The sequence below is a fragment of the Erpetoichthys calabaricus genome, chromosome 13, assembly GCF_900747795.2.
Source record: "Erpetoichthys calabaricus chromosome 13, fErpCal1.3, whole genome shotgun sequence".
Classification (NCBI taxonomy): Eukaryota; Metazoa; Chordata; class Cladistia; order Polypteriformes; family Polypteridae; genus Erpetoichthys; species Erpetoichthys calabaricus.
In genome coordinates, this window is record NC_041406.2 from 2,513,381 (window position 1) to 2,978,363 (window position 464,983).

Here is a 464,983-nt window from a genome sequence, read left to right on the forward strand (position 1 = left end):
CAAGAACTGAGATCTAAAGCACAAGGCTGTCACTTAAGTCACCACTTCTGACCCACTACGTGAATTTTGTATTTTTACTCGATTTCATTTTCCAAAACTAGGACGTTACCGTGGCATTCTACAGGTGAAACATCATATAGTAGTAACAAACCAGAACCTGCCCTTTACTTCAAATTGATTACAGTGAAATGCAGGGAAAGAACGACATTGAAAAAACAAAAAACGAAACCTAACAACATTCAAAAAAAGAAAGAGAAGAAGAAAACAGCAAAGCCATTAAAGAGATGACAAAGCAGTTAATACCATTAGAGAGCCGATTATAGGTCCAGTGTGCTTATTCTAGGCTGTCAGAGACGCATGTGAAGACTTTGGTCCAAAAAAAAAACGTCAATTTTTTGCATTCCCAAAATACATGGCTTAGTGAGGCAGGAGCCAGACTGCCCGAGTCTGTCCGTTGCAGCTCTGGACCATACACTGGGATGTATGCCATTGATATGGACCACCTGGAATTCTTGGGGGCTGCAACAGAAAAGGAAAAGGGAATTCGAAAGATAAAGCAACGTAGGGCAGATGGGAAAGAATATGCCGATAACTCCACAATGGAGTAAAGCGCAAGTTAGATAAAAAAAAGTGCAAGCAAAAGTCATATCGCAGGATGGAAGACAAATGAAATAAATTAATCGTTGATGTCTCAAAAAGATGAGAAAAGGAAAAATGTTCAGGAGAATCAGAGGACTCACTCATCATCCTATTGTAAGTTGTTTGAAGACGTGAAAAAGGCGAGCAGACTCTATAAAAAGGGGGCGAGAGTGCCTGCCCAGATTGCAGTTTATGTCTGGAACAAGAAGAGGAATTAAAGTCTCCTCATGAAGGGGTCAAGTGCCTTCTGAACAAAGATGAGGGATTCAAGTCCTCCTCTCAAATTAAGGAAAAGGGGTGCAAGTCCTCTAAGAGTAAAGATGATGGGGTAAATTCCTCTCTGACGGAGTTCACATCTCCAACATGGTTAAGCACCTTGGGCATGTGAAAATGGGCTATATAAATAAAATGTATTATTATTATTATTAAAGTCTGTGGCAACTTCTTCTGGGGGTCATCCTTATGACATCAGACTTCAAAGTGGTAAGGGGAAACAGGAGGCTGTGGAAGGAGAAGGTAAAAAGAATGATATTTTGAAGGCTATCGCCCCATCCAGGATATTCCAAACTGTTGCCAACTGGAGGATGACTCTCGTGAGCCTTCGTCCACTTCAATGTTTAACCTTGGTTGAAAATAAAGGACATCCTTGGATTTCATTTATGGCAAGGACTGTGAACGTTTTCTGTTTACCAGGTGTTTACTAATATAGCTAATTTCTAAATTCTTTGAGAATTTATTTTGCGATTTATCAGATTTCACAGCTGTAGTCTATTGTAATAGGTACAGGAAGACATCGGAGACACCCATTGAGTGCGAATCATGCCAAGTGGCTCCTTGATGCGTGGCATCTGAGTTACGGAATTCACCTTAAATGTGGTGGATTCTGGGTTGCTCTCCCTTGTCTGTTGCTGTACCTAAAGTTCATAACCACAGTCCTTCTAGGCCCGTGTGCCAGCGCTCTGTGAGGACACCGCTTTCAGGAATTCACTGAAAAGGCCGATGACAGGGACGCATTTTGGAAAAAATTACCATTACTGAATCCAGGGACTACAACTGTGACTTCTGAGTTATTAATACGCCAGTCTAAGTCACCGTTGTTGTATGAGCCAAGTTCTGTATTAACATTTTTATGTTCAGGTAATTTGAAATGATGCTAAATATATTTTTTAGTTTATATATATATATAGTATGGGGCTAGATAATTATTCAGTTTTAATTGGATATTGTTACTTTAAGAAGGGGTGCCGGGTAACGGGACTGATGGGAAGTTATTGTAAGTTTGGGTGTGGATTAATAGGGCTGTGGTAACACACAGTTTTCTTACTGTGTCTGTTTGGAGTTTCATTTATGACTGTAGAAATATATAACATGGAAAATAAACGCTGTTTGTTTTTATAAAACAACGGAGTGGATTAATGTGAAACACCACGTGTAAGTTCCTGCGGTAGCCACAAGTTGTTTCGCACCTTCACTTGCAACTGCAATTTTTGTAACCATTTTAGTTCTTAGGCTATAAGGTGAATGGTAAATGGGGATGGCACAGTAGTCAGTTCTGCAATTTTTCAACAAATAGACGGAGCTTCACACCCCAAGTGCTCCCTGCGTTAAGTTTGCGTGTTCTCCCGTACACTTGTGTGTGTGTCTGTGATTTCTCTGGTTTCTTTCCACGGTTCAGGGACATGCAGGCTGGGTGAATCTGTGCTGCTAACTTGACCCGAGTGTGTGTGTGTGTGTGTGTGTCCACCTGGAGATGGACTGGTGTCCCAAACGTGTATTGTTCCTGCTCTGCAAGTGCAATAAGATTCAGCTCCAAATGTGAGATATGTACATAAACTAATTAGAAACATTTTGTAAAATGAATAAATAAAGAAATACATTAATAAATGCAAAGGCATTGGTTTTTCTTTGTAAACTGAACGCAGAGAGCAGTGAATGAGGGTTAAAACAGCAGAAGATAGTAGATTGTGCTTTTTCCAAAGACTCAGCATTTTCATCATTCCTACCTTGAATATATCAGTGAAGATATTGGACTTCAGCAACACAGCTTGTGTCACTTAGCTTTGACTAGAATTTATGAGTAAAAGACATCAAAATTTTCCATGAGTAAATAAACTGATATAATTAACAAAACTATTTCTGATTTATTTGGGATAGGAGTACTGATACACTAATAAAAAGAACTTTGTTCTCAGTGTCTTGTTAGCCTACGCCTAGCAGACGATGCAAACTTCATACAGTCAAGCCAACATCCAGAAAGTGCCCTCCTCTTACTGAGCCGTCAATCTGTTTGATGCCATCTGAAATGGACACTCCTATTTATTAACAAAACTCTCTTACTTTGATGTTCCTGTAATTCATAAACAACAATTCTAAGTTTCAGCCATTCAGAGAAGACCAAAGAATGGAAGAAAATAGATGAACGAGCACACACAGATGGATAGTCTGAAATCTCTGCTGGTGACTATTAAGGAAAACAAACATCCAATTACAATTCAGTAAGTACTCATAGCATAAGAAAATACTTTCAGTCATTCTTAAAATGATTAATTTATTTCTATACATGACATGTGTGGACGATGGAGTGCAATGAAATCAACAAATGAATTTCAAATCAGTTGTATTCTTGCCTGAGGAAATCAGCAGGCATAAAGTGCCAATAAAAATGCACATCTGCTTTTCAAGGATATTTAAAAGAACCAAACTTACCATTGTGGTTGGTGTCTCATCCCCTGAACTGCTCTCTGCACCTGATGAGTAAATCAAAAAATCAGATATCAGACACTTCACCTCAGCATAACAGCATCTGCTCTACTATACAAGTGGGTAGATTTCTACAGTAAGTGTAGAGATGCCAGCCTGGGAGTTCCATAAAGCTTCATCCCTCGTGGGTACCCTGTGCTGTGATGGACAAAATGCACAGCTTTGTTGCGTGTTAATTTGATCGGACAGTTCATGTAAGCCCAGCACTTCCCTTCACCAGGATTTTTGTGGCTCTTTTCTGTGGTTTGTTGAAACTTTTCGGCTGCTGTGGGGCACAGTGCTGCCCAGACCAGGGAGCAGTGCAAGAGGCAGTAGAAGCTGACAGAACAGTCAGATAATAACCACTGCTGTAGCAGCTAACAATCCAAAGTAAGTGTACGTCTCTTGTGTGAAGGATTTAAAGTGTAAAAAGCGTATCTGGGTAAAGCAGTACACAGTTCTGAAAACAGAGTGCACTAGTGCTAGCAGGCGAGTGAGGGCAGAGCATACATTCATATGGAGAAGGACATTGATTTATTATTTGTTTTTATTAAAATCAAATAGCATTTCATACAAATAACTCACGTTTTCCAAAAAAAAGGTTTGAAACAAATCAATCCCACCCCTGAGAAAGAGAGCTAGGCCAGCAAAGCAAAACGTAAAGCTAGGAAAAATAAGTAAATAGATAAATTAATAAATGAATTAAGATAAATGGAGTAAAAGAGGGGAGACAACCTGCTTCCTCAATTTAAATGCTTATTCTACAATGTTATTGATGAGATCCTGCCAGGTTCTGAAAAAGTTTTCTACAGATCCTCTAAGTGCGAATTTGATTTTTTCCCGTTTCAAATAATATATAACATCAGTTACCCACTGACTTAGAATAGAAGAGTTAAGATTCTTCCAGTTGACCGAGATAAGTCTACAAGAAGGACATTGGTTTAAATACAGTGAAGGCAGTGGTACTAGACTTTAAAGAAAGGAAGCATTAAGGAAATGACGGTGACGTGGTGTTAAGAGACATGTAGAGGCTCTAAAGATTATTGTGAGAAGGACCAGAAGATGCTTGACTACACAAAGATGTAGTCTGTTAGAGAGGTATCAATAATAATGAGACACAGCTCACATTTAAAGGTGCACCTCACAGCATGCATGAGAGAGCATATTATGGGATGTTAAAAAGCAAAGGAGATGCATGTGTGCTTCAGTAGTCATTTCTGCATAGAGAAACATTTCTTTGTTATAAGTAAGAGTCAGTAATGTCCTGAACAAATAAGAAGTGTGCGTTAATGACCAGAGGTGAGTTAGTTTGCATTTTACTTGTACATTTTTATACGTTAAGATGCAAGTTGTTTAAGATGCAAGTTGTTTAAGTGTACTGTTTAGCGTTTATATGTTGGGAATGTGCCTTAGTGTTAGTTACATGCAGCAATATCTATATATATATTTCAGCATGTCTGTCTGTTGGTTGGTTGGTTTGTACGTTTACATCAGTGTTTTGATTGGCTGATATTCTACGAATTTTGAAAATTTGGACCAACCAACTAAAAATGCCCAAGTGGGAATTGAACCCACGACCCCCCAAGTGCCAAGGTGCCGGCTTAACCATTGCGTCAAAGCAGTCATATGTTTATGCAAAGAAAACAAGCAACTCTACTTACAAAATAGTGTATGAGAACTGCTGCATTTCTACCTAATGGATAAATTGGGGAGTAGCTACATATGCCACTACCCCGTCAAAGAAGCAGCTTATCCTTACAAAAGGTACGATGCGTACTTTTGACATTTGGAAATAGCCCATATTATGCTTTAAGATTTTTCTCTTTTAAGTGTATTAACTTTATGTTGGCATGCTTTGGCTGCCGTCGCGAAGTGTTATGAGCACTGGTGGCGGCAAACTAAAAGCTGGATGGCCTAAACAGCTGTCCAAGAGACCTGCGTGTCACACGCTATTGTTTGGGCTTACACTATTTCCAAAAATAATGTTTTTGGTGGACAAATGTCTCATTCACTTTATGATTAGGTAATCATTGACAAAACCTCTGAACAACATATATTGCCAAATATAATGTCTCAAAACCAAACCTCTGCGAATTTGATGCCATTGAATATCGATTTTGAAAACCAAACCTCTGTCGAATTGATGCAACCAAATATCAATTCTAGAGATCCAAGGGCTCCCAATTTTGATACAATGGAAAATATCAATTTTGGAGATCGACAAGAAACAAGCTTGCATTTTAATGACGAAGAAACCCAAGAAAAGACCATAAACAATTTGAATATTGCACATTTGCCTCAACAACAAAATAAAAAACGAAGCACTGGGAAGCGAGTGACAAATCGGATTAAAAGAAAAGCTGAAGGAAGTCACTCGACTGAAGAAGACGAAAATGCAAAAAGAAATAAGATTTTGGATATTTCAAGTGCTCAAACTACACCACAAGAATTGCCAAAAACGAAGAAACCAAAATGAATTTTTACTGAAGAACAAAAACTGTGGAATAAACCGCGACGTGCAGTACGACAAGCAGCAAAGAGTGTTCAAAACTCGCAGCAGAGGCAAAATGAATGCCAACGAGTTGCAGCTTACAGAAGCAACCGCACGGAAGAACAAACACAATTGGTTCACGAAATTGAGCGTCTGCGATTGCAACAAAAACGTTCTACTGCCACTGAAATTGAAGTTGCTGAAAGACGTGAACATGAACGGCAAGGACAACAAGAAAGTCGGTCAAACGCAACTCAAGTTGAAATTGCTGAGAGAAGAGAACAAGAACGTTTACGACAACGAGAGAATCGTTTAAATGCAACTGAAGGTGAAATTGTCGAAAGAAGAGAGCAAGAGCGACAAAGACTACGAGAAAATAGACTTCATGAAAACGAGGAAGATGCAAATTCAAGGCGTCAACAAGATCGCATTCGAACTCGAGAAAGTCGAGCAAATGCGTCTGAAATTCAAGCTCAACTTCGAAGAAACACTGACGCACATCGAAGAGCCTCTGCAAGAGCTGCTTCCAGCAATCAACTTTGTCGTGCTCTGGCTACAATTGAAGACTTTGATACCAACTTTTCAGTGCATTCAATTGGTCCTATGGTCAATGAATGTGTACATTGTGGTGCTCTTCAGTGGAATGGCGAAACATCTTCTATGTGCTGTGGTGATGGAAAAATTCGACTTGCTCCATTTACCCCTTTGCCCGATCAATTGGTTTTGTCGTGGTCAAATCCGGCTTTTATGAAGAAAATTCGTGCGTACAATACCATCTTTGCCTTCACATCCATGGGTGCAAGTGTCCACGAAAGCATTGCCATTGATGAACGTTATGCAAATGCAAGAGATGGTGTTTACACGTTTCGTGTACAAGGAAGCATTTGCCACAGAATTGGGGGATTGCTGCCAAATGAAGGAAACACTCCAAAGTTTGCACAGATTTATCTGCACGACAGTGACATGGATTAACAAGTTGCCACGCGCATGAGCATCATGGACGACTTGGATGAAAATATTGTCACTACAATTCAAGAGCAACTGGCACAAATTAATCCTTTTGTTACTCAATTCATGTCGGCTGGCAAATTTGCAAGAGAAGGCCGGGATTGTCGTTTGGTCATTCGAGAATCAAGAAACACCGATCTTCGAACTCACAATCGACCGACAGCAGATGAAGTTGCTGCCATTATTATTGATGGAAGTGAGCCCAATGGAAGGCCCATCAATTCTATGGATGTTGTACTGCATTGCAAGTCCGGTGGCTTTCGAAAAATATCCGATTTGCACCCAGCGTACGATCCTTTACATTTCCCACTTTTGTATGCATTTGGTGAAGATGGATGGTCGCCTAATGTGGAATATGTCGATGGGAAACGAAGCTACAATAACACTCGCGTGAACATTCGTGAGTTCTATGCCTACCGACTTTTTACTCGAATCAATGATGAGTCAATGCTCCATCGATCCTCAAGATTGTTTCAACAATGGTGCGTTGAACAATATGTAAAAGTCGAGCTCCAACGAGAAGACTCAAAGCAATCTGCGTGCTGAGTTATATCGTGGTGTGGCGGATGCAATTGCAAGAGACGCTGACCTTGGAACCATTCGGAAGTTCGTTGTTCTACCTGCGTCATTCACTGGAGGCGAACGGTACATGAGAAAGCAGTACTACGACTCGACGGCTATTGTGCGCGAATTTGGCAAGCCTGATTTATTTATTACTGTTACTTGCAACCCTGAGTGGCCTGAAATCAAGGAAGCACTGCTTGAAGGCCAAAAACCTGACGATCGACCTGACATTGTTGCAAGAGCCTTTTGCCTAAAGCTTAAAGCTATTCGAGAAGACATTTTCAAGAAAAACATCTTTGGCAAGACGATGGCAGACATTTATGTCATTGAGTTGCAAAAGCGTGGCCTTCCACATGCACACATGCTCATCAAGTTAGAGTCTGAGTTCAGTCCATCTACTCCTGATGCCTACGACAAGTTTGTGTGTGCTGAACTGCCCGACCGACACCTGCAGCCAAAGTTGTATGAAGTTGTGACGAAAGCCATGATGCACGGACCATGTGGAAGCCTAAATCCGAAAGCACCATGCATGAAGGATGGAAAATGCAGCAAGCAGTACCCCAAGGCATTTTCTAACACCACACATTGCGACCACAGTGGATACCCTGTGTATAGAAGACGTGACAATGGCACAACTGCAGAACGACGTGGCTTCGAATTGGATAACCGATGGGTTGTTCCTTACAATCCATACCTCTGCCAGAAGTACGAATGCCATATCAATGTGGAAATTTGCTCGACAATCAACTCGGTCAAGTACATGTACAAGTATGTTTACAAGGGCCATGACAAAGCCACTATTTCCATTGAAAGACAGCCTGTGGATGGAAACATTGAAACCGTTGGTGATCTTGCAACAATTGACATCAACGAGATTGTCCAGTATTTAAGTGCAAGGTACATTTCAGCGTCTGAAGCTTGCTGGAGAATCTTCTCCTTTGCTCTCCAAGAAAAGTCACACACTGTTGTTCAGTTGCCTGTACATTTGCCTCAAAAAAACATGGTTACTTATAACCCAGACACGACCAATGCAGAGTCAACTGACAGCATGAAAAACACCATGCTAACAAGATTCTTTGAGAAGTGCGCTGAAGACGAAGAAGCAAGGAACTTGGTCTACTATGATTTTCCAAAGCATTACACGTGGCAAAAAAATACCAAGAAGTGGAAGAAACGCCAGCGTGGTGGAGAAAAGACAATTGGCCGCATGGTTTCAGTCTCCATTAAAGACAGCAATCGATACTACCTGCGATTGCTTTTGTGCTACGTCAAAGGTCCAACATCATTTGAAGACCTTCGCACTGTCAATGGTGTTTGCTGCGACACTTTTCAAGAAGCTGCAGTGGCATTGGGCTTATTGGAAAACGACAACGAATGGCATCGGTGCATGGAAGAAGCCTGTGACTTTCAAATGCCTGCACAACTTAGACAATTGTTTGCAATCATATTGGCACTGTGCAATCCACATCAGCCTGGAAAATTGTGGGAAGCATTCAGCTCTGCGATGTCTGAAGATTTCCAACATCAACTCAAGACAACGTGTGAAGATCGAAGAGTTGTTTTCCGCACTCTGGAAGCACTGAACAAACACCTTTTACCTCATCAAATGACGCTGAAGGATTTTCCAGGACTCCCTCAGCTGGACCAATTCCAAGATTTATGGGCCGACGAATCAACAAGAAACAACCCAATGATCGAAGCCGAGAAATCCTATAACCACGCTGACCTGTCCAATATGGTCAATCAGTTGGGCAAGTTAAATGAAGACCAGAGTCAAGTCTTCAATACAATTTTGGGAGCAGTAAACAACCAAGACAGCGACCAAAAACTTTTCTTTGTGGATGGTCCTGGAGGAACAGGAAAGTCTTTTTTACTCGACACCATTTTGGCTTCTGTACAATCACAAGGGAAGATCGCATTAGCTGTGGCAATCAGTGGCATTGCAGCTTTGCAGCTTATGGGAGGTCGAACTGCGCACTCTACATTCAAGCTCAGTTTGGATCTCAATGCAACTTCCATATGCAACATTCCAGCTCAATCACAACGAGCTGAATTGTTACGCAATACAGACTTGATTGTGTGGGATGAAGCACCTATGATGATCAAGTACGGTTTTGAAGATCTTGACAAGTCGCTCAAAGATATCATGGGCAACGACAAAGTCTTTGGTGGCAAGACAGTTGTGTTGGCTGGCGATTTCCGACAAATTCTTCCAGTGGTTCCCAAGGCAACTGCATCCCAAATTGTCGATTCGTGCGGCAAACGTTCGTATCTTTGGAAACACTTTACTACATTGTGACTGAAAACTAATATGCGCGTACGAAATGCTGTGGACTCGGCAAGTGCCACTGAAATTGAAGACTGCTAATTTTCTGTTGCGTGTTGGTGAAGGAAAATCAAATGACTATGAAGATTGTGGTCAAGAATTTGCCAAAATCTCCAAAGATATGGTTGTTCCGTGGCAACCAAGAACAAATACACTTCAAACTTTGATCCATGAAGTGTACGATAATGCCGAAGAACATTATCTTAATGATGGCTACTTTTTGGACAAAGTCATCCTGACTCCACTTAACACTGATGTCCATGACATCAACAACAAGATTGTGGATATCCTGCCTGGCGAAGAGCAAGAATACTTATCGATTGATTCTGTTGAAGATTCTGAAGGCTTGGATGCATCTCTATATCCTGTTGAATTTCTCAACACACTTGCTATTTCTGGGATGCCACCTCATAAATTGCGTCTCAAAGTTGGCTCTCCAATTATTCTGCCGCGTAATATCAATGGACATGAAGGACTTTGCAATGGCACACGACTTCAGGTCCGACAACTCAAGTGAAATTGCTTGCTGGCTTCAATCCTCACTGGAGCCCACAAAGGCAAACTTATTGCCATTCCACGTATTCCTTTGGTTACGAAAGATTGTGGACTGCCATTTGAACTTCGATGACGCCAATTTCCAGTACAATTGGCCTTTGCAATGACCATTAACAAGGCTCAAGGTCAAACAGTTCAAGAGCTTGGTGTTTACTTACCCCAACCAGTATTTGCTCATGGTCAATTGTATGTTGCCTTATCTCGAGCAACTTCAAGAAAGAAGATCAAGCTCTTAGTTGGAAAAGATTGCCACGAGGATCAAGATGGTCTTTGCATCAATAATGTAGTGTACCCAGGGATATCCTCTTAAATACTTGAATAAACATAGTTTACGTATTCGTTAAGTATGCATTGATTGTGTTAATGATTCATAATTTTATTTTGATAAAGATAAGTCGTTCATTTTATGGCATGTAACACTTTCATACATGACTTAAACTAGAAACAACTTTCATTATGTTTATTATTGCCTTGGAACTAAGATCCATACAGCTCAGGTGGTAGAGTGCACACTACCCTTGGTCGGTGGTTCGATCCCGGATGCCGAAACAAAGTTAGGACCTAACACCACCTACTGTCTGCCTGGGTTCGAATTCCGATTCGTCGTGTGGCACAAAAAACATTTTATTACTAAATTTAATCATGGTACAAATAATTTTGCACTTAATGACTTTTACCCTGCAACACTGATAAAAGTCGCCTGCAGCCCGTCCTTGACGGGCATGACGACCTCGTCTATATATATAATTCACTAAGCCGGGAGACAAGTAGCCACCCATGGAAAGCACGCCGGAAGGGGCGTGGATTAACTAAGCCGCCAACAAGTAAGACGCCCAAGACCATTGGATACGACGACAACTTGCAGAGCCACGCCCACCAACTCGGACAGGACAAGTCTGAAAAAAACAACATCATTTATATTCGGCTGGGCTACAGTACACATGCACCTCTGAGCCACGTTGACTTTTTGGTTACGAGGCATGACCGCATGCACCATAGCAAACTGTTTGTTTTCGGTTACGAGGCACGACCGCGTGCACCATCGCAAACTGTTTTACACCCTACATACAGCAATTCGCATCCGCAACAAACATGCGTCTTCTTAGATGGTCCTGCAGGAACACGGAAGACGTTTCCCCGCCCACCAACACTCCTTATTCCCCGGCCCACGTCCACCCTCGCTCTCTAGGCATTGACACTGCCTGCTCATGTGCCCGGATGCAAAAACTCACCGACCACCCAGTTAGTCCCTTTCGTCTGTGCTAGGAGTCCACATGCACCTCTGAGCCATGTTCACTTTTCATTATTCTTTTTGGTTTCAACACCCAACCGCGTCCACCATCGAAAGCCATGGGAAAGGAACAACGAAGCCCTGCCCAGAAACTCTACCCCCCCCCCCCCCCCCCCCACGTGATCAGGAACGCACCTCAGAGCACTGGCTGCCAAGTCGAACAGCTCATCAAACAGATACTCACTCGCTTTGGTCTGTCCTGCTGTCCAAATCCAGCTGTGAGCCACGTTGACTGTTCTTTTGCACTCCATGGCCACCGCTTCAAATGTATTTCATGGAAACAACACTTCTTTCAATGTTATACAAATTCCTGCATCAGGTAACTTTGTTTCTATCAGTCGGGTTTTTTTGGAAAAATGTCATTGACGAGACTGTTGCTCTCAAACTTCGGAACATGGCTGTTGACTTTGTTTGCCAACATTGGGATAACTTCGGCGACATGGGGGGTATTTTCCGTACGTCGCTTAAATCATCCGAGATCAGGTGCCTCATCTTGGATAAGTTAATGTTGGTGAAACTCATCCAGATAAGTCGGTTTTTCAAACGCAGCCGTGTAGTAGATTAGTCGAGCTGGATCTAATCATACGAGATGAATGCGCGCGCCCGCGCTGATTGAAAAGCCCATATATATTAAGTCTAGAAAACATGGTCAGCAAGTCTCTGATAGGCTGTAACAAAATGACGAAAGAATGGGCGCATTTTTTTTTCACACACGCGGCGCAAGACCTTTTATTCGAAGGACATGAAGAATTTCAAGATTTAATATGCACAAGGGGTAACACTGCAAAAGGAGCCCAAATCAGAAAAGACAGCTGGCAAAAAGTGGCCGACGAATTAAACGCTAAGTACTTTGCATTGTACTTACTGAATGCAGCGTTTCATTTCCTATGTGTCAGATTAATTATTATTTAATATGTCATAATTCCAGATCAAACGTGAGCACAAGGAGAACATGTGAACAGGTTAAAGTGAACTACAAGAATATACTTAAAACTGGTAAATATTGGTATATAACTGTTTAAAGAATTGTTGACATAAAGAATCATATATAATATAAAAAACATTAATTTTAACGCTAATAAGAAGGCAGACAAGCAAAAAAACAGGTGGAGGTCCATGCGGTCCAGACCTAACCCCTGCAGAAGAGTTGGCTCTCCAGCAAAATGCCCATCGCCCTGTTTGTGAGGGCATTCCAGGGGGAAGCTCCTCCTCAGAATCAGTGGCAGGATGCAGTGGTCACTTCATTTCAGATAAAGGATGGTCATTGCATGTATTTGCCCTCCACGTGTGCCATAGGTATGTTCCATATAGCCCTCTTTTTTGTTGGGTCAGTTGCAGGGAATGTCATATCCCTTGAACCTGTGTCTGACCAACAAGATATTGACAAAGGTCAAATATTTGATGAAGACACTGTGTCTGATTATTCATCAGGAGGAGAGGTACATTTTCCAAATAATGTTTGATCAAACTCCACTCTGATCAGTCCCATGTGTCCCAATCACATTTGGAAATCCTGGTAATGAGAATGTTAGGCTGATTGAGATTCTTCATGGAACTGTGGGTGTTTTTGCCTGTGTATTACCTACCTGCAATGGCATGAAACGCCTCTTTTATTGTCTGGACACGCAGGTGTCCAGGAAACACTATGAAAACCCGAAGGAAATGTTTTAGAGCCAAACAGACTTTACGAATTGCCTGGCAAACTGCACTTTTAGTTAGATTTTCCGCATCGCCTACAGTATATAAAAAAGTGCCGCTTGTAAAAAAAACCTCAAAGCAATGCCTACTGTCTGTGTGGTTGTGAGAGCCGACTTCGCCGAGTTTGACTTCAAATATAAGGTGATAATAAATCTTTGAGGTACAATATTCCCCCTCGGCTAAAGCGGTATCTTTCGCAAAGAATTTCCTCCAGGAGTAATAAAGGATCTTGCCGATCGCGCAAAACCCTCTCTATATGAAATTCTCTTCGTATAATTTGCGCACCGATATCAATTGGTCGCTCATTCGTGAACGGCGAAGCCATGACTGGATGACTTCCACGCACCGTCACTGATCACGTGTGTAAACTAATCCTTGTTTACGTTGAACGCAGGTTTGAGGATTAGGATGTGCTGCTATGACAACACTTCCAGCAAGAGTTTCGAAAAAACCGACAGATCCAGGATCAGGCCAAATCGTCAACAATTACATCCGGCTAAACGACTAATCCACGTACGAAAAATACCCCCTTGGTGTCTGTTTGTTGTTAGTCACAGAGGCATTGTTATACAGTCTGCTCAACAATACGCTGACTACATGACTACGTCCGGAGTCTATGGTGGTGAGGCAGAAATTGTGACAATGTCCCAAATCCTTCCAGCTACTATCAGCATTTACTTCCAAGAACGTCCTCATGCCTCTCCTCGAGTTTACAATCCGGCCCAACGTCTCTCCATATCCCTGCTCTTTAGTGGTCCTTTGGATCATGGGCATTACGAGGTTCTCATGCCTCTCAAATACACACGTGATGAATTCTTTTCAGTGTCAACACTGCTCCAAAACCTTCACGTGCCAGAAATCTCTCAAAGCACATTTAAACACACACTCCACTGAACACACTCATTCCAAACAGATCTTTCAATGCACGATTTGTTCAAAAACGTTCCGAGTGCAGAGATATCTCAACATGCATTTAAAAACACACTCCACTGAATGAATTATGCAATGTGAAGATCGCCAGCAATGCTTCGACACAACTCATTCCAACTCCCTTCAGTGTCAACACAGCACTAAATCGTTCATGCACAAACATCGCATTCAGTTTTCTGCAGCTTTTCAAGAAGATACCACCATTCACGTCCAAGATCATAACATTGGCTTACCAACCGCGCTATGTGCTCCTTGCAATGCTCTTCATTGGCCAGCAGAGGTGAACAAATCCGGACATTACACTAAGTGTTGTCATGCCGACAAGGTGTCTTTGCCACCGCTATCCAAACCCCCTCTTTTTTTAGAAGACCTCTTGACTGGCAAGAACCCGCTGTCCCGAAATTACTGTGATCATATCAGGGAATACAACTCTGCTTTAGCTTTCGCGTCAATGGGCGCACATATCGCTTAACCATCTGGACAAGGACCGTATGCTTTCAGAATCCATGGTCAAATTTATCACCAGGGGCCTCATGTATAACGGCGTGCGTAGAACTCACACTATAACATGGCGTAAGCACAAATGCGGGAATGTGCGTACGCACAGAAAAATCCAGATGCAGGAATCTGTGCACACGCAAACTTTCACATTCTTCCACTACATAAATCCCGATCAGCGTGAAAAGTAACGCACATGCACGCGCCTTCTGTCCCGCCTCAACTCCTCCCAGAATTACGCCTCTTTGAATATGCAAATCAATATAAATAGCCTTCTGAGAAAAGACAATGGGAAAAGCATGGGGGAAAATATAAGAATTTCAGCGAATACCAAGTGGAGGCAAAGGAAAAACGTACTATTTGTTGGTTTAAAACAGTGATATAATCAACAAAAGGAAGTTGATCGAGTGACAGAGTGTCGGAAAAACTCGAAAGCTCAAATTCACAAAGTCGCACAGTGCCCGAAATAAAAAAGAAATCACATATCGAAGTCGCCGTGAAAAGGCAAGTCGTAGCCCACCGTCTGAGTGTCATATGAAAGCTTATTAGGGTACAGACAAAAAAAAGGCACACAGTGGGAAAAAAGCACGAAATGTCAACTTTAATCTCGAAATTTCCACTTTAATCACATAGTTTATTTTGCCATTAAAGTAGAACATCATAAATTCATCTTAAAATCGTTTAATTTACTAGTTTCTCAAATCCCATTGTAACTAAAGTAGGACGTTAAATGTTTTGTTCTGTATTTGATCTTCTTTGTGCTCTGTGTGTGAATCACTACCTGCTTCTTAAATGGGCTTTCTCTTCCTCCGACAGGACACATAATCCATTACATTCGTGATATTACAGATCTCTGAATAATTACAATACTGAGATGTATACGTGATATCTTTTTCATGATGATAGGAATGAAAGCATTTTATTAAACATGGGAACACGGTGGCACAGTACTTGTTCATATCTCACGCAAGAGGCTTGCTGCGCCATGTGCGACCTTTGATGAAATAATTTATCACAGCAGTACTGTCTCTTTCAAACGTACTAACCTCCAATTCCTATCCCTACTTTTCTTTCTCCAAACACCCAATCGCCACACAATCAGCTCTGTAATAGACGTGAAGCCATCTGTAAGCTTAGATCGCCGATTCTTCAAAACTTTTAAGGAACATTGAGATATCTTCGTAGTACATGTTTAATTATTCTATCCGCCTATCTTTCCAGTGTCGCATCAGCGCAAGAATACAACGCAATGCAGGAACAATCCCTGAACTAGCTAGCGCTGCGGCACCGTGTCCTCACATGTTTAATTATTAACAATACAGATTATTTAAATGAAGTTAAAGTTTTATCTGTATAATATAATCAACATATTTTGCTGCATTTCATCTTAAAAATGAATACCGTCATCATATGTACATACGCGCTTTATAAAGTGGCGCAGGTTGTGCAATATTATAACTGTAGATAGTGCAAGTTTACAGTGAGGTAATTGTACTTATAAGTACAAACAGTTATACAAAGAGCACTTGATGGACTGATTGAGTGCGTTTATAGTTCTTGGGATGAAACTTTTTCTAAACCTGCGAAGTCCGTACTGGGAAGTCTCTAAAGCGTTTTGCCGTGGCTAAGGCAGCGTCTGCTTCATGCTGTGTACCGATATTTCTCTTTCCCATCAACTGCTGCTGTGATTTCCCACTCAGATACAGTGATATAAATACTCTGAGTGGTGCAGTGAGAGTAATATGGAAAAAGATGATCCGCAGAGTCAACCCTTAATGGGAGCAGCTGAAAGAAGAAGAAGATGCAGTGAGAGTAACAACGCTAAAGCAGTTATGGTATTTGGAATACTATGGCTATTCCCTGGACCATTATATTGCGACAGGTTAATTACAATCAGATGCATTACACTAATAAACAATATGCAGTTAGTTTCAGTGTATTTATAAAGCAGCGTCAGGAATGTGAATCTAAGAAAGAAAGGGTGACCACACAGGAACAGTAGCACTGCTTTGACGCTGGGTGCCGCCAGTCTGCAAAACCGAGCGGAAAAATTGCGTACGCCAAGGTATGAGGTACCGTGGAAATGTGCGTGGCTTTACGCCAAGTTTAGGTTTATACATCGCGATTTGAGCGTGGAAACATTCATACGCAACATTTCTGTGCGTACACACCGTTTATATATGAGGCCCCTGGCAGGTCTCTCCTTTATATACTAACTAGGGGGCTCCGCCCCCTGCTCGCTTTGCTCGCCAACCCCTGGTGTTGGGAATGACAAAGAGCGTGATGTATGAATGAGATATAGAATAGTGTGACAGCGTAGATGATGCAAATAGAAAGCAAACAATAAAGTGTGTGGCACAGTGTAAAGGTTTATTTGAAAATTTCTTTGTACACGCCGTTTAAGTGTAAAAGGTAATTCCAGCTCAGAACTTGTAAGGTCATTTAAGATGGTTATTGTTGTGATCAGAGTCAAGTTTGTCAGAGCTTAGAAAGAGTTGTGTCTCTCCAGGAAGTAATGTAATGACTTGGGTATTAATGTTTTCCATATTAATATTTTTTGGACATAATATAGTGCGTTGTGTTAAAAGGGGCATTTGGTCTAATGAGATTGCTGTTCCAAATGTCTCTGTAACTAAGTCGTCGCAGATAAAGGCTTGAGGAATTGTAATAATATGTGGGTGAAGTCCATCTGTATTGGTGAGTGTACCATCTCTCAGTTGTAATAAGCAATTGTTATGATCTGGTTCTGGACATCGTATCTTTTTTACTAACTGTATCTTTTGAAAGCAATGCCAATTGTCTGCGTATTTTAAGGTGCACTGAACAATAGCTGAGTGCATGGCATCTGGAAGAATAGCTAATCACTGTCTAAAATCTCCTCCTCATAAAAGTACCTTTCCTCCAAATCGAATATTATTATTCATAAACGTTTGTAGAAGTTTATGAATGGTGTTGAGTAAGTGACTTCATGCCATTGTACATTCATCAATAATTAACATTTTTTCAAGACGGATGTCACGTGCAGTGCCACCGTTAATGTTCATAGTGGATACCGATTTGTAGGATCTAATGCAGTTGATAAAGATTTCACTTTCAGGTACATCGTCAGTTATAAGCCTCTGTAGATATTCAGTATATGAATGTAAAGAAGGCAGTCTAATTTGACCCTTTTGACAACAACGTGTAAATGTATAACTTGTATTTCCAGTTGTTTCTTCAGGGAAGTGAACTGAATGACAATGATTGCAAATGACATTCATTAATCCGAATGAATTTTACTGGTGTATGTTTTTCTTGTGCCGTTTGAGAGGCGCGTTGTTGCATGTGTAGTATTTGGGACGTGTTGTTTTGGAGCTGTAATCGATTTGCCTGTGCTGTGTGAGAAGCCCGTTGTAGCCTTCGCTGCCATTAACGTATGTCTGAGACGGGAGGTGTTTCGTTTTGAATCCGTGCCTGTTGCGATGCAGCACTTTGATTGATAGTTTGCGTCATGTGGATCTAGGATGTAGATTTGTGCATATTTGCGTTGTTGATTTGTTTCAGGGTGCACTGTTCCAATGTGATGCAGTATTTGTGCACATATGCGAAAGTAGTATGGGCCATTGCCTTTTGGTGGCCTGATATTTACTCCGGTATATGCAAAAGCAAATGAACCATTGTAGGATCTAATGCAGTTCATAAAGTTTTTACTTTTAGGTACATCGTTAGTTAGAAGCTTTAGTTGAGCTTTGCGTTTTTGGAGTCGAAACATTTTTTCTTTAGAAATATGGATAAGTAATAAGGAGAATTGCACTCACTGTTAATATGGAGCCTTTTCTGCGGTTGAACGGTTAATAGTGCCTTATTGTAATGAGATCCACCTATGCTGCATAGCCGTCTATTTTGTTGTTTCTTTCGTGTTCGTGTGTTTGTTCCTGTTATCCTTTCCTTTTCGTTTTGTACCCGTGACCGTGTATTCATGACTTGTTTCTTTCTCAGCATGCGAAATATGGATAAGTAATAAGAAGGATCGCAGTCACTGTTAATATGTTTCCTTTTCTGCAGTTGAACGGTTAATAGTGCTTTATTGTAAGGAGATACACCAATGCTGACACCTATGCTGTCTAGTGTGAAGGTGTTGATGTTCACTTTAGAATATGTGGCTTTGGGTGTCACTTCTTATGGATGTGTGTGTGTGTGCTGGGGGGGGGTTGAGGATTGTTGTCGCGCGAGCGTCTTCTTTCTTTTTGTGTTCCTGTGTCTTGTTGAATCCCCCTGTTTGTGTGTGTCCCGTCCCTTGCTTGTAGGGTCTGTGGGGTGGTTTTGTGTTCTTTTTTTTGTGTTCCATGGGCTTGTTGAATCCCCCTCTTGGTGTGTGTCCCGTCCGGTGCCTGTAGGGGGGGGGTGCCTTGCTGTTGTGCGCGAGCCTCTTTTTTTTTTTTTTTTTTTGGGTCTAGTTTCGTGTGCAATGTGTTTCGTGCTTTGCTTGCGTTTGAATACTTTTTTATGTGCCGTTTCCTTTTTTCGGTGCTCTTTGCGCCTCATTTCTCAATTTTTCCTGTGCTCACTCCTTTTTTCTGTGGTCTTGTCCGCCTCTCTCGCCCTCTTCTATCCGCCTTTCTCGGCTCCTCAGCCGACCCTCGCGGACTCTTTTTGCGCCTGCGCAGTACGTCTTTTTGCAGCTACGGCCCATTGCCGGATGTGCCTGCGTCCATCATCCGGTTTAGCATTCTCGGTTAGTAATATGGATCCTGACACGTCACCACAATACGGTCAGCTTTATATCTTCGATTCTGCTGAGGCTACCAGTCAACGTTTGCAAAAGGAATGTAATAGCGTTTGCAGTGACATTTTGTTGCTTCAACTAGACAACATGATACGACAGGTTAATCCCTTCGCAAAGTCTTACATGCAAATGCATGACATTATCACTCACGGTAGCCCTGTTACTGCTGTACGAATGGTGTTCATGGAAAATCCAGCGCTGGATATGAGAAGGTATAACGCCCCATCCTGTCAAACTGATGTTGCTGCTATCTTTGTAGGTGAAGACGGGGAACCTCCTGCACAACGTGACATTTGCATATACTGTATCCAAGGGGAGATGCTTGCAAGCGTATCTCTGTTCTCAATATGAACTGTGACCCCATGGTTTATCCACTGCTATTCCCTTACGGAGATCCAGGCTGGCATATACAATTGACCCATGTTGAGGAAAAGCGAACCGCGAAAAGCACACGAGTCACACAGCTCCAATTTTATGCTTTCAGGCTTGCCATGAGACCAATAAATAATTATGCGCCGTTTGTTATGCCGCGGGTTCACTATTGTGTTGTATTTTGCTCTCTCCAGAGTTCCATCTTTTCATTCACTTACTGTTGTATTCTCTGACCAACCCGTTTTAGACAACTGTGTCTTTCTGGAAGTGTTTAGCATTCAATAAATACTTACGCATGAGATTGAGCATTAACAGGTCTCTGATGCCCTTGGATGTCCCGTACTGCATGCGCACTACACTGAATGGATCAACCGGGGCTTGTATTTGTTCCCCACGAACGAGGAATTCCCAGGAAGTGTGGTTCATACGCTCGCACTGATTACGTCCCTACCCTTTGTACACACCCAACCATGTCAGGTGACCCAAAACACGGCATCAATCCAGCTGTAAGCCGCGTTGACTGTTCATTTGCCTTCCATGGCCACCGCTTCAAATGTATTTCATGGAAACAACACTTCTTTTAATGTTATACAGATTCCTGCATCAAGTAACTGCATGCGCGCTACACTGAATAGATCAACGTGTGTCTACCAGGCGCAGAAAGGCGTATGTAAGCCGTTGAACCCCATTCGTACTGCAAACCGGGGAATTACCAGTAACTGCGAGTCATACGCTCGCACTGATTACGTCTCTGCCCTTTGTACACACCCCCCTCTCACCCCCGCTACTACCGTGGTCGGGTAACTTGGTGGATTATATATAGAAAAGCAGCCAAAACCGCAAAGAACAATGAAAAGTCTACGTGACTCACAGGTGCATGTGGACTGTGCCCGAGCGACGTCCACCCCCACCCCTCGGTCTGAGAGGAGAAGGTGCGATGGTGGTCCGCCAGTTTTCAGTCACGGACAATTATGTGTTGGTTCATTCCGTGCATTGTTACAATGTTACTTTTCTTGGTGATTTATTACATTACCCATTTTTCAAATGTTAATTTTCTCCCTGTGCTTAAAAATCATTAAAAAAAGGCCTGATTATGCGGCGTATGGTACGCTGCGGGTTGGCTAGTTATTTAATAATAGTTATGGTATTACATCAATGTATTTTACTATAAGTTTGTTAATACTATGTACTGATTACGTTATTGATTTGATTCTTTACTGCCGGTAAGCTAGTGCCTAAGTTGAGTAATACTGCCATCTGATGGTATTCAATTGCTCCTTTAAATATCATGGACATAGCCTGAATGAATATCTGCTCCCTGGGCCAGCCCTCAGTCCGTCCTTATTAGGAGTGCTCTTACGTTTTAGGGAATATCCTATAGCAGTAGGTAGCGACATTAGATAGATAGATAGATAGATAGATAGATAGATAGATAGATAGATAGATACTTTATTAATCCCAAAGGGAAATTCTCATTCTCCAGCAGCAGCATACTGATACAAAAAACAATGATAAAAAAGAGAAAAATAAAAGTAGAAAATTAAAGTTGTGTATACAGAGCTGCTGAAAAGGCTGCCACTCCGCCTTTTACCTGAAGATAAACCTCTGCACCGTTTTGTATGGCGTAATTTGGAAAGTAGCATTTCCCCCGTTATCTATGAATGGCAATTACTTCCCTTTGGCACCACCTGTAGCCCTTGTTGTGCAATTTTTGCTCTTCAACGACATGTAATGGACAACACTGAATCAGGGGATGAGATTCGATCCTTTGTTGAAAGGGACTTCTATGTAGACAACTATTTGCAGCGTCTACCATCAACCCAGAGGGAAAAGCAACTGATAGACAAACTAAGAGATCTTTTGTCAATTGATGGATTTGACCTTCGTCAATGGGCTAGCAATTTTCCCAAGATACTAGAACATCTGCCTCAAGAAGCTCGTTCAATCAATACAGAACTCTGGTTGTCCCAGGATTGATCAGATACCACAAAATCCACTTTAGGCTTGAAGTGGCATTGTCTGTCAGACACGTTCAAGTACAAGTCTCATCCAGTGCAGAAGACAACTGTTACTATGCGCCACATATACAAAGTACTTGCCAGTCAGTATGATCCCTTGGGGTATATTCTTCCATTCACCACACGTGCCAAAGTCCTGGTCCAGAAATTGTGGGATAAACAAAGAGACTGGGATGGCCCTATGTTGCCTGAAGATCTATTAAGAGACTGGAATGATTGGGAAGGAGAACTTTACACTCTGGATAACATTAGTATCCCAAGATGTTATACACCTGTTAATATGGACTTATTTCCTATTACCAGACAGATTCACATATTCTGTGATGCCTCTGAACAAGCTTATGGGTCTGTTTCTTACCTAAGAACCGAAGATAAAGATGGTAATATTTATCTTACCTTCATTATGGCCAGATCTAGAGTTGCACCAAAGCGTCAAGAAACCATACCAAGACTAGAGCTATGTGCAGCATTAAATGGAGCACAGGTAGCTAAACTCTTGGAAAATGAGCTTACTTTAATAATAAACTAAGTGGTTCTGTGGTCTGAGTCCACAACTGTGTTATCCTAGCTACAGTCTGAATCCTGCCTTTAAAGTATTTGTGGGAACCAGAATAGCCGGAATTCTAGAAATAATAGATTACCATTCTTGGAGGTATGTGGACTCCAACAGGAATCCAGCAGATGATATCACACGGGGTCGAACACTAGCTGAATTGTCTGTACCACACAGATGGAATCAAGGCCTATTATTCCTTTATAAACCTGAGTCAGAATGGCCAGTAAAACCAAATATTATTGTTCCAGAAGTTGAAGCAGAGCAACAGAAGAGTGTCTTCTATGGTAGTACAGTGACGTCTCCTCTTATTCCTAACCCTAGGAATACCATACATGGAGGGAACTAGTAGAAGCTACAGTTTAAAGAAGAGGTGACCAAACCAGTCCTACTGCTGAAGACTATCGAATGTCAGAATTTCTTATCTTTCAAAATTCACAGCCAGTTTTCCTGAGGAATACATGTTGCTGAAGAATGGAAAGCCTGTTCCTGGGCTTAAGAAGTAAGCCCATTTCTTACTTTAGCACCAGAGTTTGACACATCATGTCAGCTTATCCGAGTTGGAGGGTGATTGCGCCGTATTGAAGGGATTGAGCTGTCATCAATTCATCCTATTGTTTTAGACCCTCACCATCCAGCAACTAAATTAATTATTCAAGAATATGATAACAAACTTCATCATCCAGGTCCAGAGAGAGTGTTTGCCGAATTAACGAGAAATGTCTGGATCCTAAGAGGCAGAGAAGCAGTTTACAAATTCCAACATACTTGCACCGATTGCCGTAAACTGAAGGCAAAGCCCCTTATCCCTAAAATGGCAGACCTACCCCTAACAAGATTGAGGCTTCACAAACCTGCCTTTTTCAGCACTGGCATGGACTCCTTTGGACCGTTCCAGGTTAAGATAGGTAGGCGCTGTGAGAAGAGATTGAGCATTATCTTTAAGTGTCTCACTACCCGATGTGTCCATTTGGATGTTCACACTAGTATTGACACAGATTCCTTCCTAATGGCACTCAGAAGAGCTCGAAGGGGTACACCCTACGAGCTACTGTCTGACCAAGGCACAAATTTCCATGGCGGAGAGAGGGAGTTGAGAGAAACATTTTCCACCCTTAGTTCAGAGGTTCAGAAAACCGCTTGCAAAGCAAAAAATCATTTTCCGCTTCAACCCACCAGGAGCACCACATTTTGGTGGTGCATGGGAGAGAGAAATTCGGTCCATGAAGCAGGCCCTTTACACCACAATAGGTTCACAGTCTGTGTCTGAAGAAGTACTTAAAACAGTTCTCATCGAAATAGAGGGAATCCTGAACAGTAAGCCTCTGGGGTATGTGTCATCAAACGTTGCTGACTTGGACCCAGCTACACCTAATTTCCTGCTGATGGGGCGGCCTGATAGTTCTCTACCGCAGGTTGTCTATCCCATAAACGAGCTGATGGGGCGGCAGAGATGGAGACAGAGTCAAGTGCTTACTGAAAAATTCTGGTCAAGTTTTGTCAAATTCTATTTACCCAGTTTACAGGCCAGACAGAAGTGGCATAAGGAGCCTGAAAACCTCGTAGAAGGAATGGTAGTCATGCTCATTGATCCTCAGCTTCCTCGAGCACTTTGGTTAATAGGCCGAATTGTTAGAACCTTCCCTAGCCCAGAGGTGAAGGTGAAGGATAGACTCTATACTAGGCCTGTTGCTCGTCTTATTCCCCTTCCGGACATTTAACTTCAGGACTCTGATACTAATAAAACATAAGTTTAATATTTTTCTGTTTGAAATAAATAGCCAATATTAGAGAGGTATCAATAACAATGAGACACGGCTCACATTTAAAGGTGCACCTCCCAGAATGCACGAGAGTGCATATTATGGGATGTTAAAAAAGCGAAGGAGATGCATGTGTGCTGCAGTGTAAGGGAAGGTTTACAGGACGGTAGTGAGACCAGCTATGTTATATGGACTGGAGATGGTGGCACAGGAGACAGAGCTGGAGGTGGCAGAGTTAAAGATGCTAAGACTTGCATTGGGTGTGATGAGGATAGACAGGATTAGAAATCAGGACATTAGAGGGTCAGCTTAGGTGGGATGGTTAGGAGACAAAGTCAGACAGGCGAGATTGGGTTGGTTTGGACATGTGCAGAGGAGAGATGCTGTGTATATTGGGAGAAGGATGTTAAGGATAGAGCTGCCAGGTAAGAGGAAAAGAGGAAGGCCTAAGAGAAGGTTTATGGATGTGGTGAGAGAGGACATGCAGATGATGGGTGTAACAGAACAAGATGACAAGGACAGGAAGATATGGAAGAAGATGATCCACTGTGGCAACCCCAACCCCTAACGGGAGCAGCTGAAAGAAGAAGAAGAAGAACAAGGCTGTCCTGAACCCAGAGCTTGCCATTCACTGATGACCAAAGAATGGAGGAAAATGGAGGAAAAAGAACACACAAACAGTTTGTTCAAGGAAAACAAACAGCATACTACAAGTACTCAAAGCATAAGAAAATACTTTCATTCATTTTTAAAATGATCCAATTTCTTTTACACACAACATTCGTGGATGGTGGAGTGCCATAAAATCAACAAATGGACTTCAAATCAGTTGTATTCCTGCCTGAGGATATCAGCAGCCATAAAGTCCCAATCAAAACATACGTCTAATTTTCAAGGATATTTAAAAGAACTAAACTTTCCTCTCGTGGTCATCTCTGATTCCCTGAATCGTTCTCTGCTCCTGATGAGTAAATCAAAGAATCAGATTTCAAACACCTCACCTCAGCATAACAGCCAGTGGGTAGATTTTCTACAGTAAGTGTAGATGTGCCAGTCTAGGAGTTTCATAAAGCTTCACCCCTCCAAAGTGCTGAAGCTGCTGCATGTTACTTTGATTGGAGAGTTCGTCTTAATGTAGCATATTTTTTTACCAGGATTTTTTGATGTTTTCTAACCACAGAATTAAGCAATAAAAACTGAGTGTTGTTGAAACTCTGAAGCTGGTGCGGGGCACAGTGCTGCCCAGGCCATGGAGCAGTGTGACTGGCAATAGAAGCTGGCAGTATAGTCAGTTAATAACCAGTGCCATAGCAGCTAGCAGTCCAGAGTAAGTGTGCATCTCCTGTGAGAGTGAGTTATAAACTGTAAAAGCATATATGGATAAAGCAGTACAGAGCGTTCAAACGGAGTGCACGAGTGCTAGCAGGCGAGTGAGGGCATAGCATACATTCATATGGAGAAGGACATTGATTTAAATACACTGTAGGCAGTGGCACTAGGCTTTAAAGAAAAGAAGCGATAGGACAATGATGGTGACGTGGTGTTAAGAGACATGTGGAGGGTCTACCGATTATTGTGAGAAAGACCAGAAGATGCTTGACTCCACAAAGTCGTAGTCAGGAATAACAAAATGACAAAACTGGAAGAGGCAACCAAAGGAAGAATGGAGTATCTAAACTGAAATGAAAAACGAGAACATTGAAAATACACAGGCATGTTTTTATGAAGTAATAATTTCACCTTCCACAATACCCAGCATCTTATTTAATGCCAAATTCAACATGCGAAAAAAAGTAAAAAAATAAAAAAAAAGAGCATACAGTAGATTATCTTTATAAATAATACGCTACCGTGGCTGTCAATTTGTCTGTCCAGAATTTTAAATCACCTGTAGCTCACAAACCGCTTGACCTATTGACCTGAAATTTGGTACACAAATACTATGTGACGTCTACTATCTGCTCTCAGGGTGACGACTGACCTTCAGGGTTACTCCTGTTTTTAGTCAGTCAGTCAGTCATCGTCCAACCTGCTATATCCTAATATCACGGGGGTCTGCTAGAGCCAATCCCAGCCAGCACAGGGCGCAAGGCAGGAACAAATCCAGGGCAGAGCGCCAGCCCACCACAGGACACACACACACACACACACCAAGCACACACTAGGGACAATTTAGGATCGGCAATGCACCTAAACTGCATGTCTTTGGACTGTGGGAGGAAACCCATGCAGACACGGGGAGAACATACAAATTCCACACAGGGAGAACCCAGGAAGTGAACCCAGACGGGTCTCCTAACGGTGAGGCAGCAGTGCTACCGCTGCGCCACCGTGCCGCCCCTTATTCCTGTTTTTATTTTTATTTAATTTTATAGTAGAATCAACTCTCGGCAGTGGCCAGCAGAGTGGACATGTGGCGCATGCATACGTGTATCGTTCTCATTCCCTACCACCTTTGCCATCACTTCCCCTACCTCTTCGTATCTTAAATCATTCTTGAGGCAGATTGAAGACTTAAGTGCCAGCTTAAGTGAGAAATTAAAGAAAATGTACTAAGAAAGTGCAACACAAACACTGATTTAATCAGTTTTAACGCGAATAGATACCAATGGAAGAAGAGAAGAAGTGAGTCGCTAGGGTGGAGAAAACAAGAGCTGCTCAGGAAACAGCAAGCACATCACCCCCTGAGCAAACGAATGGTAAACGTACAGAGAAAGAAAGAGTCTGAAAACTAGGAATGCTCAAGTCAAGTGTATTCACTGCACGTTATCGTTACAGCAGTGCGCCGTTACTGGTCCTTTATAAAACACCACCCCTGAATTTGAGAATTAGAACATGAATTAGCATTAGGATGTGGGGTCGGACCGATTGCAAAAGATCTGAAGCTTGGGCAGCAATTCACACTTCAGCAAGGCAATGTGCTCCAGCCAGTCTTCAAAAGGAAAATGTGAAAGTCACAGGCTGATCCCACAGAAGTTCAAACTAAAGAAGGCCGCACACTGTTGAAAGTGACCTGCAACAGACGCCGGTCAATATTAAAAAACATTCATGTCTAACCTTAATGGACTGGAAGTATTTGAGTAAGGAGTGAATGTTCATCATCTTGGCATGCAGCAATTTTGTAGCCTTAATTCCCAAAGAACAATCTTAAAACACTATGAGGGTGACAAAAAAACACTATTTTTATTTGTTTTGACTATAGAAGCCTATTTCTGTTAGGGTGCCAGTGTCCTCTTTGATTGAATTAGAATCTGACGATGCCCGAGACAAGAAACTGTCTTCTAGTTCACAGAACCAAAGCAGAAGAGGAAAAAACAAATTAGATCCAAGTGGTCAATTCTCAGTATTGGCCTGGACCCCTGGTTTGGCCCAGAGATATGCTTTGTCTGGATCTGCTGTTAAACAGACCCAACTGTATTCAACTCAGCAGTGGGTGAAGGGAGGACAGCCACCATTATGGAGTCTCATGAGCCAGTAGAGGCCAGGTTCACAGTGGGCCTGGTGTTGCTTTAGCTGTGACTGGAGTCTGAGTGCGTGGAAACTGATACAAGCCAGGCCTTGTAAACCTCCGTGAATCCCCCTCAAATTCTCCACATGCAAGTTCAATTGGTTGGCACATTTTAGGGGGACCTGACCGAACTCCACAGACATAGAGTGTTGTAGTCAGGGTAGAAGATCCATTATGTCACAGACTTTACCTGCCTTGCAGTATGTAGTTTGTGTTCAGATTTCAGGTGCTGTGTTAATAAAATGTCCTCCGACATATTACACATCCTCCTAGACAGGAACATCTCCAACGGTGTATGAAATGCCAGGACAGGAATCTTTGACCCTGCTAGAAGGCTCAAGTGGATGTCATTTATATCAACTCTATCACTTACAGTGTGTCGTTCAAAGATGGCATATAAGGAAATCAGACAGTCCGATGCTGCTGGATGGTAAAGGTTTGCTCACAGGCCAGTTTAGCATCATACGTAGGTGGCCAGCAGCTTGAGGTCACCCAGAAACTAAAATTCTTTAGTTTGAGTTTTTTGTTTTTTTTTGAGAAATGTTGTCAGAATTTTTAGATCCTTTTTGTGAGCCAACATTTGAGCATATGTGTGTATTGTGAGATTTTTGAGACCCCCAACAACCCCACAACTGTGCTGTGCGCTGAAACTCTGCTAACGCAGGCAGGGACTGGCAGTCTGCTGCTGGTTTAACTACAAGTTCACAGGCTCACCGTGTAACGTGTCTGTCGCCCATTGGTGGATGAGGGGGACATTTAAAAGTGTCCGCTGACCTGGCTGTGTGCTCACTTTCTGACTTCGCTTGTTATTTCAAAAACTGAGGAGGGAGTGAATGTAGGACAAAGTCATCGCCACTGCTTGTATGCTGCATGTGTATAAGTGACAGCTCCTGTTTGAATAAAGGCTTTGAGAATGTTAATGTCTTTACTACAATAAAGCTGACTTTTTTGTTTGGAAACCTGAACTCACCTTCTTCTCTCTTGTGCAAGTCTGTGACCCACACATCACCAGCATTAGTTCAAAAAACTCTCAGACAGGGCCCGTTTACATGAGTAATTAAATCTGTGAAGAATATCTGTCCAAATCTTAGACAAAAATTGTTAGCTAAAATGGCTTGGACTAAATGGCCAATCTCCAGATTTTGCTTCTTCCTGATGCTAATAACGAACTCTCCCCTTCACCTCTCAAGTGTGCGGTATTAACAGACCAAAGGTCCATGCAGTTGATTTCATCAGAAAGACAATGGCATTTCCAGAAGAAGTGTGAAACTTTTAAAGTGTACATTTGAAGGTGCCTCCAGACTTTTGTGTTCTCAGCGTCACTGACCCAATTAGAAGTTCCTCACACTAATGGATTTTTCTAAAGACTCCAAGCTAGAAGTTAGTGTGTCACTCCTGCATGGGCTCAGCCTTGCTCAGACTAGTAAGTCCTAGAAGATAAAGCACACTAACAATGCTGACGACTGCACTTCATGCAGCCATGTTTGTCAGTTAGGCCTACACTTAGTATGGTGTGTGTCTCTTTGGACTGAAGAACGTCCCTTTGAAATGGCCGCCTCTCCAGGCTCTTACCCTGCAGTGACATACCAGTGAATGCACTCGTTTGGAGACAAACAGCTTCAACTACGGGAGGAAGACAATAACAATTGCAAAGATGGATGGCTGTTGTTTTGTCTTGGTAGAGTAATATTTTGCTCTGCTTTCCCCTTTTATATTATTAATATGTAGCCTTTGTCAAAATGCCTCAAATCTCACAGACGTACCACTGTTTATAAGTTATTATTACAGTATATATCTTCTCCCCACCTTCCCTCCTACATCTGTAACCTCAGGCAATTAGGTGTAGTAAAAGACAAGCAGGAGTTAAGTTACACTTTAAACAATGTATTATTGATAATATTCATAAATAATAATAATATGCAAAGTACATTTAAATATTGGCAACCATACAACCTGATTAAATGGTGATGTGTAGTTTAGTTACTTAAGAATGTCATTAGTTAAGGTATCATTTGTGGTCAGCTTTCTTCAGAACAGGCCGCGTGCCTGTTCCAATATGGCTGCCGAGCTGTGCTCTCCATTGTGTTATCCTTTTCAGTTCATTGTGTGTGATGGTCATCAGTTTGGTAAGAGAGAGAGAGTGTAAGGGAGCGAGCAAATTTATAGATGTTCTGTCCAACCCCTAGAGCCAATAGGATGTCATGGTACTTAAAGGCTCCTGATACAAGCCAATTCCAAACAGCCATACTTCAGACCAATGGGGGATAGAACACCTTCACACCAACCCCCCTAATACCATGGAGCGGCTGCTGCTTTACCACCTGAGGCCAAAGGTCCGCCACGCCCGCCTCTGAAGTTCGCATACCAGGAGAAGGTGGGAGCGGAGGATGCCATCATCTAAATGCTACACCGATCCCTCTCCTACTTGGACAGAGGCAGTGGCGCTGTAAGAATTATGTTTCTGGACTTCTCTAGCACCTTCAACACCATCCAACCTCTGCTCCTTAGGGACAAGCTGACAGAGATGGGAGTACTGTACATTCATACCTGGTGGCATGGATCGTGGACTTACAGACAGACCTCAGTATGTGCGTCTCGGGAACTGCACGTCTGACATTGTGGTCAGCAGCACAGGAGCGCCACAAGGGACTGTACTTTCTCCGGTCCTGTTCAGTCTATATACATCAGACTTCCAATACAACTCGGAGTCCTGCCACGTGCAAAAGTTCACTGATGACACTGCTATCGTGGGCTGCATCAGGAGTGGGCAGGAGGAGGACTATAGGAACCTAATGAAGAACTCTGTTAAATGGTGTGACTCAAACCGCCTACAATTGAACACCAGCAAAACCAAGGAGCTGGTGGTGGATTTTAGGAGGCCCAGGCCCCTCCTGGACCCCGTGATCATCAGAGGTGACTGTGTGCAGAGGGTACAGATGTATAAATACCTGGGAGTGCAGCTGGATGATAAATTAGACTGGACTGCCAATACTGATGATCTGTGTAAGAGGACAGAGCCGACTATACTTCCTTAGAAGGCTGACGTCCTTCAACATCTGCAATAAGATGCTGCAGATGTTCTATCAGACGGTTATGGCGAGTGCCCTCTTCTATGTGGTGGTGTGCTGGGGAGGCAGCATTAAGAAGAGGGACACCTCACGGCTGGACAAACTGGTGAGGAAGGCAGGCTCTATAGTAGGCACGGAGCTGGACAGTTTGACATCTGCAGCAGAGCGACGGGCACTGAGCAGGCTCCTGTCAATTATGGAGAATCCACTGCATCCACTGAACAGGATCATCTCCAGACAGAGGAGCAGCTTCAGCGACAGACTGCTGTCACCATCCTGCTCCACTGACAGACTGAGGAGATCGTTCCTCACCCACACTATGCAACTCTTCAATTCCACCCGGGGGGGGTAAACGTGAACATTATATTAAGTTATTGTCTGTTATACCTGCATTGTTATCACTCTGTAATTTAATATTGTTTATTATCAGTATGCTGCTGCTGGAGTATGGGAATGTCCCCTTGGGATTAATTATCTATCTATCTATCTACAGTGCATCCGGAGAGTATTCACAGCGCATCACTTTGTCCACATTTTGTTATGTGTTAGCCTTATTCCAAAATGGATTAAATTCATTTTTTTCCTCAGAATTTTGCACACAACACCCCATAATGACAACGTGAAAAAAGTTTACTTGAGGTTTTTGCAAATTTATTAAAAATAAAAAAACTGAGAAATCCCATGTACATAAGTATTCACAGCCTTTGCTCAATACTTTGTCGATGCACCTTTGGCAGCAATTACAGCCTCAAGTCTTTTTGAATATGATGCCACAATATGATGGCACACCTATCCTTGGCCAGTTTGGCCCATTCCTCTTTGCAGCACCTCTCAAGCTCCATCAGGTTGGATGGGAAGCGTCGGTGCACAGCCATTTTAAGATCTCTTCAGAGATGTTCAATCGGATTCAAGTCTGGGCTCTGGCTGGGCCACTCAAGGACATTCACAGAGTTGTCCTGAAGCCACTCCTTTGATATCTTGGCTGTGTGCTTAGGGTCGTTGTCCTGCTGAAAGATGAACCGTCGCCCCAGTCTGAGGTCAAGAGCGCTCTGGAGCAGGTTTTTCATCCATGATGTCTCTGTACATGGCTGCAGTCATCTTTCCCTTTACCCTGACTGGTCTCCCAGTCCCCATCCCCACAATATGATGCTGCCACCACCATGCTTCACTGTAGGGATGGTATTGGCCTGGTGATGAGCAGTACCTGGTTTCCTCCAAACGTGACGCCTGGCATTCACACCAAAGAGTTCAATCTTTGTCTCATCAGACCAGAGAATTTTCTTTCTCATGGTCTGAGAGTCCTTCAGGTGCCTTTTGGCAAACTTCAGGCGGGCGGCCATGTGCCTTTTACTAAGGAGTGGCTTCCGTCTGGCCATTCTACTATACAGGCTTGATTGGTGGATTGCTGCAGAGATGGTTGTCCTCCTGGAAGGTTCTCCTCTCTCCACAGAGGACCTCTGGAGCTCTGACAGAGTGACCATCGGGTTCTTGGTCACCTCCCTGACTAAGGCCCTTCTTCCCCGATTGCTCAGTTTAGATGGCCAGCCAGCTCTAGGAAGAGTCCTGCTGGTTTCGAATTTCTTCCACTTACGGATGATGGAGGCCACTCTGCTCATTGGGACCTTCAAAGCAGCAGAAATTTTTCTGTAACCTTCCCCAAATTTGTGCCTCGAGACAATCCTGTCTTGGAGGTCTACAGACAATTCCTTTGACTTCATGCTTGGTTTGTGCTCTGACATGAACTGTCAACTGTGGGACCTTCTATAGACAGGTGTGTGCCTTTCCAAACCATGTCCAGTCAACTGAATTTACCACAGGTGGACTCCAATGAAGCTGCAGAAACATCTCAAGGATGATCAGGGGAAACAGGAGGCACCTGAGCTCAATTTTGAGCTTCATGGCAAAGGCTGTGAATACTTATGTACATGTGCTTTCTCAATTTTTTTATTTTTAATAAATTTGCAAAAATCTCAAGTAAACTTTTTTCACGTTGTCATTATGGGGTGTTGTGTGTAGAATTCTGAGGAAAAAAATGAATTTAATCCATTTTGGAATAAGGCTGTGACATAACAAAATGTGGAAAAAGTGATGAAGCGCTGGGAATACTTTCTGGATGCACTCTATCTATCTATCTATCTATCTATCTATCTATCTATCTATCTATCTATCTATCTATCTATCTATCTATCTATCTATCTGGTTTATGGCACATCTCCCAAATCCTGTCGTAAAATTCAAAGAGACTCACTCCTGGGGTTCGAGGAGTTCTTAAACCATCAAACTATTGTTGTTATTATCAATAATATAACACTAATATGACATTGCTTTGCCTAAGTTACAAATGAAGACATACAAAATATTTATCAACTTCTATGCAAAATCTCACATCACAACAGCTGTGGATTAACTTTGGAGACCTACCTTGACTGCCTTTAGCTCGATTCATTTTTATTTTTATTTCCCAGTACAGTATCTGCAGAAGCAAACACATTCACAAGTTGTTATGTACTGCATAAGCACCATAAAATCCAAACCAAATGACAAGAGGAAGTCAGAGTTACAGTAAAATAAAACCTGAACTTCAAAATAAAAGACCACAGATAATTCCAGTAAAAATGTAAAAATAAATTAGGATTGTATAGCGGGTTGGATTATGGATGGATGACTTCATGAGAGGTGGTAGGCCCCAATGTCACAATTTTGTTAAAAAAAACTTTCTTCCTACATTTAACCATGAAAGCTAAGAACTCCTTTAAATTGTTTAAATCTGGTAAATGTTCATGTCAAACAACTCTTTACATTTCTGCCTATTGACTACAAATGCAGGCACAAGAAGTTGTCATCTTATGACTTTGGAACTGAAGCCCTCAGGCCCAGTATGGAGGTGAGCTCAACTGCTGATAACCTGCTGGAGAAGCGAGTTAAATGGACAGCCAGGTAAAATGTATGCAATGGAGTGTCTACAGTTTCAACAACTGATAAATTGAGCGTCACAGACAGACCAGCGGAGAACACCTCGCAAATTCAGAGCCCCCAGACTTCCTGAATGTTCTCAGAGTACGACATGGCAGAATATGAAGATGGCAGGAGATGGGATCTCATATGTCACCCAAACCGTGAAGTCACCCAAACAGTGAGAAGGGTTAGGAAGCTGGAACAGCCGGAGCCATCACCTGCTAGAACACGATATGATGTGCCCTGGCTTGGGCTCCAAATAATGCAGCATTTACAAACATGTAATGAGCAGTATGATGGAAATGATTTCAACTTAAAGAACAGCAACAGTGATAGACTGGATGTGTGGCCATCACGTGTATTACAGAAGGTCTTCAGACAACTTCAAAGCACAGTCTTGAGATAGCAGGTTTTGATGTTAACTCCATTTAACTGATGCACTTGTCTACAATGGAATTTGCACATTTTTTACATGTGAAATAGCAATTTAGTGTCATTGGAAACAACAGAGTAGTATTTACATTGTATGTGGATAAAGTGGGTTTAGAAAATTGACACACATTTATATCAACTCTCTCTATATAAAGATATTAGCTAAAGCTGATTCAAAATGAAGGATAGCCATTTGGAAGTGTTGGGGGCCCACGCCACACACCCCTGAACCTGGAGGGGGCCATCACAGCAAACCCGACATTCCCAGCCAGGTCTTCTCCGTATTTGGAGGCCACACACCTACAAAGCAGAGCAGCCATCTTTTTGAGCCCCCTCAGGTTGGTTTAAAGGCACCGGATATTCGCATCTCAGATATTTCCCCTTATTTTTCATTTACTTGATCACTTTTCCTGTTTCCATCATGTCTTTTGGGCTCACTGGTCTCTCACTTAAAGGACTACTGATTATCCACACAATGCTGACCCTTAATAACAGGAGAAAGTGAAATAGGAGCAGATAAAGAGAAGGGAGCGAGAGAAACAGAGAAAAGGAAGGCCAAGAAAACACCAACAAGAGCAAAGAGAAAATGGAGAGACAGAGACAAGCAAATGAAGGTGGGCCCTGCACTTGTGTGACACACACACACACACACACACACACACACACACACACACTGTCATGTGAGCCCAGAAGCACAGCCTGTGATATGATATAGGCAGACAAACTCCTAAGGATTAGCAAATCATGAGGAACACCAAGTCACCTTTTAAAAACTCCGAGGTTCAGCAGACTGAAAACTGGAGCTTCACTACCTGAACCAGGAAAGAGAAGAATTGCGACTGTCAAAAAGACGAAACTTTGTAAGATCAGCTTCATTCACTCTCTATCAGAACAGTGCCATTCAAATGTCGTCTCACTAAAGATCATGCAGCAGCCGAAGCACATATTACATAATGTTAAGTGCCACCCCCTCCATACCCAGCATACCCACTGGCACATGTTATTGGCACACTGGGTTCAGTGGTGCTGGACACTTACAGTTGATTTCCTGGCCTTCACAATGGCAAGTCTTCAGTTCCTCTCAGGTGGCTGGGCTGAGCAGTCAGACTTGAAGAGTTCAGCTGGTGAGCACAAGCAGAATGAGCAGATCAGAAAGTGCCGAGTGCCTTTAAAGACTTTAGTCATGGTGTGCCTTGAGGTCCTGAACATTCTGCATCTCTGCCACTTTTTGTCCAAGCATAAATGTTATAAGAGTTCCACTGTTTGGAGGCTTTCATCCTTCACAGGGGCTGCTGCTGCTGCCACCATTCCAGACATCAGGCCGCGTCGTAGGCTACTGTTCAGTGAGAGCTTCCTCATCCTAATTTGTGTCAAATGATTTGGAGGCGGGGTGGCACGGCGGTGCAGTGGTAGCGCTGCTGCCTCGCAGTTAGGAGACCCGGGTTCGCTTTCCAGGTCCTCCCTGCGTGGAGTTTGCATGTTCTCCCCGTGTCTGCATGGGTTTCCTCCGGGCACTCCGGTTTCCTCCCACAGTCCAAAGACATGCAGGTTAGGTGGATTGGCGATTCTAAATTGGCTCAAATGTGTGCTTGGTGTGTGGGTGTGTTTGTGTGTGTCCTGCGGTGGGTTGGCACCCTGCCTGGGATTGGTTCCTGCCTTGTGCCCTGTGTTTGCTGGGATTGGCTCCAGAAGACCCCTGTGACCTTGTGTTCGGATTCAGCGGGTTGGAAAATGGATGGCTGGATGGATTTGGAAGCACAGGGGAGTCAACTAAAACAGGGGTGACGAGTTTCATTTGATTAGGGTGCATTGTGATCAGACAGGGCGAAGTCTCCAAAGGATGAACTAGGATGAGCTTTTAAGTGTGAAGACAGCTGAGGACCAGTGAAGCAGGTTTAAAAGTGTTTGAAATATCATGCAGGAATGTAGAAGAAGTAAGAATCAGTCAGGTAACTTTATGGTGGACAGAGAAGGAGCTGAAAACAGAGGGTCCAAAAACGCAGAAGACGAAGAATTCCAGCAAGTGACCCATAGAACTCGGAACAGGAGATCAACAGTTCAGAAGGACATTAGAAGAACAAAAAGCAGGCAATTAAAGAGAAATATTGAGGGAGAAGACGAAAGAAGAGCCAAAGAGCTTCTTTCAGTGATGAAGTCGCAGAAGAGCGGCAGGTGGAGCGTCTTACAAACAGTAATGGCAAACTAAAGTCTACAGAGAGTGAAAGAGCAAAGAGTGTGAAGAAGTGAGAAAAGTCCAACATACTGGGCAGCACATGTCAAGAACAGGTGTGTTAGTGAGCAGTCCACTCGGGTTCAGATGGGCAGCTTGAGATTCATTAATATGTTGACATTTTATTAGGAAGACACCAAAATAGACAATCAGAGAGGGTACACATGAGGTTATTGATCTGGGTGTTCAGAAGGCTTTTGAGAAGGTCCCACGTGAACAGTCTGTGATCAAACTGAAACACAGGGGACCTCAAGATGTGCAGATGTCTACAAAGTTGGGTCACACACAGGAAACTGATGGGTTTTGTGGAGACTAGCCTTGTCAGAATGAGGTGTAGTAGAAAGTTGTGTCCATGAGGGGTCAGTGTTGGGGTCGCTGCTCTTTTTAATGCCCATAAATGATCTGGACAGGAACAGAGAAGTCGAGAAGCTAGTTACGTTTGATGAGGATACCAAACTAGCTGGGAGGCTCTCTCTCTCGCTCTTGTTTTTTAATCAGTTTGGCATCGTCATTCAGCATGGAAAGTAGCAAGCGTTTACGCTCCTTCATGGCGGGAGAGAAACTAAAAGTGATTTTGGAAAACAGAGAAGATAGGAAATCGGACAGCAGGTCGCAAGTACGGTGTTCCAGAGTCATGTGTTCGAGATTGGCGATGGAAGAAAGAAAAACTTTCGTCATGCAACAAAAATAGAAGGGCATTTCACGGAAAACGTGCCCTAAATGCTTCCTATACAATCACAACGTGCGTCGTACATGGGGCAAAACGATTTTTGTGATTTTCTTTGTAGAAATTAGGGTGCACGTCTTACACGAGGGCACGTGGTACACGAGTAAAAACGGTATTTTAGAATACTGTGTTTTCACCATACCCCGGTCCACTAGGTAGCCTAAATATTTGGCTTCTACCAACCCAAAGTAACATTTTTTCGGGCTAATACAAAGCCCAGCTTTTGCCAGTGACCGCAATACAGCTCCAACCTGGTGCATGTGTTCCTCCCAGGCGTTGGAATAGATGACAATGTCATCCAAGTAGGCAGCACTATATGAATTATGAGGACAGAGCACTTTGTCCACCAGATGTTGGAAGGTCGCAGGTGCTCCATATAATCCAAATGGGAGAACACAATGCTGCCAGTGCCCGCTAGGGGTGCTAAACACTGTCTTTTCCTTAGCGGAGTCCATTAAGGGAACCTGCCAGTTCCCCTTAGTCATATCTAAAGTAGTCAAGAATTTGGCGTTTCCTAGCCACTCGAGGAGGTCGTCCACTCGCGGCATCAGATAGGCATCGAAATGGGAGACTTGGTTAAGCTGACGGAAGTCATTGCAGAACCTTCAACTTCCATCGGGCTTACTGACCATAACGACAGGACTGGACCAGGGACTATAACTTTCCTCAATCTCACCTAGTTCCAGCATTCGTCTGATCTCCAGCTCCACTTCAGCCTTTTTTGCCTCGGGAATTCTGTACGGGCATTCTCGGACTATAACCCCAGGTTTCGTCAGATTTTCACTGACTACCTCAGGAACAGACAGGATAACTGCTTCGAGCTCCTGTCATTGTTGGCGAGTCAAATTATCTCCGAAATTAAGTTATAATTGATGAGCAAAGAGAGAGCGGAACTGTCCGGAGGAGGGCTCAGAATCCCTGTCCTTCCACGGTTTCAGCAAATTGATATAAATCCGCTTGCTGGGTCGACGATTTGGTTGTTTCACCAAATAATCAACCAGCCCCTTCCTCTCCTTAATTTCATAGGGGCCCAGCCAATGAGCCAGTAATTTGGAATGTGAGGTAGGAACTAAAACCATGACTCGATCTCCCAGGAGGAACTCCCGAAGAGACGTACCATGGTTATAGCATCGGACTTGGGCTGCTTGCACCTTTTCCATGTGCGTTTTCAATATGGGTCTAATCTTCTGAAATCTATCGCGTAACTGCGTGATATATTCCAATATATTTGTTGAAGGGAGGGCCTCTTCCTCCCAGCCTTCTTTTTAAAACGTCTAATATGCCCCTTACGCAACATCTGCTTGAGAGTTGGATTGAACCTCTCTACAAGACTGTCAGTTTGAGGATGATATACCGAGGTCTTTAAATGCTTTATTTGAAGTAGCTTGGCAGTCTCCCTGAACGTCTGCGAGGTGAAAGGTGTCCCTTAATCCATCAGGATTTCTTTAGGGATGCCGTCTTGCGCAAAGACCCCTACTAATTCTCGTGTGATAGCTTTTGAAGTAGCTGAGCGCAGCAGAACAGCATCTGGAAACTGGGTAGCATAATCTACCAGGACCATTATATACTTATGACCTCTGGCTGAGGGTTCTAGGGGTTCCACCAGGCTGACCCCAATACACTCGATAGGGATATCTATTAAGGGTAAGGGCACTAGAGGAGTGTGGTCCCTCCTAGGAATCTGCCTCAATTGACACTCTGGACAGGATGTGCAAAAGTGGCGGACCTCCTTGTTAATCCCAGGCCAAAAGAATCTGAGCTTAATTTGCTCAAGTGTTTTTTCAGGGCCTAAATGGGCTCACAGGAGATGGGTATGTGCTAGTTCACAGACTTGTCGCCTGTAAGTCCGTGGTACTAACAACAGTGACCTCATCTTTCCCTCATGTTCTGCCACCCAGTACAACAGGTCATTATTTAACACAAATTGAGGACCCTGTGGCATTGGATGTGAGGTGCGTTGGCCGTCTATCAGAATGACTGCATTCTTTGCAAAATTAAGGGAGTTGTCGTTCCACTGCTCCTTTTTAAATGAAGCGAGGGTCTGCCTGAATTGAAACTGCAGGCATGTGAGAGGATCGGATTTGACCTCAAGGGGCAGGGTTTCGTCCCGAGTCGACTCAGCGCTTGCTGATGACGTGTCTGGCTGCGACGTCCCGGGTGTTTCCTCGTCATCACCAGAGGCCGAGCTCCGCTCCCCAGCTGGCTGTATACACGGCATGGAGGAAGCTGAGGGTGCTGATTCAGCGTCCGTGACTAGACCTAGCAATCGGGGGGAAGAAGCAACTGTGTTATTGTCAGACCAATCTCTGCCTAGTATCACAGGGAATGGAGGATTATGCATCACCATCACCGTCAACCTTTTCACTACGCCGTCCAGATATACGAACCCGTGAACACAGGTAATGCGGGTCTTATTCTTGAGCCACTCTCGCGGTAACACCAAATGGCGAGTGTGGAAGATGAATGTTCTCTTCGTTCCCTTGCACTAATTCATGTCTGAGAAGTAAGCTTTATGAAACCATACATTATGTAAAAGCATGCTTTGATGAGCAAACAGAAAAATATTTGTCTAAAGGACTCAAGGTCTAAGCATTCCACACATGAGTCTGCTTTATCACGTTTTCCTTTATTTTACATCTGAACGCCATAACAAAGGGGCCAAGAAATCACGTCGCACAAGGGGGTTGAACTTGTGGTGAAGATAGAAGAAGGAACTCTGGGGTCTGAGATAATACTTGGCTCAAGGATTGTGTAAAATAAAAGTGTCGACTGTTGCATTTCATAATGATATTAAATCACGCATTCTAGGGGTATAAAAACTTTGCCCCACCCAACAGACGGGATTCAGAAGAGCCCTGACGCTGTCATGTAATATTGATTGCCTGCTTTCTGAATCTCTTCTCACTGTGATGCTGAAAAATAAAGCTGCTATATAACCACACCTGCTGTCTTGTCTGCGCCATCGTCCACACGAGCAACAATAGAAATGTTACTGCCAAATCAAACAAAGATATAACTAGCACTTCTCTTGCTCAAGCTACAGAAGCTGCAGTCTGCCTCAGGGTGAGCCGACTACACAGAAGAGCAAGGAGTAGACCACCAGGCCTCTGAGGTCAGTACGGGAGAGTGGAACTCTGGAATGACGTCTGTGGCAAAATTGTCATCTATAATCCATAGTCACATCTTTGTGGGTGTCCTCCAGATCTGATCGCAGATCTCTCACAACATGTGTCATATAGAGCTTGTGGGTATGGAGGAATCAGAACTTGAAACCTCCAGGGACTTAAAGGAGCGAATGTCTACATTAACACTTTCACTTTCTCTGTTGTGGTTTGAGAAGTGGCTGAAAACGTCCTTCCACAGACAACACAAGTCCCGCTTTTCACCAGAGATTCACCACATGTTACGTTTAAGAAAGATCTCATTAATTAACAGCATTTGTCTCTCACTCCAACTGAACTTTTGAGTTAATAAAGACTGAGAACAGAGTTCATGTTGAAGTCAGAGCTGCAGGTTCCTTTTTAAACATATAAAACTGGGAATGATTGTGACTCATTTAGAGGAAAGATAATGAAGGCAAGTCGATATTAGTCCACACTTGTGAGACACTGTATGTGGGGAAAATGGATGTAAAGAAGAGTCAGAACACGCCAGACAAATGTGTGTAAAGTGCTGTGTATCATGGCATAGGCCATTAATTCAAAGTTACAATATGATTGTGGGATAAAACAGCAATGTGCAGTCATCATGAGATCCTTTCTACAACTTTAACCTCTTCTCATTCTCATCGCCAAGTCTTCTCTCAGTTGCAATTGTGACCAGAATTGAAAAAGAACCATTTAATAATTGGGATTTATAATGTCCACGTACATTCAGCTGAAGCAAGGACAGTTCTTTCAGGCAGGAGCACCACTCACAGATAGTCTAAGGAATGAACACAGTCCATATTTAGCATATTCAAATAGCTCAGATGGTAGCTACCCATACCTGACAACTGCCACAAATAGCTTCTTGAACATGCAGCATGCGTCAGTATTTATAATGGCCAGAGACCATCTAGAAGACAAACGCTGTCTGCAAGAAGGTACCTCCTGCACTCTGCTGAACCGGACAGACTTACAGTCATCAGCATTCCACACAGTAGAACTTCTCTTCTCTTTGGCCTGGATCTGCATGTATAAATGATTAGACCACCATGACTGAAGTGGCATCCATTTTGATCATTTCAAGACCAACACTGTACAAGAGGATGAGGGAGTACAACATAAACTACACAGTTTACACTCCTTAGTTATGAAGAACTGGATTGTACAGCAACAACACAGAACATCCACAAGTAGGACAAGTGATGCTCAATGGACAGCTGTGTGCAAGAAATGTTGTGGTTCAGGGAAATCGGCTAAGGTGGTCAATAAAAAGGGCTGAACATCTGTACACATTTGCTCCATTCCATGGCCCAGTTTCATATGGCATATAGATGGTAACCATAAACATATTAGATGTAAACCAGTAGTTCATGGATCAGTAGATGGATAGAGCAGAATGTTGATGCTTCTAAAATGTTGTTAAAGATTTGTTTAGTAATACAAACTGACCATGGAGGTGAGGATGTCCAAATCTGCAGGTTAAATAGAGGAGACAGGTCAGTGCTGAATGGAAGCTCAGTACATAATCAATGAATTGAAAGGTTTAATCGAGACTTAAACGAAAGATGTACTTGCGTTTTTGCAGCTGCATTTTATGACTTGGGAGTCAATGCAAGTGTTCGATTTAGAAAACAAGACTGTTATATTTTCCCTGTATTGTGAGGTCTCTTGTATTCTTGTTGGACCCCAAGGAGGGACCTGTACCCCACCACAAACGGGACAACACACCAAAGCTTGATTGCCATATCTGTGGAAGGCAGCTTCACTGTCATCGAGGCAACCGCAGGTTTGCAGTGCAGCAGCATAGCACGGCAGAAGCAACTACAAGCCAATTGCCGTCACGGTATGAACGCCTGTCGCTGATGGGTGATACAGGGAACATTATGAATGCAGAGAACAGTATAACTTGGCCACTGACCTGGCCCTGACGCTGCCCGTTTGCTGTGTCTCTGTATAGTAGAGGAGTAGATCCCACTACAATAAATAAATGTGCTGTTCCTGTTTCTAGTTGAATAAAGCTGGTTTTGCTAAAGTACTGAGACTCGGCCTCGTGTTTTGGGGGGTGTAAGACAACAACCTATGCACTCCATATATGTTTACATTTGAAGAATTAATCAGACATTAGATTGCATTTAGAATCATATTTTAACAATCACTAATTTCCTTCAGAAGCAGCAGAACAACCCTGCAGCTTTTTACGCTTGATCAACATCTGTCCAGAAGCAGCCTTTGAAGAAGAAAGAACAGAGCAGTTCGTGCCAAGCCTTAAACAGGACAATCGTTTATTTTGCTCAATGAACAGGTGGGATTTATATGAACTATCTCAGCTCCTCTTGGAAACGGTCATAATGATGAAAAACATGGCCACAAGAGTTCAGGAGTTTGTGTGTAACAAAATTACTAACAATTAATTAGGACTTACAAGGGAAAACTTTGACCAAAGTTACACTTTTTATATGGTTGTATTACATGCATTAGCAAAAAAAAATACAATTGCACTTGAACTTTTACAAGAATAACATGAAATCAAATACACAAAAACAGTCAAGTGTTACGAAGTCAAATGCACAACTTTAATTTTGTTTGATGGTTAAATCAACCCATGTGTTTCTTTATTCCATCCTCATAAGCAGTGTCATACTTATCTGCACACAGGACTATTCATCAAAGCTTCAAAAAAGAAATAATCAAACTCGTCAGAATCTGGATCCAGGAGATCCTCATCGACAGGAATCTGAAGCTCATTTCTGCTGGTGTTTGCTTTTGGATGACCTGTTGGTTCACAATCAAGAAATATCATTTGAGGATGTGGATTGAACCCAGCAGCGGGAACTGTGCTGGCCCCTGTGGTAAATTGAACAACGTGGACAAGGCTCAATGTTTCCAGAAATGTCTTCTCTGCTTCGGTCAGTCTCCTTCTACTAAATTTTTCTTCAAGTTGTTTACCTTAAAAACAAACCAAAAAAACTTGTTAAAGCATGTGAAGATACCCTAAAATTTAGTCTATTTAAATTCATTTAATGATTATCCTAAACAAACCAAATAATAATTTTGCTCTTAATTAGAGCTAAATTACCACACCTGCATTACCAACTTGCCATTAAAAATAAATATTCCATTTATTTAAAGAATTTATTTATTTTACTTAAGATAATAATCATGTTAGTCACTTTGATACATTGATGAATGTTCAGTGTTTTAATGTATATCTATAATAATAAAAGGCAAAGCCCTCACTGACTGACTCACTCACTGACTGACTCACTCATCACTAATTCTCCAACTTCCCGTGTAGGTGGAAGGCTGAAATTTGGCAGGCTCATTCCTTACAGCTTACTTACAAAAGTTAGGCAGGTTTCATTTCGAAATTCAAAGCGTAATGGTCATAACTGGAACATATTTTTTGTCCATACACTGTAATGGAGGAGGCGGAGTCACGTATCGCGTCATCACGCCTCCTACGTAATCACGTGAACTAAAAACAAGGAAGAGATTTACAGCACGAGTCACACGCGGGAACGAAGGTAAATGACGTTAATTTTTGACTGTCTTTTAATACTGTGTAAGCATACATATTAACACATGTGCAATTAAACGTGTGCATTTACGGGGTGATTTCTCAGGCTTAAAAGCTCACCTTTTATCAAACGCGGGAACAAAGGTAACTGACGTTGTTCACTGTCTTTTAATACTGTGTAACCATACATATTCACACATGTGCAATTAAACGTGTGCATTTACGGGGTGATTTCTCAGGCTTAAAAGCTCGCCTTTTACTAAAAAGGTAAATGCAAAACTATTTTCAATCAGTTTATTGAAACGCTCCCGTTAAGGATTGCAATAACATATTCGCGAGATAAAAGAACGAAGTAGGGGGAAATGGAGAAACAGCCGCAAACATCGAAGAGCAAAAAATTAATTAAACAATTGAGAACGGAGCGAGTTAAGCATACAAGCATGTTCATAAGGGAAACAAAGCACGGTGTAAAACGTAACTTTTAATTAAGTTTATAGAAACGCTCCCGCTGCGGATTGCAATAACATATTCGCGAGATAAAAGTTTAATGAGAAGACACGAGGTATAAACGAACCACACGCCGTGGCGCAACGTTAGGGGCAACAGTTTCAACCATTCTATGATCTGCTTCTCGCAACTGAAAGACGGCACATGGCGGATGTTAGCCGACTTGCTGACCGCAACGTTAGGGGCTTCAACTATGGCGCTGACGCCATATCTCAGTGCCAACACTTTGCAGACTGTACTTAAAAGACACGCCCTCCTCACTGGACAGTTAAAAACACCAATCAAACTAACGATGACATCAAGTATTACCCAATCAAAAGTAGGAAAGGAGGCATCTTCATAAAATGCGTGTGGGATGATTTGCATGAGACGCTGCTTTAAAAAAAAAATGATAAAAAGAATACGGGATAAATCCCGTCCAGTATTGATTCAAAACGGGACGCGCAATTTCATTCTCAAACACGGCACGATTCCGTATTTTAAAGGACGGGTGGCAACCCTACAGTGCCAGGTAACCACCCATACAATCACATTGTGATTCAGACTAGGAATGCAATGAATGTAATTACCCCGATCTACATACAAGGCGAAAGTCTTGCAACATTCAAAGATGATGGTTTGGGATAAGTACACCATACAACATAAAAGAGCTTATGAAGCCTTGAACCGAAAAAAGCAAGATCTCAGAGATCGTAAAAAAAAAAATAGGAGGTAATGTCGTTTTACTCGCTGTACATTTTAGTCAAACATTACCAGTTATTCCACGAGGGAGACCAGCAGATGAACTCAACGCGTGTTTAAAATCCATGCTTCTCCCACGCTCGGTTATATGTCGCGTGTTCTCGGGTAGGTGCACCAAAAAATGTATACATTTAAGCATGTAATGGGCAAACAAAAAATGAGGTATACCCGAAGGCACTGCAGTAGTACTTAATGTAACTTTACTTCTTAAATGTTAATGTTTTACTGTTTAATAATTTATACGCTTCTTATATGTTGTTCAAATTCTTTTATCAAAATACCAGTGACAGCGCAATGCACGATAACATGGAGTGAATACACCATACGCATCCGCCCACGGTTGCCCTGCTGTGCGCAGATAGGAGTTGATTCTACAATAAAATAAAATAAACATAAAAAGAGTAAAACAATCATCACCCATAAAGCGTGTGTGTGTGTATATATGTGTATATATATATGTTGATATGTGGATGTGTATATGTATATATCACCCATAAAGCGGATAGTAGATGTGACGTACTATATGTGTACCACATTTCAAGTGTATAGGTGAAACGGTTTGCGAGCTACAGGTCATTTAAAATCCTGGACAGACACACAAATTGCCACGGTAGCAAATTACAGAAGAAGATTTTACTGTTTAATAATTTATATTTATATGAAATGTGCTTCTTATATATTACTTCATATTCTCATATGATAATGATGTTAATGTTTATATTGATTTCTGTGTTATTAAAACTGCATGTATGTGTGTATATGTATATATATATATATATATATATATATACTAGCAAAATACCCGCGCTTCGCAGCGGAGAAGTACTGTGTTAAAGAGGTTATGAAAAAAAAAGGAAACATTTTAAAAATAACGTAACATGATTGACAATGAAAGCCCGTTTCAGTCAGTAAGTCTTATGTGTGTGTTTATGTATGTGTGTATATATATGTAGATGTGTATATGTAGGTATGTATATATATGTATATGTATATAAATGTTTATGTGTGTGTATATTATATATATATATATATATATATATATATATATATATATATATATAAAAGACAGCAACAGTTATAACAATGACAACACTATTACATTATTAAGCGCGGGTATTTTGCTAGTCTATATATATAATCCACTAAGCTGCCGACAAGTAAGCCGCCCATGGCGCACGCAGGAAGGAGTCACGCCCACCAACTCTAAGACCATTGGATACGACGACAACTCGCAGAGCCACACCCACCAACTCGGACGCGACAACTGGGAAAAAACGCCGTCATTTATGTTCGTCTGGGCTAGAGGCCACATGCATCTCTGAGCCACGTTGACTGTTTCTCACGGATGTGAATGGCTGTAGGCAGCGTGTAAAACATTTTGCAAGGGGTATCCAATGGGATCCTTAAAACAATCCTTTAAAACTGAGGTTAAAACACAATGAAGGAAGCAGTCTTTAAAAACCAATGAGCCCCGTGCTTCTTTTTCATTAGCGTCTCACCTGCTTCACCAATGCAGGCCCTGCAACAGTATATTGAGTCTAGAAAACACGATCAGCAAGTCTTTGATAGGCTGCAACAAAATGATGAAAGAACGAGCGCATTTTTTTCACACAAGCTGGGTGGGTGGGTGTTAGTTAGTTAATTAGTGACAAACGCGTGTGCATTTACTTACTGAAAGCAGCATTACGGATTTTGCAAATGTTAATTTTTTTTCCCTCTGCTTAAATAACATTACAAAAATGGCGTGATTATGCGGCGGTATGCAGCGTGTAAAACAGTTTGTTTGTCACAGATAATTTGCCTTTTACTTTTACATGAAGACAATTTCCTGTTAGATTTGCCTTTGCGATGACAATTAATAAGGCACATGGCCAAACTTTCAAAAAGATGTGACACACGCACCACCATCGCAAACTGTTTTACACGCCATGGTCTTAGAGTTGGTGGGCAGGTCTCCGTGAGTTGCTCTTGCAAGCGGGCACATGACCAGGCGGTGTGTATGCTTTGAGAACGAGGGTGGACGCGGCAGGACCATGTAAGAAGAGGCATGTCTGTTGCGGAACTGAATCGCTGAATGAGTGTGCGACGGCGGTCCTCCAATTGTAAGTCACGGACAATTATATGTTTCCCTCTTAAAACTCGATGAAGGAAGCAGTCTTTAAAAACCAATAAGCCCTGTGCATCTGTTTCATTAGCGTCTCACCTGCTTCACCGATGCAGGCCCTGCAACAGTTGAGACGCTCTCTCAGCAGCTGACCTTCTACACAAGCTGTGTGTGTGTGTGTGTGGGTGGGTGTTAGTTAGTTAATTAGTTACTCGAAGGATTTCAAGATATAATATGCACAAGCGGTAATACTGTAAAAGCAGCCCAAACCAGAAAAGACAGCTGGCAAAAAGTGGCCGACAAATTAAACGCGTGTGCAGTGTACTTACTGAAAGCAGCGTTACGGATTTTGCAAATGTTCATTTTTTTCCCTCCTTTTAGACAACTGTGTCTTTCCGGAAGTGTTCAGCCATTAATATATTATTTTTGCGGCGTTTGCCTGCAGGACCAAGTGCAGCGAGCAAGCGAGAGAGTGTGACACACACACACACACACACACACACACATACAGGTGCGTGCGCTGGACACATAGGAATAATAATACTTCGTTACATTGATATAGCGGTGTTCTCAGTATTCAAAGTGCTATCCACACAGGGATGAACCAGGAAGCGAACCCACAATCTTCCAGAGTCTCCTTACCGCAAAGCAGCAACACTACTACAGCGCAACAAGGCAGTTAAAGAACACACTGGGCTCGAATTTGTTTTCACTTCTGTAGATAGCATTGTTGCAATGTTACTTTTCTTGGTGGCTTATTACATTACGGATGTTTCACATGTTCATTTTTTACCCTGTGCTTAAAAGACATTAAAAAAGTGTTTCTCAACTGTGACTACAAGTACTGACAACTGTGTCGTTCAGGAAGTGGTCACCCATCAATACATAATTATGCGGCGTACGGTACGCCGCGGGTTGGCTAGTACTTTATATTGTGCTAAGGAGCAGGAAAGGTTGCTTTTGTGATGCAGACAAGAACAACCCACTGTAACTCATCTTCTAGAACCAAGAAAATGGTCTAAAAATACATTTACTAACTAACTGTCTTTAAGGTGGTAAGGTGTGCAGTTCAAAACCAAACATTTGCAGTGCTGTGGTGAACACGACTCCTGCATTTGCGAAAGTCTAAACTTTATCCAAATTCTCGGACGAGACAAATGAATAGAAGGTGGCTGTCTGTATAAAGAACACGGCTTCTCCTCAAGTTCTTGTTTTGAGTGAATTGTTTTTTGGATGTCAGTCACAGAGTTTGAGTCCAGCATCACTGGGACTTTATGTTAGCACATCAATCAATTCCACAGAAAATAGTCCTGCACATTGAAAAAATGTATTCATACTGACAGCTAAAGCACAGCACACAACGATACAAGCACTTACGTCTATCCCTTTAAGAACATTGGTAACAGCAGGTGTTTTTTCTTTCTTCTGATTTTTTACACTGAAGCCAACGGATTACCTGAATACTTTAACACTCACCTTGTACAGACTGAAGAAAGTCGTAAAACATTGACCACATAAACGTCTGAAGCATTTTTGTGTAACTACAAACATCAGAAAACTTTGGAGTAAAAGCAGTGAATAGATAATTTGCAGTAATTTCTTGCTTAATTTTTGGAAAGACAAGAAAAACACACATGAGAGGATTTTCTCTGAAAAGTGGAAGTACCTGAAGACAAAATGAAAATATTTGTCTTAAATGATATTCACAAATCTTAAAATAGTTGCAACAATCCAAAGTGACTGAGGTTGTTCTTTTCAAAGCTTCAGGAATATGTCCTTTACTTGTGTTTATTACTAGATTGTACTTTTTCATTCCATTGATTTCTAAACTATCCAAATAAATGGGACCAGACAACATGTGCATCAATAAAGTACAAGACAACATACGCATACAAGTGCAAAACATGACAAAGAAATGACAAATCAAACTTGAAAATCTGCTTCAGTGTGTTTTTTGTAGCCGATGTCTTAACGTTAACAAGTCTCAAGAATTTAAACAAAAGGGACATGAAATGTCCATCAACTTACACAGAAACATCCCACCACAAACATGCCACCATTAGAATCGAGTTACCTCGTAGTACGACAGTCCATCGATTAACTGATCAAGACAAGCTTGGCTTTTTAAGATTACATGAAAGAGGGCTGCCTTCTTCACAAACGTATCTTTAGTATTCATATTAACTGGGTTTGGAAGACCTTCCACCTCAAACCGCCAAGAGTCGCATTGCTTTACTGCGTCTTCCAGCTCTCTTTCTGTGCTCGATGTTTCCACCTAAAGAGGATAAAATGTTTTTTTGTAAACAAAGTCTCCTGGAGCTTTACATGACTGAGACACTTCAAACATTTTAAAATATTTAAATTTATACCAACAAAAATAAGGAACAGGATTTAAATCATCTCCAATCAGCCCCAATGTAATAAATCCGAGTCTCTGCATCCCAACAATACCTTTTTCAGCATTTCTCTAAGCTCAGAGGCTGAGACATCATCAGGTGTAGCATTCACTTGGAGGACATCTCCAGTCAAAATGTAGTCCACCACACAAGGTGCTAGATGTGCTGGGGGCTCACCCCCCTGGATCATTATGGTGGACATCATCTTCCCAATGGTCCGGTAAACTCCATTTTCCAAATGACTGGTGTTCAGTTTTGGTATAAAACCATTGGGTGTCTCTGGAAAGAAGTACAACACAACATCTGCATGATCTTCACCACAAAGTGAACTGTGCTGATGTAAAGGCTCCTGAAATGCCACATCATGATAAGCCATAAAAGCACATCACAAAGTGTTTGTCCACTGCAGAAAGCATCTGTCACTGAGGTGTAAACCAAAGTTCTTTGAGTTTATTATGGTCATGTGAAAATTCTTATTTTATACATAAGGGTAAAGTTATCATTTATGGAGTTCTCGTAAAGGACAACCAAAATAACAAATGAAACAGCCTGAAAACAGAAGTTGGATATGTTTGGTTAGATTTTGGTTTTCAAAACTCTACTAAGAATACCCCACTTTCTCAAACACCTTTTCAAAGTGCCAGAGCAGATTTTACAGCAGGCTGAGAACAAAATGGAAACTACATGCTTAGGAAAAATACCTTCAAAGGCTCCGCTGTCTTCAAAGATTGCTTTAATAAGCCGACGAAAAAATTCTCGCCTTGGTCCTCCATAGTCTGGTGGTTCAATTTTAAAAGTGTGCAGATCACAAGCAAATGAGACCACAAGCAAACCGTGGTGCCTTGCAAAGCTGTCCTGGTGAAAGTATCGGAAGGCTGTGGTCCAAACATCTAATTTACTGATGAAAATTCGTCTGTAGCTCGGAGTGATCACCTTTTTACTATGAGCTTGTAATAGTTCCTCCATTTTTCTTATGTCGCTTGATCTGTAAAACATCAAACATACTATATTACAATCTACTCCATTTATTAAGAATAGACTGTTACTTTTTATACATTTTCTCCTATAGGAACAATTAGTAGTAGCAGCATTTTCAATTAAAGACTATCAAGCGGCTTTAAAGGTTATGTTTCCTAGCAGTTTCAGACTTTAGTGCTGCTATTATTATAATGTTAATACCCAGATCCTAGAAGACCTTCAGTAATTGCCGCAATTTGCAATGTAATGCATTATGAAATACAATTCTTAATTAAGTTTCATTTGATATACAGTAATTAAAAGTTTCTCTCTCAATTGTAAAGAAAAAAAAGTACCTGAAATGCAGCACACTTTCTCCATTGGCCTCTTCGACATCTTCATCTTCCTCTAGACCAGTGGGCCTTCAAGAAATGCACAATAGTGATTTGCTATGGTGGAACACGAGCTGTCATGAACTTCACCAGATCAAACAGTTCAAAGCAGCAGCACTCTATTCCATTGCATTTGTCTGTCAAATTTCCTACAACTGACTGTTAAATAAGAAGTTTTTATTACTTCTGTACAAGTCCAACTTCCATTTCTAGCACCTGCTTACTCTGATGTCAGCGTTAGAGGATTTAAATTCCATCTTGTGAGCCGTGAAGCAGCAGCACCAAACTAAGCAAAGCACCGTCCGCCATTTCAAACCCAACTGGATTGAATTCCACAACTCATAACATACTGCAACTTACGTCAAGTCAGACACTGGAGAAGAGTTCTCGGCACCTTCACGCCTGTCATCTGCTCTTTCTTTTTCCAGGTGTAACTGGCCACTGGATTCAGCCTCCTGATGTCCTTCTTGGTCTTTCCTCGTATGTCTTCTCTCTCTCTGTCTCTGGCTCACTGCATAAAAATTTATATCAGATCAGTCAATGGACAGCACAGCTCCAATGAAGTGAATGGCAGCAATGTCATGAGCTCTCCATCCTCTCTGTTCACTCGTTCATTCTTTTATTTGCCTCTTACCTCTCCTTTTCTGAGATGGTGGACTTTCAGTGTCAGACAGTATTGCATGTTCTTCCTACACAACAAAACAAACTTCCATGAAATGACTAGGAATAAGAATGTGAAAAGAAACAAACAAGTAACTGGATCTTTGATTTGTATTAGCTAAGAAAAATGGAAGTAAATGAGATTTGCTAATCTCGCAACGTTTCTTGGAAGAAGAGACCGACGTGGATCCTAAACAAAAGAATCAATTCTTCAGATACGGTTATAAGATTGGACAACTTTGGCTAACACATCTCAAAATACTACACTTGCTGAACAAACTGCCCTATAGCCTAATGTTGCCCACTTATGTTCACCTCTTTTGTAAGTCGCTTTGGAAAGAAGCATCTGCGAAGGAAATAAAGGTAAATGCAAATATTTTCTGCTGTTTGCATGTTGAGAACGTGAAAATGAAAATGCAAAGTAGATGATGAATAATGCGTGTGTCAAACTGGTGTGCATGTGGCACCAAATCGTAATCCCCGGTAAGGAGGATGAAGCAGACCAAAACTGAATGATGTTTCAATGGAATGGATTTGTAAAGCTAAATGTTTATTTGCAGATAAATGTGTGTGGTTTCTGAAACAGAACAAACACAATAATAACTTTCACAACTGGGCTGAATGGCCCATTTTCATGCTGGAATTCTATGAGGAGGTAACGAAAAGATATGACCAGAGTGGAGCAGATGAGATTATTTATCTTGACTTTCAGAAAGGTGCCACATGAGGGGTTGGGCATCAAATTAAAAGAAGTGGCAGTTCAGGGTGTGGTGTGTGGATGGGGGTAGAATTGGCTCAGACACAGAAGGTTGTGAGGAACTTCATCAGAATTGGCCGATGTTAAGAGTGGTGACCAGCAGGGGTCAGTGATAGGGCCGATGCTATTTTTAATATTTATAAATGATTTAGATAGGACTGCGGTGGGTTGGCACCCTGCCTGAGATTGGTTCCTGCCTTGTGCCCTGTGTTGGCTGGGATTGGCTCCATCTGACCCCTGTGACCCTGTGTTCGGATTCAGCGGGTTGGAAAATGGATGGATTTAGATAGGAATACCGTATTTACGCGTGTACCACGCGCACATTTTTTCCTGAAAGTTAGCATTAGAAAATCAGGTGCGCATTATACACAAGGAAATTTTTTTCTGTAATGTTTACTTCTTCTGCTTGGGCTGTCTCGCTCACTCTCTCTCTCTCTCTCTCTCTCTCTCGTTCGCTAGCTCTCTCTTTCGCTCACTCACTCGCAGAGTGCAACAAAAACAGAAGGGCATTTCATGGAAAACGTGCCCTAAACGCTTTCTATACAATCACAACGCGCGTTGTACACGGGGCAAATTTTTTGTAAAAATTAGGGTGCACATCTTACACGAGGGCGTGTGGTACACGAGTAAAGGTAAAAACGGTATAAGTAACAAACTGGTTAAGTTTGGCAATGATATCAAGGTAGTTATATTGGCAGATAATTTGGAATCCGTTATATCATCACAGAAGGATTTGGATAGCATACAGGCTTGGGCAGATTTGTGGTAGATTAAATTTAATGTCAGTAAATGTAAAGAATTTCAAGCAGGAAGTAAAAATGTTAGGTTTCAATCCACAATGGGAGGTCTGAAAATCGAGAGTCCACGTTATTAAAAGTGTTTAGGAGTCATAGCGGACTCTAAGCTATCGACTTCCAGACAGTGTTCAGAAGCCATTAAGGAGGGTAACAGAGTGTCAGGTTATATAGCGCCTTGATGTGTGGAGTACAAGTCACAGGAGGTTCTGCTCAAGCTTTATAACACACTGGTGAGGCCTCATCTGGGTGCAGTTTTGGTCTTCAGGCTACAAAAAGGACATAGCAGCACAAGAAAAGGTCCAGAGAAGACCAAATACGCTGATTCCAGGGCTACAGGGGTTGAATTATCAGGAAAAATTAAAAGAGCTGAGCCTTCACAGTTTAAGCAAAAGGAGATTAAGAGGTGACGTGACTGAAGTGTTTAAAATTATGAAGGGAATTAGTCCAGTGGATCGAGATGGTGACTTTAAAGTAAGGTCATCAAGATCACGGGGACACAGTTGGAAACTTGTGAATTGGAAATTTTCCACAAACATTAGGAAGTTTTTCTTTACACAAAGAGCGATAGAAACTTGGTAGACAGTAAGACTTTAGGGACTTTCAAAACTCGAATTGATGTTTTTTGGAAGGAATACTAAAACAGGTCATACCCAAAGAGTTCAGTAGATGACTGCAGAAATTAACAGAGTGCTATGACGTACCGTTGATGGCAAAGGCACAAAGATACGAACAAGTCACTACTTAAACAGTGATTACCAAGTCTGTTTCTAGAAGTACTTACAGTATATATGAATAAAGAAACATTTCTTCTAGTACTTTACACAGTATTAAACATTAAACTGAACACACTCTGACATATTGGGTTGCCTGAACATGTTAGTAAAACATCATTGAGTTTTACCATTCACTTGCAGAAAAATTGTTACATTTCTAATGTTATTAACAACAAAATGTGTAATTTACATCAGAACAGACACAGACAAAGTTAACAAATAATTAAATTAATGCAGCAAGGTGCAGACTCCAGGAGTACAGCGTTTCAGTGTATCAGGCAGAAAACTTACTTCACTTAGCAATTTTACTTCTTCTGGAAAACTTTCCTGTTGGGCTGTACGCGAAACAGCAACTTCAGTCTTAATTCATTCACTTGCGGATAGGGACACTGCAGCCGCCCATTTACAAATAAATGAGTGGCCTGAAACAGATCTTCCCATTTAGTGTAAATAGAGAAAGATCAGGGAATGTTTTACCAGCTACTGAGGTCAAACCACAGATCAAGGATTTCTTTATTTCCTCCGACCAGGTATTAATAGGCTTAGGGGTTTCCGGCCAATGATCTGATGACAGGAGAAGAAAGGAAGGACCCTGATTCCACCTGTTTGGAATAATGACAGCAAGGTCTTACTTCTAGTAATGCCATCAGCAGGATTCTCTGCAGATTCAACACATCGCCATTCTGCAGATACTGTGAGTTCCTGAATCTCTGGAATACGGATTCCCGCAAACACTGTGTAGTGGCAGGACATGGAGCTAAGCCAGTTCAGTACTGTGGTAGAGTCAGTCCAAGGACTATATTTATAATAGAAACTGAGAATTCTGTATGAGGGCGGCATGGTGGCGCAGTGGTAGCGCTACTGCCTTGCAGTAAGGAGACCCGGGTTCACTTCCTGGGTTCTCCCTGTGTGGAGCTTGCATGTTCTCCCCATGTCTGCATGGGTTTCCTCCAGGTGCTCTGGTTTCCTCCCACAGTCCAAAGACAAGCAAGTTAGGTGCATTGGTGTGTGTGGGTGCGTGTGCCCTGCAGTGGGCTGGCGCCCTGCCCGGGATTTGTTCCTGCTTTGCAACCTGTGCTGGCTCCAGCAGACCCCTGTGACCCTGTGTTAGGATATAGCGGGTTGGAGAATGACTGACTGACTGTCTGACTGACTGACTGACTGACTGACTGAATTCTGTATGAAGCAGTTTTGCAAGCTGTGCACCAGTTAATACAGCACAGAGCTTCAAACGGGCACTGACAGTTGTTTCTTAAGTGCTACCCATGATCTTGCCATTAAAAAGGACACATGTACAGTATGTTCCCTTGAGCACCTTCTACCAAGAGGTATGCAAAAAAAAATACTGTATGCTTGCTGGGAAGCATCACAGAACACATGCAAGTCCATGACAGCCTTGGCGAAGTTCATGCCTGATGTATAACAGCGTGGGAGGACAATACTGGGTATGTGCAGCATTTCATTCTCCCATTCATTCCATGCTTGGAGAAGGTCATTGATGATTGGGAATCGTTTTTTTTTCCAAAGTGCCTGAACTAGAATTTTAGCTCGAGTGGTGAAGGGGATGAGATATCTTATTGGGTTACATGGACTGGCAAGAATGTCGTAGATATTCTTCATAGTGCCTGATCATAAGGAACATGGCTTAGCTCAGATGGCACGGCTGTTCTAATCGAATCTGCGCCTCCGGATTACAGTTTTACTCGTGTGGATCGCCAGGGAAAGAAGGACGTTGGTTTAGCAAACATTTACTTGAGCCAGTTACAGTGTAAAGATGTCAGCTTTGGTAAATTCAAGTCCTTTGAGTATCTCGCCGTTGTTATTCATGGAGATTCTCACGTTCTAGTATTATCCGTGTACAGACCTCCTAAATTCAACGCGTCTTTCTTTGACTTAATGTCAATTTTAATTATGAACTATGACACACTCTTAATAGTTGGCGACTTTAATTTTCATATCGATAATCAGTGTGACCCAAAAGTAAAAGAGTTTATGAACCTCCTGGACTCTTTTGATTTGAGACAACTCGTTAATCAGCCTACACATAAAGCAGGTCATATGTTAGACTTAGTGATTACTAAAGGACTAAAGGTGGATGTAAAGCAGGTCATTGATACGGGTCTATCAGACCATTTTCTTTTACTATTTAATATAGAAATGATAGAAAACACTCATGAGAAGCATATTGTTAAAAAACACTTCTTTGATTCATCAGCAGCTTTAAAACTTAAACATTCTAAGCAATCAGTCCGTTTATAGTGCCAACTATAATAGCGAGGAGAATGTAAATAGTAAGGTGGAAAGATTTAATACTAAGGTGAGAGCTGCTGTTGACTTAGTTGCACCTGAAAAGACAGTTAAAAAATCTTCTAGCATTGTTATACCATGGAAGACCCAAAGAGTGTCTGATTTAAAGAGAACATGCCGTAGAGCTGAGCGTAAATGGAGGAAGACTAAACTAACTATCCACTATGAAATATTAAAAGTTAAAATAACAGAATACAATAACACAGTCCGTCTTGAGAGGCGCTGCTATTTCTCTAAGATTATAAATAACAATGCTAGTAATCCCAGAGTCTTATTCTCTACGATTGATCGTCTGTTAAACCCAGGTAACTCAAAGCAATGCCTCCTAAGTACTTCCAGTAAAACCTGTGAGGCTATTGCTGTATTTTTCAATCAAAAAATTAATGATATTAGAAATAACATAGTATATCTCCCCAACACTAAGGATCCTCCTAAACCCCAGTACCCCATAATAAACAAATTAAATTCTTTCACTAGGATAGATTTACCTGATTTACATAAAATAATTTCTCAACTGAGACACTCCACCTGTGCCCTTGACCCAATACCAACAAGTTTTTTCAAAGAAGTATCAGGCGTGCTTATTGATAATGTTCTTGACATAGTAAACTCGTCATTAGATACGGGGGTCTTCCCAGACTGTCTTAAGACTGCTGTAGTTAAACCCCTACTTAAGAAAAATAATCTCGACCCCTCTGCTTTTGAAAATTTTAGACCCATCTCTAACCTGCCTTTCTTAAGTAAAATTCTAGAGAAGGAAGTCATTATACAGTTAAATGAGCACCTCAATAAACATGCTATTCTTGATAAATTTCAGTCAGGTTTTAGAACAAATCACAGCACAGAAACTGCACTCGTTAAAGTAGTAAATGACTTGCGGGTAAATGCAGACAGAGGCCATTTATCTGTTCTCATCCTCTTAGATCTGAGTGCCGCATTTGACACCATTGATCACAATATTCTTAGAAATCGCCTTAGGCAATGGGTGGCCTCTTTGGCAGTGTCTTAAATTGGTTTGAATCCTACCTGGCAGGGAGAAAATTCTTTGTTAGTTGTGATAATTACAACTCAAAGACACATCCATATTACTAAACGAGAATGGTAAACCGGATATGGACGCAGGGTCGTGCCTGTGGACGCAAAAGACATAGTGCGCAGGCGCCACACAAAGCCCCCCCCCCCCCCACCACTGCAACAGAGCAAAACGGGAGAAACTACGAACCGTCAGAGTAGGAAACAAAGTAAAACCTCATAAAGAAGATAAAGAACAGGGACAAACACATGAAGAGCAGGTTACAGAACAAAGCCCCCCTCCCCAGAGTACAACGACAGAGACTACGTACCGTCTGACATCCCGCAAGCAGCAAAAAGCGAGGTCAGAAATAAAACACAGAGTAGGAAACAAAGTAAAACTTCATAAAGGGATTAAAGAACGGGGATGAACACATGGAGAGCGGGTTACACATGATGAAACCTGGAATGCAACAGCTATAAAAAAACCTAGGCACTAAACACATGCACACCGAGATACAGAATATAAAGGCAGAACCAATGACAGTTAAATGTCCACACCACACAGTGGATACGGACCCTGAAGGTTCAGGCGCCTACATCAGGCGTCACAAAGCCCAGTAAAGTACAAAAGGCAAATGCGCCTACACAGCATGGTAAGAACCGACATAATACGAAATGCGCAGGCGTGGCCACCATATTGTGAGTGGCACTAATGCGTAGATCTAATGAACGTGGACTCCTACAACGCGCATCTCAAACTGCATAAGCAAAGCAGGCACAGGTTCAACACGACACAGCTCGAGTGACCGAGATACAAACAAATATAATCAGGTACGTACGGGGCTCCGTGTTAACAGTGGACAGCCCCAGAGTGACACGGGCGAGCTCTCCGTATTAAACGTGTGTCATCCTCACACGTGGCTACCCAGCGGGCACGGGTTCAAAACGCCGGGGGTAGGCAAGCGAAGCGAGCAGGGGGCGGAGCCCCCTTGTGATATCCTATATGGTGTTCCACAAGGCTCTATCCTGGGTCCGCTGCTCTTCTCAATCTCCATGCTTCCGTTAGGTCAGATTATCTCAGGGCACAACGTGAGCTACCACAGCTATGCTGTTGGCACACAGCTGTACTTATCAATAGCACCTGATGACCCCAACTCTGTTGTTTCACTAACACAATGTCTAACTTGTATCTCAGAATGGATGAATAGTAACTTTCTCAAGCTAAATAAAGAAAAAACTGAAATTTTAGTGATTGGCAATAATGGATACAATGAGGCTATTAGAAATAAACTTGATGCATTAGGATTAAAAGTCAAGACAGAGGTAAAGAATTTAGGGGTAACTGTTGACTGTACTCTGAATTTTAAATCGCATATTAATCAGATCACTAGGACAGCATTTTTTCACTTAAGAAATATAACAAAAGTTAGACCTCTTATATCATTGAAAGATGCTGAGAAATTAGTTCACACATTTGTTTTCAGTCGACTAGATTACTGTAACGCACTCCTCTCAGGACCACCCATAAAAGACATCAATCATTTATAACGAGTGCAGAATGCAGCTGCTTGAATCCTAACTAGGAAAAGAAAATCCAAGCACATTTCTCCAGTTTTGATGTCACTACACTGGTCACCTGTGTCATTCAGAATTGACTTTAAAATACTGCTTATGGTTAACAAAGCCTTAAATAATCACACCCCATCTTATACAGGTGCTGGTCATAAAATTAGAATATCATGACAAAGTTGATTTATTTCAGTAATTCCATTCAAAAAGTGAAACTTGTATATTCGATTCATTCATTACACACAGACTGATGTATTTCAAATGTTTATTTCTTTTAATGTTGATGATTATAACTGACAACTAATGAAAGTCCCAAATTCAGTATCTCGGACAATTAGAATATCGATTAAGACCAATGCAAAAAAAGGATTTTTAGAAATGTTGGCCAACTGAAAGGTATGAACATGAAAAGTATGAGCATGTACAGCACTCAATATTTAGTTGGGGCTCCTTTGGCCTGGATTACTGCAGCAATGTGGCGTGGCATGGAGTCGATCAGTCTGTGGCACTGCTCAGGTGTTATGAGAGCCCATGTTGCTCTGATAGTGGCCTTCAGCTCTTCTGAATTGTTGGGTCTGGCGTATTGCATCTTCCTCTTCACAATACCCCATAGATTTTCTATGGGGTTAAGGTCAGGCGAATTTGCTGGCCAATCAAGAACAGGGATACCATGGTCCTTAAACCAGGTACTGGTAGCTTTGGCACTGTGTGCAGGTGCCAGGTCCTGTTGGAAAATGAAATCTGCATCTCCATAAAGTTCGTCAGCAGCAGGAAGCATGAAGTGCTCTAAAACTTCCTGGTAGACGGCTGCGTTGACCTTGGACCTCAGAAAACACAATGGACCAACACCAGCAGATGACATGGCACCCCAAACCATCACTGACTGTGGAAACTTTACACTGGACCTCAAGCAACGTGGATTCTGTGCCTCTCCTCTCTTCCTCCAGACTCTGGGACGTTGATAAATTTCAGTCAGGTTTTAGAACAAATCACAGCACAGAAACTGCACTCGTTAAAGTAGTAAATGACTTGCGGGTAAATGCAGACAGAGGCCATTTATCTGTTCTCATCCTCTTAGATTTGAGTGCCGCATTTGACACTATTGATCATAATATTCTTAAGAATCGCCTTAGTCAATGGGTGGGCCTCTCTGGCAGTGTCTTAAACTGGTTTGAATCCTACCTGGCAGGGAGAAAATTCTTTGTTAGTTGTGGTAATTATAACTCAAAGACACATGATATTCTATATGGTGTTCCACAAGGCTCTATCCTGGGTCCGCTGCTCTTCTCAATCTACATGCTTCCATTAGGTCAGATTATCTCGGGACATAACGTGAGCTACCACAGCTATGCTGATGACACACAGCTGTATTTATCAATAGCACCTGATGACCCCAAATCTCTTGATTCGCTAACACAATGTCTAACCTGTATCTCAGAATGGATGAATAGTAACTTTCTCAAATTAAATAAAGAAAAAACCGAAATCTTAGTGATTGGCAATAATGGATACAATGAGGCTATTAGAAATAAACTGGATGCATTAGGATTAAAAGTCAAATCGGAGGTAAAAAGCTTAGGGGTAACCGTTGATTGTAATCTGAATTTTAAATCGCATATTAATAAAATCACTAGGACAGCATTTTTTCACCTAAGGAACATAGCAAAAGTTAGACCTCTTATATCATCGAAAGATGCAGAGAAATTAGTTCATGCGTTTGTCTTTAGTCGGCTAGATTACTGTAATGCACTCCTCTCAGGACTACCCAAAAAAGACATCAATCGTTTGCAGTTAGTGCAGAATGCAGCTGCTAGAATCCTTACCAGGAAAAGAAAATCCGAACACATTTCTCCAGTTTTGATGTCACTACACTGGTTACCTGTGTCATTCAGAATTGACTTTAAAATTCTGCTTATGGTTTATAAAGCTTTAAATAATCTCGCCCCGTCTTATATATCGGAATGTCTGACACCTTATATTCCAAATCGCAACCTCAGATCCTCAACTGAGTGTCTCCTTAGAATTCCAAGAGCAAAACTTAAAAGAAGTGGTGAGGCAGGAGGCCTTCTGCTGTTATGCACCTAAAATCTGGAATAGCCTGCCAGTAGGAATTCGCCAGGCTAATACAGTGGAGCACTTTAAAAAACTACTGAAAACACATTACTTTAACATGGCCTTCTCATAACTTCACTGTAATTTAATCCTGACACTCTGTATATCCAATTCATTATAATTACTATTCATTCAAAATTTGTACTAACCCCTACTCTCTCTTCTGTTTCCTTTTCCGGTGTCCTATTGGTGGTGGCTTGTGCCACCACCATCTACCCAAAGCACCATGATGTTCCAACAATGATGGATGGATTAAAAGCCAGAAGTCTGTATAACCATCAGCATCAAGTGACTCCGTGAGAACCCTAACTACAAAGAGGACTATTTCATTTATGTTAGGTAGAATGCCCAAAGGGGACTGGGCGGTCTCGTGGCCTGGAACCCCTACAGATTTTATTTTTTTCTCCAGCCTTCTGGAGATTTTTTTTGTTTTTTCTGTCCACCCTGGCCATCGGACCTTACTCCTTTTTATGTTAACTAAGGTTGTCTTATTTTAATTTCTTATTTGTCTTTTATTCTTCTTTTCTTCATTATGTAAAGCACTTTGAGCTACTTTTTGTATGAAAATGTGCTATATAAATAAATGTTGTTGTTGTTGTTGATTTCCAAAGGAAATGCAAAATTTACTTTCATCAGAGAACATAACTTTGGACCACTCAGCGTCTGACGCTGTCTCTTGTTCAAGAGTGGCTTGACACAAGGAATGCGACAGCTGAAACCCATGTCTTGCATACGTCTGTGTGTGGTGGTTCTTGAAGCACTGACTCCAGCTGCAGTCCACTCTTTGTGAATCTCCCCCACATTTTTGAATGGTTTTGTTTCCCAATCCTCTCCAGGGTGCGGTTATCCCTATTGCTTGTTCACTTTTTTCTACCACATCTTGTCCTTCCCTTCGCCTCTCTATTAATGTGCTTGGACACAGAGCTCTGTGAACAGCCAGCCTCTTTAGCAATGACCTTTTGTGTCTTGCCCTCCTTGTGCGTGGTGTCAATGGTTGTCTTTTGGACAACTGTCAAGTCAGCAGTCTTCCCCATGATTGTGTAGCCTACAGAACTCGACTGAGAGACCATTTAAAGGCTTTTGAGTTCATTAGCTGATTAGAGTGTGGCACCAGGTGTCTTCAATATTGAACCTTTTCACAATATTCTAATTTTCCGAGATACTGAATTTGGGACTTTCATTAGTTGTCAGTCATAATCATCAACATTAAAAGAAATAAACATTTGATTAAACATCAGTCTGTGTGTAATGAATGAATCTAATATACAAGTTTCACTTTTTGAATGGAATTACTGAAATAAATCAACTTTGTCATGATATTCTAATTTTATGACCAGCACCTGTATATCGGAATGTCTGACATCTTATATTCCAAATCGTAACCTTAGATCCTCAAATGAGTGTCTGCTTAGAATTCCAAGAGCAAAACTTAAAAGAAGTGGTGAGGCGGGTGGCCTTCTGCTGTTATGCACTTCAAATCTGGAATAGCCTGCCAAATTCGCCAGGCTAATACAGTGGAGCACTTTAAAAAACTGCTGAAAACACATTACTTTAACATGGCCTTCTCATAAGTTCACTTTAGTTTAATCCTGATGCTCTGTATATTCAATTCATTATAATAACTGTTCATGGTGGCTCTAAAATCTGTACTAACCCTAACTCTCTCTTCTGTTTCTTTCGCCTGTTTTTTGTAGTGGTGAACTGCACCATCACCATCTACTCAAAGCACCATGATGTTCCTACATTGATGGATTAAACGCCAGAAGTCTGCATGACCATCATCATCAAGTCCTTCCAGTGGGAACCCTAAATACAAAGAGGACTGTTTCATTTATGTGAGGTAGGATGCCCAGAGGGGGCTGGGTGGTCTCGTGGCCTGGAACCCCTGCAGATTTTATTTTTTTCTCTCCAGTTTTTTTTTTCTGTCCCCCCTGGCCATTGGACCTTACTCTTACTCTTACTCTATATTAATTAATGTTGTCTTATTTTAATTCTTACTTTGTCTTTTATTTTTCTTTTCTTCATTATGTAAAGCACTTTGAGCTACTTTTTGTATGAAAATGTGCTATATAAACAAATGTTGTTGCTGATATTTGAATTTGTATCCCAGTGTGTTTGGGGAACAATCCCAACGTAATCCTAAAATGTTGAAGGCAGGCCAGAGCTCACATGATTGTGCCATGAAATCAACAAATGGACTTCAGATCAGTTGTAGGCCTGCCTAAGGAAATCAGCAGCCATTAAGTCACAATCAACTTTTATATCTACCTGTCAAGGATATTTAAAAGATCCAAACTTACCACTCGTGGCCGTCTCTGACCCCCTGAACCATTCTCTGCACCTGTTGAGCAAATCAAACAATCAGATACCAAACACTTCACCTCAGCATAACAGCATCTGCTCTGCTATACCAGTGAGTAGATTTTCTACAGTAAGTGTAGACCTGCCAGTCTAAGAGTTTCATAAAGCTTCATCCCTCCTGGGTAGTGACGTACCACCGCATGTTTGTGAATGGTTGAAAATCTGCAGCTGGTTCCGGGCACAGTGCTGCCCAGGCCATGGAGCAGTGCAAGTGGCAGTAGAAGGCTGCAGGACAGTCAGTTAATACCCAGTGCCATTGCAGCTAATAATCTAAAGTAAGTGTGCGTCTCTATTGAGAAGGATTTAAAGTGTATCAAGTATATCTGGATAAAGCAGTACATACAGTGCATCCGGAAAGTATTCACAGCGCTTCATCACTTTTTCCACATTTTGTTATGTCACAGCCTTATTCCAAAATAGATTAAATTCATTTTTTTCCTCAGAATTCTACACACAACACCCCATAATGACAACGTGAAAAAAGTTTACTTGAGGTTTTTGTAAATTTATTAAAAATAAAAAAATTGAGAAAGCACATGTACATAAGTATTCACAGCCTTTGCCATGAAGCTCCAAATTGAGCTCAGGTCCATCCTGTTTCCCTGATCATCCTTGAGATGTTTCAGCAGCTTCATTGGAGTCCACCTGTGGTAAATTCAGTTGACTGGACATGATTTGGAAAGGCACACACCTGTCTATAGAAGGTCCCACAGCTGACAGTTCATGTCAGAGCACAAACCAAGCATGAAGTCAAAGGAATTGTCTGTAGACCTCTGAGACAGGATTGTCTCGAGGCACAAATCTGGGGAAGGTTACAGAAAAATTTCTGCTGCTTTGAAGGTCCCAATGAGCACAGTGGCCTCCATCATCCGTAAGTGGAAGAAGTTCGAAACCACCAGGACTCTTCCTAGAGCTGGCCGGCCATCTAAACTGAGCGATCGGGGGAGAAGGGCCTTAGTCAGGGAGGTGACCAAGAACTCGATGGTCACTCTGTCAGAGCTCCAGAGGTCCTCTGTGGAGAGAGGAGAACCTTCCTGAAGGACAACCATCTCTGCAGCAATCCACCAATCAGGCCTGTATGGTAGAGTGGCCAGATGGAAGCCACTCCTTAGTAAAAGGCACATGGCAGCCCGCCTGGAGTTTGCCAAAAGGCACCTGAAGGACTCTCAGACCATGAGAAAGAAAATTCTCTGGTCTGATGAGACAAAGATTGAACTCTTTGGTGTGAATGCCAGGTGTCACGTTTGGAGGAAACCAGGCATAGGTCATCACCAGGCCAATACCATCCCTACAGTGAAGCATGGTGGTGGCAGCATCATGCTGTGGGGAACTGGGAGACTAGTCAGGATAAAGGGAAAGATGACTGCAGCAATGTCCAGAGACATCCTGGATGAAAACCTGCTCCAGAGCGCTCTTGACCTCAGACTGGGGCGACGGTTCATCTTTCAGCAGGACAACGACCCTAAGCACACAGCCAAGATATCAAAGGAGTGGCTTCAGGACAACTCTGTGAATGTCCTTGAGTGGCCCAGCCAGAGCCCAGACTTGAATCTGATTGAACATCTCTGGAGAGATCTTAAAATGGCTGTGAACCGACGCTTCCCATCCAACCTGATGGAGCTTGAGAGGTGCTGCAAAGAGGAATGGGCCAAACTGGCCAAGGATAGGTGTGCCAAGCTTGTGGCATCATATTCAACAAGACTTGAGGCTGGAATTACTGCCAAAGGTGCATCGACAAAGTATTGAGCAAAGGCTGTGAATACTTATGTACATGGGATTTCTCAGTTTTATTATTTTTAATAAATTTGCAAAAACCTCAAGTAAACTTTTTTCACGTTGTCATTATGGGGTGCTGTGTGTAGAATTCTGAGGAAAAAAATGAATTTAATCCATTTTTGGAATAAGGCTGTGACATAACAAAATGTGGAAAAAGTGATGTGCTGTGAATACTTTCCGGATGCACTGTAGCATTCAAAATGGAGTGCACGAGTGCAAGCAGGTGAGTGAGGGCTTAGCACACATTCATATGGAGAAGGACATTGATTTAAATACAGTGTAAGCAGTGGCACTAGGCTTTAAAGAAAATAAGAGTTAGGAAAAGGATGGTAACATGGTGTCAAGAGACATGTGGAGTGTGTAAAGATTATTTTGAGAAAGACCAGGAGATGATTAACTGCACAAAGTCATAGTCAGGAACAACAAAAAGGCAAAATCAGAAGAGGCAACCAAGGGAGAAGTGAGACTCTAAACCAAAATGAGAAGTGAGAAGGTTGAAAATACACAAGGAAAGAGTTCCTGCCACTGACTGCGTATCCCGTATCCAAGTAGGCCTTTGTAATTTTTTTAATCCAAAGTGTGGACAAGCAATGGAGTGGGCATTGCCCCTTCTGCTAGGCTTTGGTGGTGTACCAGACCTGTTAAGAAAGCAGAGTTAACAGGGATGCAGATATCCAGCTGTGCCAAATCCCCACTTACATTTCAAGCTAAGAACTGAATTCTTCATACTAAGATCAGCCTGGACTACATCTGATAGCATCCATCCATTATCCAACCCGCTATATCCTAACTACAGGGTCACGGGGGTCTGCTGGAGCCAATCCCAGCCAACACAGGGCACAAGGCAGGAAACAAACCCCAGGCAGGGCGCCAGCCCACCGCAGGGCACGCACACACACACCAAGCACACACTAGGGACAATTTAGAATCACCAATGCACCTAACCTGCATGTCTTTGGACTGTGGGAGGAAACTCACACAGACACGGGGAGAACATGCAGACTCCACGCAGGGAGGACCTGGGAAGCGAACCCGGGTCTCCTAACTGTGAGGCAGCAGCGCTACCCACTGCGCCACCGTGCCGCCTACATCTGATAGCAAAGGTGTAAATCAGAGTTGAATTGACATCTGCAGACCCCTTTCTGGCCAGAAGATGCCAAAATAGGTCCCCAAGAACGAAGAGATATACAGTACTTCAACACATGACAGCAGTGATGGACAAAATAACACACCTATGAGAAGGCACTTATTGTGTAACTGGAAAAGGTTACAGTTCTATTCATAAAAAAGCTACAACCATAATTCTCAGGGCAATCAGTCCGAGGGAACTCCCACAGGAGCTCTGCACTCACTCTCCAAAATGACTGATACCTGAGATGACCAGAAAGCTTACGAGTCCTCAGAAAACATAACATAATCTGTTAAGCTGATCGCTGAGCCAGACTGAGATGCAGCCATTATTTCAAGCAGGGAACTTCTGCACGTAAACTCTTGAGCCAGAAAGAGTAATGAAGCTGAAATGAGAAAAGCCGAGAACATCACAGACAAAGGACAAGGTCGCAAAGAGAAAGAGTATACGGAGTATATGGGCGGAGTGGTGGCTCTGAGGCTAAGGATCTGCGCTGGTATCCCGAAGGTTGCCGGTTCGAATCCCCGTCACTGCCAAAAGACATCCTACTCTGCTGGGCCCTTGAGCAAGGCCCTTAACCTGTAATTGCTCCAGGGGCGCTGTACGATGGCTGACCCTGCGCTCTGACCCCAATGGGTATGCGAAAAACTAACAAACACTGTTGTAAGTCGCTCTGGATAAGAGCGTCTGCTAAATGATGTAAATGTAAATGTATACACTCCAGCGCAAGAAGAATCCACCACTTGAACCCGGAGCAGCAACAAATTCAACAACTCCACACAACATCAGACATCATCTTTTCAGACTTGGTGTCGTAAAACTGTTTATCTGTGCCAAGACAAATGTGAACTCTAAAAACCTGTAAAACAAACGGCCTGTTCTATGTTATGTGTTTGTCTGTCTGCCAACCGTCTTTAACAATGCGGACAACTGCACTTCATGAAAGGGATTTCTGGCGGTTAGGCCTGCACTCTGCATGGTGTGTGTCTTGTCCCTTCATCCCTGTGGAGTGGCAGCCTCTCCAGGCTCTTACTCGGCAGGTAAAACACCAGTAAATGCACTCGTTTGGAGACAAATAACTTCTGCTGTAGAAAAAAGACAAAAACAATTTCAAAGATGGATGGCTGTAGATCAGCTTTGGAGACCTACCTTGTCTGCCTTGAGCTTGGTTCATTTTTATTTTTATATTCCAGCACAGTATCTGCAAGAACAAGCACACATTCACAAGCTGTTATGTACTGCAGAAATGCCACATTAATCCAAACCAAATGAAAAGAGTTAAAAGTAAAACTAAACTTGAACCTCAAAGTAAAACACCACAGATAATTCTAATCCATATTACTAACTGAAGGATATGGACGCTGGGCGCAGGGCGCATCGAAGCACACACGCACTGTCGCACTGCAACGAGCCCGCCACAGAGAAGAGAAAAACGAGAGGATTCAGCGCATATGTGAATCACATTACAGTATTACAGCACGGAATCCCCAGACGTCCAAACTACAAATCATATTTGAATCACACATCGAAGCGCACGCGCACTGCCGCACTGCAGCGAGCCCGCACGGATAACGTGCTTCTGAAACACCAGAGGCAAAGGAGTCATGGCTCAGGAACAAAACAGCTGAACTAACGGAAATACAAATCCGAGCCCATTGCTAACGACACAGCCACAGATAAAGCAAAAACGAGAGGATTCAGCGCATATTTTAATCACATTACAGTATTTCAGTACGGAAACCCCAGAGGTCCAGACTACACAGCATATCTGAATCACATTACAGTGTTACAGTAATACATTATTAACAGTCCAGCCACAGAAACCACAGAAACAACACCAGATGGAAGAAAACAAACGAACGCTCCGTATTAAACGTAAGTGTGATTATAATTCCTATCAGTAAACAACTTATAGCTAACAGAGTCACAGCTCCAAAAACAAACAGCTCAACTAACGGAAATACAAAAACGAGCTCGTATGGATAAAATGAATGAACGAAGGTGCCCACACAAAGACACCACTTTAGTACAAATATGTGTATTTAATTAAATGAAAACTTTACCATGGCTTCGACCTGTAAACTAAACCTGAGGTAAAGCGTGCACGCCAGGTTGTACATTCGCCCGAACGCGATCGCCCACACCACCGCATATACCACGTTCGTTTAGTAATGTGGCCCTCCATGCCCGGATCCGCCGACATGGCCACTTCAGCACGCGAATCCGTCGGCAAACGACTTCTCGCTGACGACACAACCATAGAAACACAGCAACGAAACTGCATGGCTAAAAACAATAAACGAAGGCGCCTACAACTGAGTCACAGCTCCAAAAAATATGTTTATTTAATTAAATGAACTTTCCCGGGACGCGCCATGATATTTCATCCCTCCAAATATCGGAGGGAACAGAAAGTGATTGCCATTCTTGGATTTGCGATTCATTCGAGAATCGTGGGCTTGCTGGTAAAGAAGATTTAAAATATAATAGGATTGGTTTCACGAGAGGTGGTGGGCCCCAGTGTCACAATTCTGTTTTTTTGTAAGAAACTTTCTTTCTGTTGTGGCAGATGACCAGGGACCTTGCCCCATCAGGATGCCTGGAGCAGGGAATGACCGGGACAAGGGCAATATCTCCCAAGGGCGCAAGAGGGCATCCCCCCTGGATCCCATCAGGGGCCATGGATACGGAGCTGGAAACCCTGTGGGGGTCCATGACCACCACCAGGGGGGGGCCTGGAGCACCAGGAAGTGCCACCAAACCAGGAATTGTGTACGCCCGGAGTGCTTCCGGGTGCAAGGGCAGCACTTCCGCCACACCAGGAAGTGCTTTCGGAAGCCCATCACAGAACACCCGGAGCACATCTGGGGCGGGATAAAAGGGGCTGCCTCACTCCATTCGGGGAGCCGGAGTCGGGAGGAGGAAGGCGAAGCTTGGGAGGAGTGGTGTCAAGGCGGCAGGAATACGGAGAGTGAAGGAAAGAAGGGACTGAGTGTGGGCTGAGTAAAGCACTGTGTCAGGTGGTGTTGAAGGACATTTTGTAAATAAATGTGTGTGTTTGGACAATTGGAGTCGTGTCTGCTGTGCACGGGGGAGCTGCTTATCACGCTATATTTAACCATTGTCAAAAGAAAGGACAAGCGCCACCAAAAGGTTTGGGGTATCCACCCTGTATAATGTAAGTTGGGTTCCAGAAAAGTAGAGAAATCGTTTTCAACACCGCATTCAAGACAGAACTGATTTACATGAGACAAAATGGCGGTTTTAAAGTCAGGCAACGGAAGTGAGGTTAGCAGGGCCGGAACCGGAAGTGACGTCAACGGGGCCAGGTGTAATTTCCTGCAATTGGTCTGCAGAAGAGAAAAAGGATTAGTGCACTCCACCACCCCGTGGTCCAGCGTGGAATTACCCTCATTTGAGCCATTTAGCTGCCTCCCATGTGCACGTGTGTGACACCATGTAAGCTAAGGAACTTGTTTAAGTCATTTAAATCAGGTGTAAATGAAGCACAAAAAACAATGGTCAAAAGGACGGTGTTCAGGTCCTGCTATTCTGTCATTCTGAAAGGAAATCCTGCTGACTACGCCACTCTAAATGAAGCACTAAAAACAAGATAAAGTTTTGGGGATCCACCCCAGATTTTGAAATAGAGTAATCTTAAGGGACTGATCTTTGGTCAGTTCTGTACAGGTCATGGCAGTAAACTGAATGGTTTAATCGCAGGGGACAGGAAGGAAATATCAAAGGACAGGAAGTCATGTGAGGTCATCTGAAGGGGCTGGAAGTGAGGTCAAGCTGAAATGAGGGGTTTAGTTGTTTTTTCCTTCTGTAGGTCCGTGGGATGAGAAGGAGCCTCCTAAGTGCATGTGTGTGACGCCTGTAAATGATCACGTCATACAACTCTTCACATTTCTGCCTATTGACTTAAAACAGAGGCACAAGAAGTTGTCATCTTATGACTTTGGAACTGAAGCTCTCAGGCCCAGTTTGGAGGTGAGCTCAGCTGCTGATAACCTAATGGAGAAGCGAGTTTCATGGACAGACAGTCAGGGAAAATGTATGCAAGAAAAGTTGGCCCTGTTGTCTGCGATGGGTTTTGAGCATTTTCAATTCAGTGAGGTGTAGTATATTTACATTGTATGTGGCTAAAGGGGGGTTAGAAAAGTGATATGTATATCTCTGTGAGATGTTGGACTGTTTCCCTAGAAATATGTCATAAAACGTTATGAAAATCTGGTAAGGAAACTTGTAAAGTGTGAGTTTGTAAAATCCGTGCTCAGTGTTTGCATGGAAACCATAAGAGATGTTTAACTATGAATTCCATTTTTTTTTTGTTTTTTCTCTTAACACAAACCGATTTTATGTTGTGCGTCCCTTTCAAATGCTGCTAATGTCCTGTCCTGATCCTACTTATTACACTGCATATCCCATCTCATTTTAAACAACTTAAATATTTCTTTCCTACGCATTAGTAACTTGTTAATTCTTTGCATTTCTCTTTCTAGGTTGACTGCTTCAAATGAATTCCATTCCTCTACACTGTAGTAACAGCAGCAGTGAAGTGTTTTGTCTTCTTCTAATAAATCTGTTCCTCATTTAAATTCTACGTTATTCCCTTTATGATTACATAGCTCTTCATATTTTTATACAGTATCCATATTACTAACCGAAGGTTACCGGATGCACGGACGCAGGCACAGGAAGGCACGGATGCAGGAACACGGCCATGGACACAGGACGCAGGATACATAGTGCACAGGCGCCTACAACGCGCCTCTGATACACCGCAAGCAAGGGGAGCACGGCTCAAAAACAAAAGAGCTCAACTAACGGAAATAACAAATAAAACAACGAGCCCATAGCTAACGACATGGCCACAGAAAAGACAAACACAAGAGGATTCGGCGCCCTGCCCCAGAGTCAAAACGGAGAGAGTACGGAATCCGCAAAAGTCCACACTACACAGCATAGTCAAACCCGAGATAGTACAGAAGGCGCAGGCGCCTACAACAACGAAAACCGAAACAGCTCAACTAACGGAAATACACAACCGAGCCCATAGCTAATGACACGGCCACAAAAAACACAAAGACGAGAGGATTCAGAGACAGGCTATAAGTAATAAACTGTAACAGGTCCTTTACTATGAGACACCTCATGACTAGCAGAATCAATCGTACGTCAACGTCACCGCCATATTGTGAGTGGCATTGCTGCGGAGTGAAGTAATGAATAGTGTGCTGCTTGGGATTGTACAAACCGCTGTACGCTTTACACCAAATCCCGGCGGATTACATTTCATAGGTAGGGCTGAACAATTGTTTTGGTTATATATGGCCGCTAGGAAATCCCGTTGTGTAATAAACATCTGGACTACACAGCATATGTGAACCACATTACAGTAATACAATATTAACAGTACAACCACAGAAAACACAGACACGAGACCAGATGGATAATAACAATAAACGAACACTCCGTATTAACAGTAAGTGCAATTATCCATATTACTAACAGTAAACGACGTATAGCTAACAGAGTCACGAGCTAACGGAGTCACGGCTCCAAAAAGAAACAACTCAACTAACAGAAACACAAAAACGAGCCTGCATGGATAAAATCAATGAACGTAGGCGCCTACAACGCGCATCTCAAACACCACAAGCAAAGCAGTCACGGCTCCAAAATGAAACAGCTCGACTAACGGAGCTACAGAAACGAGCCCGCATGGATAAAATTAATGAACGCAGGCGCCTACAACGAGCGTCTGACAGAGTGGAAAAACTTTATGTGGCCTTCGCAAGAGTTCGGCGTTCATGTCACGTTAAAGTTAAGGTTGTAAATACTCCATACCAAGGAAAACTCATTCAAGGATAAGGCGCCATCTGTACTACAAATGTTGTGTATAAAGAGATATTCAATTAAATATTTGTAATCTACCAAGTTATGACTTCTGTAGTTCCTATGTACGTCATCTAGATAGATAGATAGATAGATAGATAGATAGATAGATAGATAGATAGATAGATAGATAGATAGATAGATAGATAGATAGATAGATAGATAGATAGATACTTTATTAATCCCAATTAATTACACTCATATATATCTCATACATATACCTGCAGCAACTCAAAGACATTATGTACTTACATAACATAACAATTAAACTTCTATTTTACTTTACATATATTACTAAATAGAAATACAGATAAATGTATTTAATTACATCCATGTGATTTCCATTCATTCCTTTGCGATTCGTTAGAGAATCGGGGTTTACTGGTATACTAGATAAAAGAATATTTGGATGCTGCACTGTGATATGTTTTACACTCACACAGGCCAATACGTTTACATCTATGTGCACAGCCACAGCACCAATGTATCTTTTTAAAGCCGTTTGCACCCGTGGCCAGACACTCGTTCTGTAGACTTTATTTTTCAATAGACCTAACTCTTCATTGGGGTTTCTCTTTTAAAATAAATGCAGTTTTCTCACGTCGCCCGCTGACATGACATCCGTGCATGTCATCTTGGCATCCCTGCAAAACTGGCTGAGCAGTCGCTGGCCAGTTTAGGTGCCACTAGAAGTACACGATACTGTAAAAAGGCTCATCAAAGATGTGTGTACTCGACTTGCACCTACATGTTGAAAAACGAATAAAAAATCTTGAAGCAGCTCTGCCCGACAGAATAAGTGGGCACCTGCTTCACTCCTCTGTACAGCAGCTCTTCCCCAACATTTCACTTCACATTTCAGAGGTCTCTGGATCAGGTGCCCAAACCTGGGAAACGGGCCAATTCACTGACCTCAGACCAACAGCCTTTACTTCTCATTTCATGAAATCCTGTGAGAAGCTAAAAAGTAAGGGGGCTGTTACAAGACCCCCAGGCCTAGCTGGACCTGCACCAATGTGTATAGAAAACACAGAGGCGAGTTTTTGTGCCATCACTGTCACTTGGAAGAAACAAAATCCCACACAGGAAAGCGGTTTGCTGATTTCTGGGTGCTTTAATTGATAAATTCTGTTTTAATATTCACTTGGTGGGTTGAATTCTGGAAGTTTTGTCTACAGATTACAGCTTGAGTGGCACCTTCCTTTCTTTTAATATCCATAAAAATACTCTAAACACATTTTTGTCAGCTTCATGATTGCAACATTGCACCCAAAATTAAATTAAGTGTTAATTTTGTGAGACTGCACGTGATGGGACGCTCGCCTCTTTCATTCATCACCACTAATTAGAGTTGGTGACATCATATTTTACATAATCTGAGATTCTGATTCAGGCCACTGGTCAAGGACTTTGATATGTATCAATCAAGCATGCAATTAGGAATTTTATTGTAGGCCAACATAATGAATTGGGTGGAAGGAAGGCCTGAACCAGCATCCTGGCAGCAATGGATTGAGGTCCCATACCAAGCTCTGATGCCAATATACAAGAAGGACAAAGTAGATAGAACATTCCAACCAGGATGAGGAATGGCCCCTTTCCCGGTTGGGAGACCACATATATGGGACAGTGGGAGACTGCCTTCCATACGCAGGTCAGTCCTCTATACACTGGGTAGCATCATCCGTTATGGACACTACACTGCCTTGTTGGGTTCCATGGGTGAAGCTAGGGGGAGATGTCAGGAAGTGAAGGCTCGCGTTCTGCCTTTCCTGGAAGTGCTTTCTGGAGACAAGGGTTTAACATTGGAAATAATTCTGGGTTGGTTTAGAAGGAAGCCCTCCACTGAACCTGGGGAGTTGGGAGAGAAAATGGACAACACTCTCCAGGGAGGAGTGGAGGAAAGAGAAAGGAAGGAAGTTCCCGAGGAAAGGAAGTCTGTTAAAAGGTATTATTATGTTACTAAAACACTTATTTGAACTGGGGACTGTGTCTAGAGTAGTCCTCTTCAGGGTTTGGGGGGGCTGTTACGCCTCATACAGGCCACACGGTATACACACTGGATATGAATTGATTACCTTCTTGATAAAAAGTAAAGCCTTCCGTTTTTAAAAACGCCAGCACTATTGTCCAATGGGACATTGACATCATTACGTGGATCTCTTTTATAAGTTGCTTTAGATAGCAGTGAGGGGTTGGGAACATGCGCTGATAGCGTATTGAGCTGTTTTGACTTCAGTCTAACATTAAACAGTAGCGCGGTTTAATTGTTAATCAGAAACAAGGGAAACCCAGTTTTTCAGGAAATGTATTACTAAAGGTTGAATATTGAAAAACAAGTCATTGAAAGCGGGTTTTAGCCATCCATCCATCCATTTTCCAACCAGCTGAATCCGAACACAGGGTCACGGGGGTCTGCTGGAGCCAATCCCAGCCAACACAGGGCACAAGGCAGGAAACAATCCTGGGCAGGGTGCCATTTCTGATATTTGAGTTGTTCTTTTAAGAAGCAAACTTAAATTCATTATTTCATCCATTCTGGGTTGTGCTGATCCCATCAAGCACATCACAGCTGAAACAAAGTGCACATCGACACTAGCAGACTCAATTTAGCATCACTGAACCTACACGTCTTTGGAAGGAAACCGACCAGGAAAACATGCAAACTCCAGGCAGTGAACAGCCGGTGTTCTGACATTTCAACATACCCATCAGAATGGGCTAATGCGCATGCGCAGAACGTTAACACAGTATCTGCGCAAAACGTACTTGTACTATTTGAAAGTGAAGTTTTATTATAGTTTTCTGAAGTTGTTTCTTGCGAGTTCAGCAAGATACTTCATGCACGTTGCGGGTCTGCTCCAAACAGAAACATCTAATGTTTTCTTATGTTTATTAAATCCAACACGTCATGGAAGTTGTTGAACATTATCAGTGCTATTGTTGCCATTCATCTTTTATTTAAATACAGTTTGACCTACCGGTATGCTATTCTGACAAAGTACGCTGAAGTGACAGAACACCAGGACGTCACCCTGTTAATGCAAGACAGCAGCACTACCGCTGAGCCACCGTGCCCTGCGTGTGTTTAATTGTTAGCTTTATTACTATTAACATTGTATTAGTAAAAGGTCATATACATGCCGTTATGCATATCACCATGAAAGTGGTAGCCACTATACATCTCCGTATTCTAAATGTTCAGAGAGCCATCGTATCGGCTCATATGAGCTCCGTGTGGCGGTGGCTGTCTGTGGCTCCTCTCTGGGTCAGAGGAAGGCCGTTTAAGAAGCCCGTAGTGGTGAACGACTGGGCCGCTTCAGTTATGATGGGGTTTGACAAACTCTGCCAACTTAAACATTTATTTTAAGACTAGTCATTTAGCCCGTTACAATAACGAGCACTAGAACAGTAGTGCATAAACATTAGTGGGAACAGTCTATATTAAATGGCAAGGGACTTTGACCTCATTCTTTTTGTTGGTTGTATTTTTCTTTCTTTCAGCCTTTCTTTTGTTGATGTTTACTTGCTGAGCTGACCGTTCTTCGTGGGCTGCCGCCGTGTATTGTGTGTCTTTAATTTTCTGTGCCAGCAATACTGTCTTGTACGGCTCTATTCAATAAGGGCGCGCACAAAAAGGCGAGCTTCAAAAGATAGATAATTTAGTTCAAATGGCTCTGGAATATGGGAAGAGCAACAAAGGTGCAGATCTTTATTTACGCGCGGCTTTATTCGCTGCGCCCAATTGAGGTCGCCCTTTTGAGGCTCGCCTTTTTGTGTGCGCCCTTATTGAAGGATACCGTCTTGTACATCCGCTGGCTTGTACGTCCATAATATACCTTTAATTTTCTCTGGCGGTAATACAGGCGTGCGCGTCGGTAATATGCCTTTAATCTCCTCTGACAGTAATTCTGGCTTGTATGTGGCTGTAATATGAGTCACTGTATTGTGTACCTTTAATTTCCTCTTGCAGTAATACTGGTTTGTATTTCCGTAAAACGCCTCTAACTTTCTCTGACAGTAATTTCGCACATCGCACCGTGCCCCGCGCATGCGCACTTCACCAGAAGACACCCACACACACGGACACCTGGACGCACAAAGGGATTTTATATATATAGATGGGGGTTACGACGTTCTATTTTAATCATGAAACAAACTACGGGATTAAAGTGGAAATGTCGACTTCAATCACGTAATGAATCTTTGATTCTTTCATTTTGGCTATAATTGTTTTTGTTCTGTGGCCCCAATACTCTTCCATAATGCACACACAATTATAAAGCAACTGCACACATGGGGACTTCCTAACAGAAGACATTTTGAACTCCATCTGTCAGTGTGTGAACCTGAAATGAACGAGCAACAGACACAACACGAGGAGCAAACAAGTGAGACGTGGGCCGAATGAAGTCCACACAGCGAGAGCTGCAGAGAGACGTCAATCTGTTAAATGACATTGGGTTGGGTGGCTGGGCTCAGTGGGGCACGACAACAATTCATTCATTTATTTTCGAACCCCAGTTTCGATCTGTCGCTACATGAGGAAATCGAACACAGAAAATCTAAAGTATAAAATCCTCCTGAGATGAAGAGCAGCCCGGAGGTAGACGGCATTCATAAAGCCTGGAGAGCTCACTAAAGAATAAGTGGCCTCATCTGATTCAAAGTGATGGAGAGCCATTTGGAAGTGCTTGGAGGCCACACGCCTACAAAGCAGAGCAGCCACCTTTTTAGGCCCACTCAGGTTGGTTTAAAGGCACAGGATATTCACATCTCAGATATTTCCCCTTATTTTTCATTTACTTGATCACTTTTTCTGTTTCCATCATGTCTTTTGGGCTCACTGGACCCTCATTTTAAGCACCTACTGACTATCCACACAATGCTGTCCCTTAATAACAGGAGAAAGTGAATTAGGAGCAGATAAAGAGAAGGGAGAGAGTGAAACAGAGAAAAGGAAGGCCAGGAAACACCAACAAGAGCAAAGAGAAAATGGAGAGACAGAGACAAGCAAATGAGAGACCAGCACACACTCACTGTCATGTGAGCCCAGAAGTACAGTCTGTAATATGAGGTAGACAGACAAACTCCTAAGGATTAGCAAATCATGAGGAACAGCAACTCACCTTTTAAAAACTCTGAGGTTCAGCAGATTGAAAACTGAAGCTTCACTACCTGAACTGAAAAAGAGAAGAATGGTGACTGTCAAAAAGACGAAACTTCATAAGATCAGCTTCATTCACTCATCCAGAACAGTACCTTTCAAATGTCATCACACCACAGATGATGTGGCCAAAGAACACAATGTAATGCCAAACGCCACCCCCTCCATACCCAGCATACCCACTGGCACATGTTGTTGGCCCACTGGGTTCAGTGGTGCTGCACACTTACAGTTGATTTCCTGGCCTTCACAACGGTGAGTCTTCAGTTCCTCTCAGGTGGCCGGGATGAGCAGTCAGACTTGAAGAGTTCAGCTGGTGAGCACAAGCAGAATGAGCAGATCAGAAAGTGCCGAGTGCCTTTAAAGACTTTAGTCATGGTGTGCCTTGAGGTCCTGAACGTTCTGTATCTCTGCCACTTTTTGTCCAAGCACAAATGTTACAAGTGTTGCACTGTTGGGAGGCTTTTGTTCTTTACATGGGCTGCTGCTGCTGCCGCCTTGTCAGACGTCCTTCACTTTTTGGTGCGGGCCGTGTGTGGGGCTGCTGTTCAGCCAGAGCTTCTTCATCCTAATTTGTGTCAAGTGAGTTGGAGACACAGGGGAGTCAACTAACAACGAGGTTCATTTGATTAGGGTGCATTGTGATCAAACAGGGCGAAGTCTCCAAAGGATGAACTGGGATGAGCTTTTAAAGTCTACAGCGAGTGAAAGAGCAAAGAGTGTGAAGAAGTGAGAAAAGTCCCACATACAGAGCAGCACATGTCAAGAAGAGGTGTGTTAGTGAGCAGTCCACACGGGTTCAGACAGGAAGTTTGAGATTCACTAATATGCTGGAATTTTATGAGGAAGACACCAAAGTAGACAATCAGAGAGGGTGCACATGAGATTATTGATCTGGGTGTTCAGAAGGCTTTTGAGAAAGTCCCACATGAATGGTGTGATCAAACTGAGATACGGGGGACCTCAAGATGTGCAGGTGTCTATAAAGTAGGGTCAACATCAGGAAACAAATGGGTTTTGTGGAGACCAGCCTTATCAGAATGAGGTGTAGTAGAAAGTTGTCTTCATCAGGGGTCAGTGTTGGGGTCGCTGCCCTTTTTAATGCACATAAATTAATTAATTAATAAAGTATCTATCTATCTATCTATCTATCTATCTATCTATCTATCTATCTATCTATCTATCTATCTATCTATCTATCTATCTATCTATCTATCTAAATGATCTGGACAGGAACAGAGAAGTCGAGAAGCTGGTTACGTTTGATGAGGATATCAAACTAGCTGGAGGGACTGATAATGGAGAATCGGCTGAAGTGTTCCAGAGAAAATTGGAGAGCAGGCAGGCTTAGGCACACTGGTGGTAGAGGAAGTTTAACAGAAGGAAATATAAAGTGGGACATATAGAAAGTAGACATTTTATACAGTGGGGAAAAAAAGTATTTAGTCAGCCACCAATTGTGCAAGTTCCCCCACTTAAAAAGATGAGAAGCCTGTAATTTCCATCATAGGTACACCTCAACTATGAGAGACAAAATGAGAAAAAAAATCCAGAAAATCACATTGTCTGATTTTTGAAGAATTTATTTGCAAATTATGGTGGAAAAAAAGTATTTGGTCAATAACAAAAGTTCATCTCAATACTTTGTTATATACCCTTTGTTGGCAATGACAGAGGTCAAACGTTTTCTGTAAGTCTTCACAAGGTTTTCACACACTGTTGCTGGTATTTTGGCCCATTCCTCCATGCAGATCTCCTCTAGAGCAGTGATGTTTACGGGGCTGTCGTTGGGCAACATGGACTTTCAACTCCCTCCAAAGATTTTCTATGGGGTTGAGATCTGGAGACTGGCTAGGCCACTCCAGGACCTTGAAATGCTTCTTACGAAGCCACTCCTTTGTTACCCGGGCGGTGTGTTTGGGATCATTGTCATGCTGAAAGACCCAACCACGTTTCATCTTCAATGCCTTTGCTGATGGAAGGAGGTTTTCACTGAAAATGTGACAATACATGGCCCCATTCATTCTTTCCTTTACACGAATCAGTCATCCTGGTCCCTTTGCAGAAAAACAGCCCCAAAGCATGATGTGTCCACCCCCATGCTTTACAGTAGGTGTGGTGTTCTTTGGATGCAACTCAGCATTTTTTCTCCTCCAAACACGACGAGTAGAGTTTTTACCAAAAAGTTCTATTTTGGTTTCTTCTGACCATATGACATTCTCCCAATCCTCTTCTGGATCATCCAAATGCTCTCTAGCAAACTTACTGGCTTAAGCAGGGGGACACATCTGGCACTGCAGGATTTGAGTCCCTGGCGGCGTAGTGTGTTACTGATGGTAGCCTTTGTTACTTTGGTCCCAGCTCTCTGCAGGTCATTCACTAGGTCCCCCCGTGTGGTTCTGGGATTTTTGCTCACCGTTCTTGTGATCATTTCGACCCCACGGGGTGAGATCTTGCGTGGAGCCCCAGATCGAGGGAGATTATCAGTGGTCTTGTATGTCTTCCATTTTCTAATAATTGCTCCCACAGTTGATTTCTTCACACCAAGCTGCTTACCTATTGCAGATTCAGTCTTCCCAGCCTAGTGCAGGTCTACAATTTTGTTTCTGGTGTCCTTTGACAGCTCTTTGGTCTTGGCCATAGTGGAGTTTGGAGTGTGACTGTTTGAGGTTGTGGACAGGTGTCTTTAATATTGATGACGAGTTCAAACAGGTGCCATTAATACAGGAGACGAGTGGAGGACAGAGGAGCCTCTTACAGAAGAAGTTACAGGTCTGTGAGAGACAGAAATCTTGCTTGTTTGTAGGTGACCAAATACTTATTTTCCACCATAATTTCCACCTTTAAAAATCAGACAATGTGATTTTCTGAATTTTTTTTCTCATTTTGTCTCTCATAGTTGAGGTGTACCTATGATGGAAATTACAGGCCTCTCTCATCTTTTTAAGTGGGAGAACTCGCACAATTGGTGGCTGACTAAATACTTTTTTTCCCCACTGTATATGAATAGACAATGGGGGGTGTTGACAAGTTAGCTTTAAAATGCAGGGGAGGGCAGACTTGTAGTTTGCTGTAGTCTCTGTGGTGTGTCGGTCAGAACACAGGAACTAATCCAACTGTTGCAGAAACATTGCTTTAATGCTGAAATGGCAGAAGTGCACATGAGGTAGAACAGCAGTACAGGTAAGTTTAGGTAGGCATATGTGTGGTCCTAACACGGCAAACAACAAATACAGAACATTTAGTACATGCTGTACTGTATATGAATGTTATTTCACTATGCAATACAGTAAACTTCCAATAGGTGGCACTGTAGCTAGACACTAACTATCAACGTAAGGCATTTGCAGTTACAGACTCAATGCAGCAACGTACCAGGTGTACACCTGTATCAGTACATAACATCTCTTAAAGATTCAATGTAATAACCCACTAATTATTATAGGCAGGCTTTACATTAAACAGAGTATAAACACTGTCTAGTTTACTGAATGGTATTAAATGTATTTATGGTAATATGAATAATAAACACTGAGTGATGTAGAATATTAACATTACTATTAGCACAGAACAGTCTCGGTCAACAAACTTTAAACTTTCTCTGTTGTCTCCAGCAGTTCCAGCTCACATGTGGTATCAAAACTCACAAGGCCACTGCACACCCCGCTGGCTTTCACGTGACAGGCCCTCAGCGCCTTAAAGATACACGAGCCTTTTTACAGGGGGTCTGGAATTTGACAGTACACCTTATGAGAAGGACCTGAGAGTCACTGCAGACACACGCACACACACACACACACACACACACACACACACACATTGTTCAGACGCGATGAAGAAGACTAATAGGATGTTAAGTTATATTGCGCCCCAATGTGTGGAGTTCAAGTCCAAGGAGGTCCTGCTTAAGTGAGATCCACACTGGTGTGGCCTCATCTGGAGTTCTGGTTTTAATTTCCATGTTTCAAAAAAGACAAAGCAGGAGCTCAAGGAAGAACAGAGAAGAGCAACGGACTGAGAGGTCTGAGCTCTGAGGAGACGTTAAAGGACTTGGACCTGTTCAGTTTAAGCAAATGGTGATTTAGAGGGGACATCAATGAAAGAATATGGAATGAATGAGTCCATTGGATTGATTTTAAAATAAAGTCTTCAAGAAGAACATAGGAACACATTAGGGAACTTATCAAGGGCACATTCCACTCAAATTTTATAAAGTTTGTCTTTACATAGACACATGGAATAAGAGACCAGCAAGTGTGGTGGAGAGCAGGACTTTATGGGCCTTCAGATTTCGACTTGATGTTCATTTGGTGGACAGGATTGGCGAGCTCTGATTGGCCAGTTCTTGTCACAACTCTTCTAATGTTCTGATGTTTGAACGTAGCAAAGCAAAGATCAGAATTCTGACTATTGATGCCGCTGGTCCAGTTGGTACTGGTTTATTTGAATGGACCACTTTACCACTCACCGTGACCAAGCTGAATCCACTTAATGAAGAAGAACAAACCCAAGTGGATTAATGAGTTCAGTGTGCACACATAAGCCATATTTTGATTTGTCCACATTCTTTAAACGACATTGTCCCAGTTTGCTTCATGGTGGCCATTGTTAGAGCTCTATTTAAAAACCCAGCTTTAGAGGTGGACCTTCTTAATAATAACTTGATGCTTATTTATGCTTTGTACCCACTTCTGTCCTGCTTCTGTGTCAACCCCATAAACCATTTCTGGAGTCACGAAAGTCCCTACAAAGTCACGTTGCCTTGTGAAATCATGAGCTCCAAAATGCAGCTAATGGGTAACAGGCCAGACGTCCCTGAAGCCCCTGAGCTGTACTTGTACCCTGTGGCCAGTCTGTGCTGCCATTTGAGGGGCTACCCGCAGGTCTCCTCTGATCTCCCCCCAATCTCCCTCTGGACAGAGGAGTCAGCATTGCTGGCAATGACAGATGTACTTGCCCTCTAGTGCCATGGAGGAAAACTGTGTGCTTACGTCCAGGTCATAGTTCTTGGATTGCTGTTGACTTGATGCCCACTACACTTTCATGGCACCCATCCAGCCACCAACTGGCACTTGTGCCACCTTTATAGTCATCCGAGTGAGTTGTTCTTCTGGTCCCCAGAGCACTTTGTGAGGCATCCAGAGAATTCGGCCTCCTGTTTCAGCAGGCACCCCTGTGCTCCCAACTCACTTGACACAAATTAGGATGAGGAAGCTCTGGCTGTAGTGCAGCCCACCACACAGCTCTCACCAAAAGGCGAAGGGCATCTGAGAAGGCGGCAGCATCTCCTGTGAAGAACGAAAGCCTCCAGACAGTCCAACTCTTTTAACATTTGTGCTTGGACAAAAAGTGGCAGAGATGCAGAACGTTCAGGACCTCAAGGCACACCATGACTAGAGTCTTTAAAGGCACTCAGCACTTTCTGATCTGCTCATTCTGCTCGGGCTGACCAGCCGAAATCTTCAAGTCTGACTGCTCAGCCTGGCCACCTGAGAGGAACTGAAGACTCACCGTTGTGAAGGCCAGGAAATCAACTGTAAGTGTGCAGCACCACTGAGCCCAGTGTGCCAACAACATGTGCCAACGGGTGTGCTGGGTATGGAGCAGGGGGCACTTGGCATTATGTTATGTGCTCTGTGGTGTGAGGACATTCAAATGGCACTGTGCTGGCAGAGAGCATGAAGTGAATGAAGCTGATCTTAGTAAGCTTTGTCTTTGTGACAGTCGCCATTCTTCTCTTTTTCACTTCAGGCAGTGAAGCTCCAGTTTTTAGGCAGCTGAACCTGAAAAGAGTTTTTAAAAGGTGAGTTGGTGTCCCTCATGATTTGCTAATCCTTAGGAGTTTGTCTGCCTCGTCATGTCCCAGCTTGTGCTTCTGTGCTGACATGACAGTGTGTGTGTGTGTGTGTGAAACAAGTGCAGGGCCCTCCTTCATTTGTCTGTCTCTGTCTCTCCATTTTCTCTTTTCTCATTATTCTCTGTGCTCTTGTCGCTGTTTTCCTGTCTTCCCCTTTTCTGTTTCACTCACTCCCTTCTCTTTAGCTGCTCCTAATACACTTCGTCTTGTTATTAACGGACATCATTATGTGGATAGTCAGTAGTTATTAAAATTAGAGACCAGTGAGCCCAAAGGGAAGTATTCAGGATTAAGCTCGCGGCACCTTCCTTAAGACAGAGCTTTATTGAATTGAATACTGAATACTTTTAAACTGCATGTGCTAAATTAATTAATCAAATCAGCCACGGATAGAAAATGAATGAAGTGTCGGCACCTCCCCTGTAGCCCCCCGTGTCATTTCACAGATCCTCATCTCTCTGCTGCAGTCGCTGTGTGCTCTTCGTTTGGCCCGCGTATCGCTTGTTCGCTCCTCGTGTCGAGTGTGTTGCTCGTTCATTTCGTGTTCACACACCGACTGATGGAGTTTGAATGTCGTCTGTTAGGAAGCCTCGCGCTCGCTCACCGGCTCTTTGTTGGGCTGGGAGCGGCAGCAGCGCCGGACATGAAACGGTGAGCGACACGCCGCTGATCCGGGCGGCTTCTGTTCGCTTTTTGGTGAGCTGAACTCTGTCATTAATTTTCTCTTAAAGTTTTTTTTTTTTAAGTGTGTGCTGTTGCCTTATATTTGTGTTCGCATTACGGAAGAGTATTGGGGACATGGAGAAAAGACAGACAGTGAAGGGGAAAAAGTCAATTTCGTGATTAATGTCAAAATGTCCACTCAAATCTTGCAGTTTATGGCGTAATTAAAGTAGAACGTCATAAACTCCATCATATAATCGATTTTAACGCTTCGTATTCGAAGTGCTTGCCGCTACGAACTTCTTAAACTGTCTTCCAATGGCGCTGAATCGCCACACGGAGCTCATTAAATTGCCGATATGACGTCTCTCTGAACATTTAGAATACGGAGATGTGTAGTGGATAGAATTATCATGATGACATGCATTACAGCATGTATATGACCTTTTACAGATAAATAAATTAACAGTAATGAAGTTTAATAATTAAACACTTAGAGGGCACGGTGGCTCACTGGTTGATCTGCTGCCCCACATAAGGGGGTCACGTCCCGGCTGTTCCCTGTTTTCTTGGTGGGTTTCCTTGCAAAGACATGAAGGTGCGGGGATTCGCTGATACTAAACTGAGTCCACTAGAGTCGGTGTGCGCTTGGATTGACCTGCGATGAGCTGGCGCACCGAGGATTGTTCTGCCTCAAGTCTGGTGCTTGCTGGGATGATCAAGAAACAGAATGGAAGAAGTAAATGATGATTTAGTTTTTTAAGTTTGCTTCTTAAAAGAACAACTCAAGAATGTGAAATGGCTAAAACGCACCCTTGCGTGTACTTTTTTTTCAAATATTCAACTTTAATAATAAGTTTATCCTGAAAAAGTTGGTTTCCCTTTTTTAATTTAACAGTTAAATAAACTTTGTTTTATGTTATGTTAGACTGAAGTCGGAACTAGTTAATCCATTAGGTGACCTATAAGCGGCCGTTTGTTAAAGTTGACAAACTTACACAGAGCACAGTCCCCTTTACAGGACATGCAATGCAAGGAGAAAAGCCGATGGTTCGCTCCTAGGTCTTGGGTTCAATGTAGCCTTTCTATTCCAACATATATGGAAAGAAAATTAATAAAATTGTCACCCGTCTGGAACACACAGGTTTTTGTACGTTCTTCCGCTCCATAAATCCCAGTCAGTGTGAGAATTAACGCACGTGCACGCGCCTTCTGTCCCGCCCCAACTCCTCCCAGAATTACACCTCTTTGAATATGCAAATCAATATAAATAGCCCTTAAGATCAGCCTTCTGTGAAAAGGCGATGGCAAAAGCAAGAGGGAAAATAGAAGAATTTCAGCCAATACCAAGTGGAGGTCAAGAAAAACTTACTCTGTGTGGGTTTAAACAGTGGAATAACCAACAAAAGGAAGTTGATTATAGCGTGTCGGTGAAACTCAAAAGCTCACGTTCACAAAGTCGCACAGTCAGTGGCGTAGCGTAGTGGGGTCTGCAAAATTTCATAATAAGTAATAATAATATCTTGTAAAAATTTGAACCGTACCTAAATAAGGGGGTGGCGGAATTTTCCTCCGCCCTCGGCGGCTGACACCCACGCTAACGCTACTGCGCATAGTGCCCGAAATAAAAAAGAATTTGGCAGATATCAAAGTCGCCGTAAAAAGGGGAATCGTAGCCCACCGACTGAGTGTCATATGAAAGCTTATTAGAGTACAGAGAAAAAAAAGGCACACAGTCGAAAAAAGCAGGAAATGTCAACTTTAATCTCTAAATTTCCACTTTAATCACGTAGTTTATTTTGTCATTAAAGTAGAACATCATAAACTTCATTTTAAAATCGTTTTATTTACTAGTTTCTCAAATCCCAGCTTAACTAAAGTAGCACGTTAAATGCTTTGTTTTGTGTTTGATCTTCTATGTGCTCTATGTGTGTGAATCATTACCTGCTTCAGGGCTTTCTCTTCCTCTGACAGGACACAGAATCCATTACATTCGTGATATTACAGCTCTCTGAATAATTAAAATACTGAGATGTATACGTGATATCATTTTCATGATGACAGGAGTTAAAGCATGTTATTAAACATGGGGACATGGTGGCGCAGTGATTGTTCATGTCTCACGCAAGATGCTTGCTGCGCCATGTGTGACCTTCGATGGAATACTTTACTGCAGCAGTACTGTCTCTTAAACGTACTAACCTCCAATTCCGGTCCTTCCTTTTCTTTCTCCAAATACCCAATCGCCACACAATCAGCTCTGTAATAGACGTTAAGCCATCTGTAAGCTTAGAATGCCAAGTCTTCAGAACTTTTAAGGAACATTGAAATATCTTCGTAGTACGTGTTTAATTATTCTATCCATCTATCCATCCAGAGTCACGCCAGCACCAGCAAGAATACAGCATGAGGCAGGAACAATCTGAACGAGCTAGCGCTGCAGCACAGTGTAAAGTTTTATCTGTATAATATAATAAACATATTTTGTTGCATTTCATCTTAAAAACGATATCGTGATCATATATAAACACGCGCTTTGTAAAGTGGCTCAGGTTGTATAATATTGTAACTGTATCACAAGTTTACAGTGAGGTGATTGTACTTAGAAGTACAAACAGTTCTACAAGGAGCTCTTGATGGACTGATTGAGTGTGTTTAGAGTCCTTGGGATGAAACTGTTTGTGAACCGCGAGGTCCATACAGGAAAGGCTCTGAAGTGTTTGTCGTATGAGAGCAGTTCAAGTAGACAGCATGGCTGAGGCAGCGTGTGCTTGATGCTGTATAATGATAATTCTCTTTCCGATCAGCTACTGCTGTGATTCCCCACTTAGATACAGTGATATAAATACGCCAAGTGGTGCAGTGAGAGTAATATGGAAAAAGATGATCCGCTGTGGCAACGCCTAACGGGAGCAGTGGAATGAAGAAGAAAAAGAAGAAGAAGGTGCAGTGACAGTAACAACACTAAAGCAGCTATGGTATTTGGAATAGTTTGACGATTCTGTGCACCATTATATTGTTACAGGTTAATTACAATCAGATGCATTACACTAATAAACAATATGCGATTAATTTCAGTGTATTTATAAAGCCGCGTCAGGGATGTGGACCTAAAAAAGAAAGTGTAACCACACAGGAACAAAAGCACTGATTTGACGCTGGGTGCCGCCAGTCTGCAAAATCGAGCAGAGAACTTATGTACGCCAGGGTATGAGCTACCATGGACATGTGCGTGGCTTTACACCAAGTTTAGGTTTTATACATCGCAATTTCAACGTGGGAGTTTGCATGTTCTCCCCGTGTCTGCGTGGGTTTCCTCCCACAGTCCAAAGACATGCAGGTTAGGTGGATTGGCGATTCTAAATTGGCCCTAGTGTGTGCTTGGTGTGTGGGTGTGTTTGTGTGTGTCCTGCAGTGGGTTGGCACCCTGCCCGGGATTGGTTCCCTGCCTTGTGCCCTGTGTTGGCTGGGATTGGCTCCAGCAGACCCCCATGGCCCTGTGTTCGGATTCAGCGGATTGGAAAATGGATGGATGGATGAATTTCAACGTGAGGCCCCAGGACCGTCCAGGGCATGAGCCTCACAGCCCAGTTGAAGTGTGTTAAAAAAACATTCACTTGTCCTAGTCTGATGGGCCGTGTAGTGGCTATTCCCAATTCGTATGTTGCTTTTGGCCCTTTTTTGTTAAACTGTGCCAGTGTGTGTGATACTTTGTCATTTTATGAAGTTAAACCCTTGTCTCCAGGAAGCACTTCTGGGTCAGACACTTCCTGTCAACTCCTCCTGGCAGCCCCCATGGAATCCAACAGGGCAGTCCTATGAGACCACAACTCACTGCAGTTGTCCGTATGCGGGGTGTATCCATAAGGGATGTCACATCCAGTTTATGGAGGAACGACGTCGTAGTGTGAGAGGAAAGTGCACATTTTTACTGACAGACACAACAGCATTTTATCTGGAGCATGCATTCAATTGACAGAGAAACGGCGAGCAAAGATGTGCGAACACGAGGACATGTGTGACAATCACAACTTTGTGAACCTGCAGCAGATCAGATGGGTCACTGAATTCCCTGGGGCACAGATATCTTCATAACAAGTTTCATCATTATGTTACCAGAACTTCAAAGATGGAACAGGAGGCTGTGGAATAAGAAGGTAAAAAGGATGATATTTCGAAGGCTGTGGCCGCCGTCAAGGATATTCCAGACTGGCATAAACTGGAGGATGACTCTTGTGAGCCCTCGTCAACTTTACTGTTTAAGCTTGGTGAAAATAAAGGACGTCCTTAGATTTCATTTATAGCGTTGACTCTGAATTTTTTCATTAACTAACTGTTGTTATTTGAGAATATATTTTGTGCTTTATCAGATGTCACATCAGTAGTCTATTGTAATAGGTACTGGGACACACCGGAGACTACCAGAGAGTATGAATCATGCCAAGAGACTCCTTGACGTCTGGCATCTGGGTCATGGAATTTACCTTGAGTGTGGTGGATTTTGGGTTGCTGTCTGGGGTGTTGCTGTACTGAAAGTTCATGACCACAGTCCTTCTAGGCCTGTGTGCCAGCGCTCTGCGAGGACACCAACTTCAGGAATTCACTGAGGAGGCCAGTGGCAGACATGCTTTTTGGAGAGAGTTGCCATTACTACATCCAGGGACTATGGTTGTACCTTCTGACTTATTACTACACCAGTCTAAGTCATCATTGTAGTGAATTCTGTGAAATTTTAAAAATTATGTCTATCAATCTGTCTCTCTTTGGGATCTGCCATCCCAAAGTGGACAGGTGGGTTTAGGAAATGGACAGGTGCCACTGTCCGATCATCAGTGTTACAGCCTCAACAGACCGATGACAGCAACTGCCTGCACCATTGGGTCTCCAGAGTGGGGCACGATGGCCCCCGGCCATAGGTCAGATGGACTTGAATAGAAGTTTACTCCTCCGACGCTACTGAACTCTTCGTCTACATAAGATGCATACGTTTCTGGCTGTGGTCATTTGGTTTTATTTGAATCATTCCATGGCACTGTATGGCTGTCATCAGTGAAAGTGGGCTGCAAACTGGAGAAGTAAAGACGCAGCCCTGGCATTTCAAACCCAGCTGACTGTTCTGTTCACCAACATGTTGCCAAAACTGCCACGTGAAGAAAAAAACCCTCACTAGAACTTGAACATTGTTTTTTTAATTCAACTGAACAAGAGAATAACACGAAAATATAGAACCACAGTTTGAATAATCAAAAACGTGAAATTTGAAAAGAACAACATGAGCACCGTCAAAGAAATGTCATGGTAGCTTCAACCTGTAAAGAAAGAACAAAAGTAAATTAATCATCAGATGTCACACTTTCAGCACTTTCTTCTCTACTCTGTCACACACACACAGCCACCTCCCTTAGATCCAATTATATAACAACAACAACATTTATTTCTATAGCACATTTTCATACAAAAAGTAGCTCAAAGTGCTTTACATAATGAAGAGAAGAAAAATAAAAGACAAAATAAGAAATTAAAATAAGACAACCTTAGTTAACATAAAAAGGAGTAAGGTCCGATGGCCAGGGTGGACAGAAAAAACAAAAAAAAACTCCAGAAGGCTGGAGAAAAAAATAAAATCTGTAGGGGTTCCAGGCCACGAGACCGCCCAGTCCCCTCTGTGTGTCACTGCAGCTATAAGATTCTCACAATGCATGCTTTACCACTGGACTGGGTGATTTGATCCTCACTGAGACTAATCCAATCACGAGTGAAACAAACTGGACAAACAGCCTGGCCAGTCACTCTCTGGACTTCACAAGTTAGGCCTACATGCACATGTCCAAATTGGACAAACGGATGGTTTGATGTTGACACAAATGTCAAAGAAAGAGGATGGCTGTGAAGTGTGCGAGTTATCTGATGCCAACAATACACAGCCTTTTGGTCACTTGTGCTTTACAACGGCTCATCTCTGATCTTTTGTACAAACAATTTTACACTTACAATTAATTTTCCAGTTTAAATGTCTGGGTTCCAGTCCGCCAAGGCCTCTGTCTCCTTTGGACTGCCAACCATGTCACATTGCACCAGACCACTGTTCCACCTGCAAGTGGTGGGATTACAGGAGGTCAGTCCCACGTTGCATTTTTGAGCTGTGTCTGACTGGGCCCTGTGGTAGGCACTTCTGCCAGGCCTGGCTACAGGAGGAGGCCATGGTAACTCATACTGGGTGGGGTATTTTCATTTTTATGGAGCTATTGAACATACAGTAAATACCTTTTGTCCTTCACTTGCGTCGCCTTCTCCTTTTGCGCTCCCTCCTCCTCTGGATTATTTCACGTTTTTTTTTAAGTCTCTTGTTTAATACTTTAATCCTTTTTGCATTCTTTTCAGCTGTTTTCTCCAGTTGTTTCAGATAATTCACTAAATACTTTATATTATTTACTTTATTTTCGTGAGACACTTCTAAACCTCTGTAATAAGCACGGACCTCAGCTATTTCTACAGCTTTTTGTTGAACAGCGTTTCTTAGGATTCTTATGGCTTTCTCATCCTAGTGAAAAAATGAAAAAGGAGTGTGTTAGAATGCAGAAGTACAATTACAAATAACATCCAACAAACAATTGGGCATATCACCTAATGTCCTGCCTTCAGCATCTAATATGCTGTTGATCTTATTTTACTGGATTAAAGTAGTTAAGCAGAGAGAGCAAAATAAGCACGACATTCTTAAACAAGACTGATCGAGTTTAATGTGTCGGGGCCAAAGCCTACCATGCAGAATTCCATCTCAGGTCTCCCGTAACACTTCTATTGCTCTCTCTGTCTTGAACCAAAATATTTTTGTCAGTTTAAGCACTGCAGATATCTGCAGGTTCAGTTGTGGGTGCCTCCTCAGTCTCAGCTTGCTTCCCTCTTATGAGGAAAGACAGCGCATTTACCTGGGACCCTGGACACAGGTGTATTGAGAGCTGCAGCCAGCACACCTTCATTACTTTCTATGTTGGTCTTTTGTTTGATCCTCTCTAGCAGATATTGCTTTTGAAGATCCAGCAGACTCCATATGATCCTCCAAGTCACTGACACAATCATTCAGCTCATCTTCTTCCTCCTCCTCCACCCTGTTCAGTCCTTCCACATGAATTTAATTTGTGTGTGAAAAGCTATATGGCCATCTGCCACCAAGTCCACCAGTGGATGCCACTAGACAGCAAGACAGCATGCATAGACAGATGGACAAATAGATCTTTGATCTATTGTAGATTTCCCATAATATTGTAGTAGGTGTAGTAGGCAGCATTGTCAGGTGACAGGACAAGTGACTGAAGGCAGAGTATTCCGAGGTATGCTGAGCTGAACTTTCTCGTTTCATCTTACAAGTCCGAAAAGGCTCGAGAAGACAGGTGGTGCCTCCCAGGGCATTATAAATGCAGCCTTTTCGAGGATAATGGGGAGACGGGGAAAGGCACACCACACGAGACACTGGATGATGATTGGTAACTCTGCGAGAGTGGAATAGCCTGTCTAGTGAAGTGACTGTTACTTTTATGGGGCATCTTACATGACTTTTACAGCACAGATTGATTCTAACACCTACCCCTAACCCTGGTCTGATGAATCACATTTTCTTTTAGATCATGTGGACAGCCGAGTGTTTGTGTTTCGTTTACCTGAGGGAGAGATGGCAGCAGGACGCATGATGGGAAGAAGACAAGCCACCGGAGGCAGTGTGATGCCCTAGGCAATGTTCTGCTGGAAAACTTTGGGTTCTGGCATTCATGTGGATTTTACTTTGACAAGTAACACCTACCTAAGAAGTGTTGCAGACCACACAAACAGGAAGGGGCTGAGGAACATGACACAGTGATCAGGATGTTGACTTGGCCTCCAAACTTCCCAAATCTCAATCTGATCGAGCAACTCGTGGATAAGTTAGAAAAACAAATCTGATCCATGAAGGGCCTACCTCGCAACTTACATGACTTAAAGGATCCGCGTTTTTATTAAGTCAGTGCCTCGACGGGTCCTAGCTGTTTTGGCATCACGAGGGGGACCTTCAAAATATTAGGCAGGTGGGTTTAATGTTGTGGTTGATCGGTGTATACTGCAATGCCCCCATTCAACATCCTCCCTTTCTCAGTACATGTGACCATAAAGATCTGTAATCTAATATCCAGTTGTGTGAAAACATACACAGTCCTCCACATGAGTCGAGTGAATTTCGACACATCAGCAAGCGTATGCAATAAGGAATGATGCCATGCTGAAAAAGTATTGAGTTTCCTTACTTCTAATTGCATACATAAACGTATCAACCATGCATGTATGCATTTCAAGAGAATTTGTTCAAAGATTCAGCGCCAAAGCTATTGAAAGTTTTCCAATAAAGTTAATATTTGTGCCTGGATGTCTGTAATTACGCTTCCAGGCTAAAATCTTCACATTACGACAATCTACATGAGAAAAGGCCATTCAGTTCAGTAGAGCTTGCCAGTCCTATTGACTTAATTCTTCCAAAAAAACATTAAGTCCAGTTTTAAAGGTCCCAAAAGACCTACAATACTTGGTCGCTTATCCCATGTGTCTCTGGTTGTCTGTGTGAAGAAAGCGTTCCCAATGTTTGTGAGAAATTTACCCTTAACAAGTGTTGTGTACATTACAACTTCTAGAACCTTCTCATTTAGTGTACTTTCAATTTTCAAATTTCATATTGTGTATATTCAAATCCAACATTTTTACGTCCTATGTCTAGCACTCAACATTTACTTATATTCATTTTCATCTGCCACAAATCTGCTCCAGCCTGTATGCCAGGGCTGTTCAATTAAAAATTCAGTTGGGCCAGATTTTCAAGCCAAGAAATTCAGCTGGGCCAGACATTTTCTGCAGCCAGTAAGCAGCAAGTAATGACAAATTATAAACCAACACAAATGAATGTATTAAAAAACAAGTAATGTTTAGTCATTGCTTCCCTTTTAAATTTGGTCATATCTGACACAGACACATCAAACAATGTAGACTCAAAAATAAAAGCTATAACTGAACAGAATCTGAGGTAGTAGAATACACTTTTATTTTTTGAAATAAAAAAAATAAACATTTTGGTAATATCTGACCTAGGCACATCTCAAAGAGTATAAAAACAAAATAGTGCACAGTGTTAGCAACAACATTTGTTTCCCTTTTGAAATAAAATATTTTAATCATACAATAATAACATTCTTTATATTTACATAGCATTTTTCTCACTACTTAAAACACTTTGTGTCTAATATGAGAACATAGGTTCATTTTAAATCACCACTTGTGTGTTGATATTGTGATGTGTCTCCCTACTGTGTGGGGGAATGCTCTTATTGCTGGCTCCGAGCACCACCCTAGACAGAGCCGAGTGACAGGGGAGATAATGGTAAACGAGCAGGAAGAGATTCCCCCAGAGAAGCAGGTTCTTCGATAAGTTGTCACTTTTAGACATCACAACACCATGCTGCATTGTGGGTTGAATGTTGCTAGGCTACACGGAGTGTTGCATTCACGCTCTGTACTACTGTAGGAATTAAAAGCTCGTGAAATGTGTTTTTCGCAGTTTTTCTCTGCGTTTCTGGAGGGACCAGGGGATGGGGAACTCAGAGGTTGCTTTTGGGCTACATGTGGTCCGCGGGCCGCGATTTTGGAATAGGCTGGCTGTACGCGGTCCAAGTCCCTCTGTAATGACTCAACAGATTCAAGATGATCTGCCAATCCACCTAGCATAGAATCATCTGCAAACTTAACCAGCTTCTTATTTACATTCCTATCCAAATCATTTATATATACAGTAAAACCATGAATATCCAACAGGAATGCTGGACCACATCTTTACCCTTATGAGGTTTCTGGAGGGAACATGGGAGTATGCACAACTGGTCCACATGTGTTTTGTGGGGGAAGCAGGAAGAGTAAGGAGGCTCTAGGGCCTCTAATGAGGTCTGTTTGGTCCCTGTATAATCAGAGTGAGAACTGTGTCAGCATACTTGGAAAAACATCAGCATCATTTCTAGTGGGTGTAGGATTCTGCCAAGGGTGTGCTTTGTCTTTTGTCCTGTGTGGGATTTTCACAGATGGAATATCATGGTGCAGCCAGGGAGGGGAGGGGATCCAGTTTGTTGGCCTTAGAATCACATCACTGCCTTTTGCAGGTGACATGGTCCTGTTGGCTTCATCTGTCTGGGAACTCCACCACACATTGGGATGGTTTGTGACCGAGTGTGAAGCGGCAGGGATGAGGATCACCTCCAAATCACAGACCATGGTTCTCAGTAGTAAAAAAGGTGGACTGAACTTGATAAGTACCTCGGGGTCTTGTTCACGAGTGAGTGAAAAGGGATGGTGAGATCGACAGACACATTGGGGCGGCAAGCACAGTTATGCTGTTATGATCTGTTGTGGTGAAGAAGGAGCAGAGTCAGAAGGTGTAGCTCTCGATTTAGCTGCGGTTCTACCGCCTACCTTCTCCTGTGGTAATGAGCTTTGGGTAATAACTGAAAGAATGAGATCACACATGCAAGCGGTCTGAAATGAGCTTTTTCCGCAAGGTGGCTGGGCTCTCCCTTACAGATAGGCTGAGAAGCACAGACTTTCGGACAGGCTCGGAATACAGCCGCTGACCCTCCACATCCAGAGGAGCCAACTGAGGCGAGTGTCTCCTGAAGGCTTCCCTGTGGAGGTTTTACAGCATGACCAGGTGAGCAGAGACCCTGGGGAAGAGCCAAGGCTCGCTGGGAGGATTGTATCTCCCAGATGGTCTGGCAATGCCTTGGGATCCCATAGTATGAGCTGGCAAGTGTGTCTGGGGAAAAAGGCGTACGGGCCTCACTCCTAAGACTGTTGCCCTCATGACCCGGCTTCGGATAAGCGGTGGAAAATGAACGAATGAATATTCCCGATGCACTTCACCTCCTGCTTGACTGTTTTACTACTAAAACACTGAAAGAATCTATTTGGGTTGTCTTTTGCCTTATCTGCTATGCTCCTCTCTAAATGCCTTTTACTCTCTTTAATAGCTTTCTTTACATCTGCCCTTGTGCTCTAATGTGCCCTATGATTCACATTGGACTCGGCAGTATTATACAACTTATTGGTCTCTTTTTTCCTTTGCAGATTGTTTTTTAACTCTTTATTAACTTACTGAAGAGATTTTTTCCTACTAATATCAAATAATTGGATGTACCTGTCCTGCATTATATGTAAAATGTTTTTAAACCTGCTCCACTGCTCCTTGACTATTTCTATACTTAAAAGCTTTCCCCAATTTATCCCTTTAAGACACTGTCGCCTTTGTTTAAAATTTCCATTACTAAAGTTAAGCTTAACAGTTTTTGTCCTTACTGTACATTTATGCTCTGCCACAACACTGACAACTGTGTTATATTAAGGTCACTTGACGCTAGGGGTTCAATCACCACGACACCTTCAGTTCTATACTGATTATTACAAAATACTAAATCTAGACAGGTGTACCCCCACATTAATGCTTTAACATACTGTGTTAAAAACAGTCACTGATTATGTCTCAAAACTCCTGCTGTTGTGTTGTACTGCACTATTTGTATGGTTAGTCCATTTAATAGTCTGGTAGTTAAAGCCCCCCCATGACTAGAACATCCTCCTGTAAACTTGCTTTTCTTAATGTTAATAAAATGATGCACATTGAAATGGCTGTCTGGATGGGGGTGGGTCTATAGCACACTCCTAAAATAAGGCCTCTTTCCCTAATGCTTCCAAGACGATTCCAGACATCCTCACTAAGATGGGGGCTCATTGTCCAACTGAAGAAGACTTGCATTTAAATTCTGTTATACATAAATGGCAGCCCCCACCTCCTTTTCTGTTCTGCCAATCCTTCCTAACAAATGTCTACCCATCCATGTTATACTCATACCTATCCTTGTTATTTAATTAGGTTTCTGTTATTACTATAATATCATAATTATACTCCGCTACATACCGCTCTAACTTACTTATTTGAATTTTTGATACTTTTAGTATTAAGGTGAGCTGTTTTTAATGTGTTACTCATTTTACTTTTGTACTTAAACTTTGGGTTAGATTTTAGGTTACTGTGCATGTTTGTTTTCACACTATTGTTCGTCACTTCATGTACAATTATAAATTCTACCCATCCTACACTCAAGCCCCCCTAGTTTAAACAGTCCTAAACCAAACTACTCATACATCTCCCCAATACATTGGTGCCCCTCTGGTTGAAAGGTAACCCGCCACAGTGGAACAAGTGCCATCTGTTCCAAAAGGAGTCCCAATGCATCATAACTGTTCACTCTAAAAAGCGCTGGAATATAGCAGCATCTGTTCTTAATGGATCAAATGTTATACTAGTGGGAAGCTGCACATGCTCATGGAGAATTTTAAACTATAAAGTAATAAACTACACTTGAAATAACCTCTCATTGTGCAGTCAAAAGGGGAGCATGATAAAGTAGTGAAAAAGTTGTTTAGAAGCATTTTAAAAAAAGTTATTTTAGTTCACTGACACAAGTAATTAAAGACAATACAGAAGACACATCATTTAGCCTGAAGATACAGCTGAGGCTCACCAAGAGAAAGCGGAGATGTTTTCTGACGGAATTTAATGGGACAGCATGCAAAGTAAAAACACTGAGCCCTGAGGGACACCGTATCTAATGACAGAGTTCTATCAATGCATTTCCGAACATATACAGTATAGTCGATTAGCAATTTACTAAGTACGAACTATAGCACACAAGGCCAATGCCAAAGAGCCCAAAAGAATGTTAATGTTTGTCATCACGTAATTCAGGAGGCTAGTTCTGCCAGCTATAAAGTGACCGCATAAAAGTCAGTTCATAATTAATTTGGATTCTTAAGTCCAACCTGAAACATATAGAAAAAGAATGGCCAGAGTCAAATGAAGCCTTGTAGAGCAGTGGTTTTTAAACTTTTTTTTTTTCACGACACCAAATTTGGCCTTTTTCTGTTAATGTGACCCTTGCCTTAATAATCATAATGACGATGGTCAGAATGGCTAGGGTTCAAGTAGAATTGTGATGATTACAAACAACAATTGTCGCTTAATCTACCCATGGGGACGCACTGCAACGCAACAGGCAGAACATTTGTGACCCATTTCCAATAAAACAGAGAGAGTGAGTCACTGGGTGGAAGAAGGAGATCATTAAAAAGACTGTGAGGGCAAGGACACAGACAAAGGTGTGAATATATTGACAGCTGTAAGAAATATTTCAGCCACCAAAACAGCTGTGCATGGAAAACAAAAGGCCAATAGAGGGCCTAACTGTGACGGCCCTGTTTTAAAGAAGTATAGAGTTCTACGACAGTTAAAAGCTCTGGAAACTGACCTCACATACAGTAGCTCAGTTAAGACCTTGAAACACAGTGGTAAAGTCCACTAACACCTGGGCCTAGGACCCCATGTTCAAATCAAACTAACGTTTTTTGATTAAAAGCCAATTAAATGATTAGCAAAGACAACCACCAACATGTGGTGCTCACCTTTGTTTGTCTACCTGGACTGCAACTACACCTTCAAAAACACCAAGGCCATACTGTTAAGCAGGTCGAAAGGAAGCTGCCGTGGAGTAATCCAGAGGTACTGTAGAGGCTGTATGTAAAGTGGATAGACTGCCTGTCAGTTGATTTAGAATTCAATTGATGTCCCATTACTGGAATTTCTGTTAACAGCATTTAGTGAAGAGTAAAAGCTGGGAGCAAAGGCAGCCTGTGATTTACACCCACAAACAGTCAACCAGGCAAGCCACATTTTGGGATTAAAAATATAAAAGGCCTTTCATAAAATTCATCCAGATTGTTTACAAAGTATATGGCTTCCATTGCACCCATGCATTGAGGAATTCAACTCAAGGTAAGAAAATTTAACTGCTCTGAATAGATCAAATGTATGAGTACACATGTACTGTATGCCTTGCAATGAGCAGGAGGCCCATTCATGGTTCCTTCTCTTTCTTCTTCTTGTCTTGAGCTCAGTGCCGTCCAGGTTTGGTTCTGGCACCCTACAACCGTGACTGAAGATACTAAAATCTACACAAGTAGTCATCATCATACAGAAACTGAATTAACTTGCTGGGGCCATAAATGTACTTGTCAGGATTACACTGACAACAACACAGAAGTTCTGAACCACAAAGTGGAAAAAACTCAAACCACAGGGCTGCCTACCTTGTGTTCACGACATAATAGCATTCAGATCAGTATAAGTGTTCATCATTGTTACACACCCAGTCTGTTCATTCCAAGTCACCTTGTCTGTCACTGGTTCAGTGAAGCAACTTGGAATGTCATTACATATTTTATTACTCCACATAAGGCAACTTAGTGCAGGTCAGGTATCAGCCCTGAATGGGAAGCCAGACTAGCGTAGAATGCACACACACATTTACAAGGGTTCAGTTTGAAGTCGACAGAAATGAATCACTTCAAACTTGCAGAATGGCATTTACACCATCTTTAATTAGCCCTGCAGTATGCGTTTTCATTTTAACTTAATTTACATGGCATGACAATCTCACACTTATGAGATAACAAGGAATTATTGATAATAGCAAGAAATTGTCTTGTACATACGAGATATTATGTCACACATATGAAAAGATTTACTTAAGCAATTTCTTTCATTGGACAGAATACTTTGCAATGCTGTATCACCAATAAAAGCCACCCACCTGGCTTCTGCTCCTTTGTAATGGAAAGAAGTTGTATGTAAGAATTTCAATTTCAAGCTGCTTTCACCCCAGGAGCTTGCTATTCACACAAGAAAGTAAGCTAGAGACCACAGAATGGAGAAAAATGCTGAAAAGAATACCATATTGACATTCCTGGGTATTAAATTGTAAAATTCACTTTTTTTCTTCAGTCTTTCTCCTTGCTAACGATTCATTCCTTTCCTTTAATTATCACAGGAAAGTGTTCTTATTAGGTCCCATAGCGGCCAAAATTATTATTGCATCCAGATGGAACGCCCCAGAATTGATCAGCGCTCAATATTGGGTTACTTCATTTTTTTTTTTTTTTTTTTTTTTTTTTAGAAATATCCACTGCTAAAATGAATAATGCTTCATGTAAATCTATCAATCTGTACGGGTCGGCGGGTGATGCACTAAAAACCCATATATAGCTTCTTTTTTCTTTTTGCACCTTTGCTGTCTAGAATCTCTCATGCTCTTATATATCTATAGCTGAAACTCCAGACTTTCTGGGAGGGTTGGGGGTTACGACTTCGTGAAATCTTTTTTTTTTTTTTTTTTTTAAATGGTGTAATTTCCATATTGGGATGGGGACTGGGGTTATTAAAAGTATGTACTGGTTGGGATGCTCCCCTCCATTTGCTACTACATTGCCATCACATATGACATTTTAACACACAAAAAAAAAACAGAAAACAAGACATTACAATTCAGCAAGTACTCAAAACTTTAACAAAATTGGTTAAAATCATTGCTTAAAATAATTCAGTTTTTTATAATTCGAGTTTGATTTCATTTGTACATATAATAGTTGGGGATGGTGGATAGCCGTGAAATCAGCAAGTGAATTTCAAACCAGCTTTTTCCCTGCCTGAAGAAATCAGCTACCGGAGTCGTCCATAATTTCTCAATCTAACTGTACACCTACAATTCAAGGATATTTTAAAGCAGACTTACATCACTGGGCAGGTCGCTATCTCCTCCAGCAGAAGGACCTGATGAGTAAATAAAACAAACAGTTGTCAGTAGAAAGTTAGTATGTAGTTGACATTAGGTAGATTTAGACTTCGATCACCTGGAAGACAGAAAAAAAAAAAGAGGGAGAGGACACTGATGTTCCAGGTCGGCTCTACTCTACCTGTTCCGTCTGGGCAGCCTCTTGAACTTGTATCAACGATAGTCATGACCGAGATGAGCCGGTCACATGTGGACACATACATGCAGACAAGGGGTAGGTGCAAAGTTAACAAGTGCTTTTACGAGGGACGTTCAAAAAGGTGAAGGCGGGAGGAGTAGTAATTGGGCATTACAAAGTTGGCATGATGCTGGGAATATTGCATCGCAAAGGAAGGTGACTATAAAGAAAAGTGATGTAATTTATTTTTGAAATTCTTAATAGAGTTAAAAGAAGTACGAAAACTTCTTGAACATTCCTCGTATTGAAATCCAATCAGAATCAGTGTTTAAAAAGTGCAGTGCAAAGGTTCAATAAATAATCAAAAAGGTGATGGTTAAAAAATCCAATAAAAGACCACTCATCGCAGGCACGTTTGAGATTACAGAGAGAGATGATTGGACTTACCACATGTCAGAGGAAGAAGAGACTGGAAACATGATCTGAAAATATTATGTGACCTTAAGTAAGAGCAGAGTCAGGAGGAGTAAAATTTGAATTCTTTAACAGAGAGCTTTAGCTATGGAAAAGAGTCAATGGTGGGTGGCCACAAGTTGAGGCAACCCCTGTCTAATGCTTATTTCCACATTAGGGTGCACAGGGCTCAACACCAGTTTTCAAAAGTAGATGCCAGGCTTGGCAATCAGGCATCAGCTTGGTGGCCAAAACTAAAAATTTGTTTGCCCTTTCAATTAGGCTTTTTTTGGAGTAAGTAAAATGCTATGTAACTATACATCAGCTTATTAATGAAACCATGACATAAAAGAATATCTCGAAACATTAATTTCCAAACTAAATTCTGTGTACTTTGTTTGTTTTTCCTACTACTTTATAGCATTTCAATCACTTAACATGCCTCGATATCTGGTAAAATGCATAAAGACCTCCCACCCTTTATACAAAGTACCACCGGTACAGAAGTTATTTTCTTGTTGTTCCCCGATCGTTCACAAAAGAAACCAGCAAATCACTGTTTGCTTACTCATCTGTCCATCTAACTTAGAGCAAGTTGCTATGGAGCTCATCCTTCATTTCTTGAATGTGCACTAAATAGGATTCAAGCATGCAGTCTGTTTTCTAAGCGTGCTTTAATGCAATATTGTACACCAGTACATTAAAAATAAACTGCTTAAACAAGTCTAAATGACCTGAATTGGCTTCAGAAAGCCAACACAAACAAAAAAAAATCTTACGTCTGACAGCGTTCTGCCATCTTAAAAACATAAAACCCCACATCACAACTTAATGTGCCAACAGTATAGTGATTTACATGTTTGTAACAATTTAAGTATTTTGAACACAAGACAAAAGTTATATATTTTAATAGATTCATTCCACTATACAGTATATAAATATATTGTGGTATATGGCCGGCCAGTCATCCCGGCCAATACCCTCAGGCCGACAGATGGAGCTCTCCCGGCAGCATGGAAGTTCCCCGAATTCCAGCAGGGCCTCATGGACCTTATAGTTTTTATAACCAACCCTGCTGGATACCATGGGGACCACCAAGGGACGCTGTAGGGAGGCTCAGGGAATACTACGTGCCCTATAACCCGGAAGTGTGTCCAGGTCACATGGACAAAAGGAACGACGTACTTCCGGGATGAAGAAAATGACTTTTTATCTGACCCGGAAGTGATACGAGGTCACATGAACTGAAGTATTGAGAACACTTCCAGGTCAGGGATTATAAAAGGACAATGGGAGATCCCAGACGTCGAGCTGAGTTGGGAGGCTGGGTGGCTAAGCGTCTGGGAGTGGAGGATTGTTTATTTGAATATTGTTTATTGGAGATTTGTGGAGTGGAGGGTGCTTTGTGGTGTCTGATGTCTGGTCTGAGGGTTCAAGGGGTCAACAGTGCCTCTATCTTTCACTATATATATATATATATATATATATATATATATATATATATATATATATATATATATATATATACACACACACACACATACAGTGCATCCGGAAAGTATTCACTGCACATCACTTTTTCCACATTTTGTTATGTTACAGCCTTATTCCAAAATAGATTAAATTCATTTTTTTCCTCAGAATTCTACACACAACACCCCAAAATGACAACTTGAAAAAAGTTTACTTGAGATTTTTGCAAATTTATTAAAAATAAAAAAATTGAGAAAGCACATGTACATAAGTATTCATAGCCTTTGCCATGAAGCTCCAAATTGAGCTCAGGTGCCTCCTGTTTCCCCTGATCATCCTTGAGATGTTTGTGCAGCTTCATTGGAGTCCACCTGTGGTAAATTCAGTTGACTGGACCTGATTTGGAAAGGCACACACCTGTCTATATAAGGTCCCACAGTTGACAGTTCATGTCAGAGCACAAACCAAGCATGAAGTCACAGGAATTGTCTGTAGACGTCCGAGACAGGATTGTCTCAAGGCACAAATCTGGGGAAGGTTACAGAAATATTTCTGCTGCTTTGAAGGTCCCAATGAGCACAGTGGCCTCCATCATCCGTAAGTGGAAGAAGTTCGAAACCACCAGGATTCTTCCTAGAGCTGGCCGGCCATCTAAACTGAGCGATCGGGGGAGAAGGGCCTTAGTCAGGGAGATGACCAAGAACCCGATGGTCACTCTGTCAGAGCTCCAGAGGTCCTCTGCGGAGAGAGGAGAACCTTCCAGAAGGACACCATCTCTGCAGCAATCAACCAATCAGGCCTGTATGGTAGAGTGGCCAGACGGAAGCCACTCCTTAGTAAACGGCACATGGCAGCCCGCCTGGAGTTTGCCAAAAGGCACCTGAAGGACTCTCAGACCATGAAAAAGAAAATTCTCTGGTCTGATGAGACAAAGATTGAACTCTTTGGTGTGAATGTCAGGCGTCATGTTTGGAGGAAACCAGGCACCACTCATCACCAGGCCAATACCATCCCTACAGTGAAGCATGGTGGTGGCAGCATCATGCTGTGGGGAACTGGGAGACTAGTCAGGATAAAGGGAAAGATGACTGCAGCAATGTACAGAGACATCCTGGATGAAAACCTGCTCCAGAGCGCTCTTGACCTCAGACTGGGGCGACGGTTCATCTTTCAGCAGGACAACGACCCTAAGCACACAGCCATATTATCAAAGGATTGGCTTCAGGACAACTCTGTGAATGTGCTTCAGTGGCCCAGCCAGAGCCCAGACTTGAATCCGATTGAACATGTCTGGAGAGATCTTAAAATGGCTGTACACCGACGCTTCCCATCCAACCTGATGGAGCTTGAGAGGTGCTGCAAAGAGGAATGGGCCAAACTGGCCAAGGATAGGTGTGCCAAGCTTGTGGCATCATATTCAACAAGACTTGAGGCTGGAATTGCTGCCAAAGATGCATCGACAAAGTATTGAGCAAAGGCTGTGAATACTTATGTACATGTGATTTCTCAGTTTTTTCTTTTTTAATAAATTTGCAAAAGCCTCAAGTAAACTTTTTTTCACGTTGTCATTATGGGGTGTTGTGTGTAGAATTCTGAGGAAAAAAATGAATTTAATCCATTTTGGAATAAGGCTGTCACATAACAAAATGTGGAAAAAGTGATGCGCTGTGAATACTTTCCGGAAGCTCTGTACATATACACATACTGTATATATATATATATATATATATATATATATATACACACACACATACACACGTTCTGTACGGAGAACATCATGTAAGTTAAAACATGTGACAATTCTCTGCAAATCTGAATGTAAAATAAACCTAACAATGGAACAAAACTGAATGATGTCAAGTGAACTGGCATAACTGGCAGGTTTCTTTAAGACAAAAAGTAGCATTTCAGCTGTATTGTCTGCTAGTCTCTTTCATTTCTCATCAAGTACATAAAAAGCAGCACTAAACAGTCTTTTAGCTATTTCCACTCTTGCATGGGGCAGAAAAATGTCAAATGCTTTTGCTGCTTCCATAAGAGCAAGAAAATGTCTCTAATTGGTCGATAGGTCGGTCTGCAGATGTACTGCTACTCCAAAGTTTATAAATTACTTTTTAAATTAAGCAATTCTGAAAACAAACATATCAAATGTAATTTTTAAAATGCAAATTATTTGATGAAGACATTTTTTTTTTATAACGTAATTACAGAAGCTACTTGGTCATCCTGTGGATTCAGCACTAGAGCATTTCCACCAGTGACTTTAACATAAGTGGAAATCCTAATGGTGTTTTCTTCATTTACAACAAACAAGTCACAAGAAAAGACAAAAATACATGTGGGGTGGTGGCATCAGTCAGGTAAGCCAAAGAAGGGGGCTGCAGTGCCGTTAGCGGCCTGTGTGAAGTCGACTACTGCCGCGTCTTTGCCATCATGCTAAAACACTAAAGTCTATATGGCAGTGAGGTATGTCACCTTACTTTCCACTTCAAGGGAGCCTTTGAGGAAAGCAATAGACATTGTAGGCCGTATGTAACATGTTTTAAATATTGATGACGTGGTCCTAAGTTTGACACTCCTGCTGTTGATTTTTAGTGATTTAATTACATTGCTGCTATTTTATCATTTATTTCCTAGTCCTCTTACAGCTCCCCAGAACGTTTACTCTAGTTGAAAATCATTGCTTTGAAGGACTTCCACACAGCAGACATATTGCTGCCTTCTCCCAGCTGCATTTGTTGTCTGCTGCCTACGATTGCAAAACAGACATGTCACAACAGAGCACCACTGGCATGCACACTCTTGCATGGTGGATGGTCATTACACTATTTCTTAACTTGTATTACCGACTAAAGGAAAGCCTAGAAGTGCAGTATGCGCCTGCGTCATTGTATATGCCGATCTGCGTATTACACATAAAGACCAGAAAGCTGGCCAGTTGTGATGCACTATTGAAAAACTGCCACATTACTAAAGTGGTGATTATTTATGGCAACCAAATGCCATGAAACAGTTGTTAATTTTGAGTCTGGGCACATCAACTGTCCTGTGTCACAGGTAATCATGGATCAGAGTGAGGCCTCAGACATTCCAAGAAACAACAATGATATTAGCTATGAATTTGAAAATGAATGGAGAAGCAGGGAGTGGAAGACACACAACAAAATTGTGCTCCTCTAAAGCAGCCATCAGGGTTATCCACAAAACGAGCAAACACTTGCCTCAACAAGACCACTTCACCTAATAGAAGAAGAAAAAAAAAAGGAGCTTACTTTAAAGATGTACACATTAGGGAATATGAACAACCCACTTCCAGAAGAGCACTGAAAACATTCATTATTAAGTTTTCTTGTTGGAATAGAATAACAATGCAGAGCAGCATTAAAGGAAAGGACTGGCAATAAGAAGAACACACCAGATGCTGGGCCTCAGTTTCCACACACTTGCCCAGAGGAACCTGGGTGGGCACAGATGATCAAGGGAAGAAGAAAGCAAATGTGGAGGGAACAGTGTCCATATACTTGCATTACATTACCTAGAAGCACAACGTGTCCAACAGATTTCCACTGTCGTTTGTGTGCTATTTAAACCCACAACACTGGCATGGGTGAAGACAAATGCATGTGAAAACCAGAATTTCATTGTAAACTACACCACTGGTATGGATTATTTTTTCTTGTGAAAGGTTAACAGTTTCCTCCAATTTCCATATAATGTCTAAAGATTGAAAAAGGACGTGATTGCTTCAGGACATCTGCAGAGTGTCTGTGTGGATGCCACATGGGGCATATCTGCATGGACTTTCCATATCTGTTATCACCCCAAACACTTAGGGGACATCTTCAGAAGTCTGCAGAGGTGAGCACTTTCACAAGAGTGCCTTGTCTTTCCCTCCACCGGACTGCAGGACCACGCGCCAGCCCCTGTCGCAAGTCCTACCTCTTGCAGGCCAGGAGCTATGTAATCAGTGCTCCAGCTGGAAGAGGGAGTCATTTCGACCCTCTACTGAGAGAAAGATGCACAGAGAATCCTCTGAAACGACTCGGTTAAAAGAACAGCCAACCAAATGGCAGTAGCCGGTACTTTTGTTGGTTTGTATTATTTTTAAAGCTGTCACAGTAAATGGTGTCTACTCGGTGGGGGCCTCAAAATTTCAAACCTGCGCTGGTAGTTTGTGTGTAACATTTTACATGGTAAAATTTTTTAAAAGGCTGGCAGAAAAGATCCTGGATCAGAATGTCTTGAATGAAATGGTTGAGCTCAAACATTTTAGTGAAGCAAGGAAGAACAGCCTTTTGAAAAGACAGAAGGCTACCCCAGTTTGAAGGATCTCCGATTCCTGCAGACATTTGGTTTGTGTTGATGTTAACCTACCCCAGACAATGCTCAAATTACACAAATATAATCTATGTCAGTCAGTCATTGTCCAACCCACTATATACTAACTACAGGGTCACGGGGGTCTGCTGGAGCCAATCCCAGCCAGCACAGGGCGCAAGGCAGGAACAAGTCCTGGGCAGGGCACCAGCTCACCGCAGTATAATCTGCTGTGCTGTGCTGCCCTATAGTCCAGTCTAGTATGCATGGAGCAGGGGAAGGCAGTGGGGCTGGTTAATCGCAAATTTCATTTCAGTAATAAATTTATGAGACCTGTGTGTTCATTCTTACATTAATGGACTCTGGCTTCTTCATGTTAATGGTTGAGTTAGAAACTGATCATGAATGGCTGGTCACGCAGCTTAAGTGTTACATGAACAACTAAAGTGCCACCTCCCCATCAGTATTCATTTTACAGGGCTAGAAGGGTCTTTCCACTTTACTGCTGGAAGCTAAATACATCATAAATCTGGGAAGGGCCACAGAATGTTACACAGACATATTTTCTGACATTGCTTACTAAACCCAAAGTACATTTTTTTCTTACATTCATTATGACATCCCAAAGATTGGAAGGTGGTGGTTCCTCACTCTGTAGTCTGGGAAGTTATGTTTCTGTTAAAACCAGCAGAGTGGTCTATACTGACAGATGTGAAAGTCCTACGTATCCACTGATAAGAACATACATGATTTGGAAGCCTTTATGATTTAACACGCCTTTGTCAGCAGGGAAGCCAGCTGTGTCAGGATTTCCCAAGTTTGACTACAAAGTCACCAAATAAGGAGTAGAGGCCCATCTGCTTGTATGTTGACTCTCATTGTTATATTGTTAGCTGTTTTTAGACAATACACCACTACTCTGTATTTCTGATTAATCACTAATTAATGAAGTCTGGTTTACAACCTTTGAACATCATTAGAAAACTTACTTTCAAGAAGGATGGTGTGCTGGAAGGAAACGCTTGTGCCTCGAGGGTGACCAAGAAACTGATGCTTTGTATTGGCACCACAGCCTGGTATTGCATAGGGCACACCAAAACATCCTTAGAGATAAAATCTGTTTCATCTTGCATGTTCTTTTCCCTGACGTGAGCTAATGGACCGAATAATAAATGCCAGCTTTTTAATCCTTGGTAGGTCATCCTTTAAAAAAATGCTCAGAACCACACATTCTATTTTAACATGACTTAGGCCCTAGCAGGTATTGATGGCCTCACAGAAGTAGAGTCGAGGACAGAATTCCTCCATGGATCATCTTACCACAAAAAGTACATTATATATTTGAAATGTTAAGCATAGCCAAACAGAATCCCATAGGGTACAGTGTATTATTATGGTGTGTAATATGGAGGAGGTTAACTAGAACATCCTTTCAAAGTAGCTCAAGGAATTCAGTTATTTTAACAATCTTAACTTACCTTAATCTCTAAGATTCTGGAAGTGCTAGATGAACTCCAGAGAAGAGTGACTAGGCCGATTCCAGGACTGCGGGGTATGAGTTATGATGTAAGATTAAAAGAGAGGGACCTTTTCAGTTTAAGCAAAATGAGATTAAGAGGAGACATGATTGAACTATTTAAAGATATGAAGGGAATTAGTGCAGTGGATTGAGACGGTGACTTTAAAATGTGTTCATCAAGAACACGGGCACACCTCTGGAAACTTGTTAAGGGTAAATTTCACACAAACATTGGGACATTTTTTTTCCACACCGAGAACCAGAGACACGTGGAATAAGTGACCAAGTAGTGTGGTAGACATTAATAATTTACAGACCTTCAAAACTTGACTTGACATTCTTTTGTTAAGAATTATGTGGATAGGACTAGTGAGGTTTGGTAGGCTGAATGGTCTGTTCTTGTCTACATTTTTCTAATATTCCAAATAGATTTGTTATGCAATAACAAATTAATATACTGTCAGGTCTCTTTCTCCAGTGTCACCTATGATGGTCTTCTGAAATGTGTGCTTTTTTTACTGATATTAACAAAAATTAATGCTGCGTAAGAATATATAGTATTTCAAGTTTGAAAGTTGTTCTAAGAGATGTGGATGGCTCTATTTTTAGCGCTGCACATGTTTTTCTTTCCAAACCCTGTGGAGATGCTCTGTGCCACCTTCTAACAGCTCAAGTACCTTGATACCACATTTGACACTGGAAGAGATCCAAAAAATCTTCCTGTGAGAAAACCAGCAGAACTAAATTGTCTGGAGTGTTTTATCACATGTAGATGTGAATGACTGTGGAGTTTCTCTGCTATTCATGCCAGTTGTAATTTTTAATTTCCTCTCCTCACTGGCAATTTGACCATAACAGCCTGTATACCTGTCATTCTAAGCCTTATCTATATATATATAATTCACTAAGCTGCCAGCGAGCAAGACACCCATGGAGCACGCAGAACGGAGCCACGCCCACCAACTCTAAGACCATTGGATACGACGACAACTCGCAGAGCCACGCCCACCAACTCGGACACAGCAATTCACAAAACACGCCATCATTCGCGTTCGTCTCTGCTACAGTCCACATGCACCTCTGAGCCACGTTGACTTTTCATTATTCTTTTCGGTCATGACGCACAACCTGGTCCACCATTGCAAACTGTTTTACACGCCATGGTCTTAGAGTTGGTGGGCGGGTGTCTGTGAGTTGCTCTTGCGAGCGGGCACATGACCAGGCAGTGTGTATGCTTCGAGAACGAGGGTGGACGCGGCAGGACCATCTAAGAAGAATCATGTTTGTCGTGGTTGTGAATCACTGTATGCAGCGTGTAAAACAGTTTGTTTGTTGCAGATGTGAATCGCTGAATGAGTGTGCGATGGCGGTCCTCCAAGTGTCAGTCATGGACAATTATATGTTGCCCTCTCCAGAGTTCCATCTTTTCATTCACCTACAGTCGTATCCTCAAACCCACCCCATTTGGACAACTGTGTCTTTCAGGAAGTGTTCACCCATCAATACATAATTATGGGGCGTATGCTACACCGCGGGTTGGCTAGTTTATTTTATTTTATTTGCAATTTTGTGTTTATTTATTATCTGTGCAGCACTTTGAGCTGCACCCTTTGTATGAAAATTTGCAGTAGAAATAAATGTTATTGCTGTCAGCCTCACAGTGGATGTGGATGTCACAGTGGGCATCTGAATTCTATTTCATTATTCTTAGCTTTTTCCCCTCAATATTATTCCTATTTATGGTCTAGTTCTTTTTTATATTATTATTCTATTTGGGTCTTTTGTTTTATATCACACTTAATTTTCTGTGTATTTAGTTTTAGTCTGTTCTTGTAATTGTAGTTTCATTTTCATTATCCTAATATCCAGTAGCAGACTTCTGCAGTGACATGGATTTGGCAGGCAGATGTTACGGATACATTTTTGATATTTTTTAATCATTATTGTATGCTTTTCATCTCACTTATTTTACATTATTTTAAGTTATTTTTGCCTAGTTCTTTTTCAATAGTCATTGTTTATTTCACTAGTGTGTGGTCAATAAAAAAAATTTAAAAAGCATTACTTGTATATTTTTAGAGTTTACATTTTATTTTCATTAGGACTATTTTCATTTTTATTATCCAAACAATATCGTCTTGTCTTTATTGATTTTTTTCTTTTAAAATTGTAATAACTCCTATCTGGTGATTATCTATTTGTGAGTGATGGCGAACAGAGCTTCATATGACATTGTGTGTGTGTCAATATTTTTTTTGCTGTACTTGAGCACTCAGGAGTTCTTGTTACCATACACAAGGGCTTTGCAGTTTTGCCAGTACTCAGGTCCATTGGCCGAAAGAATACACAACTTGTCATTTATAACATACATTTCATTGTACAGTACAAATGTCAAGCAGGGTGACTTTACATAATAACATATGTACCTGGAGACCCCTGAAGCCAGGAGATGTCTCATCAATCCATGACTATTTGGTGGTTCCATAGTCACCTCCATTAAGAAGACCCTTTTATAGGAAACACTAACAAAATGTACATTTAATTAAATGCAAATTGACCCCTTGCCATTCCTCTACAGTGAGGTTACCTTTTTAACTGCATATTTGTTTCACGACTTGACATATAAGCTACAGTGGGCACTTACACGTGAGGAAAACCAATACAAGCAAAGAAACCATGAAGTAACCAACCTCAGATTGAGCTACAAAGCTCAGGTCAAATGAGCTGACCAGGCCCAAGTGTACAAGTGTTGATGGGAGAAAAACTAGAAATCCTACAGAATGAAAAGTTTAATTTTAAGTGATACAAAAGCAATTACAGTGTGTCTCACACAGTTTGTATAAAGATAAATTATAACCACAGCAGTTCTACAGTAAATCTGTTAAATGTGTTAGAATCAATAAACGATAGAGAAATACTGGCAGAGAAAGAGATAATACAATGAAGCAACACAGAGTAATTTAAACATTTCTGCTCTTTTATATTTTTTATAGGCCACCGAGGGATATAAAAGAGTAAAAAATTGACTAAATACCTCATAACTGCCTAATTACATACTGTAGAAACAAATACCCCACACTCTCCATTAAGGAAGCAGTAAATATGTTATTGCTGCAATTCCACTCTTCTACCTTTTTTACAAGCACTGATGGATATAAACGAGTGAACAACACCACCATTAAACACACTTCATAAGCAAATAAAATAGCCTAATGACACCAACAGAAATACCCCATATTCTTTAATAAACCATTAAATATTTTAATGCAACAACATTAGTTCAAAAATGAAAGGTAAGTAAAAGGCTGACAAATATCATCTGTTTGAAATGGTCAGGAAGAAGTTTCATCACCACAGTAATTCTCTAGCATGACCGTGGATACAACTAGACTTCCACAAACAACGAAACATTTCCGTTATCACAGTGCACTTCTGGCCAAACAGTGGATGTCTGTAGCAGACTCTTCTTGATGGGGTTTTGTAACTGTTTGGTTACTTGTAGACTTCTACACAAAGCCGATTTGGAATTTCCAATTCACCCAATATGCTCTTCTGTGGGAAAAGGATCAAAGTGGAGTACACCGCAGAAAAAGGGAATGTGCAAATTCCATGCAGTGACACAGTCGTGATGACTATGAGGGGGCTATCCCATACTAATACCTTGTTTGATAAAAATTAAATTGAACTTTGTGCAAGTCAAACTCACTAGGAGAACTTTAAGCCATCAAATTACACAGTAAGGGTGTGTTGAAAGTGCGACTGGGGCTCCTTCATACCCAAGACAATATGCATTTAGAAGTCCTCACCGGAATGGCTTTCACTTCATCGTGTCAAGCAAGATTTATTATTTCTCTACAGAAGAATTTTGTCTTGGTTTGGGTACGGGGATGGATGGCACGAAGGATGTTTGTTTGATTACCTGCCTCCAGTTGTAAAGTCTTTGAGCTTCTGTAAGGCCAGGATTTCCCACTGGGGACTAGTAAATAACAAGAACCGTCATATATTTGTTACCTGGAAGCACAGTAATAATATTTGATTTCCTTTTACATTGCTGTCTTTTTTATTCTGCATTTTAAACTGAGTATATACCTATGGATATTAAGAAATCAGAACCACCGCTACCTCAGTCTATCTCGCAATAGTATTCACTAAGTCACATTTGACTTGCCCCTTCACAAATATTTATCTAGGAATAAAATTCTGTACATTCTACACAGTTGGCACTTTCTCCGTGTTCTATCATGATAGCTATACAATCTGTATCTGACACCGAGTGCTTTAAAAAGGCAAATATTATTATTAAAGGGCTCAGCCATGCTGCACAGTCACTGCTGTCACTCCATCCTCTTACAAATGTCACTCACTACATTGGATTCAGAGACAGTTTCTCCCTACAAGATGTAAGGTTGCTGAACATCCAATCATAAGAAGAAATACTGCAGCATAAAAACACTGATATGCACAAAAACAATAGCCAAAAAGGGAATATATTTTGTATTGTATAGAATTACAGGTGATATGTGGTGTGTTGATACTGCATTATTGTCACCGTTCTTTAGAGACATACAAGTAACACTTTTATAACACTGATTATATTAGAAAAAACATGAAGTATTCCTACAATGAAAAAACAACAAATGAGCTTGGAAAATACACATCTTAATTATTACTAGGATATACAGACAGAGAGACAGACAGACTTTATTAATCTCAAGGGGAAATACAGACAGCATGGGAAGATGTATGGAGCCCAACAGATAGTGAATGAAAATATAGGAAATATTTGTATAAATTATCAGTTCATGAAAACCATCAGCATCATGTGGAGATGTTTTAGAACAAGTGAGTATTTATCCCTGTAACTAGTGCATTGTGTTTTAGAGCATGATTTTTTCATTCATGAATGTCAATAGACCTCAACAATGAGCGGCACTGTTCAAGAAGGGTTTCATTTTCTGCATTGACTTGTACGTCACAGTGCTCGCTATTTGCTCACTGATCACAGTTTATTTCTAGATAGCAGACCTTTCTTTGCTGTTCCATGCTGCACAGTCAAGGAAAGCTAAGAACTAACTGCAAGCAAAATATGTCGTGAGGAAAAATCTGTCACTTTTTACTAACATCGGGTGGTGGGCGAGCCGGAAGGGAGAGCACAGTTTCTTTAAAGGTTTTTATTCAAGTGATGTTTTTTACCTATTTACTGCAGTCATTTTATATGTGGCTGGTTTGCATTTCTTTACAAGTGAGATGGCCACATGTTTGTTATATTTGCAATAAAACTTTGTAGGCATGTTAAAAAAAAACTATTAATGTTCCAGTGGGGCGGCATGGTGGCACAGTGGGTAGCGCTGCTGCCTCGCAGTTAGGAGACCTGGGTTCACACACACACACACACACACACCAAGCACACACTAGGGATAATTTAGGATTGCCAATGCACCTAACCTGGATGTTTTTGGACTGTGGGAGGAAACCCATGTAGACACGGGGAGAACATGCAAACTCGACGCAGGGAGGACCCAGGATGCTACCGCAGCGCCACCGTGCCACCCCTTATTCTTCTTTTTATTTTTATTTTATTTTATAGTAGAATCAACTCTCACAAGCGGACATGCGGAGTATGCAGAGCATGCACACGGGCGCCGTTGCCATCCCTACCTTCTTTGCCGTCACTTCCACTGCCTATTCATATCTTAAATCATTCTTGAGGCAGATTGAAGAGTTAAGTGCCAGCTTAAGTGAGAAATTAAAGAAAACGTACTAAGAAATTGCAACACAAACACTGACTTAATCAGTTTTAATGCAAAAAGATTCCAACGAAAGAAGAAAAGAAGCAGGCCGCTAGGGTGGAGAAAAGAAGAGCTGCTCAGGAAACAACAAACATATCAACCTCTGAGCAAATGAATGGTAAACGTACAGAGAAAGAAAGAGTCTGGAAACTAGGAATTCTCAAGTCAAGTGTATTCACTGCACGTTATCATTACAGCAGTGCGCCGTTACTGGTCCTTTATAAAACACCACCTTGAATTTGAGAATTAGAACATGAATTAGCATTAGGATGTGGGGTCGGACCGATTGCAAAAGATCTGAAGCTTGGGCAGCAATTCACACTTCAGCAAGGCAATGTGCTCCAGCCAGTCTTCAAAAGGAGAAGGTGAAAGTCACAGGCTGATCCTACAGAAGTTCAAACTAAAAAAGGTTGCACACCGTTGATCCAGAAAGTGACCTGCAACAGACGCCGGTCAGTATTAAAAAACATTCATGTCTAACCTTAATGGACTGGAAGTCATGTAAACAACAACAGCAACATTTATTTATATAGCACATTTTCATACAAATGATGTAGCTCAAAGTGCTTTACATGATGAAGAAAGAGAAAAAAGACAAAGTAAGAATTAGAATTAGAGAACACTAATTAACATTGAATAAAGTAAGGTCCGCAAAAGTATTTGAGTAAGGAGTGAATGTTCGTCATCTTGGCATGCAGCACTTTTTGTAGCCTTAATTCCCAAAGAGCAACCTTAAAACACTATGAGGGTGACAAAAAACACTATTTTTATTTGTTTTGACTATAGAAGCCTATTTCCACTAGGGTGCCAGTGTCCTCTTTGATTGCATTAGAATCTGACGATGCCCAAGACAAGAAATTGTCTTCTAGTTCACAGAACCAAAGCAGAAGAGGAAAAAACAAATTAGACATAAATGGTCAATTCTCAGTATTGGCCTGGACCCCTGGTTTGGCCGAGAGATTGCTTTGTCTGGATCTGCTGTTAAACAGACCTAACTGTATTCAACTCAGCAGTGCGTGAAGGGAGGACAGCCACCACGGTATGAACAACAAAAGGAAGTTGATCGAGTGACGTAACGTGTCGGAGAAACTCGAAAGTTCAAGTTCACAAAGTCGCACAGTGCCCGAAATAAAAAAGAAGTTGTCAAATATCAAAGTCGCCATGAAAAGGCGAGTCGTAGCCCACCATCTGAGTGTCATATGAAAGCTTATTAGGGTACAGAGAAAAAAAATAGGCACACAGTGGGGAAAAAGCATGAAATGTCAACTTTAATCTTGAAATTTCCACTTTAATCACGTAGTTTATTTTGTCATTAAAGCAGAACATCATAAACTTCATCTTAAAATCGTTTAATTTACTAGTTTCTCAAATCCTATCATAACTAAAGTATTACATTAAATGCTTTGTTTTGTATTAATCTTCTAGGTGCTCTGTTTGTGAATCACTATGTGCTTCTTAAACGGGCTTTCTCTTCCTCCGACAGGACACAGAATCCATTACATTCGTGATATTACAGTATTAAAATGCTGAGATGTATACGTGATATAATTTTTATGATAGGAGTTAAAGTATGTTATTAAACATGGGAACATGGTGACGCAGTGATTGTTCATGTCTCACGCAAGATGCTTGCTGCGCCGTGCCTGACCTTTGATGAAATAATTTATTGCAGCAGTACTGTCTTTCAAATAATAATAATAATAATAATTCATTACATTTATATAGCGCTTTTCTCAGTACTCAAAGCGCTATCCACACAGGGAGGAACCGGGAAGCAAACCCACAATCTTCTTACTGCAAAGCAGCAGCACTACCACTGCGCCACATACTAACTCCCTAACATACATACTAACTCCCAGTTCCTGTCCTTACTTTTTGTTTCTCCAAATACCCAATCACTACACAATCAGCTCTGTAATGGACGTTAAGCCAACTGTAAGCTTAGAACTTCATAACTTTTAAGGAACATTGAAATATGTTCGTAGTACGTGTTTAATTATTCTATCCGTCTATCCTTCCAGTGTCATGCCAGCCCCAGCACAAATACAGCGCGAGGCAGGAACAATCCATGAACGGGAGCGCCAGCTCCTTGCTAGTGCTGCGACACCGTGTTCTCACATCTTTATTAACAATATAGATTATTTAAATTAAGCTAAGCTTTATCTGTATAATATAATAAACATATTTCTGCTGCATTTCACCTTAAAAATGGCTCAGGTTGTGCAATATTATAACTGTAGTGTAAGTTTACAGTGAGGTAATTGTACTTAGAAGTACAAACAGTTCTACAAGGAGCACTTGATGGACTGATGGAGTGCGTTTAGAGTTCTTGTAATGAAACTGTTTCTGAATCACGAGGTCCGTACAGGAAAGGCTCTGAAATGTTTCTCGTATGAGAGCAGTTCAAACAGCGAATGGCTGAGGCAGCATACTGTATTCTTGATGCTGTATAATGATAATTCTCTTTCCGATCAGCTGCTGTAGATCTGTGATTCCCCACTCTGATACAGTGATATAAATACTCTGAGTGGTGCAGTGAGAGTAATATGGAAAAAGATGATCCGCTGTGGCAACGCCTAACGGGAGCAGCTGAAAGAAGAAGAAGAAGAAGGTGGTGCAGTGAGAGTAACAACACTAAAGCAGCTATGGTATTTAGAATAGTTTGACCAAACTGTGGACCATTATATTATTACAGGTTAATTACAATCAGATGCATTAAACTAATAAACAATATGTGGTTAATTTCAGTGTATTTATAAAGCTGCGTCAAGAATGTGGATCTAAAAAAGAAAGGGAAACCATACTGGAACAGTAGCAGTGCGTTGATGCTGGGCGCCGCCAGTCTGCAAAACCAAGCGGAGAACTTGCGTACGCCAGGGTATGAGCTACCGTAGAAATATGCGTGGCTTTACGCCAAGTTTAGGTTTTACACACCGAGATTTGAACGTAGAAATGTTCATTCACAACATTTTTGTGCGTATGCAACGTTTATACATGATGCCCCAGGACAGGATTCTGTTAGAAGGTTCAAGTGGATGTCATTTATATCAACTCACTGACCCAATTAGAAGTTCCTCACGCTATTGGATTTTTCTAAAGACTCCAAGCTAGAAGTTAGTGTGTCACTCCTGCATGGGCTCAGCCTTGCTCAGACTGGTAAGTTCTAGAAGCTAAAGCACATTAACTATGCTGACGACTGCACTTCATGCACCCTTGTTTGTCAGTTAGGCCTGCACTCAGTATGGTGTGTTCCTCTTTGGACTGAAGAATGTCCCTGTGAAATGGCAGCCTCTCCAGGCTCTTACACTGCACTGACATACCAGTGAATGCATTCATTTGGAGACAAACAGCTTCAGCTACAGGAGGAAGACAATAACAATTGCAAAGATGGATGGCTGTGGATTAACTTTGGAGACCTACCTTGACTGCCTTTAGCTCGATTCATTTTTATTTTTATTTCCCAGCACAGTATCTGCAGAAGCAAACACATCCACAAGTTGTTATGTACTGCATAAGCACCATAAAATCCAAACCAAATGACAAGAGGAAGTCAGAGTTACAGTAAAATAAAACCTGAACTTCAAAATAAAAGACCACAGATAATTCCAGTAAAGAAGATTTAAAAATAAATTAGGATTGTATAGCGGGTTGGATTATGGATGGATGACTTCATTAGAGGTGGTAGGCCCCGATGTCACAATTTTGTAAAAAAAAAACTTTCTTCCTACATTTAACCATGAAAGCTTAAGAACTCCTTTAAATTGTTTAAATCCAGTAAATGTTAGTGTCAAACAACTCTTTACATTTCTGCCTATTGACTACAAACGCAGGCACAAGAAGTTGTCATCTTATGACTTTGGAACTGAAGCCCTCAGGCCCAGTATGGAGGTGAGCTCAGCTGCTGATAACCCGCTGGAGAAGCGAGTTAAATGGATAGCCAAGTAAAATGTATGCAATGGAGTGAGTGGTCTACAGTTTCAACAACTGATGGATTGAGCGTCACAGACAGACCAGCGGAGAACACCTTGCAAAGTCAAAGCCCCAAAACTTCCTGAATGTTCTCAGAGTACAACTTGGCCGAATATGAAGATGACAGGAGACGGGATCTCAGCTGTCACCCAAACAGTGAGAAGGGTTAGGAAGCTGGAACAGCCGGAGCCATCACCTGCTAGAACACGATATGATGTGCCCTGGCTTGGGCTCCAAATAATGCGGCATTTACAAACATGTAATGAGCAGTATGATGGAAATGATTTCAACTTAAAGAACAGCAACAGTGATAGACTGGATGTGTGGCCATCACATGTATTAGATAGATAGATAGATAGATAGATAGATAGATAGATAGATAGATAGATAGATAGATAGATAGATAGATAGATAGATAGATAGATAGATAGATAGATAGATAGATAGATAGATAGATAGATAGATAGATAGATAGATAGATAGATAGATAGATAGATAGATAGATAGATAGATAGATAGATAGATAGATAGATAGATAGATAGATAGATAGATAGATAGATAGATACTTTATTAATCCCAATGGGACAACTTCAAAGCACAGTCTTGAGATAGCAGGTTTTGATGTTAACTCCATTTAACTGATGCACTTCTCTACGATGGAATTTGCACATTTTTTACATGTGAAATAGCAATTTAGTGTCATTGGAAACAACAGAGTAGTATTTACATTGTATGTGGATAAAGTGGGTTTAGAAAATTGACACACACATTTATATCAACTCTCTCTATATAAAGATATTAGCTAAAGCTGGTTCAAAATGAAGGATAGCCATTTGGAAGTTTTGGGGGCCCACGCCACACCCCCCTGAACCTGGAGGGGGCCATCACAACAAACCCGACATTCCCAGCCAGGTCTTCTCCGTATTTGGAGGCCACACACCTACAAAGCAGAGCAGCCATCTTTTTGAGCCCCCTCAGGTTGGTTTAAAGGCACCGGATATTCGCATCTCAGATATTTCCCCTTATTTTTCATTTACTTGATCACTTTTCCTGTTTCCATCATGTCTTTTGGGCTCACTGGTCTCTCATTTAAAGGACTACTGATTATCCACACAATGCTGACCCTTAATAACAGGAGAAAGTGAAATAGGAGCAGATAAAGAGAAGGGAGCGAGAGAAACAGAGAAAAGGAAGGCCAAGAAAACACCAACAAGAGCAAAGAGAAAATGGAGAGACAGAGACAAGCAAATGAAGGTGGGCCCTGCACTTGTGTGACACACACACACACACACACACACTGTCATGTCAGTCCAGAAGCACAGTCTGTGATATGATGCAGGCAGACAAACTCCTAAGGATTACCAAATCATGAGAAACACCAACTTACCTTTTAAAAACTCTGAGGTTCAGCAGACTGAAAACTGGAGCTTCACTACCTGAACCAGGAAAGAGAAGAATTGCGACTGTCAAAAAGACGAAACTTTGTAAGATCAGCTTCATTCACTCTCTATTAGAACAGTGCCATTCAAATGTCGTCTCACTAAAGATCATGCACACAACATAGTGTCAAGTACCACCCCCTCCATACCCAGCATACCCACTGGCACATGTTGTTGGCACACTGGGTTCAGTGGTGCTGGACACTTACAGTTGATTTCCTGGCCTTCACAACGGCGAGTCTTCAGTTCCTCTCAGGTGGCTGGGCTGAGCAGTCAGACTTGAAGAGTTCAGCTGGTGAGCACAAGCAGAATGAGATCAGAAAGTGCTCAGTGCCTTTAAAGACTTTAGTCATGGTGTGCCTTGAGGTCCTGAACGTTCTGCATCTCTGCCACTTTTTGTCCAAGCACAAATGTTAAAAGTGTTGCACTGTTGGGAGGCTTCTGTTCTTTACATGGGCTGCCGCCTTGTCAGACGTCCTTCACTTTTTGGTGCGGGCCGTGTGGGGGGCTGCTGTTCAGCCAGAGCTTCTTCATCCTAATTTGTGTCAAGTGAGTTGGAGACACAGGGGAGTCAACTAACAACGAGGTTCATTTGATTAGGGTGCATTGTGATCAGACAGGGCGAAGTCTCCAAAGGATGAACTGGGACGAGCTTTTAAAGTCTACAGCGAGTGAAAGAGCAAAGAGTGTGAAGAAGTGAGAAAAGTCCCACATACTGAGCAGCACATGTCAAGAAGAGGTGTGTTAGTAAGCAGTCCACAAAGGTTCAGACGGGCATTTTGAGATTCACTAATATGCTGGAATTTTATGAGGAAGACACCAAAGTAGACAATCAGAGAGGGTGCACATGAGATTATTGATCTGGGTGTTCAGAAGGTCCCACATGAACGGTGTGATCAAACTGAGATACGGGGGACCTCAAGATGTGCAGGTGTCTATAAAGTAGGGTCAACATCAGGAAACAAATGGGTTTTGTGGAGACCAGCCTTGTCAGAATGAGGTGTAGTAGAAAGTTGTCTTCATCAGGGGTCAGTGTTGGGGTCGCTGCCCTTTTTAATGCACATAAATTAATGAATTAATAAAGTATCTATCTATCTATCTATCTATCTATCTATCTATCTATCTATCTATCTATCTATCTATCTATCTATCTATCTATCTATCTATCTATCTATCTATCTATCTAAAGGATCTGGACAGGAATAGAGAAGTTGAGTTACGTTTGATGAGGATATCAAAGTAGCTATATTGACTGATAATGGAGAATCGGCTGAAGTGTTCCAGAGACAATTGGAGAGCAGGCAGGCTTAGGCACACTGGTGGCAGAGGAAGTTTAACAGAAGGAAATATAAAGTGGGACATATAGAAAGTAGACATGTTATATATGAATAGACAATGGGGGGTGTTGACAAGTTAGCTTTAAAATGCAGGGGAGGGCAGACTTGTAGTTTGCTGTAGTCTCTGTGGTGTGTCGGTCAGAACACAGGAACTAATCCAACTGTTGCAGAAACATTGCTTTAATGCTGAAATGGCAGAAGTACACATGAGGTAGAACAGCAGTACAGGTAAGTTTAGGTAGGCATATGTGTGGTCCTAACACGGCAAACAACAAACACAGAACATTTAGTACATGCTGTACTGTATATGAATGTTATTTCACTATGCAATACAGTAAACTTCCAATAGGTGGCACTGTAGCTAGACACTAACTATCAACGTAAGGCATTTGCAGTTACAGACTCAATGCAGCAACGTACCAGGTGTACACCTGTATCAGTACATAACATCTCTTAAAGATTCAATGTAATAACCCACTAATTATTATAGGCAGGCTTTACATTAAACAGAGTATAAACACTGTCTAGTTTACTGAATGGTATTAAATGTATTTATGGTAATATGAATAATAAACACTGAGTGATGTAGAATATTAACATTACTATTAGCACAGAACAGTCTCGGTCAACAAACTTTAAACTTTCTCTGTTGTCTCCAGCAGTTCCAGCTCACATGTGGTATCAAAACTCACAAGGCCACTGCACACCCCGCTGGCTTTCACGTGACAGGCCCTCATCGCCTTAAAGATACACAAGCCTTTTTACAGGGGGTCTGGAATTTGACAGTACACCTTATGAGAAGGACCTGAGAGTCACTGCAGACACACACACACACACACACACACACACGCACACACACATTGTTCAGACGCGATGAAGAAGACTAATAGGATGTTAAGTTATATTGTGCCCCAATGTGTGGAGTTCAAGTCCAAGGAGGTCCTGCTTAAGTGAGATCCACACTGGTGTGGCCTCATCTGGAGTTCTGGTTTTAATTTCCATGTTTCAAAAAAGACAAAGCAGGAGCTCAAGGAAGAACAGAGAAAAGCAACGGACTGAGAGGTCTGAGCTCTGAGGAGACGTTAAAGGACTTGGACCTGTTCAGTTTAAGCAAATGGGGATTTAGAGGGGACATCAATGAAAGAATATGGAATGAATGAGTCCATTGGATTGATTTTAAAATAAAGTCTTCAAGAAGAACATAGGAACACATTAGGGAACTTATCAAGGGCACATTCCACTCAAATTTTATAAAGTTTGTCTTTACACAGACACATGGAATAAGAGACCAGCAAGTGTGGTGGAGAGCAGGACTTTATGGGCCTTCAGATTTCGACTTGATGTTCATTTGGTGGACAGGATTGGCGAGCTCTGATTGGCCAGTTCTTGTCACAACTCTTCTAATGTTCTGATGTTTGAACGTAGCAAAGCAAAGATCAGAATTCTGACTATTGATGCCGCTGGTCCAGTTGGTACTGGTTTATTTGAATGGACCACTTTACCACTCACCGTGACCAAGCTGAATCCACTTAATGAAGAAGAACAAACCCAAGTGGATTAATGAGTTCAGTGTGCACACATAAGCCATATTTTGATTTGTCCACATTCTTTAAACGACATTGTCCCAGTTTGCTTCATGGTGGCCATTGTTAGAGCTCTATTTAAGAACCCAGCTTTAGAGGTGGACCTTCTTAATAATAACTTGATGCTTATTTATGCTTTGTACCCACTTCTGTCCTGCTTCTGTGTCAACCCCATAAACCATTTCTGGAGTCACGAAAGTCCCTACAAAGTCACGTTGCCTTGTGAAATCATGAGCTCCAAAATGCAGCTAATGGGTGACAGGCCAGACGTCCCTGAAGCCCCTGAGCTGTACTTGTACCCTGTGGCCAGTCTGTGCTGCCATTTGAGGGGCTACCCGCAGGTCTCCTCTGATCTCCCCCCAATCTCCCTCTGGACAGAGGAGTCAGCATTGCTGGCAATGACAGATGTACTTGCCCTCTAGTGCCATGGAGGAAAACTGTGTGCTTATGTCCAGGTCATAGTTCTTGGATTGCTGTTGACTTGATGCCCACTACACTTTCATGGCACCCATCCAGCCACCAACTGGCACTTGTGCCACCTTTATAGTCATCCGAGTGAGTTGTTCTTCTGGTCCCCAGAGCACTTTGTGAGGCATCCAGAGAATTCGGCCTCCTGTTTCAGCAGGCACCCCTGTGCTCCCAACTCACTTGACACAAATTAGGATGAGGAAGCTCTGGCTGTAGTGCAGCCCACCACACAGCTCTCACCAAAAGGCGAAGGGCATCTGAGATGGTGGCAGCATCTCCTGTGAAGAACGAAAGCCTCCAGACAGTCCAACTCTTTTAACATTTGTGCTTGGACAAAAAGTGGCAGAGATGCAGAACGTTCAGGACCTCAAGGCACACCATGACTAGAGTCTTTAAAGGCACTCAGCACTTTCTGATCTGCTCATTCTGCTCGGGCTGACCAGCCGAAATCTTCAAGTCTGACTGCTCAGCCTGGCCACCTGAGGGGAACTGAAGACTCACCGTTGTGAAGGCCAGGAAATCAACTGTAAGTGTGCAGCACCACTGAGCCCAGTGTGCCAACAACATGTGCCAACGGGTGTGCTGGGTATGGAGCAGGGGGCACTTGGCATTATGTTATGTGCTCTGTGGTGTGAGGACATTCGAATGGCACTGTGCTGGCAGAGAGCATGAAGTGAATGAAGCTGATCTTAGTAAGCTTTGTCTTTGTGACAGTCGCCATTCTTCTCTTTTTCACTTCAGGCAGTGAAGCTCCAGTTTTTAGGCAGCTGAACCTGAAAAGAGTTTTTAAAAGGTGAGTTGGTGTCCCTCATGATTTGCTAATCCTTAGGAGTTTGTCTGCCTCGTCATGTCCCAGCTTGTGCTTCTGTGCTGACATGACAGTGTGAGTGTGTGTGTGTGTGTGAAACAAGTGCAGGGCCCTCCTTCATTTGTCTGTCTCTGTCTCTCCATTTTCTCTTTTCTCATTATTCTCTGTGCTCTTGTCGCTGTTTTCTGGTCTTCCCCTTTTCTGTTTCACTCACTCCCTTCTCTTTAGCTGCTCCTAATACACTTCGTCTTGTTATTAACGGACATCATTATGTGGATAGTCAGTAGTTATTAAAATTAGAGACCAGTGAGCCCAAAGGGAAGTATTCAGGATTAAGCTCGCGGCACCTTCCTTAAGACAGAGCTTTATTGAATTGAATACTGAATACTTTTAAACTGCATGTGCTAAATTAATTAATCAAATCAGCCACGGATAGAAAATGAATGAAGTGTCGGCACCTCCCCTGTAGCCCCCCGTGTCATTTCACAGATCCTCATCTCTCTGCTGCAGTCGCTGTGTGCTCTTCGTTTGGCCCGCGTATCGCTTGTTCGCTCCTCGTGTCGAGTGTGTTGCTCGTTCATTTCGTGTTCACACACCGACTGATGGAGTTTGAATGTCGTCTGTTAGGAAGCCTCGCGCTCGCTCACCGGCTCTTTGTTGGGCTGGGAGCGGCAGCAGCGCCGGACATGAAACGGTGAGCGACACGCCGCTGATCCGGGCGGCTTCTGTTCGCTTTTTGGTGAGCTGAACTCTGTCATTAATTTTCTCTTAAAGTTTTTTTTATTAAGTGTGTGCTGTTGCCTTATATTTGTGTTCGCATTACGGAAGAGTATTGGGGACATGGAGAAAAGACAGACAGTGAAGGGAAAAAAAGTCAATTTCGTGATTAATGTCAAAATGTCCACTCTAATCTTGTAGTTTATTGCGTAATTAAAGTAGAACGTCATAAACTCCATCATATAATCGATTTTAACGCTTCGTATTCGAAGTGCTTGCCGCTACGAACTTCTTAAACTGTCTTCCAGTGCCGCTGAATCGCCACACGGAGCTCATTAAATTGCCGATATGACGTCTCTCTGAACATTTAGAATACGGAGATGTGTAGTGGATAGAATTATCATGATGACATGCATTACAGCATGTATATGACCTTTTACAGATAAATAAATTAACAGTAATGAAGTTTAATAATTAAACACTTAGAGGGCACGGTGGCTCACTGGTTGATCTGCTGCCCCACATAAGGGGGTCACGTCCCGGCTGTTCCCTGTTTTCTTGGTGGGTTTCCTTGCAAAGACACGCAGGTGCGGCGATTCGCTGATACTAAACTGAGTCCACTAGAGTCGGTGTGCGCTTGGATTGACCTGCGATGAGCTGGCGCACCGAGGATTGTTCTGCCTCACGTCTGGTGCTTGCTGGGATGATCAAGAAACAGAATGGAAGAAGTAAATGATGATTTACTTTTTTAAGTTTGCTTCTTAAAAGAACAAGTCAAGAATGTGAAATGGCTAAAACGCACCCTTGCGTGTACTTTTTTTTCCAAATATTCAACTTTAATAATAAGTTTATCCTGAAAAAGTTGTTTTCCCTTTTTTAATTTAACAGTTAAATAAACTTTCTGTTTTATGTTATGTTAGACTGAAGTCGGAACTAGTTAATCCATTAGGTGACCTATAAGCGGCCGTTTGTTAAAGTTGACAAACTTACACAGAGCACAGTCCCCTTTACAGGACATGCAATGCAAGGAGAAAAGCCGATGGTTCGCTCCTAGGTCTTGGGTTCAATGTAGCCTTTCTATTCCAACATATATGGAAAGAAAATTCAGTTAATTGCCACCCGTCTGGAACACACAGGACGGTCAGATCTGAGCGCCGCTGGGTCTCCTCGCAGCCTATTCATGGTGGTCACACTCATCCACCTGGGATCTGATCTTGTTAAGTCAGACGTGTGCCCAGTAGCTGTGCCCACTCGACTTGCTTCTCTGTCTCCGCGACGGCTTTCTGTAGGACTGCTTGTTTTTTTTTTTCTGATTTTCCCGCACAATGAGCTGTTGTCAAGGCAACCCCAGTAACACTGACTGTAGTTTGCGTCCAAGGGGGCCTTAATGTTTAGCTGCCGCCTCCATTGCCTGTATTTCTTTACCCACAGACACCAGACGTCACATAGACAAACGGGAGACGATAAACCTAAAGACACAAAGGTCTCCAGACAAAGACACTACGTGATGGTGTCAAAGGAAAAATGAAATCTTTAAGATGGACATCAGTTAAAACCAAGGCAACTCAGTATCTTCCATTAGCATTAGGAATTGGTTAGCAACAGAGAAATGAGGAGGAATGAAAGTCTGCATCCATCAAGGCCCTCCAGGGGCCCCCAATGAAGAGTTTGTCTATTTAAGGTTAACATCTGCTCAGTGAGTGTCTGGCCAATGGTGCAAACGGCCTAAAAAAGACACATTGCAACTGTGGCTGTGTGCAGAAATGTAAACCTATTGGTATGCGTGAGTGTAAAACGTATCACAGAGCAGCATCCATGTATTCCTTTATCTAGGATACTGTATACAAATATGGAGAGCTTCTTAAGCCTAAAGGGAAGAGTGCAGAATAAAAATGAGGAACCCATTTAGTTAATCAGAAGAAGACAAACGCTTCACTCCCACTGTTACAGCGTAGAGTAAGGGAATTCATTTGAAACAGTCGACACGCTAATGCATGGGAAAGAAATATTTGATTTGTTTTAAAATGAGATGGGCTATCCAGTGGGGTGTCTAGAATCAGGACAGGACATTAGCAGCATTTGACAGCAATGCACAACATTAAAATGGTATGTGTTAAGAGGAAAAAAACAAGAAAACGGAATTCATACTTAAAAACATCTCAATGGCTTACATGCAAACAAGTGAACGTGGATTTTACAAACTCACACTTGAGAACTTCGCTCACAACTTTTTATGATATTATTTTTCCAGGTAAAAAAATTGCAACATTTTCAAGAAATATCCATCCATCCATTATCCAACCCGCTATATCCTAACACAGGGTCATAGGGGTCTGCTGGAGCCAATCCCAGCCAAACAGGGCACAAGGCAGGAACAAATCCCACGCAGGGCACCAGCCCACCACAGGGCATACACACCAGGGACAATTTTAGAATCGCCAATCCACCTAACCTGCATGTCTTTGGACTGTGGGAGGAAACCCACGCAGACACGGGGAGAACACGCAAACTCCACGCAGGGAGGACCCGGGAAGCGAACCCGGGTCTCCTAACTGCGAGGCAGCAGCACTACCACTGTGCAACCGTTTCAAAAAATATACAATATATAAATGTGTGCGTATATCAGTTTTTGAACCCCACTTTATCCACATACAATGTACAGTGGTGTGAAAAACTATTTGCCCCCTTCCTGATTTCTTATTCTTTTGCATGTTTGTCACACAAAATGTTTCTGATCATCAAACACATTTAACCATTAGTCAAATATAACACAAGTAAACACAAAATGCAGTTTTTAAATGATGGTTTTTATTATTTAGGGAGAAAAAAAAATCCAAACCTACATGGCCCTGTGTGAAAAAGTAATTGCCCCCTTGTTAAAAAATAACCTAACTGTGGTGTATCACACCTGAGTTCAATTTCCGTAGCCACCCCCAGGCCTGATTACTGCCACACCTGTTTCAATCAAGAAATCACTTAAATAGGAGCTGCCTGACACAGAGAAGTAGACCAAAAGCACCTCAAAAGCTAGACATCATGCCAAGATCCAAAGAAATTCAGGAACAAATGAGAACAGAAGTAATTGAGATCTATCAGTCTGGTAAAGGTTATAAAGCCATTTCTAAAGCTTTGGGACTCCAGCGAACCACAGTGAGAGCCATTATCCACAAATGGCAAAAACATGGAACAGTGGTGAGCCTTCCCAGGAGTGGCCGGCCGACCAAAATTACCCCAAGAGCGCAGAGACGACTCATCCGAGAGGTCACAAAAGACCCCAGGACAACGTCTAAAGAACTGCAGGCCTCACTTGCCTCAATTAAGGTCAGTGTTCACGACTCCACCATAAGAAAGAGACTGGGCAAAAACGGCCTGCATGGCAGATTTCCAAGACGCAAACCACTGTTAAGCAAAAAGAACATTAGGGCTCGTCTCAATTTTGCTAAGAAACATCTCAATGATTGCCAAGACTTTTGGGAAAATACCTTGTGGACTGATGAGTCAAAAGTTGAACTTTTTGGAAGGCAAATGTCCCGTTACATCTGGCGTAAAAGGAACACAGCATTTCAGAAAAAGAACATCATACCAACAGTAAAATATGGTGGTGGTAGTGTGATGGTCTGGGGTTGTTTTGCTGCTTCAGGACCTGGAAGGCTTGCTGTGATAGATGGAACCATGAATTCTACTGTCTACCAAAAAATCCTGAAGGAGAATGTCCGGCCATCTGTTCGTCAACTCAAGCTGAAGCGATCCTGGGTGCTGCAACAGGACAATGACCCAAAACACACCAGCAAATCCACCTCTGAATGGCTGAAGAAAAACAAAATGAAGACTTTGGAGTGGCCTAGTCATAGTCCTGACCTGAATCCAATTGAGATGCTATGGCATGACCTTAAAAAGGCGGTTCATGCTAGAAAACCCTCAAATAAAGCTGAATTACAACAATTTTGCAAAGATGAGTGGGCCAAAATTCCTCCAGAGCGCTGTAACAGACTCATTGCAAGTTATCAGAAACGCTTGATTGCAGTTATTGCTGCTAAGGGTGGCCCAACCAGTTATTAGGTTCAGGGGGCAATTACTTTTTCACACAGGGCCATGTAGGTTTGGATTTTTTTTTCTCCCTAAATAATAAAAACCACCATTTACAAACTGCATTTTGTGTTTACTTGTGTTATATTTGACTAATGGTTAAATGTGTTTGATGATCAGAAACATTTTGTGTGACAAACATGCAAAAGAATAAGAAATCAGGAAGGGGGCAAATAGTTTTTCACACCACTGTAAGTACTATTGTTGTTTCCACTGGCACCTCACTGAAATGAAACTAAAAAGACTAATGGCATTGGTTAAATGGAGATGACATCAAAACCTACTATCTCATGACTGTGCTTTGAAAGTTGGCTGAAGACCTTCTTTAATATATGTGACGGCCACACATCCAGTTGGTCACTGTTGCTGTACTTTAAGTTGAAATCGTTTCCATCATAGTGCCTGTTACATGCTAGTAAATGACACATTATTTTGAACCCAAGCCAGGGCACACCACATTCTGGTCTGCCAGGTGACCACTTTGGCTGTTCCAGACTTCCTAACTCTTCACACTGCTTGGGTGACAGCTGAGATCCCGTCTCCTGCCTTCTTCATATTCGGTCATGTCATTGGATCTCTGAGTACACTCATTATGTTTAGGAGCTCTGACTTTGTGAGGTGTTCTCCACTGGTCTGTCTGTGTGATGCTCATTTGGTGTTTCTTTAACAATCCATCAGTTGTTGAAACTGTAGAAATTCCATTTAAGGGCCCACGTTTGTTGCATACATTTTACCTGGCTGTCCATTTAACTCGCTTCTCCAGTGGGTTAACAGCAGCTGAGCTCCCCTCCAAACTGGGCCTGAGGGCTTCAATTCCAAAGTTGTAAGATGAGAACTTCTTGTACCTGTGTTTGTAGTCAATAGGCAGAAATGTAAAGAGTTGTTTGACACAATCATTTACTAGATTTAAATAATTTAAAAGAGTTTGTTAGCTTTCATGGTTAAACGCAGGAAGAAAGTTTATTACCAAAAAACAGTATTGTGACATCGGGGCCTACCACCTCTAATGAAACCAATCTGATATTTTTCAGTCTGCTTTCCTAGAAATAATTGTGGTCTTTTATTTTGAGGTTCCCGTTTATTTTTTCTTCAATCTTTCACTTTTCTTTTCATTTTTAGTCATTTTTAGATTGTATGGCGCTTATGCAGCACATAATAGGTTGTAAGTGTGTGTTTGTTTCCCTAATGAAACCAATCCTATCTTTACTAGAATTATCTGTGGTCTTTTATTTTGAAGTTCAGGTTTTATTTTACTGTAACTCTTTGACTTCCTCTTGTCATTTGGCTTGGATTTTATGGTACTTATGCAGTACATAACAACTTGTGAATGTGTTTTGTTTCTGCAGATAACTGTGCTGGAAAAAAAAAGAAATGAAAGGAGCTCAAGGCAGTCAAGGTAGGTCTAATCTTCAGCCATTCATCTTTGGAATTGTTATTGTCTTCTTCATGTAGCTGAGGCTGTTTGTCTCCAAATGAGGCATTCACTGGTATGTCAGTGCAATATAAGAGCCTGGAGAGGCTGCCATTTCACAGGGATGTGAGCATTTTGACTTTAATCTTGACATAGATCTTTATCTTCCTTCTCTGTGGCCCTAATACTCTTCCATATGACACTCAGGTGGTAAGCTGTGACTCGCCTTTGCAGGTCGACGTTGATATTTGATCACTTTTTTGTATTTTGGGGACTATGTGACTTTCTGATCTTGATTTTTGAGTGCTACCACCACAATGTCCTACTCCATCAGTTTCCTTTTGTTGCTTATACCACTGCTTAAGCCACCAAATAGTCTGTTTTTACTTGCCTCCAATTCACTGAGCAGCACCTCCATTTCACATTTGTAGAAATTCATATTTTTTACACATGCTTTTGCTATTGTCTTTTAACAAAACACAGAATGGAAGGGGCGATTCTGGAGCAGGTTTTCATCCAGGATGTCTCTGTACATTGCTGCAGTCATCTTTCCCTTTATCCTGACTAGTCTCCCAGTTCCCCACAGCATGATGCTGCCACCACCATGCTTCACTGTAGGGATGGTATTGGCCTGGTGATGAGCGGTGCCTGGTTTCCTCCAAACGTGACGCCTGGCATTCACACCAAAGAGTTCAATCTTTGTCTCATCAGACCAGAGAATTTTCTTTCTCATGGTCTGAGAGTCCTTCAGGTGCCTTTTGGCAAACTCCAGGTGGGCTGCCATGTGCCTTTTACTAAGGAGTGGCTTCCATCTGGCCACTCTACTATACAGGCCTGATTGGTGGATTGCTGCAGAGATGGTTGTCATTCTGGAAGGTTCTCCTCTCTCCACAGAGGACCTCTGGAGCTCTGACAGAGTGACCATCAGGTTCTTGGTCACCTCCCTGACTAAGGCCCTTCTCCCCCGGTCGCTCAGTTTAGATGGCTGGCCAGCTCTAGGAAGAGTCCTGGTGGTTTCAAACTTCTTCCACTTACGGATGATGGAGGCCACTGTGTTCATTGGGACCTTCAAAGCAGCAGAAATTTTTCTGTAACCTTCCCCAGATTTGTGCCTTGAGACAATCCTGTCTCAGAGGTCTACAGACAATTCCTTTGACTTCATGCTTGGTTTGTGCTCTGACATGAACTGTCAACTGTGGGACCTTCTATAGACCGGTGTGTGCCTTTCCAAATCAGGTCCAGTCAACTGAATTTACCACAGGTGGACTCCAATGAAGCTGCAGAAACATTTCAAGGATGATCAGGGGAAACAGGATGCACCTGAGCTCAATTTGGAGCTTCATGGCAAAGGCTGTGAATACTTATGGACATGCGATTTCTCAATTTTTTTATTTTTATTTGTAATAAATTAGCAAAAATCTCAAGTAAACTTTTTATACAACTAGCCAATGACTGACTTGGTAGATGACACCAAGCACCTCCCATTGATCGGTTCACTCTGTCTGAGTGGTGATGATGACCATCTCAGTAGACTGACATACTGAACAAGTATGCTCCCTACTGATCTGGTGAACCATTGGATGTTTGTTCATGAACTGCAATCAAGAGACTCCCAACTGAATTGTTGTGATATCTGTATGGCAGGAAGGATGGGGTATAAGGATAGATAGATAGATAGATAGATAGATAGATAGATAGATGTGAAAGGCACTATACAATAGATAGATAGATAGATAGAAGGTACTATATGATAGATGGATACTTTATTAATCCCAAGGGGAAATTCACACTGCAAGAGGTTAATCCAAAGCTGAAAATAATTTTATTAAGTCACATTTCAATGTTCTCACAGTTTTATCGTGACGTGTGCACTTTTCTAAGTTTCCACTTGTGTGATTTTTTTTTTTCCTATTTACTATTGAAATTTTACTTATGGTAAAAATTTAAGAGTGATTATTATTATTATTATTATTATTACTAGGGGGCTTTGCCCCCTGCTCGTTTCGCTCGCCAACCCCTGTGTTTGGTTAGTCAGATATACAATTTTAATTTTATTTTTCTTTGGAATTGTTTCAATTTCATTATTTGTACTTTTAGTTTAAAGCTTCATTAAAAACAATATTTTTTGGAGACACATTGTGACAACGCAAAGTATAACTGCCAGTGAGTGAATATTGTTTCTGTTTGTCTAATAAATAATCTGACTTTTTCTAATGTTTGTCCCTGTGATTTATTGATTGTCATAGCAAAAGCTATTCTCACAGTAAACTGTAAATATTTTAATACGAATGACGTATCACGATCTCCTTTGATGTGTAATGATATTCTTGGAATATATACATTAACTTTCTTTTTGCCTGTTAAAATTTGCATCGCTACTCCGTGATCATAAATATACACCTGACCGAATTGTGTATTCTTTGAAATTCAACTTGTCGTTGCTTTAACTGTTCCAGGACCAGAGATTCTCATAGCGTATGGTCCATTATTGTGTAAATCCACGTTTTGTGCATTGAATGATGCGAATACGAAATTACTTTGTTGTCTACTTTTTGCCTTTTATTTCTGACCTCTATTTGTCCTGCTCTTTTTTCAATTACATCTGGTTCTGATGATTAATCACCTTTTGTTTTTCAGTAATGCGATCTTTTCTATCTTTTCTTTGATACTGTACCAACTGACAAAAGATTTACTTGAACAATCACTGACTTTGTAACCCCAAGCACAACTTTCTAGCACCCTCTCCAATCCCTCATCCCTGCATCTTGCCCTCCCCCCTTACCACATCAATCAACACCCCGCTATCAGTCCTCCATGCTGTACTCCACCCTCCCTCAATCGGACCGAACAGCCACTTAAAACCAAAAAGGCCTCAACCTGGCTGGGATACTACAATACGTTCGAATTTTACTGCTTTCATATTCTATACCTTTCTCTGCATGTGTATCACGCCATTGTTTGTTTGAGCCTTTCAAATTCCACTACTTTCATAATCTCTTATCTGCCTTTGTTTCTCTCCAACGCCTTTGGGTCTCTATTCTCCAGATTGTCTTTATACGCTTTATATGTGCTGAGAGCACAGGATCTGTCTCTCTGAGTGTTTTTTGATGGGTGCGCTCTTATATATCTTTTGTAAGTAGGGCGTGTCTTTCAAGAATCTCATGTTCCACGTTCCCACGAGACGGCCCTAGGAGAATCTTTTGGCACCAAGTCTCATGGGTCTTTTAAATGTCTACTGAGAACTTCTGAGAAGATCACGTATCGTCGCCTTGCTTTTGCTTTCCAGGATTTCTTTTTATAATAGAGAGATTATTATTATTATTATTATTATGTGTGAGTTACTTATTTTGTTGCTTGCTTGATATATTTGTATTGTTTGGTGGTTAAAATTGTTACACTGTTATGATACTCTTCTATATTTCAAACTAGAATATAGCTTGTTGTTGTTTTTGAAGTGAATGAATCAGTGGTTCAAACATTCAAATCATTTTGTGAACTGACCCTGATGAATTATTGTATTGTCATTGGAGATAAGCATGTATTCAACTTTTAAATGAAATTGGTTCGGTGGAAGTGAGAATAAAATTGATTGTAAAATTTAACTCAAATAAACAGACAGATAGCAAGTTGAATAAAGTCATGTAACAATAATAAAAGGTGCTGCATGCCAAGATAATAATAATAATAATAAAATAATTCATTACATTTATATAGTGCTTTTCTCAGTACTCAAAGCGCTATCCACACAGGGAGGAACCGGGAAGCAAACCCACAATCTTCCACAGTCTCCTTACTGCAAAGCAGCAGCAGCACTACCACTGCGCCACCTGTGATAATGATAATGAAGATTCACTCTTTACTCAGATACGTTTGCTTTTTAAATGACATCCAATCCATTAAGGTTAGGCATAAATGTTTTTGTTTTCTTTCTTTCTTATAAAATTGACAGGCGTCTGTTGCTGGTTTCTTGGTGGATCAATGGTGTACAGCAGCCTTTAGTTTGAACTTCTGTGGGATCAGCCTGTGACTTTCACCTTCTCGTTTTGAAGAGTTACTTGAACACACACACACAACCTAATGCTAATTCACATTTGAATTCTCTTATTCAGGGTGATCTTTTATAAGGGATTAGCTACTGTATCCTCTTTTTTTCCTCACATGTTGAACTTGGCATTAAAGAAGATGCTGGGTATTGTAGAAGGTGAAGTTCTCACAAAACATTTTGTTTATTTTGTCATGTTAATCATTTTAAGCAGTAGCATATTTTTTTGATTTCTCTCATGTGTGCCTCCATTTTCTTACCTAATTGTCACAGCCCTGGCCATACTGCTGTTAGAAGCGTCACTATTTAAGATGGCGGCCCGCCACAGTATGCATGAGGAGAGATTTAACTTGGGAAATTATCAGTTTTTCCTTTGACAATGTCGATAATTAATTAAATGACGATAATTACATGTACATATTGAGATAGAAGATGGGATGCAGACAGACTAGACAGAAAAACATAGAACATAGAATAGGATGACTTTTTACAGGTTTTTTAGAGTTCTCATTTATCTTGGCACAGATGAATAGTTTTGTTAGAATGATGTCTGATGTTGTGTGGAGTTGTTGCTCTTGGTTCAAGTGGAGGATTTTTCTTGTGCTGGAATGTACTCTTTCTCTTTGCCACCTTGTCCTTTGTCTGTGGTGTTCTGAATGCAGAATAACCAATGCCCCCTTAGTCCTATACCGCATAGCCTATCCACACTATGGATTAAAAAACTACAAACCTTCAGAATCCTCCAAAGGCCTGATGGGATAAGGGATACCCGGTCAGTGGTAGAAAATCTCCCAGTGCATTTTCAACGGTCTTTCTTTTTGTTTTGGTTTAGATGCTCAGTTCTCCCTTGTGTTATTCCCGACTATGACTTTGTGTAGTCAAGCATCTTCTGGTCTTTCTCATGATAATCTTTAGAAACTCCACATGTCTCTTAACACCAAGTCACCATTGTTTTCCTAACGCTTCCTTTCTTTAAAGCCTATAACGCCACTGCCTACACTGTATTTAAGTAAATGTCCTTCTCCATACGAATGTATGCTATGCACTTATAGGAGGTATTTTCTGCAAAAATAAAAATGAAAATCCTAAAATGAAAATGTAGTCTCTCTTTTGTGATTTCATTTTGAAAGTCTGAATGCAAAAATGCTGCAAAAATGAAAATGCAATAACCCCATTTGCAATTTCATTTTCAAAGTCTGCACGCAAGAATGCTGCAAAATGTAAAATGCAATTATTATCAGCCTGAACCGCAATGAACCTGCAGAAATGAAAAGTAAAAAGCATTTCCACCTCACATTTTCATTTTCAAGTTCTCAACATTTAAAGTAAATAGCATAGGTTAATAGGCGGGGCTTTGTTCCTCAATTTCCCACAATTCTTTGTCTTCCGTAGCTTTAGAAGCCCCTTTGATCGATGGAATACTTCTCACATCATCTGTTTAATTACATGATTTTGATCTTTTCACCCCCGTATTGCGAGCTTCACAGCAAAACCGTCTCACAAAATCCGAAGACCATGCATAATTCTAACTCTGAAGTAGTTAATGTGCAATTACAAAATTTAACATGACAGAAATTAGCCTTTATTATGTCATAATTTGAATTTATTTTTTATTCAAGTAGAAACGGGACACTTTGTATTTTTGTCATACAGTATTATAGTGTAGCATCAGCACAGAGTACCGTAATGGCCGGATTCCCTGCTATTAAGGCTTGCTGTCCTTAATAGGACTGATTGCTTTTTGCTGCACTAGTTTTAAAACTCTGTGTGACTGTGCAGTTGCCATTTTTATTGGCGCCCTTGCTATTGCTAATACAATGCCAGCTCAGTCTTTTGGTGACTCATCCCTAGTTGATATAACATGTTCTGTGCCATCGCATAGCCCTCCCTTCAAAGTCACTGTCCCCAGCGGCCACTTCCAACTCCTTGCAGCAGCAACTCGTCGAAACGCCTGGGCGGTCTTCTCTCACGCTTTGGTCATGCTGCCGGTGTTGAGGGCACATCAGCAGGGTTTGGGAGTGCTGTGTTGTCAAATGGTGCAGCAGAGATGTTCTGTGCTGCACTGGTATGTGGCATGACCAGGATTTGAAGTGCTGTGCAGCTGATCAACTGTAGGCAAACAGGCAAACCTCCTGGTGTGGAGATGCAGATGTTCCCGTTTCTTTGCTGCTTTTGTTTACTGAACTAGCGCTGCAAACCACTTTCCAGGTCTGGATCTCAGCTTTGAGACTCTCCCTCTACCATCGCTTCACAATGCCTCTGATCTGCCTTGTCGTTTTGCTTGCACATTTTTACCACCAGGCCTGCTTCTCACAGTTTGCTTGGGGTCAGTGGCAACTAGATCTGCCACACTTTTCTCCTCTTCATGAGCCTGAAACTCCACCGGTGTCCATGCACCTACAAAATGGACCTTAGCAGATGGAGAATGTGGTGGTGGAGCGGCCCAGGTGTCTGTCTCTCCGCTGTCTCCATCCCTGTACTGCTTCTGCAAATGGCACTCCAGGTTAAAGATCTGAGCCTCAAAGCTCTCCAGCACCTGCGCCGAAAAGCACCAACAGTACAATATAATCTCTCTATAATAAAAAATAATCTTGGAAGGAGATGAGACGTGATTTTCTCAGAGAGACACTTGGTCGTCCCGCGAGAAAGAGATTTAACCATGCCCAGGGCCAAACATAAAGGACAAAGAGTAGATGACAAAGTAGAACATTGTAAAGAATTCAAAAACATTGGCACGATACACATGCAGAGTAGGTTAGAGGTAATGAAAGTATGAAAATTCGAAATTCTCAAAAAAATGATAGTAAAGATAGCATTAGCGCAAACAAATGGAAATTATTACTCGGTGAAATAACGGAACAGCGAAAAGAGATTGAATATATTGTTCGGATTTAAACTTTAAGTCGGAGACTTGTAGATTGTCTAGTTCGTGTTGCCAGCAAGAATTAAAAGATTCCAAAAATGTTGGTGTGGTATGAAGTCCCGTGAGATGGAGGCTTTAACATGAGATTCTTTCAAGTCACGCCCTACTTACAACTATTTTCAAACAAGACCACCATCATCTAACCTCTCAGTCGTGTGAATGCTTTTGTCAGACACACTTCCTGCGCTCTCAACTCTTATACTGGATGACACGTCAACGACAAAGCGAAGAAGAAAGAACATGGACAAACATTTGAAAAAGTTGTTTTATTTATTAGAGAGAAAGAAATGATATTCACTCACAGGCAGTTATACGTTGAGTTGTTACGATATAAGTCCAAACACGGAATCAAAATTCAATGCGATCTTGAAGAAAAGTTAATTCCAAATATTGTTTTTACTAAAGTTTTAAAGTAAAAGTGAAAATAATGCATATGTAACAATTCCCATGAAAATAACAATCTCTTTAAATTGTATATCCGGTTAACCAAACCCAGGGGTGGGTGAGCGAAGCCAGCAGAGGGCAGAGCCCCCTAGTACTACAAAAATACAAAGGGTCCCATTTCCACTTCAGTGTAAATGAATGTAAACTATGATGTAATAAAGGCTAATTTCTGTCATGTTAAATATTGCTAATTAAATTGAACATTAATTACTTCAGAACTACACTTATAAAAATGGCATGTCAGATTAAAATAAAAAAAAATATGTACATCGGTTGCACATAATAAAATTGTTTTTATCAAAAATAATTTAATTATGCTTAATGCACGAAATTAATATATCCTGAAAGAACATGATATTTCCATATAAAATGAATGAAACTTTTTCATTCTGTTAAATTATGTTATGTTAAATGAACATGACTCATGTCAACAAAGCATAATATTTCAATACAGCGTTTCTCAACCTTTAAGTATTTGTGACCCAAGTTTTCATAACAGTTTTAATCACGCCCCCCTAACGTTTTTTTGAACGGAGCCCACTAATACCAATTTGTTCTTTTTTAATTAATGATATATCATAGATGCATATTTTATTATACCTACTTAACTTTTATCGACATTTATCTAACTCTATATTTATTTTTCTAGCATCAGAATGTAGTTTAAGTCAATTTGTTTTGGTTTCAATAGATGTATTTTTCATATTTTTGATTCTTTTGTTTTCTTTTCTTCCCATCTTCACGCCCCCCTTTTTGTTACTTTGCGTCTCCCTAGGGGGGCCCGCCCCACAGTTTGAGAACCATTGTTTTAACAATTGTTTTATAAACTTTTTAAAAAATGCACCTCACCGAGTTACTTAGCTATATAACCTTTTCAGGTTGTCAATTATAATTGTTCCAGTATCATTTTGTAGTTCATGTTCAAAGTTATTAATAAGAAATAAACAGGTTTGCTTATACCAAAACTAGTTTTATTTGGTAAAAACAATAGAAATTAACAAAAATACAAAAGATTAGTATTCAAAAGCTGAAACGTACAACAGCTGTGCAAGATCGCTGCTTCTGTGGCTGTGCAGATTTGCAGATGACATGACTAATGTATAACTAAATATGAACACAAAATGCACCTTAGAGTGTTATATTATAAAATAACATTTATTTATATTTATGTAACTGTATATATTATAGAATAAATGTTAAATATTAGTAAAATATAAAGTGCAAAAATTGCTGTTTGGCACCTTCTTTCACAAAATATATTTTATAAATATTTTTAAATTTTCAAAAGAACAAATTGAGCAACTGCATTGTATTGTATTCGGGTGTATTATTTATTTGTCTGTATTAATAGTATTTATTTGGTTGAGAAATGTGATGATAATGCTAGTGAACAGCAATGTTGAAAGTTGTTGACCTGCAACATAAACGTACCTGTACTAAGCGAGTAAATCTAGACTACTTAATAGTATATTTACTGACTTGTGACGATAGTTAGTGAGTATAGTTTGATAAAACATTAAAAGAGAATACAAGGAAAAACGCAAAATGCAGTAATGTTAGTCGGTGTGATGAAGTTTTTTTAAATGAATATCTGCATATATCTTGTGTGTGTGTGTTTTTTGTTAACTTTTATTTCACTAAACTTTTGCTTTTAACAGGCGACGATAACTCATACCCACAACCTATTGCTTTTTTGAAAGTCACATGACTTTACTGCCAAGTTATCCAGCCTCCGTTGTCGATAAATCCACTTGGTGCCCATTAATTTCCGGTGAGGAATAAATAGAACTATTTTGAGTTCTACCTAAATGACTGAAATTAGCATATTGCACATCCCACAAGATTCAATGAATTAACATGATCAAGTTATGTTCAAAAGTGGAACATAAACAATACATGTAATATAAAGTAAAAACATTTTTGTAAATGTAACAACCTGCCATTTTCCTTTTTTTCCGTGTATTATTATGCATGGTCTTCGGATTTATGGGACGGTTTCACTTTGAAGCTCACAATACGGGGGTGAAAAGATCAGAATCATGTGAATTAAACACAGTTGAAGTGACTTATTGACCCCCATTTTGCATTTTCATTTTACAATTTTCATTTTCATTTGTTCAGAAAATACCTCCCATAATGCCCTCTCTAGTACTGCCGCACTCCGTTTTGAACGCTATATCCTGCTTTATCTAGATATACTGTTTACACTTTAAATCCTTCTCACAAGATGCACACACTTACTTTACACTACTAGCTGCTATGGTGCTGGTTATTAATTGACTGTCCTGCCAGCTGGCACTGCACCCTGGTCTGTGCAGCACTGTGCCCCGCACCACCTGAGGAGTTTCAGCCACCAACAAACAGTTTCTAGTACTGTCATTCTGTGGCTAGAAAAGAGCCATAAAAATCCTGATAAAGGGACATACAACATTTAGATGAACTCTCTAATCAGAGTAACATGCAGCAACACTCAGCATTTTGCCCATCACAGCACAGGGCGGTGGTACGTCAGTACGCAGGAGGGATGAAGCTTTTATGAAACTCCTAGACTGGCAGGTCTACACTTGCTACCCACTGGTATAGCAGAGCAGAGGCTGTTATGCTGAGGTGAAGTGTTTGACATCTGATTCTTTGATTTACTCATCAGGTACAGAGAACGATTCAGGGGATCGGAGACGGCCACGAGAGGTAAGTTTGGTTCTTTTAAATATCCTTGAAAAGCAGATGAACATTTTGATTGGGGCTTCAAGGCTGCTGATTTCCTCAGGAAAGAATACAACTGATTTGAAATCCATTTGTTGATTTCATGGCACTCCACCATCCACAAGTGTCATTTGTAGAAGAAACCGAATCATTTTAAGAATGACTGCAAGTATTTTCTAAAACTCTGAGCACTTACTGAATTAGGGTTAGGGTTAGGGTATGCTGTTTGTTTTCCTTGATGGTCACCAGCGGTGATTCCAGCCTATCCATTTGTGTCTTCTCTTTCCTCCATTTTCCTCCATCCATTAGTCTTCTCTGAACTTAGAATTCTGTTATTTATGACATACAGCTGTGTATTTCAGAGACCAAATAACCAGGGAGGGTTAAAATCTAAAATAATGGGTATCTATTGGTGACCCACCACTGCACTGGATTGTAGCAACATTCAAACGAGATCTTTTTTACTAAAGCGGAGTGTCCATTTCTGATACCATCAAACAGATTGACAGCTCAGTAAGCAGAGGGCACTTTTTGGATGGTGGCTTGACTGTGTGAAGGGCGAGGAGGCAGGGATCTGTGCAAGTCTTTGAAATGGCTTTAACAGCTGCTCTGAGGGCAACTGGAACATTGCATGGTGAGTGTTGCACTGGTGTGACAGTCCAATCAACTGTGGAACTGTTGAAAACGTCCTGGTATCTGGTGGTAAGCTGATGTTCTGTCAGTGTCTCGGTGGTATGGCCTTCTAGATCATGAAGTTCTTCTAGTACCGTAATCTGCATCAGTCCCAAACGCTCATACGTTGAACCTGATAGGAGCAAATTTTGGTTTGATCCAACTATTTCAACTTCTAGTATGTGGCTATGCCTCTTTATCAGGTATTCAGGGCAGAAAAGGCCCAATGACTTCTCCACCTCCCCTGAATACAACTTCAGCTTCATCTGACTAGGAATCAACCTTACATTGGGTGCCAGCTTATGTTTATCCTGTAGACTTGTGGCATTGCAAGTTGCTCCCTAGTCAAGATGGCAACATTGTTGGGTACTGTGGAGCTGTAGGTTGACAAGTCACTTTTTTATCTTGTGAGATAAGTGACCCCATCATACTAGTGGTGTATTTGTGTCCATCAGCGTTGTCATCCTCCTCCCGTTCAAGCTCGGCTTGGGGTGTCTACCATATGCAGCTGACACTGGTCTCGTTTCGTTTTAAGGCACACCATCACAAAGCAGATCTTGCCAAACGCTGGGCACATGGCTCTTCCTGGTTGTGTTTGCTGCCACAGTACTTGGCGCTTTTCCTTTCTCCCAGAGCTGCTTAAAAGTCGTGGCTTGGCGGGCTTGAGAGTGCCTTGTTGTGGTGGCTTTTGGACATCCGCAACGTTAATCATGTTGTCCGCTTTAGCCTGTTGTTAGCACTTTCATTCGCAAGTCTGTTTGGTCTGCAGCTCGGCGGATGTCCATATTGAATACAAAGTAGGTTCCCAATGTCTAAACAAGCGGCTTTGCATGCTTCATCAGCAATACCTAGCAGTTGCCTCTCTCTAATCAGTTCATTTTCCAACTGTCCATAATCATACGTTGCAGCTTTCTCCCTCTGTTTAGTTACAGATACTATATCTGTTGTCTCACCTTCCTCTTGCTTGAGGGATCCAAAGACAAATCGCTCAAATGTGACATTCTTTGTTTGATTGAAATGTCTCTCAAGGGCAGCCAAGATGGCGACCGTGTCCTTTTGCTGTTCCACTGTCAAGTGCAGATTATATTGGTAGACATGTCGGCACTCACTACCCATTTCTTGTTTCAGGGTGGCTGCATGTACTGTTGCAGGGGACCGATCAGCTGATGCCGGTACCTCACTTTTGTTTTCGACCTCCATCTCCAGATCACTTGTATCAAAATCGGAGTCCAACAAATCAGAGTCCAATTCAGCGATAATACAAAAAAAAGTTTTGCTTTGAGCGTTCACTTTGGTGTCTCTCCACATGCCATTTTAGAAGCTGTTTGCTCTTCGCTACTCCATGCGCGCGTAGGGAATCGAGGTCAAATCAACAAAACTAACTTTCCTTCTAGCAAAAGCATATTGAAAAGCCCTGTAACAAGAAGATCACTGATCTCTATTGATTGCTAGTGAGACTGAGGCTTTCAAAATAATAATAATAATAACAAAAACTGCGTTAACGTGCTATAAAATAATCGTCGGCATTAATTAATGTGTTAACGCGATAATAACACATTAATTTGCCCAGCCCCTAATTAAAACATATTCATTTGAATTGATTACAGGTACTCTTCTTTGTTGTGTTTATTGGTAAAAATTAACTTTCCACATTATATTTATCCTAATAAAGCCACTGAACTAATGACAGTGGCTTGCGCCACCACCATCTACTCAAAGCACCGTGATGTTCCAACAGTGATGGATTAAAAGCCAGAAGTCTGCATGACCATCATCATCATCAAGTCCTTCTGTGAGAACCCTAAAAACAGAGGACTATTTCATAAACAAGTAACCCTGTGAGTCGCTAGCGAATCGGAAATCCTAGAATGGCAATCAGTTTCTGTTCCGTCCGATATGTGGATGGATGACATATCATGGAGGGCGGGTGCGTCTGGGGAAATGTCATTTAATCCAATAAGCATATCTGTACTAAAGCGGTTTCGTTTTGTGGAGACGTGAGTCTGTCGCCTTTGCTGACACCAACTGCTTGAACAGGTTGTGTTGTTTGGGGGGCCACCTACTGACTCTGGGAAGCCGCTGCGTCTGACTGTGGGGTGAGCGCCACAGCGCAATATACGCCTCGGTGGGAAGCCGCTGTGTGAAGACATATCATGGAGGGTATATGCGGTGGTGTGGGCGGTCGTGTCCGGGCGGCTGTACAACCTGGCGTGTACACTTTACCTCAGGTGTAGTTCACAGGTCGTGGTCTCGGTTCTGTGTTTTCTTCGGTTTGAGCCGTGACTCCTTTCGCAAGCGCGTTATAGGCGTGCGCGGCAGGCGCCATAGCATTTTGGGACGCCATTGTGTTTGACTGTGGACTCTGGGGCGGGCGCCAAACTGAATGACCGTTATGTGATCTACATTACTGGCACAGTGGATTAGAGCAGGTGTAGTTTACAGGTGGCGGGCTCGTTGCAGTGCGGCAGTGCGCGTGACATCCGGTTTACAACCTTGTCGTTTCTGTGTTTTCTGTGCAGTGCAGCAGTGCGCATACGCCTCGATGTGCCCAGCGCCCATATCCGGTTTACAACCTTCAGTTAGTAAGATGGATGTTAGGTAGAGTGCCCAGAGGGGACTGGGTGGTCTCGTGGCCTGGAACCCCTGCAGATTTTATTTTTTTCTCCAGCCGTCTGGAGTTTTTTTTTGTTTTTTCTGTCCCCCCTGGAAAATCGGACCTTACTATTTTCTATGTTAATTAATGTTGTCTAATTTTAATTTCTTATTTTGTCTTTTATTTTTCTTCATTATCTAAAGCACTTTGAGCTACTTTTTGTATGAAAATGTGCTATATAAATAAATGTTGTTGTTATATTACTACTGTGGAAATGAGTTTTTCGATTAGTAGAGAATATCTGGAGATGTTTTAGCCGAAGTTGTCCAATTTTATAGCCATATCTGAAGAGTTGCTTCTTTTGCTTACGCTCCATGCTGGTCTTTTCCTCCAAGAAATGTTGCAAGATTGGCAAATTGTTTTCTAAGGTAATACAAATCAATGATGTGTTTGTTTCTTTTCAAGTTCTTATTGCTAGTCATCTCATGGACATCTGTTTTGTTGTGTAGGAAGAACATGCAATACTGTCTGACAGTGACTTTGAATGTCCAGCACCTCAGAGAAGGAGAGGTAAGAGGCAAGCGAACAAAAGAAAGAATGAAGAGGCATTGAGGATGGAGTGCTTGTGACATTGCTGTCATTCAGTTCAGTGGAGCTGTGCTGTCCATTGACTGATCTGATATTCATTTTTAATGCAGTGAGCCAGAGACAGAGAGAGAGAGGGAGAAGGCCCAATAAGGAAAACCAAGAAGGACATCAGGATGCCAAATCCAGTGGCTGGTTACACCTGGAAAAAGGGAGAGTGGATGACAGGCATGAAGGCGCTGAGAACTCTTCTCCCGTGTCTGACTTGACGTAAGCTGCAGCATGTTATGAGTTGTGGAATTCAATCCAGTTGGGTTTCATGTGTCAGGCGGTGCTTTGCTTAGTTTGGTGCTGCTGCTTCACGGCTCACGAGACGGAATTTAAATCCACTAACCGTGAGAGCAGAGTAAGCAGGTACAGGAAGTGGAAGTAGGACTTGTATAGAAGTAGTAAAAACTTCTTATTTAACAGTCAGTCGTAGGAAATTTGACAGACAGATGCAGTGGAATAGAGTGCTGCTGCTTTGAACTGTTTGATCTGGTGAATGAAATTCATGAGAGCTCGTGTTCCACCATAGCAAATCACTATTGTGCATTTTTTTGAAGGCCTACTGGTCTAGAGGAAGATGAAAATGTTGAAGAGGCCAATGGAGAAAGTCTGCTGCAGGATTCTGTGAATCCATCACAAGATTTAAGGTAATTGTTTTTCTTTACAATTGTGAGAGAAACATTTGATTACTGTATATCAAATGAAACGTAATAAAGAATTGTATAATATAATACACTACAAACTGCAGCAATTACTGAAGATCTTTGAGGAATTGGGTATTAACATTGTAGTAACTGTGGCACTAAGTAATAGAATTGCTGGTACTACTAATCATTCCTATGAAATATGCAAAAAGTCATATTCTATTCCTTGTAAATGGCGTATATTGTAATATAGCATGTCTTATGTGTTAAAGATCAAGCAAAGTAGTGAACAAGGAGGAAATAACAGAAGTGTTACAAGCTCATAGTAAAAAGGTGATCACTCCGAGCTACAGACGAATTTTCATCAGTAGATTAGATGTTTGGACCACAGCCTTCCGATACTTTCACCAGGACCGCTTTGCAAGGCACCACGGTTTGCTCGTGGTCTCATTTGCTTGTGATCTGCACACTTTTAAAATGGAACCACCAGACTGTGGAGGACCAAGGCGAGAATTTTTTCGTCGGCTTATTAAAGCAATCTTTGAAGACAGCGGAGCCTTTGAAGGTATTTTTCCTAAGCATGTAGTTTCCATTTTGTCCTCAGGCTGCTGTAAAGTCTACTCTGGCACTTTGAAAAGGTGTTTGAGAAAGTGGGGTATTCTTAGTAGAGTTTTGAAAAACAAAATCCATCCAAAAATATCCAACTTCTGTTTTTAGGCTGTTTCATTTGATACTTTGGTTGTCCTTTACGAGAACTCCATAAATGATAACTTTACCCTTATGTATAAAATACGAATTTTCACATGACCATAATAAACTCAAAGAACTTTGGTTTACACCTCAGTGACAGATGCCTTCTGCAGTGGACAAACACTTAGTGATGTGCTTTAACTGCTTATCATGATGTGACATTTTAGGAGCCTTTACATCAGCACAGTTCACTTTGTGGTGAAGATCATGCAGATGTTGTGTTGTACTTCTTTCCAGAGTCACCCAATGGTTTTATACCAAAACTGAACACCAGTCATTTGGAAAATGGAGTGTACCGGACCATTGGAAAGATGATGTCCACCATAATAATCCAGGGGGGTGAGCCCCCAGCACGTCTAGCACCTTGTGTGGTGGACTACATTTTGGCTGGAGATGTCCTCCAAGTGAATGCTACACCTGATGATGTCTCAGCCTCTGAGCTTAGAGAAATGCTGAAAAAGGTATTGTTGGGATGCAGAGACTCGGATTTATTACATTGGGGCTGATTGGAGATGATTTAAATCCTGTTCCTTATTTTTGTTGGTATAAATTCAAATATTTTAAAATGTTTAAAGGGTCTCAGTGATGTAACGCTCCAGAAGACTGTTCATCATTTGTATAAAAAAACATTTTATCCTCTTTAGGTGGAAACATTGAGCACAGAAAGAGAGCTGGAAGACACAGTGAAGCAATGCGATTCTTGGCGCTTTGAGGTGGAAGGTCTTCCAAACCCAGTTAATATGAATACTAAAGATACGTTTGTGAAGAAGGCAGCCCTCTTTCATGTAATCTTAAAAAGACAAGCTTGTCTTGATCAGTTAATCGATGGACTGTCGTACTACGAGGTAACTCGATTCTAATGGTGGCATGTTTGCGGTGGGATGTTTGTGTAAGTCGATGGACATTTTATGTCTCTTTTGTTTAAAAATTCACTTGTTTACGTTAAGACAGCTACAAAAAACACACTAAGGCAAGAAATGGATTTTCTAGTTTGTGTCATTTCTTTTCTTGTCATGTTTGGCACTTGTATGTGTACAGTATGTTGTCTGGTCCCATTTATTTGGACAGTTTAGAAATCGACAGAATGAAGAAGTGCAGTATAATAATAAACATAAGTAAAGGACATGCTCCTGAAACTTTGATAAACACTACCTCAATAACTTCAGGTTGTTGCAACTATTTTAAGAATTGTGAATATCATTTAAGTCAGATATTTTCTTTTTGTCTTCAGGTACTTCCACTTTTCAGAGAAAATCCTAGCATGCGTATTTTTCTTGACATGCCTAAAATAAAGAAGGAATTTACTGCCGATGATATTGCAGGAATGTTTATGCCACGGTATTCTAAGTTTCGTAGCAGAGTAGAAGAGGAGACGATGGTGTTAAAATTTCGTGAATTTCTCGAGTATATACAAGGTGAGTGGGAAAAATATTTAGGTATCCATTAGCTTGAGTGCAAGGAACAAACACAGCTGCCATTACCAATGTCCCAGAAGAGAGAGAGAAATGCATGTATCAATGTGCACTGTGCTCTAGCTGTTATTATTTATGAATTCAATGTGCAGAAATCATAAAGTCCCAATGATGGTGGACACAAACTCAGACTTGACATCTGTATTATCGTGGTATTTCCCTCTACTTACCCTTTACCTGTTTTCTCAAGGGTAAAAGTTCTCGTCAGGTTCATTATCAGGTTGGTCTACTGTTGCACTTTAAAATGAACACACACACACAGACCCTAAATACAACAGTGCCCCATGAATGACACACACACGCTGATTAACCCTTAGCACTTTAAACCACACATCAGCCTGTCAGTCAGCACTTCAAGAGACTTACTTATTATCGGCACGAACAACATACGATGTTTTAGTGATATCTCAGACCTAAATATTACTTTTGGTCTACAAGAATACATTTAAACAAAGACTCAGCACTCTTGACTACAGGCCATTTAAGAGCCAAGAATATCTTCTTTCATACTGTCCCTACTATCGAGTGGCACTCCTCACTCTCAGCCAAAATAAACCCACGCAGCACAGAAATAATGGCATAAGTCCGGCTGCACAAGGTGCTCAAAGAAATCTAACTTATTAATTCAATCACTCTAGACACTCTAGACAAAGGATAGAAAGTTAAACGCAGCATGGTATTTATAAACAAGAACGATAATAATACCACTGGAACAAAGAATAATAGAAAATCGGTACTGATAGGAAAGCCTGAATATATATAGTCTTTAGAAAAAGCTTACAAAAAATTACAGTTGACAAGGATGAATGTCCCAGGGTGGTGTTTGATTCAGCAATCGATGTTCATGACGCTTTTCTGACGACCAGTGCTGTCTTCGTCCGTTCCTCTTCTCCTCTCCTTTCTTACGTCCTTACTTTCTTCTTCTCTCTTCTTCTTCTCTTCCTCTTCTCTGACGTTGCTTTCAAAACGAGGCATATTTATTATGAAATGTTGTGCCGTGGTTTCACAACAAATGCACCTGATTGGTTGGCTGTCAATATAATTGAAGAATTTTGCTCAAACTCTTTCCCAGATAATAAAGTTTTTTGATGTTGCCTCATGTCCATCTTTCTCAGGCTGTAAACCAAATTATTGTCCCAGATGTTCATCCATAAAGTAATAATCAATAGCCTGAGGTGTCCGCTCAGTCTTCCTTTCCCAGGCTGTAAAGTAATATTGTTTTTTGTATCCGTATGCTGCTGCTGGAGAATGTGAATTTCCCCTTGGGATGGATCGATCTATCTATCTATCTATCTATCTATCTATCTATCTATCTATCTATCTATCTATCTATCTATCTATCGTAATTGAGCCAACTGCATATCTTCCTTTTGAAACAGCTGTTTTAAAAGTGAGGTGTAAGAAAACCTGCTTTGATTTGTCTTAAATGTAGTTCATCTGTTGTTTTATCTTGACCAAAATACGAGGGCAATCCCAAAAGTAAGGTCTCCAAAGCGGTGGGGACGTAGAGAAACTGTTCGTACAGCTGTTGGCCACACTGTTGTGATTGGTGCTTCCATCCATTCCCAAACAAGCGTGTGCGGCTTCGCTGGGATGCTCAATCTTGGCTTGGCAGCCCTTGAAAATGGAGCTCCCGTTGAACGCTACTGCCAAGTGCGAAGTTCGCACAGGAGACCGTCAATTTCCGACGAGACAGTCGCGAAGGTTGAGAAAAACATGCGTAAAGATTGGCGGTTGGAACTTCATCACCCACCCACCCTATAGTCCGGACTTGGCACCCAGTGACTACCACCTGTTCCCTAAGTTGAAAGAACATTTGTCCGGAAGGTGATTCTGCTCCGACGAAGAGGTGAAAGATGAGTTTCAACGCTTCCTGAAGGACATGGCGACGAACTGGTATGACATGGGCATTCTAAAACTACCACAGTGTCTACAAAAATGCATCGACCGAAATGGCAATTATGTAGAAAAATAAATAAGTCTTTAACCTTTAAAATGATGTAAACATTATAGAAAATAAACGGTTGTTTGTATTTCTAAAAAAATAGGAGACCTTACTTTTGGGATTGCCCTCGTATAATGGAAAATTAAACCAAAATATACAGATTTTATACACCATAACAATATCCAAAAAACAATTCACTCAAAACAGGAGCTCAAGGAGAAGCTGTGTTCTTTACACACAGATGCCTTCTATTCATTTTTTCATCTGAGAATTCGGATAAAGTTTACATTTTTGCATACAGGAACTTCACGTTCATCGCAACACATAAATCTTTTGTTTTGAGCCCTGCACCTTACAACCTTAGACGGTTAGCTAGTAAATGTATTTTTAAGGATTTTTTGTGGGTCTAGAAGATGAGTAATGTTGGATTGTTTTTGAAAAACATGGTCTGCATCACAAAAGCAACCTTTACTTCATCACAGCACAACATGAATCTATTTATATTAAAACACTGAGTATTTATCAATATATAAAAATGAGCAATGCGATTATTATCTTAGGTAAAATGATTAAGTAAATGGAATATTGATTTTTAATGGCAAGTTGGTAATGCAGGTGTGGTAATTTACCTCCAACTTGAGAGTAAGACTATTTAGTTAGATTTTTAAGATAATTATTAAATGAGATAATTAAATGAATTTTATGTTCTGAATGACATTGTCAAATGAACGGCTAATAATAAAGTGTAAATAGTTCCTTATTTTACTGAGTGTAGAGGAATGAAGGTCAGTAGGACCACCACGACAGAATACATGTGTGTGAATGAGAGGGAGGTCAGTGGAATGGTGAGGATGCAGGGAGTAGAGTTGGCGAAGGTGGATGAGATTAAATACTTGGGATTAACCGTACAGCGTAATGGGGATTGTGGAAGAGGAGTGATAAAGAGAGTGCAAGCAGGGTGGAGAAAGTGTCAGGAGTGATGTGTATCAGCAAGAGTGAAAGGGAAGGTCTACAGGACGGTGGTGAGACAAGCTATGTTATATGGGCTGGAGACGGTGGCACAGGAGACAGGGCTGGAGGTGGCAGAGTTAAAGATGTTAAAATTTGCATTGGGGGTGACGAGGATGGACAGGATTAGAAATGAAGACCTTAGAGGGTCAGCTGAAGTGGGATGGTTGGGAGACAAAGTCAGAGAGGCGAGATTGCAGATGGTTTGGACATGTGCAGAGGAGAGATGCTCGGTATATTGGGAAAGGATGTTAAGGATAGAGCTGCCAGGTAAGAGGAAAAGAGGAAGGCCTAAGAGAAGGTTTATGGATGTCGTGAGAGAGGACATGCAGGTGATGTGTGTAACAGAACAAGATGATGAGGACAGAAAGATATGGAAGAAGATGATCCGCTGTGGCAACCCCTAACGGGAGCAGCCAAAAGAAGAAGAAGAAGAAGTGGTCTCTGCGTCTCGACATTTTTGGAGAGTTACAGTAAATGACTGGGAGTTCATTTCACCAATATATTACAACCAGTTTTTGACAGTGGTGTTTAAAATATTTCTATTCGCTTGACATGTTTATTAAGTTTTTTTTTTTTTGGTTTTAAGGTAAAGAACTTAAAGAGAAATTGTATTTCAGGATACTGACCAAAGCAGAGAAGACATTTTTGAAAACACTGCGCCCTGTCGACATTCTTCAATTTGCAACAGGGAGCAGTACAATTCCCACTCTTGGATTCAATCCACGTCCCCACATTGTAATTCTTTATGGTGATCAAACAGGCCTTCCAAAAGCAAACACCAGTAGAAATGAGCTTCAGATTTGTTTCAATTTGTCAAACATGTCAATTTCTGATGAATTTAATTATTCATTCATTCAGGCTTTGATGAATAGTCCTGTGTGCCGATAAGGTCCCTGCACCTGTAGCTGGAATAAAGAAATTCAACATGTTGATTCAACCATCTGTGTTTTCTTTTCATTAAAAGATAGCAAATAAAATTAAAGTTGTGCAAAATGTGAACAATTCAGAAATGTATATTTTGTAAAACTTGACTGTCTTCCTGTATTTGATTTGAGGTTATTCTTGCCAAAGTTCAACTGCAATTGTATTTCTTTTTGCATGTAACAAGAAACAAAAGGTATCCATTGTGATGTGTGAGTCACTGCCCTGCACCTGAGAGAAGACGCCGAGTTCAAAGGCTTCAAGAAAACCAACTTTTATTTTTTTAATTAAAACAAGAACAGTCATAGTATTTATTCCAATGGAACTACACACTGACACAGCAAACGAGCAGGGACAGGTCCAGGTCAGTGGCTGGATTATAATGTTCCCCGCATCACTCGTGGGGCGTAAGACATGTTCCACTGAATGGCTGCGAAGTTGCAGTTGCCTCGGCAATGGACAAGCAGCCCTTGACAGATGCGTCAAGTCACGTTTTGGCGTGCATCACCATTGAGGAGGGTTTCTAAAGAGCTCAAAAATCTTAACTAACCCCCCCCCCCCACACTGCCTAAAGTGGGTTCTGCAAGATGCGAGAGCACGTTTGTGTTGACATGCACAGCCCCGGGGCGGTGTCAAGCATCAAACGCAACAGACTGCAAGCTAATAAACCTCAGAGTGACCCAGGTATTTGTATCCTTCTGTCTGTAGAGCCACGGGAGTGGAGTGTGGTCATTTACCTGGGTAACTGCTGACCCCATTAGTAGTACCAGAAGGTCCCTAATAGCCAAACATTCCTTCACAATGGTGGAGTAATTAAGCTCCCTGGGAAGCAACTTCCTGCTCAAAAATGTGATCAGCTGTTCCTCCCCGTCGAAATACTGATAAAGCACAGCCCCTAAAACTGAAAGCACTCTCATTCGTCACCATCAGTCCAGACAATGATCATGTTTGTTTTCTGCCCTTCATTGGGTCTGTGAGAGGAACTGCCCTATGTACAAAATTCAGAATGAATCATCTAATAACCAGTGAGTCCAAAGAAAGCTCAAATCTGCTTCTGTGTCTTCAGATATGCAAGCACCTCATCCGCCTTGTTAAACTGAGTTTTAATCAATCCATTCCCCATAGAGTACCCCAGATAATGCATTTCCGTCATCCCCAATTTACATGTGTTTAGGGATCACTGTCAACCCAGCTAGCCTCAATAACTCAAGCACTGCTTTCAGGAAGTCAAGATGCAACCTCCAGTCATTACTAAATATGACCACATCATCAAGAGAACACTCAAGCATATGTGGAATGGGGTCGCAGAATCTGATCCTTCATCTGCTGAAAAGTCAGTGGCGCACCATGGAGACTAAAAGGAAGCCTGTTGAATTCAAACAATCCATCTGTAGTGGTGAATGCAGTCTGGGCTTCGTTAGGGACACCTGCCAATACCCCTTTGTGAGATCCATGATGGAAATATATGAGGCTTGCCCAAGTTTCTCCAACAAGTCATCAATACGTATCATCGAACTTGGGAGATCTCGCTCAGGCATATGAAATCTACACAGGACTGAACCAAGCTGTCTGGTTTAGGGATCAGAACAGAACAATTGGGTTTCTCCACTTGCATTTACTTTCATGAATTACATCCAGCACAAGCATCTGCTTCACCTCCTCGCATATCTACTTCCCTTTTCCTTCAAAAAGACAACACCGGTGTAACTGTATTTTAACACCAGTTTCCAGTACAATCTTGTGTTCTGCACTGCAATTTCTTTCAAAAAATTCACATGTAAGATTTGCATGGGCTTATGTTGGCTGGGAATCCTGACTACATAATTTACAGGAGACATACTTTCTTCCACAACTGCCGGACCTAACCACTTTGCCTGAAATTTATGTGTGTCAGATGGGATCAAAACCAGTACCCAATCGCCCTTTTTGAATTCACAAAGTTTGTAGCCAGAAAAACAGAAAAGAAAGTAGCTTGAGGTTATCTGGAGTTGCCGGAAGTGAAGTCAGGAACAGCTGTGTTTTTCTTTGGAAGTTCTGTAGGAAGAGAAGAAGAGGCATTAACACTCAATGCCAACCCTTGGTCCGGCTTGTCAATACCCCAACTTGAACCCCTTCAGTGCCTCCCAAGAGCATGTGTGTAACACTACATAGCTCAAATTCTAGCCTTGGACCTGTGTGGGTTGTCCTGAGTACTATGGTTTTCCTCTCATGTACAGTTAGGTCCATAAATATTTGGACAGAGACAACTTTTTTCTCATTTTGGTTCTGTACATCACCACAATGAATTTGAAATGAAACAACTCCGATGCAGTTGAAGTGCAGACTTTCAGCTTTAATTCAGTGGGGTGAACAAAACGATTGCATAAAAATGTGAGGCAACTAAATTATTTTTTTGAACACAATCCCTTCATTTCAGGGGCTCAAAAGTAATTGGACAAATGAAATAACTGGAAATCAAATGTTCATTTCTAATACTTGGTTGAAAACCCTTTGCTGGCGATGACAGCCTGAAGTCTTGAACTCCAGGGGCCTCATGTATAAACAGTGCATACGCACAGAAATGTTGCCACGCTCAAATCGCGATGTATAAAACCTAAACTTGACGTAAAGCCACGCACATTTCCACGGTAACTCATACCTTGGCGTACGCAATTTCTCCGCTCGGTTTTGCAGACTGGCGGCACCCAGCGTCAAAGCAGTGCTACTGTTCCTGTGTGGTTACTCTTTCTTAGATCCACATCCACGGCGGCGGCTTTGTCAAATACACTGAAATTAACCGCATATCGTTCATAAATTTAATGCATCTGATTGTAATTAACCTGTAACAATATAATGGTCCACAGAATGGTCAAACTACTGTTCCTGTGTGCTCATCCTTTCTTTCTTAGCTCCACATTCCTGACGCGGCTTTATAAATACACTGAAATTAACTGCATATTGTTTATTAGTGTAATGCATCTGATTGTAATTAACCTGTAGCAAAATAATGGTCCAGGGAATAGCCATAGTATTCCAAATACCATAACTGCTTTAGCGTTGTTACGCTCACTGCATCTTGTTCTTCTTTCAGCTGCTCCCGTTAAGGGTTGCCACTGCGGATCATCTTTTTCCATATTACTCTCACTGCACCACTCGGAGTATTTATATCACTGTATCTGAGTGTGAATCACAGCAGCAGATGATCGGAAAGAGAATTATCGGTATACCCACGGCAAAAAGCGTCAAAGCCTTTCCTGTACGGACCTCGCGTTTCAGAAACAGTTTCATCCCAAGAACTATAAACGCACTCAATCACCTCACTGTAAACTTACACTACAGTTATAATATTGCACAACCTACGCTACTTTATAAAGCGCGTATGATGACAATATCATTTTTAAGATGAAATGCAGCAAAATATGTTGCTTATAGTATACAGATAAAACTTTAACTTCATTTAAATAATCTGTATTGTTAATAAATAAACATGTGAGGACACGGTGCCGCAGCGTATAGCTGGTTCAAGGATAGCTCCTGCCTTGCGCTGTATTCTTGCTGGTGCTGACGCGACACTGGAAGGATAGACGAATAGAATAATTAAACATGTACTACGAAGATATTTCAATGTTCCTTAAAAGTTTTGAAGAATCAGCGTTCTAAGCTTACAGATGGCTTCACGTCTATTACAGAGCTGATTGTGTGGCGATTGGAGAAAGAAAAGTATGGACAGGAATTGGAGGTTTGAAAGAGACAGATATCTGTAATAAATTATTTCATCGAAGGTCACACATGGTGCAGCAAGCCTCTTGCGTGAGATATGAACAATCACTGCGTCACCGTGTTCCCATGTTTAATAACATGCTTTCATTCCTATCATCATGAAAATGATATCACGTATACATCTCAGTATTTTAATTATTCAGAGAGCTGTAATATGTCGAATGTAATGCATTCTGTGCCCTGTTGGAGAAAGAGAAAGAACGGAAGCAGGTAGTGATTCACACACACAGAGCACATAGAAGATCAAACACAGAACAAAGCATTTAACGTGCTACTTGAGAAACTAGTAAAATAAACGATTTTAAGATGAAGTTTATGATGTTCTACTTTAATGGCAAAATAAACAACGTGATTAAAGTGGAAATTTCGAGATTAAAGTTGACATTTCGTGCTTTTTCCCCACTGTGTGCCTATGTTTTTTGTTTGTACCCTAATAAGCTTTCATATGACACTCAGACGGTGGGCTACAACTTGCCTTTTCATAGCGACTTTGATATGTGATTTCTTTTTTATTTCGGGCACTGTGCGACTTTGTGAAGTTGAGCCTTCGAGTTTCTCCGACACTTTGTCACTCGATCAGCTTCCTTTTGCTGATTATCCCACTGTTTAAACCAACAAATTGTACGTTTTTCCTTTGCCTCCACTTGGTATTCGCTGAAATTCTTATATTTTCCCCCGTGCTTTTCCCATTGTCTTTTCACAGAAGGCTATTTATATTGATTTGCATATTCAAAGAGGCGTAATTCTGGGAGGAGTTGGGGCGGGACAGAAGGCGCGTGCACGTGCGTTACTTTTCACGCAAATCGGGATTTATGTAGTGGAAGAACGTGAAAGTATGCGTGCGTACAGATTCCTGCATCTGGATTTTTCTGTGCGTACGCACAATCCCGCTTTTGTGCTTACGCCATGTTATAGTGTGAGTTCTACGCACGGCGTTATACATGAGGCCCCTTCCACTACATAAATCCCGATTTGCGTGAAAAGTAATGCACGTGCACGCGCCTTCTGTCCCGCCCCAACTCCTCCCAGAATTACGCCTCTTTGAATATGCAAATCAATATAAATAGCCTTCTGTGAAAAGACAATGGAAAAAGCACGGGGGAAAATATAAGAATTTCAGCGAATACCAAGTGGAGGCAAAGGAAAAATGTACTATTTGTTGGTTTAAACAGTGGTATAATCAACAAAAGGAAGCTGATCGAGTGACAGAGTGTCGGAGAAACTCGAAGGCTCAACTTCACAAAGTCACACAGTGCCCGAAATAAAAAAGAAATCACATATCAAAGTCGCCGTGAAAAAGCGAGTCGTAGCCCACCGTCTGAGTGTCATATGAATGCTTATTAGGGTACAGACAAAAAAAGGCACACAGTGGGGAAAAAAGCAGGAAATGTCAACTTTAATCTCTAAATTTCCACTTTAATCACATAGTTTATTTTGCCATTAAAGTAGAACATCATAAACTTCATCTTAAAATCGTTTAATTTACTAGTTTCTCAAATCCCATTGTAACTGAAGTGGCATGTTAAATGCTTTGTTCTGTATTTGATCTTCTATGTGCTCTGTGTGTGTGAATCACTACCTGCTTTTTAAACGGGCTTTCTCTTTCTCTGACAGGACACATAATCCATTACATTCGTGATATTACAGCTCTCTAAATAATTAAAATACTGAGATGTATACGTGATATAATTTTCATGATGATAGGAGTTAAAGCATGTTATTAAACATGGGAACACGGTGGCGCAGTGATTGTTCATGTCTCACGCAAGAGGCTTGCTGCGCCATGCGCGACCTTCAATGAAATAATTTATCACAGCAGTACTGTCTCTTTCAAACGTACTAACCTCCAATTCCTGTCCTTACTTTTCTTTCTCCAAAAACTCAATCGCCACACAATCAGCTCTGTAATAGACGTTAAGCCATCTGTAGGCTTAGAACTTCGATTCTTCAAAACTTTTAAGGAACATTGAAATATCTTGCAGTGCATGTTTAATTATTATATCCGTCTATCTTTCCAGTGTCGCGTCAGCACCAGCAGGAATACAGCGCAAGGCAGGAACAATCTGTGAACTAGCTAGTGCTGCGGCACCGTGTACTCACATGTTTAATTATTAACAATACAGATTATTTAAATGAAGTTAAAGTTTTATCTGTATAATATAATCAACATGTTTTGCTGCATTTCGTCTTAGAAATGAATACCGTCATCATATGTACATACGTGCTTTATAAAGTGGCACAGGTTGTGCAATATTATAACTGTAGTGCAAGTTTACAGTGAGGTAATTGTACTTATAAGTACAAACAGTTCTACAAGGAGCACTTGATGGACTGATTTAGTGTGTTTAGAGTTCTTGGGATGAAACTGCTTCTAAACCACGAAGTCCGTACTGGGAAGTCTCTAAAGCGTTTGCTGTGGCTCAGGCAGCATCTGCTTCATGCTGTATACCGATATTTCTCTTTCCGATCAGCTGCTGCTGTGATTCCCCACTCAGATACAGTGATATAAATACTCCGAGTGGTGCAATGAGAGTAATATGGAAAAAGATGATCTGCTGTGGCAACCCTTAACGGGATCAGCTGAAAGAAGATGCAGTGAGCGTAACAACACTAAAGCAGTTCTGGTATTTGGAATACTATGGCTATTCCCTGGACCATTATATTGCTGCAGGTTAATTACAATCAGATGCATTACACTAATAAACAATATGCAGTTAATTTCAGTGTATTTATAAAGCCGCGCCAGGAATGTGGATTTAAGAATGAAAGGGTGATCACACAGGAACAGTAGCACTGCTTTGACGCTGGGTGCCGCCAGTCTGCAAAACCGGGCGGAGAAATTGCGTACGCCAGGGTATGAGGTACCTTGGAAATGTGCGTGGCTTTACGCCAAGTTTAGGTTTTATACATCGCGATTTGAGCGTGGAAACATTCATACGCAACATTTCTGTGCGTACACACCGTTTATACATGAGGCCCCAGGTGACTGACTTGGCCATTCCAGAATTTTCCACTTCTTTGCTTTAATAAACTCCTGGGTTGCTTTGGCTGTATGTTTTGGGTCATTGTCCATCTGTATCATGAATCAATTGGACTGCTGTATTTAGCTGGATTTGATAGTGATGGGAACTCCGGCTCTTTTCAAAGCTTCGGCTCTTTTGGATCAGCTCCCTTTAAAGAGCCGGCTCTTACGGCTCCTGAATGGCTCTTCGTTTAGTATCACTTGGATGCTTATATTTTAGCCTAATTAAGCAATTATGAATGGTTTGTGTATAAGCAATTTCTTATTCATTGTTTTCAGACATTACGTATTTTTATGCATTTTTTCATTACAAAAAATACACAGTTACTATTGTTTAACATTTTAATAAAAGCATTAAATGAACAACTTAACACAAAACCACAGCAAACAAATTAAATAAAGGCCAAACTCAACAACAACAACACAACACTATGACTCTTTGAATAAAAGTTTTTAGGCCAGGTTGGCGTTCAGAAATGCCAGATGCCTCAGCTTAGATGGGCTGATGCGATTTCTCCTCTCCGTGATTATTTGTCCTGTTTTTGAGAAGATTCTTTCTGAGGGGACCAATGTAGCAACAATGCAAAGTCTTCCTACCATTACCTTAACCAGGCGTGGGTAGACTGCAGCCTTGGCCTCCCACCAGCTCAGTGGGTCCTCAGCTCAGACCGCCAAGGTCCCCGCCTTCGGCCACCACCCAACTCACACTGCACCCGACCTCCTTGGCCCCTCCCATAGGTGGTGAGCCCATGGGAAGGGGGACCCACGTTGCCTCTTCGGGCTGTGCCCGGCTGAGCCCCATGGGAGCAAGCCCGGCCACCAGGCGCTCGCCTTCGAGCCCCACCTCCAGGCCTGGCTCCAGAGGGGGGCCAACCCGCGTCCGGGCAAGGGAAAACGCCGTCCAAAGTTTTTATTCATCATAAGAGGTTGTGTTGAACCGCACTTTGTCTCATCCCTCACCTAGGACCAGTTTGCCTTGGGTGGCCCTACCAGGGGCATAAAGTCCCGGACAACAGAGCTCCTAGGATCATTGGGACACGCAAACCCCTCCACCACGATAAGGTGGCGGTTCGAGGAGGAGGAGTTGGAGTTCAAGTTAATTGCAATGAAAACAAAGAAAAGGGAGAAATACAAAAGGAAAAGAACAACACTGAAAAAAATAAGAAAAAAGATTCAAAAAAGAAAGAGAAAAAGAAAAGAGACCCGAAAAAGGGAAGAAAACAAGAAAACCATCAAGGAGAAGATAAAACAGTTAATAACATTAAAGAGCCAATCACAGGCCCATTGTGTGTCTGCTATGGCACTTAGAGACGTATGTTAAGATTTTGGTCCAAAATTATGTTAAGTTAGTCCATTCCAAAAACTTGTGGCCTAGTGATGCAGGGGCCAGGTGGCAGCGCCCACTGGTTGGGTCTTGCCCCGTGTACATTTTGGATCATTTTAAACAAGATAAATGTCCTCAATTGAATACTTTGAATTGTATCATGGAATGTTTCGCACAGATAGAACTGGAGTCTATTCTGTGGATGGCCACATTTTGCTCCTTTTCTGAGATGACAATCAAAGGTCCCTTTCCCCCCATTCCCTAGGAACTTTGAAGGGTAGATTTTTTAAATTGTTTGTATACATTTTTCGAGATACTCTATGACTCTTCATCAACACTGTCCTATTAATCTCTTGGAGTTTCCATGAGTTAAATATGGAGTACGTCTGAGAAGGTTGACACAGATGAGAGCATCTCTACCTTGAAGTGTGTCCTGCATTAGTTCATCATTTTAAGTAATTGCAGGACAACTGAATTACTGAGGAAGTGATGATATTCAGTATTGAGTGGAGCACAAAGCAGAGCAAACAAGTGACATTTGGAACACAATTTGTTATCCATTTGTGAGTGTTCATCTTTATGGAGAGCGGCACGGTGGCGCAGTGGTAGCGTTGCTGCCTCGCAGTAAGGAGACTCGGGTTCACTTGCCAGATCCTCCCTGCGTGGAGTTTGCATGTTCTCTGCTTGGGTTTTCTCCGGGCTCTCCGGTTTCCTCCCACAGTCCAAAGACATGCAGGTTAGGTGGATTGGCAATCCTAAATTGTGCTTGGTGTGTGCGTATGAGGGTCCTGCGGTGGTTTGGTGCGCCTGCCCAGGATTGGTTAGTGCCCTGTGTTATCTGGGATTGGCTCCAGCAGACCCCTGTGACCCTGTAGTTAGGATTCAGCGGGTTGGAAAATGGATGGATTTTTCATGATAAATATGATTTTCACAAATTGATTATAATGAATGACTTTGTCCTTGTTAACTGTTAGCTTTTGCCTCTAGCACTCTAAGAAAGTATTTTGATTAAAGCCTCTAGATCTGTGACCCAGTTCCACTACTACTTTAGCACAAGAACAAGTCTGGATAAGAGCCCCAGTATAATCGAGTGGGGCAGAATCCTTACTCCGAGGGTCCAGTTTATCAGTAACTAGCAAGGACATTGAAATGAAACTAATCACGCACTTCTGTAACTGACCAGCGTATTTACAGTAAGAAGTGTTACCACCATCTCTAAGTCAGTCATATCCTTCCATGTACAGAGTGACTCCACAAACGGGTCAATTAAGATATTCTTCTCATCTCGGACTGGCTTTAACTTTGACAGCTGGTGCTGTGAGCTCATCCTCCCTGTCGTACTCACCCATGGCGCTGAAGAAGGGAAGGCAGTACTGTATTTTCTGTTAGTTTTATGCGGTGACTGGGTGATGCCAGGATCAGAACGATGAATAACTTGACGAGCCCTTCCACGGTGGGTAAGTGCCTGCCTCTGTCACCTGTAGTGTCGGACTCCTCACTGGGATGTAAGCTGGAGCCTTTGATCTCAAACACCTGGAATCCCTAGGGGCTGCGAGAGAAAAGAAAAAAGGAATGTGAAAGATAAAGCAATGGAGGGCAGATGGGAAAGAGTATGTCGATAAATCAGAAATGGAGTAACGTGCCAGTTATAAAAAAGTGCGTACATAAATCATATTGCAGGATGGAAGACCAATTAAATAAATTAATAGCCGTCATCTCGAGGAGATGAGAAAGTGTAAAATGTTCCAGGAGAATTAGTCTTGTATCGATACAAATCCCATGGATTCAGAGGATGAGATCCTGCCACAACCTCCAACCTCTGGTAAATTGTTGGAAGAAGTGGAAATGGCGAGCCAGCTGTATGAAAAAGGGGGTGAGAGTGCCTGCCCAGATTAAAGTTCAAGTCTGGAACAAGAAGAGGAATTAAAGAAGAGTTCAGAAGGGTTCAAGTCCCTTCTGAACAAAGATGAGGAGTTCAAGTCCTCTAAGAGTAACGATGAGGGGTTCAAGTCTCCAACACAGTTAAAGTCCGCGGATACTTTGTTTTCTGGGGGTGACCTTATGACACCAGACCTCAAAGTTGTAAGAGGGAACAGGAGGCTGTGTGTTAAGTTTATAATTATGGTAAACATACTAAGACTGAATTAGTGTTGTTGTCCTCTTTAAGACAATGGATCTTCCTGGTGGGCATGCGCAGATGTTGTTAGTTTTTTTTTGGTGTTTGTATTGCAGTTCTTTTTCAGTTCGTGTTTTGTTTTTTTATTTGCATTTTTGAAAGTAAACTATTTCACATTCAAACTGCTGTGCTTATTGAAGACTAACATTGGTAGCAGAGGATGGCTGGGAATTACAAAATGCCTCCTGTTCTCGACGAAAAAAGATCAAATGAAAGCTGGAGATCTGGAGACGAGTCACTGACTTGGAAAAGAAAAAGCAAGCCCTTGGCGGTAGCACTCACACTTACAGGCAGAGCACAAGATACGGTGCTAGAAACACCGGCAGAAGACTTCAATAAAGACACTGGTATGGATAACTTCATTCAAATACTCGATAGGGTATTTCTGAAAGAGGAAAAAGACCGGGATTATGAGCCATACTCGTCTTTTGATAATATAACACGGGAAGGTTCAGTTTCTATGGTGGATAACATGGTGGGGTTTGAGCAACGCTATAATCGTATGTGGAAATACGACATGACTCTTCCAAATGCCGTATTAGCTTTCAAATTGCTTGATAGTGTGTTGGATAGCATGATGTTTGTAATGGTAACTGCATGCGCGCATGTGTATTTGCACGTGTGTGAGAATAGCGCGCACTTTCGGTTGTTGTAATTTCAAGACTTAAAAAAATAAAGAGCGTTCTAGCAAGTGAGAAACGGTGTACTTTGTAGACACAACACGGGGCTTGTCTAGAAATTAAAGACAGAAAGTTGGCCCTAACTGCGCGCTCAACATTAACTTTTGCCTCGATGAAATCAGCGTTAAAGCGCATCTTCGGTGACAAAACTGGGATTCCACTGGGATACAAATGAAACTCGATGTAGCTTACTTTACGTATCAAATACAAAATATGATATCAGAAGAACCGTTCAAATTTGTCATTACCTGGTACAAATCCACTTGACAGGTTCGGTATTTCAGAGTACGTTTCATTGGGCTAAAGACTGTCCGCATAAAAGTGAACGAGTGAAACTCATAGAGGGTAGTGCAAACAGGGGCGGACTGGGCATTTGGGCAATGCCTGGTTGGCCGCGGACTCTGGTCTGGTCCTGAGCCGGCCGTTTCATAAAATAAATTTTATGTACTGGTTACTTTTTGGCATTAAAATTAATTTTCTAAACTACTAAACATTATCTGTCTGGTACAGCGATTATTATAGTCCTGTATAATATACCGTATTACATTATCAAGTTGTTTTAGTTGTCAGAAAAATTAGGTCAAAACTGCCTTTTGCCAATTTCTGTTTCGATACCGCTATATTTTGATTAGCATATACATTATTGCAATTTTTTTAATCTCATATCTAGTATTTCAGTTCTTCAGTACTAATAATTAGTTCAGATTATGTATTCTGCATGTTATTGTTCTCTGGTCGTCGGCGTGAGAGATAATTAGTGGTTTTCAGTTGCGATTATTAGTATGATGAAATAAAGGTATAAAGCACACGATAGGAATTTTTCATATTAGGACGGAACATCATAGTTAAGTTAATGGAACATTTCAATCATGTGAGGTTTTCATTATAACCTCAATATCGTTTATTCCATTGTAAATGAGCAGTTTGATTATCGAGTTGAAAATACTGTAATTGTTTCATACCTGTAATCACTTACTTTGCTTTAGTGCCGTCTAACCACCTATATGGGTAATTATTTGGCATTGAATTAAGTAAAGTTCTATCAACATCCACTCATGGCCTCGTCCCCGTTTGACCTTGTATCATTGTCGTTCATTTCAGCCATTCAGCGTCTGTTGCCAAATATGGATGATGCAAAACAGACGAGGAGAAAAGGTGGGGCTCAGAAGGCCGTGTCGCAAGTACAGTGTGAAAGATCATATACAGTACTGTAATGCGTTGAAAGAATCAAAAGCCGCCTGAGAAAGTTAAGTTGAACTTTGGTAGGCCTAACTTTGAGCAGATGGGACAAAGTCTAAGGAGGATACACTGGGATAGGCTTTTAAGTGTGGAGACAGTCAAGGAGCAGTGGAACAGGTTTAAAAATGTTTGACATGTAATGAAGGACAGATACAGAACTAAATTTGGAACTAACAGGAAACTAAAGAAAACTCCACGGTGGATTAATAAAGATTTAAAAAAGAAGTTGCAAAGGAAAAAACTACTTTATAAGGCATATAAGACCAATGACTGCAAAGTGAATTGTAGAGGGTATGAGAACATGAGGACAACCATTAAGAAGGATATCAGGAAGGCTAAAAGACAGTTGGAGAGGAATAGAGCAGATTAGGAGAAAGACGACCCGAAGAGATTCTTTCAGTATTTCAGTAGTAAAAGAACAGACAAGGAGGAGGTGAATTGCATCAGGACTAGTAAAGGGGAATTAAAAGATACAGACAGTGAAATAGCGGATGCCCTAAACTTACATTTTTCTGAGGTCTTCACAAGTGAGCAAGTGGATAACCTCAGAGCAGTAACAGGGACTACTAAGGAGGTACTGAGGGATTTGGAAATCATAGAGGGATACGTGCTGCTCAGATTGAATAAGCTGAAATCAAACAAATCACCAGGACCAGATAAAATTTATCCTCGAGTTCTTAAGGAGGCTAGCGAGTTCAGATATAAACCCTTGACACATATTTTTAGGAAGTCACTGCACACTGGAGAGATTCTGAAGGACTGGAAAATGGCAAATATCATCCCATTATATAAAAAGGGTGACAGGGCAGATCCAAGCAACTAGAGGCCAGTAAGCTTAACGGGCATCACAGGAAAATTAATGGAAGGAATTATTAAGGATAAGATCGAGCAACACATGGCAAGGACAGGACAGACAGCATGGGGTCAGAAGAGGGAGGTCGTGTTTTAATAACATACTGAATTCTATGAGGAGGCAACAAAAGGATACGACCAGAGTGGAGCAGATGAGATTATCGATCTGGACTTTCAGAAAGCATTTGATAAGGTGCCACATGAGACGGTGGGCATCAAACTAAAAGAAGTGGCAGTTCAGGGTGATGTTTTTAGATGGGTGCAGAATTGGCTCAGACACAGGAAGCAGAGGGTGATGGTGAGAGGAACCTCATCAGAATTGGCCGATGTTAAGAGTGGTGACCCGCAGGGGGCAGTGCAGGGGCCGCTGCAATTTTTAATATATATAAATAATTTAGATAGGAGTACAAGTAACAAACTGGTTAAGTTTGCAGATGATACCAAGATAGGTGGATTAGCAGATAATTTGGAATCCATTATATCATCATAGAAGGACTAGGACAGCAGATAGGCTTGGGCAGATTTGTGGACGATGAAATTTAATGTCAGTAAATATAAAGAATTACACATATGAAGTAAAAATGTGAGGTTTGAATACAAAATGGGAGGTCAGAAAATCGAGAGTTCACCTGATGAGAAGGATTTAGGAGTCGCAGTGGGCTCTGAACTATCGACTTCCCAACAGTGTTCACAAGCTGTTAAGGCTAACAGACTGTCAGGTTATATAGCGCCTTGATGTGTGCAGTACAAGTCACAGAAGGGTCTGCTCAAGCTTTATAACACACTGGTGAGGCCTCAAGTGGAGTCCTGGGTGCAGTTTTAGTCTCTAAAAGGACATAACAGCACAAGAGAAGGTCCAGAGAAGAGCAACCAAGCTGAGTCCAGGACTACAGGGGATGAATTATGAGGAAAGATTAAAAGAGCTGAGCCTTTACAGTTTAAGCAAAAGAAGATTAAGAGGTGACGTGATTGAAGTGTTTAAAATTATGAAGGGAATTAGTGCAGTGGATCGAGATGGTGACTTTAAAATGAGGTCATCAGTAACACTGGGACACAGCTGGAAACTTGTGAAGGGTAAATTTCACAAACATTAGGAAGTTTTTCTTTACACAAAGAATGATAGACACTTGGAATAAGTGACCAAGTAGTGTGGTGGACAGTAAGACTTGAGGGACTTTCAAAACTTGACTTGATGCTTTTTTGGAAGAAATAAGTGGATAGGACTGGCGAGCTTTGTTGGGCTGAATGGCCTGTTCTCGTCTATCCATCCATCCATTATCCAACCCGCTATATCCTAACACAGGGTCACGGGGGTCTGCTGGAGCCAATCCCAGCCAGCACAGGGCGCAAGGCAGGAAACAAACCCTGGGCAGGGTACCAGCCCACCGCAGGGCACACATGCACCAAGCACACACTAGGGACAATTTAGAAATGCCAATACACCTAACCTGCATGTCTTTGGACTGAGGGAGGAAACCCACAGAGACATGGGGAGGACATGCAAACTCCACGCAGGGAGGACCCGGGAAGTGAACCCTGGTCTCCTAACTGCGAGGCAGCAGCGCTACCCACTGTGCCCCTGTCCTCATCTAGAGTGTTCTAATGTTCTCATTTATAGTATAAGACATTTAGATATAGCTTTTGCTCTAGATTTAAATGCTTAACTCTCTTTTGTTGATTTCATTATACTTGGCCCTTTCTCTGTGCAGTTTTTCCCTTCATTGTATCTTATTAATGACAATTAAAAACGAGCCAAGCAGACACTCTGGCAAACAATTTACATTGAATAATCAAAGGCTGCAAGTACTTTAGCATCAGACCCACTAATTAGTAAATAATGGATTAAATGATGGACAAAGATTAGTAAGATCAGCTTCATTCGCTCTACACTGTCATCCAGAACAGTGCCATTCAAATGGTGTCATACCACAGATCATGCAGCCAAAGCACACAACATAATGCCAAGTGCCCCCTGCTCCATACCCAGCATACCCATTGGCACCACTGCGTTCAGTGGTGCTGGACACTCACAGTTGATTTCCTGGCCTTCACAGTGGTGAGTCTTCAGTTCCTCTCAGGTGGCCGGGCTGAGCAGTCAGACTTGAAGAGTTCAGCTGGTGAGAGTCCCGAGTGCCTTTAAAGACTTTAGTCCTGGTGTGCCTTGAGGTCCTGAACGTTCTGCATACTCCGTCACTTTTTGTCCAAGCACAAATTTTAAAAGTGTTGCACTGTTTGGAGGCTTTTGTTCTTTACGTGGGCTGCTGCTGGTGCCGCCTTGTCAGACGTAATTCACTTTTTGGTGCGGGCCGTGTGGTGGGCTGCTGTTCAGCCAGAGCGTCCTCATCCTAATTTGTGTCAAGTGATTTGGAGGCACAGGGGAGTCAACTAAAACAGGGGTGACGAGTTTCATTTGATTAGGGTGCATTGTGATCAGACAGGGCGAAGTCTCCAAAGGATGAACTGGGATGAGCTTTTAAGTGTGGGGACAGCTGAGGACCAGTGGAGCAGGTTTAAAAGTGTTTGAAATATCAGGCAGGAACGTAGAAGAAGTAAGAAACAGTCAGGCAACTTCATGGTGGACAGAGAAGGAGCTGAAAACAGAGGGTCCAAAAGCACAGAAGACAAAAAATTCCAGCAAGTGACCCATAGGACTCGGAGCAGGAGATCAACGGTTCAGAAGGACATTAGGAGAACGAAAAGCAGGCAGTTAGAGAGGAATATTGAAGGAGAAGATGAAAGAAGAGCCAAAGAGCTTCTTTCAGTGATGAAGTCACAGGCATTGTCCCTGATTGCTTCATGTTAGCCATTGTTAGAGCTCTGTTTAAGGATCCATTTTTAGACGTGGACCTTCTTAAGAATAACTTGGTGTTCATTTATGCTTTGTCCCCACTTCTGTCCTCCCACGAGACCATGTAAATTCCTGTTGTCTACTGCCATCATGAGCTCCAAAATGGACGGTCCAGACACACTTGAATCCCCCGAGCTGTAGCTGTCCCACGCAGCCAATCTGTGCAGAACTTGAGGGGCTACACCCAGGTCCCCTCTGATTACTTCCTTCTACTACCCTGGAGGAACACTACATGTTTCTGTCCAGGCCACGGCTCTCAGATTGCTGCTGACTTGGCGCCCACTGCACTTTAACAGCACCCATCCAACCACCAGTTGGCTCCCACTGGCACTGGCTACCGAGTGAGTTGTTGTTCTGGTCCCCAGTGCTCTTTGTGAGACATTCAGAGTTCAGCCCCTCATTTTAAGAGGCACCCATGTGCTCCTAAATCACTTAACTCAAATCGAGAAGAGGAACCTTCAGCGGTGAAGTTAAATTGTGCAGAGTAGTCCACCACCCAGCTGTCACCAAAAAGGCGAATGGCGTCTGACAAGGCAGCAGTAGCCCCTATGAAGGACCAAAGGCTCCAGACAATCCCAACTCTTGGACTGAAAGTTGCAGAGATGCCCTTAAGGCACACTATGACTTTACACCTTTACGAACCCTCGGCTCATTCTCGGTGGGCTCACAGCTTACATTTTCTCTTGTTATTAAGAGACAACATTGTGCTCTGGTGCTATACTGAGTAGCCATTAAAATAAGAAGACCTGTGAGGCCTAAAGACATGATGGGGAGAAAAAGCGATCAAGTAAATGGAAACGCAAGGGAAACATCTGAGATGTGAATATTCTGTGCCTTGAAACCAACCCAAGTGGGCTCAACAAGATGGCTGCTCTGCTTTGCCAGGTCAGGAGGTCACACACCTTCAAAGGAATGTCAGGTTTGCTGTGATGGTCCACATGAAGAGCCCCACCGGTTTAAGGCGAGTGCAGCGTGGGTCCTCAACACTTCCAAATGGCTCTCCTGCACTTTGAATCAGACGAGGCCGCGTATTCTTTAGTTTAACCTGTCGTTTTTGAAATTCAACTCGGCCCCTCGACACCCTGACTTGCTCTTTACATTACATTTATTTGGCTTACGTCTTTATCCAAGGTGACTTGCAACCAATTGCGTCATAAATGTTGTATTTCTTTTGGTTTTCCAATTGGAGCACAGGCAGGTCAGGTGACTTGTTCAGGGTCACACAGTGTCAGCAGTGGGATTTGAGCCCACGACCTCCGGGTTTGAAGCCCAAAGCTTTAACCACAACACCACACTGCCAGTTCACATATCTAATGAAGGAGAATCATGTGACTCCATTTCAGGTAATACTGTATCATGGATGCATATTTTATTAGACCTACTTAACTTTTATCGACATTTATCTAACTCTATATTTATTTTTCTAGTATCAGAATGTAGTTTAAGTTAATTTGTTTTGGTTTCAATAGAGGTATTTTTCATATTTTCGATTCTTGTTTTCTTTTTTCACATCTTCCCACCCCTACCTTTTTGTAACTTCGCCCCCCTGCCCCACAGATTGACAACCACTGCCTTAGTGTTTTCTAATAATGCAGTGAGCTTACAAGGATGAATTGTACCATTTTTCAAACTCACTTATTCCACTGTGCCATTCACAGTGCCCTCCATGATGTTTGGGACAAAGGCACAGTTATTTTTTTTTTCTTGATTTCCCACTATGCCCCGCCATTTAAAATTACGTAATTAAAAGACTTTCACTGAAGGGGACATTTTGGTCACACCAGCACTTTTCCTTCATGGTCCCCCATTTCAGCACACCGTAATGTTTGGGACACAGCAATGGCAGGTCTATTAACACCATCAGTCATATTTAGGCCCTAATAATCATGATAATACAGGTGCTGGTCATAAAATTAGAATATCATGACAAAGTTGATTTATTTCAGTAATTTCATTCAAAAAGTGAAACTTGTATATTAGATTCATTCATTACACACAGACTGATGTATTTCAAATGTTTATTTCTTTTAATGTTGATGATTATAACTGACAACTAATGAAAGTCCCAAATTCAGTATCTCGGAAAATTAGAATATCAATTAAGACCAATGCAAAAAAAGGATTTTTAGAAATGTTGGCCAACTGAAAGGTATGAACATGAAAAGTATGAGCATGTACAGCACTCAATATTTAGTTGGGGCTCCTTTGGCCTCGATTACTGCAGCAATGCGGCGTGGCAAGGAGTCGATCAGTCTGTGGCACTGCTCAGGTGTTATGAGAGCCCATGTTGCTCTGATAGTGGCCTTCAGCTCTTCTGAATTGTTGGCTCTGGCGTATTGCATCTTCCTCTTCACAATACCCCATAGATTTTCTATGGGGTTAAGGTCAGGCGAGTTTGCTGGCCAATCAAGAACAGGGATACCATGGTCCTTAAACCAGGTACTGGTAGCTTTGGCACTGTGTGCAGGTGCCAGGTCCTGTTGGAAAATGAAATCTGCATCTCCATAAAGTTCGTCAGCAGCAGGAAGCATGAAGTGCTCTAAAACTTCCTGGTAGACGGCTGCGTTGACCTTGGGCATCAGAAAACACAATGGACCAACACCAGCAGATGACATGGCACCCCAAACCATCAGTGACTGTGGAAACTTTACATTGGACCTCACGCAACGTGGATTCTGTGCCTCTCCTGTCTTCCTCCAGACTCTGGGACCTTGATTTCCAAAGGAAATGCAAAATTTACTTTCATCAGAGAACATAACTTTGGACCACTCAGCAGCAGTCCAAAGGCAAGACACTTCTGACGCTGTCTCTTGTTCAAGAGTGGCTTGACACAAGGACTGCGACAGCTGAAACCCATGTCTTGCATACGTCTGTGTGTGGTGGTTCTTGAAGCACTGACTCCAGCTGCAGTCCACTCTTTGTGAATCTCCCCCACATTTTTGAATGGTTTTGTTTCCCAATCCTCTCCAGGGTGCGGTTATCCCTATTGCTTGTCCACTTTTTTCTACCACATCTTGTCCTTCCCTTCGCCTCTCTATTAATGTGCTTGGACACAGAGCTCTGTGAACAGCCAGCCTCTTTAGCAATGACCTTTTGTGTCTCGCCCTCCTTGTGCAAGGTGTCAATGGTCGTCTTTTGGACAACTGTCAAGTCAGCAGTCTTCCCCATGATTGTGTAGCCTACAGAACTCGACTGAGAGACCATTTAAAGGCTTTTGAGTTCATTAGCTGATTAGAGTGTGGCACCAGGTGTCTTCAATATTGAACCTTTTCACAATATTCTAATTGTCCGAGATACTGAATTTGGGACTTTCATTAGTTGTCAGTTATAATCATCAACATTAAAAGAAATAAACATTTGAAATACATCAGTCTGTGTGTAATGAATGAATCTAATATACAAGTTTCACTTTTTGAATGGAATTACTGAAATAAATCAACTTTGTCATGATATTCTCATTTTATGACCAGCACCTGTATAGCGCCTTTCTCATGCTCAAGGTGCTTCAGAGTCTAAGAAAAAAACCGCCGGTGTAAGTAACATGGGAAGTAAATGTTTCCTGAACAGAACACCAAAAACAGAAAGATAAAGCATTATATAGAATAACAGACAATAAAGCAGAGTAAAACACTGAGCCTGACAAATAGCATCACCTGTGATAAACACACACACATACACACTGCGTGCCTGCACAGAGCGGTCAACTGAATGAAGGGGCAGAACGTCCGCTCAAGTGAGACACCTTCCTGAGGAGTTTTCCATTGTTTTTAATGACTGGACTTTTGTCACATGTCCCTAACATGCAGGGACTGTTTGAAGTCTGCCATTCATCGACATCAGCAGGCATAGAGGGTCTTCTCTGGTGATGCTCTGCCAAGCCTTCAGCCATCTTCAGCTCCTGCTTGTTTTGGGGGGTCTTGCCCCCTTCAGTTTTCCCTTCACCATATGGAAGGCCTGCTCAATTGGATTGAAATCAAGTGACTGGCTTCTCCATTCAGGAAATTTCCATTTTGTAGATTTGATAACTTCCTGTGTGGCCTCAGTGGTCTGTTTGGCGCGTTTATTGTTGTGACAGACGACCAGCTATGGACTCCGGTCGTCACCCCCAGGCCACTAGGAGGAGCCCTCCGGACAACATATTTGTGCCCCAAGTTCCAGCAGGGCCTCATGGACTTTGTAGTGTTTTGACACAGCCCTGCTGGATACCTTGGGGGCCGCCAGGAGTCACTGTAGGAGGGCTAGTGGGCTCTGGCATGCCCTATAACCCGGGAGTGCATCTCAGTCACGTGACTGGAAGAAGCGATGTGCTCCCGGGATGAAGAAAAGGACTGTTTGCCCTGACCCAGAAGGAAAAACAGACTTGTGGGTTTGGCTTGGAGCCACTTCCGGGTCAGGGGCTATAAAAGGACTCTGGGAAGCCCAGAACACCGAGCTGAGCTGGGAGGTAGGGTGGCGACGTGTCTGGGCGAGGAGGAGAGTTAGAGAGAGAATTGTTTATTGTTTATATGAGTGTGGAGTGGAGGGTGCTTTGTGCACATTATAATAACAAAATTATTAGTTGTTATATTTTCACCTGGTCTGAAGAGTGGTACCTGAGGGTTCGAGAGGTGGACACAAGCCTCATCTGTTACATTGTGTTTTAGGATGAAGTGCCGTCCAGTGAGTTTGGAGACATTGACAGGAACTTGAGCAGATCAGATGTTTCCACACACCTCAGAATTCACTGTGCCACTGCATTCCCATCATCAATGAAGTGATGTGTGCCAGGACTGTGCCAGCCATACATGCCCAAAACATGAACACCCCCAGCACTGCCATGTTTAAGAGATGAGGTGGTCTGCTTTGTAGTTCCTTGTCATCTCCACACTTTCTTGCCGTCACTCTGATGAGGTTCATCTTTGTCTTGTCTGACCTTTTCCCAGAATGCTGCAGGCTCTTTGAAGTCCTTTGTCACAAACTGTAATCTGGCCATCCTGTTTTTGTGGTTTGATCTTAGTGTGTCCTCTGTGTTTCTGTCCATGAAGTCTTCTGCTGATAGTCATCTCTGGGATGTCCACATCAGCCCCCTGATCTGTTAGACAGGCACTTGGAGGCTTTTTCTTGCGCATAGTGAGGATTCTTCTGTCGTCAGCAGTGGTGGTCTTCCTTGGCCTTCCAACAGGCCGATGACTGTAAACATGAATGGCTACAGCGGGCTAACATGAAGCGTCTGGAATGGCCTTCACGAAGGTCTGACCTCCACGCTATTGAAGATAGGAGGACTGTGTGTAAACATCCACTCCATGCCAGGAGACCAACAACTTTGGTTGAACCAAGCAATGTGGCCAAACGTTCACCCAGAATTCTGCCCAAAGCTCGTTGATGGCATCTGACGGTGGCGGATGGCGGTGAAGCGTGTTCAGGGATGTTGAACTCAAGATGAAGTGTGGTGCATGGATATTTTTGACCCTGTATGTCTAATTGTGGCCAGGTGATGCTTTCATAAAGCCCTCAATAAATTAAAGTTTGTGCGCTAAAGACGTGCAGAACATCGTGCAATCATTCTGACACACAAGAAGTTGAGTCGTCAGCATTGTTGAAAGCCCAGCGCTGCCCTGACACACACAGCCTTACTGGGTGTGGATGGACGACTTTTACCACAGCTGTACGATTGTGTGAAAAAGTAAGTGCACCCAATGGAAATTCTTAAACGTATTGGAGCAGGCAAACAGTGGAGCTTCAGATAAAGGCGACAGACTTGAAGAAAAACACGAGGAAACTTTTCAATCATTTATTCGATAAAAATATCACACGGTGTAAAAGCCTACTGGGGAAAAAAGTAAGCCCCCCCCCCCCTTGGCCTCAGGAGTTGGTGTTGTCGCCTTTCGCAGAAGTGACTTCACGGTGGCATTTGACGCAACTGCCCGCCACTCTCCGACATCAACTCCACTCCTCCGTGTAAAACTCCTTCAGTTGTGTGACATGTTTTGGGGGGTTTCCTGGCATGTCCTGCCCTTTTCAGGTCTTTGACTATGTCGGCCCCTGACCCTCCATTTCTTCTTTTTCAGCCATTCCTCGATTCAAGAGTTTTACTCGTCTCACACACACACACACGCAAGCTACTCTATTCCAAGAAAGCAACCACACAACAGAATCAATAATAAAATTTAAGAAAAAGATACGAGAGACATTCAAAACATTTCCGCACTTTTGCATTTTCGTTGGAACTGGTGAAGGGGGGGGAGGGGGTGGGGGGTGTCATGATTAGCCGTTAAGTTGGTGCGACGCAGAGAAAATCGCATCGCAAATAAAGGAGACTCTTAGAAAAGTGACGTCATTTTGTTTTTGAAATCCTTAATAGAGTTAAAAAAAACTTTTTGAACATCCCTCGTAATTAACTACATTAAATAAAACTAATTTAAGTTAAACGACATGGCGGCCCATATTTATGTATCTGATTGAAAAGGCGTTATTGTCAGGAAACTATCAATGTTATTATCGAGTAACATAACGGAACATTAAGGACCTTCAATGTTTTTTTAAATCCCCTGTCCTCCATGGTGTGGCCATCGAGATCGATACACGCCTGACGACGAAGACCAACGTTGTCACGGGTGGCTTGGCACATCTCTGCTGGTGTCCTCTGAATGTCTTCTGTGGTAGCTGCACATAGCTCAGCCACATTGTGAATGTGATGTTGATACACCTCGTCTTTTAGGTAACCCCACAGGAAAGTCTGGTGGGGTCAAGTTGGGAGACTGAGCCGGCCATTCCACAGGCGCACGTTGGCCAATCCAGCGTTGCGGGAAGGTGTCGTTCAGCCACTGTCGCACTGGTACGCCGTAGTGTGGTGGTGCCCCATCTTGCTGCCACTACAGATCCGGTCATCATTCTTCCCATTCTCAGGCCACACAGTGATGCCATTTTCAATACTTTTCGCACAGTAGTTTAAATGCGTATACATAAATATATTCAAATGAAGTCACAATCCAAGATGTGAAACGGTGCAAACAGTTGTAGCAAGGCTACATAATGGACAGTCGGGTTAGCCTTCTGAATTGTCCGTCACTTCTTAATGTTGACTGGGAGGGTGTTTTAAATAGCCCTTCAGGCACCATTGGTGACGTCCCGTTCTGGGAGGATCCCGCCCGAGTACACTTTCCAGCTGCCTGATGTCGGCGTATGGTTGCCATAACAACCGAGAGAGGCAAGGATTTTCGGCGGGAAACTTTCTCTTTTTAAGGGGAATGGCGGAACGAGAAAGTAAGGAGGAAGAACAAAGACACAATTTTCAAGGCATCGCAGCGACTATCTACGCTCTAGAACTATTCAGGATTTTACTTCACCCAGGGACGTCTGCTTTTCATGGGTGGCCACCCCGAAGAAATATTTTAAGGACGAATCCCCGAGAAGAGGCCAGGGTCTGGTGTTCTCCGGGTGCTCCCGTCTGGTGAGTCGGATTCCTGAATTTCGTTTTCGTGATAGTCCGCGGAGAAGCCGTCCCGCTAAAGGACGGTGGTGTTTCCTACTTCCAGGAGGAACTAACTGCAGGATTTCGTGTTTTCCATATCTTTGGACTCAGTGAAACTAATCGTATCAAAGAACGTTTTTTTCTCACTATTTATTTTTCTTTTTCTTTTGTCTGTGTCAAACCGGGGGTTAGTATACGGGGCGCCAGGGAGGGCGTCTTGGGAAGGGGTTCACTTAGGAGCACTCAAGCACCGGTTAAGTTTATGTAGCAGCACCTGTTAATATATTTTTTCTGTTCCATTTCCTGTTGTGTTTTATTGCTGCAAATTGTTAAGAAGGGGATCGTGGCAAGAGGGGACGAGGACCGAATATGGTTGTGCTCTTATGCTTTCAAACATCGTCCACCCCCTGTACGGGTGGTGAAGTGTAGGAATCGCGTATCCGTATTGTGCGGTTGCTACACAGTAACGAGTAGAAAGTGGCTGTGCGTAAGTTAAAGCGAGTTTTAGGAGCAAATGCTTGTCGGTGTGTTGGAGTTCAGGATTCTGAGGGTCCCCTCGAATACACCCCCCCCCCCCTTCTTTGCCATGTGGCCACTTGGCTGAGTTGAGCAGACTGGACAGTCTGTGACTGGGGTGGGCAGAGCGCATTTGGTAGGCTGGCTGGTGTGCCTTCAGTCATCATCGTGTTGAAAAGTCGTCGTCCAGATTTTGAACTAATGGCCTCACACTCTTCCTCGAGCCCACTTTGATGTGATAGCACAATTCATAGTTGACTCGATAACTGCAAGTCGTCCAGGCCTCGGGGCAGCAAATCAACCCCACACTCTCACATCTCCATCGCCAGGCGTGACGTTTGGGATGAGGTGGTGGTTCTTCTTCTGAAAGGCTGTCTTTGGTTTGCAGTAAACGTGTCTGCTGTGGCCAAGCGGCTCGATGGTGGACTTGACTGCCCAGAGCACTTCGCTCTTTGCCGAGATGTTCAGAGCCAATCTGTGGTCTGCTCTGATGCCCTTTTCAGAAAGCAAAGGCTTTTGACGTGCAGGTCACATTTGTGACGTCTCTTTTTGATGGTAAATGCCTGCACTTTGATGCCAACTGTTGCACGAGTTACCTAAAGATCCCAGTGTGAAATTCTGGGACCCTTGGTGTCTCCTTGTAGTCTGAAACAGTCAGCTCTTGGGCTAGTTTGCTGGTGTCGGCCAGTCCTAGCTAATTTACGGTGGAATGGTTGATTCTAAATCATTTGTTGATCTCTTGCCAGATTCCTAGGCGCCCACAGCCTTCTTTCCAAGGGCATTAGAGAGCTCTTTGATCTTAGCATGATGACAGCACACACCTCAAAGAGAACACCAGACCCCCCAATATCTGCGGTTTAAATAGATCAACCAGACCCACCTGACAACTCCTGATTATTGACCCCTCACCTTGAAAGCCTCCTTCTGACTTGATGGAGCTGAAGTGCTGATGGACGTAGGAATCGACTTCCTTTTGCTACGTGTTAGAGTACGAGAATGAATACCCCGTGTCATCTGCTCATGTCGATCACCTCTATCTGTAGGCGCCGTCTACACGAAGATCTACTGCTTGTCTGTTTAAATTTGTTGAAAAGCTCATCAGGGTCCATAGGGTGAACTTAAACTTTATCACATGACCAGATGTGTGCAGACAGGGTGACCCCAAACCCCTTCCGCAGTAAAATCGAGTGTACACTCAATTCAGATGTCAATAATGGTCTCCTACCCGTGTCCTGAGGTACATTCTGTGTTCATGTTCTGTTGGTCCCCACTCATTTACTGTGGACTTGCTGCCGAGTTCTTTGACACACGCGACATTACAATGTTCAAGTTGGCTCCAAGGCTGCACACTGCCTGGCTTCGGCACCATTTTAGTTGACCTGCTCGTTACTCTCTACAGTATGGGATTTCAACTTAAGTGTCCTGCTTTTTGGAAAACATGAAAACAAAAATGCTGTTATATTTTCATGACAATCCGTTGTCCTCCATTTGACTGCTGCTCTTGGTTGCAGGTTGTGTGGCCAGCCAATTATGAGCACAAGGACAACAAAAGCCACCTGCATAACGTCGCTAGCAAGGCGTTTTTATTGTTCAGTCTGCGTCCTCACCAACTATATGATAACATCAGTGCATCTTATCAGCACCTAACAGACATATCAGGATTAAATATTCAAAGGAAATCAAAAAGTAAAGGCAATTTGTGTGTAAAATGAAGCCCCTACCGTCCCAGGACAGCACCTGCTGAAAAGATAACTCACGCCTACCACACTATCAGACGGCACTCTCGTTTCTAAACACGGTGGACGTACTGCCCAGTCAGGTGAAGCTGGTGGCACATTATGTGACTTCTAGCCAGAGGGGACTTCAAATGCAACAGAGTGTAACTGCAGAGCACAGTACCTATGACGTCAGTCATGTGATGCCTCAACATCACCAAACGCCCTCAACGTCAGTCACGTAACACCCGCCGCATTAGAATATGATTAGCATTAGGGCCTCGTTACACTCGGGTTGTAGGAGGGCTATCTGAGTCAAAGTGTTTTGTGACTAACGTTGTGGGCCTCACCTGATCTATTGTCATAGGTGTTGCAAGCTGCAGCGAGACCCTTCTCGTCAAACTTGAAAACTGTGGTGGCAGATCTCATCGCCTGAGGAGGTCAGATTATGAGACCCTTTCCAGCACCGTCACACATTTTCACAGTGTCACATGATCGCCCCTTTTTCCTGATAGCCAATAACATGCTGTACAAATGCTTATGAGGTACGGTGAATTTTGTCACAATCTCGATCCTTTGCTTCTTTTTTCAGTTTCATCAGGGTACAGAAAATGTGACGCATCAGAGAGACGAGCTTCACTTCGATTTGCAGGGTCCAAAATGCCCACATTGCCCCTTCCTAAGTCACTACGCTGCATACATTGGACTTCCACCTGAACACTCCTTGGTTCTCAACTGTCACGCACACACAGAGCCCACTCTGACGTCAGAAAGTGAAATCGACCGACCCCAACTAGCTAGTCTGCCACTGACACTCACTAGAAAAGTTGTGTCATGTAACAGGTCCTTTATGAATGCTACCAGGGTTGTACTGAGAGTGATGCCCGTTAGCTATTTTGTTTTTAACTAATAACCCACACTGACAGGCCAATACAGGAGAGGATGGACGTCTCTCCACTACAACAGACCTTTGTTGGCCTCCATTGCTTTGTTTTCTGACAGACCGCTAATAAACAAGGCAATCATTCCGATATCCCAAACCTTAGTGATTACTCTTTTTAAAAAATTAGTAAAACTTGAAGATAAAACTTGACAGAATCCTAAACTTTCAAGTCGGCATGGCTGATGGTGTCAGCCAATTATATATTTAGAGATCAAGAAGTTTCTGGAATGACATGAGATGCACTGGGACTAAAGTACAGTAAGCCCTCTCTATACCGCGCTTCGACTTTTGCGGCTTCACTCTATAGCGGATTTTATATGTACGCATATCTATCTTACTAAACCACAGTTAATTTATGCACGGCAGACGCACTGAGGTGCATGCATACTGCCAACGAGGCGCGTGCGTACTGCGCCGTGGCGCCCGCCCCAGAGTCAAACGCAGCGGCTTCCCAAAACGCGGCAGCTTCCCATAGTCAGTAGATGGCGCCCAAACAACACAACCTGAAGGGTCAAACGCAGCGGATTCCCAGAGTCAGTGGGTGGCACCCAAACAACACCACCTGTAAACTAGACTTAATGAACGAAGCCGCCCACACAAAGAAACTGCTTTAGTTCAAATAGGGTTATTGAATTAAATGGAAACTTTACCATGCCTACGACCTGTGAAGTAAACCTGAGGTAAAGCATGCATGCCAGGTTGTACAGCCGCCCAGACGCGACTGCCCACACCACCGCATATACCCTCCATGATATTTCATCACGCAGCGGCTTCCCACCGAGGCGCACGCCCCCGAGTCAAACGCAGAGGCTGCCCAGAGTCAGTAGGTGGCGCCCCAACAACACAACCTGTTCGCTACACTTGCTCTAATCCACTATGCCAGTAATATAGATCACATAACGGTCACAGACTCAAACCCAGCAGCTTCCCCGACTCAGTGGCTGGCACACAAACACCACAACCTGTAAACTATACTTGCTGTGCTCCACTCTGCCAGCAGTCAGTGTCAGCAAAGGCAACAGAATCACATCTCCACAAAACGAAACCGCTTTAGTACAAATATGCTTATTTAATTAAATGACATTTCCCCAGATGCACCCACCCTCCATGATATGTCATCCATCCAAATATTGGACGGAACAGAAACTGATTGCCATTCTTGGATTTCCGATTCGCTAGCGAATCGCAGGCTTACTTGTTTAAATATATATCGTGGATTTTTCGCTGGTTCATGGGTTTCAGTGGACAATGGGTCTTTTAATTTCTTGTACATGCTTCCTCAGTTGGTTTGCCCAGTTGATTTCATACAAGGGACGCTATTGGCAGATGGCTGAGAAGCTACCCAATCAGAGCACGTATTACATATTAAATAAAACTCCTCAAATATATTGTGAGCAGGGGGGCTGTTTGCACCCTTAGAGGATATGGATGCTCCTCAAAAAACGCTGAAAGACTACCTTCACATCGCTCCCTTCCTTGCTGGGCTTACTTGTGGCTGCTTTGTTGCGCGATATGCTTCCCGCACGGTGCTTCGCATACTTAAAAGCCCAAACAGGACCTATTGATTTTTGATTGTTTGCTTTTCTCTCTCTTGCTCTGACATTCTCTGCTCCTGACGGAGGGGGTGTGAGCAGGGGGGCTGTTTGCACCCCTAGAGGATACGGACACTCGTCTAAAAAAATGCTTAAAGACTACCTTCACATTGCCTCCTTCCTTGCAGCTGCTTTGTCAAGTGATATGCTTCCCGCACGGTGCTTCGCATACTTAAAAGCTCAGACAGCACCTATCGATTTTTGATTGTTTGCTTTTCTCTCTCTCTCGCTGACATTCTCTGCTCCTGATGCGCACTCCTTTGAAGAGGAAGATATACAGTGTTTGCATTCTTTTAATTGTGAGACGGAACTATCATCTCTGTCTTGTCATGGATCACGTTTAAACTTTTGAAAAAGAGACAAATGTTTGTTTGCAGTGTTTGAATAAAGTTCCTGTCTCTCTACAACCTCCTGTGTTTTTGTGCAAATCTGTGACCCAAGCGTGACAATATAAAAATAACCATATAAACATCTGGTTTTTACTTTGCAGATTTTCACCTATCACGGGGGGCTCTGGAACGTAACCCCCGCGATAGGTGAGGGATGACTGTATTGGTTAGTTTTTTGCTCTTGACTTAATAAAATTCTAAATTGCCTTTACTTTCTGAATATTCTCCTAATACAAAAAATACTAAAGCACAGCAAATGTAAAAGAAACTTGAACACATCATGACACGTCATCATTCCCATGATAGCGAATGCCTGTAGAAATAAATCGGTGACAATCTTCCCATCATCCATCTTGTTACCTTCATAGCCCTCCACTGGGGAGTCAGTCGTCACTGTCGCTACCGGATTCACTCAACTGTAAATCTTTACCTGAATAAAGACACAAATGAGAAGAAGGAGGAATTCAGAATTGCCATTTCGGAGGGGGGGGGGGGGGGGGGGGGGGGGGCATCCTGGTCCTGGAGGGCTGCAGTGGTTACAACTTCTGTTGTGGCCAATTTTGCTGTTGTGGTGCAGATAATAAGGAGAGTGGGGTATAACTGAGAATTTAGCATTTCACTTTTGACTACGATTTAGGAGTACATATTGCACTTGTTACTGTGCTTGTTTTTGGCCTCACCCTGTTCTTGACTTGTTCATCGACGTTTTGTTTTTATCAAAAACCAGCCAGCCAACACACCCAGAGCCAGCTATCCAGAATATTCTCAGCAGTGGATAATTATAACTGTCCTGAAATGAAGAACTGCACTATGAAATCAAGCAAGGGGCTACCAAACAACCAACATTATTTGTGTTTTTAGTGGCAGTTACAAACACACACAAAAAAAAACAAAAGTCGGACTTGTGCCAGGAATGCAAAGACCTCAAGTGGCTAAAAGCCAAAAACATGTGGCTTTGGAGAGCCTTCTGCTGTGGACAGACTGCTGCCTGTAGGCCAAGGAGGTTAACAAAATTGCGTTGTGTCTGCAGCAGGACTTTCCCACTGTAAAGCTGAGGCTCCATATTACTGACCCTGTCACATTTCATACCCTGTGTGTTTATTTAGGGTAAATGGACAGTACTCACCTCTGAAGAGTAACATCTAATGGGTCAGTTTTTCCCAAAAGCCAACCGATTTTAACGTTTCACGGTGCTAATAGATGGGCCAGCCAGCCACGTTTCATTCAGAATGAGTGATTGTGTCCTTAAGGTCACAACCATGGTCATGCGTTCAAATCGTAAAAGGCAGGGTGATAATATGGTGGTTAGCCAGCCGACCACTGTACTAATAAAACAGTAAAACCTGATTACACACTTCCAATGGTTTCACAAGGACAACCACAGACAACATCTGCTCCAAGGTATCGCTGGTAAAAGAGGCGCCACGTACAGTGGATTGAGAAAGCATTCGGACTCCTTCATTTCATTTAATTTTTAAAAGATATTTCCCATTTTTGCCCATCTGTCTACACTCGATAATCAGTAATGACAAAGTGAAACCATGGTTTCAGCAAGGTTTATGAACTTGTTAGAAATCAAAACTCGAAATCTCTTTGGTTTTTATGAGTAAATTAAGAAATTGGATGGAACAAAGGCCTGCTGCCGCCCCGGACCCCCAGTGATGGGCCCACTTTAATGCTGTCTTGTTGACCGAATGCCTCAATTTTCCCTCACAAGCAAGTTGGGGCTGTCCAAGTCAAGAGCACCACCACAATCATGGCACCACAAACCAGTTGTGGCAGGTCACTAACAGGGTGACCCCCCCCCCCCACCATATGCTGCTGTGTTTTACTTCTAAATGGACTAAGCAATCAAACACAGTACAGCACAATGCTGTGAAAGAATATTTGCCTCCTTCCCAATTTTGTCTGTTTTTGTATATTTTACACAATGAACGGCCTCAGGCCTTGTGTTTTAGAGAATGGGCACCTGAGGGTACACACGGTATACACTTCTTAAAATTAGGACTTTATTTAAGAACCAAAGTTATCTGGCAAAAGTGTCACTCATGTGAACAGGTAATCGCCCCCCAGAGTTTCAATACTTGGCTAGCAATAATCACAACTGAATGCTTCTTCTAATTTGACACCTGCCTGTCACATCACGGTGGAGACATTTTTTCTTTGCTTTCATTCAGACACACTGGTGGGTTTGCAAGTGTCACCTGCTCATTTCGGGTCCTGCTACAGCATCTCTGTTGGGTTCAAGTCTGGACCTTTGAAGTGGCCGTTCTAAAACCTGAGCCATCGAACTGTAGATTTGCTTTTGTGTTTGGGCTCCTTGTCCTGCTGCGTAACCCATTTGTGTGTCACAGACAGATGAGCAGACGTCTTCCTTAAGAATATTCAGTAAAAATGCACAATTCCTGCTTCCTTCACACCACAGCTCATCACAATCACTCCTGCTTGGATCATTCAATGCTGCTGTTGCTGCTGCTGCCCAGTTGATATTTTTCAGTATTTGCAAAATAGTGCATGAGATCTGGAAAATGTATGCTTGTGCCGCTGGCTGTAATAACTTATCCAGTCTTTTTGTAATAAGCGACCCATCAGTGAGTCACTCCATTTGGAAAGACTGCTGTGCTCTCTGATCAGCTCTGCAGAACACTTTGTCATAAAGTGGGTGGCAGTGCCATCGACGGCTCACGTATCCCTATCACTGCCCTAAAAGAACCTGACGTGGATTGTTACAACGGGGGCTAACTTTCTGTACAGGTGTGCCATTTGGCAGGAGTTGAAGGCTGACATATTTGGTATATGTTTGGTAAAGCTGATCTAATATATTTACAAAAATAATGTGAAACAGCTATGTCACCACTGTGTTCACATCACACTGCCCTACTTGTATTTTGTGCTCTTCCTAAATTCAGAAGCACCAAGAAGTAATGGCTGGTGAGAAGCAATACAGAATGCTGTAGGTGCAAATGATGAATTGAGTTTGGTGTGAATCTTCATCAATTGAAACCTTCCTACTCACCTCAACAAATAACTTTGGTTAATTTGTTGGACTCACAGTGTTGCTAGCCAGGCGAGGCCCATTCCTCCTTAACCCACCATTTGCACATTCGCTGCGTTCCCTGTATTAAATGAAGAGAGTTTCACCCCTTGTCATAATGCAGGGGTCCCCAATCATGGTCCTGGAGGGCCGCAGTGGCTGCAGCTTTTCCTTCCAGCCAGTTTCCTAATTAGAAGACGGTGAAACTTGGTATTTAACTACTTGGCTTGTTAGTGCGTTCATTCATCCAAGGGAAATTTGAATTGCAATGTGGAGTTTCTTTCTCTTAGAACGTTATCCATGCGTTTTGTGGACCAGAATAGATTTAAAGTTAATGGTCCTTCCAATTCCCCTCTTATTTATTTATTTAACACAGATACCTGATGGTGCATATGGACAGGTTTAAAAGGGAGCCCTTTATCTGGAGAGCTGCTGGTTTATTGATTATCTGCATTTCATTATTAAGTAATGTCTGGTTAATTAAACAGGCAACAATTAAAACCAAAAATGCAGCTGCTAAAAACTAAAACAGGCAGTTAATAGTTTTGAATTGTAATAGGGTGGCACGGTGGCGCAGTGGGTAGCGCTGCTGCTTTGCAGTTAGGAGACCCGTCTGGGTTCACTTCCCAGGTCCTCCCTGCGTGGAGTTTGTATGTTCTCCCCGTGTCTGCGTGGGTTTCCTCCCACAGTCCAAAGACATGCAGGTTAGGTACATTGGTGATTCTAAATTGTCCCTAGTGTGTGCTTGGTGTGTGTGTGCGCTCCCTGCCCAGGGTTTGTTTCCTGTCTTGTGCCCTGTGTTGGCTGGGATTGGCTCCAGCAGACCCCCCGTGACCCTGTAGTTAGGATATAGTGGGTTGGATAATGGATGGATGGAATTGTAACAGGTCACATAACTAAAATCCCAACAACTGTATTACTTTAGTAATAAATAAATGGGGTCTAATTGAGAAATTGGTTGAAATGAAAACCTGCAGCCACTGCAGCCCTCCAGAACTGTAATTGAGGACCTCTGATCAACAGTGTAACTAACATTTGTCTTTGATGAATGAAAACGCTAACAAGGCCTAGAGTTAAATAGCAAGTTTCATTATCAGCCAGGACTGAGTTCTAATTGGGGAAACTGGCTGGAACGAAAACCTGTAGCCACTGTGGCCCTTCAGGGCTGTAACTGTGGACCCGTCATAATGCATGGCAAGTAGCAATGAGGACACCCAGTGGACAATTTGAAAACTACAGGAATTGCAGAGAAGCAGAGCACGATTAGAGTTCCATCCATCCATTTTCCAACCCGCTGAATCCGAACACAGGGTCACGGGGGTCTGCTGGAGCCAATCCCAGCCAACACAGGGCACAAGGCAGGAACCAATCCCGGGCAGGGTGCCAATCCACCGCAGACGATTAGAGTTTGCATTTTGAAATGTTTTTCATGTTTTTTCGCCCTGAGCCAACATTTTCAGAAGTATACGGTTCTGGAGAGCATTTTCAAAGGTCTCCATTTTCAGGGGTTAAAAATGCTGGCAGTGTGTGGATAAACGGTGAAAATTGAGACTAATGTCTGTGCTTGTCTGAAGCCATTCATTGTGACAATATACAAAGACAGAGGATATGAGGAAAGGGGCAAATAGCTTTGCACTACACAGGGCTGTAAAAGTGCACGTCATTGGACTTTGATTGATGGCTTTTCAACTCACTGAATAGTCCTACACTTTGAGATATTTAAGTTTGACAGTCCTATACTTCCAGAGATACTTACGGAGCGTGCTCATGAGCTGGTTGTTGCCTTGAGCTCGGTCATTGCCATTGGAAATCACATTTCTGCCACTGTACTGTTGCTGGGTGGGAGACGGGTGGGTTTCTTCTTCTGCTTCACTGCTGGAGCTGTCATCTTCACTGCCCGAGGAGCTGCCAGAGTCGGAGGAACTGCTGCTCCCACTGCTGCTCATTTGCTCGATAATTTCCACTTCTGCTCGAAGCTCTGTAGGGACAAAAGGACACAAAGACAGTCAACCAAAGACTTGGCGCATTTGCTTTTCTTTAATCTTTTTTCCCCAAGATAAGCAAACGGTGGCTTTTTTTCGGGGGCCCGTCAAGGCTCTTTCAAAGAAGAAGCAGCAGACAGGAGGATGACAGCTGTAGAGGCTGTTAGCTATCATGTCACGGACAACATGGCAAACGCGCTGCATGATACCCAAATCAACTCAAGGAGAGCCTTCAGCATAGAGGGCCACGTTCTGTGAGCTCTGAAGCCCACCAATGTGAAACTTTACCCAACCAGTTAACTATCTAAATGATAGTTAAATTAATACTGAAAATGTAACTACAAAGCAAGCATAGAAAAAAGTTAAACAAATTTTTATTTAACTTCACAGCACCTACGACAGCTGGACTGGCCACCAGCTCCCTGCAGCCCTGAAATTGGTAAGAAATTGAAAAAAGTCAAGTCAACATAAAGATACCTCGTTTTATGTCATCAAGCTGGGGCTCAGGGGAAGGGTTGTCTTTGGATGGAGACGTTTTAGTCCCAGCTCCCGGCTTGGTGGGGGCCCTGAACTGTGGTGGAGGTTGTGTTGCCCGGACCGGCTGCTGCTCCATGCGGGCTTGGATTCTACTGCTGCCTTCAGCTCTGAAATGGGAGAAACAGACAGCTGTCATTAGACCGGAAACCCTGAATAATCAGATTAACCTTCTACTTTTTATACTGGCAGTAGCATAACACATCACGTCTGATGTTTACGAGAGTGACCCATAGTGGCAATACTCGAAATCCAGAATAAATTAGCAAAGAGATACACAATAAAAAGGTTTAATATAATCAAATGAAAAGGAGATTCAGAATGTATAGAATTCAAGAAATTCCCCAAATTACCCAATCAAATATTCAGGCCTGTTTACTGGATTTGTCTTAACAATTTGTGTATTTAGTACTATGGTGTTGTGCCCTGTTAGCCATTATGAATGTAGTGAGAAGTCAAACAAAATGACCCCTTTTATTGGCTAACTAAAAAGATTACAATATGCAAAGCAAACGTTCGAGGCAACTCATACCCCTTCTTCAGGCAAGATGGAGGCAGAACTTCTTTGTATTTCCCAGTTGATTCTGAGGTATGTTTACATGCCTCCATCTTGCCTGAAGGAGGTGTCTGAGTTGCCTCAAACGTTTGCTTTGCATATTGTAATCTTTTTAGTTAGTTTAGTGTTTGAAACTCTTTTTGCTCTTTTGAACATTTGCCTTGTTTTCCTCTTTTTGGTAAATAAATTCTTCATTTATAAAAATTCCACTCTGCCCTTTTGTTCATAAGCCGGGGTTTTGTGATTTCTCTCTCCTTGTGAGACATTTTTTTTCTAAAGGTATGTGGACTTCCTTTATATTTTGAATGTCTAAGCCAGCTCCCGACTTTCAGTCGTGTGTGGCCGTAGTCTGCAGATATAATCTGGAAGATTTGGGGTGAACCTCTTCTGGAGTGTGCCAGGAATCTTCATTAACCTGCCTAGTAGAGGCTCAGGGCCTAAATACTGTCTTCAGGCTTCAGCTGGACCAGGCCCCAAAAATGAGAAGCAGGTAAAACAACTCAAAATGTCCACAGATCTATAAAAAGCACCACAAGAGGGAAGATAACAGTCAACCCCTGGCTTGGGAACAGAAACAGCCACAAAGGATCTTTATAAAACAAAGATTAACAGAATAGAAAATTAGGCAAAAACTCAAAATAGAACAAAAGCAGCAGAAGGATGTGCCTAAAATAATCAGGTAAGTTTTCAAGGACTCTCTACATCACTCCTATCTATCTATTATATAGTGCCTTTCTATCTATCTATCTATCTATCTATCTATCTATCTATCTATCTATCTATCTATCTATCTATCTATCTATCTATCTGTCTATCTATCTGTCTATCTATCTATCTTTGGATGCTTCGTCAGGAACATTTGAACCGATCTCTCTTTTGGGCTCCTAAAAAAACAAAAATGATGTTTTATGATGGATTTTGTGCCATTTGTATTAATTCATCTCTGCTTTTCAATCTTCCCATATTTTTTTGTTGAACAGTTTGTTTGTTTTTTTTTAAACTGCATGTTTTTGTCGCTCCTGGTACAAAGTAGCCCTACCCGTTGATTCTGTCAGAAAAAAAAGATAAAAGTAAAAAAGTTTCAGTTATCTCGCGGAAGACACACGTTTTATTAATGACACATCATTATCTAAGTCTGTAACAACCTCCCAAATTGCCGATCATGATCGTCCAAAAAATGCCCTGAACAGCATTAGCCATTAGGTCGACCTGTCATCCAGCTTGAAGTGGAAAAGGTGTTTGAATTTAGATTTGATTTTACTCTTGATCCACATCACCGATCGCGCTGATTTTTTCAAAAAATGTGTTAAATGCTTGTATCAAAACATGTGCAAAGTATTGTGTAATTTGGTTTTATATTTTTAAAGTTATTAATATTTTTTAATTTTAACTGCTCCAGTTACTAATGGTCCACATTTAAATCTATAATAAATCGCGATTGAATTAATGGTGACGCTTAATAACCTTTAGTATTTGAAAAAGGGTGTTTTGATGTACCATCTTTCCTTTTTAAATCGTAATTATCTTCTTTTATCTGCTCAGAAAGCAAAAAAATACTTTCGGGAGCATTTGTGTCTTCTATTCTTAATTAAGCATATTTTGGAATAACTGATCAGTTTTTAACAGCTGGGTGTCGTTTATGTATAAGTACATAAATGTCTCTGAACGTCCTGATCGTTTTGATGGTCCGTGGTGAGCAGAAAACACTTCATTCAAGTAGCGGCACTTCAGCAAAAACTCGCAAGTGATAATGCATGTTGAGACGGCTTTATGAGCGCTCATTTCCCGGTGGAGCGCCCCCTAGATGGTTCTATTTTTTTTTCTAGCGGCACTTCATCAAAAACTCGCAAGAGACAATACATGTTGGGACGTGTTTATAAAGCGCTCAGCGCCCGGTGTAGCACCCGCTAGATGGTTCAATTTTTTCCGTTACCGTTGTACTATACTGTACATGATTTAAATATTTAATCCGTTTTAGAATATTACGTGATATGTGTAATGAGTGGATATTTTTGCCTGTTGATTTTAAATGTCTCTTATTTTTACTGCTTTGTTTTACAGAAGCAATTTGTTTTTACATAATGGTCGTGCACGAATATTTTTTTTATTTTATTTTAATAATAAATATAAGTCACTATATGAAATATAAACTGATAGTTTTGATATGCAGAGAAATGGATTTCAGGTATGAAGAGCCTTGCTTGGACATCGAGAAATGGAGCTTTTTCACCTATAAATCATATTCATTATATATATATATAACAAACGTGATTTTTTCTGTTAGCATCTTATTAAATAGAGATGGGCGTGTTAATCTTGCTATCCGGAAGTGAATGAAATGACCGCTGCTGCGAGTTTTCAAGCACACTGGATGAAGACCTGCGAAAACTTGGAAGCTTCACTGATCTTTGACATCATATATAAGGTAAGATTATTCACGTTTTGTGCTTTCTGTACATTGCTTAAGTGTTTTTTTTTTGGTACATATTTAACTTGTGCAAGTAATGTATTATATAATTAAGAAACATTGGTGATGTGAACTAATTAATCAATTAATTGTCCTTTCATTCTTTTACTTAACCTGCTTCCTATGGTCTCATTAATAACAGTGCACTGTTTAAAAATGCAGAAATATATGCATTTGAAGCATACAGTAAAGCTATAACAAAATCCAATACTAATCAATTTTTCCATCCAGCCACCTTCCTAACCGACTTATATAGGACAGGGGACACCTGAAGCCTATGCCAGTCCTTCACAGGGTGAACACACACACACACACACACTCTTCCTCACACACACACACACACACACACACACATCAGGGCCAGTTTAGTGTTACCCACCCACCTAACCTGCATGTGTTTAGACTGTGGGAGTAAATCCACATGAACATGAAGAGAACATGCAAACTCTGTGCAGGGCACTTGGGACATAAACCTTGGTGTCCTTGTTATGAGGCAGGAGCAGCACCACTGAGTCACTCTGCCATCTGATGATATTCATTATAGAAAAATGAATTCTCTAATTACATAGCTTAGTGGTTCTGTGGAATTGCAGGTAATAAAGCCTTACAGAAAAGGCATATGAAAATATTTAAATAATTCAGTTAAATATGAAAAAGCTTCTGATATAAATCTTGAGCATAGAAACAAAAGTTTTTTTTTCTTTTTCTTTCTATCGTTAAACAAAATATGCATTTAATTTGAAGATTCTACTTAATTGTAATTCATGCTTTTCCACGCTAACATATTTTGTGCATTTTCTTTAACCCTTCTGGATGGCATGATTGTTCAGCTCGGTGCCACAGTGGCAGAGCAGAGACCAGAATTCTCATCACAGGTCCTCCCTGCGTGGAGGCTGCATGTTCTCCTTGTGTTTCCCCAGGTGCTTCTCCTCCACAATCCAAAGACATGCAGGTTAGGTGTATTTGCCAATACTAGACTGGCCCTGGTGTGTGTGTGTGTGTATGTGAACTGAATAGATGCTGTTCCTGCCTCTAGTCCTTGCTTGCTGGGATAGGCTCCTGCTACCTGCAACCTTGTCCTGATTTAGAAAGTGGATGGTTAAATGGATGGATGACATGATTGCTTTGTGAGAGTTACTGTATACAGCAATGGGGTCTGTCAAATTCAGATAAACAATCAATGAAGTAACCCACAAGAGTACAAAATCTTAGTTAGACCTGAAGCCTTTCAATACAAAACAACTACTGAAAATGTAGTGAGTACAAACAACATAACAAGTATGTTAATGAGTTAACGTATTAGAATACAAACTTTAAAGATGACAGGTTCATTCCGAACTAACAACATACGACTGTAAAATCATGAAATTCAGAGGTCAGACAATGTAAAGATGATCCTCTGATTAGAGAGCATGCTGGCCTTGTAGAAGAGCAGGGCCAAGACGGGCTCATTCTGTACACTTTTTAATGAAAGAGAGAAATCGATCTTTAAACCAAATCACATTTTTTACAATGCATTAAGAAAAATGTTTAGATGTTACATTGTACAAGTCAAAATGACTGTGATTGTAAACTTGGATAAGCAGGTTCTGTAAATGAGTGGATGAACAAATAAAATAATTTAAATTTCACATATTCTTTAATTTGTCAGGATATGGAAAGAACAGAAAATTAACAATATATCTAATTGATGTTTTCAGATACTGTATTCTTGTGGGAGACACAGCTTCAGAGTTTTGGGAACCACAATTTGCACAGGTTAGTAGAATCAACTCAGTATGGGTGTGGTGTCAATAGCAAAGAATAAAACACAAATTAGGGAATCGCCTTTGATTGCACACAAATAAAGATATAATATTTAAGGAATGTAACAATTGCCTCTAATATATTATAAAACCATATATAAATTAATTTTGTGGCATTAGGCCTGTGTTATTGTATTAACAGCAATCAATATTTTAAACAATAATTTGAAATTGTTTTTTCTTTTGGCTTCTAGAAAGTAAACTATGGAGGAGAACTTCTTGGGTCAAAACCAAACAGTAACACAGACTGGAGAGAAAAATCTGTGATCAGCTGAGGAAAGAGATCTCCTGTGAGCAAACATCTAGCTCTCCATGTCAAGAGAATCATCTTCTGTACGAGAGCAAATCCCTCAAAGAAAGAGTGTGGAGGACAGTTAGAGACCCCCCATCTACATCAGAAAAGCAGCACCCCCAGAAACAACACCATAAAGGGCAGTGTGATAATGGAGAAGTGCCACCACATCATGGCATCAGGCCCAATAGTACAAGAGATGGTGAAGAAAGCTTTAGGCAGCTGCCCTGAAGGAGGGGAGATGGCTGAGAAGTTTCAGATCACTCAGTCTGACAAGAATAAAATATGAAGGCAGAAAAACAAACGTGGAGTACTTCAGAATCACAAGCTGTCAACTGAATGTATGGATTTAACATTTGGTCAGAGTTTGTTACTGTTATTTTGAAAATGTTTATTTCACTGATTCATTATTGCATTTTGAATGAAATACTGTTTTGTTTAATAAAAAAACTACACTGACATTTATAGTTGTAATATCCATCCATCCATCCATTTCCCAACCCGCTGAATCCTAACTATAGGGTCACGGGGGTCTGCTGGAGCCAATCCCAGCCAACACAGGGCACAAGGCAGGAACCAATCCTGGGCAGGGTGCCAACCCACCGCAGGACACACACAAACACACCCACACACCAAGCACACACTAGGGCCAATTTAGAATCACCAATCCACCTAACCTGCATGTCTTTGGACTGTGGGAGGAAACCGGAGCGCCCGGAGGAAACCCACGCAGACACGGGGAGAACATGCAAACTCCACGCAGGGAGGACCCGGGAAGCGAACCCGGGTCCCCAGGTCTCCCAACTGCGAGGCAGCAGCGCTACCCACTGCGCCACCGTGCCGCCCTAGTTGTAATATTCTGTTCAATAAAAATATTTTTTCCTGAATTGTGTTTTTGTATTATTTTTTCTCTCTTATTCACTTTTTTGCATTTAAAACTATTTAGTCTTAGTCCCAGTGGCGTGCTACATACATAAAGCAGTCACACTGGTCGTGTGGTGGGGCCTTAGAGAGGAGCAGAAACAACTCGAGACACAAATCAGAATTGTGTTAGGCCACTGACACTTTACTGTTCGTTAATAAGAAAACCTTCATACCTTGTTAGCAATCAATCGTTATTGCTAGGATTCCTTGTATTAATTTTTACTTTTTATAAAACTCACATTAAGTTACTAGGCCTTTGATTTCCTACTTTTCACATAAAACTACAATATTGTTAATCATTATTAATGTTTTTGTAGTGACCTAATCCTCCTGACAAATTTCTCTTTCCTGAAATTGCATCTTCCCGCAAGCCTCAGAGGGGAAGCAAAATTTACCTTTAGAACAAATTGAAATTACTTAAGCAACAACATTTTTAAAAAGCAGAAATACTCCAATTCTGTCAAATCAGCCCTGTCTTTGTGAGACTTCAGGATGTTTGCAGGTGTGCCCTTCGATCACAAAAATACACAAATACAACATAGAATTTACCAGCAAAACACACTGACTTTTAAAATTTGAAAGCCTCAGATCTCAGCTCATGTATCAGACATCAAGACCTGAACAACAATCCATCAGGATTAGAGCTCGGCCTAACAGTCCACCTCATCTTATCTTGGCAGTGAAGAGAAAAGGAAAGAAGGAGAGGATGCAGGAGTGACATTAATGATTCTGTATAAAATTTAAATATGTCTGTATAGTTTAAAAAATTCACATCTATCTGTTTATTAAAACGGTAGTGTATCCAGCATGAAGTATTATGGTGCTATAGCCTTTCAACAAACAATGTGCTAAAACCAGGAACCTACTAAGGTTAAGATTAATGGTCAAAACAAATATAAACAGAAAAATATTTTAAAAACAATCACCTTTTTGTGTGACAAAAGTGCCAGTTGTGTTACAAAATTACCCTTTTTTTGGCATGTTACTTAAAAGCCTGACTTGTGTTACAAAAAGGCCCTACAAGTTACAAATGTTCCCTGTGCTGTGGTACAAATGTGCCTTAAAGTTACAAAATGTCCCTACTAGAGTTACAAATGTTCCCTGTAGGTTACAAATGGGCCATTTAGTAGTTACAAAAAGGCCCTAACATCTATCTATCTATCTATCTATCTATCGAGCTTCTGTAAAAAGCCACACTTGCCCCTGGGGATAAAAACATTTCTATCTATTATATTTTCTTCTACTGGTATTATTCTATTTTTTTTTTTAAATACCACATTACTTTTAAATTTCTGTGTTTCATCTACAAGACAATGTGGTGCAGTAGCAAAGGCTTTGGATTTCAAACCATGAGGTTGTGGGTTCAAATCCCACCACTGACACTGTGTGACCCTGAGTAAGTCACTTCACCGGCCTACACTCCAATTAGAAAAATAAACAATATATAACCAATTGTATCTCCAATGTTGTGAGTCGCTTTGGATAAAAGCATCCACCAAATAAATAAATGTAAATGTGTTTCTTTCTAGAGTGACTGAAGCGATAATGTACATATAGAACCCATGGTGTATGGGACTTTGCTGTTATTCTTTTCTTACAGGGTTATCAGACTGAGGTAAGACGTACCCAATAGAAGAGCACAGAATTAAAACACCGTTGGTTGGTAAGAAGCACATAGCCAAACTGTGCATCAGCCTTCATACATCTAGGATATTCTTTGGGACCAAATAACAATTTAGGTGTGGGTTATATCCAGGGACACCCACCGGCTGTTCACATCCAAGCTAGAGAGTCCTTAAGTGGAGTAGTAAGGAGTGACAGGCTGATGAAGCATCACTCACAGACTGTGCTCAAATGGATAGTGTGTGTGTGTTAAAATGAAGGGAGTGAAAGCAGACCAATCCAAATAACAAACTTGGGGAGTTCCACTCATCCTCCGATAATACATAAGGTTTTAAATTCATAAATATTATTAAACATCCTCACCTTGTTTTCTTAACCTGTATGCTGCTGCTCAGCTTCTCTAGTACGTACTCTCCAGTGTCATGATTAATGATCAGGACGCAGTCTTTCTGATACGGCCTTTTATTTCCTTTAAACACAGTCATTGGTGGAGTAGAACCCTGAAACGCAAAAAAAGACAATGGTGAAGATCCAGAGAAATATTTGTAATAAAATGTTTACAATCATCCTTATCAGTAGAAATGCTGCAGAGTCCTAACAGGTACACTGAAGAAGCATTTATCTGTCTCACTGATAAATACAGCTTGTCCTCAGCATTTGAAGGAAGATGGAAATGTCACGTCTCCTAGGGGTAGGCAGCGGTGTAAACTATGTTCCGAGATTTTTCAGGTAAGGAAGGGGACAGAATTGGTGTTATGACTCAGTGGCTTAAGGTATAAAGGCCAGTGTCACAACTTCCTGGCCGCCCAAGATTGCGGATAAAAACAAAGCTTTTGCATTGCACTTTCCTTGCTGACTGAATCTTTGGTTTTCTAGTTAGGATTCTGAATATTCTTGACAATAATTTAGGGGTTTGACATCTTATTACTTTACTTTCTGGTTATGAACTTTGCTTGTTCTCCCAGCTACTAATAACATATTTATCTGTTATATAGTGTCTGTGCAAAAGTTTCACTATTTAGCTGCAGTCGTTTCCCAATTTCAGCCCTGAATGTCCTCTACAGGTTGCTATTCACTGTGCAGCCAATAATCTTTTAGTATAACATGTCAGTTTGTAAAGACCCAAGGAGACTGGCCCAAGCACTTCTGCCCTGCCCTGGAGTAGATATTCACCCCGGAGTCCAGGAGTGTCTACGAAACGCAATTATTGTGCGTCCATAAGAAGTTACAGTGCATCCAGAAAGTATTCCCAGCGCATCACTTTTTCCACATTTTGTTATGTTACAACCTTATTCCAAAATGGATTAAATTCATTTTTTTCCTCAGAATTCTACACACAACACCCCATAATGACAATGTGAAAAAGGTTTACTTGAGGCTTTTGCAAATTTATTAAAAATAAAAAAATTGAGAAATCCCATGTACATAAGTATTCACAGCCTTTGCCATGAAGCTCGAAATTGAGCTCAGGTGCATCCTGTTTCTCCTGATCATCCTTGAGATGTTTCTGCAGCTTCATTGGAGTCCACCTGTGGTAAATTCAGTTGATTGGACATGATCTGGAAAGACACACACCTGTCTATATAAGGTCCCACAGTTGACAGTTCATTTCAGAGCACAAACCAAGCATGAAGTCAAAGGAATTGTCTGTAGACCTCTGAGACAGGATTATCACTAGGCACAAATCTGGGGAAGGTTACAGAAATATTTGAAGGTCCCAATAAGCACAGTGGCCTCCATCATCCGTATGTGGAAGAAGTTCGAAACCACCAGGACTCTTCCTAGAGCTGGCTGGCCATCTAAACTGAGCGATCGGGGGAGAAGGGCCTTAGTCAGGGAGGTGACCAAGAACTTGATGGTCACTCTATCAGAGCTCCAGAGGTCCTCTGTGGAGAGAGGAGAACCTTCCTGAAGGACAACCATCTCTGCAGCAATCCACCAATCAGGCCTGTATGGTAGAGTGGCCAGACGGAAGCCACTCCTTAGTAAAAGGCACATGGCAGCCTGCCTGGAGTTTGCCAAAAGGCACCTGAAGGACTCTCAGACCATGAGAAAGAAAATTCTCTGGTCTGATGAGACAAAGATTGAACTCTTTGGTGTGAATGCCAGGCGTCACGGTTGGAGGAAACCAGGCACTGCTCATCACCAGGCCAATACCATCCCTACAGTGAAGCATGGTGGTGTGGGGAACTGGGAGACTAGTCAGGATAAAGGGAAAGATGACTGCAGGAATGTACAGAGACATCCTGGATGAAAACCTGCTCCAGAGCACTCTTGACCTCAGACTGGGGCTACGGTTCATCTTTCAGCAGGGCAACGACCCTAAGCACACAGCCAAGATATCAAAGGAGTGGCTTCAGGACAACTCTGTGAATGTCCTTGAGTGGCTCAGCCAGAGTCCAGACTTGAATCTGATTGAACATCTCTGGAGAGATCTTAAAATGGCTGTGCACCGACGCTTCCCATCCAACCTGATGGAGCTTGAGAGGTGCTGCAAAGAGGAATGGGTGAAACTGGCCAAGGATAGGTGTGCCAAGCTTGTGGCATCATATTCAAAAAGACTTGAGGCTGGAATTGCTGCCAAAGGGGCATCGACAAAGTATTGAGCAAAGGCTGTGAATACTTATGGACATGGGATTTCTCAGTTTTTTCATTTTTAATAAATTTGTAAAAACCTCAAGTAAACTTTTTTCATGTTGTCATTATGGGGTGTTGTGTGTAGAATTCTGAGGAAAAAAATGAATTTAATCCATTTTGGAATAAGGCTGTAACATAACAAAATGTGGAAAAAGTGATGTGCTGTGAATACTTTCTGGATGCACTGTATATATATTCTAATTGTCCCTCTTGGGACAAAAAGTACTGTTCATCTGGATATCTATTATATAGTGCCTTCCACATCCATCTATTATTTAGTGTATTTCACATCTATCTGTCTATCTACATGTCTCTTTATAATAGGCTATGAGAATTTTCAGGTGAGGAAGACGTATGTTTTACGGTAAGGTTGTTTAACTCTTTTAGGGCAGATGTTGACTTTTGTGAACACAAGAATGGATATCAAGGTCCGATGATAAAAGAAAGCTGCAAATGTTGATAAAACTCACTGTTACGTTACAGGAAGACCCTCTTTGCTCAGAGGACTGTTAGGATTGTTGACTTGACGTTGGAATCCTGCATGTGCATGAGTAGCGTAGAGTAAGCAATATCTAGAATGGCATCGACATCGGGCAAGAGAGTGAACCAAATGCATAAAGCGAAATATTCTCGGACTCTGACTTTTCGAAACTCCCATTATGATACAAGTGATCTGGAAATCGAAAATGAAAGTCAGGTGCCTGCGTCAGCTGACCGGTCCCCATCTGATCGTAGTGATGGACAGGCTCGTGCAGCTGATACGCCTACGAAAACGTTCCTCATTAGAGGGCTACACAGACATCGTTCTGTGGGAGACAAGCTGGCAAATGGACTTCACCTAACGATGGATTAGCAGCCACTCGACTCCTTTAAGACATTTCTTTTCACCAGAAAGTGCCTTTTCACTTGTGAGTGATGGGACAAACACGTATGTAATAAGAATGTGAATATGCCTACTGTAGGGGCTCCTGAAAAATAAAACAGAGTGACATTTGTTATAAATACAGTAAGAATTTTATGTTCATTTATGCGTGAAAACCATTGTCTTGTGTGCTTTTAAGAAAACTAGGACAAAAGGAAGTAAAAATAATTAGCCCTTAAAGAGTTAACTCACTAATGATATTGCTGTAAAGTGGCGAGGTGTTACAGTGCTTAAACAAATTCTCCCCCTCTGTTAACAATCCCCCAACACCCCTTGGGCGTTTCCACATTTTATTGTTTTACAGCACTGAACCACAGAGGATTTGCTTTGGCTGTTTTGACACTGATCAACAGAAAAAAGGACTCATTTAAAGTCAAAGTGAAGACAGGTCCCTGCAGAGTGCTGTCAATTCTCTCCTGTGTGTATGTATATGATGCCCCGAGGCCCTGGGCAATGCCATTTCATAGCACTGTATGCTGCAATATGGTGTATGGATGCCACTTGAACTTGACTTGAATATTAAATCCTACCGGAATGTGTGGTAACGTGATCGTCACTTCATCGCCTTTGCCTACTTGCAGCTCTCCTTCACAGGATGTGTCAATTGATGCTGGTTTAAAATCATCTGTGGGGAGGAATGAAAAAAAAAATTAAATGAAGGCAAATATCAAAAGTCTGAATTAGCGTAAGCTGCCCTAATTCTTTGTGTTCATGAGACACGCAGTGATTTACTTCATGAAGCTGCAGTACATCATAAACAGCAAGAGTTGCATCAAATATTTGAAATACTACTACTTCAGTTTGTTTAAAAGTGTAAATATTCTCAATTGTAATAAATGTTTGTTATTTTTCATCCTTTCATAGAGGGTTAGAACCCCACTAAAACAATACACCACAGTTAGTTATTCTGAACCTTCTTGGGATGGCTCTTGAAAGGCAAGAACCACTGGCAGAGAATCACATATCAAAAATATGATTACATTCATGGTCAGCAACGTCGAAATCCCATTAAAGGACACCCCACGTGCTTATATTACCAATCCCCATTTTCTTCAAAGTGTTTCTGAAAAGGAGTAACTTTGACCTCTCATATTCCATTAGAGGTTGAGCCCCTGGGGTCGGTTGTTGTGGCCGGCAAATCTTCCAAGTCCTTCAGTTCATTTTTTCTGAAGACACCTGCTGGTTTGGTCTTTATCTTAAGGGTGTAAGATCCTGCACACGATATGGTGGTCTAAAAACGAGGGTTTTTTTTTTTCGGGTCAAGAGGGCAAAAAAATAAAAAACAGCAGGAAACCCGAAAAAGCTTAACGTCTTGCATGACTAGACATCAAAACAAGTCCAACGGTGCGTCATATCTGGTTTTTTTTCCTCATACTGGGGAGTCAGGAGATGCTGGACTGGAGAAAAAAAAAACCAAAAAAAAAACAAACAAGTGATTTCAAAGTATTAAGGGGAAACTAGGAAGGGGGCAAATACTTATTCACGGCACTGTGTCCTTGAACTGATGCAGGGTCTCGATAGGGGAAGCTCTAGCCTGACCCAGCAAATATCGGGCACAAAGCAGGAACAATGCCTTTGGGGTGCTAACACGCTAACACACACACATTTCCCATTGGGATTAATAAAGTATCTATCTATCTATCTATCTATCTATCTATCTACACACACACACACACACACACACGCGCGCGCGCGCCAGTTTAGCGTTGCCAGTCCACTTTGCCTGCCTTTGGACTACGGGAGGAGTGTGGAGCCAACAAAATGAACTTCCACTGACATGGGGCGAACATGCCAACTCCACACTTGGACGGCCCGATCTCGTGACAGTCACTTCGTGTCATTTGTTCCCGTTATTTTGACCAACGGGGAGACAGTGCCTGGGCCCGTTAGACAGAAGCGACAGCGCCACCTGGCGACAATAACATCAACTCGTTACGCTCACTTGTGTTCTCCGGCCTTGGGGAGCAGACGGCCCGAGCATTGGGGTTCGAGCAGTTGGTGCCAACCGGACTCGTTTACGACCGTTTTATCCGACGTACATTTGAAATTTTCTGGCTTTTTTTAAAGATCCAGCCGATGCCGCAAGGTGTGCACGCGCTCCCCAAAAATACCAAAACGGAACTGTTACTTACACCTGATGGTATGAAAAGAAGACTTGGGCCTCTTTTCAAAGCTCTCGCCCAACTTTAACACATGCTCTTCTTTATCCAGCAGCGGGTTCGAACTCCCGTTCATCACGACAAGATCTGTAACAATTTACATGGACTATAAAACAAATAAATTACACACAGATTAAAAGGGTTTCAGAAAAAAAAAAACTCGTGACATTAATCAATGTAGTTATCTGCGCTGCAAAAGTGACATTTAGAAATACGAAGGTGGACTCCGCAGCTTGACGGAAAAGTTGCCTTCCTGTTAGTGTCCAGTCAAGAAAACGGTCCGGGCTCGCGGCGAGGAAACAACACTGTCATCTAAAGGTTCCGACCTCTGCAGTGGAAGAAGTCGATTCTCCTGCGGATATTCACTCACAAAATATACATCTACACATTTAACGTGCGGTGAGTATTAAAACCTATATGTAAATGTCCTCTTTGGGCTGGGGTGAAAGTGTACCTACATTCTGTTTATGTTTTTTTGGCATTGATATGCTGAGTAATTGCTCAGTGTCCTCCAGAGGAAAAAGAACATCTCTGCGCTCCACATGATTGGTATATCAGTTTGCTGTTCCCTTCCCAGAACATCTTTTTTCATAAAGTTTGATTCCAAGTATTCAGATTCTTTATTCAGTACTTTGTAGAAGCCCCTATAGCAGCAATCTCTTCTTATGTCTCTACAAGCTTTGCACACCTGGATTTTGGTGGTTTATCCCATTCTTCCTGAAAGATTCTCTCAAGATCTGCTAGATTGGATGGGAAGCGTCAACAAATGGCTATCTTCAGGTGTCCCCATACGTGTTCTGTGGGGGCGGCTCTGGGCATTGGCTGGGCCATTTAAGGACACTCAGAAACTTGTACCAAAGCCACTCAGGCATTGTCTTGTTTGTATACTTAATCCTTTGAACCGCAGCCCAGTCGGAGGTGATGTGCACGCTGGAACAGCAGGCCTTCTTCAAGGATCTCTCTAGGTTTGTCTCCATTCTTCTTCTCTCAGTTCTGGCCAGCCTGCCTGCACCTCCATAGCACACTGCTGCCACCACCACCACACTTAACCATAGGGACGTATTAGGCAAGTGATGAGAAGTTGCTGGTCTCCAGCAGACATCAGGAGTTCTGCACAGAGTTCAGTTTTGTCTCATTAGACCACAGGCTGTTTCTCCTCAGGCTCTCAGATGTCTTGTCTTTTATTCAAGAGTGGCTACCATCCCTCCAACTCAACCATAAACGCTTGATGGATGGGGTGCTGCTGAGATGGTCGTCCTTCTGGCAGGTTCTCACATTGCACCAGTGGACACCTGAAGCTAAATTTCTGTAATTAAATAATTCAATATCAAGAAAAATGCTAAGCAGCTAAATAGATAAATATAGATTGATAGGGAAGGCACTATATTATAGATAGGTAGAGAGATATCTACAGTATCTAAGGCACTATATAAATGATAGAGAGGAAAGGCACAAAGAGATATGTATATAACTGATATATAGATGTGTAAGGGGCTATATAGCAGATAGATAGGTAGATAGATAAGAAAGGCACTATATCATAGACAGAAAGATATTTATATAACTGATAGATGTATAAGGCACTATATAGCAGATTGACTGATTGATAGGAAAGACATTATTTAAAAGATAGATAAGAAAGGCAATATATAGGTAGAGTGAAAGGCGCAAGATACTGTAGATATATTGATTGATAGAAAAGGCACTGTGTAGCAGATAGATAGATAAGGCGCTATACAGTGTACTGTATATGAAGGGCCCTGTAAAACAGATAGCGAGTGTAGCGTTGAGGTTAAGGCTTTGGATTTCAATGTCTGAGGTTGTGGCTTTAAGTCCTACTAATGGCACTGCGTGTCCCCCAGCAAGTCATCAACCGGAAACCAAAAGAACTGCCACCGATTATATTTGGAATGTTGTAAAACTTCTTGGATTAAAGCGCTAACCACCTCCGTACGGGTGTGTGTCGGGGCCGCGCAGGCAGCGCACCAGTCCGACGCGCGCACTTCTGCCGACGTCATTTGTGTTTTTCCGGTGTGACGGGACGCGCGCAGCTGCAAATGGTCGGAGTGTTCGTAACTTGGGCAGACGAAGCAAACTGAAAAGAACAGAAGGAACTGGGTGAGAATATGCGATCATTTTGTATGTGTATTGGAATAACGGGGTGGTGCGGACCTTGAACTTTTGAAATTCGAATCAATGTCGGGTTGAAACTATTAACTAAATTAAATACAAAAGCTTACTTGGACTTGTTTTTTGGCTATTGCAGTCATTGTGAATGTCACGGTGCTGATAAATGAATGAATGAATGAATACATTCAGTAAAAAGTAATTAAGGCGGTAAATTTGTGTAAAAGCAGTGCTGATAAACCTTTTCTGTAGTTTTTTTTTAACCCATTAGAAAATTATACAGATTTGCTGTGCGGATTATTGAGAATACTGTACTTGTACACCTGCATATCTATGCACGTATCCGATCAGCCAATCACGTGGCAGCAGCAGAATTTATAAAATCCCGGATGTACAGTTCAGGAGCTTCAGTTAATGATCACATAAAACACCAGATTTGGTTTGGGGGGGGGGGGGGTGGGGTTTTTTTGGATCTCAGTGATTTGGACCATTGGTGCCAGGCATTATTTCTGTAGCTGGTGATCTTGAGGGATTTAAATAATAATAATAATACATTTTATTTATATAGTGCCTTTCCCATGCTCAAGGCACTTACAGAATATAATAAAGAATGGCAGGGTATACAGTATATAGCATTGTACAAACCAGATAAACAAATAAAGAAGATTACGACCGTGAATTCAGAGAAAAAAAGCCTAACAGACAACATAATTGATGGTCTCGCACACACACACACATACAGGTTACATGAGCACCTTGACAGAGAGGTAAACTGAGAGAAGAGTAATAAAGTCAAGTAGAGCTAAAAGCCTTCCTGAACAGATGAATTTTGAGTTGTTTTTTAAAAGAATTCATCAAGTTGGCTGATCAAATTAATTTCGGTAGGTCATTTTCACACCCAACAATCTAGAATTTACTGAGAATGGTGTGAGAGAAGCAGTCCTGTGGACGGGAGCGCCTTGTTGATGACAGAGGTCAGAAGGGAAGGTTAGAGCTGACAGAAGGACTACGGCACCTCAGATGACCACTCTGTACAACTGTGGTGAGCAGAAAAGAACAAATGCACAAACTTTGAACCTTAAGGTAGATGGGCTACAACAGCAGACCACCACGTCAGGTTCCACTCCTGTCAGCCAAGAAGAGAAAGTTGAGGCTGCAGTGGGCGCAGGCTCACCTTTTACTGGAGAGCTGAAGGTTCGAAAAACACTTTAAGGGGCACATGAGCCTCTTGGTGTATGGAGTGTGCACACTTTTACATTCGTCAACGGCGCACCATCAGAGTTCCATGACTTGAGGGGCATTTACCACCCTGGTGTCTGTGAGCATGTGCCCCTTAACTTTCATTAATGGTGACCTCAGTGGTCGCCTAATGGACTCACTGGCTCTGCTCTAGCGCCCAAATCTTTTTCGAATATTACCCCGATAACACGGCATAATTTGGATTTCTGCTCCATCCTTGATTTTTGCGACACTCAGATCTGTTAATCTGTTAATCCCATTGCAGTCCTTGATGTTCACCCTTCTGGCCCTCATCTTCTGCCTGTTTCCTTTGAAAGCTTTACAGATCTTTCTTTCAAACACCACCAATGGGCAGCATCCACCTGGATGAGGTGACAGCATCCGTTCTTTTGCCAGTCCGCTTGCCACACATTAACTGTTAGGTGGTGAAGCAGCGAGAGGAAGACTGGGGATGATTAAGGGGCCGGAATGTCCAGGCTGTTTATGCTAATCTGCTGTTTCTAACATGGTTGACATCTATGAGAAAAACATGATTGCACTGCAGGAGAAGATTTATTTTTAATAATAGTAAAAAACAAAGAAAAATATTTACTGTATATCAACACTAGATTGGCGGGCCTGCAAAATTTCAAAAAAATCATACACAAATAATATTTAGAGGCCCAAGACCAAAAAATCATAAGCATGAGCATGACAAGTGGAAAAGTGGCTTAAGCACCAATGGATTCTTTTCAGAATTGGCTGATGTTAAATGTGGTGTCCACCAGGGGTCAGTGCTGAGGTCGCGGCTCTTGTTAAGATATCGGAGTGTGAATTATAAAGAAAAGGCAGTTTGAAAATTACACAGTAACTACAATGGAAGGGGCTAACGCAATACCAAAGCTGTTTCTTCTGAAGATCCAATGTTCCAAATCCAAATCCAGAATCCAAATGTTTTGCATCGGATTGTCTCCGGAGATGAGACACGGGTCCGTCGCTCTGAGACAGAAAGCAAGAGACAAAGCATGCAGTGGAAACAATCGTCTTCTCTCGTAAAGAAGAAATTCAAATGAAGAAACTCACAATGACGTTCTTGTGGGACATGAAGGTTGCTATTGTGGTTCATTTTCAGGAATACAGACGGTCCGTGAGCAGAGCGACGTACTGTGCTATGCATACAGAGAAACTGAAACCTGCAATTCACAGCACAAGGAGAAAACAGTCATGCCGCTCCATCACTCTCACATCATCGGGCTTCTTAAAGAGGCTCCACGCCAGGGGTCCCCAGCTCCGGTCCTGGAGGGCCGCAGTGGTTGCAGGTATTCATTCTAACCCTTAATCAGTGACCTGTTTTTGCTGCTAATTAACTTGTTTTGAATTCATTTTAATTGACTTGTTTTTTAAGATTTGTTCCCCTCAATGTCTTCATCGTTTCTCTGAATTGCTTCATTTCTTTCCTTAACTCTTTCAGGGCTGATGCCAACTTTTAACGAAATTCAGGGGTAGAGGACGGTAATTGGCTGTAAACTGACAGAACTCGTCCTTATGTTTTAGTTCAACTCTCTTTACTAGAAGGAAAGTTAAGTAGCCTTTGCTGATTTAATCTCGATTCCCTGTGTGTGCATGAGTAGCGAAAAAGCAAACAACCTCTAAAATGACATCTGGCGGGAGATTAACGTGAATGTGAAAATTAAAATACTCCATGGGTGTTTTACGTATTATTGCTGAACCGGACTCTGACTTGTCAGACTTGGAATTTGATGCAAGTGATCTGGAGATGGCAGTCAAAAGCGAAAGTGAAGGACCAGCAACTGCTGATTGGTCCCCAGCTGATCCTGGTGCTGAACACGTTCCTGTAGCTGATACGCCTACAGCAGAGTTCGCTTGGGAGGACCACCACTCATGATGACGAGAGGTATGAACCATATTGCATCACACTGTGACTGCCACCGCCGCCCACCTGCTGCATGAAGACAGCCAGGCAGCCGGCCCACCGTGCATTCCTGCTGGCCATCGAGGTGCCTCCAAAGATGCCGAACATGTGCCAACAGCAGCCACTGTACATAGCATCAGACATTTATGTTGATTTATGTGTGAAACCATTGCTTTGTGTGCTTTTCAGAAAACTGATAAAATATTCAGCCCTCAAAGTGTTAAATGGCACCCAAACAGGAATGAAATATGAAGTGAGTGAGCCAAGAGAAGACCAACTAAGTCAGGGCCTCAAAATCCAACCAATTTCACTCCAACCAGTTGCTTAATCAGGCACCGCGTCTGGTCGTTCATTAAACCCATTCTTTAATTCCATGGTGTGACGATGCGGGTTCGACTCCATGCTCCCCTCTTCTGTACGGGAGCCCTTGAACCCAACACCGTCGGTAATGTCACCGATGAGCACGGCAGTGAGGCAGCAACAACAATGGAGCAAGGGGATGGTGTACAAAAGTGCCAAGTTAAAACAATCAAAAAGAAACAGTGTTCAAATAAATAAAGTGCATTGTCTTCTAGAAAGAGTCATTAAAAAAATAATCCACTAAAAGCAAGTGAAAAACAAACATGGAGGTTAAACCAAGAGTGAGGGTCCTACCTACAACCACACGCTCATTCAGAAAGTGGTCCCCTGAGGCAGAGCAGGCTCTGAGAGACTGGAACTACGGACTGGGATATCCTGCAGGGGTCACATAGTGAGAACATTGAGGAGGTTGTTGACTGTACTACTGACTACATCAACTTATGTATGGACATTGTAGCTCCAGTAAGAACTGTACGCTGTTATGCTAACAACAAGCCATGGATTACAAGTGACATCAAGGGCCTTTTGAACCAGAAGAAAAGGGCTTTTAAAGGCGGTGATCAGCATGAGCTCAAGATGCTGCAGATGTTCTATCAGACGGTTGTGGCAAGCGCCCTCTTCTACGCGGTGGTGTGCTGGGGAGGCAGCATAAAGAAGAAGGACGCCTCACTCCTGGACAAACTGGTGAGGAAGGCGGGCTCTATTGTAGGCACGGAGCTGGACAGTTTGACATCCGTGGCAGAGCGACGGGCACTGAGCAGAATGGGGGGGGGGGGGGGGGGGGGGGGGGGGGGGGATGGATAACGCGCAAAACCTGCAGCCACAGTGGGCCCCCAGGACCGACACTGTGAACCTCTGGTCTGGGCTTCTCAACAGGGGAGTCGCCCTACCTGCAGCTGGCCTTCTCTCCACTGTCCTACTGGTCAGTTCGCCTTACCGATCCCTGGCTCCACCAAACAGTGACTTGGGATTCCCCCAACAACCAGGGCTCGCACGCTGGGGACTCCACGTCCCAAGTCCCGACTCCTGCTGCCTTACGCAGAGAGTCATCCACCTTCTGGTCACTCCCACTCTTCACTATAAACTCAGCGGGAGCGACCACTACAACTACTCCCCAGGTGTCGGCCAAACACCCAGGCTTCCTGCTGAGCTGCACGCGAGCCTGCACTCACTCGCTCGCTGTCCCGCACCGACTTTCTCCTCCTGCTGCTTCCTGCCTTCTTCCTGCAATCTCCATTCCTTCTCTTTCTTTTACTTCTCTCCCTTTTAGCCGATCCGCGCTTCTATTTATGAAGGGAACGTATGGCAGTTGTGGCAAATCAGCAGCCCTGAGAACAATTACGGATGCGGACAGTTTCTCATCTGTGCACTTAGGTGACAAACGCCCACACCACAAACTCCTCAGGAACCGCTTTGGCCACACACCACCACGCCCCCTCACTAAGCCGCGAATACGGTGATCATTTATTAAAACTGGCCTTTTTAACGGGAGCTGTGGACCCGCTATAAAACACATGGCTTGTTGCTGCTCTCATTGTGCAATAGCAGACATGTCTTATATTGTGGATTTTCTCTTTTCTAAGAGCACTGGGGACCTGAGCAGATCACATTTCCTGAGATCTTCACCTTTCTTTATTTTCAGATCTTGTGTGATGGGCACACAGTTTGCTGTTTCTGCTCATTTTGTATCTCATGGTTGTTTGGCTGCTAATTAAGGAAAAAGAAAGAAGTGGTCTGAGTCTTCAAGAGCAAGTCAATAAAAATGAATTCAAAAGAAGTGAATTAGCAGCAAAAGCAGGTCACTGATTAAGAAAAGGGTGAGAATGAAAACCTGCAGCTCTCCGGGACTGGAGTTTGAGACCCCTGCTATACAGTGCCTTTCCTAGTGAACCCCCATCCCAAGGTGCTTTGCAGTTGCAGTCACTTCCATTTTATAAAGTGTAAGCATTGTCAAGTGAAAGGGGACACACAAGGGGTCAGTGCTGAGGTTGGAACAGACAAGTACGATATAGCGCCTTTCAATGCAAATGCTATCCTAAGGTACAATGGTTTAACCTCCAGTCATTGTGTTTATATGAAATGTCAGGGCGGGCAAAGAATCTGAATAAGCAATCCTGTAGTATTTTTATAGTGCCTTTCGTCGCAGCCATTATCCGCAAGTGGTCCCCTACTCTGTTTATAGGAATGTGAAGTGACTCACTCAGGGTCACATAAGGATTTGGGGTTTGAACAGGCAATCCTCTGGTATTATATAGCACCTTTCACAGTAAACACAAGGTCATTCACACTTGGGTCACTCCTGTGTATATGAAGTGGCTCACTCCGAGTCCCACAAAGGGTTAGAATGAAAGCCTGCAGCCACTGTGGCTCTCCAGGACTGCAGTTGGGGACCCCTGGTCTACACGGTCACAGGTTGTCCTCTGATGATGAAGTGCTGGTGCAGACCTGGATTGGGGAGCAGCCGAAATCTCCCACAGAATGAGGAAGTTAGTGGAACATCACAAGAAGTGCATCGACCGGCCTGGAGACCATGTAGAGAAATGTGGTAGAGCTGTCGTGCTCATCTCTGCACACTTACTGCTATTCAAGGGTACGTTGTCTTTACTTTTTGATTCTCCCTCTTATAAACAATCTTAAGTAGGAACAGAAATAACAAACCAGTTAGGTTTGCAGATTGGTACCATGGGAAACGTTTGAAAAGCACTGGACTAAGGTGCACAGGGTCAGCCTGCTCTTGAGTGCTTGTGTGACCTGCCGGTGCTCTCATTGCTCATTAAACACATGAAGTAAAAACCCCTCCGAGTTTAAATTAATCATCAAGTTTCTTTGTCTTTCAATGTCTCCTTTGCAGGCTCTTTGAATCTCCTTTTCATTTGGCCCAATGACTGACACGAAGGAGGCATCCAAAGAAGCTCCGCCATATGAGGACAATCCGCAATCTCATGAATCCCACAACTCCTCCAAAGTAACCAGCACAGTGACCCCAGCGACTTCCAAATCGGCGGCCTTGTGTCCAAGAGTCCTGATGCCCGAGCAGCTGGAGAAGCTTCACAATGATGCAGTTTTGGTCTCCGACTTCAAGCAGTTAAAGCTTGAGAAAGAAGCGCAGAAGAACTGGGATTTGTTCTATAAAAGAAACAGCACCAATTTTTTTAAAGACAGGCACTGGACGACGAGGGAGTTTGAGGAGCTCAAGGCGTGCAGACAGGTAAAGTGCACACCTGGCACGCCGTCATATTGCTGCCCCGATTTGAGGGCAGTGTTGCCCGTGGTAAACTTTTTACTGTTGGGTGGCAATGGATGCTGACTGGGAGGTGTCATGTAGGGGTCTGTGTTTGTGTATTTTATGTTTTATGGTCAGTTTTGCAGTGTTACTTTTTATATATCTTCCATTATGTTTGTGTTTATGTCCCGTCTCTTTAAATGTTCAGATGTTCCATGTGCTTTGTGGGTGGAGCCCCAGGAGGCGGGCCATCCTGATGTCATGACTTCTGGCTCCTCCCTTTCACTTAGCACAGGAGAGACCCAGTAGCAGATTACTGCGCTGTAATTGCAGTGTTAAGGCTCGCTTGTGATTCTTGTGGATTTGCTGCTTTTTCTGACTTTCTGCTCTTATTCCTGGATTTTGCATTCAGCTCTTATTTTATGAGGACTTGTTTACTCAGGATCGCCTTTCAGTCTCCTCCTGTTTGCTCTTTTGAGCAATTTGCTGTAGTTTTCTATTTTTTTTTTTAAGTATACAGGTGCTGGTCATAAAATTAGAATATCATGACAAAGTTGATTTATTTCAGTAATTTCATTCAAAAAGTGAAACTTGTACATTAGATTCATTCATTACACATCAGACTGATGTATTTCAAATGTTTATTTCTTTTAATGTTGATGATTATAACTGACAACTAATGAAAGTCCCAAATTCAGTATCTCGGAAAATTAGAATATCAATTAAGACCAATGCAAAAAAAGGATTTTTAGAAATGTTGGCCAACTGAAAGGTATGAATATGAAAAGTATGAGCATGTACAGCACTCAATATTTAGTTGGGGCTCCATTGGCCTGGATTACTGCAGCAATGCGGCGTGGCATGGAGTCGATCAGTCTGTGGCACTGCTCAGGTGTTATGAGAGCCCATGTTGCTCTGATAGTGGCCTTCAGCTCTTCTGAATTGTTGGGTCTGGCGTATTGCATCTTCCTCTTCACAATACCCCATAGATTTTCTATGGGGTTAAGGTAAGGCGAGTTTGCTGGCCAATCAAGAACAGAGATACCATGGTCCTTAAACCAGGTACTGGTAGCTTTGGCACTGTGTGCAGGTGCCAGGTCCTGTTGGAAAATGAAATCTGCATCTCCATAAAGTTCGTCAGCAGCAGGCAGCATGAAGTGCTCTAAAACTTCCTGGTAGATGGCAGCATTGACATTGGACCTCAGAAAACACAATGGACCAACACCAGCAGATGACATGGCACCCCAAACCATCACTGACTGTGGAAACTTTACACTGGACCTCACGCAACGTGGATTCTGTGCCTCTCCTCTCTTCCTCCAGACTCTGGGACCTTGATTTCCAAAGGAAATGCAAAATTTACTTTCATCAAAAAGCAGCAGTCCAGTCCTTTTTGTCTTTAGCCCAGGCGAGACGCTTCTGACGCTGTCTCTTGTTCAAGAGTGGCTTGACACAAGGACTGCGACAGCTGAAACCCATGTCTTACATACGTCTGTGTGTGGTGGTTCTTGAAGCACTGACTCCAGCAGCAGTCCACTCTTTGTGAATCTCCCCCACATTTTTGAATGGGTTTTGTTTCACAATCATCTCCAGGGTGCGGTTATCCCTATTGCTTGTCCACTTTTTTCTACCACATCTTGTCCTTCCCTTCGCCTCTCTATTAATGTGCTTGGACACAGAGCTCTGTGAACAGCCAGCCTCTTTAGCAATGACCTTTTGTGTCTCGCCCTCCTTGTGCAAGGTGTCAATGGTCGTCTTTTGGACAACTGTCAAGTCAGCAGTCTTCCCCGTGATTGTGTAGCCTACAGAACTTGACTGAGAGATCATTTAAAGGCTTTTGAGTTCATTAGCTGATTAGAGTGTGGCACCAGGTGTCTTCAATATTGAACCTTTTCACAATATTCTAATTTTCCGAGAGACTGACTTTGGGACTTTCATTAGTTGTCAGTTATAATCATCAACATTAAAAGAAATAAACATTTGATTAAACATCAGTCTGTGTGTAATGAATGAATCTAATATACAAGTTTCACTTTTTGAATGGAATTAGTGAAATAAATCAACTTTGTCGTGATATTCTAATTTTATGACCAGCACCTGTATCTGAATTTTTGAAGATTCTTTGTTTGCCCTTTTTTCGGTATAAGCCAGGGATTTATGGTTATCCTCTTCCTTATGGGGCCTTTGCTTTATTTTGGGAGTTTTCTAGTTATTTTGCCGGCACTCCTTGTTTGGGGCCTTCTAGTGCCGGAAGCCAGCAATTAGATAGATACTTTATTAATCTCCAAGGAGAAATTCACATACTCCAGCAGCAGCATACTGATAAAAACAATATTAAATTTAAGAGTGATAACAATGCAGTGCAAGTTAAAAAATGCAAGGTGGAGAGTGCCAGGCAGGTATAACAGACAATAACTTTGTATAATGTTAACGTTTACCCCCCCTGGTGGAATTGAAGAGTCGCATAGTGTGGGTGAGGAACGATCTCCTCAGTCTATCAGTGGAGCAGGACGGTGACAGCAGTCTGTCGCTGAAGCTGCTCCTCTGTCTGGAGATGATCCTGTTTAGTGGATGCAGTGGACTCTCCATGATTGACAGGAGTCTGCTCAGCGTCCATCGCTCTGCCACAGATGTCAAACTGTCCAGCTCCGTGCCTACAATAGAGCCTGCCTTCCTCACCAGTTTGTCCAGGCGTGAGGCGTCTTTCTTCTTTATGCTGCCTCCCCAGCACACCACCGTGTAGAAGAGGGCGCTCGCCACAACCGTCTGATAGAACATCTGCAGCATCTTATTGCAGATGTTGAAAGACGCCAGCCTTCTAAGGAAGTATAGTCTGCTTTGTCCTCTCTTGCACAGAGAATCAGTATTGTCAGTCCAGTCCAGTTTATCATCCAGCTGCACTCCCAGGTATTTATAGGTCTGCACCCTCTGCACACAGTCACCTCTGAGGATCACAGGGTCCATGAGGGGCCTGGTCCTCCTAAAATCCACCACCAGCTCCTTGGTTTTGCTGCTTTTCAGGTGTAGGTGGGTTGAGTCGCACCATTTAACAAAGTCCTTGATTAGGTCCCTATACTCCTCCTCCTGCCCACTCCTGATGCAGCCCACGATAGCAGTGTCGTCAGCGAACTTTTGCACGTGGCAGGACTCCGAGTTGTATTGGAAGTCCGATGTATATAGGCTGAACAGGACCGGAGAAAGTACAGTCCCCTGTGGCGCTCCTGTGCTGCTGACCACAATGTCAGACGTGCAGTTCCCGAGACGCACATACTGAGGTCTGTCTGTAAGATAGTCCACGATCCATGCCACCAGGTGGGAATCTACTCCCATCTCTGTCAGCTTTTCCATAAGGAGCAGAGGTTGGATGGTGTTGAAGCTGCTAGAGAAGTCCAGAAACATAATTAGTAGTGAGGAGTAGCAGGATTTGGGGTGAGGTACCTGACCTGCTTTCATGTTCCTTTTAGGAGCCCTCGCATCCATTTTGTCATATTTAAGACTCCATCCCATAACACTGGCAAGCTTCTGTGAACCCTGTGTCCATTTTTGGACTCCGTTTGAAGACTCTTTATGACGTACAGGCACTTGACACGACAGCTTTAAAAATCTTGGCTGGGTCTGAGTGGTTCTGTGACTAACCTGTAAAGGTTTGGAAGCTTCTGTTTGGGTATTGGCCTTACCCCATGGCACATACCAACATGTGTCTTTATCTTTATACAGTGGATTGGATTGTGTGCTGATTGATGTGTATTGGTCTTCTAACAGGTAAGCTGTGATCTTTTTATAATTGACACTGTTAGGTAATTTCTGATGATTGTTATGTGCTCCCTGGTCTCTGTTTCTGTTCCTTATTTATGTCTTCTTGGTTTCTTCTCAAGTGCCTTTCACGTGTTTATTAACTATTGTATGTCAGTAGTGTTCTTTTTATTTATGATTTGATTTCTGTGTGTAATGTGTCATTTTCTTATGTTCCTTGTATTCCATAGGCGGTGCCCTAAAAGGTGGGACCACCCTGACATCATCACTCTGAAACGTCTCTTTGGCTGTTTGAGCCTAGGAAGAAGGGGGCACAGGGCAAGGCATTGAAGTTGGAAGTGTTGTTTTATTTAAATTTCCTGACTCTTTTTTTGCCTTGTTTATTGGATTCCACCTTCGGATTGTGTTTTTAGTTGATAGTTAATGCATTATGATGAAAGAATGAGTCCCCAACATGACAAAAACAATGTGAGGCCTCCGAAAACACCACAAAGCACAGGCCAGGACCTTCTCTGACTTGCCCAGATGTACTTGCTGCCTTTAGAGTTCAAAGATCTCAAAAAATCCCTCACTGGCACGAGAACTGTGAATAACTCTGGTGTATATGGAGACTAGTGACACCCAAATCTCTCTATTAGAAAAGAAAATCTTGAGACGAGACTATTGCCAAGAGATTTTTTTCAAGTTCCGCCCCCCTCTCAACCATTTTTAACCACGCTCACGGTCCTCTCACCTCTCATTGGTGTGAATGCTTTTGTCAGGCACAGTTCCTGCGCAGTCAGCTCTTATAATTTTTTACGTTTACCTCACTTTAAGTTCCCAATAAAAGAAGGCTTATTATGTCCAAATCTTATTGAAGAACTTCATCCCAAAGGGTGAGTAAACGGGCAATCCTAGTAGCGAGAAAGAATGAAGTCAAACGAATTAACGCAAAAATTGTTGATCGGTTACACGGCAATGACATGTAAAATTTTAACAGGCGACAAGGAAGGTAATGTAGTACGTCTTCAGGGGATAACATTAGACACCAAAGGAGATCTTGATATGCCATTCGTATTTAAACATTAACACTTTCCCGTTAGAATAGCTTTTGCTGTGACAATTAACAAATCACAGGGACAAGCATTCGAAAAAGTCGATTTATTTATTAAAGAGAGAGAAACAAAATTCACTCACAGGCAGTTATACGTTTACATTGTCACGATGAAAGTCCATACACGGAAATAAAATTCAATGCAATATTGACGAAAAGTTAATTCAAGAAATTGTTTTTACTGAAGTTTTACAGTAAAAGTGTAAGTTTAAAAAGTATCTGCATATTAATTTCAAAGCCAAACAGAATGAAAAACGTATAACGCAACGAATACCTCTAACGCAGCATGAAACATAATTTTCTTTCAATTTATTACGTTTTATAATTTTTTTGCTGTGGTTAATTACTCGCTGTAATGTAAAATAGTTACTTCTATTATGCATATGTAACAATTCCCATGAAAATAATAATCTGTTTAAATTGGACATCCACTTCCCCATACGCGAGCGGCAGATCTGTGATGTGGCTAGCGTGTAGCTCCTGCCCGGGGGTTAGCGAGTGATGCGTGCAGAGGGCAGAGCCCCCTACTCTTTATAAATAAAGGATTTATTAATCTCCTTAGCTTTAACCCAAAGCCTCTCTTGGGGTTGGAATTCTGTATAAAAATAGTGAACCCCAAATGTATGATCTGATGTACCGTGTTAAGTCCAAATAACTGTATTTTGCTGCCATCTAGTGGATGAAATAACAGCATGCTTCAAAAAAGTAATAAATATTTCTATGTATTCTGACTCTATAGTAACTCATCAATATTCATGAGTGGGGCGGAGTCTTAAATCAAACCACTCAATGCAGTGTACACTAAAAGCTGTAAAGCCACTTTTAGATTAAACTGAACCATTAGTTGAATCAAACGCTATAAAGTGGTTATCAGACATTGACACTGACAGTGAAACCGGTGCATACGGCATTGTGTGACCGAAGTGCCATGATATGCCTGGTGAATTCGGTTACTACTGAAGCTTCACTGTGGTGCAAGTAGGTTTATGGCAGAAAGGCAAAATGATCGTGATCAAGTGAAAGGACAAGAAAGACGTTAGGCACCTAAACACAGTTCACAATGCAGCAGTTGTCGTTTGTGTCTGGAAATGTGGAAGTCACTAAGCCTTACACAGCGGTAGCCCACAGTAAGACATGGCACGTGTTAATTATGTGGATAAAGCGCTGACATTCTACCTTCTCATGGGCCAGCAGTAGAAAAGATATAAGAAAGTGCAAAAAAAAAAAAAACACGTTGACTGTCCCGATTGTGACGTCGGGCTGTCCGTTTTAAAACTTGCACTAAATCTGCATCGGTACAGTCAGTGGACACTCGACAGACCTTTTCTAGTGTATTTGTGTTGATGTTTTGCTGTTGCTGTTACATGTAATAACATTTTCTTATTGGAAAAAAAAGTTTTTTGGCTCATTTTTCCGGGGGTAAACATAATGCTGAGGAGGTTAAAAAACTAGAAATGCTTAAAAGGAGTCCAAAGACACAATCCAAAGGCAGAATCCAATAAACAGAGCACAAGATAGTCTGAAAAGCTTCCAAATCCAAACAAAAAACAACCCCTGGGAAGACCCCTTCCAAATACAGTGCACCACCCCTGAGCGCCCTTCTTTCTGCCCTGAAATAACCAGAGAGACCTCTGAGTAGTGGCAACGTCAAGGTGGGCCTGCCTTGTGCAGTACCATCTACAGAATACAAGAATCATAAGAGGACACCACATGACACATAGAAATCAAGTAATAAATACATTTAACACTTTTAACATCAAATACGGTATATGATCACAATTAAACATATGACAGACACTTAAAGGTAAACTAAGAAGACATAAAAAAACAATCCATCTATGTAAATTACACTTTTGTGATACCAAAGGACCTCACTCAGCGGAGGATTTTTACAATACTGAACAGTAATAGAAAAAGAAGTACATGAACTTATATAATAATAGCTACAAGCTCAAATAAATGCAGTGGGCAGTATGGCGGCACATTGGTAGCATTGAGACAAGGGTTTGTTTTCTCTGGTCCTTCCTACATGGAGTTTGCATGTTCTCCCCGTGTCTGTGTGGGTTTCCTCCGAGGTGCCCCAGACCAAAGACATGCAGGTTAGCTAAACTGGCACTAGTGTGTGGTTGGTGGTGCCCAGCCTGAGGTTTGTTCCTGCCTTGTGCGCTCTGCTTACTGGTATTGGGCTCCCCTGTGTCTCTGCTCTGAATTAAACAGGTTAGAAAATGACATGAGATGACTAGTAAATGTGGACTAAATAAACAGCAAATGGAATCAAATGAACATCTTCAGTCATATTTACGATGAAATTAATCACATCAGCTCAAATGAAGTAAAAGAAGCTGCATAGATGGAGAGCTTGGTAGAGGGCTGGCGTAATGTCTCTGTCCACGTCCCCCTTTACAGATCTGTGGTGTGTGTGTGTGTGTGTGTGTGTGTGTGTGCGCGCCTGCCTTTGTGTGTTGATGTTATTTTGGAGGTATTAGGTGGACAGGACTGACAAGCTTTGTTGGGCTGAATGGCTTGTTCTCGTCAAAGTGTTTTTCTAATGTTGTAATTTCTTTCTTTTCATCATCCAGCATCTTTTCTGTTAGGACAAACAAGATCTCAGTTATCTTCACTTATATATTTCTTTGAGTGTAAGTGTGTGTTCATGTGTGTGTACGCCCACGTGTGTGTGTACAAGTCTATTTAAATAGAGTAGAACCCTGATTAGATAGTGAGATAGTGTGCACTCATACTGCCTCGAGTAGCTGAAAACTTGGATAACACAGATGGCCACAGCCATCTTGGATTAAACATTCCCGATATGAAAGATTTTTCCAATTTATGTGGTACATACAGTATCACTTTTAAGCCTGTTTTCATACCTTACTGAGTTTAATGCTCTTTGCTTCTTCACTTCAGCGACCTCAGCATCAAAATGTCGACAGCTCTACTGTTTAACATACAAAAGTGCTGTTTTGATGGCATTTAGACCGCCTGTATGAGGAATCTGGTGTGGATTTTCTGTGCAGTCCTCATCATTGTGTGAAAACAAAACTCCCAAGTGGGCGAGACAGCGTCGCGTGTGTACACTGGCAACACACTGATGGTGGCCGAGGGGTGAGTGAATCACGCCAACATTCCCACAGTCCCCAGCTCTTTGACCGCTTGCTCAGTTCAGTCAAGGTGAAAAGGATAGTATTTACACGCCCAGTACAGTATTCATAGCAAAGCTTTTATGAAATATAATAAAAGCAGTGTATTACACTTCAGGTTCGCCTCTGATAATGTGGAAACTTGGTTAAATGGGGCGCAGTGAATGGAGGTGGTACTGCGAATTAATCAGTCAGTCATTATCCAACCCGCTATATCCTAACACAGGGTCACGGGGGACTGCTGGAGCCAATCCCAGCCAGCACAGGGCGAAAGACAGGAACAAATCCCGGGCAGGGCACACACACACACACACACACACACACCAAGCACACACTAGGGACAATTTAGGATTGCCAATGCACCTAACCTGCATGTTCTTGGACTGTGGGAGGAAATTGGAGCACCCGGAGGAAACCCACACAGACACGGGGAGAACATGCAAACTCCACGCAGGGAGATCCTGGGAAGTGAGCCCAGGTCTCCTTACTGCGAGGTAGCAGCGCTACCCACTGCGCCACCGTGTCGTACCCCTACTGCGAATTATCTACCTCAAAAACTACTTGTACAAAAATTTTGCAAATCAATACACCTGGTCCCAAGACTAAGCAGAGCAGACTGCAAACATTACTGTATGTTCAGAATTCAAGCTGCTCGTTTACTAAAAAATCTGCTCACGTCACTCCTGTCCTTTATGATTTGCATTGGTTACCAGTTTCTTCAAGAATCAAATATCAAATTATTCTCATCACCTTTAAAGCCCTTCATGGTTTAGCCCCTCATTATCTGTCTGAGCTGCTGCTTCCTTAATTCTTTTAATTAATTCTTTGCATTTATATAGCGCTTTTTTCACTACTCAAAGTGCTTAGCAATTGCAGGTTAAGGGCCCAACAGAGCAGAGTCCCTATTGGCATTTACGGGATTCGAACCAGCAACCTTCCGATTGCCAGTGCAGATCCCTAGCCTCAGAGCCACCACTCCTTACACTCCTGTCTACGCATTAAGATCATCAGACGCTCATTTACTCACCGTACCGAAATACGGCTTAGTAACTAACGGGTGGCAGAGCTTTCAGTGTGATGGCCCCTAAAATTTGGAATGTTCTTCCTCTCAGCCTTTGCAAGGAAAAATCGATTATTCATTTCAAAATCCTGTTAGAAACACATCTCTTCAGTGAGTATTATTCATTTTCTTGTATGTAATTTATATTAACTTGTTAATGTGTTGATTGAATTGTAAAGTGTCCTTGAGTGTATGAAAGGCGCTACATAAATCAAACTTCTTCTTATTATTATTATCCCGGCTGAATGAAACAATTCCTGCAGCAGTTATTATTGGATGCAGGTCAGACTGTTTTTGAAGGATATGGAGATAAGAATTGGATCAAAAACAGTAGGCCTGGAATGTGGGACAAGGCAAACACGATGCCACTTGTTTGAAGAGTTTGTTCAGAAGTTCTCTTTTGGATTCAGGGGGGATATCTCAGAAACTGCTCGGTTGCAGTCACCCAGGAGCTTAACAAAAGGCAAGAAATCATTTTTGGGCAAGAATTTTAAGAATTGAAAATCACACACTCACATACACACTGTGCTAAAATCAACTATTCTCATTTTAAACATCATAGAAATCAGAATCTGAACTTAACTCGATAGCAGATTTCCAACCACATCACCAAACCTCCAGTTACAGAGGCCAGGGCGTCCACCCTGACTGGCACCTATCACTAGTGAGTGACGTTGTGGCTGCCTGGGAGTTTCCATGGGTGTCACATATGCTGTTCATTTCCAGGTTCACTGGGATTCCTCTTCTCTTTGGTTTCTTTTTGCAGTTTGAAGCTCAGAAGTTGGTTCTTCTTGAAGCCGGTTGTGGAGTAGGTAACTGCTTGTTCCCTCTTTTAGAAGAAGACCTGAATCTGTTTGTGTATGCCTGTGATTTTTCACCACGAGCAGTCGACTTTGTAAAAGTAAGTGCGTCTTGTAAAAGTGACCTCCTGAGGTATTGCTACAGGTGCATCGTAATAAATTAGAATATCATCGAAAAGTTAATTTATTTCAGAAATTCAATACAAAAAGTGAAACTCCTATATTATATACATTCATTACACACAGAGTGATATATTTCTAGCGTTTATTTCTTTTCATTTTGCTGATTATGGCCTTCAGGTAATGAAAACTCAAAATTCAGTATCTCAGAAAATTAGAATATTGTGAAAAAGTTCCATATTGTAGACTCCTGTTGTCCCACTCCACTCAGCTAATTAACCCAAAACAACAGAAAAGGGGTCCTGAGCCTTGACGTGGTCTCTCAGTCTGGTCCAGTAGGCCACACAATCATTGACAGTCGTCCAGAAGACAGTCATTGAGACCCTCTACCACAGAAGGTCATTGCTAAAGAAGCTGGCTGTTCACAGAGTGCCTTATCCAACACCAGCAAACCCGCGATTCTCGAAAGAATCGCAAATCTAAGAATGGCAATCACTTTCTGTTCCCTCTGATATTTGGAGGGATGAAAAATCATGGAGGGTGGGTGCGTCCTGGGAAATTTTTCATTTAATTAAATAAACATATTTGTACTAAAGCGATTTCTTTTTGGAGCTGTGACTCATCTGGTTCTGGTGTTTCAGAAGCACGTTGTAGGCACCTTCGTTTATTGTTTTTATCCATGCAGTGTCGTTTTTGTTTTTCTATGGCTGTGTCGTTAGCTAGAAGTCGTTTGCTGACGGCGGTGGATTCACGTGCTGAAGTGACAATGGCGGCGAACCCAGACTTGGAGGGGCACATTACTAAACGAAGGTAGTATATGTGGTGGTGTGGGCGGTCGCGTTTGGGCAGCGGTGGTAGTGTGTACGGCTTGCCTGTTGCCTCTGGCATCAAGGCAACATAAAGTTGTCCATGTCCAAATACAGGCTCAGATAGGTAAATGCCTACTTTGTCCATGGTTTGTTCTTGGGATTTGTTGATTGTCATGGCAAATGTATGTGATACCTGAGCTGTTTGTTTTTGGATCCGTGCCTCTAATGCATCTGGTGTTTCAGAAGCGCGTTGTAGGCGCCTTCGTTCATTGTTTTTATCCATACAGGCTCGTTTTTGTATTTGTATTCGTTGAGCTCTTTCTTTTTGGAGCCGTGACTTCTTTGCTTCTGGTGTTTCTGAAGTGCGTTGTAGGAGCCATCGTTTATTGTTTTTATCCATGCGGTCTCGTTTTTGTGTTTCTGTGGCTGTGTCGTTAGGTAGAAGTCGTTTACTGTTAGGAATCATAATTCAACTTACTTTTAATACTGAATTACCGTGGTGTGTGCGTTTGGGCGGCGGTTGTATTGTGACCTGAAGTCTAGTTTACAGGTTGTGTTGTTTGGGCACCACCTACTGACTTTGGGAAGCTGCTGGGTTTGACTCTGGGGCGCTGAGGTGCTGTGCGCATGTGCTTCGGTGTGTCCGGCGTCCGTGCATATAATTATATAACTGTCGTTTAGTAATATAGATATTAATGGAGAGTTGAGTGGAAGGAAAAAATGTGACAGCAGAAAAAGGTGGACAAGTAACAGGGATAAGCGCAGCCTTGAGATGATTGTAAAGAATTTAGGGGATATTCCCAAGGAGTGGACTTCACTGGAGTCAGTGCTTTAAGACGTATCGGGGACGTGGGCGGCAACTGTCACAGCATTCCTTGCGTTGAGCCACTCCTGAACCAGAGACAACGTCAGCAGCGTCTTACCTGTGCTAAGGAGAAAACAGACTGGACTGTTAACAGCTCAGTGATGCAAAGTCCTCTTTTCAGATCCATTTGGAAATCGAGGTCCCAGAGTCAGAAGGAAGAGTGGAGAGGCACAGAATCCAAGCTGCTTAAGGTGAAGTGTGAAGTTTCCACAGTCAGTGATGATTTGGGGAGCCATGTCATCTGCTGGTGTTGGTCCACTGTGTTTTATCAAGTCCAAAGTCAGTGCAGCCAGACGGCTACCCAGATATTTGACAGCACTTCATAACTTCCCTCTGCTGACAAGCTTTATGGAGATGCTGATTTCATTTTTGAGCAGGACTTGGCACCTGCCCACACAGCCAAAAGTACCAACACCTGCTTTAATGACCATGGTATCAGTGTGCTTGATTGGCCAACAAACTCACCTGACCTAAACCTCATAGGGGATTGTCAAGAGGAAGATGAGAGACAGCAGAGCCAACAATGCAGACGAGCTGAAGGCCGTGATCAAAGCATCCTGGGCTTCCGTAACACCTCAGCAGTGCCACAGCCTGATCACCTCCATGCCACGCTGCATTGATGCAGTCATTCATGCAAAAGGAGCCCCGACCAAGTATTGTGAGCGGCCATGGACAGACTGTTCAGTAGGCAAACATTTCTGTATTAAAAATCATTTTTTTATTGGTCTTTTGTAATATTTTAATTTTCTGAGATACTGAATTTTGAGTTTCCATTATCTGTAAGCCATAATCAGCAAAATGAAAAGAAATAAATGCTTGAAATATATCACTCTGTGTGTAATGAATCTTTCTCAACTGGAATACAAATACAAAAAAATTATTCTGTAAATGCAACCAGCACTTATTTCTCCTCCATAAACTCAAACTATTTAAAGTAGACGAGGACCTCATGTTGTCGTTTTATCGCAGTCTGATCCAGTCTGTGATCACTTTCAGTTTCATTGCCTGGTTTTATAGTCTGACAAACCAAAACTCAAAAAATCTCCAGCAGATTACGAAGTATGCAGCTAAAGTTATTGGGGCAGATGTAGATGACATGACTGGTGTGTGTGTGTCAGAGGGCAGGCAATGCTAAAGAAACTGAAATCATCTCAACTGATGACAGACATCCATTACATGGAGAACTAAACTTCAGTAAATCAGGAAGGAGAGTCGCTTTGAAAACCCACACAAATCACTCCACAAACTCCTTTCTTCTTAGTGCCAGACGACTTTTCAATAAGAAATATCGGAAATAATGATTACGGTTTTGATATATATCCTGTAACCTTTTTTTATTATCTTTTCGTTGTAAATATGTATTATCTAACTGCCTTACCTTAACCTTTCTTGTTTCTATTTCTCTGTTTTATTTCATTCTGTCTGTTCTTAGATGCAACTGAGAAGGCAAATTTCATGTTTTCTTGTGTAAACATGACTAAATAAAGAAACCTTAAACCTTATAATATATGAGTTTCACATTTTGAATTCAATTATTGAAATAAATGAACTTTTCGATGATATTCTAATTTATTGAAATGCACCTGTATTGTGAACAAATGGCCATCCTGAATTGTCTTCTTGTGGCTTATAGCAGTTAGCCCGTCTAGAGAAATCACATGGGGTGCACTGTTAAGTGACTTAACATTTCTTTTCTTTTTATTGTTATTTAGCAAAATCCTTTGTATAATGCTAAGCAGTGCAAGGCTTTTCAGTGCGACCTCACTAAAGACGATTTGTTGGAAAATATTCCTTCTGAGTCCGTAGATGTGGTGACACTCATATTTGTGCTATCGGCTGTCCACCCGGACAAAATGCACCTTTTGCTGGAAAATATTTATAAGGTAAGTTGCCCCGTTATATCCATCCATCCATTTTCCAACCCGCTGAATCCGAACACAGGGTCACGGGGGGTCTGCTGGAGCCAATCCCAGCCAACACAGGGCACAAGGCAGGGTGCCAACCCACCGCAGGACACACACAAACACACCCACACACCAATCACACACGAGGGACAATTTAGAATCCACCTAACCTGCATGTCTTTGGACTGTGGGAGGAAACTGGAGTGCCCGGAGGAAACCCACGCAGACACGGGGAGAACATGCAAACTCCATGCAGGGAGGACCCGGGAAGTGAACCCAGGTCTCCTTACTACGAGGCAGCAGCGCTACCCACTGCACCACCGTGCCGCCCTGCCCTGTTATATTCATTTTAAAAAATATTTTAGTGCAATATGTGTGGCCAGGGGTGTGAATACTGTAAATTCTTATGCCTGGCCTATTTTCCCTGCATTTCAGAAGCTTTGCTAGCAGCCTAAAGTAAAACTTCAGCTGCACCCAAGCAAGTCCCTGCTTGTTTGTGGTGAGAAGGTGTGGGCCCTGCCATCGGCTGAATGTGAGCTTCATGCTGTAATGACAAGCTGATTGATTTTCAGTCCATGAACAAAGACAGTCCCTAATTGTGCAATCTTTATTTCTCCCAATGAGTCTTTTTTTCTGCAGTTCCTGGCATTCAAGTCAAGTGCCAAGTCAGCTGGCTTTATTGTCATACCATCCATACACCACATTGCAGCATACAGTAGCATGAGATAACATAACACCAGGACTGCGATGCAACACACACTTAAGACAAGTGCAGGACAGGTAAAGAACAATACTGTACTATCCATACAGTGCCTTGCAAAAGTATTCACATCCTCCCGAAACACCAACCCGGTGTTTGTCCTGTTTTGTCACATCACATCCTGGAATTACAATGGATTTTCATTTCGATTTTATGTCATGAACTTAACAATTAAGATAGATAGATAGAAATTAAGTCTAAATTGTCGAAGTGGAATGAAAATAAACTCGCTTGTGTGAATGTATTGTGGCCTGCAGGGGGCGCACCAGCCACCCAAACCTGACACACACACAAGGACACCACACACAAGTTCAGCACACAACACACATTTATTTTAGTGACGAAGCTCTTTGTTTAGTTAAACACACCAGCGCAGTACAAAACGACATTGCTTTACATCCCACAGTATTTTCTTCTTCCTTTGTCCTTCTCGTTTCCTCCACTCCTCCTCTGGCAAGTGTCATTTTCTCTCTCCTGACTGTGGTCCCGGAGTAGGGGCCACTGGCTCCTTTTAAGCCTCACCTGGGAGTACCCCAGGTGGCTCGTTAGGGTGGTCTGGAATCACTCCCAGGTATGGCGGAAGCACAAAGTAGGGCTCTGCAGCTCCCCCTGGAGGCTGCCATGTAACCACACAGGGCTGCAGCGAACTCCCAACTCCAAGCATGCCCTATGAGAATATGTGGTGCCACAGCAACCCAAGGGGTCTGCCATATAGTGTCCTGGAGGGAGATAATACCCTGAGTCCGCTCTCTCCCCTGGTCCTTCCATCCAGCTGGTGTCCTGGCCGAGCAGGGCCCGGGGCTGTCTGCAACAGTGTATATATACTGTGTGTGTATGTATAATATATATATAATTTACACACTACTGGTCCAAAGTTTTAGAACACTTCAGTGTTTATGAAAGTACATGCAGTTTATTTTCTGAATAAGGCATAGAGCAAATAAATAATGGCAAATAAAAAAAACACAAGTCAAAGAATCACTAAGTGTCCATTTTGATTCATCAACTTTTTGCTGATCTAACATCCAAACCGTGGTAACACTTTTGATTCAGAATGCCAGTCACTCTCTGCAAGTCACCATCTCTGCCTCCAGCAAGGCTTACACTTCTGAGGATAATAATGCTGTCTCATTTCATTTGTACATTGCTGTGCTCTTGCCATTCTACAGTGTAATATTGTCCAAGCAGAACCTCAGAGGGTGTAGTAACACAGTCAGCTCCAGCTCTTCTTTAAGACATACGCTGGGTTTTTAAGTAATCAACAGAAGTTGGGACACCTGTGCAAATTGTTTGGTTCACCTTGCAAGGCTTCAATTATTTTAATTGCTGCAGAACATCTGTAGGTTGTAACATATTAGCTGTTTGCTGTAGAAGGCCTATTTTGTAATATTCTGAAATTTCCTTTTTTCAGTTTTTGATAACCTTAAATCTCTGCCAGTTTACTGCTTACCTTTTTACCATTTTAGGCCATTCATTCAGTTTCAGCTGATTAGTTTTGAAGAAAACCTGAAAGAAACTGAGGTATTCTAAAACTTGTGACCAGACGTGTATATATTTATATATATAAATATATATAAAACAAGTAAAAACTGAAAAGTCGTGAATGTATACGTATTCATCCCCTTTGCTATGAAACCCCTAAATAGGATCTGATCCAACCAGTTCTCTTTAAATGTCAACTAATTAGGTGATCAGGGTCCACCTGTGCGCAATGCAGGTGTCACATGATCTGTCACATGATGTCTGTTCTGAAAGGCCCCTGACTCTGCAACACCACTAAGCAAGCAGCGTGAAGTCCAAGGAGTTCACCAAACACAAAGTTGTGGAGAAGTAGAGATCAGAGTTGGGTTATAAAACAAATATCCCAAACTTTGACTATCCCACACAGCACCATCAAATCCATTATAACAGAATATTAAGAATAAGTCAGCACTACAAACCTGACAAGAGGAGCATACCAACCAAAACTCACAGACCAGGCAAGGAGGGCATTCATCAGAGATCTAACAAAGACACCAGGGAGAACACTGAAGGAGCTACAAAGATCCACAGCGGAGATGTGGATTAGGGCCACTTTAAGGCGTACACTCCACAGAGCGGGACTTTATGGAAGAGTGACCAGAAAAAAAGCCATTGCTTAAAGAATAAATAAGAAAACATGACTGGAGTTTGCCCAGAAGGAAGAAGGTGGAAGAAGGTTCTCTTGACAGATGAGACTAAAATTGAACTTTTTGGCCGTCATGAGAAACACCAACACTTCCCATCACCCCAGGATCACCATTGCCACAGTGAAGCATGGTGGTGGCACCATCATATTGTGGGGACAGGGAAACTGGTCAGGATTGAAGGAAAAATGGATGGCACTAAATATGGGACAATTCTTGAGTAAAGACATGTTTTAGTTTTCTAGAGGTTTGAGACCGAGATGAAGGTTCACCTTTTAGCAGGACAATGAATGACACTAAACATACTGCTAAAGTGATACTGGAGTGGTTGAAAGGGAAACCGTGAAATGTCTTGGAATGGCTGAGTCAAAGCCCAGACCTCAATCTAATGGAGAATCTGTGGCATCATAACAACAACTAATAAAGCAAAACAAGCACAGTTGTAACACATGTACTACCTATAAATAAGCCATTAGGAGCAGATCTGAAGGCAGGAGGGCCGCACAGAGTTCAGGGTCCGGACAGCCAGGGACTCCTACTTCACTGACACTGCAAATCTTACACCCGTACACAGTGTCTCTACTTAGACCAGCACTCACACTTAGTGTCCCAGTCTCCGTGTCTGATCTCTCTGGTAAAACTCACTGCTTCCTTCGCTTGTTCCTGTTTATTTCAGCTCTGCAGTCTCTTGATTAACTTCGCCCCAGGGATAAATGCTTCTAGCCGCGGTGGTAAGATGGACATGGTGGATGTTTTAATTGGTAATTTGTTTAATGGTTTAATTGATTTTAAAGAAATCCATTGTTTTTAGCTTGTGTCAGTGCCAGGAATGCATGTGAAAGTATGCATTAGCCTAATCGACAATTCATTATTGTGAAGCTACCTGCACTGTAAAAGATAACGGATTGGTGCAGATGAAATAGCTTTTTGGAATTGACAAAGAAACTAATTGGGAGAGTATTTGCTGGTGGCAGAAGCTGACCATCTATTAACACTAGAATCCCTGACGCCTACGAAAAAACTCAATCTCAGGCCACCTTAAATTCCTTCACACCTCTCCGTCAGCGTCTTTTGTTTTGTAAATGTGTCGATCTGCACAAGCAGCAGGCAGCCTGCTATCCAATCCCCGAAGCTACTGAAGTTCTCCCAGCTCAAGTCTGATTATCTCGGTGTGAGGTGCCTGGAGTTGTAGATGGTAAATAATATATCGTTATTTGGAACACATGCATTCCATGTGTGTTCCGTGTTTACAAGGATCTATATAAATTTAGGATGACAGGAAATGCAAGAAATGTTGAACACATAACTAATACAGAAACTTTTTTCATGTTACAGTACTAATGACAAAATGTAGACATGAAGTGTATAATGTGTGAAGACTGAAATCTAAATACCAAATAAACACTTTCACAAAAGGTTCAAGCATAAGAAAACAAGTCCGCTTTTATTAAGAAATATAACTGTAGAAAAAGAAATGGGGTTAGGGTACGACGCTGACATGACTGCTTGGGTGGGGCAGTGGAAAGAACTGCTGACTTAGCCGCTAACCAGAATTACCATTTTGAGTAGTGAGCTCCTGTTATTGTTACTATTATAGAATAAAAACATAGATTTGGTTTGAGTCTGTAACAACCTTGATTTATTTACTTATCTTCCTACAGTGTAAAGTCACAAGTAGACTGCAGAACTTCCTGTGTTTGATCGACACGGGCCTGCCGACAAAGTAAATGTGGCGTCATACCCTAACTCGATTTCTTTTTCTTTGGTTATATTCTTGAATGAAAGTGCACTTGTTTTAAGTGTACATTTTATGAAAGTATTGTAGAAGAAGAATGTTCTCCTCAGCACCATGTATTTTGTGTGTTTAGTAAATTAGAATCTTTATAATAACTATTTTGTAACTTGCCAGTGAGAGACGCTTTGGCTTATGAACTAACAAAAATATATTATTCCAGGGTTCAGGAGAAATAGTGTCCACATGAATAAAATGTAAGCTGTTTCTTGTTTTTCCCTTTCTCAGAGTGAATGTTTCAGGGACAAGGTCACAAGGCTGCAGAACTGCACATGTAGTTTATGCAAAGGCGTCTCTCCTGTGCTAAGCTTCCAAAACACAGATAATGCTTAGCTCAACAGACATATTGTTTAACTTTACTGGTTTGATAAGGATGTTCTTTCTGTCTTATTAATCATGAGATGCTGAAGTATAAAAAACCCCTCCTGGCTTTTGATCAGGGTTCAATTGAGCTTTGCGGCTATAGGTTATACTCTTTTGAATCTCTACTTACTGCGACTCCAAATAAATAAATAAACAAGAATTGAGAAAATATTATCTGTCTGCTTTTCAGTGTGCATTTTTTCGTCCACAGTATTTATTTGATATTTGGACTTCAGGCTTCACACATTATACATTTCATGTCTACATTTTGTCGTATTTTAACATTAAAAAAGTTTGTTTTAGGTATGTGCTCAACATTTCTCACATGTCCTGTCATCCTACACTTACCCACATCTTTGTAGATCTTTGAAATGCATGTGTGTACCAAATAACGATATATCATTTACCCTCTACAACTCCAGACTCCTCACATGCAGATAAGGAGACTTGAGCTGGGAGAACTTTTTGCCCGAGTTGAGCTCCTTTGAGAAGGGGATGGGATAGCAGCCTGCTTGTGCTGATTGACACATTTACAAAACAAAAGACGCCGACGGAGAGGTGCACAGGAATTTAAGGTGGCCCGGGATTATGAGTTTTTTCGTAGGCGTCAGGGATTCTAGTGTTAAAGAGCTGGGACAAATGCTGCAAAGGGTCAGTGCTGTGGCCGCGCTCTTGTTAGCTTAGCTGAGCTGACAAGAAGGCGTGAGAGAGCCAGGAGCTGGTCAGAGGGAAGGAGGGAGGACCAAGTTGTGGTGCCATCTAGAGAAGGGCAAGACACCCTGGGAGCTGTTGCAGCCGTTAGCAATAGTGGTTCGAATCAATGTGGTGGATTGGGGATGCAGCGGGCCGCTTCAGAGAAGGGCAAGGCATAGTGACAACCTTCTAGTTTAGCATTGAGGAGCAACAGCTGCTTACCTACAAAGTGTTAGATCATGCAATCTGAGAGAGCAGGGCTTTCAAGTGCTGAAGTGCGTAAAAATCATTTGTGGCTTTACTCATAACAGAGGTCCAGACTGCCTCTGGAAGCAACAACAGCACAAGAACTGTGTGTCAGGACCTTCATGAAATGGCTTTCCATGACTGAGCATAAGATCACTATGCGCAATGCCAAACGTCAGCAGGAGTGGTGTAAAGCATGCAGCTTGCCATTGGACGCTTTAGCAATGGAAAAACGTGGAATGTTGAATCACACTTCACCATCTGTTGGACAAATATGGGTTTGGCAGATGCCAGGAGAACAGCGCTGCCTTCCGGACTGCCCAAAAGTTGGTGGAGGAGCAATCATGGCAGGGTTTGGTCTATGAGTACTATACATTTCAGGCAGTTGTGTGGCCAGTTTGTGGAAAATTCTTATCTGTTCCAGCTTGACTGTGCCTCTGTCCATAAAGACACAGAGGAACTTGAGTGGCCTGCACAGTACAATGAGCTGGAAGGCTGACTGAAAGGCAGGTCTCCTCGGCTCACATCAGTACCTCACCTCACAAATGCTCTACTGCCTGAATGAACACAAATTCCCACAGACACGGAAAAGAAGAGTGGATGCTGTTGTGGTGGGGGCAACTTCATATTATTCCCATAGGTTTGGAATGGGATGTCCAGCAAGCTTAGATAGGTTTATGGTCAGGTTTTGCTGACAAACCTTTGGCTGCGTGGTGTACAGATCTTTGGTAAAAGTGCCATTCATGCGCTTTGTCAACTGAAAAAATCGGGAGTGGTCTCCCCGTGACTTAGATAGATAGATAGATAATTTATTAATCCCAAGGGGAAATTCACATACTCCAGCAGCAGCATACTGATACAAAAAAAAACCAAAACAATATTAAATTAAAGAGTAATAAAAATGTAGGTAAAAACAGACAATAACTTTGAATAACGTTAACGTTTACCCCCCCCAGGTGGAATTGAAGAGTCACATAGTTTGGGGGAGGAATGATCTCCTCAGTCTGTCAGTGGAGCAGGATGGTGACAGCAGTCTGTCGCTGAAGCTGCTCCTCTGTCTGGAGATGATCCTGTTCAGTAGATGCAGTGGATTCTCCATGATTGACAGGAGTCTGCTCAGCGCCCGTCGCTCTGCCACCGATGTCAAACTGTCCAGCTCCGTGCCAACAATAGAGCCTGCCTTCCTCACCAGTTTATCCAGGCATGAGGCATCCCACTTCTTTATGCTGCCTCCCCAGCACACCACTGCGTAGAAGAGGGCACTCGCCACAGCCATCTGATAGAACATCTGCAGCATCTTATTGCAGATGTTGAAGGACGCCAGCCTTCTAAGGAAGTATAACCGGCTCTGTCCTCTCTTGCACAGAGCATCAGTATTGTCTGTCCAGTCCAATTTATCATTTATTTATAGGTCTGCACCCTCTGCACACTGTCACTTCTGATGATCACGGGGTCCATGAGGGGTCTAGGCCTCCTAAAATCCACCACCAGCTCCTTGGTTTTGCTGGTGTTCAGGTGTAGGTGGTTTGAGTTGCACCATTTAACAAAGTCCTTGATGAGGTTCCTTTACTCCTCCTCCTGCCCACTCCTGATGCAGCCCACGATAGCAGTGTCGTCAGCGAACTTTTGCACGTGGCAGGACTCCGAGTTGTATTGGAAGTCTGATGTATATAGGCTGAACAGGACCGGAGAAAGTACAGTCCCCTGCGGCGCTCCTGTGTTGCTGACCACAATGTCAGACGTGCAGTTCCCAAGACGCACATACTGAGGTCTGTCTTTAAGATAGTCCACGATCCATGCCACTAGGTATGAATCTACTCCCATCTCTGCCAGCTTGTCCCTAAGGAGCAGAGGTTGGATTGTGTTGAAGGCGCTAGAGAAGTCCAGAAACATAATTCTTACAGCACCACTGCCTCTGTCCAAGTGGGAGAGGGATTGGTGCAGCATGAAGATGATGGCATTGTCCGCTCCCACCTTCTCCTGTAATGCGAACTGCAGAGGGTTGTATCCATCTCAGATATAGGGATGGATATTTGAGTAAACCGCAAGACAAGGATTATATTTTTACTAGACATTAAGCCCGTTACAATAACGGGCACTAGAACAGTACTGCATAAACATTAGTAGAAACAGTCTATATTAAATGGCAAGGGATCTTGACCTCATTCTGTTTCTTGTCTTAATTTTTTTTGTCAAAAATATTTTTGCAAGAAGCCTAAAGTAAAATAATAATAAAAATAAAATAGAAACGTATATGACAATACAGTAAGTATAATTAATATTACATTTATCCTCTCCTCTGTGGCAGTTGATTGATGTGTTGTGTCTGTTTGAAGATGTCCTATCCTGCCTCTCTTTATTTTAGCTTGCTGTGGCGTCTCTCTGGCAAATACTGTGCAGTTCCCCAGCAAGTATTTTAATCTGTGCTGGTTTACAGCTGATTATTGTATGTGTGGCGTCTCCCCAGCAACGGATTTTATGTGCACGAAAATAAATGTACTTTTAAAAGTCATCCTATTGTAATATCATGAAAATTCATATATTTAGGAAAACCCCTTCAACGACTGACACTTTACACTTTACCGGGCCAAGCTTCTTAATTGCAAATCTGACATCCTCAGAGTGAACACTTGCACAACCACAAATACTAATCCCACCTCTTTGGGGAAGCTGGTCTCCGCGTCTCAGTACCTGATTGGAATTTTCGGGCCTTATGTTTTAGGTGTTGCCTCATTTACCGAAATCCGATTGGATCGGCCACGCGATATTTTATAGGTCCCGCCCTCTCTGTCTTGTGTGACGCGTCAGGCGGCCTTTGAAGCATCTACTAGAGGCCGGTGACTCTGCCACTCATTCCGCCCTTCCCTGTACTTCCGGTTTGTCCGTAATACACGTTTAATTTTCTGTCACAGCAGCGGGCAATCAGCAGAGTCTCCCCAGGAACTGATGTAATGTGTGGCGTACAGCTGATAATTGTGGCTGTGGCATCTCTCCAGCAAGTACTGTACAGTTCCCCAGCAAGTATTTTAATCTGTGCTGGCGTGCAGCTGATTATTGTATGTGTGGCGTCTCCCCAGCAATGGATTTTATGTGCACGGCTGCGAGTAGCCAATCAGCCATATCCCCAGCAATGATGTTTTTTTATTAAAGAGTGCCCAGCGCATGCGCACTTCACCAGAAGACAAAGACTCGATCCGTGATCAGTAAGTTACTGATTGTTTCAGCCCCTGCTTTTCTTAGCTGTACGGTAACTTAGTTGCAGTGCTCCTTTATGTGAGGTATTACTGTAGCTGAGCCAGCGCCAACAAGAAATCTTTTTTAATGAATTCAGACCTTTTTGTTTTGCCCTTTAAATTTAAATGGACACTGTCTGAGTTTGGACAGCAAGCTTGTTTTAAGTGCAGCAGCTTACAGTTTTAATTGGAAAAGGAAAACAACAGCATTTATTTCTATAGCACATTTTCAGACAAATGGTGTGGTGCAAAGTTCTTAATAAGAAGAAGAAAGAAAAGTTTATAAAAAAACAAAAAATAGATTAGGCAATACTAAGAAACAAAGAATAAAGTAAGGTCAGATGGCTGGCAGGAAACTCCAAATGGGCCTGAGAAAAAGATAAAAACAAATTTGAAATTAGTGCTTAGTAAACAATAGGCATGTAAACTAAGAGCAAAGTGCATCTTTTACTTATGGGAATCAGCCAATCAAATAACAAGAAATCTGTGATCGGCCATAAAAAGACCTGATTGGAGCATCCATAACAGCCAGACAGGTCAAGTGTCATGCTTGGGGTCACAGAGTGAGGCAGAGGCACCAACAACATCATTTATTTCTGTCGCACGTTTTCATATAAATAATGGAACTCAAAGTGCTTTACGAGATGAAGTAAGAAAACAAAAATTAAAATAAGATTAGGCAATACTAATTAACAAAGAATGAAGTAAGGTCCGATGGCCAGGGAGGACAGAAAAAAACAACCAAAAAAAACTCCAGAGGGCTTGCGAAAAAAAAAAAAAAATCAGCAGAGGTTCCAAGGCCATGAGACCACCCAGCCCCCCTAACATCAATGATCTCAATCAGTCCTCATGGTTTTCAGGGTTCACGTGAAAGAGTTGGACGATGCTGGTCATGTGGACCTCTGGCCTTCAATCTGTCAATGTAGGGACTGCATGGTGCCCTGATTGGGGGGGGGGGGGGGGGAGGTTTCGTCATCTTCTGAAACCTCTTTTCCTAGTGAGGGTTCATGGTGGCAGCAGACTAGGCAGGTCAGTCCAGACATTCCTGTCCCCAACTACAGATTCCAGCATTTCCTGGGGAATTCCGCAGTGTTGTCACGCCAGTGAATCCCTCCTGCATGTCCTGGCTCTCCCACAGGGTCTTCACCCAGTTGGATGTGCCCAGAGCAGCTGAAAGGGTAACTGCCAGGGGGGCATGCTTGTGACATTCTTATGTGGCTAAAGATTGATACACGAAAAAAGCGCACTCGTTAACACTGAGGTTATTAAATCCAATCTCCGACGACCAGAAAGTACACCTCACTGACCTTAATACTGTCATGTGGATGACATCACGCAGCGCGGCACGCAGTCCCGCCGACTCACAGCTAACAAAACCATAGCAACAGTAAACAAAAGGGTCCACAAAGGGGTGGTGCCCAATAAAAAGAGCGATCCTGCTACAGTCTGCTGTTAAAATGTTTTTAATGTTCTTAAATACTTAAAAAGTTATTGGAAGTGTAACAAAATTGAATTCTACATGAAAGCCCCAAAGACCCTGGAGAAAGTCGCAAAAAAATATAAAATACATTCCGATCAGATTTTCTCCGTTTTCTTCCTTTATCCTGAAAATCTATACACGTGACTGAGGCAACACACCAAACTTGTAAAAAGATAAATTTCCCTCTGGGGATAAATAAAGTTCTAATTGTCACCTTTGTTTGATTGCAGGTCCTGAAGCCGGGTGGGTGCGTTTTATTCCGGGACTATGGTCTTTATGATCATGCAATGATGAGGTTTAAAACTGGAAACAAGCTGGGAGACAATTTTTACGTCCGACAAGATGGGACAAGGTCGTTCTTCTTTTCTGATGGTGAGTCAAATCGGGGGGAGTCACGATACTGAAATTCAAGGTTTGTGTGTTCTGTTCTGGTCCCTCTGTAATGGTTTAAGTGATGCTACATTATCTGCCATTCCACTTTGTTTGGTATCATCATCAGACTTAACCAGATTATTTATGTTAAAATGTCTGTCTGTCTGTCTGTCTGTCTGTCTGTCTGTCTGTCTGTCTGTCTGTCTGTCTGTCTGTCTGTCTGTCTGTCTGTCTGTCCGTCCGTCCGTCCATTATCCAACCCGCTGAATCCGAACACAGGGTCACGGGGGTCTGCTGGAGCCAATCCCAGTCAACACAGGGCACAAGGCAGGAACCAATCCCGGGCAGGGTGCCAACCCACCTCAGGACACACACAAACACACTCACACACCAAGCACACACTAGAGCCAATTTAGAATCGCCAATCCACCTAACCAGCATGTCTTTGGACTGTGGGAGGAAACCGTATCTATCTATCTATCTATCTATCTATCTATCTATCTATCTATCTATCTATCTATCTATCTATCTATCTATCTATCTATCTATCTATCTATCTATCTATCTATCTATCTATCTATCTATCTATTTTATCATTACCCTCATCATTCACTCTAATAACAGCATACGCATCTATGTGTCTGTCCTGTTGCTATGTCTCTGTCATTCCAAAAGATGTGCACCACAAACATTTTTATAAAATGCATTGCATTCCAACAGATGGTACAAGGCAAACTTTTGTATTAATAAAACGTATTGCATTTGTCATTCCAACTCTGCTTTTACGAATCCCATACCAAATGGCGTATAAAACACATTACAATGTGTATAACATGGTGATGTGGATGTTGTTACTTGTATGGCTGCCACAGGGACTGGCACACTTGTTTGATGATGTAAGTGCTGACGGCAGTGGTACAATGAATTCTGAGGTGTGTAGAAACATCTCATCTGCTCAGGTTTCCATAGATGCCCCCAAACTTCATCTTACAACAAGATAATAATCCCCAACACACTGCTAAGGCAACACAGGAGTTTGTCAAAGCTAAAAAAAAATGGAAATTTCTTGAACGGCCAAAACGGTCACCCGATTTCAATCCCATTGAGCAGGCCTACCATATGCTGAAGAGAAAATTTAAGGGGACAGGGACAAGCCCCCTGAAATAAGTAGGAGCTGAAGATGGCTGCATGAGGGGCTTGGCAGAGTACTAAATATGATGGCTGTAACAGGCCCGCCATTGCTGTGTCCTAAACATTATGATGCCCTGAAATCGGGTAACCGTGTAGAAAACGTTAGGTGACTGAAATGTCTTCAAATCCCCCTTAAATGAAAGTCTGCATTGTGCACCTTGGTCACGGGTCTGAATTGTTAGATTTGTAACTTAAACTGTGGAGCAGTAGGGGTAATTAAGGAAAAATGAGTCTTTGTCTCAAACGTTATGCAGGGCCCTGTATATTGCACTTGACTGTCCTTTATATGAATCAGTGACGCTTTCCAGGTTGGCTAAGTACGCCAGGGCGTTGCAGCTTTTCTTTCGTCTCTGTGCTGACCCTGCTGCCTTTCATCTTACTTGCCCAGCAGCTGGAGCCTGCTAATTACAGCCCCGCTTGTCGATGGACTTCAGTGGCCGCACGCCCTCACGTTAGCATCAGCAGCACAAGCTTCATGGACGGGTTGAGCTGAAATCCACTCAAATTATTACAAAAGTTAAACAGTTAGGACCCCCACCCAAGCCCCATGACCCCCCAAGCCTATGTCTCACAACACACTCCTTTTTGATTTGATTAGCCTTTTCCAAGCTGTCCCAACTTTTTTAGAATTGGGGTTGGACACAAAATATGAGGGTACATCCAAAAGTAAAGGCAAATTGAATATGATGCGGCAACTGCAACGGGTAGAAGCTGACGTGAAACAACATGTTTGTGGTGGCTTATGGGTAGCTCAAACATGCACAGAGCAACGCCCTGCTGTTAGTGTAGTTGAAGCCAAGGTCAAATGAACACGGATGCTCCGTTATGGGATCGTACCATCGTCGGACAACACGCCGTAGTGAGCTTTCATTGGGAGACTTGCTGAAATGTGTGGATTTAGAAGAAAAGAAGGAAATGGTGGCGAGGAGTGAAAAATCAGCTCAGTGGTGCTTAGCCACAATAAATATTTTGCCAGGAGAAGAGCAATCCCAGGTGATGTTAGCATCCCAGCGTGATCATCACAGGTCAGCGTCACATTACACGACTTGGAGTCGGAGGGGATGTCAAATGTGCCGACCGCAGTTGCAGATCTCGTCACCTGAGGCTGTCAAATTACAAAACTAGAACTTGCTGGGTAGGACAAATTACATGACTCTGTTACAACTTTCCATTCACATTTCTAAATTATTGCAAGCTTGTCCATTTTTCTGAAACCCTGGTGCTGTACACGTGCTTTTCAGGTAGAGTACGTTTGGCAGCAATCTCAGCCCTTTTTTAAAACCTTTTTTCCATTCTGTCTTCTGAGAGACATCGAGCAGACGGGCCCCTCCTCTGTTTGTGAGGTCCATACACACGTTTCCCTGTTTCTTTGGGAAGGGTCCAGCTGCATACATCTGGAGCTCAGTGTTTCAGGAGCTCCATTCAACAGGCAATCAAATCGCAGGTTTCTGTAGCTAGTTGCTATTGGCTGCCTTGTGTGCGTTGTACTTCTGGCTGAATACTGATTGGTTGTTGGCTCTTACACACCCAGAGCCCGCCCCTACGGCTATTTGATTGTGTGAGGCGTATCACACACTGGTGGGACTGAGTCACTGGGGATGTCATACTCCACAACTGCTGTCATAGGCATGTGCTGCTCCCACCTCTGAATCGCTAAGATTGTGTCAATGAAGTCTGTGGATGAATATCGCTGGAAACATTGTGTAATGTGACAGAGCCTTTAGTTTTGTCTGTTTCTGCTCCACTTTGTCTGGCCTTTCCTGTGGAATCGTCCTTCCTTAATAAATCTTCCAATATAAGTCACTCACATTGTCTTGTTTTGGATCAGAGGTTTCACGTTTTTCCTCTCAGGCTCAGAATCCTATGCAATTACGGTTAAACCCGAGTCATCCTCCGGATAATGAGTAATGATATGTTTTATAGTGTGTAATGTCACAAAACTCACAATGAGACATAGCAACGTTTGGGGCAGCCACCCGTATAATATGGTATCCTGGCTGCAAATCGTTTTAGAACTGCTGTGCACAAAACTGAGTCCAATACAGAACTAAGGGAATAGGGAAAACGTGGAGGCTTTTAAAGGGGAAGACAGGAAGTGAAGTCAAAGGGGTCGGGCTCATGTAGGTCTTCTGTCATTGGTGTGAGCCCGGACGTGACATCACAGGGGCCGGAGCCGGCAAGGTCTCCTTCCATTGGCTCGGTCCCGGAAGTGTGGTCAAGAGGACCAGGTGGAATCTCCCGTGAATGGTCTGCAGGCAAGGGAGAAAAAGGTTCGGTGCCCTCTGCCACATCCTGGTATGTCTCGGAACTGTCCTTACTCAAGCCCTTTAGCTGCCTCCCATGCGCATGTGTGTGACAGTAATAAAAGACAAAAAGAAAGATGGAGGTTTGGGGGCACCTGGTGGTGATCCCCATCTATTGTAGGAGGTTGGAAATTGAAAAAATGAATAAACAGCAGAAAAACAGAGATGATCATTCGCTGACGCTGGTAGAGCGCCGTCTTTTCAGATACAAATAGGATTGCTGTTTTTCAGGGGGTGATGGGTTTTAAGGGTTCTGGACAGGAAGCAGTGTAGTCAGGGGCGGAGCTTAGGTGGAAGTGACATCAGAGCTGTTCTGGCTGTCACTCTTCTGTCCTGAGGATGGGAAAAAGGAAGAACATGATGATGGTAGTGCCACCTGTTGGTCTGAAGTGGAATTACAGTATCTGGGTGCTGAAACCGTCCCCCAGCACACGTGAGTGACAAGTGATTAGTCTGAATAACTCTCGGGACAGTATTCTGCTGCCATCTAGTGGATGAAATCACAGCATGCTGGGAAAAAAAGAAACAAATATTGCTTCCTGTTACTTTCAGGTAACTCATCAATATTCATGAGTGAGGAGGAGCCTCCAACAAAAACACAATGGCAAACGAGGCGCAGTAAAGGTAGTTGTAGAACCAACTGAAAGTGAACCGTTGCTCAAATCGAGTGATGATGATGATGACGACGACGACGATGTGAATTGACCATCAGATGTTGAAGCGGAAAGAGAAACCGATAACAAGGCACCGTGCGACCGAACTGCTGGTGAATTTGGTCACATGAAGCTTCATGGTGGTGTGACAAAAAAGCAAAATAATTGTGTTTTTGTCTGATTAATAGTGCATTATGTGCATGACGAAAACATGTGAGGCCTCCAAAAGTACCACAAAAAGCAGGCTGGGACCCCGATCCCCCAATCCAGCTTGCCCCAGCAACTACTTACAGGCTTTAACAGTTTAAAGATCTCAAAAAATCCCTCACAAGCAGGAAAGCTGTGAAAAGCTCTGGTGTGTATGGAAATCTGTATAAATAAAGGATTTGTAATCCTCTTAATAAACCTCCAGTCTCGAGGCAGGAGTTCTGTGTAAAAACGGTTAACCCCGAATGCATGATCTGATATGCTGTGTTAAACCTGAATAACACTCAGCAACATATTCTGTTGCCATCTCGTGGATAAAATAACATCCTGCTGCAAAAAAGTCAGGAATATTTCTGTGCATTCTGTGGCAGTGGTGGGCAGTGTCGGTCCTGGAGGGCTGCAGGGTGCTGATTCTTAATGAGCAGTCAATTATTGCTGATGATGAAGCACTTATTGCTTAAGTGATAGTTTGATGCTTGATTTTAGTGGTCTTACTTGTTAAGGTCCCCCTCCCTTAGTTGCTTATTTAAATCTTAAACATCTGCATTTGCCATTTTAATGGCTCCTTATTAGCCATGAGATGTAAATGACAAAGCGGCCAGCTGTTCTCCATCTCGCTCGCTTCCGTGTGTGTCCATCATGCACTTTTTGATTTGATTTAATAAAACACTTAACAGAAAAATGTGACAAGACTGGAAATGATCCGTTTTAGGCTTCAAATCATTTGGATGAGAGCCTTGGAAAGGAAAAAATCTACAAAATAAGAACCTAACATTGTAGACTAACAAGCCATCAAATTAAATGAGGTATGAGATTGGCGATCATTGGTTTCTAATGAAGCAACTGGGTTGGAACAAAAACCTGCAGCCACTGCAGCTCTCAAAGACCGACTTTGCCTTCCCCTGCTCTCTGGTAACTCATCAATATTCATGAGTGGGTGGACCTTCAACCAAAACCCCCGTGGCCTGTAAAGCCAGTTTTAGAACAAATTGAAACTGCACCGCTAGTTGAATCAAACGCTAATGGTGACAACGTGAGTCGCTCATCAGACATCGACACTGATAGACAAACTGATGCATACGGCGCCGTGTGAGCGAACCACCGTGATATGCCTGGTGAAGTCGGTCACCTCAAACTTTATTGTGGTGCAAGCAGCTTTGTGGCGAAATGAGTACAATCCGGACATTAGCCACCTAAGCACCGTTCACAATGTGACGTGGCAGCCCATAATAACACAAGGGGCGCGTCGGTATTGCAGATCAGGCACTGCTATTCTCACCCTCTCATGTGCAAGTGACAGAATAAAAAAATAAGAGAAGTGTGCAAGGAGTCATGTGGCAACTGTGCCAATTGTGACGTTGGGCTGTGTGTCGGATGACGGCTTCAAACTAAGTCCGTGTCAGTACGGCACACTCGGCTGACCTTTCCTCTTATAATTGGGTTGATGCTTTGGTATTGACCTGTTTCTGTTACATGTAATAATTGTATTTTTTCTTGTAGATTTTGGCTTGTTTTTTTTTTTCTTGGGGGTAACAAGCCTGTGTCCCATTTCTTTGGGCCTGCCTTTTTGAGTTGGGGGCCAGTCGTATAGTGTGACGAGATATGACCCCTGACAGGGCTGATCGCTTCTCTCTTTTTCTCTTTTCAGATTATTTAGCCCAGCTTTTCACACGAGCCGGCTATGAGGTCCTGGTGAACGAATATGTCCTGCGCAAAACGGTCAATAAAAAGGAGGGTCTGAGCGTCCCCAGGGTGTTCCTGCAAAGCAAATTTAAGAAGGTGATGACAGGGACGTAGTGTCCGGCGGATCTTTTGAACTGGCTGCTGTCGGGGAGGCGTTTACTTTTTTATTTCTTTCTGAAGTGTCCAATTCCTCCATTTGTTTTATTAAACGTATTGAGATTACAATCGGTGCTCACCAGTCCGAGCTCCTTTTGAAGTTTAGCAGTCAAGAAATTTTAAAGTCTTTACTCTGCTTTTGTGGGACTCGGAGTGAGCCACTTCATATACACAGGAGTGACCCCAGTGTGAATGACCTTGTGTTTACTGTGCAAGGCGCCATATAATACCAGAGGATTGCCTGTTCAAACCCCAAATCCTTATGTGACCCTGAGTGAGTCACTTCACATTCCTATAAACAGAGTAGGGGACCACTGCTACGAAAGGCACTATAAAATACTGCAGGATTGCTTATTCAGATTCTTTGCCCGCCCTGACATTTCATATACTGTATCTACTCGAATATAAGCCGAGTTTTTCAGCACCCAAAATGTCCTGAAAAACGTCACCCTCTGCTTATATTCGAGTCAGGTCCTCCTGCCCCTGCCAACCCGCACGTGTTCAGTCTGTCCCTGTGCAGCGCGCGAGAGAGAGTCACACACACACACACAGACAGACACACACACACACACACACAGACAGACAGACAGACACACACACAGACACACACACAGACAGACAGACACATGCGCGCGAGAGAGAGAGACACGCACACGCATGCGCACACGCACGAGAGAGATACCATATTGTTTTTGTTGACCCTCTTCTCCACTTACAGAGCTAGTTTACTGTTTTTCTTTGAAATAAATACTCAAAAACATTTAACCTTTACTGATGCCTCAATTAATGTATGGTGATTTTATTGGTATTTATTTTGATTATTGAAACTTACCAGTAGCTGCTGCATTTCCCACCCTAGGCTTATACTCGAGTCAATAAGTTTTTCCAGTTTTTGTAGGTAAAATTAGGTACCTCCGCTTATATTCGGGTCGGCTTATACTCGAGTATATACGGTAAATTTAATGACTGGAGGTTAAACCACTGTACCTTAGGATAGCGTTTGCGTTGAAAGGCGCTATATCGTACTTGTCTGTTCCAATCTCAGCACTGACCCCTTGTGTGTCGCCTTTCACTTGACAATGCTTGCACTTTACAAAATGGGAGGGACTGCAACTGCAAAGCACCTTGGGTTGGGGGTTCACTAGGAAAGGCACTGTATAGCAGGGGTCTCAAACTCCGGCTGCAGGTTTTCATTCTACCCCTTTTCTTAATTAGTGACCTGCTTTTGCTGCTAATTCACTTCTTTTCCATTCATCTTCATTGATTTGCTCTTGAAGACTCGGACCCCTTCATTGTTTCTTTTTCCTTAATTAGCAGCCAAACAATAATGAGATACAAAATGAGCCAAAACAACTGGTGTCCATCATACAATATCTGAAAATAAAGAAAGATGAAGGGCCCAGGAATGTTGATTTGCTCAGGTCCTTAAAACATTTTAACAGAAAAGAGAAAAATCAACAGTTTCAGCAATGTCTGCTATGGCACAATGAAAGCAGCAACAAGCCGTGGAATTAAAGAACTAAAGAGTTTAATTAACAAGAACAACAACAACATTTATTTCTATAGCACATTTTCATACAAAAAAGTAGCTCAAAGTGCTTTACATAATGAAGAAAAGAAAAATAAAAGACAAAATAAGAAATTAGAATAAGACAACATTAGTTAACATAGAAAAAGTGTAAGGTCCAATGGCCAGGGGGGACAGAAAAAACAAAAAAAAAAACTCCAGACGGCTGGAGAAAAAAATAAAATCTGCAGGGGTTTCAGGCCACGAGACCACCCAGTCCCCTCTGGGCATTCTACCTAACATAAATGAAGTAGCCCTCTTTGTAGTTAGGGTTCTCACGGAAGAAGAATCAGAGCCTAACTGAGCAACTGGTTGGAGTTTGAGGCCCTGACTTAGGTGGTCGTCTGTTAGCTCACTCACTTCATGCTTCACTTCTGCTTGGGTGCCGTTTCATGAAAGAAATGAAGCAACTCAGAGAAACGATGAAGAAATCTTAAAAAAGCAATTCAATTTAAGTGAATTCACAAGAAGTTAATTAGCAGCACAAACAGGGCACTCATTATAAAAGGGTTAGACCAGGGGTGTCGAACTCCGGGCCTGGAGGGCCGCAATGGCTGCAGGTTTTCATTCTAACCATCTTCTTAATTAGTGTCCAGTTTTTGCTGCTAATTAACTTGACTCGGACCCCCTTAGTTCTTTCTTTTTCCTTAATTAGCAGCTAAACAATAATGAGACACAAAACAAGGTGACTAGCTAACCACATTATCTGAACATAAAGAAAGGTGATGGCCTCGGTAAGGTTGATCTCTCAGGTATATAATCAGAAACAGAAAATCAACAGCTTGGGAAATGTCTACTGTAGCAGAATTAGGGCAGCAGCAAGCCGTGGAATTAAGTAACGGGTTTAATGAATAGCAAGAATCGGCTTCTCATTAAGGAACTGGTCGGAGTGAAATTGACTGGCGTTTGAAACCCCAATTTAGCTGGTCGTCTGTTGGCTCGTTTCACGTCTCGTTTCTGTTTGGCTGCCATTTAATGGAGAAAAAAATCAATTCAGAGGACTGGATCCTTAAAAACAGGGCTGTGAAAATGAAGGGAAAAGCAGTTAATTAGCAGTGAAAACTGATTAGGAAAAGGGTGAGAATGAAAACCTGCAGCCACCGCGGCCCTCCAGGACTGGTGTTGGGTGCACCCCTGAATAGTGCCTTTCTCATCTATCTATTATATAGCCTCTTTAATTCATCTTTAATACATAAACAAGTATGAAAGGCACTATAAAGAATAATTATATAGCCCCTTTTGTCTGTTTTTATAGTGCCCTTCCTATCTATGTTTATTATATACTCACTTTAATAACTCTTGTTGTTTTATATAGTGCCTTACCTTCCTATATATTAATTATATATGTCCTTTAATGTCTTATTTTAAATTTTATTTCTCTATGTATTAATTATATAGCCAATTTAACGTCTCTGTTTAATATGGTGCCTTTCCTACCACTCCATTAATTATAAAGCCCTTTTAACAACTCTCTTTATTTTATATAGTGCGTTCCCTCCCTATTAATTATATAGACCCTTTAACAGGTTTCTATTTAGCAGCCAAACAGAAATGAGACACAAAATGAGCCAAAACAACTGGTGTCCATCATACAATACCTGAAAATTAAAGAAAGGTGAAGGTCTCAGGAATGCTGATCTGCTGCTCTTAGAAAAGAGAAAATCCACAATTTCGGAAATGTCTGCTATTGCACAACGAGAGCGGCAGCAAGTCGTGGAATTAAAGAACTAAAGAGTTTAATGAACGACAAGACTCGGCGCCTGATTAAGCAACTGTTTGGAATGAAATTGGTTGAAGTCTGAGGGCCTGACTTAAGTGGTCGTCTGTTGGCCACTCACTTCACATGTCGTTTCTGTTTAAGGAGAGAAATGAAGCAATTCAGAGGAACGATGAAGAAATTCCGGGGAACAAATCTTAAAAGAACAAATCAATTAAAATGAATTTAAAAGAAGGTAATTAGCAGCAAAAAACTGGTCACTAATTAATAAAAGGGTTAGAATGAAAACCTGCAGCCACTGCGGCCCTCCAGGACTGGAGTTTGAGACCCCTGCTATATACAATTTAGAAAGTTGCAAATTGCATCCTTCTCCTCCTCCTCTGTTGACCCCAACCCCAACCCCAACCCGAGTCACATTAAACCACTTCAGTGTGAGGCACATGAATGTCAGACGCCTCATCTTTCCAGGGTCTCGTTTATCATTTTTTTCATCTGCACTTCTGTTCTCCTCGATTTCCATCATCTGCTGCTTGTCATCCCCGTCACCTGCAGATCCCCAGCCGTTGTCCGAGGTTATTATTGCTGATGCCAAACGAGACAAACTCCCCAGGCTGCCCACATCACGTCACGTCACATGTGAGTGGTCTCTTCTCTCCCGTTACACTCAATTACATCCGGGGGTACACAATGCTGGATTGTGATTGGGTGGCAGGTTCACTGGCATTTCCAAAATTGGGGGTCTGACTGATCAGGGTTGGTTCCTTCTCTGCACCCAGTGCTGCTGGAGTAGCCGACCCCAAATTTGATGATTTATCCATTGTGTTAATTAGTGCAGTGTGGCACTAGGGGGCGCCAGATTACAGGACTTCCTGCACATTTCATTAGTTGGGAAAGGTGAAGCCTTAGTGGGTCATCAGCCAGTGTGCATTTAAATGAAATCCTCCGAGCCATCTGGGCACAGGTGGGCATTGCCAATCCGATGGCACCATTTATAAAACTTGGAGTTTCTTTATTCTCATGTTTTCACCCGTGCTGCCACCTTGCCACTGTTGACCTAATCTGTGTTGAGTTTTCTAGGCCCACTGTCACCCAGGTGAGTGCTGAAGTCAGTAAGTCCTATCATTATTATTATTATTTATAGCGCCTTTTGTGCGTTAGGTATTGTATAGTGCCTTTGCTACTGCATACTTTACACGAGCACGGGCAGGTGGAGGCAATCAGTCAGGGGGGTCACACAAGGAGTCAGTGCGCTTGAACAGGACAATCCTGTGCTATTATAGAGCGCCTTTCATGGTAAACACTGTCCCAAAGTCATTAAAAGAGTCGTGAGCACCAACAGATGAAGCGACTCGCTCAGGGTCACACAAGGATTCAGTACTGGGGTGTGTGGTATTATATAGCGCCTTGTATAGTAAACACAATCACAAGGTCATTTACACCAGTCTCAGTCCTGGGGTTTGAATAAGCAATCCTGTGGTATTATATAGTGCCTTTCATCATGAACACTATCCCAAGGAGGTTTAACTAACATACTGTCACTTTTGTTTATATGAAATGTGAGTGCTGACGGGTGAAATGACGCACTTGGGGACAGACGGTGATTCAGTACCGAGGCACTCCTGTGGTACAATATGGCACCTTTCACAGTAAACACACTGCCATGGGGTCCTTTACCCTACCTGTGTGTGAAGTGTTGGCAGATGGAGTCGTTGACTCAGGGTCACACAATAAGTCAGTTCTGCAGTTTGAATGAGCCTGAGCTCAGGGGGACGGACGTCTGCCAGTCACCGTCAATCAAAAGGACATCGACGGTCTAAGCCTGAAAAGGAGCCGCCTGGCCAACCTGCAGAACTGCACGACTGCTGGATGAGGGAGGATCACAGGGAGCATCTGCTGCATTGCAAATCACACGGGGAGCGAATCAGGTGAGCGGCGTTTTAAAGGATGAAACAAAACGGAAACAAGCAGACAAGGAAATCCTCAGACATCAAAATAAGGGCGTCACCGACAGGCCCCCCGGGACTGAGAGAAAACGAAGCCACCATAACGGCCTGCACACCCCACTTAACATAAAATCAATGCCGCGTCTCCGAAGACCACTTTGGTTCATTTGTATAGAAGCGGACCTTCATCACGTACATCTACAACTCATGATGGCCGTGGAGAGTGGGGACGAGTTACGTGTCACTCAGCACACTTAAGTGACAACCTCACCGGACTAAGAAAGCACAGAACTGGACTTGAGGAGAAACTTCAGGAGAATCCAGAAAGAGTGGCAGCACATCAACAGACCCCCAAAACTACAGGGGACATCATCTGCCTGGGGTGTGGACACTAGACGAGGGGGTTAAACAAGCCATGGGCTGACCACAACACCCTCCACATCTATCGGTTATATAGCGCCTTTCTACTGAACCTTCTAGTGCATTTCACATTGAACGATGTCTCTCTTACACAGAGCCTTTACTGTTATGTAACAGAGAACAGACTTCACATCTGTAATCTAGTGCGTCTGTCTTACTTCATTATATAGTGCCTTTCCTATCTGTTATGTAGCACACTTGCCTACCTGTATAGTGCACTTCACGTCTATCCATCTGTATAATATAGTGCCTTTCTCATCTATCTATTATGTAGCCTCTTTAATTCATCTTTATAGTGCCTTTCATACTTGTTTATTAATTATATAGCCCCTTTAATGTCTGTTTTTATAGTGCCCTTCATATCTGTTTATTATATACTCCCTTTAACAACTCTTGTTTTATATAGTGCCTTACCTTCCTATCTATTAATTATATAGCCCTTTTAATATCTTATTTTATATTGTATTTCTCTATGTATTAATTATATAGCCACTTTAATAACGTCTCTGTTTAATATGGTGCCTTTCCTACCACTCCATTAATTATACAGCCCCTGTAACAACTGTTTTTATAGTGCCTTTCCTATCTCTTTATTAATTTTATATCCCCTTTAAAGTCTTTCTTTATTTTATATAGTGCCTTGCCTACCTATTAATTATACAGACCCTTTAACAGGTTTCCATTTTATATAGTGCCTTCCCTATCTATCTTTTAAATTATATAACCCCTTTAACATCACTTTATTTTTATAGTGGCTATTTATGTATCTATTCCTCTATTTTACTGTATATAGTGCCTTTCCTACCTATCACCACGAGTATTACCTTATTAATTATATATCCCCTTTAACATCTTTCTTTATTTTATATAGTGCCTTCCCTACCTATTAATTATAGAGCCCCTTTAATAAGATGGTATTCATGTGGTGATAGGTAAGAAAGGCACTATATAAATGAAAGAGTTGTTAATTATATAGACCCTTTAAATGTCTCCCTTTATTTTTACATAGTGCCTTCCCTATCTATATATTAATTCCATAGCCCCTTTAACATTGCTCTACTTTATATAGCGCCTTTCCTTTCCCTCTAGAAGTCACCTTTTCTTGCCAGAGGATGCCCGTGTGCTTCATGTGGCGCCAGAACTTCCCCGGACTCTTCATGTGTGCCACTTTGTCATCACAAACGGTAACGATTGGCAGCCTTTACATATCACGAGAGGCCTGTCTGTGGGTGAAGGCCATCTTGGCCCCCGTGTGGATGCTCATCTTTCTTTTTCTTAAACGGACCACCAGCAGTATGGGTAGGATGAGCGAGGCTGAGCGTTTGAGGTCCAACATTCACAGATGAAGCTGCTCAGACTGAACCTGAAATGCTGCTACTGCAGCTCCACTAAGTTCTTGAGATGTTTGAGGGATGGGGTGAATGTGCAGACTCCACACAGCGCCTGCAATTTGAACCCAGGACTCTGGAACTTTAGCACCGCACAGTCCAATTGTCTTCAGACGCTTGAGATTGTGTCTAGGCCGCTTTGACATCGCAGGTGTCCTCAGCCTCGCGCATCATGTCATGTCATAAGAAGCCTGTGTGAAAGACCCGAGGGGTCAAGGCCCAGCCCTAGACGGGATGCCAGTACATTGCTGTCATTTTTTCGCCAGTTTAATTTACCGAATAGCCAAATTTTACAAGGCGAGGGCTCAGAAGGACCACCTGTGCTTAAAAAATAGAACAAAAAAATGATGAAAGGGCAAGAGAGGCGCGCTCGGGGAAAACTAAAAGGGGGCGGGCACGCGCGCGCAGGAGAGCGCGCGGCCGGAAAAGCGCGTTCCCTTCACTCCAGTCCGTAGCGCTCTGCGCGTCTGCTGCTCTGTTCCAGGGTCGCCGCCAATGGAGCCATCCCGTCGTCGTCAACAGCAGAAGCAGCCGCCTGCGGTTATTAGGTGTCAGCCCGACGTCGCCGAGCGCGGATGCTGAAGCGACAGCAGAAAAGGTGGCGTGGACAGAGACAGAGCGACAAGAAAGAAGCCCCCTGAGTCACGCAACGAGCGGACTCGACGCAGACGGGGGGGGGGGAGAATCGGCTTTGCGGAGGCTGGAAAGCGTTTGACAAGCCCGGGGGGGAGGAGAACTGACTGCACCGAAAGGATTTTCATCTGGTAAAATGGATACTTGCGAGAAGGGACCACCACTAGAAGAAGAGTTTGATTCACCCGAGGAGGAAGAAGTGGACCCCAGGATTCAGGTAACATAACAAATACTAAGACGCCGTTTTGTTGGCAGCTCTTTCGACAACAACAACCGTCCGCCTGCTCGCCCGCCCGTCTGTCATTCCGTCCCGAAATCCGTTTGAGCGCCGAGGTCGGTAGCCGCTTGTCAGTACTGCCCGGTCCGAGGGGTCCTAACCCGGTATGGCTTTCATGGTTTCAGCCGCCCCGCGTCATCGGAGTTCCTCGGCCGTATTTAGGTCCGCAAAACGCTGCGGCGGTGACGGCGGGTTGTCCCTTCGACAGAGGCTGCACACAAACGGGCCGGTAGGCGCGCAGGCCGCCCTGATGAAGCCGCGTTCAGACGGGTGCACATTCACGAGACTTCACCCCGCCAGAGTGTCCGTGTTCCTTTGGTCTGAAACGCGAAATCGCACGCCGGTGTTGATCAAACGTCGGAAATCCATTTGAATGAGGCGCTGGTGACCCGCGCCGATCTCTTCATTCAGATTTCAGAAACTTAAATTCCAGTGCAGTGCGGCACGGTGGCGCAGTGCTTGGCGGTCTTGGCGCACGTGACCGGAGAGTGGAGTTCCACACATGCCGGCTCACCCGCCTTTAACTCGCAACCCAGAAAAAGGAGTTTGAGGTTAACCGGGGACGGAAATTCTAGAGGTTTGAGTGGTGGCCTGGTCCTGCAAACCTTTCAAGCCCAATGACAGCTGAAAACCCGCTGTGAGCGTGGGAAAGGCGCTATATAATTATTGTCCTGGTAAATCCTGAATGTGTCGCTGTTGACAACTGGCAATCTTCCTCCTACAGTGTAATACTTTTGGAGTAGCGGTGCTTCCATTGGTGTCATTGAATCCCAGGGTTCAATTGTGTAAATCTCAACTTGATTCTCCCCCACCGTAACCTATCGTGTATGAGGGACGAGTAAAAGCTTTAGATTCGTCAAAAAGTGTGAGCTCCAGTTTTTGACGTTTTACGGTCCCCTGATACTGAAAACATCGATTATCTTGATGGTGGGTGTCAGTGTGTCTCAGTCTCTTGAGGATGGTTTACAGCTAAAAGGGCAGGATGGAAAAAATCCCAAACTGGAAACTTCAGTCTGTTATGCGATGACGATGTGCTGATTAGTTTTGGAGCCAAAGAGAAAGAGGCACTCGAGAGGAGCCCTCAAATACCGGAATTCTGCAATTAATTAGGAATTCTTCTCGTCAAGTGCTATCATAATGACCAGAAAGGTCAGCTTCAGAGCGGTAAACGATTACTGAAATGCTAGAGAAGAGTTTGGGTCACTTGGTTCCTAAGGCGCAAAGCCCACCGACACTCACGTCTGAATTTTTTTTCTTTATCCCTTTTCTCAGACTGGGTGGGAGACGGTGGATCGGGTTACTTTGTACGCTGTGTCTGTTTATCGGTCTGTCCTGTCAATTTGTCTTTGGTTAATGAAAAGTTGATCGCATTAAAAAAAAAGAAATCATCCCAGTAAATTAGGAATGCTGTCAGTGGACTGATATGTAAAATATTATTAAATTGGGGTGGGGGTCCACCTTGGAGTGTAAAGCAGGGAGAGAAGTGGGGTGGAGGGATGTTTTTCCCTTCCAGTTTTAAGAACAATGATGAGTCAGGGTATTTTGGCAATATCAGTACACTTTAAAAATAGACCCCCCCCCCCCCCAAAAAAAAAATGCACTCCACCAAATCAGTATTTTGCCCCTCACAATGCTTTTTTTAAAAAAAAAAAAAAAAAAAAAAAAGTACATCTGGCAGCTTTGCCTGGAGAAAATGGATGGATGGTTGTAATTCATAAGATAGGCGGGCAGTGTGGCATACTGGTTAAGGCTTCAGACTTCACATCATGAGGTGGTTGGCTCAAATCCGAGACAGAGAGCAGACTTCACATCTGTCTTAATTCATCAGTGCCTTTCCAATCTGTTATGTAGCACACTTGCCTAACTGTATAGTGCACTTCACTTCTATCCATCTGTATAATATGCAGGGGTCCCCAACTCCAGTCCTGGAGGGCCGCAGTGGCTGCAGGGTTTCATTCTAACTTCTTCTTTTGGCTGTTTCCGTTAGGGGTTGCCACAATGGATCATCTAAAAAATTGTTGTCCGCATATTGATTTGGCAAAATTTTACACCGGATGCCCTTCCTGACGTAACCCTCCCCATTTATCCGGGCTTGGGACCGACATGAAGAAACACACTGGTTTGTGCATCCCCTGTGGCTGGGTTAGGTTTTCATTCTAACCCTTAATTAGTGACCTGTTTCTGCTGCTAATTAACTTCTTTTGAATTCATTTTAATTGACTTGTTCTTGAAGACACAGACCTCTCAATTGTTTTACTTTTCCTTAATTAGCAGCCAAACAGTAATGAGGCACAAAATGAGCCGAAACAACTGGTGTCCATCATACAATATCTGAAAATAAAGAAAGGTGAAGGTCTCAGGAATGCTGATCTGCTGCTCTTAGAAAAGAGAAAATCCACAATTTCGGAAATGTCTGCTATGGCACAACGAGAGCGGCAAAAAGTCGTGGAATTAAAGAATGGGTTTAATGAACGACAAGACTCTGTGCCTGATTAAGCAACTGGTTGGAGTGAAATTAGTTGGAGTTTGAGGCCCTGACTTAGGTGGTCTTCTGTCGGCTCCCTCACTTCACATTACACTTCCGTTTGGGTGCCGTTTAACGAAAGAAATGAAGCAATTCAGAGAAATGATGAAGAAATCTTAAAAAAATCAATTCAATTTAAGTGAATTCACAAGAAGTTAATAAGCAGCACAAACCGGGCACTCATTAAGAAAAGGGTTAGAATGAAAACCTGCAGCCACTGCGGCCCTCCAGGACTGGTGTTGGGCACCCTGAATAGTGCCGTTCTCATCTATCTATTATATAGCCTCTTTATTCTTTATAGTGCCGTTCTCATCTATCTATTATATAGCCTCTTTATTCTTTATAGTGCCTTTCTCATCTATCTATTATATAGCCTCTTTATTCTTTATAGTGCCTTTCTCATCTATCTATTATATAGCCTCTTTATTCTTTATATTGCCTTTCATATCTGTTTATCTATTAATTACAGTATATAGCCCCTTTTGTTTGTTTTTATAGTGCCCTTCCTATCTATCTGTTTATTATGTATTTGCATTAACAACTCTTGTTGTTTTATATAGTGCCTTACCTTCCTATATATTAAGTATATATTTCCTTTAATGTCTTATATTTTATTTCTCTATGTATTAATTATATAGCCAATTTAATGTCTGTGTTTAATACGGTGCCTTTCCTACCACTCCATTAATTATAAAGCCCCTTTAATAACTGTCTTTATTTTATATAGTGCCTTCCCTACCTATTACTTATATAGACCCTTTAACATCTCTTTATTTTTATAGTGGCTATTGTCTTTACTTAATAAAAAGTTGATCACAATAAAAAAACTGATCCCAGTAAATTACGTATGCGGTCAGTGGACTGATATGTAAAATATTATTAAATTGGGGTGGGGGTCCACCTTGGAATGTAAAGCATGGAGAGAAGTGGGGTGGAGGGATATTTGCCCCTTCCAGTTTTAAGAACAGTGATGAGTCAGGGTATTTTGTCAATATCGGTACACTTTAAAAATAGCCCCCCCCCCCCCCCACCAAAATGCACTCCACCAAGTCAGTATTTACCCCCTCACAATGCTTTTACATAAAAAAAAAAAGTGCATCTGGCAGCCTTGCCTGTTTGGTGGGCACCCTGTAATGGAATAAATAAGTGGAGAAAATGGATGGGTGGTTGTAATGCATAAGAGAGGCAGGCAGTGTGCCGTACTGGTTAAGGCTTCAGACTTCACATCATGAGGTGGTTGGTTCAAATCCCGCCGCTGGCACCATGTGACCCTCAACAGGTCACTTCACTTGCCGCCGGTGCTCCAAGTGGAAAAACTAAAGTAACGGAGCCGACTGTGTCTCGGATGTCGTGGGGCCCCTCAGATGAGGGCATCTGCCAAATTTTAAACGGCAAGGGCTTAATGAACGAGTCCCTCGTGTTTAGAAACTTGGCCGCGGCGTCCGGTGGTGAACGCTTTCAGGACAGGCAGCCAGCCCCACCACACCCCCCTTTGTAGTTTAGTCAGGGGGTCAAATGGATCGTCTTTGGTGTTTGTGTCTTCTTAGGCCCAACCTGACGTGTAAATTCTATTAAGGAGGACGGGTTGAAAAGTGAGACATCACCACAGTTGAAAGTGTGATTGGCACATGGGGGGGGGGGGGCGCGGCGGTTGGCATCTAATGGCAGAAAAAAATACAAAACAAGCAGATCTTTATAATTTTTCATCAGCAGTGATTGAAGTTCTGGAATAAATTCTCGGTCTGACATCAAATTCTCGTCTCCTCCCTCTCATATAGCGCCTTTCATATCTATCTATTGTGGACCACCAGGAGGCATACGGCTCACCCTCCAACCCCGACACAGGCAGGCTGAGACACCAGGCTTGCCAGACAACACACCGTTATTTAGGTAGAGAAGCGTTTTCCTTTTGTTCCAAATATATATAACACAGTTCTTTTGTTCCTCTTTCTTTCTCTCGATCTCCTCTATTGCCGATGATGTGTGGAGCTCCAGGGCACATCAGTGTGCTGCCCAATAATATGATGGCACAAGGCTGGAGTGAGCAGTGTCGGTGGTCCTGGAGGGCCTGGGCGAGCCATGTCAGTGGTCCTGGAGCAATGTTGGTGGTCCTGGAGGGCCGGGGTGAGCAATGTCAGTGGTCCTGGAGCAATGTTGGTGGTCCTGGAGGGCCTGGGTGAGCAATTTCTGTGGTCCTGGAGGGCCAGGGTGAGCAATGTTGGTGGTCCTGGAGCAGTGTCGGTGGTCCTGGAGGGCCGGGGTGAGCAATGTCGGTGGTCCTGGAGGGCCGGGGTGAGCAATGTCTGTGGTCCTGGAGGGCCAGGGTGAGCAATGTCGGTGGTCCTGGAGGGCCAGGGTGAGCCATGTTAGTGGTCCTGGAGCAAAGTTGGTGGTCCTGGAGGGCCGGGGTGAGCAGTGTCAGTGGTCCTGGAGGGCCGGGGTGAGCAATGTCGGTGGTCCTGGAGGGCCAGGTTGAGCAATGTCAGTGGTCCTGGAGCAGTGTCGGTGGTCCTGGAGGGCCGGGGTGAGCAGTGTCGGTGGTCCTGGAGGGCCGGGTTGAGCAATGTCGGTGGTCCTGGAGGGCTGGGGTGGCTACAGGTTTTTGTTTCAAACCAGTTGCCTAATCAGAAACCAGTCCTTGTCACTAGGAGATCTTCTTTAATTTCACATCTCGTTAGTGTTTTGACTCTGCCATGTCAGGTCACTGTCCTCTCACAGAACGGAGCAACTCCACAGTACGTCATCCAAATGATTCGAAGCCTAAAATGATTGAGAATTACTCATCCCTTCAGTTTTTTCTCTTCACTTTTCCTTTAAAGTATTTTATTAAATCGAATTGTGCATGATGAATACACACACGCTAGATCAGGGGTCCCCAACCTGGGGTGCAGCAGAGAGGATGGCTGTGTTGTGATTCGCCCTAACCGAGTGAGTTGCATTGTCTGAATTCATTGCGGTGCAGTTAGAGTCTGGCAGTGTGTCGTTATTATCCGGTCATTTATTACTCCATGCTCCTGTTTTGTGATATGAAATGAATTGAGTACGTGATTATCACCTGTGACTCAGACACAACTGCAGCTTCTTGGGGGTCCCTCACTGCAGATGTGGCGTTCATAAAGGTGGATGACTTTTGTTTTTTAAAGAGAATGGAATCTGGACCTTGTGATGGTCCGTAGAGATGTCCAAGGTCTAGTATTGATTTCTGTCCACGCCCTGATTGTGAAATGTCACTAATTTTGTGGTTTGATTGACATTTTTGCCAGTGGGGGACAAGGGGGGACCGAATCAGATGCAACAACATGCTGCTTACACTCGGCCCATCTCTCCTGCTGGCAGTCCTGGCATTGGAAACTGTGTGGCTCATCTGTTTTTGAACTACCATCCATACTGATGTTCTTTGGGGGTACAAATCTCATTGACCGTGTTGCACCAGTATCCATTGGTTTATGGGGGTCTCCAATCCCCCAAAGCCCTCGATTGCTGATTGTGTGTCATTTCCCCTCGCTGCTTTGCAGGATACCCCAACTCCTGGATCGTGAATCGAGACTTTAAGCTTCACAGGGGACATGTTACAATAACGGATTTTTAGCACTTTGTTAAAGTGCTCCACCGTATCAGCCTGGCGACTTTCTATTGTTAAATTTGTATTCCAGATTTGAGGTGCATAACAGCAGAAGGCCTCTCGCCTCACCACTTCTTTTAAGTTTAGCTCTCGGTATTCTAAGCAGACCCTCATTTGAAGATCTAAGGTTACGATTTGGTGTGTAAGGTGGGAAGAATTTTTGAGAGATAGGATGGAAGGCTTTGTAAACCATAAGCAGTATTTTAACATCAATTCTAAATGGCACAGGTAACCAGTGTAGTGACGCTCAGACTGGCGTGATGTGCTCAGATTTTGTTTTCCTAGTTAGGATTCTGGCCGCTTCATTCTGCACTCGTTGTAATTGATTGTCTTTTTTTGGGTGGTCCTGAGAGGAGTGCGTTACAGTAATCTAGTCGACTGTAAACAAAAGTGTGAACTCATTTCTCAGCATTCTATTGCTATATTAAGTGAAAAAATGCTGTCCTAGTAATCTGATTAATATGCGATTTAAAATTTGTTTACAATTTAGAATTCATCCCCCTTTTTCTCTAAACACACTTTTGCACATTGTGGCCAGAATATTCTGTTTTGACCTCATCAGTCCACAGGACTTTTTCCCACAATGCCTCAGGCTTGTTTAGATGTTCATTTGCACACTTCAGGCACTGAATTTTGTGGAGAAGGATACAGGACAGGTTTTCTTCCACTGACTCGATCATCCATCCATCCATTATCCAACCTGCTATATCCTAACTACTGGGTCACAGGGGTCAGCTGGAGCCAATCCCAGCCAACACAGGGCGCAAAGCAGGAAACAAACCCCGGGCAGGGCGCCCGCCCACCACAGGGTGCACACACCAAGGACAATTTAGGATCGCCAATCCACCTAACCTGCATGTCTTTGGACTGTGGGAGGAAACCCATGCAGACACGGGGAGAACATGCAAACTCCACGCAGGGAGGACCTGAGAAGCAAACCTCAGGTCTCCTTACTGCGAGGCAGCAGCGCTACCCACTATGCCACCGTGCTGCCCTCTGACACTACCATGAAGGTCATATTTGTTGAGAACAGTGGACCACCACTTCAGAGTCGGCTAAATCTTCTTTTGCAGTCAAACGGAGGTTTTTATTTGCCTTTCTAGCAATCCAACAAGCGGGTCTTTCAGATAGATAGATAGATAGATACTTTATTAATCCCAAGGGGAATTTTTTTTTCAGAAAGTTTTCTTGGTTTTCCTGACCGCCACCATTCCTGTTAACTGCCATTTTTTAATAACATTACAAACTGAGATAATGGGGACCTGAAAAGGCTTCACTGTCTTCTTGTCACCTTCTCCTGCTTTGTAGCTGTCAATTCTTTGATTCTTCAGAGTGCCAGGCAGCTGCTTAGAGGAGCCCGTGGCTGCCGATTGTTCAGACGAGGTTTGAGGAGTTTGAGAATTTCTGCAGGTTTGGCATTTTACATCACCTAATGATGACTGTGAACGAGCTAATGAAGGTCTGAGACCACCTTGGGAAGCGTGATCTGGGACCTCGGATATCTTGGGGTGCCCAAACATTTGCATGGTGTTCGTTTCCTTTTTTCACTGTACAATTATGCCAAACAAAACCAGTGCACTAATCTTGTATAAAATGCTGACAAGAAATGGCTCATCTTGAACTTCAGTTCATCTTCTGCTCACTTAACAGACATTTAAGGAAGGGGGCCCAAACGTTTACATGCCACTCACTGTATGCCTGAGCTTAGCAAACCGTCACCGTCATCGTAACTGGTAATGCACACGGACTTTGAGGACGCCACTGTTTTAATTTATTTACTTTTTTTTCTCCCCAGCAGGGGTTTAAAAGTTCCTTCAATGTGTGTGAATTGTCACTTTGCCGTATGTAAAGAAGAAGAAGCTCTAATGAGTAATCCCTGAAGAGGAAAGTCAGTCGTACGGATTTGCCATTAACAGACACCCCCCCCCCCCTTTTCATAATGCGGCCCTCTGCCCCTTTCACATTGTAAGTTGACTGCAAGAAACTTTGAGCTGATTTGATTACTTGGGTCTCGTGACACGGATGTTGTCCAATGACCTGCTCATTAAGCACAGTTTGAGAAAACAGCGGTCATCTCTGCATCACAAAGTTCAGTCAGGAAAGGCAAGGATCTAAACACGGCGACTGTTCCACGTCAGACTCGTATGTGCGCATGTCATGGAGAAGCCGCTGAAGGAGCTGCAGTGCAGCCACAGAATCTGAGGCTCCAATTGCACTTTTGGCCACCGCCGCTGCTGTTTCTTCTGCCGTTGCTCCATGTCTGTTTCTCATTCTCGCACTCCCAGTCTCCCATTGGATAACAGATGTTTTTAGGAACCTTTATGGTGTCACACTTCGTCTTTAAGGTGTTCAGTCCACCGTAGTGGCCTTTTTATTTAATACTAGTTGTGTAAGCCCATGCTGTAAAAAAACAAACATGGATTCTTGCTCTTCAACCAATCAATCGCCTCCGTTGTGTATCCGCGGCTAAGCGAGTTTCTCTTTCCTTGGTGGTTTCATTTTGGCGACAGTCGCTTCCTTTGAGCCTCATACTGTAGCCTCACACAGACAGACAGACACACACTTTCACGCTTAGACGTTTATATAGTGTCACGCTTGGGTCACAGATTTGCACAGAGACACAGAAGATGGTAGAGACAGGAACTTTATTCAAACACTGCAAACATACATTTGTCTCATTTTCAAAAGCTTAAACTGTGCTCCTTGACAAGACGGAGATGACAATTCCGTCTCACAATTAAAAGAATGCAAACATATCTTCCTCTTCAAAGGAGTGCGCGTCAGGAGCAGAGAATGTCAGATAGAGAGAGAAAAGCAAACAAACAATCCGAAACTGAGAGGTGCTGTTAGGACTTTTAAGTCTGCGAAGTCCCGCGATTATCACGCGGTAGATCAGCCGCAAGTAAGCCCAGCAGCAAGGGGGCGATGTGAAGGTAGCCTTTCAGCGTCTGTTTTTAACCTGTAGGGGTGCGATCAGCCCCCCAGCTCACAATATATAAGACTAGGGGGCTTTTTCCCCCCTGCTTGCTTTGCTCACCAATCCCCGGACGGGCCCTTCACGATAGTCGCTTTGCGGATCAGCCACTTGCGTATAGGGATGCGGATGTACAATTTAAACAGATAGTTCTGTTACGCATGTGTAACAATTCCCATGAAAATAACAAACTATAAATTTCGTGTAAAGTGCGATACTTTTGGACGTATGGATTTGTATCCATTATTGGATGTAGAATTTCTAATACGTCCGATTGTGTAACTCTTTCGATGCTATGCTGCATCGCTTCTCCGTGATCATAAATCTAAACCTGACCGAATTGTGGTTTCTTTGAAATTAAACTTGTCGTAGCTTTAATTATTGCGGGACCACAGATTCTCATAGCGTGTGGTCCCTACGCTTTGAGCATTGAATGTTGCGACTGCGAACAGATTATTGTAGACTCTGATATTTTGCCTGTAGTGTTTGTGGATTTCACTTTCACCAGAAGACAAATCTTTTAATTCTCGCAGATACGTCTCATCATTGAGAAGAAACGTTTCCCTGACGACAACACGAAGTAGACGATCTACAAGTCTCTGACTTAAACTTTAAATCCAAACAATAACTACATATTTCTGACATATCACTTATGTCCACATATTCAATTTCTTTTCGCTATTCTCTTATTTCACAGAGTAATTTCCGTTTGTTATCACTAATGCGATCTTTACTATCATTTTTGTGAGTCTTTCGAATTTTACTACTTTCATCATCTCCAACCTGCTCTGCATGTGTACCGCGACAACATTTCTGAACCTCTTTACGACGTTCTACTTTGTCTTCTACTCTTTGTCTTTTATTTCTGCCTCCGCTTGGCCCTGCGAGGTTTTCAATTCAACTTTCCGAATTTGCACTTACAGTGCATCTGGAAAGTATTCCCAGCGCTTCATCACTTTTTCCACATTTTGTTATGTCACAGCCTTATTCCAAAATGGATTAAATTAATTTTTTTCCTCGGAATTCTACACACAACACCCCATAATGACAACATGAAAAAAGTTTACTTGAGGTTTTTGCAAATTTATTAAAAATAAAAAAATTGAGAAAGCACATGTATATAAGTATTCACAGCCTTTACCATGAAGCTCCAAATTGAGCTCAGGTGCCTCCTGTTTCCCCTGATCATCCTTGAGATGTTTCTGCAGCTTCATTGGAGTCCACCTGTGGTAAATTCAGTTGACTGGACATAATTTGGAAAGGCACACACCTGTCTATAGAAGGTCCCACAGTTGACAGTTCATGTCAGAGCACAAACCAAGCATGAAGTCAAAGGAATTGTCCGTAGACCTCCGAGACAGGATTGTCTCGAGGCACAACTCTGGGGAAGGTTACAGAAAAATTTCTGCTGCTTTGAAGGTCCCAATGAACACAGTGGCCTCCATCATCCGTAAGTGGAAGTAAGTTCAAAACCACCAGGACTCTTCCTAGAGCTGAGTGATCGGGGGAGAAGGGCCTTAGTCAGGGAGGTGACCAAGAACCCAGTGGTCACTCTGACAGAGCTCCAGATGTCCTCTATGGAGAGAGAAGAACCTTCCAGAAGAACAACCATCTCTGCAGCAATCCACCAATCAGGTCTGTATGGTAGAGTGGCCAGACGGAAGCCACTCCTTAGTAAAAGGCACATGGCAGCCCACCTGGAGTTTGCCAAAAGGCACCTGAAGGACTCTCAGACCATGAGAAAGAAAATTCTCTGGTCTGATGAGACAAAGATTGAACTCTTTGGTGTGAATGCCAGGCGTCACGTTTGGAGGAAACCAGGCACCGCTCATCACCAGGCCAATACCATCCCTACAGTGAAGCATGGTGGTGGCAGCATCATGCTGTGGAGAACTGGGAGACTAGTCAGGATAAAGGGAAAGATGACTGCAGCAATGTACAGAGACATCCTGGATGAAAACCTGCTCCAGAGCGCTCTTGACCTCAGACTGGGGCGACGGTTCATCTGTCAGCAGGACAACGACCCTAAGCACACAGCCAAGATATCAAAGGAGTGGCTTCAGGACAACTCTGTGAATGTCCTTGAGTGGCCCAGCCAGAGCCCAGACTTGAATCTGATTGAACATCTCTGGAGAGATCTTAAAATGGCTGTGCACCGACGCTTCCCATCCAACCTGATGGAGCTTGAGAGGTGCTGCAAAGAGGAATGGGCCAAACTGGCCAAGGATAGGTGTGCCAAGCTTGTGGCATCATATTCAACAAGACTTGAGGCTGTAATTGCTGCCAAAGGTGCATCGACAAAGTATTGAGCAAAGGCTGTGAATACTTATGGACATGGGATTTCTCAGTTTTTTTATTTTTAATAAATTTGCAAAAACCTCAAGTAAACTTTTTTCACGTTGTCATTATGGGGTGTTGTGTGTAGAGTTCTGAGGAAAAAAATGAATTTAATCAATTTTGGAATAAGGCTGTAACATAACAAAATGTGGACAAAGTGATGCGCTGTGAATACTTCCCGAATTTGCACTTACTGTAGATTATTATTGTTGTTTTTTGAATTCTTTTCTCACCAACGCTTTTGGTCCTTTTTTCGACGTGCTGTCCTTTCTTCTTCGCTTAGTTGTTGACGTGTCATCTAGAACGTATAAAATTATTGTCCAGAAAAGGACCACATTGAAGGAAACGAATAGATATGTCTAAAAAATACTGTCCAGAAAAGCTTCTTTAAAGGATGAAATGGAGGACTTTTCATAAACGAATTTAAATGTGGAAAACAAACGAGGTGAGAGTGCAGGAAGTGTGTCTGACAATAGCATTCACACGAATGAGAGGTGAGAGGACCATAGGCGTAGATTTAAATGGCAAAAAGTCTCATCTTGCAGGACTTGAAATTCTCTCTGAGAAAGTCTCATCCCAGGATCTCCTTTTATAATAGAGAGATTTGTAAAACTCGCTTACTTTTTTTTTCTACGATCTTAGAACGTATTTGCTGACGGGTGGTGTATATTCAGTGTTATGGTTTCCCAGATTCCTTGCAGTAACCATTAGAGCTGCACGACAAATGGAGTGTTAAGCACGATTACAAGTTCGACTGCCATATACCTCACCATGGAAAGTGACGATTACTTCATTCCGTTTAGCTTTCCTCTTCTCCCTGATGTTGCGTTTTCCCCGATTACAAACCCCTCAAAACAGCCAATGAGTGTTGTGACCCACCACAGATACGTTCACAAAGGGAGAGTGTGATGGCGAATCCGTCATCAGACATCACACCTGCACTTCAGAACGGGTCATCCGCCTGAAGCTAAGCATATTCAGCCTGGCCAGTACTGTCGAACTTTCTAGAAGGTTTGTTTTTACTTTCTCGTAGGAAAGTATTGTAATCGTCCAAAAATCCGACCTTGAGATTTTGATGAATCTCAACATTTTAGACCTCCCCGAGTCTGAAAATACCATTTTTGGAATTGTGTTTTAACACGATAACTCGAGTTCGCTTTCACTTCGGTCAACCAAATTTTGCACGCAAGTTTTAGGTACAAAGCGTAGTATCAACTTTTGGGCTATTTCCACTAACAGATAGTGATACTTTACCTTTAATTCATGCAGCTGCAGAGTCTGATTTATTCAACTTTACTTTTATAATAATTGTTCAATGTATTTTTGATTTGATTTGTTGTCGATGGTTCTTAATGTACATAATATAAAAATATAATCCTTGTCTTGCGGTTTACTCCTCAAATATCCATCCCTACCCATATCTGAGTATATGAGAAAGTCACGGGGAGAGCATTCACGATTTTTTCCGTTGACAAAGCACATGAATGGCACTTTAACTAAATGCCACTGTACACCACGCAGCCACAGGCTCGCCAGCAACACCTGACCAGAAACCTAAGTGAGCTTGCTGGACATCCCACTCCACACCTATGGGCATTAATATGGAGTTGGGGCCCCCCATGACAGTGTCTGTGGGAGTTTGTGAAATATCCATCCTCGCATATGAGAAAGTTGAGGGGAGACCACTCCTGACTTTTTTTTTTATTTTTTTTTGGTCAGTTGCCAGGTAAGATCACCGTCCTTTGGTGGGCTCTTACCACAGAGTGATGCCTCCTTCTCGTGGTTTATAGGTAGGGGACTGAATGGGGTGGAGTTAAATGACTTCCCTGGGCATCTTCTCAGTACTGTGGAGGGAATAGATGAGGATATAATTAGCACCAGCGCCCCCTCTTGACCTGGGGTGGTACTGCATTTATCTGATGAACCCGAAGAGGGAGCCACTGACATTCATGTCTGACGTTCCCTGACTTTGTTTTTCTGTCAGCTGGTGCTGCCACTGGTGTGACTCCTTAACTCTCCTCTTCTCTGCTTTGGTGGCTGGATTCTCAGAATTGTTTTTACCCGGGCTGTTTAATCCAGACTAGTGATTGGCAGGGTGAACACACACACACACACACGGGCCAGTTTAGGGTGACCAGTTCACCAAACCTGAATGTTTTTGGACGCTGGGAGGAAACCCAAACAGGCACAAGGAGAACCTGCTGATTCCACAAAGGGAGGACCCCTGGTCTCCTTACTGCAAAGCAGTCGTGCTCCCCTCTTTTGTAATGCATGATTGTCCGTTGCTTAGATCCTCTCATTTTGTCTTTTGTTTAATAAAAAGAAAAAGTTGATCACAAAAACAAAGAGAACCAGCAGTGGGAATGTGGCCCAAGAAGGCCCAAAGCCCTGTACCCCCTCGTTATCCTTCCCCAAGTGTTTCCTTTTTCCAGAACCCATAAACTATCTATTTATATAGCACATTTTCATACATAAAATGGAGCTCAAAATGCACCCCACATGCTCGTGTGTCAGGCGGTGAATACGATAACTCGGAGGCTGATCAGTGCATTTGAATTAAATTTGGCTCTGGAAAATACCAGCGACAAAATCTCTTCAGCAGGTTCACCTTTGCAGAGGTACAGTAGAGGAATACGTAAAAACCATAATGTCGTACTGATTCAATCCTAGCACTGGGGACAGTCATTGCTATTCGCTGTCCTGCACTGGACTGATGGGGTTTGTGTTAATAAATAAACGTCGTTTTATTTGCAGCCAAACGTCGATGTTGTTGCATCCAAAACCAATTTTGGTTATTTTTCCATCAGCTTCATTCATGCAGAGTTTTTCTTTTTCTTTTTCATCTTTATAAAGAGTAAAACAGTTTGAAGTTTGATTTGTTTTTTGTGTTTTTATTCTGATCATGTCAAGATGATAAGCCCCCCCCCCCGTGTTACGTAAGTTTTTATTTATTTATTTTTTTTATTTCGAGTACAGACTATCAGCTTGGTACACAAAGTCCCAACGTGATAACCTCTGAAGTCACTTCTCTTTCTTATGGCCCTGCTTGGAGAGCACGGCCTCCTGGGATTTTTCTTTCTAATGACTTTGACCTTTCTTGTGACATTTTGTCTCATATCGTAGTGCATTATGCGCCCGTTGCTAATGCCGCATTTAATGTCCTCTGGGTTACGAAACGAGTTACACTCTGAATCAATTAGACGCACGTTGGGTGAAAGTTTACAGCTCAGACAGAAAGCACCAGAACTGTGTAGTTGATAGCAAAGCTTTCCAAAGATAATCCGTCTACAAAATGACCAACTTGTCTATTGTAAATAATCCTATTAGATTGGAAAATACTTTTATCAATCCCACAGGGGGAAATTCAAATGCGTACAACAGCAGAAACATAAAAAAACAAAGATACAAACTCACAAAGAGGATAATGCAGCCAGTCAGTCGATTAAATCAATACATAAATTAAAATAACAAGTGCAGCGGGTAGATTTGAGTTGTCTGAAAGCAGCAGGTAGAAAAGACCCCCGGAGCCGCTTCTTAGCACACTGTGACTGTGGCGGACAGCAGGGACCCCTTCACGCTGGGAGGACCAGGGGAGCCAGCCTATCCAGAGTATTAGATGGCAGCTCCCTATACCCCACCACTCCGGGTTGAAGCGGAGCCTAGGACTCCCGCAGGGCTTCATGGTGAGGTACATCGAGGCAGTCGAACTTGTAATCGCGCTTAACACTCCATTTGTCGTGCAGCTCTAATGGTTACTGCAAGGAATCTGGGAAACCGTAACACTGAATATACACCACCCGTCAGCAAATACGTTCTAAGATCGTAGAAAAAAAAAGTAAGCGAGTTTTACAAATCTGAAAGGGATGGAGAAGATTTTGCCCACTATCCTCCTTTTCCACAACAGCTTTCCAGTGTGTCCAGAGGTCACTCTCTGATGGTGCAGGCTCTCCTCATAAGTTTGTGCGGTGAGCTCAGGTCGCTTCTCCAGGAGACCACAGCGTGGACCGCCACACTGGCTACTATGGACTGGTAGACCATTTCCAGTAGTTTGCTGCACACATCAGAAGCCCGGACGGAGCCTCCTTAGCAAGTCCAGTCACCTCAGGCCCTTCTTGTGTTGTCAAACCAGTCCAGTGTGCTGGGGTCTCATGTATGAACGGTGCGTACGCCTGTTTCCACGCACACTTTGCGATGCATAAAAACTAAACTTGGCATAAAGCCACGCACATTTTCACGGTAGCCCCCTATCTTGCATACGCTCGTTTCTTCTCAGTTTTGCAAACTGGCGGCGCCCAGTGTCAAAGCAGTGCTACTGTTTCTGTGTCATTTACCTTTCTTTTTCATATTCGCATCAATGACGTAGGATTTATTGAATACACCGAAATTAATCGCATATCGTTTACAAATTTAATTCAGTTTTGTGTCTGTCAGTACACAGCCAGATGGCGTCCCAGCGGTTTCCGAGGCAGAGGTGTGCATGCAGCCAGCGCCCGAAGACGTCCTTGGCACAGCATCATCACCACCTGACCGTCACATGGGGGGGTGTTAGGTCAGCTTTTGCAATACTGTCTGAAACGGAATAAACAGATGGGGGGTAGCGACTCGCCTTTTCACGTCGACTGTGATATCTGACCACTTTTTTTTTTTTTTTTTGGGCACTGTGCGACTTTCTGGACTTGAAATTTTGAGAGTCTCCGCCATGTTTTTGTTGCTTATACCACTGCTTAAGCCAACAAATAGTATGTTTTTTTCTTGCCTCCCCTTTGTATTCACTGAAATTTCCCACATACTTTTGCCATTACTACGGGCAGAGTGGTGGCCCTGAGGTAGGGATCTGCACTGGTAATTGCAAGGTTGCTGGTTCAGATCCCATAAACCCCAAAAGTGACTCAACTTCGTTGGGTCCTTGAGCAAGACCCTTAACCTGCAATTGCTCCATCCTGGGTGTGACGTTAATCTGCATCCACCCTGCAAGTAGGCCGTCCAACATACAGGGAAACACCTGGGAGTTGGTGGCAGAATTGGCACTCCAGCCACCATAAGAAACCTCCCATTGGTTCCATTCCATCTGAACTCGTGTGGTGCTGAGGTGTCACCCGTTGCATGGCTGCACTCGGGTCCTAATCTGGGGTCCTGAGGTGGTTTGTCATTTATCAGTGCAGGCTCCTAACCTCTCTCTCTTTTGCCATTGTCTTTTAACCTAACACTGAACAGAAGGAGCTATTTACCATAAATACTCATGTATAAGTCAGGTCTTGAAATCCGAAAAATTGATCATAAATTCAGACCCCAACATATACGCCCGTTTCTCAGACACACAGAATTTTGTTGCAGCAGCGCACTTACCAATTTCTTTTGCCACTTCAATGACTTTTAATTTAAAACCAACTTCGTATTTTCTTCTGATCGAACGCTCCATTGTAGATAAGGGATGCTCTTACGTTAAAAGTGTATGAGGGTGTGAGATACACAGTGCAAATGTCGCTTTGGAATAGTTTGGGTATTACTGTGTGGTCACGTAGGCACAATACACAGGAAAAAAACTTTCAGTGTGGTTACTCTCTCAGGTTGGCGGGCGTTAGCATATCGTAATCTGTTGGATCAATAGCGTGAGTTTTAGCATTCGACTTATATGACCAACATTGTAAAATACTAGAAATTATACAGTAAAATCAAGTCCCAACTTATCTGCGAGTATATACGGTATATTGATTTGCATATTTAGTTGGGTTGGGATGGGGCATCAGGCACGTGCATTACATTTCACGCTGACCGGGATTTATGGAGCGGAAGTGCATGGAAGTTGACGTTCGCATGGTTTTGTGCATCTGAACTTTTCTGTGCGTACGCACATTTCTACTTTTTTCCGTGCGCCATGTTTTAGTGTGAAATCTACACACGCTATTGTACATGAGGCCCCTGGTCCTTGTAACTCTGCGCCACGTCCACGTCCTCCCCCTGGATGGTGACTGGTCATGGAGGCTTCTTGGCACATTGGAGGTCCCCCTCCAGCTCTCTCATTCACTTGCAGGTTGTCGTCCCTGCACCACCAGACCAAGTGTAGCTGCGTTTATACCAAGTCACCAGAGTTCTGCATCTTGAGGTTTGCTTCATAGGACAGTCCAGGACGTAGTGTGACGCATGTTCAGATGATTCCACTGACCAAATACAGGCACTCCCCGGGTTATGTATGAGATATGGACTGTAGGTTTGTACTTAAGTTGAATTTTTATGTAAGTCGGAACAGGTACATTATTTTAATAAATGCTATTGTTGACCGACTGTAACCAAGTGCTCTGCCAATGAATGATGGAGTTTCACCTATCTCTGACCTTTTTATTATTTCTACTTTATTTTCCATGGTGATGGTTTTTCTCTTCTTTACTGTATCACCAGCACTTGCATCAGATTTGTGTTTCAGAAACATTCTTGAAGGGTGAAGACAAAAGGTCAAGATGAGCTCTTCTGCACAGCACTCTACCGCTATCACAGCAGGAAGGTCCCCCTTGCCAGCACGTCTGGTGTACTGATGAGAGACAACTTCCTGCTATGTACATGACAGTACAATCAGGCTTGCTATTGAGAATGAATGGGGGCGGCGAGGGGTGGTTCTCCACCTGCCCACCACACAGTCACCTCCACTACAGTATGCAGCCTGCAGCGTCCGCCCACCGAGAACGAACAAGGTGCGGCCAAAGGAGTGTAGTGAATCGCCCACCACCGCCCCAATTCAACAGGCAGCCACCTGAAGCGCACTACAATGCTACCCCCCGCTGCCCCGTTCAGCCACAACTGGGTCACCGCTTGCAGCATTACCAGCCGCCCTCCGAAAACAAACGTGTGTAGTGGGCGGGCAGTGAAACGCCCCATTAAGCCTCCGTCCTGCACACGAGTGATAGCTGTGGCCCCGGTGACTATGGACCACGGGTCACTGCGAAATCGCCCCCCTCCAGCCACTGCTTGCAGCGTCTCCAAGCCAAAGATGATGGAGCGGCAGTTAATGAGGTGCATGCGTCACAGCTGCGGCCTCGTTCGTAACCTGGGGACTACCTGTATCTTCATTTTTAAAAGTTTTAGTAAAATTTCAAAGCAAAACAGTTAAATAAATAAATAAATTTGATGTTAAAGAAAAGAGAAGTTCTGGCTTAAAGAGAGTTCTGTTTAGGGCTTATTTATCTTGTTTCATTTCTCTAAGTTTGGTCTTACAGTCGTACTTTAGGCACGTTAAGCACATTCAGAAAAACGTATGCCAATCTCCTGTTTGCAAACATATCTGACAGGCCGTTCTAGAAGTGTGACGATTATCTGACTGGCTTAACTAACACTCTGCTATACGGACAAAGCAAAGAAAGTTTGATTTCATGTTAACTTCCAGGAGTTTAGGGGGCCATAGCATAGTCCGGGTAGCTGTAAGCAACTGATATTCTGTTACTGAGATTAAGATTGTAAGTAGGAGAGTCCTCCACACCATTCCTCGTCTCCATCATTAATGCGTCATCTCGCACAGCTGAACGCTTTACTGCCTTTGACTCTCGACTGTGCTGAAGGCCGATTGCAGTCACAGTTTCTCCTTTTTTCACTTCTTTATTTTTTTAAAACCTGTGATGCCCACAAAATGATGTGAAACTGTGGGCTGCTGGTGAAGTTTGCATTCTTCACGGCCGAATCTTTCAAATGTTGTTTTTTTTTTTTTTGTCCTGCTGTGACCGTGCCAGTATAATCGAGGCCCCCTGCTCGCTGTAAGCACTTTTTGTGCTTTAATACGTCTTACTTTGTGATAAAGCTGGCTGTGAAAGGGGATATCTGAGATAAAGATTGACTTGCGTACTTTCTAATCTAAAAAATGTCAAAGTTATTGGATAAGAGTCTGTAAACCTGGCCTGGTGGGCCCCGCCATCCCTGCTTTGTTTCCTTTTAAAAACTTGAGCAGGGGGTTTCGTTTCTGCCTGTAAAGTGGAACTCTGGCTGGCTGAGCGTATTGCTGTCTGTTTTCTGCATTGATTGTCACCGAGCACAGGGCTGAGTCCATTATCACCGTGTTATGTCCTGCTAGCAGTTCTCATGGATTAAAGAAACCAGAGACGCCAAGACACGTAGAGAAGATAATACAGAAGTTTATTGAGGTTACTGTCCCAAAAAAAACAAATTTAGAGAAACAAGAAGAAAGTTCTCGACACGGATAAAAAATGATCTGTCTATATCAGTCTAATCCAACATGTGAAATGCAAAAATAATTAACAAAGTCTATATTAAAAAATAAATAAATAAATAATCAAACGTGCAGTAACTGGCCACTTTATTAGGTACACCCCGCTAGTACCCGGTTGGACCCCCTTTTGCCTTCATTACTGCCCTAATTCTTTGAGGCACAGATTCAAGATGGCGCTGGAAACATTCCTCAGTGATTTTGCTCCATACTGACATGACAACAGTTACTGCAGATTTGCTGGCTGCACATCCATGATGCGACTCTCCCAATTCACAAAGGTGCTCTGTAGGACTGCAGTGCTATTTCTTTGGAGGCCATTTGAGTCCCGTGAACTCCTTGTCATGTTTAAGAAACCAGTTGGAGATGATCTGAGCTTTGTGACCTGGCACATTATCCTGCTGGAAGGAACCATCAGAAGATGGCGGTCCTAAAAGGATGGACATGGTCATCAACAGCACTCGGGTAGGCTGTGGCATTTAAACAATGCTTAATTGGTATTAAGGGGCCCAAAGTGTGCCATGAAAGTATCCCCAACACCTTTACACCACCACCAGCAGTCTGAACCATTGATACAAGGCATAATGGATCCTTGCTTGCATGTTATTGAACCTCCTGTCTCGATTTCTGCTGCAACATTCAGACTCATCAGACCAGGTGACATCTTTCCAATCTTCTGTTATGCGATTTTGGTGAGCCTGTGTGACTTGTAGCGTCGGTTGCCTGTTCTTAGCTGACAGGAGTGTCACCCAGTGTGGTCTCTTGCTGCTGTAGCCCACCTGCCTCAAGGTTCGACGTGTTGTGTGCTCAGAGTTGCTCTTCTGAACTCCTCAGTTGTATTTGAGTTACTGGTGCCTTTCTATCGGCTCAAACCAGTCTGGCCATTCTACTTTGACCACTGGCATCAGCAGAGAGCTGCCGCTCACTGATATTTTCCATTTTTCTGACCATTCTCTTTAACCCTAAAGATGGTTGTATGTGAAAATCCCAGCTGATCAGCAGTTTCTGAAATTCTCAGAGCAGCCCGTCTGGCACCAACATCCATCATGCCACTTTCAAAGTCACTTCAGTCCCCTTTCTTTCCCATTCCGGTGCTCTTTTTGAACTTCAGCAAGTTGTCTACAGGCCGAAATGCATTCAGTTGCTGCCATGTGATCGGCCAATTAGAAATTTGGGCCAACGAGCAGTTGAACGGGTGTACCTAATAAAGTGGCCGGTGAGTGTAGGCTAAAATATGGCAAAGGCTACAACTGTCAACACTTTAATCCACAAAATAAGGTCAAAATACCAAAAAGGAAGACTTAATTGTCTCTTTACAGCTGTTAGCTGATCCTCTCAGTAACAAAAGACCCCTTTGAGCTCAGAGAGAGTCAAAGATGGCTGCAGAGTGAACTCCCTAACCCCCCACTTTAAAAAGCTAAATTCAGCTGGATTGTTAAAATTCAACCGCGGGGAACGGACGACTCGATACGCTGCTCTGCTCAGGATGTCGAGCAAACCAAATGAAAAATGCAAAGTTTGTAAAAAGACAAAATGCAGTCGACTGTGGCAGCACTTCCAGGTTATTTCAGCCCTTAAACCAAAAACGGCAGAATAGAACCTGTGTGAGAAAGCGCAGGTCGAGAATAAAGCCTGCCTCCCCACTGACGGCTTTGTTGTATTTTTCGCCCTGCACAAGACGCGCTCCCCGTTATATAATCCATTAGATCAGGGGTGGGCAAAGTCATTCCTGGAGGGCCGCAGTGGCTGTAGGTTTTTGTTCCAACCCAATTGTTTAATAAGAAGCACTTATTGCTCTAGAAACACTTCTGCTTCATTTTAGTTATCTCCCTCCATTAAGATTTTGAACCCTTATTGCTTATTTAAGTCTTAAACAGCTGCATTCTCAGTTTTTAATTGTTCCTTATCCATATTACTAAATGAGAATGGTAAACCGGATATGGACGCAGGGACCTGCCCGTGGACGCAAAAGACACACAAAGCCACCCCCGAGTGAAATGGGAGAGACTACGAACCGTCAGAGTAGGGAACAAAGTAAAACGTCATAAAGAGGTTAAAGAACAGGGACAAACACATGGAGAGCAGGTTACAGAACAAAGCCCCCATCCCCATAGTACAACGAGAGAGACTACGAACTGTCTGACATGCCGCAAGCAGGATAAAGCAAGGTCAGAAATAAAACACAGAGTACGAAACAAAGTAAAACTTTATAAAGGGATTAAAGAACGGGGACGAACACATGGAGAGCGGGTTACAGATGATGAAAACTGGAATGCAACAGCTTCAAAAAAAACCTAGGCACGAAACACATGCACAGCGAGATACAGAATATAAAGGCAGAAACAACGACAGTTAAACGTCCACACCACACAGCGGAGGCGGACCCGGAAGGTGCAGGCGCCTACATCGTGCGTTGGAAGGCGCGGTAAAGTACAAAAGGCAAAGGCGCCTACACAGCATAGTAAAAACCGACATAATACGAAAGGCGCAGACGTCGACGCCATATTGTGAGTGGCACTAATGCGTGGTGAAGGCGCAGGAGGAGACATAGTAAAACAAGAGGAGTCAACGCCCCGCCTCAGAGTGAAACGGGACACACTACGGAGTCCACAAAGGTTCATACATCAAACCCGAGATGGTACGGACACGCGTATGAAACCGCGGAAGCAAAACTGTCTCGGCTCTGGACGCCTACAACGTGCGTCTCAAACTGCGTAGGCAAAGCAGGCACGGATTCAACACAACACAGCTCGAGTGACCGAGATACAAACACGCGCCTGCCTGGATATAATTAATAAACGCAGGCACCTACAATGTGCATCTGAAATGCCGCAGACCAGGCAGGCACTGCTCCAAAAAGAAAGAGCTTGACTAAATGAGATACGAAGTGAAACGGGAAACACTACAGAGTCCGCTCCACAATGCACCACATGATAGTTCGGAAAGAGCTTCGTAGTAACAGTGGGGAGACCCAGAGTGACACGGGCGAACGCTCCGTATTAAACATACGTCATCCTCACACGTCCAAACTATACAGCATAGGTGAATCACATTACAGTGATGCATTATTAACAGTACGATAAACATCACAGTATCTCAAACAAATGAAAATTATTACTCGAAAAAGGGAAAATATATTCACCACGGACTAGGTGTCATTGAAACAAAAGCAGAATAAAGCGAGATCAGAAATGAAAGACAGAGTAGAAAGCAAAGTAAAACGTCATAAACAAGTTAAACGAGGGGGTCAAACACATGGACAGCAGGTTACAGATAATGAAGACCGGAATTCAAAAGCTTCAAAAACAAAAGCTCGACTGACCGGGATACAAACTGAAACGGGAAACAATACAGGGTCCACAATGCACCGCATAATAGTACGGATGGAGCTCCGTATTAACAGTGGGGGGCCCCAAAGTGACACGGCGAACGCTCCGTATTAAACGTACATCATCCTCACACGTGGCTGCCCAGCGGGCATGGGTTCAAAACGCCGGGGGTAGGCGAGCGAAGCGAGCAGGGGGCGCAGCCCCCTTGTTAGCAATAAGATGCAAATGACAAAAGAAACCAGCAGTTATCCATTTTGCTTGTTACCCTTTACACCTGTGTGTATTTATCGTGCACTATTTGGTTTAATTAAATACTTGGAAGGAAAGAGAAGAGAAAAAAGTGAAGGATTGAGAATTACCCGTCTGTTTTACACTTCAAAGTATTTGGATGATATCCTTAGAATGGAAAAAAAAATTCTAGGATACGAGAATGACTTGACGTAGCAGAGTTAAAGCACCAACAAGCCATGAAATGTAATTATTGGCAAAGATTGTTTTCTAATTAAGCAACTGGGTTGGAACAAAAACCCGCAGCCACTGCGGCCCTCCAGGAATGACTTTGCCCACCCCTGCATTAGATGGCGTGATTATGAAAAGAGCAGAGCGGGCCTTGTCTAGGAGTGGCCATGGTACAGTGGGGGAAAAGAACGAGAAAAGAATGTCTGTACTGAGCTGTCAGAGCACACTTGGATGACGTGGGCACTCTGCTGACCTGTAGTCATCGTGGGCCTGTGAGTTGGGTGACCTTGGCAGTCGCAGGATCCCAGGGGGTGTGGGTGATAAAGGTGTTGGTGAATTTTCTTCTGTCAGATGATTTATTAAAAAGGTGTGTTGTGTTTACTCAGGTTGTCTTTTGTGTTTTACTAAATTAATTTGGAGATTAGAAACAATTCGGTGCTATGAATTGGGAAAAGCAGAGGAGATCAAGATGGGGAAAAATAGTTTTTCACAGCACCGTACACCTGTAGTGCCTGAAACTGCTTAACCTTCTACCTCACCAGCCGACACTAGGCAACCACAACACGATGTTGTGCCAACTGTAGCGGGCCGTATCTTTGTGAAATAATGTCGAGAATAAGCTGCTGTCACGTATGGCTGTACTCGTGCGCTTCTACACATCGGTGTGCAATCCTGCAATTATTCAGGAGGCTGTTTGAGCTCTTCACAGGGAGTCCAGAATTGTCCTCCACCCTCCCATTGCTACAGAGCAGGGTGAAACCAACATGTGTGCACACGCGCCGCTGAAGACGCCTACTGCTCAGCACTCTCCTGATCGCCAAGATTTAAAGCACTAATGTCATTAGGCGCGTTTGCACCGCAGGAACTTGGTTTTCCGGAACCAATCTGCTCCTGCACGGTGTAGGCCCTGGACCACTTGGGGGCACTGGCCACTTTCCTGTGTTGTGCTTCCTCCGCATGACAAGAACTCTAACCTTTATGTAAAATATGTGACCTGCAAAAGGAGTAGTGCAGTGTGCAGTATGGTGTGTTTGAGAATTCATGGGGGCACCCACCCCACCCCACCACACCTTACTGATTGACGCACTTTGGACTTCACGGGGGGAGATTACTGCTTCGATGAGGTGCATGGTATGGCGCACCAGGGAGGTGACAATGAAGAGTGATGAGGTGTGAAGTACATCACCACATCTTCACTGCCCTGTCTAGTCCAAACTACTAACAACTTTGTAAGAACATCTGAAGAGACCACTCCGGCCAACAAAGCTTGCCAGTCCTCTCCACTTAATTATTTCGAAGTAATATCAAGCTGAGTTTTGCCAGTCCATAAAGTCCTACTGTCCACCACACTACTTCATCACTTATTCCATATGTCTGTGATTCTCAGTGTGAAGGTAAACTTCCTAATGTTTGCGTGAAATTTCCAACTGTGTCTCCGTGTTCTCGATGAACTAATTTTCACCGTCTTGATCCACTCGACTAATTCACATCATGATTTTTAAACACTTCAGTCACGTCACCTCTTAATCTTCTTTTGCTTAAACTGTAAAGGCTCAGCTCATGTAATCTTCTCTCCTAACTCATCCCCTGTAGCCCTGAATCAGCCCAGTCGCTCTTCTCTGGACCTTCTCTAGTGCTGCTATGTCTGGTGGGCCCAAAACTGCACCCAGGACTCCAGATGAGGCCTCACCAGTGCATAATGAAGCTTGAGCAGAACCTCCTGTGACTTGTACTGCACACATCAAGGCGCTATATAACCTGACATTCTGTTTGCCTTCTTAATGGCTTCTGAACACTGTCTGGCAGTTGATTGTGTCAAGTCCACAATGATTCCTAAAACGTTCTCATAAAGTGGACTTTTGATTTTCAGACCTCCAATTGTGAATTAAAACCTAACAAGACGTCAGCCTAATGCAAGTGTTAGACTCCGCTCTTTTAATCTTTCCTCATAACTCATCCACTGTTGGCCTGAATCAGCCTAGTCGCTCTTCTCTGGACCTTCTCTAGTGCTGCTATGTCTGGTGGGCCCAAAACTGCACCCAGGACTCCAGATGAGGCCTCACCAGTGTGTTATAAAGCTTGAGCAGAACCTCCTGTGACTTGTACTCCACACATCAAGGCGCTATATAACCTGACATTCTGTTTGCCATCTTAATGGCTTCTGAACAGTGTCTGGCAGTACATAGTGACCAGTCCACCACGATTCCTAAATCCTTCTCGTAAACTTCCTTTCGATTTTCAGACCTGCCATTGTGTATTCCAGTCTCACGTTTTTACTTCTGTGTGTAAAACTTTACATTTACTCAAAAAAAGATGGTGCCAGTGCTTGTGGTTGGCAAATTAGCACAATTCAGCACTTAAGGCCCCATTCATGATAGTTCCTGGTTGAATGAAAAGTGCATACATTCCTTGGAGTAGGAGCTCAAAGCCGTACCGGGAACTACAAATGTTCAGTGGACTGCTGGCTCTGAGGCTAGGGATCTGCACTGGCAATCGGAAGGTTGCCAGTTCGAATCCCGTAAATGCCAATAGGGACTCTGTTCTGTTGGGCCCTTGAGCGAGGCCCTTAACCTGAAATTGCTGAGCGCTTTGAGTAGTGAGAAAAGCGCTATATAAATGCAAAGAATTATTATTATTTTTTATTATTAAATGGCCAAAGTTCCTCCCTGCCAGTTGGAATGCTACCAAAGTTCCTGTGAAGGTAAAGCACCTATAGAAGACATTGTGGAGACACAAGAATCCCCTCACAGCCTACGAAATGATGACAGGATGTGACGCCGATCACATTTTCCCCTGCAAAACACTTCTTTAAAAATGTTTGAACCGGGCCTGAAAAGCACCTGAGAAATGCCCAGGAAACATCTGGAAATGTACGAGTGAGAATGAGAATTTAGAGTTTAAAGTTCAGCACCTCCGCCATTACACCACACAATGCCGCTGGCACAGACTGAGCTCCTCTGGCAGCTCCTCCTCCATTTGAGCTTGAAATCGAAAAGAGTCATTTTCAAAGGAGACCATTTTGAACTCAGTAATAATTTGTAAAACGAACAATTCTTATTGAAATGGCACGAACAAAGAATTAAGAGCGTGCAAAGAGTGCTGCCTTTCCAAGTCCAAACCAGAGATTCCAGGATTTTCTGTATCTGGAGGAGGGACGACTCCCTCAGTCCTGTAAATTTCTTCCAGATGTTCTTCTCACTTGAAGGCCGGGCTGTAGCTGACGGCGCAGAAATGAGAGCGGAAGAAGCGCGAAGTCTAATTAAACCGACATGTTAATTAAAGGCTACAGCTGCCTGTGAATAAGAAATTGGCTGGAAGAAAAATCATTTGCCGCAGTTTAACCACAGGCGCATCCTGTCTGTTTTCAGCAGGATATTGGACTTGACGTGAGCGATGAGCGATCCTGTAAGTGTCGTCCGCCCGTCACATTGTTAACTTGAAATGGGGATTCACTAGAAGTAAAAAGAAAAATCAACCTTTGGACCTCGTCAGATCCTAGAAGAATCTTGATAAGCTGCCACACATTAGTGGTAACTTGAGAGCAGCTGGCACACGTTGAACATTTCAAGCGTTAAGTTGACTGTGCAGACAGAGCGGTCAGCGAATTGCTGATTTAACGGTGCAAGAAAGTCCGGTCAGTGCTGTAATATTACCGAGTGTGTGTGTGTGTGCGCATTTTAGGTTGCCATCCAGAGCTGCAGGACGTGCCCTCCTTAGTGCATTGGACACCAGGGGCCTCAGCCAAAGGCATGCATGGCTCTGAGGACGTGCTGCAAGTCAGCCGAGTGACAAGGCGCAGGCCGGAAGTCGGGTCATCGTTTTGTTGTTTTAGTGGCTTAGCCTTTGGCCCGAATTTGAAAACGGAGCCGCCTGTGTGCTGAGGTTGAATATAAATGTGTTGTGTCTACTTAAAAATAAAACTAAGAATTGTACAATATGTTCAATTAATAACAGCGCCCCCCGTAATGTCTGGGACACAGGCGCATTATTCCTCGGTTTGCCCCTCTGCTCTGCAGTTTCAAATTACAAACCACACAATTCAGACGTGGTGATTAAAGTGCACATTGCAGACTTTCTACACAATCCCGACCCCCCATTTCGGGGCACCCTAATGTTTGCAGGTGTATTAAAGACTTTGTCACATATCCCAGCATTCACTAGTCAGCATGACGTCTGCCATTCATAGACATCAGGAGGTACTGAGGGTCTTCTCTGCTGATATTCTGCCAAGCCCCTCATGCAGCCATCTTCAGCTCCTGCATGTTTTGGATGGGGGGGGGGGGCTTGTCTTCTTACGTTTTCTCTTCATCATGTGGAAGGCCTGCTCAGTTGGATTGAAATTGGGTGACTGGTTTGGCCATTCCAGAATTTTCCATTTTTAGCTTGGTGTTGCCTCAGCGGTGTGTTTGGATCGTCCCCTTGTTGCAGGATGAAGTGCCGTTCAGTGGGTTTGGAGGCACTGACTGGAATTTGAGCAGGTCAGACGTTTCTACTGCACACACCTCAGAATTCACTGTGCCACTGCTGTCAGCAGGTCCATCATCAGTGAGGAGAAGTGTGCCAGGACCTGTGACAGCCATACATGCCCAAGCCAGTCACATTCAGATGTGATTCAAGTGCACATTGTAGACTTTCATTTAAGGGGATCTGCATAACTAGGGCTGTCTTAACGCATGGGCATGCTGGGCAGTTGCCTGGGGACCTCACGAGCATAGGGGGCCAGGTTTTTTCTGATGCCTATGTATGTTTCTGTTTTGCTATCAAAACAAGGACCCCAGTGTTCTACTTTGCCCTGGGGGGCCTATGATGCTGTTAAGACTGACCTGCACACAACACTTTTTTTTTTTATGTTGCCCCCCATTTTAGAGCACAAAATGTTTGTGATTCCTCAGGGGGGTTTCATGGCTTCATAAGATACCTCAGCTTGCTTCTACCCTTTGGCGTCTGTAGTTGCTGCTGTTCAATGTTGGTCATTTTGTTTGTCTTCTCACTACATTCAGAAGGGCTGACATGGTACAACATCCTAGTACTTCAACATGTGGACAAGTGCTTTGCCTGTCAAAGTCAAAGAAGCCATCATGAGCCACCATTGGAGACATCAGTAACACCTTAGGATGAGCAAAATCAACTGTCTGGAATATCATAAAGAAGAAAGAACACACTGGACCTTACTTGTGTTCGATGTTAATTAGTGTTATTTAAATTCTTATTTTGTCTTTTTTTCTCTTTCTTCATCATGTAAAGCACTTTGAGCTCCATTGCTTGTACGAAAATGTGCTCTATAAATAAATGTTGTTGTTGTTGGTGGGCTCAGGAATCACAAAGGGACTGGTAGGCCAAGGAAGACCTGCACTGCTGATGACAGAAGAATCCTCCCAATGGTCAAGAAAAAGTCCCAAACGCCTATGTGACAGATCATACACAGTGTTCAGGGGGCCGATGTGTGTGCGTGTCAGAGACGACTATCGGCAGAAGACTTCAGGCATAGAAACACGGCGGCCACACTACAAGATGGAGACCACAAACACAGGATGGCCAGATTAGTTTGTGAAAAAGGACGTCAAAGAGCCTGCAGAATTCTGGGGGAAATGGTCTTGTGGACAGACGAGACAAAGATGAACCTCACCAGAGTGATGGCGAGAGCAAAGTGTGGAGACGACAAGGAACTGCAAAGCACCTTTTAAACATGGTGACACTGGGGGTGTTATAGCTCGGGCATGTATGGCTGGCACAGGTCCTGGCACACTTCTCTTCATCGATAATGGAGTGACTGACAGCAGTGGCCCAGTGAATTCTGAGGTGTGTAGAAACATCTGACCTGCTCAGGTTAGCACAATAGACATCAGGGGCTTCAGCATGAGCAGGCATGGCTCACGGAATGTGCTGCAAATCAGAAGAGTGACGAGGAGCTGGCAGAGAGTTGGGTGGGTTGTCATTTTGTCATTTAGTGTCTTAGCCTTTGGCCCAAACCTGAAGACAAAGCAATCTGTGTCCTGAGGTTTAAATATGAATTTGTTGTTTCCACTGTTGCTTACATTAAATAAGACCCAACAGAGTGTGTGGTGCTCAGTGTATTACAGTATATCCCTCCGTTTTGTATTCACTCTTCAGACAGTGCAGACTTAAAACTAAATGCAAATGCAAACTTTACAAATTATTAATTACACAATAAGGGCACATAAAGCCACAGATTTGTTTAACCTTCCAGGAAAACAAAATAGTTTGAAACTGTTTAACATAAATGTCCATTGATTAATTATTGCTAAACGGAATATTTTACAAAGTTCCACAATATCCACAACTTCTCACTAACAAGTTCTGCACCCTTGAAGCCCCCTGCCAGCCATCATTTACACAGCGCAGAAAGTCCCGACCATGAATGATGAATCCCGATGATAAGCCGGACTTTCCGGTGTTCATAATGAAACTGGGTGCCCCCCGTTTTCCAGGCTGCTTTCTGTTGTTAAGACTTACCAGCAGCCCCTGCTGTTACCCGGGCGAGGCCTTTTAAGCTCTGGTCCTTTTGTCTGCTAGTCCAGCGCCCGTCTGTTAACCCAATTCAGTGTTGCAGGGTCGTGTCGTGTCCACACTGGGCACAGAGCCGGAAACGGTGCCAGTTCATAACCGCGGACACTGCTCATGCCAGCACTCGCTCTCAGATGGCCGGTTTCAGAACCGTCATTCAACCTGACGAGCAGAACTTCTGGAGGTGGAGAAGGAAAACCTGAGTCCCTTTAGGAAGCCCCCACAAGGAGAGCATTCCAGTTACACAGCGACACCCACCCGGTGCAGGTCTGGAAAGCTGTTTGTACTAATTTACAGCTCCACAATATAATAAAGCATACAAATGATATTGAAGGAGGGGGTATAACACGAGTGTTAATGACACAGTTAACTTCCCATCAACACCAACAACAACACCATTTATTTCTAGAGGACATTTTCATACAAATGATAGAGCTCAAAGTGCTTTACAAGATGAAGAAAGAAAAAAATATATAAAGATTAGGCAATACTAGTTAACAAAGAGTAAAGTAAGGTCTGATGGCCAGGAGGACAGACAAAACAAAATCTGCAGGGGTTCCGAGGCCACGAGACCACCCAGTCCCCCTAGCATCAATGATCGCAATCAGTCCTTGTGGTTTTCAGGCTTCACGTGAAAGAATTGGATGATGCTGGTCATGTGGATATCTGGCCTTCAATCCATCAATGTAGGTACTGCATGGTGCCTTGATGGGGGGGGCTGGGGATGGAGGGGCAGAGAAAGTAGGGGTTAGTACGGCTTGTGGAACCATGAAAAAAAATGATAATTTAGTGCATATACAGAATATCAGGGTTACACTAAAATGAAGTTATGAGAAAGCCATGTTCCAATAATGAGTTTTTAGCAGTTTCTTAAAGTGCTCCATGGTATCAGCCTGGCTAATTTCTATCAGTAAACTCGTATTCCAGATTTGAGGTGCATAACAGCAGAAGGCCACCTCACCACTTCTGTTAAGTTTAGCTCTTGGAATTCTAAGCAGACCCTCATTTTGAAGATCTAAGGTTACGATTTGGAGTGTAAGGTGACAGACGTTCTGAGATATAAGATGGACAAGATTATTTAAAGGCTTTGTAAACCATAAGCAGGATTTTAAAGTCAGTTCTAAATGGCACAGGTAACCAGTGTAGTGACGCTAAGACTGGCGTGATGTGCTCGGATTTTCTTTTCCTAGTTAAGATTCTGGCAGCTCCATTTTGCACTTGTTGCAGTTGATTGATGTCTTTTTTGGGTTGTCCTAAGTAGAGTGCGTTACACTAATCTAGTCTAAAAATAAAAGCCTGAACTCATTTCTCAGCATCTTGCAAAGTTATAAGAGATCTAACTTTTGTTAAATTTCTTAAGTGGGAAAAAATGCTGTCCTAGTAATCTGATTAATATGTGATTTAAAATTTAGATCAGAGTCAATAATTACCTCTAAATTCTTTACCTCGGTCTTCACTTTGAAGCCTAATGGATCAAGTTTATTTCTAATACCCTCATTATATCTCTATCCAATCACTAAGATTTCTGATTTCTCCTCATTTAGTTTGAGAAAATTACAACTCATCCACTCAGAAACACAAGTAAGACATTGGGGTCAGTGAGCCAAGAGAGTTGGGGTCATCAGGCGCTGTTAATAAATACAGTTGTGTGTCGTCAGCATACCCATCATGCTTAAAAGTTCCACACATCAGATTTGATGACTGCTCACCTTACAGGCGTTTCACAAATCATGGTGGCCAAGAGGGAGCTGGCCTGGCAGCCGGCGAGAAAGACGTCAACAACCTGGCGCAGCTGTGCTTAACACGATAAATCATTAGACTGTAACAACAAAACCTTCAGACTTCCAGAGTTATTCTGAGGCGAGACAAGAAGTGTTAAGACAGACTGCTAAGGACGTCACAGGGTGACAAATATGTTGGCTGGTTTCATCTAAAGAGGCCCCTTTGCGTTCAGAGTGCTGTGAAGGCTGCAGGCGGTGGTCGTCTGTGAACATCTGGGCTGCTTTTTGTAGCTCATCACGGTGGTTAGGTGGCTTAGTTAGGCGTTTCATTTGTTTGCCAGTATTCTAAATGGAGGAGTGGTGAGTAATTAGTATTCTGAACTGCATGAAATTTGGAGTTTTACATTGTTGAGTAAAACTGTCAGGTACGTTTAATACGAGCTGGCACAGTAGTTAGTGCTTCTTCATCATCGCTTCAGAGTCCTGGGTTCATAGGCTACCTTGGCATGTGGTCTTCACATGATTCAAGTTCAGGTTTATTGTCATGTGGACTTAGTACAATGAAATTCTTACTTGTATGTCTCCTCGGAACAGTGAATGATAATAAAATACAACAAAAAGACACACACAGAGTACAAATAGCATGCAACATGCACTTGCAAGTATTTAGTTCTGTCTGTCTGCTGTATACAGTGGCGTGCAAAACTATTCAATCCCATTGAAAGACATCCTGATTCTCTGCATGACAAAAGATTTGTCCACCTGTTTATCCATTCAGTATTTTTAATTTGCTGTAACAACACATTTCCAAAATCCAAATCAACCATTTTCTGTTGATATTTAACTGAAGAAGAAAATCACAAAAGTGAGTCTTGGCGTAAGTGTTCAAGCCCTCCACATTCCTACTTTGTCGAGACCCCTTTTGCTTCACTGACAGCCTTCATTCTGTTGGTTATGTAAGTTTGTCCCAGTTCTGCACGTTGTGATTCTTCCCCATTCTTCTTGTCAGAACTTCTCAAGACCCTCCAGGTTGGTGGGTTGGCGCCGCTGGAAAGCAGTTTTCAAAGAGTGCCACAGATTCTCAGTCTGGTGAAGATCAGGGCTTTGACTCGGTCGTTCCAAAACACTCACCTTTCAGTATTTGAGCCACTCCAGTGTCACTTTGGCCTTCTGCTCAGCGTCATTGTCATGTTGACAGATGAATCTTCTCCTGAGCTGACTGGAACAAGTTCACCTGCAATATCGTGTCGTGTTTGTGTCCATCCATTGTCCCTTCAACTCTGACAAGATTCCTAGTCCCAGCACATGACAAGCGTCCCCATAGCTCGATGCCGCCACTTCGACCATGTGTCACCGTAGGTCTAGTGCTTCTTGAGGCCTGGCCAGTTTTAGTTTTAAGTCACACTCACCTCTTTGAAGTTCTGTTTTGGTCTCATTTGACCATTAAACCTTCTCCCAATTCTTAACTGGGTCTTTCTCATGCTTTGTAGCAAATGCCATTCGTGCCTTTATGTGGACCTTCTTAAGGAATGGCTTCTTTTTTGCTCCCCTCCCGTAGAGGCCCTTTTATGGAGAGATCTTGAGATTGTGGACCCTTGCACCTTCATACCAGTTTCAGGAGAGTGATGGTAGAATTCTTACTTGACGGCCTACTCTGATATTTAGTTTTAATGGACGGCCTGTTCTGGTAAGAGTCTGGGTGCTTTAATGAACCTCTGCTTTCTGATGATGGATCCAGAAGTGCTTGATGGGACATTCAGACTCTTCAATAGTTTCTGCCATCATTTCCTGCCTTGTGCATTTCAGCAACTTTTGTTTCTCACATCAGCAGATGCTCCTTTGTCTTCAGTTTTGTGGTGACTATCCAACAGAGACTTTGGCCTTACAAAGAAGGCCTTTTATATCCAGAGAGACAGAAATGACTCCCAAGTAGGACCTCATTTAATTATGAGTATCAGATGAATATCACCCTTGTGTCGTTTGTGACTCATTTATCATTTGTGTAAATCTTTAGCTTCCAAAGCACTGAGGTCTAAAAACTTAGGCAAACACGAATTTTGGAGTTGTTCTTGTTCAGTTAAATATGTACAGAAAATGGAAATACTTTGTTACATCGTAAGAGTTCACATTCAAAATACTGAATGGCTCAATATGTGTCCAGATCTTATGTCATGCAGCAAATGAGGATGACTTTCAAGGGGATTGAATGCTTTTGCACGCCACTGTAATAAATCTGTATGGTCTGTGCGAGTGTCCAATGCCTCAGAACAATCTGACTCGCCAGCTTGGCTTTGGTGATGTAATCGAACAAAGAAGTGCCAGAAAAAAGAGGCTGAGACGAAACGAGGAGGAGAAATGGCATAGGAGGCAAACCAAGTCGCCTTTAAAGGTGTGGAGAATACGAGCGGACAGGAAGTGAGCATTAGGCGCTTTGAAATAAGAGAGAAGCAGGATTTACGGGCAAGTGCTCAAGAGAGGCTACCGCAGCAGTGTGTCATTGCAGACCGCTTGAGGTCAGACGTAATACCCCAAAATCACGAAACGCCTTCAACGTCAGTCATGAAAAACCCATCACGTTAGACAGTAGTTAACATTAGGGCCCCGTTGCACTGTGGTTAAGATTAGGGTTGTTGGAGGGTGATCTGACACCAAGGGCATTTCGTGACTGATGTTGTGGACATTACCTGACCTACGTCATGTCTTACGGCAGCCTTCTAAAGCTCCTTCTCGGGTACCAAGTAAAGGTGCTGGAGGTGCACAGAGGGTCAGAGATATCAAATATTTTTACGTTTATTCCATTACCTGTCTTTGACTGGTAGCGTGAGTAGTGTCATGCACGTGCGATTAGGAGGGAGATGAATGGGCCAAGTAGAGGTAATTACCCGCCAGGCCAGGGGGTGATGGGGTGCACTAAACCTTATTCTGTTATCTCTGCAGGCCAAATACGGGAAAACCTGCCTGATTCTGCATCAACGACGTCACTTCCGGGTCTGGCAACCAGACGGACGTCACTTCCGGTTCTGACACCGCGAATGACGTCACTTCCAATTCCCGTGCCCAGCCTGATGTCACTTCTGGTTTTGGCTTATAAAGCCGTCATCTTTTCAATACCAAATCATTTCAGTTTGGAACTCAACAAGAGCACATCTCTGCTTCCCTCTTTACCCTTTTGTAGACAATTTACGAGTGGCTGCCCCAAACCTTTTTTCTCATGTGTTGAGACTGATTCTTTCACAGTAGATAGACTGATAGAACTTTATTTGTGTATAGTACGTGCATACACTCTGCGTTTTTAAGTTGCAGTATTTCTTATTGAAGTATTTATTATAACCTGCTGTTTCATAAAGCTGATGTCACATCACGTGACTTGTACTCGTCGGGTGTGTCAGACTTGCTGACTGCATTGCTGATCGCCTGACTGGACCGTGTCAGTTTATTTGACTAAAAGTCACTCTCCGTGTCACATTTACTGCCTGCGTGCCAACCTTCCAGCACTTTTTGTGACTGCCAATAGTGTGCTGCCTTAAGGAGCGAGTTCAGCAGCAAGTTTGACCCTTTTTATTTTTTTTCTTTTTAGGTGCGTTCACATGTAATGCACAAAGCACCTATCGCGAAAACCCACGTCTGGCTGTTTACAACAAACAACTCGGCCCCCTGTGGATCAATTTTGTTGAGATATGGCGCACTTATTCTTTGAAGAAATTTGACGAGACAGTTCACTTTTCATTCAGGTATCTCAAACAGATCACACTGTACAAAGTTTTAAAATGTCAGAATCTCCCATTGAAAAGCATTTGGTGAATTTGCCAACTCGTCCTTCTTAAAACAGAGAAATGTCCGGTGCGACTTCAACTAGGAGTGCGCTAACCTTGAGAGCGGTCGCTTCTGCTTGTAGATTTCCCTCTTTGACTCATCAGACAGCCACTCAGATGCCCAGTGCCAGGGAGTCGAACAATGGGCAGAGCGCGTGGGCACAAATGGCTCACAGAGCAGCACCCCCTCCTGGTGCATTAGAGAAGTTAAACTAATAAGAGCACAAAAAAAAGTCCCCTCTTTAAACGGAAAGGAAAAGCAATCTCTGAAAGCAGTGAACCGATTACACGACATTATCTGCAAGTTATTATTGTAAAGAACCGACACCATTAACCTGCAGCTAAACGGCATTTGAACTGAATGGCATGGTAAAGGCACAGCTGCCCTAACTGACATAAACACAGAATGGGATTAAAAATGGCCATTGGCAGCGAAAGGTGGGGGGCTTCAGTGGCTTAAGCTCCTCATCTTTCAGTCCCAGGTATATGCAAACGGTCGCAGCGAGCCCCTGGTCATCTTGCCCATCATGTGCCATTCATATTCCCTTTATACAGTGTAACAAAGGCACTATATGGGCGCCTGACCCAACACAGATGGACACGGAGGCACATATAAAAACAAGAAACTGTTATTTTTCTTCGCCTATGGGTGCACGTCTTCCCCGTGTCCCACAGGCAGTACACAGTCACAACAGACACAATAACACACATTATCCTTTGCACCACCACCACTCCTCCTGGCAAGCGCAGTCCTCCTCCTCCCGACTCAGGCTCCTGAGTGGTGGTTGCTGGCTCCTTTTATTAAGCTCTCGGATTGATTACCAACATTCGGCTGCACTTCCGGGTGTGGTAAAACTAGTGCCCACAAGGGGCCAGCAGCTCCTGCTGCAGCACCCCCTGGCAGCGCCTGCGGAACCCAACAGGGCTGCACCAAACTCCAACTCCCATGAAGCCCTGCGGGAGTCTGAGGCACCGCTGCAACCCAGGGAGGCTGCCCTCTAGCGTCCAGGGGGAGATATTGTGTTTCCCTTGAACATATGCGGCATGGGCCCCGGCCATCTGTCACAACAGTAAATCGGTTCCTTTACAAGTTCTTACTTATTTATATAATTTTAACACATTAATGTGTTTTAACTCGTATTAATAATGAGATGTTGAACTTATTTAAGTTGCTTCTCTCCATTCATATGGTGACATTGTTGGTCACTTTGTCCTCGTATTGGCCATTTTGTATTAATAGATATTTTTCCATTGCTAATTATTGGGTATGCTTTCAAAAATATTATGATTAAGACCCTCCAACACTAACACACATCAGTTGATGTCATTGTCACATCGCCTGAATTGTAGATGCTGTGTATGAAGGCCATTGTGCCACCACAAGCCTCGTTGTGCTTGGTTTTGAGCGCCATTGTAAAGTGCTGTTATTTAATGTAGTTTTATTGTCATCTACTAACGTGTGTTATGGCATTCTACGATCGCCATTACTTTTGAATATGACTCATTGTTACAAAACTATTTAATAAATTAAAATGTGGTAATAGACTCGTGAGTGAAGTAAATAAAACATGTGAAATGTGCCAGCTTTCATAACAGTTGACTTAGTCGCTGAACGCACCTGAATGTCACGCCATGGCGACATCGCCTGACTTGTTTCCATTCTGTACTGGTAAGTAAAACACGAGACGTCCGACAGACAAGCTTCTGTTCTGTGTGTGAGGTCCAAAACACGCATGTTCCATAATTCCTCATCACTCCTATGCTACGCTCTGCACTTCTGGATGAGCATTCATTGGTTGTCAGCTCTCATGAACACAAGTCTGCTGCTACGACCGAAGACAAAAGTTTAACCTGTTTGGTTTAATCAGAGCAAGTCGCAGGCTAGTTGCAGAGAATTATGGGGTTTGTCATGTTAAGTGACTGCTATAGACCCTCTAAGACTGTGTACATGATGAGAATCGCTGCAGCAGTTGTCTGATGTGACATTGTCCTAACCTTGATATTTTTTATTTTGGTCTGTATGGGTTTTTCTAAGAGAAATATTTATTTGGTTGATTGGTCTCTAAACTGGCTTGGTGTCCGTGACTTTGAGCGTGTCCTTTGCTGGACTGGCACCTCTTCCTTGGTGGATTGCATAGCAGACTCATGCCCCCCCCCCCCATACCCCCACAACCCACCTTCCAACAGTGTTACCGGGGTAACTTCAGTCTCTGAGAACATTAGAATTAGAACAATCTGGACAAGACGAGGCCACTCAGCCCAATAAAGCTCGCCAGTCCCATCCACGTATTTCTTCTAAAATAACAGCAAGTTGAGTTTTGAAGGTCCCTAAAGTCCTGTCTACCACACAAACCGGTCACTTATTCCACGTGTCTGTGGGGCTCTCTGTAAAGAAGAACCTCCTAATGTTTTGGTGAAATTTACAAAGTTTCCAGGCGAGGCCTGAACTTGAGGGATGTGAAACAAAATGGGGTCCTGTAAATCGGTAGATGATCTCCTGAGCAGCAGGTCTCCTTTCAATGATCTTCTTGCCGTCCGCTTGTTCAAAGAGTTTTCTGTTTTTAAATCTCTCTTTGGCCACCGTGTTCTCTAAAGGTCGTTTAATGCATTGTGTAGCAGCGCCAGATGTCTTAACTCCATCCAGATGTTGCTTCACGTCATTGAATGTTTTCATTTTGTCTTTTGTAGGGCGAATTGGAAAAACTGAACCAGTCTACAGACGACATTAATAGATGGGAGACGGAACTGGAGGTATGTGCTCGCATGTGTGCCGCCCAGTTATAATAAAATATAAAAGCTGTTCTGCTGTTAAGTGATGTAACTTGAATCATTTATGGCTTTGGGATTTTTTAAATTCCTGCTGCTTTATGTGCTAGTTAGAGCGAAATCACTCGGATATTCCAGAACTGTTACTCATTCCTTTAGATAAACGTTTCTGATGGAAAATCCATTCACAGTTTAACGTGTTCCATCAAGTTTGGCGTCTCTTCTTCCTTTTTCTTAAGTGTTTACATTTATGTCTATTTGTATTTTTTTGTTACTGTATGTTCAGGGAGGCACATTTCAATTGCTCCCTTGGATATTTTTCAGAAGGGCATCTGGCAGCTGTTGTTAGCTCTCCTCCGTGCCTCTTCTTTTTCTTGCTGTTTCTGCCTTTAGGAATTTATTTTAGCTGGCAAAATGTTCAAATGTGTCTATAATAGTAAAATCTGAATCTCCGTGGTGAAAAGAGCTCTTGATGTCCTCCCATGATGAGCTCACTTCAACATTGACCTTTTCATCTTCGGAATACACAAGGCAATTCCAAAAGAGCATTTTAGTAAAACTGTAGCACAATGCAATGTAATATTTTATTGTGTTGGCGTGAGTAACACAGCGTCAGCTGTTGTTCCTGTTCATTTTTTTTAACTCACTCAGCAAATGCTTACGCACTACAGTTTGATTCAAGTGGAAAACCCCACCAGAAAGCAGCTGGCCCTGTGGTCTTTGTTTTTGGTTTCACCCAATTATCTGGCTCAAGCGGCCCCCCGGACTTTTATAATCTGCCAGAATGTGGACATACCAAACTGTTGTGCTATGTGCGCTTGTGACGCTTGGTTATTGGGCTTGATGGTTATGACCACACCATTCCAGTCTGTGGTTAGGTCTGTAGAGGATAATGAGCTTCTTACTGACGCAGCTACAATAATACAAGACACAAACTTGTCTCTGCCAGTCTGATTGCTCATCATGCTTGGGATGTTTATCAAAGCAAATATTCACAATGAGCGCAGTGATTGGCTCTTTTTTACTTATTGTAAAGGAAGTATTTTAATCGTCCAAAAATACAACCTCGAGATTTTGATTGAATCTCGACATTTTAGACCTTCCTGAGTCCGATTTACTTTCTCGTAGGGAAAGTATTATAATCGTCCAAAAATTCGATTTTGATACATCTTGATGTTTTAGACCTCCCTGAGTCCTCAGATTTACTTTCTCATAGGGAAAGTATTATAATCGTCCCAAAATTCAATTTCGAGAGTTTGATTGAATCTCGACATTTTAGACCTTCCTGAGTCCGATTTTCTCTCCCGTAGGGAAAGTATTATAATCGTCCAAAAGTTCGATTTCGAAATTTTGATACATCTTGATGTTTTAGACCTCCCTGAGTCCTCAGATTTACTTTCTCATAGGGAAAGTATTATAATCGTCCAAAAATTTGATTTCAAGAGTTTGATGAATCTCAACATTTTAGACCTCCCCGAGTCCAATTTACTTTCTCGTAGGGAAAGTATTATGATCGTCCAAAAATACGACCTCAAGATTTTGATTGAATCTCGACATTTTAGACCTTCCTGAGTCCGATTTTCTCTCCCGTAGGGAAAGTATTATAATCGTCCAAAAATTCGATTTCGAAATTTTGATACATCTTGATGTTTTAGACCTCCCTGAGTCCTCAGATTTACTTTCTCATAGGGAAAGTATTATAATCGTCCAAAAATTCAATTTTGATACATCTTGATGTTTTAGACCTCCCTGAGTCCTCAGATTTACTTTCTCATAGGGAAAGTATTATGATCGCCCAAAAATACAACCTCGAGATTTTGATTGAATCTCAACATTTTAGACCTCCCTGAGTCCGATTTACTTTCTCGTAGTGAAAGTATTATGATCGTCCAAAAATACGACCTCGAGATTTTAATGAATCTCGACGTTTTAGACCTCCCTGAATCCAAATATTTTAGCACGACATGAAAGCTGGCTGCATACCCACAGATGTGACATTTTGTTTGCTGTGACTTGTGCGACTTGCAGATTAAATCAAGCGGGTGCTGAGATGATTTAAGCAGGGTGGGCTGCCGACTGCTGAATACACCATGGACTGGTGGCAGCATGTTATTTGAGTCTGGTTTTTCTCCTTAGTTTTCATGCACCAACATTGTCAGCATTTCTCAAGTCATAGAGTATATAATGTGGTCATGCGAGGAGTAACAAGTCGGAAAGACTAAATGTTGGGGTGCCAGCCTGGCCATCCCTGTTTAATTCGGTCAATCCAAATGTAACCAAAGGCGCTCTATGGCATGACAAATAAAGAAACAGAAGAGTCAGTAAGAAATACCAGCCTGTTTATGGCTTGAACGCAAGATTCTCCGAATGAATGTCAAAAGGGAAAGGGTCTCCGTTTTAGGGTGCTCGGTTCACAGAATGACATCTCCTTTTGGCGGGCTCGAGATTTATACAGTAGTGGCCAAAAGTTTTGAGATTGACACAAATATTAACTTTCACAAAGTTTGCTGCCTCGGTTTTTATGATCGCAATTTGCATCAACTCCAGAAGGTTCTGAAGAGAGATCAGATGAATTGCAAAGTGTCCTCTTTGCCATAAAAATGAGCTTAATCCACAAAAAGCTCATTTCTACTGCATGTTAGCCCTGCCACAAATCATTGCTTTGAACAAAAAGGGCTTCACAGGCGAGGATAGTAAGAGGGCACCTAAGTCAGCCATTTATCAGATCATCAAGAACTTCAAGGAGAGATGTCCAATGGTTGTGAAGAAGGCTTCAGGGCGCCCAATAAAGTACTGCAAGCGCCTGGCCCATCTCCTAAAGTTGATTCAGCTGTGGGCACCACCAATGCAGAGCTTGTTAGGAATTGCAGCAGGGAGGTGTGAGTGAGATAAAGACTTTGGGAGGATGGCCTGGTGGGTGTCAAGAAGGGCAGCAAAGAAGCCATCAGGGACAGACAAATATTCTGGGATTGGACTGCTGAGGACTGCTGGGTAAAGTCATTTTATTTTCTCTGATGAATCCCCTTTCCAATTGTTTGTGGCATCCAGAAAAAAGAAAAGCTGAGCGGCGCTACCATCAGTCCTGTGTCACTGTGCCAACAGTAAAGCATCCTGAGACCATTCATGTCACGTGGGGTTGCTTCTCAGCCAAGGGAGTGCAGGGCTCACTCTCAATTTTGCCTACGAACACAGCCATGAATAAAGAATGGGGCCAAAACATCTGTCTGGTGACCAACATGATGGAACACCGGACCATAAGGCAAAAGTGAGAACTAAGTGGCTTGGGGAACAAAACATCGACATTTGGGGTCCATGGCCAGGAAACTCCCCAGACTTTAATCCCGTTGAGAACTTGTGGTCAATCCTCAAGAGGTGGGTGGTCAAACAAAAAGCCACAAATTCTGATTATGCAAAAATGCGGGGCTGCCATCAGTCAGGATTTGGCCCAGAAGTTGATGGACAGACAGCATGCCAGGATGAATCGCATAGGTCTTGAATAAGAAAGAAGGGCCAACAGTGTAAATGTTGACTCTTTGCATAATCTTCATGTCATTGTCAATCATAGCCTTTGAAACTTCTGAAATGCTTGTCATTGTACTTCAGTATCCCATAGAAACATCTGACAGAAAGATCTAAAAACACTGAAGCAGCAGACTTTGTGCAAACCAACACTCGGCTCATTCTCAAAACATCTGGCAAGGGACTGGAAGGGGCGGGGTCAGTGGAGAAGGAAAGGAAGAGAACGCAATTAACACTAGCGCCCCCTCTCACCCCGGAGTGGTACTACATAGCTGAGGTGACCCTAGAAGGTGGTCCTCTGACGCTCATGAATGGTTATAGGTGTATATGTTTTTTTATTTGCACCACTATACTTAACAAATTGTGTGTAAACTGTGGTCTGAGATTTTTCAGGTGAGGCAGACTGAAGGTTTTCAATGGAGGGACGTTGTACTTGCTAATCGTGGTGTTGTTTGATCAAACATTTGGGAGTTTTTCTTCACACGGAGAACCACAGAGACATGGAGTAAGTGACCAGGTAGCGTGGTGGACAGTCAGACCTTAGGGACCTTCAAAAGTCGACATGATAATTTTAAAAAAGTTAAGTGGACAGGACTGACAAGCTTTGGTGGGCTGCATGGCCTGTTCTCATTCTCGATTGTCCTAATGGTGAGTGGTGACTTGCTGTTGCAAGTTTATTAGCACATGCAGTTGAGACTTTCACAGGATGATCAGGACCCTGTAATCCTGGATAAGTAAATTTTGTTTGTTGTTTGTCTGTTTTGCCGGAGGACAGTTAATGACAGCGTTGCGTGACCTTAATGACACGGATGACACACTGGCAATAACAACAACTTGCCTCTACTTTAGGGAGCCCATTTTCATACACAAAAGTATTTTTGAGTTGTTTACAGCTAGAAAGTATAGAGCCAAACAATTATTTATAATAGGTTTATATAAAACAGTAGGAATGAGAAATGGAAAACCAGTCATAGTAACACATGCTCTGTTCAGATGGACAGAGAGGAGAGTGAAACAAAAGCTCCAGCTGGCTGAATCTGATGCCAGGGGGTCTGCCCAGGCCCCTTTCGCTTTCCTCAGATATGCGCCACTCTGGCAGACCTTTCTCCCATTTTGTGGAAATTGCAGGTGTACTTTGGCCAGGTGGCAGCGGCCCATAGTACTTAAGTGGTAACCAGTCTATGAAACGCCAAATAAAACTTCATTTTATGATGAGAGCCGACTGCCAACTTTCCCCCACTATGAAAAAATGCTAAGAAAGCTGCTTATTTATTTAAGAGATCAGCAGAGCAGACTCTCTACTCACCTGATAGTTCAAATGACATTACAGATGGCCGTGGAAGATGTCACAAATGTCGGTCACTAATATCCTGCCTGTTACACAAACTTGTTTTGTGATCAAACTTAACCAACGGAGAACGACAAAATCCTTTTTTTTTTTTTTTTTTCTCCCCTGCTACTTCAGAATTCTTTGTCAGCTTCAGGCTTGACGCGGGCTGCTTGACCAAAGCCATGCCCTGTGAGGTGAAGGAGCCCTCTGTACAAACTAAAAGGTCGCCTATTGCCCATAATGGTCCCCACTCCTGAAGCCCACCATATGCCAACAGCAGGAGTTGGAGTGGGCACTTGGCTCACCTTCCTAATGTTTATATAATACAAATAAAGTTGTGCAGATGAATCTACAGGACCACGTTAAGGGCAAAAACTGTCCATTTACTGCTGCTGTGATGTAAGGACGTGGCCGGAGCTGTCATAAAGCATTAACAAAACACATTACTTTTGAAGAGCAAAAATAAAAGGAGGTTCATGTGATTTTATTAACAGTTAAAAGCATGAATGCTATTTGAGAAATGAACATTCCAACATGTCATCATTCTGGCAAATGTATGAAAGTATAATGGACTGTGAAGACAGCAAGTGAATGTTCTCCTGGTGTCGTATACCTGACTTGGAAGTGTACACCACAATTTGTAACACGCATTTGAGTATATCCAAAGTAGGACATGTTTTTAAAATGAAACATTCCAGTCTTAATTAATTTAATTGGCTCCATTTCTACAGACAGAGCTCACTTGATAAGACGTCACCAAGATCTGCGGCCTTACGTATGATGTAGCTGAGCAGTCCTGCCTTACTGGTAATTCATCTGACACCCTCTCATTGACATTCATTTCCATTATTAAGAAAAAAAAAAGTTGGATGATTTTTTCTTTCCCAAATACAAGTTTGACATATTTTTCAAAATCTGCTTTAACTTAAACTAAACATGGAAATAATTGATGGCATTATATATATGAAGATAATAAATTCCCAAATATATCAATTTTTTTAATAATGTGGTATTGTGGTGTCCTTCCCTTGTGAGCCCATCCCATGGTAGACTGGCGTGTATGCAGGATGAAGTTGATCTGCAGTCAGAGGGCCATCTGCAGCACATGCCAAGGGCAGTCCCAGCTGAGCTTGCAGTAATCTTCATCAAGATGAAGATGACTTAATGGCTGAATCGACCCTTTTTCTAAAGGTCAGAAGGAAATTGAGAACCCAAAGTTCCAGTTTTGGACATACCACTGCATGCAATGCTGAATTATGATTTAAATAAGAGTAGATATAATGTAGTATATTATGCTAATTGTTTGTAAAAGAAAATTTTAATAATGTTTATAAATTGCCCTATAGGTATGTCTCAGAGCCTCCAAACCCCTGACACAACATTACAAGCACACATATATAGTCACGCTTGGTCACAGATTTGCACAGAAACAGAGGAGGTTGTAGAGACAGGAACTTTATTCAAACACTGCAAACAAACAGATGTCTCTTTCAAAAGTTTAAACATGCTCCTTGATAGGACAGATATAGGTCGCTCGTCAACACGGGGCATTGGATAAGCATCAAATTTAGAGGCCTTATTCAAGTGCCTGAAATCGATACAGAAGCGAACAGTACTGTCTTGTTTTGGGACTAATACAACCGGACTGCACCAATCACTTTTACTTTCACGAATTACATCTAATGCCAGCATTTTCTTGACTTCATCGTGCACAATATTCCTTTGCGCTTTCAGAATGCGAAACGGCCGCATCTGCACCCTAACACTGGGTTCAGTAGTGATTTTGTATTCTGCAAGGTTAGTTATGCCTGGAGAGTCCGAAAAAACATCAGTGTTCTGCTCAATCAAAGATAACAATTCTGTCTTCATCAATAAATATATACAGTTAGGTCCATAAATATTTGGACAGAGACAACTTTTTTTCTAATTTTGGTTCTGTACATTTGAATTTGAAATGAAACAACTCAGATGCAGTTGAAGTGCAGACTTTCAGCTTTAATTCAGTGGGGTGAACAAAACGATTGCATAAAAATGTGAGGCAACTAAAGCGTTTTTTGAACACAATCCCTTCATGTCAGGGGCTCAAAAGTAATTGGACAATTGACTCAAATGCTATTTCATGGGCAGGTGTGGGCAAGTCCGTCGTTATGTCATTATCAATTAAGCAGATAAAAGGCCTGGAGTTGATTTGGTGCTTGCATGTGGAAGATTTTGCTGTGAACAGACAACATGCGGTCAAAGGAGCTCTCCATGCAGGTGAAAGAAGCCATCCTTAAGCTGCGAAAACAGAAAAAACCAATCCGAGAAATTGCTCCAATATTACGAGTGGCAAAATCTACAGTTTGGTACATCCTGAGAAAGAAAGCAAGCACTGGTGAACTCAGCAACGCAAAAAGACCTGGACGTCCACGGAAGATAATAGTGGTGGATGATCGCAGAATCATTTCCATGGTGAAGAGAAACCCCTTCACAACAGCCAACCAAGTGAACAACGCTCTCCAGGGGGTAGGCGGGCGTATCGATATCCAAGTCTACCATAAAGAGAAGACTGCATGAAAGTAAATCCAGACGGTGCACTGCAAGGTGCAAGCCACTCATAAGCCTCAAGAATAGAAAGGCTAGATTGGACTTTGCTAAAGAACATCTAAAAAAGCCAGCACAGTTCTGGAAAAACATTCTTTGGACAGATGAAACCAAGATCAACCTCTACCAGAATGATGGCAAGAAAAAAGTATGGAAAAGGCGTGGAACAGCACATCATCTGAAAAACATGGTGGAGGGAGGCAGTGTGATGGCTTGGGCGTGCATGGCTGCCAGTGGCACGGGGACACTAGTGTTTACTGATGATGTGACACAGGACAGAAGCAGCCGAATGAATTCTGAGGTGTTCAGAGACATACTGTCTGCTCAAATCCAGCTAAATACAGCAGTCAAATTGATTCATGATACAGATGGACAATGACCCAAAACATACAGCCAAAGCAACCCAGGAGTTTATTAACGCAAAGAAGTGGAAAATTCTTGAATGGCCAAGTCAGTCACCTGATCTTAACCCAACTGAGCAGGCATTTCACTTGTTGAAGACTAAACTTCAGACAGAAAGGCTCACAAACAAACAGCAACTGAAAGTAAAGGCCTGGCAGAGCATTCAAAAGGAGGAAACCCAACATCTGGTGATGTCCAGGAGTTCAAGACTTCAGGCTGTCATTGCCAGCAAAGGGTTTTCAACCAAGTAGTAGAAATGAACATTTGATTTCCAGTTATTTAATTTGTCCAATTACTTTTGAGCCCCTGAAGTGAAGGGATTGTGTTCACAAAATGCTTTAGTTGCCTCACATTTTTATGTAATCGTTTTGTTCACCCCACTGAATTAAAGCTGAAAGTCTGCACTTCAACGGCATCAGAGTTGTTTCATTTCAAATTCATTGTGGTAATGTACAGAACCAAAATTAGAAAAACGTTGTCTCTGTCCAAATATTTCTGGAGCTAACTGTATATGGAGGAGAATTTAGCGAGGACATCGGAAAACATCCCACTCTTTACGAAGGATGCCCAGGGACTCTTTTATGACCACAGAGAGTCCGGACATCCATTTTATGTCTAATCTGAAGGATGGCGTCATTTTACAGCACAGTGTCCCTCTCAATGTCCCTGGGGCATCGGGGTCGACACACCAACTGCAGCGTAAGCACCCCCTACTGACCTCAACACCTCTTCCAGGAGTAACCCAAGCTTTTCCTAGATGGTCTTCCATCCAAGTATCCAAGGAACAATACTGTGACTTTAAAATGAGTCGATCGAGGACAGGAGGGCACCATTGGAAACTTGTTGAAGGTAAATTTCGCACAATTTCCTGGAGTTGACCATCAGATGTTAGTCTTACAAAATTTACCCTCAACATTACAAATTAAGAACATTGGGGCGTTTTTCTTTACACAGAGAACCACAGCCACATGGAATAAGTGACCAAGTAGTGTGGTGGACAAGAGGACTTTAGGGACCTTCAATACTCGGTTATTTTAGAAGAATTAAGTGGATAGGCCTGGTGTGCCTTGTTGCGCTGAGCGGCCTGTTCTTGTCCATATTGTTCTCATGTTCGAATGTGCTGGCTAGGCCTCAACATACTTAGCTTCATGTGGATGACCTGTTCTGAACAGCATGTAAAATTATTCACTAAATAAATAAAAATTGGCTCGTCCGTGTAACCAAAATAGGTCAGATGCTCAATTTGACTTGTTTTCTGATGTCCATGCAAAGCAAAAGTGAAACATTTAATTGGTGATGCCCACTAAAGAACCATCCGTATGTTTGTCTTTTGCTTTGCTTGGTAAGGCGTTGTGCTTCTGACTCCTGTTGTACTTGGCTGGCCTGCGTTCACACTACTTGCAGGGTAGTGCTGAGCTAAGAAACTGCCACATTTTTTTTGACTTCTCAGAGTATCTAGAGAGGAGCTGAGGTTGGATGCTGTTTACAGAGGAAGACACAGCCGTGCTTTGTAAACACTTTTGTGTTCTCGAGTTTGTGGACAGACGACGCAGTACACTAAAATTATGGTGAAGGCGCAGACTGTGTTCTCCATTTAGATAGGAGACTTCATTTTTGGAACTTGACGATTACTAAATCAAACTTAAAGGGTGCTGCCGAGGAGGACTAATTAGTAGCTGTGTGGTGAAGAAGGTAACAATTCTGTTTCACTGTAAACATGTTTTTCAGAAAAGGGGCAAAAAATATATACAGTGTATATATATATATATATATATATATATATATATATATATATATATATATATATTTAAAGTCAGAGTTGTCAGTTTATTTTGGAATGTTTTGCTTGAGAGTCTAGGAATGGGCACTCCTTATGGAGGGTTAACAAGTAGCTGCACGTGTGTCTAGCAGAGGCGCAGTACCATCTACACCAGAGGGGACCGCAGTTCTAGCTGTCAACGAGCTAAGTGGGCCACACGATAGACTACGTGACGTCTACTATCCACTATCAGGGTGATGATTGACCTCCAAGGTCAAAGGTCAACCTATGAAGGTCAAAAATCAAATAACCTGTAGCCTGAAATTTGACACACATTAGCTACACTGAAAAACTGCACTACAGCTTTATATTAAAAGCAAAGAGTTATTGCAAAGAGAATTGTTACTCTTTTTTTATTTTTATTTTAAAAGAAAGAAAACTTCTGACTTGACTGTCCCAATCCCTGTGAGGCGCTATACAGGCCTCCATAGAGGAGCCCCAGTTGTGTTTCCTGACTCACTTCTGTTGAATAATTTTGTTGGCTTGAAGTCCTCAGTGTTGATGTGTCACAGAGAGGATGTGCAGTGTTACTCATAATGGCGCTCAGTTTGGTCTCCATTCTCTCCTTTGCTATGACCTTCCAGAGTGTGTCCCATAAGTGAGCCTGTCCTTTTTAATTAGCTTGTTGATTCAGTGGGTTTTTCTCGAAGTGGTGTGACCGGCCTAGCCCACCACACTGGCCGTCACAGAATTGTGGAAGATGTGAAGGACGTCACTACTCGCATTCAAGGAGCACAGTCTCCTAAGACCAAAAGAGCCTCCTGTGTCCTTTCACCTCCAGTTCCTCTGTGGTACGAGACCAGTCCGGCATGTCACTGATGTGGACCACAAAGTACTTGAATCTGGCAAATAAGAAGAAAATGCTTAAAATGGTCAAAGGTCTGTGGTCTCCCAGAAATCCACCATTCAACGTCAGTGTCCTCTGACCCTCTTCTATTTTATTTCTTGCAGATCACACTGGTGTTTTGTGTGTACCATTTAAGGAAACAGTCAACAGAGGACCTGTAAGGCATTCGTTTCTCAAACTACACACTCGGATGTCCTTATCCTCTTTTTTTTTTGGATTTGATATATTTTGTTGTCTTTTCACATGATCTTTGTTAGTCAGAGTGCAGAGTCAGCCATTGTACAGCAGTTTCAGGTTAAGGGTCTGGCTCAAGGGTGGCCCAACAGAGTAGGATCCCTTCTGGCAGTAACGAGATTTGGACTGACAACCTTCCAGAGAGCAGCGTAGACCCTTAGCCACGGAGCCAGCACTCCGTCCTCTTGTGCAGTCGTGCGTCTGGGCCTTCTGCTTCTTCTCGTTTCCTGGTTCAATCCCGCTTGCCCTCTTCTTTCAAGACTGTAGTGGCCATCTTTGTACGAAATCTTCCATTTCTTGGCAATCTGTGACATGGAGTTATCTTCATTTCACAAAACAGCCATAGACTGGTGTGTTTCTTGAGAAAGTTCTTTTGTTTTGCCCTTTTCTATATTCTTGGATCCTGAATTGAAGTTTGCACTTTGCCATACAGGGCCGTCCAAGGAAAGGCAATTGACTTTTTTTTCCACAATTAAATCAATCCCTTGACGGTTAAGAGAGATTCCCTCAAGGTCGGAGGTAGCACTGAGCTTGTAATCTTACGCTTTACAGCCCGGCCGGCCGGCTCCTTCACTGCCCAACCGCAATACCTGCAGGAATGCTTCACGTGCCGATTTTATTGCATATTGTAAAAAAGATTTTTGTCTTGAAGCTGCCCAGCAACAAAGGCTTTACACTTGTATAATATTTCTTCTTTTGACACTTCCTTTCACAAAACTGAAGGTCTGCTGGTCCATATGGGAAGCGTGCGGTGTGTGCTCCGAGGCTAAGGATCTGTGCTGTGTAGGTGCCACACGGGCTGGACGGACATCCCGGCCAGGAAAAGAAGCAGACCCGGAAGGAAGAGATGGACGGACGGCCCCTATAAAAGTAGAGAGATCACTAGGGAATTGTTATTCCCCCAGCATGCTAGATGGCAGCAGTCCCGGATATCCACACCCAGTGGGAAGCCAGCAGGGCATGCTGGGAAGTGTAGTCTGGCAGGGCAGCCCTGCTGGGGTCACGGGGTTCCGCAAGAGGGCATTGCAGGGGATACAAGTTCCCTACTCTGATAACTGACTTCCGTGTGACCTGGAAATACTTCCATCGGACAGTCACCCTGACACCGGAAGTACTCGCGGGTCTGTAATAAAAGGGACCGCACTCCCATATCCAGGCGAGTCGGAGCTGGGAGGTAGAGAAGCAACACTTGACTGGAGGAGGGCAGTGCGGTGGTGAGAGGAAGAGAGACCGACCAGTGTCCTGTGCTTTTTGTGATACTTTAGGAGGCATTTGAAATAAAACCTTCATTTATTTGGATTTGGAACTGTGCTTCTCTGATCGTGTCGGGGTTTGGGCAGGCTGATGCCTGGTTGTCCGGAAGGTTGCAGGTTCGAATCTCCATTACTGCTAAAAGAGATCCTACGCTGCTGGGTCCTTGAGCAAGACCCTTAGCCTGCAATCACTCCAAGAGTGCTGTGCAATGGCTGACCCTGCACTCTGACCCCAAGGGCCAATGCGAAAACTAACAAATTCCTAATTCAAGAAACTGTAGAAGGTCAAATAAAGAACAAAACTAAACAAAATTACTGTGCTCGTATGTCATAACTCAGGCTGATGTTTAAATCCATTTGCCAGTGAATTGCTCAGCGCCACACAATGAGACAGCACTGCCTGTCACCGTATAACACATCTCATCTAATTTCAGAGTGACTCTATAAAGATATTTATTAGCACACGGAGGATTCACAGCTCGTATTTACTTTGCCGTAAGCAGAGATTTATAGGAGGAGATGTAATAATAATGCATTTTATTTATTCGTAGGCGCCTTTCTAAACACTCAAGGACACCGAACAATAGATAAAACACACGTTATTAAAACTAAAATACAAAAATTTAAAATCAAACGGAGCAATTGTAGTCAAAGAGAAAAAGCAGTCTTAAACAAGTTTTAAGTTTAAATTTGAAAAGTGAGAATGAATCAATGATTCTAAGCTCAGATGGTAGTGAGTTCCAGAGCAGAGCAGAGCAACTGCATGGTGGTAAGATGGGCGAAGGGGACAGTCAAGTGGATGGAGGAAGAGGATCTAAGGGTACAGGAGGGACTGGCAACATGGAGGAGGTCAGACAGATATGGAGGGGCGAGGGTGTGGAGAGCCTTCAAAGTTAACAGAAGAATTTTGAATTGAATGCGGAACTTAACTGGAAGCCATTGAAGCTGTTGCAGAATGGGAGTGATATGGTGAACAGAGGGGGTTCTAGTAATGATGCGGGAGGGCAGCTGAATTCTGGACCAGCCGAAGCTTATAAAGAGATTTGTGAGAAAGACCAAAGAAAAAGGAATTGCAATAATCCAGACGAGAAGTGACAAGGCTATGAACGAGGACAGCAGTGGTGTGGGGCGAATACGATTAACGTTACGCAAGTGGAAATACGCAGACCGGGAGATGATATTGATGTGGGACTGAAAGGATAAAGTCCTGTCAAGGATGACACCTATGGGGAAGGGGAGACAGAGGAATTATCAATAACAAAGGAAAAATGATCAGTTTTGGATAATGTTGATTTTGTACCAATGAGGAGAACCTCCATTTTGTTACTAGAGAAGAAAACCAGGAAGGTGGAAAGGAAGCAGTAGGTTTGCTAGTGAGGTAGAGCTGAAGGGTCATCAGCATAACAGCGGAGGGTGTCCTAAAATTCACGCAAGAAGTACTTTTGATAGAGAACACAGGTTTTTACAATTTTTAATTGATTCATAAAGTATACAGTATAGGGTTATGTATGGAATAGCATATCGGGAAAATGGCCTCCATGGCTTTGCTGGCACATACGCACTCTTTTGTCGAAATTTTCCATGACCGTTTTGCATAAATGTGGCTGATTTTCGTTGATACAGCACTCAATTTCCTCCTTCAAGGCGTGGGTGGTTGTGGGCTTGATGGCATAAACCTTAGACTTCAAACAATCACTCGTGGATTTTCTGAACCCCAAATGCAACAATTTTTACAATTAACGATTAACAAGATGAAAATGAGCCTCATCGCTGAAGATGATTTTGTTCGAAAAATCGGCATTCACTTGTTGTTGTTCCAAAATCCATTCAACGAAGTCTTTTCGCTGTGCGTGGTCAGTAGGCTTTGGTTCTTGACTCAATTGAACTTTGTAAGCATGAAGATGCAAATCTTTCGTGAGAATACGCTGTAGAGAGCTTCTGGAAATGTTCAATTCTTGACCACGGTGCTGAATTGATGTTCCTGGACTCTCAGCAACACTCTCACGAACTGCTTCGATGTTTTGTGTTGAACGACTTGTTGAAGGACGGCCAGAGTGTCTAAGATCGCTAATTGATCCAGTCTCCCTGAATTTTTGAATTAATCTCTTCACAGTTGATGAAGTTAAATCACTATTCCGACCATATTTTGTACGAAAATTGCGAACTGTGGCTGCCGAACTTTCATTATTTTTAAAATATTGCTCAACAATGAAAACGTGTTGTTCTTTCGTGTAGCGCTCCATTTTTAATAGCTGTCACGCTGTCTTTTTTTTCATTGGCAACACTTTACTGTACAAATGGCGCCAAATTCAAATCTTGCGTGAATTTTGGGACACCCTGAGCCCACTTGAAGTAACAGCGGTGGGTTGGGATATGAAAGTTTTAAGCTGAACTGAGTGCGGCCTGAGAGGTAGGATCTGAACCAGTCGAAGATAATCTATTGAGAAGAGTCATGTGACAAATAGGGTCAAAGGCCGCACTCAGATCAAGGAGGATGAGAATAGGAATTTAAATGTGAGTTGTGAACTTGTATTACGTCTGCCAACTGGAGTTTAGATCCGGTTCCTTGCGCCATACCCCTTTGCTTGCTGTGTTTTGAGCACTTTTTGTGCCCACCTACACACCCGGCCCTGAACTCTCACGTCTTTTAGTTATACTGCTCTTATCAGATGCCTCCTGCAAATCGAGATTAATAATATCGTAGGCACTGCTCTGGTCGTATCCGTTTGTTGCTCCCTCTTAGAATTCGTGCATGTTTTTAAAACGCGACCTCCGTGTCTGAACCCATGGCAGCTCTTCTGGACATGTGCTGCTTGATGTTCTCCTTTAGCACTTCAGAAGAGGTCAGCCACCTGAAGCTAAGCAAGGTTGGGCCCGACCAGGAAGGCTTTACCCATCCAGGAAGGGCTTGGGTGACAGCTGGAAGAGGTGTTGGTGATGCTAGCAGGGGGTCAGTGCCCCAGTGCAGTGATGGGGACAATGTGCTGTAAAAAAGGGTGACATAAAACCAAAGGTCCTGACTCTTTGTAGCTATTAATGATCCCCAAAAGAGTAGGATGCACCTTAAAGTCCCACAGCCTGGACATTCTGACCCCCTTATCATCCCCTGTCTCTGATTGGCTCACTGTCTCACCCGTCACCAGCTAATGGCCAATGAGTGGTGCAAGAATGGCTGCCATCACATCATCCTGGTGGATCCTACGCAGTGCTGGTGGTCAAAGTGGCTCCCCACTGTCTATTTGAGTAGGTGAGACAAGTGCTATATAAATAAATGTGTAATGTGATGTTATTGATAATATTCATTCCATAAATGTACCTGTGGTTCATGTAAAGCTTTCCGGCCTACAGTTGCTTGGATCTGCCTGGTCATCCTTTTCATACAGCAGGTTGATTATTTTCCAGTCCTTTGGAATTTCCCCCGTGTGCAGTTATTTTAAGAAAGTTTAGTTTATGGGTTTGTAAGTTTGTCGGGACAGTCTTGTCATGCGTACAAAGTACCTGGAGATTCGTACTTGCTAGTGCTTATCAACATGGCAACAAATGACAGCTCTGCAGTGCCACCATTACTCAGTGGAGTTACCTGCCCTCAAAATGTCTTACTTACAGCGCTGCCTGTGTGGGACGCCTGGCAAAACGATGTGCATCCTGAGAGTCCGTATGGGGTTTCCAACGCAGATATTTAACTGAACTTTGTTTACACGCAGTGTCACTGGGAAGACAGGCGTTGCTCTGTCATGACGATGTCATTGTCACTTAAAGTCCAGTCACCCCCAGTTTTGATTTAGTAAGTCATGAGATTCTGCCATCTCTGCTGTGCCTCACTAGGTGACTCTTTTTGATTTAATTAAAGCTTTTAAAGTAGTGCATGAGGTGGCTCCTACATAATAAACATCTGTGCCATTATTTGTTGATAATTAAAAAAAGAAAAAAAAAGAAGTGAAATTGTGATTGCTGATCCAGACGTAACTGACAAAGACTTATTTATATTGCAGGAAGCTCGGCAGAAATTCCGCTCTGTTTTAGTTGAAGCCACAGTCAAACTCGATGAACTGGTTAAGAAGATTGGAAAACCAGTGGAAGACTCCAAACCTTACTGGGAAGCCCGGAGAGTAGCACGACAGGTAGGGATGAATGATTGATCGAGCAAAATGTATACCATGTGATCCGTCTTGTGTCTAAAGCCACACCTAGGAGACCCTTTCTCCATGATAGGGTGGGCTTCACTCTTCCTGTTGACTTTCCGGATGTAGTTTTACAAGGAGCCCCTGCTGCACCAGCGGCCTCCCTCAACTCTCACCTTGCAAAAACAAGACCTTTGAATCTGAAAAAATTGGTCAAGTGAGATTTCAATCCAAAGACGTTTTGTGCTCTTAGTGGCAGTTAATGGTTACTAATTAATGAAATGGCTGACACTTGTTGTCACCATACAGGATCTGAATTTGACCCCTCAGTGAATGCTGAAAAGGTATCACCTCATTTATTTAAGCGCACACTGACATACAACTAGAGATAGAAAGATAGATTTAAAAGGGACTATATAAACGATAGATAGGTAGATAGATGGATGTGCAAGGCACTGTATAATCAATAGATAGATAGAAATGAAAGGCACTGTATACTAGATAGATGTGAAAGGCACTATATAATCGATAGATAGAAATGAGGCACTATGTAATCAATAGATAGATAGATGTGCAAGGCACTATATAATAGATAGATGTGCAAGGCACTATATGATGGATAGATAGATAAAAATGAAAGGCACTATATAATTGATAGATTTGAAAGGCACTATATGATAGGTAGAAATGAAAGGCACTATACTGATAGAGTGATAGATGTGAAAGGCACTGTATAATCAATAGATAGATAGAATGAGGCACTATGTAATCAATAGATAGATAGATGTGCAAGGCACTATATAATAGATAGATGTGCAAGGCACTATATGATGGATAGATAGATAAAATGAAAGGCACTATATAATAGATAGATTTGAAAGGCACTATATGATAGGTAGAAATGAAAGGCACTATACTGATAGAGTGATAGATGTGAAAGGCACTATATAATTAATAGAAATGAGGCACTATGTAATCAATAGATAGATAGATGTGAAAGGCACTATATAATAGATGTGAAAGGCACTATATGATAGATAGAAATGAAAGGCACTATATAATTGATAGATTTGAAAGGCACTATATTATTGATAGATGGATGTGAAAGGCACTATATAACTGATAGATTTGAAAGGCACAATATGATTGATAGATAGATAGGTAGAAATGAAAGGCACTATATTGATAGTGATAGATGTGAAAGGCACTATATAATTGATCGAAATGAGGCACTATGTAATCAATAGATAGATAGATGTGAAAGGCACTATATAATAGATAGATGTGAAAGGCACTATATAATAGATAGAAATGAAAGGCACTATATAATTGATAGATTTGAAAGGCACTATTTTATTGATAGATAGATGTGAAAGGCACTATATAATCGATAGATAGAAATGAGGCACTATGTAATCAATAGATAGATAGATGTGAAAGGCACTATATAATAAATAGATGTGAAAGGCATTATATTGATAGACAGATAGAAATGAAAGACACTATATAACTGATAGATTTGAAAGGCACTATATGATTGATAGGTAGGTAGAAATGAAAGGCACTATATTGATAGAGTGATAGATGTGAAAGGCACTATATAATAAATAGAAATGAAAGGCAGTATATAATAGATGTGAAAGGCACTATATGATAGATAGATAGAAATGAAAGGCACTATATTGATAGAGTGATAGATGTGAAAGGCACTATATTATTGATAGATAGATGTGAGAGGCACTATAATTGATAGATATTGCTTTATTTATCCCAAGGCAGAAATGTATCTTTATACAGAAGCTCAATAAAGACACAAGTAAATGTTACATAACAATAAAGGACTCCCCTCAAATACAAACCAGAATTAACCAAAAAGAAAGAAAAGTTTGGACTTGGCTTAAGATAAAAAGTCATAATAAGCATTCAGAGTGCGGCGCTATAAAGGTGTGTTGCTGTAGCGTTTTTATCCCCCCACAGTTTGTAGTTCGATGTCCCCCTTGGAAGTGTCTCAGGTGTGGCTGTTACACCTCATGACTTACCTGGGAGTGCCTGAGAATTTCCAGGAGTTGCTGAGAGAAACTGCTGAGGAGACGTTGAGCTGATCTGTGTAATTCTGAGTGTTCCATCACCAGGATAAGTGACCCACAAGTGATGTGAAGATAAATACAGTAAATGTGTCCCGTCAGCACCGTCTGAATGCATGTGCTGACACGCACCGTTGAGGGAGTTTTCAGATGTTCTTTACTTTTTTTAGTTGTTCAGCTTCTGTTTATCGTCAATGAGACTGAATGTCCAACGAGAAAGAAGAGCCTTTTCTTTTCCAAATTTGGGCTACTCTGGTGACTCTGTGCTGGTATCTGGAAGGCTGCTGGTTTAAATCCCATTACTGCCCGAAGGGATCCTATTCCAAAATAAATTAAACCTAGCAGTCCTCAGGCAACTGTTACTTAAATACACGTCACAGGGACACCAGCTGAGTGCCACACAGTGATGTCATCAGCACGTTGTGATTTGCAGAGATGCAAGTGAGTGAGTGAAAAAATGTAAAAAAAAAAAAAAAAAAATGGTGATGTAGCGGAGTGCAATGCCAGCGCATGTGGCCTGCAAGGCTCTGATGTCCTTTTTATGGCTTCTTTCATGTCTCACTGTCCTGCCAACGATCGACATGGAGTACAGGTCGGTTAGTAAGACCACCACTGGGAGAGAACAGCGAGCGAAGTAAAAGTGCATGAAAGTGGTGGGCAGGTCGATGGCGGGCTTGTTTTATTATTTTGGAGGTGCCCAGCGGGCAGTGGCACAGCACAGTTGGTATCACAGCATCCAGAATAAAATGCCTGTTGGCACCAGTGGACTCACCTGGGAAAGCGGGGTCTTCACAGTTTCAAGTCAGGGTCCGCACAGACTGTCAGCAGTACAGATGCAGTGATATTTTAGTACAGGCAGCCTGACATTTTTAATTACACCTCAGTGTTTTAGGCACAATGTGTCAAGCTGGGATGCCACGTGATTTTCTGGATACAGAATAAGAGAAGAGAAAATGAGAGCAGTTCACGAAATGAGGTCCGTTATTCTCACTGATTGTGAATCTGCTTGTAGGCCTTGTGGGACTGAGTTTGTGGACCACTGCTGTAGAAAGCAGCGCAGCCTTGGCTGCAGTTGTGTTTAACTAAATGGACGGTGTTCTGCAGTAATTAATTTCTATTTTTTATATTAAGTCTCGATCCTGGCGCGGTCAGTGCACAGCTTACCCATCAGCTCCATCTTTTTCTCCTGGGTACACTCGACTTTCATCTGACGTTCTGGCATGGGGTGGATCATGAATGAATAAGTAGATGGAAATGTGTGCAGATCTGAGTTTGATCTCGGGGTACGGTCTTTGACTTGGAAAGAACCCCCATGTGTGGAGAACACACGCCAAGCTCATGCAGCTGAAGTCTGAGCCACAGTGAATCAAACCGGAGCTTGGACATTTCATGATTTTCATTTATGCAGAAGTATGATGGACGTTCAACAAGTTTCTGCACTTATTTTTTTTTAACTCAGTTTATTAGGAATTTCAAAAACAAATGACTTTGCTTTTCTGCGTAGTCGCCTTCCTTTGCGATGGAGTTTTCCCAGTCACGTGACACTCTCGGACATGTCCAATTGCTACTCTTCCCGGCTTCACCGTTTGCAACGAAAATATAAAAGTGCGGAAACTTTTTGAATGTCCCTCATATTAGAACAATCAAAACACATGAATACAAAAGGAAATAAAATTTGTCCAAAAGACTCTTTCCCCTCGGGGATTGATAAAGTATATCCAAATCAAAATAAAAATAAAATCCCATCAGTCACCAGTATATCAGTCATAGCACTTTGACATTTCTGCACGGCTTTTATTCTTTTGTTTTGCAGTTGATAAAGGACTCTGCATTAAAACAAAAAGGTGCTGTGCTCCACAGATAAACTTCTAGTCTTCTTCATCACTTCCCACTTCTGTTAGGCATCGATGTGCCTGATCAGCCTTCTCCATACAGCTCTACACGTCCTTCCCAGTCAGACCCCCTCCCTTCAGATCTTCTTTGACTTTATCCATCCACCTTCTTTTTGCCCCCCACCCCTTGCTTTCTCTTCCTCTGCATTTCCATTCCCATCATCACTCCTTTGCCCACATCTTCATCGTTTGTCCTCATCACACGTCCACACCACTTCAGCCTACGTTCCTGAACTTTCTTAGACGTCTCTCCCAGTTTTGTTGTCCGTCTGATTGTCTCATTTCTTATTCTGTCCTTCTCTGTGACTTCACACAACCATCTCCACCTTCTCAATTCTGCCACATCCACCTTCTTGTCCTGCTGTGCCCCCTTGACTGCCCAAGTCTCAGCTCCATCAATCTTGGCTGTTCTTACCACTCATTTCCTTTAACCTTGGCCTTGATTCTTTAATCACACAACACTCCTGATATCTTCTTCCAATTGTTCCATCCACACTGCACTCTGTGGGTTATCTCTGCATCTAATTCATCATCTTGGGCTACCATGATATTTAAGTGTACCCACTCTTTTCAGTAGCTTCCCCTGCAGGCGAACTTCTGAATCCTGATCACCATTAAACCTCAGATTTTCTGTTGTCGTCGTCTTCTTCTAATTCTTCCTGTTTATCTTCAGTCCTCTGTCTTCCAAAGCCTTTCTCCATTCTTCCAACTTCCTATTCGCCTCCTCCATTCTGCTTCTACACATCAAAATGTCATCAGCACAAAGCCTGCACCGGTGGATTGGTCTTTTATCCCATGTGAAACACCTCCGTAATGAAATCATAGAGGTGAGGACTTCAAGAAGACCCCTGGTGCAGACCTCCTGTAACTGGGGTCTCGTCTGTTTACCCCAACACTGCTTGTAACCCGAGTCCTCACTCCCTCAGGCATATCCTGGACAATCCTCACACACTCCTCTGGTCCTCCTTCCTCTCTCATGTACCTCAGGACCTCTTGAGGTGGCACCTTCTTCAAGTCAGTAACTCCATATGCAGACCTCTCTGTTGTTCTCCCTGCGTCTCTATCAGTTGTCTCAATGCAAAGATAAAAAAATAAAATGGGGTGAGATTATTTATATTTCATGATCATACAAAAAGTGATGTTGAAATTTGAGGACCACCATAACAGAAACAGTCCATCTACACGTTAAAATGATTGAATTGCAAAGTTTGAAGCGTGACCTTAAAATCCCCCCCCCTGTGCCAACTGTCATCGTGTCGTCTGCCAAACTCCATGTTGCTTGTTCTTGTTCTTATTCTTTTTGCCGTCTGGTTGTAGTGAAGGTTATGAAAGTGTGGACACTGAAGCCATAAAGAAGAGAGACATTTTTGTTGAAGACAAATTCCTTTGAAATGTGGGAGCACTGGCTTGTGGGCCGCAGTTTGTGACTGACTCAGGCCGTTCTTTTCCATCCTCTTCATCAGTGTGCAGGAATTTGCTGTGAAAGTTGCTTTCATTGGAGTGTGCAGTGATGTTGGCTTCCATTGAAGAAGCCCAGAGAGGCCTAACCGAGCTCTGGAGTGAGTGGCCTTTCACGTAATCCTCTCTCTCCATGAGTGACTTAGGTGCAAGAACAACGCTGTTTGCAAACATGAATCCCAAAGCCAACACTCTTAATGAATGTGACCACAAAATATGTGCGGCACATTTAAAATCAATACAGCAGATAGCACTCACTATGTGTCCTCAGTGGGGAGTTTGGCTTTATACAGAAGCTCAATACATTAATATCGTGACAAACAATAAATACACACCCGAATGACTGAAAAGAACAAAAACTTCTGACTTGGCTAAAGATTACAAGAGCAGCCCCAGTCCCAGTCAGGCACCATATGTCTGTCAGTATGAAGGAGCCCCGGCTGTGTTTCTTGACACACTCTTGCTGAATAATTAGTTTAGCTGGTGTGTCACAGAGAGGATGTGCAGCATTGTCCATAATGGTACTGAGTTTTAATTTCATTCTCTGCTCCACTACCTCCGCAAGCGGGTCCAGAAGGCGTCCCATAACTGAGCCTACCATTTTAATTAGCTTCCTGATTTGGTGGTGCTGCCCTCTGTAGCCTCAGCGTTCGGTTCTTGGGTGACAGGAATGGAACCTGATGTGTGGTCTTCTGCAGTTGTAGCCCATCTGCCTCAGTGTTTGCATCCTGAGATGCTTTTCTGATCACCACAGTTGTACTGAGTGGTCATCTGAGTGACCGTTGCTTTCCTGTCAGCTCAAACCAGTCAGGCCATTCTCCTCTGACTTCTCTCATTGACAGTACTGCCACCTACTGGACATTTTTTGTTTTATTGCACCACTCTGAATAAACTCTAAAGAAAGTTGTGTGTGACGGCAGTTACAGAAATACTCAAACCAGCCCATCTGGCACCAACAGCCTGGCCGCTGAATCACTGACATCACGTTTTTCTCCCCATTCAGGTGTTTAATGTGAACATGAACTGAAGCTGCTGACCTCCATCTGGAAGGAGTTAATGCACTGCATTCCTGCCGCTTGATTGGTTGATCAGATAATCGCGTGGACAAGCGTCCCTACAGGCTTTCTTAATAGTTGGTTCAGTGAGCGTATGTCGTGATGTATAGCGAGGTGTCCCTGACTGACGAGAAATTCTAGGAAGATAATCAAAAAAAAAAAAAAAAATCCAACTCACCAAAAAGTTCATTTACTAGTGAAAAAAAAATCAAAGGAAGCTGGAAAAATTACATTTTTATTCAATCTCAAGAGTATAATAATGATACAAATAATAATAGTATGATAAAAATAATATGAAATGAACAATAATAACAATAATAATACTGCTAATGATGCTAAAACAGAATATAATCTCAAAATGAGTCCTATGTGTGGTGAATCTTAACGCACGGTGAAAGACCCAATCCAACGTCACAGTCGGGACAATAATCACGTGTTTCTTTTCGGATTTTCTTTCCAGATTTATCAGTTTTTGAACAGCACCCTGCACAGATACGAGTTGGGTTCTGCTTTTTTTGTCTACCAATAAGACTCTCTGGATTGATCCGCGCTGTGCTGGGTCGACTGTGTCTCTTTAGCGGGTAGTGTGGACGGTGGATGATTTGTTCTATAAGCTGCCATGAGATACTGTTTCGCCATCTTTTTGCTTGTAAAAGACGAATGCACTCCAGATGACGACTTGTCTTTTTGTAGTATTTCTTTTGTTGCCTCCGCATAATAGGATAGAAAATCAATTCTTGACCCGCACAATCTACGCCCATCGTGCTACTGTAGTCGACCACAGCACAAGGCTTCGTAACCTGCTTGTTGCGTTTTGCCTGTCCTGTAACTGTAGCTGTGCAATGCTAAGAAGAAAAAAAAACACAACTACGCACGCCCATCGTGCTACTGTAGTCGACCACAGCACAAGGCTTCGTAACCTGCTTGTTGCGTTTTGCCTGTCCTGTAACTGTAGCTGTGCAATGCTAAGAAGACAAACATCTTTCTTGTCCTTCCATTTCAACGCCAGCACTTTACTCTTTTGCCAAGCTACCAGCAAACCTCGCTGTAATTTAGCGCTGCAAAAGTTGGGACGCACTGTTCCGCATGCAGGAAGATGTCCAATAGCTCTGGCGAAGAATAAAAATTGTCCCTGGTGTTGTCACGACACAGTCACGTTGATCCAGCAGAGCAGCTTTTACTCGGCACTGATGACATAGCAATGGCATACTGATCATATTTTGAATCAAACATTGTCCCTTTCCCCGTGTACAGAACCAGATTCCAAATGTATCCCGTTTTAGATTCACAAAGCTCATAAAGCCGTATGCCAGATCTCGCTCTTTTTGATGTGATGTGCTGTATCCATGACAGTCTGCCATTATAAGCTATGGGACTTTCATCGATGCTGACATCTCACGGTCTGGAATGTAAAGGCTCCATGTTTGCCAGGTTTTTTTTTTTTTTTTTTTGTGTGTTTTATTGGACTGGATTTTATTTATTGGAATTTGACCTTTATAACATTGTGTGTCTGATTGCTTGTTTACAACTCTTTTATTGTAGTTGCTTATTTTTTGTAAAAAGGAGGGAATCGTTCCAACTTTGCACCTGATACTGCCAGGCCAGACTCCAGGCCTCCGTGACTGTAAACCGGATCAAACAGGTTTGGGGGATGTGACGGCATGTTCACTTAAGGTGGGCTGCACACGGGTGTCATGCTAGAGGTGACAGGTGGCAAACCTCAAGGCAAATAATACCAAGTGCCAGTCAAAGAGCACAGTCGGCAGAAACAAAGCAGGAGACGTCCTTAGGCTTGAGAAACTTCTCTGTGTGTCTGTTTATGGATAACTCCTTACACTCCGTTAGGTGCAGCTTGGCTTTAATGCAGAGAGCCAAGCACGTGGCTGCCGCTTGGTTTACAGAGCCCTCCGTAATGTTTGACACGAAGACACACTTCTTCTTGATGCCCCCCTCCGCTCCACAGTTTAAGTTACAAATCACACAATTCGGATGTTGTGATTAAAGTGCACATCGCAGACTTGCGCACAGTTTGGTCACACAACACTACATAGTCCCCCCCATTTCAGGACACCATAATGTTTGGACACAGCAGTAGCAGGTCTATTAAAGCCATTGTCAGGGCGAGGAGACTAGGGGAGGAGAGAAAGAGAGCAAGGTATCTCTAATCTATTCTTTTAATCCTCATAATTATAAGTGCCAACATAACAATGGGCTTCATGGCAATAACTTCTGGGAAAATTGGAAATTAATCTTAAGACCACAAAATGACAACAAAAGTTCAGAAGCAATGTCTCTATGACCTAACAGTTAACTTTGTAAGCTGGAATGTTAAAGGTCTGAATCATGAATTAAAGAGAATGAAAGTATTCTCTCACCTAACAGGTCTAAACGCTAAAATAATATTTTAATAGGAGACCCACTTATTAAGCAAGGATCAGTTTCGGCTGCACAGAGACTGGACTGGCCCAATATTCCATTCTAGCTTTACAAAGAAAACTAGAGTTATGGAAATTCTTATACATGGAACTGTCTCATTTGTAGTATCTGATCCTGAAGGGAGATACAGTGGGTATAAAAAAGAATCCCCCCCCCCCCTTTGAAATATTCCAATTGTTTTTGCTTTACAGCCGTAAATGAAAACACACAATCCAATATTTCTTCCCAGATTTACTTACTCAGTGCAACCTTTAACACCCAAGTGAAAGATATCACCGCTGCAGTTCAGAAAAATGATAAAAAATGGGAAACAAGACCTACTGAGATTAATAAAGGATCACCCACCCAATGTCATTTTGTTGACCCCCCCTTTTTGCTTTAATGACAGCCTTGAGTCTGTTGATTCTTCTCTATCAGCTTTGCATACCTAGATTGTGTAATAGTTGCCGCTCTTCTTTACAGTTTAACTGTAAGTTTGGTCAAATTGGATGGTGAGCGTTGGTGGTCTGCTATCTTCAGATCTTTCCACAGATTTTCAGTGATTTAGGTCTGGACTCTGACTGGCCACACCAGGACATTCACTTTTTGCCCCTTCAGCCACTGTGTGGTCAATTTTGCTGTGAGCTTCGGGTTGTTGTCATGTTGAAAGCTGAACATTCTGCCCATCTTCAACTTTCTGGCAAGGGGTAGCAGGTTTTCTTCAAGAATTTGATGCTATTTTCCCCCATCCATTTTTCCTTCTACCCTAACGAGAACCCCAGGCCCAGCGGCATAGAAACACCCCCACAACAGGAGGCTGCCACCTCCATGGTGTGTTGTGGATGGTGAGCTGCATTGGTGTACTGTTTGGGGTTGAGGCCAGATAGTTTGATTTTGGTGTCATCTGACCATAAGACCTTTTTCCATTTGGCATCAGAATCTTCAAGGTGCATTCTGGCAAAGCTCAAATGAGCCTTAAAGTGGCTTTTTCCTTGCGACCCTCCTGAATAAGTCACAATGGTGGAGCGCTTGTGAAATTGTTGTCACCTGTACACAATGACCACTCTTTGCCATCAAATCCTGTAATTCCTTCAAAGTGGCCATTGGCCTCTTGGTAGCCTCTCTTACCAGTTTCCTCCTTGCTCCTGCATCCAGTTTGGAGGGTCCTAGTCGTACCAAACACTTGATGGACTTTACTGAGCTCCTTGGGATTGATAAAGCCTTTAAGATGTTTTCGTCTCCATCTCCTGCCTTATGTCCGTCCACAACTCTATCCCTGAGATCTTTTGAAAGTGGCTTACCATCCATAGTCAGTTGTTTGCTGTCAGTTACACTACCAAGTAAGGGAATGAATGAGCGAGGAACAGCTTCACTAATCACACTCATTACAACTGATCACAGGTGGGAGGAAGCCAGTAACCACAATGGGAATGGTGGGCACTGACACCTAACTGAGTTTAGGAGGGGATGACCCTTTATTCATCTCAGTAGGTGTTGTTTTTGATTTTTTGATAATTCTTCTGAACTGTAGCTGTGATGTCTTTTATGTGGATGTTAGAGATTGCATTGAGTAAGTAAAGCTGGAAAAAATATGAGTTTGTGTGTTTACATTTAAGGCTGTAAAGCAAAAAAAATGGGAATATTTCGAAGGGGGGGATTCTTTTTCTATATCTATCTATCTATCTATCTATCTATCTATCTATCTATCTATCTATCTATCTATCTATCTATCTATCTATCTATCTATCTATCTATCTATCTATCTATCTAGCTATACATACTAAGATTAAATATCTATCTATCTAGCTATACATACTAAGATTAAATATCTATCTATCTAGCTATCTATACTAAGATTAAATATTTATCTATCTAGCTATCTATCTATCCTGCCTACTATACTAAGATTAAATATTTATCTATCTATCTATCCTGCCTACTATACTAAGATTAAATATTTATCTATCTATCTATCCTGCCTACTATACTAAGATTATCTATTGGTTATATAGTGCATTTCTGTCTGTCTTTTTTATAGTGCCTTTCACATCTATCAGACTGTCTGTCTGTCTTGTGGACCTTTGTGTGTTTTCTGCAGTGAAGTTCTGGCCTGACTTTAGTATTTGATATGACGGTAGTGGTGACATCTGGTAGCATCAGTGTCCCTGTTTCTGTCATGTTCTTTAGTGTGGTACGCGTGTCCCTCTGCTCAGTCACTCCATTTATTGTACCGATGACCAGGTTAGGTTGGTGAGCTTTAACCTCTCAAATCCATTTACTTGGTTTACACATTAATATCGTCCTCTGCTGTCAAAGTTTTCGTGCAAGCATTTTTAAGGGACAAAGTTAACAATTAAAACTCTCCATCCCCTTTGCCCTTTGGATAGTTTCAGTAAGAAGTTTTCTTTTATTCAGCTTGCATTTTTCTTTTCTTAGCAGGTTTGACGGTTTACATGCACACACACGTCATCAGGTGAAGGTGAATCACCCTGTTCAGGCCGAGTCCTGTTCTCTTAATGATCGGCGTTTACTAATCTTCTGTAGTCTTCCTTTGGAAAAACACCATTAAACTACACAAAAAAAAAACAAAGAGTTAAACGTCATCATCAGCACAAACAAGCGTGACGCCTGGGGTGATTATCTTATGTCTTATTAATATGTTTAGTCAAACTGATGCTTTATTTTTATGTTCTGTCACTGGGTTGCATGCTGCACGCTCTTTTCTGCTTGACGTACCAATCAATACGTGTGCATTTCGTCTTACACCCGTTGTTGCTGAGATAAGAATAATAACTTAGGGATTTTTTAATTCAGTAAGATATGCGTTAGGCTGCTTGTTACTTTAAAAAGTAATTGGACTGCGTAACACGCATCACTTTTAACGTGTTACCCTGCTGCTGTAAAGATTGTGCTGCTGAGTTAAGCGCAGTACGTTCGGCTCATCAACACAAATTTAACAATTTCTCAGATATTGAGACCAATTATTTCAGCAAGGAGTAGGAATAATGTAATAGAAGTATATTTTGTGGACGCTTCTGCCTGTGGCTGCTGAAACTGTGTGTGTGTGAAACAAATACACACACAGGCTGATGGAGTGCAGTGTGCATGCACAGAGAACAAAATCCGTGACAGTAACCTGGTTAAGGGTTTACATGGCCACACGTTCTGATTATTTGTGAAGAAATTGACCTCCAGTTTCTCGGACGCCTAATAACCCCATTTTCTCTAATCTGAATAAAAGTTTACATGACATGTTAGAAATCAGGTTTCTGTGAATAATCGGGTTATTGATGTGTGTGTAACGGATTAATTACTTTATTGAGTAAATCAACTGGCATTCTTAACATAAATATCCTCCAAACTGTTGACTAGGTAAAAGATAAAATGTGTTAAGTCAGATATCTCACTGTATCCATCATATCGCAAATGTAAAGTCCCGGTGGGCTCTCTGGAGACCCTGGTCAGGTTGTATTCTCGTGTTTCAAACCGCTGCTGTCCGATGCTTTTGGAGGACGGGGACACCAACTTAGGTCTCCGTGTTTATTTTTTTATTAACCTTATTTGCTCACTGCTGTTACGGGTTGCCACAGCAGAATCTTTTTCCATATCTTTCTGTCCTCGTCATCTTGTTCTGTCACACCCATCACCTGTATGTCCTCTCTCACCACATCCATAAATCTTCTCTTAGGCCTTCCTCTTCTCCTCTTCCCTGGCAGCTCTATCCTTAGCACCCTTCTCCCAATATACCCAACATCTCTCCTCTGCACATGTCCAAACCAACACAATCTCGCCTCTCTGACTTTGTCTCTCAACTTGAGCTGACCCTCTAATGTCCTCATTTCTAATCCTGTCCATCCTCGTCACACCCAATGCAAATCTTAACATCTTTAACTCTGCCACATCCAGCTCTGTCTCCTGTGCCACCGTCTCCAGCCCATATAACATATCTGGTCTCTTTGTCACACGCCATTTTCGCAGGCCTACTCTTCAGTTCCATTAGTAGAAAACAACTTATGCGCCAATCACCTTTCACCCCTCAATGCAGTATGGTGGTCTGCAGTTTCTGTAGTGTAAAGCTCTCCTTATCTGAGCTGAGGTGCCTTCCAGCAGTGAAGGTGAAATGTATTCAGGGTGACCACCAGGCCAGATTTAAGATGATTGACCACGAACACTTCAGTGGTGTGGTCAACATTTAATTAACGCAGGTCTTCAGGTGGGATTTGTAATGTTTAATCAACGGGTCTTTTCATTCAGTGCACCATTTAAACAATCCATCGTTCTGTATGGTGTCCACCACCTCTGTATTGTAACGGTCCTGTTGTTTCTTTCTCTCATTTAGGCACAGCTCGAAGCTCAGAAGGCCACCCAGGATTTCCAGAGGGCAACAGAGGTGCTGCGTGCGGCTAAGGAAACGATCGCCCTTGCAGAGCAAAAGCTGTTAGAAGATGACAACCGGCAGTTTGACTCGGCCTGGCAGGAAATGCTCAACCACGCCACACAGAGAGTAGGTGGCTTTATTACACTCCTAGTCCTCAGGCCATTGGCATGTTTGTGTAGAACAAATGGTTACACTCGGACGAAATGGGTGGAGTACAAGTCCAGGGAGGTTCTGCTCAAGCTTTATAACACACTGGTGAGGCCTCATCTGGAGTCTTGTGTGCAATTTTGATCTTCAGGCTACAAAAAGGTCATAGCAGCACAAGAAAAGGTCCAGAGAAGAGCGACTAGGCTGATTCCAGGGCTACAGGGGATGAGTTATGAGGAAAGATTAAAAGAGCGGAGCCTAATGCTTGCATTAGGTTTAGTTCTTGTTAGTTTTTAATTCATAATGGGAGGCCTGAAAATCGAGAGTCCACCTTATGAGAAGGATTTAGGAGTCATAGTGGTCTCTAAGCTATCGACTTCCCGACAGTGTTCAGAAGCCATTAAGAAGGCTAACAGACTGCCAGGTCATGTCATAGCGCCTAGATGTGTGGAGTACAAGTCACAGGAGGTTCTACTCAAGCTTTATAACACACTGGTGAGGCCTCATCTGGAGTCCTGTGTGCAGTTTTGGTCTCCATAAACACATAGCAACACTAGAAAGAGTCCAGAGAAGAGCGACTAGGCTGATTCAAGGACTACAAGGGTTGAATTATGAGGAAAGATTAAAAAAGCTGAGCCTTTACAGTTTAAGGGAAAGAAGATTAAGAGGTGACCTGACTGAAGTGTTTAAAAATCATGAAGGGAATTAGTCCAGTGGATCAAGACGGGGACTTTAAAATGAGTTCATCAAGAACACGGGGACACAGTTGGAAACTTGTGAAGGGTAAATGTTGCACAAACATTAGGAAGTTTATACAAAGAACGACAGACACTTGGAATAAGCGACCAAGTAGTGTGGTGGACAGGATGTTTTTTAGCATAGGAAAGGTGCTATATAAATAATATGTATTATTATTATTATTAGAAGAAATAAGTGGAGAGGACTGGTGACCGACTCCCCACTCCTGACGTCATGCTTCCCCCTCCCCTCGGCCCCGCTGCGTGTCTCTTGAATTTGCGCAAATAAATCGGTACTGCAAGCGAACTCTGATACATAGCGAAATGAGAGCAGTCGCAAAATCAACTGGAATGTTCAACCAAATTCTAGAAAAAATCCGATCTAAATCCATTAAGTAGTTCTCCCGTGAAAAGTGGACAGACAGATGTTGGATTTTATAGATAGAGAGATTATTAGAAGAAATAAGTGGATAGGACTGGCGAGCTTTGTTGGGTTGAATGGCGTCTTCCCATCCGGATTGTTCTAATGTACTAAAAACAAATGGCCACTCTGTCCCCCACCCCCATAATCATTCTGAAGGTAAGCAAAGGCAAAAAGATTTGATGGACAAGTTCACACGTGTTGTAAGATAACTGTGGGTAAAAGCAGAAGCGGTGAACCACACTGTTGACTAAACTGATAAATACGGTGGAAAGTTACAGCACATATATGTTGTCTGACGCTCTTCAGAAATCTTTGGCGACAAACTGTTTTGTTTCAGATTTTCAAGCCCCCTATCTTGGATGTGCACAGAATGAGTTACGCTGGGCTGTTGTGCGTCTCTCCTTACTGTCTTCAGCAGAAGTCGCTGTGAACGCTTGTTCCAAGCGACGCTCCTTATACTGAAAGCCAACAGAGTTTTAGATGACCCTGAGGCTTTCTGAACCAAAATCCCACCTGCCAGGCCCAGTTTTCAGAATAACACAAAAACCTTCACTTTATTGGATACATTTGACTCCATGATTGAGGACCAGCTTCACGTCTGACTTATTGTTTGCTACGTTTTCTTTGTAGATGAGACTTCAGCTGATTACAAACGGAGATAACTGAGCACATTTCTGCAGCCTACAGTCTGCAGTCCAAGTCAGTTTTGTGTTTTCTCAGAAGAGCCGCGTTGTTTACTCTCAGCTTTATCTTACAACACGTTGTCAGTAGTTTGGGGTGAGATTACAGATAATCTGCTATCTGATACACGACATCACAGACAAGTGGCGCCATCTTGTTTGAATGCACTGCTTTGGGTAAAAAGAGGAAGGCCAAGTGCTGCTTTGTGACACACAGTGTCTTTGTTTATATGTATGCCATTTAAAAACTGAAGAACTTCACCCAGCACCCGGCTAAAGGTCAGTGCAATTGCTGTGTGTGTGTGTCGCTCAACTTTAGTGTCTTCAGCAGTAGGACAAGAGCAGTCTAAGGATCTGCACTGCTGTCCAGAAGGTTGCAGGTTCGAATCCCCATTATTACCAAAAGAAAAAAAAAAGAAAAAAAAAAGAGCGATCCTACTCTGCCAGGCCCTTGAGTAGTAAGGCCCTTAACCTGGAACTGTGCTGTGCAATGGCCGACCCGGCACTCTGACCCCAAGGGGTATGTGAAAAGTAACAAATTGTTAATACAATACAGGCAAAATAAAGAGGAGGAGGAGGAGGTGGTTGGGGGCATTCACTAATTACAGCACACTGCTGCACCCACCACACGACGAACCACCTGGATCTGCATGCTGAAGAAAAAACAATTGTGAGCACATTGAACGCTGCATCAACTGATGTTCACAAGCGGCACTTGAGCCTGCGGGTGCCCGTTGAGTACCCTTATGGCCCGCAGATAAAATCTGATGTGACAAGTGCTGATGGACCTAACAGACGAGTGTGTAGGATAACCCTGTCTGTCTTTGTAAGGCCGTGTGTGTTTTATACGTCTCGGACATGAAGGGAGCCGTGTGCCAGTAATATTTGGAATCGATTTCTCCCCACCCTCTGGAGTGCCACGTCAGGATGTGATGAAGCTTCGTGAGAATGGACGCCACTCTGCACCTCTGCACTACAGTAAGCATAGATGGAGACCATACGCTACATGGCTTTCCGTAGAAGGTGTTGGTGAAGCTTCTTGACGACAGCAGATTTGAGCCCACTTTAGGTCATCGGTGATGGTAACGGCGAAACGTGAGGAAAAATATGCACGAGACGTCTGTCTGGCTGGCCGTGTACCAGCTGTTTAGTGTTCAACACAATGGCGTTACAGATAAAGCCGCTAATAATATTCCAAGTTTGTGTACCACAGATCGTGACTGTCACATTAGCTAAAAGCCAGCAGCCACACACACCACATGCGCTTCAGAAGAGCTCATCCACATGAAGCTAAGCCTGTTCAGGTCCGGCCAGTACTTGGATGGTAGACCATCTAGGAAAAACTTGAGTTGGTGCTGGAAGAGGTGCTGGTGAGGCCGGCAGGGGCCGCTTACCCTGTGGTCTGTGTGGTGGCTCCCAACGCCTCAGTGCAGTGATGGGGACGCCATACTGTAAAACTGAGGTCCTGATTCTCTCTGTGGTTATTAAAGATCCCTGGGCATCCTTCATAAAGAGCAGGGTGCACCTCGATGTCCTGGCTAAACTGCACACCACAGCCTGGTCATTCTGGCCCCATAATTATTAATATGTGGTGAGCGTACTGCTGCCATGTGGATGCTGCGCATTGATGTTGGTTGAAGTGGCTCCACTCTCACTATGTAAAATGCTTTGAGTAGCGAGAAAAGTGCAATATAAATACAAAGAACTATTATTAAAAAAGGCTTGAAAATTCATATTAAAATAAGTAAATATGTACATATCTTCAATTTATTGTCATGTGTACAAGTACCATGTACAATGAAATGCTTACTTGCATGTGGACTGTGAACACAGACAAAAAACACACAATAAATAAATGAATATCAATAAGTGAATACAGTAAATCAAACCAGAATCCTAGGAATAAATAGAGACAGTGGCAGACATACATGTGCAGGTAGCAGTGGAGGTGACACAAGGTTACTGATTGTTCACGAGTCTGACTGAAGTTGGGTAGAAACTGTTCCTGAACCTGGAGGTGCGCGTCTGAATGGACTTTAGATGGGAGGAGGGTGACAAGTGACAGTGCAGGGTGGCTGGGGTCCCGCCTGATACGGTTCACTTTCCTGAGACAGCGTGTACTGTGGATGTCACGGATCGCAGGGAGCTGTGTGCCCGTGATCTGCTGTGCTGTACTCACCACCCGCTGCAGAGCTCTGAGCACTTGCTGTACCAGGACGTGATGCATCTGTCAGGACGGATTCCACAGCACACCTGTAGAATCTGCAAAGAGTTGTGGGGGACATCCAGGCTTTACTCGGTCTCCTGAGGAAGTAGAGGCGTTGTTGGGCTTTCTTGACTACTGCTGCAGTGTGACTTGACCATTTAAGGTCATCAGTGAGGGTGACCCCGAGGAACCTAAAGCTGCTGACCTGCTCCACAGCCTCGCCTCCGATGCTCTGTTGCCTGTTTGCGGAAATCCACAATCATCTCCTTAGTTTTGCTAACATTGAAGGTGAGGTTGTTCTCCTGACGCCATTCTGCCAGGAGACTGACCTCCTCCCTGTAGGCTGTCTCATCATCCTCGCTGATCAGACCTATTACAATGGTATCGTCAGCAAACTTGAGGATGGTGTTAGAGCTGTACTTAGCTACGCAGTCATGGGTGTAGAGAGAGTAAAGCAGGGGGCTCAGCACGCTGCCCTGTGGGGTGCCAGTGTTGATGGTGATGAAGGAGGAGGTTTTTCCACCAATACGCACTTGCTGAGGTCTGCCGGTGAGGAAGTCCGGTACCCAGTTGCACAGTGAAGAGCTAAGCCCCAGATCCAGGAGTTTAGTGATGAGCTGGGATGGAATGACGGTGTTAAATGCAGAGCTGTAGTCCACAAACAGCAGCCTGGCATAACAGTTCTTGTCCTCCAGATGAGACAGGGTGGTGTGAAGTGTTATGGAGATGGCATCCTCTGTGGACCTGTTGCAACGGTAGGCAAACTGGAGGGGGTCCAGACTGTCAGGGATGATGTCCTTGATGTGTTCTAGCACCAGCCTCTCAAAGCACTTCATGTGCTACTGGGCGGTAATCATTAGGGCAGACTACTTTATTTTTCTTTGGGACAGGGATATGATGGCTATGTGCTTGAAGCAGGTGGGGACAGATGAAACCCTCAGATGTGTTAAAAAATATCAGTAAAGTCGGCAGCTAGTTGGTCGCAACAAGTTTTTAAAACGCGACTTGAGTCTCCGTCTGGGCCGGGTGCTTTGCGGATGCTGAGTCGGGAAAAAGTCTTCTTCGCGTCATCCTCGGAGAGCCTCAGGCTGGAGTCTTGTGGCGCTGCTGGGGGTCGCTCAGGCCTGTCTTTAAACTTTGCATACAGTATAGGTGTGTATGTTTTTTTTTTTTTAATACTTTTTTTTATTATTATGGTAACGTCCACAGCAAGAACAAATAAAAACCGAGGAGGAAAATCCTAGCAGTACTCAGACAACTGTTATTAAATATGAGAGCCGTCGTGTTTTCAGTCCAGGATGACTGCCCGTCTGGCCCAGCTCACCCTGTCACTGCCCGGCCCCCTCACAAAAAGCGCTTTACCCCCCCACAGCCCGGGCTCCATCCTGATCCCGCTTCTCATTTCAGCAGCGAGGTATGTCACAAAACACTTCTAGCCCTGGACAGCAGCTGAGTGCTACAAACGAGACCCACGCAACATTGTCATGAGGGCACCAATCAGAGTAAAAAAAGAAAAGTAAAAAATCAACAATGTGGTGACGTGTGGTGCCAATGCGTGTGCCAGGACCAGTGGCAGCCATACATGCCCAAGCCAGAACCCCCCTAGCAAGAGTGGAGGTGGTCTGCCATGGATCTTGGGCAGTTCCTTGTTGTCTCCACACTTTGCTCTCGCCGTCACCCTGATGAGGTTCTTGTCTGTCCACAAGATGTTTTCCCAGAATTCTGCTGGCTCTTTTACAAACTGTAATCTGGCCCTCCTGTTTTTGTGATTTCCATCTTGCAGTGTGTTCATGAAGTCTTCTGCTGATAGTCGTCTCTCACACGCACACATCAGCCCCTTGAAGACTGTTTCTGATCTGTCAGATAGGCGTTTGTTGCTTTTTCTTGACCATCGTGAGGATTCTTCTGTCTTCAGCAGTGGAGGTCTTCCTTGTCCCACCAGTCCCTTAGTGATTCCTGAGCCCACCAGTGCGTTCTTTTTTCTTCATGATAGTCCAGACAGCTGATTTCAGTCATCCTAAGGTTTTCCTGATGTCTCCAATGGTTTGATTCTCGTTTTTCAGCCTCACGATGGCTTCTTTGACTTTCATGGGCACAGCTCTTGTCCTCATGTTGAAGAATGGCAACTACAGACTCCAAGGGGTAGAATCAAGCCGAGGGGTCTTATGGAGCCATGAAACCCACCCGAGGAATCACAAACACCTGTGACACCAACTGTCACAAACGTGATGGTGTCCTGAAATGGGGGGACCGTGTAGAGAAAGTGTGTTGTGATTGAAAATGTGTGTAAACCTCCTTAAATGAAAGTCTGCAATGTGTGCTTTAATCCTGATGTTTGAATTGTTTGAGTGGAGCAAACCAAGGAAGAATGTGGTGTATCTGTGTCCAAACGTTATGGAAGGCACAGTAAACTTAATGACAGCAGAGTGGGATCAGTGGTCTTTTCTACAGATTTGTCTGTCTTCCCAGAATGTCTCGGGTAAAACTCTCTCCTTCTGCTCACAGTTTAACAAGAATGGTGATGAAGCAGACTGGCACAATGTAGGCACTCGGATTCTCAGCACAGGCAGCAGAATCAGGCTTTTATTGTATGGCGCACATACAGACTCTACTCGGATGGAACAATGAGCCCCCCAGCAATGGGCACCTTTTATTTCAGCCATTGTTCTCCCTCATTTGACTTCTAGCGTTCCATTGCTCTAATCCTGCCTCTAATTAATTCCACCAATAATTCTTAGCTGAGCGGGTGCCAAACCCCACTCTGTCCATCTTATCTCTCCCCCTACTGGCTCAGCGCTTGCTACCATGAAAGAGTTCACATTCCCTTCTCTAAACGAGGGGCCCACCCTACGGCTCTCGAGCACGTCTGACCTTTGGCTTATGGAAAAACTGCCGTTTTCTGGCTCATACAAAATAATAAAGAATATGTAGGCGTAGGCCTTTTTAATCCTAACTCTTACATCTTAATGCTTAGTATAAAACAATGCTTACCTTCTCACGTGCTTATAATACTTTTCTCGAACGTGCAAATTACCAATTTTAAGAATACAATTTTCTATAATGGCTGCTATTTTTATCAGTGCTTCAGTTCTAAATTAAATAGGCCACAGCAGAGCACAATAAGCCGGCAGGCGGAAAACAAAAGGCATTGGAAAATAAAGACAATGTGCCCTAGAAATAACACTGCCATCTTTCCAGTGGCTTATCCTGCAGGCAGATGACATTCCAAGGGGGTGACGCATCTTCGCACAGTTGAGTTGTTTCTACTGCTGCCTTTCCACGTGCAGGGTGACCACCGACATGGAGGTGAAGCCACAAGAGGCTGCTGGGGACCAAGCAAGGCCTGCTGTCACCACAGGGCTTCTCATCTTTCTTTCTTTCTGTCTGCCTGCCTGCCTGCCTTTCATGAGAGAACTACTTAACAGTTTTAGATCAGATTGTTTTCTAGAATTTGCTTGAACATTGGCCGGTTGATTTTGCGACTTCTGTCATTGCGCTTATAGTTCACTTGCAGGAGTGATATATTTGAACTAATCTGAGACAGAGGCTTCGGGCCGAGGGGAGGGGGTAGCTGAGCAGGGCCCTTCTCACTCACGTGCCAGCCTTGGGGCGTATACATTACCTCCGTTTTAATCCAGCGAACGAGAGAACTACTTAACAGAATTCGATTTTGGTTTTTTCCTGGAATTTGCTTGAACATTCCGGTTGATTTTTGCAACCTCTCTCATTGAGCTAAGTATCGTAGTTCGCTTGCAGAACCGATTTATTTGAATGAATTCGAGAGAGACGCAGCGGGGCGGAGGCCCTCCTCACTCACATGCCAGCCTTGGGGCATAACCTTACCCTCGCTTAGCTAGCAAATGAGAGAACTACTTTAACAGAATTCGATTTGGTTTTTTCCTGGAATTTGCTTGAACATTCCGGTTGATTTTTGCAACCTCTCTCATTGAGCTAAGTATCGTAGTTCGCTTGCAGAACCGATTTATTTGCATGAATTCGAGAGAGACGCAGTGGGGCGGGGCCCTCCTCACTCACATGCCAGCCTTGGGGCATAACCTTACCTCCGCTTAGCTAGCAAATGCGAGAACTACTTAACAGAATTCGATTTGGTTTTTTTCTGGAATTTGCTTGAACATTCCGGTTAAATCTCTTGTAGTTGCGGATTGTCTGGTAACCTCTGCTGTTCTCTCTCTCTCTCATATAGATTATAGATTATATATATATATATATATAGTAAAAGACCAGGCCTCAGGCACAGACAGACAGACACTGTATGTCTTAAAACACAAACGTTTTATTTTCTTCACCCATGGGCACACTTCTTCCCCGTGACCCACAGGCAACACACAGTCCCACAAAAGCACAATTATCACCACAGCAACAATCCTTCTGGCACCACCACTCCTCCTCAGGCTTAGTCCTCCTCCTCCCAACTCTGGCTCTCTCTCGAGTGGTGGTGGCTGGCCTTTTTTATACCCCATCCGGAAGCATTCCAGGTGCTTGATCACCTGGTCCTAATTGCTTTTCCAGGTGGGGGCTGACATTTGACCAAGCTGGGCTGCAAGGACTCCATGTAGCTCCCCCTGGCAGCCATCTGAGCCCCCAACCAAGGCTGTGGAGGACTCCATCTCCCCATGGAGCCATGCGCCAGGTTGAGGGAAATCATTGTCCTGCCAGGGAGGGCTGCCACCAAGCGTCCCCGGGGGGAGGTATTGAGCTGTCCATGGTATGCTCTCCCGGAACAGATGCAGTATAGATGGGACCCGGGCTTGTCCTCACAATATATATACAATATTATATATATATATATATATATATATATTGTTATACTATGTGTTTTTATTAAGTTTAATGTCACTGTGCTCTGAGCCCACTGTAATAGACTCATTCACACAGGCAAGGACAAGTATGGTACACAGGAGCACAGCAGGCAGCAATTAAGAATTGCCGAGCCAAGCACAGGACTAGGAGAGCCACAGACAACTGGAGAATTGAATAGTCAGCCTAAAGACAGACCAGTATATTTCTGTCTTCTGTCAGCATAAAAACCTCTTTCCTTGTTGGGAGAATGAGAACTGTATGTAGGCATTGTGCTATACCTGTATGTTTGAAGGTGGGGTTTGAGTCCTGTCCTGTCCTTGTTTGAATCCGGAGCCAAGAGCCTGCACATGGAGCAACCAGTATATAAGGATGGACACCTACAGCCAACACTTTGAAGCTTCCGGGTGGAAGAATATGTCTTCTGTCCGGTTAAAATCCTTTCAGCGTGGCGACGAAAGATGGCAAGACTGCGTAGGTCAAGTCTCCCACATGCTTGATATGGCTGTCATAAGCTTCCCGTTTGTAACACCACGTGAACCCGTCAGTAAAGAGCTAGATTATCCTTTTGTTCTCGTGTAATCTTTTAACCGTCATATTGCATGCTGGAGAGGGATAATACCTTTGTATTTAAATTCAGGTTAATTAAAAACGCCGCAATTGAAAAGAACACATTTCCAGAGAGCTAATGCCTCTTAAGGAAACATATATCTATATCTATCTTTCTATATATATATATATCTCTATAGATTTTATATATATATATATATATATATATATATATATATATATATATATATATATATATTATATATATATATATATATATATATATATATATATATATATATATATATCTCTTTCTCTATATAGATATAGATCTATAGATATATATTCTGTCTGTCCGCTTGACATGAGAGAACTACTTAACAGATTTAGATCGGGCTTTTTTCTAGAATTTGCTTGAACATTCCGGTTGATTTTGCGACTTCTCTCATTGCTCCAAGTATTATAGTTCGCTTGCGGTTTTGATTTATTTGTGCGAATCCGAGAGACATAGCAAGCCGAGGGGAGGGGAACGGGGCCCTCCTCACTCACGTGCCAGCCTCGGGGCGTATCTTACATCTGCTTAGCTAGTGAACGAGAGAACCACTTAACGGATTTAGATTGTGATTTTTTTCTAGAATTTGCTTAAACATTCCGGTTGAGTTTGCAAGCTCTCTCATTGCACTGAGTATCATAGTTCGCTTGTGGTACCGATGTATTTGCACAAATCTGACAGAGACACAGCGGGGCCCTCCTCACTCATGTGCCAGCCTTGGAGCGTAACCTTACCTCCACTTAGAGAAAAGCAAACAATCAAAAACTGATAGGTGCTGCTCGAGCTTTTAAGTATGCGAAGCACCGTGCGGGAAGCATGTTGCTTGACAAAGCAGCCACAAGTAAGCCCAGCAAGGAAGGGAGCAATGTGAAGGTAGTCTGTCAGCATTTTTGGAGGAGTGTCCGTATCCTCTGGGGGTGCGAACAGCCCCCCTGTTCACAATATATTTGAGGAGTTTTTATTTAATACGTAATATGTACTCTGATTGGGTAGCTTCTTAGCCATCTGCCAATAGCGTCCCTTGTATGAAATCAACTGGACAAACCAACTGAGGAAGCACGTACCAGAAATTAAAAGACCCATTGTCCACTGAAACCCACGAACCAGCGAAAAATCCGCGATATATATTTAAATATGCTTACATATAAAGTCAGGGACAGAGTGAAGCCGTGAAAGTCGAAGCGCGGTATAGCGAGGGATTACTGTGTTCACCCTAATAATCCGAGAGACACGCAGAGGGCTGAGGGGGAGGTGGGGAGTCGCTGTGCCTCTCGCCACGTTTTGGAGGATATCTGGCCTCCGCTTAGCTAGCAATACCTTTTTGTTTATTGATTTTTAAAGTTTGTCCTGTTTCACTACTATGTGGACGAAGCTGTGGGGGACGGCTAGTTATTTACATATAAAGTTGTTAATTAGTTTAGCATGTGAAAAATTACATTTTGTGTTTATGGTAACGTTCATTCATTTTGCTGATGTGTTTTTTTTTAATCTGCAGTATATTTGAAGTGTGAAGTTCTTCTTTTATTTTGTCTTTTGATTTTTTGTTTTTTCTTTTTATTTTCTCTTGTGATTTTAGATGCCTTATCTGTATTATTTATTTATTTATTTATTTTAGGTTATGGAGGCAGAGCAGACAAAGACCCGAAGTGAGCTGCTGCACAAAGAGACGGCTGCCAAGTACAACTCCGCCATGAATCGCATGAAGCAGTTGGAGAAGAAACTGAAAAGAGCCATCAATAAATCCAAGTAAGTAGACATTGTGGCTTGAAGCGGAGGACTGCACAGACGTCTTGGCGAGATGATTGCAAGATAAGATTATTCAATCAAAATTTGGTCTTCTGGGCAGCATACGTCTAAAACAGAAAGAGGTCTGGCAATGGATCACTGCTCTACGCTGCCTGGCCAAATTCGAAGTCACACACGCTAGCACTTCATTGGACCGCCCTTAGCTTTGATTACGGCACGCATTCACCGTGGTATCATTTCGATAAGCCCACAAAGTTTATTTCCATCCGGAGTTGCATTCATTTTTCACCAAGGTCTTGTACTGATGATGGGAGAGTCGGGCCGCTGCGTCAAATCTTCTCCAGCACATCCTAAAGATTGTCAGTGGGGTTAACATCTGGACTCTGTGGTGGTGGCCGGTCCATGGGTGAAAATGGTTCCTCATGCTCCATGTACTGCTCTTTTACAATTTGAGCCCGATGAATCCTGGCATTGTCATCTTGGAATATGTCCGTGTCATCAGGGAAGAATAAAAAAAAAATTCATTGATGGAAAATTCTGGTCATTCAGGGGGTCAGTAATTTTGATCTAACCAACTGAAGCAACTCCAAATCATAGCAGGCCTGTATGGTGGGCAGTAGGCATGATGGGCGCATCACTTCGTCCACCTCACCTCTCACCCGGGTGCGCCCATCACTTGCGTTGTGCATGAGGCGAAGCTCACACTTTTCACTATTAAACATGGCTGTGAGTTCCGCTGTCGTTTTAATTACGATTTGATTTCACCAAACATTTAAGTGATCTCTGATCACAATCATTCAAGTTGGGAAAGGATTTGAGTTAAAGCCTAATAAAACATTATGGTGGATAACCGAGACCAGGCGGGAACGGAATGGTGATTTGACGCCACGTTCGAGTTGTGAGCCGCTGTGCCTTTTATTGGGGGGGCATTTAGCTGGGCATGAGGGGCACTCAGACAGACCCTCAGCCAGCCTGGCGGTTTTATCACCTGCCTTGAAGACAAACAAAAGAACAAACACAAAAGGTTTGTAATGCTGTTCTCCATTGTCTCTTTTACAGGCCATACTTTGAAATGAAGGCCAAGTATTACCTTCAACTTGAGGTAAGGGTTTTGTTAAATTCATCCACTTAGAAAATCAAGTGAAGTAATAAAGAGAATATTTTCAGTGTTCTAGCAATGCAAGTGTCTAACAAAATGACAGTAAGGTGGCTTTGCTAGTCTGCAGAATTCTAAAACAAAATCGCGTCATGACAGACCACACCTTTGTCTTTTTGAATACGCCATTTTGTGCTTTCCATATCGTGTTATTTATATTTAGTTATTTCAGTGTTGGTGTAGACCGCAGCCATCCCACCTACACTTCACAAGAGGTCACCCACCTGAAGCTAAGTGTGTTGAGGTCTGGCCAGTACTGGGATGGGAGACCATCTAGGACAGGGGTCTCCAAGTCCAGTCCTGGTGGGCTGCAGCGGCTGTAGGTTTTCATCCTAACCCTTTTCTTAATTAGTGGCCAGTTTTTGCTGCTAATTAATTTCTTTTCTTTTCCTTTCATTTTATTTGACTTGTTTTTTTAAGATTTCTGAATGTCTTCATTGTTCCTCTGAGTTAGTTAATTTCTTTCCTTAAATGGCCCCCCAAACAGAAATGAAATATGAAGTGAGTGACCAACAGAAGACCACCTCAGTCAGGGCCTCAAACTCCAACCAGCTGCTTAATGAGGCGCAGATTCTTGTCGTTCTTTAATTCCGTGGCCTGTTGCTGCTCTCGTGGTGCATTAGCAGACATTTTACAAAATTGTTGATTTTCTATTTTCTAAGAGCACACTGTTAAAATGTTTTGTGGACCTGAGCAGATTGACATTCCTGAGACCTCCACCCTTTTTATTTTCAAATATTGTGTGATGGTCATAGTTTGCTGGCCATGTTTTGGCTCATTTTGTGACTCATTATTGTTTGGCTGCTAAATAAGGAAAAAGAAACAAAACATTACGGTGGATAAGGGGTCCGAGTCTTCAAGAGCAAGTCAATTAAAATGAAGTCAAAAGAAGTTAATTAGCAGCAAAAATGGGACACTGATTAAGAAAAGGGTTAGAATGAAAACCTGCAGGCACTGTGGCCCTCCAGGGTCAGAATTTGAGACCCCTGAACTAGGAGAAGCTTGGCTTGCCACTATTGAAGGTGTTAATGAGGCCTGCAGGGGGGGCGCTTACCCTGTGGGTCTCTGTGTGGATCCCAATGCCCCCCAGTGCAGTGACAAGGACACTGTGCTGTAAAAATGGTGCCGTCCTTTGACTCTCTGTGGTCATTAAAGATCCCTGGGCATCCTTCATAAACAGTACGGTGTACCCTGATGTTCATCTCAATTGCCCACCAAGGCCTGGTTATAGTGGCCCCCTAATCATTCCCTGTCTCTGATTGGCTAACTGTCTCTCGCACCCCTTCACCACCTAATAGCTAATGTGTGGTGAGCGCACTGGAGCAAAAATGGCGGCCGTCGAATCCTCCAGGTGGGTGATGCACATTAGTGTTGCACTCATTTGAAGTGCTTTGAGTAGTGAGAAAGGTGCTATATAAATGTAAAGAATTATTATTATTCTCTGTAATAATTAATGTTGCGATTTGACATAATAAATTCTGTTATATTACTATTTTTTTTTTCCTTCCCTCAACACATTTGGCCAAACAAGAGGCTGCAGTATTTGCTGATAACCTTCACCGTCGTCTCTATGTGGACAAAAATAACAAAAGTGCCTGTCGACATTTCTTTTAGCAACTGAAGAAAAATGTGGATGACCTGCAGGCCAAGCTGTGCTTGGCAAAAGGCGAATACAAAATGGCCCTTAAAAACCTGGAGATGATTTCCGACGAGATTCACGAGAGGAGGAGGTCATCGGCGATGGGGCCACGAGGAAGAGGCGTAGGCGCTGAAGGGGACAACAACTCCATGGAGGACCTGTCTGGGTTTAAAATGGAGTCGGATGCGATTTCTAGTAAGTTCTCACTGAAGAGATGCCTGGTTTGAATTTAAGGAGACAAAAATAATAAAAGAAAAAGATGAGGGTGAGGCGAGTAGCGGAAACGGGGGAAAAAGAAACAAAAAACACGGCTAGTTTTATTGTGCAGGGCTCTGGAGCTGCTGCTTTTGTAATTAAACTCGTATCGGCACACAGGACCCTTCATCACGGCCAGTGTGAATCATCAGGTTACATATTAGCACCCTAACCTGTTAAAGTTGGGGTTTAAAGTCTGTAGATAGATAGATACTTTATTAATCCCAAGGAGAAATTCACAGTGATGTTGTCGTATCTCACAGACACTGACTTAACATTAACATTGACTTATTTGGCCGATGTCTTTATCCAAGGTGAATTACAACATTTATGATGCAATTGGTTCTGTTTCTTTTGTTTTTCTAATTGGGGCCAGGCAGGTCACATGACTTGAATGGATCTGAACCCACAACCTCAGGGTTTGATAGTCCAAAGCCTTAACCGCTGCACTACACTGCCTGTCTGCCAAATATACAGAACAAGTGGGTTAAGTCTGCAGATGATACCAAGATAGGTGGACTGGCAGATAATCAAGAATCCATTCAGTCCCCACAGAGGGTCTTGGACCGCAGACAGGCTTGGGCAGATTGGTGGATGATGAAATTTAATGTAAAGTATGACAGGTAAAAATGTGAGGTTTGAATACACAATGGGAGGTCTGAGAACTGAGAGTCCACCTTATGAGAAGGATTTAGGAGTTGTGGTGGACTTGATACTATCAACTGCCAGACCGTGGTCAGAGGCCATTAAGAAGGCTAACAGAGTGTCAGGTTATATAGCGCCTTGATGTGTGCAGTACAAGTCACAGGAGGTTCTGCTCAAGCTTTATAACACACTGGTGAGGCCTCATCTGGAGTCCTGGGTGCAGCTTTGGGCACATCAGACATAGCAGCACTAGAGAAAGTCCAGAGAAAAGCATCTAGGCTGATTCAAGGCTACATGAGTTGATTGATGAGGAAAGATTAAAAGAGCTGAGTCTTTACAGAGATGAAGAGGAGACCTGACTGGAGTGTTTAAAATGTTGAAGTGAATTAGTCTAGCGGATCGAGACTGTGACTTTAAAATGAGTTCATCAAGAACACGGGGACACAGTTGGAAACTTGTTAAAGGTGAATTTCACACAAACATTAGCAAATAGAGAACCACAGACACTTGGAATAAGTGACTCAAGTAGTGTGATGGACAGGAGGACTTTAGGGACCTTCAGAACTCGACTTGATGTTATTTTAGAAAAGTTAAGTGGATGGGACTGGTGAGCTTTGTTGGGCTGAATGGCCTGTTCTTGTCCAGATTGTTCAAACGTTCTAAACATAAGACTAAAGAGAAGACGGAGGGGTTGGGAGTGTGCACTGAATGCTTGTTGCTGCACCCCACCACACGACGAACCTCCTGGCGGGTGACACCTCAGCACCACACTAGTTTGAATGGAATGGAACAGTGTGAAAGTTTTTTTCATAGGGGTGGCTGCAGTGCCAGTCCTGCCACCAACCCCCAAGTTGGAGGAGCTGCTTGCAGGGCTGGGTACAGAGTAACGTCATACCCAGGATAGAGCAGGTTACGGGCCCTGCTCAAGGGCCCAAAGGAGTAGAGTCACTTCTGGCGTTTACAGGGAGTCGAACTGACAAACATTCCAATTACCGGCACAGAGGCACCACTCCGCCATTATAAGATTAAACTTAAAATAAATAGAAGCCATGCTGTTATCACAAGTCTAGAGGAACAACAGTTCAACCGAATCAGCGTATGTGAAACTGGAAATCTGAGCACATTATATTGCAGTTCATGTTTAGTTCCAGTCGCAGTTCTGTAACCCATTCATTACTTCGTCTTCACAGCCGTGGCTCCACATCGGATTGTAGACTTGATTCGTCTTCAATAAATTTCTCTGCTTGCATCAGTTAAATAGTTAAATCTACAGCACCGGTTTATCTGTTTTTCTTTTTTTATAGCGCCTTTCACATCTGTCTTATTGTCAGGACGCTATTGGACACCAGATGAGAAGTTCAACCTTCCTTTATGGAAATGCCAGTAAAGCCGTTTTATGATAACAAACTTTGTGAATCTTAAGACGCGCACAGGGATTTTTATTGCTTTGGTCCCAGGAGATGGTGTCGAGCAGGTTCACATGTGAAGAAACGCGGGAAACATTTTTTGCTCAAAATCTCTACGTATAAAAGGCAAAGCCCTCACTGACTCCTCACTAATTCTCATACTTTCCTTATTGGTGGGAAGCTGAAATTTCGTGTGCTTATTCCTTGCAGTGTACTTACAAAAGTTAGGTATGTTTCATGTCCTATTGCAACACCCAAGAGGGAGAAAACGGGTGTACCCCCTAAACTGTATATATAGATAGGGCAAACCCCTCCTCACTATTTCTGTGACTAACAGTATACTAATATATATACTAATTTCCCAAGTTCATCCTTTACATTGTACTTACAAACGTTAAGTGTGTTTCATTTCGCGCCGTGCCCCATAACGAACTTTCCAAAATAACGTCTTCTATTTGGCGGTTCTCACCATTATGCTGTAAGGAACTTTCGAAACTGACCTCTCCTTTTGGCGGTTTCATTCCTTATTTCCGTTAACAGACAATTTATTTCACGGCAGAGTCACACAAGGGCCGCCCCCGGTCCCCCTTCCTTTTTCCCCGCACACCTACTACGTGGTTGGCTCCCTGCCTGTATACATTAACGACATCCCGCGCTTATGTGCCTCCTCACTCGCTTCCTTACTTTCCTCAGCTCTTCATCGTGCTCACTGCTCCCTTCTTCTTTACTCCACCGTTTCAAGCCTGTTATTGTTCGTCTTGCTTCACATCTTCCTGCTGGTGACTCCTGCCATTTCATTTAGTTTCTTCACACTCTTAATCCTCTGGGCATTCCTCCACATACTCTACTTTTGAAGGTCGGCGCACCACTGATGTTACTATGAAACTTACAACCACCAAAACTCTGTAACGGCACCAGGCGTCAGAGCAGATCTCTGCACAAGAACCTCATTGAGGCGACTGTCTTCACTGGAACTGGCTCAGGGGAGACCCTCTCATACCCTCTGACCTCCCATTCCAATTTCCAGTAAGGGTCTGCTTCGCTATGACAATAAATAAGTCACAGGGCCAGACTCTAAAAATGGTTGCCATTGACTTGACACAAGATTGCTTCTCACATGGCCAACTGTACGTTGCCACATAAATTTGTATATGGTTTTGTTTTTTTTGTCACTGTATGTAAAATCCTACTGCCGTTTGAGAATACGGTAGCATAAGATGGGTGGGTTGGATAGGGGAGGACCTTTTGGAGGAACAGGGCTGGAAACAAACGCATCATTTAAATAGGGGTGCGAAAAGACAGGAAGGGAAGGAAGAAAAGACGGCCCAAGTTTTTATGGTGGAGGAAAAAGACAGGAGCCATCTGAGTCCAGGAGAAGGATTGTTTTTGGGGAGCACCACAAGTTCAACGCAGTCTGGGGTGGGCACTTCGAAGATTCCGGATACACTGAGGGAAGTGAACTTTACTGTGAAAGGGATCGGAAGCAGTGTGAGCTGTAAATCTTTTATTCTGGGATTGGCGTGTCTGAGAAACAGAACTATGGGGAATTAGGATAATCGGATAATAAAGACTAAATCGAATGGACAGTGGGGAATATTCTTGGGTACATCATTTTATGCCTTTTGTTTATTGTATATATTGGAAGGGGAGGGGAGTTTTGGAGGATTGTAGAAAATGTATTAATTACATTGTGGTGTTTGCATCTTTTCTCAGTGTGGTTTTGTAAAAGTCGCTTTTATTGTTGTAAGTCATCATTCTGCGCTGTGGGAAGGGGCTGAAGGCAGTCTGGGGTTGACCTGCACTCATCACTGTAAACGTAGTGAAGCGGAGCGGTTACAATCGTTACAAAGTGTACGTCGCATGCTCAAGAGTGAGAGCTCAGCAGACCAGCAGCCCGAGGGCAGAACTGCAAACGTCGTTTACCAAGAGATCCTTAACTCCTAAAAATTTGGTATTTCTCATACACGACATTTACAATCATAAATGAAACTCTTTACAATCATCAAATTCACTCTCAATACTAAAATAAGTCTACGACAATTACGTTGACTATCACGTTATGTTATTTTTAAAATGTTTTCTTTTTCATAACTTCTTTAACACACTATTTGTCCCCTGTGAAGCGCTGGTATTTTGCTAGTGTTGTATAAAACGTAAAGCTTATTGGCTGTTATACTTAAGAGTCGTCGTGGGTCAATCGCACGGTGCCAGACAAACGGCATGTCAAGATGAGACCACCATCTTCTCTGAGTTCAGGTCAAAGTCACATTGCAGCAATCCCTGAGAAGCAATTCTATACAATATGTGTTATATATGGGTGGGGGGGGGCTTGAAAAATCCCCGGAAATGTTAACAAAAAAAATAAAATAAAATAAATAACTTTCCTCTAAAATATTTGAGAAGTCCCCTCATAGATCGATAGATACTTTATTAATCCCAATGGGAAATTCACATACTCCAGCAGCAGCATACTGATACAATAAATAATATTAAATTAAAGAGTGATAACAATGCAGTCGCCATCCTCCCCTTGAGACGTCCACTGCTTCGTCCCTTTCTGCTCTCGTTGTTTGTGACCGTGTCTAGCGCCTCCTAGTGGAGACCCCAGCCCCGAATTTCTTCCACAGTAGCAAATCGTACCCTCTTTCAACGTCTCCAGTTTAATTTCAGAAGCGGAAAAAAAAAAAGTTACCGTGAGCGAGATCTGGGCAGTCTGGGTGTGCAAACATTGATTTTGGTCATAAACTCTTTGACCGACCACGCGGTGTGTGCAGGTGCCATTATCGTGGTGCCAAATCGCCGCGGCTCCAGGTGTTTCATTTTTTTTTTTTTACTTTCCCTGATGGTTTCCCACAGACGCTTCAGCAGTTCAGTGTAACGTTGTTGGTTAACGGGTCCGTGAGCAGACTCTTTATTAGCAAATCTTTCAGTGTCGGAAGACACAATCGTTGGTGTCGCGATGTTCAACGTGACCCGACCCTGGAGAAAAAAAAATAAATTGCAGAAAAAGTCAGACGCACAATTATGGAGTAAATGTCAGAAACTCGACAGACTCGTTAACGAAACTGTGGGCACACGACAGACAAAGGCGGAGCCGACAACGACACCCCACTCCCGTGCTTTAGGCCCCGCCCACCCTCTGTCACTGTCTTTGAATTTTCACAAACTTTACGAGTTGTGGGGGTACAAACAATCCCTGAATCTACCGGTTTGACGTCTTCATGTTTTATTGATTTACAACATCGGATCTCTCGAGTGTTTCGTTTGCCGTTTTCGTCAGAAAAAATCTTTTTAATGTCAAAGTGAAAAGGGAACGTCATAAATGGACGTGATTTTATTTATTACGTTTGTACCGATGGCTTCTGCAGGTTGGAGGAGTACACACCGTGACGACATGTTGCACATTTCTGACGTTTGGTTTATCTGACTTGAGGCCTTGGTGAGGACTGACGCTGTAATTGCTAAGTGTGTTGTGGTGTGTAAATTAAACTTCCCTCTGGGACATTAAAGTCTATGTAACTTGATGTAAAGAAATGAAAAAGTGGAGGGCGTACTTAGTTTTTCACGTGACGGTAACGTCTTTCTTTTTCCTTTATTCTTAGTGACCTCGGAAGTGTTTGAGGACGACAACTGCAGCAGTGTGGTGTCGGAGGAAGACTCAGAGACGCAGTCGATGTGCAGTTTAAGCTCTGGGCCCACAAGCCCGCTGGAGATGCCTGCCCCTTTCACATCGTCTTCATCGCGGCCCAGCAGCCTCGACCTGCCCAGCCCGGTGTCTCTGTCTGATTTCGGCCTGATCTCCCCCGTATTGGGGCCGCGCAGCGAGTGCAGTGGGGCGTCCTCTCCAGAATGCGACCTGGAGAGAGGTGAGTGCCGTCACTTTGTTCCTCTTTGTGTGACACGTGTATGACACTTTGCTATTACAACTTTAACTCTTTTTTATTTGTAATAAATAGAATTTTAGTTTGTGCACAGATGTGAGAAGATTGAACAACTAGAAATCATCAAAAAATATACGTTCTACAGTACATCCTGACCTTACCTTGTGGGTGTGTTGACACAATAAACCTAAAACTCACTGATGAAGTCGTACTTCACTTTATCTAACAGTCGAAAAAAAATCTTTCCTTGTGTGGAACCGCAGTGAGCTTCTGTAAAATTGGGCAAGAAATCCATTCATCCATTTCCTATAACCTGCATTTTGAGAACAGGGGAAGAAGATGGTGCAGTGTGAAGACTTGCGAGGACATTGATCCCCCTTGATGACGAAGAGGATGCGCGGCGGTCCTTGAGATTAGCAGCTGATCAGGGTCTTGTCTTGAAGAGATGATAAACGGTCGTCCTGTACTATCGGGGTATTTCCCTCAACGTCAAGTTCGTTACCGGGTTGGTCTGCTGTCGCCCCTTAACATAGACAGACCCTCACCACAAAAGTCCCGTATGAAAGACGCATACACAGCACGTTAATCCCTAGCACTTTAACCCACACGAGTACCGTATGACTAACACACGCAAAGTGTGCTTTACCCAGTACTCCAAGAGACTTACTTATAGGCACAAGCAATGTGCGATATCTTAGATACGGAACATCTCAGACCTAAATGTTACCTTTGGTCTCCTAGAATACATTCAGACATAAAAAGGCTCAACATCTCTGGCTATGCAGTGAAGGTTTTACTTTTCGCACTCTTCATTACTGGACCAGGGCTCTACATCCTCCTCTTGATAAACCTTGTTGGTCGGATCCTATGGCACTTCCTTACTACTCCAGGTGCTCGAAGAAGGCTCATTACCTCAAACACTCCACATATGAAGACAAAGTATAGAAAGTTAAAAACAATGTGGCATTCATTAAAGAGCAGTAATACCAGCGGAGAAAAGCATAAAAGAAAATGTGGATAGCAAAGTGTGGACATACTGTATATGTATAGTGTCAAGAAAAGGCCTACAAAAGTGAAAGATGTCAAAGATGATCGCCACAGGGTGCCGTTGATTTAGCAATCGATATTCATGGAATACTTTAACTGACAAACAGATGAAAATGGTCGCACGTCGCTGGTGCCCTCTCCTGACGTCACTCCGTCTTCTCCTCCCGACATCTCTCTTCACTGTTTCTCCGTCTTCTCCTCCTGACTTCTCTCTCTTCTCTGTTTCTTCTTCTTCTTCTCCTGACGTTGCCTTTCAGACGAGGCACATTTATCAGGAGATTCCACGTGGCAGGTCTTCCTTGCACAGGCTGTAAACCAGTTTAGTCCTTGAGGCGTCTCCTGGACTTCTGCTCCTTTTAAGCAGATGCTGTTGCTGTGACTGACTGCTACAATTCAGGAGAACAGGATGCTGGGATGTTCTGCCTTCTTAAGTGTTAAATTTCTCCTGAGCAAAATGTTTGTTTTAAAGTGACACAATTTGTTAGCTGTCATTGTGAGATTACGTCAGACTGCCGCTCGTCCTCCTCAAGGGGGCTTCGCTGTCCTCACGAGTTTTCACGTCCCACAGGTCCAGTCGCTGTCAAACAATATGAAAGTGCACACAACTTTGGCTAATCTCACTCCACGATAACAACGATAGCGTAAAATGCGAAGGTTTACTTAAATACACAGGTGATGTTGTAGCGGTCAGGAGCCACTAAGATTCACACCGTCAAAGGTGACGGTGATTTATTTATTTTAATAGAGGAGATCCCAGGAATGTCCCCAGCCTTGGATCGACCCACACACACTCACAACAGAGACCAATAAAGCACACTGGGAAAGGCAAACAATTAAGCATATAATGAAACAAAATTAACTAAACGAAAACAGTAATACCACCCCTGACCCTTTCGGCGATATTACATGTAACACATGTACACAAACACCACACAGAAAAGTCCATGAGACCCAAACCGGATGAAGATGAGAAGTGACGAAGTTCAGTCGAGTGTTCTGTAGGTTGAAAGGGTGAAAGAAAACACAGTCCTACCGGTAGTTACTGAAAGGATGAAATCGGATGGATGGTTCAGGAGCGCTCCACTCTTCTGGAAAACCAATGAATCCAAACGCAGTGCTCAGTGCACAGGTAGACAGATGATCCAGACCCCAACAAACGAATACAGTCCAGGACACAATGATTAATTAAAGGTCCAACAACAGCAGGCAGCACGACAGATAAACGCAACACACAACGCACCAAACTAAACAAACTTTTTTCCTTTTTGCCCTCTGCCCTCCTTTTAACTACCTTTGACCCCCAGCAGCCCCTGAAAGGACTCCTGGGAGATGCAGTTCTTATTAAGTACCCTGCTACAATGTTATCGTATCTTGCGCTTGTCCTCTCGCCCATAATATCTGAGATACGTCCATACTGAGTTGTGTCCCCAGTGCCTGAACATAACCGGTACGCAAGTCGACGGCTACCTGCACTGCTGATATTCTCGTTATGGTCAGCTGATGCTCCCATCAAATGAAAATACAAGAAAGGTCCAGCGACAGACCTCCGCAGGCAGCCCATCGTACTGCACGTTTTTATCACCTGGTTTACTTGACTTGGTGACATAACTCCTCCCCCAGCTGTAATCTTAACTGTAGTGTAAGCATCACTGACACGTAATGCAAAGCAACAACCGCCTCAGTGGAGGGGAGCTCTGGGGGTCCGCAGCTGGACTCTGTTATGAAATACCACACATTTGTGAGTTTTCTTTTTTGTTAAACGAGTGCTGTGTGGAAGGCTGCAGTACTGAGCGGGTCGCAACGTCCCGTATGCCCGAGGCAGAGTGGCAACGATCATACAGTACGCACACGTGAGAGTTTTGCGCAAGGCTCTGTGATGTCACGCTGGCTCGCAAAGCATTATGGGGCACCAGGAAAGCAACGTTCACCTAAGCTGACTACACAGCGATTTTTTTTGGGAAAATAATTTGATGAATGAAGTTAACAGCGAATACGGTGTATTCACTGTGAAAATCTCTTTGGCGAATTTCGCCGATCGTCATGACTGTCTGCCTGTTAAGTGCATTAGTTTCCAGGGGCCTCATGTATAAACGGTGCGTACGCACAGAAATGTTGCATACGAACGTTTCCACGCTCAAATCACGATGTATAAAACCTAAACTTGGCGTAACGCCACGCACATTTCCAAGGTACCTCATACCCTGGCGTACGCAATTTCTCCGCTCGGTTTTGCAGACTGGGAGCACCCAGCGTCAAAGTAGTGCTACTGTTCCTGTGTGGGCACCCTTTCTTTCTTAGCTCCACATTCCTGACGTGGCTTTATAAATACACTGAAGTTAACTGCGTATTGTTTATTAGTGTAATGCATCTGATTGTAATTAACCTGCAGCAATATAATGGGCCAGGGAATAGCCATAGTATTCCAAATACCATAACTGCTTTAGCGTTGTAACGCTCACTGCATCATCTTCTTCTTTCAGCTGCTCACGTTAGGGGTTGCCACAGTAGATCATCTTTTTTCATATTACTCTCACTGCACCACTCAGAGTATTTATATCACTGTATCTGAGTGTGAATCACAGCAGCAGCTGATCGGAAAGAGAAGTATCGGTATACAGTTTCAAGCACACACTACCTCAGCCACGGCAAAAAGCGTCAAAGCCTTTCCTGTACAGACCTCACGTTTCAGAAACAGTTTCATCCCAAGAACTATAAACACACTCAATCAGTCCATCAAGTGCTCCTTGTAGAACTGTTTGTACTTATAAGTACAATGACCTCACTGTAAACTTACACTACAGTTATAATATTGCACAACCTGCGCCACTTTATAAAGCGCGTATGATGACGATTACATTTTTAAGATGAAATGCAGCAAAATATGTTGCTTATAGTATACAGATAAAACTTTAACTTCATTTAAATAATCTGTATTGTTAATAATTAAACATGTGAGGACACAGTGTCGCAGCGTATAGCTAGTTCACAGATAAATAATTAAACATGTACTACGAAGATATTTCAATGTTCCTTAAAAGTTTTGAAGAATCGGCGTTCTAAGCTTACAGATGGCTTAACGTCTATTACAGAGCTGATTGTGTGGCGATTGGAGAAAGAAAAGTAAGGACAGGAATTAGAGGTTAGTACGTTTGAAAGAGACAGAACTGCTGCAATAAAGTATTTCATTGAAGGTCACACATGGTGTAGCAAGCCTCTTGCGTGAGATATGAACAATCACTGCGCCACCGTGTTCCCATGTTTAATAACATGCTTTAATTCCTATCATCATGAAAAAGATATCGCGTATACATCTCAGTATTGTAATTATTCAGAGAGCTGTAATATCACGAATGTAATGCATTCTGTGTCCTGTCGGAGAAATAGAAAGAACGGAAGCACGTAGTGATTCACACACATAGAAGATCATATACAGAACAAAGCATTTAACGTGCTACTTGAGAAACTAGTAAAATAAACGATTTTAAGATGAAGTTTATGATGTTCTACTTTAATGACAAAATAAACTACGTGATTAAAGTGCAAATTTCGAGATTTAAGTTGACATTTCGTGCTTTTTCCCCACTGTGTGCCTATTTTTTTTCTCTGTACCGTAATAAGCTTTCATATGACACTCAGACGGTGGGCTACAACTTGCCTTTTCACGCCGACTTTGATATGTGATTTCTTTTTTTATTTCGGGCACTGTGCAACTTTGTGAAGTTGAGCCTTCGAGTTTTTCCGACACTCTGTCACTCGATCAACTTTCTTTTGTTGATTATCCCACTGTTTACACCAACAAATAGTACGTTTTTCCTTTGCCTCCACTTGGTATTCGCTGAAATTCTTATATTTTCCCCCCGTGCTTTTCCCATTGTCTTTTCTCAGAAGGCTGTTTATATCGATTTGCATATTTAAAGAGGCGTAATTCTGGGAGGAGTTGGGGCGGGACAGAAGGCGCGTGCACGTGCGTTACTTTTCACGCTGATCGGGATTTATGTAGTGGAAGAACGTGGAAGTTTGCGTAAGTACAGATTCCTGCATCTGGATTTTTCTGTGCATACGCACATTCCCACTTTTGTGCTTACGCCATGTTATAGTGTGAGTTCTACGCACGGTGTTATACATGAGGCCCCAGGTGACTTGTAGATTTTTTGGATTAAACATGCGAGATTCAAAGTTGTGAAATCCGAAGTGTCGTCCGCGAGCCGTCCGTGCTGTCAACAGAATGATGGGAGCCGATTGGTTATTCGTTTCCATCGAACACAAACTGAATTACGGCACAGCTGCCAACTTCATCTTCGGTGTTCTCAGCAATCGACGACTTCTCGAGTGTCGTTTCTCGTTCAGGCGAGGCACACAAATGTTTTTTGGCTGTCATGCACGGTGGGCTTCATAACCAAATCTTCTATACTTTTTTTTTTCGTGTAGGGGACAGAGCAGAAGGAGCCGAAGATGAAAACGAGAACGTCCTGAACAACAACAGCAGCAGCAGCAGCAGCAGCAGCAACAACAACAAAAAGAATGGCCTGGAAACCAAGATGAGTCGCCTGTCTCTGAAACGCATCAAGACCGAGTTTGGCCCCCGGAAGAGTGCAGAGCACTTCAGTCTCGCTCCGCGTCCGGCTGCTGCCCCCGTATTAGTCCACCGAGTTTAAAAATCTCCTAGTGCTTTGTCAAGCCCCCCAATGTGTGCCATTGAGAATTTGTGCCAACAGTCGATTTATTTGGATGACAACGCCATGCTGTTCTCTTTGAAGCTTTCGTCGAGGATTCTAGTTCTGGTGCTTATGAACGGACATGACGTGGCCGGCAAGTGCCAAGAAGCTCGACGTCCTCCACGTCCCCCCCGGCTCACGTGACGTGACGTCTGATGTGACACCCTGCAGGTGGACTGTGCGCAGCTGGAGCCCCGAGGTGTCCTCAGACATGCACTCATCACTTGGTTGGCATTGCCTGCAGCTTCCTTCCTTAGACTGGCGGGGGCCGCCATATTCGGGCCTTTCGATGACCTCCTCTTCCTCCTCCTCCTCCTCCTTTCGCTGGGTTATTTTTGATTTTTTTTTTGTACGGTGCTCCTCCAGCAGCCGGTGGTCTAATTCAGTGTTCAGTGGGCTCTTCATTACTTTCTTTCTTTCTTTCTTATGTATGGAACATGACAGGCGCGGCGCAAAGGGTGGGCTTCGAGGCTTTCACTTCACCGCCATCTTGTCTTGCAGAACCGATAAAGTAGCCGGTGATGGCGTGTGGCGAAGCTTCTCTCTGCGGTCACCGGCTGGCCATTTGCATTTAGAGGTGAAGACTTTGAGGGCTACTTCAAGACGGGATGGTGAGGCGGCCAGAAGGGGGACATCTGCCTGATTTGGGGGTGTTTATTTTTTATTGTTTTGTCGCCAACACTTGCACATTTTCAGCCCATTATAGGATTTTTATATTTGGGGTGCGTTCTTTGCACAGATTTTCTTGCATTTCAGCCCCCCAGTGGTCGTGTCTGTGACGGCGCGTTGGGTCCTCTGGTGTGCCGGTGGGACTTTTGCACTGCGGAGGTTTCAGGTGATGTCACGTTGTACTGTAAGGTACCCCAACTGCATTTCCGTCGTCGTGCCCAGTCATAGCAATATTAGCAAGACGCCTCCTTTAAACGACGTGTGTGTAACTCCAGTGTCTTGTGTGGTGTCACTCTCACCCTGGCTGCTTGCCTCCGTCTGTGTTTCTAGAATACAATAAACGGCTTTTCACTGCTGGGCAGCGCCCTCTTCTTTGTTTGGCACTCCTTGGGTTTACTAACAAAAAACAAATTGCAAAGCCCTGTTGGAGCAGCGGAGCCATCGGTAGAAATGACTGACTGTGCATTTCACGTTAGGGTCCTGGGGGTCCCAGTGTCTACCCTGGCAACATTTGGGTACAAAGTGTGACCGAGTGACAAGGAGCCAGTCTGTCACAGGGGGCACATTCATCACACCCGGGGTCTGCTCACCCAACCTGCACGACTTTGTTGGTGTGCGAGGAAAACGGGCCCAGTTGAGGGTGGTGTTGGGCTGGTACAGAAATCTTGGCACTGATGCCAGCTTTTACCCCTCAGTCCCAACACGATACCAAGGCAAATCACGGGTAAGTCGGACCCCCAAAACCCCACCAGGCGGCTCTCACATGCTGCCTTTCCCCTCAGGCTGTGGAGATCCGTGTATCACGTCAAGGACTTCCCAGCACATTTAAAAGTGATGTGTTTGATGAACCGAGGTCTCCCATTGGTGGAAAACAGAAGGAGGGATGGAGGGGGCGGAGTTCCATTCAAGCCAATAAATGGCCGTGTGGGTGTGGCTTGTAAACAACCATTCAAAATGAGCTCAATGCTGTTGTGGTTTTTGAGGACTTTTTCATGCTGCCATCAAACACAACACAACTAAGGGGATGAAATCAGAGCCTGGGACGAGTCAGGGGTACAACCCCACTGTGCCACCACGCTGCCCGCCAGTAGAAACTGAATGTTAGAGAAGACCTTGGCAAAGGAGAACAGAATGAAAGTGGTGTGACGAGTGAAGTGACGTCACATGACTTGAGCTCTGATCTGAACTAATGTGCTTTGTTGTAAACTGGAGTTGTGACATTTGTCAGGTAATGAAGGCACCAGCTTCAGGTAAATTTCAAGGTAAGATGGTTCTACGTGTCATCTGTCTGTCTGTCTGTCCCTATCTAGCTAATGCCTTTCCTGCCTACTATATAGTGCCTTTAACACCCACCCATCTATCTATCAATTATATAGTGTCTGTCTGTCACTTACAGTATATAGTGCCTTTCACATCTATTTAACTGTTCCGTCCCCACACATCAGACGCCCACTGTGCCCACCACGCGGGGGCGTCGAGTATGTAAAGGGGATTTGTTTTCTCCATCGGCAGCGTCTCCCACTTAAACGTAATGATTGATGACGAGGCGATGTGTCTGCTTTGGCTGGATTCAGATTGATTGATTATTCTTTCCAGAGGCCCATCGAGTTGTCTGCCTCACCTGCAACCTCCTGCACCGCCGAGCCCCTTGGCCCAATCCTGATGGTGATCGGAAAGGTCAGTCCTCCTGGAATTTCCTGATGAGATGGTGACGTGTGATAGGATCAGGAACGCGCCTTCGTTTCTTCGCAGGACGACAACAAACCCTCAGACAGTCCATACCCCCAAAACAAGAATCCACAAGTAGTAAAAACGGGAAGGCAAACAGACAGAAAACACAAAAACTCTGTGTGCCAGCCTCCTTGTACCCAACAGCCCCTGCACCCTCAGCAGATGACCAGTCAGAGCCACAGTAGGGACTGCAGGGAGTTGAAGTTTCACTCCACAGAGGAGTTTCCAAATTGCCTCCAGGGTTGTGACTCGGATGACCAAGTCAGCCTGCTCTGTGCTGCCCCTTTGCCCTTTTATGCCACACAGCTGGACTGGCAGCCACGTGACATTGAAGACGAAGTTGTCATATGCCCGTCTTCGACTCCGGAGGTGCCCGGGTTTGCTTCTGTTTAGTGCAGCGTCTCTTAACCTTTTTGCCTGTGCAGAACCCCTGAACTAATATTTATGTTGTAGGGAACTCCTCCATCATCATGATATCAGTATTCGTATTTTTGTTCTGTGGTGGGTTGGCACCCTGCCTGGGATTGGTTCCTGCCTTGTGCCCTGTGTTGGCTGGGATTGGCTCCAGCAGACCCCCGTGACCCTGTGTTCGGATTCAGCGGGTTGGAAAATGGACGGATGGATGGATATTTTTGTTATTTATAAATTTAAAGATCATAAGGAAAACACGTATAACATCATAATAAGCACTAGACCGGATTGGTTTTTCTTTTGAAAATTGCAAACAAAGTAAAATGGCATCTAAACACATGTATGTGCCAAAGAAATGTTACTCTTGAAACCTACATGATTAATCCAATGTACTTTTGTAGTGTGAGACCCGTGCCACGTAAAAAAAAAATTAGAAGATGATAAAAAAAACTCAGCAGGCCGTGTTTTCACAGTACGCTAGCTGATCTAATAGCGTGAAATTGGAACAGAAACTCAATAAACCCGAACACTGAACTGTAAAAAGTGTGCATGTGTGTGACGTGATGTGCGTCTGACTGCGCCTGCCTGCGTCAGTGTAACTTGCACGTTAACAAGCCGGTGATGATTCTCGTTAAATAGTTTAATCATTTGTGTACATCAACATACAAATGACTTCTGATTAATACAGAATAGCATGAGCGACATCGAAAAACTACGCCAAGCCCACGGTGGGATAATCCATGTTTGGGGTTCTGTTCAGAGAGTAAAGGATTTCTAAGGTCGACTTTGGGATGTGCTTTACCAGCAGCGCCTCCTGATTTGGTGCCTGAGAGTCGAGCTCCTTTAAAATGCACGCCTATTAGCTCAAAACGGCAGTGTTTAGGTTCGAATACTCAAACTGTTCGAGTAATTTGAAAACACGGCCTAAATAGATAGATCGATACTTTATTAATCCCAAGGGGAAATAACAGCAAACAAAAGAAATACATTGGAGAATGGGGAGTGAGGGGAAACATTGAAACATTTCGTATTAAAGAGTGAATCCCACCTACCTGCACGCTAGAAAACACGTGGGACTGACAAGAGGCTGGCCGGACTTCAGCAACCAGCAGCCGATAACTCATACGCGACACGTATGTGACGTGCGCACAGCACTGCCGCGCATCCCGGCGCCTCTTAATATAAGTAACGCGAACTCCAATGGATTCCTTTGAGATGAAAGCAGCGTTTGGGGGTCCCAAGTGGGGCGACCACCTAAGGGGGGGGGCCCCATTTTTGAGAACGGCGTGTCGCATTCCAGCAGATTTGTCAAGTTATATTCTCCAGTCTAAATCGACCATGGCTCGAGACTGGCTGTGCGGTCTGGCGATCCTATCGATACAAAAAGACCCTGCAGGTCCCAATTAAACTACAGAGACGTCATCGGCGACTTTTCCAATTCGGAAGGCAAGAGAAGTGGATTTTCATCTCTGAACCTGCAGAAACCAGTAAGAGATTTCATGATGACGACGTTCACACGTCCCGTCCAAACACTGAAACTGACATTTTATTTATAGGCCATAAACATGTCTGCATGTGAACGCACAAAGACACGATAACCGGCCGTCATGACATCCATGTGCGAGTTAGGACGACGCCGTCTTTTCTAGACGAGGCCCTGCTAATTTCCGCATTTCACACTGTGGTGGTATTGTCATGAATTGCACTTTTTTAATTGATTATATCGTTATATTTTGATAACGTTATCTTGCAAAAAATGTAGCTGAATACTGTAATGAGACAATCCACCGTATGTTAACAGGATTTATTTTTATTATTCAGTGCACACATAGGGGTGACTGCGTTTGACGTAAGCGGCCCGCGTGGGGTTGGTCAGCCCTAATCCCCGCCCACCCTAATCCCCGCCCACCCCTCAGGTTTATTATTTTCTTCCACCGTTTATCTTTTTTTATGACCCCCGGCTGAGAAAACCTGCTTTAGAGGGTCTGTCTGGCGTCATTTCTCATTAAACGATCCTGTCACGTCAGTTTCATCCAAGTCATCGTCATCTAACGAAGGTGTCCTCACCATGTTGTTGATTTTTTTGGTCCTTTTTTTGGTCCTTGCCAGAGGTGACTTCAGGCTGGATGTCAAAGTCCACGCGAGATTCCGACACTTCTGACGCTTGTCGCTGGTTGTGAACTTCCTTTTGTTCATCACCACAGGGAGGTCGGCAGTGAAAATCGGGAAGACGTCTCCTGGTCTTCAGACTGCCTGGGGCTCAACTGTGTAATCGACAAGCCGGACCACCAGCCGTGGCACCCTTTAGCCAAAGCGTCCTGCAGCCCACTGGCAGGCCGGCCGTCCCCAAAGGTGTGACTGTATGGGTGGCTTTGTGCCGTCTAGTTCTTTAGGGGGTCCTCGTGTTCCATTCATTTGCATATGCTAATTCCACAGGCCCCACCTGGGCAGGATTAGTGAGGGAGAGACATGAAAGGCACTATATAATGAGAGGGGGTGGGCACGTGACCAGTGCAGTTCTTGCTCACGTGTGCTAATGGACATGTGACACGTTGCCATCCTCGGGCGCCACGATGAGCGAGCAGAAATAGCGGACCTTGAGCCAGGGGTCTTCTAAAAGGTCACTATGGCAGAGGGGCCAACTGTTAACGAACACCTTGGCTAAAAACATTACGACTCCAAATTCCCCAGCTTCACGTATGTCACGTTCCCAACAATTCACGCGTTAAGTCGATTAGTGGCTCTGCGTCATTTAGTAATAATGAAAAGGCAGTGGGGGGGTCGAGCGAAAATAAATCCGATTGGGTGGATGGACGTGTCATCGCAGAATGGAGGACTCCAGGGATCGAGGTCTCGCCTTTTAGCGGCTCCTGCCGGGCCGACTGTCATATTGAGTGGGGAGTGGGGTCACCCACCTGTGCCACCTTCCCGTTGAGACGATGGGGAAATCAAAAAGAACCGAGTGGAGATCTTCACAAGTCAGGTGAGTAGTCGTCTCCAAAAGGGTCAGCATACCACGAGCAACGTCACAAAGCCTGGCATCATCCTGACTGAGGAGGCACAAAGTGAAGTTTGTTTCAAAAGAAGACAACAAAGGGACCGGTGAAGGAGTTCAGGAGGCTTCAGTCACACAAGTGTCCTCATCCACCAGTCACCTGCTTGGCATTCGGTAACCCGGGCTTGGAATTCTACGCAATTACGGTTAAACCCGAGATCTGCTGGACGAGTCGGCTCTCCTGTTCTACTGCCATCCGGGGTGTAAAACTAACATCCCGCTGCACCAGCTTTCTATTCCTTATGGCATTTCATGGTAACTCATCAATATTCATGAGTGGGGTGGGGCCTCCAACAAAAACACAATGGCAAACAAAGAGCCGTCCAGCTGGCGAGTGAGACCCATGGCGTGAATCAAGCGGCAGTGATGACGATGATGTGAACGGGTCCTCAGATGTTGACATGTCACTCTACGACTGAACCGCCGGGATACACCTGGAGAATTTGCTCACGTGAAGCTTCACGGTGTCGTGACAAACAATAATAATATTAATAATAAGACGTCAGCCCCCCTACGCATGGGCCACAAATGGCAATGTCCGTGTTGGGGAAATGTGGACGTCATTTCCATCTTAAGTGAAGTGCTGTGTGTCGTGTTTGGTCTCGTAGTACGATGCCCGCTTTGCCCATCCTGAACGTGCGTCACACACTCGACTCATTCTTGGTAGTTTCCTCCATGACATCCTCGGCCTCGCCGGCATGCAGGAGATGGGCAGCTGCTAAGGAGCCGTGTGTTGAATATTCCTCTAATTCTGCATGGAGAACACGCAGTACAGCACATGGCGGTGCCCGTTGGCGTGTGCTCCTCAGCGGTGGTAACGGACCCCTCGGCAGGAGAGTCAACAAGGCGCACGGAGCTTCAGAACACCTCCTGTTGGAGAGCTCAGTGACGGCGACATTTCAACGTGAAGTTCGCAAAATGAAACTCGGCTGTTTGGCTGAAATAATAAAGACGTATCGACTTTCTAAACCAATTGTACATGCGCTAAGCGGGGGTCTCTGCGGGATGACCGGTCACCTGGAGCCGAGTTTTTGAAGTGAAGCTCCGCCTCCCCCTGTTGTTCATTGGTCTCTTCAGTTTAACAAGTCAGTCCCATGTGACTTGCGTTTCCTATCACAGTCCAGCTGCAGACCCCGTGAACTCCACCCCACTGAGGAGCCAATCAAATCGTTTCGTGGTCTTTGCATTACACGATACGCCCAGCCACTTGCATCTTCCTCTTAAGCCGAATTCAAGGCGTACCCCGCGTGTCGTTCTGATGAGGCGTCCTTACGCTGACGGCTCAGGTTAAGGCTGTGGGAGGTCAGCAGATGACCCTTCTGAGTCTCCGCTGCGTACGTCACGTGACTCCTAGCGAGTGTGTGTGTGTGTGTTCACCCTGCGATGGGCTGCCCCCGCCTTGCACCCAATGCTTGCTCAGGATGAAGTGGGCTCACAACGTCACATGGTGTGCTATAAACGTGCGATCCAATTGGTTGCTAAACAGCAAGGCTCTGGAGGTCTGCAGTTGGACCCTTATGGATTTTTTTGACAAATATCTTGAAACGTATCGACTTTCTAAGCCAATTCTACATGAGGTAAGTGGGGTCTCTGCAGGATGGAATGGACTCCACGAGTCCGACGGGCGGCCATTGTCTGTGTATTCCTATTTATGGCAGGGTCCGCCTTTCCTTTTTAAATAGCCCCCTAATGATGGCTCTAAAAAGAACTCCGCTAATCAAATGCTGGAAATCAAAAGGCCGCGCATGGGAAAGGCGCCAAATAAACGCAATGTATTACTATTATTATACAATGCGAAAAAACCAAAAGGCACAACCGGGGTCCGGTCCGGAACCCCAAAGGCTCTGGGGGTGTGACATGTTCTGCATGTTTTGTGTCTCTGCTGTCACAAGGACCCCACTTCCAAATGAGGGTCACCAGGATGGATGCTCTGCGGTGTGCCTGTCAGCAATCTCGGATGACCGTCAGCCCCCCAACCCAAAGACCTCAAAAGACTCTGGACATCCAGAGGTGCGCAAAGAAATAAAAAAATTAAATTCATTTTAGACAAGAATTAATTTATCTTCCATAATCGCATAAGCAGTCCTCGTGGCCAGAGCCTCGTGATTCTCTCGTTTGTCGTCGTTTCTTTTTCGTCTAACGGTTTCGTCTCTCGTTGCACGGCCATTTCAGGGGTTTCAGACTAAACTTGCGTATCTTCCTAAAAGCAAACGGAACATTCTGGAGACAGACCCCCAAGACCACGCAGAAGGCGCTCGGTGCTCCCTCTGTCCACATGGCAGTCTCCTCGAGGGCTAAGGATCGCCATGCTTCTCCCTCACACTCCAGCGCTTTTGAATTCAGGGTGGACCTCCAATCCGACGTACAAAGACCAGCAGGACCACCCGTCACTGGAGCTGAGAGACCTTGATTGGTATTGCACTGTTGAAGTCCAAGAAGAAAGGCCCCTCCTGATTGGGCAAAAAGGTGCTGGGAATGATGTTGTAAACGCCGGCAGGAATCGCCTCCAACTCCAAGTAGCAAAATCCGCACCTGTGACGGGGAAGACAAGCAGGGAGAAGGATGAACAAGAAGCACCGCGGGCCGCCATGTAGGCAGAGAGCGTCTTACGGTTAAAGAGGCGCGACAGGCCTTGTCCTGCAATTTGGGGTTTTAAGAAGGGGGATCAAATATGAGGCCGCCCAGCAGTGGGGCACCCATAATGCAACTGCAAGACAATGTAAGGCCTCAGGAAAGCAGGCAAAGAAAATGTCTTATAGTGCGTCTTTCACCGGTGACACACCATCATCACAAGGTGTGTTAGGACTACAGAGATGAAGTACAAGCACAGCACCAGCAGGGGGAGCTCAGGGTCACACAGTGGGCGACAGGCATGAGCTGGACTGGCAACCATGGCACCTGAAGTCAAGCGGCTGCCCAGAAAGATGACACAGGGTGGGCGGTGTGAGAAGATCAGGGCACTCGAGCAGCAAGGAATCAGGCGCGCCACCCAAAAAGGATTCGCTTTTTAATCTGATGCTTACCCTGCGTTATCTGCAGTGATAGACGAGAAAAAAAGATCTACTGTCATAAAGAGGAGAGGGCAGAAAGTACGAGTGCCGGAGGGCCAAATGCTGAACGTCGTATAGTCCAGAAGTCAGGGATCCACCCATAAGATAACTTACGTCCAAACCAAATTTATTTAAAGGTAAAATATTGTTTAATACCGTATATACTCGCGTATAAGTGGATCATAAAATCAGACCCGACTTAAGACACTCATTCAAAAATACGACAATTTTTTTTTACGTCTTCTTGCCTCCTCCAATCTCACATCAGTTTGTCAGACACGTTGAGTTTTGTTGCAGCAGCGCACTTACCGATTTCTTTCGCCACTTCAACGACTTTTAATTTAAAACCAGCTTCGTATTTTCTTCTGATCGAACGCTCCATCGTAGATAAGGGATGCTCTTACGATAAAAGTGTATGAGGGTGTGAGATACCAAAAAAACACAAATCGGGGCAAACGTCGCTTCAGAATAGTGCGGGTATCACCGTCTGGTCACGTTGGCACAATAGAGAGAGAGAGAGAGAGAAGTTAGGGTACTTGCTGATACAGCGCATTGCTGCACCCACATGGCTGTGTGCCCAGTGGTGACTCTCTCAGGTGGGCATCAGCATATCAATCTCCTGGATTGATTTCTGCATTCGACTTATATGACTGACATTATAAAATGCAAGAAATTATACGGTAAAATCAAGTGCCGACTTACCGTGGGAGAACTTAAACGAGAGTATATACGGTAAATACTTCTAAAAAATGAGAGTACAGTAAAGGACCAAAAATCTGGGAGTCAGAACTCCGGACTTTTTAAAATTTCTTGGTTCTGCGACAACACGCTACGGACACACAACGTGCAATGGATGCTTCCGGAAAAATCTGCGCGCACCAGAAACAGAAAACGCCGGTCACGTGGGACTGAGTTTTTGAAGTGAAGCTCCGCCTCCCCCCCCCTTGTTCATTGGTCTCTTCAGTATAACAAGTCAGTCCCATGTGACTTGCGTTTCTGTGGTGTGTGCCAATTCTTCCAATTAGCAGTCCAGCTGCAGACCCCGTGAACGCCACCCCATTGAGGAGCCAATCAAATCGTTTCGTGGTCTTTGCATTACACGATACGCCCAGCCACTTGCATCTTCCTCTTAACCCGAATTCAAGGCGTACCCCGCGTGTCGTTCTGATGTGACGGCTCAGATTAGGGCTGTGGGAGGTCAGCTGACGGCCGCGGCTCATAGTGAGACCCTTCTGAGTCTCCGCTGTGTACGTCACGTGACTCCTAGCGCGCGTGCGTGTGTGTGTTCTCCCTGCGATGGGCTACCGTTGCCGTCCTTGTCCAGGGTTGACCCCGCCTTGCACCCAATGCTTGCTCAGGATGAAGCGGGCTTGCAACGTCACATGGTGTGCTATAAACGTGCGATCCAATTGGTTGCTGAACATCAAGGTTCCGGAGGTCTGCAGTTGGACCCTCCCTGATTTTTTTGGGATGCTTTTATCTAACGATATCTTAACCAAAATGCACAGGAACTACAAGACGTGCGCAGACGACTGGACTTGATGGTCATGTGACTCGGGTAACGCGTCACGTTTTTCATTGCATTGGCCACCGCTGGCTTGTATTATAAACGTTTATTTTTTTTTTTAATATTTGTTCTCCATGAAATTAAACTTTTTTTCTTGGTCATCACTGCTAAACACACAGGACGAGGATCATTTCTGCTCATTTAAATGATTTTTTTCATTTCTAGACAAGTTCGAGTCGGGGGGACTGCAGCCGGCGACCGCACATATACAGTAAAAAGGTGGGGGGGCCTCACCTGTAATCTCCGCTGTTCGTCTTCTGAAAGCCGGAGGGTCCGGGATCGGTCACCGTGGAGACAGTGAGGAGTTCAAAGCCCACGCTGTACTGCCTGCCAACATCAGAAAAAAGACAAAGAAATGTCAGAGGAGGACACGAGTGACGCGGCCATCGGCCCCGTGGCTGTCACCTGTTGTGTTAAGCACAGGGTTAAGACGCCATGTCTGCAGCTTCATAAAGGCCGACCGTCTTTAGAACACCAGTTACACTTTTATTAATGTGGGTGGGTGTGCCCTGTGCGAACACAACTGAGTAACTGGCACACACGGGCCCGGCTTTACACCTTTGGATTTTCTGCACAGTGACGCTCGCTGAGCCCAGAGGCCCCGATGAGCAGGTCAGGGGGTCTGCTGTGCCTTTACGCTGCTAACAGCTGCTGTGACTTCGGGTTATTCGGAGCTCCGAGTTGTGACGTTTCACCTTCCCACTTCAGTGCGCTCACGTGGGTTGCTGGTCGGGATATTCAGAAAAATGTGAAGTCGCTGCCGATTTGTTACTCGGTCTGCCCAAGAAAAGCAATCAAAGAGAAAAGGAATTTTTGTTGAAGTAAGGAACATAATAAACGCATTAAATACGCATATTGAACACAAAACGCCAATTCAGACTGACCAGATTGTGTGTTTCATTTTAAATAGCTGACTAAGGTGAAGGGTCAGCGTTACGTCACCACTGACAATTCGGGGAGCTCCGTTTCACCCACATTGTCCGATTTTGCAGTTCCGATTTCGTCGGGCGTCCAACGTGACATTCGCGACTCGGCAACTCGCATTTTCTGTCTGCCCCTCATCACACCAATGAACGGCAGACGAGGCCTACGAGGAAGGATGTGGACGTCCAGACCCCTCAAAGCCCACTGATGTTTTTCCAGGTGTTCCAGATAATAATAATAATAATACATTTTATTTGAAGCGCCTTTCAAAAAACTCAAGGTCACTGTACAATCAGGTTAAAAAATAAACATTCAATAACTAGACAATTTAAAATCCAAATAAAACATCAGATAAAACAGCAATAACAGTTACAATGAATAAGCAATTTTGAACAGATAAGTTTTAAGATTAGCCTGAAATTGGTGAAGGGTAGTCATATTCCTAAGATAAGCAGGTAATGAGTTCCATAAGGAAGGTGCCGATCTGCTAAATGCGCGATATCCCATCGTAACAAGACGTGCTGGTGGATTATTTAAGTTAATGGAAAAAGAGGATCTGAGCATACGAGAGGGTTTAGTGACTTGTAGGAGCTGTGAGAGATATGTGGGGGCAAGATTATGAATGGCCTTATATGTAAGGACTAAAATTTTGTAGTTGACCCTAAACTTTATTGGCAGCCAATGAAGCTGCTGAATAACGGGTGTAATGTGATCAGAATAGGGTGTTTTAGTAATTATACGAGCAGCCGAATTTTGAACAAGTTGAAGTTTATGTAATAACTTTTGAGGCAGACCAAAGAGAAGTGAATTGCAATAGTCCAGGCGGGAGGTGACCAAACTGTTGACTAAAATGGCAGTAGAGTGATTTGACAAAAATGGACGCAAGCGATTAATGTTTCGCAGGTGAAAGTAAGCTGCTCGAGTAACAGAACTGATGTGAGACTGGAAAGATAACGTGCTGTCCAGAATTACACCAAGGCTTTTTATCTGATCTGTACAGGTAACAGAAGTATTGTCTATTACTACTGAGATCTTTGATGCCTTCGCTATTGCAGATTTCGTGCCCATAAGAAGCACCTCAGTTTTATTAGAGTTCAACTGCAAGAAGTTGGAAGATAACCAAGACTTGATCTCAGCAAGGCAATCAGTAAGTGAGGATGGTGGAAGCGATGCAGATGGTGAAGTGGAAATATATAACTGGGTGTCATCTGCGTAACAATGAAAGTTTATCTTCCATTTATGAAAAATGACACCCAAAGGAAGCAGATAAATGATAAACAGCAAGGGGCCAAGGACAGAACCCTGAGGAACCCCAGATACTACAGGAGTGGGAGTGGAGGTACATGTATCCAGCTGAATGAATTGAGTTCTGTCTGTAAGATATGACTTAAACCAAGTTAACGGAATGTGAGAAACACCTCGTGCAGATAGCCTTTTTAGCAGGGTGAAATGACAGACAGTGTCAAATGCAGCACTGAGGTCAAGAAGAACAAGGATTGTGATTAGGCCTGAGTCTGCAGCCACTAAAAGATCATTAGTGATCTTAACTAGTGCCGTCTCAGTGCTGTGAAAACGTCGGAAGCCTGACTGGAATGGTTCGTATAAACTGTTAGCAGATAAATACTGATGAAGTTGGGAAGCCACAGTTTTTTCAAGAACCTTTGAAATAAAAGGAGGATTAGAAATTGGTCGGAAATTATTAAAGTCAGTAGGGTCAACCCCAGGTTTTTTCAGTAGGGGGTGAATCACTGCAGTTTTTATAGACTGGTGAACAATTCTGGTGGAAAGTGACGAGTGAATAATTGAAACAACAAGAGGAGCTAGCGAGGGAAGGCAGGTTTTAATCAGAACAGTGGGAATTGGATCCAAGTGACAGGTTGAAGGCTTAGAGCTATTGATGAGATCCATGATCTCTGAGGTGGAAGGAAGCTCAAACATGGAAAATGAATGAGTAGGAGGAGGAAAATCATCAATGGCGGAGTCAATAGCAACAGAGCCTAAATTATAATGTATTGCCTGGATTTTATCATTAAAAAATGTCATTAAGGTGTTACAAAATTCATTAGAAAGGCAGTGCAAGGAAAGAGAGTCTGGGGGACTTGTTAGCGATCTAAGCAAGGAAAAAAGTGTTCCAGAGTTCCCCTTGTTGGAAGAAATTAGGGCAGTAAAATAGGCAGCTTTAGCATGTCGTATGCTGCCCCTATAGTGATGCATATGGCTAAAATACATTTCTTTATGAACATTAAGACCTGTCTTCTTGTACAGCCGTTCCAACTGCCGACCTTTAGATTTTAAAATGCGCAAAGTTGGTGTAAACCAAGGGGCAGTGTGTGTAAATGAAACTGATCGGGTTTTGAGTGGGGCTACCGAATTCAAAATGTCAAGAAGTCCTTCGTTATAAAAGTTAACTAAATCTGGCGGAGAAATAGTTTGTAATGATTCCACAAGTATATCAATACCTAATTGAAAATTGCTCATGTTGATATTTTTAAGATTCCTAAAAGTTATTACACGAAGAGGTTTAATGGTGTAGACAGTAAGAGTCATGTTAAATGTAAGGAGAAAATGATCTGAAGAGGGAAATTCTTCCGCAGTACAGTCATTCGGAGTAAGTCCAGTACAGCAAATCAAATCCAAGATATGTCCTTTGACATGTGTCGGGGTTTCAATAAACTGCTGAAAGTCAAAGTTATCAAGGCAAGAAATAAAATCTCTGGTCGCCGAGGACTTACTGTTATCCAAATGAATGTTAAAATCACCCATTATTATTATGGTCGAAGATAACGAGGACAAATAAGCTAAAAAAGCAGAAAAGTCATTCAGAAACTGTTTGTTGAATTTAGGAGGACGGTAAATAGTTGCAACAATGGTGGGAATAGAGCCAGGTAGTTGACAGACAAGAGACTCAAATGAACCATAGGAAGAGACTGTCAGCGGCGTAACTCGCATTGTCTCGCGGTAAAATATCGCAAGACCTCCTCCACGACCAGAGTTGCGAGGCTGCGCCATGTAAACAAACCCGGGAGGTGTTGCTTCGTTGAGCAAAGTAAAGTCCTGGGGTTGCTGCCATGTCTCATTTAGAGAAAGGATGTCGATGTTACGATCCGTAAGAAGATCCTGAATGAGATGGGTCTTACCTGTAAGGGAACGGATGTTGAGATGAGCAAAGTTAATGGTATCCTCGCTGAGATGAGCAGGAGCGCTAGCCACTGTAGCTAGGCTGGCTAACACACTCGGATCCGAAGTTCTGCCAGATGGCCTCAGCGATGGACGAGAAGTGGACCAGTAAGAGGTTATTGGAGCTCGTGTATCCTGTTGAAAATTCCGGCGGGAGCCTCTATGGATATATCTCCGTCGTGGCCGAAAAAAGATGTCCGGGAAAGTTAACAGGACGTCCACAGGAGATCCAGTCATCCTTGGACGAAGTCAAAGAAGATCCGCCGCCGAATATTGATACAGGCTTAAAACCGGCTGAATCATCGTTGACAGGAGGCAGAGGGCTAGTACAAGACAGGTAAGTGCCCTGCATATCCAGTTTCCTTGCACTGATCCTGCCATCATTAGGAGTTGTTAACCGCGCCCGACAATCCCGATAAGCTTTCAAATCGAGTTCAATTTGGCTAAAAGTTTACTTGAAGAGTTCACAGAAAGTCCACAAAAGTTGTTATAAGTTATTATGGGTTCAAAAAATGCTTAAGAGAAGTTAATTAAAAAGTATTTAAGAATTAATCTCTAAAAAAAAAAAAAAAAAAAAGGGGGGGGAGGCAGCGGCGAGCAGTCACGCCAGCATTCACCACAGATGGCAAATTCAGACCCCCCCCCCCCAATGGCAGAGTGTCGTTCTTCCTTTGGTTTGAGCACATTGTCCCGTGAGCCGTCCTTTTTATTTTTTTATTCTGATAAATTCTGCACACCTTGAAGTGCCATTTCTTGTTAGTGTGCCCACTTCTGCAGAGTTTGCTGCCATAATTGTGTTGATTAGCAATGAGCTGTCAGACGCGGGTCCAGAAAACACTGAGTGCCAAACAGGAGCCGCGATGCCCGCGTCACAGCACTGGTCTGCCTGTTAAGAAATGTAACTTATAAAGGGGCAGAGGGGGTGTGTGGGCACCAAAGTCATGGCATCCCTTTGGCATTCAGGTCCACGTTTATTGTCATGTGCCCCCAGGGTGTTGATATTTGCACTTGTGGGTCTCCTTATAACAAACACAACAAAGTATACACTTAACATGCAACACACACACACAATGATATCAAATGTGCAAGTATGGCGTACATGTACAGCCGTGTGAAAAAGTAAGTGCACCCCAGGAAAGTTTCTGACAGACACTTTACTATTTGATCTTTATTTAAACGCTATCTCTAGACAAAGGTGATGTAACATGACAAATACCGGGCCACTTTTGCTTTTTGTAGTCCTCTGTATCATTTAAACAAAACAGAAATGCAAATTCTGCATGTAGAAAAACTAAGGGCACCCCTAAAGTTCTCAGCACCCCCACTTAGAATGAGGTGCAGATGGTCACCGGCGGCTCCCACTCCTCTATGCTAAGAGCCGCTCAGCCAGCGGTGTCCCCTGGGAGGTCCTCACCATCGGCGGAGGGGGGTTCGTGTCTGCACTCATTAACACTAGAATTACCAGAGCCTATGAAAAAACTCATAGATCCGGCCCACCTTAAATCGCTTCTTCAATCCATTCGCACCTCTCCGCCAGCGTCTTCTGTCATCTAAATGTGCTGATAAACACAAGCAGCAAGTAGCCGGCTATTCCAGCCCTCCACCGACTTCATGAACGTTCATGAACTTCTCTCAGCTCAGGCCTTGTTTGATTATCTGGGAGTGAAGTGCTGGAGTTTTAGAGTGGAAATAAGAGATCGTTATTTGGAACACACGCATTTCATGTGTGTTCCGTTTCTACAGTAATCTGTGTAAACACATTGTTCAAACAGAAACTTTTTCATATTTTAGTAATAAATGTTACAAAATGTAGGCATAAACTATAAAATGTGTGAAGCCTGAAGTCATAGATCAAATAAACACTTTCACAAAAGGTTCAAGAATGAAACGACAGCTTCCGTGGCGTAGCAGTAAGATTTGCTGACTCAGAGCACAACAGGCTTGCCGTTCCTCAGAGACCCCGAGTTCGAGTCCTGCTGGGGAGAAAATGTTTGTTTTCTTTTTAACCTTCGCCGCTCTGCCTGCCTGAACTCCCTGTCTATCTATATAGTAATAACAGTAATTTTATTATTATATAGCAGCTTCCCTGTCTGCCTATCATATAGTGCCTTTCCTTCCTATCCATCTATATATCTATCCCCTTAGCTATTATATAGTGCCTATGGGGTGCCAAACAGGCAATTACAATGATTTTCGGAATATATAAAGTCAGCGTCAGAATATATAACCTCATTCCTGAATATATAAATTTAAAGTCAGATTATATTGATATTGACTGAAACGACTCCGGCACATTTTTAGTAAACTCAATGAGTTCCTAATACAACATAATGAACATCTTCGGAAAAATATTTAAAAAAAAAGAACACCGTTCAGTTAATTCATTCAAAATGATTTATGTGCCCTGCATTTTGAATATTATATTTTTTCTATTCTTTTTATATGGGTGCATTTTTGGAGGAACCTCACAATCCCAATCGACTCTGAGTGGCTTCTGTCGAAGTTTACCTTTCACTAATACGAGTGAAATGACAAGCACAGAAATTTTATATATTCAGGAATGAGGTTATATATTCTGACGCTGACTTTACACAATCAGGCTTTGACGTTATATATAATCGGGAATGATTTTAAATATTCTGATGCTGACTTTATATATTCAGGAATGACTTTATATATTCCGAAAATCATTGTAATTGCCTGTTTGGCACCCCTTAGGCACTGTATAATCCTCTTTAATAAAATCCCTGTGTGCGTCCAGGTGTCCGTGTGTGTGTGTGTCTTCTGGTGAAGTGCGCATGCGCGGGGCATGGTGTGACGCGCGATATTACTGTCAGAGGAAGTTAGAGGCGTTTTACGGAAATACAAACCAGTATTACTGCGAGAGGAAATTAAAGGTACACAATACAGTGACGCATATTACAGCCACATACAAGCCAGTATTACTGTCAGAGGAGATTAAAGGCATATTACCGACGCGCACACCTGTATTACCGCCAGAGAAAATTAAAGGTATATTACAGACGTACAAGCCAGCGGATGTACAAGCCAGTATTACTGTCACAGAAAATTAAAGACACACAATACACGGCAGCAGCCCACAAAGAACGGTCAGCTCAGCAAGTAAACATCAACAAAAGAAAGGCTGAAACACAAAGAAAAATACGACCAACAAACAGAATGAGGTCAAAGTCCCTTGCCATTTAATATAGACTGTTCCAATATTATTCTAGCGCCCGTTATTGTAACGGGCTTAATGACTAGTAGATATATAAAAAAAACAGCTAAGGGGATAGATATATAGATAGATAGGAAGGAAAGGCACTATATGATAGGCAGACAGGTAAGCTGCTATATAATAATAAAATTACTGTTATTACTATATAGATAGACATGGAGTTCAGGCAGGCAGAGCGGCGAAGGTTAAAAAGAAAACAAAACAAACATTTTCTCCCCAGCGGGACTCGATCTCGGGGTCTCTGAGGAATGGCAAGCCTGTTGTGCTCTGAGTCAGCAAATCTTAGCGTTACGCCACGGAAGCTGTCGTTTCATTCTTGAACCTTTTGTGAAAATGTTTATTTGATCTTTAGGCTTCAGGCTTCACACATTTTATAGTTTATGCCTACATTTTGTAACATTTATTACTAAAATATGAAAAAGTTTCTGTTTGAACAATGTGTTTACACAGATTACTGTAGAAACGGAACACACATGAAATGCGTGTGTTCCAAATAACGATCTCTTATTTCCACTCTAAAACTCCACTTCACTCCCAGATAATCAATCAAGGCCTGAGCTGGGAGAAGTTCGTCCACGTGCTAAGTCGGTGGGGGGCTGGAATAGCCGGCTGCTTGCTGCTTGTGTTTATCAGCACATTTAGAAGACAAAAGACGCTGGCGGAGAGGTGCGAATGGATTGAAAAAGTGATTTAAGGTGGGCCAGATCTACAGTACAAGTTTTTTCATAGGCTCTGGTAATTCTAGTGTTAAATTTCAGGCCGAGTGTCGGAAATCCGCCGCGGGTGTGTCGTCGCTCCTGTCCTGTTCCCGATTTCCAAGAACGGGACATAAAGACACAACTGGGATTTGGAAAGCGTCCAGCTGGGGCACTCGAGGGCTGCATCTTTGTCCTTCTTTGTCACCTGACTGTGGTGGCCGGTGAGCTCCAGTGATTCGTAGGATATGATGAGGTCAGGATGACTGCCCACACTCACTTTGAAAAGATTTGCCTCCTTGACAAGTGTGGAATATTTCAATTGGGAAACGTCTCTCAACTGTAAGATGATGTGACGCTTCTTTGGTAAGTGGATGTCTGAATGCAGTCACACGTTAAATTGCTTTAAAAATATGAACAAAGCAACGTGACGTGAAACCATTTGGGTGGGCTTGGCATGGCATGATGGGTCAGTTGTGTACTTTGTGGTGATGCAGCGAGAATTCTGGGCCAGAATGTACATCTTCTGGAATGAGGCAAATTGGTGGGAAAACACAGGCTGCTGGACAAACATTTCCAGAATTAAAGAGGAAGCGGCCTCTTCAGTGACTTCACTCATTTAAACTTAACATCTGTAGTGGCCTTTTAAATTGTCCCCTGGGCATTCGGCGCACTTCCCTTCAGCGAGGAGCCAATTCTGTTCAGCGCATTAGAATGAAATCCACAAAAGCGGCTCTCGAGAATCGTCTCACTGTCATCCTTACGCATTAAAAGCACACTGAATACAACGGGGATCTTGAATATAGAAATGAAACATAAGCAGGGTGGGCAAATTACACAAACTGAACTCAGACAATAACCAGGCACATCATTTAAACAAAAAGAGGAGGCCGGAGCCTCTCAGCACCACTGAGTGCAAGACACGGGCAGCAGTCCACATCACAGGTCCCTCTGGCACACACACAGCGGGCCAGTCTGGAGAGGAAAGTCCACAACACGCAACCCACCCTGTAGACCACACTGACACCATGCAGCAGGATCGAATGGAGTTGGAATTTGAGGACTGGGAGATGAAAATGTATTAAATAAAACAAAGAACAGTTCAAGCTAGAAGGAACAGAACAAAAAAAAATAGAATAAAAATAAAATAGAATTGAACTGTGTACCCGCTGTTAGAAAAAACCTGTGGTCAGTGAATGGTCCTTTCACCGAGCGCCAGACCCTAAACTGGGAGTCAAAAGATGCAGAGCCAAAGGTCCAGTAACTGTGGAATCTCAACAGAACTGCTGCAAAGTGCATTTGAGAACATCCACAATCTTGGACAGCCTGGAAAGGCACAACGTTAGTCTTCATACCATTGTGGTGTCGCATGGTGCACTTCTGCTGGAGTCGGCATAAAGAAATTACCACAAAATGGCACGCCATGACAACAAATACTTCTTTCTCTTTCGCCTGCTCCAGTTAGGGGTCACCACAGCGGATCATCTTCTTCCATATCTTTCTGTCCTCATCATCTTGTTCTGTTACACCCATCACCTGCATGTCATCTCTCACCACATCCATAAACCTTCTCTTAGGCCTTTCTCTTTTCCTCTTCCCTGGCAGCTCTATCCTTAGCACCCTTCTCCCAATATACCCAGCATCTCTCCTCTGCACATGTCCAAACCAACGCAATCTCACCTCTCTGACTTTGTCTCCCAACCTGAGCTGTCCCTCTAATGTCCTCATTTCTCATCCTGTCCATCCTCGTCACACCCAATGCAAATCTTAGCATCTTTAACTCTGTCACCTCCAGCTCTGTCTCCTGTGCCACCGTCTCCAAACCATATAACATAGCTGGTCTCACTACCGTCCTGTAGACCTTTCCTTTCACTCTTGCTGATAACCGCCTGTCACCAATCACTCCTGACACTCTTCTCCACCCACTCCACCCTGCCTGCACTCTCTTCTTCACTTCTCTTCCACAATCCCCATTACTCTGTACTGTTGATCTCAAGTATTTAAACTCCTCCACCTTCGCCAACTCTACTCCCCTCATCCTCACCATTCCACTGACCTCCCTCTCATTCACACACATGTATTCTGTCTTGGTGGTCCTACTGACCTTCATTCCTCTCCTCCCATATCTCCACCTCTCCAGGGTCTCCTCAACCTGCTCCCTACTCTCGCTACAGATCACAATGTCATTAACAGACATCACAGTCCACGGGGACTCCTGTCTGATTTCATCTGTCAACCTGTCCATCACCATTGAAAATAAGAAAGGGCTCAGAGCCGATCCCTGATGCAATCCCACCTCCGTCACTCCTACTGCAGACCTCACCACTGTCACACTTCCCTCGTACATATCCTGTACAACTCTTACGTACTTCTCTGCCACTCCCGACTTCCTCGTACAATACCACAGCTCCTCTCAGTCACCCTGTCATATGCTTTCTCGGGTCCACAAAGACGCAATGCAACTCCTTCTGGCCTTCTCTCTACTTCTCCATCAACATCCTCAGAGCAAACATTTCATCCGTGGTGCTCTTTCTTGGCATGAAACCATCCTGCTGCTCACTAATCATCACCTCACTTCTTCACTGAGCTTCCACTACTCTTTCCCAGAACTTCATGCTGTGGCTCATCAATTTTATCCTCCTGTAGTTACTACAGTCCTGCACATCTCCCTTATTCTTAAATATCGGCACCAGTCCACTTCTTCTCCATTCCTCATCATCCTCTCACTTTCCAAGATTCCATTAAACAATCTGGTTAAAAACTCCACTGCCATCTCTCCTAAACACCTCCATGCTTCCACAGGTATGTCATCTGGAACAACAGCCTTGCCATTCTTCATCCTCTTCATCACTGTCCTTACTTCCTCCTTGCTAATCTGTTACACTTCCTGATTCACTATCTCCACATCATCCAACCTCTTCTCTCTCTCATTCTCTTCATTCATCAGCCTCTCCAAGTACTCTTTCCATCTGCTCAACACACCCTCCTCACTTGTGAGTATGTTTCCATCTTTATCCTTTATCACCCTAAGCTACTGCACATCTTTCTCAGCTCGGCCCCTCTCTGTAGCCCACCGGTCCTTTTCTCCATCCTTAGTGTCCAACCTCTTATACAACTCATCATACGCCTTTTCTTTAGCCTTCGCCATCTCTCTCTTCACCTTGTGCCTTATCTCTTTGTACTCTTGTCTACTTTCTGCATCTCTCTGACTATCCCTCTTTTTCTTTGCCATCCTCTTCCTCTGTATACTCTCCTGAACTTCCACATTCCACCACCAGGTTTCCTTTTCCTCTTTTCTCTTTCCAGATGTCACGCCAAGCACCCTTCTTGCTGTCACCCTTACAACATCTGCTGTAGTTTCCCAACTGTCTGGTGACTCTTCACTGCCACCCAGTGTCTGACTCACCTCCTCCCTAAACTCAGCCTTGCAGTCTTCCTTTTTCAACTTCCACCATTTGATCCTTGGCTCTGCCATCACTCTCTTCCTCTTCTTGATCTCCAAAATCATCCTACAGACCGCCATCCTATGCTGCTTAACTACACTTTCCCTTGTATGTCATCTACCTGTGTGCATCTTCCTCCACTCTTGTATGTCACCCTATGTTCCTCCCTCTTCTTAAAATATGTATTCACCACAGCCATGTCCATCCTTTTGGCAAAATCCACTATCCTCTGACCTTCTTCATTCCTCTCCTTGACACCATACCTACCCATCACCTCCTCGTCTCCACTGTTCCCTTCACCAACATGTCCATTGAAATCCGCTCCAATCACCACTTTCTGTCCCCTGGGTACACTGTTCATCACTTCATCCAAATCACTCCAGAAATCTTCTTTCTCATCCATCACACACCCAACTTGCGGTGCATAAGCACTAACAACATTCACCATCACATCTTCAATTTCCAGCTTCATAATCATTACTCTGTCTGACACTCTTTCACCTCTTGACATGCTGTTCCTTCAGAATAACTCCTACCCCATTTCTCCTCCTATCTACACCATGATAGAACAATTTGAACCCCCCTCTGATCCACCTGGCCTTACTCCCCTTCCATTTAGTCTCTTCACACACAATATATCAACCTTCCTTCTCTCCATCATGTCTGCTAACTCTCTCCCCTTACCAGTCATACTGCCAACATTCACAGTTCCTCCCCTCAGTTCCACTCTCTTTACTTTCCTCCTCTCCTCCTGCCTCCGGACACGTCTCCCCACTCTTCTCCTCCTCCTCCTCCTTTGGCCAACAGTAGCCCAATTTCTGCCAGCACCCTGTTGGCTAACAGTACTGGTGGCGGTCGTTGTTAACCTCAGCCTTGACTGATCCGGTATGGAAATTTGTATTGTCTGCATGTCTGGCAAAATTTTATACCGGATGCCCTTCCTGATGTAACATACCCACCCCTCCCAATTTATCTGGGCTTGGGACCATCATGAAGAAACGCACTGGTTTGTGCTTCCCCTGTGGCTCAGTTCGATAACAACAATAACAAGACGTGAAAAATGAACTTACAAAATGAAACCCGATGGAAATATGAAAAATAAAACAAAACTCAAAAGGAAACAACACATGAAAACAGCCAAACGTCAGTAAAAGGTAAATGAAGTGCCTGACGAAAAAGTCACTTTAACACTATGAAGGACTAAGGACCGGAGAAGAGGGACCTGAAAGAGGCCTGCATTCTCTGACGTTATCCTTCAACATCTCTAACACCTCCTGAGTGGGGATTTCGTTTTCTACAAGTTTTTGAACATCAAACATCACCGACCTGCAGCCTCGGAGTTCAATCAGCAGTGGACCCGACTTCTCTATCTGCATCTGATAGATCGGGTTATTCTTGTGAGTCTCTCTATAATTCCCACAACCACCGGCGCTCTGCCCCTTCCATTGGCCATTGATCTACAAAACAAAATACAGAAGAAGTTACAGGTTTGTGAGAGACAGAAATCTTGCTTGTTTGTAGGTGACCAAATGCTTTTTTTCCACCATAATTTGCAAATAAATTCTTTAAAAATCAGACAACGTGATTTTCTGGATTTTTTTTTCTCATTTTGTCTCTCATACAGGCCTCTCTCATCTTTTTAAGTGGGAGAACTTGCACAATTGGTGGCGGACTAAATACTTTTTTGCCCCACTGTAATCTCCCTGCTTTTCAATACACTCTGTCCACCTGTCAACAAGCTGTCGTATTCCTTCATTAAAAAATGTTTCAGGCTGAGCCGCGAGCCACGAATGCACCGCTGTCTTCACCTCTTCATCAGACGTGAATCTTTGTCCTCGTAGGGCTTCTTTCAGGGGACCAAACAGGTAATAGTTCGACGGAGCGAGATCGGGACTATGGGGAGGATTCTTTAACACCTCGAAACGAAGTTTCTGCAGAGTGTCAATAGCGTTACCCGCGGTGTGCGCACGCGCATTGTCAGGCATGAACACGATGCCCTCGGATGACAGTCCTCGCCGTTTCGTCCGAAGTGTAGGCTCTAGCTCCTCGGTGAGCATCTCACTGTAACGAGCGCGGTTGATTGTTGAACTTTTTTCCTGATAATGTTCCAATATTGGCCCCTGAGAATCCCAGAAAATTGTCAGCATCAATTTAGCAGCTGATGGTCGACTTTTGAGCTTTTTCTTGGTCGGTGGTTCAGGAGGCGTCCATTCCATACTCTGCCGTTTACTCTCGGGCTCGTAGTGATGAATCCATGTCTCGTCACCGGTAATGATTCTTTTTAAGAAACTGTCACCTTCCTTAGAGTATCGGTCCAAATGCTGTCTGCAGATCTCCAAGCGCTTCTGTTTGTGCTCTTCTGCGAGTTCTTTCGGTACCCATCTCGCACCAACGTTTCGAAATCCAAGTCTGTCGTGGATTATTGCATAGGCAGAGCCACGGCTGATGTGCAAGTGATTTGCCACATCGTCTACCGTCAATCGTCTATTCCACAGAATCATCTCACAGGTGCGCTCGATGTTATCATTAGTCACCACACCGGTCACGGTGCACTTGATATCTGATGGCTTCCCGTGGCAGCTCCAACAGAACCCGGCAGGGCAGCATCATGGGACCAGTGTTGTGCATGAACCAATTCAAACGAGCGCATTCATTGAACGAGTTCATTTTTCTAAGAACGGTGAACTTAACGTAACGTATTTGCAAGTGGAGAACTTGAACGTGAGCAAGTTCAGTTTTAGGTGAAATTCTGGATCTGGTTTAGGTCCAGATTAAACGTTTTACCTTACCCTGTAATGTAGGGGTGGAGCCGAATCTAAATACGGCATTCAGATGAGCATAAATAGTGGATTTTTACGAATATTTATTCTGTACGAATGTTTTGCCATTTATTTGAATTCGGAAAAATAACATCAAATCAAATCGGCCCTGTCTGTGTCTGCTTGCTTGTGCTTAAGCTGTGGCCCCGCTGACATGAGCATGCGGTGAAGTTCCATTTTTGCTTTTAGGAAATCGTTGGACTTTGCGAGGCCACTTTATATTTTTCCCCGTTGGACATGCAATATGTGACACAAATTTGACCGGAAGCGTAATCGTTTAGTTCACCTACACGCTGGGTCCACAGTCACCATTTGTGTCACATGGTTGACATTAGAGCGGTCATTTAGATGGATACTTGCATCTCTTTAATTTCTTTTTTGACCAGGAGGATATTAGTATATATGGTCATACGTGTTTGTTGCTGGGTATGACTCAATAAAAAGAGTATTTAAATAAAATTCTTCATAATTTTTGTATTTTGTTCAAGAACACTGTAATTGCCTAATATAAGGCATGCAAAATTGAAACAAGTAAACTCATGGGTCATTTATTCTCACTCCTTCAAAAATACAAAATGAACTGAACATGAACTAATTCAAAATTGAAATAGTGAACTATGAAAGTGAATTTATTTATTTTAATGTGTGTGAACTGAACTTTGAGCAAGTTCTTGGAAGGTGTGAACTTGCACAACACTGCATGGGACTACAACTCCCATGTTGCCTTGAAGGTATCCATACTGGGGCTCGCCAGACGGGATGCTGCTGCCTAGTGCCCACTGTCCTGTCCTGTCCTTCCAGCCTCGCCGTTGTGTTTCTGTGTGGCTGCTGGGACTCTAGTCCCGGAGTTGTAGCTACAGCAATGTCCTTCATGTCTTGGATGGATGAGGAATATCACGGCTCCCTTGCTGACCTTCCTCCAGGATGGCCTCCTGGTTCACCCCTCACATTACATTATAACATTAGGTGCACTCATTTAGCTTTGTCTTTAAAAAGAATGCCCTGCGGCCCAATACTGGCCTAGATTTCAGGATTTCTGGGAGTCGGATTGTTCATCTTCAAACTCCACTGTGGATAAAATGAGAAAGCTACAAGTAGCCTAAAAAGACAAAGTTTAAATATGTCAGCGAGGTTCGAGTTTTCCCCAGTCCAGCTGCTGGCATCAGTTTTAACTGGGATGAATTACCACCATTGTATGAATTCAATTCTATAAAGAAACAAACATCTTTAAAAATCAAGACAATTAAAATGAAGAAAGAAGAAGGGAGTTCCATTAGCAGCAGTGACTGCTTACTAATGAGAAAAGCGTCTGAAATGAACGTTTGCTATCACGGCGGCCCTCTTAGATCGGAGTTTGACACGTCTGGCCTGTGCAGCTGTACTCTGGAACTTCAACACAATTCAAAAACTTGCGAAGGTTTATGAAAAATATCAGAGCTTACCCTTTTGGACTGAGTGTAGGGAGTTGGAATCTTTGAAAAACTGAACTTGCATCCTGAGTAGACCTGTTAACAAAACACAGACGGGTTTACTTTCTCACCTGCACATCACGACCACAAGTCAGATACTCATAAAATGTTGTGTGAATGTCAGCAAGTTAGCAGTGTGGACTCAATATGGTCGAGCTTCTACTCTTTCATCGCAAATCTGTGAAAACTCGAGGAGCTTGCGTGGTGGAAGGAGATGCTGTGAGGTTTTCAAACTGGAGGGCATGGAGGGTTTCGAAGTGAAGTTATTCTACTCACAAATCGTGACAGCGTGTGGCATGTTGATGAGCACACACGAGTAAGAATTCCACTGCACTCGATAACACGGGACTCTCCCGACCCTAAAAACCACACAGAGTTGAGATCAAACGTTACCATCCAGCTGAGCTAAAGATCTGCAAACTCACAACTCCACACATATCAGGTGTTCTGGGTGTTGAGTCAATTAGGGTATCAGCTCATCAGGTCACAATAAGAGCCAAGAGACACGTTTACTTCAGCCTTTACTTACCAGGTCAGACTCATTGGGGGTCAAATGTTTCCAAACTCTGGTCCTGGAGGGCCGCAGTGGCTGCAGGTTTTCATTCTCACCCTTTTCTTAATCAGTGACCATTTCTTTTGAATTCATTTTAATCTGTCCTCGTCATCTTGTTCTGTCACCCCCATCACCTGCATGTCCTCTCTCACCACATCCATAAACCTCCTCTTGGGCCTTCCTCTTCTCCTCTTCCCTGGCAGCTCTATCCTTAGCACCCTTCTCCCATTATACCCAGCATCTCTCCTCCTCCTCACATGACCAAACCAACGAAATCTCGCCTCTCTGACTTTGTCTCCCAACTGTCCAACTTGAGCTGACCCTCTTTAGAATAAATACATTTGGTGTCAATGGCAAAACAGAATTAATGAAGAACACGTCAGCTGCACATACTCACCCTAAGGGTGTAATGGATGGTATTCTGTTTCTCATACTGGGATACCACCAGAGTGAAGGTTTGTGTCCCTGCAGCTGTCAGCTTCATTTTGGTGAGATAGTGAGGGCTGTTTATGCGAACGCCATCGATGAATGGTGGAGGGTCAGCTGTAAGCAAGCAGAACTGATGTTAGACGTGATAACAGCAAAGCTTCAACCTTTACAGACAATCTGTGTTGGAGCGCTCAGCAAGTCGCAGAGACTGGGAAGAGCTTCCTGTGAAATCTCTCAGAACAGGAAAAAACAGGCCATGTCGCATATCCTGACCAGAGAGAGGAGCGTCTGCTCACATTCACCTAACTGAAGCCTCTTCTACTGAGATGCTGTGCAAACACGGGCTTTGTCGCTTTTGGCTCAAGCCCACCACATCTCCAGTTCCAGACTGCACTTCCACCTTACCGTCAGTTCAGAGGTTACCATGTAAACTGCTGCACTGAACGTGGGAAACAAACGCATACGACATGGCATGAGTAAAACAAAGACCTGATTACTGTCTATTATTGTGTATTTTACTCAGTCAGTCATTTTCCAACCCGCTATGTCCTAACACAGGGTCGTGGGGGGTCTGCTGGAGGCAATCCCAGCCATCACAGGGCGCAAGGCAGAAACAAACCCCGGGCAGGGTGCCAGCCCACCACAGGACACACACACTAAGCACACACACTAGGGACAATTTAGAATCGCCAATGCACCTAACTTGCATGTCTTTGGACTGTGGGAGGAAACCCACACAAACACAGGGAGAACATGCAAACTCCACGCAGGGAGGACCTGGGAAGCGAACCCAGGACTCCTTACTGTGAGGCAGCAGTGCTACCCACTGCGCCACCGTGCTGCCCCTGCATATTTCATGACTTATTTAAAAAAAAAAATATCCTAACCAAATTGTACAAACACACTCCAAATTATTCAATTAAAGGACAGACGCTCATTCATTTCTTATTATTTTTCTGACTATATTTGCATTGCATATTTTGTGGAAATCAATAACCTGTCCTACCTCAGGAACTGAGACGAGTTACACAATTTACAAAACGCCACTGAGTCTGCGTGTCGCTCATTTGCTGTTCTTTTGGAGTTCCGCTCTGATCTAACAACTGCGGAGGGCCCTGAGCTGCGTGTGAGCTGAGCACCCAGAGCCGCCTCACTCCGACACGTGAAATCATCAGGGCTGTTGCCGTATGTCAGCATATCCTGATTACAGTCTGCAATACACTGAAGCAGCGCCACCAATGGGGCTCGTGCTGGCGGCAGATAGTTGACTGAGCACAGATGCACAGCTGCAGTTTACTTCAATGTGGCGTAGGAGAAGGACATCAACACCCCTGTGATCAAACGCCTGAGCGAGATGGTGTCAAGAACAAAGAGAGACGATGACAACATCTCAGTCCCGTGTGAATTCAGTCCTGAGCGTGGAGTGTTTGACAGAGAGAAGCTCATCGGAAGGTGAAGTCAGCATAATGGAAACCCAAATGGCTGACAAAAAAAAAAATAGACAAGGCCACAGGTCAGCCATCTTGAGAGATGAAGTGGAGGAGCACAGGTGAGCACTGAGGTAGTGAGCGCCCACAGGAAAAACACAAAATGATGCTACTGATCCAGTGAACTACGTGGGACAAAAGCAATCACAGGAGGCCAGCCAGGGTCAGAATGTAACGAGAGAATGGCTCACTTTTTAAAACTAAAAGCGCACATTAGAGGGTGGAGTGTAGTGGAGTGTCTGTGGCTGTGCCTACAAGGCTGCCCGTTCAAATCCCATTACTGCCTGAAGGGATCCTACTCCGCTGGGCCCTTAACCTGAACATGACTCCAGGGGTGCTGTACAATGGCTGACCAAGATATCTGACCCCCCCAAAGGTAATACAAAAGGACAGTATATCAAATCTAGTAAAAATATGTACTGTCACAGCCAGAAATTCTGATACCTACAACTATTCAAAAAGAATTACAATATTCAGGAAATAAGTTAAAACTGACACCCACCATTCTTTGTATTCCAGAGAGCAAACTCTTTTAATTTTGATATAGGACTTAATTTATTATTTTGAAAAATAAAATAAATGAAAATGAGAAGGACAAAATTATTGGAGCGCTCAACTCTTCTGTTGTAACGCACCCTTTCTGCAGCCCTGAAGGAGTCTCCTACACTTCTAAACTGGCAATCTGGCCCTCTCTACCCGAGCAAACGGCTCCAGCTCTCTTAGGTTTGACGGGCTTCCACTACCCAGCTGTGAAATTTCAGTTGGATTCCGATTAGGATCTTCAGAACATTCCAGTGTTTCCATTTCCACCATGATGTATCACGGCTGGAGGACTCATGGCTGCCTGAGCTTTCTGACACTGGACACTACGTTTTGCTTCAGAATGCTTTGATAATCGTCTGATTTCATTGTGCCCTGCACAGATTCAAAGAGCCCGGTGCCCGAGGCATGGCAGCCCACCCGTAAGAATTAATGAGCCTCCTCCATGTTTCATGTTTTGTCTTTGTAAGCTTTATAAAACTGCTGCCATTTAGTTTCAACAGCCCAAAGGACATTCTCCTAGAGGGGCTTTGTCTTGTCAACATGCCATTTCAGCCAACTCGGGTTTGGCTTTTTTGTGTCTGTCTTTCAGAAGTGGGCTCTTCTGCCATGGAGTCCACTTTCACTCAGACGGTGACAGATGGCCTGCAGCTCAGCTGGAGTTTGTGTTGGAAGGTTTCCTCAGTTCTTTCCCCACCATTCAAACTACCCTTCTGTTCAATCTGGGGTCAAATTTCCTGTTGCGGCCATCATGTCTCAGAGGTTGAGTATGGTCCTGTGGTCCTTACATTTCTGACAATGTGAGCTATCATGGTCACAGAAACGTGAAGCTCTTTGGAGAGGATCTTGTAGCCGTTATCTTGACTATATCCTTCTTCCTGTCCTCCTTAGACAACTCTCTGCTCTTCCATCCCTTGTCTATGCTCAGTGTGAAGCACACATGGACACAACCCAGCTGAGTGAGGACTTTGCTCCATTCACGTAGGCTGAGTGACACCTGTGACTAGTGAGAGGAGTTAGTCTGCCTGACCTGTCACTACAACCCAGTCAGGACTGAATTAACTTTGAAGGGGTCCCAATAATTCAGTCCAGTTGTTTTCATTGTTTTCTTTTTATATAAATGTTATGTTAAATTCTAAATCAAAAGCAAAGCGTCTGCTCTATGGAATAAAGAAAGGCGGATGCCAATTACTGCACAGAAAACTGTGGTCCTGCTTTAAATAGTGGAAGGGTATCAAAAGTGGTGCCCGGCCCAATCTATTTTTAATTATCTATTTGACTTGTAGTGAGGAGCAGACAGTGAGAGGAGGAGGAGGAGGAGGAGGATGCAGCCCAAGAACTACTTGGCTCGAGTTACAAAACAGGAAGGACGTCCCTTGGCTTTTTAAATTTTTTGGCAGCCGCAGATCGAGTCCTTCAGCCTGCACTCATTCATGGAGCCAGGAAGCAACTGTGCACAGGATGCCAGGCCAAAGCCACACACAGCACGCTGTTCACTTTTACTGCTTCATAAACAAAAAAAAATAATATTCTCAGAGTCTTAAGGAAGATGGCATGAATCGTTCATTTCTCGTGTTGTGTATGCTAACCCGGACGGAGTGGTGGCACTGAGGCTCAGGCTTTGCGCCTGCAATGGGGAGGTTCGAATCTCGGATACGCCCGAAGTGATTCCTTGAACAGGGCCCTTAACCTGCAACTGCTGCATCCTGGGTATGACGTTAATCTGCATTCAGTCCTGCAAGCAGGTCCTCCAACATGCAGGGAAAACCCGGGCATTGATGGCAGGACTGGCACTGCAGCCACCATAAAAAAAAAAACTCCCACTGTTCCATCCCATCTGAACTAGTGGGGCGCTGAGGTGTCACCCGTTGCACAACTGCACTCGGGTCCTAATTTGGGATCCTGAGATGGTTCGTCATGTGGCGGGCACAGCAATCCCACTCTATGCTAACCCACCTAGCAGCAGGTGTATGGAATACCCCCAAAAGGCTCTGCCTCTATTTATGTGTGGACAGCAGACCTCCTGTCCCCTGGCACTTTTCAGTCAGAGTGGCATATCTATATTTTTAGATATATCCAGATATCTCAATCCTCCTTTTAACATATAAAGCCTTAAATGGCCGAGGTCCAGCTTACTTGTCTGAACTTATCATGACTTACAAACCAGAGCACACATTGAGATCTCAAGATGCCGGTCTGCTTATGATTCCAAGGATTAATAAAATAACAGTGGGAGGTCGAGCTTTTAGTTACAGGACCCCCTAAACTGTGGAATGGTCTGCCTGCTACTATGAGAGATGCCCCTTCGGTCTCAGCTTTTAAATCCCGGCTGAAGACTCACTACTTCAGTTTAGCACACCCTGACTAGAGCTGCTGATTAACTGTACAGACTGCATCTCTGTTGTTAGTCATTAGCACTAAAACACAAGTAACATGATCATTAGAATTTGTTACTAACCCTCACCTATTCTGTTTCTCTTCTCAGTACTCAAATGTGGCACTTGGTGCCCACTGCCCACCTGCCAAGTTGTTTTGCCTGCCTAAGTAAGTCATCTCTGATGGAGGATTGCAGGAATCATTGGGTAGAGGGGTCCTTTCATCGGATTGGCTGGCCCAGCGATGTCTCAGCAGTGGAATGGCCAATAGGGGGAGGCAGCTTGATGGCCAAAGTCTCCAGGGCTCTGAACAAATCCAAATTGTATTATGGGATATCATCTACTGTTGAATTCTGCTCTATATTTGTAATATTTCAATTGTACTATTATATTGAATGTGAATTATATTAATAATAATAATAATAATAATAATAATATTATATTACGTGAATTTCCCCTTGGGATTAATAAAGTATCTATCTATCTATCTATTGTATTGAGGATGACTGGTGTTCTGTTCTGTGTATTGTGTTGTATTGACCCCCCCACCTTTTTTTTTTTTTTTTTGACACCCACTGCACACCCAGCCAACCTGGAAAGGGGTCTCTCTTTGAATTGCGTTTCCACAGATTTCTTCTAGATCCTTCTGTAGTAAAGCTGACCTTTGCAAAGACCCGATTTTCCCAACCTGCCCTTGGGTTTTGTGCATCATTCCATTAGGCCTCAAGATACAGTAATTGAGGACACAACACGACACACAATGGGCCTCAGACGTCATTGTGGTTTTTAATGCTGTTCACCTGAAACAGAGAGAGACGGTCTACAAAAACCTGTGAGAGTAGAAACACCAGTAAACAAAACGAAGAACCTGCACTGATACAGCGCCTTTCCACACTCGGCACACAACAAACCACCTCAGGATACCAAATTAGGACCCGAGTGCAGTCGTGCAATTGGTGACACCTCAGCACAACACTAGTGTGAATGGTGTGAGGGTTTTTTTACAGTGACTGGAATGCCAAATCCTGCCAACCAAACCCCAAATTTGCCCTGGAAGTTCTACTTACAGCACCAGATGCAGATTAGTTTGTGGCAGATGAAATTTAATGTCAGTAAATGTAAAGAATTACACATAGGAAGTAAAAATGTGAGGTTTGAATACACAATGGGCGGTCGGAAAATCGAGAGTCCACCTTATGAGAAGGATTTAGGAGTCATAGTGGCCTCTAAGCTATCGACTTCCGGGCAGTGTTCAGAAGCCATCAAGAAGGCTAACAGAATGTCAGGTTATATAGCGCCTTGATGTGTGGAGTACAAGTCACAGAAAGTTCTTCTCAAGCTTTATAACACACTGGTGAGGCCTCATCTGGAGTCCTGTGTGCAGTTTGGGTCTCCATAAAGACACAGCAGCACAAGAAAATGTCCAGAGAAGAGCAACTCTGCTGATTATGGGGGGCTGCAGGGGATGAGTGATAAGGAAAGATTCAAAGAGCTGAGCCTTTACAGAAGATGAAGAGGAGACCTGAGTGAAGTGTTTGACATTATGAAGGGAATTAGTGCAGTGGATCGAGATGGTGACTTTAAAACGAGTTCATGAAGAACACGAGGACACAGTTGGAAACTTGTTTAGGGTAAATTTCGCACAAACATTAGGAAGTTTTTCTTTACACAAAGAATGATAGACACTTGGAATAAGCGACCAAGTCGTGTGGTGGACGGTAAGACTCGAGGGACTTTCAAAACTCGACTTGATATTTTTTTGGAAGAAATAAGTGGTCTGTTCTTATCTAGAGTGTTCTAATGTTCTAATGTCGTATTCAGAATGGAGCGACTGCAAGTTAAGAGCCTTACTCAAGGGCCCAACGGAGTGGAATCACTTCTGGCATTTACAGGATTCGAACTGGCAACTGTCCGATCGCTGGTGCAGATCTCCAGTCTCAGAGCCACCACTCTGCCCAAACAAACACAACGAAACACGCTTTAAATGTCTTGTTATTAAGTGAAATCTGAGTTAATGAAAAGACAACAAAAACAGCAATGTCTCAATAACTGTGGAGTGTACAGAACGTTGCTACACAGAGTACGTACTTTGCTGTTTTTATGATGACTGCCCTATAAATCAATAAAGACTCGACACCTGACGCTACCTGCTAGCTTCACCTCAGGGAGGTCTCGTCTCTCAGTCGCTGCACTGCTGCTTTTAACTGTCTACTGGACTGAATTGAAATGTCAGATCCGTTTGTAACGTTCATTATCGGCCTCGGCGTACTTACATGGGTAGTAAACTTTCTTGCCATCAGTTTTGTAAACAACTAAGGTGATAAACTCTCGATTCTGTGCAAAGTCATCCTAGAAAACAAAGAAAGGCATTTTTAGTTCTAACACAGATAGAACATTTTATCTTCAAAATATTTTTCTGCCAGTCCTGTTCTTTTTTTTTTTCTTTTGCTTTGTTATTTCTCCATGCAGGTATTGAAATATAAAGTCTGTTCTGCCCACAAAAGGCTGAGGGCAGCAGGCCCAATGCACACAAGCTATGGTGCACCTTACCGTTCATGATGACAGAGGTGTGACGCAGGGTCTCTACTATACATAAATAATTGTGGGGAAAATGTCTTCTCTTATGTTATTATAATAATAATAATAAGTTGCATTTATAAAGCGCCTTTCACAAACCCAAGGTCGCTTTACATATAAATGGCAAGGAAAAAAAAAAAGATCACACGGAAGACAAAAGTTCATCAAAGAGAAAAGATTTGAGTTGAGATTTAAAGGCAGAAAAAGAGGAGCAAACTCGGAAAGACTGAGGAAGAGGGGCCTGAACACTGAAGGAGCTGCCCCCCAGGGTGGACAGTCTGGTGTGTGGGACAGTAAGGAGACCCGAGAGAGCGACGAGGAGTGTATGGAACGGAGTGAGGTAGAGGGGGGCAAAGGTCATGTAGGGCTTTGAAGGTGAGGAGCAGAATCTTGAATTTAACCCTTGATGGCACCAGTGAAGTTGGGAGAGAGCAGGGGAGACGTGAGCAGAATGCTTTGTGTGGCTGCTGAGTTCTAAATTTGCCTGAGCCTCTGTGTAGATTGTGCAGGGAGGCCGATGAAGAGGGAATAACAGTAATCAATACGAGACGCTTTGAGACAATGAACCAGAGTCTGAGCTTCACTGAAGGACAGAAATGGACAGAGGTGGGCAACGTGTCGGAGAGGACAGAATGATATTTTTGACAGAGACCTAATGTGTAGCTCAAACTTAAGTGATGAATCTGTTAGTGTTACAAATTTACTCTTAATCTATTGAATTAAAAAAGAACATTATTTCTGGGAAGGCTGAAGTACAGACAGGTTTCAAATGTATGCAAAAGTAAGTCCAGAGCCCTCTCACCCATGACAGACCCCTCTACCTTTTATTAACGTCTACTCTTGCCAGGCACTACTACTTCTTCTTCTTCTTCTTCTTCTTCTTTCAGCTGCTCCCGTTAGGGGTTGCCACAGCAGATCATCTTCTTCCATATGTTTCTGTCCTCTGCATCTTGCACTGCTACACCCGTCACCTGCATGTCCTCTCTCACCACATCCATAAACCTTCTCTTAGGCCTTCCTCTTTTCCTCTTCCCTGGCAGCTCTATCCTTAGCACCCTTCTCCCAATATACCCAGCATCTCTCCTCTGTGCATGTCCAATCCAATGCAATCTCGCCTCTCTGACTTTGTCTCCCAACCTGAGCTGACCCTCTAATGTCCTCATTTCTAATCCTGCCCATCCTCGTCACACCCAATGCAAATCTTAACATCTTTAACTCTGCCACCTCCAGCTCTGTCTCCTGTGCCACCGTCTCCAGCCCATATAACATAGCTGGTCTCACCACCGTCTTGTAGACCTTCCCTGTCACTCTTTCTGATACCAGTCTATCACAAATCACTCCTGACACTCTTCACCACTCATTCCACTCTGCCTGCACTCTCTTTTTCACTTCTCTTCCACAATCCTCATTACTCTGTACTGTTGATCCCAAGTATTTAAACTCCTCCACTTTCGCCAACTCCATTTCCTGTATCCTCACCATTCCACTGAACTCCCTCTCATTCACACACATGTATTCTGTCTTGGTGGTCCTACTGACCTTCATTCCTCTCCTCTCCTATCTCCACCTATCCAGGGTCTCCTCCACCTGCTCCCTACTATCGCTACAGATCACAATGTCATCAGCAACCATCACAGTCCAAGGGGACTCCTGTCTAATCTCGTCTGTCAACCTGTCCATCACCATTGTAAATAAGAAAGGGCTCAGAGCCGATCCCTGATGTAATCCCACCTCCGTCACTCCTACTGCAGACCTCACCACGGTCACACTTCCCTCGTACATATCCTGTACAACTCTTACATACTTCTCTGCCACTCCCGACTTCCTCATACAATACTACAGCTCCTCTCGTCACCCTGTCATATGCTTTCTCCAGGTCCACAAAGACGCAATGCAACTCCTTCTGGGCTTTTCTAAAATTCTCCATCAACATCCTTAGAGCAAACATCACATCTGTGGCACTCTTTCCTGGCATGAAACCATCCTGCTGCTCACTAATCATCACCTCACTTCTTCACTGAGCTTCCACTACTCTTTCCCATAACTTCATGCTGTGGCTCATCAGTTTTATCCCCCTGTAGTTATTGCAGTCCTGCACATCTCCCTTATTCTTAAATATCAACCCACCGGTAAACTTCTTCTCCACTCCTCAGGCATCCTCTCACTTTCCAAGATTCCATTAAACAATCTGGTTAAAAACTTCACTGCCATCTCTCCTAAACACTTTCATGCTTCCACAGGTATATCATCTGGACCAACGGCTTTTCCATTCTTCATCCTCTTCATCACTGTCCTTACTTCCTTCTTGCTAATCTGTTGCACTTCCTGATTCACTATCTCCACATCATCCAACCTCTTCTCTCTCTTGTTCTCTTCATTCATCAGCCTCAAGTACTCTTTCCATCTTCTCAACACACTCTCCTCACTTGTGAGTACGTTTCCATCTTTATCCTTTATCACCCTAACCTGCTGCTCATCTTTTCCATCTCGGCCCCTCTCTGTAGCCCACCGGTCCTTTTCTCCCTCCTTAGTGTTCAACCTCTCATACAACTCATCATACGCCTTTTCTTTAGCCTTCGCCACCTCTCTCTTCACCTTGTGCCTTATCTCCTTGTACTCTTGTCTACTTTCTGCATCTCTCTGACTATCCCACTTCTTCTTTGCCATCCTCTTCCTCTGTATACTCTCCTGAACTTCCACATTCCACCACCAGGTTTCCTTTTCCTCCTTTCTCTGTCCAGATGTCACGCCAAGCACCCTTCTTGCTGTCACCCTTACTACATCTGCTATAGTTTCCCTGCTGTCTGGTGACTCTTCACTGCCACCCAGTGCCTGTCTCATCTTCTCCCTGAACTCAACCTTGCAGTCTTCCTTTTTCAACTTCCACCATTTGATCCTTGGCTCTGCCCTCACTCTCTTCCTCTTCTTGATCTCCAACATCATCCTACAGACCACCATCCTATGCTGCTTAACTACACTCTTCCCTGCCATCACTTTGCAGTCTTTAATCTCATTCAGATTGACTCTTCTGCATAGGAGGTCATCTACCTGTGTGCATCTTCCTCCACTCTTGTATGTCACCTTATGTTCTTCCCTCTTCTTAAAATACATATTCACCACAGCCATGTCCATCCTTTTGGCAAAATCCACTATCCTCTGACCTTCTTCATTCCTCTCCTTGACACCATACTTACCCATCACGTCCTCATCTCCACTGTTCCCTTCACCAACATGTCCATTGAAATCCGCTCCAATCACCACTTCTGTCCCTTGGGTACACTGTTCGTCACCTCATCCAACTCACTACAGAAATCTTCTTTCTCACTCATTGCACACCCAACTTGCGGTGCATAAGCACTAACAACATTCATCATCACATCTTTAATTTCCATCTTCACATTCATCACTCTGTCTGACACTCTTTCACCTCTTGACATGCTGTTCCTTCAGAATAACTCCTACTCCATTTCTCCTCCCATCCACACCATGATAGAACAATTTGAACCCCCCTCTGATCCACCTGGCTTTACTCCCCTTCCATTTAGTCTCTTCACACACAATATATCAACCTTCCTTCTCTCCATCATATCTGCTAACTCTCTCCCCTTACCAGTCATATTGCCAACATTCACAGTTCGTACCATCAATTCCACTCTCATTACTTGCCTCCTCTCCTCCTGCCTCCGGACAAGTCTCCCCCCTCTTCTTCCCCTCCTTCTTCTTTGGTCAACAGTAGCCCATTTTCCGCCAGCACCCTGTTGGCTACCAGTACTGGTGGCAGTCATTGTGTTGTTAACCTGGGGCTCGACCGATCTGGTATGGAAATTTTTATTGTTGTTCGCATTTTGCTTTGGCAAAATTTTATACCCTTCCTGACGTAACCCTCCTCATTTATCCGGGCACGAAGAAACACACTGGTTTGTGCATCCCCTGTGGCTGGGTTTACTCTTGCCAGGCACGTTTCTCTCAAATAAATAAAGTGACAATGCCATCATGCATCACTTTTTATTGATCCAAATGATGACAACATAGAAGAAAAATGAAAGGACTCAGCTGTGACAGGCTTTTGGGTAGCAATTTAGCACCCGTTTTCATGCCGCTGGTTTGAGTTTGTGTCGCCTAAGCCTGGTTACTACACCTAGGAGAGGACAGTTTGGTGGCACAGTGGTTAGCTGCCGCATTGATCAAACATGCCAGGTAAGAATGCCACACCTGGATGTTGTCTACAGGTGCAAAGTTGATTTATTTCAGTAATTCCATTCAAAAAGTGAAACTTGTATATTAGATTCATTCATCACACACAGACTGATGTATTTCAAATGTTTATTTCTTTTATTATTGATGATTATGACTGACAACTAATGAAAGTCCCAAATTCAGTATCTCGGAAAATTAGAATATTGTGAAAAGGTTCAATATTGAAGACACCTGGTGCCACACTCTAATCAGCTAATTAACTCCAAACACCTGCAAAAGCCTTTAAATGGTCTCTCAGTCGAGTTCTGTAGGCTACACAATCATGGAGAAGACTGCTGACTTGACAGTTGTCCAAAAGACGACCATTGACACCTTGCACAAGGAGGGCGAGACACAAAAGGTCATTGCTAAAGAGGCTGGCTGTTCACAGAGCTCTGTGTCCAAGCACATTAATAGAGAGGCGAAGGGAAGGACAAGATGTGGTAGAAAAAAGTGGACAAGCAACAGGGATAACCGCACCCTGGAGAGGATTGGGAAACAAAACCCATTCAAAAATGTGGGGGAGATTCACAAAGAGTGGACTGCAGCTGGAGTCAGTGCTTCAAGAACCACCAGGCACAGACGTATGCAAGACATGGGTTTCAGCTGTCGCATTCCTTGTGTCAAGCCACTCTTGATAAAGAGACAGCGTCAGAAGCGTCTCGCCTTTGGACTGCTGCTGAGTGGTCCAAAGTTATGTTCTCTGATGAAAGTAAATTTTGCATTTCCTTTGGAAATCAAGGTCCCAGAGTCTGGAGGAAGAGAGGAGAGGCACAGAATCCACGTTGCGTGAGGTCCAGTGTAAAGTTTCCACAGTCAGTGATGGTTTGGGGTGCCATGTCATCTGCTGTCGTTGGTCCATTGTGTTTTCTGAGGTCCAAGGTCAACGCAGCCGTCTACCAGGAAGTTTTAGAGCACTTCATGCTGCCTGCTGCTGACGAACTTTATGGAGATGCAGATTTCATTTTCCAACAGGACCTGGCACCTGCGCACAGTGCCAAAGCTACCAGTACCTGGTTTAAGGACCATGGTATCCCTGTTCTTGATTGGCCAGCAAACTCGCCTGACCTTAACCCCACAGAAAATCTATTGGGTATTGTGAAGAGGAAGATGCAATACGCCAGAGCCAACAATTCAGAAGAGCTGAAGGCCACTATCAGAGCAACATGGGCTCTCATAACACCTGAGCAGTGCCACAGACTGATCGACTCCATGCCACGCGGCATTGCTGCAGTAATCGAGGCCAAAGGAGCCCCAACTAAATATTGAGTGCTGTACATGCTCATACTTTTCATGTTCATACCTTTCAGTTGGCCAACATTTCTAAAAATCCTTTTTTTGCATTGGTCTTAATTGATATTCTAATTTTCCGAGATACTGAATTTGGGACTTTCATTAGTTGTCAGTTATAATCATCAACATTAAAAGAAATAAACATTTGAAATACATCAGTCTGTGTGTAATGAATGAATCGAATATACAAGTTTCACTTTTTGAATGGAATTACTGAAATAAATCAACTTTGTCATGATATTCTAATTTTATGACCAGCACCTGTATGTGCAGCCTACTTGGTCTTTCTATGACTGTGGGGGTCTCCCTTCTGCACTGGTGAATGTAAACTGGTATTTACTGTGAGATTTGCCTTGTAGTTTGTACTGTTGTATTGTATTTCTGAGGTGGCCATGACAGATTTGTCACCAAGCTCTGTCAAGAGGATTACTTGTGTTCTCTTTTGTAGGTTGCATTTACCTGATTTTTTGACACCCATTGCATACCCAAACTAACTAGAAGGTGGTCTCATTTTTTTCACCCTACAGGTTTTTTAATTTTTTTTTTTTTAAGGTTGGGGGGGCTGTCAAAAAGCAGGGCCTGTTAAAGCCCACTGAGGCATTCCTTGTGTGATTTTTGGGCAATGCAAGAAATAAATGGTTGTTGTGTGCGTGTGATTGGGCCCAGTGATGGACAGACGCCTGTGCAGCTCTGCCTCCTGCCTTGCGCCTGACATTTTTAGAACCCGTTCCAGCTTGTTGAGCTAAAGTGGAAAAATTGCACAAAAAATGAAAGGAAAAGAGAAAGGGAAGGTGAGGGGCAAGCAAAGACTGCAACCTGGAGTTCAGTATTTTGAGCAACAAAACTGTTAGAAATGAAGCAAAAATCAAAGCCAAAAAGAAGAGCAAAGAGTCATTACAGACGTTTCATCGCCACGCCATTATGAAGTCGGTGCACATCTGAGTGGAAACTCTGACAACATATAAACACATGGCTGCACCCGTAACGAAACACAATGGCGGTAAAATGATAAAAATAAAAATAGAAAAATCATTGCATAAAATCATAAACAGCAAATGACATCACAGATGAATTCCATGAATTCAAAAACCCTCAACGAGCACACAAAACCCAGGAATAGTTCTATAAAAAGGCTGAAATAAATTAAAGACAAGAGCCAGGACTGGATAAAGTACGCTTGAGAATGTCAGGCTAGTCCTAAAAGAACCGAATTCCAAAGGCGCTGCCCCCTGCTGGACTCAGTATCTTGTTTATTAAGATTAAGTGGGGAAAAAAGTCCTATCCATTGTAAAATATACCTGCAAATACTACCTTGTCTGTGATGTGCCTGGTGAGCAGGACCCACACTGCTGCCCCTCCTGGAGGGCATTGAACTTCCAGCCTGTACTGGGGATTGTTTGCCAGGCTGTAGGCATCTTTGGCTGGACCGTGCTTTGCATCCCAAGTACTGTGTAAATAAAAAAATAAAATAAAAAGAAGTCACAAACCAAACGACATAAAAAGCAGATTCTATTCCAGTGTTTCTTAACCTTTCTGGTGACAGGACCCACTTTCTTCCCCATTGCAAGGATGTTTGAGATGCACCAATGGAGGCCCCCACTGGTGAATCAAGTGCAATCATAAGAGTTTGTTGCCCCCTAGTGAATTTCGCACAATCGTGGCAGCACTGACCCCCTTGATGAACTGAGCATGCTCATGAGAGTAGGGGTTAGGAGGTTCACGCGAGACAAATCAACAGTACTGGGCTGTCTAGTGAATATAAATGTTCATTTTTAACTAACCCTGACGGACCCCCTGAAGCCCATCCACGTTAAGAACCCCTGCTTTAGAGGATCCACCATTGTCCATGTAGCAAAAAAAAAAGCAAGTCCAATCTGCCTGACTGACCATCGTTCAACTGCACTATAGCAATGAAGCAGAAGCTAGCCAGAAATTATACAGTGGGGGAAAATATGGATTTGAACCCCTGCTGAATTTGTAAGTTTGCTCACTTTACAAAGAAATGACCAGTCTCTCATTTTTATGTTAGTTTCATTTTAATGGCAAGAGACAGAATATCAACTGAATATCCAGTAAAAAACACGTTACAGAAAAGTTATACATTGATGTGCATGTCATTGAGTGAAAGAAGGACTTGATCCCCTACAGCTCAGCCAGAAGTCTGACTCCCACAGATTGGTGATTACAATCAATCAATCAATCAATCACAGATACTCCTGATCTCAACTCGTGATGTGTATGAAGCCCACCTGTCCACAGAATCCATTTCTTCCATTCCAGCCTCTCCACCACCATGGGCAACTCCAAAGAGCTGTCAAAGGACGTCAGGGACAAGGCTGGAATGGGCTACAAGACCACCAGCAAGAAGCTTGGTGAGAAGGAGACAACTGTTGGTGGGATTATTCAGAAATGGAAGAAATATAAAATGACCCTCAGTCGCCCTCGGTCTGGAGCCCCATGCAAGATCTTGCCTCATGGGGTGGTGAGGACGGTCATGAGAAAGGTGAAGGATCAGCACCAAAACTACACGGGAGTAGCTTGTTAATGATCTGAAGGCAGTTGGGACCACCACAGTCACCAAGAACACCACTGGTAACACATTACGCCGTAATGGATTGAAATCTTGCAGCACCCGCAAGGTCCCCCAGTTCAAGAAGGCACATGTACAGGCCTGGATATTCACAGGTAAACTGAAGACAAGCAGCTCCAGACCGAGGGCGACTGAGGGTCATTTTATATTTCTTCCATTGCTGAATAATTCCATAGTACTAGGGTGCTGTACCGTGTTAGCCATTATGAATGTAGAGAAAAGCCAAGCAAAATGACACCTTTTATTGGCTAACTAAAAAGATTACAATATGCAAGCTTTCGAGGCAACTCGGGGCCCCTTCTTCAGGCAAGATGTAATCAACATTTACATCTTGCCTGAAGAAGGGGCCTGAGTTGCCTCGAAAGCTTGCATATTGTAATCTTTCTAGTTAGCCAATAAAAGGTGTCATTTTGCTTGGCTTTTCTCTGAATAATTCCACCAACAGTTGTCACCTTCTCACCAAGCTTCTTGCTGGTGGTCTTGTAGCCCATTGCAGTCTTGTCCCTGGCGTCCTTTGACAGCCCCGGGTGGTGGAGAGGTTGGAATGGAAGACACTGATTCTGTGGACAGGTGGGCTTTATACACATAGCAAGTTGAGATCAGGATTGATTGATTGTAATCAGTGTGCCACATGGACACACAGCCAATCCATGGGCGCCAGAATTCTGGCTGGGTTGTAGTCGATCAAATCCTTATTTCCCTCAATGACAAATCAATTTATAACTTTTATGTCCTGTGTTTTTTCTGGATTTTTGGTTGATATTCTGTTTCTTTGTATGTAAGCAACCTTACAAATTCAGCAGGGGATCAAGCACTGGATTCGGTACAGTCTGCAACCCCTCGATCCTACATACTGTACTGGCCCACCTGAGTGCTGTGGACGACTTCTGACCTTCTACTCAGCACACAGACAGACAGACAGATCCATACCTGACTTTATTAAAATGCAGTCTTCAATATGGTGGGAGATTGCAAAATGACTGCCAGCTTTGAAGGGGAGATCATTTTTGAGCAAAATCACCAGTGGCTGTATAAAATCTGCCAATCTTCAGTTTTACTTAAAAACCTACACGTTCCTGTCCTAACACTGTAGCTCTATGCATTTGCCATTTCTCTGCCAGTTTCGCCATCTGTCTTACCTAATTATTAATGTCTATTTTTAGAACCTTGGAGTCAATTCCTATTAGAGCCATGTCAGGCAGGATCTCCAACGTGCAACACAAACTGGCACCAGTAACACAATATGGTCTGAACATGTGTGAGACGCCGATCTGTCAGACTCGATAATCCCCAACATTTTATGTTGAGTTATGCTTGTCAATTTAGCAGATCTAAGAGTCCGACATTATTTTCTGCACACTTTTACGGGCAGGCCTCTGTGACATTGTCCTGTTGTCTTCTTACTTCTCTTACATTCTATGACATTTTTTCTTTGAGACTTGGGATTTCTGTTTTGGGATTTTGGAACCGGATAGGATAGGGATAGATAGATAGATAGATAGATAGATAGATAGATAGATAGATAGATAGATAGATAGATAGATAGATAGATAGATAGATAGATATGAAAGGCACTATATAACAGATAGATAGATAAGGCACTATAGATAGATAGATAGATAGATAGATAGATAGATAGATAGATAGATAGATAGATAGATAGATAGATAGATAGATAGATAGATAGATAGATAGCGTAGTTGGCAGGATTAGATAGATAGATAGATAGATAGATAGATAGATAGATAGATAGATAGATAGATAGATAGATAGATAGATAGATAGATAGATAGATAGAGTAGTTGGCAGGATTAGATAGATAGATAGATAGATAGATAGATAGATAGATAGATAGATAGATAGATAGATAGATAGATAGATAGATAGATAGATAGATAGATAGCGTAGTTGGCAGGATTAGATAGATAGATAGATAGATAGATAGATAGATAGATAGATAGATAGATAGATAGATAGATAGATAGATAGATAGATAGCGTAGTTGGCAGGATTAGATAGATAGATAGATAGATAGATAGATAGATAGATAGATAGATAGATAGATAGATAGATAGATAGATAGATAGATAGATAGATAGATAGCGTAGTTGGCAGGATTAGATAGATAGATAGATAGATAGATAGATAGATAGATAGATAGATAGATAGATAGATAGATAGATAGATAGATAGATAGATAGATAGATAGATAGCTTTATTAATCCCAAGGGGAAATTCACAATTAACTTCCATTGCTGACTTCTCTTTTGATTTGTGATTTTACTTTAAAGTCACACTTTGTATTTACCATAAAGCCATCTTGTTTGTTCTATGGGCACTGCCACTTTGTGCAGCTGTTACTATGATTGGTTAGGACACGCCCCCTAGAGAGTCACATCACATGACATCACACAAGAGTCACATCACATGACTCCGTGTTCAGTTTTGTCTTTTTCTTTTGTTCTTTCTAGTTTTTCACATTCTTAACTAGTTTTGATTTTGCTTTGCACATTGGGGTTTATTACACCATAGTTTTAATTATTGCCTTTGATCCTTGCTTGTCTAGAGATAAAGATTTCATCTCCAGGTTCTTTATCTACCTTTGCTCTGGTCACCTGCCAGCTTACATTTGTGGCAGAACAGCATCAGTGCTTGGTGTCCATCCATAATGAAATACTGAATGCTGGACCTGACTTGCCACTTTCTTAACACTGTATGTGTGGCGTGTGGCAGGGGGCCCTTGCCTGGCCGGGACCTGGGGAGGGAGCGTATCCAGAGCATTACCTTATTGTATAGCAGGTCCACGGCTCAGATGAAAGGCCAGTTTTTAAACAGATAATCACCGCACTCGTGGTTTAAAGAGGGGACGTGGTAGTGTGGCCGGAGCGGTGCCCGGGCACTTTGTGATGCGGGTGGTCCTCACTTATGTGCACAGGTGAGGAATCGTCCGCATCCGTAACTGATACTGGGAACTGCTTATCGCCACACCTGAACCACGTCTCCATTATATATAGTAGGAGCGCGAGTGCGGAAAGGGGGAGAGGAAAAGAAAAAGTGAACAGAGGTTAGAGGAGAAGAAGGCAGCTGGAAGCGAAGGAGCCCGTGCGTGAGGGAGCAAGCGAGCAAGAGCGGGCTCGCTATAAGAGAGAAGACAGCTGGGCAGTGAGCCCTAGCAGGGTGTTTGGCCGGCACCTGGGGGCAGTCAGTAGTGGTCGCTCCCGCTGAGCGTTAGTGAAGAGCAGGAGTGACCAGAAGGAGGATGGCTCACCACATATGGCTGCAGGAGTCTGGGACTTGGGAAGTGTAAGCCCCAGTGTGAACGCCCTGGTCACTGGGGACCCCACCGGAGCCAAAGATCGGAAAGGTGAACAGACCAGCAGAAGTAAGAGAAGGTCAGCTGCAGGTGGGGCGACTCCCCTGGTGCACAGCCTGGATGGGAGAAGCTGGGGAGTCGCCAGTAGAAAGAAGGCACTGGGCTTTGTTTTAAAAGGACTGCTTCCAGCCATTGTTTTAACCTCGTTTTTAAAAGGATCTATTTATGTGATTTTAACCTCCACATTTTTCACTTGTTTTTTAATGGATTATTTATTTAATGACTGTATGCGACACTGCTCTATTTATTTGAAGCACTTTGCACATTTTGCACCATCCCCTTGCTTCGTTGTTCATGTCTTCACTGTCCAGCTCATCCAGTTACATTACCAACGGTACTGTCGGATTCGAGAGCTCTCCAGAAGCCAGATGGGAGCATAGAGCCGAACCCGCATCGTCACATACCTCCCCCACAGCACTAGGTGGCAGCGCCCCCTGGGTTGCAGTGGTGCATCGGACTCCCGCAAGGCTCCATGGGAGCTGGAGTTTGGAGCAGCCCTGTTGGGTTCCATGGGCACTGCCAGAGGGTGCTGCAGCTGAGCCCTTAATTGCAGCACTGCTGCCAGAAATACGTCAACGAGCACCTGGAGCACTTCTGGGTGCCTTATAAAAGGAGCCAGCAGCCACTACTCTGGGAGGCAGAGTCAGGTGGAAGAGGACAAAGCTTGCCAGGAGGTGGGCGGTGAAGGAAAGAAAAGAAAGCGTTTGGTATAGTTTTGTGCTGTGCTGGAACTGAGCTGTACACGTGGGAAACGGGGGAAGGCGTTTCCCACAGGGGAAAAAATAAAAATGTGTGCCCACGTCTGTCTGTGTCGGGTTTGCCCGGCGGTGTGCCCCCTGGTGGTCCACATATAACAGGTCAAAATGAAATCACACTACCGGTCCACTTGTATCAGAGTGAACATCATATCCCATAAACCTTTACTGTATCTGATTTCCTCTGAACGGAGTACCTGAATTAGAATTCTTACAGTAGGTAACCAGTTATTTGGAATATTCCATCTGGGGAAGTCAAAGCTAAAGGACGCCACCACATGGACACCATTAACTCATTTACTGTACCTGTGAATGCACGAAGATTCCTTGAACAACGCAGGACTCCAGCTCAGGTAGATAACATCGTAGTACTGGCAGAGGTCTTCCCAAGTAATCCAGAACACTCCTGGGTCACAGAAATGTTGAGATATGAAGAAATAAAAATGGGCTTTTTAAGAAGATCAAATAGATAAAAACTTAACTTTAAAATCTACTGTCTTTTCACGCTACTGATCAGGCGATTAGAAGATGCGTTTAGTGGTCAATACGGGTTAGTTGTGGTCATAAATCCCCCATTAACAACCGTTTTTAAGGGTGTGATGGTAATTTGTTGCATTTCGTGCCAACAGATGTTTGAGTAAATTTTCTATTTAATGCACTAGCTGACAAACGGCTTTACTGTGATCCACCTCGATGAGCAGTGCTTTGGGGTTATCTTAACGCTCCGTCGATAACTGCTCATACGACTCACCTGACACAGCAGTGGACAAAAGTTTTGGTAGATGATACAAATGTTGTGTTGTGTAGCTTCAGTTTTTGTGGTGGCAATTCCCATTGTTTTCACATTACTGTGCAGAGTGATCAGATGAATTATTAATTCACTGCAAAGAGCTTGATTAGCATAAAAAGTTCACTTTATCACAAAAACCCATTTTCACTTATTTTGGCCCTGGCACAAAGTGTCCAGCAAGTGCCAGGCCCTTCTCCTCCTGAGGAGTCCGCTACAGCATTGTGTTGTCACCCGTGCACAGCTTGATCAGTATTGGCAGCTGGTGGGTGACAGTGACGTGAAGACTTTTGGACAACGGCCTCGTGTCAAGATAGGGAGCAAAGAAGTCACTTCTTTCCATGCAAAACATTAAGGACAGACTGAAATTCTGCAGGAAGTACAAGGACTGGACAGCAGAAGACTGCAGGCGCAAAGTTATTTTTTCCGATGAATCCTCCTTCCGACAGCTTGGGATATCAGGAAAAATCAATCGTCCAGAGAATGAAAAGGTGAACGCTACCATGAGTCTGGTATCACTGTGCCGACAGTTGAGCATCCTGAGGCAATCCAAGTGTGAGGTTGCTTCTCATCCAAGGGAACACTGCCATAAAGAATGGCATCAAAACGTCCTCCAAGAGCAACTTCTCCCAACAATTCAAGCGCAATCTGGTGATGATCTTTATATTTTCCAGCATGATGGAGCACCAGATCACAAGGCAAAAGTAATAACAAAGTGGCTCGTAGATCATAACATTGAAAGTTTGGACCTGTGGCCAAGAAACTGTTCAGATGTCAATCCCAATGAGAACCTGTGGTCAATTCTCAAAAAGCAGGTGGACAAGCAGTAGCCCACAAATTGCGATGAACTCCAAGCATTAAAATGGCAAGAATGGATCGCTATCAGTCAGGATCTGGCCTAGAAATGGATATCCAGCATGCCAGGGCGAACTGCAGAAGTTATGAAGAAGGACGGTCAACACTGTAAATATGGACTCTTTACATCTCAATTTGATGTATTTTTCAATAAAAGCCTTTGAAACTTACGAAGTGTTTATAATTGTTCTTCAGCATATCATAGAAATGAAAATAATAATCTGAAAATGCGGAAGCAGCTAAGTTTCCAAAATGCAACATTTGTGTCACAGCCAAAACTTTTGGCCACTACTGTACAGTCTGCAGGTCACTTTGAACATTTATATCGAAATCCATGGAGAGGGTGACCATTTATACTGAGAAAAGGGTGGATGAACTTACGATACAAGCGAATGTGGGAGACATGTAAGCTCTCAACTCCTGACCGAAACAAGCGAGTCCCAAAGCGACGATTAGTACGCTTGGCTCACTCACCATTGTCAAATTTCTGTGCAGTCTTTGGATCAAAATTGAGGTACTTGAGCAGTTCTGGAGTCCAACTCTTCTCATCGCGTTCACTAAAGCGGCCTTTCCATCGCAAATGACTCCAGGGGTTTTTGAGTTGAAGAAAACGATATCCCTGAAAGGAAAGGAGCAAAGACATTTAAACTGAATAAAGATTTAAGGAGTAACACAGAACATGGGGAAAGCTGTCTTTGAATCTCCTTGAGCACATCTACTACACTAAGGAACTTCACTGATACTCGAGTTCAATGTACCACTGCTACGTTAAAATTGGATGCAGATATTTATTTTATGTTCCTGTCAGGGAATACGGGGAACAAACAAAATTGGAAATCAGCAATCAAAGTCAAAGGGTATCCTCTGGACAGTCAGCACGTCCTTCTTTTCAGTGACTTTCGTTTTGAAATATTTAGTGAACACCACAGAAGATAAGCCATGCATGGATAACCTAATATTCCAAAGGCGGTGCGTCTCTCCTGTTTTCTAAGCAAATAGAAGTTCAAACAAATGAGGCTGCTGGTTCAGTTCTCATCACTGACAGCTTAGTGAGATTTCTGTCATTTTACCTGCCAGTGCTCACAGTGCGGAAATGCAAAGAGATGTTGGGATAAGTGCATAATGGATTTGGGATAAAGAGATTTGGGTAACTTAAATGCAGCGCACAGTGGACAAGTGATGGTGGCTTTTAGACAAACCGTAGGTGAGAGCAGTCACTTCATTAATGGCCTCAATAACGAGGTGTCCGTAAAATAAAACGCACATTACTCCATGTGTACAGTATGTGCTGCACTGTGGCTTGAATACTAAAGCCAGGCTCTAAATCTGAAATGACAAGAAGTGGAAAGATTCTGAACGCTTCAAATACCACAGATCTCCGCTTCAGGGGATCTCTGTAACTGTGAGTGAAATTCAGCAGAACAGCGCTGATGTGCACTGCAGCTCTGGGCCCCCAGCACTGCTTTTACCTTTGTGTGTTAATTCTATCTCTGGTGTTTTTCCACAATTCTAAAACAATATGCTTATACTACAAAGTATCCAAATGTGGCTGTGCAAATCTTATATGTAAAGCAGACTGGAACAATCTTGTGTTCTTGTGTGTGTGTGTTACCATTCAGTTGTTGATGCTTAGTAACCACAAGGGGCCGCCAGAGAGCCCCAGACACAGCCATACAGGGCACAATAGGAGAATATAAATACAATAAAGAGTTTTTATTCTACAAAGCACATTCCAACAATAAGCCACAATCTTATATATAAAGCAGACTGGAACAATCTTGTGGTCTTGTATGTAAGTTATCAACCAGTTGACGTTTCTGGTGTGCACTGTAAAAGCAACCAACAGTTTTATCATGAAAAATCAATCTGTAGTATTATTCGTTTGTCATTTAATATTTGTTTTTGTTAACTACTAGGGGGCTTTGCCCGCTGCTCGCTTCGCTCACCAACCCCCGTTTTTGTTTTTTCGGATACACACTTTTAAGATTTTTTTTCTTTGAATTTTTGCTATTTCATTAGTTTCACTTTTATTTCAAAACTTCTGTAAAAACAATATTTGGAATCTTTGGAATCCCAATATGCTGAATCTTTTTAATGAGGTCCATGAGACGTGTTTTTAATGACTTTGTACTATAATTCAGGATTGGTTTCTCTGTTTGCAATTTCAGCACAGACATCCATCCATCCATTTTCCAACCCGCTGAATCCGAACACAGGGTCACGGGGGTCTGCTGGAGGCAATCCCAGCCAACACAGGGCACAAGGCAGGGAACCAATCCCGGGCAGGGTGCCAACCCACCGCAGGACACACACAAACACACCCACACACCAAGCACACACCAGGGCCAATTTAGAATCGCCAATCCACCTAACCTGCATGTCTTTGGACTGTGGGAGGAAACCGGAGCGCCCGGAGGAAACCCACGCAGACACGGGGAGAACATGCAAACTCCACGCAGGGAGGACCCGGGAAGTGAACCCGGGTCCCCAGATCTCTCAACTGCGAGGCAGCAGCGCTACCCACTGCGCCACCGTGCCGCCCTCAGCACAGACAGTTAATAATTTTTTTTGCAAAGTAATCAATAAATGCATGTGAGGTAGAACACGTTTCTGAAATTCTCTTGACTTAAACTTCAAAGCCTTACAATATTTACATACTTCTGACATATCACCTGTGTCCATATATTCAATCTCTATTTGCCTTTTTCATTATTTCTCCGAGTAATAATTTCTCTTCTTTTGTGCTAATGCGATCTTTACTTTCTTTTTTTGACATTGTCGTTTTTTTCTGCTTTCATATTCTGTATCTTGCTCTGCATGTGTTTCGCGCCTACATTTTTTTTGAGTCTTTTGAATTCCAGTTTTCATCATCTCTAACCTGCTCTGTATGTATTTGGCCCCCTTGTTTCTATTCTGTCTTTTATTTCTGACCTCGCATTATCCTGCTTTTTTTTAATGACACCTGGTCCGTGGTGATTATTTTCCCTTTCTTGAGTAACAATTTCTGTGTTTGCGCTCCTGCAATCTTTACTTTCTTTTTTTTTATACTTTCTAATTTTCCTACTTTCATATTCTATAACTTTCTCCACATGTGTATTGCACCAACTATGTTTTTTTGAGCCTTTCAAATTCCACTGCTTTCATAATCTCTATCCTGCTCTGCATGTGTATAGCGCCAACGTCCGGATTGGACGTGCTTTTTTTTCAATTCCACTTGTTCCGGGCTGATAATTACTTTCCTTATTTTCTGAATTTGCACCTCGATTATTCTATTTCTTTTTTGTCTCTCCAATGCTTTTGAGTCTCTTTTCTCCACGCTGCTTTCTTCTTCGTATTGTCCTTATACGCTTTATATGCGCTGACAGCCCTGGATCTGTGTGTGCTCAAAGCCAAACCATGACGGAGTATGTTAATCCCCGTGCTGTTATTTGGTTGTAAGTAGGGCATGTCTTGCAAGAATCTCATGTTCTACGTCATCGCGAGATGGTCCTGGGTCAATCTCTTGGCACAAAGTCTCATGTTTAAGGTCCCCGCGAGACGCTCCGTGGCCAATCTCTCTAGTCTCGCGGATCTTTTAAGTGTTCACCTCTCTTGGTAACATCTGTAAACTTAACCATCTTGTTACTTATATTTCTATCTAAATCATTTATATATATTAAAAACAGCAGCGGCCCCAACACTGCCCCCTGCTGGTCACCCCCCTTAACTTCACCCAATTCTGATGAGGTGATCTTTTAAGTGTCTTCCGTGATCTTAACGTGAAGATCACATATCGTAGCCGTATTGTTCCTCTAGAGGATTTTTTTTTATAATAGAGAGATAAGTTCATCTTGAATTATTCTTATTGTAACAATGTTGTAGTGGTAACAGAATTAAATCAACCTATTAATAATATTAATTTAATTGATATTTTTTTTTCCATTGTCAAAAATTGGAAGGGCATCCGGTGTAAAATTTTGCCAAATCAATATGCGGAAAGATAATCTGCTGTAGCGACCCCTAACGGGAGCTGCCAAAAGAAGAAGAAGTAGTTAAAAATGGTCACTGTCTAGATCCATTGGACTAATTCCCTTCATAATTTTAAACACTTCAGTCAGGTCTCCTCTTCATCTCCTGTAAAGGTTCAGCTCTTTTAATCTTTCCTCATCACTCACGCCCTGTAGCCCTGAATCAGCCTGGTCGCTCTTCTCTGGACCTTTTCTTGTGCTGCTATGTCCTTTTTGTAGCCTGGAGACCCAAACTGCACCCCGTACTCCAGATGAGGCCTCACCAGTGTGTTATAAAGCTTGAGCAGAACCTCCTGTGACTTGTACTCCACACATCAAGGCGCTATATAACCTGACATTCTGTTAGCCTTCTTAATGGCTTCTGAACACTGTCTGGAAGTCGATAGCTTAGAGTCCACTGTGACTCCTAAATCCTTCTCATAAGGTCTACTCTCGATTTTCAGACCACCATTGTGTATTCAAACCTCACATTTTTACTTCCTATGTGTAATATTTTACATTTACTGACATTAAATTTCATCTGCCCAAGTCTGTCTGCTGTCCATGTCCTTTTTTGATGATATAATGGATTCCAAATTATCTGCTAATCCACCTCTCTTGGTAACATCTGTAAACTTAACCATCTTGTTACTTATATTTCTATCTAAATCATTGTAGAGAAAAGCCAAGCAAAATGACACCTTTTATTGGCTAACTAGAAAGATTACAATATGCAAGCTTTCGAGGCAACTCAGGCCCCTTCTTCAGGCAAGATGTAAATGTTGATTACATCTTGCCTGAAGAAGGGGCCTGAGTTGCCTCGAAAGCTTGCATATTGTAATCTTTCTAGTTAGCCAATAAAAGGGGTCATTTTGCTTGGCTTTTCTCTACATTCATAATGGCTAACACGGTACAACACCCTAGTACTATCTAAATCATTTATATATATTAAAAACAGCAGCGGCCCCAACACTTCCCCCTGCTGGTCACCCCACTTAACTTCACCCAATTCTTTGACTGTGGAAGATTGTGGGTTCGCTTCCCGGTTCCTCCCTGTGTGGATAGCGCTTTGAGTACTGAGAAAAGCGCTATATAAATGTAATGAATTATTATTATTATTAATTCTGATGAGGTTCCTCACACCGTCACCCTCTGCCTCCTGTGTCTGAGCCAATTCTACAAACATCACCCTGATCTGTCACTTCTTTAAGTTTGATGCCCACCCTCTCATGTGACACCTTATCAAATGCTTTCTGAAAGTCAAGATAAATAAGTTGTGTTTTTTTTTTTTTTAAATTATATTTTTCTCAAACAATTTAAATAAAACTATTTTCCTCCTGGGCAATGCCAGGTTCTTCAGCTAGTTAATACAATATTGTCCATGCAAAGTCAATTCTGCAGTTCAGAGACAGAAACCTAACAGGCCTTGCTTTGAAAAACCACCATTCTAATACTTTACTGTAAATCCTGCCACACAATGTGCTCAAAAATGACAACACCATACAATTACCAGGAGTCTAAAGTATATAAAAGTTACGATCATCCCCCAACAACTGATCGGGAAGCTGAGCCTGTTGGGCCTGAACACCTCCCTCTGCAACTGGATCCTGGACTTTCTGACCGGAAGGCCTCAGTCAGTACGGATCAGGAACTGCACCTCCAGCACCACCACACTGAGCACAGGTGCCCCACAAGGCTGTGTGCTCAGTCCCCTGCTGTTCACACTGCTGACTCACGACTGTGTAGCAACACACAGTTCAAATCACATCATTAAGTTCGCTGATGACACGACCGTGGTGGGTCTCATTAGCAAGAACGACGAGTCAGCGTACAGAGAGGAAGTGCAGGGGCTAACGGACTGGTGTAAAGACAACAACCTCTCTCTGAATGTTGACAAGACAAAGGAGATGATTGTTGACTTTAGGAGGACACGAGGCGACCATTCTCCGCTGAGCATCAACGGCTCCTCTGTGGAGATCGTCGACAGCACCAAATTCCTGGGCGTCCACCTGGAGAAGGACCTCAGCTGGTCCCTCAACACCAGCTCCCTACACAAGAAAGCCCAACAGCGTCTCTTCTTTCTGAGAAGACTGAGAAAGGCCCAGCTCCCACCACCGATCCTGACCACCTTCTATAGAGGAACTATCGAGAGCATCCTGAGCGGCTGCATCACTGTCTGGTTTGGGAATTGTGCCATATCGGACCGTAAGACCCTACAGCGGATAGTGAGGACAGCAGAGAAGATCATCGGGGTCTCTCTCCCCTCTATTGAAGACATCTACACCACACGCTGCATCCGCAAAGCCACCAGCATTGTGGCTGATCGGACACATCCCTCTCACACACACTTTACCCTCCTGCCATCTGGAAAAAGGTACCGAAGCATTCGGGCACACACATCCAGACTGTGCAACAGCTTTTTTCCACAAGCCATCCGTCTCCTCAACAAAAAGGGACTGGACTGATAAACACACACACACGCATGCACACACACACACACACAAACATTATCACTTAGCTTAACTCAACTACCTCAAAACATTGAGATTGGACTGACTAAACAACACAAGCGCAAACACACTGACCTACACTACCAAACTATCGTATACACCAACCTGTCAATGCTTTTTTTGCACAATATCCATTACTGGACAACTTTTTGCACTAACTTCTTTACTTCCTAATTTTTGCTGCTACACTAAGGAATGTTTACTGTTTCTCCACTACCTCAACTCATCACCACAACACCTTATTATTATGTTACGTTTGTGTTTTTGTCACACTGTCACTTTGTTGCTTTTGTTTGCACATTTCTTAGTTAGCTAGTTTAGTTTTTCTGTTAATTTATGTTGTAATTTATGTTGCATGTAGCACCTTGGTCCTGGAGGAACGTTGTTTCGTTTCACTGTGTACTAACTGTATATGGTTGAAGTGACAATAAAGCCTACTTGAACTTGAATTTAGGGGAAAGCAAATCAGAAGCTGACTTCTACTACCTTATATTCTCTGATGTCCAAGACAGCATAAGCATGAGTCGGCACCAGGCCCCATCGCTCGCCTTCTTCTTCAGTCATCACCCCTGTAGCTGTAGTGATGAGGACGTGTCCCTTATGAAACCTGTCAATTAAGAACCGTCACACGTCATTGTTGGATTTCATCTTTTTGGATAACGAGTGGCACAACAGGATTATACAGGTGGGTTGTGAAATTCCACTCAATTCATTGAGAACTGAAGCTTGAGCTCCACAATACTAGGAACGTGCGGTGGACTCAAAACGAAGAGCACTTTCGTACCTTTGGTAGAGCATTCTGAACGTGTTGTCCTTGCTAAAGGCCTGATTGTCTGAATGCATTGCAATTCGTTCAGGAATCCAACCAGTGAGGGCATGGAGATCGATATTCTGAAAGAAAACGAGGAAAAGTCTGCATTTTATATGCTGGTATGTTTAAATACTATCTGCCCCCCGTGGCTCCACCCGTGTAGCTGTGAAACGGGACAAACTTTAAAAATCAATAAAAAAAAAATTTTAAAAATGTCATTTGTATTGAAAACAATTTATATTCATAGCTTTCCTATCCGAGGGCCTCTTGATATACAATATTTTTGGTTTTGCTACCGGGGTGAGGACATAGAGGTTTCATGGAGAACTAACCTGGGAGAAAGCGACATAAAGCCGACCATGCAAGAAGCCCGGTGAGCTAAGATCAAGCCCTGCCAACTTGAGTGTCCATCCCTGGGCCTCATTAATTGACATTGCAAAGCAAAGCTTCACTGGGAACTGCAATCTCTTGAATTGAAAGGGCATCTCCGTCACGATTAGAGGAATACGAGAGATTCAAACCCTCTCACCAATGTCACATCCTGTGATGATCATCGCCTCTGTGATGTTGTTCTGAAGCTAACAGACCTGGAGACGGGTACCATTGCAAAGTTTGGGTGGGCTCAGGAGTCTCAAAAGGATAATCGGTGCTCCGACTTTCCGGCAAGCCAGGAGGATTAATGGAATTTAAAAATTCTATAGGATACGGAACTGAATCATTGTGTTTATTGAAGTGTACGTCTGAGACAGCGTGTCAAATAATTTGAGCACCAACTGATTGATTTTATGCCTCCCCTTCCCCTTGGCCCGCAGCCTCTCTCTCGGATTTGCGCTTATAAATCGGTGCCGCAAGCGAACTGTGATATTTAGCACGATGAGAGAAGTCGCAAAATCAACCGGAATGTTTAAGCAAATTATAGAAAAAAAAAACCCGTTAAGTAGTTCTCTCGTGAAAAGTGGACAGACAGACATTGGATTTTATATATACAGTACTAGCCATCCCCTGCGGCTCCACCCGCAAAGTAGTGAAACAGGACAAACTATAAAAATCAATAAGCAAACAGGTATCGCTAGCTAAGCAGAGGCAAGGTGCGCTCCAACACGCGGCGACAAAATGGAGGCTAGTGTGTCAGTGAACAGAGTCCTGACTGGCTCCCCACTCCTGACGTCAGTCACACTTCCCCCTCCCCTCAGTCCGCAGCCTCTGTCTCAGATTAGCGTGAGTATATCGCTCCTGCAAGCGAACTGTGATTAATTATTAACATGATGAGAGAAGTTGCAAAATCAACCAGAATGTTCAAGCAAATTCTAGAGAAAAAAAAAAAAAGATCTAAATCCGTGAAGTAATTCTTTATTTCGCTCTCTAAGCGGCGGTAAGGTACACGCCCCTCGACTGAAGCGTGCGTGAGGAGAGCCACGCCCCCCTCCCCTCGGCGTCTCTCTCAGATCTGCACAAATAAATCAGTACTATATATAGCGCAATGAGAGAAGTCGCAAAGTCAACCAGAATGTTCAAGCAAATTCTAGAAAAAAAAAAAAGATCTAAATCCGTGAAGTAGTTCTCTCGTGTCAAGCGGACAGACAGACGGATTTTATATAGATAGGGAGAGAGAGATAACAGCAGAGGTTACCAGACGATCAGCAGCTACGAGAGATTTAATGCAATCAATCCTCAGAATGGAATTCTCCGATTATTCCGTTTTGCATTTACTTTTTAGATTTTAGACTGTTATTTAAACTGGAAGTGAAGAAGAAGCACAATGCATCGACACCTTTTTTCTTTAATATTAGATCAACTTTTTTTCACTATTTATGGACAAAAAAACGTGTTACATAAATCTTGTTACTATAAAAGTCATTTTTTAACATGAAAATGTTTGATTTAAAACAACTCACTGAGTTTGAACCTGGGAAGTCATAACCACCCATGACCTTCATGTACGCCTTCTCGATTAGAGAGACCCACAGTTCATTCTTGTTACTGGAGTACGAACAAAGCAGCTCTCCTTCGCGGTCCACTGGCAGAAAGTCATCAATGATCACCTGCAGGAGACGGCGACACAGGCCAGTGAGACACAAAAGCAAACTTCGAAGGTAATCAAAAAAGCTTAAACAGCTTGAACTATGGCAGCGTATACTCTATTCATGCCTGATTATTACTGTTTTTATGAATTACAGATAACGTATAACTTGTGTGAATCTTCAATGATCACTTACAATAAGGCACAAGGAAATAAAAGATAATGATATACATTTATGAAATATGTGGTAATGCAAAAATATGGGTTTTAGTGGAAGTTATCCAAAAAACCCTAATAACAGAAGAGGGAAGGACTGTGTGGCAGACCCGGCTGGGACGTCCCTTCTACATATGTTCCAGGGGAGCAACCAGTACCTCCTCCGGGACACTTGGGGGCAGCCTCCCTGGCTGACGATGGTGCCTCAGTTTCCTGCAGGGCTCCATGGGAGATGGAGTTCTCCCACAGCCCAATTGGGATCTGAGGTGGCCACCAGGGGGTGCTGCATGGGTCCCTGAGCCAGCCTGGACAACTCTACAGTCCCACCTGGAAGTGTAATTAGAAACAGGTGATCAAGCACCTGGAGCACTTCCAGGTGGGCTATAAAAAGGGCCGGCAACCACCAATCAGGAGCCAGAATCGGGAGGAAGAGGATGAGGTTGCCAAGGAGGAGTGGTGGTGCCAAACGGGAGTGTTGTGGTGATTTGTTTAAAGTGCTTTGGGACTGTGTTGTGACTGGAGGGTTCACGGGGAAGACGTGCCCTCCAGTTGAAGAAAAATAAAGTCTTTGTTGGATTTTACACGTGCCTCTGTGCGAGTCTGTGCCAGGTCGGGCGCTATACAGCATCAAATTCACAACTGTAAAAAAATACGCTTTTGGTTGTTCTATTGTACAGTAAGTGGGAGAATAAAACACATTTGAAGATCACACTCACATCCTTAAGCTCACTTAAATCAATCTGGGGTTGTGGCAGGCCTAGTGTCTCTCTGGCCAGCACTAACTGAACCCTGCACAAGGGTAGTGCCCAGCCAGTCTCAGAACACTCCAATCACCATCTTAACAAGTCGTCAACTAACCTAACCAGCACGTCTTATAGGATGTGGACGGAAAACCAAAGTACATGAAGGAAAACCGGACACAGTCAGTGGAGAATGAGCAAACTCAACACAGACAGCAATCTGATGTGGCATTCGGATCTTAAGACATTGCATCTGTGAGGTGGAAGCACAACCCACTGTGCCACCGTGATGCCCATTTAACAGAATACTCTATAAAAATGCAACTCTACATAATGCTAAAAACAGCTCTGAACAACAGAGTGGCACAGTTAGAGGCAAAGCGCCACTGTAGACCGGAATATGAAAATGGCCCAAAACTGTCAATTTGATTTATGCAGCAGTGTCTTCATCATGTAGGATGCGCACTATTGAATAGTGAAGGGGTAAATGGAGCTACTGCTGCTATTTTAGAGTACATTACGCTCTATCGTGGATGCAAAGGCATTTCTGTCAGCAGACTGCTTGACTGTTAGATCAAAACCAAATGGACAATAAAGAAAACACTTCCTTCTATTATTAAGTTACTTAAAAAAAACAAATTTGGAAATAATGGTCTATATGAACTTTCTTTTACTCTTTCACATACAATTTGAATCAAACTCACATACCTTCCTGGGAACTCCATTGATATGAAGCTTTACCATATACTTGCCACAAGGATTATACTCTGGTTCTCCCTTTTTATTTTGTGGGTAGATAACGCTGCAGAGGTAAAATGCAAGAGAGATTACTGATGTTTTATGACATACCCAAAAAAAATAAATACATCTTGTGTGTAGAATACACAATCAGTTGTACACAAATACTCAACGCCACACACACACACAAAACCCTCGGAGCGCCTTGCTGGCACATGGGGAATGATGAGGGTTCTTAACTTCTGCTACCTTGTTTCCCCTACAATGGAGAAACGTCACTTCTGCTGTGTCACCCAAAGCCATGTCCCTTCCGGCAAGTCCGACAACTCACTACGGACACTGGACCCTTTGAGGTCCGATTTGGTGCTATCAATGCAAAGAAGATTAACGTTTGTCAGACCAATGGTCCTTCCATTTCATTCCTGGTTTTTGGAATATCTGGAACTGCATTGCATTAACACGCAGTACCAAGGTGGTCACCCCAGTACTCTGATGGCCCCTCTGGTTTGCTTCCTACGATGATCTAAAGAAAGATTAACTTCACAAAGCATACAGAGACAGAGCAGCATCATGGCACCGCATTTAAGTTTTTTTTTATATATTTTTGAGATGATTTTTTTGGGGGGGGGGGGGGGTAACCACAGACAGCGAAAATAAGTATGGAGGTTCAAAACAATTAGAAGTCACCTGTGGCTGCTGATGGCCTGAGCCGGTCTTACTTCTGAATCTTCATAGATTAACTCTTTGAGGGCTGAATATTTTTTCCAAAAAATAATGCTTTCATACAGAAATCAACATAAAACTTCTGTTGCTGCATGCTGTAGCTGCCAGTTTGCCAAGAATGAGCGGCAGGTCTTCACATGGCTGGGACAGCAGCGGCGGTGGTCACGGTTGCAGTGCATTACAATCTGGATTCTACCTCTTGTCATTGTTAAGTGTCAGTCCTCCGTGGTGAACATTGTCAGTGCCCATGACTATTTGGGGACCGATCAGCTGAAGCTGGAACCTTACATTCGTTTTTGATCACTTGTATCAAAATCTGAATCCGACAAGTCATAGTCCAGTTCAGAGATAATAGGCAAGACATCGTAGCTTTTCGCATTCGCTTTGATCTCTCGCCAGTGCCATTTTCTGCGCCTTGCTACTCACGTGAGCGCAGGGAATCTCAGTCAAACCAATGAATCTAACTTTCCACCTAGCAACGAGAGTCCAATGTAACAGTTGGTTTTGTCGCAGTTTACAGTTGATTACCATCGTCAGCTCCTCCTTTTGACAAAAGTCGACATCAGCCATGAAAGAGCTAAGTTCCAAGTGGCACTTCAGCCCCCGCATACTGCAGGGAATCAGCCGGAAACCAGTAGAATCGGCTTTATGCTAAGACCCCCATTAATATCGCTGCAGAGGACAGCAGTACATACTGTATATATAAAGAAAAAAAAACCTAACATGCTGCCCGTATTCTGCACATGCGTGGTAGGAATCCAAAACTTGAAAGGAGCCGACCAGCCACCTCAATCAATTCACCAAAGCAAAGAATGAAAGATCATGAAGATGAGAAGGCCTACGTGCGACAGAAGCAGTGGTGAGAAACACTTTAAGGCCCCCAAAGGTGTTTTCAGTGGCTGATCTCTGAATGTGTCTTGACGTGCTGTAGGTTTTACTGAATTATGCATCGACTACTTCCCAAGTTGGGAGTTTAAGCTAACAAATATGAATAATTCACTTAAACTTTCAATTGGGTAATACTCTAAGAGTGAATGTCAGTATGGCCGAGAAGATGATGGCTGAAGATATAATGGTGCCATATTAAAACACTTCATGTTAGATTCAGAATCAGAGTAGCTGAACCAGTAATTTCATGTTAGCACGAGACCAGTTTGTCTACTGCCATCTTACTGAGCATACATCTTACACATATTGAAGTAAAAATGTGAGGTTTGAATACACAATGGGCGGTCGGAAAATCAAGAGTCCACCTTATGAGAAGGATTTAGGAGTCGTAGTGGACTCTAAGCTATCAACTTCCAGACGGTGTTCAGAAGCCATTAAGAAGGCTAACAGAATGTCAGGTTATATAGCGCCTTGATGTGTGGAGTACAAGTCACAGGAAGTTCTGCTCAAGTCTTTATAACACACTGGTGAGGCCTCATCTGGAGTCCTGCGGGCAGTTTTGGTCTCCATAAAGACATAGCAGCACTAGAGAAGGTCCAGAGAAGAGCGACCAGGCTGATTCAGGGTTACAGGGGATGAGTGATGAGGAAAGATTCAAAGAGCTGAACCTTTACAGGAGATGAAGAGGAGACCTGACTGAAGTGTTTAAAATGATGAAGGGAATTAGTCCAGTGGATTGAGACTGACATTAAAATGAGGTCATCAAGAACACCAGGGGGACACAGTTGGAAACTTGTGAAGGGTACATTTCACACATATATCAGGAAGTTTTTCTTTACACAAAAAACGTTAAGACACTTGGAATAAGCGACAAACTTTAAAAATCAATAAACAAAAAGGTATCACTAGCTAAGAGGATGTAGGGTACACTCCAAAACACAGAGGTACACTGACTCCCCACTCCTGATGTCATGCTTCCCCCTCCCCTCAGCCTGCTGCGTCTCTCTCGGATTCGTGAAAATAAATCAGTACCGCAAGCAAACTATGATACATAGCGCAAAATCAATCGGAATATTCAAGCAAATTAGTGTAGTAGACAGTAGGACTTTAGGGACTTTCAAAACTCGACAAGATGTTTTTGGTAGAAATAAGTGGAGAGTGCTGGCGAGCTTTGTTGGGCTGAATGACCTCTGCTCGTCCAGATTGTTCTAATAAAGATCTAATAAACACATAGGTGACAACTGTGATTACCACACCATCCCTGCACCATGGCTAAGCAGCAGTCTAGATCTGTAACGATCACTTTGGAATGCTTGATTAACATTTAGTAGTAACATTTCGCATCAAAGTGTCCACATCGTGTCTGAAGAGCGATCATATTTAGAGGACACCCACCTGCACATGACTCTCGTGGGTTGGACTGTCGGTCACACCGGGTATTTTTTTTTCTCTCCATTTCACCAGTAAATCTGCAGCTACCCGATTTTATTGTGAGGCTCTGTTGGTGTGTCAGATGCTAGGCTTGCTCTGATTGGCTGCTACTTATGTGAGCTCAGCTGTTTTACACAAACCTGTATGTCTGTCCGTCTTTATTTTTATGTTGAGATTGATGTCGCAGCGTGACAACCACAGCTCACACACGTTATTCCTCCATAATGTGCAGCATTTCCTGTCGTCCCTCGTGTGAGCCGATCCGGGGCCTGCTTGGTACTGCAGTGCGACCAGAGCTTCTCACAGGACTCAGCTCTGCACCAAAGTGAGATTGTTGTGTTCACATCCACTGTACCTAAACCAACTGGATTAGAGGCTCTGGAGTTTGAAACAATGAACTAGCTGTGAAAACGTCTTTAATTTACTTTCATCAAAAATGAAACTGACCAGACCGGCAGCTCCAGTGTCTTTCAGTGACATTCTGGACTCATTCAAACATTCTTTCTCTGCCTGACACCATGTCTGCTATAACTCTTCTCATACAACAAACACTTGATTCTCACCTAATCTCACAAACTTCAGTAAGGCTAGAAAACTCAAATAGTTGACAGAACACTTCCAAGGTGGATATGAAAGAAATTTCTGGTGTGAGTTACCTCGTAATCAGCTTCTTGTTGTATCGCCGCTCATAGGCTGCACTTATAGCCAAAGACGCCACAAAAGAGCAATCCGAGACCACCGTCTGAAAAACACAAATGGAACTTAAGCTGCAGGTTCAAAGCTTCTGAACTTTTCTACTTTAGATTTCTTTAGGAATGGGAAAGCAACTAGAGGAGGCAAAGCTGTGAAACGGAAACTCTACATTTGAATACTAAATAATGTCACAATATGTACTTCATATATCATATCTATACAGTTATAGACACTGAAGTATATGAAGTATAATGAAAGTATAATGAAGTATAATGAAAAAGGCAAAAGAAATGGTCTGAACCCTTATTTAAAGATGCAAGGTCTAAAATTAAAAGGATTTTTTGGGGGAGGATGTACTGCTCTTAGAACCGGCATGATTATAATATGCGCTGCCCTCCTAGAGTGGCAGCAAAGGAAAAAGAAAATAAATAATCCTGGGCGCGAGTGACCAACACTGCTACAGACGATACACACACTTACTGTAACAAAAATCCCTATATACATAATATCTTGCTGCAGTGCTTCCCACCAGAGCCTACGAAAAAACTCGTAGATCTGTCCCACCTTAAATCACTTCACACTTCTCCATCACCGTTTTCTGTCCTGTAAATGTGTCGATAAGCAGCAAACATCAAGCAGTCTGCTATCACATCCCCCACCGGCGCAGTTTTTTCAGCTCAAGTCTGTTTACCTGTGTGTCAGTAGCTTGGAGTTGTATAGAGTGAGAAGTCAAGCAAAATGACACCTTTTATAAATACTATATCGTTATTTGGAACACATGCATTTCATGTGTGTTCTGTGTCTACAATGATCTATGTAAACACATTGTTAAAACAGAAACGTTTTTCATGTTTTAGTAATAATTGACAAAATGTAGACATGAAGTGTATAATGTGTGAAGCCTGAATTCCAAATATCAAAGAAACACTTTCATAAAAGGTACAAATATAACAGAACAAATGTGCTTTTATTCAAAAATAAACTGAGCTGCTCATATTCTTACTATTTTAGAATAAAAACATACATTTGATTCCAGTCTGTAACAGCTGGTTTAATTTATGATACTTGTAAAGGTTAGCTTTGTTTTTTCTATTCTGTTATTGTCTCAGCCACGTTCACGTTCCCAACTCCCCGCGCCAGATCAGCCAGATCTGATGTAGAACCGTCGTCATGTAAGTAAATAACTCAAGGTAAATAACATTCGATTTACCTATTTACCTTTATTTATTTACTTACTTCCTACAGCGTAAAGTCTTGAGTGCAGAGCTTCCCACGTTCATATACAAAGTACAGCGATGGCAAAAGTGAATTCTTGATCCGATGTAGAATCGTCGTAATGTAAGTAAATAACTCAAGGTAAATAGGTAAATAACATTAGCTCTGGCTTTTATGTAAGTAACATATAAATGTTAATGTTTTGGGCACATGCTCCGTCATTTGTATGTAAGAGCCAGATCTACAGCATAAAGTCACAAGTGAACTGCAGAGCTTCCTCTGTTTGATCGTCAAAGGCATGCTCACGAATTACACGTGTAATGTCACGAAAAATACCTGCTGACACTTTAGTACGTGAGCAATGGTACGAGAATGCAGTTAGACTTTTTTTGGGCACATACACCACGCTAGTGTTTAGATCTGGAAGTTGTAGCGTTGGCGAAATAAATAACATGCGAGCTATAGCGCGTCTTAATGTGATCCAAATAAATAACATTTGAACTATAGCGCGTCTTTATGTGATCTAAATCGAGAACGCAACAGAGAATGAAACTGAATAAAAAAAAACAAAAAAACAAAACAAAGCTTACCTTTACAAGTATCACACATTTACACCGGCTGTTACAGACTGACTGAGTGCATTTGTTCTGTTATATTTGTACATTTTGTGAATGTGTTTTGATATTTGGACTTTATAGACATGAAGTTTATAATGTGTGAAGCCTATAGTATTTATAAAAGGTGTCATTTTGCTTGACTTCTCACTCTATACAACTCCAAGCAACTGACACACAGGTAAACAGACTTGAGCTGAGAAAACTGTGCGGCGGTGGGGGATGTGATAGTAGGCTGCTTGCTGCTTATCAACACATTTACAGGACAAAAGACGCTGATGGAGAGGTGTGAAGCGATTTAAGGTGGGACGGATCTACGAGTTTTTTCGTAGGCTCTGGTAATTCTAGTGTTAAGGCATTCCACTAATAACAATAATGGGAAAAGGTAAAAACTCACAGTGACACACACATATTCCAGACGACCGTTACAAGTAGATAAAAAAAAATCCCAGAGTGTGCACAGGTATTCACCTCCCCCCAATGTCGACACTTTGTACAGCCCCCTTATTGTGCAATTGCAGCTGCAAGTCTCTTGTCGAGGGTCTTTATTCGCTATACATCTCACCACTGGGATTTTCGCCCATTCCTCAATCCTTCAAGTTCGATGGGCTGTGTTGGTGTCCAGCGATCCTCAAGTCGTGCTGCAGACTCTCCACTGGACTGAGGTCTGGGCTTTGACTCGGCCATTCCAAGATATTTTAATGTTTCCCCTTAAACTCCTCCAGTGTCACTTTAGCAGTATACGAGGTGAGACACAAAAATAGCCAGATTGGTTTAAAAAAAAAAAAAAAAAAATTACTGATGAACTAGGGGGTTCCCCCTGCTCGCTTCACTCGCCAACCCACCCCCAGGCCTGCACTACGCACCAGCCACTTCGTGTCTCTGCAACTCACATTGTAAAGAGGGGGGCTGAACGAACCCCAAGGAGACGCGGTCGCTCCTCCGAAACCCCCTCTTAAACGGTGATACACAATGGGAAACAGTTTTTTTTTTACCTCCTCTTTGCTCAATCAGCTACTGGTTTGCTGCTGCTGCTGCCGTGTGATCTGCATCTCGTGCAGCCTGTACAGCAGCTGTCCTACTCTATGTCTTTTATTTCCGGCCCCAGGCGTGGTTAAGTCTCGTTTTGCAGGACGTGAGTTCTTGATATATTTTAGTTTATAATTTAAAAATGGAGTAAGAATCTTAAAATCTAACAACATCACATTAAAGTTCGATAAATTTTGAAAAGAATGATACCAAACATATATATGTAGGTTTTAAAATAAGCCCGATTTAAAGTGTGACAAAAAACGTGACATAAAAACGTCACCGTTGCACTTTTAGGCTATATATATATATATATATATATATATATATATATATATATATATATATATATATATATATATATATATATATATGGTTGAAATAGTTAAATAGTTTTACTGTCAAATAAATGCAAAGAGTACGCGACATGTGTTTCGCCCTCATTTTGGGCTCATCAGGTGTACACACTCCACTGCACTCCCTCTCGGGAATCGAACCTCGGACGTCAGCGCCAGAGGCGATGCCCCTAACATTGCGCCACGGCGTGTGGTTCGTTTATTTGACAGCATGTAGATCGGGGTAATTACATTCAATTCCCGAGAAGGAGTGCAGTGGAGTGTGTACGCCTGATGAGCCCAGAATGAGGGCGAAACACGTGTCGCGTACTCTTTGCATTTATTTGACAGTAAAACTATTTCAACCATTCTATGATCTGCTCCTTACAAACTGAGGGCACCGTGGCGGATGTTAGCAGATTGCTGGCCAACCACAAGCGTTACCTGGTAGGTAACCACCCATACAATCAGATTGTGACACAGACTTCGAATGCCGTGAATATATATATATATATATATATATATATATATATATATATATATATATATATATCTCCATCCATCCATCCATTTTCCAACCCGCTGAATCCGAACACAGGTTCACGGGGGTCTGCCGGAGTCAAAGTTTTTCTTCTCGGTACTCAAATGTGGCACTTGGTGCCATGGCCCACCTGCCAAGTTGTTTTGCCTGCCTAAGGAAAAGTCATCTCTGATGGAGGATCGCAGGAATCGTGGGAAAGAGGGGTCCTTTCATCGGATTGGCTGGCCCAGCGCTGACTCAGCTGTGGAATGGCCAAATGGGGGAGGCAGCTTGAAGGATGAGGTCTCCAGGACTCTATACAAATACAAATCTTATTATGGGATATATCATCTACTGTTAAATTCTACTCTGTACTTCTAAAATTTATATTTTTTATTTCTTACTATATTGAGGAATTGTTCTGTTCTGTGTACTGCATTGTATTGTATTGACCCCCTTCTTTTGACACCCACTGCACGCCCAGCCTACTTGGAAAGGGGTCTCTCTTTGAACTCCCTTTCTTGAGGTTTCTTCCATTTTTCCCTACAAGGGTTTTTTTTGGGAGTTTTTCCTTGTCTTCTTAGAGAGTCATAGTTGGGGGGCTGTCAAGAGGCAGGGCCTGTTAAAGCCCATTGCGGCACTTCCTGTGTGATTTTGGGCTATACAAAAATAAACTGTATTGTATTGTATTGTAATCCCAGCCAACACAGGGCACAAGGCAGGAACCAATCCCGGGCAGGGTGCCAACCCACCGCAGGACACACACAAACACACCCACACACCAAGCACACACTAGGGCCAATTTAGAATCGCCAATCCATCTAACCTGCATGTCTTTGGACTGTGGGAGGAAACCCACGCAGACACGGGGAGAACGTGCAAACTCCACGCAGGGAGGACCCAGGAAGCAAACCTGGGTCTCCTAACTGCGAGGCAGCAGCACTACCACTGCGCCACCGTGCTGCCCATATTATATATATAGTAGATTCCAGCATTCTAAACATTGTCACCTTCTCTATACTCTCCCTCCCGATCTCTACGCCATTCCAGATGGATCTTCCATTGACTGAAACAGCGCTGGAAGTCTTCTTGCTTGAGGCTCTTAAACAGGCTTGCCATTTCTGTCTTCACTTTATCTATTGAAGAAAAATGTCTTCTCTTCATATGACTTTTGATTTTCAGGAGCAAGTAAAAATCACAGGAAGCTAAATCGGATGAATAGGAAGGATGATCGAGGGAGGACAGGAATGTTTTTGTCAGTTAAAAACTGCTATACGGAAAAAGAGAAAATTTGCGAGAAATTTGATGTTGATTCGCTGTTCGCTTTTTTCACCCGACATTATCGCGGCAACTCGTGTAGTGATTGTTGTCCAAATACTGACTGGGCTCTTCACAGCATACACCAAGCCGGTCAGTGGTTTGAGGGGGCGTGTAGGAGGGGATATAGTTCTACGATTCATGTCCAGCCAACTTCCAGACGGTTTTCCAGGAAAGCCCCAAGCCCAGTCCGGTTATTTTTGTGTCTCACCTCGTATTTCAGGTCATTCATCATCCTGCTGGAAAGTGAACCTTCATCCCAGTCTCAAATCTTTGGTTTTCTTTGAGAACTGCCCTGTATTTAGTGCCATCCATCTTTTCTTCAATCCTGACCAGTTCTCCTGTCCCTACAGCATGATGTTGTCACCACCATGCTTCACTATGGCAATGGGGTCCTCGAGGTGATAGGAAGTGTTGGGATTGTGTCACACACGGCGTTTCCCGTGATGGCCAAAAAGTTCAATTTTAGTCTCATCTGACCAGAGAATCTCCTTCCATGAGTTTGGGGAGTTTGCCACATGATGTTGGCTGAACTCCAGACATGTTTTCTAATTTTTTTCTTTAACCAATGGCTTTTTTGTGGCTACTTTTCCATTAAGTCCTACTCTGTAGAGTGTACACCTTAAAGTGGTCCTAAGGACAGATACTCCCATCTCCGTTGTGGATCTTTGCAACTCCATCAGTGTTCTCCTTGTTGCATCTCTGATTAATGCCCTCGTTTGCCTGGTCTGTGAGCTTTGGTGGATGACCTTCTCTTGTCAGGTTTGTAGTGGCGCCATATTCTTTCCATCTTCTTATAATGGATTTAACGGTGCTCCGGGGGATATTCAACGTTTAGGATATGTTTTGATTACCCACTCCTGATGTCCATGACTCTTTCTCTGACCTGTTTGGTGTGTTCCTTGGTCTTCATAGTGCTTGTTTAGTGGTGTTGCAGAGTCTGGGGCCTTTCAGACATCATGTGACAAATCACGTGACTCTTTGATTGTACACAGGTAGACCCTAATTAACCAATCATGTGATTTCTGAAGTGAATTGGTTGGAGAGGCTTCAGAGCAATACATACACACGCACAACTTTCAGTTTTTAATTCTTTTTTTTTTTTTTTGCCACATAAATAAAAGTAATACCGTATATACTCGCGTATACATCGGGTCTTGAATCGATCATAAAATCAGACCCCGACTTATACGCCCGTTCAAAAATGCGACCTTTAATTTTTTTTTTTACATCTTCTTGCCTCCTCCAATCTCACACCAGTTTCTCAGACACGTTGAGTTTTATTGCAGCAGCGCAGTTACCAATTTCTTTCGCCACGTCAATGACTTTTAATTTAAAACCAGCTTCATATTGTCTTCTGATCGAACACTCCATCGTAGATAAGGGATGCTCTTATGATAAAGGTGTATGAGGGTGTGAGATACAAGAAACACCAAACAGTGTAAATGTTACTTTGGAATAGTTTGGGTATCACTGTCTGGTCATGTAGGCACAATAGAGAGAGACAGAGAGAGGGGTAAGGGGCACACGCTGAAACAGAGCATTGCTGCACCCACTCATGGAAGAAAAGGCCGTGTGCTCCGTGGTGACTCTCTCAGGTGGGCGTTAGCATATCGTAATCTCTTGGACCAATAGTGTGAGTTTTCCGCATTCAACTTATATGACTGACATAATAAAATACCGGAAATTATACGGTAAAATCAAACCTGACTTATCCATGGGAAAACTTATCTGCGACATTATGTACAGTATGTTTTCCTGCTGTCAATCGAGTTTTGGGGGGATTGTACTTAGAGATTGACAGCAGTGCCCCAAAGGTGGGACTTCTGGTTTCCTTTTTTTGTTTCGGGGAGCAATCTGCATAAAGCGCACTGTTTAAAGGGAGAGAGGACAGCTAAGAAGAAGACGGGGAAAATCGAACAAAGCAGATCAGCATCTGCCTGGGCCAAGAGACAAAGTCCTGACGGTTAGGTAGAAGCCAGTAATTCTTTTTTGACTGGTGAACTGGGCGTTCCGTTATTTCCCATGGACTCGGGTGAGCTTCACGAAGACCTTACTCTTCTGTATCATGGCGCAGACTGACTGTATGGCTTTTATTGTGAAGATTTGTTTGCTGCTAGGAGTCCACATCTGTTAGTACTCTTCATTTCACCTGCTGCCCACGGGGGCTGGAACTGTGGACTTACATGTGAGCTCTGGAAGGGGGACTGGGACAGTGATATTCATACTGTATAGTGATATATTTTGTGTATCGGCACTTATAAGGGTTATTTTGGGGGTTATGGGGCAGGCAGATGAAAGGCATTGTTATGTTTTTTTTCCTCCTGCCTTTAATTTAATGTAATATAGTCCTCATGCTGCGGTGGGTTGGCACCCTGCCCGGGATTGGTTCCTGCCTTGTGCCCTGTGTTGGCTGGGATTGGCTCCAGCAGACCACCGTGACCCTGTGTTCGGATTCAGCAGGTTGGATAATGGATGGATGGATAGTCCTCATGCATTTATGGAGATTGACCGCTAGTCTTTTTTTGTCTCAGACTGTAAATGCGCAGTCATCAGGTTTGACTGAACATTTTAAAATAAGGTGTATACGGGGGGCTCTACAGGGTGTGATACTGGCCCCGCGTCTCTCAACCTTTAAGTATTTGCCACCCGAGTTTTCATAACAGTTTTAATCGTGCCCCCCTAATGTTTTTTTGAAAGGAGTCCACTAATACCAATTTGTTCTTTTTTAATTAATGAGATATCATAGATGCATATTTTATTATACCTACTTAACTTTTATCGACATTTATCTAACTCTATATTTATTTTTCTAGTATCAGAATGTAGTTTAAGTTCATTTGTTTTGGTTTCAATAGATGGATTTTTCATATTTTCGATTCTTGTTTTCTTTTTTTTCACATCTTCCCACCCCCCTTTTTGCTACTTCGCGCCCCCCTAGGGGTTTGAGAACCACTGTACTGGCCTATCCTTTTTATCATCTGTCGCAAAGTAGGACAGATTAGCGGTAACAATCGTCCCATGTCAGCGTGGCGGGCCGAATTGTTACATATACAAGGTATTTGATTTCCATTCCACTGCAACAATTTATGTTCATGTTATGTTCAGCGTGTGAATTAGGACGCTGTATAGCGCCCGACCCGGCACAGACTCAGACAGAGGCACGTGTTAAAACACAAAGACTTTACTTTTCTTCAGCTGGAGGGCACGTCTTCCCTGTGAACCCCCCAGCCACAACACAGTCTCAGAAGCACACAAACACTCCCTTCTCGAACCACCACTCCTCCCTGGCAGCCTTGTCCTCTTCCTCCTGATTCTGGCTCCTGAGTGGTGGTTGCTGGCCCTTTTTATAGCCCACCCAGGGCTGTAGAGTTGTCCAGGCCGGCTCAGGGACCCATGCAGCACCCCCTGGTGGCCACCCCAGATCCCAACAGGGCTGTGGAGAACTCCATCTCCCATGGAGACCTGTGGGAAAACTGAGGCACCATCACCAGCAAAGGAGGCTGCCACCAAGCATCCCGGGAGAGGTACCGAGTAGCCTATGGTTGCTACCCCGCAACATATGTAGAAGGGGCATCCCGGCCGGGCATGGGACCCGGCCGCCCGCCACACATGGAATCCAAAGGAAAATCCATTTTACTTCCAGATTAAAACGTGACAAAGCAGGACAAAAACTGAATATTTTCGTACGGCGCTGTACGTTGCATTGAAGGTGTGATGTTGTGCTCGCTGTCTTTTTCGTATGTTACTGGCGCTGTATCACTGTCACTACTGTGGGAATCACGCAGGTAAGAATTTCATCCCATATTCACTCGACAATAAAGCTTGAATTTGAAAATAGCTTTTAAAGATCCCAGAATTACAAAATAAAATCTTGAAAAATGTATAACTAATATTCCAATTTGGTTTTTTTTTTCTTTTGTATTTAATAGAAAAAGGGTGTCCCATTACTTTGACAGAATGGCAGGCCCCATGGATTGCCATCTGCTACACAGACCGTTAGACTTCCCTCCGCTAAATAAGAGAACGAGTGCCGAGCCAACATGAAACAAAGCCTTTGAGTTTCGTCTTAGGTCTGTTTTATTTAGTTATATTATTTTTGTTAGGAGTTACCTCAGAAACTCATTTCCTTTCCCCGATTCTTGGCATCAATGCTTTCTCTAATTTAGCCAGGAGGCCTGTAAACATTCCCACAACATTCAAGCAGGATTCAAGGATGACATTGTGGCCAAACTGATGTGAGCCTCAATCCACGCCAAGTTCATTACAGGACGGTTTTCCCATCAAAACAAATGTGTATGAAAACAGACGGAAATTGACAGAATTAAACCCTAGTGAACGCAAAAGCTACAGTCTGAAGCTTAAAGATATCACACAGTGAGTTTTGGGTGGTACAACTAGATGTTACATTCTTGAGGGATGATTACGTCACTTCTTTACTAGCATTTGCCTTTGCCCGTCTGGGAATGCCACACTAACATTAATTCTGCTGCCAGCCATTGCTTTATACAACTGTAAAACCCAGGATGAAACTCGATTGTGATTGAACCTCAGCCTCAGTCATTTTGCTAAACTAGCCAGGCATGATGGGATAAATATCTTCAGCATAAAAGGGGAACTGTTGAGAAAAAGTGTTCATTGCAGCAATACGAAGCTCATTGATGCTGCCCCAGCTCTGTGAATTAACTCGGCACGGGCCAGCATGTGTGCTGTAGACCCCGTCTATAATTGGTTTTGGAGTGTAGTGTTGTTTTAATTACTGTTTCAGTTAGACGTGTCCATAGTCAATCGCCGCAATGTCGCAGTTCAAACAACGTGCTAACATCAAGTTCATGTGCAAATTGGGGGCTCGTATGCTAGCGGCCCTGCAGTAGTAATTAAAACAATACTACCCGCCAAAACCAATCCAGACCTGCTGTAACTAGTCTACAGATGTGCTGCGTTCACCTCCACGACAATGTGTGTGTAATCTGATCTCTCACTCTCCCGCTTTTTTAAGGATGTAGCAATCTAGAGACAATTATAAGAAGGTGAAAAATGACCAACTTCTATTACAATGGAGAATATGTAAATACAGTGGAACCTCGAGATACGAGTTTAATTCGTTCCAGCACTGAGCTCGTATAGCGAATTTCTCATATCTAGAATAAACTTCCCCATCGAAAATAATGGAAATCCAGTTAATCCGTTCCGCACCCCAAAAATATTAACATAAAAATCAATTTTCCTAACAAATAACACTGATAAATAATATATACTGTAGTCTACCTTTAATAAATAACACTGGTACATAATATAACTGAATATTAAAAGAATCAAAACAGGTGTCTAAAGTGCAGTAGAGCATTCACTAAATCTTTAAATAAATAATCCTTAAAACAGTTGTGAAGTGGAGGTTTAAAGTACACAAGAATAACAATCCTTTAACACGAGGTTAAAACGTCAACAAGAAGCAGTCTTTAAAAAACAGATGACAATCCCCGGTGCTTCTTCTCTGTTAGCGTCAGCGTCTCACCTGCTTCTCCCATGCGGGCTCTGCAACAGGCGAGACGCTCTTAATGCAGCTGACCTTCTCTACACCGTCCTGCTTCAGCTGTTTGGCTCGCCTGTTCAGCTACACGTGAGCCTGCACTCGCTTGCTCTCCCGCACCGACTTTCTCCTACTGCTGCCTGCCTCCTCTTGCAACCTCCATTCTCTCTCCTCTCTTTTCTTTTACTTCTTCTCCCCCTTAACCGGCTCGCGCTTCTCTATATATGCGGGGAGGACATGGCAGCTGCAGCCCATCAGCCACAGGAACAATCATGGATGTGGGCAGTTTCCCACCTGTGCACTTAGGTGATAAACGCCCACACTGCAGATCGCCCTCCGGCTCGCTACAGCTACCACACCCCCTCGCTAAGCGGCGAGCTATACCCACAGCCTGGCTCGTGGCTCGTTATGCGAGCCAATGCTCGTATTTAGATCTGAATTTTTCGCTCATACTTTCCTCGTATCTTGAATTTCTCGTATACAGAGGTGTTCGTATTTCGAGGTTCCACTGTATTTAAACTGGAGCTCATATTTTAAACTCCAAACCAAGGGGGCTTCGCTCACCAACCCCTCGGCCTGCGCTACGTGCCAGCCACTCTGCATCTCTGCCACTCGCGTATATGGATTTCACTTTCACCAAACAACAAATCTTTTAATTCTCGTGGATACGCCTCTTCACTGGGAAGAAACACTATTTTTCCCTGATGGCAACATGAATTAGACGATCTACATGTCTCCAACTTAAAGTTTAAATCCGAACAATATATTCAATCTCTTTTCGATGTTCTGTCATTTCACTGAGTAATAATTTCCATTTGTTATCACTAATGTGATCTTTACTATCATTTTTTTGAGATTTTCGAATTTTAGTACTTTCGTAATCTCTAACCTGCTCTGCATGTGTATCGCACCAACGTTTTTGGACCTCTTTACAACGTTCTACTTTGTCATCTACTCTTTGTCTTTTATTTCTGACCCCGATTGGAGCCGAGAGCGCAGGAACTGTCTCTGACGATAGCAATCACACAAATGAGAAGTGATTGGACTGTGGGGCGTGCTTGTAAATGTTTGAGAGGAGGGCGGGACTTGTCCAAATCTCTTGGCAAAAAGTCTTGCCTCTTGGGACCTGAAATTATCTCCAAGAAAGTCTCGTTCCAGGATTTCCTTTTATAATAGAGAGATATCTGATGCAGCTATTCTCCTTTATGATGTACTTCTATCTCATGAAGTAAATCCTCACATTTCTTGTCCACACTTTGTATTAGGATGGCTAATTTAGACTTTTTAACCCTTTGCAGTCGTATTTAATTTTCAACGTCACGCTACATTAGTCGTAATTAATTATTGAAAAAACGCCAATAATTACAGCAGTTATTTTTTTCAAGCACGTAGGAATAACACAGTCCACTTTTCTCGACCAGGCGACTGTGCAAATCGGTCAGAAACTTGCAGGGCCACCAGCGGTGGCCTGACGACCTATAGCGCACTTTTTACTAAGGCCAGTTTTCTGGCCTAACGACCGCAAAGGGTTAAAATAGTTTCATCCCTTCACGGGTAGTTGGGAAGGAGGCATTACTTTTCATTCAACTCTTCTACATTAAATTGGCATCCTACTAGACCTCCTGGTCACTTGGGGGACCCCTTATTACATTAGTGGAAGTACCCCTATATGTGTTGGGCTCCTGAACGGCACAAGTTTGCATGATTCTATCCTTGTTGAGTTTCTACCTATGTTACGGTTGCAGAATGTATAAAATCAGCTTGTCAAACTGTTTTAGCTTGATATTCAAAGCTGCTTTATTTAGATGTAAGACATGCAAGCTGGAACGTTGCTCTTCTTGGTACATGTGACAACATTGACCCTATGAACCGAAAAAAAAACACTGCTCAGAGATATTAACAATAACAGATCCCGGATGGAAGCAGCTACTCAAAAGCTCCATGTTAACATCCAGACATCGTACTTTGAAATTCAGTTCACATTATGAGCTGAAATGCCAGCCTTTTACAGCACTGCCATCTACAGAATCTCAATGGCAGTGCACAGTAGTGGCACGCACTGCACAAAGGATTCACCCTGTGGCTAAGAATGTGTTTAAGATGGACTGCACTTGTTCCTGGTTAATCCTGACTCTAACACAAACCAGAATGTGGAAGGAAACTGTGCGGATGAATAGATCGTATTTGTACAAAAGGGTGCCATTTCATTGCTAATTAAGTGCAAGAGTGATCCGATTGTAGGCTTACCCTGAACTCCCCAGCACAGTGCATTGTGTGATGTGTGTCGATGTGACTTCCGGGACAGTGACGCTGAGACCTCAGACTATTCTCACAACAATAAATGCAACACACAAAGCATCGCTGGACAGGATGTCTGTCCAAATCAGCACCCAAATACAAACACCTTCACTCTGCTCATATCGCCATTACCAGTCAAACAAGCAGCAAGTCAGAGTGGGAGAACACATTAGGTGCCTGTGGACCAAGGTTATTATAGTTAACAAAAACTAAAATCAAAACTGAAACTATTATTAAAAAACATTTTCACAATCTGAAATAAAATAATTAACAAAACCGAAAAGAAAAACTAAAACTAAATAAAACAATTAAAGTAGCTGGAAAGACTAACTGAAATAAAATAATAATTTACTAAAATATTTGTAGTTTTCATTTTTGAATGAATATTCTTGCTGTTAGTTTTTAACCCTTATAACTTTTAACTCTAAAACTGAAAGTCATCCACCACCAGCCACCCGCACATATTCATCTAGTGAACGGCGGCGTGTGGCGGAGGGTGGCAGTTCACACAGAATTTGTGGTGACAGAGCGAGCTCAATGTGCGCATAAAGCCTGTGGAAAAGAATGCGATTTACGTGCCACCTTTCTTTGCACTGGTTGTATATCAATATGTAATTCAAACACCTGAAATCAGAATGTGCTGGTCATCAAAAACTTTACGTATGGACAGAAAAATCACGAGTAAGTAGCGTTTCAGTTTACTTCTCTGGTGCCTGCTTTTTGTTGACAGTAATTCACCTGCGATTTTGCACACAAAGTATACGAAGTATAAAGAAAGTAATCATGAAAAAAATTCGACCTCGAGATTTTGATGAATCTTGACGTTTTAGTACTCCCCGAGTCCGAAAATACCTTTTTTGGAACTATGTATGTGTGTGTGTGCATATAAACACGATAACTCAAAAACGCAACTAGATAGATGGATGAAATTTAGCATGTGTTTGTTACACCAAAATTGTACATCTGTATTAACTTTTGGGCCAAATCCATCAACCGGAAGTAGTACTTTACCTGAACACATTCTCGATTATTTTTTTATTCATGCAGCAGCAGAGTCCGATTTATTCAACTTTACTTTTATAATAATTGTTCATTATATTATTAATTTGATTTGATGTTGATGGTTCTTTATTGTACATAATATAATCATTGTCTTGTGGTTTACTCCTCAAATATCCATCCCCATTTCTGAGTACAAAACAAAGTCGAGGGGAAACCACTACTGATTTTTGAAAATAAAACGGCACTGATCGAGAGACTGACAAGGGCATCATACAAGATCAGCATATTGTTACTGACCAATCACTTTTGCTTTAAAAACGTTGTTTAACAACAAAGCCATACAAACCTTGTAAAATTCCTGAGTTGGCAACATCTCTACTGAACTACAGGTAGGTAGGTAAGCAAAGAGAATCTACAAAGTGATGAAAAGCTAAACATACTAATGTGTTTTTGTATTTATTCTATATTTATTAATTTATCTTTTTTAGTTCATATTCACAGCTCAATATATCTGATATTATGAAAATAATCCAGTAGCAGAATTATGCTTTAAAATATCTTCTTAACATCAGCCATATCATTCGTATTGCATACCAGGGATTTTTCCTGCCTTGCATCCAAACCTGCTGGGGTAGGCTCCAGGTTTCCTGTGATCCTGCTCTGGATAAACTGGTTGAGATCATGTATATATATTGTTCCTCATCTCAGATGCTGTCTCTGTCGTTTTGTGCCTGTCCATACTCCTATTACCTGCTCTTACTCTGCTCATTATGGGTTTACTGTTCTTATGGTGGGCTATTCAAGTCTCACTGCCACTAACCTTGACACTACATGCTTGTTTTTCTATATTTTCCTTAATACAGCTAGGTGGGGTCTGCACACTGATTCAGGCCTAAGAGTCTTGTTCTTTCGAAGCTCCTGTGATTTTCATGATCACACCTGTGTGTAGATTCTGTCTTCTAATTTTTGATATCTTTTCAGGCTTGCAGGTGCAAAATTCTGTCTCTAAATTGTGCCTGAGATGGAATCAGAGATCAATATGGCTGGTAGAAAATAACACAGTCCAGTATTTGAGATTTTTGAATGCAATATTGAAGGCATTCATTATAAGCACATTGTCTTCGAGCAGGATATGTTCTGTAGACATTTAGAATAGAAAACCCTCACACCTTAAAATTCACCTAAATTTCATTACAAATTGGCCCATTCTGGGCAATAAAGGGAAAAGGAAAAAAGTGCCAGCAGGCAGCACAGATTTGGTTAGCACAAATGACATAGAAAATATTTTAAAAATTATAAAATTGTGTACGATTGTTCATATTCAGTGCCTGGTTTTGATTATGCTTGTTTTTATCAGACAAAAACAAAACCAAATAGTAAGCCATGTAGTGTATTGTAGTGTAGTAAGCTTTCACTAACATTAAACTCATATTATATCCAAACCCGTTAAGTGTACAGTTCTGTCTCATTGTGACACAAACACTAAACTCCATAGCAGCACTTTAGCCGTACTATAATTACTACAACTAAAACGAATATATATAAAAATAAAATAGAAATGTCTTTGTTAAATAAAAACTAAATTAAAACTAAAAATACACGATGAAGGAAAACTAAAACTAAACTGAATTTCCAAGTAAGGTCAGAAATAATATAGAAATACAAACTAATATAAAAAGGCAAAACTATAATAACCTTGCTGTGGAAACCCAAATGAATTAGGGAAGATGGCAGAGTCTCAAAGTATGCCGACTCCTTCACTTTGTTCACATCTCGCCGTGTTGCAGCCTTGTGCTAAAATCAGTTAAATTCCTGCCCGGTTTTAACACATCTTAATTAATACTAATATGCCACTGAATCACAAATAATGTCTAAGAAATCATTACACCTCTTGTCTCGACACTACTGTAGAACTACCCCCCCAAAAGCATGGCTCCTATCCAAACAATCTGGACAGCTAATCCTTAATTTGGACAGTTAATAAGGACAGAGCTCAACCTTTTAGAGTTTTCAGACAAACATAACTCACTTTATGAAAGAAAGAGAAATACACAAAAGTAAACACATTTCAAACTTAACCTGTTTGATGCTGAAGCTGGAAACTGTGAATATCATGGTTGGGTTGTTGCATATCTCATCAGGCCGGACCCACCTTGAAAATATTGCTTTTTGTTTGGGGGACAATGCCAGTGTTCCACATTTGTCTCTTTAATAAAACAAGAACATGCAAAAGATAAGCTGTTAGTGTTCAGAGAAGCACTCGAAATATTATCTTATCAGTGTCTCATGACTGATTTTGGAATCCAGAAGAATCTGCTGCTACTAAAGTTAAGTTCTCAGTCATTTAATAACCTCTATACAGTATATGGTGGATGTTGTATTCTTAATTTATCTGCAGCTACTGTATTCTGTTAATATATCCTCATCTATGCTCCATTCATTACTTTGTTTCAAAGATTTGTATGCAAGAAGGAGGTGGGGGGGGGGGGGGGTCAGACTTATTGTGACCACCTCAAGGGTCAGATGACTTGTATTATTATGATGACAAACATGAAGTGTACAGTGGACTCTGAAAGGTTTCTGATCCTTTCACTTTCTGCACACTTTGTGTTGTAGATTTAACTTTTAATTAATTAATGTACCATTTTTGCCTGTTAATCTGCACGTAACACACCCTAATGACAAAGTGACAGCGTAGGTTCAGAAAGGTATGCAAATGTATTAAGAACTGAAATTTCTCCTTTGCCAAAGTATTGAGACCCTTTTCTGTGACCCTCCAAATTGTTGTCAGTTATAATCATCAACATTAAAAGAAATAAACATTTGAAATACATCAGTCTGTGTGTAATGAATGAATCTAATACACAAGTTTCACTTTGTGAATGGAATTACTGAAATAAATCAACTTTGTCATGATATTCTAATTTTATGACCAGCACCTGTATATGTATGAAAGCAAAGATAAAGCATACATTGAAAGAAAAAATATTTGAAATGCAAATGTCCATAAAATGTTAAGAGAACTTACGAAAACGGTACAGGAAAGGCAAAACGCTCCTTCAGATCAACACTCATAAATGGAACGTATTCTATGCCATTAATCTTTGAAGTTTTCCTGTAAATAAAGCAAACAACAGTTAAATTTGAAGAGTAATGAAATTTTAGCAGTATTAACATAACTCAAGTTAAGTCTTAACTTATTGTATTTCAGTTTGTGAGAATGGACCGTCAAGCACAGCTTGCAAATTAGCTTTCACATTTGGTTATTTTTATCTTTGAAAGTCGCACTGTGTAGCCGCACAGCTCTCTTCACATTTTCCTACTAATCTGGTGAATGAACCTGCCGAGCACCAAGATACACCGCACAGCCATCACTGGGCTCAACTTAACCAGGTGGGCAAAATGTGAAATCAGCACCAAATCAGTCAACGGAAAGCTTGATGTTCGACATCAACAGTAAAACACTCAATCAAATTTGTATTATTTGTGACAGAATAAGCTGGAGTGAAATCTATAAATTCGGATTGTGAGCTGCTGACATGGCTGCTTGGCCTTTGAGTGGAACAGAATCAAACCTGACATACTCTGCGCAAGATGACTCCATCTCAGTCACGCACACCAACCAGCATCTGTGCCTTACAGAGTGGCCACCCGGCTTACTCCACGTCAGCTGGAAGTTTGATTACATTTTCTAAAGATCACAGGCCTCCTAACTTATTTTCTTCTGGGTTCTATCGAGTATAAATTAGATGACATAAGGTTCAGCCACACTGGCAGAGATGTCCATAAAGGTGTTCAAACATTTTTAGAACGTTCTGTCAACCTGAGCAGGACTGCACCAAAGTGTTTGTTAAGGACAGAATTAGTCAGGAGAGGTAGCCATTGAATTGGGTCCATGAAGTAGTGGACCGCATTATTTTTGGAACAAGGGTGATTTTCAACTTTCAGCAGATATTATCACACATTACATTCTTAAAACAGGGTGGCACGGTGGCGCAGTGGTAGCGCTGCTGCCTCGCAGTAAGGAGACCTGGGTCCGCTTCCCGGGTCCTCCCTGCGTGGAGTCTCCCCGTGTCTGCATGGGTTTCCTCCCACAGTTGCACTGGTGATCCTAAATTGTCCCTAGTGTGTGTTTGGTGTGTATGTGTGCCCCGCGGTGGGCTGGCGCCCTGCCCAGGGTTTGTTTCCTGCCTTGTGCCCTGTGCTGGCTGGGACTGGCTCCAGCAGACCCCCGTGACCCTGTGTTAGGATACAGCGGGATGGAAAATGACTGACTGACTGACATTGTTAAAACCAACAATACAGGCAGAGGTACAACAACCACTCACAAGTGTACACGACAGGTGGCCGCAGTCACTTACTGGCCTTATAACCTACATACTCGGAGAATTCGGAGTATAAGATCTGGCCTTAAGAAGGTCAGTTTTACATTCATGTTCAACGCTCATCAGATAATAATTTGCTGACCTGTTGTTCTTTGAATTTTTATAAAGGTACATAAGTTCAGATTTTCCACTCTTTCATCGGCTCTGAAGCAGATTAACGACCAGTTGTCAGATGCCAGGAATGCAATGTCAGAAGCACAGGCTCTAGAAGTCTCCGAGGAATGTCTTATGTTGGTGGAGCTCGTCCACTGCCGGTTAAATACTTGAATGTTTACAGCCGTGGCCAAAAGTTTTGAGAATGACACAAATATTCATTTTCACAAAGTTTGTTGCCCCCATTTTTATGATGGCAATTTGAATCTACTCCAGAAAGTTCTGAAGTGAGGAATCAGAGGAATTGCAATTAACTGCAAAGTCCCTCTTTGCCATGAAAATTAACTTCATCCCAAAAAACAAACTTCCACTGCCTGTCAGCCCTTCAGTGGTCCTCTCGTTAACTCAGGTGAGAGTGTCGATGTGGACAAGGCCTGAGATTACAATGTCATTCTGATGGAGTTAGAATAGCAGACTGGATGCTTTAAAAGGAGGACGGTGCTTGAAATCTTTGTTCTTCCTCCGTTAACTAAGGTTACCTGCAAGGAAACCTGTGCAGTCATCAATGCTTCGCACAAAAAGGGCTTCACAAGCAAGGATACTGCTGCCAGTAAGACTGCACCTAAATCAACCATTTATCGGACCATCAAGAACTTCAAGGAGAGAGGATCAAGGCTTCAGGGATCCCAAGAAAGTCCAGCAAGCGCCGGGACAAACAAAAACCCACCAATTCGGACAAACTCCATAGCATTGATTATGAAAGATCAGACAGGATTTGGCCCAGAAGTTGATGGACAGACAGCATGCCAGGGTGAATTGCTGAGGTCTTGAAAAAGACAGAAGGGCCAAGACTGCAAATGTTGACTCTCTGCAAAAACTTCATGGAATTGTCAATAAAAGCCTTTGAAACTTCTGAACTGCTTGTAATTCTACTTCAGTCTACCATAAAAACTTGGGGGGTATGGGCACATGAAAACTTACTACCTTCAATAAGAAAACACTGCAGTCCAAAACCAACCCGTGACGCTGGAGAGGTGACACACATGAGTGCACTGCTTATGACACAGTCGTAGATTTGAGAGCTCTGTACCTGATCTGCCATTTAAGGTACCTTAAAACTTCAATCTCCTCAGATGTGTACTTCTGCCCTTGTGGTTTGCTGGACTGGACGGGATACACTGGCTGTGCTTTATCTTGCAAAGAGAAGTCCGGTCCCAAGGGCTGAAAGATTCGGCCCGGATTAGAAGTTTTCTGCAAAGATGGTTTTTCCTTCTGAACTGGTTTACACATGGAATCCTTAAGAATCTCTGCTCTGAAATAAAGCAGAAACAATCAAAGTGAAAACTGACAGAAAGTATAAAATGGATTCAGTCCTTTTCACCGCACAATTCAAATTAGGAAATAACTTCAATTTTATTACTGGGCGGCAATCACACAAGCTATAAAAACCTGGACGTTGACACAAATAGATGAACAGACACAGGCTTGGTCTGCCATTGAAATGAAATCCTGCAGCACGTCTTTATATGCCTTGCTTTGTGCCCCAATAAGTACAAGTTATCATCAACACACTAAGAACCCAACAGTGCATCACTCTCTCTGAGTACGGACCCAATATAGGAAGCACTTCAAGTTAGAGGATATTTTATCTGTGGCACCTCTACATGATGACCATCTTTTTCCAACCTCTCAGACTTACGCAGTTTTTAATGTTTGGAAAACGTCTGGGATTAAATCAATAAGAGAATTGTATATAAATAATGGCAGCACGGTGGCGCAGTGGATAGCGCTGCTGTCTTGCAGTTAGGAGACCCGGGTTCACTTCTCGGGTCCTCCCTGCATGGAGTCTGCATGCGTTTCCTCCCACAGTCCAAAGACATGCAGGTTAGGTGCACTGGCGATTCTAAATTGTCCCTAGTGTGTGTGTGTGTGTTTGTGTGCCCTGTGGTGGGCTGGCGCCCTGCCCGGGGTTCATTTCCTGCCTTGACCCTGTAGTTAGGATATAGCGGGTTGGATAATGGATGGATGGTATATAAATGATGTCTTTGCATCCTTTGAACAATGACACTCCAAATTTAATCTCCCATCAACACAATTTTTCCACTATCTCCAAATTAGTAACTTTGCTAAACGAAATCTGCCCAGTTTTCCTCACCTCCCTCCTATTTCTATTCCAGAAGAGATATTGATCAGTCTGGGGGACTCAGGCAGCATTTCTATGATATATAAAAACATTTTAAAGTCCCTTCCTTCCTTTTAAAGATCCCAGAGTATAGTGGGAAAAGGATTTCTCACTCAGTATCTCAGAAATAGGAGTGGAAGGCAGCCATGCACAGAATTCGTTCGAGCTCCATATGAGAAAAACATTCAATTATTCAACTTAAAATCTTTTATTGAGCACATCTCTCTTGTTTAAAATTGTCCAAAAATGTTTCCAGGGTGAGAGGCAAACTTCGAACGTTGCAATCGAGCTCCAGCCTCATTTGGCTACATGTTTTGGGTGGCATGTACCAAATTAGCATCATTCTGGACCAAAATCTTTAAATGCCTATCACACAGCTTTGGTGTCCCAATCCCTCTTCATCCATTAACAGCTGTGTTTGGTGGGATCACAGAGGGGTTTAAAGTGGAGAAAGACAAGAAAACCGTCATGGCCTTTACTTCACTATTGGCATGTAGACTTGTCTCGCTCAATTGGAAGAATTCTGACTCTCCTCTCTTAAGTCAGTGGGTAACTGATGTTATACAGTAATCCCTCGCTACTTCGCGGTTCACTTTTCGCGGATTCACGACTTCGTGGATTTTATATGTAAGCATATCTAAATTCATAACGCGGATTTTTCGCTGCTTCGCAGGTTTCTGCGGACAATGGGTCTTTTTACTTGCTTCCTCAGTTGGTTTGCCCAGTTGATTTCATACAAGAGATGCTATTGGCGGATGGCTGAGAAGCTACCCAATCAGAACACGCAGTTAAGTTCCTGTGTGCTGCTGATTGGCTCAGCGACGGAGTGTTGCATTAACCAGGAAGTCTCATCTCACTCATTCATCATTAACGTGCTAATGCTTCAGGGGCCGTGTCCAAGCACCAACAGAAGATGCAAATGATTGCAGAAAAGGTAAAAGTTTTGGATATGTTGAAGGAAGGGAACAGCTACACCGCTGCAGGACATCGATTCTTTTTATTTAAAAAGGAGGAAAAGCATACAAGATCTACGGCCGCAGTGTCCTTTAACCAGGGTGCAAAACGAGTTGCAAGTGGACGTGATAAGGCAGTAGTCCGGATGGAATCTGCTTTAGGAATCTTTGCAACAAGGTCGACGACGTCATGACCGCCTACAAGCTGCTACGTGTACTTCGCTATACAGTAAGTGTAAACTTATCTACCGATTTCATATTGCTTAGCAGTTGTCCCTGTTTTTAATAGAGTAAATGGTGGGTTGTAAACAATACAGGGAGGGTTTAAAAACGTCTAAATACACGTTAAATAATTAAATAAATATAGTGTCCCTACTTCGCGGAATTCAGTTATCGCGGTCGGCCTTGGAACCTATCTCCCGCGATAAGTGAGGGATTACTGTATATGATTTGAAATTGGAAAAAATCAAATTCTCTCTTAGAGGATCTGTGCAAAACATTTTTAAAAACCTGGCAGGACCACCTAATCAATGACATTTTACAATACGCATTCATTGTGGGGAGAAAGACTCCTTTCTCTCTTTACTACTCTTAACAGTTTTGCTCTGGTTGTTGGCCTTCCTCCCTTTCTCATGGGTGGAGGTTGATTTGAATTTAGGTTTGTTTAGTTTGACTCGATTGTATGGAATGTTATATGCTTTTAATAAATTTAATAAAAGTTTATAAATATAAAAAAAGAAATGTGGAAATAACAAACAAAAAACAAAATGAAACATTTTTCTCCCATCTTGAGTAAAGGGACCATTTCCACTGCTAAATACCCACCCACGCTCTCAGTAAGCAGTCGCCATCTCTTATTTTCATGATCACATAACGATACTCGAGCAAAAGGTTCTGAAACTTCCAGCAGCCTTGCTGGGCCCTACCTGCCTGAAGATCTCACTGTTGCTGAGGCCTCAAGTTGAGTAAAATTAAACTGGGTGATTATTTCTCAGGTTATTCTTCAGGTTTGTTGTATTAGTTGCTTTGCTGGCTACCCTTTTTAAAACGTACGGGGCTGATAAGTTTGTTCAAATTATTCGAATTTTCTTTATCAACAGGTTAAAGGTCAAAATGTGCCCAGATGGGGGAAGTTTTATTGGGTTTGATGACAAAACCCGTATTTTTGTTCACCTCTCTGTACGCACCATCAGCACAAGCTTCCAACCCAACCTCGGAGGTCACGGAATGCTTTACATATTTGGATAAATGAACATTATGTGAGCAGGAACTTTGGAAGTTGGCCTAATTAGTTTTTGTGGCAAAGTTAGTAATGCACAGATAAGACAGCGACAGACAGACAGGAGAAGAGTTTGTATTGGATACATGGAGGCAGAACAAATCTCAAAAGGACAATGATCTTCTATGATCAGCAATTACGTAATTATATTACCATCAGCACAGCCCTACTATTTAACTGAAGGGCACAAAGTGTTCTCTTCCAGGTTTGGAGGGAGCAGCTTACTCTGATTCTGACCACAGTGCCCTCAGCTGCAAAACTGCTTTGGCTCGAATCAAGGATAAAGAGTCTGATGAACCTAAGAGGACATTATCATCTATAAAACAGGATTTCCAAAGCAAATACTCACTAATTATCATTATCTGTCTTGATAACCTGCCAATGATATTTGAAATTAGGAACAGGAAAATTGACGCAATGCTGTGATAAGTCGAGTCCAGGAGTGTTTTAATGGGTTAGGTTATTTAATGGTGTATTTGATGGGTAGGTATGGTGTCAAGCAGAGGAATGAAGAAGGTCAGAGGATAGTGGATTTTGCCAAAAGGATGGACATGACTGTGGTGAATACGTATTTTAATAAGAGGGAGGAACATAGGGTTACGTACAAGAGTGGAGGAAGATGCACACAGGTAGATGACATCCTATGCAGAAGAGTCAATCTGAAAAAGATTAAAGACTGCAAAGTGGTGACAGGGGAAAGTGTAGTTAAGCAGCATAGGATGCTGGTCTGTAGGATGACGTTGGAGATCAAGAAGAGGAAGAGAGTGAGGGCAGAGCCAAGGATCAAATGGTGGAAGTTGAAAAAGGAAGACTGCAAGGTGGAGTTTAGGGAGAAGGTGAGATAGACATTGGGTGGGAGTGAAGAATTACCAGACAGCTGGGAAACTACAGCAGATGTAGTAAGGGTGACATCAAGAAGGGTGCTTGGCATGACATCTGGACAGAGGAAGGAGGAAAAGGAAACCTGGTGGTGGAATGAGGAAATACAGGAGAGTATACAGAGGAAGAGGATGGCAAAGAAGAAGTGGGATAGTCAGAGAGATGCAGAAAGTAGACAAGAGTACAAGGAGATAAGGCGCAAGGTGAAGAGAGAAATGGCAAAGGCTAAAGAAAAGGCGTATGATGAGTTGTATAAGAGGTTGGACACTAAGGAGGGAGAAAAGGACCGGTGGGCTACAGAGAGGGGCTGAGCTGGGAAAGACGTGCAGCAGGTTAGGGTGATAAAGGATAAAGATGGAAACGTAGTGAGGAGGGTGTGTTGAGAAGATGGAAAGAGTACTTTGAGAAGCTGATGAATGAAGAGAACGAGAGAGAGAAGAGGTTGGATGATGTGGAGATAGTGAATCAGAAAGTGCACCAGATTAGCAAGGAGGAAGTAAGGACAGTGATGAAGAGGATGAAGAATGGAAAGGCCGTTGGTCCAGATGACATACCTGTGGAAGCATGGAGGTGTTTAGGAGAGATGGCAGTGGAGTTTTTAACCAGATTGTTTGATGGAATCTTGGATGCCTGAGGAGTGGAGAAGAAGTGGACTGGTGGGCCGATATTTAAGAATAAGGGGGATGTGCAGGACTGCAGTAACTACAGGGGGATAAAATTGATGAGCCACAGCATGAAGTTATGGGAAAGAGCAGTGGAAGCTATGTTAAGAAGTGAGGTGATGATTAGTGAGCAGCAGGATGGTTTCATGCCAAGAAAGAGCACCACAGATGTGATGTTTGCTCTGAGGATGTTGATGGAGAAGTTTGGAGAAGGCCAGAAGGAGTTGCATTGCGTCTTTGTGGACCTGGAGAAAGCATATGACAGGGTGACCAGAGAGGAGTTGTGGTATTGTATGAGGAAGTCGGGAGTGGCAGAGAAGTACGTAAGAGTGGTACAGGATAATTACGAGGGAAGTGTGACCGTGGTGAGGTCTGCGGTAGGAGTGACGGAGGTGGGATTACATCAGGGATCGGCTCTAAGCCCTTTCTTATTTGCAATGGTGATGGACAGGTTGACAGACGAGATTAGACAGGAGTCCCCGTGGACTGTGATGTTTGCTGATGACATTGTGATCTGTAGTGAGAGTAAGGAGCAGGTTGAGGAGACCCTGGAGAGGTGGAGATAGGAGAGGAGAGGAATGAAGGTCAGTAGGACCATCAAGACAGAATACATGTGTGTGAATGAGAGGGAGGTCAGTGGAATGGTGAGGATGAGGGAGTAGAGTTGGCGAAGGTGGATGAGTTTAAATACTTGGGATCAACAGGGTAACAGGGATTGTGGAAGAGAGGTGAAGAAGAGAGTGCAGGCAGGGTGGAGAAGAGTGTCAGGAGTGATTTGTGAAAGACAGGTATCAGCAAGAGTGAAAGGGAAGGTCTATGGGACGGTAGTGAGACTGGCTATGTTATATGGGCTGGAGACGGTGGCACAGGAGACAGAGCTGGAGGTGGCAGAGTTAAAGATGCTAAGATTTGCATTGGGTGTGACGAGGATGGATAGGATTAGAAATGAGGACATTAGAGGGTCAGCTCAGGTTGGACGGTTGGGAGACAAAGTCAGAGAGGTGAGATTGTGTTGGTTTGGAGATGTGCAGAGGAGAGATGCTGGGTATATTGGGAGAATGATGCTAAGGATAGAGCTGCCAGGGAAGAGGAAGGCCTAAGAGGTTTATGGATGTGGTGAGAGAGGACATGCAGGTGATGGCGGTGACAGAACAAGATGCAGAGGACAGAAAGATATGGAAGAAGATGATCTGCTGTGGCAACCCCTAACGGGAGCAGTCGAAAGGAGAAGAAGAAGAAGCACTGCCCGTCAGTTTAACCCGTCCTTCATTTTGGTGCACATGTGAACACGTGTGATAGCTGAATTGTGATTACTGGGTAAACAGTGTAGTAATTAATGGGCACCAGCTGGAAGTAAATGGGGATAAAAGGTTGAAGGCAGTTAAGATGCTAGAGAGAAAGAAACAGAAGAACAAAATGGAGGACTGAATGCTCACAAGATGTTCTGTTTGAAAGGACTTGACAGGAAGCATCGGCTCTGTTGAGCTGCAAAAGGGAGCAGGACCGATGGTTGTTTATAAAAAAAATATGATGATTTATTTATGGAATGTACTGTAGCACTCTGAACACTTGAATTCTCTGTTTTTAATAAATTTCTGTTGCACTTCTGAAATGAAACTCTTGTCCAATGCCTCACTCACCCTGGTCCATCTCGATCTCAGCAGAGGGTGGTGCCCATGGCTGTGGGCACTGGGGCATCACAGATGTGCACTTAGAACTGTCCTACAATCGCACTGAATGAACTTGGCTCTCAATCTAAAAAACCTTAAAGCAAAACGGTCTGGAAATGCGTGCAAATCATTGCAATTTGGGATTAACGATCAGTCAATGAGCAATCCACAAATGTGGCACGTAGGACTACTTTATTATACCCGCCTCTCTGACAAACAGAACAGTGGGCAGCATTCCTAGAGCCAGGGCAAGTGCCACATAGGTAGGTAACACACACAGCCTCAAAAAGATGCATGAAGCCTCACATTGTGACCTTACTATACTGTGGGGGACTGACCTTTAACACTTGTCAGGGCGTCTTGTCCACTGATTGCCTCGGCTTAGAAGTAATCAAGTGCGGCTTTGCTCGACTTTGTGACTTCACTGAACCGGAAGGCTGCTAACTGGAATTTTTGTTTTCCACTCCTCTGCTGTCAGACGGCCACACCAATTATATTTTAATGGATTTTTCATGTTAATTGTTGAAGTAGCTCACTTTTACTACGTGTTTCTGTGTGTAAATAAGAAATGGTTTCAATGATTTAACATTAGAGCACATTAGTAAGTGTAAGCCCTCGAAAACTGCACTCAGGCAAGTTTATATTACAAAAAGAATGGAACTGAATATGTGACAACTGAATACACAAACCAAAATTTTATTTTACACGAACAAAAGAAAAAAAAAAGATAAATAAATAAATAAAAATCTTGATGATTTTGAGCAGATTTAAAATACGCTACCACAACAATCAGACTTGGGGTCAAGCAGATAAACTGCAAAGTCGACTGAACTCTGAGTTGAAGTGAAAGTGAGCGTACAAAACAGAGCGCAGGGCCAGTCCTCATCTTTGAGAGACTACTTGGATGGAACAGACTTCTGAACAGTGACTTCCATTTGTGGACCCAGAAAGCTGGACCCTCTGTAGTCAAAGAAAACAAAAGAAATGAAAGGAACACTTTGAAAACTCGTCAGATCTCAATAGGAAAAAACATCCTGCTAGCCATCTCTAATAATATGGTAAAGTGTGAGGAACGAAAGGATGGAAATGAAAAGGATCAACCTACGGAGGGACCCCCAAAAATCAAAGTCAACAAATGAGGTGGCAGGCAGGCAGGCGAGTCCATGACCCTGTTCAGGAATAAGCGTGTTAGAAGATGACTAGAAATTAAATATGTGGGTTCGCCTTACAGCGTCAACACTTTAGGATCTCAGATTTGTCTTGTTTCCACTATATGTGTGTGTGTTTGTATATTGTGGCTGGCGGACGGCCAATTCCATGCCCGGCTGGGACGCCCCTTCGACACTTGGTCCAGGGGAACAGCTGTGGGCAGCATACAACTTCCCCCGGATCATTTGGTGGCAACCCCCCTTATTTCATCGGGGCCACAGATATGGGACTCCGGAGCTCAGCCCTGTGGGGCTCTGTGGCCACCGCCAGGGGGAGCTGCATGGTTTCCTGAGCCCATGTGGGAGGGGATGAAGCCCACCCGGAAGTGCAGCCGGATCTCAATCACCTGAAGCACTTCTGGGTGGGCTATAAAAGGGAGCCAGCAGCCACCATTGGCAGCCAGATTCGGAAGGAGGAGGACAACGCTTGTCGGGAGGAGTGGTGGTAAAGACCATTATGCTTGTGAACACTTTGGTGACTTGTTTGTGCTTAAAGGGACTGTGTCGTGGCTGAGGGGCACAGGGAAGATGTGTCCCCCCAGCTGAAGAAAAATAAATATTTGTTGTATTTTTACGTGTGCCTCCCTGTCTCTCTGTGCCGGGTCGGGCGCCAATATAATGCCCTTCACAATATGTATATTGTGATATATGGCCGGCAGTTTATCCCGGCCAATACCCCCACGGCGCTAGATGGAGTCCTCCCTGCAATATGGAGGTGCCCGATTTCCAGCAGGGCATCATCGACAATGGAGTTTTACTGCACAGCCCTGTTGGATACCGTGGGGGCCGCCAGGGGACGCTGCAGGGAGGCACAATGGTTTCTATTATAGCCCGGAAGTACTCCCAAGTCACGGAGATGGAAGAAAGGAAGTGCTTCCGGGCTGAAGAGAAGGAGTTTTCCATCTGACCCGGAAGTGCTATGAAATCACATGAACTGAGGGACAGAAGCACTTCTGGGTCAAGGAATAGAAAAGGACTGTGGGAAACCCCAGCAGACTGAGCCGGAGTTGGGAGGAAGTGCGACAGAGCTGCTGGGTGGAGTGGAGGATTTGTGTTCATTATTGATTGATTATTGATTTATTATTGAGTATTGTGGAGGTGCTTTGTGCACATTATTATTATAGTAAATTTAATATTGGGACTTTTACCTGGTGTTTGGGCGTGTTGTCTGTGGGTTCAGGGGTCGACAGGGACCCATATTCCCACAATATGTATATATTAAAAATACATTTTGTTTTCTTCTTGAGCTTCACTAAAGTTTTAATTTCCCCTTGGGGACAAATAAAGTATATCTAAAATCTAAATCTACGTCATACTTTGTGGATTCAGAAAGTCTGAAAACCCATTGACTTTCTTAATACTTCACTGTATTGTAGATTTCATTTGCCCTAACCCTAACCCTAACCCACTGCTTTACACTCGATGAGCCAGAATGGCAAAGTGCAATGATGCTTCTAGAAAGGTTTTCAAATTTATTAAAAATATAAAAACTGAACTCTCGCTCTCGTACTGAAGTATTCAGACCCTTTGCTGTGGCACTCCAAGTAGTGGTCTGCTGTATCCCGTCTGCTTTAATTCTCCACTGCGTAACTAAAATTGGAGTCTAATAAGGCTGTCAGTTTAAGGACACAGCTGTACTGGAACTGGAATTATAAAAGTTCACGTAAATACCATGGATATAAAAACTCCAAATGGCTTCAGTCTGGCCTTGTTCCCCTGAGCTAAATAATTACAATGAACAAAAAATCCATCCATCCATCCATTATCCAACTCACTATATCCTAACGACGTTGTCACGGGGGTCTGCCGGAGCCAATCTTAGCCAGGGCGCCGGCCCACCACAGTGACCAAAAAACGTAAAAAAGAAAGAAAAAACCCAAACAACCTGATGCTGTGGTTTCAGACCATCGTATTACGTCTGGACCAGTGACTGTGTGCGGTTGTGACCTGGAAATCTGAGCACAGATGGCTCTTGCTTTGTGGGCTTTGTATGCGTGTCATTCAGAATTCAGGAAAATAATGAGTCATTAAAAGGGACAAAAACAGAAAGAAACTGAGCTACGTGATGTTTCAAAACTATTAAGAGCCATGAGTCATATACAACTACAGTTGTGCTTGAAAGTTTGTGAACCCTTTAGAATTTCCTGTATTTCTGCATAAATATGACCTAAAACATCATCAGATTTTCACTCAAGTCCTAAAAGTAGATAAAGAGAAACCAGTTAAACAAATGAGATAAAAATATTATACTTGGTCATTTATTTATTGAGGAAAATGATCGAATATTACATATTTGTGAGTGGCAAAAGTATGTGAAGCTTTGCTTTCAGTATGTGGTGTGACCCCCCTGTGCAGCAATAACTGCAACTAAACGTTTCCGCTAACAGTTGATCAGTCCTGCACACCGGCCTATTCCTCCGTACAGAACAGCTTCAACTCTGGGATGTTGGTGGGTTTCCTCACATTAACTGCTCACTTCAGGTCCTTCCACAACATTTCGATTGGATTAAGGTCAGGACTTTGACTTGGCCATTCTAAAACATTAACTTTATTCTTCTTTAACCATTCTTTGGTAGAACGACTTGTGTGCTTAGGGTCGTTGTCTTGCTTCATGACCCACCTTCTCTTGAGATTCAGTTCATGGACAGATGTCCTGACATTTTTCTTTAGAATTCTCTGATATAATTCAGAATTCATTGTTCCATCAATGAAGGCAAGCCGTCCTGGCCCAGATGCAGCAAAACAGGCCCACACCGTGATACTACCACCACCATGTTTCACAGATGAGAGAAGGTTCTTATGCTGGAATGCAGTGTTTTCCTTTCTCCAAACGTAACGCTTTTCATTTAAACCAAAAAGTTCTATTTTGGTCTCATCCGTCCACAAAACATTCTTCCAATAGCCTTCTGGTTTGTCCACGTGATCTTTAGCAAACTGCAGGCGAGCAGCAATGTTCTTTTTGGAGAGCAGTGGCTTTCTCCTTGCAACCCTGCCATGCACACCATTGCTGTTCAGTGTTCTTCTGATGGTGGACTCATGAACATGAACATGTGAGAGAGGCCTTCAGTTGCTTAGAAGTTCCCCTGGGGTCCTTTGTGACCTCGCCGACTATTACACGCCTTGCTCTTGGAGTGATCTTTGTTGGTCGACAACTCCTGGGGAGGGTAACAATGGTCTTGAATTTCCTCCATTTGTACACAATCTGTCTGACTGTGGATTGGTGGAGTCCAAACTCTTTAGAGATGGTTTCGTAACCTTTACCAGCCTGATGAGCATCAACAACTCTTTTTGTGAGGTCCTCAGAAATCTCCTTTGTTCGTGCCATGATACACTTCCACAAACATGTGTTGTGATGAGCAGACTTTGATAGATTCTGTTCATTAAATAACACAGGGTGCCCACTCACACCTGATTGTCATCCCATTGACTTGAATTTCACCTTCAAACTAACTGCTAATCCTAGAGCTTCACATACTTTTGCCACTCACAAATATGGAATATTCGATCATTTTCCTTAATAAATAAATGACCAAGTATAATATTTTTGTCTCATTTGTTTAACTGGTGTCTCTTTATCTACTTTTAGGACTTGAGTGAAAATCTGATGATGTTTTAGGTCATATTTATGCAGAAATATAGAAAATTCTAAAGGGTTCACAAACTTTTAAGCACAACTGTAACTATACCCTTCTAAGTAGTACGTCCTTCTCCTTGTGGTTGCTTAATATCCTTTTATCCTCACAATATGAAAGTGTATCCATCCATCCATTTTCCAACCCGCTGAATCCGAACACAGGGTCACGGGGGTCTGCTGGAGCCAATCCCAGCCAACACAGGGCACAAGGCAGGAACCAATCCAGGGCAGGGTGCCAACCCACCGCAGGACACACACAAACACACCCACACACCAAGCACACACTAGGGCCAATTTAGAATCGCCAATCCATCTAACCTGCATGTCTTTGGACTGTGGGAGGAAACCCATGCAGACACGGGGAGAACATGCAAACTCCATGCAGGGAGGACCCGGGAAGCGAACCCGGGTCTCCTAACTATGAGGCAGCAGCACTACCACTGTGCCGCCCATAAAAGTGTATACAATTGTCAATTGAGATTCTTGATTTACAGCCCGGCCATATTTGTCAACGGCAGTAACACTCCAGACAAGGCTGCCTGGCTTATACTGGATATTCACTGGTGCACAGGGAACAACCAACCTGTCCAGAGCTTGACGAGCCAACTGCTTTAACTTCATCTGGAAGGCCGAGTCTGTGGCTTCATTAGCCTGAAAAGTAACAACAACAACAAGAGCATTTATTTATTTAATTTATGTATGTAGCACATTTTCAGCTCAAAGTGCTTAACTTGGTGAAATAAAAAGGAAGGTCATATAAAACACAAGCAAACAAGATTAGGCAATAATAATTATACAGAATGAAACAAAGAAAAATCAGGAGTAGTCTCCCTGTGACTTTCTCGTAAACTCAGATATGGAGACGGATATTTGAGGAGTAAACCGCAAGACAAAGATTATATTTTTATAAAGGGTGGCACATGAAAAAGCGAACCGTCTCCGACCGGCTGACTTGAGCGATTATACAGGCGGGTGCTGTCCTGATCACGGAGCCTCGTTGTCGCGACGGGGTCAGCAGCCCCAACTGTGCATTAGTAAGGAAGCTGTGAGCCGGTGGGTACGCAGGATGGAGCGACATATCACACTTCTCGCGAGTCACTTTCTCGAATTCACAACGTCTTCATAGAGGAACGAACTGTCAGCAAAGGTTTGTCGCCACCAAGATCACCGGACCTATCCACTTGTGAGTTTTACTTGAAGGGAAAAGTGTATGTCAATAACCCAAAAGACATTAACTGAAGGACAATATTCGGAGTGAAACTGGAAAAATTTAAACGGCTGCGCTGCGTCGCGTTTATACAATACAATACAATACAATTTATTTTTGTATAGCCCAAAATCACACAAGAAGTGCCACAATGGGCTTTAACAGGCCGTGCCTCTTGACAGCCCCCCAGCCTCGACTCTCTAAGAAGACAAAGAAAAACTCCCAAAAAAAAACCTTGTAGGGAAAAATGGGAGAAACTTCAAGAAAGGGAGTTCAAAGAGAGACCCCTTTCTAGGTAGGGTGGGCGTGCAGTGGGTGTCAAAAAGAAGGGGGTCAATACAATACAGAACAGAACAAATCCTCAATATAGTATAACAATAAAAATTTTACAAATACAGAGCAGAATTAACAGTAGATGATATCCCATAATAGGATTTGGATTTGTACAGAGTCCTGGAGACCTCAGCCATCAAGCTGCCTCCCCCTATTGGCCATTCCACAGCTGAGTCAGCGCTGGGCCAGCCAATCCGATGAAAGGACCCCTCTACCCACGATTCCTGCGATCCTCCATCAGGGATGTCTATGACAATATGGTGCGGCGTGCAGAAAAGTGTTTTGACGCACAAGGAAATCATTTCCAGTGCCTTCTCTAACCAGTAAGTACAGATTTTTGTATTGGATATCGTTTGATTCGTGTACAGGCTAAGAAACGTATGTTGATGTTAGAGTCAGAGATGGTTTGCTTTAAAAGAACCATCAACAACAAATCAAATCAAACTAATAAAATATTGAACAATTATTATAAAAGTAAAGTTGAATAAATCCAACTCTGCAGCTGCATGAATAAAAGGTAACGTACCACTGCCGGTTAACGGAAATTGCTCAGAAGTTGATAGAAATCTACGTTTTGTACCTACTACTTGCATGCAGAATTTGGTTGACCAAAGTGAAAGCAAACTCAGGTTATCATGTTTATTTTTTGGACTCGGAGGTCTAAAACGTCGAGATTCATCAAAATCTCGACATCGAATTTTTGGACGATTCCAATGCTTTCCCTATACTTTGTATACAAGAAAGTAAAAAGGTGAGGTTAGGTGGCCACGAGACAATTAATAAATAAATAAATAATCAACAAATAATTATCCTGTAACACAGTGCATCATGGGGAAACATTAGCACAACAGTTATGTAAGAATTAGCTAACATAAACAGTTCTTTTAAGTAAAAAAAAAAAAAAATGCCTGACTAGGTCTGCCCACCAAAGTAGAATGCTGATCATCACAATCACAAATGAAAATGTGCGGCACTGTGGTAAGAAGTGAAGTGTCACTCATATCTTCACCAGGGTACCACACTGCCTGTAATTAAAAGGCAGTCGGTATTCGCCTTTTTCTCGCATTTCTTCTTCCACAATTCTTGCCACTTGACTCCCTAAAGAAAGTTCTACGTTACCACCTTTGGAAAAGGGGATCAGCAAAAAAAAAAAAAACAAAAAAAGAAACCATAAAACTCCCACGTTGATGGGCATCAAAAACACACCGCAAAACGAGACTGCAGAGGATGAGCACTGCAACCCACCATTAACACTAAACACTCGTCTCCAGCGGAGGTTTTATAAGAACTGGGTGCTTATTGATGATGAAGTTAGTTCCGTTTGCACTAAAGCAGCAGTACACGTCTGTAGTGTGAGCAGAGCACAGGCTTTCTGCGTTAAAAATGGCCGAAGCAGCAACACACTACAGTATCAAAAGACACACAGAAAACTCCAACCCTAACCTGCTGAGATCAGACAGGCTGGAGAGTAACCTGACAGCACTAACCCCATGTGCTTGTCTTATCCAAATGAACGTCAAACAGGTTTTTATTCTCCTTTCCCAACTGCCGTTGAAAGCCATAAGAACGCACCGTCTTGTGTTTCCATGTGCCTGCCGTAGGTGTGCGTGTTACTGTATGTTATCATAGTTTGTAAATTCTTTAGTTGTGTTTACCTGTAAACTTGTTACAGCACTCTGAGCAGGCACTCAGTGAAGGGGAGGCTATACAAAAATAAGAAATAAACTGAAATGAGATGAACTGAATATCTCTATACATAAAAAATCCAATGTGTGTTGGTCTGTCTGTCTGCTTTTCACGAGAGAACTGCTCAACACATTTAGACATTTATTTTTTGTGTATAATTTGTTTGAACATTCCGGTTGCCTTTGTGACTTCTCTCATCGCGCTCATCGTTCATAGAAAGAAAGAAAGAAAGAAAGAAAGAAAGAAAGAAAGAAAGAAAGAAAGAAAGAAAGAAAGAAAGAAAGAAAGAAAGAAAGAAAGAAAGAAAGAAAGAAAGAAAGAAAGAAAGAAAGAAAGAAAGAAAGAAAGAAAGAAAGAAAGAAAGAAAGAAAGAAAGAAAGAAAGAAAGATAGATAGATAGATAGATAGATAGATAGATAGATAGATAGATAGATAGATAGATAGATAGATAGATAGATAGATAGATAGATAGATAGATAGATAGATAGATAGATAGATAGATAGATAGATAGATAGATAGATAGATAGATAGATAGATAGATAGATAGATAGATAGATAGATAGATTTTAATCTTAGTATAGTAGGCATGATAGATAGATAGATAGATAGATAGATAGATAGATAGATAGATAGATAGATAGATAGATAGATAGATAGATAGATAGATAGATAGATAGACACTTTATTAATCCCCAAGTGACAATTCACATACTCCAGCAGCAGCATATTCATAAAAAACAATATTAAATTAAAGTGATAACAATACAGGTATACAGACAGACAATAACGTTATATAATGTTAACGTTTACCCCCCCGGGTGCAACTGAAGAGTCACATAGTGTGATGGAGGAACGATCTCCTCAGTCTGTCAGTGGAGCAGGACGGTGACAGCAGTCTGTCGCTGAAGCTGCTCCTCTGTCTGGAGATGATCCTGTTCAGTGGATTCTCCATGATTGACAGGAGTCTGCTCAGCACCCGTCGCTCTGCCACAGATGTCAAACTGTCCAGCTCCATGTCTATAATAGAGCCTGCCTTCCTCACCAGTTTGTCCAGGCGTGAGGCGTCGCTCTTCTTTATGCTGCCTCCCCAGCACACCACCGCATAGAAGAGGGAGCTCACCACAACCGTCTGATAGAACATCTGCAGCATCTTATTGCAGATGTTGAAGGACGCCAGCCTTCTAATGAAGTATAGTCGGCTCTGTCCTTTCTTGCACAGAACATCAGTATTGGCAGTCCAGTCCAGTTTATCATCCAGCTGCACTCCCAGGTATTTATAGGTCTGCACCTTCTGCACACAGTCACCTCTGATGATCACAGGGTTCAGGATTCATGTTAATCCGAGACAGAGGCTACACACCAAAGGGGGGGGGGGTAATAGTGTGACGTCAGGAGTGGGGAGTCTTCACTCACACGCCAGCCTTGGGGTGCATACCTTGCCTCTGATTATCTAGCGAATGAGAGAATCACTTAACGGATTTATATCGGGTTTTTTTTTCTAGAATTTGCTTGAACATTTCAGTTGATTTTGCGACTTCTCTCGTCGTGCTAAGTATCGTAGTTTGCTTGCAGCACTGATTAATTTGCACAAAATCGAGAGAGACGCAGCAGGATGGAGCCCTCCTCACTCACACGCCGGCCTCGGGGTGTATAGCTTACTTCCGCTTAGCTAGCAAACGACAGAACTACTTAACGGATTTATATCGGGTTTTTTTCTAGAATTTGCTTGAACACTTCAGTTGATTTTGCGACTTCTCTCGTCGCGTTAAGTATCACAGTTCATTTGCAGAAGCGATATATTTGCGCTAATCCAAGAGACAGAGGCTGTGGACCAAGGAGAGGGGGAAGCGTGACATCAGGAGTGGGGAGCCGGGCAGAATATACAAAGGCCAAGGACCCAATCTGGAAGATTCTAGGACAATAACCCAGTGTTCTTCGTCATTATTCACCATTTGCTGTATTTCTGCAATGATATTATTTCTGTCACTGTATATAATTTTGACGTTGCTAGTTAATAAATTGTTAATTACCGCATGCCAAGTCTGATCTTTGATTCTGCTTATCGAGACTATTAACACTGTAATGGTGAGCACATATCGGAGAATCAGTCTTAGAGGGTCACAGTTTGAATATTCATAATTGGTCAGCATTCTGCTTACAGCTCAGTTCTGAATTTAACGTAACACACGTTCAGTTAAGCCGCTTGGCCTCTGAGGCTTTGCAAGTTAATGAATGGCGCTAAGGCCTCTAAGGTTACAGTGGCGTGCAAAAGAATTCAGTCCCTTTGAAAAGCATCCTGATTATTCTGCATGACAAAAGATTTGTCCACATGTTTATCCATTTTGTATTTTTAACGTGCTGTAACAACACATTTCTCGCTAAGTATCAAGAGTTCACTTGCAGGAGTGATATATTCGCACTAATCCGAGACACAGGGGAGGGGGAAGCGTGACGTCAGGAGTGGGGAGCTGGGGGGTCCTCCTAACTGTCCTGTTACACTACTAGGTGGACAGAGCTGTGGGGGACGGCTGGTATAAAATAAAGACCACTGACTCCTGTAAGATCGGTTTGTCTGTAACTTTCATAAAGCGCATTAATAAGGGCTGTGCATTAAATTGTATTCGGTAATCAGAATGTAAGCCTGCTGAAATCACTAAGATGCACCTCTGGGGGTCTTTTCTGTCCACTGCTTTCAGGCAATACAAAGCTTCCACCCAATGTACTCGTTACGTTTAGTTATTTATTTATTGATTGATTGTATTATTTGTCCCGTGAGTCTGTATCTTTGTTTTTTATGTTTCCGCTTCTGTATGCATTTGAATTTCCCCGTGGGATTAATGACGTTTATCTAATCTACATTGGGGTAAGTTTCTGTATATATTGGGCAGGGGTCCTTAAACGTTATAATCTGAGGACTCCTATTTGAAACCTGGTACTGTACTGGGACCCAAGAAGAGGATTATTATTATTATTATTATTATCATAGTGACAATGGAGTCACAAAGAGACAAATAGCAATGGACATATAATACAAAAAGTAAACGTTTTTGTTTCCCTTCAAGCATATTTCTCACATGAACGCTACTAAAAGAAAAGTGGGAGACAAACGTATCATTAAAACAAGTCCCAGGAGTCTATGCCAGAAATCACTGGGTGCAAGGCAGGAAGAGTTCCTGTGCAGAATAGCATCCCATCACTGGGTGAACACACACACACACACACAGAGACACACACACACACACACACACACACACACACAGGATATGCAGCCGCCTACCGTTTGTATGCACAGCTCCACTGCTTGTGTGTACAGCTCAATAGCTTCTTCATTGTTGCCCTTCTCATCCTCGTCAAAGGCCTGCGTGACCAGGAAGTAGGCCCGCTCCATGTCCAACTGATGTTTGGACTTCAAAGGATCAGCTCCCTGGGCTTCAACTGAAAGAAAAACAAAATCAAAATCCGCAGCCTGGCATCTCTTAAAGGTCGGACGGTGGCCTTTCCTGCCATTTTGTTTTCAGGGCTTTTCGTTATTAGAATTGTCTTCTGCAACAAATTCAGAAAAAGTGAACAAATAGAACGACTTTCATGATTTGCTTTATGATCAAATGTACTCAATCCCTCCACTAGGCACTCTCTGGATTTAAGAATCTAAACTTTGCAAGTCATAAATAGCCGGGCAGGTTCCCAGTAATCAGGAATATCCAATATAAAAATAACAAATCCATACCTAGAAAGTTTTAGTTTACAATACTTAAAAGGGTTTAAAGGCGCAGTGAAACAAGACTGGCATTGCTGCCTACTGTATCTCCTAATTGGCACCACACGGGCAGTTCTTAGAAATTCTTTTTTTTTTTGCTTCATCTCACAAATTCAACATACAAATCTTTACAATGGTGCCACCCATGGTGGGCACTCAGATGGTGTAAAGAAGACATGTGCCCCTCTTCCAAGTTTCTTGAGTTGATGGTAAATACATCAACGCCATATATTTCTCTCGCACATTTTCATACAAGTGATGAAGCTTTACAAGATGAAGAAAGTAAAAAGAAAAATATAAAATAAGATTAGACAATGCAAAGTAATCTATTTTACTAAACCACAGTTAATATATGCATGGCGGACGCACCGAGGTGCATGCACACTGTGGCCTTGGCGCCCGCCCCAGAGTCCAGAGTCAAACGCAGCGGCGTCCCAAAACGCGGCGGCGCCCGCCCCAGAGTCAGTAGGTGGCACCCAAACAATACAACCTGTTCACTACACTTGCTCTAATCCACTGTGCCAGTCATATAGATCACATGACGGTCACAGACTCAAACCCAGCGGCTTCCCAGACTCAGTGGCTGGCACACAAACACCACAACCTGTAAACTAAACTTGCTGTGCTCCACTCAGTCAGCAGTCGGTGTCAGCAAAGGCAACGGAATCACGTCTCCACAAAACGAAACCGCTTTAGTACAGATATGCTTATGTAATTAAATGACATTACCCCAGACGCACCCACCCTCCATGATATGTCATCCATCCAGATATCGGACAGAACAGAAACTGATTGCCATTCTTGGATTTACGATTTGCTAGCGAATCGCGGGCTTACTTGTAAAGAATAAAGTACGGTCCGATGGCCACATGAAGGTTTGTGCTCTGCAACTTGCTGCATGTAAAATACACAAATAAACACATTTAACAAAGGACTCCATAATGCACACAATTCACTGCCAAATTCTACTATGAAGTTTCACATTTGATTTCCTTTTTTAGTAACTGGGCCTCACTTTATGTGAAATAACCTCACGCAGAACTAAGACATGACGACATTTTTTAAGGCTGACATTGCAGGCCTGCATGATGGGAGACTTTATCTTGGTGGTCCCAATAATCTTAGATTCTTTATACCCAAGGCAGCTAGAGGGGGTCTTTTTTAATAACTGCACGTTATGGCGGACATTTCCTCTCCCTACTTCAAAGAAAGCAAAAGTTCACTTACTGTATTATTAAAAAACCCAGCGGCAGTATGTTAAAATTGCATTTTAAAATAAAATAACAGAAAATGATTATAAAGCAGTAAAAAGTCTCTAGATACGGTATGTGATATTCTTAATTCTTATTTAAACTGGGTGTCTTTAAATATAGATAACAGTTTCTTTCCAATAAACAGGCGGTCTACTTGTTGTCTTTCAGATACGCCGAGTTAATAACGACATGTGGACTGTAGGGGGCACTCAAGCGTCAACCCCAAACACAAATGACGACCAGCACACCACAAGAAAGGGGCTTTAATTTACAAAAAAAAAAAATTCACAGAGCCCTCCGTAAGACACAAATGTTCCCTGATGTCCCCCCCTTTGCACAACAGTTGAGACGTTGTGATTAAAGTGCACACTGCAGACTTTCATTTGCACACATATCAGTCACAACCCTTTTCCCACACAGCCCCCCCATTTCAGGGGTGACACCATCTTGTTTGGCACACAGCAATGGCAGGTCTGTTAAAGCCGTTGTCATATTTAGCTCTTTGTCGCATATCCCAGCATGCAATGACTGCTTGACGTCTGCCATTCGTGGTCAGAAGGTGCTGAGGGTCTTCTCTGGTGATGCTCTGCCAAGCCTCTCATGCAGCCATCTTCAGCTCCAGCTTGCTTCAGGGGAGCCTGGCAGTGAGGCACAACAAATGGAGCAAGGGGATGGTGTAGAAAAGTGCCAAGTGCTTTTATTAAAAACAAAGTGCAGTGTATCAATTTCCATAAATAAATAATCCATAAAAACAGTTGTGAAGTGGAGGTTAAAAAAAAAAAACCACAAGAAATGAATCCTTTAAAACGAGGCTAAAACAACGCTGGAAGCAATCCTTTAAAAACACAAAGCCCGGTGACTTCTTTTACCTGGCAGCTCCCCTGCTTCTCCCATCCTGGGCCCTGCAACAGGAGAGTCGCCCTACCAGCAGCTGACCTTCTACCCACACGACTGATCTGGTAGCTTCCCGATCCCTGGCATCGGTTTAGCACTCTCCAGATCGAGACTTGGCTTCCCTAACAACCAGGACGCTCACGCCAGGGAATTCACCACCCAAGCCTCCTGACTCCCGCTGTCTTCCACGGCGAGCCATCCTTCATCACCGCTCACTCCGTCTCCTTGATCGCTCAGCTGGAGCGACCGCTTCCTTCTGCCCCACCGAGTGTCGGCCAAACACGCTTCTCAGGGCTCAACTTCCAGCTGCAAACGAGCGCTCACTCACTCACTTGTTCGCTCTTTCTCTCCTCCAGCTTCCTGCCCTCTTCCTCACTCACACAACCTCCGTTTCTTTCTTTCTCTTTTACTTTCTCTCCCTCTCACTAGCCGCCTTGCACTTCTAATTATGAGGAGGGGACGTGATTCACCTGTGGCAATCAGACAGCTCCCAGGAACAATGATGGATGCGGACGACTCCTCACCTGTGCACTTAAGTAAGGACCACCCGCATCACAAACTCCCCCAGGAACCGCTTCCGCCACACTACCACACCCCCTTTCTAAGCTGCGAGTGCAGCGATTATTCATTTTAAAAATGGCCCTTTTGACATTAGCGGTTGACCCGCTAAACCACAAAGGCCTGCCCAGTTGGATAGAAATTGGGTAACTGGCTTGGCAATTCCAGAATTCTCCAATTTTTAGCCTTGACAAACTCCTGAGTTCCCTCAGCAGTACGTCTGGCTCATTACCTCGGACTTGAGCAGATCAGATGTTTCTACACCCCTCAGGATTCACTGGGCCACTGCAATCATCAATGAGAAGAAGTGTGCCAGGACCTGTGCCTGCCATGCATACCTAAGCCAGAACACCCCCAGCACTGCCATGTTTAACAGATGAGGTGGTCTGCTTTGCACTTCCTTGTCGTCTCCAAACTTGGCTCTCGCCGTCACCCTGATGAGGTTCATCTTTGTCTCGTTTGTCCTTTTCCCAGAATTCTGCAGGCTCTTTGACGTCCTTTTATTACAAACTTAATCTGGCCTTCCTGTTTTTGTGGTTTCCATCTTGCAGTGTGGCCGCCGTGTTTGTGTTCATGAAGTCTTCTGCTGATAGTTGTCTCGGACACGCACACACATCGGCCCCCTGAGGACTGTTTCTGATCAGCCAGACAAGCGTTTTGTGTCTTTTTCTTGACCACTGTGAGGATTCTTCTGTCGTCAGCAGTGGTGGTCTTCCTTGGCCTACCAGTCCCTTTGTGATTCCTGAGCCCACCAGTGTGTTCTTTCTTCTTCATGTTACTCCAGACAGTTCATTTCAGTCATCCTCAGGTTTTCCAGATGTCTCCAATGGTTTCACTCTTGTTTTTCATCCTCACGATGGCGGCTTTTTAACTTTCAATGGCACAGCTCTTGTCCTCATGTTGAAGAATGGCAACTATAGACTCCAAAGAGTAGAATCAAGCCGAGGGGTCTTATGAAGCCATGAAACCCACCTGAGGAATCACAAACACCTGTCACGCCAATTGGTGCTCTGAAATGGGGGGACCATGTAGAGCAGGCATGTCAAACACGCGGCCCGAATGAGAAATCTGTGCGGCTTGCATGACAGATCCTAGTTAGCACTAAACTTGTACAAAATGTTTACTATCGTTTGTGACTGAATCATTCTGCATCTTCACCGTTACTTATTGACTTTTTGTTACTTCCGCCATTCTGACAAAAGCACGTTTTCCCATGGCATTACGATACCGGAAACGTCATCTGCTAGTATAGTTGCAGCTGCGGTGTCAGCTCTTTGATACCCTAGACATGACACTACCCCCCAACGAGCCTTGACCAAAGTTAATGAGCCGCGACGTCGCAACTGAAGTGCTAGGCTGCAGCGGCCTGGCAGGTTACACTACTGGCTGTGCTGCCGAGACTGGCCACTGGGCAGAACTGACCATCACAAGGAGTAATAGCTCACATATTGTCACGTTTTTTTTGCTCTAGTTTCATGTAATTTTGTGCAAGTATTGTAACAATCAGTTAGTGCAGACTGCAGCTGAAGATCTGAAGTGGACGTGAGAAGTTGGCGAGTTGTTTATTAACAAATTTTTATGATTTTGAGTTTGTAAGATTAGTGTAGGTCAGGGGGCTTTTTGCATAGCGGCTTATTTTACAATATAAACTTTGAAATAAACTTAGGAAAGTACAAATAGATTTTTGGAGGATTTGTTTTCCAACTTGAATTACTGAGCAGTGAATTCAGGAAGCGTTTTCGTGATTTCAGTTCACACGAACAGGACTTTGCGTTGTTTACGTCACCCAACTTTTACAACGTTGAGAATGCACCTGAGAATATCCAAATGGAGTTGATTTAACTGCAGTCCGATTCTATTCTGAAGGCAAAATTCAACAAAGTTGGTGTGCCAAGCTTGTATGCTCGTATGTGCAGATCCGTAAGTTGGCATCGAGAGTACTGTCTATGTTCAGAAGCACTTACCTTTGTGAGCAATTGTTTTCGTTAATGAAAGCTACCAAAACCCCACATCGCTCGAGACTTACCGTTGAGCACCTTTCATCCCTCATAAAAGTTGCAGCTGCACAAGATTTCAAGCCTGATATCGACGAACTGGTTACTAACAAGAGATGCCAAGTGTCAGGACAAAATATTGATAGTGCATCTGGAAAGTATTCCCAGCACATCATCACTTTTTCCACATTTTGTTATGTTACAGCCTTATTCCAAAATGGATTCAATTCATTTTTTTCCTCAGAATTCTACACACAACACCCCATAATGACAACGTGAAAAAACTTTACTTGAGATTTTTGCTAATTTATTAAAAATAAAAACATTGAGAAAGCACATGTACATAAGTATTCACAGCCTTTGCCATGAAGCTCCAAATTGAGCTCAGGTGCCTCCTGTTTCCCCTGATCATCCTTGAGATGTTTCTGCACTTCATTGGAGTCCACCTGTGGTAAATTCAGTTGACTGGACCTGATTTGGAAAGGCACACACCTGTCTATAGAAGGTCCCACAGTTGACAGTTCATGTCAGAGCACAAACCAAGCATGAAGTCAAAGGAATTGTCTGTAGACCTCCGAGACAGGATTGTCTCGAGGCACAAATCTGGGGAAGGTTACTGAAAAATTTCTGCTGCTTTGAAGGTCCCAATGAGCACAGTGGCCTCCATCATCCGTAAGTGGAAGAAGTTCAAAACCACCAGGACTCTTCCTAGAGCTGGCCGGCCATCTAAACTGAGCGATCGGGGGAGAAGGGCCTTAGTCAGGGAGGTGACCAAGAACCCGATGGTCACTCTGTCAGAGTTCCACATGTCCTCTGTGGATAGAGGAGAACCTTCCAGAAGGACAACCATCTCTGCAGCAATCCACCAATCAGGCCTGTATGGTAGAGTGGCCAGACGGAAGCCACTCCTTAGTAAAAGGCACATGGCAGCCCGCCTGGAGTTTGCCAAAAGGCACCTGAAGGACTCTCAGACCATGAGAAAGAAAATTCTCTGGTCTGATGAGACAAAGATTGAACTCTTTGGTGTGAATGCCAGGCGTCACGGTTGGAGGAAACCAGGCACTGCTCATCACCAGGCCAATACCATCCCTACAGTGAAGCATGGTGGTGGCAGCATCATGCTGTGGGGACTGGCAGACTAGTCAGGATAAAGGGAAAGATGACTGCAGCAATGTACAGAGACATCCTGGATGAAAACCTGCTCCAGAGCGCTCTTGACCTCAGACTGGGGCGACGGTTCATCTTTCAGCTGGACAACGACCCTAAGCACACAGCCAAGATATCAAAGGAGTGGCTTCAGGACAACTCTGTGAATGTCCTTGAGTGGCCCAGCCAGAGCCCAGACATGAATCTGATTGAACATCTCTGGAGAGATCTTAAAATGGCTGTGCACCGACGCTTCCCATCCAACCTGATGGAGCTTGAGAGGTGCTGCAAAGAGGAATGGGCCAAACTGGCCAAGGATAGGTGTGCCAAGCTTGTGGCATCATATTCAACAAGACTTGAGGCTGGAATTGCTGCCAAAGGGGCATCGACAAAGTATTGAGCAAAGGCTGTGAATACTTATGGACATGGGATTTCTCAATGTTTTTATTTTTAATAAATTTGCAAAAATCTCAAGTAAACTTTTTTCACGTTGTCATTATGGGGTGTTGTGTGTAGAATTCTGAGGAAAAAAATGAATTTAATCCATTTTGGAATAAGGCTGTAACATAAGAAAATGTGGACAAAGTGATGAAGCGCTGGGAATACTTACTGGATGCACTGTATATAAGGCCCTAGCTAAGAGGCTAAGACTCTGATTCTACACTGTTGTATGGAGACTGTATGGAAATAAATTGCTTTTCTTTAAACTTTAAGTGTTACATTTTTTTAAAGTTTTCAGTATTGGAAATAAAGCTACAGTAACTTTGTATAATAGTACTTGTTACAGTGCTGCCCGCTGACGCACGTATGGCTGTCGAAGCGGCCCATCAATGGTAGTGAGTTTGACATGCCTGGTGTAGAGAAAGTGTGCTGTGACCAAAATGTCTGCAAATCCCCTTAAACTGTGGAGCAGTTGGCTAAACAACATTATGGGGGGCACTGTATTTTATTGTCAGCACACCCGCCACAGACACGGCCAGCAGCACACGCATCTCCCCACCTTTACTGAGGAGAACAGAGCGTTTTTCCTTTTTACTGCTCTACAATTCTGCCACGTTTCACTTTACACCCTAAACCCTCAGAAAAGCCCCCAGGAGGGTTCTACCGATGCCAACGTGACGGCTCCCTGCGTCATTACAGAGGTGGAGACGGCAGACTCGGTACCTGCTGAATGCAGTGCTTCAACTCTGTCTAAATATTCTGTGATTTTCTCTTGGATGTTCTCCAGTTTTGATCCCGCCATGCCAGCATAAATCAAGGCCTGAGCAGCCTCCTGTAATGAGAAAAAGAAGAGGAAACGTTAAGAGGAATCGCCTTCCTGAAATGAAGAGGACTGTAAAGAGCACAGCTGCAGGGTCAGAGCTAAATACGCAGACGCTGCACTTCGGTCACACGGCCACGCTGGCTCTACTGGCAGGACAGCCATTTCTGGGTCCGGTGCACATCAAATATCACAAAGAAAGACGAGCCCAGGGTTAAGACTGAGCGGCTGCTTATCTTTGTCAATGGATGGATGGATGGATGGATGAAGGTCTTACTTTGCAAACTGGACAAACCTGAACTGCTTGTCTTGCGGGTGACATCTGGTGACACGGAGCTCGAATGTGACATCATGAAACCTCAGGGTGTGTTGACTCGCTTCTGATTTTCCATCTACACCCTGTGACATGGTGGGGCAGGCAGGACCAGCCAGGTCCATCCTGACAGCAGTGGGCACCAGCAAAGAGTTACTTACGTTCACAATTATTTATTGACAAAAAGTTTCAAACTGACTCAACCCGACTGGACTCTCAGTGCCAATAAAAATAAACCCAGTGACGCTCTGCATTTCTGAAGAATCTGTAAATATGTAAAATCCAACGTGTGTCTGTCTGTCGGCTTTTCACGAGAGAACTACGTCACGGATTTAGATCTTTTCTTCTATAATTTGCTGGAACTTTCTGGTTGATTTTGCGACTTCTCTTATCGCGCTAAGCATCAGAGTTTTCTTGCGGCACCGAGTTATTCGCGTAAATTCCGAGGGGAGGGTGGCGGGGCGGCGCTGATAGAACGCGTTGTTGCACCCACCACGTAACAAACCACCTCAAGATCTCAGATTAGGACCCGAGTGCAGCAGGTGACACCTCAGCAACACAGCAGTTCAGATGGAATGGAACAGCGCGAGGATTTTTATGGTGGCAGGAATGCCAATTCTGCCACCAGCCCCCAGGGATTTCTCTGCAGGTTGGAGGTATAAGTGAGTTTGGATTATGAATGGATGAAATGGGGAGAGAATTGTGGGAATGCATTTTCTTTGGGGGTGATTTGGGATCAGGTAACGGCCTGAAGGCAGCGTCAGATTTACGTCTCGAAACGACTCGCCACCAACAACAAGAGCAGTCACTTCTGGAGCACAACTTTGTGTGCTCAAAGTGTGTTACAAAATATTAAAAAAAGGAGTTACAAAAGAAAAACAAGTTAAATCAAACCAATAAAGCAAGAAAGTGGTCTGTCATGATGTTCATCGCAACTCACTCATCAAGTGAGAGGAACAGTAAATACAGTAATCCCTCCTCCATCGCGGGGGTTGCGTTCCAGAGCCACCCGCGAAATAAGAAAATCCGCGAAGTAGAAACCAGATGTTTATATGGTTATTTTTATATTGTCATGCTTGGGTCACAGATTTGCGCAGAAACACAGGAGGTTGTAGAGAGACAGGAACGTTATTCAAACACTGCAAACAAACATTTGTCTCTTTTTCAAAAGTTTAAACTGTGCTCCATGACAAGACAGAGATGACAGTTTCGTCTCACAATTAAAAGAATGCAAACATATCTTCCTCTTCAAAGGAGTGCGTGTCAGGAGAGAGAGAGAGAGAGAGAACAAAGCAAGCAGTCAAAAATCAATAGGGCTGTTTGGCTTTTAAGTATGCGAAGCACACCGCCGGTACAAAGCTGTTGAAGGCGGCAGCTCACACCCCCTCCGTCAGGAGCAGACAAAGAGAGACAGAGAGAGAGAGAGAAAAACAAAGTCAAAAATCAATACGTGCCCTTTGAGCTTTTAAGTATGCGAAGCACCGTGCAGCATGTCATTTCAGGAAGCAGCTGCACAGAAGGTAGCAACGTGAAGATAATCTTTCAGCATTTTTAGACAAGCGTCCGTATCGTCTAGGTGTGCGAACAGCCCCCCTGCTCACACCCCCCTACGTCAGTGCAAGAGAGAGAGAGAGAAAGTAAGTTGGGTAGCTTCTCACCCATCTGCCAATAGCGTCCCTTCTATGAAATCAACTGGGCAAACCAACTGAGGAAGCATGTACAAGAAATTAAAAGACCCATTGTCCGCAGAAATCCGCGAATCAGCAAAAATTTCCGCGATATATATTTAAATATGCTTACATATAAAATCCGCGATAGAGTGAAGCCACGAAAGGCGAAGCGCGATATAGCGAGGGATCACTGTAATCTAAAAGCTATAATTCCAGTGATTAATAAAAAAACTGAAATGCCTGAACATGATTAAAAAAAAATTAGGGAAACTCCTAAAACAGTAACTTCTAATTTAATTAGGAAACAAAAATGATATATCAAGGTAGTGAGAAGTGCGGCCACACCGTCACGTCACCCACACATAATCGAGGCTGCTATTCTATCGGAAAGGGAGAAGATATTTTCATCCCATTCCAACAAACTCTCTTTCCAGTTCAAACGACTTCAATTTCCAGTACACCTTGCATTTGCGAGGACCATCACTGAAAGTTACTGGCGTTTACCTCAAAGAGCCGCGCTGGTCACACGGCCAGAGAGACGTCGCCTGTTCCAGAGTGGAATCACACAAGGATTTATACGTTTTTACTCCTAAGGGCAAAATCAAAAAAACGTCGAGTATCATAAGGCCCTCTAAATGCGCGATTCGTTAATTATGGCACTTTGACTTTTGAACAATATTCAAATAATAAATGAATTGCCAAATAATAAATGGAAAATGTTTCACTTCTTCTCAACCTGAGTGACAGCCGGGCATCCCTGCTAGTTAGAAATAATAATAATGGATCTAATCAATATTATTTTAGAATAAGAGAAATAACTATTACCGCATTTAATTCTCTTCTCCATTTTTTATTTACATATATATTTATTTCTCCCTTTCTTTTATTTATTGTTGCCTTATTAAAAAGCCCTAAGCAATTCTCCTTTGGCTAAGCTCTCCTTCTCAGGGTGGGGTTTGATTTGTCTTCAATTTTTTTTTTGTGATAAATTGATCTATTTGTATGGAATGATTACAATAAAATTAATAAATAAAATTAAAAAAAAAAAAATAATAATAATGAAAAAAATAGTAAAAATAAATAAATGAATAAACAATATGAGCTTACATAACATGGATGTATTAATTATTACTTTTTATTAAATTATTCATTTATTAATTTACGTATTTAATCGAAAAGTTGAGTCCTTATATATAATACTAACTGTCCCCTATGGCTCAGCCTGTCACTGTATCTGAGGGGACAGCGCCCCCTGCGTGGCCGTGATATCTCAGCCGATCAGCCGCTAGCCTCTAAAACACACGCGGCTCTGATCTCTCTCTCTCAAAAATGTCAAGTGTTACTCTTTAACAATCTGCTGAACAAACAGGTATCACTAGCTAAGTGGAGGCGAGGTGCGCTCCAACATGTGGCGTGAGGTACAAGGACTTGAACGGTGAGTGAGGAGGGTCCTGCCCGCCTGCCTTCCCATCTCTTGGATTCACACCAATTGTGCCACAACCGAACTCTGATACATAGTGCAATGAGAGAAGTCAAAAAATCAACTGGAATGTTCACGCAAATTATAGAAAAAAACACGATCTAAATCTGTGAAGTGGCGGGCGGGCGGACGGACGGACGTATGTATGTACGTACGTACGTTGGATTTTATATATAGAGAGTGTGAGGGATGGCCAGCCAAATATTCCGGTCCACACCTCCAGGCCACCAGATGGAGCCCTCCCAGCAGACATGGAAGTTCCCCGAATTCCAGCAGGGCCTTATGGACCTTGTAGTTTTTATAAACAGCCCTGCTGGATACCATGGGGGCCACAAGGAGCCACTGTAGGGAGGCTTGCAGAGTGTTATGTACCCTATAACCTGGAAGTACGCCTTGATCACATGACCAGAAGGAACGACGTGCTTCCGGGTTGAAGAAAAGGACTTTTAATCTGACCCGGAGGTGATGAGGACTCATGGATTGCAGGGCTGGAACCACTTCCGGGTCAGGGACTATAAAGGACTCTGGGAAACCCCAGACGAGTGAGCTGAGCTGGGTGGAAGGGTGGCAACGCGTCTGGGAGAGGAAGATTGGTTATTGATTATTGAGTATTGTGTTATATGAGTAGTGTAGAGTGGAGGGTGCTTTGTGCACATTATTATTACAAAATAAATAATAATTGTACTTTTACCTGGTGTTTGGAGTGGTACCTGAGGGTTCAAGAGGTCGATAGGGGCCTCTACTGCTACAAGAGATACAGAGGAGTCCAGTGATCAGGCCATCTGGCCAGGAGGACAGAAAAAAGCAAAAACACTCTGGTTAAGCTGGAGAAAAAAAAAAAATAAAATAAAATCTGCAAGGGTTCAAGGAAGTACAAAAGACCACCCATCCAGCCCCTGCTGGGCATTTTATCTAACATAAATGTGCTTAAGTCGTTCCTCATTGTTTCTGGGCCTTGTCATGGGGTTAGAATGGCAGGGATGTTACACTTACGGACTTCAGTGGCTGTGGTCTTAGGCACCACCAGGGCAGAGCTGGCTCAGGAATGGCAGCAGGCAGGTGTGAGTGAGGCGAAGACTTTTGGAGGATGGCCTGGTGGGCGTCAAGAAGGGCAGCAAAGAAGCCATCAGGGACAGACCGATATTCTGGGACTGAACTGCTGGGGTCAAGTCATTGTCTCTGATGAATCCCCTTTCTGATTGTTTGGGGCATCCAGAAAAAAGAAAAGGTGAGCGGTGCTACCATCAGTCCTGTGTCCTGCCAACAGTAAAGATTCCTGAGACCATTCATGTCACGTGGGGTTGCTTCTCACTCACAATTTGGCCTAAGAACACAGTCCTGAATAAAGAATGGGACTAAAACCTCCTCCGAGAGCAACTTCTGCCAACCATCCAAGAACAGTTTGGTGACCAACATGATGTGTTGGTCAGTGGCTCAGGGAACAAAACATCGACATTTTGGGATCCATGGCCAGGAAACTCCCCAGACATTAATCCCATTGAGCAGGCGGGGGTGCAAACCAAAACCCACCAATTCTGACAAACTCCAAGCATTGTTTCTGCAAGAATGGGCTGCTGCCATCAGTCAGGATTGGGCCCAGAAGTTGATTGCCAGCCTGCCAGGGCGAATTGCAGAGGTCTGGAAAAAGAAAGAAGGGCCAACACTACAAATAGACTACACTGCAAATAAACATCATGTCATTCTCAATCAAAGCCTTTGAAACTTCTGAACTGCTTGTAATTCTACTTCAGTACACCTGAGAAACATCTGACAGAAAGATCTAAAAACACTGAAGCAGCAAACTTGGTGAAAATCAACACTCAGGTCCTTCTCAAAACATTTGCCCACCAACCTACATTCAATAACCCAGAATGACAAAGTGAACGCAGGTTTTCAAGGAGGCTCTCGGACTCATTAAAGATCCTCAACTGACATCTCTCCTTCCTAGAAGGACTTGGACCCTCTGCAGTGACCCTCCAAGCTGTGCTCAGGTGCCAGCGTGTGACGCCCTGCATTTAAATGGCGCTTTACAAGAATCTCCACTCCACGGTTAAACTGCAGGCTATGAAGAGGCTGAAAGGCATCGACGCTCTCAAGTCAGTACAGACATTCAAGAGGCTGACCGAGATGTTTAGTGAATTTCTATTCACAATAAAACTTAAAGACACTTGGAATGGGGACGTCATTAAAATATTTATGGTGGACTGACCGCCTCTGAACCCGAATCTGAAAAGCAAAATCAGGGACACACAAAAAGATAAGAAGCAACGCTTGAGGATGACGTTCAGGAACATCAGGCACAGATACGTCAGGGCTGATGATAAGGAGAAGGTCATTTCAGCAAAAAAATGAGGACTTTAGAAGATGAAGAAAAAGAAGAAGAAGAGGCTCCAACCCCCCACCACAAAGGTACCACAGTCCAGCTTTACATTGAGAAACGTCCTCGGGTAATCGACAATTAAATGCATTACGTTGACTCAAAACCTAATGAGGGTCTCAGCCCTTCTCAAAGCCACCTAATCCAATTCAGAGGGGCAAGGAGCCAAAGGCTTTCCTGGGAGTTCTGGGCACAATGTGGGAAAAGGGATCTGGGCAGGGTGCCAGTCCTTCACAGGGTTTACTGACACACACACACACACTCTCTGTCTGTCACACTGAGACCCCTTAAGCACACCTACAAGGCTTTGAGAATGTGGGAAGAAAACCTGAGAAGAAAAAGCAAAGAGACACACAGAGAACACGCAAACTGCACATTGACAAGCAGGTGCTAAGGGGGAGATAAAGAGAGCAATGCGACTTCTGTTTTATCCCTTATACCCCAATAACCGTTAATGACAACATAACAATACGCTCCATTGCTGTATCACTTGGCAATAATATGAACTCTTCTATGTCAAGCTACCCTATGTACAGTGTACTACAAATGGTTAATAAACGTTCAGAAAAAATATTTCTATGAGCAAATAGTGAATGTTGTGAACTGGAATGTCAAGGGTCTCAATCATGAATTAAAGAGAAAGAAAGTAATTAACAAGTCAAAATGCCAAGATGGTATTTTTACTGGAGACTCGCTTATTAAGCAAGCACCAGTTTTAGTTGCAAAGAGAGTGGGTTGCCCAAACTTTTCGCTCTACAATACAAAGAAAACCAGGGGTGTGGGAATCTTAATACACAAAAATATCCAATTTGTAATCTCAGATGCAATATTTGATTCTGAAGGGCAATATGTCATGGCGATGGGCAATTTATCTAACACTAAAATGATTTTGATTAATATCGACGCAGCTAATGTGAATGATAGAGCTTTCTACCAAAATGTAATTGCATCTATCCCTAAAGTGAACACTCACAGAATTATAATGGCCAGAGACTTCAATTGGGTTTTAAATGCAGATTTGGACAGATCCTCAGATACAACAGCGATGACATCTAAAACAGCAAAGATAATTACACAGTTCATCTTAGTTGGATCATAACTTATCAGACCCACGGAGGCTTTCAAATCCTAACAGAAGAGCTTTCACCCGTACATCACTGTTACTCAAGGATTGATTATTTCCTCTTAGACAACAATGTCTTGCCCACTATCAGATCTTGTAAGTACAACACTATTGTGATATCTGACCAGCTGCTCTGATCATGGAGCTCAAATCACCGTGTCTCACACACTCAGCTCATAGCCGACGTCTTAACCCCCCGTTATTATCTGACGGAAACGGAACAGAATTCAAATCCAAGCAAACTGATTATTATCTTGTGACAAAAACATCATCAGGGGTCTCAGCAGGAATACTCTGGGAAACTCTGAAGGCATTTTTAACAGGACAGAATATCACAAATCTCAACCACAAAAAGAAACCGGAAACCAAGACAAGCAGGTGCTGGGTTTGAACTAAGGACTACGCTGGATCTGTAGAGTGGCAGCGCCAATCAGTGGATGCTACTGTGCCACCCAAGTTAAGCATGTGTTAAGTCCGTGTTAAATTAAGAAATTTGAGATAGATAGATAGATAGATAGATAGATAGATAGATAGATAGATAGATAGATAGATAGATAGATAGATAGATAGATAATTATATAGTGCCTTTGATATCTATCTATCTATCTATCAGATAGATAGATATGAAAGGCACTATAGATAGATAGATAGATAGATAGATAGATAGATAGATAGATAGATAGATAGATAGATAGATAGATAGATAGATAGATAGATAGATAGATAGATAGATAGATAGATAGATAGATAGATAGGAAAGGCTTTTTACAGACTCTCTTTAAATAAATATACATAAATAGGTAGATAATAAGTAAGTAAACACACACACAGACTGTCATTACGTTAAAGCCAGAACAGTTCAGATAACAAGCTCTGACTTGGTCACGGTGGTCACAATGAGGTGCTCTGCATTACCAGACGTCAGTTGACGGTGTCCCCACTGCCCTATGCTGACCACTCAACTCTCCTAGAGCTGCACCATATTGTGCTCTGATAGATTTAAAAAAGGAAAAAGGCAGTTGAGGGCGGGTGAATGGCCCAGGGGTTTGGTGGGTGAATGGCCCAGGGGTCAATGTTGGAAGGCAACGGTGAAGCGCGGCGGAGGCTCCATTTCTGCAAACAGAGTGGCCGATTTGACCAAGCTGAGTGCCCTCTCACTGCAGACCCTTATCTGTCACGTAATGCCATCTGCTTGGTCCCAAATTAATGCTGCAGTATGACAAAGACCCCAGACGTGTGGTTAAAATCATAAAGACAGGAACGGGGAATCCTACGCCTGATGGTGTGGCCCCCACAAAGCTCTGAACTTTACTGATCTCCTGGGGGAAACATTGATCTGAGAATCATCGAGCCAATCAGTGCTTACTAGCAGATATAGAAATCATGCTAATTAATTACATTTACATTGTGTTTTTCTCACTATTCAAAGCGCTTTACATAGACAATGGGGGGCCACCAATGTGCAGCACCCACCTGCATGATGCAACGGCAGCCACTCTTGTGCCAGTATGCCCATCACGCACTAGCTATAGGGAGGCGAAGGGGAGTGTGACATAGCCGATTAGAGATGAGGGATAATTAGGGGGCCACAATGGACGAGTTCACGATGGGCAGTTTACGCAGCACTTACTCTTTTTCAAAGAAAGCCCAGGGGTCTTTTATGACTACAGACAGTCAAGACCCCGGTGTTATGTCTCATCCGAAGGATGGCACCATTTATTTTTGTCGCCGTCACTGCACTGAGGTCCACGCACAGCCCACAAAGTAAGCACCCCCTGCTGGCCTCACCAACACCAACCCAAGCTTTTTCCTAGGTGGTCTTCCATCCAAGTACTGGCTGGGCCCAAACCTGTTTAGCTTCAACTGGATGACCACTTCTGATGGCTGCTGGAAGTAAGACCACCAAAGACTGCAGTACAACAGTGGCAAGAACTCCAAATACCAAGCAAGGCCGAAAGAAATGGCATACAAGTGGACTACGAGAATTGCTGCTGCTTTTAAGACAAAGGGTGGTCAGACTAAACATTCTTTTCATTGACGTTTATTTGTTTATTGCACTTTCTAGCAAGTTTACTGGTTAATAAAAACCAACCCCGGTGTTATTTTTTGAAAACGCTTTCTCAGTGTAAAGCCTAACATCACAAATGATGAAGACCTCTGCACAGTGTGATGCTGTACTGCTAGGGTCTCTGATACGGAGGCGAGTGACCCTGGAGCACCACACGGGACAGTCCTGTCCCCATTATCTGTTACAACTTACAAGTACAGAGCAGGACATGTCACTTGCAGACAGGGGGAGAACTTAAAAATCAGCAAATCCTAAGAACTGCAGCGCCAAAGAGCCTCAATTTAGAGAGTGGACGTGGAGGTGGCGCACTGCCACAAGGGTCTGGGGGTCCACCTCGACGACAGGCTGGACTGAGCACCAAACACTGAGGAGTTAGAGAAGAAAGGGCAGAGCGGGTTCTTTATTTCTTGTGACACTGCGCTCCTTTAACGTGGGAAGTGACCTGCTTCACATTGTCTACAGCTCTGTGCTGGCCAGTGTGGTGGGCTGGGCTGGTAACATCACTTCGAGAAAAGCCCACCGAAGCAACAAGCTGATTAAAAGGGCAGGCCAAGCTATGGGGCACACTCTGGACCCCCTGGAGGTCACAGCAGTGGAGAGAATGGAGAGAAAACCGAGGGCCGTTATGAACAACGTTGCACATTCTCTCTCTGTGACACAACAACTCTGAAGACACTCAGCCAACACAATTGTGTCAAGAAATGCAACTGGGGGGGGTCCTAAATACCAACAGCAATATGGCTGTATGACACCCCACTGGGACTGCGATTGACAAGTAAGACGTTTCCTTTTCTTTCTTTTTACTTTCTCGTATACAAAGTGTTGGGAATCGGCCAAAAATTCAATGTCGAGATTTTAATGAATCTCAATGTTTTAGACCTCCCTGAGTCCGAAAACACCATTTTGGAATTGTGTCTGCGTGTGTGTGTGTGTGTGTGTGTAAACACGATAACTGGAGTTCGCTTACACTTCAGTCAACCAAATTTTGCATACAAGTATGAGGTACAAAACGTAGATTTCTTTCAACATCTGGGCTATTTCTGTTAACCGGCAGTGGTACGTTACCTTTTATTCATGCAGCTGCAGAGTCTGATTTATTCAAGTTTACTTTTATAATAATTGTTCAACATATCATTCATTTGATTTGTTGTCTATAGTTCTTTAATGTACATTTCTCAATTGTGAAAGAAAATCCTGAGCCGAGACGAGACTTTTGCCAAAGAGATTTTTTCAAGTCCCGCCCTCCTCTCCACCATTTCCGGTTCACGGCCCACGCCCGCGGTCCTCTCACCTCTCATTGGTGTGAATGCTTTTGTCAGACACACTTCCTGCGCTCTCAGCTCTTATACATTTTTACGTTTTCCTCACTTTTAATTCCCAATAAAATAAGACTTATTATGGCCACATCTTATTAAAGAATTTCATCTCGATGGGTTATCAACAGAAAAAATGAGTACACGGGCAATCCTAGCACTGAGAAACGATGAAGTCAAACAAATTAACGTGAAAATTGTCAATCATTTACATGGCAAATTGGTTAAATGCAAATCAATAGACTATGCTGAAACAGTTGGTGGTGATGGTGCGGAACTAACAACATCATGAAGAATATCTACAACCGTTAACACCGTCTGGTCTTCCACCACACGAATTATTGTTGAAAGAAGGACGTATCGTAATGTTATTGCGTAATTTATGTCTGAGTGATGGGCTATGCAATGGAACAAGATTAGTTACAGTTAGGTCCATAAATATTTGGACAGAGACCACTTTTTTCTAATTTTGGTTCTGTACATTACCACAATGAATTTGAAATGAAACAACTCCGATGCAGTTGAAGTGCAGACTTTCAGCTTTAATTCAGTGGGGTGAACAAAACGATTGCATAAAAATGTGAGGCAACTAAATCATTTTTTGAACACAATCCCTTCATTTCAGGGGCTCAAAAGTAATTGGACAATTGACTCAAAGGCTATTTCATGGGCAGGTGTGGGCAAGTCCGTCGTTATGTCCTTATCAATTAAGCAGATAAAAGGCCTGGAGTTGATTTGAGGTGTGGTGCTTGCATGTGGAAGATTTTGCTGTGAACAGACAACATGCAGTCAAAGGAGCTCTCCATGCAGGTGACAGAAGCCATCCTTAAGCTGCGAAAACAGAAAAAACCCATCCGAGAAATTGCTCCAATATTACGAGTGGCAAAATCTACAGTTTGGTCCATCCTGAGAAAGAAAGCAAGCACTGGTGAACTCAGCAACGCAAAAAGACCTGGACGTCCACGGAAGACAGCAGTGGTGGATGATTGCAGAATCATTTCCATGGTGAAGAGAAACCCCTTCACAACAGCCAAGCAAGTGAACAACACTCTCCAGGGGGTAGACGGGCGTATCGATATCCAAGTCTACCATAAAGAGAAGACTGCATGAAAGTAAATCCAGAGGGTACACTGCAAGGTGCAAACTACTCATAAGCCTCAAGAATAGAAAGGCTAGATTGGACTTTGCTAAAGAACATCTAAAAAAGCCAGCACAGTTCTGGAAAAACATTCTTTGGACGGATGAAACCAAGATCAACCTCTACCAGAATGATGGCAAGAAAAAAGTATGGAGAAGGCGTGGAACAGATCATTATCCAAAGCATAGCACATCATCTGTAAAACACGGTGGAGGGAGGCAGTGTGATGGCTGCCAGTGGCACTGGAACACTCATGTTTATTGATGATGTGACACAGGACAGAAGCAGCCGAATGAATTCTGAGGTGTTCAGAGACATACTGTCTGCTCAAATCCAGCTAAATACAGCAGTCAAATTGATTCATGATACAGATGGACAATGAGCCAAAACATACAGCCAAAGCAACCCAGGAGTTTATTAAAGCAAAGAAGTGGACAATTCTTGAATGGCCAAGTCAGTCACCTGATCTTAACCCAACTGAGCAGGCATTTCACTTGTTGAAGACTAAACTTCGTACAGAAAGGCCCACAAACAAACAGCAACTGAAAGCCGCTGCAGTAAAGGCCTAGCAGAGCATTAAAAAGGAGGAAACCCAACATCTGGTGATGTCCAGGAGTTCAAGACTTCAGGCTGTCATTGCCAGCAAAGGGTTTTCAACCAAGGATTAGAAATTAACATTTGATTTCCAGTTATTTAATTTGTCCAAATACTTTTGAGCCCTTGAAATGAAGGGATTGTGTTCACAAAATGCTTTAGTTGCCTCCCATTTTTATGCAATCATTTTGTTCACCCCACTGAATTAAAGCTGAAAGTCTGCACTTCAACTGCATCGGAGTTGTTTTATTTCAAATTCATTGTGGTAATGTACAGAACCAAAATGAGTAAAAAGTTTTCTCTGTCCAAATATTTATGGACCTAACTGTATATTGACAATTGGGCGTACAATTCTGACATGTCAAATTTTAACAGGTAACAAGAAAGGTAATGTAGTCCATCTAACATTAGACGGCAAAGAAGATCTTGATATTCCATTCGTATTAAAACGTTTACAGTTTCCTGTTAGCTTTTGCTATGACAATTAACAAATCACAGGGACAAACATTCCAAAAAGTCGTTTAATTTATTAGAGAGAAAGAAACGAAATTCACTCATACGTCGCGTTGTCACGATGAAACTCCATACACGGAATCAAAATTCAATGCTTTCTTGATGAAAAACTTAATTCTAAAAATACTTTTTACTGACATTTCTCAGTAAAAAGTAAGTTTAAAAAGTATTTGCGTGTTAATTTCAAAGCCAAACAGAACGAATACCTCTAACGCAACATGAAACAATTTACTTTCAGATTATTACGTTTTACTATTTTTTTTTACCATGGTTGATTACTCGCTGTAATGTCAAACAGTTAGTTCTGTTATGCATATGTAACAATTCCCATGAAAATAACAATCTGTTTAAATTGTACGTCCGCTTCCCCATACACGGGCGGCAGATCCGTGATGTGGTGAGTGTGTAGTGCCAGCCCAGGGGGTTGGCGAGGGAAGCGAGCAGGGGGCAGAGCCCCCTAGTCTTAATAAAAATATATTCTCCTCAAATATCCATCTCCATATCCGAGTACACGAGAAAGTCGAGGGGAGACCACTCGCGATTTTTAATATTCTTTTTAGTCACTCTGGTGTATGTTCAGCCTGCAGTGTGTGTGTTTGTACATTTATTTAATTATACTTCTATAACACTAGGGTGTCGTGCACCGTGTTAGCCATTCTGGATGTAGTGAGAAGTCAAACCAAGCGACCCCTTTTATTGGCTAATTAAACAGATTACAATAGGCAGGCTTTAGGGGCAGCTCAGACCCTCTTCTTGCATTGCATTCTTTTGATCACATCTTACCTGAAGTAGGGGCCTGAGTTGCCTCAAAAGCTAGCATATTGTAATTTTTCTAATTAGCCATTTCGCTTGACTTCTCATTACTATCTTCTATAAAAAGCCAAATTTTCCTCTGGGGACAAATAAAAAGTTCTCTTAGCACGTTTAATGATACGATGATCGACAGTTATAAGCTGTTTTGATCAAAAGTACCATCCAGATATAACCAGTATGTAAAAGTAATGAATAAGCAATATGCAAACGTAAGCAAAAAAGTAATAATAACGGGCGTAACATTTGCGGAATTTCAGTGAGTGGTCCAGAGGAGCATTGGGATGAACATCTGCACTGCGAGTGGCTGCGGGGCTCAGGATTTGACAAAAACAAACTGAGAATTTGATGAAAAATCAAGAAATGGGCTCTGGTGACGAATGCTGTGCATAAAAGCAGCAAACAGGTGCGCGGTGTCCCTTTAAATGGCGTTTCAAAATCGCAGCCTCCCAAAGATACGCAATCGGGAATTCCCCGCGCCGTCAGTCCCACCACCAAATCAGAAAAGCAAAACAGAAAAGGTTCACGTCGCGAAATGAAGACTAAAAGCGACAGTTCACACTACAAACATAAAAGTGCTGCGTGTGTCACAACACGTCGGTCACTTCACACTCGGGCGTCCGCTGGTCAGGTGGGCAGAGGGGCGGACATCTCGACGCCGAGTCGTGTCAAACACACAAGTCCCAGCCCGTAAAGCTCTCCTTACCTTGTAATAAAACACCGCTTCCTTGTATTTCCCACTCTGGTCATGCTGAACAGCCGATTTGGCAAACTTGACAGCATCCAACTCCAAAGCTGACGAATCCATGTTGGCATGTGGCGCGTCAAAGGTGCCACGCAGTCCCAGGTGCCCCCGCGCCCGCAAACCAGTAGCCCGCCTGTCAGCTCTCGGATGGCATCACTGAGCGAGAACGAAAAGGGCAGCTGAAATTCACAAGTGCACTCCGCCCGCTTGTTGTGAGAAGGGACTCTCGTCCTCCGTTAGCCGGTTTTCGCTGAGGATTTCGGTCGTGCCTTCACAGCCGCACAAATCACAACGGTGGGCTGTCACGGGAGGCCCTTAGAATGGATAGCGTCCCACCACTCCAGCCGCCCAGACCGCCCGCTTCCTTATCTCTCCTGTCAACAAATGAGAGGATTTTACTTCCGAGTTGCTTTCCAAGGGCGGAGTTTAACAAAACTCTCTTCAGAAGGCTGCCGTGAGAGGCGTGGCGAATGGTGATTAGCTGATGACGTCGCTGGCGCCCGTAGTGCGCACGCGCCTGCGTGCGTTTCCTTGGTCCGCGGGTTTGTCATGAAATTCTAAGAAATTGCGTGTTAAAGTATAGCATTAATTCTACATGAGGAGCACTGCTGAGGTGAGTCCCTGTTGATGCTCTGCAATATTGACTATTAACTAATTTACAGAGCCCTGCAGCGGTAGGGTGTTGCACCGTGGGTGTGAGCCAAAAGAGATGCAATGAGAAGTCAAGCAAAACGACACCTTTTATTGGCTAACTGAACAGATTACAATATGCAAACTTTTGAGGCAGCTTAGGCTCCTTCTTCAGGCAGCTTACAAGTTATATTAAGATTATATATATATATATATATACTGTTTAAAAAAATGAAAAGAGTATGATATTAAGTCAATGACACTTGTGGACTATTGATCTGCTCAGTTAAGTAGCAGAGGGACTTGTCAATCAGTTTCAGGTGCACTAGAGGGGCAACAATGAGACGACCCCCAAAACAGGAATGAATGGTTTAACAGGTGGAGGGAGGCCACCAACATTTTTCCCTCCTCATCTGTTTTGTCACTTGTTTTGTATTCGGCTATGGTCAGTGTCACTACTGGTAACATGAGGTGGGCGATACCTGGACCCTACAGAGCTGGCACAGGTAGTCCAACTTTTCCATCAATTTGTGGCATTGCCAGAAGGTTTGCTGTGTCTCCCAGCACAGTCTCAATGGCATGGAGGAGATTCCTGGAGACAGACAGGCAGTTCCTCTAGGACAGCTGGACAGGGCCCTTCATAGAAGGTCCTTAACCCATCAGCAGGACCCACCGGATGAGCACTGGCAGAGGCTACAAAATGACCTCCAGCAGGCAGGCAGGCCACTGGTGTGAATGTCTCTGAGCAAACAATCAGAAACAGACTTCATGAAGGTGGCCTGAGGGTCCAACATCCTCTAGTGGAAACCGTGCTCGATTGGTATTTGCCATAGAATACCAGAAGTGGTGCCCTGTGCTTTACACAGATGAGAGCAGGTTCACCCTGAGCACATGTGACAGATGTGAAAGGGTCTGGAGAAGCTGTGGAGAACATTATGCTGCCTGGAACATTGTTCAGCATGACCGGTATGGTGGGGCTGGGGGGATGGGTCAGTGATGGTCAGGTCTGGGGGGAGGAGGCATATCCATGGAGGGACACACAGACCTCTACAGGCTAGACAAGGGCACCACAGGACTGCCATTATGTATCGGGATGAAATCCTTGGACTGATTGTCAGACCCTATGCTGGTTCCTCTTGGTGCACGACAATGCCCGGCCTCATGTGGCAAGAGAATGAAGGAATTGATACCATTGACAGCCACCCCCCCCCCCCCCCCCCCTCGCCTGACCTCAATCCAATAGGACACCTCTGGGTGGGACATTATGTTTCGGTCCATCTGACGTCTCAGCCTGTCCAGGAGCTCAGTGATGCCCTGGTCCAGATCTGGGAGGAGATCCCCCAGGAGACCATCCATCACCTTATTAGGATGTTGTCAGGCATGGGGGGGGGGGGTATGCATACAAACTACTGAGTATGATTTGGAGTTGCTGCAATGAAATTTCAGTAAAATGGACTCACCTGCCTCATTTTTCCTTTTGATTTTCGGGGGGTCCCTCTGTCGGTTGATCATTTTCATTTCCATCCTTTTGTTCCTCACACATCACCATATCAGTAGAGACAGCCAGCAGGATTTTTTTCCCATTGAGATCTGATGTGTTTTCAAAGTGTTCATTTAAGTTTTTTTGAGCAGTTTATATATATATACTGTATATCTAGCATTGTTACTTTCTACATATAATACTTTACATTAAATGTCATCTGCCACCAACCTGCCCAAGCCAGTAGGCTGTCCAGGCCCCTCAGTAACAGCCAGTCCACCATTCTTCTAATAGTAGGCCACATGTAACCCAACACATCCTTTGGTGGGTCGTTTCTCCCAGAAAGGGTTGCCATTGTGTATCCGTAGGTGCAGACAAAGAATGAACAAATGAAAAGTAAAGGGGAGACCCCACAGTGAACACACCTGAAGACATTCAGAAAGAGAAGGAATCTTAACTTGGAATCAAAGAGCAGCGTCTGGCGCCTCCTACATACAGAAAAGTAGATGACGTTCTTTACAAATAAAAATCAAAGCAATGTTTAGAGAAGACTCCGCTTTATTTTCATTTAAAAATGACAATGCAGCCCATAAGAATAATAGTAAAACTCTCCAGTTCCTTATATGCCTCCTATCTTGTACATGCAGGTATCTCTGAATGTTTTATGCTTAAATCGCAGACATCGTGACACCCAAGTGTCACTTGTCCCTACTAGGTGGTGTTGCCCACTCCACCGTCTGTACGCCCATGTGGCTGACCAGAGGTGCTGCAGCTGGTTTAGGGAAGTCCTTAGCTTTGGAATCCATCAACATCACACCCACCTATTGATCCATTCTATTAAATCCCATTATTCTTTAATTATAAAGTAAGCAATAATGAGCCCGTCTGATAAAATTCAGAAGCAACGTATCGACAGCCAGTGTTTTTGTGTTTTAATAACCCAGTCGTTCACAGACCCCTGCTTTCTAAAATGCTGTGTATGTCTGTATTCTGGTTAGAGAAAACCAGGCTACTGGTCTCCGGATTAACCGGATTAACAGACGTTGATTTCTGCACGAGTTACCCGGTTATGTGGCCATGTAAAACCTTAACCGGGTTACACTTAAGGATTCCGTAGTCTGCACAGGTCCGTTACACACACTTAGCTTCACACATGCTGTCAGCCGCCTCAGGTAGAAGCGTCCACAAGATAAATCTGCTGAGGTAAAGCTCAGACAATTGCATCTCTCAGTTTATCTGTTTCATCCACGTGGAGGCCATGCTGGATCAGGAGCCGCGCTGGACCAGAGGCTAACCAACATAATCCCGAGAGCCACCTGCTCGCTTATTATCAGCTCATATTATTTTATCAACACCCCTTGTGCGCTGCATATATTTTGGGCCTGTTATCTGTAATACATGATGAATAAATGTGTAACTGTTGTGGTGCTCTACCCTGTTGCTGATATAAAAGGTCACGTACCATATAAGGACTAGAGCAGGGACTGGGGCGCCACATAATGAAGGGTATAAGGGTCACTCAAGGACCCCACCACCACAAAACCGACAGGTACGCCAGAAATGGACTGAGTTTATCGCTCCGCTCTCCAGAAATGGATCGAGTTTATCGCTCCGCTCTCTAATCACTTCCAAAAATTGATTTTTGTTAATTGTTTTTTTATTGAAAACACGACACAACAAAAGCACCAAAACTGGACAACAGCTAAACAGTCTGCATGGATGAGTTCCTTTATACTTTCCGAGGCAGGTTCGTTAATTTTCTTATGCCAGCGTCCAAACAGTTTCAGTTAACCTCAATTTTTAATATTTAATGGGATACTCAACCTCCAAAATATTTTTATTATATGTTAATTACTTAACACATGTAGTTTGTAGTGGTGGGTGAGAAAACAATATGTAATGTCATGTTTTCACGCAGAGCAGGGATAACAAAGTTTCTGGTAGAACAGACGGACCATGGCAGACAACATCAAGAACATCCGTGAAAGAAGATGTCACGTTACTCGTGTCACATAATGGACGTGTCAAGCCATCCAAGTATATGCTTAACATCCCAAACAGAAATATTGTTAAATAACCCGTGTCACATGCGTGCGCATGGCAGGCAGCTAAAGGGCCTGAAGGAGAGTAATTCCCTGCCAGACCAGGGGATGGCGCAGTGTACGGACTCTTTCTCTCACTTCTCTGCAGACCAGTTACAGGAAATTCCGCCTGGCCCTGATGACGTCACTTCCAGTCCCAACGACATCACCTCCGACCGATGATGTCACTTCCGGTCCCTATTGATGACATCACTTCTGGCCCCCAATGTCACTACTTCCAGTTCCAGTCCTACTGAAGACATCACTTCCTCTGCTCTCCCCTAAAGCTGCCATCTTTGTGCCAGCAAATCAGTTCTGTTCTGGACT

General features: G+C 43.0%; 7 protein-coding genes, 1 long non-coding RNA gene and 1 pseudogene across 13 annotated transcripts in view; 5 read left to right on the forward strand and 4 right to left on the reverse strand.

Moving 5' to 3' along the window:
* The window catches only part of LOC114664072 (G2/M phase-specific E3 ubiquitin-protein ligase-like), a 266,316-nt gene extending 214,639 nt beyond the window's left edge, over nt 1–51,677 (reverse strand). The window contains exons 1-2 of the mRNA XM_051935661.1: nt 51,525–51,677; nt 51,251–51,401 (exon numbers count right to left, since the gene is read on the reverse strand). The gene's annotated coding sequence lies outside the window, so the exon portion shown is untranslated. The remainder of the gene's footprint in view (nt 1–51,250; nt 51,402–51,524) is intronic.
* LOC114664074 (uncharacterized) lies at nt 6,866–10,632 on the forward strand (annotated as a pseudogene).
* Nucleotides 42,516–50,522, reverse strand: LOC127530032 (G2/M phase-specific E3 ubiquitin-protein ligase-like). 2 transcript variants are annotated; one of them, XM_051935664.1, is made up of 5 exons: nt 50,243–50,522; nt 49,597–49,820; nt 49,220–49,420; nt 48,622–48,703; nt 42,516–43,222 (listed from the first exon to the last, which is right to left on the reverse strand). In XM_051935664.1, exons 1-5 carry the CDS (start codon nt 50,505–50,507, stop codon nt 42,918–42,920), a joined length of 1,077 nt encoding a protein of 358 aa, XP_051791624.1. In that variant the 5' UTR covers nt 50,508–50,522; the 3' UTR covers nt 42,516–42,917. The 2 variants fall into 2 exon arrangements, with proteins under 2 accessions (XP_051791624.1, XP_051791623.1); XM_051935663.1 differs by having other exon boundaries at nt 48,622–48,811.
* A 71,686-nt stretch (nt 51,678–123,363) lies between the features above and the next one.
* On the forward strand, nt 123,364–149,753 carry LOC127530110 (G2/M phase-specific E3 ubiquitin-protein ligase-like). The gene is made up of 9 exons (XM_051936113.1): nt 123,364–123,489; nt 142,851–142,911; nt 143,040–143,196; nt 143,532–143,621; nt 143,891–144,183; nt 144,606–144,829; nt 145,013–145,213; nt 145,600–145,783; nt 149,383–149,753. Exons 1-9 carry the CDS (start codon nt 123,364–123,366, stop codon nt 149,682–149,684), a joined length of 1,638 nt encoding a protein of 545 aa, XP_051792073.1. The 3' UTR covers nt 149,685–149,753.
* Nucleotides 149,754–175,144: 25,391 nt separating this feature from the next.
* eaf1 (ELL associated factor 1) lies at nt 175,145–197,410 on the reverse strand. Of its 2 annotated transcripts, XR_007936568.1 has the most exons (7): nt 197,131–197,410; nt 195,529–195,623; nt 191,803–191,939; nt 183,716–183,882; nt 183,013–183,234; nt 178,025–178,652; nt 175,145–177,799 (listed from the first exon to the last, which is right to left on the reverse strand). XR_007936568.1 is itself a non-coding variant. In XM_028817886.2 (6 exons), the coding sequence occupies exons 1-6, from the start codon at nt 197,231–197,233 to the stop codon at nt 178,606–178,608; spliced, it is 771 nt and encodes a 256-aa protein (XP_028673719.1). In that variant the 5' UTR covers nt 197,234–197,410; the 3' UTR covers nt 175,145–178,605. The 2 variants fall into 2 exon arrangements, 1 of the variants encoding a protein (XP_028673719.1); XM_028817886.2 differs by having other exon boundaries at nt 175,145–178,652.
* Nucleotides 186,553–188,922, forward strand: LOC114663933 (uncharacterized). The gene is made up of 3 exons (XR_003718175.2): nt 186,553–186,753; nt 188,496–188,553; nt 188,795–188,922. It is a non-coding gene; the product is annotated as an uncharacterized LOC114663933 (long non-coding RNA).
* An 18-nt stretch (nt 197,411–197,428) lies between the features above and the next one.
* mettl6 (methyltransferase 6, methylcytidine) lies at nt 197,429–236,924 on the forward strand. Of its 3 annotated transcripts, none has more exons than XM_028817883.2 (6): nt 197,429–197,556; nt 205,647–206,003; nt 215,831–215,965; nt 219,371–219,541; nt 230,525–230,666; nt 236,669–236,924. In XM_028817883.2, the coding sequence occupies exons 2-6, from the start codon at nt 205,677–205,679 to the stop codon at nt 236,815–236,817; spliced, it is 924 nt and encodes a 307-aa protein (XP_028673716.1). In that variant the 5' UTR covers nt 197,429–197,556; nt 205,647–205,676; the 3' UTR covers nt 236,818–236,924. The 3 variants fall into 3 exon arrangements, with proteins under 3 accessions (XP_028673716.1, XP_028673715.1, XP_028673718.1); XM_028817882.2 differs by lacking the exon at nt 197,429–197,556 and adding an exon at nt 199,141–199,275; XM_028817885.2 differs by lacking the exon at nt 197,429–197,556 and adding an exon at nt 205,306–205,385.
* Nucleotides 236,925–244,313: 7,389 nt separating this feature from the next.
* On the forward strand, nt 244,314–339,597 carry LOC114663934 (SH3 domain-binding protein 5-like). The gene is made up of 9 exons (XM_028817887.2): nt 244,314–244,744; nt 283,002–283,064; nt 299,059–299,187; nt 312,431–312,595; nt 323,698–323,828; nt 324,888–324,930; nt 326,599–326,818; nt 332,532–332,795; nt 338,286–339,597. Exons 1-9 carry the CDS (start codon nt 244,664–244,666, stop codon nt 338,510–338,512), a joined length of 1,323 nt encoding a protein of 440 aa, XP_028673720.1. The 5' UTR covers nt 244,314–244,663; the 3' UTR covers nt 338,513–339,597.
* A 6,881-nt stretch (nt 339,598–346,478) lies between these two features.
* capn7 (calpain 7) lies at nt 346,479–460,874 on the reverse strand. Of its 2 annotated transcripts, XM_028817888.2 has the most exons (21): nt 460,427–460,874; nt 446,225–446,333; nt 438,736–438,893; nt 432,815–432,882; nt 420,876–421,076; nt 418,315–418,401; nt 417,366–417,492; nt 401,390–401,475; nt 397,662–397,755; nt 395,873–396,019; nt 393,951–394,057; nt 393,653–393,773; nt 387,145–387,289; nt 385,335–385,434; nt 379,622–379,757; nt 372,478–372,553; nt 365,771–365,916; nt 364,794–364,856; nt 361,859–361,989; nt 349,290–349,382; nt 346,479–346,970 (listed from the first exon to the last, which is right to left on the reverse strand). In XM_028817888.2, exons 1-21 carry the CDS (start codon nt 460,526–460,528, stop codon nt 346,826–346,828), a joined length of 2,442 nt encoding a protein of 813 aa, XP_028673721.1. In that variant the 5' UTR covers nt 460,529–460,874; the 3' UTR covers nt 346,479–346,825. The 2 variants fall into 2 exon arrangements, 1 of the variants encoding a protein (XP_028673721.1); XR_007936566.1 differs by lacking the exons at nt 361,859–361,989; nt 364,794–364,856; nt 365,771–365,916; ... (14 more) ...; nt 446,225–446,333; nt 460,427–460,874 and having other exon boundaries at nt 346,915–346,970; nt 349,290–353,696.
* Between the last annotated feature and the right edge of the window lie 4,109 nt (nt 460,875–464,983).

Excerpts from the sequence above, each read along its gene's own strand:
- LOC127530110 (XM_051936113.1), top strand. The coding sequence starts at position 123,364 with ATGTCGTCTGTTAGGAAGCCTCGCGCTCGCTCACCGGCTCTTTGTTGG. Across the intron at positions 143,197-143,531 it reads TCTCCCGTGTCTGACTTGAC|GCCTACTGGTCTAGAGGAAG; the intron begins GTAAGCTGCAGC and ends ATTTTTTTGAAG. Across the intron at positions 145,784-149,382 it reads ATTTCTCGAGTATATACAAG|GTAAAGAACTTAAAGAGAAA; the intron begins GTGAGTGGGAAA and ends TTTGGTTTTAAG.
- eaf1 (XM_028817886.2), bottom strand. The coding sequence starts at position 197,233 with ATGAACGGGAGTTCGAACCCGCTGCTGGATAAAGAAGAGCATGTGTTA. Across the intron at positions 191,940-195,528 it reads TCACGTTACCACACATTCCG|GGTTCTACTCCACCAATGAC; the intron begins GTAGGATTTAAT and ends TTTGCGTTTCAG. Across the intron at positions 178,653-183,012 it reads CCAGCTCATGAGCACGCTCC|GTAAAGATTTACAGTTGAGT; the intron begins GTAAGTATCTCT and ends GTCTTTATTCAG.
- capn7 (XM_028817888.2), bottom strand. The coding sequence starts at position 460,528 with ATGGATTCGTCAGCTTTGGAGTTGGATGCTGTCAAGTTTGCCAAATCG. Across the intron at positions 438,894-446,224 it reads TGAAGCACTGCATTCAGCAG|TTGAAGCCCAGGGAGCTGAT; the intron begins GTACCGAGTCTG and ends TTTTTCTTTCAG. Across the intron at positions 364,857-365,770 it reads CCATCCATTACACCCTTAGG|GTCTACTCAGGATGCAAGTT; the intron begins GTGAGTATGTGC and ends TTTTGTTAACAG.
- LOC114663934 (XM_028817887.2), top strand. The coding sequence starts at position 244,664 with ATGGATACTTGCGAGAAGGGACCACCACTAGAAGAAGAGTTTGATTCA. Across the intron at positions 299,188-312,430 it reads CCCGGAGAGTAGCACGACAG|GCACAGCTCGAAGCTCAGAA; the intron begins GTAGGGATGAAT and ends TCTCTCATTTAG. Across the intron at positions 323,829-324,887 it reads AGAGCCATCAATAAATCCAA|GCCATACTTTGAAATGAAGG; the intron begins GTAAGTAGACAT and ends TCTCTTTTACAG.
- mettl6 (XM_028817883.2), top strand. The coding sequence starts at position 205,677 with ATGACTGACACGAAGGAGGCATCCAAAGAAGCTCCGCCATATGAGGAC. Across the intron at positions 206,004-215,830 it reads AGCTCAAGGCGTGCAGACAG|TTTGAAGCTCAGAAGTTGGT; the intron begins GTAAAGTGCACA and ends TTCTTTTTGCAG. Across the intron at positions 230,667-236,668 it reads GTCGTTCTTCTTTTCTGATG|ATTATTTAGCCCAGCTTTTC; the intron begins GTGAGTCAAATC and ends TTCTCTTTTCAG.
- LOC127530032 (XM_051935663.1), bottom strand. The coding sequence starts at position 50,507 with ATGGAGGAACTATTACAAGCTCATAGTAAAAAGGTGATCACTCCGAGC. Across the intron at positions 49,421-49,596 it reads TTAGAGAAATGCTGAAAAAG|GTGGAAACATCGAGCACAGA; the intron begins GTATTGTTGGGA and ends TATCCTCTTTAG. Across the intron at positions 43,223-48,621 it reads CTTTCTTCAGTCTGTACAAG|GTAAACAACTTGAAGAAAAA; the intron begins GTGAGTGTTAAA and ends TTTGTTTTTAAG.